General features: G+C 45.6%; 27 protein-coding genes and 1 pseudogene across 46 annotated transcripts; 17 read left to right on the plus strand and 11 right to left on the minus strand.

Annotated features, from left to right (window-relative positions):
• Positions 1 to 273: 273 nt before the first annotated feature.
• Positions 274 to 8642, plus strand: LOC113177567 (cocaine esterase-like; annotated as a pseudogene).
• A 4896-nt stretch (positions 8643 to 13538) lies between these two features.
• Positions 13539 to 22198, plus strand: LOC144250260 (cocaine esterase-like). 3 transcript variants are annotated; one of them, XM_077792746.1, is made up of 12 exons: positions 13539 to 13638; positions 15846 to 16050; positions 17035 to 17176; positions 17871 to 18004; positions 18084 to 18342; positions 18764 to 18862; positions 19145 to 19313; positions 19422 to 19474; positions 19703 to 19850; positions 20228 to 20365; positions 20841 to 20913; positions 21365 to 22198. In XM_077792746.1, the coding sequence occupies exons 1-12, from the start codon at positions 13563 to 13565 to the stop codon at positions 21549 to 21551; spliced, it is 1683 nt and encodes a 560-aa protein (XP_077648872.1). In that variant the 5' UTR covers positions 13539 to 13562; the 3' UTR covers positions 21552 to 22198. The 3 variants fall into 3 exon arrangements, with proteins under 3 accessions (XP_077648872.1, XP_077648871.1, XP_077648873.1); XM_077792745.1 differs by having other exon boundaries at positions 19145 to 19285; positions 19394 to 19474; XM_077792747.1 differs by lacking the exon at positions 18764 to 18862 and having other exon boundaries at positions 19145 to 19285; positions 19394 to 19474.
• Positions 22199 to 27372: 5174 nt separating this feature from the next.
• Positions 27373 to 40373, plus strand: LOC113200032 (cocaine esterase-like). Of its 2 annotated transcripts, none has more exons than XM_077792944.1 (12): positions 27373 to 27466; positions 33524 to 33728; positions 34682 to 34823; positions 35458 to 35591; positions 35672 to 35930; positions 36332 to 36430; positions 36689 to 36829; positions 36927 to 37007; positions 37440 to 37584; positions 38006 to 38143; positions 39002 to 39074; positions 39505 to 40373. In XM_077792944.1, the coding sequence occupies exons 1-12, from the start codon at positions 27391 to 27393 to the stop codon at positions 39689 to 39691; spliced, it is 1680 nt and encodes a 559-aa protein (XP_077649070.1). In that variant the 5' UTR covers positions 27373 to 27390; the 3' UTR covers positions 39692 to 40373. The 2 variants fall into 2 exon arrangements, with proteins under 2 accessions (XP_077649070.1, XP_077649071.1); XM_077792945.1 differs by having other exon boundaries at positions 27373 to 27460.
• A 6341-nt stretch (positions 40374 to 46714) lies between these two features.
• Ces3 (carboxylesterase 3) lies at positions 46715 to 59373 on the plus strand. The gene is made up of 13 exons (XM_026413291.2): positions 46715 to 46793; positions 47874 to 48078; positions 48185 to 48323; positions 48481 to 48614; positions 49116 to 49269; positions 49385 to 49489; positions 50879 to 50977; positions 51321 to 51461; positions 56842 to 56922; positions 57734 to 57881; positions 58547 to 58696; positions 58861 to 58939; positions 59060 to 59373. The coding sequence occupies exons 2-13, from the start codon at positions 47933 to 47935 to the stop codon at positions 59253 to 59255; spliced, it is 1572 nt and encodes a 523-aa protein (XP_026269076.2). The 5' UTR covers positions 46715 to 46793; positions 47874 to 47932; the 3' UTR covers positions 59256 to 59373.
• Positions 59374 to 68195: 8822 nt separating this feature from the next.
• Positions 68196 to 82305, plus strand: Ces4a (carboxylesterase 4A). 2 transcript variants are annotated; one of them, XM_026413250.2, is made up of 12 exons: positions 68196 to 68253; positions 72108 to 72309; positions 75541 to 75682; positions 75865 to 75998; positions 76281 to 76434; positions 77799 to 77903; positions 77982 to 78086; positions 78208 to 78246; positions 78844 to 78984; positions 79463 to 79543; positions 79920 to 80073; positions 82238 to 82305. In XM_026413250.2, exons 1-12 carry the CDS (start codon positions 68196 to 68198, stop codon positions 82303 to 82305), a joined length of 1383 nt encoding a protein of 460 aa, XP_026269035.2. The 2 variants fall into 2 exon arrangements, with proteins under 2 accessions (XP_026269035.2, XP_026269036.2); XM_026413251.2 differs by lacking the exons at positions 68196 to 68253; positions 72108 to 72309 and adding an exon at positions 76074 to 76088 and having other exon boundaries at positions 75575 to 75682.
• Positions 82306 to 98972: 16667 nt separating this feature from the next.
• On the plus strand, positions 98973 to 150877 carry Cbfb (core-binding factor subunit beta). 3 transcript variants are annotated; one of them, XM_026413282.2, is made up of 6 exons: positions 98977 to 99332; positions 99572 to 99658; positions 105388 to 105504; positions 126097 to 126213; positions 137975 to 138101; positions 148651 to 150875. In XM_026413282.2, exons 1-6 carry the CDS (start codon positions 99255 to 99257, stop codon positions 148671 to 148673), a joined length of 549 nt encoding a protein of 182 aa, XP_026269067.1. In that variant the 5' UTR covers positions 98977 to 99254; the 3' UTR covers positions 148674 to 150875. The 3 variants fall into 3 exon arrangements, with proteins under 3 accessions (XP_026269068.1, XP_026269067.1, XP_026269066.1); XM_026413281.2 differs by having other exon boundaries at positions 98978 to 99332; positions 137975 to 138070; positions 148651 to 150874; XM_026413283.2 differs by lacking the exon at positions 105388 to 105504 and having other exon boundaries at positions 98973 to 99332; positions 137975 to 138070; positions 148651 to 150877.
• Positions 150878 to 158458: 7581 nt separating this feature from the next.
• On the plus strand, positions 158459 to 186040 carry Phaf1 (phagophore assembly factor 1). Of its 4 annotated transcripts, none has more exons than XM_026413271.2 (17): positions 158459 to 158550; positions 158663 to 158795; positions 165901 to 165983; positions 169369 to 169452; positions 172093 to 172136; positions 173209 to 173288; positions 173555 to 173649; positions 174150 to 174247; positions 174338 to 174450; positions 179357 to 179490; positions 179885 to 179968; positions 181662 to 181744; positions 182306 to 182349; positions 182865 to 182908; positions 183058 to 183116; positions 183733 to 183805; positions 184583 to 186034. In XM_026413271.2, exons 2-17 carry the CDS (start codon positions 158732 to 158734, stop codon positions 184667 to 184669), a joined length of 1269 nt encoding a protein of 422 aa, XP_026269056.1. In that variant the 5' UTR covers positions 158459 to 158550; positions 158663 to 158731; the 3' UTR covers positions 184670 to 186034. The 4 variants fall into 4 exon arrangements, with proteins under 4 accessions (XP_026269056.1, XP_026269058.1, XP_026269057.1 ...); XM_026413273.2 differs by lacking the exon at positions 184583 to 186034 and adding an exon at positions 184344 to 184551; XM_026413272.2 differs by lacking the exon at positions 158459 to 158550 and adding an exon at positions 162393 to 162463 and having other exon boundaries at positions 158714 to 158795; positions 184583 to 186040.
• A 124-nt stretch (positions 186041 to 186164) lies between these two features.
• On the minus strand, positions 186165 to 188500 carry B3gnt9 (UDP-GlcNAc:betaGal beta-1,3-N-acetylglucosaminyltransferase 9). The gene is made up of 2 exons (XM_026413275.2): positions 188439 to 188500; positions 186165 to 188080 (listed from the first exon to the last, which is right to left on the minus strand). Exon 2 carries the CDS (start codon positions 188027 to 188029, stop codon positions 186821 to 186823), a length of 1209 nt encoding a protein of 402 aa, XP_026269060.1. The 5' UTR covers positions 188030 to 188080; positions 188439 to 188500; the 3' UTR covers positions 186165 to 186820.
• Positions 188501 to 190318: 1818 nt separating this feature from the next.
• Positions 190319 to 196813, minus strand: Tradd (TNFRSF1A associated via death domain). The gene is made up of 5 exons (XM_026413261.2): positions 196710 to 196813; positions 192695 to 192853; positions 191524 to 191801; positions 191238 to 191442; positions 190319 to 191091 (listed from the first exon to the last, which is right to left on the minus strand). The coding sequence occupies exons 2-5, from the start codon at positions 192843 to 192845 to the stop codon at positions 190781 to 190783; spliced, it is 945 nt and encodes a 314-aa protein (XP_026269046.1). The 5' UTR covers positions 192846 to 192853; positions 196710 to 196813; the 3' UTR covers positions 190319 to 190780.
• Positions 196814 to 196838: 25 nt separating this feature from the next.
• Fbxl8 (F-box and leucine rich repeat protein 8) lies at positions 196839 to 200503 on the plus strand. The gene is made up of 3 exons (XM_026413260.1): positions 196839 to 196921; positions 198453 to 198650; positions 199184 to 200503. Exons 2-3 carry the CDS (start codon positions 198499 to 198501, stop codon positions 200154 to 200156), a joined length of 1125 nt encoding a protein of 374 aa, XP_026269045.1. The 5' UTR covers positions 196839 to 196921; positions 198453 to 198498; the 3' UTR covers positions 200157 to 200503.
• Positions 200504 to 200962: 459 nt separating this feature from the next.
• On the plus strand, positions 200963 to 205742 carry Hsf4 (heat shock transcription factor 4). 3 transcript variants are annotated; one of them, XM_026413259.2, is made up of 13 exons: positions 200963 to 201148; positions 201772 to 201880; positions 201974 to 202101; positions 202199 to 202323; positions 202605 to 202680; positions 202845 to 202909; positions 203413 to 203515; positions 203733 to 203871; positions 204097 to 204220; positions 204711 to 204816; positions 204909 to 204974; positions 205128 to 205197; positions 205479 to 205742. In XM_026413259.2, the coding sequence occupies exons 1-13, from the start codon at positions 201026 to 201028 to the stop codon at positions 205628 to 205630; spliced, it is 1386 nt and encodes a 461-aa protein (XP_026269044.1). In that variant the 5' UTR covers positions 200963 to 201025; the 3' UTR covers positions 205631 to 205742. The 3 variants fall into 3 exon arrangements, with proteins under 3 accessions (XP_026269044.1, XP_026269042.1, XP_026269043.1); XM_026413257.2 differs by having other exon boundaries at positions 203747 to 203871; positions 203993 to 204220; XM_026413258.2 differs by lacking the exon at positions 201772 to 201880 and having other exon boundaries at positions 201009 to 201148; positions 203747 to 203871; positions 203993 to 204220.
• A 555-nt stretch (positions 205743 to 206297) lies between these two features.
• Positions 206298 to 210228, plus strand: Nol3 (nucleolar protein 3). Of its 2 annotated transcripts, XM_026413320.2 has the most exons (5): positions 206298 to 206484; positions 208934 to 209105; positions 209208 to 209510; positions 209665 to 209988; positions 210068 to 210228. In XM_026413320.2, the coding sequence occupies exons 3-5, from the start codon at positions 209216 to 209218 to the stop codon at positions 210073 to 210075; spliced, it is 627 nt and encodes a 208-aa protein (XP_026269105.2). In that variant the 5' UTR covers positions 206298 to 206484; positions 208934 to 209105; positions 209208 to 209215; the 3' UTR covers positions 210076 to 210228. The 2 variants fall into 2 exon arrangements, with proteins under 2 accessions (XP_026269105.2, XP_026269104.2); XM_026413319.2 differs by lacking the exon at positions 208934 to 209105 and having other exon boundaries at positions 206299 to 206484.
• Positions 210229 to 211437: 1209 nt separating this feature from the next.
• Matcap1 (microtubule associated tyrosine carboxypeptidase 1) lies at positions 211438 to 215507 on the minus strand. Its single transcript, XM_026413299.2, has 6 exons — positions 214908 to 215507; positions 214682 to 214825; positions 214280 to 214412; positions 213034 to 213339; positions 212852 to 212949; positions 211438 to 211817 (listed from the first exon to the last, which is right to left on the minus strand). The coding sequence occupies exons 1-6, from the start codon at positions 215469 to 215471 to the stop codon at positions 211653 to 211655; spliced, it is 1410 nt and encodes a 469-aa protein (XP_026269084.1). The 5' UTR covers positions 215472 to 215507; the 3' UTR covers positions 211438 to 211652.
• A 3368-nt stretch (positions 215508 to 218875) lies between these two features.
• Positions 218876 to 224312, minus strand: Exoc3l1 (exocyst complex component 3 like 1). 2 transcript variants are annotated; one of them, XM_026413255.2, is made up of 14 exons: positions 224134 to 224312; positions 223757 to 223849; positions 223384 to 223559; positions 223085 to 223304; positions 221621 to 222233; positions 221426 to 221543; positions 221166 to 221291; positions 220994 to 221094; positions 220690 to 220800; positions 219860 to 219989; positions 219626 to 219748; positions 219391 to 219507; positions 219175 to 219299; positions 218876 to 219091 (listed from the first exon to the last, which is right to left on the minus strand). In XM_026413255.2, exons 2-14 carry the CDS (start codon positions 223800 to 223802, stop codon positions 218902 to 218904), a joined length of 2196 nt encoding a protein of 731 aa, XP_026269040.2. In that variant the 5' UTR covers positions 223803 to 223849; positions 224134 to 224312; the 3' UTR covers positions 218876 to 218901. The 2 variants fall into 2 exon arrangements, with proteins under 2 accessions (XP_026269040.2, XP_026269037.2); XM_026413252.2 differs by having other exon boundaries at positions 219391 to 219546.
• Positions 224313 to 225918: 1606 nt separating this feature from the next.
• Positions 225919 to 232506, plus strand: E2f4 (E2F transcription factor 4). Its single transcript, XM_026413242.2, has 10 exons — positions 225919 to 226097; positions 226538 to 226647; positions 226788 to 226949; positions 227265 to 227308; positions 227999 to 228060; positions 228275 to 228572; positions 229169 to 229369; positions 231219 to 231266; positions 231472 to 231516; positions 231628 to 232506. Exons 1-10 carry the CDS (start codon positions 225963 to 225965, stop codon positions 231741 to 231743), a joined length of 1221 nt encoding a protein of 406 aa, XP_026269027.1. The 5' UTR covers positions 225919 to 225962; the 3' UTR covers positions 231744 to 232506.
• Positions 232507 to 232580: 74 nt separating this feature from the next.
• Elmo3 (engulfment and cell motility 3) lies at positions 232581 to 237160 on the plus strand. Its single transcript, XM_026413269.2, has 20 exons — positions 232581 to 233005; positions 233150 to 233190; positions 233277 to 233349; positions 233540 to 233590; positions 233779 to 233948; positions 234050 to 234149; positions 234252 to 234403; positions 234487 to 234565; positions 234665 to 234715; positions 234792 to 234914; positions 235014 to 235145; positions 235247 to 235348; positions 235453 to 235561; positions 235668 to 235804; positions 235906 to 236069; positions 236163 to 236275; positions 236375 to 236479; positions 236577 to 236659; positions 236741 to 236827; positions 236915 to 237160. The coding sequence occupies exons 1-20, from the start codon at positions 232928 to 232930 to the stop codon at positions 237125 to 237127; spliced, it is 2163 nt and encodes a 720-aa protein (XP_026269054.2). The 5' UTR covers positions 232581 to 232927; the 3' UTR covers positions 237128 to 237160.
• A 2020-nt stretch (positions 237161 to 239180) lies between these two features.
• LOC113200048 (Leucine-rich repeat-containing protein 29) lies at positions 239181 to 254808 on the minus strand. The gene is made up of 8 exons (XM_026413318.2): positions 254767 to 254808; positions 251744 to 251845; positions 241750 to 242742; positions 240813 to 241028; positions 240540 to 240683; positions 240143 to 240360; positions 239869 to 240043; positions 239181 to 239763 (listed from the first exon to the last, which is right to left on the minus strand). Exons 1-7 carry the CDS (start codon positions 254788 to 254790, stop codon positions 239875 to 239877), a joined length of 1866 nt encoding a protein of 621 aa, XP_026269103.2. The 5' UTR covers positions 254791 to 254808; the 3' UTR covers positions 239181 to 239763; positions 239869 to 239874.
• A 101-nt stretch (positions 254809 to 254909) lies between these two features.
• Positions 254910 to 256804, plus strand: Tmem208 (transmembrane protein 208). Of its 2 annotated transcripts, XM_026413280.2 has the most exons (6): positions 254910 to 255013; positions 255574 to 255669; positions 255929 to 255988; positions 256068 to 256204; positions 256365 to 256449; positions 256542 to 256804. In XM_026413280.2, the coding sequence occupies exons 1-6, from the start codon at positions 255008 to 255010 to the stop codon at positions 256677 to 256679; spliced, it is 522 nt and encodes a 173-aa protein (XP_026269065.1). In that variant the 5' UTR covers positions 254910 to 255007; the 3' UTR covers positions 256680 to 256804. The 2 variants fall into 2 exon arrangements, with proteins under 2 accessions (XP_026269065.1, XP_077649020.1); XM_077792894.1 differs by lacking the exon at positions 256542 to 256804 and having other exon boundaries at positions 256068 to 256230; positions 256365 to 256450.
• A 132-nt stretch (positions 256805 to 256936) lies between these two features.
• Positions 256937 to 273024, minus strand: Fhod1 (formin homology 2 domain containing 1). 2 transcript variants are annotated; one of them, XM_026413243.2, is made up of 24 exons: positions 272721 to 273024; positions 264766 to 264872; positions 264268 to 264332; positions 263892 to 263959; positions 263712 to 263817; positions 263538 to 263632; positions 263023 to 263134; positions 262836 to 262930; positions 262595 to 262738; positions 262339 to 262496; positions 262085 to 262261; positions 261940 to 261963; positions 261540 to 261593; positions 260647 to 260762; positions 259949 to 260562; positions 259533 to 259688; positions 259145 to 259327; positions 258939 to 259058; positions 258702 to 258863; positions 258127 to 258317; positions 257839 to 258031; positions 257597 to 257759; positions 257322 to 257522; positions 256937 to 257248 (listed from the first exon to the last, which is right to left on the minus strand). In XM_026413243.2, the coding sequence occupies exons 1-24, from the start codon at positions 272919 to 272921 to the stop codon at positions 257166 to 257168; spliced, it is 3588 nt and encodes a 1195-aa protein (XP_026269028.2). In that variant the 5' UTR covers positions 272922 to 273024; the 3' UTR covers positions 256937 to 257165. The 2 variants fall into 2 exon arrangements, with proteins under 2 accessions (XP_026269028.2, XP_026269029.2); XM_026413244.2 differs by lacking the exons at positions 261540 to 261593; positions 261940 to 261963.
• Positions 273025 to 274301: 1277 nt separating this feature from the next.
• Positions 274302 to 295599, plus strand: Slc9a5 (solute carrier family 9 member A5). 3 transcript variants are annotated; one of them, XM_026413294.2, is made up of 16 exons: positions 274302 to 274671; positions 278152 to 278454; positions 280064 to 280227; positions 280418 to 280496; positions 280755 to 280932; positions 281459 to 281679; positions 281903 to 282105; positions 282331 to 282420; positions 282516 to 282586; positions 283303 to 283432; positions 283895 to 283983; positions 284145 to 284271; positions 289339 to 289509; positions 289993 to 290062; positions 290697 to 290831; positions 294218 to 295599. In XM_026413294.2, exons 1-16 carry the CDS (start codon positions 274479 to 274481, stop codon positions 294688 to 294690), a joined length of 2697 nt encoding a protein of 898 aa, XP_026269079.2. In that variant the 5' UTR covers positions 274302 to 274478; the 3' UTR covers positions 294691 to 295599. The 3 variants fall into 3 exon arrangements, with proteins under 3 accessions (XP_026269079.2, XP_026269080.2, XP_077649127.1); XM_026413295.2 differs by having other exon boundaries at positions 289996 to 290062; XM_077793001.1 differs by lacking the exons at positions 289339 to 289509; positions 289993 to 290062; positions 290697 to 290831 and having other exon boundaries at positions 294218 to 294524.
• A 5338-nt stretch (positions 295600 to 300937) lies between these two features.
• Plekhg4 (pleckstrin homology and RhoGEF domain containing G4) lies at positions 300938 to 308450 on the plus strand. Its single transcript, XM_026413289.2, has 21 exons — positions 300938 to 301439; positions 301606 to 301701; positions 301778 to 301901; positions 301991 to 302084; positions 302162 to 302236; positions 302316 to 302432; positions 302600 to 302698; positions 302784 to 302932; positions 303087 to 303225; positions 303347 to 303463; positions 304447 to 304629; positions 304853 to 305352; positions 305437 to 305683; positions 306371 to 306460; positions 306544 to 306765; positions 306854 to 307024; positions 307114 to 307291; positions 307646 to 307762; positions 307873 to 308109; positions 308187 to 308302; positions 308445 to 308450. Exons 1-21 carry the CDS (start codon positions 300938 to 300940, stop codon positions 308448 to 308450), a joined length of 3579 nt encoding a protein of 1192 aa, XP_026269074.2.
• A 652-nt stretch (positions 308451 to 309102) lies between these two features.
• Positions 309103 to 339155, minus strand: Kctd19 (potassium channel tetramerization domain containing 19). Its single transcript, XM_026413293.2, has 16 exons — positions 339084 to 339155; positions 336674 to 336970; positions 321807 to 321957; positions 320871 to 321062; positions 319566 to 319697; positions 317065 to 317275; positions 315738 to 315898; positions 314400 to 314500; positions 313788 to 313930; positions 313511 to 313594; positions 313165 to 313279; positions 311995 to 312622; positions 310502 to 310693; positions 310168 to 310322; positions 309810 to 309911; positions 309103 to 309216 (listed from the first exon to the last, which is right to left on the minus strand). The coding sequence occupies exons 1-16, from the start codon at positions 339084 to 339086 to the stop codon at positions 309103 to 309105; spliced, it is 2781 nt and encodes a 926-aa protein (XP_026269078.2). The 5' UTR covers positions 339087 to 339155.
• A 106-nt stretch (positions 339156 to 339261) lies between these two features.
• Positions 339262 to 399626, plus strand: Lrrc36 (leucine rich repeat containing 36). Its single transcript, XM_026413279.2, has 14 exons — positions 339262 to 339331; positions 359050 to 359177; positions 362627 to 362819; positions 363600 to 363696; positions 365908 to 365996; positions 379686 to 379813; positions 381483 to 381535; positions 384491 to 384936; positions 388138 to 388433; positions 392281 to 392446; positions 393526 to 393677; positions 394465 to 394588; positions 397399 to 397513; positions 399401 to 399626. The coding sequence occupies exons 1-14, from the start codon at positions 339262 to 339264 to the stop codon at positions 399624 to 399626; spliced, it is 2283 nt and encodes a 760-aa protein (XP_026269064.1).
• Positions 399627 to 403972: 4346 nt separating this feature from the next.
• Positions 403973 to 407670, minus strand: Tppp3 (tubulin polymerization promoting protein family member 3). The gene is made up of 4 exons (XM_026413249.1): positions 407462 to 407670; positions 404920 to 405113; positions 404653 to 404806; positions 403973 to 404512 (listed from the first exon to the last, which is right to left on the minus strand). The coding sequence occupies exons 2-4, from the start codon at positions 405105 to 405107 to the stop codon at positions 404324 to 404326; spliced, it is 531 nt and encodes a 176-aa protein (XP_026269034.1). The 5' UTR covers positions 405108 to 405113; positions 407462 to 407670; the 3' UTR covers positions 403973 to 404323.
• Positions 407671 to 407797: 127 nt separating this feature from the next.
• Zdhhc1 (zDHHC palmitoyltransferase 1) lies at positions 407798 to 427815 on the minus strand. Of its 3 annotated transcripts, none has more exons than XM_026413264.2 (12): positions 427554 to 427815; positions 421498 to 421544; positions 419900 to 420142; positions 415163 to 415338; positions 413589 to 413690; positions 413106 to 413230; positions 412848 to 413006; positions 412514 to 412626; positions 409597 to 409679; positions 409298 to 409391; positions 409083 to 409161; positions 407798 to 408969 (listed from the first exon to the last, which is right to left on the minus strand). In XM_026413264.2, exons 3-12 carry the CDS (start codon positions 420140 to 420142, stop codon positions 408686 to 408688), a joined length of 1458 nt encoding a protein of 485 aa, XP_026269049.1. In that variant the 5' UTR covers positions 421498 to 421544; positions 427554 to 427815; the 3' UTR covers positions 407798 to 408685. The 3 variants fall into 3 exon arrangements, with proteins under 3 accessions (XP_026269049.1, XP_026269047.1, XP_026269048.1); XM_026413262.2 differs by having other exon boundaries at positions 413106 to 413272; XM_026413263.2 differs by lacking the exon at positions 427554 to 427815 and adding an exon at positions 427394 to 427523 and having other exon boundaries at positions 413106 to 413272.
• Positions 427816 to 441331: 13516 nt separating this feature from the next.
• On the plus strand, positions 441332 to 446787 carry Hsd11b2 (hydroxysteroid 11-beta dehydrogenase 2). The gene is made up of 5 exons (XM_026413307.2): positions 441332 to 441596; positions 444993 to 445205; positions 445323 to 445508; positions 445600 to 445737; positions 445928 to 446787. The coding sequence occupies exons 1-5, from the start codon at positions 441332 to 441334 to the stop codon at positions 446320 to 446322; spliced, it is 1197 nt and encodes a 398-aa protein (XP_026269092.2). The 3' UTR covers positions 446323 to 446787.
• A 575-nt stretch (positions 446788 to 447362) lies between these two features.
• Positions 447363 to 485997, minus strand: Atp6v0d1 (ATPase H+ transporting V0 subunit d1). Its single transcript, XM_026413309.2, has 8 exons — positions 485756 to 485997; positions 461769 to 461940; positions 453285 to 453463; positions 451748 to 451827; positions 448556 to 448633; positions 448256 to 448432; positions 448081 to 448158; positions 447363 to 447975 (listed from the first exon to the last, which is right to left on the minus strand). Exons 1-8 carry the CDS (start codon positions 485883 to 485885, stop codon positions 447814 to 447816), a joined length of 1056 nt encoding a protein of 351 aa, XP_026269094.1. The 5' UTR covers positions 485886 to 485997; the 3' UTR covers positions 447363 to 447813.
• Positions 485998 to 486738: 741 nt separating this feature from the next.
• Agrp (agouti related neuropeptide) lies at positions 486739 to 487479 on the minus strand. The gene is made up of 3 exons (XM_026413321.1): positions 487350 to 487479; positions 487129 to 487214; positions 486739 to 486921 (listed from the first exon to the last, which is right to left on the minus strand). The coding sequence occupies exons 1-3, from the start codon at positions 487477 to 487479 to the stop codon at positions 486739 to 486741; spliced, it is 399 nt and encodes a 132-aa protein (XP_026269106.1).
• Between the last annotated feature and the right edge of the window lie 10830 nt (positions 487480 to 498309).

Genomic DNA, 498309 nt, shown 5'->3' on the forward strand with positions numbered 1-498309 from the left:
AGGGAAGGTGCAAGAGGTGGGAGCCACTGCAGGTGGCAACAACATCAAGAGGACATTGCCTTTACTGAACACCTCCCTGCACCCTAAGGCACAGAGCAAGATGTGGTTGCCCAAGAGCTGCACAGCACAGAGAGATGAGCCTCATATGAGCCAGAAAGGAAAGTTAATGAACCCAATGTGCCCATCAAGTATCTGAACTGGCACAACCTAGATTATATGAAATGCACCCTGTCCTTTGCACCATTGTTCGAAAGCAACCCCAGCTATCACATCATGGGTAAATTTTTCATGAGTTCCTACTGAAAAAAAAAGAAGAGGAAGATTGATATAGATATTAATATGGATATACAGATAAGTAGATCAATAAAGGTATTTCTGCAATACTGTGTGTTTTCATTATAATGAAATATCTAATCAAATGTTCTAATTTATTATACAATGATACTGATATAGTCTTTACTAAAAAACCCAGATTCAAATAAGGTTCATAATTTGCAAATAGTAGATCATAATACCAACTTTGAAAAATAATTATATTCCACCCATTTCTTTTTTAGTTTACACCCAAAAGTCACCTCTTTTCCTCCATGTAAACCTAACCCCATAATACATACCCTCCAGTCACTCTCTGTGTCTATGTATGAACTAATTCTGGCCTGTGTCATCAGAATACAATCAGGAGGCAGTTGTGGAGAGTCACAGTGGGATAGGCAGAAAGTTTCTGAAGCAAATGTTGACAGATCAGGGTCTTTCCACAGCCGGAGCTGAGGAGGGCCCACCAGGCCACAGTGCTGTAGGCCAGCAGCTGATGGGCAGGCCTGAGGCTGAAGTGCATCTTTCTGCCCACAGGCCAGGACTCAGTCAGCCCCATCCAAACCACCCACACCGGGCAGGTACAGGGCAGCCTTGTCCATGTGAAGGGCACCAATGTGGGGGTCCACACCTTCCTGGGAATTCCCTTTGCCAAGCCACCTGTAGGACCACTGCACTTTGCAGCCCCTGAGCCCCCTGAATCTTGGAGTGGTGTGAGGGATGGGACCTCCCACCTGGCCATGTAAGCTCTCCTGGGGTCTGGGAAACCTCAGGGCTGGGGTGGGGAAAGGTACTTCCGTGGTTCCTTCATCTAAACTGCTCAGGCAGTTTTCCTCTGCATTGAGAAGATTCTCATATGCATGTTTCCAATGAGAGAGGATCAGAGTGTAGCAGCTGCTAACTTCCGCAGGCTCCTGTCTCAGGCCTTGGCACCCAGAGAGCATTAGTTGCAGGGACACATTTGTCCCAGCTCATGTTTTGACAGAAGTTCTCTGCAACCAGCGGGTGTGTGTCTGGGAGAGTGTGAGTTTGGCTTTAAGAACCTATAAAAGGGCTGAGGAACTTCCGGACCCGGGAGCTTAAACATGGACGTGCACCTGAGGAACCTCCAGATCCGTGGGCCTAAATATGGACACCTGAGGAACTTCTGGATCCGGGGGCCTAAACATGGGCACCTGAGGAACTTCCGGATCCTAGAGCCTAAATATGGACGTGCACCTGTGACACTTCTGGATGCTATGGCCTAAATATGGATGTGCGCTTGAGGAACTTCCAGATCCGGGCACCTAAACATAGACGTGCACCTTTGAAACTTCTGGATCCCGATCTGGGGGCCTAAACATGGATGTCTGAGGAACTTCCGTATCCGGGGGCCTAAACATGAATGTGTGCCTGAGGAACTTCCGGTTGCTTTGGCATAAACATGGAAGACTGATGAACTTCCGGAACCTAGAGCCTAAACATGGATGACGCTGAGGAACTTCTGGACCCGGGGACTTAAACATGGACGTGCGCCTGAGGAACTTCCGGATGCTGTGGCCTAAACATGGACGCCTGAGGCACTTCCGGATCCGAGGGCCCAAGGATGGACATGCACCTGAGGAACTTCTGGATCCTGGGGCCTAAACATGGACGTGCGCCTGAAGAACTTCCAGATGCTACGGCCTAAACATGGAGGACTGAAGCATTCCAGATCCTGGGGCCTAAACATGGATGCCAGAGGCACTTCCGGATCCTAGAGCCTAAACATGGATGCTGAGGAACTTCCAGACCCAGGGGCTTAAACATGGACGTGCACCTGAGGAACCTCTGGATCCATGGGCCTCAGTATGGACGCCTGAGGAACTTCTGGATCCGGAGGCCTAAACACGGACACCTGAGGAACTTCAGGATCCTAGAGCCTAAACATGGATGTGCACCTGAGGCACTTCTGGATGCTATGGCCTAAACATGGATGTGCGCTCAAGGAACTTCCAGATCTGGCCACATAAACATGGACGTGCATCTTTAAAACTTCTGGTCCCGGACCCGGGGGCCTAAACATGGATGCTTGAGGCACTTCCGATTCCGAAGGCCTAAACATGGACGTGTCCCTGGAACTTCTGGTCCTTGTGCCTATAAAGGGCAGGACGTGACTCTCAGAAGGGACATGGCCCATGAAGGGGAGCTGAGTATGGGGCCTGTTGGGGGGCAGACTGAGCTGTCGCACCCTGAACTTGAATGTGACGGTGGCCTTCCCCTGGGTGTCACTTCCTCCCCTTCCAGGCGGTACCGGGGAGGAAGTGAGACCAGGCGCAGGGGCCAGGCCACCATCTTTCTCCTCTCTTAGCCAGGTGCCCAGCCTGGCTGGGGATGGGGACATCTTATGACACTAGCTGTCTCCTGTATCCCTGACCCAGGACCTCAGTGACCACAAGCAGGGAGTCCTTGATATGGTTCTCCCCTGGCCACTGACCCTCAGCCCGGGGTCTGCCCAGGGAGAGCTCTGTCTCTCAGAGGGTCAGGGGGTCCCTGTGACCTGCTGCTCCTTACACACTGTCATCCTGGGCGAGCAAAGGTCAGGACACTAGATTCTACTGAGAGTGACATCTCCTAGATGGGTGGCTGGGGACTTTGCCTCTATCTCCAGGCCTCAGACACTGGATGATCCCTCCCAAAGACAAAAATAACCCCACACTGCCCAAGACTTATTTTTAAGCTTTGGATTCTGAAAATTTCCTGCTGCCACCTTCTTTATGAAGCCACTTTTTCAACAGAGACAATATTCCAGGGGGAAAAAAACAACAACATGCAGTCAATCAAACCAAGCTGACACATCTGGTCCTCCAAGAGAAATCTGGTTTGGAGGGAAAACAGCCATTCTCAACTGGCAAAATACTGAAGTTCCCTTGTCCTTATTTTCTGTAAGCAAAATAAATAATCTGATGTTAACTCATCAAATTATTTTTGATGAGTGCTTGGCTCATAGGAAAACTGATTCTGTTTTATGGAATGAAGTGTTACCAGATTTTAAAATTAAAAATGAAGCCAATTAGGATTGTTAAATTACACTGTCATAATTCTGTTCTTTGATAGAAGAAATAAATAAACCCTTAAAAAAAAAGAACCTATAAAAGACCCAGCAGTACATACTCTAGATTCCTGAGGAGGGAGCAATAGTGGCTCCTTTGGGATGCCCCCTCTACATTCACTATGCCAGCCCACAGGGCCAGGGGCCAGAGACCAAGGAACAGGTGCAGGTGCTGGAGACTCTGTGGGAGGGATGTGATTCCCTGAGAGTCTCCTCTACCCATTCATGCACCACCTGTGTGGGGACACCCTATGATAGGGATTATTTGGTCAACACATGCAGCCAATGTTTCCCAGACAGGCCCCTAGAGTCATGATTGCCCAGCCTCAGGGGGAGTGGGATGCAAGGGCTCAACAACCTTGAGACCTCCTGGAGGTCTGGGCTTCATCTCAGCTTCCCCCGAGCCTGTGGCCTGGAACTTGGTGGGAAGAGTCTCTGGAGAAGGATCAAGTGTGAGCAGGGTTGAGGGGGAGTAGGGACCGAGGGTGACTGAGAGCACCCAGACTCACTCTGGACCCACAGTCTGGTTTTGTCCATGGCACAGCTCCTGGAATAACTGCTATTATCACCAGGTGTCTGCAGGATGTGGCTAGGAATACACTGGTTGTGAACCTCTTGAATCTGACCCTCCCTCTCATCCCCATGTCAGAGGACTGCCTGTACCTCAGCATCTACTCACTTGCCCATGCCCATGAGGGCTCTAACCTGCGTGTGAGTGCCACACCTTGGTCAGCTGCTGAGTGGGAGGACACCTGTTTTGCAAGAAGATTTTTTAAAGATGAGAGTAGCCTGAGTCCCGCTGCAGTGTGGACCCTGATAAAAAGACTCTTACTAATAGGTTCAAGAAAACCTTCTTACTTGGGGTGAGTAACTGAATCCTGGGCATGGGATTATAGAGATCTAGTTGTCCCCAGAGATCTTAGGCTGTGGCCCTAGGGTAGATCCAGTACACAGACAACCCATTCATACCAGGGAGAGACAATCAGGAGCTCAAGGACTGCACTTTGACATCACCCAAATTCCTAAACATTGATTATCTATTGAGCTAATAAAATGGGGAACACTGGTTAATGTTTATGTGGGACTTTCAGGGAGACGCCCTTTTATTTCCATCTCAAAGGACTTCTGGTAATAATACAGACAGACTTTGATACATGGAAAGACTCAAAGGCATAAGTGGTCTTGGATTTCTGAATGAACCAGAGTCACTTGCCCATAAGAAATATCTTGTCACCTGCTGGGGTGCTACCCATGTGGGTAACTACTCAAAGACTATCAAAAAGGGGTGGATAGTCTAGAGAGCAGCCCAGGGGGGATTTGAGCTGGGTGAGGGCTACATGGCAACTGTCTTGATTTCCAAGGTAATAGTATGGATCCATGGTGGTACCTTGGTGGTGGGCATGGCTTCCATATATGATGATTCTATTCTTGCAGCCATTGAAAATGTGGTGGTGGTCACTATCCAGTACCACCTGGGTGTTCTGGGCTTCTTGGGGTGAGCCTGGGACAGGGATAGTCAATGGGGACAGAAGAGACAGGTGATAGTCCAGTGATCACTGTCCCTGCCACTTTTCAGCACTGAAGACCAGCATGCCACTGGGGCTACTTGGACCAAGTGGCTGTCCTACTCTGGGCCCAGCAGAATATCACCCACTTTGGAGGCAATCCTAATCAGGTCACCATTTTTGGCGAGTCTGCAGGTGGCACTAGTGTGTTCTCACATGTGTTGTCTCCAATGTCCCAAGAATTCTTCCATGGTGCCACCTCATCTCATCTGAGGTGGTTTCCATGGTGAGTGTCCTCAACCACCAAAGCCAAGATCCACCGCCTCGCCCCTCACCATCATAGCCACTTCTACACTGTCTGTTCAGGGGGGACAACAACAGTTGGGGTATCTTCGAAATTGATGTTGCTCCAAAAATTGCTCAGGGGTTCAAGGGTCAACTTCCACACACATCTACCTGACAGTGGTTGATTTTGCTCTGTGGTTGCAAAGCTGCACCCTGGGAGCTTCATCCTAAGAAGAAACAAGTTTGATGGCTCCTCTGGCTGACACCTGAGCTTCAGGGAGGGTAGAACAATTTCATACCTGCAGGAATCCACACACAACGCCCTTTGAGAATTAGGGGTCGCCTGCACTCATCTGGGACTTTAGACAACACTCGCCTCCAGCCTGGAGGGATGATCCAGCCCCTGCCTGGTCCCTTTACAGATGGTGGCCAACCTATCTGCCTGTGGGAAGGTGGAGGCAAGGGCCTTGGTGAGCTGCCTGTGGGGGAGCTGCCTGTGGGGCAAGAGCAAAGAGGAAATGCTGGCTATTACCAAGATCAGGCTGAATGGTCATGGGTACTGAGGAATGGCATGGAGACTAAGTGGGGCAGAATGCTCAAGTGCCCTTCAAACTCTTGGGACTGTTACCTCATTTCCATACATTGTCTGCCTTTGAATTGGTGGAACAGGCCTTGAGGAACTACTCATGGTACATTTTAGGGTGGGCATGTAGAAGTGAGCCAGCAAAGGTGGAAAGCACTCAGAGGATATCAGGAATTTTCTAAACCTTGACCTTGCTTCCTGTCATCGAGTGTCCCCTCAGGCCCTCAAGACCATCTCTCGTATGGTAGATGGGACCTTCCTGCCCAGGCATGAGGAGCTTCTGGCTTTGACTGGTTTTCAACATGTCCCCAGCATCGTTGGTGTCAACAATGATGAACTGAGTTGGCTTCTTGCCACAGTGAGCTCCATCCTCCTATCCCCTGTGTCTGGGAAGCCCTAGGGAGATTTTTACACATTGGTAGCTCCAGGTTCCTCCATCTCTAAATCAAGACTTTCTGCCACCCAGGGCTCAGACACTGCTGACACCCAGAAGGAAATGGACAGAGGGACTGTGCAGTCTATTCTTCAAAGCATGTCGGCACAGTTGGTGAGGTTCCTGGGGTCCTGAAAAAAATCAAGTGGACATCAGGCTCAGTGGTACACACCTGTAATCCCAGTGACTCAGCAGACTGAGGCAAGAGGATCACAAATTCAACGCTGTCCTCTGCAATTTAGCAAGGCCCTGTCTCAAAAGGGCTGGGGATATAGCAGATATAGAGTGCCCCTGGGTTTAATTCCCAGTACTGATGAAAGAAAAAAAAAACAATAGAGGGCACACTAGATATCCTGTTCACTCAACAAACCCCAGCAAAAAAGACTGACCTGTGTGTTTGATAATATATGAGGTCGCCCCACAACTTGCTCCTTTCATCCATTCCCTGTTCATCCGCCTACCCACAGGTCTTTGCCTTCCTTCCCCAGAGCTTGCTTAAAGGACTTTCAATGATCCCCTGTGCTAGATGTTGCCTGCTAACTTTGGTGACCTGTTAATGGAGGAGTACATGGGAGACAATGAGGACCCCCACACCTTCAGACTCTAGCTCCACAAAGTGATGGTGGACTTAATGTTTCTGATTCCTGCACTCCAAGCCAGCCCATTATCATCGTGGCCATATCTTTGCTGAATTCTGGCTGCATACGGATGCAGCTCACAAGTGTGGGTCCCAGGTGAGGTCTCTGGTGTCCTGGTCCCCACAGATGTCTTTATCAAACTCTGGAGTCAATATACTTGGTAGCCCTCATATAGAAAATCCTCATGGTTAGTGTAAGAGACAGACATCACCTCTATTTGGCAAATGAAGAGGTCTATTTAATGGCACTTAGTGATTTCCCCATGAGAACACAGCAAGGAAGTCCAGGGTTATGATTTACTAAGAACCTTTTCTACTACCCCAGTCCCAGCTTGGGGCTCCCCTTTCCATTGTCCAGATTGTATCCAACTTTGGACCTAGATATCTTGAAAACATGGGTAAAGCAGGGGAGCTCCAGGTGAGGGGGCCAACATATCACAGCCTGTCTATGCACCCAGATTCCCATGCCCCTGTCTACTTCTACGAGTTCCAGCATTGGCCCAACATCTTCAAGGACATCAAACCGCCCCATGTGAAGGCTGACTGTGATGATGAGATCATCTTTGTCTTTTGATCCTTAAAGAGCAGTGAAGGTAAGTCTTCCTCATTCACTAGGAGCTTAGATAGAGCCCTATCTGGGTCCCCAAGGGATGTTGCTATAAAGATGAGGAAACTGTAGGTCAGAGAGAGAATAGTATGAGGGAATCCACCATATTACAGTTCATAAAGCTGCTTTAGGATTAGAGTGTAAGTCCTTTCCACTCCAATCTGTGATCCCTCTACCTGTCCCCACCTTAATCATGGTATCTAGCATAGGAGAAGGGGGGGTGGTTAGAGGCATAATCATTTCTAAAATGACACCCCAAGGTCCAAAAGTAGAAGGGAACTACTGGGCCAGGGGTGAGCCAAGAGTGGCTTCAACTAGAGACTGAGATGAGTAAAGGTAGGTTTGGTAAGCACAGGGCCCGGACCCAGGATGGTTAGGGTAGGAAAGGGACTCAGCCTTGGGGCCCAGGCTACAGCTGCGGTGGTGAGTGTGGCACAGGAGTGGACAGCTAAGTGGGATTGGCCAGGACCTGGACCCTTGTCCTCCTCCTACTACAGTTGAGCTCACTGAGGAGGAGGAGCTGCTGAGCAGGAGGATGATAAAGTACTGGGCCAACTTTGCTCGAAATGGGTGAGGACACCTGCACACCTCAGCCTCCCAGGGGACATGGGCCCTTCATTGCTCCCCTTGTCTGAGGTGACCTCATCAACACACATGTGTCCTTAATCACATCCTAGCACCCTCCCCAACCTGAAGACTCACACTGAAAGAGGTTGTTTTGTGGGAGCAGGTCACTGGTCTCTTCTCACAGTGGTCTAGAGGGTGAGCCATAGTGCTGGGCTACCATGAGAGCCAGTGTCTCACAGGGAAGGGTAACACAGGCCAGGCTTCCCTGCCCTGTGGGGAACGACACTAGTGAGAGGTCATTGCTTTCCTATAACAGGAAACTTTTACCATTCTCAATGCTCCTGCCAGCCTGACCACCTGGCCTGCCAAAATGGGTTGGTAAGGGTAAGGGTAAGTCTGAGCTTAGCAGGGTTAAGATTGAACCTCAAACTGCCTTCCTGGGAGGGCATATACACAGGAACCCCAAAGTAGAGGGCCTAACCCACTGGCTATTGTTCCACCAGGACCAGCAGTACCTGAATCTGGACATCCAGCCTGCTGTGGGCCAGGCCCTGAAGGCCTACAGGCTGCAGTTCTGGACCAAGATCCTGCCTCAGAAGATCCAGGAGCTACAGGGGCTAAGGATAAGCATATAGAACTCTAGCTTCCTTGTCAGGAAGAGATGGATGGGCTGCATGAAGGTTGTCCTCTCTTGCCCACCAGAAGCCAGGGTTGACCCTCTCATTCACAGAGCCATCCATACACTCTGTATCTATCCATTCAGCTAACACTGATAAAGAACTCACCTCATGATGTTCATTGCCCAGGTGCAGTGGGTTCTCTCTTGTTAGATACACTCAGTAAATCTCCCCAGGAAGCTGTGGATGCCCACCTTCCTCCAATGGGCCTGAATATACTCCCCACTGGGCCTGAGTATACTCCTCCCTTCCTCACCTCACCTCTCCATTACTTTCTGTCTCCTCTCCTCCAACCACCTAGACACTCTTCAAAGGAGGGCTATGCTGTGAGAATGTTGCCCACACCTGAGTGTCAAAATCCCACATCTACTTCTCAGCAAGTCCCATGTATTCTCATCTCTGACATTGACCACTAGACAAACTAGACTAGAAAATCTGTTTACCTAAACCCCTAATCTTGGTACATTCAGACTGCTGTAACAAATATCATCACAAAGTGGGTAGCTGATAAACAACAGAAAATTATTCAGAGTTTGTGAGGTTTTTTCCAAGGTCCAATGCCAGCCTGGCATGGTAGCACACACCTGTAAACTCAGCAACTCAGGAGACTGAGGAAGGAGGATCACAAGTAGAATACCAATATCACCAACTTAGCAAGATCCTGTCTCAAAATTAAAAATGAATAGGACTAGGGATGTAGTTCAGTAATAACGTTTCCCTGGGTTCAATCCTCATTACTGAAAGAAAAAGAAAGAAAGTAAGATGCCAGCAGATTGGGAGTCTGTGGAGAGCTTGCTTTTGGCTTTTTCACTCATGGACGGCACCTTCTCACTGAGTCATTACATGGTATAAGGAGCAAACAATGCCTCCCATGACCATATTGAAGCCAGAATTAAAGACAGGCAGTCAATGTAGATATGTAATGGGGTTGATGGAGAAAATAAAGGCCAGTTGGAGTCCAGGAAGTTGGCGACCACCCCTGGGAGACTGGAATGGTAATGCCTCCTGAGCACTTTGACCACCAGGACTCCCTGCCTATACTGCCCCTCCTAGAAGGGGGTTCATGAAGCACCCCCTGAACAGACAGGGAGCTGCTAATTAAGGTCTCCTGGGATGCAGGTCTCTTCCTTCCTCATCACTCCACCTTGTCCCTTCCAGCACACCTGCTTCTCACCTTTTGGCCATTCCACCAGCATCTCCTGGGCCTCGTCAGGAAGGAAGAGATAAGGGGGAAGAGAGCAGGAAAACAAAGAAAGTCTGAAATGTCTAAAAGGTGCAGGATGCTCTCACTTCTTGGGATATCAGGATACTACCAGCTATGGCCCCCTTCTACTTTCAGGAGAAGTCTGTATTACTACTTTTTGAATAAAACCTCCTTTATAGGCTTGCCTTGGCACTTCTCTAGTGTTCAGACTTAAACATTGGAGGAAGAAGAACCACCACAATAACCGGTGGTTTCCTATTCGTTCCCTAAGGACCCAACTCTTTTGGTACCTGGGATTGAACTCAGGGGCACTCGACCACTGAGCTACATCCCCAGTCCTATTTTGAATTTTTTAGAGACAGAGTCTCTCTGAGTTGCTTAACACCTCAACATTGCTGGCTTTGAATTCCACCTCCTCTATCCTCCTGTCTGAGCCTCCAGAGCCACTGGGATTACAGGCATGCACCACCACGACCAGCTAGGACCCTAAATCTTAATACCATCATATTGGAGATTAGGTTTCAATGTGTGAATTGGGTGGACACAAGTTCTCAGACTGTAGTACCTACAGCCCAAGATCTCAGCCACCAAGAATGCAAACTACTGGAAAATTTCTCTGCCTATTTAAAACAACCCATTCACCCATCTATTTCCATCCCCACACTTGTGGGAAGCAGGACTGGGTTTTTCCCATTGACCCTAAAGCCTGGACCAACTGAGTATGTCCAGGAGAGCCTGAGGTATGTCCTCGGGGTCCTGTCTCCTGAAGTTGGCTCTTATTCCCTGTGAATCTGCAGACACTGTGAACCCCACACTAACAAGATTATACCACATCTGAGAAGATGTTTCTCTGTATGGTGTGTCCTGGAAGAGGCCTTGGAGGCTCAGGAGGTCCAGAGAAGAGATCCTTGTCCCTGGTTCCCTGAGAACTTCTCATTCCAGTAAGGTGTCCTTCTGCCTTGCAGAATTCCCCCTGCAGCCTCCTGACCATCCCCCACTCACTATGGCACCCACATCATTGATTTTCCTTCTCCCCTCATTGCTCTCCCTAAACTTCTCAGGCCCCTCCTATAAAAACCCTCTCATCTTTTCTCATTGAACACAGGTAGCAAATAATACTCAGTGTGTCTCTGGGCTCCCTCAAATCTTTTTCTCTCAGACATTCAGAGGCTGGATTTCTCATTCCAAAGACCTTGGGAGTCCCCCACTCCCCAACCTCTGACTGACATGCCCTCCTGGGGCACCACTTTTCCCAGGGGAGATGACCCCCTTGTTTCCATTGACTACACTTAAGCCCAAACAAAGACCTTTATGAATTTTCGGCAAAAGATGACAATTCCATTTTGCCATTTGAGCCACCAGGGGGCAGACAAGGTTAACATTAAACCTGCAAGGACCCAGCACAGGAAAGACTTTCCTTTTGGTGAAGACTGATGAGTGCATCCTTATAGCATTTACTGAGTTCCCGCAAGCACGCCTCTATGTTTCAGTTCTGCAGAAGCACACTGTATTATCCAAAGGGGCTCCATTATATTTTGTAGGTTTTTAATAGCTTTTTAAATTGCTTTAGTGTGGAGTGTGTGTGTGTGTGTGTGTGTGTGTGTGTGAGTGTGTACAGTGCTAGGGACCACACCTATCTCCTTGGCCTGCTAGGCAAGCACTATAACACTGAGCTACATCCATTCAAAGCCCAGTGTAGAATAACTTATATGCAATTAAATTAATCTCTTGAGTGTACAATTTACTCACTCTGAGGTAATATGTAAGATAGGCAAACACCACCACCACAAGTTTTACCAGTTTCCTTCACTTCCTAAACTTCCTCATGCCTCTTTGTAGTCCTTCCTTGCCCTGAATCCTGCTCTAAGGCAGTCACCTAATTGCTTGTTCCTCTAGTTGGCCTTGCCCCAAATATGATGCAAATGGACACTTTTAGGAATGGCTCTGTCACTTCACATCCTATTTTTGAGATGCAGCAGATCTCAGATTCCTTTTCTTGGGGTGTGGCATTCCTTGTAGGCACACACCACACTTTATCCACTGACCAATTGATATACATCTGAGTGACTTGCAATTTTTGACCAATTTGACAATAAAACTCTTAGGAACATAGTCAGAAATTATTTATAAGGACCCATGCTGTCATTTCTGTTGAAGAAAGATCTGAGAGGAGAATTGCTGAGTCACATGGCAAGTGTGTGTGGAACTTTTAAGGGAAATATCAAACTCTTCTCCAAAACAATTCTGTCACTTTGCATCCCTACCAGCCATTTATGAGGGTACCAGTTGCTCCATATCCTCTTCAGCACTTGGTCTGATGGTCTTAGATCAAATTGTATTTAAAGGACCTGTTGGTGGATCTCATTGCAGATGTTTGTTTTGACTTTTAGACTCTGCTTCCATCTTCCATTCCCCCCCATCTCAATATATGTATAAGGTATGTTACATACAAACCCATACACAGATACACTCATGAAACTCTTCATCATTTCACATTATTACTATTATTTGGTCATTGTCAAAGCCAAGGCCTGTGTAAGATGGTGCCATAAATGGCAGAGCCCGTGGGGACCTTCACCCTAGCAGACTCCAGATTAGGAAAAAGCACTTGTTGTCCAAAGGAGCTTATAATAGGACTTAACTGGGAGTAGGCCCAAGCCCAGATATGAATTATATCAGGAGACTCAGAGCAGAGTAAGCATCTTACCAGGAGAGGCTAGGGTGATGACTTGAAGCAGAGTGCACTGCAAGAAGAATTGAATTCACAGCAGCCTTGCTGATTGGGTGGGGGTCAAAGAGAAGCAGTGCTCTCAGCATGCTGGCTACTCACATCTGGATAAAGCTGATTGCTCCGCAAAGGGGCTGAGAAGGACACAACACTGAGCTGTGAGAGCTTATGGGGGGTGGGGGTGGGCTAGCCAAGGATGGTTTGCAGGGGAACCTCTAGGCTGCCTGAAGTTGAGCCCCACACCCCTTCATCAGGGAAGTCAGGTTAAGCAGGGCCTCCTAACCCATATGGCTTCCATTCACCAACGCAGGGCTCAGGAAGTTGAGTCCCACACCCCTTCATCAGGAGATTCAGGTTGAGCAGGTACTCCTAATCCAGACTGGCTTCCATTCCTGGCCCATGCAGAGCTCAGGATCTTTCAGAATCTCCCAGAAGCACCTAAGCTCTGGGAGTTCCCTGGAACAGCAAGCACAGTCACACCTCCCTGCCACTGTGCAAGCAGTTCCCCTCACTCCAGCAAGGTCACCTGTATTTCTCCATCTCAAGAAATCTTCATTCTATACCCCCCAGAGAAGCCCCTCAGGTTCCTCCAGTTACATCCAGCTCTCTGCTCCCTCCTCTCCTCCCCAACACCGTCATGGGCCTGTGACAGCAAGGACAGGGAATTAGTGACTCCAGGTGTGAGGAGAGGGGTCCTGGGATCTCAGAGGGGCTGCAGAGGCTGTGCGGCACCTTGGGAGGTGGCCAAGGGAAGAAGAGGGTCAGGCCCTGCCCGCTGCACACTGGCTCCATGACCTCTAAGAGTTCAGAGTGACTCTCCCGCAGCACACACCTTGCAGGGCACCACCCATTTCCCAGCCTCCTCACTGTCAGGTTCAAATTCCACCTGGCAGAATGCTGCTCTGCAGTTCCAGGTGAAGCCCAGGAATACAGAAGCAGCCCTGGGAGCCGACCATGTGCCTGCATCGACTTCCTGCCTGGCTCATCCTCGTGGCCTATGGGCTCCTGATGCTCCTCATCCAGGGCCAGGGTGAGGCTGCCATGGGGAGGGTGGTAGAGACCAGGTTGCAGCTGCCAAAGTGCCCAGAGACAGAGCCTGAGCCTGGAGGGAAGGCACCAGGGCGGGGGAGTTGGTCGAGGAGACAGATGAAGGGGATGAGGGGCAGGAGGGCGAGCCAGAGAGGGTCAGAGCTGCCTGAGGACACCCCCATGGAGGAGTGAGCTAGTGTGAGGGGTTCTGAGGAGCACAGTATGGGCAAGTGAGAAGCCTCCTGGCAAAGGAACAGGGATAGGGACCTTTCCCTCCCATGTGTGTCTGTGGCTGTAGCTTCTACTCACCCTTGGATAATAACATCAGCAATAAGAAGAGCTGTCTGGTTACATTTGGCTCTGAGTGTTTTGACCCCTTGGCCAGGGAAGTGCTGGCACCTTCCGTCGGGTCCACAGGCAAAGTTACTGGCCCTGGGGGATACAGTAGCCCCTGGTACCACTTCTCAATGCTGATCTGAATGACTGCTGGGTTCGTGTCAATGGGGAATCTGAGCTGACATGCCTTGGATTGTGTTCTAGAGCAAAGGCAAAGTGCTCTGTACTTGCTAGAAGTCTCTAAGCCCTTATCAGAAGGTGTTGGCAGGAGAGAACCATGCCCACTGAGTGTCAGCAGCCCTGGATCCCTCCCACCCCAAAGGCTCCAAGTGTGGGTGTTGGATATAGACCCAGCTTTCCCAGTCTAATCTGCACAGAGGAATCCATGCTCACCTGTCCCCCTTAGACCAACACTGACAGGCTTCCTCCCTTACCTGGGGTCTTAGGGAACCAGAAATTTCTCAGCAGGAAGATTTTTCTTGATTCACTGAAAGATTCTATTTTCAACAGTCTTTTTTCTTGAACTCACATCCAAAGGGAAAAAAAAAACTGAGTCATGAAAGGGTATAGAATTGAGTCCCACAGTCCTCTGCCCACCTTGTCCTGGCTCCTCCACAGGCCCATCTAGGTCTTGAATAGAGTCCAGGACTTACACAGTATTCATCTTTGTCTCTCACCTAAATGGTCACAAACCCATCTTTGCTGGTGTGACCTTTTCCACATCTGGTCACGAGAACACTTCACACCCCTACATATATACATGGGTAAGATTCCTCCTGCTATTTCATGCAGGGCTTCTCCTCAAGGAAGCAGCTACATAATGTCACCAGACTGCAAGCAGGAATATTTAGCAGGCTTTGTCCTTTGTAGTGACAAATATCAGGCATTAGTGTCCAGTGGCCATGTGAGTTACTTGAACCAAGATCCCATCTGGTAAGGCATGGTGTGTAGACAGTATGTTGGTAGGGACAGGAATGTGTCTTTGGACTTGGAGGGATGCTGGTCAATTTTCTTCTCTGGTCCTGTGAGTGGCTGCTGCCCTGGCCTGTCTTGTACCAGGTCACATCAAACAGGCAGATCCTAGAGGACCTGGTGAGAGAGAGGAGGAGGTTTGGAGTTTTTAACATTTTCTTATGGAAACCAGCTCAGATCTACCACATTCTAGAGTGAGATCTTGAGCCTGGGGGAGGGAAGGACCCAGTGATGTGGGAGCTGGGGAGATAACAACAATAGCAGGAGAACTGTGGGCCTGACTGCTAACTACCTGCACCCTGAAGCACAGAGAGGACTGGGACAGCACCCAAGATTAAAACCATTCTGGGGTAGAGAGTTAAACCCAAAGTGCACAACATCAACATTTAACAAATATCATGACTTGGACAAGCCAGGTATATCTAGGTTGACTTTGCCTTGCTTTCTTGCCCTGATCCCCAATCCTAGGCAGGACAGGAGTTTTATGTTTGAACTCATAGCTCTCCTCCCAAGTCCATCTCTCTTTATATGAATGATGCTTCTTTATGTCATTTCTTGTCCCCTCAAGCATGAGATCCTTTAGGATAGGAAACTTTAGTTCCATTCTCACAATCCTCTCAGTGCGTGACATGACCTGGCACAGTTAGTCAGCCCAAGAGGCATTCTGCTGGCAGTTGCTAGGGCTGAAGGATGGTGGCAAGTCACAGGAGCCTGATGAGACTGGAGAGATAGGCTGTGACCAGGTTGATTGATAGTGGTGTTGGGGATAGGGACTAGGGTTGGGCAGAAGTTTCAGAAGTGGATGTTGACAGATCAGGGAGGAACCAACCAGGCTACAATGCTGTAGGTCATCAGCTTATTGGGCAGACCTGAGCCTGAAGTGCGTCTCTCTGCCCACAGGCCAGGACTCAGTCAGCCCCATCCGGACAACTCACACCGGGCAGGTGCGGGGCAGCCTCGTCCATGTGAAGGGCTTCAATGTGGGCGTCCACACCTTCCTGGGAATTCCCTTTGCCAAGCCACCTGTAGGACCACTGCGCTTTGCAGCCCCTGAGCCCCCTGAAGCTTGGAGTGGTGTGAGGGATGGGACCTCCCACCCTGCCATGTAAGTTCTCCTGGGGTCTGGGAAACCTTAGGGCTGGGGTGGGGGTGGGTACTCCAAGCCCTGGGCCAGGCTGCAGTGGCTCCTTCATCTAAACTGCACTGCAAGGCCTGGGGCTGTAGACCAGTGCTAATGTGTTTTTAGCAACCTAATGCACTGTCTTTGAAACCCAGGCCCTAAATGAACAAATATATAAAAATATATCCCTCTGCATTGGGGCAATTCCCACATTTATTCTTCCAATGCAGCAGTAACTTTGCCAGGCCCCTGCCTCAGGGCTTGGAACCCAACAGGCATTAGCTCCAGGTGGTGAACACAAGAGCAGAAACACATGTCCCTGGATTTGGCTTATTTCAGGAGATCTCTCCCACCAGGGGAGACGAGTCTGGGAGAAGGTCGGCTTGGCTCTCTAAACCTATAAAAGACCTTGACTCCAGCAGTTGATGCTGAAGATTCCTGAGGAGGGACCAGGGATGGTTCCTTGGGGACCTCACCCTCAGGGCCAAGGGAAGGTGCATGTGCTTACAGCTCGAGACTCTCTGCAGGGGAAGGTTTTCTGAGAGTCTCGAGTTGGGTTATGGGATGCCCCATTACCCTTCTATGAGAACTAACCTCCATCCACTCAGGCATCAGCTGTGTGGAGACACCTATGCTGTTCCAGGCCTGAATGTGGACAGGGATAAGTGGTGACAACACAGACAGCCAGTGTTTCCCAGACAGGGCCCTAGAGTCAGGATTGCCCAGCCTCATGAGGAGTAGGACATAAGTGCTCAACAACCTTGAGGCCTCCCTGGAGGTCTGGGCTCCATCCCAGCATACCCTGAGACTGTGGCTTGAAACAGTCAGGGGGAATGACTTAAAAGAAGAATCATGTGAGGCAAGGCATCAGTTAAGGCAGGGAGTGAGGTTGTCTAGATAGAGTCAGGACCTGAGGTCTGAATTGACCACTGCTCAGGCCCTGAAATAACTGTATTTCATTGTCACCAGGTGTCTGCAAAATGTAGATGCAATGAATACAGAGGCTCTGAACCTAGGGAGTACAAACTTGCCTCCCATCCCCATGTCAGAGGACTGCCTGTACCTCAGCATCTACGCGCCTGCACATGCCCGTGAGGGCTCTAACCTGCCTGTAAGTGTTAAGCCATGGTCAGTTGAAGGGTGGGAGAACATTTGTTTTGAAAGATAATTAGAAGGAAGCTTGTGACATGATTCAATGATAGCTTGCACAGTGTTGTGAGGCCCTGGGATTGACTCCAAGTGCTACATAATATCAACAACAATACTGGAAGATATAGGTTAGCTGGCTACCACTGTGGGGTTTCTCACTATCAGCCTCAAGAAGGCCTCTTATGCCAGCATATAGCTGACCTAAGCATGGAGTAAAAGAGCCCTGGATGCTCTCAGAGGCCAAATGTTGGGACTCACTGATCCATTCACAGCTTGTACCCAGGAGATCCATTCAGGTGCTCAAAGCTGCACTTTGAGAACATTGAATTCAATGACCATAGATTATTTTTTGGACCAGAGATTAGATGACAATTTAAATTAATGTTCAGGTAGGATAATCACAGAAACATCACTTTTTTCTTTAGAGTAGTTCTGAGAATAATAGATCCAGGTTTCAATTCATGGGTAGACCCCAAAGTACGGGAGACTTTATCTTCCAAATTAAACTTGTGTCCCTTAACAGTGTCCCAGTTCATGAGATCCTACTAGAGTATTGTGTGGGTAGCTACACAGGCCACAGTGGTTTCAGAGTAGGGGTCAGCCAGGAGGGGTTTGGGGAAGGTAGCTACCACATGGTATATCTCCTGATTTCACAGGTGATGGTCTGGATCCATGGTGGTGCCTTGGTGGTGGGCTCAGCTTCCATGTATGATGGTTCTATTCTGGCAGCCATTGAAAATGTACTGGTGGTCACTGTCCAGTACCGACTGGGAGTTCTGGGCTTTTTCAGGTGAGCCTGGGACAGGGATGGTCAATGGGGGCTGAGTAGACAGAGGACCATCCATGATCATCATCCTTGCATTTCTCAGCACTGGAGACCAGCATGCTACTGGCAACTGGGGCTACCTGGACCAAGTGGCTGCCCTACGCTGGGTCCAGCAGAATATCGCCCACTTTGGAGGCAACCCTGATCGCGTCACCATTTTTGGCGAGTCTGCAGGTGGCACTAGTGTGTCCTCACATGTAGTGTCTCCAATGTCCCAAGGACTCTTCCATGGTGCCATCATGGAGAGTGGGGTGGCCCTACTACCTGGCCTTATCACCAGCTCATCTAAAGATGTCTCCAAAGTGAGTATTCTTTACTACCCAAGGCCAAATCTGGTGCCTTGCACTTCAAGTTTAGAGCCTCTGCCACTCTGTCTGTTTTATGGGAACAAAAACCATGCAGGTGTCTCCAGAACTGGCCCCCACCCCAGGGATTCTGAGGAACTCAAAGGTCAGAATCCACACACCTCTGACTCAAGTGGTTGATTTTGCTCTATGTTCTGCAAAGCTGCACCCTGGGGGCCTCGTCTTCAGAAGACCCATGTAAGCAGGTGTGATGGCTCCTCTGGCTGACTTCAGGAAATGTGGAAGAATTTCACACCAGCAGCAATAGACAGAGGGTACACTTTGAGAATTATGGGTAACTTAAACACCGCTGAGACCTTAGGCAACACCTCCCTCCCTGCCTTGAGAAATGATCCACTCTTTTTTCATGCCTTTACAGTTGGTAGCCAACCTGTCTGCCTGTGGGCAAGTAGAGTCAGAGGCCCTGGTGAGCTGCCTGCGGGGCAAGAGTGAACAAGAAATGCTGGCTATTACCAAGGTAGGGCTGAATGGACGTCAGTGAGGAGACAGGGGTTATGGTGGAAGGAAAATATAGTGATTTCTACTGTGGAACAAGGATCTCATTTCCAAGGCTTGGTCTTCTTGTATCCTCATAGCCCTGGATGGGAAATTGAGATGAAAATATGCTAAACCAGGTGTAGAATCCCTGAATGTTTGTGTGAGCATCATTGGTTGAGTTGGGATGGGTTGGAGGTAACTCAGGTGTCATTAGAACAGAGACTTTCCTTCCTGTCATCATGTACCTTGAATGCCCACTTAGACTTTCAGTGTCATTCCTGCTGTGGTGGATGGGGCCTTCCTACCCAGGCACCCCCAGGAGCTTCTGGCCTCTGCTGATTTTCAACCTGTTCCAAGCATCATTGGTGTCAACAATGATGAGTATGGTTGGGTCATTACCATGGTGAGTCCCCTCTCAAAACCCCACAATAGTGTTAGGTGGGAGCGGCTTTAGACGTCATAGCTCCTGGTCATCCCACCCCCAACTCTAGACTATCCCTTCACCACACAGGTTGTGAGCCCCCCTGAAATCCACAAAGACATAGACAGAGAGACCATGCGAGCTGTTCTACAGAGAACATCAGCACAAATGGTGAGGCCCCTGGGATTCTGCCAAGCAAGAATACAGCCAGACACTCTTCCTTTTCAATGATCCCTAGGAACAAAGATTGATCTATGTGCATTTGTGAGTGGGGTCACCCCACAGCTTGACAGCTCTGCCCTATTCCCTGACACATCTCAGACCCCATCCACAAATCAAGTGGCTATCTCCCTGCCCCAGAGACTGCTTAACATGACTCTCCCTGATCCCCTGGACTAGATGATGTTACCTGCCGAATGTGCTGACCTATTGATGGAGGAGTACATGGGAGACAACGAGGACTCCCACACCCTCCGACTCCAGTTCCAGGAGATGATGGCAGACTTCTTTTTTGTGGTGCCTGCACTCCAAGTAGCACATTATCAGAGTGAGTGTATCTGAACCTGAATCCTGGCTTCCTAAGAGATAGCTCAGAGCTATGGGTCCCAGGTGAGGTCTGGTGTCAAACACATGTCTTTATCCAGACCCTGGTCCCAGGCACCTGAAAGCCCTCATCTCCATACATACTTATGGCTAGAGTAAGACATAGACATCACACTCATTTTACAGAGGAGGGGACTAAGGTAGTGGCAATCAAAGATTTGCCCATGACCACACAGACAGAAAATCCAAGATATGAATTAACAAAGAGTCTTCCAACTGCCCCTGATGCATTCTGGGCTTCCAAGCCACTGTGAACATTCAAGCCAGCTTTGGACCTAGCAATCTTGCTAACAAGAGTGACACATCCTGTCCACCCTCCAGGTTCCCATGCTCCTGTCTACTTCTATGAGTTCCAGCATCGTCCCAGCGTCTTCAAGAACATCAAGCCACCTCATGTGAAGGCTGACCATGGTGATGAAATCATTTTTGTGTTTGGATCCTACATCAACGGCATCAGAGGTGAATTCTCCTTGTTCCACAGGAGAATTCTCCTGCATACATGGTGGCAATCACTCTCATGGTACAATGGGGCTAAGAGAGAGCATGGGATTCAGAGTCTACCATATTACAACTCAACAGGTCATTCCAGGGTTAGACCTTTCCCACTCAAATCTATGCTCCTTCAACCTGTTCCCAACCCAACCATGGTGTCTAGCATAGGAGAAGAGGGCGGTGGTTAAAGGAATAATCATTTCTTAAATGACTTCACAGTGTCCAAAAGAAGGAAACTTCTAGGCCAAGGAGGAGCCCAGTGTTGATTCAGTTAAAGGCTGGGAGGAGTAAAGGCAGGTTGGGCAAGCAGAGGGCCTGGCCCCAGGACTGTTGTGATAGGGGAGGGACACAAGCCTGGGGCTGGGGTGGTGAGTGTGGCACAGGTGTGGACAGCTGGATGGGATTGGCCAGGAGCTGGACCCTTGCCTTCCTTCTCCCACAGTGGAGCTCACTGAGGAGGAGGAGCTGCTGAACAGGAGGATGATGAAGTACTGGGCCAACTTTGCTCGAAATGGGTGAGGACACCTGCACCTCTCAGCCTCCCAGGGGGCATGGGCCCTCCACTGCTCCCCTTGTCTGAGGTGACCCCATTAGCAAATGTGTGTCCTTAATCACATCCTAGCCCCCTCCTCAACTGGTATATCCACAGTAAAAGAGGGTACTTTTTGGGTACAGGTCACTGGTCTCTGTGGGTACAGTGGTCCAGAGGGTGAGCCATAGTGCTGGGCTACCATGAAAGCCAGCCTCTCACAGGAAAGGGCAAAACATGCCAGGTTGCTCTGCCCTTTGTGGAATGACACAAGTGAGAGGTCATTGTTTGCCTACATCAGGTCACCTCTCCCCATTCTCAACACCCTGCCTGCCTGGCTGGATGCCCTGTCCATAATTAGGGTGGAAGGTCAGATTTTAGTTCCACAGAGCTCAGACTGACCCTCACCCTGCCCTGCTGGGAGGGCATGTGCACAGGAACCCCAACGGAGAGGGCCTACCCCACTGGCCACTGTTCGACCAGGACCAGCAGTACCTGCAGCTGGACATCCAGCCTGCTGTGGGCCAGGCCCTGAAGGCACACAGGCTGCAGTTCTGGACCAAGACCCTGCCTCAGAAGATCCAGGAGCTAAAGGGAACTAAGGACAAGCACACAGAACTCTAGCTTCCTTGTTAGGAAGAGAGGGGTGTGCTAGGTGTGATGGGGTCTTCCTGTGGTGCCCACACATGCCCACCCAAGAACCAGGGTTGACCCACTCATTCACATATCTATTTACCCATTCACTCCTCCATGGGTCCTCTCTTGTTAGACACACTCAGTAAATCCCAAGGAGGCTGTGGATGGGTAATCCAGTGCATGCTCACCTTCCTCCTCACCCCACTATACCTGAGTCCCTCCCTCCCTTCCTCTCCCCTCCTTACCTACAACCCCTCCTATCCCCTCCTACCAGTTGCCAAACCCTCCCATGCTGACAGAGAAGTTTTAGGAAGCAGAGCTAGTACTTTTCTGAACCCCTTGCCCACCTCTCAGCTAGTACCCATGTTCTCATACCAGTGGGAGCTCTGTAGAAAACCTATACACCAAAAGCCTCAGTGTTTTACTCCTTCAGGCTCCTGAACAACAACAGCAACAACAACAAGTCCAATAATAATATAGTGAGGCACGGTAGCACATATCCATAATCTAAGACACTCAGGAGGCTGAGGGAAAAGAATTACATACTCTGTCCAGTCTGGTCACTTGGGGAGACCTGAGCTCAAAATAAAATAATAAGTCCTGGAAGAGTAGCTCAGTGGTAGAGAACTTGCCAAGCAGGCACAATATCCTGGGTTTGATCACAGTGCTACCAACAAGATATAAACAAATAAACACAATAAACTGGGTAGCTCATAAACAATGCAAATGTGTTGTCTTCTGTGTTGAAGGTGACAAGTCCAGAATCAAGTGCTAGCAGTTTTGTTGTCTGGGGAGGTCTTGCTTTGGTTTCTAGATGGCACCTTCCCACCATGTCCTCACTTGGCAGAAGGGGTGAACAAGTTCTCTTGGGACTATTTCACAGTTCCTAGACCCAGTCCACTCCCAATGATTCATCACTTTCAGACTTGCTTGCTTGCTTGTTTTTTTCAATCAAATCTCAGGTAGTAGACAGATTTTATTAGTTATGCATTTTGTGTGTGTGTGTGTGTTTGTGTGTGTGTGTGTGTGTGTGTGTGTGTGTGTGTTGGGGATTGTGCTAGTGCATTAGAACTGAATGCACTAGAGTTTAGAGTGGGCTAGGCAAGCACTCTGCCAACTGAACTCTATCCCCAGCCCATGGAGAATGGCTTTCAATGTATGAATTTGCAGCACACAAACTTTCAGGCCAAACACTTAGAGTTCCAACACCTAACACATCCAGGCTACAAACAAAACCAAAGTTCCATATCCCTGAGCCCACCTGGAGATTAAATATCATTCATCATTAACATTTAAATCTACACACACACCCATCTATTTCTGTCCCAAGGAGGTGACTGGCCCCAACTTATGAGAAGCAGGACTGGGCTTTTCCATTGGCTTCTGGAGCCTGGGCCAGCTGGGTGCATCCTGGAGAGCCAGGTGGGGTCCTGAAGTTGCCTCTTATTCTCTGTGGATCTGCAGACACTGTGAACCCCACACTGACACAATCACAACACAGTTGTGAAGATGTTTCCCTGTGGGGTGTGTCCTGGAAGAGGCCTTGACATGTCAGGAGGTCCAGACAGGTAGCAGAAGGGATTCTTGTCCCTGGCTCCCTGAGGACCTGTCCATCCAGAATCTTTCAGAATTTCATCTGCAGCCTCCTGACCATCCCCCACTCACTATGGCATCCACATGATTGACTTTCCCTCTCACCTCATTGATGTCCCTAAACTTTTTTGGCCCCTCCAATAGAAACCCTCTCATCTTTTATCTCAGTAATCAAAAGTGCCAAATAAAGCTCAATATGCCCTTTTGTTCCTCCAAAGCATTTTCTCTCTGTCATGGAAAGGCTGTATCCCTAACTCCATGAACCCTGGAGTCCATGGACCCTATACCCTCCCTCTCACCAACTTACCTCTTTGTGGCGCTAGTTTTCCCAGGAAAGAAAGTTCCCTCTTTCACCCAGTGCATTTAAGCCCCACCACATGGCACCATGCCCTTTAGGGCTCAAGATGAAGATTGCCGTGTTTCCCATCCTGGACACCAGGGGGCAGACGAGGACAGCAGTAAGTCTGGGCAGACTGGATCTCTGCAGAGGTGAAAAGACCTTTTAGTTCCTTTTAGAGTACAGGGACTGGTGCATAATCCTTCCACTCTGTGCTGCAAACATCCTTTGTGCTCCTGCTGCAAACATGCCCCTGTATGGTTTTCAGTTCTGAGCATGCACAGGATGCTTCCTAGAGTGGGTCCTCAGAGTGTTTTTCAGACTTTAAGTAGTCTCGGTAGCTCTTTTCAAGAGCTTTTTTTTTTGGGGGGGGGGGGGGTTACTGGGGATTGAACTCAGGGCACTTGACCACTGAGCCACATCCCTAGTCCTATTTTGTATTTTATTAGAGACAGGTCTCACTGAGGTGTTTTCCTTTCTAAATCACTGAGGCTGGTTTTGAACTCAAAAAATCCTCCTGCCTCCACCTCCTACGCCACTGGGATTATAGGCATGCTCCACCATGTCCAGCTTTAAGAGCTTTATTGTGGATCATTTACATGATTTCAATTCACCCATTTGAGCTGCAAAGTTTGGTAAATTTGAGTAAATGTAGGAGACGTGTGACCAACATCACATCAGGTTTAGAATAGTTTCAAAACATTCTCATGTGCCCATTTACACTCCATCATCACCCTGACCTCTGCTCCCTGGCAAGTGCCTAATTTCTTTCCATTGCCGAAGATTGCCTTTTCTAGAATATCATAGCACAGGAGTCATTTATGATGACTATGTCACTTGCACAATGATTTTGAGATTCAAGTGGCATTTCTTCCCTTTTATTGCATGTACACATCTGCCACACTTTATCCAGTTACCAGTTGATGCACATCTGAGTGACTTCCATTTGTTCTCCTCCTCCTTCCTTCCTTTTTTTTTTTCTTCCTTGTTAGTGGAGGCTTAACCCATGGGCACTCTATAACTGAGGTATTTCTCCATCTCTTTTTATTTTATTTTGAGTTGGATCTCACTAACTTGTCCAGGCTGGCCTCCAACTTCCAACCCTCATCCATTGACCTCCTGAGGAGCTGAATTGCAATAAGTGTACCATCAAGCCTGGCTTAGGCTACTTTTTACATAAACCTTGTGTGGACATTTTCTGAAATCACTTTGTGGACATGTGCTCTTCTCTTGTTTTTTTTTTTTTTTTTTTTTTTGGCAGGGGGTGGTACTGAGGATTTATCCTCCCTTGGGTACTGAGGATTTATCCCTTGGGTGCTTCACTACTGACTACAGATCCAATCTATTTTGTATGTATTTATTTTTTATTTTGAGGCTGAGTCTCCCTAAGATGCTGAGGGACTTACTAAGTTTCTAAGTAAGGCTCACCTTAGAAACCAAGTTGCTAGGATTATAGGCATGTGCCACTACTCCCAACTCTGGGTTGAACATTTAAGGAAAATGTCTAGCTATCTTCAAAAATGACTATATCATTTTTCATCCCATCAAACAGATATGAGGATGACAGATGTTCCATATTTTCACCAAAACTTGCTTTTATGGGGTCTTAAACCTTAAGCCTGTAGCATCCGTCTGTCCTTACAGATATTTTCCTGGATTTTTACCTTCTACTTTGATCTTCTTTTCTGTGTTTCTCTCTCTCTCTCTCTCTCATTTTATATGTGTGTGTGTGTGTGTGTGTGTGTGTGTGTGTGTGTGTGTAAGTTTTCCACCCCACCTCACCCCCTACAAGCCTGATACTCTAAGACTCTTCATTCCAGTGTTTTACTGTTAGCTTCGGTAGCTTGGGGACCTTCACCAAGAGGTAGACAGCAAAGTCCAGGTTAAGAAGGAGCACTATGTTGCCCAGATGATATAAAGGAGCTTATAACATGACTATGAACTGGAAGGAGCTGAAATATCTCAACCTCCACAGCCCCAGCTATAAATTAGGTCAAGAGATTACAGACAGAGAAAGCATCTGCCTGGACAGGAGCTCGGACAGTGGCTTGGACCACAGTGTATTGGATGGAAAACTTTGAATCAAGACAAGGAGAAGCCCCAGGACACAGCCATCTGGGCATATTATCACTCCTAGAAAGACTCCAATGAAGGACAATTGCTATCCTGACATGTAGGAATATACCCAAGCTAGAATGAAGAAGCCAAGGCCTGTTAGGAGAAGGTACTGAAGGTCATCTGAGGTGGAGCCCACACCCCTTCCTCCAGTCAGGCAGAGCAGGCACTCCTGTCTCCTGCTGTATTCCCTATGTCCTTGCAGGATTCGAGAAGATTTGACATCTCCTGGTTATGGGCCTTTCTCCCCAGCGGCCCCAGATGCCCAAGAGAGCCCTCCAGGTCCACAGTGCTAGAACCAGAAAGTGCTCAGAATGTTTGTCAGGTGCATAAATGACAGTAAACTCAACCTCAGAGGGACCTGTCCTCAGGGGAAGCCACAGGGTAGGAGGAGAGACAGTGGAAGGGGGTGGGTTCTTAAGAAGTGTCACAGTTGCAGTCACCAGTGTATTTCAACAGAGCAAGCAGGACCGAATAGGGACAGGTTTACACAGACCCTCAGACCAGGACTACAAGGACCTTGGAGGGAACTCAGGAAACTATGAATGCTGAGAGGAAGAAGGACTTCCCAGTACCAAGGGCACAGTCACACTGCCCAGTTTGCTCAGGAAGTCCCCTCATCCCCCAAGGTCATCATTTCTCACCTGTGGGGATCTTCATTTTGTGTCCCCTCAGAGAAGCCCTCCTGGCTCCTCCAATTACAGCCCACTGTTCCCTCCTCTCCACCCCAGCACCCTCATGGGCCAGTGTTATGGTTTAGAGAGAAGGTGTCCCCCAAAGCTCATGTGTGAGACAATACCAGAAAGTTTAGGGGTAACATGATCAGGTTATGAGAGCCTTAACCCAGTCATTGATTAATCCCCCATGAGGGTTCACTGGATGGTAACTGTAGCCATGGAGGGTGGAGCTGGAGGAGGTGGGTCACTGGGGTGGGCCTAGTGGTATATATTTTGTCTTTTTTGAGTGGAGCTCACTCTCTCTCTCTCTCTCTCTCTCTCTCTGCTTCCTGGTATGATGTCTTTTTTTTTTTTTAAGAAAGAGTGAGAGAGGGGGAGAGAGAGAGAGAGAGAGAGAGAGAGAGAGAGAGAGAGAGAGAGAATTTTGATATTTATTTTATAGTTATCGGCGGACACAGCATCTTTGTTTTGTATGTGGTGCTGAGGATCGAACCCAGGCCACACGCATGCCAGGCGAGCGTGGTACCGCTTGAGCCACATCCCCAGCCCCTGGTATGATATCTTGAGCAGCTCTCCTCCACTACACCCTTCCACCGTGATATTCAGCCTCTCCTTGAGACCTAAGCAATGGACCTGCTCTCTATGGACTGAGAACTCTGAAACCATGAGCCTCAAATGAATTTTTCCTTGTCTATATTGTTCTTGTCAACATATGAACCGGGAGGAAAACTTTGGATGGAAAAGTTTGAATCAAGAAAAGGAAAAGAAAAAAAGTAGACTAAAAGGGCCAATGGCTGCTAGGACAATAAATTAGTAACTCCAGGGGTGAGGAATGGGTTCCTGAGATCTCAGAGCAGCTACAACGGCAGTGCAGCACCTTGGGAGCTAACAGAGGAGTGCAGCCCTGTCCTGTCTGGTACCCAATGCCTCTGTGATCTCTGGAGTTCAAAGTGGCTCTCCCGCAGTGCCCAGCTTGCAGGACACCTCTCATTGCTCTGCCTCCTCCCTGCAGGGTCCAAACTCCACCTGGGCCCAGGTCCTTCTCTGTGCTGACCTCTGAAGCAGAGAAACCCCAGCAGCACAGAAACAGCCCTGGGAGCTGACAATGTGGCTGCACAAACTTCATGGGAAGCTGGGCATTGTGGCCTGTGGGCTCCTGCTGCTCCTCCTCCAAGGTCAGGGTAAGGCTCACATAGGGATTGGGGTGTCAGACTCTGTGTTCCTATCAGCCAAATGGTGTAGAGGAAGAGACTGAGGCTACAGGAGGGTAGGCTGGTGGAAATGATAGAGGACAGGTCAGAGAGGAATGTGCAGCCACCCTGAGCTCCATCTAATGCCCAGGGTGACTCCCCTGAAGTGCAGACAGGGTCAGAATTCCTGTCACTAACACCAAGGAGAAGGCAAGGTATGAGGGGAGAGGGGAGACTGAGGAACCCAGAAGAGCAGGGCCCACTTCCCTGTCTCTGGACGGGGCATTCAGGACACTGAGTGCTGGGCTGTGCTGGAGCTCCAGCTGCCAATTGGGAAAACAGCCACTTAGGAACACCTTCCTGCTGCCATTTGGCTCTAGGTCATGCCTTTGGTCAGAGGGGTGACCTGGCCCTCTCAAAGAGGCTCCAAGCAAGGTTATTTGTCTTTGGGAGAAATACAGAAGGTCCCAGGCACTGTATCCTAAAGGGGATCTGGGATATCACTGGGTTCCTCTCACCTTACACACCTGACCAAAAAAGGGGAATGGTTTGGCCATTAGGGCAAAGGTGAAGGGCTCTGAGCCTACAGGTAGCATCCAGGCCCTCATCAGATGTTAGGTAAGGTTGGCAGGATGCCTGGGCTGTCCTTGGCTTGATCTTCTCCATAAAAGCCTTCTAATGTGCAGCCCCCTTATCTCCTGCTACTCCTCCCCACTGTGCCCAGGAGGAGTCCACACTCACCTCTCCCCCATGACACACCCACAGAGGATCTTTCCCACTTCCCTGCTGTTGACTAGGCTCCTCTCAAAAGTCACTAGGACTTTCTAGACTAGGAGAGCTGCCCAATTTCACTGATGGCTGCCATTATAAATATTGTCTTGGCTTCACTCATTCAGAAATAATCATTAACAAGTCACAGGGGAGCACAGATTTGGGTTCCACCCTCTTCTGTCCCCACCAGTCCTGGCTCCTTCACAGGAACCATCAAGGTCTCAGGGACTTACATACAATGTCCAGGACGTTGTGTGTGTGTGTGTGTGTGTGTGTGTGTGAGAGAGAGAGAGAGAGAGAGAGAGAGAGAGAGAGAGAGAGAGAGAGATTTTTTTCTCATGCCTGGTCTCCATCTACATGACCACAACTCACCCTCTGGGGCACCATGCTTTCCCCTTCCTAACACAGGAGTCACCTCACACTCTTACATGGTGCAGCTTCCTCCACCATCGAGTGGATAGGATGATGTGCTGTGGACTTAACAAGTCTCTGATCAGGGATGTTTTAGCAGACTTTGTCCATGGCTGTCACAACACACACCTGAGGCATCTGGGATGCTGTCTGTGTACATTACATGAAAAGAAATTTCACCCAGTAAGGAATTCTGTGTAGGCAGCCTGTTACTGGGAAGAGGTGCATACCACCCATGCCCCCTTTTGCGTACTGAGTGAAACTCCAGGTTGCTTTACCACTGAGCCATGTCCCCCAGCCCTTTTCATTATATTTTGATACAGCATCTCACTAAGTTGCTTAGGGCTTTGCTAATTTTCTGAGGTTGGCCTCAGCCTCCTGAGTCACTGGGATTACAGACATGCATGTGCCTTTTGACTTGGAACATATCTTAGTTCGATCTGGGGTGATAAAACAGTATTACTGACCCAAAGCTGGATGATGTAAAAAGGAAATAGATTTATTTAGCTCTGCCCAGGTGACCCTCTCTGGTTTGGTCTTGGTTAAAAACATTCAGCTATGTCATAACATGGTAATGGCATGACATCATAGGACTTTGTGGGAGAAAGATCACATGGTGAGAGAGGAAGACTAAATAGACAGGTGCATGAGGAGTGTGCCTTTTGACTTGGAACATATCTTAGTTTGATTTGGGGTGCTAAAACAGTATAACTGACCTGACACTGGATGATGTATAAAGGAAATGGATTTATTTAGCTCACAGTTTTAAAGCCTGAAAATCTCTGCTCAGGTGACCCTCTCTGAGATCTTGGTGAGGGACTTTCAGCTATGTCATAGCATGGCAATGGCATGATATAGTAGGACTTTGTAGGAGAGAGATCACATGGTGAGAGAGGAAGCTTTAAGACAGGGAAGAGGCCGACTTGCTCTATTATAAAAACTTACACTCACCTCAAAGGAATTAAGCCACTCTTATGAGATCTAATAATCCACTCTGAAAGACTAGCATTAATCCTTTCACAGAGCAGTCCTGAGCCATCCACTGGGTCCTACTTCTGAAAGGTACCACCTCACTGGGGACCAGTCATCCATGATAGGATCCTTTGGGGGGCAAACCACATCCAAACCATACCATTCTGCCCCCGCCCCACAAGGTTCACGTCCTTCTTTCAATGCAAAATGCAGTCATTCCGTGCCTATAGTCCTCAAAGGCTGAAACCTTACCAGCATGGCTACAAAGTGCAAAGTCCCAAGTCCCATCTGAAACTCAAGTCAAATGACTTGCAACAAGTTACCATGGTTTCAGGATACAGCCTTGAAACAGGCTCAGGCAGGGCAGATAGTCCTGTGGCAAAAATGAGGAATAGCAAGTAGAAAGGGCTCCCAGACTCCCAGCAAGTCCTAAAACAACCAAATAAGACACTAGATCCCCAAACTCCAAGTCCAGCCCCCTAGAAACAGGGCAGGGTACTGGTCCCCAGGGCCTTGGGCAGCCCCACCCGTGGAGTAATGCTGGTTGCAGCCTACATGGCTGCTCTCCTGGGCTGCATGCCATGGCCTGTGGATTTCCTAGGGGGCATTGCACACTGCTAGTGGCTCTTCTGGGGTCTCAAGAGCAGTGGTCCCACTCTCATGGCCTCACTAGGCAGTCTTTGCCGTGACTCCACTCCAATAAGCAGGGCCTCCAGAACTTTCCTTTGAAACCCCAGGGGAGGCTGTTGAGACAGCAGAGCCCTTGGATTCTCTGCACTTAAAAAATAGCTCCGCTTGGGCATTACCAAGGTCTGTTGTTTGCTCCCTTTGGAGCAGTATCAGGAGTCATGCCTGGGCTTTCATGAACCATGGTTGGAGAGACCCAGAGCATTTTGCTAGGAAACAAGGAGCAGAATCCTGGGACAATGCTGGGGCTCCTTCCATGGTCTTTGGGGCTCTTGATGCAAGGGCACCTGGAAGATTATGTGTAGGCCTCAGGCCTTCTCTCCCATGGTTTTGAAGCAGAGAGCCTAGCTCCTTCCCACCCATGGTACTCTCTTTCCCATCCCCTATATTCTTACCCAATCTCTCATTTTGCTCTTTGGGTGAGCAGGTATGAAATTTCCAATAATTTAAGGTATGCTTTCATTTGCAAACTATCATTGCAAATCTCACTTAAAACGACCAAAAATAACCACACAGCTTCTTCTATATTTTGTTCAGAAATGTTGTTCTCTGAATCTTCTAGGTCATCAATGTTATATTTGCCCTTTCATAACATCTTTATGCATGAATACAATGTAGTCAAGTGTTTGCAGTGATCAAAGGCAGCCTTTCTTCTAATTTCCACAGATGGTTCCCACTTCCTTCTGAATCCTCCTTAGGATTGCATTTACTAAGCACATTGCTATCAGCATTCTGAATATGACCACTTAACCAATCTCTAGGAGGTTCTAGCTCCTTCCTAGTCTCTTTGTTATCTGAACTTTCACAAGGATTACTGATAGTTCTTCATTTAGAGCAGTTTAAGACTTCTCTTTCTCCTCTTCCTCTTCTTCCTCCTTTTTCCTCTTCTCCTTCTCCTTCTTCTGTTTTGTACAGGGGGTATAACCCCAGGGACACTTAACCACTGAGCCATATCCCCATCCTTTTTATTTTTTATTTTGATATAGCATCTCACTAAGTTGTTTAGGGCTTCACTAAGTTGCTGGTTCTGGAGCTGGCTTTGAACTTGCAATTCTCCTGCCTCAGCCTCCTGAACTGCTGATATTACAACTGTGCTATCACACCCAGCAACACAAAACTTTTCTTGACTGCTCCTACAAACTCCTCCAATCTCTGGCTGTTAATTAGTTCCAAAGCCACTTCCATAGTTTCAGGTATTGTTTTAGTAACAACCCCACTCTTGGTAGTAATTTTCTGTCTCAGACTGCTTTGTGTTGCTATAACAAAATAGCCAACACAAGGTAATTATAAATAAAATATGGTTATTTTGCACACAGTTTTAGATACTAAAAATCAAGATCAGGTGGCCCTCTCTGGTCTGCCTCTGTTTTTGGTTTTTGGTCTGTTGTGGTTGACACTAGTGGGGATGGACCCTAAAGGTGATCTGCCACTGAGCAAAATCCCTAGCGCCTTTACTTTTCACTTTGATACAGATTCATGCCAAGTTACTGAACCTGGTCTCAAACACACAAAACTCCTGCCTCAACCTCCCAAGCCTCTGGTATTACTGGAGTGCATCACTTTGCCTGGCTCTGGTCTACCTCTGGAGAGGGCCTTGTAGCTATGTCATAAAATGGCAAAGACATGATATAGCAGGAGTGTTTATGAGATAGATCATACGGCAGGAGCAAAGCAAGAGACCGGAGAGTGGCCAGGCTGCCCTGTTAGAACAATCCATTCTCACTTTCCAGAGAATTAATGCTCTCCTGTGAGATCTAACCCTAGCCATGATCCAATCACCTTCTATTACACCCCATCCCTTTATAGTCCCACCTCCTCAATGTTGCCACACTGAGAACCAAACTTCCAGCACATGAATCTCTGGTGAACAAACCACATCCAAACAATAGCAGAAAGATGATACTACATTGTCCTCTCTGGAGCCTTTACGTGGCTGCCACGCCTAGCCTCAGTCACAGCAGTTGACACATATTGATGCATTAGGATCCACCCTGGGCAGGGCAGAAGGAGATCCCTGAGGTTGTTCTTGTCTTTTGTTTTTTTCTAATGGAACCTGGCTCAGATCTGCCAATTTCTGCAGAGGCAGAACTTGAGACTATGAAGGGAAGGTGCAAGAGGTGGGAGCCTCTGTAGGTTGCAACAATATCGGGGGACAGTGGCCTTACTGAACACCTCCCTGTACCCTAAGGCACAGAGTGAGATGTGGTTGCCCAAGAGCTACACAGCACAGAGGGATGAGCCTCATATGAGCCAGAGAGGAAAGTTAATGAACCCAATGTGCCCATCAGCCACTTTCAATGAGTATCTGGACTGGCACAACCTAGATTATCTGAAATGCACCCTGTCCTTTGCACCATTGTTCGAAAGCAACCCCAGCTATCACATCATGGGTAAATTTTTCATGAGTTCCTACTGAAAAAAAAAAAAAGAAGAGGAAGATTGATACAAATATTTATATGATATACACAGAGATAGGTAAATAGATAAAGGTATTTCCACAACAGTGTCAGTTTTCATTATAATTAAATATCTATTCAAATGTCCTAATTTATTAGAATGGTAATAATATAGGGTCTTTTCTTAAAAAAATCAAGATTTAAGCCAGGCACAGTGGTACACCTGTAATCCCAGTGGCTCGAGAAGCTAAGGCAGGAGGATAGCGAGTTCAAAGCCAGCCTCAGCAACTTAAAGAGGCCCTAAGCAATTCAGTGAGACACTGCCTCTAAGTAAAATATAAAAAGGGCCTGGCATTTGGCTTAGTTGTTACGTGCCCCTGGGTTTAATCCCCAGTAACAACAATAAAAAATTCATATCAGTTTCATAATTTGCAAAGAGATTTTTAATAACAAGTTTGAAAAATAATTACTGCACCATACATTCTACCCATTCAATGACACACATAAGTGGTTTTTAGTTTACACTCAGAGTTCACCTCTTTCCCTCAATGTGAACCTAACCCTACCCTACATACCCTCAGTCTGCTCTCTGTGTCTATGGATAAATTAATTCTGGCCATGTCATCAGAATAGAATCAGGAGGTAATTGTGGAGGGTCACAGTGGGACAGGCAGAAAGTTTGTGAAGCCATTGTTTGCAGATCAGGGTCCGTCCACAAGATTGAGCTAAGGAAGGCCAACCAGGCCACAGTACTATAGGCCAACAGCTGATTAAGCAGACCAAAGTCTGAAGTGCATCTCTCTGCCCACAGGCCAGGACTCAGTCAGCCCTATTCGAACCACCCACACCGGGCAGGTGCGGGGCAGCCTCGTCCATGTGAAGGGCACCGATGCGGAGGTCCACACCTTCCTGGGAATTCCCTTTGCCAAGCCACCTGTAGGACCACTGCGCTTTGCAGCCCCTGAGCCCCCTGACCCTTGGAGTGGTGTGAGGGATGGGACCTCCCACCCGGCCATGTAAGCTCTCCTGGGGTCTGGGAAACCTCAGGGCTGGGGTGGGGATGGGTACTCCGAGCCCTGGGCCAGGCTGCTGTGTCTCCTTCATCTACACTGCCCAGGCAGTTTTCCTCTGCATTGGGATGATTCTCACATTCATTCTTCCAGTGAGAGTGCTGAGGCTCAGAGGGTAGAAGTTGCTAACTTCCCTAGGCTCCTGTGTTTGGCCTTGGCACCCAGAGAACATTGGTTGCAGAGATAATTTGTCTCAGCTCATGTTATGCCAGATGTTCTCTGCAACCAGAGTACGCACGTGTGTCTGGGAGAAGGTCAGATTGGCTCTAAGAACCTATAAAATACCCTGACTCCAGCAGTACATACTCTAGATTCCTGAGGAGGGAAGCAGTAGTGGCTCCTTTGGGACCCACACCCTGCATTCTCTATGCCAGCCCACAGGGCCAGGTGCCAGTAGCCAAGTAAAAGGTGTATGTACTGAAGACTCTGTGGGAGGGATGTGATTCCCTGAGAGTCTAGACTTGGTCTGTGGATTGTTCTACTATGTTCTATGGAAAATTAAACTCCATCCATTCAGGCACTACCCATTTGGGGTCATCTATACTGTTCCAGACCTGAATGGGGACAGGGATAAGTGGTGAATGTCAACACAGGCAGCCAGTGTTTCCCAGACAGTCCCCTAGAGTCATGATTGCCCACCCTCAGAAGGAGTTGGATGCAAGTGCTTAACAACCCTGAGGCCTCCCTGGAGGTCTGGACTCCATCCTGGCTTCCCCCTCCCACCCCAGCCAGAGGCCTTGAACTCAGTGGGAAGGGGCTTTAGAGAAAAATCCAGTATGAACAGGACATCAGGTGTAACAGGGACCCTGAGGGGGTTTCATGGAAGAAACCTAAACCCAAGTCTGCTTTTGACCACTGTTCACACGCTGGGTTGACTGTCTACCATGGTTGATCACCAGGTGTCTGCAGGATGCCAAAGCAATGAACACACAGTCTCTGAAGCTGTTGAATCTGACCCTGCCTTCCATCCCCATGTCAGAAGACTGCCTGTATCTCAACATCTTCACGCCTGCTCATGCCCATGAGGGCTCTAACCTTCCTGTGAGTGTCAGGATGTGATTGACAGGGGAATGGGAGTACATTTGTTCTATAAGGTTAGAAGGAACAAGATCAGCTTGGGCCCTACTGCAGTATGAACAATGAGGAGAAACCTCTTACTGTCAGATCCAAGAAGGCCTCTTATACCAGTGGGCCCTGACTTAAGCTTGTGTTCAAAGGGCCCTGGCTACTCCCAGAGGTCAGAGACTGTGGCCATTGGATGGACACCATTCTCATTCAACCAAGTTGTTCCCAGGAGACCCCCTTCGTGCAAGGACTACACTAAGGTCACACAAAAAAATGACAGCAATGGATTGTCTTTGAGCTCTTGTGGAGAAGAATTTTGATTAATGTTTCTTGGAAATTCTAAGTAGACACCCCTTTTCTTTCCAACTTGCAGAAGATTCAGGATGTAATAGATCCAGGTTTTGGTACATGGGATGTATCACGTACCAATGGGAGATCTGGTCTTCCTGATTGAACTTGGGTCATTGACCCATGGCCCAGGTCATGAGGTCTGCTGGAGTTTTGTCTGTGTGGGTAGCTGCATAATTCAAAGCAGTGTTTAACCTATAAGGCAGCCCAGGAGGGGTTTGGGCTGGGTGGGACCCATGTGGTATATCTCTTGATTTTCCAGGTGATGGTATGGATCCATGGTGGTGCGCTAGTTATAGGCATGGCATCCATGTACGATGGTTCTATTCTGGCAACCACTGAGGACGTGGTGGTGGTCACTATCCAGTACCGCCTAGGTATTCTGGGCTTCTTCAGGTGAGCTTAGGGCTGGATTGGTCAACGGAGGCTGAGTAGACAGAGGACCATCCAGTGATCATTATCCTTGCATTTCTCAGCACTGGAGACCAGTATGCCACTGGCAACTGGGGCTACCTGGACCAAGTGGCCGCCCTACGCTGGGTCCAGCAGAATATCGCTCACTTTGGAGGCAACCCTGATCGGGTCACCATTTTTGGCGGGTCTGCAGGTGGCACTAGTGTGTCCTCACATGTGGTGTCTCCAATGTCCCAAGGACTCTTTCATGGTGCCATCATGGAGAGTGGGGTGGCCCTGCTGCCCAGCCTCATTGCCAGCTCATCTGAAGCGGTTTCTACAGTGAGTGCCCTCAACCACCAAAGCCCAGACCCACTGCCTCATCCCTCACCTTCAGAGCCACTGCTCCTCTTTCTTCACTGAAGACAACAACAGTTGAGGAACCTTGGGAAGTGCTACCTATCCAGGGATTGCGAGGGGTTTAAGGGTCAGAATCCACAGACCTCTACCTCACAGTGGTTGAATATGTTCTATGATCTGTAAAGCTGTACCCTGAACCACCTGAGCATGTGTGATGGCTCCTGTGGCTGACACCTGAGGTTCAGGGAGGGTAGAACAATTTCACACCTGCAACAATCCACACCTTTGAGATACTGGTGGTGCCTGCACCCAGCTGAGACCTTGGGCAACATTCCCACTCCCTGCCTGAAGGGATGATCCAGCACTTTTTGGTGCCTTTACAGATGGTGGCCAACCTGTCTGACTGTGGGCAGGTAGAGTCAGAGGCTCTGATGAGCTGCCTTCGAGGCAAGAGTGAAGAGGAAATGCTGGCTATTACCAAGGTCAGGCTTAATGAGCATGGGTGTGGAAGAAGGAGGAATGATAGCTGTGGGGCAAATGGTTTGGGTGCCCTTCCAACTCCCTGGAACAGTTACTTCACCCAGGTATTCTGGAAATGAGGCTTGCTTGTAATAAACCAGGAATAGGATTTCCTGGGGCAGTTATGAGTTTCCTGGCCAGACACGAGCGAAAAGCACTCAGAAGACATCAGAAGTTTTCTAGGACCTGACTGTGTTTCCTGACTTTGAATGCCCCCTCAGGCCTTCAAGATCATTCCCGGTGTGGTAGATGGGGTCTTCCTGCCCAGGCACCCCCAGGAGCTTCTGACTTCTACTGATTTTCAACCTGTCCCCAGCATCATTGGGGTCAACAATGATGAGTATGGCTGGGTCATTCCCTCGGTGAGACCTAGCTCCAAGTTTCTAGGTATTTGGGGAACACATCCTAAAGTTCCAGGCCAATCTGAACTATAAAACACACTCTCCCCTTTCCACCCAGAGCATGGGCACTGCTCACCCCCAGAAGAAAATAGACAGAAGGACTGTGCAGGCTGCTCTGCAGAGAAGAGCAGCACAGATGGTGAGACTCCCAGGGTCCTGCAAAAAAAAAAAAAATGGAGAGTGCTGATCAAGGTGTAGTATCCCTGTAATCCCAGTGACTCAGGAAGCTGAAGCAGGAGGACTCCAAGTTCAAGGCCAGCCTTCAGCAACTTGGCAAAACCCTACCTCAAAATAAAAAAATAAGAAGGGCTGGGGATGTAGTTCAGTGGTAAAGCATTCAATCACCAGTACCAAAAATATTGAGAGGATACCCCCAGATATCCTTCCCATGAGGCAACTTCCGGCAACAAAGGTTGATCTCTGTGTGCATTTGTGAGTGGGATCACCCCACAGCTTGACAGCTTTGCCTTATGCCCTGACCCATCCCAGATTCCATCTCTCCACCCTTAAGCTGCTGTGTCCCTTCCTCAGTGCCTGCCTAACAGGACTCTCCCCAATCCCTCTGGGCTAGATGTTGCCTGCTGAATTTGGTGACCTGTTGATGGAGGAGTATATGGGAGACAATGAAGACCCAGATACTCTTCAAGGCCAGTTCCAGGAAATGATGGAGGACTTAATGTTTGTGATCCCTGCACTCCAAGTAGCACATTTTCAGAGTGAGTATATCTGTACCTGACTCCTGATGGCCTAGGGCAACTTAGAGCTCTGGTGTCTGGAGAACAGGAAGATTGTGATGTCTAGGTCCTGAACTAGTCTTTATCAGGCCCCTGATACCAAGCACTTGATAGTCCTCATCTCAGCAAATCCTGAGGGATAGTATAAGTGACAGACAACTACCCTATTTTATAGGCAAGGAGCCTGAGTTAGTGACTTGCTCAAAATCACACAGCTAGAGAGTCCAAGGCCATGATTTATTGAAGGCCCTTCAATGGCCTCAACTCTACCCTGGGGTTCCCCATTTCACTGTCCAGGTTAAAGTCAGCTTTGGACCTATGTATTTTGTCACCAAGGGTGACTCAGAAGGGAGTTCCAGGTAAGGGGTCACCTTATCACTGCCTGACCACCCCCATTCCCCAGGTTCCCATGCCCCTGTCTACTTCTACGAGTTCCAGCATCGACCTGACTTTTTTAAGGACATCAAGCCACCCCATGTGAAGGCCGACCACGGTGATGAGATTCTCTTTATCTTCAGATCCTTTTTCTGGGGCAAGCAAGGTGAGTCTTTGTTCTCCAGAAAATGTGTACCAGTGGGGTCCACACAAGGAAACTAAGGCTCAGAAAGAGAATCAGGTGTTCACCAACTCATAGCTCAAAAGATGTCCCTAATTAGAATCTGAGCCCCACCACTCCAGCCTGTGCTCCCTCAACCTGCCCCGCCCCAACCATGGTGTCCATAGTGGGTACAGAGGAAGGTACTTAAATGGCATATTTGTTTCTCAGATGACCTCACAGTTTTAGAAGGAAAAGGGGGCCCTCTGGATCCAGATGGCCCAGGAACAATTCAGCTAGAGGCTGGAATGAGTAAGGGCAAGCTAGACAAGGGGAGGGGCTGTCCCCCAGGGATATTGGGGTAAGGAAGGTGTATTAGTCGAGCCTTCTGTGACAAAATACCTGAGATATTCAACTTAAAGGAGGAAGATTTTATTTTGGCTCACAATTTCAATGGTTTCAGTTCATGGTCACTTGATTCCATTGATTCTGGGTCTGTGGAGAGACAGGACATCCTGTCAGGGAGTTAGTAGTGGAACAGAGCTGCCCACATCATGACAGTCAGGAGGAGAAAGAATGAAATACATACAGGCACCAGGAACAAAATACACCTTTAGAGGCATGCCCCCAGTGACCCACCTCTTCAACTAGGTCACGTCCATAGAGTTTACAGCACCTCCCAACAGTGCACCCAGCTGGGGGTCAAGCCTTCAACAGATGAGCCTTGGGGGACACTTCAGGTCCAACTATAATGGAAGGGACCCAGGCCTTGGATCGATTCAGGCTATGGCTGGGGTGGTGAATGTGGCACAGAAGTGGACAGGGTTGGCCAGGACCTGGACCCTTGTCTTCCTCCTTCCACAGTTGAGTTCAGTGAGGAGGAGGAGCTGCTGAGCAGGAGGATGATGAAGTACTGGGCCAACTTTGCTCGAAATGGGTGAGGACACCTGCACACTCAGCCTCCCAGCGGGGCACGGGTCCTCCACTGCTCCCCTTGTCTGAGGTGATCTCATTAACACACATGTGGCCTTAACCACATCCTTCTCCAACATGAAGGCCTGCTCTGAAAGAGGTTGCTTTGTGGGTGCACTCTCATGGTGGCCAGGAGAGTGAGCCATAGTGCTGGGTTACCATAAGAGCCAGCCTCTCACAAGGAACGGCCAAACAGACCAGGTTGCCCTGCCCTGTGGAGAACAACACTAGTGAGAGGCCATTACTTTCCTACATCAGGAAAATTTTACCCATTCTCAAAGCCCCCGCCTGCCTGGATGCCTGGCCAGTCCTAAACAGGGATGGGAGGTCAGGTCTGAATTCAACAGAGCTCAGACTGACCCTCGCCCTGCCTTGCTGGGAGGGCATGTGCACAGGAACCCCAACGGAGAGGGCCTGCCCCACTGGCCACTGTTCGACCAGGACCAGCAGTACCTGCAGCTGGACATCCAGCCTGCTGTGGGCCAGGCCCTGAAGGCACACAGGCTGCAGTTCTGGACCAAGACCCTGCCTCAGAAGATCCAAGAGCTAAAGGGAGATAAGGTGAAGCACACAGATCTCTAGCTCCCTGTTCAGGGAGGGAGGGAAGGGCTATGTGCAGATGGGATCTGCCTGTGGTGCCCATACACGCCCACCCAGGAGCCAGGGTTGACCCCTTCATTCATGTTGCCATTCATCCACTCTTCATGCATCCATTCAGCCAATACTCATGATGTTCATTGCCCAGGCTGCCATGAGTCCTCTTTTGTTAGACACACTCAGTCAATCCCCCCAGGAAGCTGTGGACGGGTAAGCCCAGTGGATGCCCACCTTCCTCCCCCCCACTGAGCTTGAGTTCCTTCCTCCCTACTCCCCTCTCTTTCTTTGTACCCTCTCTGTCCTCTCCTGCAAGTTTCCATACCCTCCCACTTTGAGAGAGATGTTTTATGAAGTGGTGCTGACCTAGGTTTCAGAAACCCTTGCCCACCTCTCAGCAAGTCCCCCATGTTCTCATATCTCAGAAAGCCTAAGAGAAAACCTATACATCAGAAGCTCCAGTGTCTTAGCCCATCAGGCTGCTGTTACAAATATACAATAATCTAGCCAGACACGGTGGCACAAACCCCTAATCCAAGCTACTCAGAAGGCTGAGGAGGAGAATTATCAAGTCCAGACTGGGCAACCTGGGGAGACCCGAGCTCAAAGCAAAATAAAAAGGGCCATGGATGTAACTCAGTGGTAGAGTGTTTGCCTAACATGTCAAGGTCCTGGGTTTGATCACTGTACCACTACCAAAATATAAACAAATAAACACAATAAACTGAGTAGCTCATAAACAGTGGAAATTTATTGCTCTCTGTGTTGGAAGCTGTCAAGTTCAAATCCAGGTATTAGCAGATTTGTTGTCTGGTGATGTCTTGCTTTAGTTTTTAGATGGCACCTTCTCACTATATCCTCACTTGGCAGAAGTGGCGAATAATCTCTCTTGGCCTCTTTTATACAGTTAGTAAGCCAAATTTATCACAATACTAATGATTCATCACATTGGAGATTGTTTTTTCAGCATATAAATTGCAGCACACAAACTTTCAAAGCATACATCTTAGCCACTGAGGTGGGCCCCTCTATTGTCCCTAGAGATTAAATGTCATTCATCATTAACATTTAAATCTACACACACACCCATCTATTTCTATCCCAAGGAGGTGACTTATGAGAAGCAGGACTGGGCTTTTCCATTGGCTTCTGGAGCCTGGGCCAGCTGGGTGCATCCTGGAGAGCCAGGTGGGGTCCTCAGGGTCCTGTCTCCTGAAGTTGCCTCTTATTCTCTGTGGCTCTGCAGACACTGTGAGCCCCACACTGACACAATCACAACACAGCTGTGAAGATGTTTATTTCTGGGGTGTCCTGGAAGAGGCCTTGACATGTCAGGAGGTCCAGACACATAGCAGAAGAGATTCTTGTCCCTGGCTCCCTGAGCATCTCTCCATACAAAATCTTTCAGAATTCCTCTGCAGCCTCCTAACCATCCCCCACTCACTATGGCATCCACATGATTGACTTTCCCTCTCACCTCATTGATGTACCTAAACTTTTTTGGCCCCTCCAATAGAAACCCTCTCATCTTTTATCTCAGTAATCAAAAGTGCCAAATGAAGCTCAATATGCCCTTTTGTTCCTCCAAAGCATTTTCTCTCTGTCATGGAAAGGCTGTGTCCCTCACTCCATGGACCCTGGGACTCTCCCTATACCCTCCTTATCTCCAACTTGCCTCCATGGGGCACCAGTTTTCCCAAGAAACTAAGTTCCCTCTTTCACCCAGTGCACTTAAGCCCAACCACAGGGCACCATGCCCTTTAGGGCTGAAGATGAAGATTGCTGTGTTGCCCATACTGGACACCAGGGGGCAGACGAGGATAGCGGTAAGCCTGGGCTGACTGGCTCTCTGCAGAGGTGAAAAGATCTTCTAGTTCCTTTTAGTGTATAGGGACTGTGCATAATCCTTCCACTCTGTGCTGAAAACATTCATTGTGCTCCTGCTGCAAACATGCCCCTGTATGGTTTTCAGTTCTGAGCATGCACAGGATGCTTCCCAGAGTGGGTCCTCAGAGTGTTTTTCAGACTTTCAGTAGTTTCAGTAGCTCTTTTTAAGAGCTTTATTGTGGATCATTTCCATGAATTAAATTCACCCATTTGAGCTACAAAGTTCGGTAAATTTGAGTAAATGTAGGAGACTATAACCGACATCACATGTTTCTTAAGCTCCAAAATGTTCCCACATGCCCATTCACAGTTCGTCATCACACTGACCTCTGCTCCCTGGCAACTGCCTGATCGATTTCTGTTGCCAAAGATTGCCTTTTCTAGAATATCATAGCACAGGAGTCATTTGTGATTGTGTCACTTGCATAATGACTTTGAGATTCAAGTGGCATTTCTTCCCTTTTATTGGGGAGTGGCCTTGCATGTAGACATCTGCCACACTTTATCCAGTTACCAGTTGATGCACATCTGAGTGACTTCCATTTGGGGCCTCTATTTAATAAAATGATCTGGACTTTTTAGACATGACTATGTGTATACACATGCTTCCGGTTTTTTTTGGGGGGGGGGCGGTAAAGACCTGAGAGGGCCAGGTGCAGCGGTGCATACCTGTAATCCTAGCAACTCAGGAGTCTGAGGCAGGAGGACGGTAAATCTGAGGCCAGTCTAGGCAACTTAGTGAGACTCTGCCTCAAAATAAAAAATAAAAAGGTCTATGGATATAACTCCAGAGGTAGAACATCCCTGGATTTATCTTCAGTACCACAAATAATAATAATAATATTTTTAAAAGACCTGAAAGTAATTGCTGAGTCATATGATAAATGTGCGTTTAACTTTTGAAAAATTGTCAAACTGTCTTCCAAAATGACCATATCATTTTTACCTCCCATCCATCCATATATGAGGGTGCCAATTGCTCCATATCCTCACCATCAGTTTCTTTATGGGTTTTAAATCTGATTACATTGAATGGGTATGTAGCAGTATCTCATTTCCCTAGACTTTTGTTTTGTTTTTTGGTTCTTGTTTGGTTTTGGTTGGTTTGGTTTGCTAGTAAAGGTTGAACCCAGGGGTGTTTAACCATCAAGCTACATTCCAGTTCTTTTTATTTTTTATTTTGAGACAGGGCCTCACTAAGTTGCTGAGGCTGGCTTTGAACATGCAATTTTCCTGCCCCAGCCTCCTGAGCCAGTGGGATTACGCATGCACCACTATGCCTGGCTTCCCTAGACTTTGAGATTCTGTCTCCATTTTCTCTGCCCTCTTTTCGCTCCCTCTTTCACTATATATTTGTATATTGATACACATGTACACACAAAAGCACACACACACATATACACAGATATACTCCTGAGATGCTTCTTCATTTCATGTTTTTAATGTTATCTTGGCTACCCTCAATACCAGGTCTCTGTAAGATGGTACCCTAAGTGGCAGAGCACATGGGGACCTTCACCCAGCCGTGGTGGACTGCAGACTCCAGATTAGGAAGAAACATTATGTTGTCTAGCAGACTCGAAGAAGCTTGTAACACACCTCTGAGTGGGAAGAGCCCCATAGCCCAGCTATGAATTAGATCAGGAGAATCAGGGCAGAGAGAGCATCTGCCCAGGCAGGGGCTGGAGTGATGGCTTGGAGCAGAGTGCACTGGAAGGAAAACTAAATCCACAGCAGGCTTGCTGGTTGGGTGGAGGTCAAAGAGAAGCAGTGCTCTCAGAATGCTGGCTACTCACATCTGGATAAATGCTGATTGCTCCCCAAAGGTGCTGAGAAGGAACCCAGACAGTGCTGGGCTGTGGGAGCCTATGGGAGGCAGGACTGGAATGCAGGGGCCAAAGACAGTTTTCAGGGGCCATCTGAAGTTGAGCCCCTAACACTCCTTCCTCCAGGAAGTCAGACTTGGCATATGCTCCTGAGCCCAGGCTGGGTTGCCTATATCCTGGCAGGTTTGGGGATAAGCAAGCACTTATTTAATGTTTGTCAAGTGAGTAGCTAAGTGTGCTTTAACTCAATCTCCCCCATGGATTAGGTCCTCCTTTGTTTTGAGGACATGGTGCACATCTGTAATCACAGCTACTCAGAAGGCTGAGTCAGGAGGATAACAAGTCTGAGACCAGCAAAACCCTGTCTCAAAATAAAATAAAAATGCCTGAAGGTGTGACTCAGTGGCAGAGACCTTGCTTAGTCTGCATGAGGCCCTGGGTTCAATTCCCAGTACCGGGGTCAGGTTGGGGGAAAGTACTGGATTGCTCTCTACAGATTCACTGGGCAAGGCCACCTCAGGATTCCAACTGTCTGATGATGTGCTTTACTGCCACTGTAGCTGTAGTTTAAGTAGGCCCCACAGCACTCAAGCCATTGGCAGATCTCTGTGATGTGCACGTTGCAAGTTCTACAGGCATTCAAGGTGCAAAAGTTATAGGGTCATGATAGCTTCCTTCCAGATTTCAAAGAAAATCCTTTGAAACCAGGCTGAAGTTTGCTGCAGAGTCAGAGTCCCTGCAGGGACTCCCCAGTGGGGAAATGCCTAAGGGAGCTGAGAAAGTGAAAACAAAGTGGAGACCCATAAAGGTAGCATGCCACACCAGCCTCGGAAAGCCACCGACATCAGCATGCAACTGTAAGGGTAGCCATGTGGACTGGCAAAGCCATTCACTCCTGCTGCGATGAGCACAAGATCCAGACTTGGAGACTTCTTAGAATTTAATGCCTACCCTGCTGGGTTTAAGTCTTCCTATGGGCCATTTACTCCTTTCTGCTTCTCAATTCCTTCCTTTTGCTAAAAGGGACATTTATCCTCTCCCTGTCTTGCCATTACATCTTGGAGGTATGTACTTGTTTTGTTTTTTGACTTTTTTTTTTTTTTTTTAACAGGAGCTCAGAACTGAAAGAGTTTGCCTTGAATCTTACAGGAGATTTTACACTTGGATTTTTTAGTTACAGGAACAAGTTAAGACTTTGGAACTCTTGGGGGTGGAAGGAATGTGTTTGCATTGTGAGAGCATGAACTTTGGGGCCACGGATGGAATGCTATGGTATGAATTTTGTTTGTCCCCCCACAAAAAAAAGTTCACATACTCAAAGTTTGGTCCTTAGTGTGACAATGGGTGATGACAGACTTTAAGAGGTAGAGCTGGGTGCTTAAGAGGCTTATTTACATGCCTGTAATCCCAGCTGCTGGGGAGGCTGAAACAGGAGGATCACGAGTTCAAAGCCAGCCTCAGCAATGGCAAGGTGCTAAGCAACTCAGTGAGACCCTGTCTCTAAATAAAATACAAAATAGGGCTGGGGATGTGGCTCAGTGGTCAAGTGCCCCTAAGGTCAATCCTGGGTGCCAAAAAAGAAAGAAAAAGAGAGAAAGAGAGAGCCTGATGAGAGCTCCTTAGGTTCGTTAGGGGCATGTCCTTGGAAGGAATTGCGAGATCCCAGCCTCTCTGAATTTCTGTTTTTCAAGATGTGATCTTTGCCTCTTGCATGTCCTATATACCACTAGGTCCTCATCAGAGCCAAGATAATGTGGATGTCATGCCTCTAAACTTCCAGAACTTTGAGCCAAATAAATCTGTTGTTTATTTGTTTTTTGTGTATTTTTGTTTTCTTGGCAGTACTGGAGATTGAACCCAGGGCCTCATGCATACTAGGCAAGCACTCTACCATTGGGCTACCTCCCAGTGCCAAATCTCTTTTTCTTACAGAGTTAGTCTGACTCAGGGGGTTCATTATCATAACAGAAAATGAACTAAAACACATACAATGAAATTTTATTTGGCTATAACAAATACTAACACATGCTAGAACTTGGATAAATCTCAATATAAAACATTATGCTAAGTGAAAGAAGTCAGACCTAAGAGGTCATGCATCATATGATTCTTTTTATATAATATATCCAGAATAAATAAATCCATTGAAACAGAAGCAGATTAGTGATTACCAGAGGAAATGGAGAATGATTACTTATTAGCTTACAGGATGTTTTGCTGGAGTGATGAGATTTTAATAATTAGAGAAGTGTGGTAGTTACATAACATTGGGAATACACTAAACGACACTGTATTGTACCGTTGAACTATACCCTCAACCCTTCTTATTTTTTATTTTGAGATAGGGTCCCACTTAATTGCCCAGAACCTGTGATGTGATTCTCCTGCCTCAGCCTCCCAAGTAGCTGGGATCACAGGCATGTGCCACAGCACCCAGCTCAATTGTCAACTTTTTAAATTTCACCTAAATTTTCTTAAAAAAAATCAAATTAGTTTCCTCCACCTGGCATCAGAGCTCAGGCACACCCCTAGCAGAAAGAATGAACAGCAAACCCCTTACCCAGGGGCCTACTGGCCCATTCAGAGTTGTACTCCAAATCACTGGCCACCCTTCCTTCAGGGCATCTTAAGGAGCACACAGGGTCTTGTGAAGATCACTGAGGTGGGAGAGCTGAGTTGTTTGTGTTGTTGTTTGTTTTTTTTTTTAAGCAAAAAACATTTTACTTTCTCATAGCTTCTGTGGGTCAGGAATTCAGAAGTGTTTAGCCTGATGGTTTAGCCTGCTCAGTGTCTCACATGTGCTTGTAGTTAGAAAGAGTTGTGGTTATCTGACGTCTTGACTGGGACTGCAGGATCCACTTGCAAGATGGCTTATTCACATGGCTGTTGGCCAGAGGCTTCGGTTCCCATGTGTATCTTCAGGGCATGACAGCTAAAATCAGTTTGAGAGGTTCCGATGGTCTGTCTACTTCATTGCTCCAGGCCTAAAGCGAGGCAAAGAATATCATGCAGAAGAACCTCAGAGGAAAGCAGCTCAGCACATGGCAAATAGGAATTAGAGTAAGAGCTGGGATCTGAACATAGCTGGGCTATCATATTTTGTCCTCTGCAAGGGACTTTCCCAGTTCTGCCCCTGGCTTAATCAGAGCATGAGACATGAAGCTGGTCACCAGCCAAGTGGGATGGACTATGGAGGTTTAAACAATATCGCCCTTTAAATATCAATGGTGCCAAAGGTCAGGGTGCCAAAGGTTTTATGTTCTGTTGCTTCTGCCCACAATCCATTGTGAGGATCATGAGGACAGTGGTAAATTCTGGGTCCAGTGCCCTGGTATGGGTGGGCTTTCTGTTTCTGGCATTTACTACCACGGCCACTGGTAAGATACACTGAACAGCACTGGGTCTGAGGAGTGGAAATGTCTGGGTTGGCAGGAAGACCAAGTGAGGAGGGGAGGGAGGTGAGTAGGGATGGGGAAGAGTGGGTGGCCAGCTCAGGGAAGGGGCACAGCTTTTAGGGATGCCAAGGTATGTGCATGCCATATGGGTAGGGGCTCTGCCTTTGCTGTGTATGTGATCCCCAGAGCAGCCATGTCCAGGGACACAATTGTCCTTTGTTTGAAGGGGACTCAGGATTTATTTTAGTTGGGTATGGTAAGAAAAGCAGATGTGCAAAGGGCTGTCACAAAGAAAGAAGTTTATTCACTGTTGCCTAGAAATAGGAGATGCACCATACCCAAGGTGGCAGAGGGAGTGAGAGGAAAATGTGGACATGAACCTTTATTGTTTCCTCAAGCTGGAATAGGTAAGTGGGCTAAGCAGGCTTGGGATGGGCTAGTTTGAATAATTTCAGCAGAGTCTGGAGCATAGAGGCTCTGTCCCAAGTTGTCTGGTCCCTGGCCCTGGAGTGCTCAGGGCTAATGGATAGTGGCCAGGATTATGAAAATCCATTGAGGAGGTGGCTGGGGTATGGCTCTGAATAAGCTCCTATTGAATAACTTGCTTCCCAACATGTTGTGTCCTCTTTAGAAACTGGCTAACCCTGGGAGAGGCAGTCCCTCCAAGGTCAACAAGGCTTCAGATGTCAAACCTAATATAGAAAATAAAGAATGGAATATAGAAAATAAAGACATGATTATTAGAACTTTTTTTTTAGCAGATGAATAATCTGAGGTTCAAGTGGACAAGTGGGCCCAAGGCCCCACAGCAAGTCTGGTTTGGTGTGGAGGGAAGCAATAACGATGCCAAGCCAAAAGGAGGAAGTTGGGGGTACTTAAAGGGGTAATCAGAGGGCCCAGCTTGCAGACTGCTGTGGTGCTGCGTGCCAGTGCTCAGCACAGAGCCTGGAGGAACAGGTGCTCAGAGAGCAAGTGTTTTCTTCATTCTGAGAGATCATCTTTCACCCCATCCTCTCATGGACCCTGCAAACTCACCCCATGGCCTCTGCGTCCTGCCCTCAGGGTCCAAAGTCACTGGTCCTGAAGTGGACACCCCACTGGGCCGTGTGCGAGGCCAGCAGATGGGTGTGAAGGGCACAGATCGCCTCGTGAATGTCTTCCTGGGCATCCCATTTGCTCAGGCACCCCTGGGCCCTCTCCGGTTCTCAGCCCCACTCCCAGCCCAGCCCTGGGAGGGTGTGCGGGATGCCAGCACTGATCCCCCCATGTGAGTAGCCCAGGCAGGGGTGGCCAAGCAGGCAGGTTGGCAGGGGTCTATCTTCCAGGGGTTTTGGGGCTGACCAACTGGCCCTCGGACTCATCCTTGGCCACAGGTGCCTGCAGGATGTGAAAAGAATGAACAACAGCAGATTTACACTCAATGGAAAACACCAGCTCTTCTCTGTTTCTGAGGACTGCCTGGTCCTCAACATCTACAGCCCAGCTGAGACCACTTCAGAGACCAGGAGGCCGGTATACAGCCCAGAGATCCATGTTCACCCTGCCCACCTGCCCATCTGCTCCCAGCTATTCCCAAACCACCTCGGAGGTCCTGAGAATGCCCCGAGCTAATCCTTGGGCAGCTGGGTCCCAGAAGCTGGGGGTCACTGCTCCATGGTTATCTCTGCAGGTCATGGTATGGATCCATGGAGGCTCTCTGATTGTTGGTTCTGCCACATCCCAGGATGGATCAGCACTGGCTGCCTATGGGGATGTGGTAGTAGTCACAGTCCAGTACCGCCTTGGGCTCCTTGGCTTCTTCAGGTGAGATGGATAGCCTGGCAGAAGGCATCGACTGCCCTGGAAAAGTCAACTCATGAGAAGAACTAAGGAGCTAGAATAGATGTCCAGGGCCTGAATGGAGAGCCTTGCAACCCTGATGATTGGGGCAGAGGAGGGTATCTCCCTGAGGCTTTACTCTGGGGATGGGCCCAGCCAAAGCTGGAATTGTACATTGAACTTTGTCCCTAGGACAAATGATATTGGCTTCCTGGGCTAGGGCCAGAGTCCCGGAAGGGACCGGGGGCAAAGAGCAACAAGCCCAGGCAGCCACTTGAGAGCCAGTCCTGTCTGGCTGCCCTGCTAGGCTTGTCCACACCACATACTGGGTGTATAGGTGCCAAGCAAGGCTCATAGCCAGGTGACTTTGGGAGCAGAGGAAGGTTCATGATCCTGGTGGCTGATTCAAAGCAAATCTGCAATGGCCAAGGAAAATGTGTCTGGGGAGTCAGTTTGAGCTAACTACTGCCCCATCCTGCCCCCTAGCACTGGGGACAAGCATGTGCCTGGCAACCAGGGCTTCCTAGATGTGGTGGCTGCTCTACACTGGGTGCAGGAAAACATCACCCCCTTTGGAGGTGATGTCAACTGTGTTACCATCTTTGGTGGATCTGCTGGTGGTGTCATCGTCTCTGCACTCGTGAGTCATCACAGGGAGCTAGCAATTGGAGCCAGGCTGGGAGGGCTACTGTAGCCCCATACCTCTCAGCTCCTGAGCTCTTCTAATAGTCATCAGTTTTCTCCACTGCACCCAGGTCCTGTCTCCGATGGCTACAGGGCTGTTCCACAGAGCCATAGCACAAAGTGGGGTCATCACTCTTCCAGGGCTCATGGAACCCAACCCATGGCCCAAAGCTCAGGTCTGCATTTTCTTTACTCTCTTACTCCATGTGTGCCTCCACACCCTACTTTTGCTGGTCCTAAGGTCTCAGAGTGAGAGATGGTCACTGATGGGGAGCTCCCTGTTGTCAGAGAGGAACAAACCAGGATGAATAACACACAGTACCCGTGGAGGCTCAAAGGAAATGACTGTATTCCATGGGCTGGGCAGTCAGGCATGGTTTCCTGGAGGAGGCCACCCCTAAATGGATCATCTCTGGCCCCCTCCCCAGGATGAGATCTTGGGGAGCACACCTCTCCCCAAGGGTGCTTGGGGAACTCTCCATTCCCAGTCACCCTGCTGCTTGAGAGATTTCCATTCAGCCTCTAGATCCCCCCCCCCAACCAGATTCTCACTGACAGCCTTGCAAGGAGTTGTAGGGGAAGCCAGAGAGTTCTCGAAGGGGAACCCCATGCACCTGCAAAGGCTGCAGGTGTGAGACAGTGAGAGGTCCTGGAAGTAGGAAGCCATCAGGTAGGGAATAGGCCATCAGGTAGGGAATAGGACATGTTAGGGAACAGAGCAGGAAGTGAAGGTGCTGGAGAAGTAGGAGGCATTGCAGAGACCTCACAGGCCGTGCAATGGACCTAGACTTGATCCAGAGGGCAGGAAGAAGCAGGGCAAAGAGGAGTCTGAACTACTTGGAGTGGAAGATGGGCTGAAGGGAGCAACTCTGGAGATCAGGAAGCCCGGGAGATGGTCAAGGAAGAGCACAGGCAAGAGAGACCTTGATGAGGCAGGGCAAGGCCAGCAATAGAGTCAGGGACAAGGGGAGGCTGGGTCAGTAACCTCGCCTAGCCCCAGTTCCCATCTAAGGTAGAAGAGCAGCTGAATACTTTAACCCCTGGTGCAAGATGATTCAGGAACCTCAGCAGGGCACAGCGCCTCTTAACTGGACAACAGGAGCCTCCTGTCGATGGCCTCACCGTGGAGATTTTCTCCACCTCAAACTTTAGGTCCTTCCCTGTCTCCCTTGAAGCTGTCCCTAACAGCCTCACTTCCTACCTGACCCCTGGCCTGCTCCAATCGTGGCACCCCCTGCATCCCCAGACTGTGGCCTGATGGAGCTCCTCCCACTCCGCACCCTACCCAAACTGTGTTGACACAGAAAAGAACACAGTTCTCAGAGGGCAAAGGGCACTCATTCCATCCTCCCTCAACAAGGAATGGCATTTTGATGTCACTGAGGGCCACACAGAGCAGGGATGGGCCTCTCAGAGGGGGTGGCAGGTATCTGGCCAGGCTTGGGCCTGATCTGTAACGTAACAGCCCAGTATTCTACAAACACAACCCCTCTGTACGAGAAGGAGTAGACTGGAAGGATGGAGATGGGGGGGCTGAGAGGGAGGCGTGACATGTGTTTCTCCAGAATGTAGCACGCTCCTTGGCTTGCAACTCTGACTCCCCGGCCGAGCTGGTACAATGCCTTCAGCAGAAGAAAGAGCAGGAGCTGATCACCAGCCTGTCGGTATGCAGCCTCTTGGGGGATGGTGACAGACAATAGCACAGAAAAGGTCCTGTCCAGCACCTATGGGAGCAGAGGGGAAGTTACCAATCTGGGGTGAGACTTGGGGCAGCTATCATGAGAGGAAGGAGATGAGGGTCCACCCCAGCCCCAAGGGTAGGCCCTGGCTGCTAGGGAAGACATCTGTTTGGAAGCAGTAGTTGCTCCAGGTCTTCTTACTCCCTGCTGGACCCTCCATCTCCTCAAGGGTCAGTCACTCAAACATGCATCTGGGTGGCCCTTAGGATTCCCATCCTTTGAGGCTTGGTCCTGACTCAGGGGCCTCCTGCCTTGTTTTCTCCTGCAGAATAATTTGATCTCTTCCTACACCATTGATGGCTCCTTCTTTCCCCAAAGTCCCCAGGAGCTCATAAATGAGCGGCAATTCCACTCTGTGCCCTTCCTCCTGGGTGTCAACAATCATGAGTTTGGCTGGCTCATTCCCAAGGTGAGTGTCCTCCAGCACCTATGCCCTTCAGGTCCCTTTCCAGCCAATCTGCTTCTACCCCAATGTCCTCATGACAGTCCTGTGCACTGAGCGCTCCTTTCCTCCCATTTGGTAGGTAAGAAAGCTGAGGCTCAAAAGGTTTAAGGGACTCTCTCAAGGTCACTAAGCTTCATTTTCATAAGGCATATATTTCCTTTATGGAGATCAAGCTTTTGCACAAAGTGGTCTGGGCCATTCCGATCCACAGCACTCTCCTGTTGGGATCTTGTCTCTACATTAGACTCTGTGAGACTGGTTAGTTTGACTCCATGCCTGAGAGCCTGACTACCTAAGACTCTGAAATTTCAGACAGCATCAAGTCATGGGACATGTACTTTCCAGTCCATTCTGCACACAGAACTCCCCACAAAATAGCAACATTGTGCTTTCCTCCTGAGCGTCTTATTATATCATTCTCACTTGTCTACTCATCTCTGCAGAACTCTTTTTTGTTTGTTTGTTGTGGTGCTGGAGTTGGAATCAAGGGCCTTGAACGTGCTAGATAAAGAACTCTACCATTAAGCTACACCCCCAGCCCAACAAATATTTTTAATGGCCGCAAACCTCCCACAAAGAAAGGGTCTCATCTTGTTTCTTCACTTTGGCATTTGGGCAGCTTATAGTTTTCGCTACTGCAGCAAACAGTGCAGTGAACACCTTCATGTCCACAGCTTTTGTCCTCTAACTTATTCCTTTGCAATCAATCCCCAGGAGGGGCATTGCTAACAGCATGAAAGGTTCTTGTTCTCTTGACACTCAAGGACAAAGACTGTACAAGTTTCCAGGTCAATGTCCCAGACTCTGGCAGACAGCTTGCCGTCACACTATTGACAGGCAGCTGTGAGCACAAAAATGACAGAGTGCCAACCTGGCTGACTCCCAAGACCTGTCCAAGCTTGCCTATGCCCAGGATCTAAGCTGAGGTCATTTCTCAGCCTCAGGGAATCTGAGGACTGCTCCCTACATCTGGGGCAGGAGCTGATCACCCCCCCCCCCCGAGTCATCCACAGTAGCACAGTTGTAAAATTTTCAACAAACTCTGTGTTGACTAAATATCCATGTAAAAGCTTTAGCCATGGAAAATAATCGATACCTCTCATGGAAACCCCTCCACTTCTTACATAATGCCATTGGCATAGCACTTTCCAAAATTTCTACACCAATTTACACTGCCACCAGCAACTTGAATCCACAAGTTTCCTAGTAAACTTACCAGCACTCACAGATCATCATTTTAAAAATATGAGCTTTATTGAGATATCATTTATATACCACAAAATTCACTCCTATAAAGTCTAGTATTTTAGTATATTTAGTCTAGTTTTTAGTATATTTGCAAAGTTGATGTCACTGCTATCTTCTTTTTTAATATTTTTTAATCGTAGATGGACACAATATCTTCATATTTATTTATTTATTTATTTTATGTGGTATTGCGGATGGAACCCAGGGCCTCACGCATACAAGGCAAGCGCTCTACCACTGAGCCACAACCCCACTCCCACCCCCACCCCAGTCACTGCTATCTTATTCCAGAATATTTGCATTGCTCTAAAGAGAAGCCCAGTTCCCATTAGCAGTCACTCCTCGTTCCCCCTCCTTCAACCTCTAGCAACCACTAATCTATTTTCTGTCTCTAATCTACTTTCTGTCAAATCTATGGATATGCCTATTCAGGACAATTCATATAAATGCACACATAAAATATGTGGCTTTTTGTGTCTGACTTCTTTCACTAACATGATGTTTTCAAGGTTCATCCATGTGATAGCATGTATCAGTACTTCATTCCTTTTTATGGCTGCAGAGTCAATTATATGGATACCATATACCACATTTTGTTTATCCATTTGTCAGTTGATAGACACTTGGGTTGCTGCCACCTTTTTGGTTATTGTGCATAATTCTGCTACACACATTTATTCATAAATTTTTGTGCAAATATGTTGTCCATCACTATAAGGAAACACTTGAAGCTGAGTCATTTGTAAAAAGGTTTATTTAGCTCATAGTTTTGGAGGCTGAAAGTCCAAACAACATGGTGCAGATTCTGATGATGGCCCCATGGCTGGATTCCTAATATCAGATTACAACACAATGGTAGGAGTGATCACATGCAAGACAGGAGAGGAGGGGCTCTTTAATAACAACTGGTTTTTTACAAGAACTCACCAGGAGTCCCATAGGAACTATGTTAATCCTTCCCCCACAGTCCCCATGTTCCCAATAACTAGGCCTCACCTCTTAAAGGCCCACTCTTTCCCAATATTGCCATACTGGGGACTGAACTTCCTACACATGAACCTGAGGGGCAAGGTGGAGAGACAGAGACACACAAACCACATCTACATGATCGCACATATGTTTTAATTTCTCTTGATTATATATGTAGGAGTGGAATTGCTGGGTCATATGGCAAACATATTTGATCATTTGAAGACCTGCAAGACTGTATTCTAAAGTGACTACACCACTTTCCATTTCCTCCAGCAGTATATGAGGGTTCTAATTTGTCTACATTCTTGTCAACACTTGTTTTGATTCTCTCATTTTTATTCCAACCACCCTAGTGGGTGTGAAGAGGGTGTGCATTTTCCTAACGATGTTTGAGTATCCTCTCAGGTATTTATTGGCCTTTGTTTTTTAGTGGTGCTAGAGATTGAACTCAGAGCCTTATGCATGCTAGCCAAGTGCTCTACCACTGAATTCTATCCCCAGTCCTATTGGCTATTTTTATACCTTCTCTGGAGAAATGTCTATTCAAATCCTTTGCCCATTTTAAAAATTGGATTATTTGTCTTTTGTTGGTGTTGTTGAGTTGTAAGTCTCTGTCTCTCTGTCTCTGTCTCTGTCTCTCTCTCTCTCTCTCTCTCTCTCTCCCTCTCTCTCTCTCTCTCTCTCTCTCTCTCTCTCTCTCTCTATATATATATATATATATATATATATATATATATATATATATTGTCTAAAGATGGACAGAATTTCTTTATTTTGTTTATTTTTATGTGGTGCTAAGAATCGAACCCAGTGCCTCACGCATGCTCGGCAAGCACTCTGCCTCTGAGCTACAGCCCCAGCCCCGAGTTGTAAGAGTCTTTTACATATTCTGGATACAAGTTCCTTATCAGACATTATTTGCAAATGTTTTCTTCCACTCTGTGCATTGTCTTTTTACCTTCTTGGTAGTATCCTTTGAAACACTCAAGTTTTTTATCTTATGAAGTTCATATATTTTTTATTTTGTTGCTTGTGCTTTTTGTGGCGTATCTAAAAAGATGGATTGCCTGATCCAAGATTACAAAGATTTAGCCCTATGTCTTCTCCTGAGAATTTTATAATTTTAGCTCTTACATATAGGTCTATGACTTATTTGAAGTTAATTTTTGAATATGGTTTTAGAGGTTTTGTTGCATATGGTTTTCCAACTGTCCTAATACCATGTTGTTAAAAAACCTTCTTTATCTACTGAATTATCTTGACATCCCTGCTTAAAAATCAATTGACCATAAATATAAAGATTTATTTCTGGACTCTCAATTCTATTCCATTAATATATATGTCTATCTTTATGACATTACTACGCTATCTCAATTACTATTGAAATTGAGAAGCATAGACTCTCCACCTTTGTTCTCTTTCAAAATTGTTATATCTTTGCATAACATAGTGCCACAATATGGATGGTTTAAATGATAAAAAATTGCAGTTACAAAGGTTGAAAGTCTAAAATCAAAGTGCCATCAAGTCTGGTTCCTTGGTTCTTCTGAGTGCTGTGAAGGAGAATCACTCAGGACCTCTCTCCTAGCTTGGGGTGGGTAGTCATGGTCATACCTTGGCTTGCCGTCCACCCTGTCTTTACATAGTCTTCCCTCTGTACGTGTCTGCCTCTATGTACAAATTTTTCTGTAAACAGGGATACCAATTATTTTCAATGAGATCCCACCCTAATGGTTACCTCTGTAATCATCTTAATTACCCTTTTTTGGGGGGGGAGGGGTGTTTGTTTTGTGGCACTGGGGACTGAACCCAGGGGTGCTCTACCACTGAGCCCCTTTTATTTTTTATTTGGAGACAGGGTCTCTCCAAGTTGACAAGTCTGGCCTCAAACTTGTGATCCTCCTGCCTCAGCCTCCTGAGTAGCTGGGACTACAGACATGCACCATCACACCCAGCTTAATTTAAGTATTTTTGTTAAGACCCTTTTCTCCAAATAAGATCACCTTCTGATCTGAGGGTTAGAAGACACTGTGTGCTCATCTGTGAATTTTTCATTCTTATTCTTACGAGATTAACAAAGAGCCTAGTAGCAATGAAATGAATTTTAATAACTAACATCTCCATAGTGCTTAATCTCTGTCCGGGCTACTGTGTACACTAACACACTCAGTCTTCATGACAGTCCTGGGAGGCAGGTGTGTTAGTCAGCTTTTTATCACTGCGACAAAAATACTTGACAGGAACAACTTAGAGGAGAAGTTTTTTGGGGGGCTGATGGTTTCAGAGGTCTTAGTCCATAGACAGCTGCTGGCTCCATCGATCTGAGCCTGAGGTGAGGCTGATCATCATGGCAGAAGGGCATGGAGGAGGAAAGCAGAAGCTGGGAAGCAGGAGGAGAGGGGCAGGGGAAAGATAAACCCTCCCAGGACCCACGGTGACCTACTTCCTCCAACTAGATCCCACCTGCCAATAATCCATTCAGCTATCAATGAACTAGGAAAGGGGTTGATCCACTGATGAGGTCAGGGCCCTTATGACCCAATCATTACCTTAAAGCCTCACCCTAAACCTTGCTGCTTTGGGGATCATGCTTTTGACACATGAGCTTTCAGGAACACATTCTGGATCCAAACCACACTAGTAGGTTATTAGGATTCTTTGTTTATGGATTAGAAAACTGAGGCACAAAGAATTTAAGTACCTTGTCCTGGGTTGTGTACCTAGTAAGTGGCAGAGCCGAGACTTAAACCCAGGGATTCAGGCTTCAGTGCTCTAAATTATAACTTATATAAGGCTAACATTTGACATTTTTAACTTTGCCTGTAGCTCCTGCTATAGCCCCTGGAAGTCTTAATGTTATTCCATAAAAATATTGAAAAACTTTCTCTCATTTTCTGTGGTACTACCATCAACCACTGCCTGTTGCACGTGATGCTACTGTTCCCAGTCACCTTTACCCCCCACACCAATTTGAGGCTTATCTTTTGAGGTCTTTGGACTTGTGGGTTTGTCCATAATAAGTGTATGGACACAGGGTTGTGAACACGCTCCTGCCCTGTCCAGAGCTGGGAATGGGGAGGGCTGTGGTCCAGCTGTACTGAGAGGGCCTTGGTTGTCCCCACAGGCCTGGGGTATTCTGGATAAGATGGAACAGATGAGCCAGGAGGACATGAAGGCCTTCTTGAGACGCTTCTTGACTGATTCGGTGAGCAAGAAGCAGGGGGAGGAGGCCGGTAGGTATCTGATCCAGCACAGTCTCAGCTCCTACCCTTCACCCTCACAGATACCCAACCTTCACCAAGCCCCTTGACCCAACTGCTGAATTTTAGTTCCACTGAAGGATCCCCTTAGACATGAGTCAATATGGTTCTCAAAGGAAAATCATCATCCCCATCATCATCATCGTTGTCGTCACTGTCACTGCTCCTTAATAAGTAGAACATCCTGTGTGCTGGGGACTGTGCTATCCTGAGCACAAGGATAGGCATTCGTGTCCTTCATTCATCCCAGCACGTCTGTGAAGTCGGGACTTTTATTATCTCCATTTTACAGATAAGGAAACTGAGGCTCATGGTAGATGAGAAGAGACAGATCTTGAGTCAGCTCTGTCTAACCCCAGAGCCTAAGCTGTTAGATGCCAGATGGAATTAGGGTCAGACCCCAGCCCTGGTCACTTTCCCAGTTATCCCAACCACTCCAAGTCCATGTCTACTCTTCTGTGCTGGAAACTTCACAAACCTGCCAGGCAAAGACGGCCTTTCAGAGAGGCTCAGTCACCCTGTGGAAAGTCACACAGTCAAACAGTGGCCACAGAACTAGGATTTGACTCCAAACCTGAGCTTATCCTACCCAGACACCATCTAGAACTCCCAGAGAAGCAGGGAGACAGGTGGCTGATCCCTGGAATATGAGCTCTGGCATTTGAGGGAACTTATGCTGGAGAGCATAGGGCTTCTTGGGAAGGTCTGTCACAGTTATGGGAACTGAGCAGGCCTGAGCATGACCTCTTGCCCCAGGATGTGCCCCCTGAGATGATGTTCACCATCATAGATGAATACATAGACAATCACTCAGATGCACAAGCCAGATGCCACAGCTTCCAGGAATTGATGGCTGACATCCTTTTCTACATTCCCACCTTGAATTTCTCAAGAAATCTCCAGGGTAAGCCTATCCCTGACCATCTGCCCCAACCTCTCTACTTGAGCCCAGGAGCTGGTTATCACAGGTAACATTACCCTGATGCCCTTTGTCTTATACCCTTCTGCCACTCCCAAAGTCCTCTCTCTCTCTGGGATGTAGCATCACAGTAGTGAGAGGTATCTCTGGCAGGATACCTTGCAAAGGAGAAAACAGAAGCTCAGAGAGGTACAGTGATTCATCAAAGGTCACCCAGAAGGGCTCTTCACAATCCTCAGGGGTTAATTCAACGTATGAATAATTTTGTCTTCTTTTCATGCTTCTCCTGGGAGACATCTTGCTTCCATCAAGCCCGGCTGTCATTCCCTGACACAGTTCTAGAATAGCTCCAAGTTCTTAACTTGGTGACCTCCAGAAAGATACTGAACTATTCTGTGCCTGGCTTTCCTCATTTGTAAAACTGGGATAATCTGATTCAAAATTGTTATGAGGATTAAATAACTGATCACACTTATAGCTCATGGAGCAGGGACCCAACACCTAGCAGTAGTTCAGTAATGCTTGCTGCTAATCATGTTATCTTCATCATTTCTATGATTAAGATTGATGTTTTCACAAGTTTGTGCAGCCAAAGGCAGGCCCTGATCATGCTGTGGGCACGTAACTCCGATCCTGCCCTTTTTCTACAGATTCTGGAGGCTCCGTCTTTCTCTATGAGTTCCAGCATCCACCCAGTTCTTTTGTGAAGATCAAACCAGCCTGGGTCAAGGCTGACCATGGAGCTGAGAGTGCCTTCATGTTCGGGGGTCCTTTCCTCATGGATGAGCGCTCCCTCCTAGGTATGGGCAGACAGACAGACAGACATGCAATTCCTGGGCTGCTGTGCTCCAAGGTTCCAGAGTGGGCTTGTCGGGACAGAGGTCTCCAGCCAGCTGCAGAGACCCTTGGATTCCTTCCAGGTCCCTTCTGACCCTGATCCAGGTCTAATTCCCCCATCCCCCAGCCTTTCCAGAGGCCACAGAGGAAGAGAAGCAGCTGAGCCTCACCATGATGGCCCAGTGGACCCACTTTGCCCGAACAGGGTGAGTGAATGAGCATGATGACTGGCTTTGAACCTGAGATTTGGGGACTGAGACATTCAGATCTGCCCCCAAGAGGGTCAGCACAAAAGGCCTTGGTTCTCATTCATTCCTGTCTCCCAGGGACCCCAATGGCAAAGGGCTACCTGCTTGGCCCCGGTTCAGTGAGTCGGAGCAATACCTGGAGATTGGCCTGGTGCCACGAATCAGGCAAAAGCTAAAGGAGGCCCGAATGCAGTTCTGGACGGAGACGCTCCCCAGGAGGATCCAACAGTGGCACCAACAGCAGAAGAGCAGGAAAGTCTCAGAGGAGCTCTGAGGCAGGCCTGGGCCTTCTAGACTAGGACCAACCCAAAGGTTATCAAAGTTCCAGGAAGGGGATTCCACCTTCTGGGTCCCCTTCTTCCTCCTGGAGAAGTCTTTTCTTCTGTCCTTTAATAAATTTCTAATCTCTACTCTGACCTTGCCTTGGCGTGCTTCTTTGGTGTTATTCTTCAACATCGGGGAAGCAAGGACTCGTCACCGGCCAACAGCGGTAACATATTGGAGGTCCCATACCGAGATTCTACACTGAGACCACCCATCACTCAAATGGCCCTCCAGCCTATCATGGACCACTCCATAGACCCGATTTTTAAAGGGGACTCCAAACTGCTTGCCCCACACACCGTCCCTTTTCAGCCTGAAGAAGCCAGAAAGATCTTCTTCGCCCCCTTTCCTTACAGCAGTAAGGAGTTCCCAAATTAGAGGGGGGAATGAAGCCAGATTTAAAATTAGGTAGTTAGTGTAGTTAGGTAAATCGGGTCTAATACCGAGTGAAATCTAAAATGGAGGCCATGCTGGGAATGACTCAGGGAAAACACAGAGGACAATTCATGGAATGTTAATGAAGTCCTGAAGAGGCCCTAGGCCAAAGTCCACCTGGAAGAAGTATTAACCAACAGCCCCAACAGATCTGGAGATAGCCCATCACCAAGGAGTGATAATGAAGTCCTTCCTGCTCAGACCACTTCTTTGGCCCACCTGTGTCCCACCCCTCGGGCCTTCCAACCTACATTCCATCACTGAAAGAACTATAAAAAGGGGAGACAACTGCACTTCCACGGATTCCACCTTCTGGGTCCCCTTCTTCCTCCGGGAGAAGTCTTTTCTTCTGTCCTTTAATAAATTTCTAATCTCTACTCTGAAAAAAAAAAAAAAAAAAAAAAGTTCCAGGAAGGCGGCCTCTTTTTCTGCTCCTGCCAAGACACTTTAATCTAACCTAGGCTATTCCAGGCTCATGTCCCTTAAAACAGCCTCTCCCATCAATCAGCCTCTGCAAGACTGGTGTAGCACTCTATCGAAATGTCACCAGTCTACTTCCTGCCTCTGGGCCTTCATACAAGTTCCTGCTTCTCCCTAATATGTCCTGCCACTGGCTTCGTGGCAATTTCCAGCACATTCTTCAAGCTCTCTGGAGAACCACTTTCCCCAGGAAGCCTTTCCAGCCTTCCCCCAGCCACGTGGTCCTGAATAGGTGTTCATTAAACCACAGCCTGCCCTAGGTTCACACTGTCTATGTCTGGGTCTTTGTCCCCACCAAAGAAGGTCTCTGAAATTGAGGATCACCCTGACCTTACTCTGCCATCCATAACAGGATGGGGCAGGATCTGGACCCAGGAGATATTTGGAGGGTAAATGGCAGGCAGAGAATTTGTGAATGATGGCTGTTGGACTTGAACTCAGGCCCCTCAGGGGCCACAGCCATGGTCAGTCCCCCACAGGTGTTATCTGCCCTGGCCAGGAAGGTGGTTTTCGAAAGCATTTCGGGAGTATGGAAGTCCTGGGACACCAGGGGGATCCAACTTAGACGAGATTTTAGCCCCAGAGGCCTCCTATTAAGGCTAAGTCCCCTTCTCTCTGCCACCTGGTTTTGGCTCCTACATAACAGAACAGAATTCAGCAGAGCAACTAGGCAAACTCACTAGACACAGTCTTCTCCAGTTACAGCCTTGACACTCAGGAGCTGGGATACAAGCTCCCAGCCCTAGTGCCTGGGTTCTTCCCTCTCTTCCCTGGGGGAAGATGAGGCTGGGAGGGTAACTCAGTGGTAGTGTGTTTGGCATGTGTGGAGCCCTGGGTTCAATCCCCAGAACCATTTAAAAAACAAATCTGGATTTTTATATTCTCCCAATGTCTTCCCTTGCCCTACTACCCTATTTTACCTGTTCCAATCCCACACCTACTCTTTCTCAGCCAGAGTTCCTGGCTGTTGATGGTTACATGAAAAGCATTTGCAACTAGGACTATTATGTTCTGGGAAAAACCACTTGGGGCAGGAAGGAGAGACACAATGCCAGTGGGGTTCTGAGTCATGCCACTCCCCTGCCAAAAGCTCCCTGTGACTTCCTGTCTCCCTGAGGTCAAGTTCACATGGCATTGAAGTTCTCCTGTTCTCAACACCTCCCCTCCACCAGAAAAGTTTTCCCCATGAACTGGTAGAGAGCCTGACCAGTAAACAGGCCCCATGTGTGTTTCTGGAACTCAAAAAGCTGTGAAAACACAGACATAGACCAGTCCAGACTTGGGGGACAGGGAGGAAGGAAGGACACCTAAGCAGAAACCTGAAAAAATCAGAGGGTACTCAATGTGTTAGCCAGAGTAGTAGACTACAGGGGAGAAGTGTGCCTGGAAGAGGGGACAGCAGGAGCAGGGGACCAGAGGACAAGATGTGCTGAGGGAATGTAGCTCTGAATAGGTGGAAAGATAATCAAAGATCAGACTGCAAGGGGCTCATAGGCTGTGATGGGGATGTGGGCTTGAGAGCAACTGGAAGGTTTTAACCAGGGAAAACTTGTGAAGATTTGTCATTTGGAAGAGGGTGCTGGGGTGTAGAGGCTGGGACAAGAAGAGAAGAAAGGGGCCAATATGGGCCTGTGGGTAGATGGAGAGGCACTGGTGGCCTCTTGACTTTGAGTCTTCAGACAGTCTTAGTGACTCATGGGTCATGAAGGTAAGGGGAGGAAGGTTCCCCAAGATCAACCTCCATGAAAGTCAACAGAAGTGGCACTGGGAACCAAGGTTCTGATTTGTGCAGAGTCGTCATCCTCCAGGCCTGAAGGTACAGGCTGAATGGCAGCCGTGGAGGAACCTCATCAGCTTCCATGTCACCGTCACCAGCAGGCCTCTAAGTGTCTGAATCAGCCGGTGAACACTTAGACCCTGACCGCACACAGGGAGAGAGGGGATTGGCTGGCACCACCCCCAGCATCTGGGAAAAGCACCCCTACAAAGCTGATGCTCTGGGGACTCCAATCCTCTTGTCTCTCTCTTCTCTCTTCTCTGGGTCACTGTCCCTGAGGCTCACCTACTGCCCCTCTCCTGCCTTTCAGAGTATCCTTGACCAACTGATGTTCCTGACCCAAGGACCCAGCAGCCACACATAACTGAGGGGAGAAAGTCACAGAGTTAGACAGACATGGTCCTGCAGGGCATGGACTGGTAGACCCAGAGAGCCTCCATGTGGCAGGGCCATAGGAAGGGCCATAGGATGGTTGAGCACCAGGGGGTGTTGCAGCACCAGAAGCACTCACATGAACACAAACAGGGACGTGGCCTAAGCAGATGTTCACAGTGAATGTGCACAAGCCTGTACAAACCCAAGGACAAGCTTGGTACAGCACATCAGCAGTCTCATATATACATGCTCACTGATAGAGTTCCAATCCAGTTTGACCACTTACTGGACGTGAACATTTGGAAAAGTTCTTTATCCTCTCTGTTACTCAGTGCTCCCATCTGTAGAATGGGGACGATATTGATTCCCTTCACACGTCTGCTGTGAGCATTTGAAGAAACATTGAACATAAAGTATCTAGCATGGTGTCTGACACCCGGAAAATGCTCAACAAATGCTCCCTGGTTTAGGTATGGGCCCAGACTCCAATTGCACTGGGGGAAAAAAATCATATGGCAACGTCCCCTACCACAAAAGGTGAAAGAATGCAAGGATGTTAGGGTGTCATGACTTTCATCTGGGCCTCTTCCACCTAAAAATAACTTTTGGACTTGTGGCTGTCCAGAAGAGTCATCAGGTACAGCCCTATGGCATCCTGAATGGCAGGCTGAGTGCTCTATGGGAGCCCCTGACCCTTCCTGGGGGTCTCAGGACAGCCGTGGTCTAAGTCCCTCCCCATTCTGCCTGTAGCCAGCCACGTTGGACTTGCCATCTCCCACCTGCATACAGGTTCCCAGCCTAGCCTGCCCAGGCTCTGGGAAGGCGGTTGCAATGACAGAAACTTGTTAGAAGATGCCATCTCTGCTGCCTGGAAATAGCAGCACCCAGTCCCACCTCTCCCCCTCTCCCTGCCCTGGACCTCAAACCTCGCTCTGATTAGCTCCAGGTCTCTCATGCCTGGGGGCATTAATGCCCACTAGAGCACATCCTCGGGTTGGGGTTGCCCCTCCCTACCGTCCCTCAGCTGGACCTCCATGATTCCAAGGGCCTTGACCAGGGCCTTAGGGCACAAGGCAATAGTTGGCAGTAGGAATGAGGTGGGGTCCAGCCACCAGAAGACCGGCTGAGCTGTTCTCTGAGCCCAAGCTTACACACATCCATCCCCTAGTTCAGGCCTCTGGGCAGTCCTCCTTACAGATTAAAAAACTAAGACCCGGGAGAGGGGAAGTCCTTTTGCCCAAGACCTTGAAGAGGCAGACCTCATGTTCATGTTTGTGGACCTCCAAATGGCAAGTCTTTCCCCTTCCAGAATTTGTCCTCCTGTCTAGAGTACGCTTTCCTGATGCTGGAGTTGGAGTCTTGGAGTTTGTGATTCTAATTAGTAGCAAGGCCAGCAAGGAAGGCCTAGTTGAGGATGGGAGATGGCATTGTAAGGCAATGGCCTCAGACTACAGCTGCTCAGCCCACAGACTTGCCACAGACTTCTCTCACCAAGACCCTGGGGTTGGCCAGTGTGCACAAGGACCACCCGAGCTGACTTCATGGCCTCAACCCCACTAACTGGGTGTGCAGATGTGGAAGGTGCTGCCGAGTGAAGGGCTAAGTTGAGCCTCCCTCCCCAAGGAGCATCCAGGTGCCCTTCATCCTGATCTCCAGGCCCCATGCCACCCCCAGCACCATTTGAGGCTCCAAGGACTAGAACACTCTGAGCTGACCATAGTTCCACTTGGATGAGATGAGCACAATGGAAGACAAAGGGCCTCCAGGGCCTCAGAGGAGACCAGGCAACCCTCAGAATAGACCAGACCCACTGGATGCAGTGGCACCCGCCTATAATCCCAGCAGCTTGGGAGGCTGAGGCAGGAGAATCATGAGTTCGAAGCCAGCCTCAGCAACAGTGAGACACTAAGCAACTCAGTGAGACTCTGTCTCTAAATCTTAAAAAAAAAAAAAAAAAAAATGTATAAAAAGGGCTGGGGATGTGGTCAGTGGTTGAGTGCCCCCGAGTTCAATCCCAGGTACCCATTAAAAAAAAAAAAAAAAAGAAAGAAAAGAATAGACCAGATACAGGAATCTCAGAGCAACAGGGCTGACTAGGTGGCCCGAGTTCCATCACCCCTGGCCTATTCCCCGAGGGCTAGAGCCCAGCCTTTGTCAGGACCATCCACCAGGGAAGGAGTTGCTAGGAGTTGCTGTCCCAAGGGCTGGAAGCAGTGTGACTAGGGAAAGTCCCTATCAGACTTTGTTTCACTGTGACCCTTATAAGATGGCTAGGACCTGGCCCCTCCCAGACTTCCAGATCCTCATGCATGCCTCAATCCCCAGAATCTCCAGTGTACAGGGCTGTGGTCTGGCCTTCATGTGGCTAGCTTGAGGTACACCTAGGTCTCTGCCTGAGCCTAGGGGGCATTTGAAAAGTGCCAGGTCAGAGTTCTGGGAAACAGACAGCATTGGCTGCAGAGTAGGAGGGCCTTGAAGGTACATGGGACTTCTGAAGCGAGGATTGGGACTGCTCCGTGCTGAGATCTCCTGAAAAATACAGACATGTGGTAGAAATTCCTTGGTTATCTCCCAGTTGGACCAGACACTCCACAAGGGCAGGCTCAGATCTGAGCCTCTCTGTACCCTTAAGCCCAGGCACTTCCAAGCTGTGGGCTAATCCCCATGTGGGAGTTGCTGGGAGCCAGGCTCTGGGCTGGGGCTCTCCATGAGTTTAGGCAGGTCCCTTCTCTCACAGAGGGCTTAGATTCCCTATTTACCTAATAAGGATGGGTAAGTTGGTCTCATGCAAGAAGCTGCAGGGGTCTGGCTCTGTCCTGTAGGGATATGCATCCAGAAGGGCACCCTGGAAGGTGATAAACTTGGTTTTGGAGGATAACTAAAAGTTCACCTGTTTGACAATGTAGGGAAAGGCATTTCAGATAGCGGAAACAGCAGGAACAAAACAGCTTTGCCCCCACTCATTTCTTTGGTGTAGTCAGTGGCAAATATATTTCTGTATGATGTAGGCCCAATAGTGTACCACATGCACATTATTTGGTACAATTGCCTTTTGAATCAGTTAAGAATATAAAAGGGAAAAAACACACTCATACTGTCTTTTGTACTACAACTTTTCTCTTTAAACAGGAAAATAGCTACAAACTTAGGGGACTAGGGGAACATCAGTGTCTAGGACATGCAGAATGCCCTGTAGTCCTGTCCACTATACTTACCGGTAACTTATCTAATCCTCACAGCAACCCTCAGAATTAGCCATTGCTGGCTCCATTTTACAGATGGGACCACTGAAGCTTAGAAATGTACTCTGTGATACGTGGATGGTGAGCAACTAGTTGACTTGAAGTCCCCACCTGTCCCACTCGGAAGTTAATCCCCATTCCACATCTGGGGCTATTTTCCCTCTATCGGAGGAAACTTTTACCCAGAGATTCAGGGAAGTAATATCCTGGCTTTCTTCTGAGAGCTGATTCTTACACCTAAGATAATATTGCATGGGGGACACCTGAACACCATCAAGGTATCCAGCCTATCAGAAGTATTTCCCATATGGGCCAGGTGAAAGGTCACTACCTCTGTGGGGAAGGTGTCAGGAGTGGAGGCAGCTGTTGATTATTGGTTGTTGAGGCCCACACAGAACCGGCCAAGAAACTGCACAGCTGGGACGGGGAGTCATTGTGTGACTGGCCCCCAGGCCTGGCAGGTGGACTCACAATCTTGTCTGCCTTCTCCACTTCTCCCCTCCCCTGTCCACTCCATTGTTTGTCCTGTGCTTTGAGTCACATTCTTCATGAGGCTTGGTGCATACAGCTAAGCTAACTTTGTCGAGAGCCTGGGCAACAGAAGAAAGAAACCCGCTCACCTCCTGTAGCCTGAGTTCCATACTCCTAGTAGTGTGGCCACAGCCCACAGGGAACCCGGCAGAATGAGGCAGTCAGAGAGGAAAGTAGTCAACAGAGTAGGATGTGGTCCAGGCCAGATGGAGCTACTGGTTGGCCCTAATTGCCTGGGCCTGCCCTCCCTATCCTCTCATTTCTACCTCTTTACCTCCCACCCTGACTGCAAACCTCCCCACCCGTGTTCATTAATGAAAATTTTTTAAATATAGAAATAATTTTTTTCAAGAATAAAAGAATATCAAGGTCACTGTTGTCCCATCAACCTTAGGCCAACCACAGATTCCATTTTGGCATCAGTTCTGCTTGTCTATTGTTTTTAGACATCTCTGAAATATTTCGGTAAGTACTTTCCATGGCTAAGCTGGTCCTATCCAACACACAATTTCAGATTCTACTTTTTTCAGATTATTGAACAGCATCAGCTTTTTCTTGTGGCCCTCCATATCCTCCAGTTCCAAATCCAGAGAATCAACCGAAGGTACATTAAAAATATTCTTTAAAAAATTATGTCTGTACTACACAGGTCCATACTTTTTTCTTGTCATTACTCCCTAAACAATACAATCTGACAACTATTTGCATAGCATTTGCATTGTATTGGATATTATAGCTGATCTAACCATGATTTAAAGTATGTTGGGAGGATTTAAAGTATCTTGGAGTATGTGCATAGGTTTTAAGCAAATACTACACCATATTATATAAAACTGGAACATCCTTGGATGTTCTACTATCCTCAGAGGTCCTGAACCCATCCCTCAGGGACATCAAGGGACAACTGTACAATTGACAACAACTAAGGCAATAGACCTCACAGAAGTTTAAAGTGATTTATTTTCGTATACCCACTGAACTCTCATTACAAGCCTGGGAGATCAATACTATTCTTATGCTAATTTTGCAGTTGAGGAAAACAGATTCAGAGAAGTTGAGTGATTGATTCCCACAGCTAAGTAAGTGAGAGCACTGGGATTCAAACTCAGGCAGTCTGGCTCAGAACCACCACACTAAGCTGGCTGCTACTGTGGAAATTTGTGGAGCATGTTATTACCAGCTCTGTGTCATGGTATATCCTGTAGCTGTAACACCTCTTCTTCACCTATACCCTCCAGATGTGTTGGAGTAAGACTGCTGTCAACAAGACTTTAAGACACTCATTGTGTAAACACAATTTTTTTTGTGTATTTTGGACAGTCTCACAGACCAAATTTCTTGGTCAAAGGATACATACAGTTGCAAGGCTCTTGCTCCATACTGTTCAACAACTTTACGAGAGGTCAATCATTGGCACACTCACCATCGGAAGAAGACACCTGCTCTGCCAACAGTGAGGGTATAACAAAGAGAACACACTGATGTTCCAAACTAAGACATCCCAGGACAGGACCCAGTGGATATGAAGTCTCCTAGCCTCATCAACACATGAGATTTTCTAGAAAATGGTCTGAGAAACGTGTTCATTATTCCCAGGCCCCTTGGCCATTCTAGGTTTGAAAAGAGAGTCAGGGCAGGGGAGTACCTGAACGAAGGAGAAGGGAGCAGGGAGGCCCTTAAATTCAGAGAGAAAACATGGAAGCTGAGGGGCCAAGTGATCAGGTATTCTGCTCCGATCTTAGAACCTACTGTGTGCTCAAAGTTTAGCTCACACTAGCCCAACTCTAAGCCTTTGCACAGATAAGCAAACTGGACAAGGATTGCAGGTGGGTCAGTTTATTGAAGAGCCAAGACCATCTAATGTGACCTGTCACCCCAAGGAAGAGATAATTCTGTGGGCTGGTCAGAAGTTGCTCATAACTCCTCCCTTCCCAGGACCTGCAGATGGGGACTGAGGGAAGATATAAGTGGGACTTCCTGGCCTTGGCAGTCTGCAGTCACAGCTGTTATCCTACCATCACTTCAGCCCGAGGCAGGAGCTGGCAGGAGCATGAGGTGGATTCTGGGTTTGAGTCTCACCCTGTGCCTGGTGGTACAGACAGCCCTAGGTAAGACCCTCAACCCTTCCTGAGAGTGTCCGCCAGGACAGGTCCCAGCTCAACCTTTCCTGGACAGTGGGGCGGGGGCACTTAGACAAGGTCTAAGCAGATGGAGGGCGGAGTTTCAGGGCACTAATCCACCCACCCACCAGTTGAAAGTCTAAATAAGTCCTTTGGCTTCTCTGAGCCCTAAGACTGCTCTACAAAATGAGAAGGGCATCTCCTGCCTCCCCTGCCACCTCCCTACCCCTGGACAAGTGAAGGGCCTTCCTTCTTTCCCTCCTTCCCTCCTTCCTACTTCCTCCTTCTAAGCAGGAGGCCTGCTTCTGCCTCCCTCTCCCCTACACGGACCTGCTCAATTCTCCCCAGTGTCTTTCTCTTTAAAATTACTATTGTGCTTTTTACTCTGTAAAAAAATATATCGCATTTAGGTATATTAGGTAACCTTATTTAGGTATGAGACATATAGAGCAAGGTGCACATATCTTAATTATACAATATTATATTACATATAAAATAACCACCATCCAGATCAAGATCTAGAACATTCCCAACATCCCACGTACCCATTCCCAATCAATACCTTCAAAGTGAACAACAGTTTGACTGCTGTCATAAATTAGTTTTGTCTATATAAATGCATATTTTTTTTAATTTGAGGGAAACTTTGCTAAAACTGCTTTAAGCGTTTTGCTGCCTTTTCTTTTGTCTTTTTGTTGCACATTTCTAACATAGCTGTGATATTAGCATGTATGTATATTTTATATGCTGCCCTTTTGTTTTGTTTTGTTTTTTCACTTAAAATCTTATTGAGCTAGGCATGGTGGCACATGCCCATAATCCAAGGTTCTCAGGAAGCTGAGGCAAAAGGATTGCAAGTTCAAGGCTATTCTGGATGACTTAGAGAGACCCTGTCTCAAAACAAAAAATAAAAAAGACAGAGATGTAGCTCAGTGGTAGAGTGTCCCTTGAGTCAATTTCCAGCAACACACACAAAAAATTTTTTTTCAGAAGGTAATTTATACCTTGAGTTTACAGTTATATTTACTTTACTTCATCCCCAGATATAAATGATCCTTCCATTGTCCACTGGGTTCAGAGCAGTCTTTGTTATGCAGGTATGGTGGAGCAACCTGTAATCCCAGCTACTTATGAGACTGAGGTAGGAGGATCTCAAGTTCAAAGTCAGCCTGGGCAATTTAGTGAGAACTTCTTCTCAAAGTAAATTTTTAAAAGGGAGGAGGACAGGAGATGAAGCTCATAGGTAGAAAGCTCCTGGATTCAACCCCCAGTATGGTAGGGGTGGGGAACAGAACAGTCTCTGTTTTAATATTTCTGACTATTTTCAAAGCACAGGGGTCCAGAAATGAAATTACTGACTAAAAGTATGTGAACTTTTTATATATTTTACCAAATTATTTTCCCAATGCATTGTATCAATGTATTCTTCACCAACAAACAGATGTCCTTTTCTCTGTATCTTCACCAGAACTGGGTGCCATCATTTTTTCATTTCTCAGCTGGCAGCTGAAACTCCAGGTGTTGGTTAGCACAATTCATGACTGCCAATAAGATAGATAGTGTTTTCATAAGTGCTTCCATGTCACCTCTGAGTAGCAGAGATGGGATCAGGGCCACTCCATGGAAGCTCTTATTGGGAGGTTCGAGTACTCAGCCCCATGGTTAGGGGGTGGGAAGTGGACCAACACCACGGGTTAGAGAACAGCTCTGATGTGAAATCTTTCTATATGACCTTGGGCCAGTTGTACACACTTTTGAGTCTCCATTTCAGCAACTGCTTAGTACAATTTGTCCTATGAACGTTTTGGGGAAATGAGGTGAGATATATATTGTTGGGCTATAGGAAGAAATCCATAAAGCATAGCTATTAGCTATTCCATCATGAGTGGCCCCTGAATTCAGGGAAAATCCAGGTCATATGACAAAAAAAAAAAACTGACCTGCTGACTCTGACCCACGAGACCACAGACTGGTCACTGTCCTTTTCAGGGCTTTCAGACCTCCCCAGGCTCTTCCAGGGCCAATGAGAAGCCCATTTGAAAGAGTGTTGGAAACTGTAAATGGCGGCACACATAGAGAAGGGGTGAGATGGGCCTTTGCCCTGCTGACCTGCCTCCATGTCCAAAGTGCCACCATTACAGTCACTCCCTTGTGTCCCGATATTGCTTATGTAAGATCAGAAATGGGGAGACCTGGAGACGTGGGCAGGGAAGAATTTTTTGGCCACCTGCAGCTGGGAGTGTGAGAGTGTGCTCTATCACACCAATCCAAAAATCAATTGCAACAAGATTTCCTGGAGATATTTGCAAATCTAATTTCCTGATGCAATCCTGAGATTCTCATTCAGAGAGTGTGGGGCATGGCCTAGGGATCTGTATTTTTGCAACAATCCCCACGTGATTCTGACACACCACAAGGTTTAGTAATTACTTACATCAGATTTGCAGAATAAGGGATGTGAGGCCTAACCAACCTTTGGCAGTAGGAATGGGGCAGGATGAGAGATTAGAAGAGAAGAAAGTACCCAAAGGCAGAAAGAGAGTTGGATTCAACTTGGTCTCTCTCCTATCTATTCCAAGAGCTGGCTATGGTACCAGCATGCTTGTGTGTGTGTGTGTGCACGCACGCATGTGTTATATGTATGTATGTTGTGGATTGGATACATTGCAACCTATGTATAACTATACTTGAATACCTGTGTGCATATGTGCATACAGATGTTGTAATGGAAGCTCGAAAGTATGTGTAACTTGTCCAAGGTCATGGAAAGTGTCTCACATCAGGGCTCTGCTCTAAACCTACTGTATTGAATTTCTGCATGTTTCTTTGTGAATGAGCTGTGCTCCTGTATACCTAGTATGCACAAATTTGGACATACACATGAGTATTGATTCAAGGTTCCATATGAGTGAGAATATGTATGTTTGTGTGTGTGTACATGTGTGTGTATATGCATATATATATATATATATATATATATATATATATATAAATTTTTCCCTGAAACAAGATGGGCAAATATTAGTAACAAAAAAAGTGACGTTGCCGTGGCTGGAATTGTGGCTCAGTGGTAGAGCGCTCACCTGGCATGTGCGAGGCCCTGGGTTCGATCCTCAGCACCACATAAAAGTAAATAAAATAAAGGTATTGACAACTACAACTAAAAAATAAATATTTTAAAAAAGAGAAATGTTGCCATATTAATAGCAGATAAGCAGAAATTAAAGTAAATGACATATTTATTGACATCAAATGATTCAAAGAGAAATAGACATATAAAAAAAACATGAAATTTTATGTAACTACCAACATGACTTTGAAATTTTAAATGAGAGAAAAAAAATGCTGAGAGAAGTACAAGAAAGTGAACATTGACACAATTGTTATGAATAGCTTCAAGCTTAGCTGGGTGCAGTAATACATCACTATAATCCCAGCAATTCAGGAGGCTAAAGTAGAAGGATTGCAAATTCAAGGCCAGACTCAACAGTTTAGCAAGACCCTGTCAAAGAAAGAAAGTGGGGAGGAAGTAAAGAAACAAGAGAGAGAGAGAAAGAGAGAGAGAGAGAGAGAGAGACAGAGACAGAGAGACAGAGACAGAGAGGGGGAAGGGGAGGACACAGAAAGGGAAAGGAAAAGAAGGGAAAGTGGGGGCTGGGGATTTGGCTCAGTGGTAGAGCACCCCCGGATTCAATCCTCAGTACCAAAAAGAAAAAAAAAATGCTTCAGACTTTTTTATTGAAATGAAAGGCAGTAGCTGGTTCCCATGGCAGAGGGGCCAGAGTTCTATCTGTGGTTGAGAGTGACCAAGCTGGGATGACCCTTCTCCCTTCTCTTCCCAGGTGCCTTGCACACCAAGAAGCCTCTAGTAATCACCAAATACGGGACCCTCCAAGGAAAGCAGATACTCGTGGGGAAGACGCCCCTCCATGTCTTCCTCGGAGTCCCCTTCTCCAGACCTCCTGTGGGTTCCCGTAGGTTTGCTCCTCCACAGCCCCCGAAGCCCTGGAAAGGAATCAAAGATGCCACTAACTACCCACCTGCGTAAGCCCCAGGACTGTCAGCTGGGAGATGGGCAGAGTCTGAGGAGGGTGGTGGGTCAGGCTTTGAACAATTCACTGAGACCACAGGCAGGCCTGGGCCCATTCTAGGCCTCAGTTTCCAAACCTGTATAATATGTTGACAGGTCCAAATGGGATTTAAGGCACTGATAATGCTATTCTAGGTTTCTCACAGGAGAGCTCCAGGCAAGGTGGAGGTGATCCCTCACTGTATCCTAGGGCCTGCTGGGAAGCTAGGTTTTCTAAACATGTCTGAGGAGCTGTGTGCTCACTCACAGCACAACCCTGAGTTCTCTCCTCTGGAGCTTGATATCCAAGACAAACCCACATGGCACTACCAGTCCTTGCCTGCAGAGGGAGCTTCAAGATGGGGAATGCACAGGCTCAATTTCAGTCCCTGGGTCTTGTGGCCACCTCCTGCAGGGCTCAAGGCCTGAGGAGTCACAAAGCAAGATTGGAACAATAACTGCCCTTTGAAGCAATAGACTTGGTAGTTTATTCAGAACAAGTGTATTTATTGTTTATTGTTTATTCAGAGCATGGAGAAATCTATTGCCCAAAATATTCTATGGCATTCATAAACAATGTTCAGCATCAGCTGGTCAAAGCACAAGTTTAGAAAAATGTCTGTTATGAGAACTTGGATGTCAGTTACTATAAAAAAGCTACAAATCCCATCCTGGGTGACCGGTTGTTGAGAAGAGGTTCCACTGCTAGAACAGGACCAACCAACCAATGTAGGGCAGAGGTTGTATCATGCAAGAGGCCCTGGGTTCCATTCCCAGCACAGCAAAACAAAAACATTATCACTATTACTAGAATACTGGGATATTAGTTGTGTCAACACTGGCTGTCAAAGTGTGAACACTGGCATTCTAACAATGTTCACAAACATGTTCTAATAAACATTCTGAGACTATTATTTGGAGCCCTGAGCATCAGGGGACAGAACATGGAATGACCATTGCTAGAAATCCTGAGGATTGGGGCTTAGAGATTAGGGTGTCTATTGCCTAGATATCTAGGCATCCATTGTTGGAACACTGGCCATAAGCTGTTTGAACAAGGGCTGTTTGAAACGGAGTGTCAAATGAAAGAGTCTGTGGATTGCTTAGAAACAACCTGTAGGGTGGGGGTTGAGGAAGAGCAGCCTCTCTAGGAGGCTGTTGCAGACATAGGGGTTTCTACCAGTGTAGTTACAGCCAAGGTGATAGAAAATGGTCAGATTCCACATTCATTTTAAAGGTAAAATTGATGGGATTTACCAGAAAATTGGTTATGACTCACAAGGAAAGAAGAGAAGCCATGGATAATAACTAGTTTCTAGCCAGAGCAGCCAAGGGAATAGGAGTACCATTTCCCCAAATGGGGAAGAGTGGGGCAAGAGCAGGAGTGGGAAAACACAAGTTCATTTGGGACACCTTAAGTCTGGCATGCAGATAGATGTCCATGTGGAGATATGGAATAGGTGGTTGGATGAAGGGGGCCAGAGGCAAAACTGATCATCAGCATGAAAATGGCAGGAGTGTTTCAATAGAGTAAAGCCCTGGGCCTAGATGAGGACAATTTGGTAAAGAACAGTCAGAAAAAAAGAGAGAGAGAGAGAGAACTGAGGGTTGAGGCCTAGGCACTCTTATGCTGAAACCTGGGAGAAGATGAGGAACCACCAAGGAGGTAGCAGGAAAATCAGGGGAGTGAGGTATTACAAAGATGAAACACTGTTAAAGAATGTGGCAGGGGGAGCATGGTCAACCACACTGAAGGCTGCCAGGCCCAGTAAGACAACAGCAGGCATTTAGCAAGATAGAGGTCTTTGGTGACCATGTTGGGAGTAGCTTTGGTAGTAGGATGGGAACAGAAGCCTCTGCTGTTCCTAACCCAGTTCTTGGCTAGAAAGCCCCAACTTTCCTGGTGAGAGGCTGGGTGTGGTCATTGGACACCAACATTAGCTGCTACCTGAGGAGTCAAGCAAGCAAGAGCAAAGACATTCAAAAGTGATAGAGAGATGTTATGTGCTGAGGACTTTAGAGAATCTGAGTGGGGCTGGGGTCAAGGGAGAAACCATTGAAAAATTCAACCTGGGGGGGGCGGTGGGGAAGCTAAAATAGTTGCTGGGGAAGGTGAATGGGAAATGATAGGTTTAGATAAGCCAGGTGGAAGTATTGTTTGGAAGGACAGATGAAAGGGGACAGCAATGCTCTAGGGACAGGATAGGAGGAAGAGAAGGAGTAGGCAGACTGGGTTTCCTGTACTCAATCAAATAGGTCCAGCTCCACCCTAACAAGAATAGAAACCCTAGGGTTTGACCAGAAGGCAGAAAAGTTGAAGCAGCCAGACGTCCACACTCTACAAATAGCCACACAATGCAGGACATTGGGCTGGGTGTCAGAACTCAGATAAATCCACTACTGTCCCTGCCCTCAGAGAGTACTTGGTCACTTGGGGAGAAAAACAACCAATGGAAATAACTCCAACAAGTACCACAGGGCTGGTACAAGAGCTGGCCTTAAACATGATTAGAGGTTTGGTGGGCAGGGCAGGAGACACTTGGCTGAGGGGGAAGAGGCACCAGGGCTTGAAGTTGGGAGGCAGGCAAGTGGCCATATGTATCTGGAGCCAAGGTTGGCTGGGAAGGAGGTGACTGAGTGGGAAGGAGGGCCAGGGTCAGTTTGCTCAAACTTCATCTGAGGGCAGTGGGTAGCCAGGGAAGTTTGAAGAAGGGAAGTGACATGGTCAGTCTTGTGGGTTTTGTCAACCTTTCTGGCTAGAGTGTAGAGGACAAGGTGGAAAAGCATAAGAGACTGGGGCAGTGTCCAGACCAGAGATTTGATAGCCTCGCCAATGCAACTTCCAGGGGATGGAGGGGACAGGGTATATTCTGAAACTGTTTGGGATGCCGATGGGAAACTGAGGGGGAGTGGGGGTTGAAAAACAGACACCAAATTTCTCTCTCCACAACACCAGCAATCTCCAGCAGGAGCAAGGAGTCACTTCTATCCCAAGATCAATGGAGAAGGATGGGCCCTGGAGTGACCCACCTATCTCCCAGGCCTGTACCCCAAGACTAGTGGAGGCCTCCAGGGACACACACACACACACACACACACACACACACACACACACACACACACATACACACACAGTAGTTGCCTGGATTCTTGTTTTGGTTCTATCCCCTCACTGCAGACACTGGTTGGAAACATTGTACCCGCAGGTGCCTTCAGGAGTCTTGGGGACAGATAACTTCCATGTACTTAAACACGGGGAAACAATACAAGTGGCTGCGCTTCAGCGAGGATTGCCTGTACCTGAACGTGTACGCGCCGGTTCACGCCCATGGGGACCCTCTGCTGCCGGTGAGCACTCTGCTACCCACGGTCCCACTCTGCTACCCACAATCCCACTTTGTTACCCACGGTCCCACTCTGACTTGTTTTGTGGGACAAAACCAAGTCCCACAGAAGGCAATGTTGAGACTTGAGACACTCAGTGAATCCAGTGCTGATACCCGGCTCAGGCCCTGGCCTTCCTCGCCCAGGTGATGGTCTGGTTCCCGGGAGGCGCCTTCCTTGTTGGCTCGGCTTCCACTTACGAGGGCTCTCAATTAGCAGCCCGTGAGAAAGTGGTGCTGGTGTCTCTGCAGCACAGGCTGGGCATCCTGGGCTTCCTAAGGTGAGCTGCTCCAGGCAGAGAAGGCAGAGACTAGTGGAAGGGGAAGGGCATGGCCTGTGGGTGGGACCACCGAAGATGGTGGCGAGGGTAGTGCCTAATATTTGCTGAAAGGGGCATAACTCCATACTGTCTCAAAGGGGTGATCCTTCCTCTATGGAAGCAGGTGTGGTTGCAGAATTAGGTCTCAGTGGGGAAAGAAAGCAGGGTGGGGTTCAGGTGGAAGCCCTCTGCATCCCGACCTTCGAAATTTGGGTCCCTGATTGTGAACCCCTGGGGGCCCAGCACCAGTGACAAGGAGGCCCGAGGCAACTGGGCGCTGCTGGATCAAATTGAGGCTCTACGCTGGGTTCAGGAGAACATTGAGGCCTTTGGTGGAGACCCAGACAGCGTGACCTTGTTCGGGCAGTCGTCGGGGGCCATGTGCATTTCAGGACTGGTGAGCATGATGTCCTAATGGACCAGCACAAACACAGGCTCCCAGGTTCCATAATTGTAACTTCCACTGGCACGTGCACAGATCTGCGTGTACATGAACATGCCTGTTTCCAGATCTGCCTTCACTGCTTCCAAGGATACCACTCTTGTCAAAGGTACCACCCCTCTTAGCAAAGGGTATCTGCTCTGTTCAGGGATAGCACTGATGACAAAACAGAAGGGAATGTTGAGACTTGAGACTCTCAGTGAATCCAGTGCTGATACCCAGCACTTCCTGCCTACCTACTTTCTCCCAGCACTGTATTCCCTGAACAGAGCCCACTATCTGCCCTCTGAGCAGAGCTAGAGTCACAAACCAGGCCTGGAAGTTAGGGCCTGGGTTGGAGAACCAACTTTGACCCTGACTCTGGGGTCTGCTGACCTGGGGTGTGCCTGGAAGCACACAATTCTGTGAAATGAGCAGGGATCATGTAGGGCCTTGCAGGTCACCACTGTAATAATAATACGCAAACACCTGAGCACTTTCTGTGTGCCAGGGACTCTTCTAAGCAGCTTATATATATTCCTTCATTTGAGTCCATTAATAGTTCCAAAAGAAAAGTATTGTTGTCCTTATTCCACATATAAAGAAACTGAGGCCTAGAGAAATGAAGCAACTTTATGCAAAGTGCACTGGAGAGCAGGGACAGAGTTGGATTTAGATGTGGATTCAGAGGCAGCTCAGTCTGCTGTATGGGACTGAATTAGAAAGAAGTGGGAAAACACTTGGAAGACCAACGAGATAATGGAGGTGGGCAGGAAGGATGGAGAGTAAAGGGTGGTGGCAGAGTGAGGCACACTGTCACATAGACAGGACTTAAATAGGACTTGGGGATAAGTAGAGGAAATAGGGAAGGTCCCTATTGCTGTATGGATAGTGTGGGTGCCATGACAGTCAGCTGGAGTTTGGATGCAGCAGGTGTGGGGCATATGAATTCTGAGGACAGGATAGGAAGCCAGAAATGTGGTTGTTCTCCAGACTGGGGCAATAGAAAGACACTAAGAGCTATCAGCACAGGTAACTGGGACTGTAGGAACCACAGGGTCTCTCCTTTATCCTCATTTCTAATCCTATAGCAGAGAAAGACTCTTTACCTACACTAGCAGATCCTTTCCCGCAATCTCAGATTCCTTCTGCACAAACCAGAGGCAGGAAGGCATTGGCTTTAGGTCTGTGACTCCAGCCCAGGATTCCTGGCTCCATCTCAGCTGCTTGTCCTCCTTGAGCCCTTTTGGGCTACTCAGCAATGGCCAGATAGGCACCCCAAACAGCCTAAGTGGCCTTACTTGTGCTACTCATGGATGCCCTGCTCCTCACCCCTACAGATGTTGTCACCTCTAGCCCAGGGTCTCTTTCATCGGGCCATTTCCCAGAGTGGCACTGTGCTATTCAAAGTCTTCATCACTCGTGACCCATTGAAGGTGGCCAAGGTGGGTATCTCTCTTCCCTCAGGGCTTGGTAATTGGGCAGAATGGGGCATCCCTGAGCACCCATGCATCTCTCTACAGGAGGTTGCTCACCTGGCTGGCTGCAACCACAACAGCACAAGGATCATAATAGAGTGTCTAAGGTCTCTATCAGGGGCCCAGATGATGCATGTGTCCAGGAAGATGGTAGGTAAAGCATTCTAGCTGCCTGATCTGGCTGCCTGCAAGTTATAGTCACCAGGGAATCTATTTCAAGAGCACATTGAGGAGATTTCTTTAACTCTGATCCCCTCATCTCCCCCCACAGAATTTTTTCCACTTTAACTTCCAGAAACAACCTCAAGAGGTAAGCAGGCCACTTTCTGCAACTTGAGTATTTATTGAGCACCTATGGTGTTCCAGGCACTCGGGATACTCAAGGAATTCTTGAAGTCAAGATCCCTCCCTTAGTGGAACTGATGTTCAGTGGGGAGAGACAATAAACCCTATAAATTAATAAATTATTCACCTCCTTAGAAGGTAATAATCAATTGGCCACAAGTGGAGAGGGCAAGGAGGTCAGGCATGGTGGGAGTGATAGAATTTTAAATACAACAGATAGTGTAGGCCTCATTGCACTTGATCATAGCCAAAAGGCAATGAAACAATACTGCAGGCCTATGTCCATGAAGTGACATTTTTCAAAGATTTTCAAGAGATGAGGGAGTGAGCAATGCGGACATGTGGGGAAAGCATCACAAGTCTGAGTAGCCTGGTTCTGTCTGTCCTGTTCCCTTCTCACACCCACCTTCCTAGAGGTCACCATGGCCATTCCCAGTTTTTTCCCAAAGAGCCTAGGCTAGAGAAACCCCTGGAGGAGGACCTACTGAGCTGGGCACCCAAGGTCAGAGCAACCCTGGGAAGACATGTGAGATCACTGGCTGGAAACACCCTGGCTTTGCAGATCATCTGGTTCCCGAGCCCTGTGGTGGACGGTGTGGTGTTCCCAGTTGACCCTGTGGTGCTCCTGACCCAGGGGCAGGTTTCACCTGTACCCTATCTTCTAGGTGTCAACAATCTGGAGTTCAGTTGGCTCTTGCCTTATGTAAGTGAGTGGGGTAGCAGAGGATGCTTCTTGGAAAATGTTGAGCACCAGGTTAGATCCCAGTAGCCTCTCTGGGGATATACAAGTATTTGGGAACCTCCTGTATTCCCTACACAGGGAGATCTGGCTAGGAATGATGGAGGAGAGGGGAAAGACTTGTGGCCTCTTAGAGGTTTTGAGGGCCCTAAATCCTCACTCAAGTCATAGGTGAGATGGATTATAATGTCCATTCCTGAGCCCCCAGACAACTACAAGTCCTGGGTCTCTCCTTTTCTCCCACATCTGGGTCAATTCCCCAGCTCAGAATGGGCCCTCCTATCCCCACTTCAGCTCTAGATCAGGTGGAAGTGACAGAAAGCAGAGCAGGACAGGATCATGGGCCTTTCCTGGGCTGTGTGCTCTGTCTGAGAATTCTCCATTCAAGATGGGCAAGATCTCAGACGTAACCCCCACACCGGGGTCCCTGTCTTGGGAGCAGATCATGAAGCTCCCACGAAACTGGTATTCATCGAAGAAAGAAGTTCTCACCAGGCTGCTCTGGATTACCAGCACCCTGTTGGTGAGGAGCCCAGCTGGCAGGGGTGCTCAGTTTGAACAGAGCTGACACCCCTCCTTTTATTCTTTCTTACCTCGTAGGTGCTGTCTGTTAAGAGCCTTCAGCCTGGGTCAGGGTCTTTCTTGGAGGGCCCAAAGGGGTTTGGAATGGGATTAGATAGTTGCCCATGGGCAAGGTCCCTGGAGAATCCTCAGGGTCGTGGGAGGCAGTTCTCATGCAGCAAAACAGGGGTAAAAACCAGCCAAGATGGAGGCCTTCCTGGGAAGCTCCCCATCCCAAAACTCCTGGGGGGCTGAGGCTGGATCCAAGTCACTGGTATGCCCACTTATGGCCTAGCTGGCACAACAGGCCTCAGGGTGGGTATGGCCTCCCCACCCAGAATGTCACTAAGGAGCAGATACCACTTGTGGTGGAGGAGTACCTGAACGACATCCCTAAGCATGACTGGAAGGTGTTCCGAAACCATGTGATGGACCTAGCTGGAGATGCCACCTTTGTGTACACCACGCTGCAAGCAGCCCGCTACTACCGGGGTATGGGAGGAGATGTCCCCAAGAGTGACCACACTGTTCCCCTCCATTTTCCAACTACACTGCTTTCCAACTGAGTTCATCAACTGCTCCCCTACCTACCCTCTCTGTACTTCTGGGCTGGTGTAGGACTCCAAGATGCCACAGAGAAGGCAGAGAGCTATCAATTGTACAACAGGAAGGGTTGTTCCCTTCTTTGTTCCCAGAGCAAGGACTCACCCAGCCCTAAGGAGAAAGCTAGTGTGTCTAGGAAGTTTTCCTGGCTGAGAGGACAAGCTTAGGAGCAACTTGACAGTCCTGCCTAAGTTGAATGGAGCTTAGGCATCTTAGGCAAAGCTAGGGCTGGAAAACAGATAGTCACCGAAGATCCTTAAATGCCTGGAAAGAATGGGAAGTTCAGAAAAGGAAAGAGGAAGGCCTCCATGATCTTTGCCATAATCCTGTGAATTCAATTTTATTGTCCCCATTCTGCAGATGAGCAGTTGCAGCTCAGAGAGGTTGAGAGGCTTGCCCAGGGTGTTACAGCTAACAAGTAGTGCAGACAGGATTCAAATATGCTCTCTTGATTCTGAAGCTGAAGCTCTTTCTCCTTCTTGATACAGTGAGTGGGATACATGGGGTGGATGGGAATCCCAGGCTGGGCTTTTCCTGCAGCCCTCTCTGGTGTCCCCATTCACAGATGCTGGCTCCCCTGTTTACCTGTACGAGTTTGAGCACCACGCTCCCTCGGGCATAATTGTCAAACCTCGAAATGATGGGGCAGACCACGGGGACGAGATCCGCTTCATCTTTGGGAGCCCATTCTCCAAAGGTGCTAAATCCCTGCCTCTGTATTTATTCCCCCCATGTGTTTATGCAGATCCGCCCCTCCAATGGCTGGCCACAGGGAGCTAGCCAGTTCCTCGTATGGGATCCTCTCCCAAATGAAAGTCTTGTGCATAGCTGAAGGTTGGCACCCCAGCTCTGTCCCAAATACCACATCCCCTTCTGCCTCCAGGCTCATTCACAGATGAAGAGAAGGCACTCAGCCTCCGGATGATGAAATACTGGGCCAACTTTGCCCGCACTGGGTGAGTAGTTTGATCCCCTGACTCATCTGGGTCGTGCTAGACCTGAAGGCTGGCTGCTTTGGGTATTTGCCCCTGCATGTCCCAAAAGAACTGCACAATCAGCTGGACCAGGATGCCCCTTCCCCCTCACCTTTTCCCAGTCAGTCACAAGATCCTAAATGTCTACAGGATGTGATCCTCTCTGTCACATGACCGACATTCTACACTCACTCTCTTTGTGTACCCATCCCCTGTACTGGGGAGCTGGAATTCAAGGATGTCACAGATGTGCACCCCATGCTCCTATAGTTCACTAGATAAAAACAAAAATCAGGCACAATGAGAGCTGTACCAGGTGGAACAGTAGGCATTTTGAGAATATTGAGGAGGTATCTGATCCAACCTGGGTGGGCAGAGGAGGCTTCAGTTGGAGGTGACAACTATACTGAGCTTTGGCTGCCTCCTGACTATTTTTATATCTCCACATTCTCCAGCGCCTACCATGATACTAGACGGGTCTGCCTGAAATATCGTTTGACCTCCTTAAAACCTTTTGTGGCTCCCAGGTGCCCCCAGAATAAAGTCCCATACCCTTAGACTGCATGACAGCCTCTCCATTAATCTTTCCTGTAGCTGGGCTTGGTGGCACACACCTGTAAACTCAGGGACTTGAAAGGCTGAGACAGGAGGATCACAAGTTCAAAGCTAGCCTCAGCAACTTAGCAAGACCCTGTCTCAAGAAAAATTAAAAATTAAAAAAAAATAAGAACTGGGGATGTAGTTTAGTGCCCCTAGGTTCAATCCCAGCTCAAAAGAAAAAGAAAAAGAAATGTGATCCCTTTGCACTTTCCTTCACATACACCCTGTTCTCACCTAACCCTGAACTTGTGCTTCTTCTAAAGCCCTGGTCTTCCATATGTTTAATCCCTGAACATGCTATTCCGTCTGCCAGGAAGCCACACCCCTTCCAACTCTTTCTTAAATATCTGTTTAAACATCATCTCCATAAAGTCCTCCTAATCTCCAATGCCCAAGGAGAAGGTAAATGAGGGAAGGGTAAGAGGAGGTGGAACAAAAGGGAGGGGGAAAAATCCTCTCGCCTTTCTCCTCTGGAATAGGAACCCCAATGATGGGAAGTTGCCCTGCTGGCCACGCTATGACAAAGATGAAAAGTATCTGCAGCTGAACCTTACCACAGGAGTGGGTGTGAAGCTCAAGGACAAGAAGATGGCCTTCTGGAGGAGACTGCACCAGTCTCAGAGACCTGAGAAGCAGAAGCAATTCGGAGAGTGACCATATGGGAGGAAGCCAAAGGGCTTGTCCTATCACCCAGGCCTCCGGGAGAATGGCTATGGGTACACCTAGGGACAAGAGTCCTGCCCACTCAATCTAGGATCTACCACAGCTCCCTACTGCCTCCAAGCCAGAGTTGGAGACTTAGCCTCTTATTTGGAGCTCTGCACCACCCTGTGCAGCCTAACATCCCATGATGCCATGACGGTGCCCCACAGCCTTAGGACAACCTCTTCTCTCCCTTCTCTAAGTACTCCCACTCTTCAAGATCTACTTGAAGCCACTTCTTATAGGAAGTTCATGCAGACTGCCACAGCCTGTCATTGCATCCCACTTGTCACTTATCATTCATCCTGCTCAACTTCATGCCTGTTCCCACTGGTCTGGAAGCCCTAGGCAGGTTATTTGTGACACACAGCAAAGGTCTGTCGGCTTGAGATCTTCTCCCTTACCCGCACTCATTTCTCCCAGGGCCCCTCCAAAACCTGCACACAGGGCTGATTCTCAATAAAGATGGGTTGACTTGAACCTACAATTTTTCCATCAGTAAAATGGTTGGGTAAAGTGCATGGTGTCTCCACTTAAGCCCTTGGAGGTACAGAGCATTACTGCCTACTCCCTCCCTGGCTGTGCCTGCTAGGGTACACTCAATCAAGGGGAGCTGCAGCAAAGTTGCCTGAGCCAAAAAAAAAAAATACTTGGCTTGTTTCTTCACTGTCTCAAGCAAATGCCCTCAGGACATGAGGACCAGTCTCACTGTCCATTTGTTCAGGTCTTAGTGCTACAACCACACTACTCATTCTCTATTCTCTCCTGTAATCTGACTTGGGCATATCCAAATTTGTCCCACAGTTTTTGTTTCTTTTCTGTGAGTGTTTGTGTGTGTGTGTGTGTGTGTTTTCCTAATGGATAGAGGTTCTTGCCCTGTTGCCAAATTTGGCCTTGAATTTCTGGTCTTAAGTTATTCTCCTGCTTCAGTCTCCCCAGTAGCTGGGACTACTGGCTTTTTGTGAGTTTTGATGTGAAAAAAAATTATATATATATATATAAAATTTACCCTTTAAAATTTTTCTTGTGGTGTTGGAGCCTGACTCACAGCAGGGGACATCCTGACTTTGGAGGTCCTGGGAGACTCACCCTGTGGCCTGCTGGCAGAGCTCCTAGTTTGGTCAAGGTCTTCTTCTTGGGGCTCCTCATTTTTTCCCTGCTATGGCTTGAATATGGCTTATCTCCCTGAAACTCAGGCTAGAGTTTAATCCCCACTGTGAGATATAAAGTGGGTGGAGATTTAATCAGACTATATAGTGTTTCAAGGTGAGGCTTTTGTGAGGTGATTAGGATTTGAATCCTGGTGGCTTTTTAAGAGGGAGAATAGTCTCTCTCTCTCTCCCTCTCTCTCTCTCTCTCTCTCTCTCTCTCTCTCTCTCTCTCTCTCTCTCTCCCTCCCTCCCTCCCTCTCTCCTTCCAGTATCTTGCCCTGTACTGCTTCCAGACTTTGCCAGCAAGAAGGTCATGACCACATGTGGCCCTTCAACCTTGTACCTCCTGAATCATGAACCAAAATAAACTTTTCTATATAATCTGACCAATCAGTTGTATTGTTATTAGCAACAGAAAACAGATCAATACATCCCCTGAAAAAGATTCACTGATTGACCAAACTCTATTCAGGCTCCCCTGCACTTTTTCAATTAGCCCTTGCTTTGGGAATTCTGTGTTCATCTCTGCATTGTCCAATTTTAGGAAGAACACTGCCAAATCAGTTTAATCAGGGGCCCCTCCCATTCAATATCTGATCACTTTCCTTATCTAACTGGGTTCCTCATCTCCCAGTTGATGTCTGAGCACCCTGGCCTGTCTTCAGCAGGAATCCTGTAAGATAGGTGTAGCCAGAACTCCTACCCCAGACCCCTGAGGCTTCCTCATTAATTTTTCATCTACTGACCCTACTCTGTTCCTGACTATAATTTCCCACTTACCTACGTATTTGGAGTTGACCCAGTCTCTCTGCCCCACTGCAAATCCCCATTGCAACGGTCCTTATGCCAACTTTGGTGGTCTTGAATAAAATCTGTCTTCCCCAGCTGTAACATGTGTCCTGATTTTCGTAGAGGAAGTACAACTGAGAGGGAGCCAGTCAGGGTCCAGTCTGACTCATAAAGGACTCTGGGAAACCTTGGGACCTTCCTTAGGAAGTAACATGGAAGAACTTCAGCAGACAGCTTGGATAGGGAGGGGGACTGCCTCAGCTCCATACCCTCCCTATCCACCCAGGAAGGTGCTCACTTCAGGCCAGATCTTCCCGGGGCTACACAGCAGGATGAGGGCCCAGGGAGAACTACCTGCTGCTCTCCCTCCTCCTTAATTTCCTGTCCCCACTTAGCGCCCCCTAGTCCTGGCCACCCAGAGTGTTTTCTAAAAGCCCCACCTCGCGGGAAGCGGTTCTGAGAAATGATTGGATCTTGACGAAGACTCCAAGACACTTCTGCAGCTTCCTATCCCCCTTTGGATTAACTCTGCGTGCCAAGGAGGGAGAGGACCAATGCGCACCCGTGCCAGGCTCGCGCGGGCACAGAGCGCACACACACTCCAGTCGCCCCGCAGCCCACCTGGGGCTGCCTGGCTAGCAGCTCCGGAAGCGGCACCCCCTCTTCTCCCCAGACACTCCCCCACCCTCCACCCACCGAGGCAGCAATTACTGGCCAAGACGGCTGGGGAAGGGCCAATTAGTGCGGGAGACGCAGCCCCTCCGCCTGGCGGGCTGACCGCAGCCCCCGCAGCGCGACAGCCGCCGCCTCCTCCTCCGGCCGCTGGCTCCCGCCGCTCGCCAGCCGCCCTCCGCAGCCCTCCCTGCCTGGCAGACTGCGCAGGCTGCCTGCGAGCCCCGGGGGACGCGCCGTCCGGCCTCCCGCCAACTGTGGTGATGGATCCGGCCGTCTGGCGCCAGGCCAGAGCCCCAGCGGACGCGAGGGCGCCGACAGCTGAAACTCGCCGCCGTGGTGGTGGGGCGAGCGGGGCGAGCGGGCTGGGCCCCCTGCGAGGACTTCTGAGCCCCGAGCCCCTGTGCCTCCGGCCCTTTCCATCAGTCACTCAATGGCAACTGGCGCGGTGGCGCGGGGAGACCCAATCTCAGGCAGACAACTGAGGCCCTCCCAAGCAGGGTCAGCTTTTCTCAAAAGACTTCTTACCATCCCAGGCCTTCCCTCATTGCTTCTCCAAGACTGGGCAGCAGGATCCAGAGCTGTTACCTGATAGTGGCCATGACAGGGCCAGGCTTTAGAAACTCTTGGCTGGTGCTGGTTCGTGCCTCCAGTGCAGGGAGGTGGGTAGGAGGGTGAGTGGGCAGCACAGAGCCAGAGGCCCTCATTACAGACAAGTAAATGAATGCATGGGCTTCCTCCCCTGGGACGTTTCCCTGCATACCCTGCCTCATCCGTAGGCTTTGGGAGACCCAAGAGGGATCCGTCCTACTCTCCAGGAGCCTACAGGCTGCAAGGTCTATGGACTTGTCCAGGATCCCACCACCACCACCACACAAAAAAAAAGCCCAGGGGTTGGGGACGCAGCAAGAAGAAAAGAGGGACTGGTAGAGAAAGCAGTGAGAGCCAGGGACTGTCACTTTAAGTCTTCCTCTTTTCCCAGATAACCCCTTTCCAGATGAAGCTGAGCATGCAAGATCCCCAGAGTGGGAAACAAGGTGGCTCTATGCTCAGGATATGCTACCAGGGGAGGGTTTAGTAGGCAAGGCCACAAATGGGATTGGCCAAAGAGATCCTGCTGCACATTGTTTCCCCCATCAGTGCCATGAGGGACTGGGTTGGAGGTGCTGAGGCCCCTGACAAATCCTAGGTGCAGGCCCCTTTTCTGTGCATTTTCTCTCATCCTCCACCCCTCTCTGATCTGGCTTCTCTGTGGGGGAAGTGCTAATAGGGGCCTGCAATACACTCTGGAAACTGAGCTATGTTGGGGGAGAGAGGATCACTTCTCTGGAATAAAAACTCTCCTTTCCATGTGCCAAGATCATTAATGGTGTAGAGAAGAGAAAGTGCCTGTGAGAAAATTGGGAGATGGAGACTGAACAATGAAGGGGCATAGAGATGGTGACACCACCTCAAGTACTTCATGGGATGAAGTGCAAATGCATGAAAGAATGGGGCCAGGGACAGAGCCAGATGAAAGGAACAAGGGAACAATTGGCCAAGAAAGTCAGGAGGTAGAGGAAAGGAAGGAGGAGGTGGTGGACACACAGGCAGTCAGGCAGATGTACAGAGAACAGGGGCAGTGCTTCCCAGCCTGCAGGGATGGGGAGCAGGATCTGGACTCTAAGAAGATGGCACTGAGCAGGATTGATTTTTTAATTCACATTATCTGACTACTGAGATATCCTGGGGCTGGGGGGCGGATGGTGAGAGAAAGTGAAGGATATGGAAAACAACAACCCCCAGGGAGAAAAGAAGAACAATGGGTCCCAGGGAGAGAAGAAAAACAATGGGCTCTGGACTTTCACAATTTCTAGTTCTACAACTGCTTTCCTGACTGCCCAACTAACATGTTCTGCTATGATTAAGTCTCACTGGGCCCTATAAAACTCAGACCCCTATTGTAACCAGTTGCCATTTTCTCTCTTGAAAATGTGCAACATTTTCAAGATCATTGCTGATCCATTGAGGTCTGTTTCCGTTTCTTTTTCTTTTTCTTTCATTTTGCTTTCAGAAAGGGTCAACCGGAGAGTTGTAGATCACAGGGGAGTTGACCTAACTTGGGCTGGACTGGGAGTCATGGAAGGCGTCCTGGAGGAGCATTTGTTAGGATCAGTGGGGAAAAGTGGAGAGACTGGATCAAGGAGAGGAAGGGGAATCTGTCAGCTAAAAGAACAGCAGGAGCAAAGACCTACAGGTAGGAATTACCTTGTTTGGTTTCAGCAGCAAAGTGTAAAACATGGCCCACACAGAAAGGTGAAGAGAGGAATCAGGGCCCAGAGCTGGAGCACTAGGCTTATAAGGAAGGGAGCATATAGTTTACCCTAAGTCCCCAGGGAACTACAGCAGGAGCATGGCCTCGTCAGATTTACCTTCCAGATGGATCTTTGAGGTTACATTAAGGAACTGGAGGAGAAGAGAGTTGAAGTGGGGAGATAAGGGAGGTGGCATAGAAAGGGACAATAAATCCTTCATGGAATAAAGCAAGTATAAAACCAATGGCCAGGACTTTGGGACTAAGGAGGAAAGAGGTGGTGGGTGTTGAGGAAGTCTCTTAGATATCCTGTTTTCCCAAGAAGCTTTGGGCCAAGGCAGAAAATTACTCTGACCCCAACTTTACCCTCTCCCCACTTATGGTACGGCCCCCGGAGCACTCTACCCCAAGCTCTGTTGGCCATCCCAGCCTGGAAACTCACATGACCCTCTCCAGGCCTAGGGTATACTAGCCCCTTCCCACTGGACCCAGAAAAATGCCCCAAGAGAAATTCAGCACAGCGTAGAGACAGGGCCAGGTGCTGCAGGGGAAGCCTTTCTGTCCCCACCCCATGGAACTCTAGATAGCACTCTAACCTCCCACCACTGTCCCTCTATAATGACAGTGGGGACTCCACAGCCATGAGGGTTGAGATTTTGGTTGACTTTCCTGGGAAACCAATAGGCAGGGGAGGAGAGCCCATTTGAACCCTGAAATAACTTAGAGGCTGAAATAAGAAGGAGATGGTCACACAGAGCAGGTTTCAGTGTGCCTCCTCTAGGCAGAATTTGGGAGCTCTCTGTTCCTGTCTGGGCCTGTTCCTCTGCACAACCTCAGGTAGGTCTCCTGTTCCTCTAGCCTGCTTCTCTTCTTCTATACATTGGGAGCAGTCCTTGTGGTGGAACAGGACTCTGGCCTCAGCCCTCTTCAGTATGTTCCAGTAGTTCTATTCACTCCCAGACTTCCCAGCCATAGGAACTGATGGAGGAACCCATTGGTGACCTCACCAAAGAGCCACTGGATGATTATTATGGATCTCCACTATTAAGGAACAAAAAATCATTTCTAGGGGGTGCCTGAAGGTGAAAGAAAAGGCCTTTCAGGAAATTAGCACTAGTGGCAGGAAAATTCATCAACAGCTGGCAGAGGCGCCTGTGGCTGATTCATGTCTCTTGCTTAAATTAAGAAGTGCTCTGTTAGTGTGGGGGAAGGGCTGGTATTACCTCTAGGGCTCCCAGAGACCCCAGGCCCAAAACTCCAAAACTCTGGCCTGTTCCTGGTACTTTCAGCTCCTGGAAGGGGCACCATCATGGATTTGAGAGGATGCAGCCAGGAAAAGTGGCTGGTGGGCAGGGGTCTTGGGTTTTAATATAGCTATTGCCTATGCTGTTGATCTTGGGCACTCAGTTGGCTTCTCTGATCCTCACTGCAGTGAGAAATGCTGACTTTACCTGTCCTTTAGGTGACTGACACATCCGCAATATTGAGCACATCTGGGAAAAGAATACTTTCCTGAAGGATGCAAGGATGCAACTACAAACAAACAACCACTGGTAGTAGGGAGGCCTAATGTGAGAAACCAGGAGGCAGCCTGGATGTGGAACCATATATTCTAGATTCCATTCCCCATCTCCCCAGCATCCAGACCTGGCAGCCAAAAATAGTTTTTACAGCACACATGTCCAGGGGCCATCCTTACCTGTTTTACAGTCTGGATAAAGCCCTGGATGTGCCTCTTACTTGATTTGCACTCCTGGGGGAACTCACTGCACACACTGTAGAAAAATTGGGTGATAGCTTGATCAACACCTAACCCAAAGCATGCACCTTGCTTCGACTCTGTGGTCCTGTTCAGTTCCAGCCTAAGTATGGGCTGGAACTAAGTACGGCTGCCTTTACCTCCCAGAGATGGGTCAGCCTTCTGATCAGTTAGATCATTTGATGATCATTTGGATCTAGCCATACCTGAAGGGATCCTTTGTAGTAGGCCTCAGAGCCTCAGGAGTGCTGTCCAGGGCCATACCCTGGTTCTGGCACCTCCACTATCCCTGGATCATCTACAGAAGAAGGCAGGCCGCAAGCAGTTACCCTCTGCTGTGGAAGAACATGAACTCCCCGGCCTTACTCTGCTAAGGCTCCTTTTCTAGGTCGCTGGTCAGCCAATTTTGGGTAGACCTTGTGTGAGTTCAAATTGTTATCCAGTATTTCCCTTGACTGCCAATAAATACAGCGGGTTTATATCAAAGTATACAGGTGTTAAAATCCTAGAGTTGAAGGGTTAGAAGGAAACTTAAAGAATATCATAGTTACCCTTCATTGAGTGCTTATAATTATGCTAAACACAAACTCAGTACTTCCTGATGTTTTTTGCCTGCCCAATATAGCCATTCCCATTCCCGTGACATCACCCACTCCATAGCAATTCACAGTACCCACAGTTCAGGGATGAGCAAGTAACCCAAGCTTGAGTTATTAAAGTCCATCTCAAGATTTTTGTGGGAATATCTGGAAAGGGCAGTTCTTAATGCATTGGTAGAATGACTACCACATGCAAGTGAGTCAGTGGGTGAATGAATCTAAAAGAGAACAAGAGACAGAGAGAGAGAGAGAGAGAGAGAGAGAGAGATAAACTTCTGGTGTAGGTGCTTGAATACCTGGATCTAGCCATACCTGAAGTCAGTAATACACCCAGAATTTTGTTAAATGAGCTAATGTATTCTCTTTTTTGTGTGTGTAAGCCAGGGCTTTGTTTGTTTGTTTGTTTGTTTTGTTTTGTTTTGCAGTACTGGAGATTGAAGCCAAAGCCTCACACATGCTAGGCAAGCACTTTACCACTGAGCTATATTCCCACTCCTCTAAGTTAGTTTTAATTGGGTTTCTGCCACTTACATCCAAAAGAATCCCAACTGATATAAGTACATGCCTTTGTCCTCAAATTATAGAGGAGAAAACTAAAGAACCAGTTTGCTCTGAAATCCTACATAAGTCACTAAAGTTCTCTGTCATCAAATTGCTCTAATAAGTAGTGAAGGGACTGGGTTTCTTCAACTTCAAGACTCTAGCTCTCCTGAGATATCGCTCTCTCTCTCTCTAGGTCTACCTGGCTATATGTCCTTGAATGAGTCAGTTACCTGTTCTAAGTCTCATATTCATGAGCTGCAAAAAAGCAGTAATTCCATCTCTTTTTACCTTGAAGAAATCTGGTAATTCAATAAAAGAGTGGGAATTTTGTTGTTGTTGTTGTTCTAAAGCAAATTTTTGTGGAGCTCATATTTTACTAATAAAGAATCTCAGCTCATACCAGGCAACCATTGTTGTCCTCAAATGACTACTTCTTCCAAAAAAACTTTTAAAATATTTTAATAATAAAACTTAACAAGATGTCTTTTCTTTTTAGAACTAGAAACTGAACCCAGGTTCTTGGGCATGCTAGGCAAGTGCTCTACCACTGAACCTCTTAATGAGATCTTAAAGCACATTTATAAGGTGGCTTCCAGCATCTCATTGGAAAGAAACTTGTTCCAGCCAGATTCAGTTAAAGTACAGGAAATGGCACTACATGAGGTTCTCTTAGAAATAACTCCCTTTCACTGTCACAGGTTGAACTCTCTAGGAAGTTTCTTGAAGGATGGGAGAGGAAACAAGCAAGATTGGGTAGAGAGAGAAGTCAAGCCCAAAGATAGCCTCAGTTAACCCCACCGATAGCCTCAGTTAACCCCACAGAAAGCTCTGGGGCCAACATAACCCATCAACATTGTCCTGTCAGACCTTTATAATATGACCTAATGGGTCATTGGATGAGAACTTCTGCAGGGTAAGAGTGATGTGCAGGTAGTTCTCTGCAGTTCAAGGAATCCTGAGAGAGACTGAGAGTATTCCTGGCTGCTTGGGTGAGAAATCCTTCCCTGAAAGAATCTGGAGGCATATCTCTCTGTGCATCTAAGTCACCAATACTACTTAAGCTGCAAGGTTCGCTAGGAGGGGACTTGGGCAGAAAGGAGCAAGATGAAGTTAGCATAAAGTAAGGCTAGGGAAGCAATTGAGACTGTGGGATGTCTCTGAGGAGGTTGAGTTCTGTCTCCAGGGCAGGCAATGATGACGGGATGCTTTGGGGCTGCCATTCTGCCCAGTATAGTTGAGAAAGTTTTCTCTGAGGCCTCTGAATCACACTTAATAAAAGAGTATGAATCTTCCCAGCCAATAAGGGGAAGAGAATCGAGCAAGACAGAGAAAGTTAGCCAGGGCAAGATCAAACCAGAGCTGACCTCCTTGCCCATTTGCTTGAAAGTGTCCTCTTGAGGAAGACAGCTGTTGTCTGCTTTATTAATTGTTCCTCATATGTTCCTAGAAGGGAGGCAGGCTGGTGAGGTGGCCATGGGCTGGTAATTCTTTCTGCTTATTTACAAGGGAATATTATTTATTTTCCCTTATTTACGGGAAACCGTGTCATCCTGGGTGGTTTAGAGCCTGGGAAACTTGGGAAAGAATCCAATAACAGGGAAGAGTGTCAAGGTGTTATCATCAGGGGTGCAAAAGGATAGAAGGTAAAAGAGGATGCATTTGGATTCCAGAGTCGATAATGAGCCAGAAGTGAGTGTTAAATTATTCAACCTCCTTTATTGATCAATTGATCTCTATCTGCAGGTCTTGGTTTATTCTTGGTTGGCATTTCCTGTTCTAAGACACTGAGAAGAGAAAATGGAGGAGGGAACAGATTTTTAAAACTCAAAAACAGAAAAGAACCAGTGTCAAAGTGGAATTTGGTAACATATCAGGAAACTTACAACGCCCATACCTTTTGACCTAGTGGTTCTACTTCTGGAAATTAATACTAAAAACACTATCCAGAACTTTTAAGAAAAAGTATGTGCACTACTATGTTTATAGCAGCTGTATTTGTAACAATGGATAATAGAAAACAACCTAAATTCCAACAACAGGGGAACTATAAGTCACCATTAGGAATTTTAAGTGATAACATGGGAGAATACTTATGCCATCGGGTTAGAGTTAAAACCCTAATAGAGCATTCAAGACTGTGTTTTAAAATTATAAATAGAAGATATCATAACTATGTCAAATAAGGACAGGACAAGGTCAAAGGAAATATACTAAAATGTTAGCAATGGATGTTTTTGTTATTTTTCCTTTTTCTCCCTACCTTTCATTATTTAATGATGTGGTCTTGCTATGTTGTCCAGCCTGGTCTTGAACTCCTGGGCTTGAGTGATCCTCCTGCCTCAGCCTCCTGAATAGCTGGAATTACAGATACACATCGACATGCTCAGCCAGCAAAGATAGTTTTAAAGTGGTGGGACTCCTTTATTCTTTCCCTGTATTTCCTAAAAAAAAAAAAAAAAAAATCTCAAGGGTACAGGAAGAGACCTTCAAAGTGAAGGCTTTGCAGTAGCTGAATGAATACAAAGGGGAGGCAAATTCTTCCAGAACCTGAAGAGCGGCTGTGTCATGGGTGGGCTGACCATATCCTTGGCACACAGCACAGAGCTAAATGCTAGAATGAGTGGGTGCTGGGGGGGCAGTCATTCTCTAGAAGACAATTAGAGGCCCCCAAATACATATTTTAAAAGGAAGTATGAGTTTTCCCAGCAGAGAAAGGGAAGAAGACATGCCAGATACATGTGGGAAACTCGAGCAGGCCAGTGTGGCCGGACTGAGGGTTCCACAGGAAGAAATGATGAGACCGGATTGGAAAAGGAAAGTAAGGATTCCCTGGGGGTCAGGAATGCTAGGCTAAGGGCCTTTGTCTTTCTGCCTCAGGCAAATGGGAAATGTGAGGGAGGGGTCTTAAACTGGAGAGGAGTGTGGTTTGAGCTCTCCAGCTGCCATTCCCCAGCCTCCTGTCTAGACTGATTGCTAACACTTCCCAGAAGTTAAGAGAGTAGGGAGGGGAGGGAGGGGCATCCCAAGTAGCCCTCTAAGATGGTCAGCCAGGCCTCTTGGCCCCAGCCTGGCCTTCTTCCCACCACACCAGGCTTTATCCCCATCCCCAGGCACCCAGACAAACCCCTCTACTCCCCAAGACAAAGAGGCTCATTTGGAGCCTGGGCAAGATTTGCAAACGTCAAACTTGTAATTATAAGGATGAAATCATCTGGTTCCTTTTAAGCAAACGGGTTTATTGATCCCAACATTGAAGAAATGCTATTCTGGGGAAACTTGTTCCTCTCTTCTTTCTTTTCCCTATGGCATGGCTGAGCTAGGTGGGGGAGGGTGGCAGGGGAGCTAAAAAGGGGAAGAACCCCCTGAGAGGGAGGGGACATTCTTCAGAGCCCAAGGGTGAATTTTATGGTACACGAATTATATCTCAAAAAGAAAAATTCTTCAGGGGCTCAGGAAATGGCCACACTAAGGCAGATGACACCCCCATCCTGGATTTAGGTCCATCTCCTTCCAAAAACTAGAAGTGGGTGGAGCTAGGGCTTTAGGCCTGGTGCCAACCACTAATTCCCCTTCTTTCCCAACCCCCTCAAGTCTCATCTGTGGCTCCAGATCCTATTTCAGCTCTAAGATGGTACAATATTTCCTTAGTAACTGAAGGAAAAAATGACTAGAAGCTCAGAGATCTGGGGGACTCCACTCCCTTTGAAAGGAAAGACAGATGAGGGTGGCTGTTGACACCAGATCTGGATAAAGCCATCCATTCAGCTGACCTGGAAAGGCAGGACATCCAGGCCTTGACCTTCCAAACCAAACAGGGACAAAGAGTTGGGCTCTGGGGCAGAAATGAACAATCCTCAAAGGAACAGCCGTATCCTACCACGATGACTACAGTAGGACCCCTTTATTCAACCTGTTGAAGAGTCTTTTGCAACATAGTTGGTGCTTCAGGAGGAAAGACTACAGCCACAGCTCTCCATGTGGTGCCAATTCAGTGAGGGAGACAGGCAGGACTTTTGGCATCTTCAGCAGCAAAGTAGAATGGTTAAGACTATAACCCTGGGAACACTCAATCCCTCTGAGCCTCAGTTTCCTCATCTGTAGAATAAAGTCAATAATACCAAACCTGCAGGGTTGTGGTGAGGAGTAGATGAAGTTGATTTACCCCAATGCTTAGCCAATTTGTTATTTCTGATGAGTCAGGGTCTTGTCACTGTCTTATGCCATCGGGTTAGAGTTAAAATCTACTCACCTTTCCAGAGGTTCTATTTCCTCATCTGTCTGAGGGGAACAGAAAGGCCTGATTTATAAGGTGGCTGAGTGAATCAACTGAGATAGGGACATAAAAGTACCCAACTTCATGGTCGGGCTAGACAATTGAGGGTTCCCCATCCCCTGTTCAACTTTATTGTGTATTGTCTACTCATCCGTTCAAGATCAGCTTGAGAATCCTGCAGGAACAACCACTCACCTAGGAAAGTAAGGAGATGGTCCAAGGGGCCCATGCGCTAGACGTACGCTTGGAAAGAAAGGTTCCAAGTAGCAAAGCTTTGGAGAATTTAGTGAGATTTTGGGGTGGTGGGTGCCGGAGGTTTCTAGGCAGTAAAGAGACATCCCAGGCTTCTATCTGAGGGCCTTAGTAGAGCTGGTTTTTAGTAAGCTCCTCCACAGGGTGGGGTCTGGATCAATCCTTACTCAACTGGTAATCAGCCAGTACTGTTCGGAACATGGCCCTAAGTATGCCTGACATAAGTGAAACTTTCCTTTATAAGTTTCTTTTAATCCTATGTTTAAAATAAATTATAAATTTTTAAATTTTATTTTGAGACAAGATCTCCCTAAGTTGCCCAGGCTGGCCTTGAATTTGCCATTCTCCTGCCTCAGCCTCCTGAGTAACTGTGGTTTACAGGCCTGCAGGACTGTGCCTGGCCTGAAAAAAAACATTTAAGCAACAATACAGAGGTCAGCTGAGGAGTGTTCCACTCCTTCATCCTGTGGCTTATTTCCTGGCGCCCCCACTGGTTGTATATCAGACAGTGTTGAGCGTGGTTTACCCTGTGGCCTGGGATTGCCAAAGGTAGCTGCTGATGTGAGTCGGCTTGGCAGGCTTTGCCATTCCTTTCCCTTAGATTTCCCCACCTCCATTCAACTGACAAGTAGAGCACCAAGGCCTGCTCTGCACTCCCACCCATCCAGATCCAGTTCCCCTGATTTTGACCTTTTACTTGTCAAATCTCAGGATAAGTAAAATTTTCTCCCCACCCCATTCTTCCTTTTTCTCTTCTACCATGAGGAACAAATGCAAAAACTCCAGCAGTGAGCCTCTCTGGTTTTCACTGTTGACTGGGAGCAAAGTCATCATCTTCTCATTTACACAATGGTTATATTGTCCTAATGACCAAAGATTTTTCTTTCCTTCCTTCCTTCCTTCCTTCCTTCCTTCCTTCCTTCCTTCCTTCCTTCCTTCCTTTCTTTCTTCTTTTTTTTTTAACCAAGGATTGAAGCCAGTGGGGCTTCACCACTGAGCCACACCCCTGGCCCTTTTTATATTTTATTTTGAGACAGGGTCTTGCTAAGTTGCTTAGAGCCTTGCTGAGTTGCTGAGGCTGGATTTGAACTTTTGATCCTCCTGCCTCAGCTTCCTGAGCCACTGAGCCAAAGATTTTCTTAACTGGACTAGAAGAGGCAGCTAATGCATGAAAACTTCTATTCCTTGTAAAAGATTTAATTGCGCCTTGGTGTCCTGGGGTAGAGACTGCCTCACTGACCTCCCAACTTAAGTTGCAGATATTCAATTCTGGTTTTGTCTGCATTTTGCCTGTGATAATTTGGAATTTTCCAACCAATTTGCTCAGAACATTTATGTGGCAAGTAAAAATGGCATCCTTTGGGCTAAGGATGTAGCTCAGGGGTAGAGAGCTTACTTAGCATAGTTGAGGCTCTAGGTTCAATCCCCAGTACCAGAAAAAAAAAAGAAAAAGAAAAAAAAGAAAGAAAGAAAAGTCATTCTTTGCCAGATATACCCGAGATAAACTATTCAGTGGCCCTGTAATGCATTCCCACTCACTATTTCCTTTTGGGGAAACAGCTTATCTCCTTTCAATCATCAGATTCTCTTTGAGGCTGCCAACCATAGGCCCCCAATCCTTGATGGGAAGGCATATGATCTAAGCTGGCCAGTCATATCACCACATCTTTCTGGACTTAATGATTCGGCAGAGGGGAAAATGAATGACCCTGGATGAGCAATCAAAGTCCTTCCCAATAATTTTATGAGACCCTGGAGGAGTGGCTGTTTCCATCATTTGCCAGGAAATGAATGTGATCCAAGAGAACCCGAGAGAATGAAACAGTGAGGAGAAATGAAGAAATGGAAAAGAAAAGAGAGTTCTACCTGGGTGGTGTTTACCTGTCTCCTTCCCTCTGATTTACTGAAATAAAATATATCCTTTTAGTTTTACTTTTGTAATTGTAACTGTGCTTCTGTCCCTTGCAGTTGAAAGAGAACTGAGGGAAGATTCTAAGACAGATAAAGATCCATTAATTGTTGGCATCCACATCTATACTCTTTCTATTCATGTCCAATCATTTACATAGACTTGGTGTGGGCTGGGAAATACTCCTTAAAAGGAGCTGATTCTTTTTTCTTTTTTCTAGGTTCAATCCCCAGTACCAGGTGTTGGAGGGGTACTGGGGACTGAACCCAGAGATGCTTTACCTAATACTGAGCTACATCTCCAGCCCTATTTATTTATTTATTTGAGAGGGGTACTGGGAATTGAACTCAGGGGCATTCAATCACTGAGCCACAACCCCAGCCCTATTTTGTATTTTATTTAGAGACAGGATCTCAAGCCTTGTTTTTGCTGACACTGGCTTTGAACTCTCAATGCACCTGCCTCAGCCTCCCAGGCCACTGGGATTACAGGCATGAACCACCATGCCTAGCTTATTTTTATTCTAAAACAGGGTCTAAGTTGCTTAGAGCCTTGTTTAGTTGCCCATGCTGGCCTCATACTTGCAATCCTCATGCTGCAGCATCCTGAGTCATTAAGATTATAGATGTGTGCCACAGGGTCTGTCTATTAAGGAGCTGATTCTGTGTTTGCTATTCAGGAATGTGTCTGTTGAAACAACCAGACTACAGTGTTTCTTGTTTTTTTCATTTTCCCTGCTTTCATCCCCTTCTTCCTCTTGGGCTCAAGTAATTCTCTTGCCTCAGCCTTCCAAATAGCTGGGGCTACAAGTGCATGCCACCACATCTGACCATCTTACAAATTTGACTTTGCTAAAAGACGTTGACCTTAGGCAATCACTGTTCTTATGGGCAATCACTCTTCAGACCTAAGGGTGAAAAACAATTCTGGTTTATTAGGTGATGAGTGGTTTCCTGGGGAACATAAGACTTTCATTACTAAAACCAGGATAATCCCTGGCAAACCAGGACAGTTGGTTATCCTAGCTGAGTTACATACCTATAAAAATGAGATTGGAGTGGACAGATATAAGAAATTCTGCCATGGGGCTGGGGATGTGGCTCAAGTGATAGCGCACTCGCCTGGCATGTGTGCGGCCCGGGTTCAATTCTCAGCACCACATACAAAGATGTTGTGTCTGCCGAAAACTAAAAAATAAATATTAAAAATTCTCTCTCTCTCTTTAAAAAAAAAAGAAAAGAAAAGAAAAGAAATTCTGCCAAATCCTGCCCTCAGGCAGATTGCCAATTGACCAGGGCACTAATTGCTGTGAGTTTGGGTGCATCCTCACATTCCTTTGAAATCTGGTCAGCTACTGGCCTTCAGAGTTGGCATCTAGTTTCTATATTGGACTTATTTTTTGACAAACTAGAACTTTAAGGATCAGGATTAATTGAGGATCAATTTTGAATCAAGTTATGCCATAAACTTGATGTCAGACTTTCTCCAGCTTGGGTTAAACCACATTCCTAGAACTTGTAGATCTTGTTTCTTGGATCTGATTGCATGTTTGGGTGAATGTATGAATTGGCAATTATATGTATATATACTTATTTATAATGGCTTGTACTTTAGAAACAAATCTATTGAACACGCATCATGTGATCATATCCTAGGCTTACATAAAGGTTCTCATGCTAACACAATGAGCTTATGAGTGTCTGTATTTTGGAAAATAGGAATCTGAGACCTAGCAGTTCAACACTTGTCTAAGGCCCAGCTAGCGGGCAGGAGAGTCATGAGGGATTCCATCTAAGGCAAAAGACTCCAAAAGCCTGGATCTGTCCACCACGATTCAGTTGGCTTTCTGCTTCCACCTTTACCTTAGATGTGCATAGACTACACTCTTCCCGTCAGTTTGGGGATGAAAAGTGTCCAGGGACTGAGGTTTCCTAACGTTCAAGTGGCAATCACAGTTTCTTCGCGTGACTGGAGACTCCAGAAGTTCCAGATGATCAAGGAAGGGCAGAAAGTAAGGCCCGCGGGAGCCACTGTCGCTTGCCAAAGGCCAGCTGGGCAGCTACACACCCAGTGGCCTGCGGACAGGCAAGGGGAAGGAGGCCACCCTGCGGGAGGAGTCCAGGTTCCCTGCAGTCCAGCCGCCGCACAGGCTACAGGGTGGCGCATGCGCGGCGCGGACAGCGGAGTTGTGAATGGTGCGTCTTGTTTGCAGGAGTTTGAGGCGGGCGGGCGCGAGGAGGAGGGGTGGGGCCGGCGGGGGCGGGGCGGCCGAGCAAGCGAGGTGGGCGGCGAGAGGAAGTGGCGGCGGCGGCGACGGCGGCGGCCGGGGGCGGCAGGCAACGGCTGAGGCGACGGCGGCGTGGGTTGGGCTCGAGCGGGCGGTGGCACCTCAGACTCCCCGGAGCGGGAGCCCACACGGGCGGGCGCCTGAAACAAAGGGGAGCGGGAGAAGGGGCGCCGCGGGTGGGCGGTCATTCGGTCAGCGCGGAGCCGGCCAGCGGGTGCCCGCGCTTCCCCGTAACCCGGCCGGCCGGCACGGCCTCAGGGCGGGAAGATGCCGCGCGTCGTGCCCGACCAGAGAAGCAAGTTCGAGAATGAAGAATTCTTCAGAAAGCTGAGCCGCGAGTGTGAGGTAAGGCGGGCGGGCGGCGCGGAGGCCGCGACGCGCCCCGAGTGGGCCCGGGCAGAGAAAAGTTTGAGCGGCGCGGTCCCCGGGAAGCCCGGGTCGGCGCGCCCGCGGAGGGGCAATCTCGCCCTGGCGGCCGTCTGCCCACAGGCTCTGCTTGCCCTTATCGGCGCTGCGCGGGGCGGGAGGGCGCGCGGGCGGCGCCGCAGATTTCGCTCCTGATTTCGGCCGTCTCTGCCTTACAGATTAAGTACACCGGCTTCAGGGACCGGCCCCACGAGGAGCGCCAGGCGCGCTTCCAGAACGCCTGCCGCGACGGCCGCTCGGAGATCGTAAGTCCGCGGGGCCCCGGCGCGCGCGGGTCACTTGTTGCGCGGGGACCGCGCGGCCCAGGCGGGTTCCGGACGGCGCCGCGGATGCCGCGGCTCCCGGAACTGAGCGGGCGCCTTCTCACTTCCTACTCGGGATTCAGAAGGCGAAACCAGACGCTGGAGGCCCGCTCCTCGCGGGGACACGCTTTCCCCGTGGCCCGCCGCGGTGGCTCGTGTTTCCCAGAGCCGGCCTGGCGCACAGTTCACCGCGAGTGGAGCTCCAGCCCGAGCCAAAGTAAATAAGCAAAGGTCCTTATATAGGCTGTGACACCGATGGGGGGGGGACTTCGGGGTATGTGCGGGAAGAAAACACCCACTCGGGAAAAGGACTGGAGCTTCATTCGAGGTCAGCGATAGTTTGTTTCCTAGACGCTGGATTTGTTGGTAAATTTATATGTGAAGCTCTTTCGCTCCCAGAATGAGGATAAATCTTTACTCCAGTTATCTATTGTCCTGATAGAAAAGGGAGGTTTAAAAGAAAAAGGGCCTACAGGACGTTTAATTTTTTTTTCCTGGAATATAATGCTTCAAGAGAATCGGGGGAAAAAATTATCAGTTTTTTTTTTTTTTTTTTCCTAAACATATCCTGTTTAGTGTTGCAGTACCTAAAGAGCCGCATATGGCTCTGCAAAATTCGCCGTTGATCTCCTGGAGGCCCGTTTGGGTGTGATAGACTTGATGCCTCACCTCCATCAAACCTAGGGTTGAAAAAAAAAACAAGTGTCCTCCATTCATCGCCTTTTGTCCAATTGGAGGTATAATGAGGCAACGATGGGAAGAAACTATAGAAAAAGAGGTTGATTATTTGTTTAAAAAATGTTGAAGCACTGTATAATGGACTCTTTTTACCTTGCATTATGACTTGAGCCCATTGCTTTGGCAGAGACTTGAAGCTAAGGTGCTGTTTGAACAGAGGTTAACAGTAAGAAGGCATGTTGGAAAATTTATTCCTCCCCTTTTGCAATCAATTATTTGTTTTTATTTTATACTATAAAATTCTCCTGTTCACAAAAATCAGATTTATTTTTAAACAGTATTTAATATTTAATATTTAAACAATGTTTTTGGAATTATATTACTGATAGATGATAAATTTTTGAGGAGCTTTTAAAATATTTGATCGTTAATGTATATTATGAGAGTTTTAAGTCCCCCTCCAAGTTTATTGATAGTTGTAATATTTGTGTATTAAAAAAAATATTTGGGGCTGGAGATGTGGCTCAAGCGGTAGCGCCCCTGGCATGCGTGCGGCCCGGGTTCAATCCTCAGCACCACATACAAGCAAAGATGTTGTGTCCGCCAAAAACTAAAAAAATAAATATTAATATTCTCTCTCTCTCTCTCTCTGTTAAAAAAAAAAAAGACAAATACTTTTTGATTTTGGCACTGGGTGATAGAAGGGAAGAATCATTCATTAGTTGGTCGAGTGACTGTCATTCTTTGCCTGGGTTTTCTTTTGCAAAAGGTGGATGGATAATAGTTTACGTAATCAAAGGATTTCCCGGAGGTAAATGATGAGATACAAAATGCTGTCAATTTTTTAAAGCTGAGATTTTTTTCTGAAAACCAGTAAAGCATAGCCTGTAGGGTGCTTTTAGTTGTATCATACTTTGCTGCATGTAATTGTGAACTGAGGATATAATTTAGCCTATACTATATCTGAAGAGTTATATTCTAATGTCAAAATATAGCAGTGTTATATAGGTTGTTATGTTTGTCATAAATTTCTTTCCAGGGTGAAATAACTGATCTTACAAATTTTAATAAGTTTTGTTTAATTTGTTTTCTGAGAAATATTAAAGATTGAAGGATGTAGATTGATTTCTATAAGATTTGCACTTAAGATGGCACTGGCACATGTTGTTTGTTGAGTGATGTAATATTTGGGGAGGGATTTCACTTTTTTCTCTTTTTCTTTTTTCCCCTCTCTTCCTTGTTTTTCCCTTTTAAATCATTGTTGCCCAATTTAAATTACAGGATCCTGCCTGGGCACAGTGACACACATCTGTAATCCCAGCTGCTCTGGAGACTAAAATAGGAGGATTGCAAGTTTGAGGCCCTCCTCAGCTACTTAGTGAGGCCCTCGGCAATTTAGCAAGACCTTGTCTCAAAATAAAAAATAAAAAGGGCTGGGTATGTAGCTCAGTGGTAAAACTCCCCAGGTTTAATACCCAGTATTTAATTAATTAATTTACAGGATCTTTAGCTCCTAGAGGTTGGAGATTGTACTAAGCCTGAATAAACCCCTCTAAAAACAGGTGCTTTGCAAAAGGCCCTTTGTATTAGAGGTACTGATTATTTGAATTTAGAGGCTACATAATTTAAGGCCTGAAATTTACCTATGACTTATGAACAGGTTGGTTTCTAACTATTTAGTAGTGGAAAAGGAATTATTTTCTATTTGACAGTGGTCATATATGGTAAAGATAAACATAGTTCTCAATTCCCCAATTATTCCACTGCCCCAGATGCTGTTTTTTTTTTCCCCTCATTTTTAACATCTCCTTGTGTACAAGGGAGATTAGTAAAGAATTTATTTTACATTTAGAGGTGAAAGAAATTAAGGGCTGTAATACTTCCCTTTCACTACAAAACTTATCAGACTCTTTTTTTTTTCAAATTTTTTTTAGTTGTAGATGGACACAATACCTTTATTTTATTTGTTTGTTTATTTTTTTAAAGTGGTGCCAAGATCAAGCCCAGGGCCTCACGCATGGTAGGCATACGCTCTACCACTGAGCCACAATCCCAGCCCCTGTTCAGACTTTTTAGGACATAATGAAATAATAGTGATTGTGGGTGAGAGCTAGAATTTATTTTGGTGAAATCTGATTTATTCCTGTTTTGAATTGTTATTGTACTAAGGATATCGGAGATGTCTTCAACACAAATAATTAAAAAAATGCTTACAGGAGTATGTTGACTCTAATAATTAAAAAAATGCTTACAGGAGTATGGGGAAGGTAAAAACTGATATATTTTTAATCCCGAAGATTCAATGGTTAAAATATATTGGATTGGCATAAGGTGTGCCATTTTTTTAATTTGTAAAAACTATAAAATACAGTCAAGACAACTTGGAAGTCTTACATACTGACATTTTCCCACTGTAATATTTTAATATTTTCAAACAGAATTTCCTGACTCTTACGTGTAGGTATTCTATTTAAAAAGGGATCCCACTGTAGCTCAGGGGTAGAGTGTTTGCCTAACATTGGTAAGGCCCTGGATTCCATCCTCAGCACCTCAAAAAAAAAAAAAAAAAGTTATTGGGTAAAGTAAATTTGGAAACCACTATTCTAGAATGATTAATTTTTAGTTTTTATCACTTTTTCTCTCATGGAGGGATCTTGGTGAGAAAGTGGTAAAGCAGGAAATCTCTTCTGAGTTTTGCATTCAAACAGGAGATGAAGTAATAAGATCTTCAGAGTGTCTTAGCACTATGCTGGTTTGGGATATACTGGAAGTAGAAGGGTTTGCTACTGCATAAACTAAGTATTGAAGAAATGTGATTCAGAGGTTTTGACACAGGACATTCATTCATGGGTTTAATCTCTTATCTACTACCATTCTGTTCTGGGAGAATTTCATTATCTGAGGCTAAAAGTTGCCACTTTTATTAATCTCGAAGTTATTTCTCTTAAGTAGGGTGCATTGGGGCACACCTATAGTCCCAGCTACTTGGGGAGGCTGAGGCAGGAGGACGCTGTGCTCAGAAATTGGAAGCCAGCTTGAACAATAACAGACAACCTTCCTCCCCTATCAGACAGACAAAGGTTATATTTTTCAGAAAACATTTATATGGTGTTTACTTGGTACTGTTCTAAGCATTGTGCAAATATTAATTTGTGAGGAAACTGAAGTATGCCTCAGGTCATACTGCCTAGGCAGTTTTTCTTCTAGAATCTGCTTTTCATTTGAACTAATGGTTGTGCTACTATGGATAAAACTTATTCTGATAGTGCATGGAAAGATTTTTTTTAAAAAAAAATTACTATTGTAATATTGATGTTAGTTTATTTCAGTTTCTAGTCATAGAAAATAATTACCACAACTGGCATCCCAGTTGATGAAAGAAATGCCATCAAAGATGTCTAGAGATTTAGCAGTTGACAAAGTACCTATAGTACCAGTAATAGAAATAGGAAGTATAATTTTTACCTTTAAAAACAGAATAAACTGTTAACCAGTAGGGGAACTAGTGGATAGTTATATCAGCTAATGGTTTTAAACAAATGGCTCAAAATGTGAAGCCCTTGCTTTCAGATGAAGACTGTGCTTCAAGTGATGATGCTTCAGAATGTAATCAGTAAAATAAACCAAATAAAACTTTCTGGTTTCAGCAAAGAAGAGTTTACATTTAGACAATGAAAATGTATTTTTAAAAAAAAAAAAAAACCTGCTTGTTATTTCTTTCAGAAAGAAATAGGAGGAATAATGTTATTTCTGTTTTTTACATGGGAGAAATATAGAGTTAAATTGCTCAGGGGCTACATAGAATGACACTTAATGAAATGGTTTTAGACTCTTCTGTCTGAGCTGAACCATCCAAATCTTCTATAAATATTAGATGAACACTCAGTACTTTTAGTTGTAGTTGGAGCTACTTCTTCGATAGTAAAATTTTAGAAAAGTGCATATTTTTTTAAATCATCTAACGTTTTAGAAAGAAGTACTGTCACATTACATGCTAATGTATGGTTTATAACAAGAAAAACAATCCCTAATGCATTTTTTTCTTTCTTTCTTTCTTTCTTTTTTTGGTACTGGTGTTTGAACCTAGGGGTGCTTCGCCACATCCCCAGTCCATTTTTATTTTTTGAGACAGGGTCTCACTAAGTTGCTGAGACTGATTTTGAATTTGTGATCCTCCTACCTCAGCCTCCTGAGCTGCTGGGATTATGGGCATGCACCACTACATCCAGCTCCTAGTACATTTTTTAACATGGGTTTTAAAATCCATTTAAAAATGCTCTTCTGGTTTTTATTTTTTATTTTTTTAGTACCTGTGATTGAACTTAGGGGCACTTGACCACTGAGCCACACCCCTAGCCCTATTTTGTATTTTATTTAGAGACAGGGTTTCACTGAGTTGCTTAGTGAATCACTTTTGCTGAGTCTGGCTTTGAACTCACGATCCTCCTGCCTCAGCTTGCGGAGCCACTGGGATTACAGGCCTGTGTTACCACGCCTGGCAAAAATGTACTTACTGCATTTTTTTCTTTTTTTTTTTGTATCACACCATTCAGTGTTTCCTTGAGCGAAGGAAATCAAGAAAGATAAATGTATCATATAACTTTAAATTGTGATATTCTTTTAAATTCACAATCTTTAGTTCACTAGTGGTTTTCACATTTAAAAATATTTAAAAGTTTTAAAATGCAAGGACAGTGGTTTCTGGTTAGACATTAGCAATGTAAGATCCTAACGTCAGCAAAAAATGACCTGAAAGAAAGTATTGATTCCATGTCTGATTTTATATTTAAGCAGCCAATGGCAAATGTCCTCAAAATGGAATCAGATGTTTGTAACTTAATACTTAAGAAAAATGATGAGTGCATGTTTTTTACTTTTAAGTATTCTCAGTGCTGCCTGGCTTAAGACATAAACTGATGTAAAAATAAATGACTGCCTGCATAATTTATGTAATGTCCTGCTCCTGATCCTGTTTGTATTGATTTTTCTAAAAGGCTTTTGTGGCCACAGGAACCAATCTGTCTCTCCAGTTTTTTCCGGCCAGCTGGCAGGGAGAACAGCGACAAACACCTAGCCGGGAGTATGTCGACTTAGAAAGAGAAGCAGGCAAGGTAGGAAACGTTTCTTTTCAATTGGTGAGTTGTTTTCATTAAAGGTTTTCTGATGATACATACATTATTAGCAATCGTGGGTTACCCAGGTATATGATCAGATTTGCTTTCATTCCATATTATAAAGATGTAATACAGTGTTTTTAAAATCTGTGTTATACTATATCACACATTACTAATTTCACGAATATAATATTCACTGAAGAAAGTTGTAGCCCATAAGGAAAGCAGTGAACTTTCCTACAATAACACTTAAAACCTAATTCTTTTAAAAGTGTTAACAAGAACTTTTTGTGTTTACTAAAATATGTGTTACTACAGTGTTGTAAAAAAAAAATGAAATTAAGAGAAAAATGGGAAGGCTCTGTAGGCTTACAAATTCACAGTATTTAGAAGTAGCTCATGGGTAACTTTCTAATTCTATTGTAGCAAAATTAATTTTGAGAAAAACTGTTAAAACTTCAACTTGGAAAAAATTGTTTTGAAAAAGTTTCTGAGAAAACAGATTTCTTACAATTTTTATTTTAGAAGTTTAGGCAAAAGGGGGTTGGGTTGTGGCTCAGTGATAGAGTGCTTGCCTAGCACAGGGAGGCACCAGGTTTGATCCCTAGCATCACATTAAAAAAAAAAAATTAAAATAAATAAATAAACAAAATAAAGGTATTTTTTTAAAAAAAGAAGTAGTTTAGGCTAAAGATTTTTTTAAAAGGTAGAAATATTTATGCTGAGAGCCCTGTTAAAATCTAAGTAAAAGGTACAGGACTTTTTGGTGAAATTTTAATGAATAATAACTTGGATTGGTTGATCATTAACTAAGAAGTCAAGGAGCTGACTTCTTGAAATAAAAATTTTAAAAAGAATTTTGGGGATTCATATTATCTTCAGTATTTCTTGTTTCCTTTACAGGGTGTTTCCATACCTATTTTTGTCTGTTTGAAAATTACTTTTCAAAGTGTCATCATGAATGGCATAATCTATCATTTTATTTGTAAAATGTAAGAAATATCTAAATATTAATGAAGGTATTTTGTATCAGAAAAGGATTTCTAATTTTTTATATATGCAATTAAGAATTTTTTGTTTTATGAAATTAAGTTTGATGTTGTACATGAAAAAAACTAATCTTTGGATTTGAGAGAGGGAAAATAGATGACAGGATTTTAAAAAATGAGTAATATTTGCTTTCCTGTGTATTAGCTTGTTTAATTAGAAAATTAAAAGCAAATATTACATATTTTACTATTTGGTAATTCTTAACATATAAGGGGAAACTTGGAAAATCATTGTAGGATTATTGATCTTTGTTTTGGTGCATGTATGTGTGACTAGATGAAGAAGAAAAAATTTTTTTCTTGTTTAAGACATTCCTCAGAATCAGCTGTTGAATCTAGTTCTAGCACTTATGTGCTAGAACCAGCTGTTGAATCTAGTTCTAGCCCAAGTGGTCTAGCACTTGTTAGGCTGAGGCAGGAGGATCACTTGAGCCAAGGAGTTTGAGGCTAGCCTGGGTAATATAGTGAGGCTTTGTCAAAAAAAGAAAACACTAGATAGATCAATTTCTTAAAGGCATATATATAAAAAAAAAAAAAAGTTGCCTTCCCCTTAGCTTTAATGCTAAATTACTTAACGCTTGAAGATTGGCATGTCAATGCTACTGGGAGGTCCGTTTTACTTGAATTAGATAATGATATCTGGTCACTAGTTTGAAGACTACATTATTCTTGGATTTAAAGCTATTGATGTGTTTTCAGTTATAGAACTAACAATATCAAAAATGTCAGATGGGGCCAGGCATGGTGGTGCATGCATGCCTATAATCCCAGTGGCTCTGGAGCTGAGGCAGGAGGATCATGAGTTCAAAGCCAGCCTCAGCAGAAGCAAGGCACTAAGCAACTCAATGAGACCCTGTCTCTAAATAAAATACAAAATAGGACTGGGGATATAGCTTAGTGGCTGACTGCCCCTGAGTTCAATCCCCACCTCCCCCCAAGCCAAAAAAAAAAAAAAAGTTTGAAGGTTTACTCTAGTATTTAGAAGATTTTCAAATCTATCAGGAATTTATATTTTATAATTGATTTTAGAAATTTCCTTTCTGAGGGCTGGGATATACTCAGTTGGTAGAGTGCTTGCCTTGCATGAATAAAGCCCTGGGTTCAATCCCCAGCACCATAAAAGAAAGAAAAGAAATTTTCTTTCTGTAAAGGGAAAAATAGTAAATATTTTCAATTTTGCAGGCTAATGGTCTCTGTTGCTGCTATTCACCTGTGCTGTTACAGTGTGAAAGAAGCCAGAGACAATATGTGAACAAATAAGTGTGACTGTGTTCAAGAATGGTTACACTGGCAGGATGGAAATTTGTGTTTATGTATATATCATGTTTTTCTCAACTATAGCTTTGCCAACATCTGTACTATACCAGCAGGATCTAGAAGAATAAAATGTTTTAAGGAAAAACAAAAACCCTCCTAGTATGCTATGGGATAAATTACTCCAGTGAATTTAGAGAAAAAATTCTGTCTTGGATTTTTTCATACATGGAGCTAAGATTATTTCTCCCTTCCTTTTTGTGTTCTCTTTAGCCATTATATTTTGATTCTGTACCCATATGATTAGGACTAGAAGCAAAGAAAATTGAAGGAACTTCCTCAAATGTAATAATTTGCCTCTTCTATATCAGACCCCGAATCAGTGTCATCCTCCTTATTCTCTCAACCTCACTTACTGTGTTAGTCAATGTTTCATCACTATGACAAAATACCTGATAAAACTACTTAAAGGAAGAAAGATTTATTTTTGGCTCAGTTTCACGGGTTTCATTGTATGGACAGTTGGTTCCTTTGTTTCTGGTCCTGTGGTGAGACAGTAGTACATCATGGCAAAAGGGTATAGTAAATCAGAACTGCTTAACCTTATGGCTGGCAGAGAGAAAGGAGCCAGGGGCAAGACAAAGTCTTCAGAGGCATGCCCTTGAAAACTTACTCCCTTCATCTAGGTCCCACCTTCCAGTTTCTTCCACTTCCCAGTAGTATGTTCAGCTATGAATGTTATCAGTGAATTAATCCATTAATGAGGTTAGAGCCCTTATGATCCAATTACTTCCCCCAAAGCCCTACCTCTAAAAATCGTTGCACTGGGGACCAAGTCTTCAACATATGAGTCTTTGTGGGACTTTCTGAATTCAAACCATAATACTTCCTGAAGCAGCTTATTTCTCTTTACTAATCAGCAGGATATTTTTATTCTGAGCAGGATATTTACAGTTTTAAATAGGATAGTCTAGGTAAAGAAGTTCATATCTGAGCAGAGGCCTGAAAGGAGGTTAGGGAATGATGAACCCTGTAGGTATATGGGGGAAAAGATGTTCCAGATAGAGGAAACAGCCACTATGAAGGCCACAGGGTGTGAGCATGTTATGTATATTTGATAAACAGCAACCAATCCTGTGTGAGTAGAGTAGGCTAAGAAAGGAGGAGAGATCAGGGCTTTAACAAGGAGCCAGTTCCCATGGCTATTTTAACAACATGGATTTTTATTCCGAGTGAAATAGGGAGTGGTTTCATGTTTTTGAGCAGGTAAATGATATGGTCTGGGTTAGGTTTTGACTAACCTAACTTTCGGGTTGATTGATAATAGACCATAGGGGGCAAGATTGAAATAGGGAGACCTGCTTGGCTATTTCAGCGATCTTTGCTAGAGAACAGGGTGATAACAGTGGACAGAATGAGAGATGGATGTGTTTTGAGAAAAAGCTAAGAAGATTTGCTTATGGATTGGATGAGAAAAAAAAGGAGTTAATGACTTTGTTTTTTTGGCTAGAGCAACTGGAAATATGGGATTGCCATTATCTGAGATGGGAAAGGCTATAGATAGAGCAAGGAGCAGGTTTGGTCAGTTTAGGGCATGTGAGTTTGTAATAATAGCTTGTTATTGCAGCTTCTGTTTCCTAACCACCCTTAACTCTTAAAGCCAAGACATTGGTTTTTCATAAATGATTCTACGTCGCTTATTTTGAGTTCATTTGCCTTTTAAAGATAACAATTTTATTGAAGTATATTTTCCATTCAATAAAATACGTCCAGTATAATTATATAATTTTTTTTAACATTCTCACTCCATTATTTATTTATTTATTTATTTTCTGTTGTGCTGGATTTTGTACCCAGAGCCTCATACTTGCTAGGCAAACCCTCTTACCACTGAGTTACGTCCCCAGCACAATTGTATAATTTGAGTTTTAACAAATGTATGGACACATGTAAATGCCATTACAGATAAAGGCAGTGTTTCTGTCATCCCCAAAGTTTTCTTATTTCCCTTTGCAAGAATCAGGGAATTGTGTGGCTGGGTGGTCCCGCATGAGGTTGCAGTCCAGATGTTGGCTGGGACTGGACAGTCTCTGAAAACTAGACGGAAGCTAAAGGTTCCTCTTCAAGCTCACTCAGTTGACTTCAGTTCCTAGGCATGTGTGCACCTCTTTATAGAAAAAGAATGAAGTCACCATGCTTTTTATGACCTGTTCTTTAAGTCATTGTGTCTTATTTTATTCATTGCAAACTAGTCACTAAGTCTAATCCACACTAAACAGGAAGGGTGATTCCATATGGGTGTGAATACCAGGAAGCTGGAATCACTGGGGTCATCCTGGAGGCTAGCTATCATTGATATAAATTTAGTGAATTTAAAAAAAAAATCTTAGAATGCTGAGAAAGAAGACAAAAATCTCCATATCCTTTTATTAAAAATAATGATTTTATGATTTATGGCTCATATAAACCAGTGCCTTTTATTCATTCTTTTGCTTATGTGGTTGCAGGAATATTTTCGAACAAAGAATCTTCAATAAAAAAGGTTTATTAATTATTAACTACACAAATAGAAACTTTATGTAGGATCAAGTCAACACATAATTTTCTCTTTTTGAATTTTTTTGTACCAAGGTGTCTAGTGACCCATCTACATTGGTTCTTTTTTTTAAAATCTATGCCTTTATTTATTTATTTATTTATTCATTCATTCATTTTTATGTGAGGCTGAGGATTGAACTCAGTTCCTCACATGTGCTAGGCAAGTGCTCTACCACAGAGTCCCAGCCCCTCCATTGGTTCTTTCTCAGGAAAGATTTAAAATAATCTAGTAGAACTCTAGAGTAAAGTCAAAGGTAATCATAAATATTTTCCTCATCTATAAATGATAATCAGAATATCTGTTCTGTTCGTATACTTCATGTGAGGATTAAATGAGGTACTAAAACATGTGAAAATGTATTTTAAATTGTAAACCCCTATCCAAAGTTAGGTTATTTGATGGTTTTCTAGGGTGAGATTATAAGTAACTGAATGTTAGCTAGTACAACAGTGTACCTTAGGTAAGCTTCATTTTAGGTGGCTATACAATGTTGGAATACTGTGTCTTTCCCAAGTGGTGTGTTAGCTTTTTGTTGCTGTGACGAAAATACCTGACAAGAGCAACTCAGAGGAGGAAAAATTGATTTTGGGCTCAGTTTCATAAGTTCATTTCAAGGTCAGCTAACTGTATCACTCTGGGCCTAAGAAAGCAGAAAAGCATCAAGGCAGAAGGATGTGGTGGGGGAAAGCTGTTCAGCTTGTGGCAGCCAGGAAGCAGAGAGGAGCCAAGGACAAAATATAGTCTGAGGGTACAACCTCAGTGACCTATTTCTCCAGCCAGTCCTCGTCTGCTTACACTTAACCTGGTTATGTTGACCAGGATGACCCCAGTGATCCCAACTTCCTGATATTCACATCCCATATGGAAGCCATTCAGATTATTAATCCAACAAATGGATTAGTCCACTAGTTAATTATTAGTCCATTAGTTATAGCGCCCATAATCCAGTAATTTCATCTCTGAACATTTTTGCATTGCCTAATGCTTGAGTTTTTCAGGGGATATTAAATATCCAAACTAAAACAGTTATAAATCTTAGCAGCCAAAATGTTCTTAATTCTTCTTTAAATTGCTTCCCTCTAATTTTGCTGTCAGAAAACAAGGAAAAGCAACTTATCAGTATTTAAATCATTCCTAAGTTAAAATTTTATAGACCTAGCAACTCTTTAATTCCTTTGATCTTTCCTCTTAGGACCTATATCCAATTCTTTTTTATTTTCAAACAAACGCAAATGAGTATGGTTAACAAAAATTTTTAATCATGGGTGATCAGATTAATGTTTTTATCACATAAACTGTATTTCTTAGAGTTTTGTTGGGATTGTGAATAAAACATTTATGTTTACTTTTGTGATCCCAGTTTATGAGTACAAAGTTGAAGGGTATGGTATGAAAAATATTTCATAAGTTGAAAAAAATGAACTTTTTAAAAGTGCTACTGTTCGACCATTTTTTCTATGGAAATAGAGCATCCTGTCTAGTTTTACTACATTGGCCTCAGAAATAAAGAGGTTAAACTTTGTATGGTTGGTGTATTTCTATTTATAGTTTGTGATTTTAATTTATAGTCAAACAGCATGAATATCAGACATTGAGAAGTAGTTATAAATCATGTCATTAGAGTGAGTGCTCTTTAAATTTTTGGTAAGTTGTGTTTATTTTTTCCTTTTTCCAAGTTCTGAACTTTGCATACTTAAGACAAAAAGACAAATCTTTTTAGCACTCATTTTTATTAGCTAAAATAGCAAAGAAAAAATTCACAGCATTTGGTTTAATGAATGAAAATAGAATCTTATTTTAAATGGCCTTCTCCAACAGTCAGTAGTTCTGCTGCTTCTGCAGCCTTTTGCTTACTTGCCTGCAAGCTCTTTGTCCCAAAATAAATATTGTCTGTTTATATACTATCCAAAATTTGGCAGGGTTTACAGGACTCCTTGATGTTAGTTTTGGGAAATTCTTATTCATACTCAACAAGTTTCTTCTCTTTTCTACATAGCCTAGTCTTTCCAAATAAAATATTTCTGTGATAAAGCTTTGGAATATAATTTTCCCCCAAGAGAAATTGAGACAATTTTACAACTAGCTTCTCATATCTAGAATTCAAGTATTTATATTCAACTAAAATTTGAAATGTATCTTCTAGTACTTAGTTATTGTGTATTAAAATAAGTAATTTGGTTATTAATTTTTTTTTTTTTTTTTTTGGTGGTACTAGGAATTGAACCCAAGACAAGCATTCTACCACTGAGCTATATCTCCAGCCCTTTTGAGAGTCTAAGTTGCCCAGTCTGGCCTCAAACTTGAGATCCTCCTGCCTTAGTACCTGGAATTTCAGGCAGGTGCCATCATGCCCAGCAAAGATAACATTTTAAATATACTATACTTAAATATATGTTCTAAGAATACTAATACTTATAAGAACTGAATCATAAAATTTAGAATTGGATGTTACCAGTCAGTATAAGCTATAGGCTTATATATTTTTTTAAACTTTTTTTTTTTTAGTTGTAGATGGACACAATAATAATAAATAAAATGAAGTCCACCATCAACTAAAAAAATACTTAAGAAAAAAAATGTGCCTTGGGCTGGGGTTGTGGCTCAGTGGTAGGGCACTTGCCTATCATGCGTGAGGCACTGGGTTCGATCCCCAGCACCACATAAAAATTAACAAATAAAATAAAGGTATTGTGTCCATCCAAAAAAAATTTTTTTTAAAAATGTGCTTCTTAGTGTATTGCTGTACTTTCAAGACTCTGAGACAGTGCTGTACTGCGTGTCCTGAGAACAGGCTGAGTCTGGGAATGGTTGGCAGGTTATTTGTGGGTGTAAAAGCTTTTTTCCCACATATACAATCTGTACAAAAGCCCTTTTGTGTTTTAAAACTTCATATATAAAGGCAGATTAAACTCCAGATTAAAATAAAATGATGATCTAGAAATATGTGATTCCATTTTCATTAGGAGAATTTAGATGTTTCAAACACACATTTTTGCCTGTATTGTAGATATTCAAAGTGTGTTCTTGTGTTCTCAATTTTTAAAAAATGATAATTTCTTTCTTTCTTTTTTTTTTTTTTGGTACTGTAGATTGAACTCAGAGGCGCTCGACCACTGAGCCACATCCCCAGCCCTTTTTTGAATTTTAATTAGATACAGGGTCTCACTGAGTTGCTTAGTGCCTCTCCATTGCTAAGGCTGGCTTTGAACCCACAATCCTCCTGTGGGATTACAGGCATGCACCACCACACCTGGCAAAAAAATAATGATAATTTCTAATAAGAGTCTGGCTTTATTTGTAGAATATTATTTGAAATAATAACCCTTTGGAAGAACTAGTTTTTGAGGGTATTGCTTATTCATGCCAGCTGGATCCCTTTGCTATCTAGAATGTTCCTGGACCCTTTTTCCCTTCTCCCCCATTTGAGTCTTTTGTGTACTGGGTATTGAACATGCTAACTGTAAGCTTTATCAATCCCTTCTCCCCCATTTGAGTCTTTTGTGTACTGGGTATTGAACATGCTAACTGTAAGCTTTATCAATGAGCTATACCTCTAGCGTTTTTGGACTGTTTTTTAAAATTGAAATAAAATTCACCATCTTTATCCGCCAATTACACAACTGAGTGGTTTTTAATATATCACAGTGTACACCCATTACCATTATCTGATTCTAGAGCATTTGCAGAATTCTGGGCCATTGTGAATCCAGTTTGACAACTATAAGCCAGTTTTTACTGTACTAACCACCACCAGGCACTGGTTTACCTCATCACTAATTCTATTAAACCTCTACTATATAGTGAAGTTTTTGATTTGATTTTAAAACACATCTGGTGTTTGCTTGATTTTACAGCTGAAGAAACTAAGGCCAGAGAGACTAAATTTTCAGAAATCATGAAATCCCTTTCTTAGAAAGAGCCAGGATTCAGGCCCAGATCTTTTTTACCCTAGTTTTTGTTCTTTGCAGTGTATCACACTACTGCTAATGTATATTATTAGAGAAAGCGTCACAAACTGTACCATCTTCAAAGCCTTTTATAAAGTTATTTTGGTCCAAATTATTCTTCCCACCTGAATGAGTAACCATTGATATTTTAGTGTGATCTTTTAGACAGACACAAAGAATTTTATAATTTAATTTTTATGCTTTTCATTTGAAGTTGTATATACTAGGTCAGTGTATTTCAGGACTTCCCTAAACATGTTGTTTGCTTTGCATCTTGAAATAAAGGTAGCCAAACTAGTAAGTTGTCTTTTTCGGTAGGGGGATGGAGGGTGGAGTAGTTTATATATTTTAAAATTATGTAAAGGCTCAATATACACATTTATTTTTCTAGATGCTATGAATTTAACCATTGAAGTTGACTAACAAGTCTCTCTTTTTTAGGGAAATGCTCTATTTTAGCATACCCTGAAATACTTGCAAATATTAAAGATACTCCTCATAAGTGTATCTGTGGTTGAGGTAAATTTCGAGAGTTAGGAGTTCTGGATGTGGTTTTTACTGCTTACTAGTTGTATGACCTGCCAGTGAATTATTTAATCCCTCACAGTTTTAATTTCTTCATCTTTTATATTTCTTTCTATTGGATGGTTGTAAATGTCAGATGGGACTTGGAGTTTTTTTAAAGCTGAAGAGCTTATATAAACTTAAAGGTGGTAATGCTGTTATGCCTGAGAGAAAAAGTGTCAGGAAGAGAGAGTTAAAAAAAAAAAAAAGAGAGAGAGAGAGAGAGAGAGCCATTTTGGAGTTGGGTAGGGGCTTCTTTATGCAAAGTGAATTCAAAGTAAAGATATGAGAGGCATGGTGATGGAGACAGACTAAAAATAACATTTGAGAGCACAACAGTGTTCAAGCTTACGATAGACTGTGATATGTAGGCTAACACCTTTTTATGTAGTGAAAGAAAGCCAGTAGGCATTTTAAATATACCTTCAGGAATAAAAAATTTACAAAAAATATAAATCATTGCAAATTTTCAGATTAGACTAAAAATATTTTCAGCTTAAAACCATTTGTAAGTACAGGTATGATTGGTGCAAAAGCATCTTCTCAGGTGGCTCACAAAAGGAATGGCTCTTCAACTAATAAATGGACCAGGAGTGTTTCTAGGTAGAATACAAATTCCATGACTATGTATGTAAATAAATATTGTAATGTCACTTTCAAATGAAACTCCTGGGAAAGGATAAACTGAACAGAATCTCAGGGTCAAGTCTAGATCCAACTTCCATGGGGAAGAAAAATATATGTGTATATACATATACACACACACACACACACATACATATATGTGTGTGTGTGTGTGTGTGTCGAGGGTGAAGTTGGAGATCAAATCCAGGACCTCAAACATGCTTGAGAGGTATTTTACCACCAAACTACAAACTCCCAGACTCTCTGACATATTTTTTTTTTGTTTAGTTGTAGATGGACACAATACTCTTATTTTATTATTTTTTTAACGTGGTGCTGAGGATTGAGCCCAGTGCCTTCCACATGTGAGGCAAGCACTCTACCACTGAGCTACAACCCCACCCGACCCCTGCAAATTTTTAAGAGCCACTTTGGGGAGTTTTGTGAGCAGAATTATGAGTGTGTTGTAGGAAAACTGACTTGCTGAGCATGGTGGTACTTTAATCCTAGTAATTTGGGAAGCCGAGGCGGGAGGATTGCAAATTCAAGATCAGTTTTAGCAAAAATTAGCAAGGCCCTAAGCATCTTAGTGATACCTTGTCTCAAAATAAAAAAGGACTGGGGATGTGGCTCAGTGGTTAGGCACCCGTGGGTTCAATTCCTTGTACATCACCCCCCGCCCCCCCAAAAAAAGGAAAAACAAACTATGGCTTATACTCTCTGGCACAAGTGTGAACCACTGTAAACATTGTACTGGATATCTGGAGAGGAATTATGGTCAGAGGGAGTGAGTGCTCTGTATTTTCTGCTAGGTTTACCATGACCTACCAGGCTTATGTGAGCATTCTGCCCTTCGAGGATCTTAGTGATGACCATCCTCAGAAAGTCTGTCTTTTGAATCCAGATTTTTTTTCCTACATTAAAAGCTCTGCTGGGGCTAGGGCTGGGGCTGGGATTGGGGCTCAGTGATAGCCCACTTGCCTAGCATGTGTGAGGCACTGGGTTTGATTCTCAGCACCACATATAAATTAAAAAAAAAAGTCAATAGGCAAATAAAAAATTAAAATTACAAAAAAAAAACCCCTCTGCTATGATATAGGATCTCCATTAATCCTGTGTTGTGATGGGCCTCTCCATTTTTTGTTTCCTTCTTTTGCTTGTGTGGGAGGTTGTGTACTGCGGATTAAACCCAGGGCCTCATGCATATTAGGTAAGCACTCTGCCACTGAGCCACATCCCTAGCCCTACTTTTTTTTTTTTAATTTCATATCTATTTCTTGGTAATTTTGTGAATAACTTACTTGGGGGTGGTGCATGGAACCAAAAATTTCTGAAATTTTTTGCCTGTTTGAAGTATCTTTATTCTACTTGTATACTTTGCCATAAATGTTTGATGTCTTCTAGAGTTTGAGATTGGAGATTTGTTTTCATTCAGATGACCTCATTACATTGGCATACTTCCATTATTGCTGTTGAGAATCTGAAATCAGCTAGGCGCAGAGGTACACACCTGTAATCCCAGTGGTTCAGCAGGCTGAGGCAGGAGGATCACAAGTTCAAAGCTGGTTTTAGCAATTTAGCAAGGCCCTAAGCAATTTAGCGAGACCATGTCTCTAAATAAAATATAAAAATGGGCTAAAGATGTGGCTTAGTAGTTAAGCATCTCGGGTTTCAATCCCTGGTACCAAAAGAGAGAGAGAGAGAGAGAGAATTTGAAGTCATTGTTTCTAGTCAATTTTCCCCTCTTCACAAGTTTGTAAAGTTGTCTTTGTCTCTATGTTTTAAAAGTCATCTATGATATTACCAAGTGTGGATCCACATTCCTTTGTTGTGTGGGTATTTGGTAGTTCCTTCCTTCCTTCCATCCTTCCTCCCTCCCTCCCTCCCTCCCTCTATTTTATTTAAATGGGCCTTTATTTTGTTCATTTATTTATACGCGGTGCTGAGAATCAAACCCAGTGCCTCACACATGCCAGGCAAGCACTCTACCACTGAGCCACAACCCCAGCTCCTTGGTGCTCCTTTTCAATATGGCAGCATATGTCCTTCCAGAAGGAAATTTTCTGGTATTTCCTTATGTTTTCTTTGTTCTATTTCTGGAACACCTACTATTTGGATGTTGGACCTCTAGGAATGATCCTGTTGATTATCTTGTTTTCTAATTTCTTAAAGCTCTTTGTGTTCCACATCCTGTTCTTGTTTATTGAATGCATTGTTTTTTATCTGCAGATTAAACTGATAAGTTTTGCCCCTTATTATAGAGCTTCATAGGAAACAAGCGGGCTGTGGCGGAAGCATAAAAGTCTCAATTTATTTGGGCTCAGATTTCCACTTAGGAAAAGAAAAATATAGTGGAACCAAATTAAAATAAATATGTGGAGAGCACATTAGAGGCATGTATGTTAATACATATTTATAAATTTGCACCAAAGTTTGCATATATTCTTTCTTTTGTTTTTTAATACCAATCTACACTTCCAGTCTTTTATTTTTTATTTTGAGAGAGGGTCTTGTTAAGTTGTTTAGGTCCTTACCAAGTCACTAAAGTGAGGCTGACCTTGAACTTAGAATACTTTTGCCTCAGCCTCCTAAGCTGCTGGGATTACAGGCATGCAGCACCATGCCCTGCTTGATCTCATGTATTCTTGACCAAAGTCTGGTTTGGTTAACATATCCATTTATTGAGTACATGTTTGTTTATCCATTTATTGAATATGTGTTTTTTTAAAATTTTTTAGTTAAACACTTGAACACAATATCTTTGATTATTTTTACATGGTGCTGAGGATTGAACCTGGTGCCTCATATGTGCAAGGCAAGTGCTCTGCCACTGAGCCCCAGCCCCAGCCCTGAATATGTGTTTATATGTATACACACACATTAAGTTTCAGACACATTCTCTAGTTTCCCATTTTAGGGTTTCAATTATAAATAGTATGTTGGTAAGTTACATTAAATCATTATAAAGGAAACTATTTTTACACTTAAGTGCAATCTAATTATGATTTAGAGGCAAGTGAGATTGAATGACTGCATTCAGTAATTATCTGGCAGCCATGTAGCTGACTGTGCATTTATGAACAGGGAGAAGCATGTGGCTAAAGGCAGATGAGTCAAAACCAAGTATCTTCTAAAGGAATCTGTTAAATAGTCTACAGAAATGATTACAACTAAACATTAGGGTACATAACTTCTTCTGTGGAAGATCTTGTTTTCCTGGATGCATATGTCAACCCTGTATTACTGCTTGTCTGATGATTCATTGTTTGTGGATAGGAACAACTATTCATCGTCTGGGGAAAAAATAACATCTTTATCTTTGAAAAAAATTCTATGTAAAGCATTGGTGGCAATGTATGTGCAAGTAATCATTGTTTCTCTGTTTCATAAGTTTTATGTACATTCATTTAATTTTTGCCTTCACTTTGAAGAAGGTATTCTTAAGCCCTGATTTAAATATAAGGAATCTGAGGCTTATAAGCAAAAGTAACTATCTGGGCATGGTGGTGCATGCCTATAAGCTCTGTGTCTAGGGAGGCTGAAACAGGAAGATCGAAAGTTTGAAGTCAGCCTCAGCAACTTAGTAAGGCCCTAAGTAACAAGTGAGGCCCTGTCTCAAAATAAAAAATAAAAAGGGTGAGCACGACTGGGTGGAGTCCCTGGGTCCCAGGAGGAAAATAAAAGATAAGTAGTTTGTCACACTTGATACTTGATAGAGACCAGTATCTATCAAGACACACTTGATAGAGCTAGAATTTAAACCCAAGTTTTTCTGATTGCAATGTTAGTGAATCACTTTGGAAGTATTGATTTTGGAGTTGTAAAGAAATTTTAGTGAGTAGATGTGAATTCACAGATAGGTAATCTGGCCATTTGTGGACCCATGGAGAGTGGCAAAAAAATGTTGCTTTCTAAGCATATTCCCAGTTGAAGTCACACAAAGACAATGCTCTGCCTTTTTGTAGCAGCTCTCATGGTGTAAAAGTATTCTTTTTGAGGTTTACTTAGTGCCATGTTTTTCATATTTTGTGTTTTTTGTTGGTGATTTTGCTATTTAAAGTGGTGGCCCTGAGGCTGGGCTGGGGCTCAGTAGTAGAGCACTTACTTGCCTAGCAAGTGTGAGGTACTGGGTTCAGTTCTCAGCACCACATATAAATAAATGAATAAAATACAGATCTATCAACATCTAAAATTTTTTAAAAAAAATAAAGTGGTGGCCCCAAATGTAGTGTTGAAGTAATGTCTAGGGTTCATAAGCGCAAGATGTGCCCAATTTAGAAAATACGTATATTAGATAAGCTGCCTTCAGGCATGAGTTACATTACAACAAATCCCATCATTACGTACAGCTAAAATGCACTGATGAAAAGGGGGAGAAAGTGAACATCTTTCTTTATAACAAATGTCTTGTGTACATCTTTGATTAAGTTTTAAGAGGCATTTATAGACATAGCGTTGCTGGATCGGAAAAGTATGCACACTCATTCCCCCAAAATATCTTCCAAGAATCATTAGTCAGTTTACATTTTATCTGGCAATGTAATATAACCTGGTTTGCCTCCTGATAGACATTATTAAAATGTTTTTCAATTTATTTTTATATTTGCTTAAATATAGTTATCTTGTTTGAATTTCTGAATAACTTTTGACTGTTTGTTTATTTTTGTGGTGCTAAGGATTGAACCCAGGGGCACTCTCTCTACCTTTAATCTACTTCCCAGTCCTATTTATTTATTTATTTATTTATTTATTTATTTATAGACAGAGTTTTAACTGGCCTAGAACTTGTGATCCTCCTGCTCAGCCTCCAGAGTTGCTGGGATTACAGTCATATACCTGTAAGATGGTCTTAAAAAGAGGTGGCAAGGCTACTAATTCCAGCTTTTTAAATTTTTCCTATCAGTTGTTTTTTCCATAACCTTAAGAGTTAAGTGAGTCCTACTAGAATTTAATAGGTGAATTCAGTTTAATTCTTACAGTTCTTTTTAAATATATTCAGTTCTTCCTCGTTAAAAGCTTTTTAAAGTTAATGATCAGTGCTATGGTGGTACTGGGTGGGTGATATCATATCCCCACTGCCCTATGAGCATACCCTTCATGTAGTTGACAGGTAGTAGATAGTTGTTAAAGAGGTAGATTTTTTCAAAGAGAAATTATTATAGGGAAGATACAAGGAAAAAATTCTAAATCCTACCTGTTTTCTGCTCTTCAAATATATGTTTATTGAGAACCTAAGGGGTAATGATTATTCCTTCTTAGTGTTTTCCCAGTTTCTCAATTTACAGACTAGAGTTGAAAGTGTTTAAACTCTTAACAGTTTATTACAGAGAAGTGAAATATCCTTTCCAATTGAAAGGGATTTTTTGAAAGTGAAGTCTTTTCTTCTTGCTTTTGTCAATAGCTTTGACTGTTGGTTTCTGTGCATATTGATTTTGTGATTCAATACTAATGTGTATGGGGGTCTTGTTTCCAGATCTACAGTTATTCTGTATTAATTACCTTTAAATTATGTTCTTTTGAATCACTCGATAGGAACTCTTTCTGCCATCTCTTTGTACTTTCTGATTCTCTCAGCTCAGCTACCTAGAAGCCAGAAATCCTGTTCTTTTCTATAAATATATATTTATAGAGGACAGTTGAGGTTGCCACTACTTATTCCATATTTAGATATTCTTTGAACAAGATTTCAAAGAAGGAACTGTTGGGTGAATACATGAGAAGTTGAGTAGTTTTTCTCATACCCTTCCTTTGGCACTTATTTTTCAAAACAGGGTTACTAATTTTTAGCTCTTAAAATAGTTTGGATGGGCTGAGGCTGTGGCTCAGTAGTAGATTGCTTGCCTAGTATGTGTGAGACTTGAGTTTGATCCTTAACACTACATAAAAATAAATGAAAAGAATAAAGGTGTTGTAAAAAAAATCTTTAAAAAAAAAAGTTTGGAGGCTGTAGCCCACTGCTTGGGAGGTTGAGGCAGGAAGATAATAAGTTTGAGGCTAGGTTGGGCAATTTAGCGAGACCCTGCTTCAAAATAAAAAAAATTTAAAAGGCTGGTGGTGTAAGTTAGTGATCAGTTGTCCTTGGGTTCAGTCCCTGAGGTATGTGTATAGGAGTGGGAGGTGAGTTTATTCCATTTACTAAATTAAGGTTATTTATCATCCATTAAGCCCTTTACTAGAAAGATCTTTGTGTTTGTCTATGAGGGGAGGGAAAGAATGGAGTTTTTACTATAATGATTGGATTATTTTTGCTTTGCACACCTGTATAAGAATAATGAAACCAGTAGTCTTCCTTAGAAAAATGTACGTAGACACAACATACATTTTTACACAGAATTTTGAGAGAAGTTGAGTGATCCAAGATCCTGTAACAGCCAACAAAGGGAAAGTTTTTTACTTGGGGATCTATAACTAACCTTTAGCCACTGGGCTCCTGACCTGTTTTCTTTTAACCCCCCTGTCTGTTCATAGCTCCATCTGCAGGATTCTTTTTTTCTACCTAACATCAAAAAGTTGGACTTTTCTGCAGGTTCTTTCTGGGTCTTTCTCTTTTTTTTTTTTCCCCCTATTTACTCCTGGGGGAATCTCTTCTTCCTTCTCTTCAGTTTCACATATTCAATATTGTTGGTGGCTGCTAGATTTATAATATCATCTGAGATTTCTCAAAGTGCTAAAATCCCATATGCTACTTCCTACTTGGAATCTCCTTTTGATATCTCATATGTCACTTACATAACAGATAAAAATTGTTACAAACATTTATTATGACAACTTCATTGAGATATCCACATACCATAAGGTTCAGTCTAAAAGTATACAGCTCAGTGATTTTTAGTATATTCAGAGATGTGCAGCTATCATAACTAATTCCAGAATATTTTCATCACCCCCAAAAGAATTCTCATACACATTAGCAGTCATTCCTAGCTCCCCTCTCTCCTCAGCGCCTAGCAACCACTAATTTCCTTTCTGTCTCTATATCTGCCTTTTCTGGACATTTCATAAAATGTGTCCTTTTCCTGGCCTCTTGAACTTAATATGATGTTTTTAAGGTTTCTTTATGATAGTAAGCATTAATACTTGTTTCCTTTTTTTAACCAAATGTTTCATTATATCAGTACTAGAGTTGATGGTACAAACATGTTTTTGATGACTCTGTACTGCTTGAGTGATAGGGAATTTGAAGATACAAAATATGAAAATCAAATGATAGCATAAATAATTTAGATAGAATATCACAAAACTGATAATTTAGATCTTGAATGTATTAATTTTAACATTTACCTTTTCTTAAGAAAAATACACAATGTGAAGCTATAATTAGTTTTAACCTGTGAAATCTCACACACATTCTGTGATATTTAACTTTTGGAAAGATAAGCTATTTTGTTTTCTTGAGATTAGCTGCATCTGTTTACCCATTTTAAAATAGCTTTATAAAATCCATTTTGTAGGAAAAAATATTTAATTGTTCTAGAACAATGGGTTTAATTCATGGGTCATATTTATTATTTTTTTCTGAAGTTTTGAGTGAAATAAGTAAGGCATCATCTTAAGTGTAAAATGTCTTTGTGTTTAAATAACATTATTGAATTATGTTACAAAATACCAAACTATTAAGAGTCAGAATTATATTTTCTTCATACTTTGAGGCTTGGTATTCATGAATGTATAAAAGCACCATTTACTTTGAAGATTTACATATAAGACTGTATTTATTTGAATATGAACATCTAAATAAATCACCAGGATCATCTAAATGTTCTTTTTAATTAGGATTTTAGAAATTAGTCTTTATTAAGAAATGTAGCCATTTTCTAAAGCCATTTAGGAATTTCTCAAAACAAATCAGTGGTTTTCTTTGTCATGAGAGAACATTTATAAAGAAGTAATAAATGGGTTTTTAAAAAATTTAGTATTTTTATAAGGAAAATATGTTTGTGAAAATTAATATGAATAAGCTAAGAGATTATGGCATTTTGAGTTCTGAAAGATGTAAGCCATTTTTGAAGAATATAAAATCTTGATTAAAGTGGTATTAAAGATGACTTCGCTATTAGATGAATTCTTTTCATGATTCATATAAAACTTTAAAATAGGTGTTCACTTATAGGTGAGATGTTCTACTCTCCACTATGTGCCATTTAAGAGTAGGAGGAAATCTTCATTTCAGATGTGGTGCGTTGAGTTATATTGATGTGAAGAATAGTAGGATGTTGTTTTTAGATTTTGTGAGGTATTAAACATTAGGTCAGTCAGCATAGTCACTCATATGACTAGATGCACATAGATGGAGTTTTCAATTCACAGTGTTGGAAGGGCATGAATACTTATCAGAACAGAAGGAAATATGTGGTTAAACGGTTTCAGCTCTTAACTGTAGACTATTTCCCTTCATCCAAATGAGAGGAGAAATGGAACCTTAGGTTTGGTGAGGTTTTTTCCCTATTGCAAGTTGAAATTGGTTCATCATGGTTTCTTGAAACCCTTAGCAAAAATGGTTGTGTTCAGCAGTGTAGGGAAGTGACATAAATGTATATGTAGTAGGAGTCCTATAGATTTTATATTACAGGTGTCCCAGGAACAAATTTTCTAGCATATTTGTAATTATTGGAAGTTGGTTCTTATTGAGCATCTTTCAAAACAAGAAGGATGCAAGGATCTTTATGAAGAAAACTGCTAAGTAATCTCAGTGACTCAGGAGACTGAGGCAGGAAGGATCGTGAGTTCAGAGCCAGCCTCAGCAGCTTAGTTTAGGCCATAGCAACTCAGTGAGACCCTGTCTCTAAAAAAAACATAAAAAGGCTGGGATGTGGTTCATTGGTTAAGTACCCCTGAGTTCAATCCCTGGTGCCAAAACAAAACAAAAACCCTGCTGAATTAAGTAAAGAACAAAATTATGCTTCCAACTTTTTTTTCCCCCCAAATGAGAAACTGTCTTACCAATTTTCTGTACTCATAGTAGCTTGCAGAGCACTGAAATTATCCAGAGAAAGTACATTTGGATAAGTGAACTTATCCATAGGTAATAAAAAAACTTCATTTCTAAAGATGTATTTGATTACCTGGAGTTTTGAGTATCATTTAGGTACTGCTTCTTCTGCATTTAAAATATCTTAGCAAGGCAGTAAATGATTAAAATCTATGCTAATTTTCATTCAGAAGCCCATATTAAATGAGGTAGTGAGGGTCTAAAATGATGTTTTTAAAAAAATAACTGTTAAAGTGTATTGTTAGGGTAGAGGAGATTGTAGGAAGTGTAATAATTATCTTAAAGTTCTTATCTGTATCATAGTAAAATATTCACTCATTAGCACCATCCTCATTACTTATTTTTTTTTTTTTTTTGATATGAGGTCTTTTTCTGTTTGCTAGACTGGTCTCCAATTTCTAAGCTTAAGTGATCTTCCTTGCTTCAGTCTCCCAAGTAGCTGAGACTATAGGTGGGGTACCACCATGCCTGTCAGGAATGAGTCAGTATGAAAATTAATTTGGTGACTGGAAAATAATATGAATTTGGAAGTCTTAAAGTGAGTTTTACTCTAGAAATGGTGAAGAACTTGGTTATTTTTTGCAGAAGAAAGCTTAAACCTTTAAAACTTCAATTAATTCCAAAGCTTAAGGATATAGGAGTTTTCTGATAAAGTTTAATGTTTATCACAATATTCCCACTTATTGAGAATTCAGAATGTTTGGTTTTATTCTTAAATTTTTATTATATTTTAATTTATTGATGGATAGTGCATAATAATTTTAACAGTGAGTTGAAATAACTAGATTTTGGGTTAATTTATTGATTTCTGGGAAAATTATTGATTTTACATTAGTTCACAGCTGTGACCTAATACATTTCCTGGTGTATTTTAATGATTGTTAAATAGTTTAAATTAAATTCCTTTGAAGAGATAATGCCTTGCAAGAGAAAAACAGGATTAATTATCAGGAAGCTGTGCAGTAACTTATAAAACTAAAGGAAACATGAAGAGTTGAACCGTGGCTGGCTATAGGTATCGAAGTTGAAGGAAGCAGTACATGCTCTAATCAGAGGATAGTGAGTTCCAGTTGTTTTCCCTCTTTATATCTTTCTATGCAAAATCAGAAGAACATCAGGACAAAGAATCTGGTGTCCTAGCCTTAACTGGAAGAGTAAATAAACATTCTTCAAGCATCACCTTATTATGAACAGTTTTTACAAATCCTATATAATTTTCTTTTTAAAATAATCTGGAAAATTGTGACTAGAAATAAAATCTTATGTCTGAGGATAAAACTTAATGGTAGAGCACTTGCCTATCATTGAGTTTGATCCCCAGCACTATGAAAGGAAGAAAGGGGAAAGAAAAGGAAAAGGAAGAAGTAGGTAGAGAGGGAGGAAGGGGGAAAAGGAAGGAAATAAAATCCTAGTAGGGCAGATTAATTTATAGAATATGTCAGAGACTATGGTGTGTGTATTTTTTAAAGAAAACTATGGATTGTTATAAATAAGCTTAAACTTTTAATGTTCACACATCTGATAGTTTTTTAGTGGTTTTCATCCTTCTTTTCTATGTCTTAGGTGTATTTGAAGGCTCCCATGATTCTGAATGGAGTCTGTGTTATCTGGAAAGGCTGGATTGATCTTCAGAGACTGGATGGTATGGGATGCTTGGAGTTTGATGAGGAGCGAGCCCAGGTAGGGTGACGTCAGGCCTTTCTGAACATTCATCTTTTATTTAGCCCCTAATCTTGCTCTTGTCTAAGGACCTATTTTACCTAGTCTTTAAAAGTAAATATAGAGCCAGGTGCGTTAGTGCATGCCTATGATCCCAGCAGCTGTGGAAGCTGAGGCAGGAGCATTGCAAATTCAGAGCCAGCCTCAGCAACTTAGTGAGGCCCTAAGGAATTTAGTAAGCCCATATCTCAAAATCTCAAATGAAAAATGAAAATGGGGATATGGCTCAGTGGTTAAGCACCCCTGGGTTTAATCCCTGGTACCAAAAACAAAACAAAACAAAACAAACAACAACAAAAAAAAATCTAGACAATAATAAAAAGTAAATCAAGAAAATAATACATTCTAGTAATATTGAGGAATTCTGAAAATGTTGAAGCCCACATCTGGTCTCAATTTGGGTAAAGTGTTTTTTTCAGTGGTTCCAGACTTTTATTGGATTAGTCCTGTCTGCTTGGTGGGAACTTAAAAGTTCAGTAAATGGTTCTATTTAGTATTTGTTAGTGAACCTTAGAACATTATTAGGGGGATAAAAACATTCAAAATAAAATGTAGAAACAGACTAGGTGTGGTGGAGCACTCCTATAATCCCCACAACTCCAGAGATTGAGGCAGAAACGTCACAGATTTGAGACTAGCCTCAGAAACTTTAGGGGACCCTGTCTCAAAATAAATAAAAAAGGGATGGGGATGTAGCTCAATGGTAGAATGTACACAAGGCCCTGGTCAATCCTAGTACTAGAAAGAAGGGAAAAAAAGTGGAATCAGCACTTTTGGAATGCCTGAGTAGGAATTTGGCTAATCTTCTCCCCCAAAATAGACTGGTTTAAAAACCAGCCAGACATGGTGGTTCATCCCTGTACTCCCCACAACTCTGGAGGCTGAGGCAGGAGAATCACAAGTGTGAGGCTAGACTTAGCAACTTAGTCCCTGTCTCAAAGTAAAACAATAAAAAGAGCTGATATGTAGCTCAGTAGTAGCATGCCTGAGTTCATTCCCCAGAACTACAAAGAGAAAGAAAAGAAAAAAAATTTATTTGTCTTTGGAAATTAACCAAAGAACACAAATTGAGAGACCTTTATTCAAACAGAGCTCTTAACTTTTAATAAGATCAGTGACAGTCTGTGACATTGTAGTCAGGAACTGCTGCCATCCCTTTCCCACCTCTGAGGTCCCTCAGGTTCTATTCTGCATTGGTAGGGTAAGCCACAAGGGCTGGTAGCTCTGTTGTAGGGAGGGAGGAAGGGAAAAAAAAGGAAGGATATAAAATCCTAGTAGGGCAGATTAATTTATATGGTCAGAGAGAACATAGACCAGAGCTTGGAGAAGATCCATGCCCAGGATATTGCTGAAAACAATAGATGACTTATTAGCAATCTGGCAGTTATTGTTTTAAGAAGCAATAAGAAGGCCAACCAGCCAGAACTTTATCAGGGAGATCCAGGGACATGTATAGCTAGAGTAGCCCTACTAAGATCACACTTTTGTGGACTGGAAATTCACATGTGTGTGCCAAGCTATACCTGCTTTAGAGAGAAGACAAAGGGGCCCTTGTAAGCTGCTAGACCCTGGCAAAACACATAGTAAACTGGTAAACTCACTAAATTTAGCATTTCCCCAAACCTCACATAGATCTTATGGCAAAGAACAGAAGCCTATTGGCTTAGATAATTTAAGCAAAACCTCTGACCTATAACTGGCTGACAGCTAAGCTATGCTGACCGGTAGGTAGCCTTCCAGAAAACAAGACTTAAAAAGATCACACAAGGGCTGGGGATGTGGCTCAAGCGGTAGCACGCTCGCCTGGCATGCGTACAGCCCGGGTTCGATCCTCAGCACCACATATGAACAAAGATGTTGTGTCCGCCAAAAACTAAAAAAAAAAATATATTTTTTTAAAAAAAAAGATCACACAAAACAAAAAACTGAGCAGTGGCATCAGTGGCTACACACTGCTAGGCAAAGCAGACTATAGGATTATTCAATTCGAGTCAGTGAACAAACAAAAAGAGCCAACAACAAGCTAGAAGCAGGATCAGAATTCAGAGTTTCGACACCATGTTATCTAAAATTTCAGTTTTCAACCAAAAAATCATGAAATACACAAATAAGCCTGAAAAAAAGAAAAAGAAGAATGCAATAGAAACCTTCAAGGGGTTCCAAAATATTGGTTCTTAGAGACGTGAATTTCAAAGTAGTTATTTTCCTAAAGGAAAATTCTTTTTTTTTAATTCTTTGCTTTAAAGATTAAAATTTCTGAGCACATGCCTGTAATCCCAGCTACTTAATTTGAAACCAGTATGGTAATTTAATGAGACTCTGCCTCAAAATAAAATAAAAAGGGCAGGAAATACAGGCCAGAGGTAGAATGCTCCTGGGTTTGATCCCTAGCATAAAAAATAAATGAATTTTTTTTAAAAGATAAAATTCTGATGACGGTGACTTTCCAAATATATAAAATCAATAAAGAGGTCTAAATTATAAAATAGAATCATGTGGATGTGGTGGCATGCACCAGTAATCCCAGCAACTCTGACAGCTGAGATGGGAAGATTGCAAGTTTGAGACCTGACAAATAAAAAATAAAGGAAAAGAAAATATTAACAATGTAGCTCAGTGACAAATGTGCCTCTGGGTTCAAACCCCAGTGCGCCCCCCCCCCCCAAAAAAAAAAGGGCTCACATAAAGGAAGCCACAATAAAATAAACAACTGGCCTATTTTTGTTGTTGTTGTTGTTTGTTTTGTTGTTTTGGAGGCTAAAGAGTAGTAAGATGGCATGTGCAGAATGCTAGAAGAAAAGGTAAAGCACATTACCAGATGATAATGTCACTTAATTTTTTGGTATTAAATTTGTTAGTAGAGTTGAAATGATAATGACAAGAAATAAAAAACAAGTTTCATTATTTCTTTGTTCTCTCTTCCCATATTATTCTCCATTTATGGAAATGTGAGAATTTCTAATCCAGGAGATCAAAAAATGAAACCTTCCTTGTAAAAAAATAAAGATTTAAAGTTTAAATTCTTAAGAAAGAATCCCTGCTACCCTGATTTCCACAGTGGTAGGAGTCCCAGTTCTTTCAGAAAAATGATATTTTCCAGGCCTCAGAGTTCTCTTTCATAAAACAGGGGAAATGCTACCCATAAAATTATTGGTAGCCTACCATAATACCTGGCATACAACAGTTTCTAAATGAAGATTCTTGATTTTGTTAATTGCCCTTGAGCATTTTATACTTACAGTTTCCACTGTTCTTAAGGGATCCTAATCAGTCTCTTACATTAATATGTTATTTTGAAAGGAATGAATTTCAGCCTTCAGTCATTGGATGTTTATGCTAGAACAGGGAGTAAACCTGGCCAGTAGCCCCACTTCTGTGTCCCAACACAATTTTTGTTTATCTCTGCTGATCCACAGACAAAAGTAACTTTTCTAAATTGACCAAAAAGTTGTTTGAAAATTCACCTCAATTCTTGGTTGTAAATCAGTAATGATATAGAATTCAGTTGGCCCTCCACATCCCTGGGTTCTACATCCATCCATTCAACCAACTGGATCAAAAATATATATTTTTAAAAATTATTTGCATTAAACATATTTTTCTTGTGATTCTTCCCTAAACAATTATATTAGGTATGATTAGCAATCTAGAAATGTTTTAAAGAATACAGGAGGATGCATATAGGTTATATTCCAATACTACTTTTTTGATTTGTTTTATTTTGCTTTGTGGTGCTGGACTTTCAACCCAGGGCTTGGTGCATGCTAGGCAAGCATCCCCTACTTAGCTACATCCCTGACTCCCAATTTCATTTTAGCTAAGGATATTGCATGCACTTATTTTGTATGGTTACCAAGGGATAACTGTAATTTGAATACATCAGACACTAGAAAGGCAATTTGTCAATCAATGGAAGGGTAACTGATGTGATTCAGCAATCTGTATATGGGGTATAATTGGGAGTTCATAACCCACTTGAATCAAATTGTGAAATATGATGTATTAAGAACTATGTAATGTTTTGAACGACTAACAATAAAAAAAAAAGAGTGATCACTTGTCGTTTCTGATACATTCCTGAAAGTAAAAGATGTCATTTAAAATAACTAAAATCATATAACATTTTGACCCACAAAATATTTTATTGCTGCTAGTCTTAGAAAAGTAATGGTTGGGCATGGTGGTACATTCCTGAAGTCCCAGCTACTTGGAAATCTGAGACAGAAGGGTCATAAGCTCAAGGCCAGCCTGGTCAACTTAGTGAGATTCTATATCAAAGTAAAACTAAAAGGGCTAGAGATGTAGCTCACAGGTAGAAAGAGTTTACCTAGCATGTGTGGGGCCTTAGGTTCAATCCCCAGTACCGCAAAAAAAGAAAATTCTATGCAAAACTATTTTCAGAAGCAAGTTTTTCTTTAAAAATTAACTTATCTTTGTACATTATAGCAAAATGAAAAATTTATCTTTATGTTAATTAGTCTATAAGAATAAATATTTTTAAAATTTTTAAGGGTCTCATACATGCTAGCCCAATGCTCTACTACTGAGCTATCTACACCCAGTCCCTTTTATTTATTGTTTTGAAACAGGGTCTTACTACTTTGCTGAGGCAGGCTTCAAACTTGCAATCTTCCTGCCTCCCACCTCCTAAGTAGTTGAGATTATAAGCACATGTCACCATGTCAACTTAATGTCTTATTTCATTTTTTAAAATAAAGGTGCCTATAATGTTTTAATTAATAAATTTGGACCCTTGACATCTTTGGTTATTCCCTGAGCTATATAAAAAATTGACAACAAGCTTAGCATAGTGGTACATGCTTGTAATCCTAGCAGTTTGGGGGTCTGAGGCAGGAGATTGCACATTTGAGGCCAGCTTCAGCAAAAGCACAGTGCAAAGCAACTCAGTGAGACCCTGTCTCTGAATAAAATATTTAAAAAGTGCTAGGGATGTGGCTCAATTGGTCAAGTGCCCCTGAGTTCAATCCCTGGTACCAAAAAAAAAAAAAAAAGTGCTGTATGAAAAGGTTCTTCCCAAAAAGAATAGATATGAGAATTGAAGAGGAAGACTTAAAGCTATCTTTATTTGCAAAATATACATGTACCTAGTATATCCAAAACAATCTATAAACCATTAGAAAAATTAATATGGATGTTACAAGGTGTTGGATATAATACAACGTCAGTACACAATCAGTTATATTTCTGTATATTAACAACAACAACAAAAAAGACAAATACAGGGATGGGGTTATAGCTCAGTGATAGAGTGCTTGCCTAACACCTGAGGCACTGGATTTGATCCTCAGCACCACATAAAGATAATAAAGTATTGTGTCCATCTACAACCAAAATATATATTTTTTAAAAAAAAATAAACAAACATGAAAGTGACTGCAGTGCAACCTCCTGTTCCATTCCAGTTAATTAAAACCACACCCCCTTGCGTGTGCACAGAGTACATAACAGTACTCACTTTTTTTTTTTTTCCTTTGTACCATGGATTGAACCCAAGAGCACTTAACCACCATTGAGCCACATCCCCAGCTCTCTTAATTTTTTATTTAGAAATGGTCTCACTGAGTTGCTTAGGGCCTTGCTGAGTTGGTAAGCCTGACTTTTAAACTCTCAATCCTCCTGCCTCACTCAGCCTCCCGCATACTCATGTTTAACAGCAGTTAGTTTTGTCCATTTATATAGATGGATTCATAAAATATTCACTGTTTTCTAACCCTCAATATATTCGTGAAATTAATCTGTGTTAGTATGTTGTAGTTTTTCATTCTCCTTGTATTTCTTTGTATGATCATGCACTTTACAAATTTTACTGTTAATGGTCATTTGGGCTATTACTGATAATGTTGTTTAAAATATCCTAGTATATGTTGTTTCAAATATCCTCTCCTCTGGAGAGTTCTGTATATTTATTACTATTGTATACATGCCTGGCATAGAACTGCTAGATCATATGTGCAACCTTAGTTTTTCTTTTTTTCCCCACATTTTTTAATTGGTACACTATAGTTGTGCATACTGATGGAATTTGTTGTTACATATTTGTACATGCACACAGTATAACAATAAATTTGGCCAATATCACTCCTCAGCACATCTTCCCTTTCTCCCTACCTCCCCTGGTCCCTTTCCTCTACTGATCTCCTTTTTGATTTTCATGAAATCCCCATCCTCCCTCTTAATACCTTTGTTTACCTTTTTCCTCTCTAGCTTCCACATGAGAGAAAACATACAACCCTTGGCCTTTTGATTCTGGCTTTTTTCACTTAACATAATGGTCTGTAGTTCCATTTTCCTGCAAATGACATAATTTCATTTTTCTTTATGGTTGAATAAAACTCTATTGTGTATATACCACATTTTTTATTCATTTATTCATTGAAGGACACTAGCCTGGTGTGAATTGTGCAGCTATAACCATGGGTATGCATGTATCATAGTGATGACTTTTAATTCTTAAAGATAAATACCAAGTGAGCGGAGTGGTGCATGCTTGTAATCCTAGCAATTTAGGGGCACTACTACTTTTAATTCTTTAGGATAAATACCCAACATCTGGTAGGATAAATACCCAACATCTGGGTCATATGGTGGTTCCATGCCTAGTCTTTTGAGGAAACTCCATACCGATTTCCATAGTGGTAACCTTAATATTAACTGCCATTTTTCTAAACTTTGTGCCAGTGTTACCTAACTAGCACATCTTTTACTGCTCTACATCCTTACCAGCGTTTGGTATTATCGGTCCTTTTCATTTTAATCATTCTGATGGATGTATGCTAGTATCTTCTTATGGTTTCAATAATCATTTCTCTGACGATTTAATAAAGTTGAGTATCCTTCATTTGTATAGCCTTATTTGTAAAGTACTGGCTAAAAGTCTTTTGTCTCTTTTGGTTTGTTGTTATTGTTGTAGTATTGAGGATTAAACCTAGGGGCATTTTACTACTAGCTACAAACCCTGCCCCCCCCCTTTTATTTTATTTTGAGATGAGATCTTGCTAAGTTACCCAGGCTGGCCATGAAATTGTGATACTCCTGCTTTAGTCTCCCAAGTGGCTGGGATTACAGGCATTTACCATTGTGCCAGCCTTTTGTCTATTTTTATATTGGGTTGTTTTCTACAATGAAAGTATTTTCTCACTAAAATGTAGTTCCTTACATATTTTGAATAGGTCCTTTGTCAGAAAGTTCTCTCACAAATTAAGATGCTTCTGAATATAAGTATAGAAACTCAAAACTGTTTAATGATTGCATTTTGGTATTTTAGTTATTTTAATTTTAATTATTTTGTAGATATAAATGTCAGTATGTTTTTTATTTACATGCTTGGTTTCCAATAATGCAGTTCTCTAAAAATGTAAAAAACAGAAAATTTTTGTACATCACCAGTAAATATTCCTCCACACATCCCCCCCCCCAAGAAAAAAATAAAAAATCATTGTCATTGTAGAAACTACATTGGTTTCAAAGTGGTTCTTTAAAGACTCAAATTTTCCAGAATAGAATAGACATTATGATTGCTGTATGTATATAGGTGACTCTATGACCAGTGTGATTCTGCAATCTGTACAATCAGAAAAATGAGAAATTATACCCCAATTGATTCAAATGTATGAATTGCCAAGATCATTGTAATGTCATGTGTCGCTAATAAAAAAAAAAACTCAAATTTTCTAAAAATCTAAAGATAATGTGTACTGTCATGTAAGTTTTGTTTTTTTTTTTTAATGCCAGGGATCTAATCCAGGGCCTTGCACATGAGTTTACATCCCCAGTGCTCATAATGAGGTCTTTGTTGTTTTTGTTCTTTAGCATCAGCTTTGTTACAACACTTCCGTAGTTCAGTTACTTTTATAATGAGTGTGTATAGATATTTGTAAATTCTAAAACTATAAAGTACAAATGTCAGCAGAGTGTCTCATTTCTTTGAATGCAGTGATGAATTACATGTGTAACAAAACAAGTTCCTAGTAAATTTCTATTTTGTGGTTTTTTTTAATTCACTGAAAATGTTATTTTCCTTTAGGTCTACCAACCTTCATATTTATATTATCAACATAGGAGCCAATACTCTCACCTTCATTATTATACTTTTTAAAAGGTTTTACTTTCATAATCACAAACTTTGAAAAATTTTTTGTTTTCTCCCCATGATTAGGTTAGAAAAATAAATCCATTATTGGAATTAACAGACTTTCTGTTTCAAACACCTGATGACACTAATGCAAAACTGGTGTCCTTGAGCTGTAAGATTTTCCTATTAAGCCAACATATGAACAGCTTTGCTTTTTTTGTATGTGTACAAGAATGTGGATAAAATTAACTTGGAAGAGTCATTTGATTTAAATGAAGTTATGTTCTGCAGAGTGATTGATTAAATGTACCATTTGCAGCTGCATATGTTAAATTGTTGCCTTTAAAGTAGATACTGATGCTTCTTCAGCAGATTTTTTTTCTTCTAGTTTTCATCTGAGAAGTGATATCATTCTGTCCCCCACAGCATAGCACATATATATAGGTTTATCAACTTTCTTGGAAACAAATGTGATTAATTTTTCATTAAATGTGAAATTCCATTTTTTAAGTTCTTTGCTGCAGAAAAGTGTTACCAAATTGTAAATAAATACATTTGTAGATTTAGATAATACAATAAAGGTAAAATCACTGCAGCAAAAGTGGTCAGAATATTCTATATGTGCTCTATAACAGAAAGGCTGAATTTTTACTTCCCATATGAATTTTCCAGACACCCAACTTTATTTTATGTTTACTCCACCTGGCTACTCTGTGCTGGTTGTGGTATAAATCATGGAATAACTGGCTTTAAAATAGGAAGCTAGTGGGGACTTGAATACCTGGAAACCCCTCCCAGCATCACCTGAAGCTAGATAAAGTTAGTTGTTCCTAGCCATTAGTTTACTTCATAAGGGAGCAGGTAGTTTTATCACCAAGGGCTATCCTTGAAAGGGAGTTGTTTCTTGTACAAGATCAGGATGACACTAGTAATTGCCAATCTTTCTGATTTTACCATTTGTTAAAATGTGGATTCTGTTCATTGCACATACATCTCACTTGTCACTAATCAGACCAAAACAGGTTAGAACTAGAAAATAGAGGGCTACTAAATCTCTCCTAGCTTATGTTTGTTGTTGTTGTTGTTCTAATTAGTTATACTTGACAGTAGAATGCATTTTGACACTTCATACATAAATGGAGTAAAATTTCTCGTTTTCTGGTTGTACATGATATAGAGTTACTCAAGTCATGTAATCATATGTGCACATAGGGTAATGATGTCCAATTCATTCTACTATCCTTCCTTAGCTGGCTTTTTTACTGCAAAAATTAGTAATACTTTTTCTTCTTTTAACAACAACAAAAAAAAAAATCTATGACCATTGCTAGAATACATATTAATGGCTAATAACTTTTTTAAGGACTCAAATCACATATCATGTTACATACTCATTTTATCCTCTAATTTTCCTCTACTGCACTTAATTGCAGTTGATAATTTTATATTGAATTGCTAATTTAATTTTATTTTCCACCTGCCCCACTGGATCAGAAGCTCCATGAAGAGCTTGTTCTCTTACATTATATCTATAGCACCAAGCATAGTGAGTTGGGCATAATAAAGGCTCAAAAAATATTTGTAGAATAAATGAAAAAATGAACAAGTAAATGCACAGAACAGAAGGATCATCAGCAAATATGTTCAGTTGATGCCTAACTAAATAATAAAAAGCCTTCAGGGAACTGGGACAGCATTCTTTTGCAAGGCTTGTATAGTACATTCTGAGCGTACAATAGGTATGTGTAATGTTTAATAAAATGTGTGAATTTTACATACATTAATGTTTGTAAAATAATTCTAACACAGTGCTGTCAGATAATTGCTTAGGCACTTATGTGTTATCTATTCTTTACAAAAACATTGTTGTACAATATTTCTCTGCTCACTTTACATATGAATTTACGGTAGAAAATACCTTGTCCTGGGTCCTAAAGATAGTAAGAGCATCATAACATTTTTTATTCAGTCCTGGAGATATAACCCAGGGCTTCTTGCATGCTAGGCAGGTGCTCTACCACTGAGCTGTATTCTCAGTTCCAAGAATGGGAATTTGATCACATTTCTTCAATTCTGTTTAAGTTAATAGGTAGACATTGTGTCATTGAAAATTATAAGTTTTTTTTTTTTAAACCCTGCTAACAATGACAAAGGATGTAGAGTAAAGTATCCAGAAGGGCTCAGTCCAGGTTTGGTATGGCACTTATACTATCAGAGGCCCCAGAGTCCAAGTGACTACATCCTCTTTATTATGTTTGCACAGGTAGCTGCTGCATCTGTGAGAATTATATCAATTCCCAAGTAGGGATGGTGAAATGTCTCCTAAATAACTTGCTTGGAAGCCACATTAGGTGACTTGTGCTTATGATCTCATTGACTAGAAACAAAATACATGGCCACCCCTCGTCGCAAAGATTCTAGGAAAGTCAATATTGATGGCTTTTGATGTTGTTTTGGTTCTTTTAGTTTCTTCAGGTTTACCATTGAAAATCCTAACACATCTTCAAAAGTATATGACTACAAGGTTGAAAATCCTGTGCTGTATGTACAGTGAGGGATTTTGTTTGTTTGTTTGTTTGTTTAAGTTAGAAGGTATTGTGTGGTCAGGTTGTGCCTTAGAAGACGTGCACTGGTGTCTGTGGTGAGTGGTTGGAGTAACAGAATAGAAACAGAATAGATCATTTAGAATACCTTTGCAGTACTCCAGCTAAGGGCTTTTAGTTTCCCAAACTAGGGAAATGTTTGTAAGAATAGAAAGGAGACTCAGGCTGGAGTTGTGGCTCAGTGGTAGAGCACTTGTGTGAGGCACTGGGTTTGATTCTCAGCACTGCAAATAAATAAATGAATAAAATAAAGGTCCATCAACATTTTTTTAAAATTCTTTTAATAATAGAAAGGAAATTAAAGATTCCAAAAATGTAGGACTCAATGGTGATGGTTAATTGTCTCTGTGGAAACTAGAAGAGGGTGAAGAATTAAAGATGGCTCAGATTCCTAGTTGAATTGAATGAATGGTGCTACCAGCTGAGACTAAAGAAGAATAAAGGAGAAAGTTTATAAAGTGCCTTTTTATGACAAAATGAGTTTGAAATATCTGGATTTTTTCATGCGTCGATCTTTAATCACTGGGAAAAAATTAGGATGCTATATTATATGTTATTTTTTATTGATAATTTTCCTTAGAAATATATTTGGTTTTTGTTTTCTGGAAGTTTCTGGCATTTTATAGTCAGATTTTATATATACATATATATTTTTTTCTGGCTTTTGTGTCATAGTTAGGGCCTTATTTCAAATGAGAAATATTTATCTCTTTTTTTTCCTTGTACTTCTATGATTTAAATATTGAGAGGAATTTCATTTTGATGAGTAAGAAAAATGAAGGGAAAAAAAGGGAAGGGGGTTTTCAATTGTTTGAATATAATTAAACATGACTACTATTTCCAGAATGTATTACAAAACATGAAAATATACTATACTGAATTTTTCTCTTAAAAGTACCCCCAAAATTTATTTATTTATTTATTTTGGTGTTGATATCTTGAGAAGTTTCCTTCAAAAAATAAAACATCCCCAAATTTTAAAAATTTATTATAAATTAAAATAGTTATTTCACATATATTCTGACAGCAGGAGGATGCATTAGCACAACAGGCCTTTGAAGAGGCTCGGAGAAGGACACGTGAATTTGAAGATAGAGACAGGTCACATCGGGAGGAAATGGAGGTGAGAGTTTCACAGCTGCTGGCAGTAACTGGTTAGTACTTTCCCCAAAACTCTCAGGCTGTTTGTGATATATGTGTATAATATTTTTTAATGCTTTAATTTTGACTTTCATTTTAAAAATTGTACTTGCTTATTCTATTTGTTAAATGAAATTGCTATAAAGAAACGTATTCTGATTTTAAGGTTGTATGTGAATTCCTCATTTATTGTTTTTCATAAAAATTATTTATTACAAAAAGGTATATTTTCCTCTTAATTCATCAATCTAAATATTTTTGAGATTATTTGTAAAAATTACCAATGTTAATATAGAACATTATTATTTTGGGGTTCCTGGGGATTTAACCCTACAGCAGTTTATCATGGAGCTATATTCCCCAGCCCTTTTATTTTTTATATTGAGACATGGTCTCACTATGTTGCCTAGGGCCTCAATAAGTTGCTGAGGCTGGCCTTGAACTTGTAATTCTCTTGTCTCTACCTCCGAAGTTATTGGGATTATAGGTATGTGCCACCACGCCCAGCAAATTTAATAATTTTCAAACTACTCAAAGAATAGAATTAAGAAACTACTTCTCAACATTTTTTATTACAGAATAAAATACAGGAAAGTGTGTTATGCAGTTTTAAAGTTTAGTGTCTTTGTTGGCATGGACATATATTTTTTTTCCTATATAAAATTGGAGCCTGCTTTAAGCAGATCTCAATTATAAGAATTAAAAGAATACATAAATGTTTGAATACTAAAAATTCTTTAAAAATATATTTGAACAAAATAAAAATAAGAACTAGTGTGTTTTAAAAATGTTCTCGGAGGTTAATATCTGTCATTTTTCCAGTTTATAAACTTAGTATCAACATGAACATTTCCTACAAGAAGAAATAGAGTTAGCATGGACACAATACCTTTGTAATACCTTTATTTTATTTGTTTATTTTGTGGTGCTGAGGATCAAACCCAGTGCCCCAGCCCAGCATGTGTTCATTTTTAATGAGGTCTATTAAAGCATTCATTTTATCAAATATGGTAATCTCTTTATTAAAATTTAATTATAGTATATCAACTAAATAGAATAATTTCCAGCCATGAAAAACAAATGTTTTGTACCTAAGGGAATCAAATTTATAATTACAGAAGGTAAATGGTGGTTACCAGGAGAAATGGGGAATGACTATTAAATGGGTATAGAGTTTCAGTTTTGTAAGATCAATCTGTTCTAGAGATGAAACATACTACAGTGTCACTACTGAACTGAGTGCTCAAAAATGGTTAAGATGGTAAATTTTATGTTATGCATTTTTACCACAGTTTTTAAAGTTTTAAAATCAGTGTTACATAATACAGAAAATTTATAGGGTTTTTTTCAAAGCGCCAAATTATATATACAATATCATTTAATGTAAAAGTGTGTATGTGCGCATGCACACATATATGCATGTTTACAAAGATAGTGTTAAGAGCCTAGACTAGAGCCAAACTGAGTTCTGAATCTAGTTGTACCACTTACTTTGTCACATTGGACTAATAACTTCACCTTTCTGTGACTATGTTACTCATATATAAAACAGGGTTATAATGAGCCTCTCTTCTAGGGTTATTGTGAAGATTAAATATCTTTAATATGGGAAAGCACTTGTAGAGCATGTGGCACTGACTAGATGTCAGCAGCTGTTATTGTTACTATGTCCTTTTGTGTGGTGTTATAATATATCCGCTTAGAATAAATTTAAAAATAAAACCTATTCAGTGGTTAGTGTATGAAATAGATTCAGCATCTTTTAACGATTGATAGTCCTTTGTAAGTGAATTTATTTGTCTAATGAACTGATAACAACTAGGGATGTTCCCAAGAATACCTTTTTTTTAGCTCGGAAAAGAAAACAGGAAGGATATATGTGACATACTTGTTTTCTCTTAAGATTTTACAAACTTCCATGCTACCTTTTTTATTTTTTATTTGTAAAATTAAGTTTTTAATGTATGATATGTATTTGTTGTCTTACACTTACCCTTTTTGCTTATGCTATTTGCAACTAGATATAGAATATACTTGTCTACCATTTATCAAAGCACAGCTTAAATGTTATATATGACTGTTCTTATTCATCTTCCAGTTTGTAGTTAGTGGAAAACATAGCACTACTTATTTCTGTTAGTATTCTTATGGATAGTATGTTGAAACAATTATAAATATATCTGACCTCCACTTAATTGAGATCCGATAGAGCCCCTAATTTTTGTGTTCCTCACATTTATTCACCACAGTGTTTTTACATTGTGTTTAGTTGTTGTTAAATGAACATCTTCAGAAAAGTCCTATCCTGCCTGAGAACTAGAATTGTAGGATAGTTTGTGGGATAAAGTTATGATACATATTAATGGTGCAAATATTTTAAATATTTATAATTTGTTGGTTTATATAAATTAGTTAAATAAGTAATAAAGTAATGAGCCCCAACTGTGTTGTGCTGGATTCTGCATTAGGAACTGGAAATACATAGGTTAAAAATGCAGGGCTTCTGTCCTTGAGTATCATTCTTGTGGGAAAAATTAGTGTGTAAACAGATAATTGTGTCCTTTAGCAGCCTGCATATATAATGGTGGGTTCAAAGGGGACTGCAACAGTGTAAAGGAAGGAGGAACATTTAAGTTGGCTTTTGCTTGGAAGATTCAATGGAGAATACACTTGCAGGGATTTAAAGGAAGAGTTTGGGTTTGCCAGTTGGACAGACTGGGGAAAGCTTTCCAGACAGGAGGAGCACTATCTGCAAATGCATGAAGGAATAAGGGAGCTTACTAAGTCAGAGCATGGTCAGTCTTTCTGGAACCAGCTACCATGACTTAAATTAATGTATTTGAAGAATAACTATTTGATAATTAGTAAAACAATTATTTTGGAAGTTTTTAACTTGTTTGGTTTTTCTAATTTATATTATTGTTACTTGAAAAAATGTTTGATTCTCTTCTTGGAGCTTATCTGTGTCTGTGAACAATAACTGTTAACAGAGGAGCCAAGTAATTTGTTGCTGAAATTGTTTTTTTATTAATTTTTTTTTTTTTTTTGGTCAGTGACTGTGAGCATAGGCTTTGTAGTCAGACCTCATTTACATTTCTGCTCCATCACTTGCCAGTCTCTCTTAAGGCCCAGTTTTCTCATAGAAATTGTTGTGAGAATTAAATAGAAAAATGCTTGTAAAGCACTTAGTGTGGTTCTTGGTATGTGTATGCCTACAGTAAATAATAGCTCTAAAGTACTTCTTCAATGCTAAAAGCTCTACCACAGTGCTGGTTCCAGTTAATTGAATTATCTGGCTAGCAAGAACATCCTTTTAGTTCTCTTAAGTGTTTCAGGGCACTTTCTCTGCATTATGACTAGAGCATAGAGAAAACAGTTAAATTTTCATCAATGATTTAGATCTTATAGTTCCTTACAGCAGTAATGTGAAACATCAGTTCTTGTAGAGAGCTATCATCTAGGAGATTGGGCTGGAATCTGTCTCCAGAGTATGCACTGTAGGGAGGTTTGAGGTTTGCATGCCTTTTGGTACTTTGTATGTATATGTTTTCTTCATTTCTTTCTTTCTTGCTATTTTATCCATAAACTTTTTTCTTTTTTTTTTTTTTTTTTGGTGGTGCTGGGGATTGTACTGAGAGCCTTGTACATACTTGGCAAGCATTCCGCCACTGAGCCCCATCCCTAGCCCCTCAAAAACACTTCTCTTTTATTAATTTTTTTTTAGTCGTTGACAGACCTTTATTTTTATTTATTTACATTTGGTGCTGATAATCGAACCCAGAGCCTCACACGTGCCACGCAAGTGCTCTACCACTCAGCCCCAGCCCCAGCCCCTCATAAACACTTCTTAAGGTCAGCTTATATTCTTGCAGTTTATCTTCTTTTTCCTAAAAGAACGGTGGAGAAAAATGTTTTTCTCCTGTAATTAAACATCTTTAGGGATTAAAGTATCGCCTTATTTATCATTCTTACTATAATTGATGAAAGCAAGACTCTCAGAAAAATTAATTGACTTGCTCTCTTTCAAGTTGGTTAGTAGAAGAAAATGTGAGGACTTAAACCATAGTTTTCTAACTAGGAGGTCTCCACAAATACAGCCTAGCGGTGGGAAATTAATTTCCACACCACCCATAAAGATGATTAGGCTGAAAAAGCAAAATCTGCCAGGAGAGGTTAAAAACCATTTTGCCTGGAATAGAAAAGGCTGAGGCAGAAAAGAATAATATTGGTTCTAGTGGGTGGTCCTGATGGCTGACTGGAGACAAGGACCAGAGAACACTGGTAACTCCTGGGTGGCAGTAACTTAGTAAATGGTCTTTGGAAGCCTAATATTCTGGCAACACAGAGGTTTAAGGATGTCTGCCACTGTTTGAATAACTTCTGAGACCTACAGCCCTGTCATGTTAAACTTGTAATGGTGCAGCTCATGAGCATAATGTATGTGTAAAGTTAAGGTTTTAATAGTGCGAAGCGGAACTCCAAGTGGTTGATGGTTCAGGGTTTGGATTTCCACCAGTGTCTTTTAACCTAAAAATCAGTTATTAAATTCCATTGGCATGTTTCAAAACTTTACGGATGATAAAATAGAAAGTTTTCTAATCACCATTCCTGGTGGAATTAGCATTTTCTTTTTCTAGGTTTTAAGGAAAAGATTATTTCAGTAGTATAGTATCTTCTTCACCTTTCAGAGGTAATGGCAGATTATTATTAATTTGGATGATGAAAGACTATAGTGAAATGAAGAAACATATTTTAATAACCTTGCCCAAATCACTGGTGTGCAATAAAATGATGTGCAAAAGATACAACATACTGCATATAATATTTTACCCTGTGGATATTTTTAAAAGGAATATATTTGTTTGAATATGCATAGTTGTACTGTAGTAGGATACGTAAGACAGTGATACTGTAGCCAGGCATGGTGCACACACATAATCCTGCTTCAGAAGGATTATAAATTCAAAACCATTTAGAAGGTCCTAAACAACTTAGTGAGACCCTGTCTGAAAATCAAAAAAATGCGGAGGATGTGACTCAGTGGTTAAGCCCCCCTGCATTTAATCCCTGGTATAGAAAGAAAGAGACAGACAAACTTGTACACTGTGGAGGGTGGAACCAGGTATCTGAGGGCAAAAGTGAGAGGGTTATCACTTTTCATTATATATTCTTTGTACTTTATAAATTTTATATCATGTGCATCTATTGGCTGTTTACGGGAAAAAAAGAACATTTGTTCTTAGTATTAACACATAATAATGAAAAACAGAAGATTCTTAAATATTCTGTCTGTAAACTGGCATATAGGCTATTTTTTTTTTAATGTGAAACCATTCTGTTTTGTTGATGTTGTTGTTGTCCTGAACCATGTATTGAACTCAGAGGGACTCAACCACTGAGCCACATCCCTAGCTCTTTTGTATTTTATTTAGAGACAGGATGTCACTGAGTTGCTAAGGCTGGGTTTCAACATGTTGTCCTCCTGCCTTGGCCTCTCGAGCTGCTGGGATTACAGGTGTGTGCCACTGTGCCCAGCCTGTGTATATTTTTAAAAGGAATATATGTGAAATTTTATACAGAGCCCCATTTTATTAAATAGATAAAAGGGTCATAACTCTGGATGAAGCAGAGGTAAGGGTTATTCTGATCTTCCTTTGGGGTTCCTGGAGTGTTTTAAGGAACCCTGTAGGTGGCAGAGATAACTTGAGGGCCTTTGATGTGGTAGAATAAACATAAGGTTTGTAATGGGTTGCTAACTTTACTATTTTGCCATGTGACTGACATTGGGAAAGTTGCTATTCCTTCAGCCTCATTTATGAAACCTACCTCAACAATTGTTGCTAGTTCAGTACCTAGGTGCTTAGAATGGCAGCTTAGTGAAAGGTAGTGTCTTCACCCCTTCACCCACCTTTCTATGCTTATGACTCCAAACATATCTTCAGTAGCAGTAAAAGTAGGCATATCCTAACTTCAGACTATGAAACTCAAAGATATCATTTTGCCAAGCTGTTTTGATACTCATGGTTGTTTTGGTTTGGTTTGGTTGGTCAGTGAGTTTGTTTTTTGAAACAACCAAAAATTTTAATTTTTTCTTGGTTCTTTGGGGGACTGAGTTAGCTGTTACTCCAGGGTTGAGCGGTGACTAGGAAGGGATACCTTCTGGAAACATATAGTTTGTTTGTTTTATGGTACTAGGGATCAAACCCAAGGCCTTATGCATACAAGGCAAGCACTCTACCAACTGAGCTATATCCCCAGCATCATAGTTGGGGTTTTAAAAAAATTTTTGTTCTAATTAGTAGAATACATTTGACACATCATACATAAATGGAGTATAACTTCTCATTGTACATGATGGAGAATCACACCAGTCGTGTAATCATATATGCACATGGGGTAATAATGTCCAATTCGTTCTACTGTCCTTACTATCCCCATATCCCCTCCCTTCACTCTCTCCTTCCTAATCCAAAGTAACTATTTTTTCCTAGCCACTACCCCCCACCATATAGTTCTTGATCTGGGTGTTAGTTATGTGGGCTATGTTCACTTTGCAAATTCATTGTTATATACTTAATTTATCATTTTCTGTACTTTATTAAAGACAATTTAAAAGGAAAAATAGCCTTAGACATTACTATTCTTTAGTGTTCCCCATTGGTGTCTATATATAGAAGTAGCCCAGTGCCTTTTCTTTTTTTTTGGTTTTTGTGAAGGAAGAAGAAGGTTAATAGTACTGTGACAAACCTAGTGCTTTAATCATAGATGAATTAGATGCCTCTCTTGTCTGTTTGATGGCAGCTTGTATACTGTTTCGAGAGACTACCTTCAGCTTGATTGAACTCTTGACCTAAAATGTTATGTTGCACTGTTGGCAGTTGATTAGCTCCAAGGTGACAGGGTGCTGAAATTATCATTATCTAGAAAATGCTTTCATTGGGTTAAATTATAAAGTGTTAGCAAATAAATGGTTGTTTTTAATGTCAGAGAATGGGTAAATAATTATGTTCTATAAGGAGTTTTAATACAACTCAGCAAATCATAGGATAATTTTATGTGCAGACTATTTGGAAATAGAAAAACGTAAAACACTGGGTTTTGTATTTGTGTTTTGCATGTTTTCGAAGCCTTCAATTCTGTGTGGTCCAAGAAAAAAAAAATTCAGCCTTTATTTACTTTAAATTCCCAAGACTTTGTTTTCAAATCAATTAACTCTACACATACTCACTCTTATGTAAGAAAAACATCAACATCAGTATACTGGGCTTTCTTGGGACATGTTTTGGGAAAATGCAAATGAGCGTGAACTGAGAATAAGAAAGACTGAGAATGAGAAGTGGAAGAAATAATTGAGGTAGGAAGAAGGAAGAGGTGTGTTCTTCTAGTTTTGATTTGCTTTTATCATAGGAAGGCTAAATGTTTTCTTTTACAACTTAGTTTATAAAAATTACTCTATCTGCAGGATGTGTTTGTTGTTCTAAGCATTTAGAATGTTATTTTAAAAGTTCACATAGGTAAATTGGGAAGTGATGAGGAATTTTAACAGTGACAGCACAGGTGTATACTGTGTGCTAGGTGCTATACATTTTAATTTTTGCTGTACACTTGATTCTTTTTATTTTTACCCCTCCATACTGGGATTTGAACCTATTGGTGCTTTATGACTGAACTACATCCCTATCCCTATTTGGTATTTTTTGTTGTTGTTGTTCATATTTTTTTAGTTATACATGGACACAATATCTTTATTTATTTATTTTTTTAATGTGGAGCTGAGGATTGAATGTAGTGCCTCACAAGCACTGTGCCACTGAGCCCCAACCCCCAGCTACCTATTTTCTTTTTCTTTTATTTTTTTTAAGAGAGAGAGAATGTTTTACTTTTTATTTTTCAGTTTTCGGTGGACACAACATCTTTATTTTATTTTTATGTGGTGCTGAGGATCAAACCCAGCGCCTCACTCATGCCAGGCAAGCATGTTACCACTTGAGCCACATCCCCAGCCCCTTTCTTTTTATTTTAAGAAAGGGTCTCACTAAGTTGCTGAGTCTGGCCTTGAACTTGTGAACCTCTTTTCTGTGCCTCCTGAGCTGCTGGGATTACAGGTGTGGTCCATTGCACCTGAGTGAATCTCCGTTTTTGAAGAACTGAGGCTAAGAAATGTGAGAATAGAAATGAAGAGAGGATAAGAAATATTCCTAAGGTCGTGTTTTTATAAAAAATATGATAGTGTAAAAAAAAAATATATATATATATGGCTATTTCTGTGTAGCCATGACCAGTAGAGAAACCTCTAACTGCTGGGGACTGTTCCTTGTCGCTCGTTTGGAGTCATCCAATTATTATTAATATAATTTGAAAATTACTCTTACCCAAGACAAAAGCTGAACTATTCTTTTCCCAAAGTATTATTGGTAGGTTAGTAGTGATTTATAAATACGTAATTAGGATTGATTTTTCTCAGTGTTTCTTCATTGCTCAGCCTCTTTCTAACCTTCATTGACTGAAACCAGATGCTTATATCACCATCTCTGATTCTGCAGAATTGATCTGTCCTTATACATAGCATTGATTCTGTATGGAACATAATTGTTTTTTTGAGGCATATGCATCCATAGCTCTTTTAGTCTGGGATTGTGCTCCATAACTTTAAGTATTTAATTGAAAAGAATGTGCTAATATTTAGTCATTGTGGGTCTGCTAACAAAAAATAGTTAAAATCTGCTAGAGGAATACATCAAATTTTAAGGAAAATCAAAGATGTGAGTGTTGGATTTTGTTCGAAAGTAAATAAGGAGGCTGTCATTTTTGTTTAAATAACAAAACCCTCTTAAAAGATGACACAGCTGGAGCTTCTGACAAAACTTGATCTCAGAGCTGGGGGTATAGCTCAGTGGTAGATGCATGCTCAGCATACACAATGCTCTGGGTTCAGTTCCCAGTGCCTAAAAATAAAAGCAACAGACTTGATCTTACAGTACAAATGTGATTTATTGAGATCTTGTTTTGAAGGTCAAAGATGTTTCTCTCTAATAAAATAACTGTTTTAGATCTTAAGAATTTGATTTCTGGTAGTTTTCAAAAATGACACAGACAATGGAGAATTAGTTGGTATTAATATACAGTTCCATTTAGGTAAAGATGTTATACAGGTAGTTGCAGATAGCCTCAGCTACTGGATTAGTTTATAACAGTTGTCTGAGAAAAAAATATCCGGGTGAAACATGATGGTGGCTTTGACTAGGGTGAGAATGTTAAAGAGAGTTGGAAGTGGTTAGGTTATGGATATATTTAAAGGTAGAGCCATCACAATACACTTTTGGGGCCTACCATAGTGACACGTGCTGAGGCTGAGGCAGGAAGATCACAAATTAAAGGCCAACTTCAGTAGGTTAGTGAGAATCTCTCAAAAAAAAACTTATAAAATGACTGAGGATATATGTAGCTCTGTAGTAGAATGCCCCTGGTTTCAGTCCCCAGTATTAAGAAAACAAACAAAAAAGAATTCACTCTTGGGTATGAAAGAAAGACATGTTAGGAGTTTAACAGTAAAATGGTGTTGCCATTATCTACCATAGGAAAACTTGTGTTGGAGGAACCAACTTCTGTATACAAATAGATATTTGTACTTGGCCAGCATTTGGAAGCACTCAAGAAAGCTTGTAGAAAAACTCCCATTAGAATTTGTGAAAGAGACTGAAATAAAAGGTTGCATGTAGATAAAAGGAGCACTATGTTATATATTACAGTGTGTGTCATGCATAGTGACATTTATAAATGTTCTCTATTAGGCAGTTTGCCATAGATGGTTTAAATAGGGTGTTCATTCATTCTGCAGTGAACCTTGAAATCCTCAGTGTTTATAATTGTCAAGCCTCTTGATTGTTAAATATTTTATAAAGATACTTCTGGGTATTATAAGCATACCAGATTTTTATTTTTACTTATGAGACAAATTTTATTCATAGTAATTCTGAATTTTTATTTCTTAAAGTAGAGATCTCTAAAATTTACTTCAGAGATGGGATTGTTATATTTTACAGTTGTGTAATCAATAGACCATTTACTTTTCTGTGACTCCATTTCTTTATCTGTGAAATGGGGGAAAATAATAGCACATATATCTTACCATTGACAGAAGGGATTAAATTAGTTCTTTCATGGAGAGTACTCAACAGGGCCTCGAATATAGTTAGTGCTCAATAAATGTCAACTACTGCTAAAAGGAAAAGTTTGTTTCTAAGGTTATTGGCTGTGCGGATACATTAGTTAAACCCTCTAGTTCCTGAACTTAAACAGATTCTTTATTCTTTTATTCATAGTACATATTTATGATAATACTCTTTTGAAAATAAAATGGTCTTTACTCTTGACTTTTAAGAAATTTAGCAAAATATGTCGTATGTAATTTTTAATTGTTCTTTTGCCAAATACTGATTGAAAAGTTTTTTGGGAAATTTTCTTATAAGTAACTGGCTTATATTTTATATGTCATATTTTATATATCTGGCATTTTGATTTTAAACCACTTTCTAACCCCAAATTACAATTTTGTCATTTCAGGCAAGAAGACAACAAGACCCTAGTCCTGGTTCCAATTTAGGTGGTGGTGATGATCTCAAACTTCGTTAATAATAGCACAGCAAATGTGCTGCCCATCTTTACATACACATTGCTTCTAGTTGGCAGAAATAATTCATTATAAGACCAGAAACTGTGATAACTGGAGGTACTACGGTCTATTTCTCAAACCTAAGGCAGTAAAAGACATCACAAACTGCCATGGTTTTGCACTATGATTATAATACAATACCTACATTTCTAATTTTTAAAGCATGTAGCCAGTAATAATTTGAAATTTTTTTCTATGCAAGCTTACCTTGTTGGCATTATTTTAATTCAGTTGAAACTATCAATTTGTAAAGCTCTTTTTTCCTCCATTCTAATTTAAAGTTCATGTCATTTTAAAACAAACTTAAGTTTTTAATCCAGAGGGCTTTCTTTAATCAGTTGCTTTTTTTTTTAATACTTTTAGATATGTTGGTTACAGTTTCTTTTTAAATAGGCAGTCTTGATTTGTTTTTTTTTCCTGCATTTCCTTTTGTTTTTATTGTCTATTGCATTTAAAAACTGTTGATACGTTTGCATTATTTACAAGCTAAAAACCTAGTAGCATAGAACTGTCTGCCATAGCCTTTTACCACAAAGTTTACAGTTGTTAAAGTTGCAGTATCCTTTTAAATGCTAATAATGAGCACCCTTTCTTTCCTTTTTAAACATAAAAAATTTAAATTTTTATTAACTCTGTAATCTGCCCCAGGTGTGTTTTAGATTCTGCTTTGTAATCATGAGTTTGGGTGGAGATTTTCTCCTTAGATGATAACATTCTACTGAAATGCCTAAAGAAGTCACAGGCTGGCTTCTGTTTTATTCAGGGATTTTTTTTTTTTAAATCAATCAAAAGGGATACTGGAGCTTCTTTATGTATGTAACAACATATTAAACTGGAGACAGTGATGAATCAGCTACAAAGGTAATATTATATTAAAATCATGTTTAAGATAGCTGCTTTTATGTGTTTTATAGTGCATGCTTTTGTAAAAACAATACTGGGTAATGAAAGATTAGTCTTAGAAAATGTTCATCTGTGCAGAGGATACATTTTCTTTATTCTGGGGGAAAACATTCACAATTATATATGGTATTTTGCAAAAGGACTATTATTAGCACCTTTTGAGATGAATAGTTAAGAATATTTTTTAAATAGGCTTACTGTCAAATTGGGTGCAACTTTTTTTTTTTAATACAAGACTGGAAGAAAGTGCTGAGTCATTTGGCACAAACTTACAAATACTTTTCATGGTCATGTTCATTAAATGTTAATACATTTCTGAATTTTTGCAAAAATGTATTTTATCATAACAAAATGGCATTATTTTGAAGAGTAGAAAAACTGACACATAATTCAGAAAATGAAATCTGAATAAGGTCATTGCATTTAAAAAGCATATAAATATACTTGATTGATGAAGGAGGTGTGATTTTTCGATGTATATAGGTCTTTTAATTCATAAACAGATATCCTGTATCAGAATAAAAAATATTTGTTATATATTTGAAGTCATGCATGGTAAGGAGTGTGTTTAAATTGTTACAAACAATAATACATCATAAAAAACCATGCTGATCTTGTGTAACTAAGTACTATGAATGAATTTGGTTGGTATTTGGTGTTGTGCAGCTCACATGTTTACACACTCAGTGCCCTAATTTCCCCTGAGGGAATCGCCTTTTAAGTGATCCTTACAGTGGTGTTTTAAGGTTACTTTATCACAGAGCTCCTTGGTTTTTGACTTCTGCACTTAATATTTTTTTAATAACATGATGATGGTACATTTTTCTCTATTGCTTCCAGCTAAGGGCTTTTAGTCCACCAGTATAAGATCAAATGTTAATAAATAAATGTTCCTGTTGCCATTCTTCTGTAAATACTGGATTTCCCCGTGTCGTTTAGTACTGTGTTGCTTCTGTCTGTCTTAATGCTGGCATTAAGATTATAAGCCCTTTTTCTCCAGTAGTGCAGGCCTTGAAAACTTCTTTTTTTAAGTTATTGATGCAATTTGATATGTTTTCATAATCCATATTTAAGCAAAATTACATCATTGTATCAGCTTTTCTAAATTCATCTCCATCAAAACTTGCCTTAAGCTACCAGATTGCTTATGCCACCATTAGCCATTCTGTGTGTTACATGTTTTACTTTCACAATAAACTTATGTGTAGTGAAAAATAGGTCTTGGCTCTTTATTGACGTAATCTGATCATTTCTATCCCAGAGTTAGTTATGACATGAAAATTGATTCTATTGTTTGATCCTGCTTTTTGACTTATTGATTAAAAAAAAGCAACAGTGACATCTAGTGGTCATTTCTTCTAATTCCAAAGAAGATTTCCCCACCAACTCCCTTTTTCCCCTCTGTGCCAGAAATAACAGCTTTTAAATTGTAGAGGTAAGGCTGGGTGTGGTGGCACACACCTGTAATCCCAGCACCTTGGGAGACTGAGGCAGGAGGATCTCAAGTACAAGACCAGCATGGGCAACTTAGCCATACTGTCCCAAAATAAATAAAAAGTGCTGGGATGTAGCTCAACACTAGAGCACTCCTGGGTTCATTCTTCATATTGCAAAAAATAAAATAAAAATAAATGAAGTGATTTCAAATGAAATGTATATCATGATTTTGCCCTTCCTATGAGGTATAACTGTAAAGCAGTGACCCTTGAGGGGAATATTAAAAATAATACATACACACAGGGGCTGGGGTTGTGGCTCAAGCAGTAGCACGCTCGCCTGGCATGTGTGCGGCCCGGGTTCAATCCTCAGCACCACATATAAAAACAAAGATGTTGTGTCTGCCAATAACTAAAAAATAAATATTAAAATAATAATAATAATAATACACACAGATTAGTACTATCTTGCTAGTTTTAGGAATGTACACTAATTTTTATTGTGTTGGCATTATATCATACATTCTTAGGACTTGTATTTTCTTAAACTATAAAAATAAGCCTTTTGCTTTAGAAATGTGACTTTCACTTGATCAATAATGAACACATTTACTTATTTATCAGATTTACTGCAAATAACCAAAGTACCTTTAAATGCTGAATCAAAACATTAAGGAAATTCCAACAAGTAGGATTCATATTCTGAGGCTTAATTTTAAAAACTGATTAGTAACACCATGATTTTAGTTAGTATATCACTTGTAGAAACAGATATTAGGATATGCTTATTTTGGGTTGCTTTGTGACAAATACCTTACTTAATTTATGCTTCATTTGGCAATGGGGAGCTTTTCAAACTATAAGCTCTAATCCATTGCTGCATGTGAATATGAATAACACATTACCCCAGAATTTGGCAGATGAAAGCAAATATTGATTATCTCAGTTTTGCAGGTCAGCAATCTAGAAGTAGCTAAGTTCAGTAGTTCTGGTTTTGGGTCTCAGGTTAGAGTTAACCCAGGCCACAGTCATCTGAATATTTAACTGGTTAAAAAATCCTCTTCCATCCTTACTGATGGTAATTGACTGCCCTCAGTTTCTGGCAGTCTGTTAGACAAATAATTTGGTTCCTTACTAAGAGTTAAGACAGAAACCTTCAATTCCTTGCCATGTGAGTCTCTCCATGGCACAGCTAATAATATGGCAATAGGCTTCCCCTAGGGCAAATGAACCAAGACATCATTTGTCCAATATGAAAACTACAGTCTTCTAAATAACTTAATCTTAGACTTCCCTAGGTTCTCATTAAAATTGAGTCACTATATCTGGCCCACACTCAAAGGGGAGGAGCATTAAGCATCTCCTGAAGGGAGAGATGTCAAAGAATTTGTGGACATGTTTTTTAAACCACCATAGCCATATTACCATACACATATATACACACACACAAGTATTTACAAGACAACTTTGGTGTTTTAATCTTCAAAACATTTTTTAAATGTAATGTTATAATCTTTTAGAGGTAGATTTCAGAGAATGATTTCCCTTAGATTCCATCAGCTCCTTTTCTTGCTTCACCACCATAATTCAAGGCATTTCAAAAATGTTCCAGAGTTCAAATGTTGGATGGAATCAATGATGGAAATTGCAGCTTTGTATGTTTACATATAGGATACTTCAAAACAAGTGACTCAGTTATTATTGTCCTTAGCAGTCCCAGTGGTTCAGGATACTGAGGCAGGAAAATGGCGAGTTCAAATGGTCAGCTTCAGCAACTTAGTGAGGTCCTGTGTCAAAATATAAAATGGGCTGGGGATGTGGCTCAGTGGTTAAGTACACCAGGGTTCAATTCCCAGTTAAAAAAAAAATATATATATATATATATATATATATATATATATATATGCGCCTTATTCGGGTTTCAGAAAGTTTAGGGAAATATGAGTAATATAAAGTGGAAATTTTTTTATTATAGGAGATAATATATGTCCACACTTCTGGTATGGTATGGTGGCTATTGAGCACATGAAATAGATTAATACAATTGAAGAACTGAATTTATTGTTTGTTAAACTTTGTAAAAATTGAAGTGGTGGCCTGGGGTTCTTGGCTCAGTGGTAGAGCACTTGCCTAGCACATGCAAGGCACTGGGTTTGATCCTCAGTACCACATAAAAATAAATAAAAGTATTGTGTCCAATTATAACTAAAAATATTTTAAAAATAATAAAGATGTCCATCTATAATTAATAAGAAAGTATTTTTCTGTTAAAACTTATTGTTTTAGGGAAACTACATTTCACTTCAACCTTTGCAAATTTAGTGCCCAAGTTGTGATGTACTGTTAGTATAAAATATCAGATACCAAAGACTTAGTATATAAAAGAGAAAATAATCTCACTAGTTTTTTCACTAGTTTTTAATTTTGACTACATATTAAAATTATTTTTAATGTACTGGGTAATATTGGTATTTGATACATTGAGTTAAATACATTATTTAAATTTTTTTCATTTTAATGTGACTACTAGATAATCCTAAAGAAAATCTTATAAGTGGGTAAGTACATGGATCATTAAAATGGAAGGAAAAAATTATAATGGAAAATGTTGAGGCTCAATTGTTAAAAAAATTAAAACAAAACATGAATTTTTATCTCCTAGGATCATTTAAGGGAATTAATACATATCCATTGCCCAAAATAAACACGGTTGGTGCTCCTCAGAGAAGCTACAGTCTGGCCCCAAAACTGATCCAAAGCAGTAGGAACCTTTTAAGTTATATTGGAAGTGTCGCCTGTTAGAGTATATCTATGATGGTCTGGGTGGGGGTGGGTGGGGAGGGAATGCTTTCCTGAGGAAATATGTGAGATCTGAAGGGTGGCAGACACAACAGCTGGGAAAGTTGACACAAGAATTATAGGAAACCAGCCAGTTTCAGAAACAGCATCAGAATATGATCACGACATGGAATTTGAAGGGGTTGCAGTAGTGAAATGAATCCAAAAGCGTTAGCAGAGACCAGGGTAGAAGTCACAAGTAGTGCTGAACTGGCTTTGCTAGCCATATGAAAACATTGGGATCATTGCTAAGGGTGAACCAGAAGCCACAGAGGGGTTGTAAGCTTGATGGAATGAGCAATTGAGAAAATCCATTTTGGTTGATTAAAGAGAAGGCTAGAAGCAATAACTTTGTTGCACCTGACCATAAGGTGACCTGGTAGGGAGACTTAAGGTTAGCCTAGTGGGCTTGGAGACATTTCAGAGCTGAGAGGAAAAGTATAGGGAACAGAATTTTTAGATTTCTTCATTTCTCTTATAGTCAGAACAGGCTGGTTGTATTGCCTTAAAACACACAAAAAAATATTTTTAATTGATTTAAAAGATTTATCCTTTATGTGCTGGGCTCAGTGGCGCACATCTGTAATCCCAGCAGCTTGGGAGACTGAATCAGGAGGATTGCAAATTCAAAGCCAGCCTTGGCAACTTATCAAGTTCCTAAGCTACCCTGTCTCAAAAATAAGTGCTGGGGATGTGGCTCAAAGGTTAAGTGCCCCTGGGTTCAATCCCTAGTACCAAAAAAAAAAAAAAAAAATTATCCTTTATGTGATGAATTAAATCAGTCGTTCACCTAGGCTGACAGCAGTACTGGAACATGGACAGCCATTGTGAAAGAACCAAGAAAATAGTGTCATGAAAGAAGTACTGGTTTTGGAAACTCACCTGAAATTGACACATGTCCTCTGTTTTCAATGGACCAAGCTAGACACAACCACACCCAGCTTAAGCTCTGCATGGAACTGCAGGCCTACTTTTTGCCCAGAAGGGAGTCAATATTTATGAATAACTAATAGTTACCATGAATTCCTATTTCAATGATTAAGTATTTGGGGCTGGGATGTAATTCAATAGTAGAGTACTTGCCCAGCATGTTCAAGAGCCTAGATTCAATCCCTAGCAGTGACAGGGTTGAAGGAACACAGGACCTTACTCTTTTCAAGAAAAATATACTTAAGACAGACAAGTCCCCAGTAGTCATATTGAATTAGAATTCTAGAATCTCATTATATGCCTTCTACCAAGCTAATATACAGGAGCTAATATATAGCGGGAGAATAAGGACAGGAAAAATGCAGGATACACTTCAAAAAGAAAAAAGTGGGGCAAGGTATTGTGTCCAACTACAACTAAAAAAGAAAAAAAAGAAAAAAGTGACTGGTCTGTTAACTATGAAACATCATGGAGAGACCATTCAAGGATCCTGTACCCTGAGAGGGGTGTGTTCTTGGTAAGGCTTTCAAGCTTGTTACATTTTTTTTTAAAGAGAGTGAGAGAGGAGAGAGAGAGAGAGAGAGAGAGAGAATTTTTAATATTTATTTTTAGTTCTCGGCGGACACAACATCTTTGTTGGTATGTGGTGCTGAGGATCGAACCCGGGCCGCACGCATGCCAGGCGAGCGCGCTACCGCTTGAGCCACATCCCCAGCCCTCAAGCTTGTTACATTTTTTTAAAAAGTTTTTTTAGTTGTTGATGACCTTTATTTCATTTATTTACTTATATTTGGTGCTGAGAATTGAACCCAGTGCCTCACACATGCTAAGCAAGTACTCTACCACTGAGCCACAACCCCAGCTCAAGCTTGCTACATTTCTTGCCTTCAAATTATACATTTGACTGTTGTATTATGTACTGAAAGGAATGGCATCCTTGGAGCCTCTCCCCCAAGCCACTTTTCTGAGCAACACCACTACCCATCTCGCTACTCAAACTGGAAAACTATATCTTTACTTTTGACTCACATTCTCCCTCATCTTCCATACCCAATCTGTAAAATTCTGCCAATAGATTCCATCAAGTCTCTTTTTTAAATTTTCAGTTACACACAAAGCATTTATCTGTAAGCACCTTTATAAGAGCAGATCTAACAAATCTCTGAGGGTAGTTATGATCATTTTACAGATAACAAAACCTAAGGCATGGAGAAGTAGTTTGGCTAAGACACAGAATTATTAAGTGACAGAACTGGGATTCCGTTTTTTCAGTCCATGAGCTGTTAATTACTGTGCTGTGTCCTGAGGCTGTCCCTGTAAGTCTGGTTTGAACTGCTACTATGATCACCTGTCTTCCTGAATACATTCTTCATCAGCCACTTCAATATTTCTGAACATCCCCACCCTTAGTTTGAGAGAATAGCCATTAGAAACATTCTGAGTTGGCCTACTTACCTGAAGCATCTGCTTCTACTTGATGTATTGGGCTCTGGATTATGACTTCCTGGTACCATCATCCCAAAGCTGTCAGACTCACCTTACAAAAACCTGGTGCATCCCACTTAAATAAGCGAAGATAAACTTGTTATTGGCTAATGTTCACATAATCCTACCTCCCTATTATCCCAACAGGGGATTTCTTAGGGGCTTCCTCTACTTTGTTTTTCCTGTTATTTGGTTTACCAAACTGAAAAATAATTCTCATTTTGTTATGTAGAGGCTTGTGACTTTCTCTTTGTCTTGTATATATAAGGCTATCTGGCCTACCCCATCCCAATTCAGAACCTACTCCCCCTTTTTTTTTCACTAGAAATAAGACCTTTTAAGTGTTTTTACATTTATTTTAAAATTTTTGCAGTACCAGGGACTAAACCCAGTGGTACTCTACCACTGAGCTACATCCCCAGCTCTTTTTATCTTTTACTTTGAGGTGGTATTGCTAAGTTGCCCAGGCTGACCCCAAACTTGCAATCCTCCTGCCTCAGCCTCCTAAGTAGTTAGGATTACAGACTTGTGGCACTGCACCTGGCCCTCCTAGAGTTTTAAATAGATCTACTATTTCCAATCTGGTTGGATTTAAGTTCAATTCAGATACTTTTTTAATTGACTAAGATTATTCTTTGCCATTTTTTTTTCCAGGTCCTCTTCTCAAGCTATTTAGCCCAGCTGCCCAACTAACTTTTTCTAGACATGTGTTATTAAAACTTGCCGTGGTGAGTGTAAATAAGGATCCCCTGATCCCTGTTTCCTGTTCCCATATGGGCATTGACAATTTTTTTGAAATGTTTGTTTGAAAACAATTTCCTGAAATGTTCTTTCTTATTGACATAGCTTATGTTTCTTTTGTTTTTACAGAGAAATATGTTTTTTTTTCCTCTTGGAATTCCTTCCACATCAATTAATAGAGAATTTCACTTTTTAAAAGTATCTTATTGTACTCATCTGGGTTTATTTAGCCAATTCCCTCCTGGACATCCCAGTGATCCAGTTCTGTTGTTATGGCATATGATGCTGCATTGGACATTCTACTCTGTTTTAATGCCAGTAGCAGTGACTTCAAATACTTATGGGATCTCCCCTGTTACACTTTGCTGCCAATGTTTAATGGTCTTGATCAAATCCTTGGCATTCTCTGTGCCTCAGTTTCCTCATCTATGAATGAGGAAGGAATTCCTCCAGCAGGTTCAGCCAGAACTTTTGGGCTGCATACACTTGAGCGTCCTAAAATGAAAACACAGCCAAGGCTGTTTCTGAGGTCAGTCCTTTGCTGCCACTTTGTAATCGCACATCCACCCTGGGATGAGAGATTATACCCTATTTTACAGCTAAATGAATGAGGTTCAAATGAGGTGCAAAGCCTTATTCAAGGCTCTTTGTTCCGTAGCCACCAGAACCCAAATTATTTCCATTACATCTGCCCCTCAAGGAAGAAGGTTTTTAAACAGGGGAGACAGTGACATGTGGCCTCCTTTGGATCCCGCCCAGGGGTGACTCTCTACCCCTGGATGTGGTTCTAAAGGAGGCTTGGCCCAGGGCCCCTTCCTTTCTACCTCGTCGTCTTCACCAGCCAACCCGCCCCCACTTCCCACGCATCCTAGCATACTCTAAACTTCTTCAGGTTGACGCTAGCTCAGGGGTGACTGGATGGGGGAATCCATCCCCCGACCAACAGCAGTCCTGGCCCAACGAGAGATGGGGCACCCGCGGGCCGTGGGGCTCTGGGACTCGACGTCCTTTCTCCTGGTGGGTCTCAGACCGTGTGACCTTATGCGCCCAGTGAATGCTAGCGAGACGCGTGTAGACGGAAGATGACTGTTGTGTAGCTATGTGAAGTGTGTATTGCGTGGTGTACTCTCCCTAGTGCAGACATATGAAACGTGTGTGAGGTGGTGTGCAGATGTGGGGGCTCACGACCTCTGGGGCTCTTGGCTTTTAGAATTCCCAGTAGTAAAGTCCTGCCTTAACCTTCCCAGGGACTGTCAGGGCCACTTGATCCGGAGCTTGCGCATGCGCGACCCCGCCTCAGACTCTTCCCCTGTGGCTGGAACTCCGCCTTTGCCCCGCCCCCGCCGCACTTTACGGCTGGGCACTCTGCTTTTGCTGCAGTTGCTCCAAGCCGTCGCTGCCACCGCCGCCGCTACCGTGCTTGTGCTGTTGTGGCTGCTGCCAGTGAAGTGAAGTGAGGTGAGATGTGGTGTTGGGCTGGTCCCGCTGCTGCCGCCCCAGAACGGGGTGGAAAGCTGGGCTGTCACGGGCTGGCGAGGGTAGCGAGTCAGTTGCGGCGTTGTCTCCTTAGGTCCGGACCTGTCTGCGCTACTGTCTGCGCTACTGCAGGGAGGCCGCCCGGGCCCGGGGAGCCGAACCAATGCTGGATCTGGAGGTGGTGCCTGAACGCTCTCTGGGGAACGAGCAATGGGAATTCACGCTGGGTAAGTGTGGGACCTTTTGTCAGGACCCACTCTCTTTGGACCCTTGAGCTTCTAGTCTCTGCCTCTGAGTCGGTGGCTGCTCGCCTTTTTGTCTCCTCTGTTCTTTGGGCTCCAGGCATTAGATTCCCACTCGGACCCGACAGATCAGTCTGTCAGTCGCCTTACAGGGTAATGACGCCCTCTCCTTGGGCCTCAGCAGGATCCCTCCTGAGGCAGTGGGACTGTAGCTGTACTACTAATAATAATAACAACCGAGTCTGTGAATCGGTACTATTGTCATTTCCTTTCCTATTTTTACTCACTAAATAATAACCAAGAGGTGGCTGACACCCCTAATCACCACTATGATCTCTGTCTCCCTTTGCTTTGGGGATTATGTGTTTCCTTTTTCAGAAGGGAAAATCTGAGCTCCGATGTTTGCATTCCTTCACCCTAGTGTGTTTACTTTGATGTCACAGTACTATGAAAAGGGGGTGGTGGAAGTAAGTGTTGCTGCTGCTTGTTTGTGCAGGCCTGAACTTTTGTCACTCTAATGTGGGCTACTGAGGTGAGTCAGCTGCTCATTAGATTATGGCTTATCCTTGATACACAGCATATTGGAGAAACCAGTAGAATTTTGATATATCCCATTTGATGCTCAATTGCTCTATACCTCCTGTCAGTAGTAGGAGCCAGTGTTGTTGAAGGGTCCTAGCCAATATCTCTCTTAATTTAAACCACTCCTGCAGAGTTCCTCAAAATTTTGCCAGTATGAAATGCTGCCTTGAGAGGCTAGTGTTATCATGTAATTCTGTTTGACTTGTAGTTTATGTCTTTCGTCACCTTGACAGCTTCTACCCACACCAAGACCTTCAGGACTGGGTAAAGAACTACAACCATAGCTTCAAACTGACTAGTTTTTGGATCTCTTTGTGGTACAGCATTTAGAGTCCCTTGGTCAAATGTAGTGCAGGCTAGACTTGGTGGCGCATGCCTCTAATCCCAGCAACTCAGGAGACTAAGACAAGAATTGTAAGTTCCAGGCCAGCCTCCCAGCAACTTAGAGAGACCCTGTCTCAAAGAAAAAAGTTAAAAAGAGGTTAAGGGTGTAGCTTGGTGGTATAGTGCCCCTGTGATCAATCCCCAGTATGGCAAAAAAGAAAAGAAAATACTGACTTTGATATTGAAATTTTTAGAAAACTGAGTGGGAGAGCAACACTTCCTCTGGCAACTGGTGTTTTGACTACTTAAGCCCAAGTCCTAATTGCCAGTTTCCAAGAATCAAGTGTTTGGGTAGTTCTTTCAAACTCTCTTAAGCTATCAAAAATAGAAGAACATTTTCATACATTGGGTCCAGAATTGAACTTTGGAGGAAGCTCAGAAAGACCTAAGCCTTGATGATTCTTAAAGTCTGCATTTTTAAATAGTTTAAGTTATTTTTACCTTCTCGATCTTCTCTCTCAACCCTAATACATCCAAGGTATGGTTAGGGCTCTTAAGTGATGATAGGTATGGGAAATGAATCTGTGCTCTAGAATTATATTCCTAGAATAGAGAACTAGGGCAGTGTTTACCTCATGACACCACAACACTAAGTTAGATATTATTCTGTCCTTTTGCCAGGTAAGAAATAGGTCAAAGAAGTAGGTAGAAATGAGAAACAAGTAACTGAACAGGGATTTCCTGCTTCCTACTGCTTTGCTCTTTTGAGGATGGACTAGGCCTTGTCACCAGGTTTCCTAGTAGAATTTGTGCAAATGCAGATGTATCTGGTCCTGTCAGTCATCTGCCTGGCATCACAATGTGGAACTGCATCCAGCATCTTGGCAACCCTCCTAGCCTTTGTATAATTTTCAGAGATTAGAGAAATTTAACAGCATAGAAATAAGAAAACCTAAGCCAAGAGGAATCTAAATGCTATTGATGGTTTAACCATGGTGGAATAAAGGTAGTACAAATTTGAAATATTTTCAGTCAGACTTGCAGAATGTATTGATTTGGAGGCATGTCTCTGAATTTGTTTTTGAAATTAGTCTTTAAAATGCCTAAGAAGCAAGGTATAGATGGCACATACTTGTAATCCCAGTGGCTCACCTGTAATCCTCAGCAGCTCTGGAGACTGAGGCAGGAAGATCACAAGTTCAAATCCAGCCTCAGCAACTTAGCAAGACTCTATCTCAAAATAAAAAATAAAAAGAATTGGGAATGTGGCTTAGTGATTAAGAACTTCTAGGTTCAGTCTCTGGTACCAGAATAAAATAAAATAAAATGCCCAAAGAAGCATTCTAAGATGACCTTGTTACACAGAGATTGAGGACTTACTTCGTTGACAGTAGCATGTACCTCTGTGGGCTCTACTCAAACATTGGAAATTGAATAAGAAGAGAAATAATCTTATGCTAGGGGTAGGGAAGGATTATAGAAATAATTTGTTTTATTATAATGTGGTAGAAGATGTGTAATTTTCTGTGGAGAGGGAAAAGGGAATTGACCTGACCTGGGGATTCAGGAAAGGCTTCTTACTGGCCCACAGGAGTTGTAACCCTTTCAGTCAAGTTGGGAGAAAAAAATAAGATGGTGTGTGCAGGGAAATATATAAACAATTTGGCATTATAATTAGAGCATGATGAGTAGGTGAGGTGGCACATGCCCATAATCCCAGCTACTCAGGAGTCTGAGGCAGAAAGATCATAAGTTCAAGGCCAACCTGGGCAGCTTTATGAGACCCTGTCTCAAAAAAAAAAAAAAAAAAAAAAAAAAGGTCTATAGATGTGTGAGGTCTTGGATTCAATCTCCAGTACTACAGTAATGGCATGATATACTGGTAAATGAAAAAAATTTCCCAAAGTCCTGGTTCTGTTGTGTTGTAGCTGCTCAGGATACTATGGAGGAGACTGTGGGTTTAGTAGGAAAAAAAATGACTCTGTTAATAAAGTCTGTAATAGGCCTTGGTTTAGAAAGAACATTTTGGAAACTGGATTCAGAAAGATAGGAAAGAAAGGAATTTAGAAGTTTCTGATGTGAGACACTGGGTAGATGTTGGAAAAATTAAGTGAGATATAGAATACAGAGATTTATTTTTTTAATGAGAGAGATTTGTTTATTTAATGTGATGCTGAGGATCAAATCCAGTGCCTCATATATTCTAAGCAAGTGCTCTACCACTGATCTACAACTATAGCCCAAGATTTTTTTTTAATATTTTTTAAGTCATTGTTGGGCACAATACCTTTTATTTTATCTATTTGTTTTTATGTAGTGCTGAGGATTGAACCCAGTACCTCACATGTGCTAGGCAAGCACTCTGCTGCTGAGCTGCAACCCCAGCCCAAGATTTTTAAAAAGTCATTTTTATTCTGTTGACTTTTATTTGCCTTTAGTTGTATACAAAAAACAGTTTGAGATGTGGGTCAGAAACTGGGTGGTTGGTTAAATGAGAAAATGAGACATAGGCAGAAGAATTTATAACCTATCTATAGAGACCTGGAAAAGTTAGAGGAATATCAGGAAAAAATGGTATTGGTAGAGAGATAATGGAAATTTTCAAAGGGGAACAGTCATTACCAGAATCCATGGTTTAGGACCTGTGTGTTCTACCTCATTTGTTTTGTTCCACAGATGTATATGACCACTTACAGTTATGCCAGTGATTGGGTGCCAGAGATATGGTGATAAACAAGACAAACAAGGTACCTACCCTTTAGAAGGATATAGGGGAGAATAAAAGATAAAATAGTTGGGTGGAGATCTTGCCAAATAAGAGTTGTGGACTAAGGTGTGAGCCAAAACCTGAAATGTGAGAAAACAACTGTTGAAAGAACATTATAGCAGCATTAAGAGTCTAGTGCAAAGGCCTAAGGCAGAAAAGCTTAACATGTATTAGTAACAAGGGGGAGTCATCGTGAACAACGGAAAGAAAGATGGAAATAGGCAATGTCCAGATATTCAAAGTCTTTAGGTGACAATATGAAAAGCAGTTTTCCCTGTAATGGGAAGCCATTAAAAGGTTATAAACAGGTAAGTGATGAGATCTACAGGATAGATTTATACAGTTTAGAAAGTTAACCATTTTGTTAGAGCTAAGACATGCCCCCCACCATTTCTTTGCCATTCATATAGTTAGTTCCCATTAAAAGTGTTTTGTAGCCCTTCTTACCAGTAGCTGTGTGATGACTGATCCTCATGGCTGCTGCATCTTCCTGATGGGTTTCTCTCTAAGTACTCAAGATCCTAAGATATTGAGACCAGGACTTTTAATAAAAGATAAAATAGTCCTTGAAGAAACTGGCATTTGTACATGAATTTGAGAAGACGTGTGGCTTTCCCTTTTTTGGCAACTGAGCTTACCTGTCTCCTTCTCATAGTTGTTTGTCCATTCTCTCTGGAAGTAGCATAGGTGCTCCTCCATTTGAGGAATGGTAAGGCCGAATGATGCATCCAGCCTGTTCATATTCCCACCCAATATTTATTAAGCTTATATTGTGTGCCAGGCCCTATGCTATAGAAAGCTAAAAAAATACTTGACTTCAACTCAGCTTTCTAATTCCATTCAGCTTTCTTCAAACTGCATGCTCTCAAATAAGAATGTTTAAATACACATGGACTACAAGCTTTGACTTGTTTTAAATATTTTTTTTAGTTGTAAATGGACACAATACCTTTATTTATTTGTTTGTTTGTTTGTTTGTTTATTATGTGGTGCTGAGGATCAAACCCAGGGCCTCATACAACGCCAGACCAGTGTGCTACCACTGAGCCACAACTCCAGCCCTAAGCTTTGACTTTTCAATTCTTCATTTGTATGCTCTTTTCTGCACATCACATCCTCTTGATCAGGAAGTCAACCCATCTTGAATGTGACCCCTCCATGCTGCCCTAGGATTATATGATGATTCCTGCCCTTTCTCTGTTATTCACTCTATAATCCTACTCCCACTGATAAATACTCTACAACCACTATGTAGGTGATCAGCTTTGAGCAAGGAGCTATCCTTGCATTCATGAAATTATATATGTCTTTGTTTTTAGATTATTCCAGGCTATTTCTTCTATTTCAGAGTCCTATAATGGGCTCTGAAAACAAATTTTAGTGATTTCTGTGAGTCCCTGGCATGTTTTGAGACATCATTGGGATTTGGATTATTTAAACTGGATGTATATGTAAATTTCCTTTTAATAAGCCATGAGGTTTTTGTTTTGTTTTGCTTTTTATGTGTTAAGAGATGTTTGTGAGGGCTGGGGGTTTAGCTCAGTGGTAGAGCACCCCCCTCTCACGTGTGTGAGGCACTGGATTCGATCCTCAGCACCACATAAAAATAAATAAAGATATAGTATTGAACTACAACTAAAAGAAAAAAGTTTTTTGTTTTTTTTTTTTTAAGAGATGTTTGTGAGGTTTTTTTTTTTTTTTTTGGTTTTTTTGTTTTGGCACTGGGCATTGAACTTAAGGGAGCTTTACCACTGAGCTACATCCCCAGCCCTTTTTATTTTTTATTTTGAGACAAGGTCTCGCTAAGTTGCTGAGGCTGGCCTTAAACTTGTGATCCTCTGCCTCAACCTCCCAAGTTGCTTGGATTACAGGGTTTGTGGGGGTTTAAGGAAGAGTCCAGTGAAATGCTTGATAATTTGATTTTTTTTCTTTAATATATTTTTTAGTCATTAATAGACCTTTATTTTATTTATTTACATGTAATGTTGAGAATCTAACACAGTGCCTCACTCGCACCAGGCAAGTGTGCTACATACAGCTGAGCCACAGCCCCAGTCCTGATAAGTTGATTCTGATACATGTATGATTTTAAAAATTTTTAAATGAGCCCTTATAAATTAATGTTTTTGTTTTGTGATGATGCTGGGTTTTTTTGTTTGTTTGTTTTGTTTTTTGCTACTGAGATTGAATCTCAGGGTACTTAAACACTGAGCCACATCCATAGCCCTTTTTATTTTTTATTTTGAGACAGTCTCGCTAAGTTGCTTAGGGCCTCACTAAGTTGCTAAGACTGGTTTTTGTTTTTGGTTTTGGTTTTTTTCAAACTTGTTATTTGTGCATCTTTATTGTGTTTCATTTTAAATTTATTTTACTTTTTCTGAACACTTTTATTTGTTCTTTTTAGTTATACATGAAAGTAGAATGTATTTGACATCATACATACATGGAGTATAACTTCTTATTTTTGTGATTGTACATGATATGGAGTTGCACTGCAAAGTTATGTCTGATTCATTCTATTGTCTTTCCCATTCCCATCCCTTCTCCCTCCCCCCCAGATAGGATACCCTGTCCCATCTGGTGACCTCCCCCCCCACCACCCTTCTGCCTGTGGTGAGTCAGCATCCGCATATCAGAGATATCATTCTGCCTTTTGGTTTTTTGGGATTGGCTTATTTTACTTAACCTGGTAGCTGAGATTGGCTTTGAACTTGTCATTCTCCTGCGTCAACCTCCTGAGCTACTGCGATTACAGGTGTGTACCACTGCACCTGACTACTAAACCAGTGTGTTTTAACAGATCTTCATTTGAGAGATTCTGAGACAGATGCTAAAGAGGAGAAGGGACCTGCCCTTGGTCATAGGTGATAGTCCCCAGGAGTGAGGACTAGAATTTTAGTTTCCAGAGACATGAAATCAGTGCTTTTCTCACTATGGCCTTTTGTTCATGTTGACTTCTCTGAGCCCTTTGCCTGCTTCAGATCAGAGAGGAAGCCCCTATTACCAGGAAGGATTTTTTGTTTTGTTTTAGTGAGTCCAGGGTCTCTTAACCACTGAGCCACATCCCCAGCCCCACCCCCTTTGAGACAGGGTCTCACTAAGTTTCTTAGAGCTTCACAAAATTGCTGAGGCCGACTTTGAACTTTCGATCCTCCTGCCTCAGCCTCCCAAGCGACTGGGATTGCAGGTGTGCAGCACTACACCTGGCTCAGAAAGTTTTTTTTTATATTCTTGCCTCTCCTTGGATTATTCGAGTATTCCCTTAGTGCTTGCTGGTTATCTTTATTGTAGCTCTTACTATTTAGTGAACTTTATTTGCTCTTATATCTGTAGACTTTAGTAGCCCCACTTGTCTGTAGGCTTCAGGGATCAGTGCCTAGCCCAAGTAATCACACAGGTGTCCTTGTTTTATTTCAGGAATGCCTCTATCTCAGGCAGTATCCATTCTTCAGAAGCACTGTCGCATCATCAAAAATGTCCAGGTTCTCTACAGTGAGCAGGTAAGTGGTGGCTTATTTGTTTATGAAGTAGCACTCCTATTCAGTGAGTCATCTCCATAGGAAATGCTTTAGAAGAAGCTGACTGGTAGAAATTGCTGTTTTCCAATGGGAGGATCTCTAGCACTAGTCAGTTAGTAAGTATATTGGCTTGATTCTGAAATTTGGGGTCTTTTTTTTTTTAACTTTATTTTATTGTTTGTTTGTTTGTTTGTGGTGCTGAGGATCAAACCCAGTGCCTTGCACGTGCAGGGCAAGTGCTCTACCACTGAGCCATAACCCCAGCCCCTTGGGTCTTGATTTGCCAACTCTAGAAGAACAATAAAAATTAAACCTGTTTTCTCTCTGTACCCAACTTACCTACTGGAGCACTCACCTAGCACATGTGGGACGCTGGGTTTGATCCTCAGCACCACATAAAAATTTTTTATTTTTATTTTTTTAAAGAGAGAGTGAGAGAGAAAGGGAGAGAGAGAGAGAATTTTAGTATTTATTTATTTATTTTTTAGTTTTCGGCAGACACAACATCTTTGTATGTGGTGCTGAGGATCGAACCAGGGCTGCACGCATGCCACGCGAGTGCGCTACCGCTTGAGCCACATCTCCAGCCCACCACATAAAAATTAAATAGATAAATAAAATAAAAAGGTATTGTGTCCAACTACAACTAAAAAAAAAAAAAACACAGAAGGCCTTCTACTTCAGGCTTTTTCTGGATTTCTGTCCACTTTTGTGTATAAAATTATCTTTTCTGCTAGGCATGGTGGCACATGCCTATAATCCCAACGGCTTGGAAGGCTGAGGAGGATCACAGGTTTAAGGCTATCCTCAGCAGTTTAGTGAGGTCATCAGCAACTTAGTGATACCCTATCTCAAAATGAAAAAGGGCTAGGGATGTTACTCAGTGGTAAAGCACCCCTAGTTCAATGCCCAGTATACCCAATAAATAAATAGTCTTTTCCGATTTATTGGTTGGCTTATATTCAGATGTTGCAGTGTAGATCTCTAACTAGCAGAGCATACCTTACTTGAAAGGAAGTAGATATAGCTTATACCTTCATCCTTGAAAGGACAGTCTCCTGTGCACTGAGCTCTGAAATCTAAAGTTTTTCTATGACACAGACCATGTGTTGCTGTGTGGAACAGTTTTTGTGTACAATGGTATATTATTAATAGAAAAATCTTGATGAGAATCAAAAAATGATGATCTTTCAGCTCTGTTGTGATGCTTTTTAAACATGGATCTTATCCTTTCCTTGCTCTCTTCCCTTTCTTTTCCATGTCTCTTCTTCCCTTCAAGTGCAAAAACAAACATTTTTTCCCCTATTAAAAGTTTCAGAAATTCCTGTCTCTATGCAAATCATACCTTGGAAATTAGAAGTGCATAGTAAGTAGATTCCATCTTTCTTAAGGAAGAAAAGATATTAACAACTACTAGCAGATAGTTTTACTGACCTCTTTCTTATGATGGACAGCTGGAATACTGTAAGGGCCTGCTTAAATACCACATATTTGTATTTTATTCCCAGGGATATAAATATTAATAAAACATTGATTGTGGAAGTGATTTGCTGCTTTTGAAAATTGCTCAGTCTGAATTGTAACAATGCCAGGATAAGGCATAATCAGGTCTTGAGAGTATTGGAAAATACAGATTCTCCCAGCATTCCTTCTCTAAGCAAGATTCCTGAAAGAACTAAAATGTTTCTTCATCCTGCTTATTTTCATGGAGTGGCCCTCTCCAAAATGGAACTTTGTGTTCTGGGTTATAGGTAACCCAAGGTCAGGGTTCACTGCTCCATTATCTTGCTTGATACCTAATAGTTTAGACATTCATCTAAATCTACTGGAAAATTATAATATTATTCTAGTTTTTGCCAAGTATGATGGTGCCAGCTGGGTCTGCTACTTTGATGATCAAAGAGGTGGAGGGCAGCAGATAGTCTGAGCAAATCCAAGAAGACTTTTAAGAGAAAATTTCCCCAGTGAGGCTCATTAGCATCTAGCCGATGTTACTGTCTCTGACAGCCACACCTCTTTTGTTTCAAGAAGCTCTATAAAGCCAGGTGTGGTGGTGCATGCCTGTAATCCCAGCTACTCTGGGAATCTAAGGCAGAAGAAATGCAAATTCAAAGCCAGCCTCAACAACTTAGACCCTGTCTCAAAATAAAATATAAAAAGGGTGGGGATGTAGTTCAGTGGTTAAGCACCCCTGGATTCAATCCCCAGTACAAAAAAAAAAGCTCTGTAAAAACTTTTCTAAATTTTTTGAGCAACTGTGTACTAGTTTCAAGTAGGGTAGGGTTTTGAATGGTGGTGTTTTCCCTTCTACTTCTGGGCAGCCTGAGTCTGGGCTATGAGAGGCTTCAGACATTGAGTCCTTCAATTGATTGTTTTGGACCAAAAGAAGGCAGATGGGGAGGTGGGGGTACAAGAGGGAAAGGTCTGTTGTCAGTCTTGTGCTTAGTGCTTTCTGACCTACTGTCTGTTCTCAGAACAACCCTGGAGGGAATGGATAAAGGTATTCCTTTGTAGAAATCAGAGCTCAGAAGAGGCAAATGTAGAAATGTGAGTCTTTTGATTTTAGAGTTGGGTTTTTCAAAAAGAAGCACATATAATCTGGAATACCCCTGCAATTCCAGTTACTCAAGAGGCTGAGACAAGAGGATCACAAATTCAAAGTCAGCTTTAGCAACTTAGTCAGATCCTGCTTCAAAATAAATATAAAAAAAGAACTGAGGATGCAGCTCAATAGTAGAGTGCCCCTGAGTTCAATCCCCAGTGCTACCAAAACAAACAGGAAGAAGCCCAGGTGATATGGAATGGGGGAGAGAAAAAAAAAGTAAGAATGCCATCTATGTGTATTCAGATCACAAGTTATTTTTTGCTCCTAGGATTTGGCTTAAGATATTCGAAGAATAAATGTGTCCCCTCAAGATGGTACAGAAAGCCCAGATGTGGACTTAGGTTCAACTGATATGTATAAGCAATATCTAATGAATTTGGATACTGGGCCATTTTACATGTCTTTTATTCCTAACTTGACTGCTTTTTTGTTTTGATGGCATTAAACTGATATGACAAATGTAGATGCTGGAGCCTGAAAAGAAAATGACCTATATGTTCACATGATTTTGTCCCTTTCTCCCAGGTATTTGTATCAAACCTGGAAGGGGGAGACTATTTTCAGCCAATATTATGAATCAGGAGCTGCAGGATGGAAGTAGAAGACACAGTTTTTTTTTTTTTTTTCTGGTTTCCAAACCTCATTAGTTGGGACTGCCTGCTCTTGGGTATCCCCCTGTGCATTGCATTTATATCATAGGCTTTCATTAGGTGCTGGTGAATAAATAATTTGGTCAGAGTGTGCTATTTTTTTGTTTTGTAGTGTCCTCTGAGCCATGACCTCATCCTTAACCTGACTCAGGACGGGATCAAACTACTGTTTGATGCTTTCAATCAGAGACTTAAGGTAAATATAAATGACAACTATAGTTTCATGTCCTGCTGAGCCAGTCTTTCCAGACTAATTTGTGTGTACTGTTGTGAGATTTTTAGAAACTCACAGGCAAAGGTGGACTTTTTTGATTAAGTGACCCTCATCAAGTAGGGGTCTGTTCTCCTAAAAGGAAGGACATTGGGAGTGAGTTGGAATAAAGGTTAAAAAGAGGCTAGAAAGGGCTGCTTTCCCTGGCTTTAAAGGGGAATAGAATGTTGAATATTCGGGGAACATGCTGTGAGGGAAGGGAAAGAGATTTGAAAATTTGGGGAACTTGCTCTAGGGGAGGGGAGAATGTCAAAAACTTTAGAAACATGCTGTGGGGAATGGGCTTTCACATTGATTAGGAAAACAAAAGAAAAGCTAAATAGCTAGGTGCAGTGGTACTGTAATTCCAGCCACTTGTGAGGCTAAAACAGGAAGATCACAAGTTTGAGAATAGCCTTGGCAATATAGAGAGACCCTATCTCATAATAAAAAAGGATTGGGGATATATAGCTCAATGGAGAGTCCCCCTGGTTTCAATTCCCAGTGCAGCCAAAAAGAAAAAGAAAAAAAAAAGGAGAGCTAAATGTTTGGCATAGTTTGCTCTGAGTCAGTATTTTTATTTAAAGTTACCAAGAATGGGGCCAACTATAGAGTAGGACCAAATGACTTTTGTCATGTTTGTGTATTTTGTTTTGTTTTACTTCATTGTTGTATCAAACTGTGACTTAGAAGATGAAAATGGATACTGTTGTAATGTCTTGCTGGAGCTTGGGGATTAATCCCACCTGCAGTGGGTTGATTCTTAAACCCCATGGTAGAAATGTAAACAATTTGCTAGTATGTAGAGTGTCTTAATTGGCATTAGAGTACAATTTGCTAAGACCTGTTTTAGTCCAGGATGTTTTTAATATACTCTATTTTCAAATGCTAGGCCTCACAGGTTAGTCACATGACACCAGAGTCATGTCTCACAGTCATGAGATGGAATGTGAGTTCCAGGCAGTGTCATACCAGAGCCCTTTTCCTAGTAAGGTTATGGAGTCGCCTGTCTAAAAGACTTGAGTACTTCCCAGTCCTCTTTATCATATCACAAATGAGCCACTGAGAAGAGAAAACAACATGGAAAGGCTCCCATTGGAAGAAACCATCTTTTGGGGGGTCACTAGCCAGTTGTAGGGGTACCCCTCAGAGAGATAGAGTACCTGTGCCTCCTACAAGCAGAGCTTCTGCCTGAAAGAGGAGGCTCTCATCTATTCCCCTTTTTCTATAGCTCCCCCAGCTCCACTTGTAATGCTCTCAAGCTTCATATTACCCTAACTAGCTTCATACTAGAAAGGCTTGCTTGACATGTATTAAGCCCCTTCCCTGTGCATACTAATGAGTCTGACTTCAAGGGGCTTAACTTTGGGATGAGTGAACAGCTTATACAAATATAAGAGAATGGAGGAAAGGGTTCATTCAAATGCTGTGAGTGGTCCAGCAGTAGAAGCAATTCTTTGTAGTAGGTAAGATCAAAATAGCTGCACATTAGTTGAGAGGTATTCAACTTGGTTCAGTGATAAGCTCTCTAAACAAAAATCGGGACAGAGTCTATAGCCAAAAGTGAACTACTTTTGAATGTGAATGTGTCAGTTTCTATGGCAGTGCCAGATGCTCCTACACAATACACTACAGCCTCTTGCACAGTTGGACCCAGATTGGTGGAATAGATAGACATTTAGCTAGCTTGCAACGGCCTCTTGGATAAAGGCCAGGCCTCCCAGTTGGAGGACAGTAGATGGTCCTTCAGGCACCAGTCAGCCATACTGCTGACAGCCAAGCCTTGACACCATAGCATGGAGGACTCTGTAGTACTTATTACTTGGCAACATTAATAACTGTGTTCAGGTTCTTTCCTTTGTCTCTGCTCTGAGTTCTTAGCATTTCATCTGAGGCTGAACAAAGAGCAAATTTAATAAGGATCCAGAGGTTCTTCAGGTTCAACCAGATTCTCTTTACTCTGACACTTGTCCTGAGCTAATGTGTTGTAGTATGTTTTTTCGCAGGATAGACTTCCCCTTTTATCTTTTTGTTTTGTAAATAAAGTAAGTAATAAGTTGGGTTTTTTTTTTCTTTTTTGTGGTACTGGGGATTGAACTCAGGTATGCTCTATCACTGAGCTATATTCCTTTTTTTGAGTTTTTATAATTCATCAAAGTATGAAATGGAAGGAAGGGTGCTTAGTACCCAACACATAGCCATAACAAGGTACATGGATTATTATTTATTTTTAGGCAGGTCTTGCTGTGTTGCCCAGGCTGGTCAAATTCATGGGCTTTAAGTGATCCCCCTGCCTTAGCCTCCCAAAGTATCTGGGACTACAGATGTACGCCATCATTCCTGGCTTTTTCTTCCTACCAATTTTAAAATGAAAACAAAAGATAATGTGCAGTACTTCAAGAAAAAAAAAATGTTGGTGCTGGGGACCAAATACATGCTAAGGACCTCAAGCATGCTAAGCATACACTTTACCAACAAGCTACATGCCCATCTCCTATCAATGTATTTTAAATCTTCTTCAATGTGTCATTGTATCAACTTGAAAGGATTAACTATTCCTAAACATTTGAATTTTTTTTTATTTAGGTAATTGAAGTATATGACTTGACTAAAGTAAAGTTAAAATATTGGTAAGTTTTCTTCCCCACTGGTATGTGTCATACTTGATACAAACAGGCTTTATCTATTACCTTCATTAAATTAGTAAAGGATTCCATTGGCAGAAGTTCAGGGATTACAGCCTGGTGCTATGATTTCTGAGGTAACAACCTTCTGGCCTACTCAGTTTCCTAGTGAAGTAAACCTCATTAAGAACATGCTGTATGTTAAATACTTCACATATGTGTTATCTAATTCAACACCCAGCAAAGTAGGAACTCAGCTTAGAGGTGATGTGACAGTCCACTGAGTCTTAAACTGTCCTCTCCAGCATAGCCTCTCTCTTCCCTTTTCAAAACAGAGGTAAAACCAACCAGATAATTCTGACTCCAAGGCCAGTCTTACAGAGACCACCATTTGAGAGCCTAATCTTTTTAGAATAAAAATAGGAATGACCTGTACCATCCATAGATCCTTGAACCCCCAGTGTAGCAATGTGTTGTGCTTGCATATAGAATATTCCTTCCAATCAGCCTTCTCAACAGGCGTTCCTTTACAAGGGTATAACAAGGACCTGATTCCTAGGACAAGCTCAGGTACTTTTTGCTGATAGAGAAGTGGACAAGCAAATGTGTAATAATTCTGGCTCCTGCAGGTTGTAGTTATCATGAGTCTTCCTAGAACCTTTATACCTTAAGTTCTGGTTTCTTCTCTCTCTTCCTCTTCAGAGTTACTGATGTCTTAGGAAGGCCTGGAGAATCAACTCTGTATAACTACTTCTCAAGAACTGACTTCAAATGCTAGGGATGTAGTTTAGTGGTAGAGCCCCCCAGGGCTCAATCCCCAGTACCACAAAAATAATTAATTAATTTAATTAAAATCTTATTTTTATATAATTGTAGACTTATACATTTATATTTTAAGACTAACTCTTCCAGAGAAAAGAACTCAGTGGTAGAGTGCTTGCCTACCAAGTACATGGCCCCTGTATTCGATCAATCCCCAATACCACATTTTAAAAACATAATTTTCAGCCACCATTTCTCATAGTCTGTGGACCCATCTTGGAAAGCTTAGTATTAAAAAAGAATTTTTGTTTTTCAGTGGAGTACATTTCAACTCTCAGGCCATAGCTCCTACCATTGAGCAGATTGACCAGTCTTTTGGCGCAACCCATCCAGGAGGTAAGCCAAATCGTCTGATTCCTCTGGTCATTAATGGCAGCCCTTAGTGATAAACCTGTCAGTGTCACCATCCTACCCAACTTCAGGATTTAAGGTTGGTACTTGGGTATGAAAGAAAACTCCTGCCTCTTGCTTTCAACCTAATAGATCAATTCAGAAACAAGACAAGGAAAATGTTGCCAGTCATTGCTCTTCTGGACTGGTTTAAGTTAGTGACTTCAAATGCCACTCAACTGTATCATTTTCTTTTCCCCCCACCCTTACAGTGTACAACTCTGCTGAACAGCTCTTCCACCTCAACTTCAGAGGCCTGTCTTTCTCTTTTCAGTTAGATTCATGGACTGAGGCTCCCAAGTACGAGGTTAGCTCTTCCTGTCCCTTGGTATTTGTTGCTTGGTGCCTGTGTTATATGGGTCAGTAATCTGTCTGTCATGGTGAAGGGAGGATGGGATAGGCAGCTTTTCTTTGGTTTCCTTATTGAGTTTTTTAAGCGCCAAGGTGGGTAGAATGGATGGAATTCACAAGAAGCACAAGGCCGAGGTCAGCATTCCCAACCCTCTTCAGAGGGTGTTCAGACTCACTTTTCAGAGATGAATCCAGTCATGCCTTAACTTTTTCCTAATCACTGAAATTTTCTAAGTGACCAAGGGTTAGGAGATTTTATCCTCTGATTTTCAGTTACCTATTGCTTTAAAGATGAACTTGCATGGTTAGGGTGAGTTCATATTAACCCAGGGGCAGGTTTGACCATGTGCTTTGACATAACCAGTTCTTAAAGACTCTGAGAGCCAAGGAGGATCAGAACCTGAGTCACATGACCTATGGTGTACCTTTAGTAAAACTCTTATCCTATGTTTGTAGCCCAATTTTGCCCACGGTCTAGCTTCTCTCCAGATACCCCACGGAGCAACTGTAAAACGAATGTATATCTACAGTGGAAATAGCCTACAGGATACCAAGTAAGTGTGAGGAGCATAAATTTCATGCTAAAGCCATGGGCTCCTGGTGAGGGAAGACCAAACTTCTACTCATTCTGTACCTACCCATAGGGCTCCTGTGATGCCCCTGAGCTGTTTCCTGGGCAATGTGTATGCTGAGAGTGTAGATGTTCTTCGAGATGGAACTGGACCCTCAGGTTTACGACTTCGCCTACTTGCTGCAGGTCAGTTTCTGGTTTTGAGGTGTCTAGATTCCTTATTATATATCTATGTAGAGACAATCTAAAATCCCAGATTCTTAGAGATACATCTTATTCCTTTTGGGTTACAATAATAAAATACCATAAACTGGGTAGCTTATAAATGACAGAAGTTATTTCTGACAGCTCTGACGGTTGGGAACTCCAAGATCAAGGCATTGGCAGATTGGTATCTGGTGAGAGCCTACATCTGGTTCGCAGATATTTCACTGTATTTTCATATATTGGAAGGGACTCACTAGCTCTCTGGGGCCTTTTTTAAAAATATTTATGTCTTAGTTTTAGGTGGACACAGTACTTTTATTTTACATTTATGTGGTGCTGAGGATTGAACTCAGTGCCTCATGCATGCTAGGCGAGCGCTCTACCACTGAGCCATAACGCCAGCCCTCTGGGTCCTTTTTTGTGAGGACACTAATCCCTTAAGTTTGTCAAGAGACAAGACAGCAAATCTTGATAAATGACAATGATGATGCTTCTCCCAGCATGTACATAATCCTGCTATGTGCTTGTGTTTCTTTGCAGGTGTTTCCAGATTATTCTTAGAGGTAGAGCCTATGGGCTACAATGTTGTCTGCTTTCCCCTTTTGTACCTTTAATGGCAAATTTTTTATGTAGACAGGCAGGATGGACTTGGTGAATTGTGGTTCTGCTGATTATGAACAACAACAACAACAAAAAAAAAGGCAGGGGGGAACTTCTACCTTCAGTAATTCAGTATTTAGTCTCTCCAGGTTCCAGTTTTATCTCTTACTCATACCTGACCAATGTCAGCTGCTTTGGGCCTTACATCATGCTTAATAGGACTGGGATCTCCCTTGTAGAGTTTATCCCCATAAAGACAGCCTAAGATGATCCAAGGGAGGGGCTGTGTCTTCATAGAGCATTTGTTAATATATCAGAGTCTTGCATCAATCCCTGGGGCATTGGTTCTTAACTGTTAAAAATCTGGTATATATGGGCTGGGGCTATAGCTCAGTGGCAACACTTGCCTAGCATGTGTGAGGCACTGGGCTCAATCCTTAGCACCGCATAAAAAACTAAAGGCATGCTGTCCATCTACAACTATAAATTTTTTTAAAAAAATCTGGTATATAAACTGTGAGCTCACACCTCTGAGCAATCAGTCTACAACCTCCAGGTTGAGTTGTTTGTCATTTTGGAGAAAATTAAGAAGTGATAGCAAGATCAGATGATTTCATATCTATCTTCTCAGGAGGATTGTTGCCTGAAACAGAAAGATAGTTAAGGATCTAGAACATTTTGTCATCGGTGACAGTAGGAGGAGCCTATTGAGTGTGGAAAGTCGCAGCCATCTTTTAAGTGAGACATTTTATGAGAAATCTAACCTAGGTTTTCAAAAAAGTTTTTGACTCATTGTTTGCATCTTGGTTCTCTATATATTAGTATAAAGATTCATATAAAAGTCACAAAATGTTAGTCAGTATTAGTATTAACAATTAATTGAGTAAAATTTGAGATTTAGTTCCCGTTTTTATTCTTAAGTATATTCCAAAACATGAAGGTTTAAAGTTATCTGAAGGGAGTATGACTTTGATGATGGTTTTTTTGTTTGTCTTTGCTTTTTGTACCAGGAATTGAACCCCCAAGGGCACTTTACCACTGATCTACATTGTCAGCCCTTTTTTTTTTCTGAGACAGGGTCTTGCTAAGTTACTTAGGGCCTTGCAAAGTTGCTGAGACTGTACTTGAACTTGGAGTCCTCCTCCCTTAGCCTCTCAAGTCACCAGGGTTTCCAGTGTGAGCTACCATGCCCAGCTTCAGTGATGTTTTTGTTTTGTTTTGGGTACCAAGGATTAAACCCAGGGATGCTTAACCACTGAGCTACATCCCCAGCCCTTTTTTATGATGTTTTATTTAGAGACAGCCCCCCCCCCAGTTATTTAGGGCCTTGATAAGTTGCTGAGGCTGGCCTTGAACTCACTATCCTCCTGCCTCAGCCTCCCGAGCTGCTGGGATTATAGGTGTGTGCCACCATGTCTGGTGCTTCGATGATGTTGTAACATAGAAAGTCAGAACAGCTATAATGTTTTGAAAGACATACTCTAAGGAATCAAGAACTCAAGTAGTTTCCTAAAAGTGAGGGTATTCTTATCTGGTTAGGCTTCATGCAGAGTGAGACAACCGAGAAAACTCAGCTGTGAAGGGCCCCTTCTCTGCAAACTCATATAGACATTCACGAGTATCTGATAGATGGAGGAATATATTAGACCACCGGAGACCTTTGGGCCCACATTGACAGGACTTTTTTTGCACAATGTTGGGGATTGAACCCCAGTGACACTCTGCCCCTGAGCTATGTCCCCAATCCTTTTTTATTTTTTGTTTTGAGACAAGGTCTCAGTAAATTGCCTAAACTTGGCAATCCACCTGCCTGAGCCTCCCAAGTAGCTGGAATTATGGGTGTATGCCTTGCTTTTACAGTACTTTTAGTATGTTCTATAGGTCACCCAGGCTTGTTAAGTTTACAGGATTTATGGCAAAGGTTAAAAAGGATCCTGCTTTTCCCAAGATCTAGTTAACTTTAACACTACTTTTATATGCCACTTGGTATGCATGTGCTGAGAATAGACTTGTGGGTTAATCAGAAAACTCAATATTTAATTATTTTATATGTCATTTTTTTAAAAGTTATCCCACACATCAAATTGATTGTTACACAGGAAAGAAATTTGACTACTGTAATACTTTGAGCAAAGTAAGGTGATATCATTTTATCATGGTACCAGGAATTGCAATTCTCTAATTCTTGACTTCCATCTTACCATTATATTCCATGTCTCCCTATCCCCAGAATAGGGAGCTCTTACTGTTAGTGTGTCTCTTTTTTATTTTGCAATAGCCTAAATTGCTGAGGCTACCCTTGGACTTGCAATCCTTTTGCCTCAGCCTCTTGAGTTGCTGGGATTATAGGTGTACAGCACCTAGTGTGTCTCTATCATTTGTGCCATAAGCACCTCTGCATCTGTGTGGTGTGTCATTTACAGGAACCATTTCTGCAAGGTATTAAAGAAAGTCAGGATTAAAAGATTATTTCCAAAGTATAAACTTTTGGCAAATTAGAAGGCTTTTTTATTCCACTTTTCTGATCTGTCTCTTGAGTGATGATGGCTATTATCTGGGGTGGAGGACTCTGTCGGGTATTTGTCTAACATTAAGTATGAGGTGTGTGCTTCACTATAGGGTTGTTTGGTTTATGGTTTGGGGTTGTTTTTTTTTTGTTTTGTTTTGTTTTTTAAATATTTTTATTTTTTAGTTCTCGGCGGACACAACATCTTTCTTGGTATGTGGTGCTGAGGATCGAACCCGGGCCGCACGCATGCCAGGCGAGCGCGCTACCACTTGAGCCACATCCCCAGCCCCTGTTTTGTTTTTTTTTGGTTTTTTTTTGGTACTGGGGATTGAACTTAGGGGCATTCGACCACTGAGCCACATCTCCAGTCCTGTTTTGTATTTTATTTAGAGACAGGATCTCACTGAGTTGTTTAGCGCCTTGCTGTTCTGAGGCTGGTTTTGAACTCTCGATCTTCCTACCTCAGCCTCCCAAGCTGCTGGGGTTACAGGCATGCACCACCACTCTTGGTTCACTGTAGCTGTTTTGTAGAGTTATATTGCAAGTTGAGTCTCTGATTGGCTGACTGGGGTTACCATTAAGAAATACCTTTTGCTTAATATGGCTGTATGTATAAACGTGGCTGTAAAACCAATGTGATACTGGCTGTACACGTGGAAAAAAAAGAATTCATACCCCACTTGAATCAAATGTATGATATGTCAAGATCATTGTAATGTTTTGAGCAACTAATAAAAAAAAAAGAAAGAAAATAAATACCTTTTGCTGGGCACAGTAGTACACCCTTGTAATCCCAGCTACTTGGGAAACTGAGACAGGAAGATTGCAAGTTCAAAGCCAGCCTCCACAATTTAGCAAGACCCTGTCTCAAAAATAACAAAATTATTAAAGGTCTGGTGATGTAGCTCAGTGTAAAGCACCTCTGGGTTCAATTCTCAGCACTGTAAATTAATTAGTTACAGTTCTTTGTGTGTGTGTGTGTGTGTGTGTGTTGCTGGGGATTGAATCCAGGGCTTTGTGCATGAAAGGTGTGCACTCTTAACAACTGAGCTATATCCCCGGCTTCCTAGTTTTTTTAAAAAAAGAAAAAGAAATAGCTCTCACTGTGCACAGTGATGTATGCCTATAACCCCAGCTATTCAGAAGGCTGAATAAAGCAGGAAGCTAAAGCAAGTTTAAAACCAGATTGGGCAACTTAGCAAGACCCTATCTCAAAATAAATAAAAAGGGCTGGGGATATAACTCAGTTATACTGGGTTCAGTCCCAAGCATTAGAGGGTCGGGGGTAGAAATAACTCTTAACACAATCCTTGTGTCTTGTCAATACCTGCTACTGATGACTTACCACAGCTGTATGATGATCAGGTTGCATCTTCTCTACTATGTCACAAGCTCCAGTGATAAAGCTTATGGACAGGCTGCAGTATTATGGACAGGTTCTCCAGTATTTCCTCAGCATCTAATAGCATCTTAGCCCATGGTAGACAGTAAAGAAATACTTAGTACCTGATTGAAGTCTCTAGAACTTCCATGTGAATTTGGGGGTCTTGAATGAATCCCTGGCAATATTTTTGAGTAGATAGTGATTTCTCATAGAGTTTTACTTAAGCCTTGGTGACCTGGTATTTCTGTTTGCGTACAGTCTTGCCACTTGACTAGACCTGATAATGCAGCATGCAACTGGTAACATCTCTCTGGAACTCCGAAATCTTTGGGCTACAGTGTCTCTAGCCCTGAGCAGAACCTGACATCTGTCTTCTCCTTTGTTCTCTGCAGGTTGTGGGCCTGGCCTATTAGCAGATGCCAAGATGCGGGTATTTGAACGCTCAGTATATTTTGGTGATTCCTGCCAAGATGTTCTTAGCATGCTTGGCTCTCCACACAAGGTCTTCTATAAGTCAGAAGACAAGGTAGGAAAGATGTGTTTATATAGTGAATAGTCTCTTTCTTTCTTTGTATCTCTCATTTTAGTCATTAGTAGTTTGAACAAATATAAATTGTGCTATTTTCCCACAGAAACTGTTCTACTTAAAGTTGATGGTGAAGTGAATTAAAAGCTTTTTTCTGGCCCTTGTTGGTCAAATGACCCTTCCTGTGTCACTGTCCATAATGCCTATGTTTTCTTAAAGACCTAGGCCTAGTCGATAGTCAACCATCTCTGGCCCCTTTCCTTCTGGACTCACAGCAGTTGAGATTTCCCATACTCTCATTTACCCAACAGCTTAATGTTAAACAGGGAACGCTTTCCTTAACCAAGAACTATTTAAAGGGTAATATTTTAATTTATTATTTTTTTTCCTATAGATGAAAATTCATTCTCCTTCTCCTCATAAGCAAGTTCCATCCAAGTGCAATGACTACTTTTTTAACTACTTCACTCTTGGGGTGGTAAGTTGTGATGCCTTAGGAAAGTATTTTGTTTCTTTTGGGATGGGCATTATACCTTTGCACACCTGAGTGTGCACATGCAGCTTTAACCGTGCCTAGGCATCCTAGCCCCAGCTAACTTTGCTTAGTGTTATTTCGCATAGGCTCCAATACTCCAAAGTAGACCTTTCCTACCACCAAAATGCCAAAATACACCCAGTTCTCTGGTATGTCTTGACTTATTTTCTGAAGAAGTCTGAACAGATGGAGACTGTGATAGTCATTCTTTTTTTTTTTAATTTTTTTTTATTTTTTAAAGAGAGAGTGAGAGAGGAGAGACAGAGAGAGAGAAATTTTAATATTTATTTTTTTAGTTCTCGGCGGACACAACATCTTTGTTGGTATGTGGTGCTGAGGATCGAACCCGGGCCGCACGCATGCCAGGCGAGCGCGCTACCGCTGAGCCACATCTCCAGCCCAGTCATTCATTTTAAACTGTTTTTGGAGCTACTTTTGTAGAGCATAGAATCCTTTTCTAGAGTCACAAACCAGGAGTGTGCTTTTTATTTTTAAAGGACCATCCCAGAGGCATTGTTACAACACTGTACTCTGGACCTAAGGAACTGGATGTAGCTGGTTGCTGCCATCAGTGCTGATAGTCCAGCTGGTGGGTAGGGTGGGTAGGATGCATGTATGAGAAATGGTTGTATAAATAGTGTGCCTGCAGAAAATATCTCAGGGCAGAACTGACCTAACCATAGGTCTTTTAAGTTAGCTTTGAGCCTTCTGTGATCTGAGCCAGCAAAGGATAGCTTCCTAAGAGGGAGAAAGGAGAAATGGGTCTGCTTATATGGTAAAGACCAAACATAACCAAGGGGCAGTTGGGGCAGTGGGGTGGGAGCCATTGTAGGTCATAAACTCCTGAGGGTAGAATAAAGGAAGGAATGGTGATGTTACAGCTTGACCCCTGAGTTCAAGAGCCAGTGAAAATAGCTAGCAGAAAAAATTCCAAGAAGGGACAGCTTTGGTAGGACTTTGTTGGCTACTGGTACAGAGTAGATTCAGAGGTGACCTTGGGGTCCCAGACCTGAGCAGCTGTCAGAAGCTTGGATGGGTAGCTTTGTGTTTCAATGGGTTGCATCAAATTCAGATCCAGCTCCTGGTGAAACATGGACTTTAGTTCTAGGGATTGCCATAGAGAGCATAAAAGAAGCCTGGAAAGTCTGGCAGGTCATAGCATTCATTATAGCCAGGAGGGCTAGGGATATAGCTCAGTTGGTAGAGTGCTTACCCCACATGCACAATCCCCAGCACCACCAAAAAAAAAAAAAAAAGTATCAGGTGCCTTTGAGACCCTCTACTGTTAATTGGTCCCTGAATCTTCTTGATAGTCTTTAAGTCAAAGTCTGCACTCAGATTTTTCATTAGGCGCTTTTGTAGAAAAGGTCTCCCTTATGTGTTTTTCTCCTTAGGCAGTATAGTTGTAACCCCTGTGCCTGCCAAGCCTGCAGCTGTTTGCCCTCCTTCCTCCACTGAAAATCCCTGGTTAAGGTTGCTTGGCCTTAGCTGTCCCCTTGACTATTGTTTGGAAGAGAGCCGATGCCTGCAAGCATCCCTTTGGTGGAATGGAAATCTCCAAGATGGACATGTCTTTGGAAATTGTTCCTGCACTACCTCAATAATAGAAATAATAAAAAACCCTTTTCTATCCCAGGACATCCTCTTCGATGCAAATACCCACAAAGTGAAGAAATTTGTCCTACACACCAATTACCCTGGGCATTATAATTTTAACATGTAAGTACAATTACACATTTTGTAAGTGAGCTTTGGGCTGGGGAGAAAACAAAACAAACAAAAAGAAAAAAAAAGAAAACAGGAAAAAGAATTTGTGACTTTGAGCATTCTCTAATTTATCTCTACCTGAGTTCTTTCATTTTTACTTGTACATGCCATGCAAGTGCTCTACCACTGACCTACATCTCCAACCCTCTGCTTGAATTCTTGCTGTTTTATAGGAGGCGGACATTTACTGAGTGCCTGCTGTGTCCCTGCCACAATGTCCAATGTTTTACATTCTCTCCATATGTGCCCATTTTCTAAATAGAGAAAAGGATCAGAAGCCTCAATACCTTATCCAAGGTGTTAGGCTCTTTAGACCTTAAGGCCATGCCCTATTCTATTCGACTTCAGTACCCAATATGGCCTCTCCCCATGAATGCTGTATCAGGGATCCAGAGCCATGGCATTGGGGAGGTGTCTTTGATTCTGGTTTTTGGGGGGTACAGTATTGGGATGTAGGAGTGGTCAGGGCTTCCAAGATTGCCCAGCCTTTATCCTCATCTACCTTTTCTGTAGTTATCACCGCTGTGAATTCAAGATCCCACTAGCCATAAAGAAAGGTGAGTAGTGTCCCCTCGGGGTAAGGAAGAGGTTCGGGAGTCACTTTTCCATTCTGAGATGGGAGAAGAGCCAAATAGAGAGGGTGGTAGTAGTTAATGAAGCCTTTGCCTACCTGCTTCTGCTGGTAATCTCAGCTCCTCTGGGATAGGTCCCTTATTCTGGGAGCTGCATTGTTCTTGATCTAGAATCTCCTGGAGGCCTTCAAGGATTTTTCCTCTGACTATGGGGTTGCTGGCCTCTGAAGGGGAAATTTTCCTATCTACAGATGATTATCCAGTGCCCCGAACCCATCCTTAGTGCCTATCTCATGCTACTAGTTGGTAGCTCACACCTGGCTAACCTTCCTTCTCTCCACCCTCTTCCATCCTGGAGCTCCAAAATTCTCCATCCTGCCTATGCTTCCCGTGTACTCTAACCCTAGGGCAAAAGGTAGCTAGATCTGAATTCTGCCTACTGCTGGGGACACAGGTGGCCTAGGCCAGTTACCAGCCTGCCTATTGTGTTCTCTTTTCAGAAAATGCAGATGGTCAAACAGAAACATGTACAACCTACAGCAAGGTGAGTTCCTATTTTCCTACCTAATGCAACTTTAGAAAGACTTGAGCATGAGCCTGCTGGCAGTTTAGGTCATGTTCTCCAGGCCAGTCATTAGTCACAGGTGTGTTTACGTCCCTACTAACCCTTGCTGTTCCCCATCCGTCTTGCAGTGGGACAATATCCAGGAGCTCCTGGGCCACCCTGTGGAGAAGCCCGTTGTCCTACACAGGTGAGTCAGCATTTGCTGTCTCTGATCATTCCATCTGCTCCTTGAAGCCCAAAAGGCTCAAGGAAAGTCTGCCAGTGGGTATTGCTTTAGAAATTATAGAAGTATCTGATGTTGCCAAAACATACTTCCTGCTCCATCCTGCACATTAGGACTGAGCCAATTGGTCTTAATGTTTGCCCCCTACCATACTTCTAAGTATAGAGGCCCTCTCATCACCAATTATTCAAAATGAGAGGTGATCTTGACCAATTGTCCCAGACTCTTCTTTCCTATCAAAGCCACTACCTACTATAACCTAAAGACCCTTCCTTGCTGCTATGCTGCCTACAGCTTCTACTTGGGCTCAAGGCTCCACTTGAAAGAACCTTTCTGACTTTTTACCACCCCTGTCCAGTTCCACAGTAACTTTTTGAGTCCTCTTTGATTATCTAGAATTCTGAATTGAGTCAGGCCATTCCTACCCCTAGAACCTAAAGGGCCTATATGGAGACAGAAGTACACTCAAAGCCACAAGAGATAATTAGCTGGTGGCCCACATCCCAAAAGGGAATGAATGCCTTGCTGACCTTGTTCAGACCTTTGTCTGCTCCTCTAATTCTGCTTTCTCTGGCCTCAGGTCCTCCTCCCCAAACAACACTAACCCATTTGGTTCCACATTCTGCTTTGGTCTTCAGCGGATGATCTTTGAGGTAAGTCCTGGAGTTTATAGAAATAAGCTGCTGAGGCATTGGTGGTCATAGCAAGAACAAGCAAGTGATTGAGGAAAATTGGGAAGGGCCTAAGTGCCAGGGTGGGTAGATTAGTTTTTCCTCAGCAACCCTGTCCATGTACTTGGCCTACCCACACTTAATAGTAAGATTTCAGAAATGATTTGGGATAAGCTGGAGATGTAGTTCAGTGGTAGAATATTTGCCTAGCATGCACAAGGACCTGGGTTCCATCCCCAGGACCACAAAGTAGGGGAAAGGTTGAAGAAATTTGGAATTATGGAGGCTGAAGCAGTCTGTTTCCAACAAAATGAGAAGGATTACAGGGATCTCTGTGTGTACTGAAACCAGGTACTCAGGGAAAGGGGCAGTGGGGCCAAACCCTGGGCATGTTAGGAACCTTTGTGAATGAATGTACTGTAGGCAAATGGCTCTGGAGGCCCCATTGGCTTGGGGGAAGAATAGACAGCCTTTTTTTCTTTTTCTTTCTTTCTTTCTTTTTTTTTTTTTTTCTTGGAAGCTATACTTTTAGCAGGCCCTTAGCAGTTCCAGAAGAACTAGACAAGTAGGTGTGGTAAAGGTCAAGTACCCCAAGAGGAACAGCAGAGGATCTGCACCCTAGTGTAAACTGTGAGGAGTTGAGGGGTCAAGAAGCCTTCGCTTTGTGTATATGACCTCTAGCCAACCCCTCTGCCACACAGGATCTGCCTTTATTCCTTCTCCCCTGTCCCTTGATCCACTGTCCTCTTCTTATACCAGGTCATGCAGAACAACCACATTGCCTCGGTGACCCTGTATGGGCCCCCCCGGCCTGGTGCCCACCTGAGAACAGGAGAGCTACCCTAGAGACATCACTGCCCCTGCCCCTCTACCCATGGAACTGTGCGTTGCATCCTGCTCAGTGGTTCTCTATACCACCTGTGGGTATTCTTGGACACCTTGCCAGTGTTGACGGGCTCTTGGACTGTTATGAGGTGGAACGCAGTCTGGGTGCTTTGCCATGAGACAAAGGGCCCAGATATTCTCTGTCCATCCTAAGCCTGCTGCTGCCAGCAGGAAACAGACTGCAAAGAGAAGCACAAATTTTGATCCTTGATATCTGGACTCAGAAGCTCTCTACTAACATGTAAGGAGGCAGGACATGTCAGCCCCTGTCCCACACACATTGGGAAAACTTGGGGCTCTTTCTGTGGCTGAGGACATGGGTCCTGCTTTTGGTTCCACATTGCCATGTGACCCTTGTGGCAGGAAGGTAGCGTGCCCATAGTACTTGGTAGCAACATTTGCACTACATCCACTTTTGTTACTTGATGAGCTGGCTGTGGCCAAGGTGGCCTACCTGCCCTTCCTGGTTCCTTTCTGGCACCCATTGCCCACCAGTCCTAGGAAGCACACCCAACTGGTTGAAACACAGCTTTCTACCATCCAGGTATGTGCTCAGGCCTGGTTCCCACCACTCTTGGAGCCAGCTTTCAAGGTTGCCTGTGCCCCTGCTCTGCCCAGCCTGGCTGGCAGGGCTGCATGTTTCCATCCTGTTTGCCTCTTTTATTTAATGCCAAAGTTTTAGCCAAAGACATCTTCCTCTTTCATTGTGTTTTAGGATTCTGTTCTGCACTGTGGGCCAGCTCCCTGCCTCAAACCTGGGCATTGTCCTCAAACCAGGCCATTCATGGCTCAAGGCTGGGGGGGCTCCAGGGAGGTTGGGCTGCTTGGTCTCTTCATGGGTCTGGCTAATGGAAAGTAGCATATATATGCTTTAAAAATATTAATCTTTTTGGAAAGAATTAAGAGAAATGTATAATTTTAATCCCATTTTTAATATTTTGGTCTAGCAACTTGTGATACATAGATGACAATTTTGTGAGTTTTTCAAATGTGTGTACAGATTTTTGTAAATATGACACTTTTGTAATTAACTCATGTACAGCCTCATCCTGTATAGTTTATGATGAATGTGCAGGGGATCTGCTCCAGGTGCCTGTATGGTTCCTAGTCCTATAGTCAGGCTTATGTGGCACTCCCATGACTTTGACTTTGTAACTGACTAATGTCTTCCCATTTGGACAGTGGTCTGGCCAGAGACCCTGCACATTTTACTGTCAGGGGTAGCCAGGACTGTTCCCATCCTCTTGGAAAGAGGGAACCATCCTCATCCCCTGCCCACATCCCTTCTCCAATAAAGCACCTGTGCCCTCAGCAGCAGCTTGCCATGGGCTGTTGCTGAGATATTTGTACTGAAATAAGTGTGGAAGTATTTATTTTTTAGGAAGGGGGTGGTTGAAGAATATGAGAAATTTTATAGTAGAAAAGTCTGAGGAGACAGCCATGGCTCCTCTGAAGGGGACGGGACAGCTTTTAACAATGGCATAGTGTATGGGTATAGGATATGGGGAAAGACTTTAGGAACATGACATAGTTGTCCTTGATATGGCTCTATCCATGATGTACCAGGCAGACCTGGATCCTATTGGAGTTGGCCCAGGAAAGCAGACCTGAGAGGGGAAAGATCTAAAGATGTAGGCAGGGCTGGGAATCCAATTGAAGAAGCAGGTGGCAAGCAACATGTCTAGATTGAGTTATGACAGAATGCCTGCCAGGTCCATGAAGGCTGTGGGACCTGGCCTTGAGGAGCTGCATGTGTCTGCATCATCCTAGGAGTTCAAAACCAAGCGTCCACCTGAACACACACCTATGTGCTACTAGGATGATTAAATATGTCCATTGCTCTGGGGCCTGTTGGGCAAGACATGGTCTTCCTCCACCTCAGCCATAGCTCTACTCCTGGTCACCAATACATTGTTTTTTAGACCTCCTCTGTGTAGTGTGAGCCAACAGGAAATGCCAAACTCAGTTTCCATACCCTGGGATTCTGAGGAGGCAGACACAGGTAATCTAGGAAAGAGTAACCCACACCTTAATAATTCACACAGGAATCTCCTTCAGGCTCTCTTCTGTTCCATCCTGGGGCTAAGAGAAGCTTGGCACTGTGATGGGTGGCTAAGAGCCCCACTGGAAGGGGCCTGCAGCAACTGGCTGCCTATGTGCACAGACTGGCCCATGTGACCCATGCAGCAGGCGCCACATAAGCCAGATGTCAGCAGCTGAGAGCCCATGTACTACAACCAATTCGCGGTAGAAGCAGGGGTCGAAGGTGCTCAGGTGTGGTGCTGCAGAAGGCTGGGAAATGCCAAAGGTACGGAAAGCTGGGTGAGGCTCAGGTGTGAGCCGGAGGCGCTGCAGACACATGCCTAGAAAGACATCATCGATGGGAAAGAGCTCAACCTGTGCACAGGCACTTGCCAGGCGGTGCAGCGTAGCTCCAGAAAGAACAAAACCACCACCACCTGCGTAGGCTGGATAGGCAGGCAGGCCATACACAGCCTCTGGGATGTAGTACTTACTGGCCCTAGCACGGATTGGCCTCGCCTGCACTATTACGTCACCTGCAAGCAAGTCCTGCGCAGGATCCTTCGATGCTAGGAACTCCAGCAGGTTCCCCACGTGTACAAATACATCAGCATCACCTTTAAAAACAAAGCGCACGTTGGGGCAAAAGGCTGAGGCCCAGGCCAGAAAGTGGATCTCCTTAAGTGTTAAGTTGAAAAAAGTGTCATCGAAGGCCCAGAGCAAGATGTCCGAATATGCATGGCTCTCAGCATGCAGCAGTGCACGCCAGTGTGTCTGTGTGCCCACCCCCTCCGGGTAAGCCTTATTGGTGCTTGCACTCCTGGGCACCCCCAGCAGGAACACACGGCGTACAAGGGCCCCCTGCACGCGACCCTCGGCACCCCACGTCTGGCGCACAGCTTGTCGCCTCTCGAAGTCAGCTGCCACCGACTTGACAGCTATGAGCAGGTCAGGTCGGCCACCAGGTGCACCATCACCACGGCACTTGTGAGGTTGGTTAATGAGGAGTGAAAAGCGCCGCTGGTCCTTGGCGCGCAAGTAGCGGCGGAAATCAAAAGAGCCGGTGGGAGTGGGCGATGGCGGCGTGTCCCCTTCGTAGGCCGGTGGGGCTGCGCCAGAGTCCAGTACCTGGAATGCTCGGGGACCTGGGGTGGGTCTTTGTGCCTCCCGCCCTCGCGCTTGCGGCATGCTAGTAGTGGGGGCCGCGCCGTCGCGCTGTGCATACAGTAAGAGGCCAAGGGCGGCGCTGAGGAGCAGCGTGAGTGACGCATCCCGGCGTAGGCGCAGCCTCCTCCTCATGACCGCGTGGCCGACGCCCGCCCTCTCTTCGAAGGGTCGCCCGCAGAGCCTCTGGAAGCAAGGACGGGTGGCGGGTGGGGGTCAGAGGCTCCCAGCCCCGCCTCCCGGAGAGGAGGGTGCGGGAGACCACACCCTGGGCGGGGGGTCTTAAACTACCGGCCGTTCATTCCCCTCCGTTGCACCTCCTCCTCGCACCGCTGGGACTAGCAGCCTGAAGGGACAAGATGTTCCCCCTTGTAGCGAACTCCCATCCCCACCGACTCCAGCCCGGGAGGGTGCCCAAGAGGCTAAAGCCGGGCAGAAAGGCCCTTTCTCAGCCCTACCTTCTCCCACCCCTCACGCTAGGACCGAATCCCTTCTACCTTTCTCCTCCCCGCCCCAACCTCTGCTCTGGGATCCCGACACTCACTCTGGGAGCGGCAGCGTGGCCCCCTGACGCTGGAGCCTCGGGCTCAGCGCAGGGTCCCAAGGGCGGCCATGGACGGGGCCTGGGCCAAATGCAGCGTTGGCAGGAAGGGGACCGAGGCCGTGCCACGTGACCCTCCAGCTGTGCGCGCCCGGACATCTGGAGCTCAGCTCCGCCCCAGCGCCGCGCCGGGAACTCAGAGTGAGGATTAATCCCTGAGAGGATTCCTTAGGGGCGATTCTTGCTGGGAAGGCCTATTCTTGGTGCTAGCTCAGACTCCCCAAGACCGCTTTTCTGAGGCCTGGTAAGTATTGGTGTCTCTGGTTACCCCCCACTCGCACGGAATGCCCCCGCCTGCCACCCAGTAAACTGCCCAGTGAGGACGGTTTGCACACACAAAACTGCTTCTCCAGTTCTCGTTACTTATGCCCAGATGGGGACGCTGCTTCTTAGGCCCAGGAGGATCATACAGGCAGAAAGTACTGTCCCAAATCTTTTGGAATTCAGTCCAGGAATCCTCTGTGCTTCCCCCATCCCACCTCTCCTTTGTCCCCATTGTGATACCAGACAGCAGGCCAACCCTGTCTGCATGAACTTCCCAGGCAAGCAATGCAGCCCTGTCTTCCAGGAGCTTATAGGCCTGAGTCCAGTCCCAGATTCAGTTTTGAGTCTCCTGCTCCCCCGCAGAGCCTCCTGCACATAGAAATGTCACTGCTGACCAGATTGGGTTAGCAGGGATTGGTAAAGCTCCTGGAAGAGGCCACTCAGCAAAAGCTTTGACCTGAGATCAAGGTGAGCAGAGTGGCACCCTGGAGCCTGAGATCCCAGTCCTTGCCTAACTCTGCTGCCAGCTTTCAACTGTCTCTTCCTGGAACTCAGGGTCTCCAGACCTCAGCCTATGTGGTAGAGCTTGGAGTAGAAAACCCCCAGGAAAGGTGTGCATCACTGCTTCACTTCCCACTCCTTTCCATGGTACCTCCACCCAGAACCTCCATGTTATTAACTGAATACACCTCAGTCTCAACTGATCTGTCAGCCGGCTTTCTTACCACAGTGAGTATTCCCTGACCCCCAAACCCCTGGTTTTCCTCTTTATTCTTGGGGTTACACTTTTCTAGTAAGTGTCCTTCAGTCCCACTCTGTCCATTCATGAATCTTTACCCGTGACCCTCCTCCTAAACCCAGAACTATATACCCAGCAGCCTTCACACTCCCTCACTGGATGTCCTACAGGAACACCATTTCCCATGAACAGAGCAAACAGGGCCACCCCAAGCCTCCATCCCACTGGCAAAGGAAGAAACTTTGGGTCCTCTTTACCCCATTCCAATCCAGGGTTACCAAGGCCAATTCTTCTTCCTGAACATCTCCTGGTGTTCATCCCTTTTCCTCCATTGCTGCAGCTACTGCCCCTTCAGTATCTGTCTCCTTCTTGCTGCTTTTTCTTGCAATCTCTCCCTCTCTCCTTCCCCCTCTCTCCGTGCATGCCTCTATCTCTCTCCCTCTCTCTTTCTTTCTCTCTCTCTCTCTCTCTTCATCCTCACCAGCCTCTCAGTCTTAATTCCCAAACCCTTCAAAGGCTTCTCATTGGCCTCATTATTAAATCCAAATTCTGTAAAACGGCTCACCAGACTCCATGTTCTCCTTCACTAATGGGTCATTCAACAACCCCCTCCAGCCACTCTAGACTTCTCTTCCCTATTCCCTTCCTCAAGACCCCAGGGTGCTTGCTATGCCCAGAGCACTGCCTTTCTCTCAACTCCCCACCTCACCTTTCCCACCAGCTCATCTCTTCAGGATCCTAACACCAGCCTGGGGTAGGCCTCTGTGTTCCCACAATTCCCTGAGTGAAAGTTACATTTTATTACCATTGCTAGGTACTTGGGTCTCACACTGAGTGAGCTGGGGCAAGCGGGATTTGGGTATTTGGTTCACTACAGTATTTGCAGCACCGAGGGTGGTGCCTAGGACAAGGAAATTCCAGGCGCTTATTGAGTCACTGTTCAAGGAGTGAAGGGGGTGAGGGCTAACCAGAAGATTCTCTTTTGGGGATAGAGGAAGATGAGAACGACATTCATACTGTCTCCATCAAAGAATCTAGAGCAGAATCCCCAGTGGTATGTCCCAGGAGCTCAACAGGTGTTCCTATGGATCCTGGAGAAGGCACTCAACTCTGCTGCAGGAGCTCAGTGAAGTAGAGGTTTTAAATGTAGTTGTAGGGTTCCAGTGGATTTGGAAGGAGGGTCAGCAATAGTAACAGTAGTAGCAGAAGGGACTCTAGAACCATCCAGATGCTCCAAACGCTGCTGGGCTCCTGGTAGACTGCTGCATCCTTGGAACCGGGTCTAGGCCAGGCCTCCATCAGGACCTGCCATGCCCAGCAGGTCCTCTGCCAGACTGGTGAGCTCATTCTCCTCAAGCGCCTCTACTAGGCGCTGCAGTGTGGCTCGGCGGCCCTCTGCCTGCACGAAGCGACGCAGCAATTGGAAGGCCTGCTCGTACAGCCCATCACGCTCGTATTCATAGGCCAGTGAGTCCAACGCTGGGTCGCGCAATGCCCGACAGCTGCGCTGCAGTGAGCGTCCCACCCTACGCCACTTGAGGCCCACTGAACGTGCAAACGTCTGTTGATCCTGCAGGCTCAGTGGCCGATTCGCTGTGGAGGGAGTTGGGGAGGCAGGTGGGTGGGAGGGACCCAAGAGTTGGCCTCCACCTGTGCCCAGCCACTGACGTCTAGCCTAACCATCACCCCTGCCCAAACTCCAACCTCCCGGGGACCCCACCTTTGCGCTTGCACCTCACCTACTGGCCGACCCTGGAACAGAAACGTCTGTCCAGACAAGGGCGGTGGCTTTTCCTCTGGCGGAGAGGGGACCAGGGACTGCGAGGGGGCTGGGAGGACATCAACATCCACATCCACATTATCACCCTGGCCCTCCAAACCACACGTTAGATTGCAGAGCGCATCTTCCAGCTCAGCTAGTTCCTCATCCCGGAGCCGGTCGGGCTAGGGAAGGGAGTACGAGGTCAGAGGGGCTTTTATCCGTGAATCCCCACCCTACCCCATGGGGACCCCATCCTGCCGCACCTTCTGGGCTAAGATGCAATTCAAACAATGCTCCTCGTCCGTCAGCCAAGCATCTAGCCTCTCGGCTCCAGCGCGCAGCTCCAGCTGCAGCGGTACAGAGTGTTGGGCCAGCGCTGCTGCCAAGCAACTTTGCAGCTTGGCGCGCAGAGTTCCTTCCCGGTAGACTTGGAGGAAGCGGCTACAGGGCTGTCGCCCACAGAAACGCAACTGCACAATCAGCTGCGGGTCGCTGCGGTGGATCTTGAGTATCTGCAGCACGTCTGGGCTCTCAGCGCTCTCTGCGGAGGTGAGCAGTCAGGCGCCAGGTGGTCCCCAAGAGGTCCCCAAGTGGGGCGTTCTCTAAGCCCGAGGAGGGGCAAAGCCCATGGTCAAACCCCCGTCCCCATTCTCTAACCTGGGATACTAGATTATCCAGAGTACCCAGCTTGGAAACAAAAAAGGGAATGCAAATAGCAACAACCCAGAAAGCAGGCCAGGATCTATCATATAGTACATTCCAAGATAAGAGTAGGTGCCACCTAGCCCTATCTCTTAAATCCCAAATAGAAGAGAGGGGCTTTGCAACACAGAAAGGGGGCATATGCCCTGGGCCACCAGGCCATGTGCATAGGCAGGCAGGGGAAGGGCAGGAGGTCTCAGGTCTTTGGCTTCCACCTAGTGTGGTTCCCTTTCCCCTGGAAAGAGAGGAGTTCTTGATTTTCTAAGGATGGAGCTGGATGCCCCAACCAGCTTCAGCCTCCTGTGGCTTCTACCCTGAGATGAGAAAGAAGAACCTGGAATGATAAGTAGTGGGGAGGGGTCTTGGGCAAGGAGTGCTGTAGTGAGAGAGGAAAAGAGAAGAGAGAAACCTGTGATTACTAGGAAGGAGTGAGCTGGCTGCTCCACAGTGGGGGGCATCGAGTAGCGGGACATTAGTGCAGAAATAGGTAGATGTACAATCATGGATAAACATGATTATGCTCAAGGACACACACATGCAGTAAGCAGAGAAGACAAATCCTACACAGCCAGTTTTCTCTACCTTACACTTACCCTCCCTCACCCAATTCTTTTCCTGAAAGTGGCTATAAGCCCAGGCCCACCAAATCCAGGAGGTGGGGTATTACCCCTGCCCCACCCACAAAAGAGCCTAGCCCACCTCTTGCTCTCCCATTCCTACCCATTTACCCACCTGTCAATGATGTCTGTAGAGCCCTGTATACTGCCACCTTCTTCTGGGGGTGTGCATAGGCATCAGACAGAACCACCTTGTCCAGTAAGGATTCCAAAAACAGGTATGCACTGCCCACCCACTCTTCGTGCCCATTTGGCCCAGCTGCCATCTTACCTCCTAGAGACAGACAGGCACAGGCATCTAGGTTATCCTAGCCTTGGAGACAACCATCCAATCCCATGTGTGGCTCCAAAACACTGTGAACATCTGTTTGTCCTTCAGGCTCAGTGGCCGATTCAACTGGCACACTTGAGGTAAAGAGTTCACAGGTGGCACCCTGTGCCTCTGGCTCTAAACAGAGCCCCTCCTAACCCAGACTTACAGTGAATATTGTCCTTCCACTATCTTCCTGAAAAAATCCAGGATCATGGTGGCAGAAAAGTGGAGGTGGACCCTGCAGTGGAAGCAGAGAAGCTCTGCCTCCTCCTCAGGTCAGTGTCTTTTTTTTTAATATATATTTTTTTTTGTTTTAGTTGGACACAATACCTTTATTTCATTTATTTATTTTTATGTGGTGCTGAGGCTCCAACCCAGGGCCTCGCATGTGCTAGGTGAGCGATCTACTAGGTGAGCACTCTACCACTAAGCCACAATCCTAGCTCAGGCCAGTGTCTTTTTTACCAAAACTGACAAGAGACTATTCTGGATAGTGCCAATGCCCCAAGGCCAACCAGACCTAGGTCCTGGCCTTGCCTTCAACTTAAACTTGGGTCCCCAGGGTCCCTGTGGGTCCACAGCCGTACCCTTAGGTTATTTCATCTACCTTCCCACTACTACACCTGGCTTCACTTCAAAAGAAACCTGCAGTTTAATCCCACCCAGATTCCTTCTCCCAATCCCAAGATACCTCTAAGAACTTTCTTCCTCTGTTTTCTCAATCTCTGTCCAGGTCTGGTCATATGAAGCAAGTCTGACCAAACTGCATATTCTCTCACTATTCTAGTTTGGGTTTGGGGAATAGGGCTCAAGTTGGACCAGTGAGAATCAACCCTGCAACTCTGCCTGGATCAATAGGAAAGATGTACTAATTTCCTTTCCCCTGGGGCTAAACTGAAGGAAGGGGCGGTCTGTTTTGCCATTGCTTGGAAAGAGCCTGGTTGAGAATGAAACCAACACAGAAGGAAACAAAGCCAAGAGATGGAGAAGGGAACTTCTAACCACTCTATGGCCCTGGATTCAGCTGTCCCTGAAGCTCTTACAGCCTGGACTGTTCAGGTATGTAAGAAAAACCATCCCTCTTTGTTATAAGTCCTTGGAATTGGGCTCTTCTCCAACTCAAATTATTCTATTGTAGGTTCATTCCTATCCAGATAGTCAGAGCTCCTTAGTAGTAACATCTTCTCCAGTCATCTTCTATCAAAGTCTGGCAGGAAGCAAAATTCCCAGCCAGGCAACCAATGTATTGACCCTCTGTTCAGTGGCCTCCCAGCTATTGGCCCAGGAAGAGACAAGTCCGACAGCTCACCTGAGGGGATACCCCCTCTTTCTAGAAATGAACTCAATTCCCCAGCTCCTTATCCCATAAGTCACATTCCTTTACTTTCTGTCAGCATTTACAGATAGTAGGTTCAGAAGGGTGCTGAGCCCAAGCTCTGGGCAGGACAGAAAGAGGATTCCCAGCTGTCTTCTATTTACAGACAGGGAGCCTCAGGGGAGGGGGTCCCAGGAGGAGCCAACTCTACAACCTTGAACATCCTTGAGGTTAAGGCAGAGAGCAGAGGCTGCACTTCAGACCTTCCCCAGGCTCTAACCTGAGGGCCAAAGCTAGAACACTATTTAGGCCCTCCAGCATTACCCACCCTGGCAAGAGAAATGAAAACTGGCAATGGCCCTACCCTGGGTCTGAACACAGGGGACACACTTTTTGGAGTTCCCACTCCATGCAAGTCATTACATAATTAAAACATTAATACTGTGTATTTACCCAAAACAGTAATCTGAAAATTAACAGATCAGGATTGGGGGAGTGGCTGGGGTAATTTTTGTTTCATTTTATTCAGCAATATCTTCTACTTTATATAAGATAGAAACATTTGGGGCTGGTACTATAGCTCAGTGGTAGAGTGCTTGCGTGGCATGTTCAAGCCTTGGCTTCAATTCTCACCACCAAAAATAAAATAAAGACACATTTCCTTTGTGTTTAAAAAAAAAAGCAAAGTAAATGTCTTTATTAAAAGGGATGGAGGGCCAGGCGTAGTGGTGCAGGCTTGTAATCCCAGCAGCTCAGGAGCTGAGACAAGAGGATGTGGGTTCAAAGCCAGCCTCAGCAACAGGGAGGTACTAAGCAACTCAGTGAGACCTCATCACTAAATAAAATACAAAATAGGGCTGGGAATGTGTCTCAGTTGTCAAGGCCCCTGAATCCAATCCTGGTACCAAAAAAAAAAAAAAAATAGGACTGGCGGGGGGCTGGAGTTGTGGCTCAATGGTAGAGCACTTGCCTGGCATGTGTGAAGCACTGGGTTCAATTCTCAGCATCACATATAAATAAATAAAGTAAAGGTCCATCAACAATTTATATATATATATATATATATATATATATATATAGAGAGAGAGAGAGAGAGATAGATAGATAGATAGATAGATAGATAGATAGATATAGATATAGATATATAGAGAGAGAGAAGAGAGAAGGGGCTGGGGTTGGGCATAGTGGTGAATGCCTGTAATTCCAGCCTGGGAGGCTGAGACAGGAGGATTGTGAGTTCAAAGCCAGCCTCAGCAATAGCAGAGGTGCTAAGCAACACAATGAGACCCTATCTCTAAATAAAATACAAAATAGGGCTGGGGATGTGGCTCAGTGGTTGAGTGGCCCTGAGTTCAATCCCCAGTACCCAAAAAAAGATGGTGAGAATGTATCTCAGTGATAAATCCCTAGTAACAGAAAAAAAAGAAAGAAAAACAACAGGATGAAACTCAAAACTCTGCAGATGACAAGTAGGGCCAACAGAGGTTGGGAGCAAGCCAAAGAGGCAAAACAAGTGGGGAGCCCTGGATAAGTGGCCTAGCGGACCCTGGAAATGTTTCCACTTTCATATCTTCCTAGCCCCCTGACTTGGAAGTAAATGCTGACCTGATGAACATAGTTTCACCTCAAAGGATATAAGTAGGGACAAAATGGAACAGATCAGGCCTGCTATTAGGCACTGGAAACCTGGAGATGGGGCGATGCCCAACACACTAGTACTAGGCACATGGGGGAAGTCTGCTTGGCTGGAGCTGGAGCTGGAGCTCCAGATTTTCCTTTTGGGAATCATCCTTCCTGCATGTCCTTCCACAGAAAACCCCTCTTTGGGAAGCCCCGAGCCTCACCCACCAAGAGTCCACCCCTGCTCCGTCTGGGCCAAGGCTTCCAGGCTGGCCCTAGGCTTCCAGGCTGACCCTGTAACCAGGTTTATCTGGATGACATTATATGGATATTTGAGTATCAAAAAGTGCGCCAACTACAAGAGGCCAACCAGGCATCGCACCCTAACACAAAACATGTGTCCTCATGCAGCCCTACCTCTGGCTGATTGGCAGGGACAGCCCCCAAGAGTGGCCCAAGGACTGAAAGCCTGCAATTCTGGGTGACCAGCCCGGCGCGCCCCCTACTCATCTGCTGCCCCGTTTGGGAGCTCTTTAGCTGTTTCAGGCCTCTTTACAGGAGCTTCCCCGGTTCCTACTAGTCCACCTTCATTCTGCACGTGCCCGGGGGTCTCGGCTCACAGAACTGTTCAGACCAGCCCTGCTCTCCCTTCACCCTCAAGTTCAGGGCCCTGCCACCCCGCAAAAGCCCTTGGTTGGGGCAAGGAACCTGCAAGGGTCACATTCCGTACTCCCCACCGCCTCCCATTGAAAGAGCCCAAGAGGCCGCCGCAGTAGCTGGCCAGAGCAGCCGCGGTGACAACCGCGCGATGCCCACGCTTGAGAGCCAGGATCAGCCTCTGCTCCTGCCACACCAGCAAGCCCACCCATTAACTGCACTAACCTGCCCGCCTTGGCCGGGCCTGAGTTCCCACGCCCGCCAGGCTCCGCTGCACTGAGCCGCTTCCGGGTGTGCGCCGAGGCGCTGGGGCGGTGCCCCCGTTCGAGCCGCCCAGTTCGTCCGTGTCCCGCCTTCCAGGCAGCTCCTTCCCACCCTGCTGTTCTCTGCTGCCGGTCCACTGTCTCTGGGCAAAGCCCATCTGGTCCGCTGAGCAGGTAAGATTACCAGCGCCCGAGGTTGGATGGCAGGAAGAACTGCCCGCAGGTCGTGACTTTTGGGACTTGCAGTTTTTACGAGGGGGGAGGGCTGCAGTGTAAGAGCTGCCAGACTTTCATCTATTCCTGGTGGATCAACAAGAAGACGCCCCCTGGTGATCAGAATTTTCTAGTGCCCCCTGGGGATCTAGTTTGACAATCTGATCTCTACTAAACCCACTAAAATCCCTGTGCCATGGGTCCCAGGTACAAACCTGGCCTAGGTATCCAATTCCCAGCGTACACTTCACACGTATTCCAGAAGAGACCTCTACCTTGGAAGATACGGGGGAAATACTAGCAAGTGATGTGAAATGTGCACAGAACACTTCAGGCACCTTGAAACAAAACTGGCAACTTCATAGGTCAGGCGCGGGGTGGTGCACAAATGTAATTCCAGCTACTCGGGTAACTGAGGCAGGAGGATCCCAAGTTAAAGGTCAGCCTGGGCATTTTAGCGAGGCAGTCTCAAAAAATAAAAATGACTGGGGTTAGTGGTAAGTTCAGTCTCTCTCTCTCTCTCTCTCTCTCTCTCTCTCTCACACACACACTCTCTCTCTCTCTCTCTCTCTCTCTCTCTCTCTCTCTCTCTCTCTCTCTCTCTCTCACACACACACACACACACACACACACCTTAAAAGAGGACGCACATTTTCCCTCTAAAAGCTGCGCTCTGGGGTGGCTCTAGGAAGTTCCAAATTACTAAGCGGGAGCCAGGGCTGCTCAAGGATCAGGATCCAAATTTGAACTACAGCTCCTCAGAGGCAAGAACCATCTGACCCCAGATCCCATGCTTTTCCTTGCAGGTCTTGCCGGTTTTAGAAAGCACCCGGGACACTCCGGGGCTAGACCCCGGCTGCAAAGACGTTTCCCCTCTCTGGGTGGATCCCGCCGGGCCCCGCCCATGCCACTGCTCTCTGATTGGCTCGTTGTCCCTGACAAAACTCTTCATGAATTCTTCCGTCTGGTTAACCCTAGTCACTCTAGTGGCTGGCGGGATTGGACAAAGTTTCTCAACTTGGAACCTGTGTAGTCACCTGGTGACTACACAATTGAAAAAAGAGTTTAAAGAACCAGAAACGCTTTGGCACCCAGGGCCGGCTTTATGAACCTGAAACCTGCGCAGTGGGGCAGAGCCCCCACATTTTGCAACTTATTTATTTATTTATTTATTTATTTATTTATTTATTTATTTATTTATTTATTTATGGTGCTGGAGCTCGAACCTAGGGCATGCTAGGAGAGTGCTCTACCTCTGAGCTATATCCCTAGTTCTTCTTTTATTTTGAGACAGGTTCTCCCTAAATTGCTATTTGCCTTAAACTTGTGATCCTCCCCAGCTCTGAAATTCTTAACGTTGTGAATAGGAATCCCATATCTTCATTTTGTACTGGGTTCTGCAAATTTTGTAGCGGCTTTCAGTCCACAAATATTTCTACACCCAGGCTCAGATGTTTCCTGGGCCCAGGGATGACCCTGTCTCTTTCTCCAGTCCGGAGCTGTTGGAAGTGGTGGAGCCCCCGACCCAGAGCCACACCATGGTGGAGCCAGGAGAACAACTGCCCCAGGAGGTGCTTGCTCTAATCTTCCGCCACCTGTCACTCAGGGATCGTGCTGCTGTCGCTGGGGTCTGCAGGGCCTGGGCAGCTGCTGCCACCAGCAGTGCAGTGTGGCACGACACAAACATCAGGTGAGAGGGCTTTTCTGTCCCCTGCCATTCCTCATTTTTATACTTTCCCTGTGAAGTCAGGGATTAGGGAGATTTATTGACTTCCCGCAAAAACAACAAAAACCTAACATTTATTGACCGCCTACTACATATCAACACATATTAACAATACATAAGATTCATATATTAACCCATTTAATCCTCATGAAAACCTGGTGTGACAGTATTATTATTGCACTGATAGGAAACAGAGGCAAAGAAAATCACTTCCCTATGGCCACTCATCCATAGAGTGGCAGAGGTGAAATTTGAACCTGGCAGTTCAAGGTGCCCACGTGCTTCCTTAGGACAGCTATAGTTCCTGAAATATTGGCTGTCTATGACAGGGTTTCAGCTGCTGCCGTGGGGCAAAGGCATGGTGCAGAGGGAGAGGTGTGTGCACTGGGAACAGGAAGTGGGGAGGGCAGCTTGCACACAAATTGAGAGGTTGGTGGAGTGTTCTCCCCTGTCGTTATGAGGCTGCCAACGCCTTTTCTTCACTGTTCTAACCCAAGTTGTGACAGTGAATGGGAAGGCATACTGCCGCCATATCTGTCTGTCTGCCTGGACCACATTCACAACCTACAGCTGGAATTTGAGCCGTCGAGGAAGCCGAGTCGCCGGGCAGCCACCGAGCTGCTGATTGCACTGGCAGACCGTGCCCCAGGTCTTCGAGGTTTGAGCCTGGAGTGCCACGGAGACAAACCGCTCTTTGACGCAGGCCGAGACATCCTGGATGCTGTGCATGTCCTCTGTGGGGCCGCCAGGGAGCTGCGCCACCTTGACCTGCGGCGCTTGCCCTTCACACTGGATGACACGCTGGTGCTGCAGGTAGCCTGTGGCTGTCCAGAACTCCGCAGCCTTTTCCTAGATAACCATACGCTGGTGGACAGCGTGGGGCCAGGCTCAATACTCAAGCTACTGGCTGCCTGCCCGCGCCTGCGCACCCTTGGCCTGCACTTGGCCAGCTTGTCCCACGCTGTCCTCGATGCGCTGGCTGAGCCAGATCGCGCGCCTTTTGCACTCCTGGCCCTGCGGTGCGCGAGCCCTGAAGATGCACGCGCGTCCCCACTGCCCGATCAAGCCTGGGCAGCATTGTACTGCCGCCACCCTGGGCTGACTGTGGAGCTGGAGCTGGAGCCTGCACTGCCAGCTGAAAGCGTGATGCGAGTCCTGCAACCTGCAGTACCCGTGGCTACACTGCGTCTCAACCTCTCAGGTGACACTATAGGTCCGTTGCGTTTTGCCGCGTGCCACTACGCCACAACCTTGCGCGCACTTGAGGTGCGCGCCTCCGCCTCATCAGAGCTGGACACTGCGCTAGAGGAGCTGGCGGCGCGTTGCGCGGGCCTGCGTGAAATACACTGCTTCTGCGTCGTGAGGACATCGGTGTTGGACGCCTTCCGCGCGCACTGCCCGCGCCTGCGCAGCTACACGCTCAAACTAAAGCGTGAGCCACATCCTTGGCGGCCCACGTTCGTGCGGTGATTGGACAAACCCTCCCTCCCCTCAAACCTGAGGCCTCGGAGACGCTGGAAGGAATTTCCCAAGCACACTCAAACTGCCAGTTCTTTCCTTGGAATTCCATGTCTCTTGTGCCTCTTGGGACCAGTGGCACGGTGTCGGTTCGGTAGAGCACAGGTGCCCTGAGTCCACTCAACTTCTGCAGACGCCAGCTCTGTCCCGGCCGTACTGGGGTCCCCCAGCTCTTCTGCATGCTCCATGCCAGCTCTGCGGTCCGGCATGGGGGAGGGCTGGCACGGGTGTGGGCCCGGCCTTAGGGGTGAGCTTGAAATAAACAAATCCTACAGTATCTCTGCATCCGGTGAAAGGCGGGCTAGGTTCTGAAGGGGAGGATGAGGAACGCGCAGAGCCGAGAAAGAGCCGTCTGGGCAGAGGTGCAAGATGGGGCTGCGGGTGCGGGAGTCAGGGGCGGGGCACTTCGCCCTTTTGGATTGACAATGCCCCAGCGTTAGGCGGGAAAGGTCTAGCTTCCTCACTATCTTATCGGCCCGCTCTATCTGGGGCTTCACTAGGACTTTCCTAGTTCATAGTAAAAAGGCCGCACACGGGCTATTTTTCCCAAATAAAGGAAATAGAGAGACTAAGATGAGATTCGAACCCAGGTCTCCCTCCTCACCCCATCCCTCCACACACATCCGATTCAGCCAGCCTTTCTGTCTGCTGGTGCCCCGGCCGCTGTCCGAGCCCCGCCCCGCGGGTTCGCACGTGGCCCCCGCCTGACCCGGCGCCCGGAGGCGGAGTAGGGCGGGGCGGGAGGCAAACGCAGCACTTTCACGGCTTTGACAAGCCCGCAGCGGCCGGGCCGCAGCGCTGAGCCGGGCCGACACTGCGCCATGCAGGAAGCGCCAGCCGCGCTGCCCACGGAGCCAGGCCCCAGCCCTGTACCTGCCTTCCTCGGCAAGTTATGGGCGCTGGTGGGCGACCCCGGCACCGACCACCTGATCCGCTGGAGCCCGGTGAGGGCTGGGGCCCCTCGACTCTCCCAGTGGTCCCCGGGGTCCCTCCACGTCGGTGAACACCCACGCCCACTCAACCCCAGCCGGGGACTGGGCTGTGGGTCACTCCGATTCAGCCGTCCAGGGTAGTTCACCTTGGAGGGGATGTGTGAGATGAAGATGAGGCGACTTCCTCTGGGGCGGAGGAAGGGTTAGGAACCTCCAGGAGACCTGGAGCCAGAGGCATCTCCTAGGTCATTTAATGAGAATGAAATGACCCCACCCCATAGACAGATCGGAAAACACACCGAGAGAAGGGAGGGCTGGCACTGGCTCAATCAGGGTCACATCGTGGCTCTGGCTCTGGCTCGGGTCTGGGACCGGTCCGAGGTGGAACCAGGGTTGGCCTCTGCTACTCCTCTTTGAGAACCTAGTCTGGGTTACGCTAGGGGTAGGGTTTCACTGTGGTCGTCCGGAGCCGGGCCTCAGGTGGTTCTGGCCCGGCCTTTCCATATTCCCATGAGCGGCACTGACCCCTGAGTGAATGAGTGTGTGCGCGCTAGAGCGCCGGCCTGATGGTGGGCGGGCGCCACTCACCGAGTCTGGTCTCTACCCGCACCACGGGTGGGCGGCATTCTCGGTAGAGTGGGACCAGCTTCCTTGTAAGCGATCAGAGCCGCTTCGCCAAAGAAGTGCTGCCCCAGTATTTCAAGCACAGCAACATGGCGAGCTTTGTGCGTCAACTCAACATGTGTGAGTCCCTCAGGCCGGGTGGGGACAGGGTGTGGGTGATTTGGTGCCAAAGATGGAACGACTCACCCCCGCCCCCCACGCCCCACTCTCCAGATGGTTTTCGGAAGGTAGTGAGCATCGAGCAGGGTGGCCTGCTCAGGCCGGAGCGCGACCACGTCGAGTTCCAGCACCCGAGCTTCGTGCGTGGCAGGGAGCAGCTACTGGAGCGCGTGCGGCGCAAGGTAGGGACAGCGAGCAGAAATGAGTAAACCCGCGTGGGGTGTTAGGACTGCTGGCCCTGTTCTATGAGATTCTGCCTCTGCGGTGTACCTTCTGCAGGTGCCCGCGCTGCGCAGCGATGACGGTCGCTGGCGCCCTGAAGACCTTGGTCGGCTGCTGGGCGAGGTGCAGGCTTTGCGGGGAGTGCAGGAGAACACTGAGGCGCGGCTTCGGGAGCTCAGGCAGTGCGGGGGAGGGGCGGCCCTGGTGGGAGGTTCTGGGTGAGAGGATGCTGGCCACCAGAGGGTTCTGGGCAGCCCCTTCAGCTCTCCTTCCAGACAAATGGGCCCAGTTGTGGAACTCTAGACTCTCAATCAGGTGGATGATTATTGGGGTAGTGACCCGGGTCCCTTCCCTGCCGTGCCATTCTGTGTGTGTGTGTGTGTGTGTGTGTGTGTGTGTGTGTTTGGGAGGGAGAGTGTCAGAGAACTCAGATGCCTCAGCACCCTCCCACCCCTGCCCCTAGGCAGAACGAGATCTTGTGGCGGGAAGTGGTGACGCTTCGGCAGAGCCATGGTCAGCAGCACCGGGTCATTGGCAAGGTGTTCCTCTTCTTCTACCTCCCTTCTCCCTCTCACTCCTGGGCACCCCTCTACACCCAGTCCTCTAGCATCCAAATTAGTCCCTTTCTCAAACCCACCTGGAACTGCCTGTTAGGGTGAGGGGGGTGTCCAAAATAGGAATAAGCCCTTCTCTTCCTCTTCAGCTGATCCAGTGCCTCTTTGGACCACTTCAGGCTGGGCCCAGTAGTGCAGGAACAAAGAGAAAGCTGTGAGTGAGAGCCAAGGATGCTCACCCCCAATTCTCCACTTTCAGGACCTTCTCTCTGCCTAAGACCCCTGGCAGGGACCCCTTCTCTTCCAGAAACTCCTTCAGGCAGAACCCTCAATCCCACTCCTGGCTGCACATCAGCTTCCTCAACCCATCTGGAACTTTTCCCCCTCCCCCAACACCACAATCTGGTACTCCACTCCCAGGACCTTACCTCCAAATTCCCACACCAGCAATCCCTTCCCCTCCCCCCAAAACATCCCAACTGCAGAGCTTGGGGCTCAAACCATGCTCCCTCCCTCTCCTCTACCCCCAAAGGGCCCCCATCTCTGGGGGGGAGCCCCTTCCACTCTAGCATGTGACTGATGCCCTGGCAACAGGCCTCAGCTCTGCTGACTTGGCTGCTGGGGCCTGAGGGAGGGAGAGAGGGAGGGAAGTATAGGCTGAGGGGCATGGGGACTGACGCTGCCCCTACCCTGAGGGACCCTGATCATCCTGTATAGGTCTCTGATGCTGGATGAGGGGAACTCATGCCCAACACCTGCCAAATTCAATGCCTGCTCCCTGCCTGGTGCCCTCCTGCAGGACCCCTACTTTATCCAGTCGGTAGGTTTCTTTTTCCCCTTTCTCTAAAGCACAGCTGTTTCTTCTCCCGATTTCCCCCCAAAGAAGATGGAAGCCAACCTTCCCACCAAACAGACCCAGGTTCCCCAGCATGGACTGAGCCTTCCCCCTCACACCCTGCCCCTTAGGCCCTATAGTCCAGATGGGTGCTGTTTGGGTTCTAGCTTTCCCAGTGGTAGAGGTCAAGGACTGGGTCTAGTTTTCTATTTACAGCCCCTCCCAGAGACTACCTTGGGCCTCAGCCCTCACAGGGCCAGGGGCCCCATCATCTCTGATATCCCAGAAGATTCTCCATCCCCTGAAGGGCCCAGGCTTTCTCCCTCCAGTGGTGGCAGGAGGTAAGGAGGACAGGGGCTGCCCTCTGGGGAGCCTGTCTGGGAGGGCCTGGCAGCCCAGATGGCTGTAGGGGTGGGGGAGAGGTCAGTGCCAGGGTCTGGTTGAAGCTTTTCTCTGGTACAGGGAGAAGGGCCTGGCACTGCTCAAAGAAGAGCCGGCCAGTCCAGGGGGGGATGGCGAGGCCGGGCTGGCCCTGGCCCCAAACGAGTGTGACTTCTGCGTGACAGCCCCCCCACCGCTGCCTGTGGCTGTGGTACAGGCCATCCTGGAAGGGAAAGGGAGCTTCAGCCCTGAGGGGCCCAGGAGTGTCCAACAGCCTGAACCAAGGGGCCCCAGGGAGGTACCTGACAGGTAAGCAGAGCCCATTCTTGAGGTGAGTCCTGCAGGCCACTTTTGCAGATAGAACAACACTCTGGCCCATGAAACTTCCCTACTTTGTCTGCCCCTTGGTGGCTGAGGAGGATATTGGGCACTTATGATTTCTCAGAATGTGCTCCAAGGAGCACCTACATACAAATCCTAAACAAAGTAGGAACTCCTAATCAGATCACCCAGCTCCTCTGTGGTAGGACTGAGGAATCCACATTTTTAAATGAGTTCAATGGGATGATTATAATATACACAGTAGTTTAAGAGCCCCTTGTATTTATACTTGCATAAGAGAGAATCTGTCCTAAGACTTCAAGTCCTAGAGGAAGCAGGGACACTCTGTGTCCATTTATGGGGAAAGGAGAGTGGCATTTTCTAGATGTTGGGGGATTTAAATCCTCTTGCATCCAGGTTCTTTGGGAACTTAATAGGGGGTGAGCACTGCAGGCCAACAGCAGATTTTTGTGCACAGGGGACCTCTGGGTCTGGAGCAGGGTAACAGAAGCCCAGAGAGTCTGCTGCCTTCGATGCTGCTTCGGCCTCCCCCTGAAAGTGTGGAGCCTGCAGCACCCCTAGATGTGAGTACTTCTGGCATAGAAGCACATGCACTTCTGGTTCCTGCTGTCTGCATAGCCTGAGAGGGCAAGCACTAACCCAGAACTTTTCCCAGGTGTTGGGCCCCAGCCTTCCAGGGCGAGAATGGACCCTGATGGACTTGGACATGGAGCTATCCCTGGTAAAATGGGGCTGGGGAGGGCCACACCCTTTGGTCCATAGCTGTTCTCAGAGAGCCAAAGCCATGTCTGAGAATTGCCCAAGTGAGTCCCCAGGTTTCTTCCTCAGCTATTGGGCTCCCTCCCCAACTCCTTTCTGGGGTTCTCCCACGCAGATGCAGCCCTTGGTTCCAGAGAGAGGTGAAGCTGAGCTGGCAGTCAAGGGATTGAGTTCTCCAGGTCCAGGTAATGGTTGTGGGGACTCAGGAAGTGGGAGGGAGGCCATGACTGCTGAACTGCTATGATTGATGGAGTAGGCCGCTTGGGTTTTACAGGGAGATCCCCTGAGTTCAGGCTGCCCTGTATATCCTTCAGAAGCTCCCCTTCCCTTCACCGTGGGTGAGAATGGGGAGGTTAAGAATGATGTTTTATTCTGACTTGACCAGAAGTCAGGGGGCAGGGCTGTCCTCCCCTAGGAAAGAAGGGGGAACACTCCTTCCTGCTAAACACAGCCTCGCTCTTTCTAGGAAAGGACTCCACGCTTGGGGGCCCACTCCTGCTGGATGTCCAGGCAGATCTGGGAGGCCCAGCCCTGGCTGTGCCCGGGGCTTTAACCATTTACAGCACCCCTGAGAACCGGACCTCCTACCTGGGCCCAAGGGCCAGTCCCTCCCCCTGAGACCCATGAGCCTCTGAAGGGATCTTTTGATGTCCCTTGGGGACAGGGGTGAGCCTATCCCCCACTACTTAGCGGCCTCTCTCCATTTACCCCCATCAGAGCTGTGCACATAAACTGCATCTTTTTCTGTGCTTCTGGTGTCTTTTCTCTATCGACGAGGGAGCCCAGGACTCAGGGGGTGGGATGAGCAGCTTTGCAGAGATCCCAGAGATCCCAGAGGCTTTAATAGAGAACCTTGGGAGAGCCGTGGTGCTGGGGAGCCAGCCCCTAACTCCTCCGGCCTTGAACCTGGCCACTGCAACCTCCTGGAAGCGGGGACTTCGGGTGGCATCCAGCTCCACAGTGCACATTCTATATGACCCTGGACAAGTCGGGCCCCTTCTCTAAACCCCATCTGTAACAGGCAGAGAGCAGGGGTTGATGAGAAGATAGATGGAAAGCTCCTGGGAATGGGCAAGCCTAGTGTGGGTACAGGATGTGTGGGACCGCGGCCGAACTGTCTCCTCCCTGGCTCGTGTCCAGTGCGCCCGGGATGGGGAGGGAAAGCGGACTATGAGAACGTCCCCAGCCAGGGCGCGACCTCGCAGTCAGACGCTCAGCAGCGGGGAAGAACGCCCCCTCCCCCCCCCATTCCCGGCAGCCCTGTCCGCCCCGCCCCCGTAGCAGCTGCTGCACCGGTCCCCACCCCTCCCGGCCCTTTCTGCACTGTCATCTCCTGCCCCGCGGAGGCTCGACCCGGGAGCGGGCCGCCCGAAACGGGCCGAACCACGAGCCCCACTCCACCGGGCAGAGGAAGCAAGGGAATCTCAGATAGGGCTGACTTCGAGCCTCACCACCCGCAGCGGCGCTCGCAGGTCTGTGGGCCCCGCCCTTCCGCAGGACTCTAGCTTGGGACTGGGTGGAGGGGAGGTCAGGGTACCCTACGGTCGCGCATGCGCAACGGCTTCGCAGTTTCCACGACCCTCGGAGCTCTGCTGCAACTGAACCCTCACCGCCAGCTGGGGATTGGGGGCCTCACCCAAATCCACGCTTCGCTACCTGGAGCTCCGGGAAACATCTGGGCCTGTCACTTGAGAGAACTAGCGGCGACATAACTTCGATGTTCACCTTCGAGCTATGAAAGTTTCAAAGGGAGGGTCCAGAACAGCCGGGGTCTCTGCTCCCCAGGCAGGACTAAAGTCAGGGCTTGGGTTAACAGGAGAAGGCGACTAACGTAAAAACAACCTAGGAAGCCGGAGGGAGAAGGAGGGGCCAGTCAGGTCTACAGCCTTTCTCTCTATGTCTGGCTAGAGTAGGTGCTGGCCCCCTCTGTCTTCCGTGCCCTGCAAAGGGGGACAGTCTTTGGAAGCCTCAGTCCAGGAGAACAGAGGATCTCTGTGTACATAGTGCAGTGATGTCAGTTAATGAAGTAGTGAGGTGATATGCTGGTCACTGGAGTGCACAGAAGGAACCATCTGCCCTTGAACACTCTGGCATTGGGGTGGACAAGAGAATATTTGAATGTTGGAGGATGGGTCCATGAGTGGAGGGAGGGAATGGTATTTCAGGCCTAGGGAGCAGCATCAGCAAAGACTCAGAGATACCAGGAACATAGTGAGTTTTCCCAGAACAGAGTGGTGGGGAGAAGTAGAGAAGAGCCTCACTGTTCTGAGTGGTGAGTGGTAGCTAGAATAACCAGACCAGATAGCTAAGATAAGCAGTAGGGGCAGGAATAAGGGGTAAAGCCTGACATTCTGCTTGACAGGAGACCTTGGTATAGTTCAGATTGGAGCAAGTCAGAATCTAATTCTATTTTGCTTCTCTGAGTCTATCTCCTCAGCTGTAAAATTGGAACAATAAATCCTACCCCAGAGAGTTGTCAAAGTCACTATGCTGAGGGATGGTGGAATTAGAATGAGAAGTACTCAGAGGAACTGTTACAGGAGATGAAGTGAATGGTGGGGTTGACAGGAAGGAGCTGATGGAAACACTGAGATACATTTGTCACAGATGAGACATGAAGGGAGATGGAGGGTCAAGGGTAGTTCTGACCTGTGCTTGAATCTGGGGGATAGGCTGACAATTTGATAAGAGGGGAGGGAGAGGAGCTTGGGATATAGCTCAGTTGGTAGAGTGCTTGCCTCACATACACAAAGCCCTGGGTTCAATCCCCAGCACCACACACACACACACACACACACACACACACACACACACACACGAGTGGAGGGAGAGGTGGCTGGAATGTGCAGTGACCAAAGGAAGCACATCTTGACACTAAGGGGTTCTGAAAGAGACCTGGGAGGCAAAATGGGGACTAAGACTCTATAGACCAGGAAAGGAGGGAAAACACTACATGGGAAGAAGAGACCAGGAAGGATGCTGTGTAAATAAAGTCAAGGCAGGGAAAGGGGCAGAGGGTGGGAGGGGTCCAGGGCCTGACCCCTTTGTCTAATGTCAGGGGCCTTGCTAAGGCTGGCAAAGAGATGGGCTGTTGTCCTTGCTTGGTAATAAATAGACAAAGCAGATTGATTTCTACCTAGTCCCTACAGTTTGGTAGAAACAGTCTCAAAATGGGAAGAAAAAGTTTAGCAACCTTTCATGAGCTGGGCCCTCAGTATTTTAAGATCAAACAAGAGATGACTGTCATTCACAGGCCAGCAGGGAGTCAACTGGGTCTTGGGTGATGTTAGGAGATCTTGGTCAGAGGTAGGATTCAGGAAGATTCAGGTATCCCTGCTAGGTACCTGGGAACCAAGAAGGGCCATGAGATCATGTTGGGGTTAGAACTGGGTGGTGATGGTGAGGGTAGAGGATCAGGGCCTGTCCTGGCAAGTTGAAAGAGGAGCAGGGCAGGCTCTCAACAGTTTGTGCAGAGGGTACTGGAGGACAGATTGTGTAAACAGGGAATCCTGATCCAGGGGTTCTGCAGGGTCCAGGCAGGAGGTAAAAGACTAGACTCAGAAGTGAGAATGGTAAGAGAAATATTTGTCAGACTGGAAAGGACTTGACTGCAAGCTGTAACCTTGGGTCTATCCTAGGTTTTTCTCCTATTGAGATGGGGAAGCAGACTGGAGAAAGACCAAGAAGTGGTGGCAAATGCCTGAAATCCCAGCAACTCATAAGGCTAAGGCAGAAGGATTCCAAATTCGAGGCCAGATTCAGCAATTTAATAAGGGTCTTAGGAGACCTTGTTTCAAACTAAAAAGAGCTAAGGATGAAGCTCAGTGGTAAAGCACCCCAGGGCTCAACCCCCAGTACGGGGACGGGGGCGGCGACGGAGGTTTGTTTGGATAAACTGGGTTCTTACTGTCGGATCTGCAGGCGGCTGGGGCTCAGAAGGGAGGCTCTGATTGGGAGAGCCTAAAACTGACGTTTAGAGAGGGGAGGAGCCTTAGAAGACTGGAGAGAAGCTGCAGGCAAGAGGCGGGAGAAGAGTTCAGTACGGTGGTGCCCGAGTCCTGTGCTGCGGAGCCATCTGGCCGCTGAGGTCAAGGTGAATTAGACCACAGCCAGGGATGTTCACTGGGATCCTGGAAGAGAGGTCAGGAATGGAGGACCCCCGGTGCCCACTACTTCTCTCCCCCTCTGTGTGCAGCCCGGACCATGGGCAACTCGCAGGAGCGGCCTTCGGAGACCATTGACCGTGAGCGGAAACGCCTGGTGGAAACGCTGCAGGCGGACTCGGGACTACTGCTGGACGCGCTGGTAGCACGGGGAGTGCTCACCGGGCCGGAGTATGAGGCACTGGATGCACTGCCTGATGCTGAGCGCAGGGTGCGCCGCCTGCTGCTGGTGGTGCAGAGCAAGGGCGAGGCCGCCTGCCAGGAGCTGCTGCGTTGCGCCCAGCAAACCTTGCGCGCGCCAGACCCAGCCTGGGACTGGCAGCACGTGGGCCCTGGTGAGCGCACGTAGACCAGGGGCGTGGCTTGGGAGCCAAGCAAAGGCTAACAGAGGGTTGGTGTCGTGGTATCCCCCAAAAGTAGGTAAGTGTGTGTACTAAGGATTGCAGAAAGATAACTTGAGCCTGAAAGACCCTCCCACTTCCGCCGCAGGCTACCGGGACCGCAGCTATGACCCTCCATGCCCAGGCCACTGGACGCCCGAGGCACCCAGTTCGGGGACAGTGTGTCCCGGGCTGCCCAGAGTTTCAGATCACTATGAGGCAGGAGGTCCTGAGGGCTCTGAAGCAGTGCAATCCGGAACACCAGAGGAGCCAGAGCAGGAAGCTGAGGCCTCTGAAGGGGCTGAGCCAGAACCAGAACCCCAAATGGATCCAGAACCAGAGCCGAAGGAAGATCCAGAACCAGAGCCGGAGGCAGATCCAGAACCAGAGCCTGAGCCTGAGCCTGACTTCGAGGAGGGGGATGAGTCTGAAGGTGTGAGGCCTTGCAAACTCTGTAGTGGTTTAGCAGAGGGCATAGCTCAGGAAGTTGACTATTGTCTCTTCCTTTCTAGATTCCTGAAGGCCAGACTACCTGAAGGCCAGAATACTGACCTGACATTTCCTGCCCAAGCCCAAGGAAGATAGAACCTGGGATTATGCTGGAGCGGGATCCAGTGCCACCAAAGCTCCATCATCTTGTCTTATTGGAAGTGAATAAACTCCAGCTAACCTAGGCATTTTTTTTTTTTAAGGTGGTTTATGTCTCTAAGAACCTTAACATTCTGGTGCCCCCACAACACTCCAACATCTAGTTCACAATCCCATTCCACACACAACAGCCCATGCTGCAGGTGATCTCAGAGCTAGGACCATATAGTAGGATGACCTGAAACCTGTTCTTTTCCCTTCATGAGCCATTTGGGGAACTTTTTAGACACTAGCCCCATTCTGTGGAAGAAACTGGGCTTGGGGCAGAAAGCAAGGGAAGAGGACTCTGACTATCTAGGGAGGGCTCAAGAGTTCACAGCCTTGGAAATTGAAATTAGAGGGGAATTAGAAGGACCTTAAGTAGACAGAGGCCACACGTGTAATTTTAATTGCCGTTTTAATTGTCTGGCTTCCCTCTGAACTGGGAGTTCAGTGAGAATTTTAACCAGTAACTGGCACATATGTGTTGACTAAATGAATAAGAACTCTCCAGCTGTGTTTCCAAGTTTTATAGATGGGAAAACTAAGGCCCGGGATAGGAATGGGACTGGGTCAACCTCACGTAGCTGAGTCTAAGCAACAATCAGCTGTGTATTTCTCCTGGCCCAGGAAAATAAACCTAATGGGCCTGCCCTTCAGGCTTAAGGGTGGCTGCTCCCAGGCTATGCCAACTCTTGCCTAAGACCAACTGGGAGGGTGTGGGGAAAGACAGGAAGAGCAGAGGCCAGTGCAGGGGTCAGGTGAGCTTTTGGGCTCGATGCACAAGACCTGAAGCCCAGCATGTATGTGCCCATGTGTGTATAATGAAGGTACCTTCCAGTAGTGTCCTGTCCCTCCACTGTTACCTCCAAGCTCCAGGCAGTAGAACACAAAAGTATTGAATAAACACATGACCAGTAAAAGAGGCAAAAATTCTGGAAAGCAAACCCCAGCCCAGCTGGGTCTATACCATCAGGACCCCTGCCCTGTGAGCCTGTGTGAAAGCCAAGACCCCAGGCGCAGGCAATCACCCCAGAAGAAGGGATCCCAACCCCCACCAGGACCCAGTAAGAGGTAGACAGCAGGAATGCTGAAGGAGCACCAAGGGGCAAGGTGGGGGAAGGGACAGACTGGAATATTGGACACCCAAAGCATCTCATGCAAAAACAAGTTTCTACTCCCAAACCACCCCTTATTCCCATTAACACTCAACACCCCCCCCCTCCTGTCCCCAGGCCTCCCCTCTGCTCAACAATTTGCTAGAAATGCTGCCTGGTCCACAGGCACCAGGAAGACTATCAAGGGACAAAAACCTCTGATGCTGCTGCCTGTTCTTCCAGAATGCTCCTGGCCTCCCAATGCCCCCAAGAAACACCCAGGCTGTAGAAGCACAGAGTAATCAGCTTCATATTCTGGGGGCTGATCTGGAGGCCTCTGCATAGGACTTCTGCTGATAGCCCTCAATAAACATCAATCAGGCAGCAGGCGGCCCAGCTCTGCTTCATCCAGGCGATTGGTTGCCATGATGTGCTCCAGCTGCTGCCGATAGCGTTCCAAGTCCTGCATGAAGTGGGGCACTCGGGTATTATCCAGCACCCCATGGGGCCGTAGGTGATCCACATCCTCATAGGAGACCTGCAGGGAGGAAGCTGAGCTTCAGAGCTAGACAGAGCTCCTGGCTTTTAGACAGGTGGTCCCAGCTCTGCTGATGGCTCATGGCCATTTGCTCCCAGGGCTCCTTCTTCCCATCAGCCTACCACACCCACAGTCCCATGCCCATGCTATGTACCTCTAGGCTCAGACCTGGGTCTCTGTTCTTTCTCTCAACATTTTCTTTTATCTCTGCCCTATGACCCACTCCTGGTTCCAGCCTAGCCTATCTCCTATCTTCTGATATAGGTATCCAAATGCCTCCTGAACACCTTCCCCTGAATATCTCTAAGGCACCTCCTCATAGTCAACATCTGGGTACCAGCCCAACTCTTCAGTCACCCAGGTCAGGTTCCAGGGAGGATGCTTGGACTCTCACCCTCCCACTCAGGGCAGCCACTGAGATAAAGGAATATCCACTTTCCAAAGAGCTCTCCAGCTTGACTCTTCCTCTCTAAATACATGACCACTGCCTGGGAAGGCCATCACCATCAATCTGTAAGAGTGACAGGACAGCCTCGTCTTCTTGCCAGCATACTTTCTTCCCTAAGACTCTCTTTTCAGTTCCCCTGCCATATAACTCCAGAGGGAGCCTTCGAAAGCAAATAACTGCACCATATTTTCTGCTTAAAGCTCCTCCAGCTCCCCACTGCTTCAAATGAGATCCACTCTTCTCTGCCTGGCACAAAGGCCCAGCACCAGAGACTTGGTGGTCCCTGGCCATTTGTCCAGCCTCCTTCCCCAGGCCTTCCTAATTATTCCCTTAGCCTGGAATGCTCACCTCCTTTGAAATGCTGCACCTACACACCCCTATAAGCTGGGTCAAGTACCTACTTTTGATTGAATTGAAATGAAATGAAATGAAATGACTAGAAAGTCATTTCATCTCCTCTGCTCAACCCCATCCATGCTTCCCGCACCAGAGAGGTCGGACACTCAGATCTCAGGTCCAGCAAGAATCAGAGGTGCAAGGAATATTGCAGAAAGTGGGAGGGCAGACCGGGAACCCAGTCAGTCACCTTGCCCAGCGAGGTCAGCAGTGGGAAATCAATGGTTTGGCGATGCCGCAGAATACGCACGATGCCGTCCAGGTACACCTGGTCCTTGCTGAAGCAGCCTGTGAGTGCAGGAGCCAGTGAGTTCTTGAGGTGGAGCCCCAACCCTCACCTCCGCCCAGGTCAATACCCTGCGTCCTGCCCACCAGGCTTGGAAGTGTCGGTCTGGCCACGCTTGGCGCGCACGCAGTACTCCCAGCGAACGTCAGCGTCCTGCACGTAGCGCGCCAGGTCCTGGAAGAGCTGGCGGAAGGACATGCGCGCGGCGCGATGGATGGTGTAGTAGAGCAGAGCTGCGCGCCACAAGAATGGCTGCTTGCGAAACAGCACGCTGTGCAGGCTGGCCAGACCCTCCTCCGTGGGGTTGGCTGGCCGCAGCCCATACTGCAACCGGCCCTCGGCGCTGTGCCACGGTTGCTGTGCATTGTTCACACCCCTCAGATAGTGAGTGCCTGCGGAGAGGGCGAGGGGGAGGCTGCGCTGGGCGGGGTGTCTGGAGAATCCACCCTGCGGACCTCTAGTGGCGACTCTAGTATCTTCACGCCCCCAAACTCAGGCTGTCCCAGCCCCAGACAAACACATACTCACCAAACCCCAAGCTGCGGTGAAGACCCTCCAAAGAAGAACCTGCACCCAAAGGCTCATACAGATTCAGACTCATGCATGAATATTCCTCCACCCATTTCAGTATATTCTCTTATTCTCTCTCTCCTCGTCCCTATCCCAACTCTTATTGTCCCTCCACCCCCACCCCACCCCTGCTTCCTCCAGCTTTCCTAGAGAGAAGGAACACACACACACCACCCAGCCCCAATATCTTGCATGCCCTCATCAATCACTAGATAATCACATTGATTCCCCCAGCAAAACCATTTCTTGCCCAGGACAATAGGATTATTTATGAGGAAGGAAAGACAGAAAGGAATAGTGATTAGTGTCCTGTGCCCTCCTTCCCAGCCTGGTCTGCCTGCTCCTAAATTATACTCTGTGTGACCTCAAACAATTCTATTTCTAGGATCTGGCCTACCACCCACCCTAGAGGGCCTGCCAGTTGGCTGGGCTGGTGGGACCCTCAGGGTTCTCCCTCTGGCCTGTCAGAGCCTCAGCAGCCTTGTCCCACTGTCAAAGGAAATCAGAGAAAGAAAAAGACATCCCCCAAAGGAACAAGAGATTAGGGTAAATCCGGAGAGTGGGCAGGTGTGTTCTGGCCTACCTCTGTGAGCGAGAGGGAGGAGGCAGCTGTTCAGGAAGGGCAAGGGCCTGTCCTCCTCCAGAGGGAAGAGGGAGAAACAAAGGAGGGGGTTACTGGGGCCCCTCACTGCCCACTCCCCAGATTTCAGCCCTTTCTCATCTCCACCCCTCTACCCCCCTACCCATGACCCCCAGCCTGACCTATCTCATGGCGAAGCATGCCCTCCAACCAGTATTGGCGAGCTCCAGTCAGGTTGATGGCCAGTGTGGGTCGGCTGTTCTCCACCATCATCACAGCCTGAGACAGCAAGTCCTCACTCAGCTGCACCACAACCTGCAGATGGCAGTGTACTGAGCCATGGTTACTAGCCTTGGGGTCGATGTGTAGGTGGACCCATCAATGCCAAGGGCAGCCAAACTAGACACTGTTCAGGGCACTCACCCTTTACCACTTCTACTCAGAGCTACCTCCCACCTCCCTGAGGCAAGAACAGGGATTTGTCTCAGATCACCTGCTGGCCAGGTGTGAAGCTGGGCCTGGGACCACCTGCCAGACAGACTGATATGGGGCATATTAGGGGCTGTGTAGGCAGGAAAGCTCACCTCTCCAACGCAGCCCTCTTTCTGCATGTATTTGCGCACAATGGACCAAATCTGGCACTTAGTCAGCAGCTGGCCCCCGGTGGCAGCCTCAAAGTGTTCATAGGTGCCAAACTTCTCCAGAACAGCCTCAATGATTCCAACTGCCTGCACACAGGGCCACAGTAGCTTGTCAGGCTAGGTCCCTTGAGTTGTCAGGGACAGGGTAAGGTAGGCAGGGTGGACTGACCTGATGGATGAACTGTCCAGAGGCCTCACAGTACTTCTCCAGCACAGTGGTGGGCATGGGCTCCTGGTACTCGAACTGTGGGTTGTAGGTGTAATGGGACTGGAAGAACTTGTCCTTCTCACGGTCCATGTTGGTTGGCCGCAGTGCCACCAACATACAGGGGCTCTTGGTACCACCACTTGCATCCCTTCGAGTCTTAGCAATGTGAGGCAGAGAGGCTGCAGCCCGCAGGGTACCCCTACCTGCACCTCGTCCCTGTCCAGGAGGGGCTGGTCCCCGGGTGCCACGCCCTCGACAGCCAGCACTGTTTACAGTGTAGGTGCTCTCACTCCTTCGCATGTGGCCACGGCCCAAATGCAGTTTTGAGAAGGGCTGCTGCTCAGGCTGGGGCTGTAGCCCTGAGGGGACTGCCAGAGCCAGAGGCACAGCCAGGGACTGAGGCCAGGGGTACAGGGGTGGCCCATCTCGGTCTGGGCTCTTTAGCCTATGGTGCAGGGACTGAGGACTGGCAGGAAGGCTGGGGGGTGCCTGCTCATACACCTGAGCCCCCGAGTCCAGCACCATTCTGTCCTGAAGGTCACATCCAGCTGGGTCTCTCCAACTTCCCACACTGTTGACCTCTGGGGACACAGAAGGATGTGGAAACCAGCATGAATGGGTGTGGTCAGAGGAGCTGTAGGCCCTATAGGCTCCACACTGGCCTTGCTGGGCTGTTGGTGGGCCCAAGGTCTGCTGCCAAGGGTATGGGTAGTAGTTCTCCTACCCCCACTCCAGTGTCCATTCCCTCTAGCAAGCTCATGCAAGTAACATGGGCTGGAACAAAGCAAGAGAGACAGTTTTACATACCCATCTAGATGGTGCTTACTATAATTCCCTCAGCCTGTGAGCAGAGGGCAAGGACTGGGTCCCTACTCATGATTCTAATCTCTATGCTCAGCGCTCACCCAGAGTAGACAGAGAGCAGCCTCAGCTGCCTGGATGAACCATAGATAAGAGGGGTCTCAGGGGATGCCTTCTATTTACTGCATCTTCTTTGTACCACTCTCCTACATGGCTTCACCTACACATTCGTTCCTACCTGGCCTCTGTCAATTTGAATGCCTGAATGCCTCTTATGCCAGTATCTACTGTATTGCCCTCTCTTCTGGGCCAACTATTCATATCCAAATTAGAATCTGCTTTTGGGAAAGCAGAGGGAGACTTCAAATCCAAGTCAATCTCTGGCCTGTACCCTACCTGATGCATCTTCCCAGTGGTCATCCAAAGCCAATATCAGGGCACTCACCCCTGACTCTATGCCAGGGTTCAGTCCAATCCAGTTTATCCCAAAGACTGACTAGAGACTGCAGACCCTTGAGCACCCTTGCCTGTTCAGGGACTCAATTCCAGCCTTTCTTTTCTCTCCTACATCACCAATCTCTTCCTCTCCACTGAATTCTTTCCATCAGCATAGGTACATGTTGTTATTTATCCATCTTAAAAAACAAAGCAAAACCTGCATTTGAATCCACACTTCTCCATCTACAGCACCACTGCATTTCCCTCCAGCTGTTCCTTGTTGCAGCACAACACCCAGAGTTATCTCTACCCAGTCTCCAATTCCTTATTTCCTGTTATTTAAAGTTCACTTCACTTAGGCACATGTCCCCCACTCTCCATCAAAATTGACCTAATCAAGGTGATCGACAGTCTTCATATTGATCATCAGCACTTCACACAGTTAATCCCTTCATATTGGAAACTTGCTGTCCATTTCACTTTCCAAATACACTGGAACTTAGTTCTTTTTCCATCTCACTGGCAGTTATTTCTTAGTCTTCCTTGCTGATCATCCCTGTCTCCCCAAACTCTTAACACTATAATGGCCCAGGACTTGTCTATGGGAACTACTCCCTTCTCCATTTATGCTCATTCCCTAAGTAATCTCATCCACTCTCATTTTTTTTGTTTTATTTTGCTTTGGTGCTGGAGATCAAACTCAGGGCTAAGCATGCCCTGTACCACCAAACTATACCCCCAGCCCCCACTCTCAGCCCTCAATATGAGTCATCAGCTCAAATTTCTTGCATAAACTTTAGACAGGTATTGCCAGTTTTCATACAACATATTTGTTTAACAGGCATCTCAAACTGCATATGTCCTTTGTCTAGAAAGCCCCCTTAATATAATGACACTAATAGAAAGTGACTTCCCTAAAATCTCTGCACAAATATCAAGATCTTAGAAAAGGTACCCTAGCCAGGTGTAATCCCAGTCACACACAAGTTCAAGGCCAGCCTCAAAAATTTAATAAGATCCTGTCTCAAAAAATAAAAAAGGCTGGGGATGTATATCAATGGTAAAGTATTCCTGGGTTCAATCTCCAGTACTGGAAAAAAATCACCTCAATGCACCTCTATAAAATAATAAACTTCCTCCCCCATCTCCACCACAATCCACCCCCAGCCAGGAATTATTGTTTTCCATAGCACTATCATCACCTAAAGTGTACTGCTGTAAGCTTTATATTTTTATGATACATCTGACAGTTACCTATTTTCACCTTTCTAGCATTCACAGTGGTATCCCTAAAACCCAGTGCCTGACCCAGAGCTCAATGAATGAACTCAAGAGCCCTTCTTCTCAGAATTAGAATAACCAGCACTTTGCTTCCTCATTTAGACCTATCTACCCCCTCCTCACCCCCCCCCCAGTCCAGTGACCAGCTGCTTGAAGATTATTTCAGGTCTCAGGTTTCAATCCCCTAAACTGAATAGTTTCCTGGACTCCACACTGGTCTTCAGGCTGCTACCTGGACAATTCCCTTCCATCTTCCCTTCTTTCATTAGACCTACCTCCTCGCAATTACCAGAATACGCCTGTTTCTTTCACGTTTCAGGTCCTTCCGCCAAGAATGCCCCCGAAATGTCTCCCTGGAACAAACTCTTAACCATTTTCAGGGCTCCGTTTGGGCCTCACCTCCTCCGGGAAGCCTTCTGGGCGTCTACAGGGTCCCAATGCCTTGATGGTTTCTTTACCGCCCTAAGCAGTCACTGTTAGAGCTTGGGTCCCTGTCCTCCTACCATCCCTCGAACTCCCGGTGGGTAGGGACCCGTCTGATTCGCCCTCATGTCTCAAGCACCCAACACCAGAGGCAGAATGAATGGCTGGATTGGGGAGGAGCCCTTGACTACTGAAGGCGTGGTCTGGTTCCAGATGAGGGGTGTGGCCCGCGCCTAGAGGTTTACGTTGAAAAGCCAATGGGGACCGAGAGATCCAGGAGGGGCGTGACCTGCAGCCAATAAGCGGTAGGGGGATGGGCGAAGGGCGTGCCCAATGGAGGGCGGGGCCAGAAGACAATGGAGCGGGGATGGGGGGGTTCTCTGGTAAATCAAAAGGGTCGCACCGCGCGCCTAGTCTCGGCCTTGGGGTTTGGGTGGGGGGTTCGGTCCGCGTGCCGCGCCCCCACCTGTTTGTTCCTCTGCTTGCCGCCCGCGGTTCTTGCTCCGCAAAGCGGGTCGCCCGCCGCCCAGCCCGCGGGAGCTGACGCCGATGACGCAACGCTCTCCGGCGTGCGCACGCTCTCACGAAATCGGGAGGAACCTGTCAATCTGTGGCGACGCGCACCAAGAGGGTCTGAGAGGGCTGAGTCCAGCACCACGCCATGCCACTGGGCGGGGTGTAGTTGTCGACCCGTCCCCTTGAAGAGTTTCCAGGCCCCGGCTGGGGGCGGGACTCAGGGAGGGGGAAGTACTAGTCATTGCCTGGGGGTGAATACGTGGGCAATCTGTGTACCCGACCTGAGCCCGAGTACTCCGGAACGCAGTCCACAGAGAGGAAAATGTCTGGATAGGTGAGGCGCTGCCCATATTGCCAGGACTGCAGCCAGGATATCTTAGGCGTGTGCATGAACCCCCTAAACTTCACAGAAATTTTTATTTCATCCCTCTCCTTTCCCAGCACATAGAGACTCAGGCGTACGTGGCTCATATTTTATTCTGCATGCACGGGAGCTTCAAGAGCAGGGCCCCGAGGGAAGACACGAGGAGAAGGAGGGCGTAGGCGCTGGCACCAGGCTGAAGAGTGCACGGTGGCCTGTGAGGGGCGAAGGCGGCGAGCCGTCCTGCAAGGAGATGAGTGCAGCCTGACGCTGCTCTCGGGACACGTCCCCACGCAGGTCCAAAAGGGCAGAGACATGGTCCTCGCTGTATAGACACCAGAGGTGCATTGGCCCTGCACTTCCCTTCCCTGGCTCCTCCCCCTTCCCCGCCCCACACCGTCCCCTCACCTCACGTCGGGAAATTGTTGCCTCAGGCCTGCCACCTCAAGGCCAAGCAGCGTGGGGTCCCGCAGGTTCAGCAACTCCCTCAAGGCGAGCAGCACCGGCGCACAATGCGAGTTCTCCTCCAGACCCTGGGCACATTGGAGTGGGGTTTCAGATCGCCCTAGGCTCCCACCCAATCACTGAGGCTCTTGCCCGTCTGCCCTCCCAACGAGCTCTCACCAAACCGAGGAAAAGCTCCTTAAGCTGGGCGGCATCGTGCCGCAGACGCTCGGCAGCTTGGGTCCGTTCGTCTGCATCCCGGCACACTAGGCGGCCTTGCATCAGCGCTCGTAGGTACTGCAATACCACGGTGCGCTCTGCCTCTGCCAACAGCAGCTGCAGGGTAGGTGATCAGAGGGACTATATCGCCTCTCCCATTCGACTGCCCCCTCCCAGTCCTTTCCACTGGACGCACTTTAACCGCGGGGCTCCTCACGCGCCAGAAATCCCGGCAGAAGCGCGACGTCTGATTGCACACACAGTCCAGCAACTCAGAGCTCGACAGCCACCGGCGCGAGGGCACAGACTCAAACAGAGGCTGGGGAAAGAATGAAAGGAACTGGAGCTGGAGATCTGGCAATCCCTGCAGAGAATCTCAAAGGTACACCTTATCTCTCCCATCCTTATTCCGACGGGAAAGAAGCCTCACCTGGAGCTCCACTTGCAGTGCCTCCAATACCAGACGGCAGATCCTCCTCTGCAACTCATCCAGCGCGGCTTCTATGGGAGCCAAGATCCCTGAAGCCACTCCGTCAGGTTGCAGGCTGGACACTGAGGAGCTGGACCAAAAACACGACTTCAGGACCAAGGCCAAGGCCTGAACGGGCCTCGGTGGTTCAGCCACTCCTACGCCACCTTGTGGCGCAAGTGTGTGGCGGGAGGGGGTTCCCTGCCCCTCTGAAGGTCTCAGGTACTGACCAAGCTAGGAGGGGTATTCTCAGAAGCTAGAAGAAGCTCACAGCCCAGCTGTTCCTGCCTCTAATTCACGATGTGACCTTGAGAAAGTCCGTTTTTTTGGTTTCTGCTTCCTCGTTTATAAGGGAAGGGAGCTAATCCCAATCAGGAGGAGCACAGCTCAATCATTAATTTGTCTGTTCTCCCTACCCCCATCACAAAGAACACGACACTCAAGAGGAAGGTAATTTTTCTTATTTCTGTCCACAAATGTAACCTCAGACATTAATGGGCACAGAGTATAGCCTTGATGAATATTTGCTGAAGGGATGAATAATGGCCCTATGTGCCAGGCACTGTGGTAGATATTATACATCTAATATCTCATGTGATTCTGAGACCATTCCATTATTACCCACAGAATACTAATGAGAAAATCAATACTCAAGAGATATTAGGTTACTTGGTCATGTAGATAGTAAATAACAAGACTAGGATTGGAACCCCTGAGTTTTATGGGCTCAAAGTTCTGAATGGCCTAGTGTGGGTGGGTGAAGGTGGTTTTTCTTGGGGGCCTTCTAGTACCTCAATGCTGTTTGGTGGTTGAAGGCGGCCAGGAGGTAGGGCACATAGTGAGGGGCCATGGCTTCCCCTCTGAGGTGATCTCTGGAGAATCGGATTAGAGCATCACTGAAGCTGCAACAGAAAGATGTGGCTGGACTTTCTGCTACTGTGGTACACCCACAAACCCAGGCCTGGTACTCCTGCCCGACTTCCAAATCCTGTTTGAAGGATCCCTTTCCCATTGGTGTATACTATTCACTCAAATCCCCTTTAGGCTGTCCTGGGAGCAGAGTGGGGATTGGGAATGGGTCCATGCTTGGCAGACCTCCTCAAGAATGCGCCCAGTTCTGACAGTGCCATGCCATGCATCCGCTGCTGTAGCGACTCACTGACCAGGCTGGTCACACGAATGTTCTCAGCCAGGATCTATAGGCAAAAATAGGCAACCATCAGCAGAGCCCTGAGCTCTGCCCTCCTCTCTGGCCATTCTCACCCACCTGCAGTACGATGGCTGGCATTGGTGAGTGGTAGAAGCCAGATGGGTCTGTGTTGGGCTCTTGCTCCCGGCCCCACTCAGCTATTTCCCCATCCAGTGCCTTCTGCAGCCACTGGGCCACACTTGCCTAGGAGAAGAGCAAATGGCAGCAGGGTGGCAGGATGTAGCAGGGTAGTGACCCTGCCAAAGACAGGAAGGCTCTGAACTCTACAGATAAAGGCCACAGCTGATGGGCAGAGTGTCTCTTCCCTAACTACTTACCTGGACTTTGGCCACAAATGTTGCCTCCAGCTGTTCAATGTTCTCCAAGGTCAGGAGGGGCTCCAGCTGGGAAACATCAGCCTCAGGCCCCAACTCCAGGCTCCCCATCATTTCCTGCCTGGAGATGGGTGGCTCTGTGTCACACTGAGTTCTCCCCCACCTCTAATCCTCCCACTTCTTGCCAAGGACACTGACCCCAAGTACACGTGCAGTGCCCAATGCAACAAGGCGAAGGCATCAGCAGCTCCCAGCTCAGGCCCTGCAAGGAGTTGCTGCAGGCTGCGGCGCAGGCCATTGTGCAGGGTGTGGGCCCAGAGCTGCACCACTTTGTAGTGTGGTGGGCAACAGGGTGCTACTAGTGCCTCTGCTGTGGCCAACTCAGCAGGCAGGGCCACTTGCAGAGCCTCCAGCCACCTTGCTAGGGCTCCTGGTTCAGGAAGTGTGGTTGTTGAAAAGTGGACTTGCTCCAGGCCTCTCTGTAGTGCACGCAGACAGCGTTGCCGCCAGTCTCGGGGAGCCTGCCCCACAGGAGTTGTGCGCCCAGCCTCCACTTCTGCCACACGAATAGCAGCCACCAGCAGGGCTGGATCTTCCCGTGCCAGCTTCCTGGCAGCCATTGCAGCTGTCTCCACAGCCTGGCTCAGTGCCTCAGCCAGAAGGCCCAGGCCCTGGAAGACTGGCAACTCAAGGCCCCCCAAAGGTGCCCATGTCTCTTCTTGCAGCTGCTCCAATTCCCGCAGGCTCACATATGCCTCCAAGAGCCTCTGGGCATCAATCAGGGTCTGCGTGTGGGCCATTGCAGCCGGCACTGATGGGGGAAAGAAGACAGATTTGGGTCTCAGCCTTCCCCCCTGTGCAATGGATACTGCAAGGGATACTGAGGCCCTGAGACTGGAGTGTTATATAAAATGTTTAATAACCAGTACAGTATTGACCAATTTGAAAGGATCCAGGCAAAATCCTAGCAGCCTGGTGGGTCATACACAAACACTTGAGCTAAGAGAACAAGAAGAAAGCCATTCACCTCCAAATATATACACCTCATTAGAGAATTATTTCAATATGTTAGCAGTATATTAGTTCAGGCTAGCCACAGCCACTTGACTGGATTTCCATTCATGGGAAACCCAGGATGAGCTGATTTCACATGCTGCTTCATATGCCATTTGTGTGTTGTTGTTTTTTGGGGGGAGGGGTACCAGGGATTGAACTCAGGGGCACTCAACCACTGAGCCACATCCCCAGCCCTATTTTGTATTTTATTTAGAGACAGGGTCTCACTGAGTTACTTAGCACCTCGCCTTTGCTGAGGTTGTCTTTGAACTCGTGATCCTCCTGCCTCAGCCTTCCGCCGAGCCACCAGGATTACAGGTGTGCATGATCATGCCCAGCCATGCCATTTGTTTTTGTTTTTGAAATTTTATTTATTTTTGTGATGTTGGGGATTGAACCCAGGGTTGAGCACATGCTAGGCAAGTGCTTTACACAGAGCTACACTTCCAGCCCCTCATATGCCATTTGAAGCCTGGTTTATTTGCTGGCTGGTTTCTAGTGCATCTCTCCATGCAGTCTTCCCATCAGAGCCCAAGCCCTTGATCAATGGTGGGCATTTGTGGACTCATTATTGGAAGCTGAGGCCCAGAGTCCTTGCATACTCACCTGCCTGCAGCCGGGGCAGCAACTGAGACAGGGCCTGTAGTTGCTTGTGTTGGGAAACCTGCTCCCGAAGGGGCTTTAGGCTCTGTGAAGCCTGGGCCATACTCTTGAGCAACTCGTGGGCCTGGCTCAGGGCTTCACGGGTTCCCTGCACGGCCTCAAGGGCACGGGCCAGCTGCCACACACCAGTCTGCACACCTTCCAGATATGACTGCACCACTGACTGTGAAGAGAAGAGCCAGTGAGTCCTGGGCAGCCCTAAAGCCCACTCCTAGTTCTGCTGTTCCTTGTCCTATGCCTACCTTAATACGGGCTTCTAGGGAGCAAGTACGCTGCACCTCTCGACTGCGGTACTGGCCCAGCCTGGTCAGCTGTTCTGGCCGGTAGAAGATGCCTGAGGCCCACTTGAGTGCTGCACCCCTGGCCAGCTGCTCTGCCCTCTCCTGCTCTGGCCACTCAGGCCCTGAGCAAGAAAAGCCTGGGCAACCATGTCAGTCAGGGAGGGCCTGTGGCTGCCAAACATGCTGCCCTTCCTGTTCCCCAGCCCATTCCCAGGACAATCCACTCCTCTTTGTCCTGTAGAGATCCAGGCAGACCTGGCAGGGAGGACCAAACCCCACATTCCCATATTTCTTGCCATCAACCCTTCCGCAACCCACCCACCAGGGCTCATACCACAGGGAAGTGCAGGCTTCATTTTGTCCTTGGCCGCTGAGTCCATCACGGGTCTGGAGGAGTCGGAAATGAAGTGGGAGCAAGGATGAGGATCTGGGTTAGAGAAGACAGAGTGGATGCTCCTTGTCTCCTTTAGGCTGTTGTTGCCTCTGTTTAGGCTCCGCTGAAGAGAAGGGAGGTTCTTGCCCAGCCCCCTCAGGAAATGAGAGGGAGGCCAGTGTGATGGGGGAGGCACCTGGGAGGCCTTCACTTGTTGGGTTGGTGGGATGTGCCCCTGCTGATGCCAAGTGAGGCAGGGTGGAAACAGGCCTCACTTGGCATCTGAAAGACCCTGTTCCTTCTCTGAGATGGCCAGGACAGTTTGGTACAAAACTTACCAGACTTGACCAGATGTCCAGTTCTCCCTCCTCCACAAACAGCCTTGACCTTGAGAATGACCCTCTAGCCCTGGCAGAACTGGGCACGCCCTTCACTGTTCACTGGGCCTGGGTGACTCCAACCACTCTGGCACACAACAGCAGAATTCCTCTCCCCAAGGAAGCCTCTCTTCCACTTCCCAGGCCAGAAGCCCCTCCCTCCCCAAGGCAGAAAGGAAGGAAGCTGAGTCTCTGGCATTTTATTCCCAACAGGAAAGAGCATCTGTACTGAGGTGGGGAGTGCTGGGCAACACTTCCCGAGGGGCGGGGGTGGGGTGCTCTACTCCCTGTGATTATCAAGTCTTGACAAGCCCTGTTAGTGCTCAGAGCAAAGACGTGAAGTAGATTCAGCCTCAAGCGGGGATGAAGGGTAAAGTGTGCCCTGGGAGGAGGCTGTGTACCTCTCCACAGCAGAGGTCATAGACTGTAGTGAAGAGGGAGCACAGTGAGTGATAGCAGGACAGAGGTCTGATGGCTGTGTTAATTCTGTGAGTGATAGGAGCCATGGAAGGGACTACAGGATAGTAATAATTTAGTGGATATTTGGTGCAACAGCCAAATCCATCCTTCAGGGCAGAGGCCCTCATTCCCCAGCTGCCCATAGTGTAATCTGCTGAGGTTTCACAGCTACCAAGTGTAAGGCTCTGAATCAATACTAGGGTACAAAGGCTGGGTACCTGAACTGAAAATGTAACTCAGTGGTAGAGTGCTAGCTTAGCACAGATGAGGCCTTGGGTTTGATCTCTGGAACTGCAATAACAACAACAACAAAGACTGGAACACCTCAGAAGGCCTACCCTAATTTCAGAGCTATCTTACTTATAATTCCGCTTGTCTTACTCCCTTACCAAGGTGGATCCTCAATAGACTTGATGCCAGCAAATCCTTGTTTCAAAGTCTGTTTCCCAGAAAACTTGACCTAAAATAACAACAGTAATAAGTAATAACCATGTTAAAAATAACAAAAAGTCAGGTTCCATGGCGCTCTCCCATAATCCCAACTAATTCAGCTGAGGCAGGAGGATCGAAAGTTCCGTCTCAAAAATTAAAAAAATAAAAATAAAAAGGGCTGGGGTTATAGCTCAGTGGTAAAATGCCCCTGGGTTCAATCTCCATTATCACAAATAAACAAAACATACCAGCAAAAACATAATTCTTGCAACATGCCAGGAAGTGCTCTGAGGTCTTACTTGTATTCTTACATAGGTAAACAGCTTTGTATTGGCAGGGAAGTGGTTGTAAAAGAGTTCCACGACCTCTGAGCACTGTAGTGTGGACAGAAAAGAAGATGACCCTGGGACCATGGAAGGAGGACAGGGATAAAGAGAAGTGGTCAAGCTAGATGTAGTTAGCGCTTGCTGCTTGGCAGGAAGTAAGGGGCAGAAAGAGGGTGAGGCAGCCTTTTCCAACAGTTTTTGGGGAGCAGGCTAGACTTATCAGGCAGTGTAATCTCTCCTGAAAGGGCTGGGCAGATGGTTTGGGGCCAGGTTGGCAAGGAAGATTCCGACGGCTCCCTATTCTCTACTGTCGGGGCTGCTCGCTGACTTCCTCCACATCCCTCCCCCACTTGTCAGGGCTTGTTTTCGTCTTCTTCGGCACTTGAATATTTACAGATGTTCCCCGAAGTTTTACGCCCTTGTTTGCAGTCAGGAATTGCGCCAGTTCCCTGGGAGGACACGAGGCGGAAGCGGAAGTAGCGACGGTGGCTCCGGCGGCAAGGAACGGAAGCGGAAGTGGCGGCGGCGCCGGCCTGGCCTGGCCTGGCTGAGGGGAGGCGGCGGGCGGGCGCGATGGCGGAGGCCGGGCCACAGGCGCCGCCGCCCCCGGGCACTCCAAGCCGGCATGAGAAGAGCCTGGGACTTCTCACCACCAAGTTCGTGTCACTTCTGCAGGAGGCCAAGGACGGCGTGCTTGACCTCAAGCTGGTGCGGCACGGGCTTAGGGGCAACAGGGGAAGCAGGATGGTGGGCCAGGCCTGCGCCGGTAGCGGGAACCCTTGGACGTCCCCGCTGAGTCTTCTGAGAGCTGGCCGCCATCCGTGTGCTTTCTCGCAGGAGAGAGGCCGGGGGCTGTTTCATTCATTCAGCCGAGGCCATTGAGCGTCACCTGTGTGCCAGGCTCCAGGCTGCAGGTGCTAGCCCTCGTGCCCTCCCTGGCAGATGAGGGGTAAAGAGCATCAAAACATCAGTTCAGATCTCTGCCAGGTCTCCTCACCCCGGGGTCCCGAGCTCCTGTAGTGCCTAGAGGCACTACAGCGGGTTGGAACCCAGGCTACACCCTTCCCAGACCACCCAAACCAAATCTCAAGGTAGCTGGGGTACATCTGAGAGTGAGGCTGAGCACTCTACTCTCTTCTGCCCGCCAGGCAGCTGACACCTTAGCTGTGCGCCAGAAGCGGCGGATTTATGACATTACCAACGTGTTGGAAGGTATTGGGCTGATCGAGAAAAAATCCAAGAACAGCATCCAGTGGAAGTGAGTGGGGATATCTGGGAAAGCAGTGTGCTCACCTACCCAAAAGTGTCAGGGTCATGGGGTGGAGGGTGCCAGAGAGAGCAGGGACCATGGGACTTGGAGTTCCTGGCAGTCCCTCTCAGTCTCATTCCCCCACTCAGGGGTGTGGGGCCTGGCTGCAACACTCGAGAGATTGCGGACAAGCTAATTGAGCTCAAGGCAGAAATTGAGGAGCTGCAGCAGCGGGAGCAAGAACTTGACCAGCACAAGGTGTGGGTGCAACAAAGCATCCGGAATGTCACAGAGGACGTGCAGAACAGCTGATATCCTCCTGGCGGTCCCTGCTTTGGGGGAGGGGGCAAAGGGCCCCTTGTTCAGCTGGGTTTGTTCCTTGGTGTCCTGGGCCCTGTCCCTCCTGGGAGGATGGAGCCTCATAGCCAGGTCCTAGCTTCAGGCTCCTTTCTAAGAGCCCCTCCCCTTCCATTCCTAGCCTATGATATCCCCACATGGACCCAGGTCCCAGAACTTCCCCTGAGGGTGTGTGTGTGTCACACCTTTGCTAAAGTGTTGGGTCTCCTTTGTGGTCTGACATCTGACATCACAGGCAGGGCATCAGCTGTTCTCCTTAACCCTCACACCTTGGCCTACGTGACTCATGAGGACATCTGCAGATGCTTTGCTGGTGAGCAGAGCCTGGGTAGGGGGAGATGGGGTAGGGCTAGGCTGAGCCACAGCTCTGAGTATCAGACTCAGTCCCCAAGGAGAGTTCCATTTCTTAAGATAGTCCCTGGGGTCTGCCCAAGGAGGAAGCAGGCAGGGTAAGTCCTCCATTTGAGGGTATCTGGGACTCCATTAGGCCTGCTATATGGAGCGAACGCAAGAATTCTGGGGTGGGTCCCTGGGTTTGCCCCCATCAACACTGACTTCTGGGTTTGTCTTGACAGTAGCACAAGGAAGAGAGTGTATATGTGTTTGTGGGTGACATATGCAGGGGACAGTGGTCCCCACTTCCACCCTGTGGTTAATTCAATTGCATTGTGGATACAGGAGCTATTACCCTGTATCCATTTTGTATTCCTCAGATTGGTTCTGGGAAAGGAACATTTGCCTTGGCCAAAACACCATTCCTAGGGAACAGGATTGTTACTTGAAAAGTGAGATGCCCATGGCCAATGATCTTTCACTCCACAAATGTGTTTGAACCCATATTTCCTGGTTACTGACCTGGACTATTAGAGAGAGAAGCACTTTAGCTCTGCCCAGTCACTGTGGGTATGGTGGAGGTCTGTTCTTTAGTTCCTTAGAGACTGATCTCCTACCTTGCTCCAAGGGGCAGGCACCTCCATTCTCAGCTGACCCATTCTCGTTCTAGGAGACACCCTCCTGGCCATACGTGCCCCATCAGGCACCAGCCTAGAGGTGCCCATCCCAGAGGTGGGTACTCAGCCCAGTCAGGCGGTGTCAACTGAGGGCGGGTGCTGGCTGTGGAGTCTGATAAGTCAAGGGTGGGGTAGGTAAGGGGAGGCCTGGGGTTTGGGGTTATCTAGGAGGATGGGCAGCCTGGTTGTGAGGACACTTGCCCTGACCCAGGGTCAAGCAGGAGCTGTGCCTGCTTGTAATTCTACCTGTCCCTACCGTCCACCTCTAGGGTCTCAATGGGCAGAAGAAGTACCAGATTCACCTGAAGAGTATGAGTGGCCCCATCGAAGTGCTGCTTGTGAATAAAGAGGCATTGAGTTCGCCACCTGTGGCTGTGCCTGTGCCACCACCTGAGGATCTGCTTCAGAGCCCACCTGCTATTCCTACCCCTCCACCTCTGCCCAAGCCTACCTTAGCTCATCCCCAGGAAACTTCACGTCCAAGTAGTCCCCAGCTTACCACTCCCATCCATGTTCCTGGCAACACAGAAGTCCCAGGGGTAACGGGTCCAGCAGCTGAAATCACAGGTGAGGCCTAATGGGCAGCTGGTGAGGGGGTTTTCTTCTGGGGCCTGAGAAGCAATACCTCTGTTGCGGGGTGCGATACTCAAGAATTGGATTAGACTGTCAGGGTTGGTCTTTCCCTGGTCCCCACCTAATCCCCCTTGCCATGTCAGTGAATAAGCTTTTTTAAACAGGGAAGATCTGACAGTGTCTGACCTACTCTGGCAACCCTTCTTGGACCCATGTTGTCCAGGAGTCTTCCTCCTTATAGGACTTGTGCCTGTGTCTCCTTCAATGACTTGTTTCCAGGTTAACTCTTCTGGAGTGACTGGCAGTGCCTAATTCTTGGAAACCAGTCTGGAAGCCAGAACTGTGGTCTTTCTGGCCATGGGTTCTACCCAGCCAATTTCTTTTTTTTTTTTTTAATTAATATTTATTTATTTTAGTTCTCGGCAGACACAACATCTTTGTTTGTATGTGGTGCTGAGGATTGAACCCGGGCCGCACGCGTGCCAGGCGAGCGCGCTACCGCTTGAGCCACATCCCCAGCCCTACCCAGCCAATTTCAATGACCCACTTTCTGCCCCCTGTGTGACTGGGTTTGGGAAATGTTGTTTCAGTGAGTGGTGGCTCTGGAACTGACAGCAAGGACAATGGTGAGCTCGGCTCACTCCCTCTAGGCCCAACAGCACTGGACACCCGGCCACTGCAGTCTTCTGCCCTGCTGGACAGCAGTAGTAGTAGCAGCAGCAGCACTAGCAGTTCATCCGGACCCAACCCTTCTACCTCCTTTGACCCCATCAAGGTGGAACCGACAGGTGGTGAGTATTTGTCCCTTTTATACCCACCCCACCTCAGGGGCAGCAGGGAGAGTCTAGCCTTAGCCCAGTACAGGTTGGGTGCAGAATTGGGGCTGGAACCCAGCCCTGCTTTGAACCCCTGTCTGATATCACCACTCTGCCAAAAGCAGAGTATCTGGCCTCTGAGTCAGTGCCAGTGCCTTTTTGCCTCCCTCTTGGGCTAACATGGAACTCCCTGGCCTTCTCTTAAGCCCTGCCTGTCACCTCTAAAAGCACCACTGAGTCTCTTACTCCACTGATTGACACTTGCTCCTCCATGTCACCATCCTTTCTTCCTTGTCTCTTCTCTATGTGGACCCCTGGAAAAAGTAATCCCTAGTCTCCTCCTTATCTCGATCTGATCATCATCAGTTGACAGCCAGCAGGGTCCCTGCCCCAGCTGGTAGTAGTGCTGCTCTTAATGTGGTACTGAACCCAGCAGGTTTCTGTAAGGCTGGACTCTGGTGTTCTCTCCTGATGTTATCCCTCTTTGGCTTTAATTATGCCAGTCCTTGCATCTTTCTGTGTATCCCAGTTGCTCTGTTCTGTTTCACACTGTGGAAGACTCCGGCTGAAGGTATAAGAATTCTCTAGCCTCCTCTTAGTGTACAACTTTTGCCTGACCTCCACACTTCTGTGGCACTGACTGTCCTCTTCGTCTCCAGTGAACCCGCTTCATTTCCACATGTCCTCAATTTAACTCATTTTCCTCCTGAAATTTGCTTTTCCATCTCCATGGGCACTCTACCACTGGCCCTAGTCACTCAGGCTGACTTGACACCTGGGTGTTACTCCAGTTCTTTCTCTGCTGCCCACCCCACATTGCCTAGTGAGGTCTATCTTGAGACATCCTTTTTGCATTCTCAGCACTCAGGGTAACTACTAGCCACCTTAATTCCAAACTTGTTAGCATCCTTCTCTTAATCCTTACTGACAGAATGATCTTTCTGAAATATAAACCTGACTTTGGCATTTCTCTTTTTATAAAAGTACCTTCATTCAATGGTTCCCTAAGGCCTTATGGAAAAAAAAAAAAATCCAAATTCCTAAACCTGGTTTATGGCATCCTTTTTGGTTCTCTCCAGTTTTATTTTCTTCCCATGTGTATCCTTCCCATATGTAGTAGGGGTCATCACCCTGTAGTATTGTCCCTTGTCAAAGTGTCTACCTCCTCCAGGTGACCCCACCTAGGGTGTAGCCTCTGAGGCCAGCATAGAGCAGGTGCTCAAAAGGATGGGAGTGAATGGGGTATGGCATCCTCCACCAGATAGGGTGTGCACACTGAACCCAAAAAGGGACAAAAGTCCGTTACCCTCTTCAGAGCCTCTGAATTAGAAAGGCTATACCAGTCATTTGCAATGGGTCTGGTACCCTGGGTTCAGTACTGAGAAATTCAGGTGTAGCAGAAGAGACCAGAAAATAATACCAGCTTGGCCTGGGTTGGAGCCTACATATACTTAGCTATGTGGAGCCCTGGGTAGTGAAGTAGGATCTGAGGAACATGGGGCCTCTATTGTGACCAGGCTGGACCTCTACCTTGAACATGGCTTTTTTATTTTTATTTTTTAGTACCAGGGATTGAACCTGGGGCACTTTATCACTGAGCCAAATTCCCAGCCCCCCTTTTTTTTTTTAATTTTTTTTTTTTGGTTATATGTTTTATTTATAGAGCTAGGGTCTCACTGATTGCTTAGAGCCTCGATAAGTTGCTGAGGATGGCTTTGAACTTGCCATCCTCCTGCCTCAGCCTCCTGCCTCAGCCTCCTGAGCCGCTAGAATTATAGGTGTGCACCACTGTGCCCAGCTCAACCATGACTTTCTTGTCTTTCAGTTTTGGAACTCCCCAAAGAGCTGTCAGAAATCTTCGACCCGACACGAGGTAGGCTGCATTCCTTCTGGTGTTGGGGATGAGGAATGTGATTCATTGCATGTCACAGCTGTTGTGTGTCCCTTTTGAGGACCTTTTGGTTGTGGTTGGTACTCAGGACAAAGGGTGAAATCTCCTGATTGGGGTTTAGGGGAATCTATTTCATGTATTTTGAGTGAAGTGGTATAGCTAGAATGTCACTGTGTTCTATTTTCAGAGTGTATGAGCTCAGAGCTGCTGGAGGAGCTGATGTCCTCAGAAGGTGGGTGGTATGGAGAGGTGGGGCCTCAGAAAGTGGATGGCTGTGGGCAGGAGCTTGGGTGGCTATTGGATGGGGCTTTGGCACAGGGCCTTAGCCTAGTGCTCTCTGCAGTGTTTGCCCCCCTACTTCGTCTCTCTCCACCCCCTGGAGACCACGATTACATCTACAACCTGGACGAGAGTGAAGGTGTCTGTGATCTCTTTGACGTGCCTGTTCTCAACCTCTGACAGGGATATACGCCGAATGGCTGGAACCCAGACTGTCTGAGTTGGGGGCTGCCTGGGGACTTTCCCCCACCCTGCCCTTAAAAGGCTTGAGAGCCACAGACTCCTGGCTTCCCCAGCCTTCCCACACTGCAGTTCTGGCCACACCTCCCACTCGTGCACTGGCGCTTGTACTGTGCTAGTAGAGCAAGGGAAAGGGGCTCAGCCCTCTCCATCACGGAGCCAAAGTGTTTGCCTCTTCTTTTCTGGAGCCTCCCCCATCCCAGGCTCAGCTGCTACCCAGTGGCACTGACCTATCGTTGTCCCCATAGGGCACCTTGTCCAGCACACTGCCCTGCTCCTGCCAGCCCCTCTCCCCAAAAAGAGGGAAAGGCAGGATGGAGCTGGTTACTTGCCAGCCACTACTCTAGCTTCCTTAATCACCTACTTACCCCAAGCTTCTCCTGGACCTCTCATGTGCCCCCCCACTTCTGCTGGGCCCTGAGCCCTGGGAACCTGCAGGTGGCAGTGGTGGGTGGGGGGGTGCTAACAAGAAGGAACTGAGGTCTTTAGCTAGAAATCCCTGCAGGTCAGTCCCTGAGGCCTGATACCCTGTAGCTCCCCTTCATTTCCATTTATTCATTTACCCTCATTTAGAGCCATTTGCAGAGATTTAGAAAGATTTACAGTAACGAATGGATTCCTATATAAAGATTATTTTTATACTTTTTGCAGCAAAAGGAAATTGTAATATTTGTACAGTGTCCAAATGAATAAAGACAATGCCTAAGGCTATCTCTGATCTGATTTTTTTTGGCCCCTCTCTGGGACTACGTTGGATTGGTGGCAGGATTGGGTTGGGTCACTTTGCTGGAATGGGAAGTGGAGCAGCAGCAGGCAGCCTGCCCTCCCCGCCCCCACCTGCCACACCTTGGCGCGGGGCGGGGCTGTCTTGCTGGGGCAAGCGGGCTGGGCGGGCGCTTCCCTACCCTCCTGCCCCCGGACTCCAACCCGGAACTAGCCTTGGCTCCCTTGGGAAGGCCGCGGCTTCTGGCCAGGAGTGGAGGGCTGGTCGGTGAGTACGTGCCACCGGAGCCAGGTCGCGGACAGAGGGACGCCCTACTCTCAGGGACTCTGGGGCAGGTGCGCCCTCAGCAGGAGGTGGCACATTTCGTGGAAAGTGCAGGCACCCACGGTTGGGTTGGACCATGGCGCCCCCACGGAATGTGGTGAAGATTGCTGTCCAGATGCGTGACGCCATCCCACAGCTCATCCAACTGGACCAGGTCATCCGGCCTGTCCGGCCTCCTGCCCACTGCCCACCTCTGGGGTCACCCATTTCCCTCGGGTCAGCTCAGCCCTCCTTATTCAGCCCCCCATCCCCCAACTCCTCCCCACTTCCTCCACGTGAATGACAGCTCCACTTGCAGGCAAAACCCCTGGCCGCTGTGTTGAAGGAGGTGTGCGACGCGTGAGTCCGGTGGGCCGGCAAGGGGTGGGGGAGGGGCAAGCGGGAGGAAGCCTCCTACCTGACTCCCTGAGCTCTGTGACCCGCAGGTGGAGCCTGACTCACTCGGAGCAGTACGCCCTGCAGTTTGCTGATGGGCACAGGAGATACATCACTGAGAATGTTAGTCCCCCTGTTCCCCAACCCCCATGCTCCACCCTATGACCTCTCTAACCCACCTGGCCCTGATTCTGCAGACTCATCCTCCCCCTCTCCTAAAGTGAATTTCACTGATCCCCTAATCCTGACAACCCAGTTGATCACCCTCAGAACTCTCCTTGACTGTGCTTCCCCTTTCTGCTGTTTTCTGCAGAACCGCGGAGAGATCAAGAATGGCAGCATCCTGTGCCTCAGCACTGCCCCAGTAATGCCCCTCTTGGCCCCATCTTCTCTTACCTGCCTCTCTACTGCACTCCTTTAAAGTGCCTGGTGGCCTCTGCCCTAGGTCTGGCCCCAGCTCAGCAGTGCCCCACCTAGTGGAAATCTGGGTTCCTACTCTTCCAGTCCTTAATTTTCCAAACTCCACCTCTGCTCTCTTCCCACTCCTGCCAGGACCTTGAGGCTGAAAAGCTGTTGGGTGGGCTGCAGAGTCCAAGTCGAGAAGTGCGCCAGGAAGCCCTGAGGCACCTGGTTCTGCTGGCCACAGACATGACCTTTGCCCAGGAGGTCATCAGCCGTGATGGGCTTCAGAGACTAGGCACCATCATTGAGGATGGGGACGAGTGAGCACAGGGCTGTGGAGGGATGGAGACATGGTAGGGCTTGGGGGGCCTGGTGGGCCTGGTCTGGTCCTGCTCAGCCCCAAATGTGCCCCCTACCCCAGCCTAGGAGAGGTGCTAGCCCTCGGGCTGAAGGCCTTCCTGGAGCTTATGGAGCACGGTGTGGTGTCCTGGGAGACGCTCAGCATCCCTTTTGTCAGGAAGGTGGGTGGGCTTTTCTAGGGGATGTGGGTAGGGCAGTTGGGCAGTGCCAGGGTCTGTCCCTTGTGGTGGTCAGGTGGCGACAATACCCTACCCCTCTTACAGGTGGTATGCTATGTGAACATGAACCTGATGGATGCTTCTGTGCAGCCCCTGGCCCTTCGGCTGCTGGAGAGTGTGACCTTGAGCAGCCCTGCCCTGGGCCAGCTGGTCAAGAGTGAGGTGCCACTGGATAGGCTACTGGTGCACCTGCAGGTGTAAGCTCTGGGGTGAGGTATAGATGGGGGAGCAGGATGAGATCCTGGGTGTTAAGCTGAGCCCACCCCTCCTCCTGCTATAGGATGAACCAGCAGCTGCAAACCAAGGCAATGGCCCTGCTTACAGCCTTGCTGCAGGGAGCCAACCCTACAGAAAGGAAGGTATCTATCTATATAGTAGCTGCTTGGAAGGATCAGCTGGTGGGCATTGTGCTCCACCCCAGTATTAAATCATTTAATTCCCCTTCCCATCCGCCTCAGCACATGCTTGACTACCTATGGCAGAGAAACCTTCGCCAGTTCATCTACAAGGTAGGAAACTAGGGAAACCCCTCCCCACGCCTCTTCTCCCAGTAAGCCCACCTCAAACCCTTTGTCTTTCCTCCAGAACATCATCCATAGTGCAACACCACTGGGTGATGAGATGGCCCATCACTTGTATGTGCTGCAGGCCCTTACACTGGGGCTGCTGGAGCCACGCATGCGGACACCACTTGACCCCTATAGCCAGGTTTGTCTTGGAGATGGGTGGGACACAGCTTGAAGCTTGGGGATAGCTTGAAGCTTGACCTTAAATCTATGATATTGTTCCCCCCAATAATGACCCCAGGAGCAGCGGGAACAGCTGCAGGCCCTGCGCCAGGCTGCCTTTGAACTGGAAGGGGAGTCCTTGAGCACGGGGCTGAGTGCTGACCGTCGACGTTCACTCTGTGCCCGAGAATTTCGCAAATTGGGCTTCTCTGTGAGTGACCCCTACCCCAAGTCCCCACCTTGGCCTCCATTCAGGTTATGACTATACCAGAGGCTATGGCCCTTTCTGAGTGCATGTGCTCCCACCCGTAGAACAGCAACCCTGCGCAGGACCTGGAACGTGTGCCCCCAGGCTTGCTGGCCCTGGACAACATGCTGTACTTCTCCAGACATGCACCCAGTGCATACAGCCGGGTCAGTTACCGGGTAGGGGAGTGGGGATGGCAATAGCCTCACCTTGGCAGGATCCCTGTGGGCTTAGCCAAGACTGTCCCCATTCTCTGCTCCCACTACCCCAGTTCGTGTTGGAAAACAGCAGCCGGGAGGACAAACATGAGTGTCCCTTTGCCCGGAGCAGCATCCAGCTGACTGTGCTACTGTGTGAGCTGCTCCGTGTTGGGGAACCTTGTGAGTGGAGCTGGGCAGTGTATCTGGGGACAGGGGACGGAAGGGCAGAGAGGGCCAGGGGCTGCACACACCTTCTCCCTGAGCCCCTCCTGCCCCCCCGCTCCAGGCTCCGAGACAGCCCAGGACTTCTCGCCCATGTTCTTCGGACAGGACCAGAGTTTTCATGAGTTTTTCTGTGTGGCCATCCAACTGCTAAATAAGACCTGGAAAGAGATGAGGGCAACACAGGAAGATTTTGACAAGGTCAGTGGGGTGGGGTGGGAGGACTGGGAGGTCAACGAAGGAGGTTGCTCTGAGGAGGGCCCCAGAGCTCAGGTCCCAAGCTGAGCTTAGGGTGGCCCCAGGTTATGCAGGTGGTACGGGAACAGCTGGCTCGTACACTGGCCCTGAAGCCTACGTCCCTGGAGCTCTTCCGTACCAAGGTGAACGCGCTCACCTACGGGGAGGTGCTGCGGCTGAGGCAGACAGAACGACTGCACCAGGAGGGCGCACTGGCCCCTCCCATACTGTGAGTTGGTAGGAATGGCTTTCCAGTGCCAGCTCCCACCTACTAAGGTGCCCCAGGTCAATCCTGATTTGTGACTCCCCACTTCCCACCCAGAGAGCTGAGGGAGAAGCTGAAGCCAGAGCTCATGAGCTTGATCCGCCAGCAGCGTTTGCTCCGCCTCTGCGAGGGGACTCTCTTCCGCAAGATCAGCAGCAGGAGGCGCCAGGGTCTCTGAGTGTGCTGAGGAGAGGCAGAGGGTAGCTGGGTTGGACCCAGGGCCCCCTCTTCATCATTCCTTCCTTCCCTCTTCCTTGTTCTCTGCACAGACAAGCTGTGGTTCTGCTGCTTGTCCCCAAACCACAAGGTGCTGCAGTATGGGGATGTAGAGGAAGGTACCAACCCACCCACCCCAGAGAGCCTGCCCGAGCAGAGTAAGCAGCCAGGGGTCTAATACCTGCTCTCTCCAGATGCCCCATGCCCTAGGGCTGTCTGGGGCCCCAGTGATCAGCCCAGTATTTCTTCTTGCAGTCCCTGTTGTTGACATCAGGGCACTCCTGACAGGCAAGGACTGCCCCCATGTCCGGGAGAAGGGCTCCGGGAAGCAGAACAAGGTATATATAGTGGGACCAGCGGCTTCCTCTTGCCTGCCTGCGCTAGTCCATGCTCAATGTCCCTGCTTTCTGCTTCCCTAGGATCTTTATGAGTTGGCTTTCTCCATCAGCTATGACCGCGGGGAGGAGGAGGCATACCTCAACTTCATTGCCCCCTCCAAACGTGATGTGAGTATCTGGGTGAGGCTGAGTGGAGCAGACGGGTAGGGGAGCAGATTGAACAGTCTCTCATGAAGCTGGCCCCATCGTCCCCAGTACTATCTGTGGACAGATGGGCTGAATGCCCTGCTAGGCAGCCCTATGGGCAGTGAGCAGACCCGGCTGGACCTGGAGCAGCTGTTGACAATGGAGACCAAGCTGCGATTGTTGGAGCTAGAGAATGTGCCCATCCCCGAGCAGCCACCACCTGTGCCTCCACCCCCCACCAACTTCAATTTCTGCTATGACTGCAGCATTATTGAATCTTGACAAGCTGGCCAGGGGCCACAGCTGCCACCCCTGTGCCAGCCACAAGGGGTGGAGGGTAGAGAAACATGGGCAAAAATAAAGTCAGCTTGGCTCTTAGGTGTGTGTCAAGCTAGCTCTGAACCTTGTAGGCCAAGCCACGAGAGTCATCCTCTGACTTCAAATTTAGTGAATGAGATACGACAACAAGGTAGGACTGCAAACTTGAGCAGCTACATTTAGGGGGCTTGCGCTCTAAGTTGGGTTGGGATAGGTTGGGGCTGTTGCCCTTCTTCCAGATGAGTTCTTATCTTTCCTCAGTGTGGGCCTGCAAAGAGAGTAGCTTGTTGTCTAGGATCACCAACCAGCTGAGAGAAGTAGCAGGCCAGGAGACAATGCCCTAAATGGATGTTTCCTGGGAAGCATTAATAGGACCCTAGTCTAGAAGCTCTGCTTCCAGAAAGCTCCTGACAATCTTACCTCAGTCTTCATCCCTGCTTGGCTCTGGCCCATGTTCTTTGTGGCACTTGGAGGCCTCTGGTGACAGGTAGTAAAGGGACAGATGTAAAACTGGGCCTGCTTTATGCTGAAGGACAAGCTCAGATTCCAAAGGGCATCCCCAGGCTTGAGGGAGTATATGGGCTGATCTGGACAAGAGGGAACTCTGTGCAGGAAGCACTGCACAGTTCTGATGAAAACATAACTTAGGAGCATGAATGACATGGGGGCTGTATATAGGTGAGAGATGTTGGGCAGATGAGGCAAAGTGTGTTGGGCCCAGCTGGAGTCTGTGGCCACAGCCTCCAAGCCACTGAGGCAGAGTAGAGCATAGCAGCCCATGGGACCCACAGGGCAGGCTGAAAGCTACCACCATCCTGACTTCCTTCTCCATGCCACTCATTATTTCTCCTTCCCAGTGTCTCCTCAAAGATTGTGTTTAACAGTGTTAACCATCAGTGTTTCACCTTGAAAGCAGATGAAATGGCGTCTCCTATGGAGAACATGCTGGGGGAGCATTTGCCCCCCCTAAGTTACACTTTTGATCCTTGGGTAGCCAGGATGCCCATGCCTAGATTCAGAGATTTCCACCATGCTTAAAACAGTTTGCTCTTGAGTTCAAGTTGGAAATGGGAGGACAGGGATTCCAGATGCAGTTAGTCTTCCAATACTGCCAATTCTTCTTTCTCAATGTTTCTCAGGCAATAACCTACTGACTACCAGCCTCTAGTCTTGTTCTTTCGGTCATCTCAATACCTGCTACTACAGATGTTTTCTTGAGTCAGATTTGAACACACACACACACACACAGGTGCACACACTTTATATTCTTCAGTGTTTCTCTATTATTCATGGGCTAATAGTCAAGAGTTACCATGAATGGGCACTAAGTTGAGCCACAAGGATGGCAGATATGTAGTTTTTAGCCCTTCCAACTGAATGTCTGTGGCCTGCAGGGTTCTCAGAGCTTGGTCCAAGCTGACATTCTCCCTGAACACCATCAGGGCCTATGTGTACTCTCTGTCATTGTGGAACCTCAAAGTCCCTTCTGCCCATTTCTGTCTTGATTCTTTCCTTGACCCTCCAGGTCAAGTTCATTGCTTCCCTAGGCTTGTGGTTCCAGGTGCTTCTTTCTCTGTTCATACATACCCTGTATACTGGACTGTCCATGTTGGCTTTTTGCCTCCCTAAGGCCTGGGCACTGGGAGAGCTTTGGCATCTCTGAAAACCCACATGAAGCACAATGCCTATAGGCATTTGCCTGTAGGCATTTGAAGAGCATTTGCCAGCTGCTCCTAGAACTGATAAGAAGATAGATGGACAAAGTATGGGGACACATGGAGGGTCAGCTTGACAGATGTTTTTCAGAGCTGCTGTTGAGAAGTCACTGGTACTATTTAGGTGGTTAAACTAGATGACCTTTAATGACCCTCTATTCAGAGATGCTGTCCTATTTCTTTCCCTTCTTTCCACCACTTTTCAAGATGGCCTCACTGAATCAGGCATCATCATCAATTGCTCCAAGGGCTTGGCCTGGCACAGTGCGTTTGCTTTAAGGCACACCTAAGAAGGTTGTGGTGGGAAAAGCCTTTAGGCCTCTGGACTTTCCTACCAGGTAGGGAAGAAGCTAGGACCTGGTTGAGGTCAGCCAGTATGGATCAGCCTTGAGGTCACTAAAAGGGTGTCTGTAAGGCTTTGGGTCAACTGAGTAGGGAGGGAAAGGGCCCTTTCATCTGAAAACTTCAGGCAAGAAGTAAAATCTTAAGTTTTTAATCTTGTTTGGATTTACAGCAAAGTTGGTGGCTTGGCTGCTGCAGTGCTTATAGGTACTGGAAGAATACGCCTAGGGAGCAGGTGGAGCACATGCTCTAGGTCTGAGAAATCGGGGAGGGAGCAGAAGGTACACGTGCACCCTCTGTCCTTGTGGAACCTCAAAATCCCTTCTGCCTCTGGGGAGCTGCTCCCCAGCTCCATGCTCAGTCTGCCTGTGGGCTGGCCTCCTGGCAGGGACAACAGAACCCTGTGGCAGCAACATGTAGCTGGCATTCCCATGGGCCCAAGGCAGTGAAATGTAGTTGGAAAGCCACTGCTGCTTGACTGTGGGGCAGAAAGTCTCTTGGGATGCCCTGGGTTGGTCCCATCACCACACCTAGATAGGAGGTCTATAGCAAAAGGAGGTAAGAGGCACTGGGGCATAATCGAGGTCCAGGAGCCCAGGTTAGGACTATGGGGATGAAGAAGGCTGTGTTACAGGGATGGTTACTGACCTGGCCTCAGAGTGTTAGGGTCAGGTCAGCCCCTCCCACGAAGCGGGACTGGACACAAGTCACCTGAGGCAGCTGAGCTTGGAAGCGCCTGACAGCTGCCACGTTGATACCCGGGCACATGGCCACGTCCAATACCCGGATCTGCTTGCATGCTTGCCTAATGGTATCCAGAGTTCTGTGGGGAGACTACCAGATGAGTGCTTGATGCAGCATGGGGTCCCAGCCCAGCCACTGCACCTGACTCCATCAGCTCAGCATCATAATACACACTCACTGCTCTGTGAGTTGACTGCAGCTGGACAGGTTGAGGTGCTGCAGCCTTGGCCAGTACCCTGCTGCCTGGGCCCAGCCCTCGTCGCTGATGTGGCTGCAATGACTCAGCACCAAGTGTTCCAAGCTGGGGCAGCCTCTGGCCACTGCCACCAAGCCCATGTCTGTGAGTGCTGGCAATAGGCTCAGTGACAACTGCCTCAGCTGGGGGAACTGCAGTACCTGCAAGGATAGGGTAGATGGAGCATGATATTGGAGCCCAGAAACCTTACAGTTTCTCTGCCTTTAGTAAAGGGAGTAGCCAGAAGCCTAGGAGAAAGGAACTCCAAGGAACTTTTTTCCAAAATGTGAGTTGGCCCAGTTCCCTGCCTCCAGCCCCAGGATCCCCAGCCTGTCCACACCTTGGCCAAACTGGCATCAGTCAGCTTGCTGCAGGCTGTCAGGTCCAACTCCTGCAGGGCCTGCAGTGTGAGCAGGGATGAACTCTGTAGCTTGGGAGAAGCATCCTCAGGACCTGAGGCCTGATACTCCAGCTCTGGGCATAGCTGTGAGGAGAAATGCTCTGCTTCTCAGCTTCTTCCTGAGTTTGCCCTTAAATAATCTTAGAGGGAGAGGCAGGAAAGTAGCTGTGTTCATAGACCATCCCACCCTTCCTGACTTTGAGGGCCTCATACCTGGGGACACATTGCAGGCTTTTCACTTGATTCTTCCAGCCCCAGAAGCCCCCAGTCACGGAGCTCCTTGCACCAAGCCAGGCGCAGAACAGAGAGGTGGGGGTGGTAGGTGCAGATGGCCTGCAGGGTCCGATTGGAGAGGGCCACACAGGAGGACAAGTCTAGCATTCTAAGGCTTGGGCCCAGTGTTGGGATCAGAGAAAGCATTGAGGCATCCTAGGAGGAAGTGAGGGAGGAGAGCACAGAGGAGCAGCTTGTTCCTGTGCCACCAGGCTTGGTGGGGTCATCAGCAAGGGCCTGCACTAGGTTCTTACCCACTAGCAACAGGGAGCTGCCAGAAGGTCCTAGGAAAGAAGTAACATGGTTCCTATGTTGGATTGAAAGTTTGGAAATGGACAGGGTAGATTGTCAGGGTGGGAGATTTAGAGGGGGTTGCTAAAGGACAAAATGATTGGGGCAGGAAGGAAGCAGATGGAAATTTCTAAGGCAGCTGCCCAGTTTGTTCTCCCTGCCCTTTCTGAAGGGGTGAGCTGAGACAGCACTCTGACCATAGCTCATTGGGTCAGGGGTGGACAGCTGACCCTCACTGAGCCAATCAGACATGCTACCGCTAGAATTTGAACCAGAACTGTGGGGTTGAAGTGGGGGATAGAGTGTCACCTGCCAGAAGTCTGGTGGCATGTGAGATGATGGGCCACATCATGGGCCAGATCACTTGTGGTGTCTTGGACCTCACTCTGTCTGGGCCCCAAATGGGCTCTGGGGAGGCATGCCAGCAGCACTGTCCACCTAGGCTCTTGTCCTCTTGCAGACTATGACCCAAATTCAACTTGAACTACTACTCTTTGGACATAAACACTGGGTAGTTCCTCCCTGGGGCCAGAGACCCAGCTCCCCAAGCCCCACCCTAGGAGGAAGAGGGGCATGGTATGCTCACCTTCAGCGAAGAGCAGTATGCCAGCCTGAGGGAGGTCAGTGGGGGTGGAGCTCCACTCACCGAGCCCAGGGCCTGGGCCAGTTCCCGCCCGCTCACTAGGCAGCACTCAGCCATATCCAGGCTCTGCAACTCTCGCAGGCCCCCTAGGGCTGTACATCCTGCATCTGTCAGCCGTTGAAGCTTTCCCAGGCTGAGGTGCTGCAGGTGCTGCAGGCCACGGCTCACGGCCAAGAGTGCCCCATCAGTCAGTTCTGAGCAGCCACTGAGGTCCAGGGAGGTAAGACCTGGTTGCTGGCGGCACAGGGTGGCCACAGCCTCTGTGGAAAGGTCCCGGCAGCTGTGCAGGCTCAGCTCCTGCAGCTGCAGCCCAGCTACCTGGCCCAGGGAATGTAGGGCCTCAGGTGGTAAGCCAGTGCCACTCAGATCTAGGGCACGCAATTTGCCAGCTCGCTCTTTCACAAATCGCAGCAGGTTATGGAAGGAGAGTTGGGAGGGAGAGTAGTCCTGGGGGTTGATGGAACTCTGAGCTGGGCTCAGCTCAAAATTGAGGTGGCAATAGGCCAAGGAGAGGCGCTCCAGACTGGGGACACAGCTGCTGAGCTGGTTGAAGCTGAGATCGGCCAGGTTCCGCAGGCAAGCCAGCTTGAGCTCGCGCAGGCCACTCAATGCCTGCCGGACACGCTGGGCCATCTCTGGCTGAGCCAATAGTGTGCCTGATGTGAAGAGGCTGTTGCAGCCACTGAGGTCAAGGGTGCGCAGAGCTGGGCATCCCAGGATCAGGGCCACAAAGGAAGCCTCTGTGGGACTGCCCCCACCCAGGCACAAGCTCTGCAGGTGTGGGCCTAGGTGATAGGCAACAGACTGCAGCACCAGGTGCGAGGTTGGTGAGCCATCCAGGTTGGTCAGGCTGATGCAGGAGATGCCCCTGAGGCCCAAACTCTTGATGGCCAAAAGGGAGGCAGAAGACACTGGGATGTTGTACCGCACATTTGTCTAAAGGGCAGAAGCAGGCCTGGGGTTAGCCCTCTGACCAGAAGTTGATGACAGGTCAGGAAGGGCCTTTCCACAGTGAGGACCTACCATGGTATAGGGTCATGTGTGGCTGAGGGGAGTGTGGGTGGGGAGTGTGGGTAGGAAGTGGGAGCTGGGAAGGTATGTCCTGCTGGGGTTTGAAGATGACCACCAAGGGCAGGCCTGAAAAGCTGGTGAAGGACAGCGCTAGATGCTGAGGGAGGGGAAGGAACAGAATGGGGAATTGGCATGCTGAGCACAGGAGGGCTGTGATATGACCTGGAAGGAAGTCCAGTGAAACTACACAGGGTAGAAGAACAAAATATGCTGGTCCCTAACCTTTGGTACCTCAGAAGGAAGCCCTGAGATTCATGGACCCAGCCTCCTCCTCCAAGAACTGTATTAGCTAAGCAACCAGCTTCTCCATGACCCCTTTTTAGAGACCATATAAAGAGCCTCAAGAACAGCTGAAGACAGGAAGAAGTGAAGTGGGCAGTACTCACTCAGGCACATGAATGTTTGTATTATTATTATTATTATTATTATTATTATTATTATTATTTTAGTACTGGGGATTGAACTCAGGGCCTCATACATGCTAGGCAAGCACTCCAACACTGAACTACTACACCTCTAGTTCCCCTCCCTCTTTTATTTCAGTAATAGGGATGCTCTACTACTAAGCTACATTCCCAGTTCTTTTCATTTTTTAATTTTGAGACCAGATCTCACTAAGTTGCCAAGGCTAGTCTCAAACTTGCAAACCTCCTGTGTCAGCCTCCCAAAGTGTTGGGATTACAGGAATATGCCATTGCACCCAGCTTTAAAAAAAAAATTTTTTTTTGAATTGAACCCAAGAGTGCTGAGTCATGTCCCCAGACCTTTTTATTTTTTATTTTTAGAGGGCCTATTTATTTAAGAGCTAAATTGCTTAGGGCCTCCCTAAGTTCTTGAGTCTGGCCTTGAATTTGTGATCCTCCTGCCTCAAGCTCCAGGATTATAGGTGTGCGCCACCATGCCCGTCCCAGCTAATATTTTGAAACAGGGTTTAAGTTGTCCAAGCTGGTCTCAAACCTTCAATCCTCCTGCCTAAGTCTCCAATTAGCTGATATTACAGGTATGCATTTCTACCACCCAACAACAACAAAAAGGGTTTTGTGTGTGTGTCTGTGTATGTGCACGCACACATACACACACACACACACACACACAGGCACAAACTAACATAGGTAAGGTTGCCTGGAACTGGGCCCTGAAGAATCTCTGTGGCACAACTCTAGAACACACATCTATCTCTCCAGGTGAGGAAGGATAAGCCTCCCATTTTGTGGGGGCTGGATTTAATAATTTAACAAGTCTCAAAGGTACCAACGAAGTTGAATTGGCTCTGCCACAGAGAAGCAAGGAAGAGAGAATGGGGAGTGCATAGTTGGACTAGGGTGGGACCCAAGACATGAGCTCAGGGTAAGTGGTAAGAATAAGTTGGCTTGAATAGGAGTTTGGGAGTCTCTGGCTAAGGGAGAGTCTTTCATGAACCTTCCCTGACCTTGTGCCAGAGGGAGCCAAGGGGAAGCCAGTACAATTTGTGTGGAATAGGTCTGTGGAGAAGAGAGGGAGGGGAAGGAACAGAGTGGAGAATTGGCTTAGCTTTTAAAATTCTAGCCCTGTTGCTCTACCTCTTGCCCAGGTTTCAGGCACACAGAATTCAAAGAAGGCTCTTAAGTGTGAAATATGATATGTCAAGAACTATGTAATGTTTTGAACAATCAACAATAAAAATTAAAAAAAAAACAAAGAAGGCTCTTGTTTTAGCATCAACAAGGTCCTAATACAGGAGAGCTAGCTCCTCAAAATACCTTCCTTTTCAGTAACTATAAAAACAAGCCTTTGTCCCCTGATTGTACCCCACAGAACAGCACCAAAGGAAATGAGAAAGGCAGAAGTGACACTGGATGGGCTCTTGCAAAACCTTATTGATAGGACTCTCCCAGGAAGCATGGAACCCATTCCTAAGTGGGTTCTGCCCCAGGTGGAGGCAGCTGGCCAAGGCTACAGTGGTAGGAAGGAACATGCATAGAGATGGGTACTAGTTCCTGGTTTCTCTCACAGTAGATTGGCTAGGTTCTCCTTCCAGACCATACTTCCAAATCATGGTCCTTCCTGGTGAAAGGAGCACTCACCACAGATCCCCTTATGGTGGGAGGATAGTGGGGACTCCCAAGGGCCTGGGTCTCTTTTTTAGATTTAAGGAGAACTGGAGAAGATTCCAGTGTGTCAGGCTAGGGAAGGAGATGAAAAGATCATAGAGAGAAGTTTGTAGAAAAGAAAGGAAAATTATGCCTCCAGCCACTGCCTAACCCTACATGAGATGAGTCAGTCTGAGGCTGAATAAACTAGGGCTAGGGGAGCTGGGAGCAGCTAGGTGGCTCAGCCAGCACCTGCCCCACCACTCACATATGACTGAGAAGCCCAGATCCCTGCAGGCCCCCAGAAGACACAAGTGCTCAGCCTCTTTCCCCTCCTTAGAGCCTGAGCAGCCAGTAATGTATCCTTTCCCACTACCTCCCTATGAACAAGGTAGACAGACAGCCAAGGAAGGGCACTGGCAGTCATCCCAGGGCTAGGCTACACCTGCTGCTGGCAGCAAAAACCCACCCCCAAAATAGGCAGGGCATGGCCTGAGGACTTCCAGTTATTAGGAAGGAGGCTTATGACTAACTGTGGTCCCATACGGTTTTCATTGGTAGGGTGAGGGCAGCCTCTAAGCCTTCACCCAGAGGCCTATCCTGCTCCTGAGGTCAGCTGGACTTTTAAGTGTGGAAGCCCAGGAAGAGCCTTTTAGGGAAATTTATCTCTTTGGGGAGTATGGCAGCATGTGAAAGCAAGCCTCCTGGGATCTGAACTTTAGCTCTTCCTTTGCCCAGGAAGATGCTTCTAGAGGTCAGAGGGGAGACTGCAAGGGCACCTGCTCCAGCTTCAGCCACCCCACGCAGAGAGGTCAACTGGGGCAGGAAAGGACAGTGGAAGGCAGAAGCTGAGCTGTTTTTCATTCTTGCTCCACAGTGATCAACTCAGTAGCAGCAATCAGGGTTCCCCAGGGCATGGGCAGGGCCTGGGGGTGTGTGTGCTGCTACGCTTGCCTGCAGTGAGACAAACTGGAAGTAAGTGAACAGTGGGTCAGGTCAAGGGGAATAAGAAGTCACTAAATTCAGCAATCTATCCTGGCCTGGTAGGACACAGGCCCTGGCCTGGCCTTGGTAGGCCAGTGTCTTCCACAACACAGTAGCTGGGGCACTGCCTTCTCATCAACCTGCCTACACCTGGGCTCTGAAAGATGATTCCTGTTCACGGGGTTTTGCAGATTGTTTTCTGGAATATGGTAGTGCTGAGGTGTGGGCAGTGCCCTGGATGCCTAGGTGTCTATGGCCTGGCCTCCCAGTGCCCCCAGCCCAGTGGGACTGAGCTTTGCAGAGGTATCAAATAAATCTTTTTGTGGTGCGGGGTGCCAGGGCACTCTATCACTGACCCACACCCCCAGCCCTACTTTGTTTTTTATTAAGAGACAGGGTCTCACTGAGTTGCTTAGTGCCTCACTTTTGCTGAGGCTGGCTTTGAACTCAGGATCCTGCTGCCTCAGCCTCCAGAGCCACTGAGATTACAGGCGTGCACCACTGCATTTGGCCCAAATAAATCTTAATCAACATTTTGGAGGTTCTGATTAGCTGGAGCAGCCCTGTGCTATATTGGTGGACTCCAGGATTCCAGCTGCTGACCCTAGCTTCCTTCTCTCTTCCTCCCTTCTCCTCCTCCACTTCATCTACACCCAGGGGCTTGACTGCCCCCTCTGCCCTCTTCTCCTTTACTGGCCTCTATGAGTCTTACCCCTCCACTGCTCCTCTTCAGGGCTTATTGCCTTGCCTCCCTCACACTGCTGAGCTTGCTGTCCTTGCCTGGACACAGATGATGAGGCCAACTGCCTCTTTGGAGTCTATGCTGGGGATACAGAATGCTACAGAAAGCCAGGGTATTCCCTCTTTCCTACACCTCCAGCATAAGCCTCCTCCATCCTGCCTCCTTTCATGTCCCCACAAGAGTTCTCCCCAAGTCCACCATCTTCATCTCTGAGCCTCCTGCAGCAGACCCCCCTCACTGAACCTTCTCAGAGATGACCTGTTCTGCTTTAAAAAGAAACAAAAGCCATCAGTTGCAAGGTCTCTCCCCTTTCCCTGTCATGTCCACCAACTGCCTCCCTCTACTGTCCTTTGGGTTGTAGTCAACCCCCTTCTTTTGGTCTGCTAAGTTATTCCCACCTTCACTTATGCCTTTCTACTGCTCCTTCCTCAGAACCCACAAATAACAACAGTCTTAAATCACACAAGCTCCCTTTATCCTCTCCTCACTTCTATTTCTCCGATTGTAGTCAAGCCCTTGGAGACACAAGGGAACACCCACATCTGTATCTGGCCTTCTAGTTCTTCCTTGCCTCATTCATTAACTCTTTACCACAGCCCCCACACAGTCACCCATTCCTGGCAACAGCTTCCCTCCAGCAAGATCACCAACAATCCTGGAGTTCCTTCTCGGTGTCCTCTTTGCCATGCCATCTGGTATGGGTGGTCAGGAGCCATTCCCCTTGACACTACTTCCTAGTGGGGGTTCTGAGACTGCCTTCCTGGCTCTCCTGTAACTTTCCAGCCTGCTTCTGCTTTGGGGGTCTCTTCTCACCAAAGAAGAGAGACCCAGTCCAGTCCATATCCATATCACCCTGAATATGCCTGATCTTGGACGTAAGTACCTGGATGGCAGACCCAGTCCACAGATTAGTGAGTTCCTTCTGGTTTGTCTCACCTAATAGCATGCGTGTGTCATGGACATGCAAGTGTATCAGTGGCACATGTATGTCAGAGGATATACAATCTTTGTCCTCTTCTGTGTGCCCCTGGGCATAATATACTTCACCCCATGGGGCAATCTTTCTAACTACTTTCTTTCTGATCTGCATCATTTTCCTGAATCCCAGGCCCTAGGAGCCAACTGCTTTGTGGACTTCGCTCTAGATAACCCCAGAGTTACTTATAGATAACATGCGCAAATCTGAATTTACCACTGTATCCCCAACTCTCCTCTTCCACTTTTTTTTTTTTTTTTTGGTGCTAGGGATTGAACTCAAGGGCATTTTACTAACAGCTACATCACCAGTTGTTTTTTATTTTGAAACAGGGTCTTGCTAAGTTGCTGAGGGTCTAGCTGCTGGGGCTGGTCTCTAGAGTCACTGGGATTATAAGTGTGTGCCACTGTGCCAGGCTATTCTTTTCAAATTATTATTATTTTGTTATTGTTGACATTATTATTACTACTATTATTATTGGTACTGGGTATTGAACCCAGGAGTGCTTTACCGCTGAGCTACATCCCCAGTCCTTTTTTTAACAACTTGAGACAGGATCTTGCTAAGCTGCTGTGACTGACCTCAAACTTGTGATCCTCCTTTCTCAGCCTCCCCAGTTGCCAGGATTACAGTTATGAGCTACTGCTAATCCTCCTCCTAAATTGTTACCTCCCCTCACCTCTCACATCCATAATGATTAAAGTCTCTTCCATTCCATTTATTTGATATATTGAGGTATGTTTTTCTGCTCCAATCTCACTGCTTCTGCCTTAGTTCGGGTTCCCTTATTGTTTGTTAGGAATATGTCACGGAAGCTTTCTTCTCACCACAGTTCTAGCCTCTAGTGTCTCTGACTCTAAAACCATCTTTGATCTTTTCACCAGGATGACCCCCACCAAAAAGCAAATCTGACTGTGCTCTTCAAACCTTCTGCCAGGTCCCCTCATCCACAGGAGAGGCTAAGCTTCCTAGCTGTCATTCAAACCCTTCTGTATCAGAAGGCAGCCTAACTCAGCCCACCTCTCCGCATGTCCACTCTCCTTTTCTCCTAGCCCAGCTCTGGGAATTCCCACTTCTGACCACTGTCTTACCCTGCCATGCTTCCAGTCAGCTACTTTGTGTTTTGATGGGTCTCACCCCTCACCTTCTCCTATTTGTCTATTTGGCAAATATTTATTCCTCTTTCTCTTTTTGTGGTGCTGGGAGTTGAATTCAGGTCATCCCAGGTGCCAGGCAAGTACTCTATACCCCCAGCTCTATCCCCACCTTGAGTTCCAGGCTGAGTGTCTTCTTCTCCATGAATTCTTTTCTGGATCTTTTCTCTGCATCCCCCATTTGCCTTGCACAGACTCCAAATGCAACACCCTAGTCCCTTTTTGCTTGTGTTTTTCTCCCCCTCCCCAACTCCAGAGCACCACATCTTCCTCACTTCTGCCTCCTCAGTGACCAGCACAGTGCTTGACACGAACAGAAACATGTGAGTGAGTCTCTGATAATTTTCAGTCTTCCTTTTGCCCTGTGACTATTCTAAAGTCCTTTGCTGAGGCCCTGGCCTCTATCTCTCTTTTCACTATCTTATGACAATTTGGCCCCAAAACTCATCAAGCCAAGTGGCCACTAAGGAACTAGATGCTTCTGAGGAACTTCCTCCATCCCCATGGCTCTGCTTCCTCAGGAAGGGGTGGCATTTCTGCCTCTTAAGCAAGACCAAGCCTAGTGCACTGAAGCCTATCCCTGCTACCACGTGAGGTGGCATCCACTATTCCTAATCTCTCTCCTGCCTACATACATCCCTCCTCTATGGACTTTCTCCCTCATTTGACACATTTGACATTTCTCCTAATCAAAATTACTTTGTCAAGTCCACCTCAACCTCTTGTTTCTGCCCAATTTATTTCCTTTCTTCCAAGGGGAAGTTTCTTACAAATGAGGTCACTCTCCATCTACACTTCCTTTCTTTTCTCATTCATTCTTCAGCTTGCCTGGCTTTTCCTCACCACTAGATACTAAATATTGCTGACATCACTGGTAGTCCCTTGGTTATCAAATGTTATGGACACTATTTTAAAAAAATTTTCTGAACTCTTTATGGCATTTGACACCACTAATCATCCACCTGATCCTTTAAAGCTCTCCTGTCTTGGACTCTATGCCCTCCTCTTTGGAATCTCCTCAGTCACTTCAATAGAGATGTCTCTTCCTTGCTGTGCCTTGGACTGGCATCCTCCCGCTGGAGAATTTGCTATGGCCTGCCTGCTGTTCTCTGGCTCTTCATGTTTTCCCTGGGGGAGGTTACTCAGATCTGTGGTTTCATTTCTATCCATTTAAAAATTTTCATTTTGCTGAAAATAGAACCCAGGATCTCACAAATACTAAGTAAGTGTGTTCCACCACTGAGCTACACCCCCAGATCCATACATTCTTTCTTTTTTTTTTTTTTTTGGTACCGGGGATTGAACCCTGGGGTGCCTTACCACTGAGCCACATCCCCAGCCCTTTTTATTTTTTATTTTGAGACAGGGTCTCTTTAAGTTGCTTAGGGCCTTGCTAAGTTGCTGAGGCTGGCCTTAAACTAGTGATCTTCCACGCCTCTCAAGTCACTGGAATTACAGACATGAGCCACTACACCTGGCCCCTATCCAATTCTTTAATGACACCCAATTCTATACTCATTACCCAGACCTTTCTCTTAAATTCCTCACTCAGAACTACTAACTGGATTGCACTATCTAAATATCTCACACTTCAATTTTTCAATAAGTCAAAAGTCAGATACCCTCAGATACTAAAATCACTGACATTGGATAGAAAATTTGACAACAGACCCTACTTAATACATATGTTTTGTTATGTGACAGGTGAGGGTTCCAACCTAAGAAGGGGAAGATGGTGTTGGGGCTATTTGAAAATTAATCACTTTAGCTTCTTATAACATAAATGAAAATAAATTTTACCAATAAGAATTCAAATCATAAGACAGAAGAAATAATCTGCTGTCAACATAAAACTGCTCTAAGAAATAATGTCTATTTTGAGAGGAGGCAAGGGATCTTCACGTTTAAGCAACAATGGAAGAAATAAAAAGAAAAGCAATGTTGAGAAACAACAACACAGAAACTTATTTCTGCATCTCTTAAATAAAAACACATATCTACCAATCAAAATAAAAGGCAAACATATTAGAAATATATTTCAATAAATATATAAGGAATTAATCTCTTTAATGTATAAGAAGTTCATACAAATGGGTAAGAAAAATACTAAGACCCTAGCAGTTAAAAGGATGAAGAACATGAATAAACAAACAAACAAAAAAAAGAGGGAAATACAAATGGTAAACTAATGAGAAAAACTGTTCAACCTCACTGATCATAAAAGAAATCAGTGCTAAGAGCTATTATTGTTTGCCTTTCAAACTAGTAAGAGGTCTGCATTTACCTCCTGGCGAGGCTGCCTCCCTACTTTCAAGCTTGCCCTCTCCAGTCCAACTGTACTGCAGAGCTTCTAACATACAGTCACAAACTGTCACTCGCTTGCCTTATCATTCCTTAAAGGGCTCAAGATGGTAATCAGGAGAAAACCCAACTCTGCTGTCTGGCACATCTGTCAGCTTACAGTCTGCCTCCGTTTTAGTCTCATCTCCCATATGTATCTCAGTTACAATTACATGGAACTTTGTGGTCATTTCCAGGACTATTCCACATCTTGGTGTCTCTATCTGTGCTGTTACTGGTCCGAGAAAACCAACCTTCATCTTCACCCTGTTCCTCAAGGAGGCCTTCCCTGGAATTACTGGTCAACCTCATTTGCATATCCTTCTTCAGGTCCCTGTTGCACCCTTCCATGCCAGGGCCACAACACTGTGCACATGATATCATGATCATTCATGCTACTTGTCTTTCTCCTGCATGGGACTATGAGCTCCTTAGAAAACTATCTTATTCATCTGTATAACCCCAGTCCTAAGCCCAGTATGCATGGACGTAGGAGTACATCAGAATGGATGGATGGATGAATAGATGACATATGAACAGGACTGTGAGCAAGCTGAAGTGACAGACAACTGAGAATGGGTCAGGTGGGTGGGTACCTTACCTCCCGAAGGGCATTCTGGGCTGCACAGTACCAAGCCCGACTCACGAGAGAGGCCTCTTTCTGATCTGACAGAGGAAGGAAGCTCAGAATATACGTGAGCATCTGAGGGAAAAAGACAGGGCATTGGGGCTGTTAGAGCTGGGGGGTCCTTTGGAACCTACTCCAGCTGATAGCACAGTGGATTCATTTTGGATTTGAAGTTTCACAGAGTATTCACTTCCCCTCTCCAACTTCCAGGCATCTTCACTGTGAGTAAAACTTTCCTGAGCCCTCTCTGGATGCACACTTTTACTAACTGGTAAAAATCAAACTTCCTGCCCAGTTTAATAGAAAAAGCCTGGGATATTGGGGCCATATAAACCTAGTTTCAAATCCCTAATCTGTTAATGATCTCTCTGATCCTTGTTTTCTTTATCTATAAAATGGCAATGTAATGAGACTTAAATGGGTTTCTGTGAGAATTAAGTAACAGCACAGTGTCTTGCATAGATCTGGAACACGGCAAGTCAAATATCTTCCTTTGATTCTCTGAAGCCCCACTTCCTCCTCCTGCCCTCACAAGTTCAGCTCTGGGACCCTCACTCTTTCCAAATTCTCCAATGCCAACTTGCCTTCTTAACCGGCTATTAAGAAATGATCCCAGCAAGACCCACCCTGGGAGCCTCTGGCTCTCCTTCCATCTATACTCTATGAGGCTGGGGTGGTGAGGTTGGATGCTCTAAAGGGGACTGACTGGAAATGGGTCACTTGTGAGGCTAAGAACAATTTATTAGCTATTTTTTTCCTTCTCAAATCTTCCTTTCTTGAGACCTGTAACATTGTTTTCTAGGCCTCAGCCCAGCATTCTTTTTGGCCTGCTTCTGGATTCTTCTGTGACTCCCAGGCTTCACACTTGGGTCTTTTGATCTTCAGTTTACTCATACATAAACAACCAACAAGAGCCTCATATTGTCCTACGTACCAAGTGCAAGTCCAGTATTGCCAACTATCTTCCCAAATGACTCACCATCACCTTAATTGATATTTTGCCTTCAATCCAACTTTCCCCTTTAATGCCAATACTGCACCCCATCTGAAGGTCCTGGTAACACTTTGGACTCATGTTCTTCTATCCCTTATTTCAAAAAACAAGTATAAAATAGAGGCTTTAGGAAACACTAACCAAGACTCATTCAAATCCCAGCTCCATTACTTCCTAGCTGTGTCTCTTCAGGCAGTGTACTTGACCTCTCTGAACTTCAGTTTCTGTATGTATGAAACAGACATTTAAAAAAATCTAGATCATAGTCTTATAGGGACTAGATGATCCATAAATGGTTGCTGGATTACTGTTACTAATATTTCTACCTTTACAACTTTACCACTATAGCAGCTAAGATCTTCATCACCCCAGACCTGGATTCCTTCCACAATCTTGACCTTACCTTCAAGTTCAACTTCGCTAATCCCTTCTGTACTGTCACAAGGTTAACTGTCCTAAACAAAACAAAACAAAACCTGTTTCCTGTTTCAGCATACTCCTGATGGAAACCTTCAGGGTTATTCAGTCCTCTCAGGAAAAAGTCTCCACTCCTGAGGCAGAACTGCCAGGTCTCCATGCCTGATCTGGTCCACTGGTCCTAGAGCTTCCCTGATCCATCCTTTCTACTGCCCTACAAACACAGCATGTCTTGTGGGCCTCTTTCTTGGGTTGTCATTCCTTAAGCTTGATTTCACTACTCCACTCTGATTTCTCCTTCCCTTCTCAGATGCTGAACATATATGAGATGCTCTGTCAATACTTACAGGATTATAGTAAGGATAGGCAGTCCTCTACCTCTATTTTCACCAAAGATTTGCTCAGGGAAGGGATAGGGAGATAAAGCAGATGATTACTGAGAGGAGAATGACTTTGAAGTACAGCCTGGGTTAGGGAGGGGAAGCATGGGGAAGAGAGTACTGACAGGGACTGGGAATGACCAAGCTCCTATCCTTAGGGGGAAGCAGGGAAGCTGCTGAGCTAAGATAGTGGCCATCCTGTCTCCTAAGCTAAACAGCTAGCAGCTAACTCCAGGAGCAAAGGGAGGGGAAAAAAATTGATCATGGGAGTGGAGGACATGATGAATTAAGCTTAGAAAGGTGGTCTTTATAGAGAGACTAGAGAATGGGATGAATCCCATCCCAAGGGGCTACTAGACATACCAAGCGGCTTCTAGAGATACAATGGAAAATCCACGGGATCTATGGGCAAAAATGGATATCCTCTGGGGCCAAGGAAGAAATGGATACAGTTGCAGAATACTCATTGAACTGGGAGCAGCCCTATTTTTGCTGAGAGGGAGCACTCCTATGGGTGGTGGGAGGGGGATGCAATCTTCAGGGCAAAAGGGATGGAGAGGCCATTCCAAGATACCACTGGCACTGGAGACAAAACCTGTTATCTTCTGGCCCAGGAAGGCAGAAGGCAGAGTGGTCTTGCCCCTGGCTAAGAAGAATCAAACAGCCCATGGGGTGAAAGAGGTAGGGGCGCCATCACTATGGGACTAGGGGCCGGGTAGCAGGCCTGTCTTTGCTAAAGAACCTCAGCGACCATTCCCAGAATTGATGGGGAGGGAATAGTCTGTTTCCCACTGCCCGGGAGAGCAGACGAAGGAAGTGGAGTGAGCAACCCAAGGGGCCAACGGGGATAAGATCGGTTACCCTTCAGGGACGATGGAATGGAGCAGACATCTTCCAGAACTGAGGGGGAGGGGACGGCAATCTGAAACGAAGGGGATGGGCAGAAATCTGTCCTCGCTAAGGTGACAGAGCAGGCATCTCCTGGGGCCGATTGGGAAGGAGAGGACGGTTCCCCAAGCTAAGGGGATAGAGTGGCCCAAAAGTGGGGCCGTTACCCAGAGCTTGCAGGTCCTGGGATCCACCGGGCGGGTCGTTTCCGCCAGGCGGAAGGCGCAAGGCGAGCTTACTGACAGTCCCTCCCCAAAGCTCGGGACCCCAAGGGCGGGGCCTGTCCGGAGCTAGGCCGGAGGGCGGCTTCTTCTCACCTCCAGGGGCAGCGACTCCGCCATCGCATCCCTGCCGCCTCCGCCCCCGCGCAAGACTTTCTGGGAAATGTAGTTCCGTTAGTTCTGGGGGCGGGACTTGGGAAAGGAAGTGAGTCCCACTTCCGTCCATGATCTGACGATTTTGGTCTGCACCGGAAGTGCAAGCGTTGCCGATGTGGTACCCACCGTCTGGTGTGGTTCGCTCGCCCTTGTTTCCCTGCCTGGGTATTTGCGTCGCACCATGGCGGTAAGGAGGACGGGTAGGGCGGGGTCCACATGGGCAAATCTCCCGCGGCCTGGAGAATGAAAATAGAGGGACATCAAGGGATGCGGGACGGGCCAGAGGAGGGCGCTATCCAATGAGTGGACTATACTAGAGTGAGCGGGGTGTTGAAGGGAGACAGAGATGGCGGCGCAGGACCACACCAAAACTAGTACCAGAGGGGGTGTGTTATTTCGCCATTATTTTCACATCTGCAATCCAGTAGAAGCCCGAGAGAGGTACCATATAACCCCACTCAAGAGTGCCCTCGAGGTGCTGTCAGCCCAAAGCTGGGCCTTGCTGGGGGAGCTGGAGAAGGCATAAGCCTAGCGTTCGATTGTTCAGGACCAGCAGGAAGCAATCGAAGCTGGGGATGCTGTAAAGATGGTGTCAGCTCTAGACAGTATGGACTGGAGGAGGAGTGGACATCCCAGGGACCGTGGGGACCTGGCTGAGATGCAGATGGGACACTGTAGCCAACCAGGGTGGGGGAGGAAGTGAGGGGCTGAGAAGAGCTCTGACGGCATCTCATATTTCCTCTGCAGCCCAAGGGCAAAGTGGGCACCAGAGGGAAGAAGCAGATATTTGAAGAGAACAGAGAGACCCTAAAGTTCTATCTGAGGATCATACTGGGGGCCAACGTAAGTATCTGCCTTTCTTCTCAACGTAGCTCCGCAGTACTCAGCTCTGGTGAAGAGTGGTGGTGACAGCTAAGGCTCCAAAGAAGTACATTCAAAAAGAAATGAGAGGGGACTGGGGTGTGTAGCTCAGTGGTAGAATCTTTTTGTCTAGCCATGCATCTGGTTCTGCCCATAGCCTGACCTAGTTCTTAGGTACAGTTGTGGGAGGCCCATGGTTTGAAGCATCTTTTGACCCCAGCCTGATCCTGTTTGTTTGTAGGCCATTTACTGCCTTGTGACCTTGGTTGTCTTCTACTCATCTGCCTCATTTTGGGCCTGGGTAAGTATCTTCATCCTGGAAAGTGGATGAGTGCATAGGTCCAGTGGTTGGTTTTGATATCCCTATTCTTGCTCTGCAGATGGCCCTTGGCTTTAGTTTGGCAGTATATGGGGCCAGCTACCACTCTATGAGCTCGATGGCTCGGGCAGCCTTCTCTGAAGATGGGGCCTTGATGGATGGTGGCATGGACCTCAACATGGAACAGGGCATGGCAGAGTGAGTGTCCCCCACCGCCAGCCCAGGTGAGCGGCCCCAGGGCTGGGGCACTGGGGCCCAGAGAACCTAAGGCTCACAGCTATCTGTAACTTGAAGAAAGTGGAAGGAAAACAAAATGGGGCCCATTTACTGTCTTTGGCAACCTCCCTTCTATCCACAGGCACCTTAAGGATGTGATCCTGCTGACAGCTATTGTGCAGGTTCTGAGCTGCTTCTCCCTCTATATCTGGTCCTTTTGGCTTCTGGTATGTGGGCTTGAGGGTTTCCTTAAAAAAGGCATCTAACCCTCCCTATCCTTCATTTTTTGCACCCAACTTCAAGTTATCTTTTCTCTTAGGCTCCAGGCCGGGCCCTTTATCTCTTATGGGTGAATGTGCTGGGACCCTGGTTCACAGCAGACAGTGGCACCCCAGCACCGGAGCACAACGAGAAACGGCAGCGCCGACAGGAGCGGCGGCAGATGAAGCGGCTATAGCCATTGAAATTGTGGCCATAGGCTCCTGGGCACTGGGTTGCATGGCCTCAGTGCCTGGAGCAATGAGAGCCTAGTCCAGGCCAAAAGCAGCCTGAGGTATAGAATTGTTGAATAAATGTCTTAGAATGTGGCTAATGGGTGTGTGTGTGAGTTAATAAGGGACAAAGCAGGAAGAACTAGTCGTATGGTATTTCCCTCTTGCTACCGGCTCAGCTTGGGGAGACATTGAAAGGAAAAAGGCTCTGGAATTAGCTCTGAAAACTTTATTTTGCGGCAAGTAGGGAGCTCAGACATGAGCCCATGCATGCACGCGCATACACACACACACACACACACACACACACACACACACCTAATACTGCTTAAGGTACTGGTCAGTCCCTGGACACTGGGTTCTGGGACCAGAATTTTGCTTTGGGTTCTCCTTGCTCTGTAGTCTCTTATGCTGCAGGCTGGGATCCAGCTAGATTTCCTGAGGCAGCACCTTCACACTTCCAGGCCAGGAGTCTTGCTCAGACCCAGCGCCTGCACCAGGTCATCTCCAAGTCCACTCTTCAGTGTTCGTCTCACTGTAGGGACAGAGTAGGGTTGGAGGGGGATGATGGGGTTCGGGCAAGCAGTGGACTTATGGTGGGTACTCACAAGATTTGCGATTGCCACGGGAACGCTTCCTTTCTCGAGCTGTAGCTGCTCGGGGATTGCTCTTGGTCACTGATTGCACTAGCAAGTCCATGATTTCATCTGATGTGTCACTGGGTAAACTGGAGCCTGGGGATTCTTCAGAGGGTGCAGTGGAAGGTCCCACTGCTGGTGGCATGACTGGGGAGCTGCTCTGGACCATACCTGTGGGAGACCAGATAGGGAGGTTAGGTCAAGGTGGCCTTATTACCCATTCCCCACAGCAGCTATAGGTCTACCTCTGCTGCGGCGGCTATGTGTGGTGTCCTCCGGCCTGCTGGTCAACAGACTTTTCATACTGGCATGACTGTCAGCGTCACCCTGTCCTGGTCCACTCCCCACAGCCATTGGGACAGGTGGATTGCTGGGGGTTTCCCCTGCCACACCTGAGAACTTCTCTGTCTGAGGATGGGAAAAGGATGAGCTGAGAGTAGGGGAAGGAAACCAAGGGGTGGCAGTCAAGACTCAGAAGGGTAACTACCTCAGTGATCATGCGTCCTCGGGTTTTATTGCGCTCACGGTAAGTGGCTCGCTTCTTCTGCTGCTGCAGTACTCGTTCACGGCAAGTCCTATACTCCAGGGCAAATTCCCGCAGCGTGTGGCAGAATTGCATGATGCGCACTTCACGGGCCGCTTGTGCAGTGTAGCCCAGGTAGAGCAGGAAGGCATGAAACCTAGGCAGGTTGGAGTGGGGGAGGGATGGACAGTCCTGCTTGCCCTTTGAGAGATGGTGGTGGCAGTCTTGCTTCTTTGGGGCCCATACCCCTACCTGTTGTTTACACGGCGGTGCACTACCCTCAGGGTGGCAACACGGCGGGCACAGTGGGCCAAAAAGTGGGTGAGACGAGCACGCAGGGCTGGAGCCAGTTCATGTTTAGCCAAGCTCCTCAGGTTTTCCTCAGCTGCCCGGCTCCGGCGCTCCAGCTGTCCCAGGTTCTCAGTCAGTTGCTCAAAGTCCACCTGGAAAAGCAAGTGGGTACATGAGCTGTTACCCCAAAGGTAACAGGTTGCCTGAGGCTGCCTCTGCCAGACTGGCCATTGTGGGCCTAGGGACACAACTAACATTTGGCTTCTGCTCTCCAAAAGTTCAATCTAATATATGAGACAAGTCCATTTGATGCAACAGAGACAGAAGGCTTCTTGGAGGAAGTGGCAGCTGAACTGAGACTCAAAAGACTGAGTAGGTGTGTCCTGGCCAAGAGAGGCAGAGCATAGTTCACACACCTGTAGCTGGAGCACACCCTAGCACAGCCCAAATAGGGAAAAGGGGGAGGAGCCAACCCAAGGAAGAAATGCTCGCTTGTGCCCCAGCCCATTTTAACTGAATCTTTTGCTGGTGCTAACCTTGGCACAGCGGGTCAGGGCAGGGATTTCTGAGTAGAGATCGGAGGAATCAGGTAGGGTCTGCAGCACCAGGGAGCAGAGATGGTACAGCAGCGACTGCCGGCGCACCGTGTCCTTCACTTCAGACACCTTCTCCAGGTAGCTCAGCTCAAAACCACTGCTCTGAAAGACTCCATTTGAGCCAGGGCCTGGCTGGCTCCAGAGCCCTGACCTCTAATCCTCTGTGCTCTCACTTACCTGGGAACCATTGAGGAAGTTGCCCACAGCCAGCAGGGTAGCCAGGATGCAGCGGAAGGTGGCATTCTGCACCAGCTGTTCCATTCCCATTTTCAGGTCAAATAGTGGCTCTGCAATTTCCTGGTGTAGGAGAACCAAGGGCTTTAGACTCATGGTCATCATGCTTACCTGTCCCCACTACCTGTCCCACTTTATGACCCAGATACCCGTTCCATGCTGTCATAGTCCAGCTTGAAGGCCCAAAGTTGTAGGCGGGCAGCCAGGCCCCCAATAGAGGCAAGAGTCATTAGGAAATTCTCAGCTGGGCCCAGGGGTATATCAGGGTTGGCCAGCTGGGCTTCTTCAATCTTCTGCCTCTCCTCCTCCGTGGGCATCATGGTCAGTAGCTTCTGAGGATGCAACCACCGCCCCACAGTGTTAGCCTGAGGCCTCATGCTCCTTGAGTCATCTCTCACTCCTCCTTTAGTCATTTCCCAGGGTCTGGCAAATGCCCTGCAGATATGTTAAGCCCATCCCTACCACCAGAGAGACTGGAAATGTCAGAAAGATGGCCAGATCTCCCACCTCCCTTTCACATCCATTGGGTATCCCCACCTCAATGCCATCCTTGCTGACAGCAAACTCATCAAAATTGAGCAAGGCAGCCTTAATGACATGCACAGGTGGCAAAGTGGTTAGGCCAATGTTGATAGCGTTGCTGCGCTTGGGGTCCAGCACTGTGGTCATTGTCCGGCGGCCCTCACCAGCTTTCTACAAGATGGGGGGAAGAGCAGTGAAAGATTGGGGAAAGGACTAGCTGGGGCAGCAAAGTTGAGAGCACTCCAAGGTATTCCTCTGAATGGCTTAATGATCCTACAAATGGGAACCCAGGACACATAAAACATTGGGATAAGCTGAGATTCTAGTTAGGACTCTATCAATACTTTATTAAGAGAGCCCAAGTCCTTTTCCTCTCTTTATCCTGGTTTCCCCATGTGGGAGATGATTTTCCCCATCTCTGGTGTATTTACCTTGGAGGGAAGTACATCCTTGGCTCGGGATTCAAACAAGTGTTCCAGCCGGGCTGTGTCCACTGTGACAGGCTCCAGGGAGGCCCACAGGGTGGTGCAGGGCCCAAAGCGGCTTCCAGACTTCCCATGATCCCCAGCCAGCTTTAGCTCCCGCCAGAAGAGTTTTACAGTCTTCCTCTTGGTGGGGAGAGCTGGGCCATCAGGTGCTGAGCGGGGAAGTGGTGGGCAGGAGAATGGAGGTGGGGGAGGAGGATGTGGGGGGCCTCCAGAGTGCAGGGGAAGTGGAGGGGGAGGAGGTGGGGAGCCTCCAGAGTGCTGGGGAAGTGGGGGAGGTGGGGGTGGAGCCCCTTTCCCGGCCTCCACAGATTCTACATTTAATATGTCCTGGTCTTCATCCTCCCCCAGATCTGAGAAGTCCAGGTCCCCAATGCAGAGCTTTGGTGTACGGGTTGGGAGCTCCTGGATGGGCTCAGCCTTGGGGCTTGGTGGCATCAGTGGTTCCTTAGGCTCCAGCTCAAGGCTCCGCTGGGCCTGGAGCAGGACTCGAGGGACAGGGCTCTGGGGTGTTCTGGGTGCAGGGGTTGGCTCTGAAGAGTCCCATAGTTCCCGGATGCCTAGAAAAAGAAGTGGCTATTGGCATCTTGCCCTCTATGCACAATAAGGGTGGGATTCTGGATTCTGCCCACCTGTCTACTCACCTGAGGGTCCATCAGCCTCATCTGGTGTGGCCCCAGCCAGTGTTTCTGCCCGGCCCTGGGCCAATGCAGCCTGCTTCTCTGTTTCTGCTGCTGCCACACCTTCCAGGAACCGGGCTCTGAGGGGAGATACTTGTCAGTGATGGTATCTGACACAAGTGCATCCCAGGGTGATACACATGCCTTGCTGAGCTCCTGGACACTGCCCCCAATTGCAGGCACACACAGGCACAGGGAATAGTCCATGCGCTGAGCAGACCCCTGTCCCCTCAAGGCAAGCCCCTTTTCAACTCTCCACATCTGGGGAGTTAGTAGTGCCAACCCAACATTCCTATGTCAAACTACAGGGAAAAGCTCTACTTAACATCTAACTTGCAACTTTCTTGTTCACTATCTTGACTTTATAAGGAACTTTTGAGCAGAAGGGAATGGCTATCCCTCCTTTGGCCTGTCTGGCAGCTTCTGAGCCCTACAGCCTGCCTGCCTGCAGAAAGGGTAGGCACTTAAGTTTATGCTATCCAATGTTTCCTTTCTGGCCCCTCCAGCCTCTGTTGGTCCCTGTCAGTGCCCTTCCCACAGCGTTAGGTTGCTCCACTACCCACATACCACACGGCACCCTAGATGCCCTCCTTGCCCTGTTCCTGAGCTGGGTATCCCTATCCCCATTTCTGGCCTAAGCTGTTAAAGTTTCACTATTGAAGCACAGGGACTACTCTGACCCCAGTGAACTGCTTTCCCACTTTTGGGTTACTATGGAGGCATTAATCTGGTGGCAGGAGCAGGGTTTGAGAATCCCCCAGTTCTGGCTGCCAGGGGGCATGTGGAACCCCTGCTGGGGAAGCAATGCTGAAGCCCTGAGCACATGGCAGGCCTGGCAGGTTGGCCTCTGTACTTACTCCAGCCTGGCCTGCCCAGTAGGGGACTGGGGGACGGGTGGGCTCTCAGGGGCCCTGGGTAGGGGGATGAGAGGAAGAAATGGTAATTGTGGTGCTGGTTCCACCTCAAGGCCCATTTGCTGGCACTTACACAGAGGTTGGGCAGTGATATTGGGAGGAAGAGGAAGGAGTGGAGGAGGTAGGACATGAGGACACTGGAAGGGGAGGGGAAAGACTGACATGAAGCAGGACAGGGTGCAGGAGAGTCAAAGAGCTGAACAAGACTGACAGAGAAACAGAAAGAAAGGGAGTAGGGAGACAAAACAAGAGGCAAAAACAGGTGGAATGTCGGAAGGAGATAAAGAGAAGCCACAGGAGGAGGTCCAGACAGAGCCGAACCCCACACCCAGCAGTCACTTACCAAACGGGAGCAGTTTGGTGAAGTCTGGAAAGAAAGAGAGAAAGCACGCGTTTGGGCAGAGGAGGCTGAGGGCCCGTGGAGGGGCACAAAGTGGAGGGACAGTTGGAGATAGGGCTCTGGGAGCCACCTCTATCTTCCTACTTACTTGTAGATGCTCCTCTCACAGGAGTTGCCCGCTGAGGGCGCCACAGAAATGGCAGGAAAAAGGTTCACCAAGGTACCAAGCCCAGAGGCAAGGCCCACAGGGCTGGAGGCAGGGCTTATCAGCTGGGCAGGACTGGTGGAAGAGGCGGAGCCTATCGGCGAGGCGGAGCCTGTGGGGCTTCAGGTTGGGCCTGTCAGCAGATTGGGTCACGCCTGGCAGACTCACCCCTCCCCAGCTACCAAGGCCGTACTTACCCAGGTTCTGGGGCGCGCACAGGACAGCCTCCCCCATCCAGAGATCGGCGGCTCCTCTTGCCCTCCTCTGAAGAGGGCTTTCGCCGCTCCCGCCGACCACCTGCAGCTGCAGTGGCTGCTGCTTCCTCCAAGTCTCCATCTTCCAATCGTAGGGCGCTCTAGCAGAGGTAGGCCAGGGCGTGAGCCTGTGGTTGAAGCCCCGGAGGCATGCTGGGGAACTGCACCTCTCCCTCCCATTTTCCTACTCTGGGCTCACCTCATAGAGCATAAGCTGAGTGCGCAGGTCAACATCAGTGCCCGCAGTGCCCAAGTGGCGCTGTACCAGTGCCTCCATGCCCTGCTGCTCCAGTGCATCTGTCACGTCGTAGAAGGAGTCCTGATCTGGGAGCGCAGCCAGTGTCTGGAGAATAGGGATAGAAAGCCAAGGCAGAGGCTGGTGGGGACTACAGGTCAGCAGCCCCAGGGCCCCATAGTTAGCACCTAATCCCCACCCACACCTTATTGATGAGGGTGACAGTATACACCAACAGCTCAGGATCGGCACCATTCTTCTCTTCCAGGATAGTCACCAGATTAGCCCAGGGAAGAGCACCTGCCACACAGAAAGGGGAGTAGTCATGGGGGGCAGGGAGCAGGCAGGAGAGAGGGCTCAGAGTAGAGGCAGAGGAAGGGACAGACTCTGACCGGTGGCGCTGGCCACAGAGTTGACTGCCTGGATGAAAAGCGGTGCGTTGTTTTCAGAGTATTCCACAAACACCAGCAGCAGCTTCAGGGCCGTCTTCACCACCAAGCGAGACTATGGGAAATATTAATATTTATTAATGAGAAATTAATATTTGAAGCATTTTTGAGTTTTGGATTAAAGAATACTAAACTGGTAATATTAGAGTTTGTTGTTTTAAGCTGCCATGTTTGGGTGCAATTCGTTATATGGCAATATAACTTATAAAAACCCCACAAGTGAGTGGGGTTTGGGACAAACCTCTGCTAGCTCCTGTAGGAAGGGGGAAGGGCTCCAGGGGTTAGACCTAGAAAGAATAGTCTAGGCTGAAAGACCTGGCTCCAGGGCTAGGCCCAGAAAAGCCTTCTAGGCTTAGAGGAGCCCCAGACTTGCTCCATTTTAGTCCACTTTGAAGAGGAAATTGAGGCTCAGATAAGCAATGGGAGAAGGGTTCATGACTGGGTAAAGGATCACTTACCAGGCTGGCACACAATGTATACAGCCATTGCACTGTCTCACTGTGGGCTACCACCCCCAGCATCCCGTCCACAAAAAGCATCAGCTGGCCCAGTGCTGCAGACACAGGGATGGAAGAGGTCAGCAGAGGTGGGGGTCGTCGGGGCAGAAGTCATGGGGAAGGAGTGGGGCTGACCTCGAAGGATGTAGCTCTGGTAGTTGTGGTCAGCAGCAGCACCCACACGAATCAGGCAACTCAGTCCCTCTGAGTGCACAAATTCAGGCACCAGGTCCTTGTCTTCCTGGTGGCACCACAGGGGATTTTAGGGAGGTTTGGGCTGGCCACCCACCCCCCCAGCCCACCTCTGAGCCTCACCTGGAAGATCTGCTTCAGTGAGAAGAGGGAACGGCGGAGCTCAGGGCCACTGGACCCATACAGTTTTTCTGCAAGGGGTAGGTAGGCGTGAAACCCTTAAGGTGACAGTCCTCCTCCTCTAGAACACAACCACAACCTCCCACCAAAGAAGATTCTAGTATTCTCTAGTCCCTGACTCTGGGTACCTCCCACTACTGCCACCACCACAGTCTAGTTGTGGCATTAGTCCTGGCCCTGGGAGGAGAGGTCAGGGGAGGGAAAGAGGAGGCACATTCAGTCTCCAATCTACTCTGTCCAGTCTTGCACAGGCCTGAAAGAAACTGGACCAACTGGGCTATGAGGGTGGGGATATTGGGAGACTGCTGGACACACTCACCCAAGATAGCGTTGACTCTCACTGAGAGCTGGGTTCGCAGAATCAAAGTGGGCTTCCGCCCTTTGCTGGAATCAAGCAGCCTAGTCAGCAGCTCCCAGCCCATTCCTCAGGGTCCCACCCCCTGAACTAATGCAGCAAAAGTTTTCCACATGCCAATCGCTGGCCCAGTTCTTTCCTTCCCAACCACTACTCTAAGGACCCAAGGCTTGGCCAGACAGGAGGGTTTGTGTAAACACAGGTATTTTAGGTATGTGGGAGAGCTCCTGCATTCATCTTAGGCAGCAAGTAACACTGGCCAAGCTTTGGGATTCCCCTGGCATAGTTCCCTGGGGTTGCAGGAGGTGACCTCTAGCCCGGGCTATAGATCAAGTGTCTCAGCTGCTGACACCTGAGCCAGCCCCTGGTGGGGACAAGGGTGGGGGCTTGGACCAGACCCATGCTAGCTCCTGTGGAGGATGGGGAAGGGCTCCTTGCTTCCCTGGCTCTATCAGTTCTAACCTGATCTCTTCATAGAAGCCCTCCAGCATCTCTCGCTGCTCTTCCAGGGACAGTTCGGAGTCCAGGTAGTACCCAGAGGGAGACACTTGCAGGGCACAATCCTCCAGCTGGGGATAGAAGAATAGCTGTTAAGGCTGGTGCTATAGTTTAGATGTTGAATGTCCCCTGAAGTCCATGTGTTAAGGGTTTGGTCCTGAGGGTGGGGCTATTGAGAAGTGATGAGTTGCTCACCTTTGTAAGGCTCTTAAGATGCCTTCAGAGGGATTATGAGACCCCAGCCAATCCAGTATTTCTCTTTACTTTCTGGTCCATGAGATGTAAGCAATTTGCTTTGCTAAGTACTCTTGCCATAATGTGCCACCCTCCCATGGGGGCTATCCACTTTGGATTCAAACCTTCAGAATCATAGGCCAAAAATAGCTTTTTATCTTTTTATAAGTTAATTGCCATGGTATTTCATTATAGTAACACAAAATTGACTAATGCAGCTGGGGAAGAGGTGGCAAAGGTATGTATAAAGACCCTATGCCTGATGACCTGCCAGCACAGTAGCACATGCCTATAATCCTAGAGACTTGAAAAGCTGAGGCAGGATGATCACAAGTTGGAAGTCAACCTTAGCAACTTAGCAACAACCTGTCTCAAAATAAAAATAAAAAGGGCTGGGGATATAGCTTAATGGTAAAGTGCCCCTGGGTTCAATCCCCAGCACCAAACAAACGAACAAAACCTCCTATAACCTTTTACTTTCCACTTGAGGTGTGGTAGAGAGGCACACAAGCATCTCCACTGTAGCTGTACATTCCTTCAGCAACTGTTTCTCAAGTACTTTCTAGGTACTAAGTCCTTCTGTCTCAGGTGCCAGGCTTTCTTGCCCTTTGTATGTGCCATCTCCTCTCCTGGTTAGTACCTATTTTTTGGGGGTGGGGGAGATTCAACTCAGGGGCACTTGGCCACTGAGCCACATCTCCAGACCTGTTTTTTTTTTTTTTTTCCAGACCTGTTTTGTATGCTATTTAGAGACACGGTCTCACTGAGTTGCTCAGCACCTCGCCATTGCTAAGGTTGGCTTTGGACTCAGGATCCAAAGATAATGCTTTTGGAAAGCCTTCCTGAATTGTCCAGCCAATGTTAGGCAATGTTAGGCAATCCACCCAACTCCATATATACACTCCTTGCTGAGGCATCCCACATAATCTTAACATATCCTTGACATGACACTAGTTTTCCTCCCCACTGACTAGGTTCAGGCACTTTGCCTGTGTTGCTCCCTGCTGTACCTGCAGAGTTTAGCACAGTACTTGGCACACAGTAAGTGCTCACTGAATACTTGTTGAATTAATGAACACAAATGAACAAGGGGCATGGAGAGAAGATGGGAGGAAGTTCTTGCCTTCAAGGAAGCTCACAAGCATGTGGGGTGATAAGCTATAGCTACAAAGCATTGAAGCCCAGGGAGAAAATGTTAAGCATGTAGTGAGGTGCAAACCCAGCTGGCAGGGCTGGGAACATCTCTGCAAGTAAGATATTGAGGAACAGGGGATGATACATAGACTCTCCAGACCCTTTAGGCCTTAGTTGCTTTGTTTTTCTCCCAAGGGGGCTACAGTTATAATGGTCCTAGTTAGACCTCAGATTTTAGGGTTTGACTCAGTCAGTCTACATAGGGCCCTGAAACAGGCATTTGTAACAGGAAAACATGTGCTCCATCCATGTATCCACTTTCCATGTTTCTCTCCCCTAAGCCTGGCTTCCCTCCACTGCCACCAGGCATGGCACTTAGCCCCTTAAGAAACACCTTATAGAGGCCAGAATAAGGAGACTCCAGACACTCTGAGAGCAGCATTGTGCCTTGTTGTGGACACCTCCCCGACAGTACAATGCTGGCATGCAAGACTATGCAAAGTCCCCTTTATTGAGTGACTCTGGCCCTTGAGGTGCTATGGCCCAGGAAGAGCTTGCTTCTGGAAAGCCAGGAGGTCTTATGGTCTCCATTTCACTGAACAAGTCAAATCCAACATTTGTCCTGCTGTTTGGCCTGCCCTGCCCTGCCCTGCTCTGGACCCCACCCAAGGACTTCCAGCTGCCCTTGGTCCCTTGGGGAAAAGGGAATCCAGCTCTAGCTTCTGTCTTTGCTTTGCACCCCTACTCCTGCCTCAGAATATGATCTGGCTCCTTCCTGGCAGTTTAACCCCTATAGGGCCCTTGGGTGACACTCTCCCCCCTTGCTTGGGACATGGGACATAGGACAAACATTCCAGCCTGTTCTCTGACCCACTTCCTGCCTGGCTGCCTGCCCTTCCCAGGGCGCCTTGGGCGGGCCTGGCCTCTGTCCCTTCCCTGGGAGCAGAGTCATCCTCTCCAGGTCCTACTGAGAATAGGCCTGAGAGGGTGTATCAAGACACTAAGGCTATAGTATCTCACCCAGGGCCAGCTCAGTTAAGGCCACCTTCACATTCCTCATGATCCCTCTTCCCACGCAGCGACTCAGCAGCTTACCCCCAAACTCCAGCCCAGCCCAGCCCCATCTCCTTGCACCTTGGCCTGGAGTATTCTGGGATCTTAGAGAAACATACATACCCCAGAGCCACAACCCCTGCTCCTAGTCATTCCAAATCACACACATTCATGAACCTGGCTGTTTTAGGTTCAGAAGACACAGCAGGAACCAGACAGTGCCTCTCTCGGCCTTCCCATCCTTCCAACCCAGCAGGGAAGACAGTCAGGCCTGACTCAGAAAAAGCTCACAATAAATGTCGAATCACAACTTCCATGAGTGCTAAGAAAGGGGAGGAGCAGATGTGGTAACACTAGAGGTTGATCATATTAGCCATGGTAACCACTCACACACTCAGGTATATGGTCAGGCATGTCTGTGCACAGGCTAAAATAGCACATCCCCAGAGGTTAAGCCCACAATGTTGTCCTCTCCTTCTGCACTAACTCTTGTGTGTTCCCATCCCAAGTGAGCAAGGAATGGCCCTTTCCTCCAGAATACCTGTTGGGGCTAAGTGGTCCATCTCCTCTAGCTTCCTCAGGCAAGTTTAACCCTTTCCTCTATGATAAGAAACTAGGCCTCTTCAGCCACTTCACCTGTCCAGTCCTGCCAGGGTTCCATTCCTGGGAGGAGGTCCAGGAGTAATACCTAGCCTAATGCATCCAAGACAGTTTCCCAAAACCCCAGCTATCTGTCCTGGTGGAGGTGGGGGATGGCAGGCTAGAGTCAGGCAGGCAGCAAAAAGGGGAGACTTCCTGCCACCAGGGTGGTGCTTATCCTTCACACCCCTGGCTCCTTCCTGGGGTCACCATTCTAAAAGCCAAGCCTCTGGACCTTGTTTCTCACACCCTGGGGCTAGGCCAGGCTTGAGCAAGTCCAAACCCAGTCCCTGCTGACAATGATTAGGGTCAGCATACTCTATGGGCCCATATTCTCAGCTCCATTCTGGATCTTGTCTTCCTCACTTCTCTGGTATCTGTCTTTTGATGGAGTCCCTCCCCCATTCCAGGCTTAGCCCCTTACTCAGCCTTCAGCCCACTTTTCTATTTACTCTCCAGCCTCAGGCTTTTTTGGCAGCCCAAACCCATTGACTACATGTTTGTTTGTTTTTTAATTTTAATTTTTTATTTTTTGCAATGCTGGGTATCAAACCCAGGGACTTGCATGCACTAGACAAGTACCCTACCACTTAGCTATACTCCAAGTCTCCTTACACATGGTTTTATATACAGGATAAAGCTTAGGGGAAGATGGTGTCTATCCTCCCCCCATTTTTGATACTGGGGATTGAACCCAGGGATTTACCACTGAGCTACATTTTGGGGTTTTGGTGGTGTTTTTTTGGTTTTAAATTTTGGGATTGGGTCTCACCAAGTTGCTGAGGCTGGCCTTGAACTTGTCTTGCTCGGTCTCCTGAGTTGCTGGGATTACAGACATGCACCAAACAGAACTAGCTTTAGCTCCCCAATACTTTTTATAAAAGTATAATCAGGTGAGAATGAATATGCAGGAATAGAGTGAAAGGAAGATGGAGGAGAGGGCAGAATTACATGCTGAAGAATTTTTGTTTTAGGAAATAATTACTTATTTTGACTCCTTTTCTATAAACACAGGACCCTATGCTCTGAAGACCCTCCTTTCCTTTTATCTTGTGTCTCTAGTTAGACTGAGACTTCCTGGATGACATGGATGAGATGACATGGATGTGCTTTGGGGAAGGAAATCCACATTTGTTTTGCCTCCACTATGTGGATGCCTAGTTCATTTGATTATCCTGATAATCTTTTTACAAGAGAGGAAACCGAGGCTCAGAAAGAAAATGAATTGCTCTAGGTAGCACAACCTTGAATGGAACCAAGGCTAATTGACTCAGATCTTGGGTGGATGGGACTTAAAAGTGCTCCAGGGAACTCTGAAAGGAAAGTGGAGTGTGGGCTGGGGCCTGCAGGATTGCCAAGGGCTGGATACTGCCCCCTCAGCTTCCTGGATTCTGTAAATATCCCAAACTGGTCCTCCCAGTTCTAGCAAGGAAACACAAATGAACACACACACACATACACACACACACACATACACACACACACACTATATGTTGCTAGTCACTGAGGTCACAAAATCTACTTCTGAAAGGATCTAGGTTCTATAATTCAGCTTCTCTAGCCCAGAAAGACCAGGAGATGGAACATGTCACAGGAAAGCCTGGCAGGTCACCACTCATGCTCACATCCCAATTTTCTTTAATCTTCAAAGTGACTCTCATATTAGGGAATGAAAGAGCTCAGTTCATCACCAGAACACTCTACAGTCCCCATAAGAATTCTCAGGGACCCCTTCAGTTAGTCCCTAACCTAGAAGGTCAGTTTCATACCTGAGCCCCCTTGCCATAATGGCTCCTGAGAGGTAAACAGGGCTGGAGTGGTTTGGAGTAGGGTCAGGACATATTTTGGCACCAAGCCACCCCCGTCCTACTCTAATCTTCAGTCATATCTGTCTGGGGGAACAAAATTATTGGTAATGACCAGCTATCCTTGCTGCCAGGAAGAGGAGACTCCTCTAGCCCTTGCAACAAGGTCAGAGAAACACCTCAGGTCCTCTGCCCAATGCCCAGGAAGAAGGTAGTGGTATCCAAGATGTGACAAAGCCTTTGAGGCTCAGAGGAGGCTCCTAAGGCCCTTTCTAGAAGAGAAGACAAAACTTGAGTAGCTCTGGATTAAGAGATAAGACACCAAAGAGCCAATTCTCCCTGGGGTGGGGGCAAGTCCTTGGGCTGGGACAGCCTTTTACATATATGGGAGAAAGGCACCCCTGAGGGCCCCTGGCCTGGGAACTTTTAGCCTGGCCCAAGGCACTGTCAGGCTCCCACCACCACCAGGGCCAGGAGATGAGTCAGAGGCTGAGGACAGGAGCTTCCTCCTAGACTTGGAGGAAATGAGCAAGGCTTTCTCAGACCTGCAAGCTCTGAAATGGTTTAAAAAGGGAGTCCCCAGGGAACTCTAGGTTCAGTAGGTTGTCGGGGCAGAGTCCCTGGGAGAGTGGGCCCTCTTCTATACACAACCAGGGAGGGCGCAGGGTGTGCAGGGATGATAGACCAGTGCTCCAGAGTGGGAGGGCAAAGGTCATACTTGGCTGTGTCCTGTCCTCTGCTTGACAACTGTACACAGGAAATAGCAGTGGGTAAGCAACCTCTCCCTCTTATTTCTGCCCTATAGCCTGGGACAGTGATGCCTGGGCTTTGGGCCATCTCTCCCTTTTGGAAGTCGAGCAAGGTAGGCCTGAGTTATGTCTGGGCTTCTGGTGCACCAGCTTAAAGGACTAGGGGAAGAACCAGTTGTTGACATTTCCTGTGAGGAGGAGCCTTGCTCCCCCCTTCCTCAGCTCTCTGATGTTCCTGCCCCATCTTATTCACAGTCCCTCTTCCTCCAGCCTTCTATTCTGGGTCTGTGGTCACAGTTTATATTTGGGACAAGCACATCACAGTGCATCTGACCATTCCTGGAAAAGCTGCCAGCTCCAGGGAGTCCTGGTTCCAGACACTGTGGTAACTTAGCTTGAAGGTTCCCAAAGGCTCTTAGTGGGGGACGGGACAGTCTTCAGTACTCCAGGTGGAGATCCTGAAAGGGGACAGACCAGGAAGCAGAGTTGCATGTGAGGGACTTAACATTCTTCCATACAACTCATGTCCTTAGCTAAGGAAAAGAGAAAAGGTCAGGGCACCTGGTAGGTTGGGAACTTGGTCTTATTTTTTCCTTTTTCTGTGGCAATAGAGATCAAACCCAGATTCCTATTGTATGCTAAACACATGCAGGAGATCAGGTATCTAAATGAAGGGGGAGAAGGGATGGTTCTGAACCTCTTTCCTGCAGCTGACCTCCCAGGCCTAACCCTCGTTGTGAAGAGGAGCGTTAGAGCTAGGTCCTGCTCCAGAATGGGAGAATGGTAAGAGTACTATACTCTTGAGGTCCGGCCTTGTTTCTTTCTTTCTTTTCTTTTCTTTTTTTTTTTTTTTAAAGAGAGAGAGAGAGAGAGAGAGAGAGAGAGAGAGAGAGAGAGAGAGAGAGAGAGAATTTTAATATTTATTTTTTTAGTTTTCGGCGGACACAACATCTTTGTTTGTATGTGGTGCTGAGGATCGAACCCGGGCCAACCCGGGCCGCACGCATGCCAGACGGGCGCTACCGCTTGAGCCACATCCCCTGCCCCCAGCCTTGTTTCTGAAGTAGTTCCAGGATGAAGAACCACCTCATTTCTGTACCCCTTTCTCCCTATCCCACCTACTGAATGGCAGGTGGGCTCTGGCTGGACATACTTCTAGCCCACTTCAGTCTGCTCCTGTGACTAGGGCAGGACAAGATGGGGATGCATGAAAACTCCGGAGGTGGGCAGTATGCTGCATCCTTCCAGCTGTGGCCTTGAAGCCTGGCTCTGCAGGGACACGTGCCACTCCCCAGACGATAGTCTCCCCACCCCTCCCCGGCCGCTGGGAGGCGGGGCTGGCCGAGGCTCCAGGAATGCAGGCCTGGGGGCCTGGCGCCCAAGGCACATTCCAGGGAAGACCCCGGGCCCAGGGGGCATGTTTGCGCAACTCGGTGTCCTGCTGAGGCAACCCACCAACTCCCAAGGCTTTTCCTAACTACTCAGAACCGACCCACTGGCGGGGAACCCCAGGGGATGAAAGGGCGCCTCCCGGAGTCTTGGCCCGGAAACAGCGCGCCGGAAGGGCTGCCTGAGGGGGTCTGTGGGCTGCGAGCCCGAGTGGCGGGGAGGTCTGGCCGGCCATCTGGAAAAGGGCCTCTCCAGTACTGTGCAAAGTCGGCCTTGGGGCCCGTGCAAACTAGGGCAGGACGGAGGTTTAAAATTAGCCGGGCCCGCCCCCTCCCTTCCAGGCGCGGGGCACAAGCGGCGGGTGTACGCGGGGGTGGGGGGACGGTGACTCAAAGGGCTTTTCCACCCTGTGCAGCCTCCCGCGCTCCGCGTAACCCGGGCCTGGTCGCTTCCCGTGGACTCCTCTCACCCAGCAGTCTCTTCTTGGCCGGTACACCCAGCCTCCAGATACCACTTCACCTCTAGTGGCCCGCCCTGGATCCGTCCCTCCTCCTGATACACCGCACCCCTCTCACCTGAAGCAGGTGGAAGCTGGTCCCTCCCTAGCTCCGCCTCCTGGGTCTGTTACAGCCCGAACAATTACTGACACTCAGCCCAGGACAGCCACCCTGGCAGACCCGCAGCAAAAGGACACCTAGCACCTCTTTAGGTGGGCCTCACTTGGAGGGGAAGCCAAGACAATGCAGACCACAAGCTGATAGTCTCCGCCGCCCGCAGGCGTGGACCCTGGGATCCCAGTTCAAGTTTTTTCCTGAGTACAAGCTCCAGCCTCTTCTTGAGAGGCACCTCCCATCGGGTTTCAGGGCGCGGACTCTGAACTCCCTATCGCCCCGACTTTTCTCCGCGCCCCTCTCACCTTGAGTGGCGCCCCTAGGAGCCGGTGCAGCGCAGGTATTTGAGCACCCAGGGGCAGGGCCCCGTCCAGGCTGCAGGTAGGGGCCCGTCGTGGCTCCGGGAAGTTGGCACATGCAAAGGGGTCGGTGTCTTCCAGGTACTGCACCCTCACGGTCACCACTGATACTGGCTCCCCGTCCCCGCGGTCTTCCCCGCCTGCCATGGTTCTGCCACCGGCTCGCACCGCGCGCGCCTCGGTGTTTCTGACCCTCAGCAGCTTCCACTCGTCTAGCCCTGCTGCTTGGGCTGGGCCGGACCGGACGCTGTGGGGGGCGGAGCCAGACGGAGGCGGGGCCGAGGAGGGGGTGGGATCAAGACTGGGCCCCAAATGCGCGCAGGGGGTAACCACTGCCAGGGGCGGGGCTTGCACCAACCACTCAGAAAACACGATAGTGATCCCGTTAGTTCCCTGACTCTGAGGGCGGGAAAACCCGAGCTGGCGCCCCGCCTTGGAGAGCCCAGAGGCTGGGAAGGCTTTCTTTGGGCTTGGGGTAGGTGAGGCTGCTCTTCTTTGCGGGATGCTAGGGCAGGTGGGGCAAAAGTTCCTTCACATAGTGGCCTACCAGGTCTCCCTAAGTTTAGGGATGAGATGGCCCTGATTCCTTCAGTTTGAGTGTTACCATTTCCATTACTTGGCGAAAAAGCAGTTAAGAAGGGTTTCTTTCAGTTTGGAGCAAGAAGTAAAAATAGATTTCGGCTGTTTGAAGGAAGAAGTGGAATCGGTTCCCTTTAGTTGTGGGAAGAAGAAGGACGAGTGCCCTTTCTCTAAAAAAGAATGGGATGAGTCAGTTTGAGGAGGCAGGTAGTACATCTTCCTCTCAGTTTGGAGGAAGAACTGGGATGGGTGTCCCTCAGCTTGAAAACTGGAGTCAACCTTCCTCTGGAGCGAGATGAGCCGAATTACCTAAAGTTGGGTAGATCCCTCTGAGTTTAAAGAGAATTCCATAGGTTCCTTTGGTTTCATGGAAAAGGTGAGTGGAGTTCCCTCTAGTTTAGGGAAAAGGGACGGCCGGCCTATATCTCTCCATCTGGGAGATAGAGAAACAGCTTCCTTCTCAGCCTGGAGTGAGTTGGGCCTAGTCCGGGGCTTAGGGTGACCAGGGACGTTGGGTACTGAGTAGTCCATCACCGCTTTGTGGAAGCGCCCTGTGCGCGTGCGCAGCTCTGGTCCGGGCGGGGGCCTTAAGTGGGTCTCAGGTTTGGGGGAGCAGCGCGGAAGGCAGCAGCGCACTGCCCCCTGCGGTCTGCACAGGGCGGCGGCTTAGTGCGCGGCCTGGGCACTTGGGGCTGGCTGCTTGCGGCCGGGCGGCAGTCGCCACGGAACCGCGTCCCTCCTTCCTGGCCCAGTTCCCCGGGACCCTCCGCCCCTCCAGCAACAGGTTGTCTCTGGAGGACGGTGGTCGCTCACCACTCCAAATCCGGGTGATGGGAGGTTTCGGGGAGGCGGACTCGGAGGAGTAGATTTTGGGACTGAGGGAAGGGCTGGTTTGGGTAATTTCCGGAGCTGGGATTAGTCCAGAGGGGATGGAGGAGAGGATTCCGACTGTGGTCATCCGGGGCAGGGTCTCCGAGTCCAGATCTGGCCCGAGGTATCGGAACCGGGATTGGGGGGAGCGGGCCCCACGTGCCTGTGACGCGGGGGCGCCCGGTAGGCGGCGGCGGCGGCGACGCGGGGCCGGCGGCCGTTTGGTGCCGGGAGGGCGGCGAGGTAGGCTGCAGGATGCTGCGCGCTGCACTGGCCCTGCTCGGGCTGCCCCTGGCGGGGGCAGGGGCGGCCGAAGAGCCCACCCAGGAGCCGGAGTCGCGGGGCGAACCTCCCCCAGGCTTGGCGCTCTTCCGCTGGCAATGGCACGAGGTGGAGGCGCCTTACCTGGTGGCCCTATGGATTCTGGTGGCCAGCTTGGCCAAAATCGGTGAGTGTGTGTGTGTGCGTGCGTGCGCCAGGCCAGCGGCTGGCAGCAGATCCGCCCCCAACCCCCGGGTCCCCGGATCCCCCCAGCTTCTTCCACATTGTCCTGACTTAGGTTCGGTTTCCAAAAAATCCCGGTTCGCACCCAGTCCCTGCGCCTTCTCCTGTGGGTCTCCCTCCTCCCCGTTCTCCGTGGAAGCGCCAAGCATTTTCCCTTCCTGAAGGACTGCCCCTGCTCTCTCCAGCACCATCTTTGGGTTCTTTTACCCTCTTTGCTCTCCTCTTCCCCTTGCAATGAGTCCTCCTCAGTCCAGCCTCTCCCCACCAATGCCCAGCTTCCCAGAAACCTCCTTCAGCTGTGAAGTGAGGATGTGTGGGGACGTTCAGGGGATGGTATTCTCCGAGGAACACAGACATCCTGGTCCTAAGGAAGCCGACTTCCCTGGAGACGATGCCAAGTATCCATTCTCTTGGGGATGTTAAACCACCACTTTTCCTCTAGCTCACCTCTGCACCCCACATAAAAATAACACATTCTTGCGCCTAGGAATCCTCTGTCCCACGCACTCCCATTCAAATTCACATTCCTCCCACTTCGGGGGTATAAGAAACTTCCATTTATTGGGGCTTTGCTGTGTGCTGCCTACCCTAGTTGCTTTTATACTTCAACCTCCTTCAGTCCTCAAAACAGTGAAGGGTGTTTCAGACTATTTTCCTTGAATAGAGCTGCTTTTCCTTGCCTCTGCCCCTTCCTTCCTCCTCCCTTTTGTGCAGCTAGTGGTCCCTCCTCCCACCAGAGACCCTCCTCCTTCTCCCTGTTGTGCAGGCTCTTCTGTGGGGGTGACTAATTATAGCTGAGCGTTGCTACTCACTCCCCATCTATGCTGGCACAGCCTGTACTCCGGCTTACCAATGCAGCCTTCATGTAGGAATCTCTCAGCCTAGTATTTGCCCCCTTATCCCCCAGGGACATTGCTTGGTTGTGGTGGTAGTGCAGGCCTAGACAGAAAGGGAACTCTGTACTTTGCTTTGGCAGCTGGGGATTAATAATGGAAAGTGGTACTCGAAATACCTTTAGCGAGCCTGATTCTGCCAGAGAACTGGCTTTGTGATGGGTCTTGGGTTGCAGTGCTGGGTCTGGTGCATGCTGAGGAGATGAGAATGAAGTAAGGTTTCTGAAGGAGAGGAAAGAGGTACTCAAGGCAGGGATGAATGTGGGGAGTTCTATTGACTAAGCTCACACCGAGATCCAGCAGCAGTGAGAGCAAGCTAGGTGCAGCTCAGATTTGGAGCGAAGAATTGTGTTTACTGAGAAGTCTGTGAGTTATGGGAGAGTTCCTGTCTTAAGGTTTATAGCAACAACTGTGGTTTCCACCGTTTGGGGGAAAAAGAGAAAAAACAATTCTCATAGAAGAGGAGAAGTATAGAATGTTCAGGAATACCTCCCAGTTTCATTGCTAGGTCCCCACCACACACATCTTTTATTCAACACATATTTATGTAAAGCCCACTGTGTTCCAGGCATTAACTTAGGCCCTTTGAGTACAGCTTCCAAAGGGCACTGTCTTGGCATAGGGATTCACACCTGTGTCAGGAAGAGTACAGGGAGGCCTCCTCTGCCAACACCCTCAGGATTGGTGGGGGAAAATGTGTTCACTTATAGTCTGAGGGCCCAAGGGAGATCCATATTCTAGGGGACAAAAGTATAAGTCTCAGTAGTGCTAGAAACCCTTTTCTTACTTTCTCCTCTTTTCCTAGAAACAGATCTATTTATTATTTCCTCCCTGAGTCATATTAACATTTGTTGAACCTACTATGGTCTAGGCCTCACACTAGGCACATTTGCACAATTTATATAATTTTATCTTCATACTTTGTGATTGGTATTTTTCCCATGTTACAAGAGAAGAAATTGAAGTTCAAGTAGATTTAATAATAATCACAGTGATAAATCCAGAAAAAGACTTGGAGATCTGGCTGCTAAACCTAAAACTTTTTATTTTTTTGGTAGGGTGGGGGGTACCAGGGATTGAACCCCAGGAGTGCTTAACCATTGAGCCACATCCACAGCCCTTTTTATTTTGAGACAGGGTTTCACTAGGTTTCTTAGGGCCTCATTAAGTTGCTTGAGGCTGGCTTTGAACCTGCCATCTTCCTGCCTCAGCCCCCTGAGCTGCTGGGATTATAGGCATGTGCCACCACACCCAGCTAAAACCCCAAACTTTTAAAGTACTGAGTCCTTGCTGAGCCCAGACAATGAAAAATATGTTGGGCTAGAAGGTCTACAATGCTCCTAGGAGGTGTAGTATGCATTATAGTTGGGGAACCCTAACTATAATATGATAACATAATAACATTTATCATAATAATATGTAACATTTATTGAGCTCTTACTATAAGCAGTGTGCTAAGGGCTCTTAAGTGGATTATTTATTTTATCCCCATATTTATATTATTTATTTTATCTCACAATCCTGTGAGACCATTATTGTTTTGTTTTTTTGTGGTACTGGGGGTTGAACTCAGGGACACTCTACCATAAAGCTACATCCCCATTTTTAAAATTTTATTTAATTATTTATTGGCACCCAGGATAAAACTCAGGCACATGACCACTGAACCACATCCTCAGTCCTATTTTGTATTTTATTTAGAGACAGGGTCTCACTGAGTTGTTAAGTGCTTTACTTTTTGCTGAGGCTGGCTTTGAATTTTCGATCCTCAATCCTCCTGTCTCATCCTCTCCAGCCACTGGGATTACAGGTGTGTGCCACCACGCCCAGCTTATTTATTTTATAATTTTTTTTAGTTGTAGATGGACACAATACCTTTATTTTATTTATTTTTATGTGGTGCCGAGGGTTGAACCCAGTGCCTCACATGTGCTAGCAAGCAGCATTCTACCACTGAGCCACAACCCCAGCCCTTATTTATTTTAATTTGAGACAGAGTTTTACTAAGGCTGTCCTTAATCTTCAAATCCTCCTGCCTCAGTCTCCTGACTATCTGGGATTATAGACATGTTACTGTACCTAGCTGATTGCTATTCTTTTTACTTCCTCCTTGCTGATGAGAAAACTGAGGGTCAGAGAGGTGAAGTTATTTTCCTAGATCAGAGAACAAGTAAATGGGGGACATAGACCTTGAACCCAAGCAGCCCTGGAAGCCTGAATTTCTACAGCTATGTTATGCATAAAAAGGATTTGCTTAGGTTCAAATAATAGCTGTGGAAAGGAGGTCAGAGAAAGATGAGGTCCCCTGAAGATGAGAGAGGAGGGAGCATTTCCAGGAATGGAAAAAGCAAGCAAAAGCCTTGCTGCAGTGAAGGGTTTGTAGCCCTGGAGGTTAGAGATTCTAGAAGTTTTGCATTTCGGTTTTCTTCCCTTGGTCCCAGGGTCAGGGCTTCTAAGACTGGGAGGTTATAGGCTGGTGTGTGGAAGGTGTTTCATAAACTCATACCTGCTACCCTCTTCTTGCATTGTAGTGTTTCACCTGTCTCGGAAGGTAACATCTCTGGTCCCTGAGAGCTGCCTGCTGATTTTGCTGGGCCTGGTACTAGGGGGCATTGTCTTGGCTGTGGCCAAGAAGGCTGAGTACCAGTTGGAGCCGGGGACCTTCTTCCTCTTCCTGCTGCCTCCTATTGTGCTGGACTCAGGCTATTTCATGCCTAGTCGGCTGTTCTTTGACAACTTGGGTGCCATCCTCACCTATGCTGTGGTGGGCACACTCTGGAATGCCTTCACAACAGGCGCTGCTCTCTGGGGCCTGCAGCAGGCTGGACTTGTGGGTGAGTGATCCTAAAGACCTGGGCTGACAGGCAGAGGTTTTTGTCAGACCCATCACCTCTCTTCTTTCTCCTCCAGTTCTGAAGGTCCCATGCTGGCAAGAGCCATGCTATAAAAGATCCATCTCAGGCCCCTCCCACCTGAAGTGTAAGGCAACTCTCCAGATGGGCTTCAATCCTCATTTAGTTCCCTTCTAGTCAAGTCTGCACTTCTGCTGCTTGACAACTGAGTGGGGACCTGGCTCCCAGTGTGTGCGCTGCTGAGCTGGAGGAGCCTGCATTACCACTCTGTTGTCTCCTGCCCTGTGTTACCACACTGCCACTTGCCAACCCTACTTTCTTGAGACACAACTCACCATTTCTGCAAGGGCTTACTGTCCTGGCTCTACTCAGGCCATGTCAGTGTGGTTTCCTGTTTTTATTATTTTTACTAAATATATATACATCCATAAAATGCTAAGCACTATGCTGGGCATTCTCTCCTTACTTATCCTATTGACTCTTCATAACAAACCTGTTGGGGTATAATTTGTCCCATTTAATGGATGAGAAAGTAGAGTCCCTAAAATTCATTTGCTATCAGATCCAAGATTACCAGAAGTCCAAGATTAGGCTCCATTTTATTGAGGTGTTTTTCCTTTAGCCCCACCCCTGTTCCCCTCTTTATTTCCTTATCAAAGAAATCCATTCAATCCTGATGTTGATAATTCAGACTTCTTCCAAAGTAAAAGGAGATGTTTATAGTTCCCAGCTAGGGACTTCAACCTAGTTTTCCTAATAAGATAATGAGCTATTTGGGACAGGAAGGGAAAAGAGGACATTAGATCCTAGTCTTAGTAGTAATTTTAATAATAGTAATAGCTATTGGATGCTTACTATGTATCAGGCTCTGGCTAAATAAAGGACTTTTGTTTTAAACTTTAAAAAATTATAAATAATTGAGTACATTATAATTATGTATATTTGTGGGATTCATTATTACATATATACACAATAAATAAAGAACTTTTTAGGTGCATATTGTTATTTCCAATTTGTCCATGGGAAAAGTGAGGCTCACAGAGATTGACATGTTCAAATACCACCTGTAGGACTTTTTTGCTGTCTTCTTGCTAAGAACTGTGAGTGTCACATCTCTTTGGCTGAGAACTGCAGGAGTGGGAGAAAGCTTTCTCCTGTTATCCTCCCTAATAAAGCTAGTCCACAGCCAATTCCCACCTGCTGGGAGCTACTATTATGATTGCTACAGTTTTCATTACCAGTACCATCTTAGTTTTTCAGTTTACATAGAGCTTTTTTAGCAATATCCTGAGTTGGTTTTTGCAGCCATTTTGTGAGATGGGCAGATGAGGAAGCATGGTTAACAGAAGTCATGTTACAGTGACATCACCCATATCACATAGCTGATGAGTGGCAAAGCCAGGCTTTGGGAATAGGCAGCTTGCCTCAAGTCTCCTGACCTGCAGGCCAATGCCCTCCTCACCTTCCCAAGTACTTTTTGGGCTTCCTGTTTTATCAGTGAGGGTAGCATCTGGTCTGTTCCAGTGAGTGCCACATGAGCTGGGGGCATCTTCACCAATTACTGGTCTGTCTTCTGTCTCTCCCTTGCTAGCCCCCAGAGTGCAGGCTGGCCTGCTGGACTTCCTGCTGTTTGGGAGCCTCATCTCAGCAGTGGACCCTGTGGCTGTACTGGCTGTCTTTGAGGAGGTGCACGTCAATGAGACTCTCTTTATCATCGTTTTTGGGGAGTCCCTGCTCAATGATGCAGTCACTGTGGTGAGTGCTCAGCAGGCTGACATCCCCTGACCTCAGGCTACCACATTCTGACTAGTTGGGCATCTGAGCAGGCTCAGACCCTTTCTTCTGGTCCCCTGGGGAAGAAATAGGTCTCAGCTTTTCCCCTCTTCCAGTGGCCTTGGTTGCTATCTCCCCCTCACTTGCTCCTGAATTTCCTCTTTTCACTTAGGTGCTGTACAAGGTCTGCAACTCTTTTGTGGAGATGGGCTCTGCCAACGTGCAGGCCACTGACTACCTGAAGGGAGTCGGTCAGTATTTCCCCCTCTCTGTCTCCCCCAGGTTGCTGAGTCCCACCCTCCTGGCAACAGGACAGCAGAGGCTATTCGGGTTGCCTCATTTCTTACTCTCCTCTATGGAGAAATGGGGTCTGGGCAAAGCTTGCCCTGGGATCCTGAGCCCTGGGGAGTGTAGTGGGTATCTTCCACCACTTCCTACCAGGCAGCACTCTTGTCAGCCTTGGGAGGGTCTGGACCAGGGGTCATGCTGATAACCCACTCCTCCCCCAGCCTCCCTGTTTGTGGTCAGTCTGGGCGGGGCAGCCGTGGGCTTAGTCTTTGCCTTCCTCCTGGCCCTGACCACACGCTTCACCAAGCGGGTCCGCATCATCGAGCCGCTGCTGGTCTTCCTCCTCGCCTATGCAGCCTACCTCACTGCTGAAATGGCCTCCCTCTCTGCCATTCTTGCGTGAGTTCTGGGAGCCTTACAGGCCGGCAGCTGGGAGGGGGCACTGGAGATGGACAGAAGTGGGACCCTGAGGAGTTTGTAGGTTTTCTTGAGCCCTTGTGTACTGGTTCCTCAGTCTCCCTTGGAGAGAAAATAAACCTCAGGTAATCTTCCAAAACTGGGCACCCAGAACTGGGTACTCCAGGGCCCAGTCTTCCTCTGTCTTAAAAACCTGGGACCACTGGCTGTGGTAACTAAGTGCTTCAAAAGATGCCTCAGAGTCTGCTAATTGGAGCATGTTTCTCGTCATTTTTCCCTCCTGGAGGCACTGAGTGGAAGCCTAGAGATCTGGATTCCCAGGGCCACTACTGACTTTCAGTGTCCATGCATTCCTAGTTTTTGTCCTTGCCTTCCTAGTTTTCTCCTCTGAGAATCTGACACCCTGTGTTGGGCAATGCCCACTCTTGCAGCATGCTCAAACCCTGGAGGCTGAGCCCCCTGGAATGCCTTCTCACTTAATTCTGTCTCTCCATTCTTCTCCTCCCAGGGTGACCATGTGTGGCCTGGGCTGTAAGAAGTATGTGGAGGCCAACATCTCCCATAAATCACGCACAGCTGTCAAATATACAATGAAGACTCTAGCCAGTTGTGCTGAGACTGTCATCTTCATGCTGCTTGGCATCTCGGCTGTGGACTCTTCTAAGTGGGCCTGGGACTCTGGGCTGGTGCTGGGCACCCTCTTCTTCATCCTGTTCTTCCGAGCCCTCGGTATTGCTGGCACCCTCTGTTTCCCCACTCTCCTCCTTGTCTCCCCTCCCCCTGCAGGCTCATTCCCCAATCTGAGTCCACATCCTTGTCAATTCCTATGCCTCCCCCTAGTGCTCAATTCTCCCAGTCCTTACCAGACCTTAGCTCAGACACTTGGTGCCACCCACTCCCAGTGTCTTCCACTCCCAACACCTTGTTCCTGCTGACCTTCCTCCTGCTGTAGGAGTAGTCCTGCAGACGTGGATGCTGAATCAGTTCCGGTTGGTCCCTTTGGACAAGATTGACCAGGTGGTGATGTCCTATGGGGGCCTACGGGGGGCTGTGGCCTTTGCTCTCGTCATCCTGCTGGATAAGACCAAGGTCCCTGCCAAGGACTACTTTGTGGCCACCACTATTGTGGTGGTCTTCTTCACAGTCATTGTGCAGGTGGGAGTGCCCATGAGGCTGGTGGGGAAAGGGTCCAGTAGGCCCTGGGGAAAGTCTTGGAACCTATGGAACAGGCACTCCTCCTCCTGTTGGGAGAAGCAGGAACCTAACTTCCAAGACCTTGAGCGCACTGGGGTAGGGGGACAGAGCTGAGGCCTAATGATGGGGGAGAGAAAGGCAGCAGGGAACTGATTAGGGAAGGGCTCACCTCCTGCCTGTCCATAGGGCTTGACCATCAAACCACTGGTCAAGTGGCTGAAGGTGAAGAGGAGTGAACATCACAAACCCACCTTGAACCAGGAGCTGCATGAGCACGTGGGTACCAGAACCCCAACCCTCCACCTGTCCCTTTCTCCCTTCTCCTATTTTGGCAGAGTCCTGATCCAGTCCCCCTACCCACCCCCTTCTAGACTTTTGACCACATTCTGGCTGCAGTGGAGGACGTTGTGGGGCACCATGGCTACCACTACTGGAGGGACAGGTGAGGGAGCTGCCCCGAGGCTCCTTCAACAGCAGCAGCCCCACCAGACAGGGCAGCATGGGGGATGTGCCACCCTTCTAAGAAGGGACACAACCAGGTTCAGGCTGGGTGACCTCTGTCTGGAGCCTTAGAGAAGCATTACTGTGCTCAGGATAAGACAAGGCTCCCTAGTGTGGCCTGCCTGGCCCTGCATGATCTGGCATTTACCAGATTCCAGCCCCATCATGCTCTGCTATGTCTTGGATGGTCTTCCTGCTAATTACTTGGACCCCATTAGAGCCTTAGGATCCACCAAGATCCCTGGGCCTGGCCACTGGGACCATTGCACATGTTCTCTCTACTAGAACATTCCCTTGCCTCATCTTACTCTAACTTTTGTTCATCCTTCAGATCTCACCACAAGCATAAATTCCTTAGGGAGGGCTTTCCTGGCCTCCCTGAGAAGGACAAATCCCTATCATATTCTACAATTATCCTTGTTAGTTCTTGTCATGGTTGCAATTTTACAGTTATTTGCAATAACTTTAATTAATGTCAGAGTTTCCCCCAACACTGTAAATTTTACAGAGCAGGAACTAGCCTTGAGATTCTCCCAGCTGAGATCCATTCCAAGAAAGCCAGGCCAGTGCTGGTGGTGTCCCTGTCCTATCTGAGGAAGGGCCAGCCAGCCAGGCCTTGGGGATGGTACTCAGGGCTGGGCCTGGCATCCTCTATAGGTGGGAGCAGTTTGACAAGAAGTACCTGAGTCAGCTGCTGATGCGGCGGTCAGCCTACCGCATCCGGGACCAGATCTGGGATGTATACTACAGACTCAATATCCGGGATGCCATCAGCTTCGTGGACCAGGTAGGGCATATGGTCGAGAGAACAGGATAGAAAGGAGCAACAGGCAGGCAGGCAGCCTTATTAGGAGAGAGTTGGGAGTTCCCAGCTGTACTCATGGTCTGATGAAGTAGCAGAATTAAGCTTGACCTGGTGCTGACATTCAGAATCTGGCAAGCAGTATAGAAAGGTGGGAAACATCTGGACCCTGGAGTCAACAGATGTAGTTCAACTATTATCACAGGTGTGTGATTTTTGGAAGCCACTTATATGTCTGAGCCTATTTCCTAAGTCATAAGAAAGCAGAAATAAGAACAAGAGTACCTATGTCAGGTTTTACGGATTCAATATATAAAGTGTTACTACAGTATCTAGCACATCAAAAGAGCAAAAGAAGTATTAACTGTTGTTCTCTTTATTATTCTCTTGATGCTGTGGGCCACCTTCCATCTGATTGCTGTCTGACTTTGGACTTGACCCCTACAGGGAGGCCATGTCTTGTCCTCCACAGGCCTCACTCTGCCCTCTATGCCCAGTCGCAATTCTGTGGCAGAGACCTCTGTCACCAACCTGCTGTGAGTCCATTGAAGCCTCTTCCCCTTCCCCAAGCTCCTCTCCACTGGGCCCTCTCTCCAAATCCCTTCTGGGGAAGATTTTTCAGCACCTTTATTTCTATTCTTTCCCTGGCCTGTGCCTCCTGCCCCCTCCCTAGCACACATGTCCCTGCCTCCTGCAGGAGGGAGAGTGGCAGTGGAGCGTGTCTGGATCTGCAGGTGATTGACACAGTACGCAGCGGCCGGGACCGTGAGGATGCTGTGATGCATCATCTGCTCTGTGGAGGCCTCTACAAGCCACGCCGCAGGGTGAGAGCAGGCAGGACATAAGAGGTCCAAGGGTGATGGGGGCTGATCTGGGGAGGTATGATCAAAGCTCAAGAGGCAATTGGTGCCAGATTGTGGTAAGCTGTAAATGCTCAGTTGGAGAGTGCTGCCAACAGGGTTTCATCCTGTTGGCAATAAAAAACCTTGACTTGTTGTTTTGGAGAAAGGACTGACCTTCTCTGGTAGCACAGAGGGCGCAAATTGAGAGCAGGAGAACCAGTAGAGATGTTGGAGGGAAACACTTCAGATTCAAGCTAGGTGGTGGGAGGAAGAGGACCACAAGGACCTGGGAATTGGCCATGAGAGGAGAGGAGGAAATGGCTAAGGGGCCTTGAGGGTCACTGGAGAATAAGAGTCACAGGAGCAGGGATGCTGAGGAAGGTTTTGGGATCAGCATGGGGGAGGCAGACATGTTTTAGGAAATAGTGAGTTAGTTCAACACAGACCAGTAGGGAATCTGTTGCAACCCCACAAGGGGGCAGCAAGCCATATTTTAAACCTTCTAAAATGAGAAGCTAGCTGCTACCATCCCTGGCAGTTGTGCTTTTTTGGGGGGTGGGGTGGGATGGGGGTGGTACTGGGAGTTGAACTCAGGGGCACACGACCACTGAGCCACATCTCCAGCCCTATTTTATATTTTATTTAGAGACAGGGTCTCACTGAGTTGCTTAGCAACCTCACTGTTGCTGAGGCTGGCTTTGAATTTATGATCCTGCTGCCTCAGCCTCCCGAGCCTCTGGGATTGTAGGCATGCGCCACCGTGCCTGACCCCTGGAAGTTTTAACAGGCAAGGTTTTTTAGATCATTGAGACAGAATTGACTTTCTTTTAACTTGCACCACATCCTGATTTGACTAAGTATCTGCAGAATAAGCTTCAAAGGTCTCAAGACAGCTCTCTCCATATAGGCTCTCCTGCCCTCAAGCCATCATCTCCTACATCTGGTGTGTCTGCTCCGGTAATGAGAAAGGGGGCTCAGAATGGAAGGTGCTACTCTGTGATTGGCTATGGCAATGCTGAGGGCTTTCTCACCTTTCTAGTTTTGAAACTTGCCATGGTCTTCCTACAGTCCATGATCCTGCAAGCTTTGGTTCACGAGCTGGGGGGCCCCATGTTGTCCTCACAATCTTCCAGACTCCAGGCCCCTGTGTCTTTCTTAGTTAATGGCTGGCAAACACTGTCTCATCTAACCAGTGGGGTTTATATTCTTTTTTTGCAGAGGGTACTCAGGATTGAGCCAAGGGACATTTTAGCACTAAGGTTCATCTCCAGTCCTTTTTATATTTTATTTTGAGACAGGGTTTTGCTATTCTAAGAGTTTCACTAAGTCACTGTTGCTGGCCTTGAACTTGCAATCTTCTTACCTCAGCCTCCCTAATAGCTGGAATTATAGGGTGTGCCACTGCACCCTACAAGTTTATATTCTTTTAACTATTTTTTGTGTGCAAAATTTCAGTAGAAATAAGAATTCTCATTTATCCATTACCCAGCTCTAATAATTACAGATACATAATACATTTTGTTACATTCTGTAGCCCCATACACCCTGCCCACACTTTTTTTCTTTTATTAGTGCATAATAGTTGGGATAATTTTGAGAAGATCATACATACATGGAATTTTTTTTTCATTCATGGAATTTAATTTACTCCATTCAGTCCTCCATGTTTCCCCTTTGCTCCTCCCTCCCCCTAGTCACATGCCTCTTTTCTACTGGTCTTCCTTTCACTCATTTATTTTTGATTGATGCTTTATAGATATACATAAGGTAGAATTGACTGTGGTATATTTTTAAACATGCATATAGTTTAATTTTGTTAAAATCATTTTTGCTTTTCCTCCTTTTTCCATCCTTTCTCCCTCTCTTTTGATCTCCTTTTTCTACTCCACTGATCTTCCCTGTATCTTTATGATATTGGATCCCCATTCCTTTCCCCCCTTATTTTGCTCTAGCTTCTGCATATAAGAGAAAAATTCAACCCTTGATTTTCTAAATCTGGCTTATTTCATGTAGTATGAGAGTCTCCATTTTATTCACTTACTGCCAAATGCCATAATTTCATTCTTTTTTTATAGCTAAGTAAACTCCATTGTGTATATATACCACATTTCCTTAATATACTCGTCTATTGATGGGCATCTGGGCTGGTTCCATAACTTGATTATTGTGGATTGTATTGATATAAACATTGATGTGACTTTTATCACTGTAGTAGGCTGATTTCTTTTAGACAAATACCAAGGAGTGGGATAGCTGGAGCATGTGGTGGTTCCATCATAGTTTTGGGGGGGAATTGCCATACTGCTTTCCTTCCATACTTTTCTTGCCCATACTTTTATCTTTGGGGATGTTGGTTTACTGGGCATTGAACCCAGGGGCGCTTCACCACTGAGCCACATCCCCAGCCCTTTCAAAAACGTTTTCTTATTTTGAAACAGGGTCTCATCAAATTGCTGAGGCTGACCTTAAACTTGTGCTATTCCTACCTCAGCCTCTTGAGTCACTGGGATTATAGGCATATGCCAGTGTACCCAGCAATATTTTTATCTTAAAACTTATCATATCACATAATCTCTAAATATTTCAGTTTGTATCTCTAGTTGGCAAGAAATATTTAAAAAAATAAATCATAGTACTATTATCACAAAAATGACAATAATTCCTTCTCATATCAAACATTCAGTGTTCAATAGATAATCTTTTTCCAGATTGTTTTTTCAAATCAGGGTCCAAATAAAGTCCACATTTTGTACTGGGGAAATATGTCTCTTCATTAAAAAAAAAAAAACAACTATAATAGTTCCTTGTCCCTCTTTTTTCTCCCATGGTATTTATTTACTGAAGAAACTGGATACTTTATCTTAGAGAATTTTCTAGATTTTGTTGATTGTATTCCAGTGATTGTATTCCAGTTAACATGTTCCTTCATCCCCTTGGTCATTAAATCTTGAGCCCTGATGAGATTCAAAGACATTCAGTTGGTATGCTATGTACTTCTTATTGTATTATATCAGGAGTATACAATTTATACATAACTTTGTGTGTGTATGTGTGTATGTGTGTGTGTGTGTGTGTGTGTGTGTGTGTGCGTCTAGATTGACCAATGGATTCAGTCTAATTAGTTCTCATGTAGTCAACTTTAAAAAGAAGGAATAAATGTGTGCTTATCCTGTTAAATGTCATCTTATTTAATTTAGCCCATCATTCCATCATTTGGATCCCATGTCTCCTCAGATTCATATCATCTGAAAATTTGCTAAGCCTGTTAATTTTGTATTCATCCAAGTCAACATAAAAATGTTGAACAGGATAGAGCTGAGGACAGAGTCCTGTGGCATGCTACTAAAGACTTTCCTCCAGACTGACATGGATCAAGCATTTTTTGGGTATGGTTACTCAACCAGTTCGGAATCTAAACGTAGTTGAACACAACACAACCTATAATTCCTCATGTTCTTTCTAGAAATATTAGAGAGAAACAGAAGCATCTAATATGCAGCTAGAAAGATAACATTATCATTGAAGAGAGATAAGGACTGGAGAGAAAGATTTGGTAGCAATCTATATCAGAAGTTTCTTTGGCTATATCAGAATCCCCTGAGAAGCTTGCTCAACTGTTCCTGGCTTTATTTCCTGGAGATTCTGATTCTGTAGTATGGAGTGGGATTAAGAGTCTGTTCTTAACAAGTGATTCAAAGGCAGCTGGTCTTAAGGCTGGTGTTTGGGAACTACAGACATATCAATGGGATAGTCAAAGCCGGGAGAACGTATAAGTTCTCTGGGGAGAGAGTTTGGAGTCAAGAGAAGAGGACCAAGGATGCACTTGAAAGAAAGGAATAGGGAGCCAATGAGGGAGAAGGAACCCTTGGAGAAGCAGTAACAGATATGTCTCAGGCCTGGGGGCAATGAGGGCTGGATGTTGCATCAAGGCCTGGCTGGTGTCTAGGCAGAATGAGGGAAAGTGTCAGAATCAAACTATAAGAGTTTGGCAATAAAATGGAGGCAGTAGCACCAATGGAAAGGCTTTATTCAAGGAGGCAGGCTCAGGAGCTTTCCCAAAAGCAGAGAGGAAGTGACCAGTGACAAGGGAAGAAGCAAAAATGCAGGAGTGGAGAAACTGTAGTGATTACTGATGGAGGCAAGAAGGAGTGAAATGAGCAAAGCCAAGGCCAGGGCTGGGGAGTGACAGACCCCTTCATCTCCAGGAGAGGGGCATCTCTGTGTGCATAGGTCAAAGAGGGCAGATGGGAGACTTAAAGGAAGCTCTTAGAACAGGTTCAGGAAATCAGAAAATAAAAGTGATGGGAAAGGGACCAGACTTGGGGTTTGAGGCAAGATGAGTGATTTGGAACACTTTGCAGTACTTTGGGGGAATTACCTACCATGAGATAATGGAAATGTGGCTAAGCTCCTGAAGACAGAGACAGAGACAGGCTGGGTGAGTGCACAGTAGGCTTGATCTGTTTTTGAGTTTTACAAAGATAATATGAAGGGGATGGCTCTGAAGTAGGTAGACAGGTACTGGGATTGAAAAGATCTAGGGATCAGGGGAGATAGTTATGAAGGCCTCAAGTGCAGACTGGGTCTAATGATGGTTGTTGTGGAAATAGCTGGAAAGTTCAGCTGGAGAAAGGATCCTGGGTACTTAGAAGGGGCCAGGATGGCCACAGGGATATGAACCACATGCCAATAAATGGAGATGCAAAGAAGGAAATGGCCCCCATAGACTTATAGTAGTCCCAGGGAATAAGACATGATAACTTTCCTTCAGTCACTTCAAGTCAAAAAGAACTAGGAAAAGGACAGCAAAGGATGGGGAAAAACAGATTTGGAGGAATCAATTCTAGGGTGAAGGGAAGTTTTTCTACAGTGAACTAGAATACAGTTTCTGGATGGGTTCCTATGATACTGTTTTGTTTTAATCCATGGCTAGTTCTGGAAAAGTTGGGCTGGCAGAACCTGCGGTGAACATGTTGGGGCTGTGGCCTGGGGTTCCTGTGGGAAGCCAAAGCATCCAGCCTCATGGCAGGTTGGGGCTGTCATTGCCAGTACAAAGCCAGCTGCAGCCGCCACTTCATCTCTGAGGATGCGCAGGAACGGCAGGACAAGGAGATCTTCCAGCAGAATATGAAGCGGCGTCTGGAGTCCTTTAAGTCCACCAAGCACAACATCTGCTTCACCAAGAACAAGCCACGAACCCGCAAAGCCGGCCGCAAGAAGGCATGTCCTTTCTCTGAGAGTCTTCTTTGGATCTGGGCACACAGTTTTGAGTCCTTATGTGTTGCAATCTAACATTAGGGAACCCCTAGTTGAATCATCCTCAGGGATTTGGTAACTAGCAGTTTGAGTTCCCTTTTAGATCCTCCTGGGCCTCCAGAAGAGTAAGGGGAGGTGTTCAGGGGGGAAGCAGGCTCTTGGTTATGTAGTCACTTGCTACTAGAGAGAGATAATAACAGGGGAGTAGCAACTCCAGGAGCCACTCAGCCCAAGCAGATGCACCCAGATTCCCTACTGGGGTACAGGTGACTCAAATTCCACATTCCTCTGGCTGGCTGAAGAATGGTTAGATGGTAGAACCACTGACATACAAAATTTCCTCCCCTGCTGGGTTAGGAAGACTTGTCCTCTGATGACCCTACCAGAAGGTAGGGTTGGGGTGCAGAGCTAGGGCCAGAAGCTCAGGGTTTCTCTCTTGGTCCTCAGAAGGATGGTGTGGCTAATGCTGAGGCTACAAATGGGAAACCTCCTCGAGACCTGGGCTTTCAGGATACAGGCAAGCAGGGAGCAGGGGTGGCTGGGCTTAAGGATGGAAGGGAGTTGGGGAAGGGCAGGACCCATCTGCCAGAATCCTGGAGGACCTTCTCTGGGTGCATTTAGCATATCAACTGGGTTTCACCCATCAGGGACTAGAGGGGCACTCTTGCTTTCAATGTTGAAAATATTCAAAGCAGTAATATAATGTGTGACAGGAGGTACCTGATTGCTAACTGGTTTACAGGTCCTGAGGACTTGGAAACAGTCATAGAGAAGGGAAACTTGGCCTGGGCCTTGAAGGATGGGTAAACCCTGGGGCTTAGTGTCCCACATGCAAAACTATTTCCCTGTGAACATAATGTTAATGGACCTTCCAGCCCTCCCCGTGCTTATGTTGATGGTGAGGTCTGGGGCTGACAAGAGGATAGAGGAGCTAGAAGGTGTGACCCTTACAGCCTCCTCCAAGGGCTTAGCTCCTTTGTTGCCTCCTCAGGCTCTGCAGTCTCCCTCCCCTTCCTCTCAAGCCCTTTTCCTACTAGAGACAGAGGAAAAAGGCACCTCTGTCAATATGGGCTGTGCTGGGGGGAACAGGAACTGGCTTGGGGTTGCTGGGCTGCTCCCCCCACCCCAACTCAGCTCTTGTGCCTATCCAGCTGCTGTGATACTAACTGTGGAGTCTGAGGAGGAAGATGAGAGCGACAGTTCAGAGACAGAGAAGGAGGACGACGAGGGGATCATCTTTGTGGCTCGGGCCACCAGTGAGGTTCTCCAAGAGGGCAAGTTCTCAGGTAATGGCTTCCTCACTGCCTCCCTCCCCTTGGAGCAAGGATTTTCTTCTCTGTTCCTATGGTCTCTGCTCCAGATAACTTTCTTTTCCTATTCACCATTTTAATCACTAACCAGCTTTTACTGAGCATCTTCTTTCTAACAGAAAGCTGACATATATGATCTGGTTCAACCCTCACAATAACCAAGATGGAGAAACTAAGCTCATAGATCCTAAAGGACTTGTCAGTTGTCCAGTGTCACATGGCAGAACCAGAATTAGAACCTGATCTGTGTGACTACAAAGCCTAACGCCTCTCACTGCTATTTCTCCATGAGGAGCATGAGATGATAGCAAACCTAATAGCAGGCTCTGCTGTATCCAGGCTTATCATACCTGCCCTCATGTAGAGCCCCAAGTGAGGGTGGTACCTGACCTGGGGTAGGAATCTGAATTAATAAAAATGGAATTATAGATAAAAATGATACATGCATGTTTTCTGCATGTGGAAACCAAATTCAATCATAATACTAGGTATCACTGGTGGTTGGCTCAAGACTTCTCAGGTGACTTTTTAGACAGATTTATTGCAGAAAATTTCAAAATACATAATGATAGAACAGGAAAATAAACTCTTATTTATTCTTTACCCAGCTTCAATGATGACCTATTCATACCACTCTTATTTCACCTTTACCCTCACCTATGACCCTTGCTCTTATGAAAAAAATCTCAAGTATCATACCACTTTATCAATAAATATTAAGCATAAAAATAGGGATTATTTTTAAAAACTATAACCACACTGCCATTACTGTATGTAAAAATCTTTGTCATCAAAGATTCTAGTCCATGTTTAGATTTTCCTGGTGGTCTTAATATTTTTTATAACAGCTTTGTGCAAATAGAAATCCAGGTAAGACCCACACATTACATTTGGTAGATAAGTCCCTTTTATCTTTTAATAGTGGTTCTCAAGAGATGGGATGTGAAGAGATTTGGCATCCCTGAGGATAACCAATTTTTGGAGACATGTTTGATGTCACATCTTGGGATAGTACCCTTGCACTGAGTGGGTACAGAAAGCCAGGAATGCTGCTACAAAGCACAGGACAGCCCTATAACAAAGTGGCTACCTCAAAATGTCAACCCTCACAACAACCAAGATGGTTGTCAAGTTTGGAAAACTCTGAGTGAGCCTTGCTACTTTTTTCCCCTTGCAACATCATATCTATTGAAGAAACCAGGTTATTTGCCCTGTAGCCTTTCCCTGTCTGGATTTTGCTAATTGCATCCCCAAGTGTCATTTAATATATTTTCTGTCCATTATATTTCTTTTAAATCTAGATCATCTCCTTCTTTCCTTCCTTCCTTTCTTTCTTGGCAGTAGTGGAGATTGAACTCAAGGCTTTATACATGTTGGGAAAGCACTGCCACTGAGCTATATCCCTAGCCCTAGCCCTTAAAAGATTTTTTTTTAATTTTTAAATTTTTTTTTTAAATTTTTGGAGATAGTATCTCACTGAATTGCCCAGGCTGGCCTTGAACTTGCAGTTTTCTTGCAGCAGCCTCCCATATAGCTGGGATTATAGGCATATGCCACTGTACCTGGCTCTGTTCTCTTTTCATTAGGCTAACATTGATCCCTGGATTCAGATATTGTTCCCTGCTGTATTCATTTTCAAGTTACTCATTCACTGTTTTTTTTTTTTTTTTTTTTTTTTTTTTGGTACCAGGGATTAAACCCAGGGGTACTTTATCACTGAGCTCCATCCCTAGCCCTTTTTATTTTGAGACAGGGTCTCACTAAATTGCTGAAGTTCTCAGTAAGTTGCAGAGACTGACTTCGCACTTGCCATCCTCCTGCCTTATCTGGGATTACCAGAGTGTGCCACCATGCCCAGTTTATTCATTTGCCTTTCATTAAATGGTCTTGGCAGCTATTCATCACTGCCAGATACAACAATTCATTAAGGGTCATATAATGGTGATACTCTGTATCTTTTTAAGTATGGGGTACTCTATATGGAGCTATATCCTCAACCCTTTGTATTCTTTTGAGACAGGGTCTCATTAAATTGCTGAAGCTGGCCTTCCTTAAACTTGTGATCCTCCTGCCTCAGCTTCCCAAGTAGTGAGGATTAAAGACATGGACCACCACAATTAGCTCCTATTTTTCATCTTCATTTGTTAGCAGGAATTCTGTAAAAACTTTCCCTAATCAATTATTTGGTTACTTTGAAGAACAAACAGGAAATAATGGATAAGTATTTGATCTTTCCTTTTTTGTCAGTCTTCAGACCAAGAAGTTAGTTCCCTAGCATCCTCTAAAGGTGAACACTGATGGTTTTTGTTGTTGAGTGTTGGGAGATGAGACTTTTTGTTACTAAATTTTAATATTCTAGGTCTTTCAAGAGATAATTTAACTTCTAATTATAGCATCAATATTTTATTTTACTTTCTTAGTACCAGGGATTGAACTAAGGACACTAGACCACTAAGCTACATCCCCAGCCCTATTTTGTATTTTATTTAGGAATAGAGTCTCACTGAGTTTCTTAACACCTTGAAGCTGGCTTTGAACTTGTGATTCTCCTGCCTCAGCCTCCCTAGCTGCTGGGATTACAGGCATGTGTGCTACCATGCCTGGCAATCATCAATATATTTTATAACATAATCAAGAAGGTTTTGGGGGCCCTGGAAGTACAGCTCTATGTAAAGCACTTACCTACTATGTGTGAGAGCCCTGGATTTGATCTACAGCATGAGGAAAAAAAAGAAAGTTTATTAAACTCTTTGGGACTTTATCAATGAATAGTTATGTGCAACACATTGTACTTGACATTAGAACCTCACAATTCCTGTAATTCAACAGCCTGCACTTCTGGGATTCTCAGCTCCCATTCCCTATCTTGCCATCCCAGCAACTTCAGCCTGCTGTTAGGTTTGTATGAGCTCATGCTCTGGTCTTACAAAGGGCTGTGGTGGGTGCTCAGGCAGTGTGCCCAGCAACAAAGCCTTTGGCCTAGAGCCTCAGGGTCTTCCTCTCCCTGGCTTCCTGTCTCTCTCTTGCTGGCTGGTTGGTATGGAGCTTGGCAGAGTGCAGTTCCTGAGACTGGTACTGCAGGTTTGGTTAAGGTGATGGGAGATGAGACTTTTTTCCTACCTGGCTCCTGCTTCTTCTGCCGCAGCTACTTCCATTTGTTCAGTAGGTATCTCTTGAGCAACTGCTTTTTGCCCAGCCCTGTGGTAGGTGCTGGAAACACAATGGAGAGCAAGACATTCACTGAATAATTGTACAAAGGGTGTGTTATGGCAACTGTGGAATGAATTTACTTATAAGAACATGCTTATACTTGAGGATTTCACTACATTGGTAATGAGTTCACATGTACTCTCTGTTCCTAGGAAGCCTTGAGATATGCCCTAGCCCACGCATCATTCCTCCCTCTCCAACCTGTGCAGAGAAGGAACTACCCTGGAAGAGTGGGCAAGGGGACCTGGCAGTGTATGTGTCTTCAGAGACCACCAAGATTGTTCCTGTGGACATGCAGACAGGCTGGAACCAGAGCATGTCATCCCTGGAGAGCCTGGCATCCCCTCCTTGTACCCAGGCCCCCACTCTAACCCGCCTGCCCCCACACCCACTGGGTACTGAAGAGTCCCAGGCACCTCTTGAGCTGTCCTCTGATCCCCGTCCTAGCTTTGCCTTTCCCCCAAGCCTGGCCAAGGCTGGCCGATCTCGAAGTGAGAGCAGTGCTGATATCTCCCAGCAGCAGGAGCTGCAGCCCCTCATGGGCCATAAAGGCCACACCCATCTTAGCCCTGGCACTGCTAATTCCCACTGGTGCATTCAATTCAACAGAGGAGGGCGGCTGTAGCCCAGCGTCTGGGGAAGAGTAGGTGACAGAACCCTTGTGGGAAGTATTCCCTGAGCAATGGGCAGAGGAGCTCACTCAGTCTGACATGGGGCCAGAAGGGTCTGGACTGAAGCAGAATTAGGTTTCCTTGGGGATGGTCAAAAGGGTCTCCTGGGCTGGTCCTCACAGAGACTCTTCTCATCCCTGCTCCTAACCCCTTCCATTTCCATTTCAGTAATGGCTCAGGACCCAGTCCAAAGTTCTAGCGGCTGGGCCCAGAGATTTGGGTAGCTGATGTCCCTTCCCTAGGGAGTCTTCCTAGGCTCACTGTAGACAGCTAGCTGTTCCTGCCCCTAAAATAAGGACATCATTCCTTCCCTACCCTTTACCCTGTCCCTAGTACTAGGTCAGGGACAGTGCCCTAACAGTGAGGCTCAGCAAGAGGCTGGTCCTCAGAGGCACTGGAGTGGGAGAGGGAGCGGGCCTCACCCTTGGTTTCTGGTGCCCTATTGGGTCAGTTGGTTTTTTTGTTTTGTTAGGGTAGTGGGCATCTTTGTCTCTAATCCTTGCTTTAGCTCTTTCCCTTTGCTGCAAGGTATTGGGGTAATGGTTCTTCCTTTTCCAGGACCAGGGCCCTGGGCCAGGCTTCATTTAAAACTGCTTCTTAGCCAGAGTCCCTCTGGGGATCTGATACTATGGGCCCAAATCTGGGACTCTCTGATGCTTGAATCTGGGTTTTCTGAGGAGGGGACACAGTAGCCTCTGGGCTCCCATGTCACCATCTCAACATTCCTCAGAGAAGGAACCAGGTATCCCAGGGCTACTGCTCCATTGCTCCAGGGGCTGAGATGCCTAGCTAGAGTGATAGCAGGGGCTGAGTGACAAGTGGCTTTCCTGGGGTTTTAGCCCCTGCCTTGTGTTTTGTACCTTAGACCCAAGATATATTAAAAATCTCTCAGATGGATGGTGTCTTCTCTCCATGTGTCTGGGGATTCTAGGGGTAGGGACAGTGGGGGTTTGCCTGCCCAGGGATTCTGGGGTAGAGAATGGAGGGGGATCCTAGGTAGGCTTCTTAGTCCTGCTGGTCTTCCCCATACCTCTCTCATACTTTTCTAACATTGTCTGCTTCTAGCAGGGGGCTGGAGTGGCATTCTATGGGAACACTGTATGTGCTTGGGGTTGCAGAACTGGGAATCTACAAAGCAGTAAAGACTAGCAGGAAGAGACACCCCAGAGGTCAGGGGCCAAGTGTCCCAAAATGCAGCAGCCACACCTGGGGACAACAGAAGCATTTCTGGAAAACCTAGAGGCAGATGTGGGACAAATGAACAGAAGTGTCCTTTTATTTATTTATTTATTTATTTATTTATTTATTTATTTATTTTAAAGAGAGAGAGAGAGAGAATTTTAATACTTATTTTTTAGTTCTCGGCGGACACAACATCTTTGTATGTGGTGCTGATGATCGAACCCGGGCCACACGCATGCCAGGCAAGCGCACTACCGCTTGAGCCACATCCCCAGCCCCAGAAGTGTCCTTTTATACATGGCAAGTGAGAAGGCAATCTCAAGATGGTTACTGTGCATGTTTATGATACAAATCAGATTAGTGTGCGTCCAGAAAACCCTAGATAACAACACTCCCTAATCTAATTCCCACTGTCTGAAGGATTTTTTTTTTTGAGAGAGAGAGAGAGAAAATTTTTTTAATATTTATTTTTTAGTTTTCAGAGGACACAACATCTTTGTTTTTTTTGTATGTGGTGCTGAGGATCCAACCTGGCCCACACGCATGCCAGGCGAGCACACTACCGCTTGAGGCACATCCCCAGCCCATGAAAGATTTTTTAAAAGTGTCTTTATTGAGATTAAATGCACATGCCATAAAAATTCACCTATTTAAAATGTGCAGTTCAGAGTTTTTAATATATTCATAGAACTGTGCAACCCTCACCACAATGTAAGTACAGAACACTTTAATCATCCCCAAAAGAAGCCCTGAACCCGTGTATTATTCCTCACACCCCAACCTCTATAGCCCTAGGTAATTACTAGCCCAGGACTAGCTGCAGGACTCAGCATACCAAAAAGGTTAAAAAATTAGTAAACTAACATTTACTTTTTCTGCACTGTGCGTGGGGAAAACATGAGGAGAAGGAACTTTGCCTTCAAGTTGTTTACTACTAACAATGACAAGGCCTTGTAATTAACTAATAGTTAACAGTCAGTCCCAGCTGTTACTCACCAGCTATGTTATCTTGGGCGTGTTTCAAAATCTCTCTAAGCCTCAGTTTCCTCATCTCTAAAATGGAATAAAATCATACTTCAGAAGGTTGCTGCCAGGATTAAATGATAAAATAGGGAAGAATCTGTTCCAGGCCTGGCCCATGGTAAGGGATCATAAGTATTTGTCATCATCCATCTTATACTGCAAGGCAAAGGTAGGTGGAAAGTGCTATGGGTCCTTGAGCAGATATGTACAGGCTTCTTAGAGGAGACAGAGTATATGTGTATGTTTGGGGCTGGTACCAGGTGGGAGTTGTGTGGAAGCCAAGATGGAAGGTGGATTAGTAGAAAGAAAGGCCAGAGATGGAAGACCTTTGTGAGACTGCTCCAGAAGTCCAAGGGATGTAAAGAGGCTGGTACTGGTAGCTGTTCCCAGACTATGATGTCAGGATCACTGGGAAGCAGGTTCCTGGGCCTACCCCAAAGTTCTGATTCAGCTGGTCTATGAAGGTCCAGAAAACAGGTGAGCAAATTTTGGGGGTTGGGGAGGTGGGCAAATGTCTGCTACGTAGGAAAGAGAGCAAGTCACAAGCTCATTCATTGGGTTTCAAGCCTGACTGGGCTGGCACCAGCTAGGTAGGACTTCTGGGAGAAGGTGCTTTATCTAGGCCTTGAAGGAGGAAGCATTTTGATCAGGGGAGATGGGAGAGGGCCTTGTAAGTAAAGGAGACAGTATGAGACAACATTTGTAATCAGATGTTTCCCAGGCCAATCTGGGTGCTGGGAAGAAAGGCTATGATGCCTCTGGATGGCCTTGAATGCCACACTGAATGGAGTTTGGAGTTTATTTACGCCAAAGGTTAGAGATGTCTAGAAGGTTTGGGGTATTAGCTGCCATTACTATTTGGGGGCAGTGCTGAAGAAGGGTATGCAAGGTGGAGCAAGGGAAATGACTATGAGTCTCTTATTATCAAGCCCACTGAGGCCCAGAGCTCACATTTTATTTCTGACTGACCCATGTTGGCAAGGAATGGAAAAGCTGAGGGAAGGTTGAGGGAGGGTTGCGGAAGGGGCAAGGAGGGAAGCCCATCCACATTTTATGATCTCAGTGGAAAAGGCTGGTGTGAGTAGATTCTGCTGCCAGTGGAGCCACAGAGATGGGCTCCATGAGTCACTGCTCAGTCCTGCAAGCTCAGCCCACAGAGCCTGCTGTGGTCAGCCGCCCCAGGCTGGCTCCAGGCCCAGCCCCTCAATGTTCCCCACTAGGCCTCTGTCTGTCCCTGTTTCTCTACCATCTCTGTACCTTTGCTATCCAGGGTTGTGCATCCTGCAGCTCTCTGCTTCTTCTCTATTTCCCTTTCAGACTGAGCCTCTGAATGTCTCCATCTGTGATTGGTTTCCATGCAACTCACAGATGGGAGCCTCAGGAGGGCAGGGGCAATGTGACCAGTCTCAGATACCCCTAGACATTTGTTCTGTGCCAGGCCCAGTGCTGGATAATGAAAATACAGAAGAAGAGGACAACATACAGACTGCTTACAATGCACATTCTATGTGGAATGGGGAAACCAGGGGCTAGCCCTGCCTCTTTCTCAGCATGTCTTTATCCCCCTTACTGATTGCTATGCCCAGGGTGCCAGGGTCAGCTAGGGCCCGTGGCTTGGGCCTCTTCTTTGCCTCTGGCACTGGGAAGGTATGTGTGCCTGCCAGCAGGCCATCCCAGTTATTAGGGATCCTGAGGTGCTATTGGGTGGGAGTGGGCAGTAGAGGGAGAAAGGGGGAGCAGGAGGCAGTGACTCAGTGGGAGCGGCCTTGGAACAGAGCTAGGGAGGGAGCCAAAGTTGGACCCAATGTTCACTGAAGCTAGAGGAGGGAGGGCAAAGAGATCTGACTGGGGACTGTGGATAGAGCAGAACAACTCCAAGGCCAGCCCTGCTCCTTGCTTGGTATCTGCCTGGGAGTCTGAACTCTGGGTACTGAATGGGTGTGGGGAGGATTCTTTGTTTCCCACTGTGCCTGCTGCTGATGTCCAGGTTCATGAAGGAGGCATCTGCCTTAGGGCCAGGGAAGGCATTATGTTCACTGCCCTCTCCTCTCAGGGATCAAGGGCCTGGGTATGCTAACAGGGCCTGGTCATGCGGTGGGGTTTGCTGCCTTTTCTGGCCACACAGTTGACCTCCCAACAATCTTCACACAAATTTTGAGGAAACTGTCAGGCCAGGCCCACAAGCCCCAAAGGGACCCAAACCTCAGAGCTGGGAGAAATCTCAAGTGTCTTTCATCAGTTCAGTATTCCCTAAGGGTGTAATGAGGGGGTGGAACAGGGCATAAATGTAGCCCCAGAAAGCAGTATTTGACTTTTTGGGTCCTTCCTAGTCCTTCTGGAAATCCCAGGACAAAAGAGTAACTTTCTTGTTTCACAGGTGAGGCACAAAGAGAAGACAGTCCCTGGAGCTCCTCCCAAAGGTGAGTGGAGAAGCCAGGTCCAGGCTAGATCCAGGTCCAGGACCCCAACATCAGCACTAGCCTCCTTAGCTGGACTTTTTTGGGAAAGGGTTAAAAAGAGGTGCCAAGGAAGCAAGAGGGTGGAGGGTCTGTGGGCCTGATGCATTCTGGCAGGCCTGGGTCAGCTCCCACTCCAGAGGCTGCTCTGTCTTCTCCACCTTGCAGCCCAGACAGAGGGGTATTCCATCCTGTTGTAGGATACCACAACCTCTTTATCTCAATGACAAGTTTTTTGTTGTTCTTGTTTTTACGGTACTGAGGATGAAATTCAGGGCCTCCCACATGCCACGCAAGCCCTCCATCACGGAACTACACCGGGAGCCCACACACTCACTCTCTTGGTGTGTGGACCTGGGCACTTGAAGGCAGAAGGGGTCTTAGGTGGAGGGGCCCCACACTCCCAGCCTCCTTGAAGATATCTCTACTGGCTCCCAGTAGCTGCTGTGGGGTTAGGGAGTCTCTTCCTAGGAGCCTCTCGGAAACCCTAATTCACATTTGTGTTCTTTGGACCAGATTTGCTAGGGGAGCTGGGAAGGTCTTCCAGGACCCTGCTGGCTTGCAAGGCGGCGGCCCCTCCGCTACAACCAAGGGCTTCCCCCAGGCGCGAGCTGGGGCAGCCGACCTGCAAGCCTCCTCCCCAGCCCCCAGCAGGGCGCCGCTCACTCACGCTTCCGGCGTGTCGGCTGGCAGCGCGGTGGGCTCGGTGGAACGGCCGTTGGACGCTGTCGACTCGCGCACTGAGACGCCGGGGGCGGGGCGCTCAAGTCCGGGAGCGCCGTCAGACCCGTGGGTAAGGGGCGCTGTGCGGGCCCACGCCTCGGCGCTTTCCCGCCGCCCGGCTGTCTGCCGTCGGGACCTGCAGGGTGGGCTGTGGCTTCGTCCTCCGGCCCCCAGGGGGCGGCGCGGCGCTGCGTCTCCAGTGGCCCTACTTTCCATCCCCGCCGCCAGGAGGCGGCGCCATTGCACGCCGGGCGGCCAGGCTGTTCCCGCCGTCGAGGCTCAGGAGTGTTCGAAGACTCGGCTTCGCGGTTCCCTGCGGCACTCCCAGGAACGTGAGTGTAGGTGGCGGACGACTGAGTCGCGCGCCAGTCCCCCGAGTAGGGCTGGCGGGGAGCGTGAGCACGAGGCAGCCTCACGGGTAGTCCTGCAAAGCCTAGTGTGAGGCGAAGTCCGAGGGTGGAGTCGGGTGGGACCTACCAGGCAAAGGCTCATGGGAGCACGACTAGGGCCCTGGTCAGGAAGGAGATCCCTGACTTTCTTTCCCCTTCCCCAGGCCTTCAACTTTACGGTAGCAGCAGCACCTCCTGTGTCTGGGCACCTCCTTTGGCCTAGTGCGCTCTGCCTGGCGTTGCTCCTGGCATCTCCTTTGGCACCTCCTTTGACACCTCCTTTGGCCTATTGCGCTCTGCCTGCGTTGCTTGTGGAGTCCTGTGGGACCATCTTCAACACAGTTCCTGGATGAGCCTAGGCCTCTTTTCACACCGAGTCCTAGCCCCTGCCCACTTGCCCTGAGCAGGACCACCCTTAGTAGGGGGTGATGGAAAGGTCCCTGGAGGGTGGGGATGAGTCCCCAGACTCCCAGGGGCACGCCACCGACTGGAGGTTTGCTGTATGCAGTTTCAGGGATGCCTGGGAGGAGGAGGACTCTGCTTCCCAGAAGCAGATTAAGGACCCTAGTCCTCCACGACCACCTGCCCAGGGTGAAGGGCTTCTGGGCAGCCCCTTGTCCAGGGACCTACAATTACCTTCAGAACTACAGGCTATAGATGGATCGGGGGATGGCCAGAAGAGCACATTAGGAGGCTCCTCAGTCCAGTCAGAGGAGCCATTCCCCTCTGGAGTGGAGAGCCTCTTGTGCCCCATGTCCTCCCACCTCAGCCTGGCACAGGGTGAAAGTGACAACCCAAGGGGAGGTTTGGTAGGGGACCCAGGTTCAGGAGAGGCATTGCCGGCAGTCTTAGGCCCTGGGGGGTTGGACAGCAGCCCTGTGGATCTTGGAGACACTTTATCAGACACATCATCAAAACCGATGGTAACAGGTAAGGAAGGCTGAGCTAGGGAAGTCTGGGAAGGGAATGGGGATACCCAGAGGTGGGTATTAAAATTTGGGAAGGTCTCTGACCCTACTCAGGCTGAAGCCCTGATCTGTAGAGGGGGTCTTTAAGTAGGTGGCCCCATGGAGACCCAAGCCATTTCTCTTCCAAGACTCTAGGAGATCCAGCCTTCCCAAGTCTGCCGACTGCCTCCTGGCCCAAAACCTCACCTGGGAACTGCTGGCCAGTGGCATGGCTGCCTTGCCAGGTAGCTAAGAGGGCCTAGAGGCAGTGGAGGTGGGGTGGCCTAATTGGATGAATGTTCAGTGCCACCTCCCCAACAGGAACTCGTGATGTAGAAGGCCGAGCTGTGCTACTGCTGTATGCCCACAGCCCAGCCTGGCTTCACCCCAAGTGCAGCAGCCATGAACTCATCTGCCTCCTACTCTATTTGCGAGGCATCCCCAGGTTTGGGGGAGATGGTTGGGGGACTGGGCTTGAGCTAGGAGATGTCAGGACCTGGGAATCAGATACTAAATTGAAACACATCCCTTTAGGCCTGAAGTCCAGGCCCTGGGACTTACCATACTAGTTGATGCCCGGATTTGTTCCCCAAGCTCTTCCCTCTTGTGGGGGCTATGCCAACTACAAGTGAGTACAGAATTGCATCTCCCCTCCATTCCTATTGTGTAGAGCTGGGTACAGGGCTGAGCTCTGATTCCTTGCAGGAAGCAGCTCCGGGGTCAGTGCACCAGGTGCTGCTAATGGGAAAAATGCCTGAGGAGGTACCTTCAGGGCTTCAGGTACTGAGCCAGGTTGGCTGGAGGTTGGAGGTGGGGTCTTCTCCACCAGCTTAGGTCACAACACATTCTTCTCCTATAGCTGGAGCAGCTGCCCTCTCATCAGAGCCTGTTGACCCACATCCCTACTGCAGGGTTGCCTACTTCATTAGGAGGATGCCTGCCTTACTGCCACCAGACTTGGCTGGATTTCCGAATGGTCAGTGCTCTGGGTAGGTGGGTGGGTAGGGTTGTTTAGGTAACCTGAACCGGTGGAGGAATCTGTCCTGGGTTGGCTACAGTAGGACAAAGCTGGCTGCAGTGGCCTGAAATTCAGGAAACCTGGGATCAGCACTTCATTCTGGTTATTCTTGCTCCTGATAACAGCGACTGGAAGCCCTCCTGCAGAGCTGCCAGGCGGTTTGTGCCCTGCTCCAGGGGGCCATCAAGAATGTGAAGGCTGTACCTCAGCCTATGGATTTTGGGGTAGGTGTCCCCTCCTGATAACTCCCTGAATGTTCTGACTCCCTCCTCTCCCATGTCCACCACCACCTGTTGCCCTCAATCACAGGAAGTTGGTCGGGTGCTACAGCAGGCACAGGTCCTGATGCAGCAGGTGCTGGATTCACCACAGCTGGCATGGCTACAATGCCAGGGGAGCTTAGAACTAGCATGGCTGAAGCAGGAGGTCCGAGAGGTGACCCTGAGCCCAGACTACAGGTAAGTATGAGCCTAGCTTCCAGATCTTTCCCCAGCACAGCCCACCATATCCATGTCAAAGACTCAGGATTAGTGGGATTAAGGTCTCAGTACAAGGTAGAACGGAGAAAGGGGACCAGTAAGGTGCATGGTCTTACTGTGTACTCTGTACTAGGCCAGCGGTAGACAAGGCTAATGAACTATATGGCCGTGTAGATGGACTGCTGCATCAGCTGACCCTGCAGAGCAACCAGCGAGTGCAGGCACTAGAGCTGCTCCAAACACTGGAGACCCAGGAGGGCAGGCTGCACCAGGTGGGAACTTTTTGACCAAAGTGGACCCCACCCCTGGTCTTAAGTGTGAACCCAATGCACACAGTCCCCAGCTCTATACAAAAGCAGCTCTCCTTGCCTCTTCCTGCTTGTGCTTATCCAGATTGAAGTATGGCTACAGCAGGTTGGCTGGCCAGCACTGGAGGAGTCAGGGGAACCCTCACTGGACATGCTGCTTCAGTCTGTAGGCCCTTTCCGGGAGCTGGACCAGGTTGCCCAGGTATATTTAGTCACTTATTCACTTCTGTGGGTATAGGTTACTTTGCCAGTGACTAGAATTGCAGAAGTGAATGGAAATAAGTCAATCCCTTGCTCTCCTGGTATATACTGTCCATCAGAGTATGTCAGTTATAATCAAAAGTTTGCAGACAAATATGTGTGTGCAAAACTGAGACTAAAATTCTACTTGAGTATGTAACAAAGATCTGACCTCTCAGGGTTGTTGGGCAAACTTTCTTAGGGTGATTTTTGAGCTGAGAGCTGAAGGGTAAGTTGGGGTCAATCAGGCCAAAGAAGGTTGGGGATAGAGGAACTTTTAGGCTGGGAGAATATGATGTGCCTGAGGAGCCATAAGGCCAATGAGGTTGGAATCGAGCAGAAGAGGGAGAGTAGTATGAGATGAGGCTGGAAGACCGGTCATTGGCCAGATCCTGTCACAGTGATACGTTTAAGAAAGAAAGTATAATAAAACTGTATTCTAGGAAGAAGATCTAAGTTTCTAGGTAGTGATTTGGAGGATGGAAATGGAAAATACAATGAAGTGGCAATTCATGCTTTTGAGATGTCTAAGAGAGAATGATAATAAGACCCTTAGGCATTGTGTCTGAAGCTCAAATGAGAGGTCTGCCTGGAGAGGGTCACTTGGTGGGTGTAGTGTATGGTCACACCGTATTGTCTAGGGGACAGAGCGCACTATCTTCAGGAGCCTAGGTGAGAGAAAAGGAGAAGGAGGAAGAACCACTGATAAGCACAAGGAGAGTCAGGAGAGACGGAGGAATTGGAGTCCAGGAGAGAGAGGGCTGAATGTTGCTGAGAGCTGTATTTGGAAGGCTTGAGAGAGGGAAAGTGGATACTGGGAGTGGGTGGAGGAAAGGCCTTCTACCTCAGGAGAGATTTAAAGACATGTAAATGTCAGTGGAAATGATCTGGGTTCAGGACTGGACCATCAGATTTGGGCCAGCTGAGCCCATTCTTTTTGTCCAGGAGCAGGTCAGGAGAGGGGAGAAGTTTCTACAGCCACTGGCTGGCTGGGAGGCAGCTGAACTGGGTCCCCCTGGGGTGCGCTTTCTGACCCTGCGAGCCCAGCTGATAGAATTCTCTAGGGCTTTAGCCCAGCGGCGCCAGAGGCTGGCAGATGCTGAGAGACTGTTTCAGTTCTTCAAGCAGGTGGGTGAGAGGTCCTATCTCTGGCTTTATTCTCAGAGGAACCAAAAATGGCTGCTGCAGCTTTACCTCAGCCTGAGTGCCTTCTGTTCATCCTGTTTTCTGACCCTGAAATCCAACCACTTGGGACATGGTGTGGGGCTAGCCTTCTGAAAGGTGGATCAGTAGAGGAACAGAAAATTTGCTGGGGTTCCCCTTTCATGCCCATCTGGTCTTGGTGTTGCAGGCCTCAACATGGGCTGAGGATGGGCAGCGAGTACTGGCAGAGCTGGAGCAGGAGCACCCAGGGGTTGTGCTACAGCGGCTACAGCTGCACTGGACCCAGCACCCTGACTTGCCTCCTGCGCACTTCAGAAAAATGTGGGCTCTGGCCACAGGGCTGGGTTCAGAGCGCATCCGCCAGGAATGCCGCTGGGCCTGGGCACAGTGTCAGGATACCTGGTTGGCCCTAGACCAGAAGCTAGAGGCTGCACTGAAGCCACCACTGACAGGCAGCACAGCTAGCCTGCGTGTCAGCCAGGTTCCTGCAGTACCTGCTACTCCTCCCTTGAGGAAGGCCTACAGCTTTGATCAGAATCTGGGGCAGAGTCTCAAAGAGCCTGCCCACCACTTCCATCATGCTGCCATTGTCACTGCCTGCCACAAACCAGAGGCTGGAGGAGGTACCCGTCCCAGGTCATACTCTACTTTGCCTCTACCAGGCAAAGACCTCAAGAGCCCCAATAGGTACAGGCAGTGGGCAGGAGAGGGAGGGCAGCGGAGGGTAGATCCTTGGAGGACTCAAGGGTTCCTATTCATTCTTCCTGGTAGGCCACAGTTGGTGTTGGCAGAGATGGTGGCCACTGAGCGAGAGTATGTCCGGGCCCTTGACTACACCATGGAGAACTATTTCCCTGAGCTGGATCGCCCCGATGTGCCACAGGGTCTCCGTGGCCAGCGAGCTCACCTTTTTGGTAACCTGGAGAAGCTGCGGGACTTCCATTACCATTTCTTCTTGCGTGAGCTGGAGGCTTGCACCCAGCACCCACCCCGAGTAGCCTATGCCTTCCTACGCCACGTAAGCCCCACAGGCCATATGGCCCCAGCTGATTCTGTCACACTCCAAAGAGCTGTTAGGCTCCTTGCTAGGAATAGCTGTGAGTGAGACCCATAAGTTCTCTGCATCTCAGGGTGTTTTTGGTTCAGGAGGAGAACCTTACAAATGAAAAAGGTAATTCCAGATCATAGCTGGGATTGGGAGGAAAATAAACAGGACAAATGCATGTTACTATTGGGACAGGGTTCTCACTTTAGAGAGAGCAGTGAGATGTACCCTTTGAGCTGCAGATATTTGAGCTGAGGCCAGACAGGGAGAGTGTTCCACCCCAGGAAAGAGCAAGTGCAAGGGCTGTGGCAGGAAAGAGGCCTGGTCAGAATGAGCATAACTAAATGTAGTTAGCAAGAGAATGAGTTCAAGGTGAGGTGAGACCAGAGATATTCTTAGAGCTATGGGAGGGGCAGAGCTGAACATAGAGATTCAGTCTGAGGAAATGGGGTTTCTTCCCCACAGGGCCTGAAAAGCCCCTTCTGCATGGAACCTATTCCTACCAGATCATCCCTCATTCAAAGCAGGCTGTAGGGGAATGCCCACTGAGAGGTGTTGACATTTTAGTTCTCTTGAATTGAGAAAATGATTTATCTGGGGTGGGGGCAGCCTTTGGGAGCTGGGCTTCTTGTAACTGTGCTGAGTGGCATGTCCTTATAGAGGGTGCAGTTTGGGATGTATGCACTCTACAGCAAGAATAAACCTCGCTCTGATGCCCTGATGACCAGCTATGGTCACGCCTTCTTCAAGGTAGGAGACCCTGAAACTGGGAGGAGTAGGATAGAGGGTGGTGTACCTTGAAACCACTCAGTGGTCTCCCACCCACCTTGCAGGACAAGCAGCAAGCACTGGGAGATCATCTGGACTTGGCCTCCTACCTGCTAAAGCCCATCCAGCGCATGAGCAAGTATGCACTGCTACTGCAGGAGTTGGCACGGGCCTGTGGGGGACCTGCACAAGAGCTGAATGCCCTGCAGGAGGCCCAGAGCCTTGTACACTTCCAGCTACGACATGGCAATGACCTGCTAGCCATGGATGCCATCCAGGGCTGTGATGTGAGTCATCTTGGGCCATAATGTTCAGGTGCCCTGGGTATGGAAGGAGAGGTATGCCCTGGGCACCCACCAGGCCCTGATTTTGCAGGTTAACCTCAAGGAGCAGGGGCAGCTAGTGCGACAAGATGAGTTCACAGTGCGCACTGGGCGTCACAAGTCTCTTCGTCGTGTTTTCCTCTTTGAGGAATTGCTACTCTTCAGCAAACCTCGCCGTGGGCCTGCGGGTGTTGACACATTTACCTATAAGCGTTCCTTCAAGGTGGGCCCACCTGCCCCTGACCCCTGCCCCTGCCCCTTCCCCTTCCCCTGGCTTATGCCTCACCAAGCCCCCCACCCCTTGCTACACAGATGGCAGACCTTGGCCTCACTGAGTCCTGTGGGGATAGCAAACTGCGCTTTGAGATCTGGTTCCGTCGTCGCAAGGCCAGGGACACCTTTGTGCTACAGGCCTCTAGCTTGGCCACCAAGCAGGCCTGGACATCTGACATCTCCTGCCTGCTCTGGAGGCAGGCTGTCCATAACAAGGGTGGGTCTCTGCCCCTTAGTTCATTCCATGCTCCCCTCCCCAGAGTATGGGTACCTCAGGAGCCCAGGGAGGATCAAGGGACCTAGAAGTTTGGGAAGGGGAGGTAGCCCATCAGCAGCAACCAGTGTAAGGGAAACAACTTCAAAGTCACTGTCTGTGACTTTGGACACAGTATTAACCTTTGAGTGTCAAGGTTCTCTATTACAGGAATTATGATACCTGCCCCATTGGGAGGAGAGAATTTGGTACCAGAAAGACTCAGTGTACAGGATAGTTAATCCGTGGGATATGGGTGAAGAGGAAAAACTTATCAGATAGAGCCCAGTGGGGCCTCATTTGTGATTACTCTCTCAGAGATGCGTTTGGCTGAGATGGTGTCCATGGGTGTGGGGAACAAGGCCTTCCGGGACATCGCACCCAGTGAGGAAGCTATCAAAGACCGCAATGTCAACTGTGTCCTAAAGTGCCGAGGTAGCACACAGACTTTGGGGGTAGGGCTGATAAAAGCTGTGCAGAGAGCATTGTGGACTACTGTCAGCCCTGACTTCTGACCTGTCCCAACCTGATCCTCTCTTATGCAGAAGTTCGCTCTCGGGCTTCCATTGCTGTGGCCCCATTTGACTATGACAGCCTCTACCTGGGGTCCTCAAGCTCCCTTCCTGGAGACCCTGCCTCTTGCTCTGTTCTGGAGTCCCTCAACTTGCACCTGTACAGACAGCCGGCTCTTCTGGGTGTCCGCTGGCCCCTGTATCCTCCCAACTTCCCAGAGGAAGCAGCATTGGAAGCTGAGGCAGAACTGGGCAGCCAGCCCTCTTTGAGTATGTCTGGGGTTAACCAGAGGCAGGCTATGGTCTGGGCCTCTCCTGCTGACAACTCACCCAGTCTCCTTCCCTAGCTCCTGAGGACTCTGAAGTCTCATCCCAGTGCCCATCAGCCAGTGGCTCCAGTGGCTCTGACAGCAGCTGTGTGTCAGGGCAGGTCTTGGGCAGGGTCCTTGAGGACTTGTCCTATGTGAGTGGCATCTTGCCTTATTCCATCAGCCTCCCCAGCCCAGCTTTTCCTTCCTGGGGGTGGGTGGGCCATAACAATTCCCAAGGGACCCCTGGACCCAGAACCAGGGAAGCAGGCATTCATGCCTAGCCTGTCTCCACAGGTCTGACCTCAGTGGTGATAAGTGGATCTAGAAGCCAGTATCTCCAAGGAACATCACTTCTCTGGATCTTCTGGTGCCTGTTCCACCTCACTGATATCTGTGGCCACTGTCTACCCTGGAGCCTCTGGCTGCACAGCCTGGGAAAGAACCTTGATCCCAGGTTTCTGGCTCCATGTGTCCTTCTCCTGTCCCTACTCCCAACTTTAAGTTCAGAATAGGCTAGGGCAAGTATTTACATGCTCTAGGTTAGTGGGGTACCTTGTGGCTTTGGGCAGTGACTGGGCTGCACCCAGCCCTTGGGAGAAACATAGTGAAGCTGCTCACTGGCTTTAATGATGAGCTCCCCAAACACAGGAGCCAGCCCACCCCTAGTGGTCCCACCCTTGCCTGCCCTGGCTCCCCAGGCCCATCCTCTGCTTTTGGGCCAGTTTGGTTATTTTGATGTGATTCCTTTTGAATAGCTTTCAATTAGAGTTTGTTATTATCTCACAGGTCCTCTTAGTCCTTTGTCATTGAAGTCCTTTGTGTCTCAGAGAAGGAGTCTAGACCTTTGACTTGTGATCTACTGTTTTATTTGTTTAATTATAATTAAAGAATAGACTGATTTGGATGGGCACATGCATGGGGTAGAGGCTGCAGGGCAGCATCTCTGGGCACCCTAGCCCTCTTGTAAGTACTTGCTTAAGACAGAGTAAGAGACAGATCTAGACAGGCCTCTCTGGATGAGCAGGTCCACGCAGCGGCCATATTTTCTGGCAAAAGGCAGTGTAAGCTGCAAGGAAAGGCCTGTCTTACCCCTGATTGTCCAAGTGGGTGGATGGAGATAGGGACAGGGTAAGCCTCATTGTTGGGGTTTTGGGGAACTTTGATGCATTAGGGCATCTCACAGGGCTGTGGCTAGCTACCAGGCAAATGAGAAAAATTGAGGTCAGAAGTGTTTCCTACTTCTGAATTTTTTTTTTTTTAGTTGTAAATGCCTATATCCTTTATTTTTATGTGGTTCTGAGGATCAAACCCAGCACCTCGCATGTAGAAATCATTTTAAGGAATCATTCCTTTGTCCAACATTTATGGTAATGTTTTGGCTACAAGATAAAGTTGGAAAGGCCTAACTTCTGTGTGCACAAGCTTGGGTTTATGGGACATGCTTTTCCAAGTGTGGCTGGGGTTGTTGGAGAATAAACTATAAAAATCAATGTTCTGACTACTCTGGATCAGTTAATTTCACTTACTATTTCTCGAGACCAGAGGCCAGTCTTCTAGCTGCCTCTGATCTAGCCTTCTAGACAGTACTGTCTAGTAAGACAGTACCCATATGAGGCATCCACAGGGTTGCTGTTCCCAGTGTGGTACAGGTAGGCTCACCTCCACCCAGCTGTACAGGCGCTCCTGGGTGTGCCGATCATCCTTGAAGCCAGCGATGGCCAGCAAATCCACCACAAACTGCTTGGGGCTGATGTGCAGAGTCTGCCAGGAGAGCCCACAGTCAGGAAGACCCATGGGCAGCTCCTAATCCCTCAGTTAGTTACATGTGGGGCATGGGCTTCCTGGGCCTATAGGAGCCACAAGGGTCTGGGACAGGCACTCCACATCTACTTTGTGGCCAAGAGTAGGTCCAGATAAAACTGCCCTGCCTTCTTGCCTCTGCCCTGACTTCCCCTTACCACTTATTGAAGGGAAGCATGAAAGGACAGATGGAGAAGGTATAGCCTAACACACATACCCACAACCGGTTGGCAAGAGAGACCACCTTGGCCGTGATGGCTTTAGGATCCTTTTGCCTGATGGAATCCAGGATAATGTCCGTCAGGAATCGGTGACATTTCTGTGCATAAAACATCTCTTCCCAAGATAGAGAGAAACTAAGAAAAGTCACCTCTGTGGAGGAAGGAAAGAGTAGATATCATATCTCCCTACAGCCAGATAACCTTAGAGATAGCCAAGGGGACTGGGGAGAGGTATAGGGTTCCTAAGGAACACTTTCCCTCAAGTACCCTGGGTGGGGACTCAGGCATCTCCAAAGAAGTACAGGGCTAGGCATGGCTCCAAAGTCTCACCTCGGGGCTGGGGGCTGGCTGTGAGTGGTGTATGTCTGAGGTTATCCATCTGTGTGGTATAGATGATGCTGTCCTCAAAGAACATACAGGAACCATCACTACCCACGACAGGCGGGTGAGTCACTTTAAGGATGACCCCTGGGTTGTCTACCCCACCGGCATTAGGCAGAGGCTGCTCAGGTGCGGGGCTTTCTGTGAAAACAAGAAGGGCAAAGAAAAGCTCTCAAGCCTAAGAAGAGCCCTAAGCTAAGAGCCCAAGAAAGGAAAGGGGACCTCTGGTGACAGACCAGTAACCCCACTCTTCCAGAAGCCTCCAGCTTCTTAGAAATGGCACCCTTTCTTCTCTTCACTGCCCTGGCATCATTGCAAGCCAAATTTTGAATTTCAGAACTCCAAGGAACTCTCCAAATCCTTCTGTTGATGTAGCACTAGTATCAAATAGGGCCAATAACATAATCATTGAAGGACTGGGAATGTATAAAACTAAAATAAGAAGAGCTTTATGGGTGAGATTCTCATATGTGCCCACTCTGGAAGAGTGGATGTTTGTCTGCCTGAATATTGATAGATCAAATTAGGGCTCATAGGTAGAGTCCAACAAGGTCCTTCCAAGCAGGGCCTGAGTCACTAGAAGGTAAGGTGACAGTACTGTAGGAAGATCTTTTGAAGGAGCAAAGAAAACAGCCTGGCATGGCAGTTCTCAGCACACTTCCCTGGACCACCTCCCCACTACCAGCCACACATGAACTCTCTGCATCCTAGTCTCCATAGGCCCTCTTGTCTCCTGGACTTCTCCACCTGTGTGTTCCCTGGCATTCCACATGCTTTGTGTGCTCTTCTACAAGATCTACTTTCTCTTGTCCTCCCCACCTTGGTAGGTGCCCACCTCCTAATATGCTCATTCTTTGACCCAGCCTAGAAAGAACTTCTGCTTCTGACACACCCCATCCTGCTGCTGCGCTTCCTTTACCCCTGAGCAAGGTTTCTGAGATGCCTACCTGACCACATGCTCCCAAATTCTTCAGGGGCTGCCTGCTCCTCAAGGTCAGAACAGCACCACATCCTGAACTTGGCCCACAAGACCTGCCTTCAGCCTCATTTCCATGGCTTCTGCATAGGAAGAAGCCAGTGCACCGTCTAGACCAAAGGTCTGTGCTTTCCACAAACTACTACTCTGGATCATTAATTTCACTTACTATGTCCTATGGGAAATTAACTGTTTTCCTTTCTGCCCTACCCCCTAGGCTCCCTGTGCTCCTACTACTTAGATTCTCCCTTTCCACAGTACTAATCACTTCACCTTATATGGTCTCTTAGCTCCCCAAGCTATGCTAGCACACCAGTAATTTCTGTGACTGCTGCCTGGCTCAGAGCTGGCATTAGAGGGCAGGCTCTAGTCTCTCTTTTTCACTAACTAGCTCTGTGGTCTCAGCCAAGGGATTTGTCTTTTCTGTTGTAAATGAGACTTTGGTCAAGAATGGGGTAGGACTCACCTCTCTCCTTTTGTCTCTGCTTGCCCCAGTCCTTCAGGGAAATAGCTCTTTTTGTGGGGAAGTATGGCTTAAAGGTTGGCTCTGGCCCCTTGTCTTTTGCTCCAGCTCCAGCCCCTGCTGGTAGACCTGAATCCTTCTCTGACGCTATGGAATGGGCTTTCCAAGTAGCGGAGGTGCTGGACTGGGAAGCAGTCTCACTTCCCGAGGGGAGATGCAGGGCACCCTCCTCCAAGGAGTTGTTCCGGGAGGCTGTCATTGGCTGGAATTCCCACTGTTTGCAATTGACCATGTCCCATTCTCTCACCAGGGAGATAAGCTTTTGCATGGGGGTGACAGGGGGATCTTTAGTTTCAGATTTCTGTGTGAGGTTGATTGTGGTACACTTCTTTTTGGGGGGACTCTCAGAGTGGCCTCCCCAGTGTCTGGGGTTAGCACATAAGCTAGAGCAGTGTGAGTATGCACTGGGATTGCCTGCCCTCTTGGTATTTCGGCACAGGGAGACCTGGATAGTCCGAGTATACTGTTCAGGCTCTTCCATTTGACTGGATCTGGCCAGATTCCCCTTGGCCTTGTTCCATGGAGTCCTTTCATTGCAGTCTTGGAAGTCCATAGGCATGCAGGCTGTGGTCTGGGAAAGGAAGGACATAGTAGCTCTGGGCATGTTATACATTGTCATCGAACCCTTGCCGAAGCTGAATCTCTACGACTTCACTGTTCACCCAGAACAATCCTATCCCTGACATGGGTCACCCATTTTAGCTTTGTTTGATCTGAATGAGGGTGGTGCCAGCCCAGGGGCTTCTCACTCCAACCAGATAGATTATTGGTGTGTCAGGGGACAAGTGGTCAGCATGTCCCTGTGCCTCCTTCAAGGTTCAGAAATCAGTTCCTGTACTAGGAACCAGTGTAGGTCCTGCTCTTTCACTACCATATTCTTTGGTACCTGGGCCTACCCCAGTCTACCCCAGGACTTGTAGCATTTTTTAAAAATATGTTTTAGTTGTAGATGGACACAATACCTTTATTTTATTTATTAAAATTTATGTGGTACTGAGGATCAAACCCAGTGCCTCACACATGCTAGGTGAGCACTTTACCACTGAGCCACAATCCCAGCCTTGTGAGGGCATTCTTTGAGAAGAGTGCCAACCAAGTGAGATTGGGCCTTACTTCTTTGGCATCTCTACTGAACTCTACGAGTGACCCTGGTCCTTCTGTCACCACGTGCAGCTTCCTGATGGGAAAAGCTTCTTCATTTTCAGATTCTTTCTCCTGAGTCCATGACCTGCAAAGACCAAGAGGGGTTGGTTAGTGAATGAAAACTTCCATCAGCTCATCAGCTGGTTGGTCAGGGATAGACAGTGGAGGAAAGGAGTTCCAATTAGATCACTGGCCAATCCTGAGCCTGTTATTCCTTTCACCCCAGAAAGACCAGGTCCCACTAGTAGTTGAGACTTAGCATTTCCAAGAGGAATATAAAGGTCCAAACATGGAATTCTGAGTGAAGTTTTCTTACTTGTATGCCTCACATTGTGCAAGGGCTTCTGAGAGGGATGGAATGTGGTATTCCTCCACCTCCTGGCAGAAGAGAGGCCATTCCCTGCAAACGACAAGGAGATGTCAGACTGGGCAGTTGGGGTGGGAGTTGCATAAGCCTTCAGAGAAGCTCCCTTGATCAACAATGCCAACGTTGGAAATAACAACAACCTCCCGACTGAAGTCTGTAAACCTTTCTTTTGTTGAAGAAGGGGTAAACCTCAGTGATTTCATCATTGATTACTTGCTTTGCTTACTTAAATTCAGATGGTAAAAAGAGTTTTCCAAGTCTCAGGAAGTTGAGAATATGTCGGAACATTTGACCATCCCCATGGATAAGTAGGGTCTGTCCGTATGTGATCCAGTATACTCTCTGAGAGTTGGACAGCAGTTCTGGATACTGGAGGGGGATAGATAGCAGAATCAGTTAGTCCCCAGGGCTAGGTCTTTAGTGAGGGACAGGTCAGTCACCTCTCAATTTTCCCTTACCACACTAGAGCAGATGTTTTGGGATTTCTGTCTCCCTGTCTTACAGGCACAATTGGGAGCAGAACACCCTGGGCGATGCACACCATCTCTGCTTCAAATTTTGATGATCCCCCCTCTCCAAGACATTTGGAACACCATCCTACCTCCTCCTCAGGCCATGCCCCTCAGACAAGCCTCCTCCCTACCCACACTGCTGAGTCCTTTCCAGCATGCTGCTATTCCATTTCTTGCCATAAGGAAAGAGGGCTCTAGGCAGTGGAGTTGGGAGAAGTCCTTGTTCTAAGCAGGTGCTGGAGGCTGTGTGAGGGTTAGTTGACAAGTCCCAAAGCAGCTCAGGCAGGGAAGCTAAAGTGGAAAAGGGAAGCTGGGGTTAGCAGTACCTTCAGCAGGGTCTGCAGGGTGGTTGCATACCAATGGCTTCCAACATAAACTTTGATAATCTGTTGTGGGGAATACACAGTAATCTCTGCTGTCCACTCATCTATGGAAACCAATGAGAGGGAACACATCATATGGACAGAAGGAAGATTATGTATTGCATGTTAAGGCTCCCTGTATTCATCATTAATAAGATGTGGCCTATTCTGAGAAGCAGCAGGAATCCTGACATACCAGCTTTTCCTGGTCCTCAACATACAGCTTCCATGGAAGTGAGGTGGCTTAGAATAACAGTTTTCAGGGTCAACTGGCAACTCTGGAGTGGGAAGCCCTCTGGAATTCCAATCCCAAGGGCACTGTTCCTTCTCCTGACCCACCTCCCTCAAGAAAGCTCAGATGATGATTCCATCTACATTGCCACCTGCCTTGGGTTTCTGGCTGGCTGTGTCATAGTGAGGCCACTTTTGTGGCCATTCATTCATACTGGAGCTAGAAGTCTAGGTTTCTGCTTGAGATTTAGCAGACATCATGGAGCCAGCTTTCAACAAATTACTGTCACTTTTCTAGAGACCAAGCTTCTAGGTATGTCACAGGGCTCTATGCTGGAAAGATGAATCCATGACCCTTTTATTGGGGGAATGACTATATTTAGGTGTTATTTTGATGTTTGAGAACCATTTTCTTATGAGTATTGGGATGAGTACAGGATGTAAAACTAGATTATATGACCAAGAGGCAGGAAGTACAGAATTAAACTAAGAACACCCAAAAACATGGACTGAGTCTGTGTGACTCACTTTTCTACTTCCAGTATGTATCCCTGTCCTGGTACATTGTTGGTGCTCAATAAATATTGAATGTTGCTGAATGATAGCACTACAGCTTAAACCTACCCTAAAAAAACAAGAGGTTATTAACTGTTGAAACATGACTTCACTGACTTTGGACTCAGATTCAAACCCCAGTCGTGTAATTTGAGCAAGTTTCCCCTTGAGCCTCTGCTTCATCTGTTAAATGGACCCAGGAACCATTCTTCTTTGCCTGATTATAAGAAACAACTGAGCACATCATGTTGGTTCCTGGGGCCGTGCAGCCCCAGACTGGGTAGCAGCCCTGTTTGTACTCCTGGGACAAACTGTGGACTTGGACATGAGGATGGGGATCTTAGCATGAAGTTTACATTTAGAAAATCCACAAATGTTGGTCTGATTTTCCCCTCCTCTTCCATCTACAGTTCCTGGTCCTTGCCTGTATCATCTTTCTTTCCTTATTTTTCTAGGATCCCCTAGATATCCCACCACCCCCATGCTAAATTCAAACCCAGTAACTTCCTCATTTACTAAGCACATCCATGGGTGGCAAACTCCTTGGTTCCAGATGAGTCTTCAGAGCCACTTTCATTGGTTCATAGGTGATGTCCCTCTTGTCCAGGAAGGCACAGAGTTCATACACTTCGGAAATGGTCTCAGTCAGGGGAAGCCGGCAAGTCCCCAGCCAGTTCCTGCCCAGAGGAAAGCCTGTCATGAAAAGCCTCAGCACTGTGCCCCACAAGAATGTAGCCTATAAACTTTCCTTGCCTAGAATACATGCACCAACACTGGCTCAAACCTGGCACTGCTAGCATTATTTCCTTTGTTTAACTGGATATCTGGTGGTATCTTCAAAGAAAGTAAGCCTGGACACAACTTTTTAGAACCGAGCTTAACCTATTTCAGCAAATCCTGCTAAATTGACTCATTTCAAGTCTCCAGGTCCTCTCTCAGGTTCAGAAGTCAGGCCAGGGTCCAATCACTTGCTTCCTGCCCCCATAAGTATCTGCCTAAGGTGTCTCAGTCAAGGTGTAGCAGAGAAATTTCTAACACCCTGTGTGTCCATAAAAGAGGCTGACATTAACCCCCATTTCCCCTATCCTTACAAAGGCACTTGTTTTTACCTTCTGTGACATTAGGAGTGGACATGTCTGGGACAGATGGTAAATGGTATGGATGGGCCAAAAGAGTTTCAACCCATAGGATTGGGGGTAAGACAGTGTTGTGAGTCAGCTGATGCTCTCCCCAGGCACTTAGGGAAACCCACTCCTACCTTTAGTTTTGGTACTATGGATTTTGCCACCCTAACAGAGTTGCTCCACTGTTCCTAACTTCAGTTTGCCTTTCTATAATGCAGGATTGGAATCCATGCCCCAGACTTACAGGGATATTCTGAGCTCATCCATCAAGGCAAGGGCCTTGTATCACCACCACCTTGGGGAAATCTGCCCTGCCTTGCTTCTTAGAAGCTCACTCTAGGCTCAGGCCTCTCTATGTGTCTAGTGAGCCTCCCAAGGATAGAGAGAACCTTGCATAAGGGTATTATTGGGTGGGGTGCCCAACTACTCTGAAGGTATGACTGTGGCCAGATTACCTCAGACCCAGCACAAGGAAATGGATGGTAGAGAAAAGAAATATGAATAGCTTAAAGCCCTTGGGCTCTGGGGACCCTTTTACCTTGCCTCCAGCCATCTCCTCAGAGGCTCTAACCCAGTAGTGGTTGTGGAGAGTAAAATGAAAGGTTGACCCTGAGGACACACTCTCCCCCTGGTTTCTGGGGGAAGGCCTCAGGCTATTCCAAGAGAAGGGCGGAAACCCAACCTAATGGGATTGAGCAGCTCCCCAAAGAAGGCCTTACTTGACATGCTGGAAGAGGACTCCGTTCCCTGTGATATACAGTCTGCTTCCATCCAGCGTGCTCTCGATGCGGAGCTGTCCTAGCGCAGAGTCTGGGTACTTGACCAGCAAACCAAGGGCCATCATGTACAGTGGCTTCACAGACTCCAGACCGGCTGCACGCACCCCCTTTCCAGGGCTTGGGGGAGGACAGGAGGTCCGGGAACAGCCACCTGTGCGAGGGATAAAGGTGTGACTCCTAGATCCTTCTTCGGCATAGCTGAATTGGAGGCTATGGGTCTTAATTCCTCTAGCTGCCCCCAAGGAATACTTAAGTGGCTTAGAGGGAGGACATGTCCTTGCATAGACCAAATGTGGATTTTCTCAACTTTAGTATAATTTTTTGTACTCTCAGTCAGGGTTAGAGGTCAAAATTATTTGTTGGAGGCTGAGGTTGTGGCTCTGCAGTAGAGCACTCACCTAGCAAGTGCAAGGCCCTGGGTTCAATCCTCGGCACCACATAAAAATAAATAAAGAAGACAAAGGTATTGAGTCCAAATATAACTAAAAAACAAATATTTTTTAAAAATATTTACTGGTTGGTAAGGCAGGGTGGGGATTTATTTGCTCTATCACTAACATCTGAATTTCAGAAGTCTCAGAGCATTTGGCCTCAGCCTCTGCAGGAAGCTCCATTAGTTCCAAACTTTTCTAACTATTCAAGGGAAAAAATATCAGCAACCGTAGCACAGAGCCAAATGAGAGACACAGGCTTCTAGGATTCACACAGTCCCTACTGTCTCCTTAGGTCTCCTGGGCAGAATTTTCCTCAGAGACATACTATGTAGAGCTACTTTTAGGTATTTGGGTGGCTCATGGGTGGGATCTTGTTCTTCTGCAGCCAGCACACAAGGTATAATCCACAGAACATAATTGTCATAGCCTATAAGAGCCTGCAATAGTGAGACAATGAGCAACCTGCCAGGGAATTTTCATGTATTATCTCCAATCCTCAGATCAACCCTGTGAGAGATTTAGTGCTATCATCTTTTCACAGATAAATTGTGCCCTGAGGGGTTAACTAAGTACCCTCCCTTTGCCCAGTTTTTCAGTTTAGGGCAAGATACTCAGTACAAGTAACTGCAGAGCTAGGCAAGGCAGGGCTGGGTTTTTAAAAACATTTTTAGTTATAAATGGACACAATAACTTTACTTATTTTTTAAATGGTGCTGAGGCTCAAACCCAGTGCCTCACATGTGCTAGGCAAATGCTTTACCACTGAGCCACAACCCTAGGACTGGGGTTTTGATGTCAGCTGTCCCTCTTTAGGGCTACTAGAGTTGTCTCCCTTTTAGGATGCTTTATTAAAGGCTAACCCTGTGCTTTATATTGGAGGAGAGCCTGTCTACAAACACAAATCCATCTTTACATTTCTTGTGTGGAGCAGGTACTACTTTGCCCAACTCATAGTGATCCAAGTTCTCTGAGGATCAGAAGTTCTTGAGGGAGGGGGCTGAACTCATATTCTCAAGAGGGTTGTAAGGCCCTGGGACAGGCTCCTGAGACCTGCTGCAGAATGCAGCATAGGATGAGAATCCATTTGCCTGGAAAGAGGCTGGACCTGAAGACAGGGAATGGCCTCATTCCCATGGAACAAATGTCTGATGATGGCCAGATCAAACTGCATATGTGCAAGTCAGTCATTTTTTTTCCAGCTTTGTTATTTGAGAAGGTTTTACATATTCTCAGAAGGCCAGCTGAGGTCCCCAGAGGTAGCTAGCTTCTAAAACATGCACAGTAGCTTCCATGGATGAACAGGAATTAGGAAATGGGATGATGAAAAGCAAATCAAAACCATAAGATGAGGAGCAGCTGGAATGAAGCAGGGCTAGGAGCTTCATTCTGGCCTGAACAGAAGACAGGAAATACCAGGGACAGACAGAAACAGGCATAGTAGCCAATAGTTGTGAGAAATAGGGAGAAGGGAATTTGGGGTCTAGTGGGATGACTGAGGCATTGGTGGGAAGTTTGCCCAACTATTTCCCAGCTGTGCCTGGAAGAGAAGGTGGGGAGTAGGAGATGGATGCCACAAGTTTCAGTTGCCTAGGATTTCCACATTTGAAGCCCTTGTATCAACTTGAGTGTTTACTGCCTTCTCTGGGCAGTAAACAGGGTAAGTAGCTCCTGCTGCTAGAAGCTTGCCTTAGGACCATCTCTCTCCCCAGGACATTCCAGCCTGGTTCCTTCATCCAGTCTGGGTTCTTCCTGCTCCATGCTGGGTAAGGATTCCTTTGGCCCTGGTAGTTGCCTCCTAATTCCATCATTGGGACACTGAGCAGATAGAGCATGCAGGATTTCAGGCAAAATTCCTATTCTTGGATTCTAAATTACAGCATCCACTTCACTCACCACCACCCCAAAGCCCACAATGGTAATGGGAGGGAAAACGTTCTTGGCTTCTCCAGTTCAAGTCCACCCAGACCCGGAATGTCAAGGGAAGGTGAGGGTTCCCAGGTGACATACCCATGTTCATCCGGTACAACCGTACAGCTTCCGTGAGCTCAGGAATTTCTAGAATTTCCACTTCAGCTTCTAACACATCTATGTTGGAGAAATTATCTGGTAGCAAAATCTTGTGTGAACGGAGAAAATTCACTTGAAAAACAAAGGGAAACAACATGAGTTAACAAGGCTACTTCTGATTTCACTGGAGGTACAGGTTCTGGCAGGTTTTTGGTTTTTCAACATATCCTAGGTTCTCCTTGTTCTGGAACAATTTCTAAACATACCTGATCAGCTTTGATTCAGTGGCTTTCAAGGTGAAAGACCCCAAATTACTTTGCTTTCCTGTGTTTAGAATCCTGTGTTGGAATCCCAAGCCAGGCCCATATGGTGAGCATACTGACTCTGAGACTTATCCTGTGAGTTTGACCCCAGAGCGGTCATTCCAAAGGAGGGAGTTGTCTTGCTACTTAGAGAGAAGGGGCCTGGCCAAGCCTGGGCTGGCAAGTGGCACTTGGAGTTTGTTCCTGCCTGGATTGCAGTGTGAGAGGCAGAGATGGAGCCATCTCTAATGTCCTGTGTGAATTAACCTGGAGATTCAGAAGCATATCACAGACAACTTCCTAGTGACTTGAATCTGAATGGCTGTGGTTCCAGACATTTGAGCCCTTGTATCAACTTGAGTGTTTACTGCCTTCTCTGGGCAGTAGAAGCTGCTGACTGCAGCTTGGAATCAGGGAGCTATTCCCTGATTCTGCTAGCTATCCCTAGCAGAGCTGGTCCTGAGGCAATGGGGAGAGGGAGCTCTTTCCCATGCAAGGTTGGAGATCTCATCCCTCCTTAGGTTACAAGCTCACACTGACCATTCTGCATGATTCTGGGAAAACTGTCACCATTCACCCTTCTTCCCTTGTATTCTGAGCAGGTAGGAACATCCCTTGAAACAATTCTATTTCCTCATTCTATGGTAAGAGGCACTTAGGCCTGGAACTCAGTTGGAGATATTAAGGGCAGAGAAAGAGTTCAGCTGAACACTCTGACCTTTACACTGACTTCTGAGGCCTCTGACATCACCTCAGGGAGCTTCAGTGCCTCTTTACAGTCAGGCCATCCCCAAAGAAATAGGAACTAAAATAACTCTGATCCAAGTGAGAGTCTGTACTGCAATGTGCTTGCCTCCAGAAAGACTGTGGTGCTTTTGCACCTCTGCCCAAGGAAACTCTGAGGCCCTATACACCACACTGGGCCTCTGAGGAGTATGGGATGTGGGGTGGGGAATGGTAGGTGGCCCCATCAGCCTGCTCCACCCATGGACAGAGCAATCACCAATGAAGCGGAACTCGCTGCACTCGCACTCGATCAGGGCCACAGTTTCAGCCAGCCACAGCAGGTTGTCTTCAGTCACTAGGCTTGGATACTTGGCCACCAGGTCTAAGGGCAGGAAGCAGTAGTGCACTTCCTCTTCTGTGTCTAAAAGTGGTGTGTCCATGAGCCCCAAAGGTGCCTTGTCATGTAGGCCTGGAGGAGAACACACAGGAGGCATCACCTGAGACCAGGACTCTCATTATCCAGGGTTCCCAGTAGAAGCTGGAGAGACCACCCAGGAGAGTGCCTGCCACACACCTCCTTTCCCTCTCTCTCTTTTCAGATGTAGCCCTAAGGTTCAGAAGGAGTGAGGTGGGGACTAGAACATGGAAATCTGTAGACATTTCTTCTATAGACATTTTGGCTTGTGTACCCAAAGTCACTAAATTTATTTGTATATTTAGTTCTTTTTAATGGACCAAACCAACCACTGTGACTTATAGATAAAACATGATTTTGACTCTCCTGGAAGTTCAAAACCCATCATTAATCATGAATGCCTTGTTCTGGTATCCCAGATTGGCTGACTATGCTGCAAGGCACTCACTTGGAGACATTCTTTAGTGGCTGGAGGTAACTTGAAAGGATGGTGAAGTTCCTGACTTCTGAGTGGGAATGGAATGCATCCTAGCTTTGCCTAAGTGAAACCAGTGTGTACAGGAAACAGCATGGAGGAGGATCTGAGCAGCAGTGAGCAAGAAGCCATGGAGAGGGCATGTGGTAGAGTACTAGGTCAAAAGAGATGACCAAGAGGTAGAGAAATCATCCAGAATGAACTCAAAGAGATGGGACTATTGGGACTATGAAACTATTCTCTGGATGGAAGTCCCTCTGTTAAGGTGAGAAGAGGGGAAGCTGGTGTGGTCTTCAGAGGGGCCAGCCTATCTATGATTGTACCTGTGAAGGCTGGGCTTTTTATTGGAAATTCTGAGGGTTTGCTGATACACTTCCAGGTTCGCCAGTAGTTCAAAGATGCTCTCTCAGCAACAGGTATATCTGCAGGCCGCACACGGAGGTGGTGTTTCCCTTCCTTCAGATTATCTAGAGTCTATGAGATAAAGAATATTGCTGCCTTGAAAATATGAACCTAGTAACTATCAGTTTTAGAATGAATACCAGGAAAAACAGTATGTGACTCACTTTGGTAAAGTATTTTTAAATAAATCAACTCAATCATAAAAATGTAAAAATTTAGGACTATAAGATGAAATACTAATATTCAAAATCCCAATGACAATATCTCTCTTTTTCTTTTTAAAGTGTTGTAAATGGACAGAATGCCTTTATTTTATTTGTTTATTTTTATGTAGTGCTAAGGATAGAACCCAATGCCTCACACATGCTAAGCAAGCACTCTGTCACTGAGTTACAGCCCTAGCCCTCTCTGATTCTTTTTTAAAATTTATAAATAAAAGTTTAGCCAGGAGTGGTGGTGTATGCCTATAATCCCAGAGGCTCAGGAGGCTGAGGCAGGAGGATTGCAAAATTCAAGGCCAGCCTCAGCATATTAGTGAGACCTTATCTCAAAATAAAAAATAAAAAAAGGCTAGGGATGTGGCTCAGTGGTTAAGCACCCCTGGGTTAATACCTGTTACCTAAATAAATAAATAAATAAAAGGTTTATTTGGCTCATAGTTCTGAAAGCTGGGAAGTTCAAGATTGTGAGGCTATCTGGTGAGAGGCTTCTTGTTGGTGGGATTCTGCAGAATCTCAAGGCAGAGTGGGGCATCACACAGTGCAACAGAAAATCTATCTCTTCTCATTCTTGAAACAATTTTTTGGTCTTATAATTTTATGTTGTATAATGATAATTTATCTTGCAAAATCTAGGGAGTTAATTTATATTTAAACATTTAAAATTTGATTTTTTTGCTATAATTTTTCTTTGATAGTTGAAAAACCTTTCCAATCTGTTCTCTTTGTGATTTGGTCATGATGTTTATCCTAATTCTGGGAGGTGAACTAAGTAATGAGGCCAAGGTGTAATGTCACAGGGTTCCTCATTTTTCAAGTCACTCTCTCACACATTTGCTCATTTACCCTGATACAACTCTGTGAGACAGATGCAGTGTTTTGCTGATGAGATAGTTGAGGTCAAAGGCTTTGAGGCTTGCCCAAGAGGCCTCCCAAATCTAGAGCAGCTTGGCTTAAAGGAGTCAGTGACCAGGGGTGGATGAGGCTGGAGTAGAGTACTACAACTAGGCAGGGCTAAAGCCCAGGGGAGAAGGTAGGCTGAGAGTCTTCATGCTGCATTAACCCAGGGAGGGACCTTTTCCTCCTTAATAATCCTGTAGGAAGTAGATTTTATCATAATATCAAGCTGATTTTTTTTCTGACCTTACTCTAGAAAAAAATAGTATTTTCCTAATAAAATTTTAGAAGCAGAAGGGTGACTTTTTTTTTTTTTAAACCTCTATTTATTTTTATATGGTGCTGAGGATTGAACCCAGTGCCTCACATGTCTTAGGCAGGCGCTCTACTAAGCTACAACCCCAGCCCTGGGATAGGTGACCCTTTAAAGGCACCATGACCAACTTTATCCTCTAAGAAATGGGCACATTGCCTCAGATTCAATATTAACAAAGGAACCTGCTTCTAATTCCTAGCTATACAGATGGGAAGCCCTTGTGAGGTTGCTCTTGGAAATCCTGTATGTTGAGAAGAGCCCCCTGGTGGCCACAGCAATAAACGGGCTTTACATAAGTGCTTAAGGTCTGCAATAAGAAATGGACCAAAGTGGGAGAATCTTCCGCATTTTGATAACTGGATTATTTGTGGGAGACCTGGGCAATGGTGGAGTTGTGGGAAGTGTTTTCCTGGGACACTCAGCTATAGAGGACACACAGCACATGCATGGAACACTGGGAGTCTGTCACTCATCTATTTGAAAAATATTCATTGTGCATTGCCAGGGCCAGGTCAGATATCGTGATTGGACTCAAAGAGCTGTCAGCTTGGGTAAAGAAAGACATGAAGGCCAACAATTTACATATGCTGAGATAAGCTCTAGCATGAGTTTGAAGTTTCTGGACCTCCAGGAACCCTAGAAATTCTTTTTACAGCATTAGAAGGGGATACCAGCTTTCTGGTCCCTCAGGCCTGGGACTGCACACTGCTTTAGCTTCTGTGTCAATTTGTCAGCTATCCTGAGGGGGGAAATTGGGGAGATAGGGGTTTCTGTTATGAGTGAGTAGTTGGCCTCCAGCCAAGAGGAATTATGGATACTGGGGATGTATCTCAGTCGGTGCTATAGCAGTTGCCTAACATGTGAGAGGTCGGGTTTGGTTCCCACTACTGAAAAAAAAAAAGTCTCACAGATGCTAGGAAGGCCAGAAGAGATTCTGCATCCATGGGTCAGCAAGAATACTGAGTTAAAATGAAGGAAGACAACTTGGCAGAATTTGAGAACTGAGACAAAAAGGAAAATGGTGACTGTACCTAGGAGGGACAAGGCAGGGCGGGGGGTTGGTGGGTAGAGATGTACACCCAGCTACTTGTGTCTGTGCCTTCAATGTGGCATTGTTGAGGTGCACAGAGATTGAAGCAATGAAGAAGATTAATTGAAAGCAGTAAATAAGAACCAGAGAGCCCTGAAAGCTGGCTGAGGGGATTTCAAACAAGAGCAGAGGTCTCTGGAAGCTGGCTGAGGGGATCTAATTTGTCCCTTGGTTAAGAAAAACCATTTAAAGAAGGTTTCTTGACACCATCCAGTCAGTTAGCAAGTCCTATGACTCCATTTTTCTCCTTCTCCGTTTTCCCCTCATCTTAGTCTTTTGGTCCCCAGGCCCTCTCCACACTTGAAAGAGCCCAAATAACACTGTTTTCTTCCTTCCTTCCCCCTTTCCTTCCTTCCTCCCTTCCATCTTGCTCCCCTCCCCTCTCTGTCTCTCTCTCTCTGTCTGGCTAGGCAAGCATTATCCCTAAGTTACATCTCCAGCCCTGTCAACCACTGTTCTTAACCAGCTATCTACCACTGTCACCCAGTCTCCCCAAGCTTCAAGTTCCTGACATGCAAAGTAGAGATAGTCAAATCTGGAAGGTACTATTGTAAGGATTAAAGGAAATAATATATTAATTTTCTTCCTCTTGGTGTTTGGATTCCAAATAACCTTTTTAGTCTCATCTCCCACATTATTTCTGTTTTCACTGCATAATCAGTGACATCAAATTCCACCAAACTCCAAAAATACTTCATGCTCTTTGATTCCTCCTCAGATTTATGAATGTTAATCCCTCTACCAGAAAATTCCTCTTTCCATTTCTCTGCTTGGAGAGCCTGGTACCTCCCCCAGCCAGAGGAGGTTATCCTCTGCCTTTGTTGCCAGACACCTGCAAGCTTTTTTTTGCAGGTGTCTGCGTTAGATTCAGGCCAGACCTTCTCCCTATCCAGAGGTACCTTGGGGAGGGACTGGGTGATGCATCCCACCTTCTAGTCTAGAACCTCGCATGTACAAAGTGTCTTTAATGTTGTGATACATGAAAGAATTCATGAAAGGGAAGGGCCTGAGGCTGAGTTCTCTAGACAGACACAGGGGAGCCCTCCCCCCAAAAAAGCTGGCAGGGAGGTAGACTGTACTCATAAAACTAAGATCCCAAGTATCTAAAACCATAGGAAAAGCCAGCACAGGATTATAATGGGCAGAGCCCACAGAATTCAGAGAGAAGTGAAGACAGCAATTCCAACCTGGAAGCCAGAAAGAAGACCCTGAAGAATATGAAGAGATAAAGGACAACAGGGAAAGAGAACAGCAGGAAGAAAGGGCTCCACTTGGGTCTGACTGGTGGTGGACAGATAGACGATATGTGAAGTAGAGAAAAGAGTAGAAGTAGGAAGGTCCTAGAAGAGGCATCACCCCAACCTCATGCTAAACAGACCACATCACAGGAATCTGAAACTGCCACTTACTTTACCTTCAGGTTCAAACCTCAAGACACCATCTCAGAGGGAAAACAGTAGTGTCTTTGAACAACTCTAAATTGACCACATGGGGAGGGGCCAGGTGGAGGAAAAGGAAATCTCTGTTCAGGACAATAATCTGTTTGAAGATGGCCCAGGATTCCCTATTTGGAGATGTGTGTAGTACCATGTGTATGCTCTGAGGTTGGTCAGTAATAACAGTCCAATAGGCTTGAGAGGAGATGTGCTAGTTGAGGGAAAAATGATCTATTTTATATAATTGACATTTCCATTTTCTGCTAGTTTCACTAGTGTAAGTGGGAGCAACGCCATTTTATCCAAGAAAGGAATGTGCAACAAAACTTAAAAAGAGAATAAATAAAGCAAATAAATAAAGATTGCAATCACTATCAGTGTGGTCATGATGCATGTTGGATCCAAGGTGTCAGTATTGTTGGAGGCTCAGAACCCTTAACAAGGCTGTTTCCTGGATGCTCTCAGCCAATCCTTGCTCTGATTTCAGATATATAAGTCCTCTACTCACAGGAAGTCATTTGGGTGCTGTGAGAAACCAGAAAGCATTCCCTCGCTCCTCACCTGCTTATTTGTGATTTGCAAGTCTCCTCTAACAGATTTAACTTTCCCAAGGTTTCAATGACTGTTTTGTTCTCTACTGTATTCACATCACCCAGAGCAGTGCCCGTGGTGTCTCAATGCATTTTTTGTGGAAAGAATCAATGAAGAACACTCCAGAAAGTCTGAGTTTCTAGCTGCCCTTTGGCTTTGCTGACTGAAGTTGCCACAGAGCATATCACTGCTGGTCTGTGGGCTGACTTTAAGTGCACTTTCAGCTACCTGAATGTTACTTCTAGGAATTTTACTCTTTATATGTTATGACCTGGAAAGTTATTGGAGGGAAATACAGACCTGAATTCAGATGGCTAATTGCTAACAGAAGGATGATTGATGTTGCCTTTGGCCTAGATAGTGAAAAAATATGCCAATCAGAAGCAACATAAAACTGATGGTGCGGGGGGGGGGGTGTGTATTTTGCCAAAAGAGGGCTGACAAATGCATCCTGCTGGCAGAGCCTTGGGACTTAACAGAGGCTTTCCAAAGCAGCAGTAGTTCTTGGAAATGCCTTATGCTTTGATGTGGGATGCTAGAAGGAACGTGATGTAAAGGAGCTTAAGTGGCTTGCAAATCTCTAGCTGCCTTATAAAGACAAGAGTGTCAGTACTGCTTTGAAGCTCAAGGGAAGCAGGGTTGGTAAAGCAACAGAATGCGCAAAGAACAGCTGCTATCAGCCAAGGAAGCCAAATAAGACACAACTCTCAGCAAGTCAAACCTGTTCCTCTACTGCTCGTTGCAGTCTCTCAGTCTGCAGAGATAGGTTCAGCCTTCTTCATCTCTCAGCAGATGCTAGTAAACACTTCCAAATACTAGGTACTGTGAAAGATGCTAGGAATGCAAACATGAAAAGAATGTAGTCCATCCATGGAGAAAGACAATGAATCCACGATTCCAACAAAATTAACACTGATATAACAGGGGAACTGACTTTTTTCCAAGAATAAAAAGACAAAAACTGCCTGGAAATGTCAGGCAAGGCTTCCTATGGGCCACATTTAGGTCAAATCTTCAAGATTTCTAGGAAGCATTCTAGGAAAAAGCAAACAAAGTGAAAAGGTATAGGAAGTAAGCATGTGGACTGCTTAGGGATGAGCTGAACTTCAGATTGTGGTGTACATGCACACGTGTGTGTGTGGTCATAAATGCACATATGTGTGTATGTGTTAGGATACGAACCAGGACAAGCAGATGGGAACATCTGTGAGGACACTGATGTCATGTCCAGGGGTTTACACTTGAATTGTCCACTTACCCATACCATAGACTGCTGGGATGAATATCTGCTGTTTATGTAATAATATCCTTCCTTTCCAAAATTACAGTAGTCATCTGTCTTCACAACACGAATGATAGGAAATATGAGAATGTCACTGGTCTATTAAAAGCATCATTTGTGTGAGCAATATAAAAACTCCCTGGCTCCCTTGAGCACAAGAAATTCAGGCATATTTGGGTTGCTTGCTGGTAGGAGATTGTCTACAAGTGGAACAATTTAAGGTTAAAAATTAGAAGTTCCCAGAAAGTGGAGCTAGGAATATAGCTCAGATGGTAGAGTACTTACCTTGCATGCACAAGACCCTGAGTCAATCCCCAGCACCACAAACAACAACAACAACAACAAAAAGACACCACAGAAGTTCCCAGAAAGTGTGAAAATGGAAACATAAGGCTAGGAGTGTAGCTCAGTGGTAGAGGATGTGCTCAGTATGTGCAAGGCCCTGGGTTCAATCCCCAACACCAAAAAAAAAAAAAAAAGAAAAGAAAAGAATAAAAGAAACATAAGTGGGATGTATTGTCAACATACTATGTCCTCAGTGGGATTTAAGGGGCCAATAAAAGGAAACTAATATTCTGCAATGAACCTTGAACTCTTGTGTGTGACATTGCAGTAGCAGCCTTGACTACCAATGAGATGAGACTGATGGCATGTGAAAGGCTGAGAATAGTTTATATTTAGGCAAAAAGGACTTCCCAAATTATACAGAGTATACTGGGAAGCCTGCAATGTTAACATAGAACTGCAATAACTACTTTATATTTTCCCTATAGACAATAGACAACATTCCAAAACCTTCACATTCATAGATTTACATATCATTGATGACTCCAAATTTATATCTTTAGACCCAATTGTTTCCATAAATTCCAGATCTGTACATACAGTGACTCTTCACTATTTCCACATGGAAATACATTGCTTTTTCAGTGATTCCCAAACTTAACATATTCAAATCCTAATTTTCTTATTTTCCCCCTAACCCTGCATATTCCTCAGACTCTATCATTCACCTGGTTGCTCAGGACAGAAACAAAGGAGCTGACCATTCTCTCATATCATAAATCTCATTCATCAGCAAACTTTGTGAGTTCTAAAATCAAGACATATCCTGGGGCTAGAGTTGTGGCTCAGATGCTTGCCTAGTATACATGAGGCACTGGGTTCAATCCCCAGCACCATATAATAAATAAATAAATAAACAAAAAAATAAAGGTAAAAAAAAAACACCTTGTTTAAAAAAAAGACATATCCATAATTTGCATCTAACTCCACTATTACCACATTAGACCAAACCATCATAATTTTTATATATGTATTTTTTAAATGCAGTTGGACACAATACTTTTGTTTTATTTGTTTATTTTTATGTGGTGCTGAGGATCAAACCCAGGGCCTTACACGTGGTAGGCAAGCGCTCTCCCACCTGAGCCATAACCCCAGCCCCAAACCATCATTATTTTTTTATCTGGATACTTAGGAAACTCAACTGGTCTTCCTGCTTCCTCCTTTGCCACTATAGGGGGTTAACACATTTTTTTTCCTATGATAGACCAGGTACTAAATATTTTAGGCTTCACTAGCTATATGGTCTGTCAACTCAAATACTCAACTCCATGTTGTTGTAGCTCAAGAGTAGCCACAGACAATACATAAACAAATGAGTATGGCTATTTTCTAATAAAACTCTATCAACAGACACTGAAATTTAAATTTTACATAATTTTTACATGACACAAAATAGTATTTTTCTTTTGAGTTTTTTCCAACCATGTGAAAATGTAAAAATCATTCTTAGCTCATGGGCTGTACAAAAATGGTGTGTGCTGGATTTGGTCTATAGGCTATAGTTTACAGATTCTCAATCTAATATCAAAGCAGCAGCCAATGATCTTTTTTTTACAACTTTATTTCACAGAGTATAAAACATACTTATTTAAAGTGTGCCATTTATTGTTTTGTTGTTGTTTTTTGGTACTACGGATTTAACCCAGGGACGCTTAACACTAAAGCCACATCCCCAGCCCTTTTTATTTTTTGAGGCAGGGTCTCACTAAGTTGCTTAGGGCCTCCTAATTTGCTGAGGCTAGCTTTGAACTTGTGATCCTCCTGTTTCAGCCTCCTGTGTGGCTGGAATTACAGCCGTGCACTACTATACTCCACTAGTTTATTGGTTTTAGTATATTCTAAATATTTAATATATTTTCAGAGTTGTGCAACCATCACCACAATCTGTTACAATATCCCCCTCAAAAACCTGCACCCCTAACAGTCATTGCCCATACTCTTCACCCGACCTTCCCTAGGGCTGAACTTCAGCCCTAAGCACCACTAATTTACTTTCTGCTAATATAATTTGCCTATTCTGCATATTTTATATAAATACAATCACACAGCATGGGTCCTTTGTGTCTATTTTATATAGACAGAATGAAAATAATATTTGGCTTCTTTCACTTAGCACAACATTTCACTGTTCTGTTCTTCAGTCTTTTATCTCTACCTGACATTGTGTGGTTATATGGGATACTCCTATATCTCCAGAGTTTGAGTACGGTTGTTACTCAATACACAGTGTTATAATCAGAATCAAGACAATAATATTCTTTGAGTGAAACTTTTGGAAGCAAAGTTACAGGATAGGAGTAGGGGTAGTGGTGGCAGATAGAGTGGAGAAAGGGAAATAAAAAGGGGACGTGAGGGTATGGGCTTGGGGTGTAGAGTAGGACTATAGTGTGAGCCAAGGCACCTGTCCTCCAGAATCTGCTTATGGGCTCATTCTATGTTCCTTTCAACAAGGCCTACCATATTACAGATAATCCTGAATAAAATATGCCACTTGTTGAATGCATGGAAACTTCAGTTAGCAGGAGGCAAAGTCCTATTTCTATTGTCAGGGGCTACATCTGAAGGACTCTGCAGTGAAGAGCACTAACAGTTAAGAACATTTCAGATATATTCTGTGCGGTATAGTAGCAACTGGTCACATGTGGCTATTAACTCCCTTTAACTATGGTAGTCTGAATCTGAGATGTATTGTAAATATAAAACATACACTATATATATATATATATATATATTTTTTTTTTTGGAGAAAACAGAAAATGAAGTTTTATTGCTTTGCTAGCAAAGAAAAAACACAGGGGACTCCTGTCCCAGAGGCTATTATTCTGCCCATCAGTAGGGTCAGAGGGCTTTTAAAGAGGTGATTCAAAGGGTTACATTCCACAGGTTCTCTGTTGGGAGTTGTAATTCGCTCGTTAATTTGGATGATAGTGACATTAGATTTTGAAAACAGTGCAAAAACAGAGTGTAAAATAGCTCAATGTTAAATACTGATTACATGTTGAAATAATATTTTGAAAATATTGGGTTAAATATTTTTGCAGGGGGTATTGGGGATTGAACCCAGAGGCAATTAACCACTGAGCCACATCCCCAGAACTTTTTTATATTTTATTTAGAGACAGGGTCTTGCTGAGTTGCTTAGAGCCTCACCAAGTTGCTAAGGCTGGTTTTGAACTCATGATCCTCCTGCCTCAGCCTCCTGAGATGTTGGAGTTATAGGTTGTGCCCCTGCGCTTGGCTTGGATTAAATTTATTATCATTAATTTCCATTCACATTCAGGGTTATAATGCACAAAACTCAACTCACAGTGGATCAAGGACCTAGGAACTAGAGAAAAAAGTAGGCCCAAATCTTCATCATGTTGGATTAGGCCCTGATTTCCTTAACAAGACTCCTAAAGTGCAAGAAATAAAATCAAGAATTAACAAATGGGGGCTGGGGATGTGGCTCAAGTGGTAGCGCGCTCGCCTGGCATGCGTGCAGCCTGGGTTCGATCCTCAGCACCACATACCAACAAAGATGTTCTGTCCACCGAGAACTAAAAAATAAATATTAAAAAAATTCTCTGTCTCTCTCTCTCTCTCTCTCTCTCAAAAAAAAATAATAATAATAATAAAAAGAATTAACAAATGGGATGAACTCAAACTAAAAAGCTTCTTCTCAGCAAAAGAAACAATCAATGAGGTAAAGAGAGTGTCTACATTTTGGGAGCAAATTTTTGCCACACACATATTAGATAGAGCACTAACCTCCAGGATATATAAAGAACTCAAAAAACTTAACATCAAAAAAACCAAACAGCCTAATCAATAAATGGGCTAAGGAGCTGAACACACATTTCTCAAAAGGAGACATACATTCAATCAACAAATATATGAAAAAAAAGTTCAACATCTCTAGTAATTAGATAAATGCAAATCAAAAGTATTGTAAAGATAATATATCACACCAGTCAGAATGGCAGTTATCAAGAATACAGACAACAATAAATGTTGGTGAGGATGTGGGGGGAAAGGCACACTTATACATTGCTGGTGGGACTGCAAATTGGTGCAACCAATCTGGAAAGCACTTATGGAGATTCCTTGGAAAACTTGGAATGGAACCACCATTTGACCCAGCTATTCCATTCCTTAGTTTGTGCCCAAAGGACTTAAAATCAGCATACTATAGTGACACAGCCACATGAATGTTTATAGCAGCTCAATTCACAATTGCTAAACTGTGGAAGCAACCTAGATGCTCTTCAATAGATGAATGGATAAAGAAACTGTGGTGTATATACACAATGAAATATTACTCAGAATTAAAAGAGAATAAAATTATAGCATTTGCAGGTAAATGGATGGAGTTGGGGAATATCCTGTTAAGTGAAGTAAGCCAATTCCAAAAAACCAAAGGCTGAATGTTCTCTCTGATAAGTTGATGCCAATCCATAATGGTGGGGGGACATGGGAAAAATGGAGGAACTTTAATGAGGCAAAGGGAAGGGAGTGGGTGGGGAGGAAGTATAGGGGCAGGAAAGATACTAGAATGAGGTGGACATCATTACCCTAGGTACATGTATGACTGCACACATGGTGGGATGCTACATCATGTACAACCAGAGAAATGAAAAAATTGTGCTGCAATTGTGCACAATGAATCAAAATGCATCTGCTGTCATATATACCTAATTAAAATAAATTAGTAAAAATTCTCCTGTGTCATTTTACTTTTTAAAATATGGTTATTAGAAAATTTTAAATAACACATGAAACTGGGTACAGTGATGCATGCCTATAATCCCAGCTTCTTAGAAGGATGAGTCAGGAAGATCACTTGAGTCTAGGAGTTCCAAGTCTGCATAAGTGACATATGAGACCTTATCACTTAAAAAAAATTATGTGGCACTTACGTACATGGCTCACATTATATTTTTATTGTATCATCCCTTGTTTTTCTTAAAGCCCATATGAATAATGCCTGGAACCCAGAATGTTCTTCATAAGTCCTGGCTGAATGCATTAAGTGGGGCTGGCTGACAGGGGTCTTCAGACTAAGGATTGGCAAAATCCATTTTCTCCAAGCAAAGTGTTTGTTCAATTGGGCAAAAATCTGAGTATCTGGATAGGCTTTAGCATGGGGAAAGTAGTGGAAATGTGTGAGGTTGTTGACTTACTTGAGGCATCTGTCGGTTCCCAGCTGTATTTACACTATGCTTCAGTGAATAAATATCACTTCAGCTTGGTGGCCCAAATGTTTATTTCTTTGAAAACACCATTTTCAAGCATAAGCACTTGTTTCACAGACTGTTTTAAGAAGCAGATCCATACAATTCTTCAAATTCTACTGTTCTCACATCTTGGAACTTAGGAATCTGTTCAACTTATTGGCCTCTGAGTTGTTGCTTCCCATTTAGAAGTTGTTTTCCAAATGTATTTTATTTCAATTTGTGAAGTGAGGACAACAAAGGAGTTGAAGGAGTTAACTATTTGGGCTTGGTGGGCACATACCTGCAATCCCAACTACCTAGGACACTGAAGCAGAAGAATCACAAGTTTGAGGCCAGCCCCAAACTTTCACAAGTTTAGTGAGACCCTACACCTCAGAGAAATATAAAGGTCTGGGGATGTAACTCAGAGCTCTTGCCTAAAATGTGCTGGGTCTGAACTGGATCCCCAGCAAACAAACACCAATTTGCATAATATGCTTGCATTAAAAGAAAAGAAAATCGTTCTTTCAAAAAAAACCAAAAAGATTGTCTTAATTGCTTTGATTTTCTACAATGAACAAGTTTACTCCTTCCTTTTCCCCACAAAATGGTACACTGGCATAGGGCCATTAACGATCCTGACATATCAGGCCATTTAAGTGCTTTTGAACCGACTTGCAAGCAATTTTAATTCTCAATTTCTGAAGCAATTGAAAAAAAATTAAACATAACTGGGTAGCTTGAAAAAAATCAAAAGAAAGAAATAATATTACAACCTGCTCTGGAGTAAGTTAAAGCTTTCTTCCCCCTCCCCCTCCCCCTCCTCCTCCTCCTCCTCTCTTCTTCTTGATATTCAAATTTTAATTATTATTTTTTTAGGTCAGGATACATTCAATTTTAATTATTTAGGGATGGCTCAAAGAAATGGAACTATACCTTCACCAGAATATTAAAAATAAAAAAGTTCAAGCTGGCTCACCTCTTCCTGAATATACTGTACTAGGAAGAGAGATGATCTTAAATTATCCATTGGAATATTAAAGAAACCTTGAATTTCTTTCTGGTATAAATCCATAGTAATGAGGCGGGTTATACCAGCTTTGTACATGTTGGAAGCCAATAATTTAGAGATGATGGAGCCTTTTCCTCATCTTCTACTGTTTGAGACAGTCTGGATGACTCAAAGATGACATCTTTCGCCCTCACAACTCCTGAATCTGTACTCTTTGTTTCTTGGCCAGTTTCCTGGTAAACCTGCACTTTGCCTATCACCAACCCCAGCCGCTCAGAAATTTTCTTTGAAAGCTCCATACAGGATGAATTAGAATTTGCTGAAAACTTCACCAGACCTCCTTTGGTGATGTTCATCTTAGTTTCTAATTTGGGTTCACACGAAACATCAAAACCTTTTGGTTTTCTAATTCTTGGAGCAAGAAAGGTGGAGCTGAAGAGCTCAGTGTTTCACTGTTTGCTGCTTCAAGTCAATTATGGATAACCTCCTTTTATTCTGTGACAACAAAATTCCTCTCTCCACCCTCGAAGGAAGAAATGGCGGGCTCTCCAAGGGGTGTCTCTGAGAGCAAAATGGCAGATCTATCCACAAGAACTGCATGTGCAGTGACTCATTAAAGGTTTTTGATTTCCAGATGTATAGCAACTTTTTAAAAAATCTTTTTTTAGTTGTAGATGGACACAATATCTTTATTTTATTTTTATTTATTTTAGTATGGTGCTGAAGACCGAACCCAGTGCCTCACACATGCGAGGCAAGTGCTCTACCACTGAGCCACAACCCCAATCCTGAATAATAACTTTTGAGATAAAACACTGAATTATTTAGGAAGAAGCATCCATAAACAAATGAACTATGAAATGTTTGCATTCTTCTATGACCCAGACAATGCATGGTCTGACTCAATTTTCTTCTAAGCCATGTTAGGGAGGCCTAACTGGCAGTGCACAGAGTTGTACTGCAGCTTGTTGTGTTAGCACTTGTGGAGATGGAGTAAACAACACTATGCGCCAGACAGTGTGATTAATCCGGAGTATGGCCAATGGGCCTTCTTAGTCATAATATTTAGTTCTTCCAGGTTAAAAGAAAATATTCTGGTTCCAAAACTACAGAATAAACTACTGAAGATCAGTCACAGAAATGATTTCTGTGGTTTGAAGAAAACTTAAAAAAGAAGATAATGTTTTTATTAATACTTTAATGGTTTATAAGTAAAGGTATTTAAAGCTCTTAAAATAAGAGAAGTTGTTTCTTAGAAAACAGAAAGTGAAGGCAAAGGAAAAATTCTGTGTTTGAAGAACTTTTTGCTTTGCCTGTGTACTTAGAAGGCACAGTAGGACGTAATATTCTTTTTCTTTTCTTCCCTCCACCCCACCCCACACCCCCGCACCTCTCCCCCTCTCTCTCTCTCTCTCTCTTTCTCTCTCTTTCTTTCTTTTTTTGAGATGAGTTAGTGCTATGTTGCCCAGGGTGGTCTCAAAACTTGTGTGCTCAAGTGATCCTCCAGCCTCAGCCTCCCAAGTAGCTGGGACTATAGGTGTGTGCCACTACACCCAATGAGAAGTAACATCTTTTTCTTTTTCTTCTTCTTCTTTTTTTTTTTTTTTTTTTTTTTTTTTTTGGTACTAGGGATTTAACCCAGGGGTGCTTTACCAATAAGCTACATCTGCAGCCCTTTCTATTTTTAATTTTGAGATAACTTATCTTGCAAAGTTGCTTAGGGCCTCACTAATTTGCTAAGGCTGGCCTCAAACTTGTGCTCCTTCTGACTCAGCCTTCCGAATCAATGGGATTACAGACATGTGCCCCCATACCTGACAAGAAGTAATATTCTTGATGAATCTTTTAGATTTTAAATCTCAGATATGGTGTGTAGAGCAAGTTGTTCAATTTCTAAAGTTTTCTCCTTTTAAAAGTCAACAACAAAAACAAGCAGTTTGACAGGATTTTTGAGAGCCAAAGGCATCCTCTCAGTAAATAGTAAATCCCATCCTGGGTCCATGGCAGCTGCTGGTATAGATAAGGCTAAGTCAGGATGATCTTATTTGTTAAAATCATGATATTTTATGGACGTGATGATGCACACCTATAATCCCCAATTAAGGCAGGAGGATCACAAATTCAAAGCCAGTCTGGGCATCTTAGACCATGTATCAACATAAAAAAAGGCTGGGGCTGTAGCTCAATGGTAGAATGCTTCCCTAGCATGTGGGAGGCCCTGGGTTCAATCCCAGGTACCATGCCAAAAACAAAACAACAACAAAATCAGGCAATTTTATTGTATTGTTCATTACTTTAACTCATGATGTGGGTCATCTCAGCAACCAATATATAAAAGGACACACACTTAATAATAGTGATGCCTATGTTACTAATCACCGCTCTTTGAAAAGAACATCTTACCTGCAGCAAAGGCATCAGCTGCAAACCCAGTGCTTGCTCATAGAGCAAGTTCAGTTCTGCACAACTGGAGAAGGAGAGCTTGGAGGTGTAGAGGTAATAGTGTACATGCCTAAATGTGGAACCATCTCTGTCGATGAAAAGCCTCTGGTTTTCTGAAGAGGTCAAGGCTGAAGCCTCTTTCCACAGCAAGGAGTCTGGAAACTGAGAGAGTTTGCTTCTGGGGACTGAGAAATGCCATCCTCCCACATTGAAATGAAACAAATCTTCTGCGGATTCATGAGACATGCCAGTCTCTTCCTAAAGGAAGAATGAAAATATAGCTATGAAAGAAAAAATAAAAATAAAAAAGCATCCTGATTGGAAAGGAAGGAATTATACTATTTCTTTCTTTCTTTCTTCTTCTTTTTTTTTTTTTTTTTTGTAGTTATAGATGGACAGCATGCCTTTCCTTTGTTTATTTTTATGTGGTGCTGAGGATTGAATCCAGTGTCTCACACATGCAAGGCAAGTGCTCTGCCACTGAGCTACAGCTACAGCCCGAATTAAACTATTTCTATTTGCTGATCTTATATATAGAAAATCCTAAGGAACTAAGTAAAAAACTATTATGAGCCTAGGAAGGTTGAAGGATATAGATCAATATTATAAAAATTCAATTATATTTTTATACCATAGCAATGAACAATTCAAAGATTAAATTAAAAAAAATAATTACATTACAACACCATCCATAAGAACAAAATATTTAGGAGTTTAACAAAATAAGTATAATACTGGTAACTTGAAAACATTTAAAAATTGTTGAAATTTTAAACAACCTAAATAAGTAGTCTTGTTTATGGATTCAAAGATTCAATGTTGTTAAGATAGTAATACTATCCACATTGATCTGGGCAGTATCCCTACTAAACAATCCCTATGAAAACCCCAACTATCTTTTTTGCAAATGTGACAAGCTGACATTAAATTCATGTAGAAATACAAGGGACCCAGAATAGCCAAAACAATCTTGAAAAAGAAAAAAACAAGTCTGAGGATTCCTACTTCCACTTTTAAAATTTAATATAAAGGTAGAATAACCAAAACTGTACAACCGGTATAAGAATATTCCTATAGGTATATGGAATAGAATCGGAGTCCAGAAATAAACCTTTATATTTATGTACAGTTGAATTTGTTCATCAACTGATGAATGTACTATATCCATATATCCATACAATAGACCATTGTTGTTAATACAAAGTATTATAAAATATTGATACATGTTACAATATGCATGAATCTTGAAACATTTTGCTCAGTGAAAGAAGCCAAATACAAAAGATCACATATTATATGATTCAATTTCATGCAATGTGAAGAAGAGTCAAATTTATAAAGAAGGAAAGTAGATTAGTGGTTGCCTAGGGCTGGGTAGGTTGGGGTTGGGGATGTGGGAAATGGTATGTGACTACTGTGTATGAGCACATATATGTAAGGACTCCAGATTTTGCTTTCTGTTCTTAAAGGTGACTAACTGGTTGAGAGCTCAATGAAGGTACTTAAGAGTGTGCAGAATTTGGATACTAAAAAAAACTTGCTCCTTGAAGGTAAGCTCCAGTTCTGGACTCAGCTCCTCTTTTCTTATTAAGGATAGGATATGACAAGAGGGTCTTTGCCCAAGAGTTTGTTTCCTTAAACACATCCCATTCACAGCAGGGCTCCCAAGAAGTGCCCCCTAGTGCGAGGGTAGTCCGCTAAGGGTGTGATTGTTCCTTCCAGAGCATTCTTCCCCAAAGTCTGCTAAGGGGTTGGTGAGCCCTCAGTCACAGGTAAGCCTGGGGAGCCTGTGACACTTGAAAGACAAATGGATTCTTCCCAGACTGTTTGCAGGAAACCGGGCATCCTTAAAATAGTAATTCCCATACACCCCGAGGAGCATACGATCCTTCTCCCACAAAGGAGCTCTTTTTAAACCAAGTTCTAGAGCTGAAACCATCTCTCTCTAAAGACAGGACCTGAACTCCCTCAGAGCCAAGTTTCCCAACTTTCCAATTCGGGAATCTCCCCTTCTTGCCTCAGAAGTCTGTCCCTGCTCCCCCAGTCCTTCAGACCTGGACCCCCCCATTCACACCCATCAGCGCCTGGCTCCAAGAGTCAGCACTGCGGGGGCTGAAATATTAAGACCTGCACCCCTACGAAGAGGCACATTCCCATCCCCTCAGAACTGAAATCCCCCAGATCCTGAGATCTAGAACACTTCATCCCTCAAGGTAGCGCACCCTTCCAATTCCTCAGAGCTAGTTCCCCCAAAATCTTTCAAAGCCCGGACCACCCTCGAATCCCAGCGCCCCAGATCTAATCTGGGCCCCAGCTTCTCCCATTCGCCAGTTTAGTGGTTTTGGCGCCCCCGCCGGGATGAGCTCCGTACCATGGTCGCGACTCCTGGGGCGGGCGGACGGCCGCGTGACCCAGGCACTAACGGCCCCCCGGAGAGCCGCAGCACGCGCGGGGGGCGGGGCCGGGAGGTGGTCGGGGCAGCTCGAGGGGCGGGGTCTGGCGTGGGCGGGGAGATCTCGCGGGCGGCGGCAGGTGAGCGGCAGGCGGGAATGGCGGAGCAGTGGGATCTGGATGAGGAGAGCATCCGCCGCCTGGGGGCGCTGACCCTGGAGCAGCCGGGTAGGGTTAGGCTGGGAGGGCGCGGGCCGGGAGCGTGTGGTCAGTGGCGGGGGGAGAAAACTGAGGCGGGGCCCCTCGGAGCCTCGGGTAGCAAAGAGGGAACGGCCGAGGAGCAGTCCCTGAGGCGCAGAGAGGGACATTGAGGCAGAAAGGGGTTTCACCGAGGCGCAAGTGGAGGAACTGAAGTAGCAGGGCAATCTGAGGCCAAGGACGAGAATTTGAGGAGAGAAAGGGAATGTGAGGTAGAGAAGAAGCGAGATTAACAGGTGGGGACCCTGTGACACAAGTGACTCACTTGGACAGAGGAAGGAAGTCTGAACTAAGTGGAAGGAAACCCCCAGAGGGACATCGATGGGAGAAGGGAAGTGCTTCTGAGATGGTCGCTTGATGTGATGATGTTGAGGTGGCACAAGGGGCATTTGTTTTTTGTTTCGTTCTTTTTTTGGGGGGTGGGGTACTGGGGATGGAACCCAGGGTGCTTTACTATTGATCTCAGCCCCAGCCCTTTTTATTTTTTATTTTGAGACAGGGCTGGCCAAGTTTCTGAGACTGGTCTTGAACTTGCTACCCTCCTGCTTCAGTCTTTGGACTGGGCCACCGTGCCGAGCAAGCGGTGTTAATTTTTGGCAGTTGGGGAACTTCCTACCCAGGTTTTCCCCTGGTTGCGGGTGAAAAGAAAAAGGAACCCTCCGGTTGTCCATCCTCTAGAACTTCAAGAGTTTGCCCTTTCATCCACCTGGATGTGTAGCTCCCTTTTCAGAGACACTCAGACCAGCGCCTGGTGTGAAAGGAATAGCAGCTGATCTCTCTGGTCCTTAGGTCAGTGACCCAGCCCTGCCTTCATCTTAGTGACTAGAGACCCCCACTTTTGACCTCACATAAACTGCTTTCTAAGTGTTTAAGAAAGTTGGAAAAGTTAGCATGTCTAACTCAACCGTTGCCCTCCCTAAACTCACCCTATCATTTTCTCCAGGTCCTGTGTTCAGGTCACATTTCTATCAGACAGATAGATGCTGTTACGATTCCCAACTTACAGATGAGTAAAACTAGATTTAGACTCTTACCCAAAGTCACACAGCTGGTAAAGTGGTGCAGTAGGGGTTTTTGTTTTTTTAACTCAGAGCTCTGATTCTAGAACCTGTGCTGTCACTGTAATAAAAAGTTGCCTTTCTTCCTTCCCTATTTTTCATTTGTGGAATATGAAATAACTTGGTTTTATTAATAATTTTATTTAAATATTATTTATTACTTTAAATTATAAAAATTAATGTATACTAATAACAGTCAAACATTACATGGATGGATAAAGAGGGTACTAATCTCTTTTTTAAAAAACTTAAAAAAATTTTTTTTAGTTGTAGATGGACACAATACCTTTATTTTATTTACTTATTTTTATGTGGTGCTGAGAATCGAACCCCAGTGCCTCACATATGTGAGTCAAGCACTCTGCCACTGAGCCACAATCCCAGTCCCTAATCTTTTTTTTAACAATAATTCTTTGTTTGTATTAACTTTTTTGTAGTTGTAGATAGACAACATGCTTTTATTTTATTTGTTTCATTTTTATATGGTTCGAAGGATCGAACCCTGTGCCTCACACATGCTAGGCAAGCGCTCTACCACTGAGCCACAGCCTCAATCCCCCTAATATTTTTTTAAAGTTTTTTTTTAGTTGTGGATGGACCTTTATTTTATTTATTTATATATGGTGCTACGACTCTAACCTAGTGCCTCACACATGCTAATTAAGCACTCTACAACTGAGCTACAATTCCAGCCCAAGAGGTTACTAGTCTTTTTCTCCTTTTTGTAACCTTCCCCAGAGCTGATAACCAAAGATATGTGTTTAGATTAATGTTTGTAGATATTTCAGTTATATATTATTTTCCAAACTTCTTTGAACCCCCTATTTTACAAGTCAGCTAAGAAAAACTTTATTTTAATACTCTGTGTGTGTGTGTGTGTGTGTGTGTGTGTGTGTGGTGCTGGGGATTGAACCCATGGCCTTGTGCATGCAAGGCAAGCACTCCATCAACCGAGCTATATCCCCAGCCCCAAAAGCCTTATTTTAAATATTTTTTTTCAGTTGTAGACAGACATAATATCTTTATTTATTTATTTATTTCTTGTGGTGCTGAGGTTGGAACCCAGTGCCACACACATGCTAGGCAAGTGCTCTAACACTGAACTACAACCCCAGCCCCTAAGAAAGGCTTTATTGCCTTGAAACACTCTGTGCCTTCCCTACCCTTTTTTTTTTCCCCCTCAGATATTGATTCGTTTTGATATTTGGTCTGGGGCAAAGCCAGCCATGGTGGCACATTTTATTGGCTCAGTTACCAGGAAGGCTGAGGTATGAGGTAGGAGAGTTTGAGACCACCTTGGGCAACATAGTGAGGAGGGGGTAGTAGTGGATGGATGATATGAAGTAATGATATTGGGAGTGCCATATACACCTTCCTTTATCAGTTAAAACAGTATATGGCAGAAATTTTTTTTTGCTTGACTTTGTATTTATTTGTTTGTTTTTATTTCAAGCATTTAAATAACAAATTATTTGTATTCATTTTGACAATTCACACAATTCCAAAGTGTCTAAAGTAAAATAAAATATTCTTCTGTCTCCCTCCTTCCATACCTTTTCTATTGTTTATACAGATAGGTACTTTTAAAAAAGAAGTAATAGCATATATATCATTTCTCAATCTGCTTTTTAAACTTTTCAATAAGACACAGGTATTTATTCAATTAAATGAATGTACTAGTGTATGCATTATAAAATCATTCTTGTTTTTTTATATCTCAGTATTAAAAATTTCAATAAAGTATTTACATTGTCCTTTGTCATATAGAAAAATTTTAAGTCCGGGGTTGCAGTTGTGCTCAGCGGTAGATCACTTTGCCTAGCACATGCAGGGTCCTCAGTTCGATCCTTAACACCACATATAAATCAATAAAATAAAGGTATTTTTTCTAACTACAACTAAAAAATAAATATTTTTTAAAAATTTTTAAGTCCTTTTAAAATAAATGGTGCTTTTTGGGTCTTATTGATGAGATCTTTCCCTATACCAATATAAAAGGCTCCTTTTTCCCCCCAGTACTGAGATTAAACCCAGGGACACTTTACCATTGTGTTACATCCCCAATCCTTTTTATTGTTTATTTTGAAACAGGCTCAATAAGTTGCCAAAGCTAGTCTTGAATTTTAGATCCTCCTGTCTCAGCATCCCAAGTTGCTGGGATTACAGGCATGTGCCACTATGCCCAGCATAATCTCCTTTATCTTTTTCTAAAAATTCTGTAGTTTTGCTTTTCACATCAAATCTACTCTATTGGGAGTTTATTTTTATATATGCTGTGTGATACGGGCATAATTCTAGTTTTTCTCATGTCTTTTTTTTTTTTTGTCAAACCCAAAGCCTTCTGCATAAAAGGCAAGTGCTCTACCACTGAGCTATACCTTCCGTTCAACATAAATCTTGATAACCTCCAAATTCAATGCTCTTTCTAGTTTTACCAACTTTCTTTCTTCACAATAGTCAGGGCTAATATCATCCCTTTATTCACTCATTAGAATTTTAGAATAAGCTTGTGACCCAGTCTAATACCTGTTTTAAAAATATGATTCTCAGCTATTAGAAGCCTGGTGCAATCAATAATCTAGGTAAGAGACAATGAATGGGCAATTTCAATTTAGAAGATGATAGTAGAAATAAAAAGAAATGGATGGAGACAAAGCATATTTGGGAGTCAAATGGATAATATTTATAAAAGGATTGGATGTGAGGATAAGGAAAATGTAATACTCAAAGATAACACTTAGACTTGGCTTAAGTTATTGCTAGGTGGAGGGTGGTGCCATTTATTGAAAGATAGTGTGTGGACTATGAGGGGGGAGGGTTTGAGGAAGGGGAATCAAGAGATCTCTTGAGCATTTTAAATTTAAAATGCTAATAGGTATCAAAGTGGGAGAAACTTAGTAGGCAATTGGATATAGAGTCTAGATCTCAGAACAGAGGTCAGAGATATAGATGTCAATTTTGAAGACTTAGCAAATAGTGTGTATTGGGCTAGGGTTGTGGCTCAGCGGCAGAGCACTCATCTAGCATGTGCGAGGTCCTGGGTACAATCCTCAGCACCACATAAAAATAAATAAATAAAATAAAGGTATTGTGTCCAACTTCAACTAAAAGATTAAATATATTTTTTAAAAAACTATGGGTCTAAGTGAACACAGCTAGGGATTGTGGATGAAAAAGAGAAGAAAGGTTAAGATTATACCTTGTGAGTATTTCAATGTTTAAAGGTTAAGAGGAATGTGGTGTCTTGGAATTTAAGAAAGGGTAGTATATCATGAAAATAATGCTCAACTGTGCCAAGTACTGTGGATAGACTGAGCAGTTTAATGCAGAAAAGTCTTAGATTTGATGACATGGAACTCACTGGGGACCTTGATGAGGGGAGTTTCAGAAGAGTGGGAAGGGAAACTAGATTGGAGTGGAGTGAAAAGGGAATGATATGTGAAACAGTGGAGATAGTGAAAATGAGAACTTTTGGCTATAAAGGAGAATACAGAAGTGGAATGGTACCTGGAGGATGGGGTCAAGAACAGGTTTTAAAAACCATGCTAGGGGCTGGGGATGTGGCTCAAGCGGTAGCGCGCTCGCCTGGCATGCGTGCGGCCCGGGTTCGATCCTCAGCACCACAAACAAGCAAAGGTGTTGTGTCCGCCGAGAACTCAAAATAAATAAATATTAAAAAAAAAAAAAAAAAAAAAAAAAAAAAAAAAAAAACCATGCTAGGGGGCTGGGGATGTGGCTCAAGCGGTAGCGCACTTGCCTGGCATGCGTGCAGCCTTGGTTCGATCCTCAGCACCACATACAAACAAAGATGTTGTGTCCGCCAAACACTAAACAATAAATATTTAAAAAATTATCTCTCTCTCTATCTCTGTCTATCTCTCTCTCTTTAAAAAAAAAAAAGAAGAAGAAGAAAAAACCATGCTAGGGCATGTTTTAGGTTGATGACAATTATTTGTAGAGAGGGTAAAATATAATTATTAATTTTTTGGCTATTAAAATAATTAATTTTTGGCCTGGGTTGTAGCTCATTGGAAGAGCACTTGCCTAACATGTGTGAGACACTGGGTTGGATCCTCAGCACCACATAAAAATAATAAATTTAAAGAAAGGTATTGTGTTCATCTACAACTTAAAAAAAAAATTAAGGATCCAAGATGGCAGGCCAGAGGGAGGCAGCATTCTCTGTCGCTCCGTGACCAGGAATTCAAGTAATGAGAATACCGCTTCTCTGAGCAATATTCCTGCTCCAGACATTTGCCGTCCAGGGCTCCCCGCCTCAGAATGAGAGTAGGTTTCCCAGCTATTCACCAACGCAGGATTACCAGGTGCAAGAGGTCTGCCGAGGCAGCACCTTCAGCCACCGCCCGGGCAGAAATCATGGACACCACTACTACGCAGGATACCTGGAAGCTTCCCACAAGTAGGAACTCTGGCTGCCACTCCCATGTGGATCCCCATCTACCAACATGGGGCTCTCCCGTTGCCGCTATGTTAGGACTCTACATTAGAGAAGATAGTCTCCTATTCACAGTGTCCTGCTTGCACCCGAGAACCTCACACAGGCTCTGAAATCAGCAAGTAGCCACACACTGCAAACTACAGAGCTCATCTCTGTACTCATTGTCCAACACCATCGCTTAGTTTCCCCCACCTGACCCGACACCCCATGACTGAAAGCAGGCATCTTCATCTTGGGCCACCTTCATCACCATCTTCAGCAGGGGCAACTCCCAATTTGGAACTCCAGCTGACCAGGTACCCAGTTTCTAACTACCTTCTCTCCCCAGCAGCTGCTACCCTGGCATAATGACATCCTGGTTACCCTCTCCATCCTGAGGGCAGAGATACCAGCTAACAACAGATGAAAAGGATCTATTGGATGAAAAGGAAAGCAGGAAAGATACTGATCTCCAACCAAAACAATACCTGTTTCTTCCTTCAAGATTTTTTTTCTTCTCCCTCCCTATTCTCCCACCCTCACATCCCCAACATATGTGAAACCAAGTGCTTTGCATGAATTAGGATTTTGAAGACTGGGATGTCTAAATAGTATATTACAGTTGTGTTGTATATTCTTTTTTTCTTTCTTTTTCACCAATTTCTATTATTTTAACATTTTTGTATTTTTCTTAATATATATGTGTGTTTGTTTTATATACTGTACTGTCTTCCCACTTAACTTGTCTACCCAAAGACAACTACTACTTCTCTCTTCTGCTACAAATCTTCCTCTTTAGATTTCTCTTTCACATTTCCTAAGATATTATAACTCTATATCCTCACCTCCTACCTCAGCATACCATCCTATTCCTCACCCCGGTTCTTTGTCCACCATCAGAAACTGTAAGCCCTTTTACAAACCTACTGTGTATATTCAATTCATCATTTCTGTACATTGTGATCAAACTGTAATTGTCTTAATAGCAAACATTTGTTTTTTTAGGGTGTATATTGTTTATATGGGATCTGTTAACATTGTCCTTCACCTCAAAGGAAAGATATTGGATCCCTACAGGTACACCATAAGCCTATAGGGTAAAAACGGTAATGCCTCAGATCCACAGTGCTATAAAGGATAATACACAAGCAATATGAAAATACAAAGGAAGAAAGTGCCCCAAACAAATCAAGATACCACATTATTAGAATCCATAGCCAGCACAGCAGAAGAAATTACAGAGAAGGAGTTCAGGATGTACATAATTAAAATGTTTTGTGAATTAAAGGATGATATAAGAGCAAATGCATGCAGCAAAAGATCATTTTGACAAACAGCTACAAAAACAAATACAGAAAGCAGAAGATTACTTCAATAGCGATAGAGGTTCTAAAAAAAAATAAAAACCAAATCCTTGAAATGAAAGAAACAGTAAACCAAATTAAAAGTTCAATTGAAAGCATCACCAACAGATTAGACCACTTGGAAGACAGGACCTCAGACAATGAAGACAAAATATATAATCTTGAAAAGAATGTAGACCAGACAGTGAAAATGGTAAAAAAAAAAAAAATTAGCATCACATTCAAGATATATGGGAAAGCATGAAAAGACCAAATTTAAGAGTTACTGGCATATAGGAAGGCATAGAGTTCCAAACCAATGGAGTGGGCAATCTATTCAATGAAATAGTATCAGAAAATTTTTCAAACATGAAGATTGAGTTGGAAAACCAAATTCAGGAGGCTTACAGGATGCCAAATATACAAAATCACAACAGATCCACACCAAGGCACATTATAATGAAAATGCCTAACATACAGAATAAGAAGAGAATATTAAAAGCCATGAGAGAAAGGAATCAGATTACATATAGGGGAAACCAGTTAGATTATGTGCAGATTTTTCAACCCAGACCCTGAAAGCTAGATGATCCTGAAACAACATATATCAAACTCTGAAAGAAAATGGATGCCAACCAAGAATCTTTTTTTTTCAATAGCTGTATTTTTAATTCATTTTTATGTGGTGCTGAGGATCAAACCCAGCATTTCACACATGCTAGGCAATCACTTTACCATTGAACTACAACCCCAGCCCCCCAACCAAGAATCTTATATCCAACAAAATTAAGCTTTATATTTGATGATGAAATAAAAACCTTCCATGATAAACAAAAGTTAAAAGAATTTACAACTTGAAAGCCTGCACTACAGATCATCCTTGGCAGAATATTCCATGAAGAGGAATTAAAAAACAAGGAAAATCAGCAAAGGGGGGGGGCTGGGATTATGGCTCAGTGGTAAAGCACTTGCCTAGCACACGTGGGGCCCTGGGTTCTATCCTCAGCACCACATAAAAATAAATGAATGGAAAAAAGGTATTGTGTCCAACTACAATTAAAAAAAATAAATATTTTTTTAAAAAAAGAAAATCAGAAAAGGGAGGTATTACAGTAAAGGAAAAACTAATAAAAGGGGAAACCAAGTCAAGTTAAATACCAAAAATAAACAAAATAGCTGGGAAAATAAATCATGACTCAATAATAACCCTGAATGTTAATGGCCTAAACTCACCAATCAAAAGACATAGACAAGCAGACTGGATTAGAAAAAAAAGACCCAACAATATGCTGCCTCCAAGAGACTCATCTAATAGGAAAAGATAGCCACAGACTAAAGATGAAAGGTTGGGAAAAATCATACCACTCACATGGTCTGTGGAAGCAAGCAGGTATTTCCACCCTCATATCAAATAAAGTAGACTTCAAGCCAAAGTTAATCACAAGGGATAAAGAAGGATATTTCATACTGCTTAAGAGAAACTTTTGTCAAAAAGACATAACAATAATAAATTTATATGCCCCAAACAATGAAGCATCTATGTTCACCAAACAAACTTTTCTCAAGTTCAAGAGTCAAATGGGCCAGAACACAATGATTCTGGGTGACTTTAACACACTCCTTTCATCACTAGATAGATTGTTCAAACAATAGCTGAACAAAATGGGAATAGTAAGGATGGTGGAAGGAGATGGTCATCATTATACAAAATACATATATGAAGATGTCTAAGGTATGTGTCAACATACCTTATATACAGATATGATAAATTGTGTTACAAAGGAGTATTAAGAATTGTAATGCAAAAAGAGAGAGAGAGAACTCATGTATAATGGCAGAATTTGGCGTGAACATACTATATATACAGAGTTACGAAAAATTGTGCTGTGAATGGATAATTATGAATGTAATGCATTCCACTATTGTCATGTATGTAATAAATATATAAATAAATAGGGAAAAAATCTGAACAAAGAAACCATAACTCAATAATATAATCAATAACTTAGACTTAACTGCCAAGCCCTAGGTTCAATCCCCAGCCTAGTGCTGCCAAATAAATAATTAACCAAATAAAATTTTTCATTTTAAAAAAAATCAGGATCTATATAATAGCCATATATGACAACTGTTTGATATATGTCTTCAATTTTATTTTATCTGTAAATTTTCCATTTTTTCCCTTGCATTTTCAATTATTTGAATAAACTGGATCATTTGTCAACAAAAGTTCACTGTAATCTGTATTTTGTTTACTATATTTCTAAGATGTTTAACGTTTTCCTTTATTTCCTATATTTAATATGAATTGGTAGTTAGGTGAACTTTAATCAGATTCAGGTTTGAGAGGTGTGTGTGTGTCTCTGTGTGTGTGTGTGTCTGTGTGTGTGTGTGTGTCTGTGTGGAAACATGTGTGGGAGCATTTCCTTTTTGGTCAAGACTACCTTCTGGATAATGTTGTATAATACTATTGTGCAGCATATAATGCCTGGTATTCTTTCTTTTTGTGATGTTCATTGAATATTATTGCCTATGTCCATTAATTCATTAAGGATTACAAAATGGTAATTTTCTAATTCTATCTTCCATTCCTCTTCTTTAAGTGTAAAAATTCTAAAAATGAGAAATTCTTCATATCATCTATTTGATTATCCTGAGGTTCAATTTGTATAGAAAAGACAGGATAAAAGCTTGATTTAAAAAACAACAACTTTATTTGCCACTTTTCAGAGTGAGTTGTTTTCTTGGCATCATTTAAAAGTGACTAATGAGGGCTGTTTCATTTTCTAAGTATAAATTCATTGATTCACATATATTTGAAGCCAGACATAGTGGTACCTGCTGTAATCCCCATGTTTTGGGAGGCTGAGGTGGGAGGATCACAAGTTCAAGGCCATCATCAACAATTTAGCAAGACCTTATCTCAAAATGAAAAATAAGATAATAGTAATTTAAAAGGACCTGGGTATTTGATTCAGTGATTGAAATATTCCTGGATTCAATCCCAGGTACCAAAAAAAAAAAAAAAAAGGTAACTTCCATCTATTGCTACTCTAAAAAAAAATTAGATGTAGATGGACAGAACACCTTTATTTTATTTATTTTTATGTGGTACTAAAAATGGAACCTAGTATTTCACACATGCTAAACAAGTGCTCTGCCACTGAGCTACAGCTCCAACCCTTGTTACTCAATTTTCAAAATATGTTTTTATTTGTTAATGGACCTTTATATTATTTATTTATTTTTATGAGGTGCTGAGAATTGAACCCAGTGTCTCACACGATAGGCAAGCGTTCTACCACTGAACTACAATCCCAGCCCAATTGTTACTCAATTTATCTCAACTTTGGCAAGTGAGAAATCTTTCAAGTTGATTTCTGAGGCCTTTTTAAAATTTTTTATTTATTTGAAGTTCTTTCATTGTTATTATAAACAAGTTTTATTAAATGTTATTAATTTGATGTCAAAATGACCTGTAAATGGCTTCCTACAGAGAAATTACTTGATTTATTGTTTTCATTAATAAAATAAGTTTTTGCCCATAGGGTTATATAGCCCCTATTTTCATATTGGGAGATTATTGTCTTTTCTGTTTGATTTGGTTTGTTTTTTGTTTGTTTGTTTTCCTACAGTGTTGGGGATTGAACCCATTTTTCACATGCTAGGCAAGTCTCTACTACTGAGCTACACAACCCCAATCCCTATTCTATTGTTCTTGATGTGTATGATATATAATTTTTTTTTTACTTTTTAATAATGTGGCTACTAGAAATTTTAAATTGTGCCTGTAGCTTACATTATATTTTTATTGGATAGTGCTGGACCCATCCAGAAGGTTGGAAGATAACACCCCAAAAGCATTTTCTGGGGTCTGTTGCATGCTCAAAGATATTGTACAGATGCTCAACTTTTCAGCCCAGCTCTGAGGCCACCCACCCATATTTGAACATCCCTCTATTGAACTGAGGGCAGGTCCATTTCTTTTTCTTTCTTTAAACATGCCCATTATCACAGGTCTCCAGAAAATATATTAACTTTCCAAAACTGGCAAGTTTTACTTACGTTTTGAGGCTCTGGGAAATTAGGCTGGGAATGGAATAAAAAAAAATATAGGCCCAAGAGAGGGGCTGGCTTGGTGAGGGTCAAGGCAGGTGGAAAGGGAATATAATGTTTGATTTGCTCTCTGGCCTGCACTTCATGTGAATCATAAAAGAATGTCTGTCTTTGTAGCAGTTTATCATTTGAATAATAATTCTGATTCCCTTGAAAAATGTTCAGTCTGCTCTTCAAATTAGTCTGCAGTGACAATCATGAGAAATGCTGAGGTAACTGATGGAATCCTATTTGTCCTTAGCTTTTCTACAATAACAGACTCTCAGAATATTAAATTTTTGTATACCACAGAACTACCAATATATTGCAGTCACTCCTCATTTTACACTTTTTTCAGCCCCTGGGCAACAACTAATCTGCTTTCTGTCTCTATGAATTTGTGTCTTAATATGAGATTTCATATGAGTGGAATAATACAATATTCTGGCCTTTTATGTCTGGCCTCTTTGACTTAGCATGAGATTTTGAAAGTTCATTCATATTTTAGCATGTATCAATAATTCATTCCTTTTTATTAATAGACTTTAGTTTTTAGAGCTCTTTGAGGCTTACAGAAAAATTGCACATAAAATAGAGAATTCCTGAATACCCTTTGCTCCCTTGCATTTCACCCCATTCCCCACCCTTATAGTTTCCCCTGTTACTAATAATTTTACATTAGTGTGGTCCATTTATTACAATTGATGAACCAATATTGATGCATTATTATTAAAGCCCATGTTTATATCAGGTTGTGCAGTTCTGTGGGGTTTCACAGATATATAATAGTAAAAATCACATTTTTACCATTACAGTATCAAATAGAATAGTTTCACTGCCCTAAAAATGCCCTGTGCTCCATCTATTCATCCCGCCTTCCCCAGCAATCCCCTGATAATCACTGATATTTTTACCATTGCCTTTTTCAGAATGTCATAAAACTGGAATAACATAGTATGTAAAATTTTCAGGTTTTTTTCCACACAGCAAAATATATTTAAGGTTCCTCAATTTTTTCCCATGATTAATAGCATATTTCCTCTTATTGCTGAATAAGATACTACTGTGTGACTGTACCATAGTTTGTTTAGCCATTTACCTATGAAGGACATCTTGGTTGCTTACAAGATTTGGCAATTATGAACATTTGTGTGTATTAATTTATTTATATATTTGGTCCTGGGGATTGAACCCAGGGCGCTTTACCACTGAGCTACATCCCCAGTTCTTTTTATTTTTTTTATTTTTGAGATGGCCTCAATAAGTTTCTGAGGCCTCAAACTTGTGATTCTTCTGCCTCAGTGTCCCAAGTTGCTGGAATTATAGGTACATGCCAACCTGCCTGGCTTTGTATTGGTTTTGTGAGGACATAAAGTTATAATTCACTTGAGTAAATTGCAGAGGTACAGTGCTAGATCATATGTTAAGTTATGTTGAGCTTTGAAAAGGTGGTGTATTTATACACAATGGAATGTTACTCAGCCATAAAAAAATGATTATGACTTTTGCCTGTAAATGGATGGATCTAGAGACTGTCATGCTAAGTGAAATAAGCAATCCCCCAAAACTAAAGGTTTGATATTCTCTCTGATGTGCAATGCTAACACGAAACAGGGGTTGGGAGAGGGAAGAATGGAATTTTAACTGGATTAGACAAAGGGGAATGAAGGGAAAGGGGAGGTGGGACTCGGAAAGACAATAGAATAAATTATGAATTAGACATAACTTTCCCATATTCATGTATGAATACACCACCAGTGAAACTCCATATCATGTATAACCACAAGAATGGGATCCTAATTAGAATAATCCATGTATTTATAATATATCAAAATGCACTCTATTGTCATATATACCTAAAAAGAACAACAACAAAAAAGATGTGTTGAGCTTTGTATAAATCTGTCATACTGTCTTCTAAGATAGCTGAACCATTTTGCAATCCATCCAGCAATAAGAACCATTCCTTCCCCCAAACATTCATCATTGTCAGTATTTTAGGTTTGGGCAATTCTGATAAGTGTGTAGTGATATCTTCTTGTTTTTAATTTTATATTTCCTTATGATTTATGATGCTAAGCATTTTTGAGTTCACCATCTATGCTGTATGTATGTATGTATTTATTTTCTATTTTAAAACATTTTTGGTGAAGTGTATTTCAGGTCTTTTCCATTTTAAAATTGGATTGTTTATTCTCTTATTGTTGAGGTTTAAGAGTTCTTTGGGGGCTGCAGTTGTAGCTCAGTGGCAGAGCGCTTGCCTAGCATCATGTGTGAGAAACTGGGTTTGATCCTCACCACTACATAAAAATAAATAAATAAATAAATAAATAAATAAATAAATAAATAAAGGGATTGTGTAAACCTACAACTTAAAAAAAATTAAAAAGAGTTCTTTGTATATTTTGAATATTAGTCCTTTATCAGAAAACATTTTTTCCAGCATTTTATCTTGGTGTGTTAGCTTTCCATTGCTGTAACAAATACCTAAGACAAATCAACTTATAAATAAGAAAGGTTTATTTTTGGTTCATGATTCTGTCCATCTACGTGATCACATGACCCTTTGCTTTTGGGCATGCAAGGCCATACATCATGGTGGGACACATGGTAGAAAAGGCTGCTTACTTTGAGGTGGCCAGGAAACAAAAAGATAAAGGGGCCAGAGTCCTAATATCCCCTTCAAAGGCACACCCTGATGACCTAACTTTCTTCCCCTAAGATTCCCCTAATAAAGGTTCCACCATCTCCCAGTACCACCATGAGCTGGAGACTAAACCTTCAACACATGGCATTTGGGGGACATTTAAGGTCCAAACTATAAAAGCCTAGCTGTGGCTTGTTTTTTTATTCTCTTAGCAGTGTCTTTTATGGAGCAGAATATTTAATTTTAGTGAAGTCCCATTTCTCAAGTTTTTCCTTTATGGATCATGCATTTAGTGTATTAAAAACTCATCACCAAACTGGATGGGGGGGTACATGCCTGTAATCCCAGCTATTCATTAGGCTGAGGTAGGAGGATCATAAGTTCAAGGCCAGCCTAAACAACTGAATAAGACCCTGCCTCAAAATAAAATTATAAAGGGCCAAGATGTTACTCAGTGGTAGAATGCTTGCCTAATATGTTCAAGGCCCTGGATTTAATTACCAGTACTGCAAACAACAACAATAAAAAATGCTTCATCACTAAAACCAAGTCTGGGCTGGGGATGTGGCTCAAGCAGTAGCGCCCTCGCCTGGCATGCGTGGGATCCTCAGCACCACATACAAACAAAGATGTTGTGTCCGCCAAAAACTAAAAAATAAATATTAAAGAATTATCTCTCTCTCTCTCTCAAAAAAAAAAAAGTCTGCTTAGATTTTTCTGTTATCTTCTAGAAATTTTACAGCTTTGTGTTTTATATTTAGATCTGATTTATTCTATTTATTTTTGTGAAAATATAAAGTCTATGTGTCTGAGTCCCTTTTTTTTCTATGTGTGTCTGCTTGTTCTATCATCCCTTGTTAAAAGATTATCTTTTTTTTCCATTGAATTATCTTTGCTCACTTAGTTAAGATCAGTTGATCTTAAACTTAACCTTCCACAGGGGCTATTCTACATTCTCTCCAGCAACATATGAAGATTTCAATTTCTCTATATCCTTATCGATGCAAAAAAAGTCCCTTGTTTTAAAATTATAGCCACCCTAGTGAGTATCTTGTGGTTTTGACTTGTATTCCCCTAACAATTAATGTTGTCAATCAATAGATGAATGAATAAATCAAACGTGGTATATCTATATGATGAAAGATGACTCAGCCATAAAAAAAATGATGTCCCAGCCATTTATTTAGTTTATAGATATCACCAAACTTATTTCTTAAGTTTATACAGAAAGGCAGAAGACCTAGAATATCAGACATAACACTGAAGAAGAAAAGGTCAAAGAACTGCCACTTCCTGACTTCAAAGTAGAAACCTATAGAAATCAAGACAGTGAGTTGTTAGCCAAGAAACAAAAACAAAGGTCAAAAAAAAAAAATCCAAACAATGTCCAGTTTAGTGGCATTAATTACATTCACATTGTTTGTTGGTTTGTTTTTTGGTACCAGGGACTAAACCCAGAGGTGCTCAAGCACTGTTTTTTTGTTGTTCTTGTTTGTTGTTTTTTGAGACAGGGTCTTAGTTTAGGGCTTAGAAAAGGTGCTGAGGCTGACTGTGAATTTGTAATCCTCCTGCCTCAACCTCCTGAGCCACTGGGATTAAAGGCATGTGCCACTGTGCCTAGCTTCATTTGCATTGTTTTGCAACCATTACTGCCATCTCTCTCCAGAAGTTTTTCATCTTCCCAAACTGAAACCCTGTACCCATTAAACAATAACTCTCCATTCACTTTGCACTCAGCCCTGGCAACATCACTGTACTTTCTGTTTCTGTGAATTTGACTGTTCTAGTATCTTGTATATATGGAATCATACAATATTTTTCCTTTTGTGTCTGGCTTATTTCACTTAGCATAATGTCCTCAAAGTTTAAACATGTTGAGATTATGTTTACGTTAGAATTTCTTTCTTTCTTTTTTTTTTTTTAGGGCTGAATAAGACCTCATTTTATATCTATCCCACATTTTGCTTATATATACGTTGATGAACATTTGGATATTTTCTACTTTTTGGCTATTATGAATAATGCTGCTATAAACATTGGTGTAAAAGTATCTATTTCAATCCTTGCTTTCAATTCTTTTGGATATGAAGTATAGTCAGAAGTAGAAATTTTCTACTGTTTTTATTTGTTCTTTTTTTTTGGGGGGGGGGAGGGTACTGGGGATTGAACCAGGAGTGCTTTATTACTGAGCTCCATCCTCAGACTTTTTTATTTTTTATTTTGAGACAGTGTCTAACTAAGTTGCTAAGTTGCTTAGAGCCTCACTAAATTTCTGAGCCTCCTGAACTGCTGGGATTATAGGCATGCACCATTTGACCTCATTTCTGAAATTATTTTTTTTAAACTCTATTTTTATTATTTGTTTTCGTTTCTTTATTTCTTTTTTTTTTTTTTTTTTTTTTTTTTGGTACCAGGGTTTGAACTCTGGGCACTTGACCACTGAGCCACATCCCTAGCCCTATTTTGTATTTTATTTAGAGTCAGGGTCTCACAGAGTTACTTAGGGCATCGCCAAATTGCTGAGGCTGGCTTTGAACTGGGATCCATCTGTTTCTCAGCCTCTGGAACCCCTGGGATTACATATTTTTATTATTTCTTGAGTTTGTTCTTCTATATTTTCAAATCTTCCTTTTCTTTCCAATCATCTTTCTGAATTTTCCTAATTCCAACTTACATTTTCAGTAATTTTCAATTTTTTTGTTCTCAAGATTCCTTTACACTATTAAAAATTATTGAGGACCCCACAGAGCTTTAGTTATCTGCTAGTATTTACCTTATAGAAATTAAAACTGAGCCAGGCGAGGTGGCACACACCTGTGATCCCAGAAGCCAGGAGGCTGAGGCAGGAGGATCCTGAGTTCAAAGCCAGCCTCAGCAAAAGCAAGGCATTAAACACCTCAGTGAGGCCTCGTCTCTAAATAAAAATACAAAATAGAGCTGGGGATGTCACTCAGTGGCTGAGTGCCTCTGAATTCTCTGAATTCAATCCATGGTACCCCCCTCCAAAAAAAAAAAAAAAAAAAGAAAGAAAGAAAAAGAAAGAAATTAAAACTGAGAAAAAATTTTAAAAATTTATTGATTCATTGAAAGATAAATATAACATACCCATTATATGGTTACCTACTATATTTATGAACAATAGATATATTTTCCAAAATAAAAAATAGAATATAGATTTGTATTCTTACAAATCTCTTTAATGTCTGTTTTAATACAAGATAGCCAGATTCTTATATCTACTTCTGTCTTAAATCTATTGTGATCTATTGTTTTGTTTGAAACACATGGGAAAAAAAATCTGACCTCACACAGATAAGTAGTTGGAAAAGGGAAGAATATTTCAGTAGCTTATTATGGAAATTCTTCTTTGATAAGGCATGAACACTGGGCAAATGGTATTTTCTTAAAATTTAGTTGTATATGAAATCTGAAACATATCACTGAGCTTTTTGTATCGTTACAGTAATATCCATTGGTATGCCCTGCTGTTGAATGACTCTTTTAACAAAGCATGGTTTTATAACATTATTCATTGGTAATTTAAAAAATATCGACTCACTGAGCTATATATATCTTCTAAATGTTGACAAGTTTCATTATGTAACATCTAAAATTATATTGCCATCAATCTCATTAAAAAATAAGGAAGCATTAGGAAGCTATCAAGTTCATGGTGCAGATACAAGTTTTCCAAAAGAAAATAAAATGTTAGTGGTGCTGGGGATCAAGCTCAGGGCCTGTTACATGCTTAGCATGTACTCTACCACTGAGCTATCCCTAGCCCCCCCAATTTTATTTTTTCTTAGAAGCTAGACTGTTATAATGGATAATAGTTACATATCATTGTTTTCCTGAAATGACAGACTCACTTTGCTTATTTTTAAGAAAATGTCTGCTAAAAATTCAAGTCAGAATAACCGTAGTTTTTCAGGTTGCTTTTCTCTGAGTAAATATGATGTTTCATTTAAAAAGTGCCTAGTTTGGGGCTGGGGTTGTGGCTCAGCAGTAGAGCACTTGCCTAGCACATTCAAAGTCCTGGATTCAATCCTCAGCACCACATAAGAATAAACAAAATAAAAGTAAAAAAAAAAAGTGCTTAGTTAAGTGCCTAGTTGTGGCTCAGTGGTAGAATGCTTCCCTAACATGTGTGAGGCACTGGGTTTGATTCTAAGCACCACATAAAAAGTAAATAAACAAAATAAAGGTATTGTATCCATCTACAACTAAAAAAGAAATCTTTTATTTTTTTTTAAAGAGAGAGGGAGAGAGGGAGAAAGAGAGAGAGAATTTTTAATATTTATTTTTTAGTTTTTGGCAGACACAACATCTTTGTTTGTATGTGGTGCTGAGGATCGAACCTGGGACGCACGCATGCCAGGCGAGCGCGCTACTGCTTGAGCCACATCCCCAGCCCGAAATCTTTTTTTTTTTTTAAAGTGTGTAGTTCAGCTTGTAACTCAGTCACATAAAAGTGTTTTTCTACAAGGCATCCACCATTCTTCAGTATGTAGCAGAAATAATTCATGAATACTTTCCATTTAGTTACGATGCAAAAGAAGATATATACTCAAAGGTCAAGATTTAAACAATTAGGGCTGGGATATAGCCAATGAGAGTACTTAACACACACACACACACACACACACACAGACAGACACAAAGATTTAATAAAATTAATCATTGTTACTACTTTTTTAAGATAATTCTTTTTTTTTTTTTTTTGGTACCAGGGGATTGAAGATTGAACCTAGGGATGGTTAACCACTGAGCCATATCCCCAGCCCTTTTTACTTTTTTGAGACAGAGTCTCATTAAATTGCTGAGGCTGATCTTGAATTTGTAATCCTCCTGCCTCAGCTTCCTGAATCTCTGGGATTTCAGGCATGTGCTACCTAGTGTATTAAGGGCATGTGTCACCGAGCCGGGCTATTAAGGGAAATCTTAAATGACATTTAAAGAACTGCAAACATTGCCAGGTGTGGTGGTGCAACCTGTAGTCCCAGTGACTGGGTAGGCTGAAGCAGGAGGATTGCAAGTTCAAAGCCAGCCTCAGCAAAGTCGAGGCACTAAGCAATTCAGTGAGACCCTGTCTCTAAATAAAATGCAAAATAGGGCTAGGGATGTGGCTCAGTGATTGAGTGCCCCTGAGTTCAATCCCCAGAAACCCCCCCCAAAAAAAGAACTTCAAACATACAATAGTAAAGAATGCATTAACCACTAGTAAAATGTGATGCCATTGTCTTGATTCATCCTACCAGCCCAGTGAGTTTTGCTTTTGTATCTTAAGTGCAAATGTCAATATAGTACCAAAAACAATGAATGCGTTCATATTATTATGAAAATAATTTTAAAAAATAGTTTGTGGATCCCTGTACATATCTTTGGAACCTTGAGGGGTCTGGGAATCACTTTGAGAATTGCTGCATTGCTATGATATCTTCATTTGCTCTGTGGGCATATCATTCTGGAATACTTTTATTTCCTAAGAATGTTATTCTGCTCCTTTTTCTTATAATAACCCTCATATAAGCTTTGACTCTAATCCTTTTCTGGCTGTGTATTTAAGTGCAGTAAGTTCTTCTGTACTTTTAAGATAGGAAGGGTGAGCTCCACTGTACGTCCCCAACCCCATAGTTTTTTATTTCAAGGATTTGGAGCTCCCTCTTCTGTTGTGTTCACAAAGTACTGGAAAACATGAACTGTTTCCTGAGATCTGCCATTTTTGCTTCCCTTCCGTACTTGTGTCTAGACCTTCTCATTGTTGTTCCTATCATCCCTGTTCCATCTAGTATAGATTCTGTTCCCACTAATTTCTCCAGGATATAGGTCTTTTCTTTAGCTTATGAATTTGAAAAGCTTATAAGGCCTATATTGTTCCAGCACCTCAAGATTTTATTTCAATGTAGTTCTCTCCTGAGTCATTGGGATTATAGGCCTGCACCACAGGGCTCTGTTATACTGCTGATTTAAAAGAAGATGTGATCTTAGAATCCTTGGATTTAGGGCCTTTCACAGATGGGTTATGGGAAGAAGGAAGGCCTACTTTCATTGACTCTACTTTTATATACGTAGGGATCATAATATATCTACTGATGATCTCTTTTCAGAACTGGTGGAGTCTCTTTCATTACAGGGATCTTATGCTGGAAAAATTCATTCCATTGGTGATGCTTTCAGAAATTTTAAAAATCTCCGATCCTTAGATTTATCAAGGAATTTGATCACTAGCCTAAAGGTAAGTTCTATATTCTATGACAAGCCAGATAGCCCAGTTTGCTTTTTGATGAGCAGAAGAGAGAAATATTGTTAGCCTGAGGATTATTAAATCTTCTTTTTAAATGCTTTCCAGCTAAATTTTATTATTCACTATAAAATTCTTTCAACTAACTTTGTTCTATGTTTAAAGTAATTTCTTATAAAATATTGGGTAAATTCCTTTTGTACTATATTAACTATATTAAGCACTCATTGCCTAGGGAAATAACTCAAATTTCAATATGTACAAAACAATCGTGAAGAAGTTAGGTCTGGTGGCACATGCTGGTGATCCCAGTGACTTTGGAGGCTGAGGCAGAAGGATCACAAGTTGAAGGCCAGCCTGAGCAACTTAGCTAGACCCTGTATCAAAACTTAAAAAATAAAAAGAGCTAGGGATGCTGCTTAATGGTAGAGTGCCCCTGGGTTCAATCCCCAGTGTCAACAACAACAACAACAACAACAACAAAATCATGAAGAGCACTTATAAAAATACAGATTCTTAATCTCTGCTCTGAGAGATACCCTGGGTATGGGTGGGCTCAGGACGTACCAAGGGCATTCTGATTATAGTAGTACATGAAGCACACAGAGAAACACTGGGTTATATTGCTATAGTGGGTTTTTTCTAGGAAGATCAGGAAATGGTTGTCTCAAAAAAGAAAAGAATGTCTATGTCGAGGCATGGTGGAACACAGAGCAGTACAGGAAAGTAGGAGCAGACTTGAATAGCATATGGAAGGATTAGAAAATAAAGAGCTCTGCAAAGAAGTACATACAGCACGGACATACAAGTTTTGTTTTCTTTATGATAGATCCTCAAATTGTGCTTCTTCTACATGTTCCCATTTTGCCCTAACTAATTGGCAAAGTCCTTCTATAGAAGACTGGAAGTGACAAAGACTCTCCTGGATTATTCTGCCAATTTTGCACTTCTTAGGGGATAGTCCATACCGTTCAAACCATATCATTCAGACCCAATCTGAAGGTATAACTTGCCTTAAAAGAGCAAGCCCAACTGGGTGATCCCGTAATCCCCAAAGCTCAGGAAGCTGAGGCAGAAGGATCACAAGTTTCAGGCCAGCATCAAAAATTTAGCGAGAGCTTAAGCAACTCAGGGAGATCCTGTCTCAAAATGTTTCAAGAAGGGCTAGGGGTATAGCTCTGTGATTAAGTGCCCATGGGTTTGATCCCTGGTACCCAAAAAAAAAAAAAAAGCCCAAACAAGATAGATCAAATTTCCAACTAAGACTAAAAATAGCAACTCCAAGTTGAACTGGTATTTAAACCATTTTTAGCAGTCATTTATATTTGGCCCATCAATTTTAGAAAGGATTACTTCAGAGTTCTTAAGTCTCCTGTTTTCATATGTACATTTATTTGTCCTTTTATGCTAAAAAATTAAGTGAATATTTCTGTAATTTGATTTTATGCTCCATTTCTTTATACTTATATAAATTGAGTGAAAAACTGCTGTGAAAGTTAATGAAATTAACATGTAATCAAATAACATATATAAAACTCCCAGTATAGTGTTTGGCATATAGGAAGCACTTGGTAAATGTTAATTTTCTACATTTTTGCATGTATTATTTATCTATTTATATTCATTTTCAGTAGGTCTGAATTACTTTTCTCAATTTTCCCAGAGAGAAAATGTTTTGTGGCTTTTTTCTAATGCAGTGTTAGGGAATACATGAAATCATGCCAACTGGGAAAAGTCAGAGGAGGATAGAAATGATTTCCTTGATTTTATACTGAAAGACATTAAAAGGTTGCTTGAACCTGGCATGATGGTGCACACTTTAATCCCAGCTACTCAGGAGGCTGAGACAGGAAGATTATAAATTTGAGGACATTCTCAGCAATTTAACAAGACCCTGTCTCAAAATAAAGAAAAAAAAAATAAAGAGATGGGAATGTAGCTCAGAGGTAAAGCATCCCTAGGTTAAGCCTAGTATCAACAAAGGAAAAAGAAAAAGAAGATTGTTTGAGCTGGTGCATTAGACACATTAAAGACAGTCCTAAATAGAGGAAAGGAATGGGAGCAGAAGGAGGAGAAGAGGGAAAAGGGAAATACTGGGTAATGATATTGTCCAAATTATATTGTTATATCATGTACACAGACAAATATATAACAATGAATCCCACCAGTATGTATAATTATAATGCACCAATAAAAACATGGAAGAAAGAAAATATGAAAAAAATAAAGACAGTCCTAATGGTATACTTCCCTGAGAGTAAAACCAGGGAACTGTTCCTAATCAATGACTCTTTAAAAGTGTAAAAGTTAATAAAATTTTAAAAACAGAGAGAAATGCATCAAAATAAATAGGGTTCTACTCTGGAATGTTTTATATATATATATATATTTTGAGTTTTCTGAATTTCCTGAAATAAAAAATGATTTTAAATGAGAGAAGAATAAAAATATTATTTTATAAATACATAATGGAAAATAATTTCACCTTTCTGAAATAATCCTCAATGGCAGTTATTCTTATGACAAGCATTTTAACTAATGCAATTAGGTGATTACAAATATATGTATATGTTTTGAAATATGGTCCTGAAATTTAGTGTTGGGCAAAAGCAGCTAACAAGCTAAATATATGCAAATTAAATAATTCTTTTCAATAGCAGATTTCAGCAGAACAGGAAAATTGTGGCTTTTCCCAGTCCTGATTATATTGTTGCCAGTTAAGTAAAGGACTGGGTTTGCTAAATCTGCAATATGAGAACAGAATGGAAGAACATTTCTACAAAGAGAAATGACTGATTAGGGGACGGAGAGCTTTCATGTTGGCAGTAACTCTGAAGAGGGAAACAAGGACAAGAAGGGTCCTAAACAGGTCCCCCAGGGAAGACTTGGAGAAAGTGTTGTTTTGTTTCACCTAATAATACATTGAAACTCAAAGTGATGCATTGATACACGAGGATACCATCACATCATCATCATTATTATTATTATTATTATTATTATTACTACTGCTACTACTACTACTTCTATTACAACCACCATGTCCTCCTACCCCAGAAGCAGCTCTATTGCCTACCTTCCTTCCTTTTGTAAATTGAAGTTCTTAGGGAGTAAGGAGAATGGTTGAGGCAAAGGTGAGAAAGCCAAAGTGATTTGGACTGGCTACCACTAGGAAGGATTGAATTAGGAAAATGATTTGGGAGCCAACAGATATAGGGAATATCTGTTGATATATGAATGTCATATTTTATAAAGATGTATGTGAACTTTTTAACACATAGAACACTCTGAGCCCAGGGGCTGCAGTAGTCTTATTCTCAGGTAACTGAATAGGAGTTCTAACCCTGTCTTTCTTGTGGGTGGTTTGGGTAATGCATTTAAGAATAGAAAGTAGTAGATACGTTTCCTACAATGTGCAGTTTCCTAATGTGGTCTTTTCCTTGCAGGGCATCCAGTATTTATGCTCACTCCAAGACCTGAATTTATATTATAACAACATCCCTTCATTAGTGGAGGTGTCCCGCCTACAGCCTTTACCCTTCCTCAAAGAATTAGATTTGAGACTCAATCCTGTTGTAAGGAAAGATACAGATTATAGGCTCTTTGCTGTGTACACACTACAAACTCTGGAGAAATTGGGTGAGACCCTCCTCCTCTGCTCCTTCCCCAGAATCTTACTTGAAATCAGCTGCCTCTTAACCTTTTGGATGTTGGCCCAGAGCGTGCACTGGCAAGGGACATTTATTTATTAGTCAATATTTATGTAACTCTTTGTGTTGGCAGGATGTATGACGAGTCCGTTTATTGTTTATTGAATGACCACCTATGATTTTATCAGTCACTTCCAGCTTTAGTTTTCTTCAGTTGATGGTTTCACCACCACTTCCTTCTCAACATAAAATTTCCAGATTGATACTTGTTTTTCCAGGTGCCCTAACTTTTCAACTGAATTAGCAGTAGAAAACTAATAATCCTTTGAGACTCAGTTGGCAAGGAATAAGAAATATCCCTTTGAATGAGCTGGTTTGCATTTTCTTATAATTTTATTATTAAGTTTACATTTCTTATTGATGTAAAATTTGATTTTACATGTTCCTGGGAAAATCATTGTAGGGAAACTAAGTGAACTCTTTCAGAAAATAGTCTAACTTTCAGTCTTAACATGAGATTGTTTGCTGTGTAAGCTCCACTTTTCTGAAGGGGTAGTTACCCTATGTGGCAGTTGTTGCTATGGCATCCCTGAAGTCTCCCTGAGTTACTGCTTTCTCCAGTGACAACACAATAGTATTTGTTGTGACCTGTCTCTAACACACAAATATGAGGCTGGTCTTTAGTTTTTCCTATGTAAATAAGGTTTTCTGACCCACTACTCTTTACTCCAAAAAATAAACATGCTCAGACCACGGTTTTTGCCTCCAGATGATCGTACTGTTCGTGACAGTGAGAGGAAAGCTGCCAAGCTGCATTTTAGTCAGTTGGGGAACAGTGAAAATTTCCTCTTAGAGGTGGAAAAAAGGTAAGAAAATTCTCTATAAAAACAAACAAACAACATTCTAGTTTGCTTCTGGACATAGGTCATAGTGAATTTCAATTTTCTTTATTTTCCAGCAGAAATCTCCCACAAGTTGTAACTACTTAGATCTGGAATCAAAGTATCTTTTCAGCATCCTGAGATTTATCTGATGAACTTGCCCTAGTGGGTTCATTCCTGCTTTCTTGAATTGCTAGGTGTGCTTTGGATATACTTTTAAAATCTCCAGTGTTGTTGTTCACAGCTTATAGATAGGAACACTATGAGATGACTTCTCTCCATAAATGCTTAGCAACTCTTTTTCTTGATAGAATTATCAAGAAGCACATGGTATTTTTCTATTGAATAAGGAGATTTAAATTACCATGGGCAAGACTGCTAGAGAAAAAAATTGTCAAAAGAAGAAAAGGAAAGTATTTCTCCACAAAACAAAAAATAAACAGACCTTGAGGCTGTCTCTGAATGGTAGATATTTTCATTTATTGCTACTAAAATTCCATAAAAAAAGGTACCATATCTTCTATCTCAAAACTCATTCTTTAAAAAATTAGCTTTATAATTTTAAGTGAAAATTAGATAAATAATTACAATTTAAATAACACCTACAGGTATACTGAAAAAAATCACTATATCCTACCACTGAGAGTTAACTATTATTAATATTTTGTGTACATGTAGGCATATACGTTTTAGTCATCTGTGTACTATAGATACATGTAGTTATAAATATTAGTATTTTTTTCTGATGACAAAAGTAATACATGCTTATTTTTGAGAATTTGGAAAGTACAGGAAAAACCCATGAGAAACAAAATAAGTAACTCATAATCCCAACATCCAGAAATAAGACTAATTATATTATGGTAAATATCCTTTTACTCAAGTATATGTGTGTATGTGTTCTGTGCATATAAATATATATGCATTTATTTTTATAGTAATTTGCTTCCTATACATACCGTTTTTAATTTAACAAGATATTGTGAATGTATCTCAACAACATTATTCTTCCATTCTTCTCCAGAATAAGTTTTTTGTTTATTTTTTTTAATTGTATTTACCTCTTAATAGAACATATGCTCCATGAGCCTGAGGACTTGTTGGTTACATTTGTTGTAGTGTCTGTGGTGCCTATGACAGTGCATAGAATGTGCTAAGAAATCATTTATTGAATGATGAATGAATGAAGTCAATGCCTGTTGGCCTACCATCATCTTCTTTAGTCACTTTGCCTATTTCTGCTCTGATCTATATGTTTTATAGTGTAACCCTCAAAGAACATTCTTAGTTTCCTATCTTTCCTTAGTTCCCTATTTTTTAAAAAATCAGGTTTATTGAGGTTAATTTACATAAAGAAAATTTACTTTGCTGTAGACAGAAATAGAATGTTTCTAAAAATCATTTGTATAGATATAGTTTGTATACTGATTCCTATTTTAAATGCACTGGGAAAACAGAGATGAACTAATGTATAATTGAATAAACTTTCTAGTAAGACAAATAATTAATCTCATCATTTATCTGTTTAGGTACCATATAGGTGATTGCTACACCAGATATAAAATGTTACTCTATGCTCAGTGTTAATATCATACAAGCTCTTCAATCTTGGGTGAAGTCACTCTCTGAATATCAATTCCCCCACCTATAAAATGGGGTTAATACTAGTAGGTAGGATTTTATGATTGAATGAGATAGTGAGTTTAAAGAGCCTGGCACATAGTCTAGGCTTCCTGTACTTCCACTTCCCAAGATATCTACCTCAATCAAGTGCAAACATTTGCCTTTTTTTTAATCTGTTTTTCTAACTAATGGCTATAGTTGTCTCCACTATAATTCTTAGCAGCAGAATCTTCCTTAATGTGTCTTAACTATAAGTGTTTTAAATAATTAAAAAGGAAACATCCTACTCTCTCATTCAGACTTAAGTTTCTGTCAAGAGAACAAAGTAAGTTCTAAATTTTCTGAATGATAGTGTCTTTCTCTCTCATCATTCCCAGTATAAATATTATGACTTTTTAAAAATTATGACTTTAAAAAAATCATGACTTTAACTCTGAGATATTTGTAAAGAATAACCCTACAGCATCTGGGGGAAAAAATCTGACCACCATGAACTAATATTTTCTAAATAGCATGGATTGGTGATCTTAAAAGCTTTCTTTTGAGTTTCAAATAAATTCTTCTATGTGACAGCTCTAGGGAGAAGACAATAAAAAACTGTGTGACAGATGAGGGCTCTGCATCAAAAGTCAATACTGATGTTGACACAAGAATTGAAACAGGTAAACTTTCTCTCTGTGATCATAAAATGATTAGGATATTAGTTGTTTCAGCTGTCATAGCCAATCTTGAATTGGAAGAAGACAAAGTAGTTGAGAGAGCATAGATTTGAAACAAACATAAGATTTATTGACTGTATTTTTCCTTCTTCCTTTCAATGCCAGAAAGACTCTGTTGAGTAGATGTAACCCAAAACCCTTCAAAGTACAAGCTGTAGTAAAAGAGTTCAATTTCATTTATATATTTTACATCATTAGAACACCCTAAAATTATGTTGCCCATCCCCATGCCTAGGTGATCTATTTCATTAGTCAGATTTGTGACTCATCTGTGTCTGTGCAAGTGATACCCTGGGCCTCCTGGGCTCCCCAACCAAGAACCTTCCCAGCTGCAGAATCTCTTGTGTTCGTGCTATATATCTGTAAGCACTATTGGTAATCCAATGTGATTAAAATTGTTATGCCACATTAATGGTCCTGCCATAGGCAAGGAGAAGGCTTTCCAACAGATAAATTGTATCCAGTGCATCCTTGTGAATTAACCTGGCTTCCTCATCAGTTAAGTCAGATAACCTTTAACTTTCTTCTGTCTCAGGTCTTTGTCCTTTTGAAAGATCTATTGAATTATATATAAAGTCTAAAACCCAGTAGATTTTCTAAAATCTCAGCAATAATTTAATAGATTGGCTCTGCAGTCTAGATATTAATGGTTTTCAATTCACAACCTACAATATTTTATTTTCCTGACTTATTTACCCATGTAGACATTTATTGGTAAGTCATTTGTACAGTATTTTATAGTGAAATAAACTATATTGAGGTATGATTCTACCTTTTCTTTCTTGTCTGTTTCAGTGTATATGATTGATGGAACTATAGGTTGCTTTATTTCTTTTTAAATAGCATTTTTATTTAAAAATGGATGCAATTTTTTAAAATAATTTTGACAAATACTGAAATGCCTGAGAACAACACTTTAATTACTCATAAGCCTATTTCATTTTTTTTTCCTTAAGCCTACTTCTAATGAGAGTCCCAGTTTTACTTTGTTATATAGATTTCCCCATTATCAGCATTTGGTGTACAGCTTAGTACTTTTTCTGGGTACTTTTTCTACCATTTATAGATCCATTTCTAGACAGAAAAATACTTTGAAACATAATTTTACTATCTCTTTTAGTATTCAGTATGAGCTGAATTAGACTCCATTTTTGTCATATTGTGTCATTAGCACAGACAGACTCATTCTGTGAGCTAAAATGTCTTAAAGTGCACAATCTCTACTAATAACAACTGCTTTACTAGATAGCCTATTTCTGAAGGTTCTTGAAAGTACCAGCTGTTGCCTGGATTTTTTTGATATAAACTTGTTTTCTTACTTTGAGGCATTAAATAGCTTTGTTTTCCACTGCAAATTGTATTTGTACTAGATCCCTGGGGAAGGTAGCCTGAGAGCACTGTTGGTAATCCAATATGATTAAAGTGGTTATGCCATGTTGATGGTCATGCCACAGGCTAAGAGAAAGCTCTCCTGGAAAACAGCTCCCACTGACTCTTTTGTTCAAAACAGTGTTCTCCTAACAAGCATTTTGAAAGGGCAGGGAACTCCTACTATCTTGAATCCTCCTCCTGTTCTCCTTACCACATAAACTTTGACTCTTTCAAAGTCTCCTCTCTTTCCACATCCCCAAAATAAGCATACCTGGGCTATGTCTTCAGCTCTCCTGCTCTTTCTCTACTCTTTGTCCTTATTGATCAAATCTATTTTCAGAAGTTGATTTATAAGTAAATAAATTTTTATTTATATTTTCTCATATATTTAAAATACTAGTCTAACTACTCATCAGTATTTATCTTGAAGAATTAAAGTCATCTTACTACAGTGATACACACATACCCAAGTTTATAACAATACAATTCACAATAGCTAAACTATGGAATCAGCCCTAGGTGTCTGTCCTTCAATGGATGAATGGATAAAGAAAATGTGGCATATTTTAATAGATTGAAATAACTTTTTAAAATGGAGCTTTTACCCCTTTAAATTTTATTATTAATTTCATTTTATTACCTTGTATTTGGAAATAAACTTCTCTTACTTTTTCTACTTTCTGTAATTTGCTGGGTATTTTTATTGATTTCATAGATATTTTAATATTCTGTCTCTGCTTTCTGTATTTTGAGTTTGATAAATAATGTATTTATCTTTTCTTCATCTGTGTGTTTTTTTTTTAGTAATAACTTTTGGCTACTTGATCTGTCATATACTGAGATGGAAGAATTTAGTTTTCCTCTTAAGATGGTAGATTGTTTTACTTTTGTCAATTTACATTATGAATGTTGATATTGTGTTATTCCATGCACAAGCCTTTAAAGATAGTGGATGTATTTTCCATTATAAAGTTAATCTCCTATAACAACTTGTTTGTTGAGAATTGCAGCACTTAGGCTCTTTTTATTTGAATTTTCTTGATATATATTTGTCATATTTTTACTTTAAGTTTTCAGAATCTCTTTTTTTAAATATGTGCTTGCATACATAATATAATTAAATTGTATTTGTAATCCAACCTGGCATCTTTTCAATTAGTAAGATTAACTTATTTACAGATATTCATATGATAGTTAGGGTCTTAGTTCTGTCATCTCAACTTTTGTATTATTATATTTTAAAAAATATATTACCCTTTTATCAAAAAAATGTAGTATATATACCCAATGAAAATTTTTATTCATCCAAAAATAAATATTAAATCATGGTATTTGTAGGAAAGTAGATAGAACTAGAGATCATCATGTTAAGTGAATTAAGTTAAATTCAGAAGGTCAAGGATCATATGTTTTCTCTCCTATGCAGAGGCTAGAGAGGAAAAAGAAAGATCCCCTAAAATCAAAGGGTGATAAGAAAAGAGCCTAAGGGGTGGAAGTGTAGAGGGAGGGGAGAAGTACTAGGAAGTGATATTGGCCAAATTATATAGTTACATTGTATGCATGTACAAATATGTAACAAGAAATCCCATCCATATGTACAAGTATAACATACCAATAAATAAATGTGGGAAAAAAGATTTTTTTTTTTTTAAAGAGAGAGTGAGAGAGGAGAGAGAGAGAGAGAGAGAGAGAGAGAGAGAGAGAGAGAGAGAGAGAGAGAGAATTTTTATTATTTATTTTTTAGTTCTCGGCGGACACAACATCTTTGTTGGTATGTGGTGCTGAGGATCGAACCCGGGCCGCACGCATGCCAGGCGAGCGCGCTACCGCTTGAGCCACATCCCCAGCGGGAAAAAAGATTTTTTATAAGATTTTTAAAAAATAGTTTAGCTTTGTAACCTGGTACAGGTATCCCCTTGTACCATTCTGTCATCTCTGTTGATCAATGAGTAACAAACACTTGGAATTCCCATCTATAACTTTTCAGCCTCTCAAGCTAAATATGTACCCTTAAAAAAACAAAAGACAAATGAACCTCTCTCCCCATCCTTAACAGCTCCTCTACTACTATACTATAGCTCAGAATTATGTTGGGGTTTGTTTGGTTGGTTGCTATTCTGTTCTTTCTTTTTTCTTTCTTTCTTTTCTTTTCTTTTTTTTTTTCTTTTCTTTCTTTCTTTCTTTCTTTTTTTTTTTTTTTTTTTTTTTTTTTTGTGTGTGTGTGTGTGGTTCTGGGGATTGACCCCAGGAAAGTGCTCTACCATGCCACGCAAGGGATGTACTACTGAAATCCATGTCTATTTATATATATATATATATATATATATATATATATATATATATATATAGAGAGAGAGAGAGAGAGAGAGAGAGAGAGAGAGAGAGAGAGAGAGATGACACAATACCTTTATTTTATTTATGTATGTATGTATGTATTTATTTTTAGGTGGTGCTGAGGATTGAACCCAGCACCCTGCATATGCTGGGCAAGTGCTCTACTGCTAAGCCACAACCCCAGCCCCCATGCCTGGTCCTTTTTAAAATTTGATTTTGAGACATGGTTTTGCTAAATTGCTAAGACTGACCTCAAACTTGCAATCCTTCTGCCTCAGCATCCCAAGTACCTGAGATTACAGGCAAACATCACTATGCCTGGCTTATATTGATGTTTGATGTTGTTGTTCCTATACAGCCCCAGGGAATATTTATACCTTTCAGTATCCTTAATTGTTATCATTCACTGAAAGTAAAACTCTGGCCCAGGTACTGCCCATGATCTCATTTAATCCTTCCAACCTTAAAGGTGGTTTGAAAGGTTTGACAGAGGATTTGAGATAACTTTCCTAATAATACACTAACTGGCAGAGCTGAGATACCAACTCCCGTCCATGTACCATCAAAATCCTCCCAGTCTCCTTTTTCCTTCTATTCATTTTATATATTGCTGCCAGATTAATTCTCTTAAAATACACCTGTGATAATTAATTATACTTACCTAGTCAAAAACCTCAGTGGTTCCCACTCAACTCTACCACATTAAGTCTAAACCATTTAGCCTGGCATACAGTGTTTCCCTAAACTCTGATAGAATTTATTTCTTCATCCTAACCTAAAATATCATCTATTTCTCTATTACAATGTCCAATTCTCCAATGAAACCATACCACTCCCTCCTCCCACATATTCCCTCCTTTCTCCCTCCTCTGACCCTAAGTTAATGCCATCTTTCTGGAAGGCTTTAATCAAATCCTACCCTTTCTTTGTGACTCAGCTCAAAGTCTTTTCATTTTAGTGAAATTTTTTTTTATTCCTCAACTAAAAGATATTTCCTATTTTTATAAAATTATAACTTATCTTCTGAAACATATACTTTGAAAATAGAAAAAGAAACATTTCTTGAAGCATTTGTAACATCATTAGAAAAAATGATACAAACATGAAAGAGCTAAGTAACAATTATGGGTATATATATTAAAATGTCAAATAAATGGTATAGATCCTTACACTCAGGACCATGGACCTCTAGTCTAGAGATACATCTCAGAAGACCACTCAATTTTGTGTTTTATTTGATAATTATGAAAGAATTGAAAAGGTGTTAAGTCAAAAGAGTTCTTTTACAGTAATACACTGCTATTTTCAAAATAGACCTTATTTTTAAGTTTAAATTCATAGAAAAATTTAGCAGAGAGGATTGAGTTTCCATATACCACTCTCCACATGCATAAAGTCCTCCATCATTAACATCCTGCACTAAGTTAGTACATTTATTACAATTAGATGAACCTACTCAAAACCTGTAGTTTACATTATGGTTCACTCTTGCTGTTGTGCATTCTGTTGGTTTTAACAAGTGTCAAATGACATATATCCGCCATTATAGTATTATACAGATGGTATTTCACTGCCCTAAGAATCCAGTGTGTTTACCTGTTCATCCCTTCCTCCCCTAACCCTACAACCACTCATCTTTTTACTATCTCCATCATTTTGCCTTTTCCAAAATGTCATATACTTAGAATCATATGGCATGTAACCTTTTCAGATCGGCTTCTTTCATTCAGCAATAAATGTTCTTGTTTTTCCTGTGTCTTTTCATGGGTTGAGCTATTTCTTTAGTGCTGAATAGTAGCTCACTGTCTGAATGTATCACAGTTTACTTATCCAACTTGGTTGCTTCCAAGTTTTGGCAATTATGAATAAATGTGCTATACGCATCTTATGTAGATTTTTGTGTGGACATAAGTTTTCAGTTTATTTGGATAACTACCAAAGAACAAAATTGCTGGATTTTGTGGTAAGAGCTTTGTAAAAAAAATGTCCAAATGCCTTCCAATATAGTTTCTCAAACTGGATTCTTAGCCAGGTACAATGGTGCACGCCTATAATCCCAGCAACTTGGGAGCCTGAAGCAGGAGGATCCCAAGTTCAAGGCCAGTCCGGGCAATTTATTTATTTATTTATTTATTTATTATATTTATTTTTTAGTTTTAGGCGGACACAACATCTTTATTTTTATGAGGTGCTGAGAACCGAATTCAGTGCCTCACACATGCTAGGTGAGCGCGCTACCACTTGAGTCACATCCCCAGCCCCAAGTCCGGGCAATTTAGGAAGAATCTGTTTCAAAATAAAAAAATTTTTAAAGGGGCTTAGTAAGCACTCCTGGATTCAATCCCCAATACCTCAAAAAATTTTGAGCTTGAGAAACAAAGTTATGGATGATGACATGCTGTAGAAACTCAAATGTGCTGGGACAGTGGGGAAAGACTTTGGGGCAGTTGTGGACACAATGGCATCAGAACTTAAAAACTGTGGAGTTGTGGGATGGCCTGAAGGGAGAAGGAGCAGCCCATTCTGGTTAGTAGGAGTGGCGTGAACAGCTGCATGAATATGATAATGAAGGTCATGAAAAAGTTGGTGATGGTGTGGTTGGGGTAGAGGGTTTGTATTGGGTAGAAGATCAGATTATGGAGAATAAAGAATGCTTTAGTAAAGATAATGTACATCTATCCCATAGATATAGGTATATACCACACATGGACTCTGGGAGTTGAAAGGGAATCTACTTATTCTTGTAAGCAATCTTTTCACCTTTAATTAAAATCACCTGAGGGTATATAACTCAGTAATAGAGTGCCTACTTAGAATGCAAGAAGCCTGGGTTCAATCCCCCAGCACCTCAATAAATAAATTAAGTCACATCTAAAGTATACTGATTTCATGAATCTCTTATTTTAAAAAAGCAAAGAAAATTTCACTACAATACCCCAATGGTTCATTCCTAGGCCTAGCAGATGTGTCTTTACTGTAATCCAGTTCACCCTGTTGATTCTCATCATCTCGGTTTAGTTATGACAGAGTTTTAGCTAGATAAAAGTCAACTTGGATCTGCAGAGACCTCCCAAAATAGTGGGTTAAACAAGAAAGAAGTTCATTTCTCTCTCAAATTTGAATCCAGATGTTGGCAGTCTAGAACTGTTATAGGGAGGGTAGTGTTTCTAAGAGGGAGGTAGTGAATGGGGGGTGGATGTCGAGTTCCCAGCGACAAAAACACTCAGGGTCACTCCAGGGGAACTGGGCTGCACAAAATAACCACACAAGAGACAGATACACTTTTTTCTTTGGAAGTCCTGTGACAGCTCCTCTGACCTTAAAGGTCTGCAGAAAGAGGGAAAGTCCACGAGTTGGCACTGACCCCTTTTATTGAGAAGTCATTCAAAAGAGGCAAGAGGTCAGGTTTCAAGGAGCTGAGTCTAACTTCATGATGTCTGCTGTCAGCAGGTTTACTGACATCTAGGAAGGCCACACCCAAAGGCAGAGTAAGAGAAGGGGACACACAAAGGGCGTTTCCATGGAACATTTTATCCCAAACAGGGCAAAGGGTTAATATCACCTTTAGGAATAGGGGAGCGTAGCTCCACCTATGGGGCTTCAAGAAGGCATGCCTATGCATGAAGACACTTTTGATACATTTTTACTATTCTCAAGATTGGGGCTACCGTCTACAGACACTTGAAAGTGGCCAGATCACTGGAAGTGACCGACAGTGCCTCAACCAATCAATCAGGAGAGGAAGAATGCGGGTCACATGACATGGCGGCCTCCCACAGGTGGATAGTCTCCTAGTGGAAAGGAGAACAATTTAGCAAAGAAGTGTATATTTACTGCAAAAAATACTGTTAGGAGGTTGGCAGATAAGGAAATGACACAATAGTGTCAAATCTTCATATACTCCAATACAGAACAATTTATCACAGCTAATTAGGTCACAAATCAGACTGAGATAATAGCAGACACAGAGCTGTGTGAAGGAGGCAAAGGTAGTTAGTACTGACTGGGGGCCTGAGAACAGGCTTCCCAAGAGGGGAGACACTTAAGTTAGGCGCTCAGTGGACATAATTGAGGGGAAAGGGCAGTCAATGTAGAGAAAAGAATTATCAAATCCAGGCATACATATTAAGAAATTGACTCACCTTGTGGCTGGTGCTAAGGCCAAGTTGCAAAAAGCCCCTGTACTAATCATGTTCATTTTGCTCCCTTGAAAATGGGTAGCAATTAAAGATGTTTTAGAGAGGAAGCATGATGTGTAAAGTAAAAATATAGCTCAAGCTAAATTCAGTCAATGGGCAGGAATTGGAGTTAGCAGTTCAAGTAGGCGACAAGAAGGACCTGTCCTGAGTGGTGCAGTAGTAGTGGAACTGCAAATGAGGAAGCACAGGTTGGTTAAATCCTTGAGAATATAAAAAGAAAGCCTGGAGATAAAACATTAAATATTTTTACCTATTCTGTTTTGCTAGAGTCCAGCTTCAGAAAAATTGAATTTCTGAATAAAAAATATAACAGTTATTTAAGGAGGAAAAACACAAAATTATTGAGGTTAGTGTTCATGGAAGTCTGTTCATGGTGGTAAAAATACTAATTTCCTTTTGTGGTTATCATATCTTCAACAGTTATTACTGTTTTTAAAAGTTGAGGATTACATTTTTATTGGTTATTAGCCATTCAAAGGAAGTGGCTCAGGTTTCGTTTACTTTAGAAATTAGTGAAAGACAAGTTATTTCTGCTCTTAAAAATTCATTTCAGTTGAATCCAGGGCACAAGATATTCTTTTCAGATCAACACTAAGAAGGGGAATCAAGAGGGTTGAGAAGAAAGCAAGCTCTGGAATAAAAACTGTCCCTCTGAATGTCCCCTACCAGGCTTAAATGACTGAGCCTTTGTATCCTGCCTAGCTTTGTCACGGAAAGTGGACTCTTTGTGAAAGGGCATGACATCAGGAGGCGATTCTCTGGAGCTGGCATAGACCCTGAACAGCAAATAGCTGAAGTGCCCTCCCAGAGCTAGGAAACAAGTCCTTCCCTGATGGTGATCTGGGCAGTGCATTTCTGTTTCTACTTCCGGTGGATTGCTATGTCTTTGGTCAAATGTGAAGCAGAGCCTTGCCCAGCTGTGATTACTGGTAGTTGAAGTAGCCAACTATTAGTTCTTTGCCCATATATCAGCATTAACAAGCCAATATGATCCTGTCACCTTGATTATATGGGTGTAAAAACCTGGGCTGTATAATAATGTCATAATTACATGTGCCTTGGAATTAAGTGCTGGACATAGCTTATGTCTGAAAAAAAGAAAATGTACTGGAGTATAAGACAAGAAAAAAATTACCTAAGTGTACAAATTGCTTTTTTTTTCTTGATTGCTATATATGACATACTTAGTCATAATGGTGACATAGTACCAGATTTTCTGTTTTCAAGAGTGATCTATATCTTGGCTATGACACCCCAAACCCAAGCAACTAAAAAACAAAAATGGATAAGTAGGATTTCATAAAAATTAAAAATTTGCATATCAAAAGATACTACCAAGAAAGTGGAAAGACAACTCACAAAGTAGGAAAAAATATATGCAAATTGTACATCTGGCAAGGGTCTAGTATTTATTTAAATTTTTTTTGCAATACTAGATATTGAACCCAGGGGTGCTCTACACTGAACTACACCCCCCAACCCCTTTTATTTTTTTATTTTGAAACAGGGTTTCACTAAGTTGCTGAGGCTGGCCTTGTGATCTTCCTGCCTCAGCCTCCCAAGTCACTGGGATTGCCATATGCCTGGCCTACGTGAAGAAGTTTTAGGACTCAATAACGAAAAGTCAAGCAACTTAATTAAAATGCAGGCAAAAGATTGGAATAGACATTTCTCCAGAGAAGATATGCAACTGTCCAATAAGCACATGAAATATTCAACACCACTAGCCATCAGGGAAATACAAATCAAAACCACAATAAGATTTCACTTCACACACACTAGGATGACTATAATCAAAAGGAGAGAACTGAAAAGCAAGGATGTGGAGGAATCAGAGCCCTCATACATTGCTGATGGGAATGTAAAATTGTACAGCTGCTTTGGAAAACAGTTTCAGTTTCGCAAAAAGTTAAACACAGTTACCATTTGACCCAGCAATTCTACTACTTCTTTTTATTTCACATACTCATGTGAAATAGAAACCTATGTCTATACAAACATTTGTACAAGAATGAAAACAGCATTATTCATAATAGCCAAAAGTCCATTGACTGGTGAAGGGGTAAACAAAATGTGGTATAGCATATAAGGAATATTATTCAACCATGAGAAGGAATGAAGTACTAATACATGATATAAAGTGTATCTTGAAAACATCATGCTGGTGCTAGGATTGTGGCTCAGTGGTAGAGGGCTCGCCTAACGTGCAAGGCCCTGGGTTTGATCCTCAGCACCACATAAAATAAAAATAAATAAAATAAAGGTATTGTGTCCAACTACAACCAAAAAATAAATATTAAAAAAAAGAAACTGGGCTGGGGATGTGGCTCAAGTGGTAGCGTGCCTGGCATGCATGCGGCCTGGGTTCGATCCTCAGCACCACATACAAATAAAGATGTGTCCGCCGAAAACTAAAAAATAAATTAAAAAAAAAAAGGAAACATCATGCTAAGTGAAAGAAGCCAGACACAAAAAAGGCCATATTTGTATGATTCCATTTATATGAAATATCTAGAATAGGCCAATACATAAAGATGGGAAGTATATTGATAGTTTCCAGAAGATGGCAGGGAGAGAAGAACTGGCAGTGATAGCCATGGGATTTCTCCTGGGGATGGTGAAATGTTCTAAAATGAGATGATGGTGGTACAATTTTGTGAATACACTAAGACCCCCTGAATTTTTAGTTGTAGATGGACACAATGCCTTTATTTTATATATATATATATATATATATATATATATATATATATATATATATTTTAGTTGTTGATAGATCTTTATTTTATTTATTTATACGTGGTGCTGAGAATCGAACCCAGTGCCTCATACATTCCGGGCAAGTGCGCTACCACTGAACCCCAGCCTCAGCCCCTTATTTACTTATTTTTATGTGGTGCTGAGGTTCAAATCCAGTGCCTCATTTGTGTGAGACAAGCATTTTACCACTGGGCCACAATCCCAGCTCCTGAATTGTTCTCTTTAAAAGGGTAAAAGTGGGGCTGGGAAGGTAGTTCAGTGCTTACCTAGCATGCACAAGACCCTGAGTTTGATCCCTAGTTCTGCCAAAAAAAAATAAAAAATAAATAAAATGAAAGGAATGATATTTCAATTGTATTTCAATTAAAATAAAGCTCCCCCCATGAAAAAGATTCATCTATAGATCTTGATAATTGATTGAAATTTCAACTGAGAGTTCCAGAATAAGATTCTTTTATTTTTAAAATTTATTTATTTATTTTAATTAGGTATATATGACAGCAGAGTGCATTTTGTACACAATTGCAGCACAACTTTTGCTTTCTCTGATTGTACATGATGTAGCATCACAATATATGTGCAGTCATACATGTACCTAGGGTAATAATGTCCATCACATTCCACCATCTTTCCTGCCCCCATACCCCCTCCCCTCCCCTTCCACCTCTTTGTCCATTGAAAGTTCCTCCATTTTTCCCATGCCCTCCCCCATTATGGATCAGTATCCACTTATCACAGAGAACATTCAGCCTTTGGTTTTTTGGAATTGGTTTACTTCACTTAACATGATATTCTCCAGCTCCATTCATTTACCTGCAAATGCCATAATTTTATTGTCTTTTAATGCTGAGTAATATTCCATTGTGTATATGTACCACAGTTTCTTTATCCCTTCATCTATTGAGGAGAATTTAGGTTGTTTCCACAGTTTAGCAATTGTGAATTGAGCTGCTGTAAACATTGCTATAGTATAGCATTACTATAGTATGCTATACTATATCCTTTGGGTACAGACCAAGGAATGGGATAGCTGGGTCAAATGGTGGTTCCATTCCAAGTTTTCTAAGGAACCTCCATAGTGCTTTCCAGATTGGTTGTACCAATTTGCAGTCCCACCAGCAATGTATGAGTATGCCTTTTCCCCCACATCCTCGCCAACACTTATTATTTCAGAATAAGTTTCTGTCTTGAGGGATTCAGTAAGAATGCCAATGCCAAAGATTGGGAAGGCACCAGAAGGAATATTTTGGGAAGAAAGACAGTGAGTTTGGTTCAGAAAATACTGAATTTGTGTTTGTGCCTCTATGGGGCACTCTTTGAGACTAATCAATAAATGTAGAAATGGACATCAAAAGAGAGATCAGAGTTAAGAAATTTCAATCTAGGGTCATCCAGATTTAGGTGACAGCTAAAACACAGGAAAAGGTGTAGTGGTAGCACTTACCAAAGAGTTTGGACTGTCGGGGATTTGGTTGAACCAAGAAATATGTTGAAGGGAAAAAAAAAGAACCTGTGAATATGGACAGGAACACAAGTGTTGGAGGAAGAAGAGAAGGGTGGAGCAGGGCCTTGGACACCTTTGAAGGCTTGTGAAAGGAGCCTGAACCCAAATTACAGCCTACTGACCACATTTGCCTTTTCTGCAGGGATTCAGGTTACAACCAGCAGCTTTTATTCACCATGTTTTTTTTTTTTTTTCTGCAGTATTACTGCAATAGGGACCAGCAAACATAAAGTTTAAGAGCTTTTGTTATTTTGAGAACAGTTCTGTAAAGTCCAATGGTGGGAGAGTATTTTGTGCTTACAATAGGACATTTCAGTTCAAGGCAACTCAGAAATAGGAAGCATCTTAGAGCCCCAAAGGGACCCAATGGCTGGTTCCCAGGAGGCTAGCTTTATTCATGCTGTGTGCTCACTCACATTCACTTTTCTTAGTAGCTTTCTGTTGCCAGAGATTGAGAACAGAAAGTAGCAGAACAGCACATTGTTTGAAGGAGAACCAAGCCTTTGAAACTATCTTAATTCTTGCACAATATTGCCAGAGAGAATTTCCCTAAACAAATGCAAAACACTTATTTTCATACAAGTTCCCCCATAAAACCCCAGATCCCAGAATCCTACAACTAAAAGTATTGATTAAGGATGTGCAAAAAACTGGGCTGGGGTTGTGTCTCAGTGGTAGAGCCCTTGCCCAGCATGGGTGAGACACTGGGTTCAATTCTCAGTGCCACATATAAATAAATAGAAGTCCATCAACAATTAAAAAAAATATTTAAAAATAAGGATATGCAAAAAGTCTCTAGGCATGGTGGTATAAGTCTGTAATCCCAGCAACTCAGGAGGCTGTGAGTATAGGATCACAAGTTTGAGGCCAGCCTCAGCAACTTAGTAACATCCTGTCTCAAAAAAAGAAAAAGTGTATCTCAGTGGTTAAGCACCCCTGGGGTCAATCCCTGGTACAAAAAAAAAAAAAAAAAAAAAAAAAAACAGTGGGGATATGAAAAACACTTTTGTACAAATGTTACAACCTAATAGAATTCCTAATTGATTATTCTTAATATCAGTTTCCAAGTGCCATGAATAGGATTGAGTTTTGGGTTTCTTTTTATTTTTAAAGTTATTTCCCTAATCATGGTTTAAAAAAAATATTGGGTGATCTCAGGATTTAGAAATACTCTCCATGAAATAGATCCTGATTAGGTGTTCTCTTTTTACAAATGAGGTAATCAAGGCAGAAGGAGGCTGGTTTGAAATAGTGAATCAGTGCAGACTACTGATTAGAATGCTGTGAAGTGTAATCCCAAAGTCTGTTCCCAGCATCTCTTCCTGTAGCTGGAGATTGTTGATTTGGTGTTCAAGTGTTGACAACAGAACTAGCACTTACCCTTCCTCCAGTATCTTTCTATAGGACATGCTCGCCTTTAAAGTCCAGTCAGAGCTTCATTGTATTCTTTTTCTTTTAACACAGATTCAAACAAAGGACTTTTTATTCCCTTTCCCAACCGGGAAATAAAGGATTCCCTAACCAGCACTTCTGCAACCCAGGGCAATGGTATACCAGGTCAGAAATCAGACACTTTCCCACTGGGGCCACAGGTAATGTATTCACTCCCCTACTGATCAGTTGACTAGCCAATGATTAATACTAGTAATTCAGTGGACTCTCACTGAGTTATTTATGAAGGCCTAAGAGGCCTTGTTTGAAAAAAGGCACTTTTGGATCCTCTAAAAGAGAATGGCAAGACAGGGTGTAGAATACTTTCTCTATTAATTTCAATCTCCATTTTCTTTATTCTCACTAACCTGTTATCAAATGTTATATATTTATGTATGAAACTTTAGTACATTTTATTCCAGGTATTTTAGTTCTCAAACAGGATGCAACTGTTATATCTTTCGGCTGGTCATGAAATTTCTCCTCTCTATCCAATTTCTCCATCTCCTGTTCTGTTGCCTCTTAACATTTTCTACCTTTACCTTTTAATTATAGAGTCTTCCATTTCAGGAGTGGCTTTCCCAGAGCTGCTTCTTCCATGTAACAGGAAAAAAAAAAAAAAGAAAAGAAAAGTTAAGGGGTGAAGACGGCACAGGAGTGATGGACAATTGGGAAGGTGGAAATCATGCAAACCTTGGGAAGAATTAAAAATAACAAATTTTTAGTGAAAATTTTGACGAGAAAAAGTCATGCAACCATTATATAAGATTTATTGTGTGAGTGAATATGATACAAAGAGCAGAATTGACTACTGTATGTTCAACTTCTCCCTTTGCCTTTTCTTTGATAAATTTGTATGAGCAATGAAATTGTAGAAAATAACCAGAGGGAAAAGAAGCAAAGACTCTGAATCATGTACAATTTGGATGATCAAGACTGTACTATTAAAGTTAGTAAGATTTTTTTTTCAGTTTGAGTATACAATATTTTATTTTAAAAAGAAATAATAATTGTGATTAAAATTATTATTATAGTATTGTTATTATTAAATAATAATTTAAAATAAAGCACTTAATTGATTTCCTTGTTCTTAAAGATTCTACTTGGGTGACTTAGAAAAAAATCACTCTTACCATTTTTAAAAATTTAAGGAAATGGAGAAAAGGATACTCCAATTACATTTAAAGTTAGAACTTCTTAGATTAAAAAAAAAAAAAAAACTCTCCTTGGAGAGGAAAAGGAAATTGCTGTAATCCTTTTAGTTTAACAAACAAGGAAGTGGAACTTCTTTCTCTGCCTGGTTACCAAAAAGACACTAAATATACTTCAAGAACCTTTTTTTGAAACCAAACCTTAGGTGGCTTCTTTTTTTTGCTTTAGCCCTTACCTAGTTATGCTTAAGATTAATTTCCAGTCTGTTAAAACATCTATTAGTTCCTGTGGTTGATACTCAGCTTTACCAAAAGGTAAAATAAATATGGGAATCCTTTAAATAGAGGGGAAAAAAAAGAAAAAGTGGCCTCATCTAATTTCTATGCTGAGTTATCTGAAGCAGAGAAAATACAGTATTTCACCTTTTGGAATGTCCTTTATCTTCTAAGATATTTTATATTTTCAAGGAGTCTCCTTACCTGCTTCAAAGAAACTCTGGCATCTCCTGTATTCTGACTGTTTTTAAAATAGGCTTGACCTTTGCTTGAAGGATGGTTTCTCTGCTTCCATGGATGAACATCCTTGCTAATAGGAAAGTACTCTGAACCCCTTATCTAATGAGCTTATGTCTGAATGCTGGTATATGTCCTTCTTTCTAAACTTTCAAACTTCTTTTAGATGCAGGAAGTGACAAGAAGGGAGATGCCAAGTGACAGCCACCAGAATGATGGTAAATATTTTGCTTGTTGAGTGTTTTTCCCCACACAGATGAAATTTAAGAAATGATGATATCACTGCCCTGAGGCCCTGTTTAGTCAACTAACTCTTTTCTACTTTTCTGGGGATTGCCTTGAATGTTTAGTGACATGTGAGGTTTTGATTTTTTGCTTGAAGAGTGGATATTCTGGCCTCCTTTATTCTTTTTATATTGGCCAACTATTCTGTTATTTTTTCTTGCATTCTTCTGGATTTGTTACTATTCTATTCATTCCCCACCACCACCACCATTAGTTTATAAGTTACACATAGTTTCTATACTTTTAATACAATTCCCAAAACAACAATATGTGTTCTTAACTTTTACAATTTTAAAATTAATCAATATCTTAAGTCTTCTCTTGGATAATTTAAAGACCCTAAAGTCATTTTTTCCGTTTACCCTCCTGATATATGTTATTCTTATGGATTTTAATTCTTGAAGGGTGATTTTGTTGAGTATAGACTTCTAGATTGTCAGTTGTTTCTTTCAGAATATTGAAGAATAGTTGAGAAGTTAGCTGGAAATCTATCACTCCTGAAAAGATAATCTTTTTTTAAAAAAAAACCTCTGGTTACTTTTAGAATTTTCAGTTGTCTTTAGTTTTCTGAAATTTCATTGTGATGTCTGAATTTTTTTTTTTTTTTGAACCTGGGATTGGACCTAGGGGTACTTAACCACTGAGCCATATCCCATGCCCCCTTTTTTATAATTTTTATTTTGAGATGGTCTCACTAAGTTGCTTAGAGCCTCACTAAGTTGCTGAGGCTGGCTTTGAACAGCCTCCCTGGGATTACAGGCAGGTATCACCACACCCAGTTTGTTTATTTCTTCTGTTTGGTATTTATTATACTTCTCATATCTGTGAATTGTGTCTCATTATTTCTGTAAAGCACTTTGAATACTGTTTGTGCCCCCATTCTTTTGTGTCTTTTATCTTTCTGGAATTCTTAGTTAAATAAATCAATGTCAGAGATTTTCATTTTGTCCTCTTTGTGTCATTATATTTTTCATCTTTTTTTGACTGGTCTACACTCTGTTTAATTCCTTCTGACCAATCTTACATTCTCTTCAACTATATCTAATCTACTATTAAACCTGTCTGCTGAATTCTTCATTCCAATTTTGTTGTTGTTGTTCTATATGCTTTTTCAAGTCCTAAGAAGAAAATCCAGACTTTTTTTTAGATGTACATGACAGTAGAGTGAAGACTTCTTTTATGTTTCTTTAGACATGACAAGCATGACTGTTTTATAGGCTATAACTGCTTTTTATAATGTTTGATTTGGGGGGGAGGTCTGTGTTTGTTTGTTTCTACTGGTTTTACTCATATTGTCTTGCTTCCTCTTTGTTTTGGCTCTTTGTTGGCTATTTTAATAATTATTTTAAACTAACAATTAATTATTAGTCTTAAATGAGTGTATCTTTGCTAGAACAGATTTTCACTTGCTTCCACCAGGCACCCAAAACACTATCAGTCACCTTGATTCCAGCTTAAGCTTTGAGGTTCTCTGAACTACCAGATGATGCAAACTTGTATTACCAGTCATTACAAGAGCTAGTTTATTTCCAGTTTACTTTTATTCTAAATATTATATCCTCCCCAGAGTTCTTTTTTAGAGTGTCATGTGTATGCATGTGCATGTGCTTGTGTGCGTGTGTGCGAGTGTGTGTGTGTTTTGCAGGTAGGGTGTTATTAAATACCCCATTTTGAGTGGACCTTAGTCTTGTACTTCTGTCCCTTTTATCTTAAAAAGGGACTTTCCATGCTAGACTTACCAAGGAGTTCCTGTTGTTTCCTAGATTTTCCTACCTTCTTAGCTTTTAGATGCTTTTAAGCATATATATCATCCTACTTCTTTAAATTCTTAAATGGAATGATAGTCTGAATTAGCTAATTTGTTATTACTTGAAACAGAAGTCCCTTGTTCCTATATATATATATATATATATATATATATATTTGTTTTTTAAAGAGAGAGAGAGAGAGAGAGAGAGAGGAGAGAGAGAGAGAGAGAGAGAGAGAGAGAGAGTGAGTTTAGTTTTCGGCGGACACAACATCTTTATTTGTATGTGGTGCTGAGGATCAAACCCGGGCCGCACTAGGCCCTCTTGTTCCTATATTCTTTTTGACACTTAATGATATTGTTCTATGACCTTTTCCATACTGTGTGTGTTGACCCTTGGTAAAACACTGATGTTCTTATAGGTACTTAAGAACATCAGAGTTGGAAGAGTTAATGTGACTAACTCAGATTCAGTATTTTTTTGTTTTGTAAGGAATCACTTTAATCACATGAAGCTCTTAAAACAGCAAAGAGCACAAGGCTTTCTCTCTTTTTTTTTTTTTTTGATGTTCTACCTGCCCCACTACGACTTTTGGAGATGACATACATACCTATCTGAGAGAAATATACCTGGGTTAGTACCTAAGTCAGAGATTTTCATTGGTTTTGTATTCCCTGCCATTTAATTGGCTTAGGATAGTGGTCCCCAAGAATTAACCCAGTACCTCTGGATGGAGTTTGGGAATAAGAGTTGGCTTAGCTTTATTGCAAGGAGTCTATGAAATCATAGACTAATTATTATCTGAAGACTCAATACATAAAATCACAATTATCATGTAGTGGTACATAAAAATTTTTATGTGAAATTACTGTTTAGCAAACTTTGATCTGATAGTTTTAGGAGGAAATTCCTAGGAGATTTGATTGATGTGAAATTTATCTCCTGAATGTTCATATATTCTTTACTGGTTTCATAAAAATTCCCACATTTTTTGTTGTCCATGTGGAAATTCTCTTGTAACTTTATGCTACCATTTATCAAAATTATTAACCACCTTGTCCAAAAATTTTTTCTGGCTCAATGAACAGAGGCACCCCATGAAGGATTCTCATTGTGTGTGTTTTCTCCCCTCTTGGTGGTAATTAGAATTCAGACACTACTCGCCTCATCAGTCTACAGTCCAATCCCCAGAGAAGATGACTAGAGATGGGTACCGAATATCTTTTTTGGACAATAAATCTTCAAGTTCTTCTCCAGAAAAGGACTTGACAACAAAACCTGATACTTATCAGCTTTCTCATGATGCCTCATTGGGTAAACGCCTGGATGTGGGTGATTCTAGCCAGATCCATCCCTATCAGATACCTTCTGATGTTGGTCTGGAAAATTATGATGGTCATTATTCTCAAACTCGAACCCTGCATGAAAGTCTTGGTAAAAGGCCTCAGAGAAACAAGAACTACCGAGAATATAGCACAAAGCTTCCAAATGACATAAAGGCCACCGTATCCCATTCCTGTGGAGATTTACTGACTTCTCTGTCAAACCCCGACTCCAGCACTGAAAGACTTTTGAAGCTTAGTTCAGGTAATAGCTTCCTGTCAGTTTACAGATATTTTTCATATGCATGAAGGTAGAAAGTATAACTGGAAATTTTGGAATTAATGTTTCGTAAATTGCATTAGCATTTCTTTCTTTTCTTTTCCTTTTTGACACTGGGGATTGAACCCAGGGGCACCTAACCACTGAGCCACGTCCTCAGCCCTTTTTTTATATTTTATTTACAGACAGGGTCTCACTGAGTTACTTAGGATCTCACTAAATTACTGAGGCTGGCTTTGAACTTGCAATCCTCCTGCCTCAGCCTCTGAAGCTGCTGGGATTACAGGTGTGAGCCACAACACCTGGCACATTAACATTTCTTAAATTGTATTTCAGGGCCTCCAGTGGTCCATGGAACTTACAGAAATCTACAGGGTAGAGTTTAACATAACAGATATGTTAGAGAAAATTTGTAGGAATGTAAACTTCACAGCTACATTTTATTTTAGTTAAGTAGCATCCCAGGATGTGTTTGTAGCTGCATATAATATTCTCTGAGTTACCTTCAGAAGAAACTAGTTTCAGAGTAATTGATGGAGACTATTCTTTAATTATATGTTAATTTATTCAACTATATACATAATATATGCCAGACACTATTCTAGCTCTTCAGAAAAAGTAGTAAGCAAAAGCAAATTCCATAATTTCTTAAAAGTCCCTACTTTCATGTAAGCTCTATAATAAGAGCAGACAATAAATCAAAACTTATAAACATGTGTAAATTTATGATAAGTGCTGTGATGAAAAAAACAAGGATGAGCCAGGCACTGTGGTGCACTCCTGTAATCCCAGTGGCTTGGGAGGCTGAGACAGGAAGATCACAAGTTCAAAACCAACCTCAGCAAAAAGCAAGGCACTAAGCAACTCAGTGAGACCCTGTCTCTAAATAAAATACAAAATAGGACTGGGGATGTGGCTCAGTGGTAGAGTACCCTGAGTTCAATCCCCAGGACCTCTCTAAAATAAATAAGTAAATAAAGACTTGAATGAAGTAAGAGTGTAAGCCATATAGATAAGTGAGAGGAGAACTTTCTAGTGAGACTACTACGTGCAAAGTTCCCAAGTCTGGATCATGCTTGGCATGTTCAAGAAACACAACCCATGTGGCTATAGTAGAGTTAAGTGAAGTGTATGGATGAAGTCAGAGAGATGGCCAAACTTTTATTCTGAGTGAGGTTAGAAGTAGTTGAAGGGCTAGGCGCAGTGGCAAATGCTTGTAATCCCAGCATCTTGGGAAGCTGAGGCATGAGGATCACAAGTTCAAATCCAGCTGCAGAAACTTGAAGAGGCCCTGAGCAACTTAGCAAGATCCTGTCTCAAAATAAAACATAAAAAAGGGTTGGGGAGGATGGGGTTGTGGCTCAGTGGTAGAGTGCTTGGCTAGCATGTGTGAGGCACTGGGTTCGAATCTCAGCACCATGTATAAATAAATAAATAAAGGTCAATCAATAACTAATTTAAAAAAAAAAGGTTGGGGAAAACATAAAAAGTGGTTCAGTGATTAAGTAGTTTAATACCCAGTACCAAATAAAAGAAGAAGAAGAAAAAGTTTTTGAATGGTTTGTAGCAAGGAAATTATGTGATCTAACTGAATAATTACTCTAGCTGGAAAATAAGTAAATAAATAAATAAATAAATAAATAAATAAAAATAAAAAAAAGAATTACTCTGGGGTTGGGATTGTGGCTCAGTGGTAGAGTGCTCGCCTAGCATGCACTGGGTTCGATCCTCAGCACCACATAAATGTAAATTAAAGATATTGTGTCCACTTAAACCTAAAAAATAAATGTTAAAAAAAAAAGAATTACTCTGTCTGGGCAGGTGGAAGACACCTACAATCCCAGCTACTCCAAAGGTTAGGCAAATTTGAGGGCAGGTTAGGCCACTTAGCAAGACCCTGTCCCAAAATAAAAATTTTTAAAGGGCTGGAGATGTAACTCGGTGGCATAGCACTTGCCTAGCATGTGTGAGACCCTGAGATAAATTTCTAGTACCAAAAAAAGAAAAGAATGACTCTGGAGGCTGTATTGAGAATAGACTGTGGGAGTGGGGGCAAGGATGAAAATTCTTTTAACCATTTAAAAGGTTATGGTCCAGATAAGAGTTGGTGGTGGCCTTGGCTAGATAGAGTGGTTAAGGTGATGAGAAGTAACAGGATGTTTTGGAAGAATGGAGTTATCATTTACTAAGATGGAAAAGAGTGGAAAAAGCAGGTTTTCAGATAAATATCAAGAGTTTGGTTTTAGATGTCTTAAGTTTGAGATGTCTACCAAAAGATCCCAGAGATGCCAACCTGACAATTGGACTTATTAGTCTGGAATTCAGGGGGAAAGATATGGCTATAAATATGAATTAGAAGGGCTGGGGATGTGGCTCAAGTGGTGGCGCGCTTGCCTAGCATGCGTGAGGCACTGGGTTCGTTTGTCAGCACCACATAGAAACAAAATAAAGATATTGTGTTCGCCTGAAAAACTAAAAAATTAAAGATTTTTTAAAAATATGAATTAGGGAATTATAAGTGTTTTGGTGGCATTAAAACTGTGAAACTAGATGAGAAACTAGATGCAAGAGAGAAGGGGGACAATTACAAGTAGAAAATGCTTGGGTAGTCAAGAAGAAATAGGATCTAGTTTACCAATAGAAAGAAAGGTTGGCTTTAAATGAAGCACAGACAGTTCATCTATTGTAATAAGAAGGAGGCAGAGAATTTATGGATACAAATACAAATAAGAGTTGGTAGATTTAGTGGTGGGATCACATGGACATTTTCTTTGATTATCTCTATTTTTTCTGTGTAGATCATCACCTGAGAGAAAGGAGAGAGGATGATGGAAGTTTGAGGAAGATAAGAAATGTGAAATGATCCTCTCAGAGTATAGAAAAGTAAATTTTCCAGGGTAATATATATGAGAGCCGGACAGAACTAAGAGCCTATACAAGATAGTGATCAGTAATAAAGTATGGAAGCTCAGATGCATTTTATTCTCCAACCACATTCCACTGCTGTGGTATAAGCTTTTGGAGCATGTGGGTTATTGGATTTAATCACAGTTAAGATTTTACCAGGTGAAGGGAGATAGAAAGGGTCCAGAGTGTTGAGGGTATTTGCTAGGGAGTGATTATTATGATCTTTGGACATAAGAGAGTTGAAGGGCAGGTTCATCTTCCAGCCTGTTTCCTCCACAGAGCTATATGCCACCACTCATTTCAACAGTGACCCTGCTTTGCTGGTCAATGTAGAGCAACAATTATCCAGCAACCTCAGTGATTTAACACCAGCACATGGCTCTTTCCCAAACAACTCGGCCCTGGGAAACTCTCTGCGAATGCTGCTGTTACCTCCTGGGACTTCAGAAGACAGAGAGATTCTGACCAAGAGGTCATTAAGCCCATCCAAGAGAGGATTCAAACGGAAGGACAATATTCTTGTCAACCTGAGTGCAAAGCATGGTTTCCGAGATGCTACAGGCAGTGAGGCAAGTGTTGGCTTGTTTGTGTGTGTGCAAGAAACACATCCAGTTCAAGACTAGAATGGGGTTCTGGTGGGGATGGTGTTGGTTCTAGCCAATAGTGCTAGAAGTTCAAAAGAATTTTCAGAAGCCAGGCTAACGCTGTCAGGCTAAAGCCTGTGATTCTTCTATCCTTGGGAAAGTCATTTTCCCACTGCCACCATTTTCTCCTTTCTATCACAGGGGAACTATCCCTGATCTACTTCCAGAGTAAAAAAATGTGGTAGGGAAATACTTTAAGAAGTGGTCAACAAGAGTTTACTAACAGGAAGGAATTCAGACAGTTCAGGGCCTCTGGGTTAGCTGAAGATCTTTATAGCATTAATTTTAATAATATCATCATGCTTACTCATTTTTTTCAGCCACAAATGACTTACTTGAAATAGTTTTTATAAAAAGCTTTGTTTTCACTTTTCTACCTACAAATTCATATAATTCTAAATTTTTGCCAAAGTAGCAGCAAGAAGATAAATTAGGGCTGGGGTTGTGGCTCAGAGGTAGAACACTCGGCTAGCATGCATGAGGCACTGGGTTTGATCCTCAGCGCCACATAAAGTAAAATAAAGACATTGTGTCCACCTATAACTAAAAAATAAAAGTAAAAAAGAAGATAAATTAGATTATCCAAGGGATTTTTAGCTAAAAATGGGCTCAGAAAATGAATGAAAAATCAAAAACAATCCCACATATGCAATATAGTTCATTTTTACAAAATCAAAATGTAATAGTATATATAATAAAACTTCAACACTTACTAAGAAGTTTGGCCCTGCAAGCTTATCCCACATTCATTCCTCACAGAAAATGCCCTCCACTCCCCTCTCTTTTCTGTTTGAATGCTAACTTTTCTCCAGATCTTAACTCTGATAATCATGAAGACTTCTCTCTTTAGTTATAGGAACCACAAATCCTTAGGATCCTCTCTGAACATTTGTCAGTTAATCATTTACTGTCCTGTAAGGGAACAAAATATTTGATCAAGAACTGCTGTTTCTAGTCATTTGTATTTTCAATTGTTGGAAATCTTTTTTTACATATTTGGGATGAGTTTATGAGAGTTTTTTGGTCGTTTTTTGTTTGTTTGTTTGTTTGTTTTTTGACTCTTCCCATTCAGTTTACAGAACTTTGGAGGTGATTATAATTTTTGTGTACCAAAGGGGGCAGTCTTGTAATACTTTTTTTAAGCTTGTGCTAGCCCTTCCCCTCTCTCTCTCTTTCTCTCTCTTTCTCTCCTTCCCCATTCTCTGCCACCAATGCCCATTTTATCAGACAAAACACTGAGAGTTAATGTATTTAGGGTAAAGGCACAGTATCACTTAGGATATTTGGGATGCCACAGTAGTAAGAAGGTTTAGGAAAAAAAATTCACCTCTACTTCATATTATATTGTTAAACTCTCAATGCGAGGCTGGGATTGTGGCTCAGTGGTAGAGCACTCCTCTAGCAAGTGTGGGGCTCTGGGTTCCATCCTCAGCACCACATAAAAATAAATAAATAAAGGTATTGTGTCCAACTACAACTAAAAAATAAATATTAAAAAAAATCTCAATGCACTTTTCTGGACTACAAACTCTCTTTCCTGTCAGACATTAGGTGTTTTTTATTTTTTAATATGGAAAGTTTTCAAATTGCTGCTTGAATATAAATATAAAGCCAGACCTTTTTTTTTTTAAGATGCTGGGGATGAAATCCAGGGCTTATACATACCAGGCAAATGCCCTACCATTGAGTCTTAGCTCCATCCCCTGAATATAAATATAAAAGAAATATGCTGTTCCATTTTTATAAGATGTTAAGTCAGAAAATTTCCAAAAAGAAAAGAGCATTAAATTTTAAAGATATAAAAAACAATCTTAGGTTGCTCAGTTCTATACATGATTTTGTAATTAGAAAATTTATTTTTGACCAACTGACTTTAGAGGCACAAATTGTAAAAATTAAGGTAGATAATGCTTTAAAAAAATCCATAAAGTATATAAAACATAACTTGTTGAAAATTAAATGACACATAAAAAGTAACAAAATTACCTCATAGTTCATAAAAATTATCCCCAAATCTCCCCAGATTATCATAAATAAAAGTGCTAAAAGGCATATATATTTCCAAGTTGCTTCATGATGTACACACAAAAGTACAATCCACCAAAAATGAATGACAGTAAATATTAATTACTGACAAGTTCCTATAAAGAGTAGCCCTGTGGCGTGAACAGACTTTCTTAACTTTTTTCCCCAGTCAGGTTGTTAACTTCTTAAAGGACCCCATCTTTCACCTCTTCATATATCCACAGTCTTTATTGAGTTACTAGTCCAGTACTCTCAAGACACATGATCAGTGGTCAGTACAGATCTGTTGAACAAATGTTTATCCCATTTGTATTGCCTTTCCCTACCATCATAGGCAACACATGTGAATTAAGCTATAAATATCACTGTCTTTAGTGTTGTTTCATTAACTAATCATTCATAATTTTTACATCGAAGATTGAGAAATAATTTGACTGTTTTTAATTATATCAGTCTTATTACAGCCCATGAGACTCTACAGAAAAGATTGGTTGATTTGTACAGTAAAATTCACAATTACATAAATTACATAAATGTCAGATCACAATGAATAAAAACAGTTGTGGCCAGGTGTAATGGCACCTGCCTATAATCCCAGGAGACTAAGTCAGGAGCATCTTAAATTCAAGGCCAGCGTCAGCAACCTAGCAAGGCCCCATTTCAAAATAAAATTTGAAAAAAACTGAGAATATAGCTCAGTAGCAAGCACCTCTGAGTTCAATCCCTGAACCACACACACAAAAAAAAATGTGAATTTTACTATACAGATCTATCTATACAAGTTGTGTATATAGCTCTTACTGAATAAAAAATATCTTTAGTACTAGGTCCAACAGTAACTTCTTTGGGGGAGGGATACTGGGGATTGAACTCAACCACTGAGCCACATCCCCAGCCCAATTTTGTACTTTTTATTTAGAGGGTCTCACTGTGTTGCTTAGTGCCTTGTCATTGCTGAAGCTGGCTTTGAACTTGAGATTCTCCTGTTTCAGCTTCCCAAGCAGGATTACAAGTGTGTACCACCATGCCCAGTGTAACTTTTTTTTTAATGGTACTGGGTATTGAACCCAGGGGCACTCTACCACACTGAGCTATATCCCTATCCTTTTTTAGTTTTTATTTTGAGACAGGGTCTTGCTAAATTATCCAGGCTGGCCTTGAACTTGCAGTCCTCCTGCCTCCTTAGTCTCTGGAATTATGGGTGTACACTATCACACCTGGCACCAGCAATAACATTTAACATATAACATTTAAAATGTTATAGGACATTTATGCTTATTATACATTAAACTTGAATGAGTAAATGACCTGGATCCTTCTGAGGGATTCTTTTTAAGAAATATATACATTAATATATTAAGTAGAAGCTCATTATGAGTTATAATTTCTTATTAATTATTCCCAGTTTTACTTTTTAAAATATTCTACATTTTAATCTTTTTCTATTACATAATATATCAAATCATAGATGTAGGTGTCAAGCAACACATTTTTATTATTAATCTATTCTGAAAATCCACTCAGAAAATTATGTTAGAAAATACTCTTACCTTTGATATTATCCTTGAATATTGTACGTGTTTGCCTTGGGCATAAATAACCTGCTATTCCAATCCACACTGAAAGTTGAAACCATCTCTTTTTACTTTTTACCATTTTAAAAAATATTAGTGCTTTAAATGTCTGGATTCTTACTTTCCATGTTGTGTAAGAATGACAAATGGTTGCGGGGGTTTGTGTTTTTTTTCTTGAGCCTCTCTCTAGTGACCTGGGCAGTTTGCATGGTTTGCCAGGAAACCACAGTCCCCCGATCTCTGCCAGAACCCCCCATGTGGCCACTGTCCTCAGACAGCTCCTGGAGCTTGTGGATAAGCACTGGAGTGGCTCTGGCTCCCTCCTCCTCAACAAGAAGTTTCTCGGTGAGTTAGTGCATTTGCAGTTCCTGGAGGAGAACTGCATCTTACTTCTGCTCTGTTCTGCTAAGTCACTTAGACCCTTAACTTGCAAGGAAAATTGTTCTTATATATAAAACATCTCAAAAATACCATAGTTAACAAATATGCATTTTTCTTACATTTGTCTTCCCCACATATTAAAAATCAAGCACTCTTTCCAGTTGTTTTGTAGCAACTGTTTTGTTCCTCCTGTGATGTCTGTGTGTGAGTGTGTATGTGTGTGCACACACATGCTCACACATGTAGGCTTTAGTAATATATAGAATGACCAGATATGTAAATTGAGAATGGTCATGCTAATAATTGCAAAAATATTTTATGATCCTTGGGAAAGTGCCAGTAATGAATACAACAGAAATTAGGTTTGATCATCAGAATTCTGAGATGACTGTTTAAATTTTATGGTTTGAAAAACTTGAATGAGTAAATGACCTGGATCCTTCTGAGGGATTCTTTCTAAGAAACAGGGGGAAAGCAGTTTTGCAAATTTTGACTTCATGCATTTGTTGCTTAATGAAAGAAGAATTCAAGGAAATTTGGGTGTTAATAAAAGTTGAAGTGAAAACTAGAAACTTGAAATTTGTTTAGGTTGGAAAAACTTTTTTTTCTTAAATTTCTAAGGGCTGGGATGTAACTCAGTGGCAGAGTGTTTGCCTAGTTTACATGAGACCCTAGGTTCAATCCCCAGCACTGATTTTTTTTTTTTTTTTTTTATCCTAAAGGGACACATGGGAGAAGAAACCCTAGCCCATTGATTTTCCTTCCCAAGTTGACACATTGCTCTCATATGGTAGGAAATCATGCCCTGGAGCCATGAATCACTGACTTGAGAGTAGTGCACTCAGGAAGGAAGCGTTGTTGCTGTTCCTCCACAGAGGGCATGGGATTTAATATTTTAGCCTTCACAAAACACCTCTTACAACTACTTAACCAAATTATTGTAAAAAGGAGATAGTTACATTACAAAGCTGGTGGTTAATGACTAGAAATTCTGTGCTTTAGCCTTTAAGATTGGCCCATGTACCCAACCTGAATTTTTCCAGGTCCTGCTCGAGATCTGCTTCTGTCTTTGGTAGTCCCAGCTCCCCCTCCTCAACAGTGGTGTCGCTCACATCCTGAAGACCCATCCTCAAAAGCCTTCCGCAGGAGGGACAGTGAACTGAAGGAGGCTGGGCTACTTGTCCCTAATGATATGGTATGGCTCTCTTGTATTTCTATCTCCTCTTCCTTAACTAAAAAAGAATTGAGCAGCAGGATTAGAATGGCTCTAAGACCCAAAGATTATCATCATTAGGAACACCTAAACACTTCGAAGCCAATATAGAAAAGTCAGGCTGGATGACAAATCAGAAACACAACTCTTTCCATAGGGACAACTTGGAAGTTCTCCAAGAATGACTTTCTCATCCTGGCCCTAATCAAAAAATTTTGAAGAAATACTTGAAATGGGAAGGGGGAGTGAACAAAAACCCTAGAGTGAAAATATTTAGGATCATGATCTCAAAGTTTATGGCTTGAGCAAAATGAAGGAAGGCAAATGTCTCTGCCTTTCCTCCCTTCTGATAGAGCTGAGAGCATAGAACCAGGGTTCATGCTAGAGCATCAGGTTGCTGACTCTGGGAGAGGAAGAAGAAACTCACATCCCCAAGCCTTTATCTCTATTCTTAACATTAGAGGATTTTCAGGCACCAAGTTCAGTTCTAGAAACTTTAGATGACTCAGAATGCTAGCCACTTGTCAAAATTATCACTTGTTTAGCAAGAGTGGTGGGTAAATCATAGGAAAGATCAGGACTCCATGTGATTGATTTGTTTGCTGCACGTCAGCTGTGTTTGCCAATGAATTAAATTAGTGATAAAGTCACACAGATGCTGACCTTCATTCATTTTATCACTAAAGGAAAAGATTCTTTAAATCCTCTAAAATCACTACTCAGGATATCAGATTCTTAATATGTTGGTATTCTGTTTTCTGATCAAAAGGAAAGTTTGAAGCAAAAACTGGTCAGAGTGCTGGAGGAAAACCTCATTCTGACAGAAAAAATTCAGCAGTTGGAGGAAGGTGCTGCCACTTCAATTGTGAGTGGACACCAGTCTCATACTTATGGTAAGTCATGTGTGGGACTTCTCAAGCCAACTGCTATAGATGACCCATTTAATAAGCTTCACCAGCCAAAGTTCATGTGGCTGCCCTTGACTTACTTGGTCATTGCTTTTCTTGGGAGTTAGTGGAAACAATCATCCTGATTCAGAGAGGTGTATTGCAAGGGGCTTGGGCTACCAGATCTTTGTCAGTGCAAAGCATGCACAAATGTTATTATTGCTGTTATTTTTGACAATGATACTTGCTTTTGTGATTATAGAAGTATAATGTGCTTTCTACAGAAAGTTTGGAAAATACAAGGAGAATATAACCCTGTGACCTAGCAATAATTATCACTGGTGTTTTGTTAATTTACCTCTATGTATGTATGTTTAATTAGGAACTTTAAATTGTGTTCTGATATCTTAAAGAATAATTTACAGGGTGTGGTTTAGTGATAGAGCACTGGCATGTACAAGGCCCTAAGTTCAACCCCCCAACACTGCAAAAAGTTTTTTTGTTAATTTACATCCAACAACACACACATTTTTTTAAACTAGGTATTGAACCCAGGGGCTCTTTACCACTAAGCTACATCCCCATCCCTTTTTATTTTTTTTCTTTTAAGACAAGATCTTGATAAACTACTGAGAGGGAGGTTCCCTAACTTGCCATGACTGGCCTCAAACTTTCAGTCCTACTATGTCAGCCTCCTGAGTCACTGGGATTATAGGCATGCACCACTGTGCCCAACAAAATGCACACATTTTAAGTTTGATCCTACTCATATCACAGAACATATCACATAAAGTTCCCTCATGCCCCTTGTACAGTTTCCCACATTCTCTACCCCAAGAAATCACAGACCTGGTTTTTATACACTAATGATACTAATTTAAAGGCATAGGTAGTTCCTATGGTATCACATGAATATACTGTATTTATCTACCTAGTCCTTTGTATAGTTGTTTCCGATGTTTGTTGTTGTTATAAATATAGCTGCCATTACTTATAATAATAGTTATATAAATAATATACAGAGAATATAAGTAATTCTGAAGTGTTTCCAAACATTCAGAAGAAAGAACTAAAGTGGAAGAAGTAATCCTAGAATGAAAATGTTTCTTCGCAATCATCTTTCTTCCCTTCTGATGGAGTTAAGAGACCTAATATTTATACATTCATAACTAATGCTGCTATTCATGTATAATATACACAAATCTTTGTGTACATTTATTTTCTTACAATATTTTCCTAGGGGCTGGGGTTGTGGCTCAGTGGTAAAGCGCTTGCTTCACATATGTGAGGCACTGGGTTCGATCCTCAGCATGACATAAAAATGAATAAACAAAATAAAGATATTTTAAAAAAAGAATATTTTCCTAGAAGTAAAATTAGTGGGTCAAAAGATGTGGACATTTCTTGAGACTTTTATTACATATTGCCAAAAAAGGTGCTTTCAGTTTACACGTGCATCAGCAGTGTGCTCCAATGCTCTTTTACTCCACCTTTGCAAACACTGAGCATGTTTTTAGTTTTGTATTGTTACACTCGAAAAATAATATCCCATTTAAGTCTTGATTATATTACTTTATTACTAGCATATTTTAAGCCAGTTTTTTTGTTTTACTTTTTTCTTCTTCTTCTTTTTTTTTTTTTTTTTTTTGGTGTGTGTGTGTATGTGTGTGTGTGTGTGATACTGGGGTGATACTGGGGATTGAACCCAGGGCACTCTAGTGCTGAGCTTTATCCCAGCCTTTTTAATTTTTTTTCCCAAGAAGGTTTTGCTAAATTTCTGGTTTTCAATTTGCAATTCTCCTGCCCTAGCCTCCCAAATTGCTGGGATTACAGGCATGCACCACTGTCAGCTAGGCCAATATTTTAGATAAAGTGTGCCCTCCACTTTAAACCTCCAGTTCAGCTTCCCTAAGCAAATTAGAGCCATTCAGACTATCATGAAGAACTTTATTTGGAAGCACTGAATTTCCATTGTTAAATCCCAGCACAGTCTGATACTCAGAAGCCTGAATAATTGAAACATCCATCCCATTTATCTACTCTGAAAATATAAGTAGGTATTTGTCCACAGGTCTTTACTTTCAATCAGCTAGGGGGCCTGTTTCAGTATTTTGGCTAATTCTGGTGATGAGCACAGTTGCTGTAGTCCTGTTTTCTACCTTCCAGAACTGTCCTATCTCAAATTGTGATCCACATTTGTATTACCTGGCAGCTTATTATGCCATATATTGGGCCTCTTCTCAGACCTACTGAATCAGAATCTATTTTTATTCTCAAGCATATGAACATTAAGAAGTATTGTTCTAGAAACTGGCCTCAGTTCCTGAGCTTTTGCCTACTTCATTATTATAGGCAGTCATACAATTTAGGGAGGTAGAGATGAGTGTCTCAGCTACAATTCCATTTCTGCAAACATTCATTGAATCATTACTATGTGTCTGACAGTTCTAGATGTTTTCACAAATTACATGTGGAGTAGAGGTCATACAAATGGAGAATATAATACTTATTGACTGCTTAGGTAAAGTGAGGACAGGTGTCTCACTGAATCCTTAAAGTGATGCTGTAGGGCAGGGTTATTTCCTCTAGTGAAGCTCAGAAAGATGAATTAACATGTTCAAAATTAAGTAGTTAAAATTTAATTCAGATCTGTTGCCAAATTCCATGTTCTTCACACCATAACTCCTGTGTGAATGGAATATGGAGGTGAGTGCCATGGGGCACTCAATTGTCAAAATGACCATTTGAATATGTAAACACTTATCAAAGGTAAATAGCTTGGAATCCTGCTCACCCGGCTACTGTACTCTTTGTAGATGATCTTGTGCGCAAAAACCAACAGTTGACTATGCAAGTGGCTTGCTTGAACCAGGAGCTTGCCCAACTGAAAAAGCTGGAGGAGACCGTTGCCCTTCTTCATGAAAGTCAGAGGTAGGCGAGTTTCTGTCTAGTGGTTTCTGGAAGCAGATGTTTATTTCTCTTTATCTCCTTTGCTTTGTTTTTAATGATAATATCTATGAAATTTACAAATTAATTCTAGTGTTTGTGTAAACCTCTTGTTCCTGGCCAGTTAGCTCAGGGATCAAAGTACTACTTTTGGTGCTATTCTTATACACCAGGGACTAAAGATCTTTGCTGACATTGGCAGGTTGCAGCATCCCAATAATTAATTTCTTACTGGTTCTAACAGGGTTAACGTCTTTGGGGTCAGCTAACTTTCTTCACTATACCCCCTAAAATCAGTCATTTGGCTCCTCTGGAAAATGCCTTCCTGCTATTGGTCACAAAAGATGCATCAAGAGCACTCAGTAGAGAGTGATAGGGAAAGAATCCAAAGTATGTGTCTTCTTCAGAAGCACTCAAAAGCGTCAGCATCTTCACAGAAGAGTACCCTTGGATGCAGACCAAGAAACACCTGAGAAGACCTCAAGGCCACTGGCTTGGCAGCTCTAGGGAAGCCCTTGAAGTCTTTATTTACCAGTCTACCTCTACTAGGATTTTCAATGACATTTAAATACAAGCACCCCATTCCCAAATCTTCAGCTCCAAGCTTTATCACTCTTTTGTTGAAATAGCTTCATATCCAGAGGATTAACCCCCCCACTTCTGGATGTATTTTTTTCATTATATGCATTTATATGTGGGTTGGGAACCAAGAATATGCATTTCCAGTAAGTTTTCAGGTGATACTGTTGCTGCTGATCTGGGAACTACATTTTGAGAGCATTAGGGTATCTCTTTTTGGGTATGTATAGTCAAAATAGTATATTTTAAGTTAACTTGAAACAATTTTTCTGTGTATTGGTCCCATTAACTCAGTGTACAAGTTCATTTATTATTATTTCATTTTGTTTTTGATTCTTAGGGAATTTTTTTGATTTAGTCTTATTTGCATAATTATGTAAAATATTTCTATGTAGCCCCAAAAATCAAATCTATAAAATAATATAAATTCAGAAAAATCTAGACCCTTTTTCTGTCTCCTCTATCCTTTCCTTTTCTCCCACTGACATTTTATTGTGGATGGTAGCATTTGTATTCCCCCTTAATTATATAAAAAGAAGCATAATATTGCTTTAACATTTTTATCTTAGAAATAAGTTCACAGTAGTCTATGGAGCTTGTTTTCATTCCTTTGTATAGCTGCATAGTACTCTAGTGTGTGGTTGTAGTTTATTTGACTGCCATCTAGTAATGTCTGTGGATATTTTGGTTAGCCATGTTTGGCTGTTAAAAAATAGTACCATCAGGGCTGGAAGTATGGATCAGTGGTGGAGTGTGTACGTAGTTATTTGAGGCCCTGTGTTCAACTCCCAGCACCAAAAATAAAAACAAACAAAATAGTACTGTAATGAACAGCTTTGTGTATATACCTTTTTTTTTTCTTTGCCAGTGTGTGGATGACTTTCAACATTACTTGATAATACAGGGTTCAGGAATACAGGATGGCATCATTGTTGGTTTCAGAGGCAGGACAGATTAGAAAAAGAAGTTATGATTTGGAGAGTGCATAGAAATTGAGGCCTGATCAGGAGCCAGTGTCCTACTTACCTCATCAGGAAAGTTGTTTTGAAAACAGTATAACAGCCACTCTATAAAATGTGAAATATATTATTGCTTTAGTCAGTCTGGAACACAATCAGAATTGTAATGAAGAAACTGTACATTTGCTTTTAAAATAACCCACTTACAAATTTGACAATTCTGTTGAAAGATGATATTTCATTTTACATTTATCTTTAGCACACATTTCAGACCCAAATGGCATCTACTTTGCTTTTGTGATTTCATGACTGTCTTTCCCCCTCTGGGTATCAGATCCCTGGTGGTAACTAATGAATATCTGCTGCAACAGCTGAATAAAGAGCAAAAAGGTTATTCCGGGAAAGCACTCCTGCCTCCTGAAAAAAGTCATCATCTGGGGACATCATCGCCCTTTGGGAAAAGCACATTGTCTTCCTCCTCACCAGTGACACATGACACGGGTCAGTATCTAACACAAAGCATCTCAGAAACTGTCCCAGATCCTAATTTGTGGAGCTAGCACTGAACACCTTCACTGTCTACTCTCACATATCCATGGAGGGCTTGCAATGTCTTTGCCACCAGCAAAATATTAAAAAAAAAAAAAGCTTATTCTGATTACATTGTATTGTCCCTTCTTTTTATTTCTCTATGTCCTCCCCTTGAATCATTTTTTTTCCTTCTGCCCACAGAAATTGCATCATGTCATACAGAGGCATTTGACTGAAAATGTCAAAAAGGAAAAAACACTGGACACTTCCCCCAGTGTCATTTGATAGTGTGTAGTAGAAAGTCACAAAAGAACATCCATCAAATATATTTTGTGCTAAAAGAAATTTTAGAGACTCTCTATATATGGATTCACCAAACACATTTGGAGTTTGTTGGCCCTGGAGTAGCCCATGATTTGTTTAATCAGGAATAAAGCACAAACTCATGCTGGTCTGGGGACAGCATTAAGGTATTTCTTTTTGGTAATGCATAGTCAAAATTATGTATTTTAAATTAACTTGAAACAATTCTGGAACTTGAAGCTTTGAATTAGGACCAAACAGGTCTATACAAAAACCCTGAAGAGAAAGATGCCCCAGAGAAAGAGAGTAAGGAATCCCAGCATGGGGAAGGTCATGGCCAGGATTAGTGTGTGAGTGGGAGCTGACAGAAGAGAAGGAGGGGAGCAGAATGAAAGGATGCAGCGCCTCAGGAGTGCAGAGTCTGGAGCACTCAGAGGGATTCTGGGGCAGGGTCCGAGGTGGGACATGATTCCATGAAAGTGTAAGAGTGGCAATGAGTCATAGCCTAGGAAATGTAATGTTAGGAATATGTCCCCAGAGGACATTCAACTGAGACCTCAGAATAAGTAAGAGGTGCCTGGGAATAAGTAAAAAGTTACTAGACTAGGCAAAGCATAGGGCCAAGAGCAAAAGCAATGAGAGAAGCTGCAGAGAAGTAGTACACACACAGACCTTGAAGGAAAGGGGCAAGAAGAAGGTAGCAGGAGTGAGGTCATGTGGCTCCTGGAAGATTTTAGATTAGAGAGGCCCAGGAGTAGGGGCTTGAGTGAGGCTTTCTCTGTGAGAAGAATGGATTGGCAATGATGTGGCACAAGGAAGAACCCCAGAGGAACTAGATAACAGAGACACAGCTTCTGAGTGTGCCAGCGTGGGCTCAGTATCCATTTCACATACAAAAGTATACTGTATTTCTTTAATTCTGATCCATTAGGCATTTAAAACCTCAATGGGGAAAATGGTTCAAGTTATATTTCTGCTTCAGACTTCTCCCAAGTAGCTTATGTTTTCAGAGAGGGTATAGGGTGAATGACTGTCAATTTAATGCCATGTTATACTTCTCTTCACCTTCAGGGCTACATCAGAGAAAGAGGTGGGTGGAAGGATTAGATAATCTTTTGTGCTTGGACTATGGTGCTGTGCAGGGAAGGAGGCTTATTGCCATACTAATGAGACATGAAGATCCCACATTTCCTAGTTGTAAATAAAATCTACAGATCTCCAGATTGTACTTGGCTTCCCAAGAGGCAGCTGTACAGAGGAGCTGTACATATCTTTGACCTATGTGCTCCAAGGGAACTGGTGTGAGTTTGTGCTCCGTGGAAATGACAAAAGAGCCTCTTTTCCCCACCCAGCCACTTTTCTGGGCCTGTCCTTGTCCCATTGAGAAACTATCAAAGAGCCTAAGCCGAGGCTGGGGATGTGGCTCAAGCGTAGCGCACTCGCCTGGCAAACGGGTGCGGCCCGGGTTCGATCCTCAGCACCACATACAAACAAAGATGTTGTGTCCGCCGAAAACTAAAAAGAATAAATATTTAAAAAAAAAAAAAAAAGAGCCTAAGCCTTGCCCAAGAAGGGAGAGCATTGTCTATTGACTTCACAGCCCTGTGTTGTCACATTTCAAGGACTTAGGCCAGGCATAGGCCAACCTGCTAGTCAGACCCTTAGAGGAGAAATAATATACTTCTTTCTACTGCCCCGGGCTTTCCTGCATCTGGATGAACATCTGATAATGGCAGACTCAGAATCTACTCAGGGCACCTCTAAGGAGAAGCAAAGAGCCTAATCCAAACTAAATCACCTTCTACATCATCACCCTTTGTCACAGAAAGTAGCTGGCCCTGACACAAGCTGGCACCTCTTCTGGCTGCTGACTGCTCCTGGGGAATTTATTTCTGGTTCTGATTTTCCCTGTGTGGTACAGTCCTGAGGGCAGGGGTAAAGATTGGGCTGTCAAGAGAAGGGCCAAGGAATTGTTGCCCTGTGGGGCTAACTGAAGCCAACGTGGAAGGTGGAAAATCCCTGAAGAGAGTGAAAAACAAGAGTTTACCACCCAAGTCCTCAGGAGAGTTTTGTGCCCAGAAGGAGGGGCACAGCCACCCCAACAGGCCTACACTACCCCTAGCTATACAGAAGCATTTTTTTTTAATTTGCAATACTGGGGATTGAACTCAGTGGTGCTTCTACCATTGAGCTGTGTCCCCAGCCCTTTCTTTTATGTTGAGGCAGGGTCTCATTAAATTGCCAAGGCTGGTCTCAAACTTGCAATCCTCCTGCTCAGCCTTCTGAATCTCTAGGATTACAAGCATGTGCCACAAAGCCCAGCTCAGAAAGATTTTAACTCTCCAACCTATAGAACCTCCCCTTCCTTCCTTGTATGCCTAGCCTTGCTAGTAAGGGTACCCAAGGCTTTCCACCATAAAGAGGCTGTGAGGGGGAAGAACACAATGCCAGGGCAGCAGTGGTGATATTGTTCACCAATGGCTGCCCTGCACCAGATTCTGGGAGCCCCATTTGGTTTTTAAGCATCTTCCTGGCCCTGAGTGGCCTTGATCTCTCCCAGGCTCCATGAAGCTTTTCAAGAAGCACAAGGGCTTTACTCCAAGGTAGAGTTTGGGGGCTCAGCCAGTTCTCTCTGGGTTCCTCCAAGCCAGTCATAGGAATGGACAGGTTGCTTCTCCCCTCCATACGGGCTGGTTCAAGTAGCTGGGAGGGTGACTCAGTTTGAATACAGGTAAATTCAGGTTGCTATGAGAGTATTTTGGTAAGTTAAAGCCAGAAGGGGTTGGGTTCCCTACTGTTAAGCTCACTGTGGTAAAACTTCCAATTCAGATTTCCCAAGGCTAGAAGGGATCACTCCTCTTCTGCTTGCCAGCGGGAAAGGTAGAGGGAGGGAAGGTGGAGAGCCCAGTGAGGAGGAGCCTGCTGCTTACTGTTGGCTGGGAGACAAGGCTCTGCAGAGGTCAGGTGTCAATTCGTGCCCTCGGCTTCCCACTTGACCTCCAGCTTCTCTGTCTGAGACACACTATTTCTATACACCTCCAATCCCCAAGTAGTTGGGCTCTAGGGATTTCAGTGCGACCTAAAGCAGGAACAAACTGGGGGATGAGAGAATAATTGCACTGTTTTCATTGTACCAGAAATAGGGCATGTGCTCATGAGCATGTGCATTTCAAGCCTTTTCTAGAACCCTTGGGACCTGCCATCTCCTAGGTAGGCTCTAGGTGCCATCAGTCCTCTTGTCATAGCTGAAAAGAAGACAGTAGGTGCCAAAGCCGTGGGCTTAGGAATACTTCTGGCCCAACACCCAGAACCTCATGATCTGGAAACATCCAGAGCCCTCAGAACCAGAGGCCCTACCCATTCAGCCAGAATGGTGAATACATGGGAGGGAATCAACAAGAAAAGGCCCCTTCACTGTGGGACACCCTCTCTCCACCTCCTACCTCTGCCACAGAGCCAGGCTCTGTTACTAGCCATTCAGCCCTACTTTTAAAAATCAGTATTGGAGCCTAATGTGTTAAAAGGCATGAGGCAAAAGGCATGGTTGGGCCTCATCTGCAGAAACACTTTCCTTCTCTGGGCCTCAGTTTTCCTGGCTATAAAATGAGGAAGTTAAATTATGTACTCTCTAAGGTTCCTCCTGACTCTGGATTATCTGAGATTTTCGTATGGATCCCCAAATAACTTGCCTTGGTAGCCTCCAGTTGGTAGGCTTAGAGCCGAGGCCTGGTCCCAGGGTTTCTGCCAAGACTTGGCCCAGGCCAGGTCTGCTATCTCATCCCTTCTCAGGCTGTGCAAGTGGAGAGGGGCCAAGTCTGCATACTAGGCACTAACTGCAGGGAGGCAGGCTTTGAGGTCAGGACTCAGGGTCAGGGCCCAGTTAAAAGGCTTTGCATTTCCCTGAGGGACATCTCTGGTAGTCTGGCTCTTTGGAAGGGGACTCCTATGTCTCCCTCTTTCTGGGTAGGCTGCCAGTGAATGGAGGGAGACCCATAGGATGTGTATGTAGCAGAATGATGATACTGAGGGCAGTACTTGGGTGTGAATGTCATCATGTACCCAACCAGGCCAATTGGTACAAAAGGTGTCTTTATTGAGGTCTGGGTAAGAATTAGGCACTTGGCCAGAGCAGCAGCTTAAATATGAGGCAAGCAGGCAGAAGTCAGCCATGCCTGGGACCAGGTTGGGGTGGTGAGGCTATAGGCATAGACTTTCCTTAGAAGTTGGAGAGGCAAGAGGAGGAGGAAGGGGACACAGAGTAGTCTGGGTCAGAGGGCTGGTAGGCTGGCCTCATGGGGCTGGGCAGGAAGCTCTGGGTGGCAGGTCCAGCAGGAAAGGGACCGGGCTTCTTTGCTCCATGTGCCCCTTATGCCCAGGCCTGAGCCTCTGGCAGGGGCAGATGCAGTGGGCGCCTTCCCTGGCCTCACTTCTTCACCTTGGCATCATAGGTGCCTGCATTCTTGTAGGCACTCACATAGCCACTGTCATCCAGGATGTCTTGCCGTCCAGCAATGCCCTTGCCCTTGCCGCTCTCATCGAAGCGCTCTTTGTGGGAGCCCGTGTACTTGCTGGTATCCGTCAGCCGGTCCACAGCACCCCCTGTTTTTGCTTTCTGTTTGAACAAAATTTCCAGGCAGGCAGAAGTCAGCCATGCGCAGCCATGCCCTAGTGAGAGAGGCTTCTCCCTTCCCACCCCCAGCCAAGATTCCCCCATCTCCCTCAGTGGCCTCCAGAGACCAGCAGAGCACTTACAGTGACACCCAAGTTGGCTGGTTCCTTGCCTGCCACCAACTGGCAGATGGCATCGAAAGCCTCCTCCTTGCTCTTCCCCTTGAACCGCTTGGTTGCCAGCTCTTCCAAGGCCTTTTTGAATTCCTCATAGTTGATAACCCGAGCAGACTTTCCCCTGTCATGCACATATGCACCATTAGTTTTCCCCTTCTCAACATCCTCCCTGGTTCCAGCCCCCAATTCTCCACCTTCTGGGAACAGAAGAAGCAGGGGCTGCATAGGGCTCACTTGACTTTGGAGAAGACGATGTCGACGTCAGTCCCTGTCACGGCCTTTCCATCAGCCACCTTGCAGTCCTTGCACAGCTTGGCCCAGTTCTTGCCATTCATCTCTTGCCCGCTGGCCTTGGGGTCACCATGGATGGCGAACTTGCGGAAGCTCTCCTCCAGCCCAGCTACATCTGTGCTTGCTGCCATGCCACCCTGTGGGGACCCACCTCAATCACCTCCCAGCCATGTTGCCCCTCCCCCTCCCAAGACCCAGGATATCACTGCCTCTAAGTCAAAACCCTCAAGGTCTGAATTGGCACCTCTTCTGCCACAGACCCTGATTGGGACTGGGGAGAGGGACCAGTACTCAGTGTCTGCCTGGAGCCCAGAGGAAGAGCCCTAAGAAGAAAGGTCCTGTCCTTTAGTGCCAGTCCTGGCTCTGAGCTTAGAAGATGAAATCATGATGCCCACAACAAGCTGGGAACAGAGTGGTACTGTCCAGAAAGACTGTGAGGATAGCAGCTGGGGCCATGGCTCTGTCTGGCCCTGGCACAAGGCCTGCCTGGGTGGAAGTGAGAATGGCAGAGCAAGGCCCCTCTCCCAGGAAGCTCCATGCCAAGGTGGGTCTGGGACAGGACAGGCTACTGGTTGGGCAGGTATTTAGTAATGACTATCTCTGTAAGGGTCATGAAGACCTAGTAAAACCCAGCCCAGGCCTGAGAAGGGAGCCAGAACATACATGCCGTAGGCAGGGGTGCAGCTGGCCCAGCCGGAGCCTTGTTACTATTTGCTGTTAAACAAAAACATGAGGGGAGCGGGAGCTTGGGGCTGGCCTGGCCACAGTTTGTGAAGCCTGGAGACAGTTGCTAAGGGAGGGTGGTGCTGCTTGGAGAATGTTGCTAAGGGCAGGATGGTGTCAGGGCAGCTCAGGGAGAAGCTCCCAGTGCTGCTCGGCTGGGCTGGGCTGGGCTGGGCTGGGCTGGGCTGGGCTGGGGAGCTGAGGCCCACGGGTGGGGCACGCCAGCACTCCCTGCGCCTAGGGCACAACCATGGCCTCCTGGCCCCATGCCACCCACTAGGGCTGTAACCTCCCAGTCTGTGGAATTTAGGAGAAGCATGAGATTGGGGACCAGTTTAAGTGGGATTGTAGAATAACTAGAAGAAATAAGCATGCTGGCAAGTAGGACCATGGCCTTGTTCTGTGATCCTCCACTAAAGCACATGTCCCTTACCTCAGCCCTCCATTGAGGTCTCCTTGCCACACCCTTGAACAACCACATCAGTCCATATTCCCACAGCCCATATGCACTCCACTGGCCCTCCACACCCTAGGTCTTATACCCCTGACCACACCCACAGCTCTGCATTGCGGCCTCTTCCAGCCACACCCACTGCCCTGGAATTGAGACCTGACCCTTCCCCCAGCTTTCATTCCCCCCTACATATGCTAGACCTGCACTGAGACCCCCCTAGAAATACCCTTATCTGCCCTTCACACCCATAGCCCTCCACTCTAATCCCCTGGCCACACCCTCAGCCTTGCACTGAAACTCCCTTCACTGAACACAGCCCTGAACTGAAGCCTCCCTGACCATACCTGTACGGCACATGCAGCATCCCCATGCACAACCTGCAGCCCTGAGACCTCCCTAACCAAAGACTCAGCAACCCAACCCCTCACATACCCACAATTCTTATCAAGGCCCCCTGACCACACCCTTGGCACCCACTTTGTTCACACATCCAAAGTACTGGACTGAAGCCCACCAGTGTCCACCTCACACATTAAAATTTCCAGATTTCCAGGCACTATGTTGAGACCACCCCCTGACCACACCCTCAGTCTTGGCTACCATCTTTAACTCTCTGCCTCTTATACAAAAGGTGATCACAGCCTGGGTTTCTGCCCAGCTCCCTTGTCTTCCATCACCACTAGCCTTGACACTGACCTCTGCTTCCTGGTGACCACCCTCACCACCATCTCTAAATTGCAGTCTCTGGCACTGTGAGCACCCAGAGATCTACACCTCTGGGAACCTCTGGGAACCTCTGGGAAGACATCCCCAGTCAGCACTGCACTCCCCCTCCCTCCCACTGGGTACCATCTCCCAGAAGGGGCCTACAGCTCTGCACTTGTTTTACCAAGGGTAATAATATCCAAGAGAGTTTGGGTGCCACATGAAGCTTGTCATAAAGAACTAGGAGGAGCCTGCATCCAGTGCTCACTCCCGTCTGTGGGAAAATGCATTTTGGGTGATCTCGGGGCTGTGGAGTACAGTCACAGGCGGCAGCCAGAGGGGTCTGCAGGCCATGGATGGAGTAGCCACGCCCCTGAATTGAGGCCACCATCCGCTCCGCTCCTGCTGGGACAGCTGGAGTCATCAATCAGCCTAGCAAGGAGGTTGGGGCTGGCGGGTGGAACGCTTGGGGCCTGGGTAGGGCAGCTCAGCTGGTTTACTGGGCTCTATATCATCCGGGTTTGGGACCCCTTCCAGGTCGCTCCCACCCACCCCTCTATGTGCAGGATACTGATTAAGGTGGTCGGCGTCCGGGGATCCTACCGGCTTCTATCTTGTGGCTGCTCCTGCAGCGCTTCAGATGGTCAGGACACAGGAATGGACCGACTGATGCGGGAAACCAGGCGGCTCCGCAGCTCCGCTCCCTGCCGGCTCCCTGGCGGGACTGCAGCCCGGGCGGCTCCGCAGTATTATCCCCTGTTTCTCGGTCTCCATAGAGACGGCGAGTCCCACCCCCGAGACTGTCTCGGCGGGAGAGTGACCAAGGTCATGCTGGCTCCGCCCACCAGACCCCGCCCTATCCGCTCTCCAGGCTGGGCGCAGGCACAGCTCGCCATACAGCCCTCTCCCTCCCCTCCCCCACAGCTCCGCGGTCTTCGGGAGCCGAGAGCAGTCATCTGTACTTCTGGATGTCCTCCAATAGTCCCCATAATAGGAAAACAGCCCCCTATCCTGAGCTCCGCCCAAAGTTCAAACAGGCCCCCAACATCCATTGGAGATCCAGCTCTGCAGAGCGACAACTCGAGGCCGTTTGGGAGCTGAAGCAGGGTGGGGCAAACAATAGGAAGTTCCCCTTCCCTCGGTGACTGGAGTCTACTGCTGACTCAAGATCACAGCTATTCACTGTGTGGCATCCCGGTCACAACTCCGTCTTCTCTCGGGTAGGGTCCAGTTTACAGAGCACCGAGGAAAACGATAATGAGCGGATCACGTTTGCCCTGTCCTAGAATGCCATGCTCGGCCCACGATCCGGCCGCGGGGAGAAAGCTCTTGGTTCTCCGAAGTCGGCCGCCTCCTTTCACTCACATCTTGCCATGGTCTTGGCCTCGCAGCCTCTACTCCAGCTGCTACCTCTGGAGCCCAAAGGCTGCTTACCCAGGTCTCCCACGTGCAAAACAGAACGTCGTTCTGGTAGCCTTCCAGGGCCTCTCCTAATCTTAATCCCCGAATTGAGCGCCTTGGATCCTCGCGCGCCTCCATTTGGCAACTAGACAAACCATCCTCTGCCTCCAAGCAGTGGCAATGGTCCGACTCCCAGAAGGCCCATGGCCCTGGTCATTGGAAAAGTAAGCACTTAGTCCGCAAAAGCATAAAAAAGTTTATTGGAGCATCGGGGCCGGTGGGACTAATATTGCTGAGTCGCAGGGAGCAAGGCCGATCCCGCCGGCCGTCCAGGCCCCTAAAGTGCACTCGGTGCGGCGAAAATGTGGTGTTGCATAGAGAGTTGGGCCGGCCGCTCCTCCTCGGCCCTCCTACCTCTCGGTGAGACTAATTCAGGCCTCCCTCCCGGCCTCCCGGTGTCCCGGGCTCGCCGCTGCTTAGGCTCACGAAAACCGCCGGTGCACGAGCCTGCAGCGCCAGCCCTGTCTCTCGGCCCCTGCCCGCCGGGGCCGCCAGGGCGGCGCTGCCCAGGCGCGTCTGAGCCACTGGAATCTCGTCCATAGACTCTGCTGACGCCGAGTGGTAGGCGCCTGCAGGACCGGCGGCGTGCACTGGGCTGGCACCGGAAGAATCAGTCGATGAGCTGGAGCTGCGGCCTGGGCCCCGGAGCCCTGCACAATGGAGAGGAGCGTGAGACTAGGGACTGATGCTCCCGGCTCAGCCCTTCCTTCCCTCGGAGCCCCGTCCCCACAGCAGCAGAACCCGGAAAGGGTGGGGCACTCACCCCGAAGCCTGGGCAGCTGGGTCTCCCGGTCCAAGATCCCAGACCTCGGCACCTTATACATGCGCCGCTTCCTCTTTTTCTGCAGAGACAGGGAAGTTTGAGGGCTGTTTCCCCAGACCCCCACATTGCCAAAGGCAGCAGAAGCTGCAGTATGGTGGAGGCTTCTTTTTCTTGTCCTTCCACCTGGACAGAGTGCCAAGCCCAGTGCCTCCTACCTGGGGTCGGATCCTGGGAGGCAGGGCCAGCGTGTCTGAGGAGGAGGGCGGAGGAGGTTCCACTGGGCCTCCCGTGGCAAGAAACCTGGAGGGACTGAGGGAAAGTGGAAGGGCAAGTTCTGGGAGCTATTTCTGAAATCCCTCCCAGGTAGAGGTCCCTTCCCAGCACAGGGAAGAGAAGGGCACCGATCCATCCTAGGCCATGCTGGACTAGAAACACACCTATGCCTTGGCCTACCCCTTTCTCCCACCTCTGATGGCCCTGCCATACAAACGGGAGATGCCCAGGTGGCACTCACTTTGCATCTATTGCAGCAGGCCTGGCCTGGCCAGGGGGCTCTGGGCGTACATGGCTGAAGGTCCTCAGGTAGAACTCCATCTCCTGGGGAAGGTGGATGTTAGGAAGACTGGATCCAGGGACTCCAAAAACATGAGCCCACACAGTCCCCAAGAGCAGAAGCCCTCACTGGCCTCTGTGAAGGGTCCCTGGCCTCACCCCCAGGAATCTAGGGCTGTTTTTCAGGCTCCCAGATGTGCTGTGAAAACCCCGCTGCAAGGTGAGGCTTAAAACACCCCTTTCTGGATCTTAGGTCATCTCCAGGTGTCATTTCATCTAGTCAAACTGCACCTTCTCCAGGAAGGTTCCAGTCTCATGGGTCCAATACACCCAGGCTAGAGCTGCTCAGCCAAGGGACTTGTAAGCAAGAGGTGCTCAGAGCTGCCCCCTCCTGTTCCTGGCCCCACCCAGAGCTCCAGCCTCTGAGCGGATTCTTTCCCTGGCTGAGAGACCATGCAGCTGTTCACAGGCCGCAGTGTGCACCGAGGTCGTGTGCGCGACCCGCCAGCTTCCGCGCAGCGGAGTCCTGCGGACGCCCCTTTTGCACAGAGTTCCAGCCAAAATTCCGTAATTCCGGCTGCTGGCAAGAGGGCTTGTGAGCGCGTGTTCTCCAAGGCCCCTACCCGGAGAGGGAAATGCAATAGGTGCCGCAGCCCCCATCCGGCGCCAGTTGTGGTCCTCACAACTACTCTGGGGTGGAAGACGCAACCTCCCAAATCGAAGAGACCTTGAGGTTACCAGAGCCGCCAGGCCCGCACCCCAGCATGCGGCACGCCCCCAAGTTAAGTCCGCCAGGACTGCAGGTAAGGAAACAAAAGCCAGCCAGGAAGGGCGTGGTGTGAAGAGTGAAGGGGAGGGGGGCATGGCCGCCAGCAGAAGAGCACCCGGACAGCTGTCACTGGATCGCAGCCGTTTCCACGGATACCGAGGCGTCCTGACTAATGCAGAGACACTGTAACTCTGTCTCTAAAACAAGCCTATGTTTAGGGGCAACGGCTCCAGAGAGGAGCCCCTCCCGCATTCCTGCTGGGTGGGGGTGGGAAGACTGCCTGCAGGAGCCCTGGCAGATCTGGGGGACAGAGGACAGAGCCCAGTCAGCAGCGGCTGGCTGCACAGGTGCAAAGACAGAGGCCCCAGGCAAGTGCTGCACCCAACTGCTGACGGGCTGAGAGGTGCGGAGGTGCCTGACTAATCAAAGGAGCCCTGGGTAAGGGGTCAGAGGCCAGTCACAGGGACTGGGGCCTTAAGGTAGTCTTCTCCAATATTTTTGGTATCTTGAGAGGGGTCTTCCCAAGCTGCCCAGGCTGACCTGGAACGCTCACTCCTCCTGCTTTAGCCCCCAGGGTAACTGGGATTATAATTGTGTGCTGCCTCATCGCATTTCCTGCACATATTTCCCCTCCCCCAGTGCGGACTCAGCCCCCTCCAGCGTCCAGCAGAGAGGGGCAAAGCCTGCCCTAGGACCCCTGGGATGGGATGGGAGAGGATCCAGGGCATACCCAACCTGGGATGGATGGGAGAGGATCCAGGGCATACCCAACCTGAGATGGGATGGGAGAGGATCCAGGGCATACCCACTCTAATCTCCCTTTTCTCAAAGCTGTCCCTCAGGATGCTCTCTCAGAAACCCTGAAACATTTGTGTATTCCCAAATGGTACAATAACATCTCAGCTCTCTTTTGTAAGAGGGGACATGCACCCAGCTCCTATTGGGTAGGCCTCCCTCAACTCCTTTGTAGATGAAAAGAATAGAAATTATGTGTCCACTGCTGCCACATTTGGGCCCAAAGCCTAAGCAGGGTGAGGGTAAAGGGCCCTGGATTCTGAGCACCCCAGGACCAGCACTCCCTCAATGGGCAGAGCCACAAGCTTTGAGAAAGTTTCTTGCTGGCTTCTCTGAGCCTCAGTCTCTTCTGTGATGTGGGGATGGGGATGATGCCCACTCCTCAGAATGGCTGCCACTGTGTTTACCCAGCACCAGGGCAAGCATACAGTGATATGCAGGGGTTCTCCACCAATTGCCAGCACTTCCCCATCCTGGCCCACAGGCAGAGTTCAGCCCCAGCAATGAGAACAAGGGAGGTGGGTCCCAAGTGCTCTTCCAACCCGCCCACCAGCCTGTGTTTGTGTCCAGTTGCCATGAGAATTGGGGATCTAGGGCTCAGCCTTCCCAGTAAAGCCTGCCTGGGCCCCCTTCCCCCCCAGTCCCTCAGGGCTCTGAGGATTGGACCACCTCCACCCCCAGTTGCTGACCTCAGGAAACCATGGGCGTGGGAATGGTGATAGGCTCATCAGCAGCTGGGCTGGCTGGGCGGGCCAGACCAGAGCCTAGGCTGGAGGGTTCCTGCTTCAGTGTGCAGAGGCCTTAAATCTTCCCAGCCCCAGCTTCTGTTTAACTTTTCTAGGCCTAAATGTGCTCATTTGCACCAAAGGTTGGTGACAGTTCAAAGGATAAAAATGGGCTGTTCAAAGGATAAAATAGAGTAATGGGTATAAGGGCTCAAGATCACAGATGGAGAGAACTGAGGATCCACCCTGGCCACCCAGCTGCTGAACCAGTCATTGGTCCATCCCTCTCTCTATTCTGTAGCCCTGACCTGCCTGCATCTAGGCTCCACATTCTGCTCTCTGCAGCACATGCCTGGAGCCTGGACAGGTACACACAAGGGCCACAGACATGCAGAGTTTCCTCTGGCTGTACTGGTGGCATGTTTGTACCTAGTACAAGATATGCCTTTCTGCCCCAGCATCCCATATTCTGACTGTTGTTCCAGGCTTGCAGAATTGCCTTGCCCTGTATACTCATTGGCTTTCACTGCACAGTCCAGCCCCACTCACCCAGGCCCATCTCTGACCCCTTCAGCAGGCCAGCTATATACCTGAATTGGTCGCATCTTGGGGTGACATGATTCAAGCTTCCTGTGGGCCCCTTTTGCCTCCTGTGGTGGGCGGTGCTGCACGATGTACTCATAGGTGGTGAGCTTGTGCCACACTGGAGAGAAGAGGGTTCAGCAGTGGAAAGGAGACCCTGGAGCTCATAAATGGGGAGGGAAGGCACCTAGTCCCCCACTGAACTTCTGTCCCCATATAGCCTAAGCCATGGGTAGAAGAGCCAGCACTGGTGAGGGGCATGATTTCAGGGCCCTACAGTTCAAGGAGGTACCACCCTGTAGTCTAGGCAGGTGGTGGGGAGATAAGTAAGACAGCACTTACTGAGGTAAATGTGGAAGCAGAGCAGGTGGCCAAGCAGGGCTGTGGACAGCAGGCCAAGAAGGATGAGTAGGGCAGCCAGGGCCAGAATGGCAGGAGCCTGGGTCTCCACAGGGGCAGCAGGCAAGAACACAAACCACACATCGGTGTGATTCTTCAGGACTGCAAGGCACAGGCACACTGTGCTCAGCCAGGTCTGAAACCAGTCACCAGAAAAGACCCTGGGGATGGTGGGGATGTAAGCCTGGAACCCAAACTGACCTTCAAAGTGTTGGTTGGTACGCAGCCGCATGGGGTTGACAAAGAACTCCACAAAAACATAAGTGGCCACCAGCACCAGGAGCAGGACACCCAGTAAAGCAGATGCCACACTGTGTAGAAAGAGCCTGGCCCAGCCATGGGCAGCTGTCAGCACCCCAGAGCTCCAGCTTAGTAAGGGCCAAGAGTTCAGAAGGGCCCAGGCTGAAATGGGAGCCTGGCCCCTGACCTCACAGCCCCAACTACTCAGAAGCCAAAATCACAGGACAAAGCTGAAGATGAGTAGCCTCTTTTCAGGCTTCCCACCTTTAACCAGGCCAGCAAGGTGGAAGACCCCAAGCCCATCCTTACACGTTCCAGCCACACCCCAAGAGCACCACTCTCAAAGAGGAGCCTAGGTCCCCCTCTCCCACCCCTTCTTACAAGCAGGCTACAAGGCCAGAGGCTCACACCGACAGGGGTATCCCCATGCCCAGGGTGTCTCACCGGTAGTTCCTCTCGCCAACGCAGTTGTTGAGCCACTTGCAGTGGTGATCAAAACCACACACGCATTTGTTGCAAGCACTGCAGTGCTTAGAGCGTGCACTCCTGCGGGTGGAAGGCACCGCGTGGTTTATCGACCCCCCAGGGGCGGACCCTGGCCCTTGCCCTTCGTGGCCCACTCAAGTACAGTGGGTGTAATGACCCCCAGCACCGGCCCGGAGCCCAATTACCCGCCTGGCAGAGGAGCACGCGCGCCCTCTTGTGGATCTGCAGGGTGAGACTTCTAGAGGCGACGCTGAGGGACCAGGAGAAAGGAAGGAGGGGCTCCATTATGGGATCCTGCTCAGGGAAGGCTCACCAGGCCAGATGATGCAAGTGTGAGATCCAGAACAGCAGTGAGCAGGCTGCTAGGCCTAGGGCCTGCACTGCTCTTCATTAAAATGCCATTTTTGGATCCCTTTCCCTGACACTGCAGGAGGGGCTTTATACGGGCATTCTTCTAGAAAACCTCAGTCTGTGTGGACTAATAGAAAGGGAGCCAAAAGAAGAGGAACAAGCTGCCAGCTGTGTGGGCATTAAGGGAGCTCATGGCAGGGGTCAGAGGAGGAGAGGCTACATTAGGATGCAAGTGGGAGTGTCCCATCCCCAGCAGGCACCAGCAAATGCCAAAGGGAATGTGGAAGAGTCAGCCCCTAAAATGGAAGAGCACCAGAGCCACTTCTTAGTGGCTTACACCGACTGGTTGGTAAGGAATGACAGGATGGCCTAGTGCCCAAGTCCTCAGCACCTTCATGTTGTGGGCTTTCTGGTTCCCGTGGACAGACCACTTTTAATAGGCTGTCTAGGTCTTCAGATTTCAAATGTGAAGCTTGCTGTGGATAATACCCCATCCTTCATCCCCCATATAAGGCTGGGAGACTAGAAAGACCCAGAAGGGGAGGAGAGGGATGGGCCCTAGAGGGTGAATGGGTGCTCCACATTCTGACCCCTCTCCTCACTAGCCGTGTGACTTGGAGCAAGTTTCTTGGCATCTTTGGGTTATTCCTCATGAGTAACCAAAGGTTAACAGAATCTGCTCAGGGGCCAGGCAACCAGGGTTGTAACCCTGGCTCTGTTGTTCAGTAGCTATGTGACTTCAGAGCAACCTCCTAGCTTTCTGAGTGATAGGTTCTTTTTGCCTCTGTGAAGGGAGAAAGCTGCTGCATACTTGGTAGGGGGCCTCTACACAGCGCATGGCCCAGCGCACTCAAGCATTGACTTTCCTCCTGTCCCTTCTGGGTGTTTATAAAGCAGGGGATTTAACAGGCAAAGTTAGTCATTTGTGGCAGTAGCAGTGCCGAATGTTTCCTACTTGAACCGTCAGAAATTCTATAACTCATTTATTCAATCACCTCTTCTCACTTTCCCACCAGTTCTCAGTCATTCCATCAAGACTTTTGTCTATGAGAAAAATGAGGGTGCTGAGGCATGAGATTGAATGTGAAGGCCTCGCATGCCCCTCTCCATCCAGTATCCCACTGGCAGGCCCCCAGGCACACATGTGGTCCACACACTCACATCCATACACATGAACTCACACGTCCACGTCGCACAGGTTGCAGTGCAGATCTTCGATGACATGTGCATGTTGGCTGCGGTTGAAGATGGGCAGGGGTCCTGCATAGCTTTTGTCCCGTACATTGGCATCTGCTGGATCGATGGAGACTGCAGTCAGGTGCACCACGAGGTGACCAGCAAAGATGACACCCATGCACTGGCCCAACAGGTTAAAGACTCACTCCACACTCTGCTGGCTGGAAGCCCTGCCCACATCCTGTAGCCAGAAAACTTCTCTCCCCCGCCCCATATTAAATACCTTTATGCAGAGAGCTCCTGTGACACCTCCTGCCTCCAGCTCTCTAGGAACCTCCTCGTCAGCCCTCTTCAGTGGACCCATGGGCCCCAAATAGAGGAGAGGGGCCACTGCTTCCTGCTGCCACCCAGGGCCTAACCCAGGGGCCTTACCACTCCAGGCCCTGGTAAGTCCTGACTGGTCTGAACTCAGGCCAGTTTCTTTCTAGTTTCAGATTCCAGATGATGAAGTGAGATGAAAGAAGGTCTGAAGGTCCAGGGACCGAAAGTTCAAGTTCTGCCAGGCACAGTGGCACATGCCTGTAATCCCAGAAGCTCAGGAGACTGAGGCAGGAGGATCTCAAGTCTAAAGCCAATCTCAGCAACTTAATGAGGCCTGAAGCAACTTAACAAGACCCTGTCTCTAAATAAAATATAAAAAGGGCTGGGATGTGGCTCAGTGGTTAAGTGCCCCTGAGTTCAATCCCTGGGACCAAAAAACAAACAAGCAAGCAAATAAATAAATTTTAAGTTCTGAACTTGTTTATCTTGCTTTCACAGGGAGTCAGCTCCAAGACAGAAGCAGCCATTCCCTTTCAGCAGTCGGACCAGGTGGAGAACCACTTGCAGATAGGGGGACCAGGCTCTTAGAGACTTGGGATGAGTGTTTGGGATGGCCTGACATGTTCAGGGCCTGCCCAGGGGCAGAATGGCTAACTCCTGGAGCTGAAACATATCTGTCCCAGGGCCTATCTACTTAGTAACTGAGAGAAATTCAGGAGATGAGTATGCTGTCAACTTGTCTAACTGTAAAAATTAACCAATAAGATTCCACTCATATAGTCATCTACCTACCCTTCCTTCTTCCATCTCCTCACCTGTGAACCTCTATCCATTCTCTTGGTGACCAGATATCATCCCTCCATCATATAGATTCATCATAATTCTCCTCCATCTTTCACTATCAGCTGTCCAAATTCCTTTCCTCTCCCTCCCAGTAGCCAAATGCCAAGTTCCACCCTAATGTGCTATACCATAGCTGAGGCAACTCCTGGCTACCACTGACCTCTATCCCTATGGTCACTGCCATGGTCAGGTTTTTACCACTTGCCTGGGTCACTCAAGAGCCTCCTGACTCTGCCCCTCCTGTCTGTGTTCCCTTGAGAGTTCCCTTCACATGGTCACAGTGAGCTTTTAAAAGCTTAAGCCTTAGGCCCTCTCAAGGGCTCTCCAGATGAAGTTCATGCCTCAGCTCAGGGCAAAGGTCCCTTTTGCTCTGGCTCCTCCCAAACCTCTCCAGTACCACCAACCACAGCATCTCACCATATGAGCCTCTTTTAAATACTCAATGCATGGTCAAACATTAAACTTCCTGCCTGCTCTAGCACTTCTGCTGCCCACCCTCTGGTTCATTCATTCAACTGTTTTCTGAGATCTTTATGCCAGGCACTGAGGAATATGACAGGGGCTAAACAGACTTGGTTCCCAGCCCCGAGGAGCCTACAATCTGGTGGGAAATGCAGATATTAATCAAATAACAGGCTAATTAAATGAAGAAAGTCCACAGGAGAGTGTGTTTGTAACTGAGAGCCCCCATCTAGTCTGAAAGATTCTGGAAGGCTTCCCCAAGGAAGTACGGTCTCAGTTGAGACATGGAGAAGAATGGACAACAGGGCCCTTGATGGTGAGGTAAGGTAAGGAGGAAAGGGGGCCTACTGGGTACTGAGGCTGCTGGGAACATGCAAGGTGTCAATGAGAGGGGTAGCTGATATGTGGTCCCAGTTCAGAGCTGCCACACAAGAAGGAGGGTCTGTGTTGCCAAATTCTGGCTTTTCCAAAGGAACTAGAAATCTGGAGTTTTATGTGAGATCTCTCAATATTTAAATGTTAAGGAAATAAATAATTTTCAAATACACCTGTGAATAAGAGCTGAGTATTTTGTTTGTATTAATTATCCTTCAGTTTTTACGAAATCAGATTGGCCATAGGCTACTAATTCTTGACCTCTGACTCAGCTGAGTGCTGGGGGGTAGGCAAAGAGGCAAGGGGGCTTCCAGTGTTGTCAAAACAGAGAACAGGGGGAATAATATAAGAAGCAGCCAGGGGGACAGGCAGAGTCCAGAGATGGAGAGGCTTGAAGGCTATATAAAGATCTTGAACCTCATTTCTTAGATAGGAAAAAACCACTAGAGGTTTTTGAGATGGAATTGTTACCATTTTTTTTTTTTTTAAGAACACTATGGCTACAGGAGTGAGGGCATGCAGGAGGCATTGCTTGGAAAGAAAATAGGCCAGAGAGGAAGACCGATGGCAGTGAGGAGAAAGGATAAGTTTGATAGCTATTAAGGAGATGAAATCTCATATATGAATACATGACCAGTGTAACTCCACATCATGTACGACCACAAGAATGGGAAGCTACACTCCATGTATATATAATATTATCAAAATACATTGTACTGTCTTGTATAACTAAAAACAACACATTTTTTAAAAAGAAGGTGAAATCAATAGGACTTGGTGACTGATGATATCAGTATCAGAGGAAGGGGGAGGAGCCCAAAGCATATTGGGAGAGGCTATATATGGGAAGGGGGAGCAGTAAGTGCATTTCTAGATGTGTGAGGCCAGTATAGGTGCCCTTCTTCTGCTTCCAGTCTGCTTTCTGAGCTCCTACCCCATATTTACAATGTGGTGTGACCACCACGTCCAACCTACTAGCCTTTCCTCCAGTTGGCAGCTGAGCACTCAGTGCTCATCTTTGCATTTCTTGGGCTCAGGCCAGTTCCAGGCCCACAGTGGGTCCTTGATACATACCACTACCCTATCTCATTCCTCAGGGACTTGAGAGAGTCTGCAAAAGAAGGAGGCTTTTGATGGAAGCCCTGGTCAGGTGCCTAACCAGGTGACTTTGGGAGCTGCTACATAACCCAAGTGGATGGACAGTGAATGTGGGTAAGACCAAACCCTCAGATGATCCCACTTCCTCAGTCAGACTGCCGAACAGCCCTTCTGGCCTCACTGGATACCAGTGACCTCAGGAAGTCACTTATTCTCTCTGAGCCCCAGTTCTTCATTAGTAAAATGGGGAGAATACCTTCCTTACAGGATTATTATGAGGAATAAGATGACCCATGTAAAATGGCTGACAGTACCTGGCACCTATAATTGCTCAATAAATTTTAGTTACTTTTTTGTTTATTGTTATTTTCTGATTCTGCTCACTCCAAACCATGGTTATTCATCTGGTTTCCCAGGTACCTTGACAGCAGAAATCCAGGTAAACCTGAGTGGGGGATGTATCCACTCTAGACCTTAGGAGGAATGTCCCACAAAGCATTCCACCTAACTGCACTAAGGCCTGTTGATCACCTCAAGGAAAGGTCAGCTTTCCATTCATATAGCTGACAACTTTGCACTCTAGTGAACCAGGGAGACCCCAATGACACTGCTGGTGTCTGAGGATGACAATCTTTTCTAGAGTCCTTCACTCACCTGCCCTTGAACCTTGTCACACACCAGCCTAGGGCTCTGCAGTCTCCCAAGAGCGCATGCTCTCCTTATGGTTCATGCCTTCTGGTGCTCACACCCATCCTAATGTGCTCCTCGTCCCCACCCACCTGCAGGAAGCAAGGATCACCCTTCCTACAAGTCAGAGGAGGCTGAGACCCAAAGCTAGAGAAGCTGAGAAGCTGCTCAGTCATGTGCAGACCTGAAGGGGTTAAGCTGGGACCATACTTGGCCATTGAGTATGCCCCAGGCTCTCAAGTTTGCTCTGGTCTTCTTCTCCCAGGATTCTTTGTTCTAGCACACAGCAGGACATTCCCCTAGGAACTCCCAACAGGGCACATAGAGGCCCTCAGCCTTACAACTCCTGGGTGTTGTGGCCAGGGCTGGGGCAGTCACACTAGGCCCAGTCAAGTCCATGTTTGTCACTATTCCTAAGAGCTTTTAGGGTATCTCTATGCCACCTCTTGTCACATTCACTCTCACCCTAAAAAGGGTCTGAATTACAAAATCAGTGAGTTTGTAAAAAATTCTGGGAACAACATAATAATCTGCCCGTAAATAAAACCACATTTTAAATATACTAGGAAACTTACAATGTAAAAGAATTCTACCATGACAAACTCTTTGAGAAATAGAATAATTACTCCCCAATATGCTATCTGTTTAGCTCTGGGCACAATCAACCTGAAGAAGCTCTAATGCTCTCTCCTCTGATGGCTCCTGTGACACTGCAGGTGATAAGACCCTTCTGTTAAGGGGTTTCAATGCTCTAAGGTACTTTATATCCACCCACTTGCCCTATCAGAGGAGGAGTTGGTGTGGGCTGGAGATCAGGCTGGGAAGCAGCTGGGCCTGCCCTGCTCTGCCCCACACTGTGATTCTTGAGGCTCTGGATCCAGCTTCAAGCCTCTGTTTTCCATCCATCCAATGTCCCTTCTCTTCCATGCACTAGCCTCACACTTTCCTAAGGATACAGCGTAGCCAGCAGGCACCCAGTGGTGAGGCAGGAGAGGAACAAGGACCCCAAAGCCGATCACAGCAAAGAAGAGGTACAGCAACCAGGCCACAATCTGAAGTGGGTGAGGAGGCCAACTCCACCCATTCCGACGGGACCGCTGGCCTTGCAGCTCTGGGGAAGGTCCGTTGGCCTGTGCAGGTGCTGTCCACACACTCTTCTCAGGGGCTGTCTTGTTGGAAGGCTTGTTGCAGATGTTCATCTCCAGAGGGAGAAAGAGTACAGCATTAGCCAGAGGAGGTCCAGGTGGGAGCCCAGGGTCCCATGCCTGCAGCCAGGTTTAGCAGGGAAAACAGGCACCTCCCAAGCACACTGCAGGGAACCTGGGATCCTAGCCCAACAAAAGGAGGCAGTGCAGAGAGGGTGGTAGTAGAGGGCTATCCCAGAGCCCCAAAGCAGGCTCTGGTCCCAGTCTGACCAAGATAAGGTAGGAAGGTCCAGGGTTTATTCAGGACACAATGTGGCTGCCTGTTACTCAAAGTGCTCTGTCTCCACAGCCATCAAAGTGAAACCCAATAAGACATGTTCTCATCTGGTAATATCAGTCTGGGGCCAGAGCCATGAGAACACATGCTGATTCTGTTAGGATTAGTCATCTCCATCCTGAAGTCCAAATGCAAGTTTCAGAGAGGGCCCCCTTAGCCTTTTCTAAGGGAAAGAGGGAGTGGGGGTGCTCAGATGGGGGTGTGGCCTCTGCCCCTCAACAGACATATAATCCCTTCAGGACTAGAAACTCAGGACCTCTTTCCTGTGCCTCAGAAGGGCTGCCTAGGGTTTCTTAGGAAGAAGAGCCAGGACCCAAGAGGGGAAAATTCCTCTTTGGTTTCTTCCTGCAGCAGAAATGACCATGTTTCTCTAGGTAAATCTGGTCCTGTGGTAGATTTACACAGAAAGGTGGGCTAATATTCTTTGACTCACTTCAGGGAGCTCTAGAAAAGGCCAGGCATTGGCCACAGCCAGACCACCAGGTGGCAGCAATCCCCCACCCCTGCTCTGCTTCCCTGAGCCCAATAGCTGGCCTGGTGTCCAAAGATGACATGCAGGACAGGAAGGGATGGTCTTGACCTTACAGAAGGGTCCCACCCCCCACTATCTTCTGGGCCCAAGATGGGACTCCAGCAGAAGCAGGCAGCACTGCATCTGGGAAGAGAGGCTAACTCTGAGTTCGTGGTGGTAAGGCCAGGAGCCAGGGACAAAATCCTGGCAACTGGACTCTCCTTTCGGGAGCCCCTGCCCATTGGCCCAGAATCTGACTATGCAAAAAAATATGGCAGACCCCATCTTAGCACATCTGCCTGAAACACCTCTTACTCTTCAGCTCAAGAAAATATGACTTGATTTTCAGATCCCACTGCAAGCATCCCCTCATCCAGGAAGCAGGGTCAGGGGCCATTATGCTCAGTCCTTACTGGAACTGTCACTAGGCCATTTGGAACGCTTTGCCATCCCCATATATCTGCCCCTAATACACAAGCTTCCCTCAAAGGCAGTTAACATGCTGTGATTCATTCACCTTTGTCCCCCCACATGTCTTCCCCCAAATCCCCGGAACTGTACCTTGGACGTAGCAGATGCTCAGTAAATGTTCGCTGATTTGAAAACATCTGAAATAAAAAGGAAATGTAGGCATGATAAATGGTATGAAATCCTGCCCCACCCAAAGCCATCTGGTCCACACTGTCCTGCCTTCGATACTTCTACTGCAATCCATTCCATAGGGCCACTTCAGCCCACCCAAGGTGCACAGCATCATGCAGGCCAAGCTTGACAGTATTTGAAGTCACCTCAGAGGAGTCACACCTCAAAGCTAAATGGAATGACCTAAGGTTTCTCTCAGGGACTTAAGTACAGTCTTCTGGACACTTATTCTATCTTCAATAAGAAGCCACACAAGGAAAAAAGAGCCCTGGCTTTGAAGAAACATATCTAGGTTGGCTCCTGACTCTGCATCCACTAACTGAAAGAACTGTTTCCTCATCTGAAAAATGGGCATGGGGTATGGATACTCCCTAGAGTGGTATATAGACCAATGACACTGTAAGCAAATTCCTGACACAGAAATGCTCATTAAATGGTAGACAATATAATTACCCTCAAATAGCTCTCTGGTTTGTCTTTCTGTCTCTAGACTGTGGCTGACAGTCTACAAGGTTTATGTCCAAGATTTATGATGTGGTTGATTGAGGTTGCTTTCTTAAGTCAGTGGCCCCAAGGAACACACTGTCATAAGAAGTAGTATACTGGATTCATTTTAATCTTGTCACCTGCAATCAAAGGTGACAAAGATGATCAAAGAGCTGGCATTCTAAATAAAAGCAAATCTTTGCAAGGTAATCAGGTCAAGACCTATGAATATAGTTGAGTTGGGTGGTTCCCATCTGGGGCAAATCTCTCTGGCTTGCACATTGGCTTTCCAGGGACACCATCACCAGGGCAATTACTTTGAAAGGAACCTATGAATTTACATCCCAAGCCTGGCTTTCCCTTTATCATTCCAACACCAGAACAGCCCTGTACCCTGAGGAGTTCCCAGAAGGAAAAACAGGAATATGACTGATATGTCCCCATTGCCCAGCTGCAGCTGTAGATACCTCTCAACTAGCTAAATCCCAAACTTGTGAGACAAAATGGGTCACAATCTGAGGCCAAGGGCTTGCTATATACATCCCTGGGCTAGGCTCTGACTCCAAATCAGGGTACTATTGGCCCAGAGAGGTACCATTTATCTGAGACTTCATATGAGGGATGCTGCTGTTGGGCAGAATTCCCTCAAAGCTGCAGCAGCACTCGGGAATAGACACCCAAACTGACCAAGAAGCATGCTGCCTGCCCTGAAAGTCCGGGCAGCCAACTCTTAGCTGACATTTTTTCTCACAGAGTTAGTTGGTGACTACAAATTCTTTTGGTCCAAAAGATTTTGATTAGTTGGATATGGTAGCGCTCACCTGTAATCCCAGCTACTAACCCTGTCTTAAAACAACAAAAGAAAAGTGGTGGGGGTATAGCTCATTGGTAAAGCACTTGCCTAGCATGCATGAGGCCCCAGCAATGCCCCCCCACACACATACACAAGCTGGGCATGGCCAAGCTTGGTGATGCCCACCTGTAATCCCAGAGACTCTCTGGTGATAGAAAAAGGAGGATTAGAAATTCGAGGCCAGCCTCAGAGAGACCCTGTCTCAAGATAAAATGAAAAGGACCAGAGATATAGCTCTGTAGTAAAGAATCCCTGGGTTCAATTTCCAGTACCAAAAAACAAATTTTTAAAAAGTGGGTGTGGTGGAGCACACCTGTAATCTCAGCAACTCAGGAAGCAGAGGCAGGAGAATCACAAGTTTGAGGTTAGCCTCAGTAATTTAGCAAGACTCTGTTTCAAAAAAAAAAAGTAAAAGGGCTGGGGATGTAGCTCAGTGGTAGAGTGTTCCTTGGTTCGATACCCAGTAACACACATATACACTTTGATTAATTTGAGAGGGGTGGATTACAGGTGTGTATCACAGCACCCAACAAGATTTTGATTATACTTTTTGTTTTTTTTTTTTTGGTTTTTTTTTTTTGTTTTGTTTTGTTTTGTTTTTTTGTACCCGGGATTGAACTCAGGGGCGCTTAACCACTAAGTTATATCCTCAGCCCTTTTTATGTTTTTTATTTTGAGACAGGGTCTCGCTAAATTGCTTAAGTTGTTGAGGCTGGCTTTGAACTTGAGATCCTCCTGCTTCAGCCTCCTGAGCTGCTGGGATTACAGTTATGTGCCACCATGCCCAGCTTAAATTTTTGATTAAAAGAGCTGGCCATCCAGCTAACACAGTGAGAGACTCTCTTTCTCTCTCTCTCTCTCTGTCTCTCTCTCTCTGCTCTGTCTCTCTGTCTTTCTCTCTCTCTCTCTCTCTCTCTCTCTCTCACACACACACACACACACACACACACGAAAAGAAATGCTGTTCTTGTTTTTCTGAAATATATGTATTGTCCAAACAAACAAGCTAAAGTACAAAGTCTCAGCCCTGGATTTCGGCAATGTCTGAGGACTTCAGAATCAATTTAACTACTAAAAAGGGTTATCGGAAAGTCCAAAGAACTAAGAGGGTAGGGTACTGGGGTCAGAAAAGAAAGTGACAGGGGCTGGGGATGTGGCTCAAGCGGTAGCGCGCTCTCCTGGCATGCGTGCGGCCTGGGTTCAATCCTCAGCACCACATGCAAACAAAAATGTTGTGTCCTCTGAAATAAATAAAAATTCTCTCTCTCTCTCTAAGTGACAGGACTGAAGTGGAAGCTTGGAGGGTCCAGGGATCTGAGCTACCCATGGGGAAAGGTAGGTTGGATTCAGGAAAGAGGGCTAGGCCTGGAGATAGAAACTTTTTCTGTTTCTTACACTGCTGCTCATAGATAGAGGAACTGAATAAATCATGAATCTATATCTCTTTTGGTCTCTTCTTTACTCATTTTTCAAAAAAGGTAGCTAGAAGGCAATTTGGCATTGTCTACCAAAATGGAGAACACATACCCTTTAGCCCAGACATTCCATGTCTAGGTATTTATCTTATATATATACTTGCAAAAGACACAAAGATTCATTTCAAAGTTGTTTATAATAAAGGACAGAAACAAGTATAAAATACTATGACATATCCCCACAAAGAAATGCTATACAACATCAAAAGCAAAGGACAAAATGATCTTTTATATACAGTTAAGTAAACAAGCAAGATGTTCAGTTGTAGAGTGAGATACCAAGTGAATAGAAACCAAGGGGGAAAAAGACATTTATATTTCTATATGTTCAAATTCTCTTAGGGATGAAATATAAGAAATGAAATACAGGGCAGCCTCTGGAAAGATCTAGCAGCCCAAGGGCTGGGGCTGAGAGAGAGATTTGATTTTTTTTTTAATATATATTTGATTTTTAGTTGCAGATGGACACAATACCTTTATTTTATTTATTTATTTTTATGTGGTGCTGAGGATCAACCCAGTGTCTCACACATGCTAGGTAAGCACTCTACTACTGAGATACAACTCCAGCCCCAGAGATTTGTCTTTATCTTGATACTGTTTGAAATTTTTTATCATGAGCATTTAACTGCTTTAAAAAATAAAAAAGTGAGTTGGGCTGTGTAGTTCAGTGGTAGAGTGCATACTTAACATATGCAAAGCCCTGAGTTTGATTCCCAGTAACCCAGACACACACAATTATTATTTCAAATTATCATTATTATGTCAAATAATAAATAATTAAGAAATGTCACCTCTTCCCCTCCTGGCTCCACTGGGTTGTCATGTTGACCAAATGCACTAGTATAATGCAGAGCCTTATATCAGGCCAAACAAACCAGGAATTCCTGCCTAACAACTGTGTAATAAGAGTGCTTGTTTGAGTTAAGTACTTTTTTACTTTTTTGGGGGGGGGGTGTTGCTGGGGTTTGAGGGGTGCAAGGCAACCACTCTATCAACTAAGCTATATCCCCAGCCTGCTTTCTTACTCTTAAGAGCAATTCTGAGTTGCTCAGCTGCAGAACTGTGCGGAAAAGCCACAGAACTTCCTAGCACTGTCAGATGTCTGATTAAAGCTGGAATCAGACCCTAGACAACAAACTAAGTGGCTGTGCAGGACCCTGTTCTAGTTGTCAGCCAAAGGCCAGTTCAACCTCATTTGACCTTCATAACCCAGAGGGAAGCAATGCTCTACAGTAAAGTTTTGTCCCCAAGCATCTTTTCTTTCTCCTAATTTTTTAAGTGAGATATTTTTCTGCAAGTATTTCTAAACAAGTTTTCACTTTTTTCTCAGGATTCACTTTTGAGATAATTTTCACCAAGATCTAATAGCTGCTCATTTAAAAACTGTATTATACAGACGCCCAATTTTAACCCATAAAGGGAAGCTGGAAAGAAAATGTTTCATGATGCTCATTGTTTTACAGTGAAAAAAGTTGTTATACAAAAGACTTTTAGGGTCAAGTACTTTGCTTATTAAACTTCCCCACAGGTGCCAGAAAAATCTCTGGCCTCAAAATTCTGAGAAATATCAATAGTTTGAATAAGGGATGCATATCACATAATTCCCAGAAAATTGTAACTTCTAGCTGTTCTCAAAGACCTCTCCAGTCATTGCTCTAAGATGTGGCTGGGCTCTTTCTTTCTCTCTCATAAACAATATGCTGAAGTTGGTTGCTATGGCAAGAAAAGCTTGAAATCTCAATCATTTCTGAGTTGACATGGTGTACAAACATTTCTGTGCCCTTCTCCTGCAGCAACCACTACAAACTGTTTGGGATCCAAGTTAAGTGAAGGAAATGGGACAAGAAGGAGGGAGCAACAGGGAACAGAAACAAGGTCATTGAAGAGAGGCAAGGGTTGTTGATTTTAACCAGGAAATCAACTCATGTGATTGTAGTAGAAGCCAGGCCTGGGGGAACACCCACCAAGATCAAGTCATTAAGAACAAAGTTGCGACAGGACAAAGTAAGAAAAACAAAAACAAAAGGGGGAAGAAACTGGGTAACTAAGTAAGCCCCACTGTTGTTTTTTATTGCATCTTTCTGATTATCTGTTTACAGACCAGGTCTCCCACAGTGAACCACCAGTTCCACAAAAGTAGGGACCACCCCTCATCTATGCCTGAATCCAGCCCTCCTTCAGTAAGGAAGTGAAGCCACTTCTTACCCTCTCTGCTGCCATCATCCTAATCCAAGCCTCCATCATTGCTCTCCTACAGTGTTTCAATGATAATAATAGCCATCAGGAACATTTAGAGACACTTATTCTGGGCCAGGTTTTAAGTGCTTCAATGGAATTCACTTAATTCAGTCCTCAAAACACTCTTGAGGTAGATCCTATCATTTCAAATTGTTCTCATAGATCTCTCTACTCTTTGGTCTCAGACCTGGATGCCTTCACTTTCTCTCCCATGAACAATATGCAAAACAATGTCCCCTTACATGGAGATCCAGAGAGTTCTAGAAGGCACAACTAGATTGGCAGAACTAGGATAGCCATACTGAGCTTTTCAAAATTTGAGCTTTTCAAAATTCTTCAGCGATTTCCTCCAACTGCTAGAATAAAATTGAAACCCCTACCACGGGAGTTCAGGACTCTTCTTGTCCTTTCTGTTCCATATCAGTACTCTGCTGCCTCCAGACCTTTGTATTTGCTTTTCCCTCTTCCAGAAACATCCTTCCCCTGTTCACATTGCTGGCTCCTTTCCAACCTCCAGTTCTTTACTTAAAAGTCACCTTTTAAGATAGACCCTCCCTGGCCACCCCCTCCTCCATTTCACATCCAGAGCACTTAACTCGATCCAAAGTCACTTTAGTCATGTGTCTGGCGCCTGCTCCCCACCCCCTCCTTAATACTCTGCGGGTTCTGGAAACAGGCTGCGTCTGTTCGGAGCCGCCCGTGGCCCCGCTCCTGGCACAGAGCCTGGCACACAGTGAGCGCTCAATGCTGATCTGCAGACCTGATGAATGCTAGAAGCCCAACGTTCTGCTGGGTCCATGGATCCCAGGCCGCGGGCTCCAGGTCGAGGTGAGCTCAGGGCCCTGCCAGGCAGCAGCAGCCGCGCGACACCGTGGCTCAGGCCAGGCTCCAAAATGAGAGACGCGGCGGCTGCTCCTCACCTGCGCGTGGCGGCAGCGGTGCCAGATCCGCCCGGCCAAGGTCAGGCCAGTGGTTCGGCCCCGCACCTGGCCGTCCGCCCTCCCCAGGGGCGGCCGGGCCTCAAACCGTCGCGGCAGACGCGGTCCCCTGGACCGGGAGGCAACGCGCCCCCGCGCGGGGCCCCATCCCGGTTGGAGGTTGAGCCGGCAACTCCTCCCGTTCCAGGCCGGGGAGGCTAGCTGTAGCGCCCGGGCAGGACACGGCGGGCTGGACCTCTCTCGTCCGGTGCTAGGCCCGTTCCCCGGGCAACGGAGCGGGCTACGGCGCCCCATAGCGGCCAAACCGCGCTGCGTCACTTAGCGCCGGTACCCCGGTTCGGGGCGGGGCTTGCCAGGGACCCCCTGGCTCCCCAGCCGGCCCATTTCCCGTTTTTCTCCCCCACCCCAAGCTTTCTTCGGAGGAAACCCTTTACCACCACCACCACCATCCATCCACAATTTGTCTATCTGATTTGTCCCAAACGCGTCCCCTTTTCAATTTCTCACCTTTAGACCATCACTTTCAGGAAGACCCCAGGCAACCTCTAATTAAAGTACGTGCTAGGCACTGGCCCTTCAGGAGATTACTGGTTGAGGGGCAGACAGATCTAGACAAATAAATTGCACTACTTAAAGTGAAGGCACCTCATAATACAAAGTGTGAAGTATAAGAGTTTAGCATAAATAATGCAAAATATCTCATTTCCTTATTACCCCAAACAGATCATAAATCCTTCTGGGAGACCCCATCTTCCAAGTTGATGGGAAATTCAATTTTGGTCTCCACTGGACTCCACTTTCCCAGTGCGTTCCAAGGGGCTCTTCTAAACCAAAAATCCTCCAGTCATGAGTCCTCTCTGATACTAAGGACATCACCATGACTTCAGTCCTTGAGGATTTTCAAGTCTGGGCTCTGCCAGGGAACAGACACCAGGGTCTGAGGCTCGCTTTCCTCTCTTTGCTGAGCTGGGCTGCCTGAAAGCTCCCCCTCTCCTTTTCTCTGGGGACACTCAGAATGGATCCTCCTGTGAACTCAGTCCTTTTCAAAAGACAGGATGAGTCTTTTGCTGCCATCTTCTCCATATCTCTAGGGCCCCAAAATGGTGAGTAGGGTTAGTTGGCTATCTGCTCAGAATGGGCAAATAGAGACAGAAAACATCCGTATCTCTAAAATGTTTAAGTCACAAGCATGCAATGAAAGTGACATAACTCTTCCTGCTCTGTCATGAGCCAGTCAAGGGCCCTCATGCAAATGACTTAACCTCTGTATAATTTAAATTCATGTTTTCAATATTGATAAAACACAAACTTGAGGCTGGGCATGGTGGCGCGTGCCTGTAATCCCAGTGGCTAGGAAGGCTGAAGCAGGAGGATCTCAAGTTCAAAGCCAGCCTCAGCAACTTAACAAAGCCCTAAGCAATTTAGCGAGACACTTTTCAAAATAAATATATATCAGTGGTTAAGTGCCCCTGGGTTCAAGACCCAGCACCAGAAAAACAAAAACAAAAACAAAAATATTTCAAACTCCACGTAGAATAAATATCAAGGTTACCCTGGCTTCAGAAACAAGATGTCTTCTTAGTTCTTATCTGGAAATGGAGAAAACTTAGGATCAAATAGAGATAGTGACTCAAAAAATCAAGGTGAGGGGCTGAGGATGTGGCTCAAGCGATAGCGCACTCGCCTGGCATGCACGGGGTGCTGGGTTCAATTCTCAGCACCACATAAAAATAAAATAAAAGATGTGTCCACCGGGGGGGAAAAAAAGGAATACACATAGTGTGGTTTATTTAAAAAAAAAATCAAGGTGAAGGGTGAGTCCATGTATGCCCATAAAAGGAGAGGATCCCAAGAATCACAGCCCTCTAGTCTGTGGATCCATCTACCTCTAAGGCTCCTCTCCTGGATGTCCCAAGGGTGTCTTAGATGCAACACATCTCTATATGCCCTCTTTGTCCTTGTCACTAACCTGCTTTGCCCCTTGGGCCCCCCAAAGGGCACTGTCACATACCCCACCAGCCCATCTCTACACTCAGGTATCTTCCCACATCTGCTCTCTAGTTCTTGCCCACCTAACCCAGATAGCCCCCTAAACCAGGCTGTCCTCCCTCTGAAACATGTCCTATGTCCAATCTTCCCCTCCAACCTAGACAGACCACCAGCATCTTCCTTGCTGATCTTTACAGCAACCACCTGTCTGGTCTCCCTAACATCAGTCTACCTATTTCCAGTCCATTCTCCTCCCAGATGCCAGGCTGATCTTTCTTTTTCTTTATTTGTTAAAGTGGATATTAGTTTGAATAACAGCCTCCTTCCCAAAATGTCCATGCCCTAATCCCTGGGAACCTGTTGGTATGTTACCTTACAAGTTGAAAGAGATTTTACCAGTGAGATAAAGTTAAAGATCTCAGTTGGGAAGATGACCCTGGATTATCTGAGTCGGCTCAAGATAATCACAAGGGCCCTTGTGGGGTAAGAGTAGGAGAAAGATGTGATGATGGAAACAGAGGTCAGCGTAGTAAAGGCACTTTGAAGATGGAAGAAGGAGCTATGAGCCAAGGAATGCATGTGGTTCTAGATGCTGGGAAAGGCATGGAAATGGGCTTTCCTATATCCCCCAGAAGGAAACAACCTGCTGTCACGTTGGCTTTTTAGCTCAGTGAGACCCATTCCAAAGTTCTGACTTCCAGACGCATACGATAATACATTTGAACCAAGCATGGTGTTCCATGCCTGTAATCCCAGCAGCTCAGGAGGCTGAGGCAGGAAGATCATGAGTTCAAAGACAGCCTCAGCAATTTAACAAGGCTCTAAGCAATTCAGTGAAACTCTGTCTCTAAATAAAATACAAAAAGGGGCTGGGAATTTGGCTCAATGGTTAAGCGTCCCTGAGTTCAATCCCTGGTACCAAAAAACAAACAAACAAACAACAACAACAACAATAAACACATTTGTATTGTTTTAAGGCATTAATGTTTGTGGTAATTGGTTACAGCAGCAAGGGGAAACAAATACAGCGGGTTTGTTTGATTTGTAGTACTGGGAATTGAACCCAGGGGCACTCTACTACATCCCCAGTCCCATTCTTATTTGTTTGTTTGTTTGTTTGTTTTATTAGTGTATTATAGTTATACATAATAGCTGGATTTATTTTGACAAAATCATACATGTAAGGAATTTGATTTATTCCATTTCCATCTTCCTCCCATTCCTCTCTATCTCCTCCTCCCTCTCCCTATTCTCCTTCCTATAATCTACTGGTCTTTCTTTCACTTGTTTACTTAATAGTTTATTTTTGACCAGTGTTTTATATATATAAAGGCAGAATTTGCTGTGGCATAGTTATATATACACATATCATAATTTTGTTGAATTCATTCCTTTCCTGTCTTTCTTCCCCCCTCCTCCCTCCCTCTCAATCCCCTTCTACTCTCCTGAGCTTCCCTATGATGTCTGAACACCCTCCCCTGTCACTATTTTCCTTTATTTTGCTCTAGCATCTGCGTATGAGACAAAACTTTCTACCCTTGATTTTCGGAGTTTGGCTTATTTTACTTAGCATGATGTTCTCCAGTTCCTTCCATTTACCTGCAAATGCCATAATTTCATTCTTCTTTATGGCTGCATAAAACCCCACTACATTTTCTTTATCTATTCATCTATTGATGGTATCTGGTCCCAGCCCCATTTTTAAATTTTATTTTGAGACAGGGTTTTACTAAGTTGCTGAGGCTGGCTTTGAATTTGCAATCCCCCTGCCTCAGCCTCCCAAGTAACTGGGATGACAGATGTGCACCACCACTCCTGGCTGCAGTGAGTTTCAAATAGAAGTAAGTGAACCTACATATAACAAGTTACAGTTATTTTCATTTGAAACAAACAAACAAAAAAACAAGTGACAGCTTAGAGTCCCTCCATGTCCCTCTGGGTGATGGCAGGCCAGTCTCTCAGAAAAGGATCCTTTCCCCCCAAGTCTGCTATCTAAAGGCACTGAGAGCTCCATCATGTTCTCTCTGATTTTATCATCATCATGAGATCTCCAGTCCAGAAGCTGACACTCCCCAGGGTACCACTGACTAAGGAATACTACAGGCTGCCTTTTCCCAGGTAGGTGGGTATCACAGAACTCTTCCTAATGCAGAAACATCACCCCGTTAGTTAGTCCTTTTTTATACCTCCAGGGCTCCCTTTGCCTTTAGAATCACTGGAAATGCTGGAACATGGCTTCCCAGGCCTTGCTCAGACAGTTTCTGTCCTCCATGGTCATAGCCCACCTCTGTCCTCAGTGATGACCTCAGCTACTGGAACCAGCAGTGTTTGCTTTACCCTCAGGCCTTTTCCCACAGGCTTCCCTTTGCTGGGAGTGTTGTCCCAACTTCTCTCCTCACTACCCTGGGGGGGCCAATTTCTATGAAAACAAGAGACACATTTTTCTGGTACAGAAGTCAGTCCCTTGGGCTTGTTCCTGCCCAGAGCTGTTGCCTCTGACTAGCAGGACAGGTCTGCCCAGAGTAGACAAGCCCCAGCCACTGGAGATAAAGGCCAACTGTGTTTTTATGGCTTGAATGCACGCAAGTGAGAAGATTGAGAGCTGGCTTACAAGACTCCTGGGAACTACCAGAGACTCCTGGGCAGGCAGAGCTGGCTCATCCTACCCTGGGCCTGAGCCAGGAATAGGTTCTCAATCAGAGTTAGTGTACTGGCGGGATTCCTGGGACTTGTCACCTGTGCCAGGGCAGATCAGTGATTACCTATTTCAATCCCAGCTCTGACAGTCACCAACCAGGTGGTGACCTTAGACAAATCTCCCAACCTCTCTAAATCTCAATTTGCTTGTATGTAAAGTGGGGGTACCAATAGCTGCTACACAGCATTGTAATGCAGCCTGAAAATTGACCATACAGGTAAAGCACATGAAGGAGGAGTAGTCATTGGTGTATAATCTGAACCTTCCCTGTCCATTCCCTGATGCTATCCATTTCATCAATGAATGCAATTAAATTTAATTATCAAATTAGCCTCAGTGGGAGGTGGGTAACCAGAGCTCTTGCTCTCTGGGTCTGCTTTGTCTGGGTCACAGTGTCCTTCCTCTTCAATGGGCCCTAGATGAATCACTTGGCTTCTCCATAAGGCCACCAGCATCTGTTGCCCTGGTCAGCCCAACAGTCTCCCTGCAACCATTGGAGGCTCTTTGCTCCTATCCCCACTCCCACCAGCCCATTCTTTTCACAGCCTATGGTGGTCTTGAAAATAAAGCAAGGCTAATTATTTTACTTCCTGTTTACAACCCCCTGCTCTCCCTGCTCCCCAGTGACACTATACTACTGAGCTACATCCCCAGATCTTTTTCTTTTTGGAGATAGGATCTCACTAGGTCGAAGAGGTTGGCCTCAAATTTGTGATACTCCTACTGCCTCTGCCTCTCAGCTGGGATTATAAGCATGTGCCCACCATGCCCAGCAAGATACTCCCATATACCATGAAATTTCAAAGCCACCACAACTTTGCCTGCCTCCTCACTCTGGCTGATCTCTGTGACCTCTCTGGTTGCCCTTCCTTTCCTGGAAGAACTGGGTTCCCTTCATCCCAAGCTGGCTGTCATGACTCTGGGAACTGCCAGAGGAGACTCCCTAGGTGAGCTGGCTCATCCTGCCCTGGGCCTGAGCCAGCAGAACCTGCACTTGGTGCTCACACTACCTGAAACATTGCTTCCTCCAGGAATGCTTTCTCAGACCCCAGAATAGAAGAGGCCCTCACTCCCACAGATCAAGATATTCTCCTTTCTAGTTCCTTCTGTCAGTGGCTTCTCCACAGTACAATGATCTGATTCAGGGCTGTTCCGCCAGTCAGCAAGAGGTACCATGGGGGAGGGAAAATATTTGTCTTACTCACTACTGCTTTCCTTAAAAAGCACTCAATAAATTCTTTTTGAACACAGTAAGCACTCAATGAATGCATGTTGAAGGACAGAAGGAATGAATAAATGAAAGGACAGTATACCTTATAAGAATTCTTCTGTGAAGTCTTTGGTAAAGTAAATAGCCACTTGTTGAATTATTTTTGTGTAAAATTGAGTTTCTTGGAGCTAAGAGTAGTGACACACACCTATTAATTCCAGCCATTTAGGAGACTAGGCAACAGAATATCAAGTTCAAAGCCAGCTTCAGCAACTTTAGTGAGACCCTATCTCAAAAAAATAAATAAATAAATAAATAGATTTTTTTTTTTTAAGGCTGGGGGCATAGCTCAGAGGTAGACAGCCACTGGGTTCTATCCCAATACCAAAAAGAATTACTTTTCTGAACTGGAGATGTAACTCAGTGAGTGTATATGTGAGGCCTTGGGTTCCAACCCTAGCACAGAAAGGAGAAAAAAAAAAAGACTCTCCTATATTACTATCCCTTCAACATAGTAAAATCTATTCTTTCCATGTCCTTTGTAAAGCTCCCCCCCCCCACATTCAAGACATCTTCCTTCCATTAATTTTCCCTTGTTAAGTGGTTTTTATGACCACTTTGTGCTTTAAGCAAAAAGTGCTGTTTGGTATTTAAAATATTCCCTCTGCTTCCTTGGTGAGAAGCCTCTGGCAAGCTCTCCTGTTGACTATAACCAGTGTGACTTGGAACACGATGTCACCCTTCCAGAACTCTTCTCAGACCTAGATAAAACCTACTGTATGTCTCCAGTTGGGGACAAGGTGTTTGGAATCAGCAGCACCTTATGCAACAGAGCTGCTGGAGGGCCACTCCTCTAAGGCAAATGAAATAAAAATCATGGTGTGTGGAAAATGTGCCCTCAGAGTCCTAGGAACCAAGAGTTTAAGGCTTTTCTGCCAGTAATCCAGTTTTTATTTTATGTTTCTTAGAAAACTGAAGGTTTGTATTTACTACATATGTTACCTAAGATGCAGAAAGGAAAAGAGAGACAGAGAGGTCGAGGATTGCTAAGGATTTCCATTTCTACCAGCCTTGTCCAAGCTGCCCACTCTGAAAATGACCTCTGCTGGGTTCTGCAGGGCTCCCAGAGCGGGGGATTTTCTTTCAACATGAAATCTATCTTTTGGCTTGTTCATTTCTATGGGAAACAGTACATGCATGCAAAGTTGTTGGCTACTCTCATTTACTTTACTTCAGAAATTGTGGAGGGCTGAGACACCTGAATTTTTCTTTGAACACTTTAAAGCACTTTCTGCGCCTGGAGCCTCTCAGACCTGCTCCCAGAGGAATTTTCTTTGAGTGTTCATATCTCAAAACCTTATGTAACCTGACACAATTATCTGAAAGGAAAAAAAAAAAAAAAAAAAAAAAAAGCCCTCAGAATCCAAAAGAACAGCATTCTGAGCTAGGAATGAAGGTCAGGGTTGGGAAGTGTTCTCCCCTGCCTGGGGACTAGGTCCTACCTCACTATGACAATGCCCAATTCACTTTCCAGAGAAAAATGCTAACCCCCGGCACAGGGACCAATGGGCACACATTTGCCTGTTCTTCCTGAACAAAGAATCGCTTAACGGGGGGCTCCTGGGCATTACAAAGCTCTGGAATTGGCCATTGGTTAAAAATATTTCAATAATCACTTTGAGTGTCTGCCTTTCCAGGATGGAAGTATGACCGGTTATGGGTCCCTTTGGGGGGAGATAACTCCTGAGGCTAAAAATCAACCCAACCAGAGATCTGGAATCTCATGGCAACATTTAGTGCCAAAAATGGGGTGTACATGGGGGTTGGTCCAGGTGATTTTGTCTCAGTCTTAGTCTAAGACTCCTGCCCCCTTAGCCTACCCTAAACTCAAGGGAGGGGGAAAGAGAGTGAGGGCAGAACTAAAATTGGGGCTCTACCTGGAGATGACCTGCATTCTGGAAAGTCCCTGGGCCACAGAGTTCTTCTCTTCTCCCTTTTGTTTTCTCTTTTAGAAATACCAACCCCACTGGCTATTTGCATACCAGTGGTGAAGGACCTCCGGAGCACAGGCACCGTTCATAGGTGGTTGCCTTTTCAAGGAATTCGCTGGAGAAAATTGGAGGCAAGGCTGTGAACAAAACCCCATCCATCTGGTTTCAGTTTATTTTTAAAAAACAACACACACAAGCCTCCCCACCAGCAATCAGAAAACAGCTTCAGCTTCCCCTGGGGGGGTATTAGCCACCAGGGGTGGGGCTAAATTATGTATATGCAAATAAATGACACCAGGCGTCCAACAGAAACTAATTTTTGTATCTTTTGCAGTTGTTCTGCCAAGAAAAGGCCTGAATCAGGGTTGATGGAAGCTGTAAAGAAGCAAGTTTTGGAATTAATTTTAACAACCAAGTTGCCTTAATTCTGCCTTGAAGAGACATGTTTCTAATCCAGAAGCAAATAAAGGAAGGTTGACAGTCTTTCACCTGGGTGCCATTCACTAAATAATGCCATCAGGCCAGGGGCAGTGTGGCCTGATGGTTAGGAGAATAGGATTTGGATGGCTGGGTGACCTAGGGCATGGAGTTTAACTTCTCTAAGTCTTATGTCCTATGTTTGGGAAGGAGCTAATGAAAGTACCTGCTTCAGAGGTATGATGTGTGTAAGGAAAATAAATAAAGTACAAGCAAGCTGACCACAAATTTCTGGCATGCAGCAAACACACAATAAATGTGAAAGAGGATTATTAATCCTCAAAATCTCAACTGGAGGATCCAAGACAGATCACACCCAGAGTCAGCCAAGTACTTCCCCTAAGTGCTCTCAGCTGGGGCTTGCTTTTCCCCTGAGGCTGGTCCAGAAAACACTGCAGAGCACGAACTGTTTCCCACCTCCAAGGACCCTAATCTCCAAACATCTGCCTTTAATCCTGGGGACAGGAAAAGAATTCAGAGGTGCCAGACACAGTTTAAAAACCCAAATGACACTCCTGGCTTCTTGTGTCTTACTGTCTTCTCCTGGGTAATAAAGGGCCTGATTTCAAGGTGCTCAGCCTAGATGGGATACCTCTAAAAAATGGGGGATTTCAGTTCACACCTAGGGCATTCGGAGGTAAGTTGGCAACCTCCAGGGTTCCCATGCCACATGTATGAAGTGCTGGAATCCACAAGCATTCAGTTCCCTCTGGCCTCAGCCCTGGCATGTATGTGAACACCTTGGGCTGTTTCTAAATGAGACCTTGGTTCCTGTCCCTCATGTGGATGTAGTAATAAGACTTCTGGCCTCCACTCTTCCCACTTTCCCCCAATTCTGGCCAAATGGGACAGGGTGTCTTGCTGAAGATCATCCCAAGCTGTCCTTTGCCCTTAGAATGAAGTCTAAGAGGCCATGCATGTGGCAAACATAGCTCCACACTAACAGTTCTCAAGAGCACAGACTTTGAGTTCAGGTACACCTGAGTTTGGATGTTCAGGTGGATCCAGTGTCGAGTCCGAGATCTTGGATGATTTTCTAAGTCTCTGGAAGCCTCTGATGGAAATTGTAAAGAAACAAGTTTTGGGATTAATTTTAACAACCAAGTTGCCTTCCTTCCCTTGCATGTAAAATGGTGACAATGAGACCTATTATAAAGTACTATTGTGAGGCCTTTGCACTTAACCCAGGACTTGGGATAGAGTAAGAGGTTTGGAAGTCAACACATGGAATGAAGGTGGGGAAGATGGTGGGGAGGAGGTGGCTCCCAGGACTCAGAAAGATGATGAGACGAATTTTGGACATGCTGAGAGCAAGGGGCCTATGTGTGTCCAAAGGAGGCATCTAGGGCAGAAAGGAGACCTTGGTTGGAGAGCCGAAAGTGTGGCCAGCATGTAAGCAAGATGTGCGCATGGCAGGGCAGGAAGAGCATGAGATCTCCACAGCCAGAGGCTCACCATGAGGAGGACAACCTGGTGAAGGAGGCTCAAGGAGAGGCAGAGAGGTAGGAGGAAACCAGCAGCAGTGGCTGTGCAGGGGAGACAGGGCTTGGGGCCATCAAAAGAGGCCAGCAGGGCAAAGGCTTCAAGGAGGCCAAGTTAGAAGACAGAGATGGGTCTATGGGATTTGGTGACTAGAAGGTCATTTAGTGGTGACATCTGGTGAGGTCAGGATGGGGAGCAAAGTGGAGAAAGTGATTGTTGACAACTTTAGAGAAATGTGGTTGAGAAAAGAAGGAGACCATGTGAGAACAATGCCTGAGGAAAGGACTCTAGGATTGAGGTTACCAACAGGAGAGGCCAGAGCCAGAGTTGCTGCTGGGTACAGCCAGTTGTTTATTGTTCTTGTCTTCAGCAAGACACCCTGACCCATTTGTCCAGCACAGGGCCCGAATCCATTAGGAAGTCAATAAAAATTTGTTGTCAGGTGTGGTGGTACAGGCCTGTAATCCCAGAGGCTCAGGAGGCTGAGGCAGGAGAATGGTAAGTTCAAAGCCAGTCTGGGAAATTTAGTGAGATTGTCTCAAAAAATAAAAAGGGTTAGGGATATAGCTCGGTGGTAAAGGACCCTTGGGATTGACCCTCAGTACTGGAAAAACTAACTAAATAAATAAATTTGCTGTCCTTCAGGAGGGGGCATGATGGGATCTAGAGCACGTGCAAGGACTGGCCATTGGCAGGAAGAGGAGCCCCTTTGTCATTATGTCAGATGTGAGCAGAATGCAGGGCTCCTTGGGATTCTGTTGCCTCTGAGCTGGACCACAGAGGAAGGACGAGGTGATAAATGAGTGCCTGGCTCCAAGAACCCAGGATAGAGAATATAGTATGAACGCTCTTGGAGACTGCCACTTGGCACCCCCAACTAGGGATTCTGTTCCTTCATCCTCAAATCCAGGGCTCATTGCCTTTATCCCTTCACAGCTGTACCCTCCCAATAGGCCAGCAGATGGTGCCAGTGAGCTGCTGGACTCTGCCAGAGTAGACCAGAGCCAGCCAGTCTGTCCTGGACCCTGAGTCCTCCAAATCCTGGGGCATGCTAAGGGTTAAGCAGTTTCTGACAGGTTGGGAGTTAGGACAAAAGACTAAGGAAGATGTGAGCTGAGGATTTGGGGTGGGGTGGCTCCAGGGGCTCGTTCCTTCTGGTTGCCCTTCATTCCTCTTTCCTCCTAGGCCTCACCTTATCTGTGAGGGTTCCTGCCCTCTGCCCCCCTTCCATTCTCTTCCAGGGAGGCCCCAACCAGCCCAGACTCCTGGTTCTGGCAGAGGCTGGTTGTCTGCCCCTAGGCAGGCACGACCTGGCACCAGCCTCAGACAGGGCTGGGCCAGCCCCTCCCAGTTATGACTGCCTGAACCACCCTCTACTTCTAGAACACCTCCACCTGATGAGGGGAAGGGGTCAGTGGCCAAGGAGGCCACAGAAGGTTGAAGCACAGATCTTGGGAAGAAGGAAGAATGGCCTCCTGGTCTAAGAAGGAAATGAATTAGGAAGGTGTATAATAATGTGGCAGATAATCTAGTCTGCAACTGAGATCTCACAAGGCTATTGGTTCCACCTGAGGTGGCACAGTGTCCTAGAAGCTGAACCGAAAATACCCCCTTCCTATCTTAGCGATCCTATACTCCATATCCAAAGGCTAAGCCAGTCTCTCCCCACCGTGGATTTTCTGATGAATCAAAGTCCTTCATGATTCCTTCAAGGGACAGGGTAGGACCCTGCTTCTCAGTCTCACCTTCACCTTTCTCATCTGCCTCCATCCCCCAATCCTTCCATTTTTGTTCTGGCAAGCACTGGCACTATCTATGTGGCCTTGACCTTGAAAACTCCCCAAGATACCCCTTCTATCTCCTTCTCTGATTCCCAAGTGGAAGGCCTTAATGGTCTGAGGCTAAAGAAACTATAGTCAGATTATCAGTGGGGTGGCTAGAACTGGGAGGGGTGGGAGGTTCTTACCAATGCACATTCTACAGCTCAGAGCAGGAAGCCAGGCCAAGATGAGTATATACCTCTGAGCCTGGGCTATGCATACAGGGCAATAAGAGTCAGTGGATTTGGATAAAGTATATTTCTCTGAGTTTCCAGAAGCAGGATGACCCAGACTTGAGAAGAGGAAGTTACCAGAAACACACATCTCTCTCTCTCTTAATCTCTCTCTCTCTCTCTCTCATACACACACACACACACACACACACAGAGAGAGAGAGAGAGAGAGAGAGAGAGAGAGAGAGGAAGGATCATGGCTTAGGGAACCATACAACCACATGGTACAGAGAAGCCATGGAGCCCCATGGACATAAGTACATACAAACACAGGCACACAAGGTAAATGTACCCAAGGTCAGGCGTACACACCCTCCCCAGGAAATTCCTGCCTCCTAGGGCAGGTCTAGTCTGTCATCCATACTTCCAGAAGGAGGGAAAGGTAGAGTAAGAGGAGTGGCTCTGGCCAGAGATGGGTCCTCCACTCAGAGCTTCTTCCCTTGGCCTGGCCCCCAGCCAATCCCTGTGATCTCCCTGGCCCACTAGGAGCCAAGTCTGGGTGCAGAGAAGGCTTTGGAGGGGGCATTTTCATAGAACCCTGGCACAGAGCCTAGGCGCAGGAGAGAGAGACAATGAGCAACAGGGTTAGGAGCTGTGATAAGGAGTCTATAATCTTCTCCCAGGACCTAAAGAGAACAGCAGGAGGCACTGGGCAAGGCCTGGAGGCTCACAGGGAGACAAGGACCCCCTCTGCGGTGGCTTGCACTTTCTCTCCTCAGCAAAAGGCCTGGCACCCAGGTACTGGCACCAACTCCCAGTCCCTGGCAGAGCTTTGGCATGAAGCTAGGCACAGGGTGCCAGACACAGGGGTGGGCAGGGTGGCACCAGGCCACACACAAACGAGGACCTTCATACACACAGGCATGGATATGCACCCACACACCACTTATTTTATCCCCTGGGGATTCAAGGGAGAAGGGCGGGGACCACCCTGTCCTAGAGGCTGCACTCACTGACTCTGGGGGTGTTCCCATTGACTTGGCTCTTGCAGGGGGAGGGAGGAGAGGAGCACAGGTAAGACCTGGAAGCTTCCTCTGGTCCTCCACCCACCCCCACCCCCCAAACACATGTACTTGAGTGGCATGAGGTGGCTTTTGTGCATCCCCAGAGTTGGTCCTGGAGGGAAGAAGGAAGGAGGGAAGGTCACCTCTTTTCCCTCAGCCCCTGCCCCAGGAGGATTTTGTGACCGCAAGCTACTCATGTGTGAGTGTGCGTTAGGGCATGCATGCCTGGGACCTTCGGCCGCACACGGTGTGGTGATGCGGGTGTGGCAGGCGGTGGCCAGGCGAGGGCGGACTGGTTCGCCGCTGAATTCCGCCAGACTTCGGCGGTACTATCAATGTGGAGAGCCTGAATGGAAGTTGTGTTTGTCCTCAGGTGTCCCGAGCAAGTGTGAGCAGGATGTGCTCACCTGGGCGCGGCGGCTCATGGCCCTGGGTGCGTTCGTGGGGTCTCAGGGGTGAGAGGATGCAGAGCACAGGAGCTGGGCCCCGGAGCCCTTTACTCAGCTCAGCCCGCGGCAAAAGTCTCCTCCTCGCGCAGCAACTTGGGACTTTGTTCTGGCTTCTTCGAAAGCGGATGGGGCGGAAAGGGAGGGAAGGGTGGGCGGGGGTGGGGGGGATGGGGGAACACCTGCCCAGCGGGGGGTGCAGGGCGTGAAGTGAAGAAAAGCCCCACCCCCGCCCCGCCTCCGCCCCGCCCTTGCCCCGCCCCCGGGGTTCTTTATAAGCTGGGTCCGAGGGCCAGCCGAGAAAGTATCCCTCCCGCCCCAATCTGTGTACCCCTGCACCCTGCGTCCCGGCCCCGAGTCCCTCTCCTCGCTCCCAAGTCCAGCCCTCGCCCCGCCCCGGCCCAGCCGCCATGGAGCGCTGGCCTTGGCCGTCGGGCGGCGCCTGGCTGCTCGTGGCGGCCCGCGCGCTGCTGCAGCTACTGCGCGCAGACCTGCGTCTGGGCCGCCCGCTACTGGCGGCGCTGGCGCTGCTGGCCGCGCTCGACTGGCTGTGCCAGCGCCTGCTGCCCCCGCCGGCTGCACTCGCCGTGTTGGCTGCCGCCGGCTGGATCGCGTTGTCCCGCCTGGCGCGCCCGCTGCGCCTGCCGGTGGCCACTCGCGCGGTGCTCATCACCGGTGAGTGCGCGGAGTGCGGGGAATCCAGGCTAGAGGGCGGGACCGCACACCTAGAGGGTTCCCCATGGGCATGGCCAAGGCGGGCTCCCCAGCCCAGGAGAGAGAGTTCCCCTTCCCTTGAGTGTTAGGGATCAAGCCAAGTAGGAAGCGCTGAGCACCTCCCCGAATCTGGGAAACTACCTGCCGCTCCAGGGAGTGTTGGAAAGAAAGTGAGCTAGGGAGTAGGCAGGTGCTCAAAGGAAACCGTGACTGAGAAAAGGGGAACCTTCTGGAGTTTGGGGAGTTTATGCTGTGTGCCCCTGTGAAAGAACAGTCGTGTAGCAGGGAATAGAGCTCTGAGGGACTTCAGAAGACACAAGTTGGAGGAGAGTCAGTCATCCATTGAACTCTGCCTGGTATCTCCGTGTGGGACGTCGTCGTGTGGGACGTTGTCGCATGTTCTGTTCCCTGGAGGCAGAGGAAGGAGCTTAGAAGGGAACTGCACTGACTGGAATCCTTGAAGTTCAGAAAATCTTGAGGTCACCATGAGGAAAAACTGGGCATTCAGCTGCCTCTTAGGTCTAACCACCTACCGGCAACCTTCTGAGATAGCAAGAGTCTGCACCCCGCATCTCTGCCTGGTCCTCAATGCTCAAAGAGGTCCTGGAGAACAAGGCTCAGGTGCCTCTGGCAGCCTGACTGAATTTTCTTGGTCTGGAGTGGGGAATAAATCCATCACTTGAGCAAGGGAAGGAAAAGGAGGTGCTCAACCACAAGTGGAGATGGGGAGAAAGGCCTGGGGGCACTGGCCCATTGTATGGGGACAGGAACAACCTACTTTCTCCCTCAACCAACAAGGCTGTGGACAGGTACTCTGGGCTCTTGCATTGGGCCTGTCCTGAGGACACCTAGCAAACTGGCTTCTCAGAGACCCATTAGGGGTCCTGCATGATAAATGGGACTGGGAGAACTCTGGAGGAAATCCTTGAGCTGGGTCTCAGAGGATGCAGGGAGAATCGTGAAATATGAAAGGTGTCTTGGGTCAGAGAAAGGGTGTGGGACAAAGGTTTAAGGCAAGAATAAGTATGACCTGGGTAGGGGACAGTCAATAACCGGTCTGGCTACAGGGATGTTATGTGACGTAAGATTTCCTTGGAAGAGGCCTTGGATAGCAGGTAAGAAGCTAGACTATGCTGAGGTGGGGAGCGATGGAAACTGGTTGGAGGGCTTTGGGCTTTAGCAGTGGTAGAAATGGAGTAGAGCTCAGGCCAAATGGTAGAGACCCAATTCGGGGTGTAGTGTGAAGATTCAGGAGACCCAAGTTTCAGGGGTTTGAGGAAAGAAAGCCATCAGATCCTCCTAGCATGAAGCAGGAACTAAGTTATAGGCTCTGCCCTCAGGGACAGGGCAGATCTCCTCCTGCCTTCTAGTTTGTGAGCTGCCTCAACAGGACCCAGGCCATCTGCAGGTATTAGAGGCCCTACTGGGCAGTCTTTCCTGAGATTGACCTCAGGTTTTTATGATGCTGCTGTGGATTCTCCTAGCCTTAAGGCTGAGAGAGGTGAGAGAAGGACTGCCCCCTGAGACCTGGATTCCCTCCATCCCTGGTTGCAAAGCTTCCATCTCCTGTAGCACTGATTTCCTGCCTTCCCAATGCCTTCACATCTGGCATTTCCTCATTCAAGATCAGGCTACAAGACACTTAAGTGACCAGGTCCTGCCCTACCTAAGAGCACTGTGTCTTATGCCTGCCAGTGCTGCCACCCACCCCTCACTGCTTGCCAAAAACTACTTCATTAGTTCTGCTATGGGTTTGGGTTTGGGCTGGGTGCCTATATGCAAACTCATGTGCTAATGGGTGACAGGGGTAAGCCTGTGTGTGAACATCCAGGCAGATTGGAGGTACTAAGAGTTACCCAGTGTAATGTATGCTGGTAAGAAGGTGTGTAAAATGTAGGTGACTATGTTGGGACTCCATCGCTGAGGTTCTGGGAGGCTTTAGTTTTCCTGTGGAGGGCCTATCTGCTTTGGGAGGGAGCTGAGGAAAATGTATGCAGGCATGATCCCCCCCAAAAAAACTCTTTTCCCCTCCCCCTTTCCTCTCTCCTCCCCCAGCTAGACTTGCCTTTGAAGGACTCCCCAGCATGAGTTGGTGGGTGCCCAACTGCACAAAGCCCAACTTGCAGCCCCCAACCCAGCTTTGTTCTCTGCCTCAGCAGAGGGGGTAGGGATGAAATGAGGGGTACTGAGTGTTCAGAGCAAGCAGAACTGCTTTGCAGCTTTTCTGCTCAGCAGGACAACAAGGGGGGATGTCAGAGGGCCTTCTCCTTCCTTGGCCCTCCCCCTCCCCTTACTGGCTACCCACAGAGCCAGAATCAGAATCAAGAAGCAGGGGGTTATCGGGTACCCACAGACCCCCTCACTGGCCCTACCTGGAGGCTCTTCTCTTTGTATACCAACCAGAATAAATTAAGCCTCCAACAGTGGTAACTGATGTCCAGTCATATTCTGTGGGATTAGGAAGGGATTCAAATGCAAGTCTGTTCTCAATCTACCTTGGTTCCCTTTCTGGGGGCAAATAGTCTGGGGTTCAGAAAATATAAACTCAGAAAATATTTTCTGGGGTTCAGAAAATCATGACCCAACTGTTGTCATGATTGGAATTGCAAGGGTTGCGGGAGGGTGCCGAGGATGAGGTGAGGATATGTTTCCAGCTTACCTAGAGCCTCAAACAATAGTTGAAACTGGGATTGGAGAGAGTCTCAGGTTGGACAGAGCCTGATGGATGATACCAGAGAGCTTTGGCTTCATCTTGAGGACTCTGGGGAGCCTTGTGAAAGTTTTCAGCCACAGAGTGATTATCATTTTTGGAAAAATCCCTCTGGCTACTTAAGGAAAGGATGAATTCAGTGAGCTAGAAGGGACTAAATGATTGAGGATGCTGCTTCAATTTCCAGTTAAAGGAAGGAAAGGCAAGGTTCTCAGAGTAGGGAGTCAGGTAGGAAGGGAAGCTGTACAGTAACTGCATGCGAGCTATGGCTTAACATCAAGCAAGCAGGAGGACATCAGGGATGGTGCAGGGTCTCAGGCAACCTGGGATAGAATCCTGACCTTATTCTGTGCTGGCTACGTAATTTCAGGAAGCAAATTAGCATTACTAAGACTCAGTTTCTTCTGTAAAGTCGGGGACAAAAGCCACATTTGGTGGGGTAGCTATCAGGAGATAGGAAAATGGTAGCTGTCACAGAAGGACAAAGCCTACCAGAAGTGGATATAGGGAAGGAGAGCAGGCTGTTAGCTAATACTGAGTTGAGTGTCTAAGAGCCTGGGTCCCACCCAGACCCCAGTGATCTTCGGGTTTTCTTGGGGCTGGACTGGGTCACCAAGAGAGTTCACTAGCTGCCCTGCCCTGGCCAGGCTGCGACTCTGGTTTTGGCAAGGAGACGGCCAAGAAACTGGACGCCATGGGCTTCACGGTGCTGGCCACCGTGTTGGAGTTGAATAGCCCCGGCGCCCTAGAGCTACGTGCCTGCTGTTCCCCTCGCCTAAGGCTGCTGCAGATGGACCTGACTAAACCAGCAGACATTAGACGTGCGCTGGAGTTCACCAGGGCTCACACCACCAGCACTGGTCAGTTGGCATTGCTCCACAGGGTAGGGCGTGCCTGGGCGGGTGTGAAAGGGACAGGGATTTAAAATTTGCTACTGGACTGACCTGAGGCTTCTCTCCCTGCCTTCATGACTGCAGGCCTGTGGGGCCTGGTCAACAATGCAGGCCTCAACGACATAGTAGCTGACGTGGAGCTATCTCCAGTGGCCACATTTCGCACCTGCATGGAGGTGAATTTCTTTGGTGCATTGGAGCTGACCAAGGGCCTCCTGCCGCTCCTACGCCACTCAAAGGGTCGCATTGTAACAGTGGGTAGCCCAGCAGGTGAGAGCCCTCCCACTCTGGAGGGCAGATAGGGATTTGGGGAAACCCTGGCAAAGGCTGAGCTGCCTCACTGTGCCCCTTTTATCCCTAGGAGACATGCCATATCCATGCTTGGCAGCCTATGGGACCTCCAAGGCAGCCATGGCACTGCTCATGGACTCATTCAGCTGTGAACTGCTTCCCTGGGGGATCAAAGTCAGTGTCATCCAGCCTGGCTGCTTCAAGACAGGTGAGGATCGGGGCTATGGATGGGGCACGCATGGGGTCTGGTACAGGGAAACAGGTGGGCATAGTCTTATAGGAGCAGGGACAGAGCTGAGGAATGGACTTGGCTTTGGCTGGAGGAAACGTGGTTAAGTAGACTGTTAGCCTTTGGTTTCCTAGCCAACCTCCCTCTGACCTTGCTACCTGCTCCCCAGAGTCAGTGAGAAATGTGAGCCGATGGGAACAGCGCAAGCAATTACTACTGGCCAACCTGCCCCAAGAGCTGCTGCAAGCCTACGGTGAAGACTACATCGAACACTCGCATGGGCAGTTTCTGCATTCGTTGAGCCTGGCCCTACCTGACCTCAGCCCGGTTGTCGATGCCATCACTGACGCGCTGCTGGCAGCTCGGCCACGCCGCCGCTATTACCCAGGCCGCGGCGTGGGGCTCATGTACTTCATCCACTACTACCTGCCAGAGGGCCTGAGGCGCCGCTTCCTGCAGAACTTCTTCATTAATCCCTGTCTTCCCCGAGCACTGCGGCCTGGCCAGGACACACCCCAGGCCCTAAAACCCAACCCAAACCCTTCCCCAGTGGCAGCTCGGTGAGCTCTGTGTACATAAGGCCTAGCTGCTCCAGCATAGGAGGCTCTGTGAGCCCTTGGCTCTTCCCTGGCTATTATGACCCCCCAAAACCTATCCTAGAGCCTAGCCTAAACCACTGCAGCCCTACCCACTGCAGATGCCCAGTCCAGGCCCAGAAGGCTGAGGTTTTCCAGTGAGCTTCTGGGCCTCTCTACTGCTTCATGAGCCTACAAAGACACCTCTTGGGCACAGTGTTCCACCCTTCAGCTTGGAGAACCCAGTTGAATGGGGAGTTTAGTGCACAATTTAGCTGTAGCCTTTGACAGGACCCTGCAAATAGTACCTCTGCAAACTAAGGAGTGACTGGGTGATTAGGGACTCTTCCAGGATTGTTTCTCAGCACCCATGCCTCAGTGCTGCAAATCCATGGTTAAATTCCAAGTGTCTCTTGACCAACTCAAGAATTGGAAGCCCAGCCTCCCTCCCCAAGCCATAAGGAACTGCATACCCAACTTGCCCAATTGCTACTTTTTAAATAAAGACAAAATTTTATTTCTCCTAGAATGGGGGAGATGTACTGTTTGGAGGAGGTGACTGGTTGCCTGGATAATAGGGTGTGGCTGTCTAGCAGACTGGGAACAGCCTGGGGAGCTCTTGGGGCTCAGCATGGGGGCCAGGGCTCTGGGCACAGGCCTGACTGGGCTCCCCTGGCACATTCTGTGGTTCACACCCTACCTCCTCTGTTGACCTCAGGCAAATAATTTATCCCTAGGTCTGGATTTCCTCATAGTGAACTGAGGAGAATAATCATGATGGCAGGGAGTTATAGGGCTCAGTAAAGCAATTAGGGAGGCATGTGGGTCCAACAGGGCCAAGACCCAGCTCTCCAGGCCCATCTCTGAATTTGAACTTCCGGCAGAAGGGGCTATCCTCCAGGGACTTCCCTGATCCTGAGGAATCTGGGCTGCTGACTGTAGTGGTGGGCTCAGCAAGGGTGTGGTTTTGAGGGAAGTTGGGGGTCTTGGAGAGATATCAGGGTCCAAAGGAGGCAGCAGACAATGGACTTAAAGAGGGCAGTTTTATTGTCTCAGAGGGGCAGAGCTACTTCCTCCATGCCCCAGGGACACATACATACACACACATATACACACTCTATCCTTTCCATGACTATGGGAGTGACCCTCAGAGGAGACAGCAGGCTCACACTGCTCCCACAGGTTCTCAGGTTAGGAAGGGGCATGAAAGTGACTACATGCTTCTCAGACATGTCAGTAGCTGTAAACATAGGGTTGAGAGGACCTCATTGCTCTGGAGGGGGTCTTGGTCCATTCTTGGTTAGGAGGGAGGTGCCCAGCCCCTTTTCAGGCCTGAAAGCAGTCCCAGAGGGAGTCAATAAAGCTGGGTAGCCCCTAGGACAATGTGCTACCTGCCCCCAGGGCAGGCAGGTGAGCCATGGGCTTTGTCACAGCACACACAGATATACACATTTGCACTTAGGAGCTTTGGGTCAGGATGCTAGAAGATAGGGATGTAATTGTCGATCTTGGCGCGGTGGCGCTGGGCAATACACTCAGCAATCCACACAATGTTGCGACACTCCTGCTCCTTGAGCTTCACAAAAGCATAGAAGACACCAAAGTGGAACTGGTTCAAGAAGGCCAACTTGTTCAGCTTCACCTGAGGACAAAGGCAGGTGTGGTGTACATGGCCATGGCCAGACTCAGGCTTAAGCCACCAACCCCTCCCTATGCCAGGCAGGACCTGAAAGAGCCCCATGCTTACCTCATGCTCGAAGAATCGGTCCTCTAGGGTCTTGTCTCCAGGGTTGCTGCCTGCACCCTCGAAAAGCAGTTTGTATTCCTGGCCAAAGAGTTGGGGGAAGCACAAGCATGAGAGTGCTGCTGGGTACTGGAGGGATATGTGGTCTACCCACCATCCTCCCAGCCAGGGTACTCACTGGGTAGTAATCGGCCACGTTCTTGACCTGCTCATAGTCATCAGCCCTAGCCAGCTGAGCCAAGCCCTCAGGGTAGAGGCGCCCGCAGTGCGGGAAGAGCTTGGCACGGTCCTCCTTGGATAGCTCTGTGCCAAAAGAATTGATGGTGATGATGAAGGCGCGGCGGTCTGCTTCAAACTTCAGGGCAAGTGCAAAAACACAAAAAGAAAGGGAGGAAGAGGAAGATGTAGTCAGTCAGTTGGCAGAACTTCCCCCAGGGCTAGTGGGGACCAGCAGGCAGGAGGGTGGGCAGGCACTCACCTCCAGAATGGGGCACATGGCATCAGCTGTGGTCCCACCCAGTAAGGTGCAGAACTTGTAAAAGGACTCCAAGTAGGCCTGTGTAGAGCATGGAGCTTCCTCAATGCAAGCAGGGAGACTCTGGATGCTTGTTAGGCCCCTACTCACAGCTCCCTCCTCCCCTCCTCAGCCCCTTTCATGATAGGGATTGGTCAGGAAACTTTAGGGCAGAGCTCCTAAAATATCAAGCAATTCTAATAGTTAATCAGCAGGCAGGAGAAGCCCACTGCCTTCTACCCAGGAGTGACAGAACAGTTTCTGACCAACAGTCTGCTTCAGGGTGCATGTCTCCCACCCCCTCATCTCACAGAAAGCCAGGTTCAGAGGGACCTCCCTCTTCTTCCTGCACTTCTTTCTGCCTTCCTCTTCCCCAAATCTCCCAAACTTCCTCTTCCTGAGTCTCAGAAAGGTTTCCATGGGCTATGGAGCAAAGGTTACTCCTGAGAGTTCAAAGAGATGGCTTGAACTGAATCCCTGGGCCCTTGCTGCATCCTACCTTGCAGAACACCAGCCCCCACCCCACCAGCCCCTAAACATCACAAAGCAGGAACCAAATTGTCAATATAGTTCCTGCTGAAGGATGGTTATTGCCTATGTAGACGTCAGCCTCCCAGTGCAATGGCTGGGCATGTAGGCTGCTGGTGGGAACAAGCACTTCCTGCCCAGGCAAATTTGATCTGTTGGGCAAAAGGAAAGGACAGGTCATCCCAGGTCCCAAGTCCCTCCCAATACTAGCTTATAAAGGCTTCTTCTCCCACACCTCTCCACAGTCTTGCAGACCCCATGGGTAGCTCTCTTGCAGGGGTACTCTTCACTCACAGCCCTGGGGTCCCATCTTTATGGCGTGGTCACAGAGACTCTGACTTTACAGGGTAGATCCAATTCTGCTAAGTTACAGAAGGGACTTGGACCCCCAGGCTCCACTATTCCAAGAGAAAGGATCCAAGACCCAGAACTCCATAAGGACCCAGGCTTAATCTGGCTGGCAACACTGGACAGGCTGGGCTTGGGGAAGCGCCTGAGGGTGACCAGTAGGGAAGAAACAAACAAACAAAAAAAGGACTGGAACAGGTCAGGAATAAGAAGCCCAGAAGAAGAGTAGAATCCAGGTCAGAGAATTGCCAGGAGTCAGACAGCCTGGGAATAAAGACAGCTCCCAATCTCTACCATAGCCTGGTGTTGCTTTTCAGTCCCTTCACTAGTCAGTCCCCTGTGGCCTTCCCTGTGGCCAGTCTAGCTAGTTGTGCTGAAATCCTGAGGCCTACTCCAGTGGGGCCCACAGTTCCTATTTGTGGGGGAAGCCACCAGCCAGGTCTTGGGCTCCATGCCCAGCTGCCACCTATTTGCTTGGCCAAGCTGTATCGATCCCTGGAGAGGTTGAACCCAGGGTTGAGAAGGCTGGTAGGATAGGCCTAGACTCTCCTCAGAAGGGTAGGGTAGCTAAAGAAACTGGTAAGACCCAGGTACCAAGGTCACCTCTCCCCCACACCCTGTCTCCTGGAGTCTGCCAGCCCATGGCTGCTGTACCAGCTGCCTATAGTTCCCACCTGCCAGGCGGCTAAGGGTCCACCTAATCTCCCATCTGTGGTCATTGGGCTGGGACATTGCCTGACGAGCAGAAGGTCCTGGCACAGAGCCCAAAGTGTTAGGTTAGTGTTTATGAGCTGATGCTTGGGCAGCCCTTGCAGGTGACTCCAGCTAGAACCAGTCAGGCCCAGTGAGGGTGTGGGTGAGGCTGGGGGGACAGCCACACCCCTTATCCTGTCTCAGGGCAAAGAACCGGCAACAGGCCAGCTGGGTGGGCGGGCACACTAGGAATGTGTTCTCTCTCTCTCTTGGCTGCCTGGGCTGGCTGGCCTCCCTGTTCACAGGGTGGATGAGAGTCCTCACTTTAGCAAACAGGCTAAGCCAGGTGTGATACCTGGTACTGCCAGTGACTTACTGTGTGGCTTCAGACAACCACCTTACTTTGCTGAGCCTTCAGTTTTCTCATTTTATAAATGATGACAATAATGTCTACTGACTGCTAGAGTAGTCCTGAGGATGAAAGTTGAGGATGATCTTCCTATCTCTAATGTGCTCTCCACACTATAGCCAGAGAGGGCTCTCTGAGTACATTACTCTGCTGGAAATCTTTGCTAGCTGACCTTATGCATGGGATAAAGTTCAAACTTTTGGCCTAGCATTCAAGACCCTGGGTGACTTGACCCTGTGCCTGCCTCTTCCTCTAGCACCTCCCCACTGTCTATGTGTAACCTGCACTTCCCACCTGTCTGTGCTCTGTGCTTTCCTTCTGTGTTTACCATTTCCCTGCACCATCATGACCTCCAGGCAGACTAGGGCACTTGGACTCAGGCTGTGCCAAATGTTAACCAGTCAGTTCCAATCAGAGAAAGAGAAGACCCTTACCATGGAGACTAGACAGACACATGATCTCAGGGTTAGGTCAGCAAGTCCCCTGGCCAGGGTCATCCCCAGCTCCACTTCAAGGAATGCCCATTGCTGATCCATGTTCCTGACTATAGTCCATCAAGAGTCTTGGCACTACAGCTCAGTACCTCATCACAGCCAGAGCCCAGCCTGTCCCAAATATCCCTAATGGTCCCTAGCTCTTAATCTCTTTGGACCAGGGCAGTGCTGGCCCAGTCCATCCTCTATCCCCAGAATCAGCCATAGCCTAGTGGAAAGCAGAAGGTGGGATGAGGCATGACTCTAGTCTGGGAACCTGAAAGGCTCAAAAAGACCTGGCTGCTCCCCTCCCACTACCATAACCGAGCATACCACTGCCTTTGTTCAAGCACCTATCCTGGCTGGCAACAGCTGAGATGGGGTAGGTCTGAGGGCTACGGTCTGAGCAGTGGCCTGTGACCCTCCTAAATGCTGGGAGACCGGCAGTCCAGGAGCCAGCTCTAACAGGCCAAGTGGTAGAGTGCCAGCCACTCCTGCTGATCTTATCTGAGCCTGCCGGAGGCACCACAGGATGGAGAGCCTGTTCCATGCAGCTTTGCACCCATCACAGGAACAAGAGAGCAAGCTGATAAGAGTCTGGTGCAGCTGTGTCCTTCCCAAAACCTCACATAAATCACCATCCTACCATACCCACAGCCCCACCCACCAACAGGTTAATCCTTCACTGCTCATGTGCAGCAATACCTTGTAGAGTGTATTGCGGATAATCTCGATGTTCATCTCATCAAGATCCTGCTCTGAGATGCAGTCCTGGAAAAAAGCCGCTGGGGAGGAAAGACATGGATGTGAAGGGTGGGAAAGAGGCAAAAGCCCTGATGATGTTCAATAACTCTGCAGGGCCCAGAGGGCCCCACCATAAGGCCCATTGAGCTAAGTATTGGGGGGCACCCAACCCAGCCTGAGATACTTGCCTTGGAAGTGGCAGAAGCAATACTCTGGGCCATGCGCACTGACCTGAGCTTTTCCTGCCTCCTTGCTCCTAAAATTGATTTATAAAGGAGGCGGCCAGCCATAACATGATCTAATCGCTGCTGGGACAGACCCAAGTTCAGACCATGCCAAAGACAGGCTTGCATAAGAGGCCATGAGATTCTCCTTTCTCTTCTCCAGGGGCAGCTGTGGATTCAGGGCCTGACGCCCACTTCTCTGCATCCCCTAGGAGGACCTGGTGCCCACACTTGGAAATCCAGCCTTCTTCTCTTTAGGACAAGATATGAGTATAGCAGCTGGGTGGGCATGGACCAGTCACCCAGGGACCATTGCAGAACTGGAAGGAAAGGCCACAGCATGACAGAGTATCCTTACCCCTAGGAGGGCCTGCAAACTCATTGGTCTGTTCTTTCTTTAAATTTAAGATGGGGGCTGGGGATATAGCTCAGTTGGTAGAGTGCTTGCTTCGCATGCACAAGGCCCTGGGTTCAATCCCAGCACCACACACAAAAAAAAAGACAAAGATGGGAAAACTGGAAAAAAAACAACAACAACAAAAAAAAACAGCCTAGAACTAATTGAGAGTTACTAGGAGAACGGAAGGCATACTAGGTCAGTGGGTATGGCTTGGGCCTCTCAGCTTTGAGCCCTGAGATTCAACTCTTGATGGCTTCCTAGAGTGGTGCCCTGGGGCTCAGGATATTGGCTATGAGGCACTAGCTGGTTATGGCCCTTGTGCCTTCTCCACAGCTTCCTAGGCAGGCAGGAGCCAGCACTGCCTAGGCGGGGCCCTACAGGAAGCGTGCGATTCCCTTCCCTTCCTTGGCCTCTGACATGGACCTTGCATCCTGCCGGACACCGTCTGACCTGGCCCCTGGGACCTGCTTGCTGGAGGCAAGTGGAGCTATTTGCTTCCCTCCACTGCCTCACAGGCAGCCAGCGACTCTGTCCCTGCTTGGGGCCACAATCTGTCAGAGCTCCCAGGACTCTAATGGATCAAAGCTTTTCTCTTCCCTCCACAAACTTTGCCCTCTTCTGCACTCAGAGAAACCAGACTATTTCCAAAGTTACATGGTCTGAGGCAGGCCCTAGAGGTAGCCTCCCTGGCCCAACAAAAGCAACAGGAAAGGAGAAGTGGGGTGTTGAAGAGAGCACGAGAGAAGGAAATTAAGGAAGGACAAAGATGAGCAGCAGCAGGCAAGTCTGCCTTTTTGGCTCAGGGTTATCCTGCCCCCAACAGTCCACAAATCCAACACCAAGGCACCAGCACTGAGACCAATGCCCAGCTCACCCAGGGGTGTGTCCACCAGAATGGCATTGTAGAGCTCAGCAGGTGTCTGTGCGATGTTCACGGCCTCCATCTGCTCGAAGCTGCCTAGTGGGTGGCACTTGGGCACAAGCTCAGCAATGGAGCGCTGGTGCAGTGTACCGGTGATGAGCAGGATCACATTGTCAATCATGTAACTGTAACTGTGGGAGACAGTCAACAGCAAGATAGCCTATCAAGGTGGAGGCCTAGAAGGCCTGTTGCAGCAACCATGTCCTTGTCTCCACCCTGCATGGGCCATTAACCCCTAACCAAGGGGTTAGGCCTCTCTTCAAGTTCTTGCCCCCTGCCCCCATCTCAGCACCAGGAGCACAGAAGAGACATGGCATTGCTCTTGTGGGGATAAAGGGTTTGTGCCCCCCAAAGGATTGAGAGACAGGTAACTCCCCGAGAGTGTGAACAGTGTTATAATAGGACGCAGGAACCACGGACACACAGAGGTAAGGCATGCAATCTAGCCTGGGAGTGTGCTCAGGAGCCTGACAGAGAAAAGGACTGTGAGTTGAAAGCGTATTCTGGGAAGGTGGGACAGTTTGTGCAGAGACCTGGAGGCACGCACTGAATGAAGCTGCATTTGAGGAACTGAGCGGTCAGACTGGTAGAGGGAGAGGAGGGGTGCAGCCACTGGCAGAGCAATACTGCCAACAGAGAAATGCCTGGGGAAGGGGCTCGGGCCAGGCTGAGGGTCCTGGCTTCATCTCAAACACCAGGTACCCATAAGGGGGATATAAGCAAGGAGTATCACAGTACCCTGGAGGGACACAGTGGTGAAATGAGGAAAGGCTGAGAGGAAAGGATGGGGTGAGCAGAGACTTCTCCAGGAAACATCAAGCAGAAGCTAGTAGAGGTTCCCCGTGGAGGGAAGACCCAGGTTAAGCAGACCTATAGAGCTCTACTCCAAAGGGACAAAAACACCTTTCTCCCTAGGGCCCGAGACCAGAGCCAGGCATCTGCCCAGGAGGGTCTGGACGAGTCCCAGAGATCTGAAAGGCTGGGCTCAGGTCAGTTCTAGGCAGAGGCTACCTTAGACTGTGCCCTGCAGGAGGCCAACTCTGGAGAGTCCATGGACAGCAGAGGGGGCTGTGGAGCTAGGGAGGGTGGGGTTACCAATTCAGACTTGGCAAGGGACAATGCTCTGCTTCCAACCAAAAGACATGGCCAGGAATGGGTCTGGGAAAGAGAGTTTGTGTAGTCACCTATGAGGGTATGGAATGAAGAAGGGGAGAGGGCCCCAGCCATAGTCTGGCTGCAGTAGCCACAACAATCCTCTAGTCTGTCACCATGGATGAATTTAGGGTACATGGGAGCTGGATGAGGCCTCAAGAAAATGTCCTTGAAGACTAGGCTAGCCCATGGAAGGGTGAGAGCTGGGGTGGAGGCTGCTGTTCTGAATTGGGCCCTGAGCAGAGGTCTTATTCTGGCTTCTGGGAGGACTGAAACTAGGTTCCTACCCTGGGACAGAATGGTGAGTACCCAGTTCTCAGGCTGTTCAGTGAGGGCCTGGTAGGAAGTGGTCCCCAGTAGTAAGAAGCAAAGGGAGGTAGCAACCCAGGGCTCAGGCCCTGGCTCAGTGGGCTTTGGGGATACTCCCATAGGGCCCTCCAGAGGGTAGCAGGAGGAGGAGGCCCCAGCTCCTGTCCTGGCCTGACCCCCAGTTCCCCCACCCCCTCTGCCCTGCTATGACCTCTGCTCTCCTGGGCTCAGGGCCAGGCAGCTGCCCTCTCTCCACTCCCAGTCTGGCTAGGTCAGCTACAGGATATGCACTGAGAATACACAGTCCCCTTTCCAACTGAGGGCCTCAGACAGGGCCCATTTGCAGCTGCAAGCCAAGAGACCCATATGGCCAGCCTCCTGCCCCCAACCCCACAGAGCTGGCAGAGTAGAGGGACTGCAGAGAAAGACTGCCAGAGTTTTATGCCTTGCTCTCCAGCTCCAGCCTGCATCTTCTCTTCCCTAGACAGCATACACTTTCTGTCCCTGATACCTTCTGCATCTCATGCACCTCAGGATAACTCATTGGCCTTTGATACTCCACATATGCCCTATTCAGTCCTACTGTTGCCATCTTACTCCCTGAGATAGCCACAAAGAACCTGCCTCTAAGAAAGTTCTTTTATGTTCTCACACCTTCAGACAGGGAGGAGAAAAGCACATTCCTTGGACCCACATTAACCAAGTGATCCCACAACTACTAGACCCACTGTCAGGGGAGATGAAGCCCAGAGAGGGCCAATACCAGGCCCTGACAAAAAAATAAGGCAGAGGAGTTTTTCCCTACAACTGTTGTCCATATACCTTCATTCATGTCTAGGACCCCATATCCTGGCTCTACATACCCCATCTAGCCTCATTTTCTCAGAAGGATCCCCATAAGCCAGCTTCTTCTTCCTAAACCTCCCCTAACCTTGTCCATAACTCAGGGAGTCTGTTTAGGTTGAGGGTAAGGCTGGGATCAGGGCCCAAAAGAAGTGCCTTGGCACTCCTAAGGGTCCTGGCCTAGCCTCAGAGGAGAATTCTGTGGGAAGATGCTGCCATCTGGCTTTGCTGTTGTTCCTCCAATGATGTGGAACAGGCCAGCTGTGATTTACTTTTCAGCCGTGACAGCATATGTACAGGCCAGTGGTAGTCCCCCACCCCCACAATGTCCTGGCTCCTCATAGCCTGTCTTGCTATAAACCTTAGCTCATCACAGAAGGAAATGTTGGGCCACTCATGGTTGTGCCACTCACACCTTTCCAAGGCCCCTTTCTATGCAAGCCAGGCCAGCTCAGATGATCCTGTGCTAGGCCCAGCACTTCCCTCCCACTGGGCCAGCTGCGAAGTTGCTATAGTGGAGGACTCTGCTTTCCTCACCTGCCCAGTGAGGGTCAGAATCTTCTCTCCTGGGAAATGGGAGGCAGGACAAACCTAGATAACATGGCCCAACTTTATGCCAAGGCTGAGGCCTTCAGCCGGCAAGGAAACCCTCTCTTCCTCCTTCTTGCCTGACTTCAGCAGCTGCCTCCCTGCCCCCAGAGAACCACTCCACCATTCCTCCCCTCATTTGGCCTCAATAGAAGAAAATGAGGTTCCAGCTGGTCAGCATCTCCCTCCAGGGGAAGACAGCTGGGGAGTGGATGGCCGGCTGCCTGCCAGGCCAAAGAGGCCCTCGTGGAGTGGGGGTGGGGCAGTCTGAAATCCTCTGTCCGGAGGCCCTCCCTTGCCCTGTGCCTCCAAACTAGCTCCATCCCCCAAATGCCTCAGGCTGGAGTTTAGGACGTTACTTCTTCCAAGAAGCCTTCAGAGTCCCTAGCCAACACTGCCCCTCCACTGTGCCCTTTGTTGCCACCTGCTGGAGCAGCATGTCTCCTCAGCCCTGGTGCTGGGGAGGAGGCCATGATGACTGGGTACCCCGGATAGCCCTATCCACCCAAAGTCCCCACAGCAGCTCCCATGAGCTGCTAGTAACCGTATCTATACTCAACTACATTTGGATCCTGAAGAGCCCTGTCCAGCATAAAAAGTAAACAGAAATATCTGTTATGGCCTCAGCACATCAGCTCTCAAGCCTGTTTCTCTTCTGCAATCAGGATGAGTGAGTTATGTCTCATAGCAGAGGTAGTGAGGCTTTAACCTTCTCCTCATTAAAATCCTGCCCCTCCCCAGAGGCCTGGTTGGGTTGTCCCTCATGATTTGAATTTTCTAGGTCTTGAGGAACTCCTAGATGTTCCCCCTCAAGCTCAGAACAGTGTCAGTACTGGCTCTACTGCAAGGCAGGGACCAAGTCTATCCTGGGACCCTGAGTCCACAGCAGGCAAGAGCCCCAGCCTGCAAATACCAATAGTTCACCCAGTAGCCCAGCTTTTGGACAGTGAGAACTGGAGGGTCAGAGCAGGGAGGCCCAGGGAAACCTGATGCCCCTCTGTGACCAAGTAGGGCCCAAGATAGGGGTGACATGTTCTGAGAAGAATGGCAAAGTGTCAACAGGCCCTCTGGACAACTTGAAGCCACTATCCTGGGCCTCCTTCCAGTTGCTCACTCCAGCTTGTAGCGAGAGGCCATGACACAAGAGAGATGAGACCTCAGCCCCCACAGCTGGTGAAAGTTTCCCATACTCAGGTTCTGCTACTGGGCACTTACGCTGCAGGCAGATGCTGCATACTGGGAAAGGCCCTGACTAGGAACTTCCCAGATCTCAGGCTCACTCCTCCCACAAGCAACTCTCCTATCTTCTCTTCTGGAGCTGACTCTCCTATGGAAAAATATCATGGAATGGCCCAAATCAAGATCTTCTCCAAAGCCACAAAACACAAACTCTATCCCAAAACACAGAGCAAGTCAGTGGCTGGGCCTGGTAGGAACCCTTGGTATAGTAACACATTAACATGTTAGCACCATGAAATTTAATTGGGTCATCTCAAAGCCACATGCTGATGGTCTGCTTCAAGGGAAACTGTCTATCCCTTGACAGGCAGTTGCCTCCACTGTGGTCACCCACTCTCTCAAATGACTTCTCCATCCCTATCTAATCAGGGAGTCTTCCCAATGCTGAAAAACCACCTCTGAACCCTTGTCCTGTCTGAAGCTGTTCACAGGCCTTTCCAGGAATTATCTATGTATTCCCCTGTATCCTTAGCACTGGGTCTGGCCTAGAGCAGGTACTGGCCCTGTGTGTTGGCTGCAGGCTGACTGGGATCTTCAAGAGCACTGCATACTGTCTCTCACACAGAAGGACAGAGAAGGCCTTGACCAGCTTTTGCTTGCATATCTTCAGTGATTGGGCACTCATTACCTCCTGCAAAGCCTGTTCCTATAGGCTTTGAAGCTGTAGGCAGAAGTTCTGAAGGCAGAAGCTCTCTGAGGGATAGAGCTAAGTGACCTTTGAGGTGGTCTCACCCTCTATATCCAGCTGAGCCACCTGTCTGCACAAGGCCATGGCCCAGGATGGGGTATTTAGTTGATGCTTCTACCTCCTAGAGGACCACACTCTCCTCTCTGGGGACATTCCTATGGTCATTTCTAGGTAGCTTCCTCCTCCTCAGAGGGGGTACCACACCTGGAGAATGTTGTGAGAGCACAAGGTTCATTACTCAGGACATGTATAGTCCCCTCAGCCTAGAACACCTTCCCCCAATTTTTTCCTTAAACACCTAACCCTCAGTCAAATAGGTACCTCCTATGAAACCAGTCATGAATTCCAAGTCTGGGGGAATCCCTGATACAGGCCCTATAGGAAGGCTTCTTCACCCATTTCTGCAACACTCCTCATACCAGAATGACCTGATGGGGCAGAATACTAGTGGGGGCTGGATGCTACCTAGGGACCAGGCCTGACGACCTTGGTTGCATGAAGGCCAGGACTGACTTAGTCAAGCCTTGTGGTAGACTGATAGGACTGTTGGAAGCTGGCTGGAGATTCAAGGGATAGGAGGGAGGGTGAAAAACAGACAGGTAATGTAAAAGTTTAGGCTCCATGAAATGGGTTTTTAATGATGTTACAGAATGGGTTAGAAGCTGCTGGGAGGGAATCTGGAAGAAAAGACAACTGCATATACAGGAATGAAAAGGGGTGGCCACTCAGGGTACAGGTAGCAAGATGAGGGGATCCAGAACACTGGTAGAAGGATCTCAGAGTAAAAAGGGTGCATCTTCCATTGAAACAGAGTTGTTGGGGAAGATACAGATGAAGTGCTGTGAGGCATTCTGGCTTTTATTGTCTTTGTGGAAGAGGAGGTGGGCCATCTGCCCAGAGAGGTGGAGGTTGCAGGCAGGACAGAAATGCTATTTAAGATGGAGAGATGGTATTCTCACCTTTGGCAGGGGTCTTCTGGGTGCTGAGAAGGGAAAGAGGCTGCTGGGCAGAGACAAGCTAAGGCTAGCTGAGTAGGTAAGCATGCATATCTGGCAGCAGGGATGACACCCCCAAGGGTAGGCTTTCCCAGCTTTGCTCCCACAATGGAGGTGGAGGGAGGAGCTCCAGGCTGGAGGCTGCTGGGATTCCTCCAGGGCTGGGGGGCTGCCAGCCGGGTGGGACCATGAGTTGGACGGCCAAGAGAGCTGAGGATGTTGGCAGAAGAAAGTTTAAATGATGGACTAGAGATCCTCAGCTGGGGAGGGTGTGAAACAAGACAGAAGAAGTAGAAGGGGAGAAAGCAAGGCCTAATGTTCTGCTGAGTTCTGAACCCATGTCCCACAGGGGGCCGAGAGTGGGTTGTAGCTCAGTGGTTACAGGCTATGTAAGAGAGGGGGTGTCTGACTCAGCAAATTCAGGGGTGGAGCAGTTCCAGGTGGTGACATGGCCTTGGGCTGCCACTGATAGGGGTGACTGAAGCGGAGAGCAGAGGAGCAGGTCATTGGAGATGACGGGGTCAGGGAATATGCAGCCACAGGCTCAGACAGGCTGACACGTGGCTGCTAACCTTTTCCCAAGTGAGGGCAGGAGTGAGTGGATGAGAAGGCTGTGAGCCACAATCACCCATGAATGGAAGGGGCGGGAAGTGGAGGATTTGGACAGCCTGCCACAGGATAGTGCTTGGCTGCTTTAAGCACACTTGGTGCTTACTGCCAACCTCCAGCAAAGAGCTGGCAGCTGCTTTGTCTCAGTCACACTCGGAGCCTTCTCTAGTTTCGTGGCCTGGCAGGCTGACACCAAGTCAGGCCAGGAGTTAGATGTACAGGCAGGTGGGCAAGTGGCAGCAAGATAGATGACCATTACCCTCTGACCACTATAGGGTCAAGCTTCCCCTGGCTGGCCTACCTGACAAGACCATAACATTCACCAGGAAGCTGAAATAACCTTGTGCAAACAAGCCAAAGGTGAAGGCTGGGCTCTGACAATAAACGCATTGCTTCCTGGTATGTCCTCAGCTCTGGCCTTAAGACAGGAGACACACAGGCCAGGCCAAGAGTTAGGTGACAGATGGCACTCTGCAGTGTGACCTTCCAATGCAGCAGCACATGATATACTCCACTTCTGGCTTCCTGCCCAAGTAGGTCCATGTTGGCATATCTTGACCTCAGGGGCCATGGCAGTGAGTTAAAATACTAGGGAGGGGTTGGGGTTGTGGCTCAGTAGTAGAGTGCAGAGTGCTTGCCTAGCATGTGTGAAGCACTGGGTTCAGTCCTCAGCACCATGTATAAATACATAAATAAGTCAATTAAATGAAGGTCCACTGACAACTAAAAAAAAAAAAAATTTTTTTTAAATAGTAGAGAGGCTGCTAGGAAAGGAGGTCTGTGACCTGGAGGGGGCCTGCTTGTCAGCTTGGCTCTTTAGGTGTCCCAGGCTGTGGCTGGCTCTTCCTTGAGGATGGAAACCTCTAGCTAAAGCCCCCATTTGAGCAAGTGGATCCTGTGCAAGTGGCTGCTCCCTGCTGGGGACAGGAATAAGACCAGACAGCAGGCATCTCACCTGATACCTGCAGGGACAAATGGAGTGGTATGCCTACTCCCAAGGAAGAGGGTGGGAGCATCCTAATCATGGAATGGAAAAGCTAGACAATACCTAGCAGAGTGCAGGGAAATGCTTTCCCACAATAACACACACTCACATGCCATGGGTATAAAGCATACTCAAGGCTAATCTCTAATGACTATTCTGCAGCTGGGTAGCATAGCTACCTGGGGTTGGGTTATTTCTTTGTCTGCCAGGCTCTGGCTCATGGCTTCTGGACTGTCCCTGCAGAGGAAGCCTTTCTACCTCCCTGTGTTTGTAGGCACACATAGCAAGCATACAATGACTGCCCAGTCCAAATACCCGCTTCCAGCCTGTAGATCTGGGGTCCTCTCCTCTGCTAAGCTTCCCCAGGAGCTGTAGAGAAGAGCCTTACTGTAGGCAGAGCCCCACCCAAGAGTTATGATGGGGAAGCTGGTGCAACCAAGGGTTATAAACATGGGGTCCTGGCCCACCTGACTCCTGTTAGCTTGGTCCAGAACTGGGAAAGGCAGCATGGCATTCAGCCTTCCCCAACCTGTACCCCTGCCTAATCTCCCTGAGATCCAGGCCCTGATCAGAATAGATGGAAAGGGATCTCAGCCCAAAAAGGGCCAGAGGGCCTGCATGGCCTATTCAAAGAACTGGCTTGTCAGACTTCTGTCCATACCCTGACCCTTCACTGCAGCAGAAGGTGAAGCCTGTTGAGTGTTCAGAGTGAGTGCTGTAGGTAAGTGAAAAAAAGAGCTCCCATTTTCCCTGGTCTCCCCACCCCAATCTCTTTAACACCAAGCTAGGTGTTACAAGGAAAGAGGATGGTGACCCCATTTAATGGACTGTGACCTGGAGGTCCAGAATTGTTGAATGACCAGTTCAGTTACACAGCCCATGAGGACCCTGCTTGATGACAGCTGACCTGACAGAGCTATCATAAAGTCTGACAGCTGACAGAGGCATGAAGACATATGGCTTAAGCCATGCTGGGGCCAGATCATGTCAGTGTAGCTACTCTGCCCAGGACAAGGGGGCTCACTCACGTAATGAAGTCCAGGAAGCTGGCAAGTGGCTCATAGGCGTGGTTCCTCATATGGCGGAACTCTACCACCATCTTCTCCTTGAGCCGGTCATCAATGACTGACACTGTCAGAGGCGATGCCTCATTGGCCAGGAAGTTGCCATAGTCTGTGCTCTGCAGGTGCAATTTCAAGTCTGAAATCCAAGGGAAGAGGGTGAGGACTAGCCTTATGGAACCTCCCTCAGTGTACCACGTTCCCATTCCCACACAATTTGGCCAAGCCTCTCCCTTGCAGCTCTGTCCTGCTGCTACCCTAAGTTCCATCTGCCTGATGGCTCAGGGTCTATCACAGGGCAGCCAGACCAAGACCTTGGAGATGTCCCAATTCCTCAGGCTCAAAGGCAGCACACTGGCCCCAGCATACAAGCACAAGTAGAACAATTGTGCCCCAATATGACAAGGTTGGGAAACCTCAACCCAAGGTTCCATTCATTACCCACAACCTTTGAGGAGCTAACCTAAAACAGAATATGAGAAGAGCCCTGCATTCCAGGGCCATCCCTTCCTTCAGATCATTCCTCAAATACCCCCTCTTTCAAGGCCTCTCCTGCAGTCCTCTCACTCTGTTCATTTACCTGTCATTTTTCTTTGTAGCACTTACCCCACCTGATACAGGGCACATAAGTTCCATGAGGACAGGGAGTCTGGGTCACTGTGGTATTCTAAAGCATAGAACAGAGTATGCTCTGCTGTTTGTTCATACTCAGTAAATTATTGCAAAATGAATGAAAGATGGGAGACAGTGGGTGAAAATAGCAGTTAAGTTACTCCTGGATTTTGATATGAGGGATATGGCAGTGATGGCAGTGATTAGGAAGGGACATGTGTGCGTGCATGTGTGCATGCATTTGTGTGTCCACCAGTCAACTCTGGCTTCTGCTGCTTGGCGACTGCATACTACTCCATCCCTTGGGGAGGTTGCCAAGGGATGATAGGAGGGACTACACTTGTGACCACTTCTGTATGCTTCCCCAAGGCCTCCTTCATTGTCCTTTGGGCTCAGAAAGCCATGCAATCCTGGGATGCTTAGAGAAAACGGGAGGTAGATTATGCAACCTTTCTATAGGCTTAAGGAACTCCTGTGAAGTCCTTCCTGCTGTACCCCATCAAAAGAATGCACCCAGCCCGCAGTCAAGTGTGCTAAAGGAGATAAAAAAGTACATGAGAGAGGGCATAGAGGGAGGTGTACAAGCTGCTGCAGTGAACACTGTCCACCTGTGTGTCCGGTAGGTGGGCTGGTAGCAGGCAGTACTCATGTCCTCCCAGGCACTGACAGAGGACTTTAACCTTTTGAAGGAGAGTCTTTAGGAGGAACCTGTTACCTTCACTCTCACACTGCCATTCATGTCTACTCTTCTCCCGTGGCCACCCAAGAGCAAACAGAAGAAAAGGCAAGATGACGTGGAGAGAGACCAACCTGTCCCTCAGATCCTGCTGCCACACCCAGCTATATCACTCAGGGCTTCTACAATGAGCCCTTACTTTGGGCTCTATCCTTCCCTATCCTAACCAGTTTGGCTAACCCAGCTATTCCTAGAGTAAAGCATGGGGGAAAGAAAGTGCTTTGCTCAGTAATACTTGGGTTGTTGAAGTGTTTGATTATTTGACTGGTTTTTATTAAAAAAAAAATCTCAACTGTAATTGATAGTTACTACCATAGTAGTATATTGCCTGTATTTCTACCTCCATAAATGGACTTATGTGCTAGATTTTAATAACCTTAACCTTGGATAAATATACAAGTCTTAAAAAAAACATGGCTTATTTGTGCAAATTGATTGGTCTTGAAACATTGTTAATGCCCTAAAGTGGTTTTTGTGGGTGTGAAACAAATGGTAAAAATATTGAATTGGTTCCCCTTATTACAAACAAAGCCTGCTGAATTCATCAAGTCATGTTCATGCCCTCATTTTACATACTTGTGTCTATTAACAAACACTGTGATACTAGGGGAAAAAAAAAACAACCATGGACAGGGCTTCTGTCTAGGCTCAGCAATCACCAAAAACTTCATTAGGGAAAGCTGCAGAATGAATGGCACCTAGTGGTCAGGACTGACATGTGGTATTCTGGGTCAGACTGTCTGGCAAACCTGTCCATTTATCCATGCACTCCCTGCAGCAAGCTGAGAGCCCTTCTCAGGCCATGAGACTTCTCTTCCACTAACAGCTTGGGCCTGGGGTCAGGAAAGATACACAAGGAGGACCCCAGGGTAAACCCAATTCTCTGTTTTCTGGGATAGCAAGTCTGGCTCTGGACCTCATCCCAACCTCCCAATCCCTCCCATCCAAATTACTGGAGGACCAGGCCTCCTCAGGCATCTGTGCACACCCTGCCCCTTCGGAGCCTTGGCACATGCTGTTGGGAGGCTTTCCCGAGCAGGCTATCACCTCCCACTTTCGATCCTCATGAGCTCTCTTGCAGTGTGAAACTTTCCCTACCCCAGTCCCCACTTTTGCTCCACATGGCTCCTCTCCCTTGAAAGGCTAGTGCAGCCACTGCCAAGCACCTTTTCCCATCTCTAGCCTCAGTGACTCTCCATCCAATACCTGGCACTGGTCAGGTGCCAGTCTTCATCTCAGACCCACTTTAAGTGGAAAAACATAGGTCATGCAGTAGACTCAGCCCAAGGCCAGGAGTAACCTTTGCATTGAACCTCCCAGATACATCTATTTCACAGGACAGGAAATCAGGCAGAGGCAAAATCTTGTTCACAGTTCCAGTTGCGGTGTAGAGGAGAAGGGATATAGTGAAGGCCTGGTGGATTCTCTAGCTCTGGTCTCCCCCAGTACTCTGCAACTCTTTTCCCACATTCTTCCACAGCCCTTGGCCCAGGATAGGCCTTTCAGGTACAAATAGCCAGACAGCCTTTAGTCCCAGAAGAGCTGGCTGATGGCAAAGAAGCTGGCCTTGCAGGCTACCTGAACACCCACTGCTGACCTGCCAGTCATAAGACTAGACTGTCATGATTCAGTGACAAGTCCCTCAAGCACCATTTGTGGTACAAGCCATTTCTTCCAAGAGAAACTAGGAATGTGTGCACATGAATGAGCAAGGCAGAGCCAGGCACTCTCCTTTGTATGCCTCCCATCCCTTGGGCTTAGTATGGGCCTCAGAGCAAACACCCCTGTGCCTTGGCTGCTGCGTTCTGCTGACACTGCATCTGGGGAACCGTGGCTCCAAGCACTGCTGGAATGCAGGCGGCCGGATGGTTTCTGCTGGCGTGTGTCAGATCAGAGCAAACCCGGGAGACTCTACTGAGAATCCTGCCCAAGGCCAGAGGAGTCTTCCTTACCAGGAAACTCAATTTTAAAAGCCCCCAGGGACAATGTCAAAGGGCTGTTCCAGACCACTTTTCCTGGCCAAGCCCCATGTCTGCCTGTGACCCAGGGAAAAGGGACAGCCTGCCAGCCAAGAAGGCGACTTAGAGGGAGGCAGGCAGGCTGATCCCTCAGCTCGCCCACGAGGGGACCACACAGGGCTTCTAAACCAGCTCTGACCCGGGTAGAGAAACCTGGCGCCCAGACCCAATGGCTGGCAGCCCCAAGCCCTTCAGAGAGGCCTGGCCAGAGTTAGGACAAGGACGGTTAGGACGCCCTCTCCTCCCTAGCTTCCTGCTCTCTCTGAAGGATGTGGAGGAGGAGATGTGACTGGGGGCGGGGTTCTAGTACAGGAGGAAAGGCCTGGAACTTATAGAGAGCTTCGTGGGAGACCTGGCCACCCAGCCCTGGCCCAGCCACCAAGGGCAGCCAAGGACAGCAGGGGCTCTGGGAAGGCAGGGGCTAGTTCTGTTTCTGGGCCCTGGGCTCGGCAGCCTGACAGCCTGGTGACAGCCCTTGAGAGGCCCAGACATGCCCAGGCTGAAGCATGAACAGTGTTCTGGTTAGAGCAGACTCGGGGGACCATTCTGGTCTACCCACAAGCCCAGCTGTCTACCCCAAATCCTCCCATCGGTGGCCCGGCACCAGGAGTGTCTGGCCAGCTTGGGATCTCTCATAGCAAGACTTCCTGAGAGACTGATTTCTCATGCTTAAAAAGATGTCATTGCTATCAGGAAGTTCTCTCTGCAGTCTGACCTAAACCCCACCTCTGAGGAAGCCAACCAATTCAGTTTTCCAGTGTCTTCAGCCTCTGCTTAGGACATGGGCTTGCTCCTTAGCACCCTGGTCCCAGGACCTTCCAGCATTCTGCTTGCACTCCTGTTGAACTTGAACTCAATGTTCTGTTGACTTCCCCCATCCCCAACTTCATCTCCTGGCACCACCTGGGTCTCTTGCCCCACACCTTGGCTGCCTGCCCCCAGGTCTACTCTCTATACCATCATCAGACTGAAATCCTCCAACTCCAACATATCACTGTCATCTTCACCCAGTGGCCCTCATAGCCCTGGAGCTAGAATTTTGTCTCCTCCCATAGCCTATGAGGCCCCATGCCCTCAACCCTTACATTGCCTCAGCCCTTGACACTCTGGCCTACCAGTGCTTTTCTCTGGCTCGTTTCAACTTCCTGTCACCTCAGCTTCCTGCAAATGCTCCAGGAAGTCCACAGGCTGCCCTGAGAGAAGCCCTCAAAGAGTAGGAAACAGGGCTGTTTCTTCAGGCTCAGCCAGAGAGGCTGGGCTGGGTGGGAAGACACACCCCCAGCCTGGAAAGTGAAAGCCTTTGCCATCTCTCCTCCACAGGGCAGCCCTGTCCACTCTGAGGCTGCCTGTGCCAAAGGCCAATACCCCGACTCCAGGAGGGTCCAGCTGAGCTTTCTGAAAGTACCTGGGAAGGGTGCAGCTCAATACCCATTTGGCGTGGCTATTTCTTCAGGGGATCATCAGTATGCACCAGACGCAAGCTGGTCCCATGGATTCCACCTGTCCCTCACTACCCTTCTGCTGACCCCTAATCCCTGGTCTCATGGGTCAGAACCTTTCAGCAGCAAGGCCCTGGCCCTAGCTAGAACTGCTGACTCCAGGCTCCCAATTAGTAGAGAGCCTTGGGAACCCCCAGCCTGACCAGTGCACTCTGCTCTGTGTGGAACAAAATATGGGCTTGGCAGTCAGTCCCAGCCAGGACCTAGAGGAGGCAGCTGGGCAGCCCTGCCCCCACTCACTTCCTGAAGGTTTTCCTTGATTCTGCCAACCCTGAAGGGGATCTTTGGCCCCTCCAGAGCTCCCAGGGGGCAGGTAGCACATGGCTTCTCCAGCCCCTTGGCTGAAGCAGCTCCTCCCCAAGGGCCAGGAGGGACAGGAAAGGAGGGTCCTAGTCCATACCAGGGGTTTGTTCCATGTGCCTCAGGGACGAGAAAGCATGGGAGGCAGCCCCCAGACCAGCACACTAGGTGGAGTGGACCCTTCTCTACATTCACCCATGGCCTCATGGCCCACAGAGGGGTCCTGCTGGCCAGCTGGCCACGGCAGAGTGTGAGAGGACACTGTGTTCCCAGACTTCACTTCTGCTTTTCCAGAGGTTACTCAACGAAGCTCTCCTGGGGAGCTCAGGGGTTTTCAGGAATTGTGGCCCACTGAATGAAACCAGATGTGAGAACAAGCTCCCTAGAGCCTAGTATGCCCACTCTGCCATTCACTGCAAGGATGCAGGGCTGTGGAACCGATTCTACCACTCCCCTAGGCAATGGTAGAGGAGTCTGCTTTGAGGACCTGGATTCTACCTCCAATGCTGACTTCCAGAGGCTCAAAGCACAAAAACTCAGATGAACAGCTGTGGAGAGATGGCCAGCCTAGTGGCCCAATGGAGCCTGTACCATCCTGTCCTTTTTGGATATATGTACCGTGCCTGAACCTCCCCTCTGGGCTTGGAAGACCAGGGGAGACCTCTTCTTCACATTAGCTCCAAAGCAGATGTGTGCACTGGCTGGCTAGATCTGCAGGGTCAGAACACCACATCTGGAATATCAGTGTGGGGGCCACAGCATAGGAACCATTAACTCTGGAATTGCCTGAAGCACAGACTGAGTGTCCTCTTCAGCCCCTGGGCCTCTGCCAGGGCTTATTGCAGGCTTCCTGCAAGTCTCATGTAACATCAGTTGACTGATCAACTCTGCTTTTGAACTCTTCCTATCAAATGCCAACCTCCTCTCCATCCTCACATGCCTGCCCTTCCCCATTCAGATCCCTGGCACTACTACCCCTAAATGGGGTAGTGGCCCTTGCCAGTGTATCTTCCATCAGCTGGTCCATTCCACAGCCCCAGTCTCCCCTCTGCAGACCCATTCTGCTAGACCACTGATTTCACATGGCTCCTTAGGAGGCTGTGTAGAGGGGTTAGAAACGCTGAGCTTTGGAGCCACAAGGATGGGGATTCAGATCCTGTCCCACAGCTTGACCCTAAACAACTTGTAGAATGTCAAGTTTCAGACTATTTGGCTGGTCACCTGGTTCCTGAAACGACAGCCCTCAGGGTACCCACATGGACAATGAACAGAGGCAGTGGTTTAGAGAGACCTTGAGCACAATATATTATAGCCCATCCCTCTGGCAGACAGGATCCCACCCAGAGCTTCCCAACTAACACCCACAGCCAGGTGGTTTGTGTTCTGTACTCCAGGCTGTTGCTTATGCTCTCCTACTTACTCCTTCACAGAACGTGCCTGTTCCTCCTTTCCATGGGCTACCCCAACCCTTCCCCCAGGGCTCTAGCATATCCTCCTGCCTGTCATAGCCTGCAGGGGACCTTGTGCAGCATGGGCATGTAAACACACAGTCCCCACTCTTGCTCTCCAGTGGGGGAAAGAAGAACAGGGCTAGCCCAAGATATGGGGTGTCTGTCCCCAAACTCATGTGTTATCTTACTTACCAGCAAGACCACAGCTCTTGGCACTGTAGGGCCCTGGATAGATAAAGGTTAATATCCAACTCTGTCCCAGCTACCATACCCTGGGCTGCCCTAAGCAACAGTCCTAGGGTCTCAGGGAGCAGGCAGATTGTAGCGTAGTTAAAAGTGGCGCCTGCCCCATGGGAAGCCCCGAGGCTGGCAGGCCAGCAGTCTTGGGAAGAACCTGGAGTCTACTGCTGGCACAGCTGCAGGCAAGTTATTGAGTTTCAGTTGACTTAAGGAAGGGTTCCTTCAGGGAAAGGACAGTAAGTTCTCCTTTCTTGGTCCCTGGAACCACATTTTGTTTCGTACTGGAGGCTTTTCAGTGAGGTGAGGCACTGGTGGCAGGGATAAGGGGGCTAACCCACAGAGGTGCCCAGCTGACATCAGTGGTACCACCCACCAACATTAGATATACAGATCCAGTGAGAGGATCATCTCCCCCAAATCCAGGAGGCAGCAGGATGTCTGCCTCAGAATCACCACCCTACTCCCTGCTCTAGGACAGGTGGCAAGTGGCAGTGGAGCCACATTTAATTACCTGTATTCTCTCAGGAACACCTCGTCCCTATAGCTGGGACAATGAAAACACCTTTTGCATCCTATGAGGAAGTCAATTTAGCTGACAGTCAGAAGGGTGCCAGGCAGGCGATGGCCTTATGTGCCAAAGGGAGGGGCAAAACTGGTTACTGCTTCACCCAGGCCAAGTTCCAAAGACACTCTCTTCTGATAGAGCAGAGATCCAACTGGACAGCCTTCGCTAGCCATCCCCATCCTGGCCCTAAGGCTCCATGGGACTGGCATGTTCCAAAAGACACAGGGCTTACAGGATAGCTTCTCTAGTTCCCGGGTCATAGCCTAGCTCAAGAATCAGGAGACTCAGATTAACTCTGGGAGGCAGGGACACACCTCCTCTACTGCTGCCCTGCACTTTAACCTTGAGCAAGCTTTTTCCTCCAGGCTTGCCAATGCAATTGTAGAGTCTGCAGGTTGAAGCTTTGCATTTCCCAAAGACATCAGTTTGCCTTAGTATGAGTAAGAGAGGTAAAGCGGCATAGTCTGGTCAGGTGTCAGCCCAGGAAAGGCCAGTTGTGGCAGTGAGTTGTGCTAAAAAATTGACCCGTATCCACATTCAGCTCCTAGGTCAGCAGACCCACACCACCTGAATAATCCTGTCAGTCCTTGATGCTGAACTCTGTTCTACATACATAGAACTCTGGAAGAAGAATATGAAGGAAAGCTAAGGTTCACTTAGATGAGAGTGAAGGGTAACTCTAGGGCTGCTGTTCTCAGTGAGTTTAAGTCAGGTCAGGCTGGATCCTGGCTGGAGCATCCTGCAAATTCCATAGTGTCTAGAGCCAGCCCAAAGGAGAGAGTAAGAAATACTAGTTTTGCATTTGACCTAGACCCTGTGGATGGGCTCAGGTGAGCAAGCCTCATTTGGGCTGTAAGGATATGATACTCTCAGTATGGAGCCCGATTTCCTGAAGCTCATAGAAAATGCACAGAGCCCCCAGGTCCAGTGGCAGAGTTATCCATCCCATGCCCAGAAGAGCCAAGAGGCTTGGACCAGGCAGGAAGTTAACAGTAGCAGTAACCACACAGGCTGGTCCTATATAGCATCCCAGGACTCCTCATCCACCTACCCAAGGATATGCAGGGGTAGCAGAATATATGCCCGATTGAGCATTATCAGCACTGTGATCCTAAGCTGGACCCTGGAAGGTAGGTGGTCACATATTTGGGGTAGAAGCTAGGTCCAGATGGGAGGTAGAGGCAGGGAGTCTGGGCCTGGCCTGAAGGAGAGAATTTCAGGATCCTCTGTTCCCCTAGACCTGTCCACATGGAAGATAGTTTAAAGCTTAAAGACTTAGGGGTAGAGAAAACAGGTGAGCTGTTACTATGACCTGACAGACTGTGTAATAAGTCATGAGTTGCAACTCATCTGAATTCCTCTACTTCCACCCATTAAGCTCCAAGCTACATTTTCTGTGAGAAGCCCTGAGGGAACAGTAAGGACTCCAGAAGCAGGGCTTCTTTGCCCTGATCATTAAGTCAAGGGCTAGGTGTACAGGGAGATAGCCCAAGAAGCTTTGAGTAAACAAATGAAAGAATTAATGGCCAGGCATGAGAGTGCATGCCTATAATCCCAGTTACTCTGAAATCTCAGCCTCTCTAATCCAAGTTACTTGGGAGGATAAGGCAGGACTGTAAGTCAAAGACCAGCCTGTGCAACTTAGCAAGACCCTATCTCAAAATAAAAGTAAGAAAAATTAAAGGGAAAAAAAAACCCCACAGAACATAAGAGTGGTTGGACCTGGAGCCAAGATAGGTGTCCAGAGACTAAGCCTTTAATTTTATCTAGGCCTCAATTTTCCTCATAAGGTGGTTGTATAAGTTATCTTGGGGAACCTGTCCAACTCTGCTACTGTTCCAGTTTGGTCAGGCCTGGGTCACCCTGACTCCCTGTAACACAACCTTTGAGGGCCATTCAGGGCTTCAGGTGAGACTTGTGGCCTGAGCACACACAGAACAGCCTTGGTGTTTGGCAGGTACAGGGTACGCCCCAGGGCTGTGAAACTGTCACAGCAGCACAGGCTGAGTTGCACCAGCAAGGACACCACAGATGACTGCTCAGAGGGGAAGCCCCATCAGCCAGCCAAATATAAGGCCTCAGCTGAGGTCAAGGCCTAAAACCATGGCCTGAATGTCCAAGGGGGATGAGGTCTGGGCAAGTACCCAGGGCCTAGCCACAGCTGGCCAGGAAAGCAGTGCCTGGCACCCAGTCAGGACTGTTCCCCACCAACACCCTTTCCCCTGCCGCAAGTCTGCCTGGCTGTCCTCAGGATAACCCACATTTACACAGGGGCAGCCCCCCCTCCACAGACCTTCAGAGGATCTGTGGGGTGCTGAGTGTGAACAGGCAGAGCATGGATTTGGGATACGCAATAGTAGTCTATCTTAACATAGCGCTTTAGAGCCTTGATTTTTCTGGTTCTAAAAGAAGAAAATGGCAGAACTTGGTGGTGCATGCCACCAACAGGCAAAGAGGCAGGAGGATTGCAAGTTCAAGGCCAATCTCAGCAACTTAGTGCCCTAAGCAACTTAGTGAGACTGTCTCAAAATAAAGAATAAAAGGGCTGGGAATGTGCCTAAGTGGTAAAGCACTCCTGGGTTCAATCCCCAGTACCAAAAAAAAAATAAAAAAAGGAAGATGGCCAACATTCTAGGGCAGGACATATTAAAAAAAAAAAAAAAAAAAAAAAAAAGGTGTAGGGCAAGGAGTAAAAACTGGCCAAGGCAGAGGTCAGGAAAGCTGATGGAAAGGCCCCAGATGGGGGAGGAGAGTTGTCAATCACTTGATTACAACCCCATTCCCTGCATAACTTCAGGATCTACAGTGTTTTCTTGGAATTTGGATCCCAGGCTTGGGCTCTCCCAGAATCACTTACATATATGTACCAATATGTGCCCCATATACTCCTATGTATCTATCCTTCAGAGTACCAAAGAAGGAGTCTGTCCTGAGTGCGAATTTTGCCTCTCCTGGACAGACCAGAGTGGCAGAGCAAGAATAGGAAGCACCTATAGAAGAAGACACTTTCGGGAGCTTAAGAAGCATGGCTCTGATCCCTGGGAAGCTTTAAGCTCCTATCTGGAGACCCCAAGATCCCTGGGTGCATAGCTATCACACTGTGCTTGGCTGCTGCTCCAACTCTTGAGAGTTGCCAGCATGACCCAGGCAGTGTAAATGAGTACAGCTTGGTGGTTACAGCTGGAATATCCTACACCAGGCATCAGGACAGACAGCATCAGGAAATGTCCCCTGTCCTTCTCCTTTCCATCCCTAGAAGCCATGGCACAGAACGGTAAGAGCTGGAAGGGATGAACAGACAGGAAACACTTATCCATGAAACCTACATAATCTGAGAGCCCAACTGGAAAGTAAAGACAAGAGCAGAGTCCTAAGGGACACCAGGCAAGGCAGGTGTTGTGTGGAAGAGCAAGAAGCTGGGCCATCTTGGGGTCCTGCCACTCCCCTTCCCCAGGATCTCTGGCAGCAAAGTGATACATGTGCACCCCCTTGTGGACAGAGCAAGGATGGCAAGATCAACAATGAGGAGTCCCACTCTGGTGACAACAGGGTGCTTCAGTTCCTCTCAACACATCCCTCCAATTTAATAATGACTCAGATTCCTGCTCCACATCTTCCCAGCCATCAGTCCCTGCAAGCATCAGGGCTGCAGATACCTGTAGAACCATGCAATAATGTTTCATAAAGAACGGGGATTTATGGAACATGAGCCTAGGAAAACCAAAATGGAAACCAAGTGGGTGCAAATCTGGCATGAGGAACTGGTCTGTCCAGCATCAGTGTAGACAGAGCTGAGGGGTGAGGCTAAGAGGACAGAGAGGGAAACCTGGGCATTCTCAGCCCACTGCACTCTTGTGCTTCAACTCAGTCAGACCCTCCCAAGTCTTCAATTCCCTTTATTCAATTTTAATAAAAACAGGTGCTTAAAACTCAGAAACAAGACAATCTGCAACACAGTAATGCCACTATTTATTATAGGGCCTCAGCTTTTCTTCTTTTATACCCTGCCAGTACCAATACAGAGTTGTCACTCATCTAATCACATTACCATCTGGATAGGGCAGTGTGGTTGAATCTTAACAACCAGCAAGTTGCAAGTAAGTACTTTCTGTTTCACCTTATGTAACTCAAAGGAGATTCTGAAAACCCAAAGAGGCCCTAGGACCCTGACTCTGGACAGGCACAGATGACTTACCAGAAAGTCCACTATAGCATGTCCTTGCAACCTGGCCCTTGATGCACTTGTAACCTGATGCAAGTTGTCCCACAAGCTGGACTGTGGCTAAGCCCCAGATATAACAGGTACAAGATAGAGAAGGGGCCAGGTGCTGCAGCAGGCACCCTGACCATAGCAGGAAGGGTGAGGGGGTGGCCTGATTAGGGCTAGATGAAAAACTATTGGAGGCAGCCAGATACAATGGCATACACCAGAAATTCCAGTGACTCAGGAGGCTAAGGCAGGAGGATTGCAAGTTCAAGGCCAGCCTCAGCATCTTAGCAAGACCCCGTCTCAAAATAAAAAATAAAAAGGACCGTAGTTCAGTGGTACAGCATCCTTGGATTCAATTCCCAGTACCAAAAACAACAAACAAAAACTATTGGAGGCCCTCAGGGTAATTCTGTTCATTTCATTTCAGGCCTTATGCAGGAGAGAAACTGCTGTTTTGTGTGTGCCACTTAAGAAAACACATGAGACTAATACATCAGAAGTGTTTTATGCAAAATGTTTAAAATAAGAAGTTGAGGTGTTTCCCTTTCTGCTATATGAAAATGTATTCTTCAAGGGATAGGTGACATTTGCCTATTTTCTAAGGTTACCTCAAAGGCCCCAAAGTTGCAAGTAAGTACTTTCTGTTTCACCTTACAGGTGGAAAAACACATATTCAGCATCCCAGAGCCCACCAAAAAGGGAGACACTAATCTAATGTCTGGCCCCATATGTAACTCAAAGGAGATTCTGAAAACCCAAAGAGGCCCTAGGACCCTGACTCTGGACAGGCACAGATGACTTTTTTTAAAATGACATTTTTTAAAAATGACCCAAGACATGGATTCAAGCACTGACTCCACCTCAGAAATCAGGCCCAAGAAATTGCTGAATCAACCAAAGAAAAAGTGTGTATTATCACTCACCAGAGCAAGTTCTGACATGACCTCCTGGGGCAGGGCTTATGAAATAGGGGTTCTCTGTTCCTGTGAAGATTGTTACTGACTTGACCATAAATAGCTTCCCAGATAAAATCAGGTAAAAGTATATACCAATGCAAGATGCAATCAGTGAAGGGAAAGCGGGAGTAGAGGTGGGGAGAGGCAAAGGAAAAAGAGAAAAATGGGAAGATAAGGGGACCTGCCCAGTCTATACCTGGTCAGGGATCCTGGGACTCCAGTATGGGAAACAAGTCCAACCTTGCAGGCCCTCAATTACCCACTGGACTCTGAATCTTCAGGTATATAAGAAAGGGGGCTTGATGGGTGCTCCCTAAGACTCAGACCAGCCCTACAAGACTCTAAGTGAAAAATCTGTAAGATGAATGCCAAGCTAACTAGCACAGGTCTCAGCTTGGAGGGGTGCTGGGTGTGGGTACTTCTCCTTGATGGCTTATATTTTTCTAATTTTCCTTAAATATCTTCATCAGATGTGTTAAATTTTAAAAGTAATATTTGTTCACTCCAATACATTCGAACAATGGAAGAAAACATAAATTTAACACCAAAATGTTGTCCAGGTTGTTACTCAGGACAATTTGGTGCCTATACATCAAACACTTGTCTCTGTGCATGCCACCTAGTATTCTACTAAATGGGATATTATACACAATGCTTCCCAATTTTTCACCTAACAATATATTTCTAAATAATCTCATATGGAACTTCATGCTTTTGAACACTAGCTAGTATTCCACTGTAAGAATACACCATGGTTTATTTAACCATACCTTAACCACATCAGTGGATATGCCATTGGTTCTAGTAGTTTGCTATTACCAATAAGGCTGGTGTGATCACCTCTGTATATGCTATCCTATGCTAATCTACAGTGTACAGTGTTTTAACTAGGGGGTGAAAACTTGCCCTCAAAGGATCTATACCAAGTCCTCCTTCTACCAACTTAAGTTTTTGAAATTTAAAAAAGAAAACAAGAACCAGGTATAAGGGCACATGCCTGTAATCCGAGAGACCAGGCGGCCAAGGCAGGAGGATCCCAAGTTCAAGATCAGCCTCAACAATTTAGTGAGGCCCTAATCAACTTAGTGAGACCCTATCTCAAAATAAAAAATAAAAAGGGCTAGGCTTGTGGCTCAGTGGTAAAGTACCTCTGGATTCAATCCTCAGTACACTGCCATCCCCACCAAAAAAAAAAAAAAAGAAAGAAAGAGAGAAAACAGAAGGAAAACATCAACATATCCCACAATTATGCAGATACAAACAGCAGGAACCTGAAGGGAAATCCCTGGCTATTGCTCTCACTGTTCCAGTTGCCAAATTAGGCCCCATGCCAGGTGTCCTTGTTAGGCCACACTTGTATCCACTTGGCCTGAAGTTAAAGCTGCTCTCTAGCTGCCTGGCAAGATTTGCGGGTAACCCTAAGGTCGTAGCTTCTGAGGTCTTAGCTTCTAAGGCACGCCTGCCCTGGCTGCAAACCAACAGATGGCCAGGCGTGGGTCTAACTGCCACCAGTCAGAGTGTTTCTTTCAGATTGATATCTTTAGTGTTACTTCCCCACATGGCCACCAGCTTGCTGGACTCCTCCCTCAGACATCTGACACACAGTACCTCCTCTCCTACCACCCCATCCATGTCCTAACCTTCTTCTCCCTCAGGATTCCTATCTCAAAATGGCTCCAGCAACTACCCAGTATTTTATGAAGTAAAAAACTTGACTTCCGGGGCTGGGATTGAGGCTCAGTGGTAGAATGCTCACCTAGCATGTGTGAGGCACTGGGTTCGATCCTTAGCACTACATAAAAATAAAATAAAGGTACTGTGTCTACCTACAACTAAAAAATATATATTAAAAAAATTAAAACTTGACTTCTAACACCTCTAACCCCTATATATAATAAAAACTAGCCCCATATTGTGGGTTTCATCTCTGATCCAGTCCTTTATCCCCCGTCAACCACTCTTGCCCTGGTCCAGCCCATGTTCTGTCACCTAGAGAGCTGAAAGAGCCATCAGCAAGAGCCCAGCCTCCAGTCTGGCTCCTCCTGAATCAATCCTCCAGAGCTTCAGAGCATGTTTCTAATTGCATCACACCTCCACCACCCATCCCCTCCACTTCCCTAAGCTTCATCCACTGAGGGATCAAGTCCAAGCTGGCTTATAGCAGCCAGATGCCAAACCTCCCTCTTGCCTCTCCCCATCATCTATCCTCACTCTGGAGACTATCCTCTTGGGCGGCAGCAGCAGCAAGCTGGAGGAGAGTAATCAAGCAGCAGGGTGCTATCAACACCACTAATAATCCATGCCATTTCCTTGACAATTGGACACTGGGGTCTCTTTATATACTGGTATCACTGTCCAGGGCAGCCAGGACAACACAGATCCTTAGAAACTGGGAGAAAACTTCAGATGTGTGGGGCCCAGCTCTTACAGCTCAAAGACTTGTGTTTATTCCCTTTCTTTTACAGTGTGAACTCTCCTTTGGTTATTGCTTTCTATATATGCTTTTTCCAATGCCCCCTGAGTGCCTCTCTTTCTTGTGGTCAATTCAATAACTGTCAGGACTGTGACGTCTTTGGATCACATCTGATTCTGTGGAGTTTAGGACTGAGCTAAGTTCATATTTGCTATCCAAGATTATCTTTTTCCATCAATTCAACATAGTCTCCTTTTTTTATTTTTAAAGAATTTTTTTAGTTGTAGATGGACACAATACCTTTATTTTATTTATTAATTTTTTATGTGGTGCTAAGGATCGAACCCAGTGCCTCACATGTACAAGGCAAGCACTCTACCACTGAGCCACAACCCCAGCCCCAACATAGTCTCTTTTGACAAACAAAATGAAACACACAAAATATTTCCACACAAGACCATATGTAACAACTCTTAAGATATTTCCCACACACTGACCCTGATCTAACCTAGAAATCTTCCCCCTTATTTTTTTTTAACCATAGTCCTCATCCCTTACTAAACTGTACATCCTTTCAAGGAAACCAATGGGTTTCTACAGGACATGCAACTATCAAGAGAATGTCAAGGATGTGCCATGCATGTGTACATCCTTGACATGTTCAATTCCTTCCAGTTACCAAAGCTCTTCTGATCCTCCACAGTTTTGTTCTGAGACTACTAATGCCATTCCTTCTCCCTAAGATAATCTTCCCACTTCCTTAGCTTGGCTGATTTTTTGATAACAGCTTTACTGAGAAATGATTCATTAGCCATACAATTTTGCCCATCTAAAGTGCACAATTCACAGTTTTCAGTATAATTCAGTTGTGCAACCATCACCATGATCAATGGGAGAACATTTTTATCACCCCAAAAACAAACCTCATGAGGCTGGGGCTATGGCTCAGCAGTAGCACACTTGCCTGGCATGTGGAGGCACTGGATTTGATTCTCAGCACTACATATAAATAAATAAAATAAAGGTCTATCAAAAACTAAAAAAAAAAAATATTAAAAAAAAAAGAAACCTCACAGCCTGTAACTGTCACCCACCAAAGGAACCTGTACCTATGTTGCATTCAGTGCTGTTTTGATGTCCACTGCTCTATTCATTAGACAGTCACACTTGCCCTAAGCAAGGCGACTGTAGCATATTTACATTACCCACTTGCTATGGTTTGCATCCACAATACATCTACAATCTCAAGTGTTCAGAGATGGGGCTTTAGGGGAATGATTGGATCATGAGGGCTCTAATCTCTTGAGTGAAATAATCCATTGATGGCTGAATGGACTTCTAGGAGGTGGGACCTAATTGGAGGAAGTAGGTCATTGGGGGCATGCCATGGAAGAGTTTATCTTCTTCCTTGACTCTCTCTTCTGGCCTCCCTTCCTTCCTATTATGAGCTAAGCAAATTTGCTTTGCCAGGCCCTTCTGTCGTGAAGTTTCTGCCTTGGACTGAAACCTCTGAAACATACTAAGCGAAACTAAATCTTTCCACCTTTGTTCGTGTCATTATGACAAAAAACTGATTAACACACCACTCAAGGTCTACCATGGCACCTACCTTCGAAAGGCAATATGTCAATCAATGGAAGGGTAACTGATGTGATACAGCAATCTGTATACGGGATAAAATTGGGAGTTCATAACTCATTTGAATCAAACTGTGAAATATGATGTATGAGGAACTATGTAATGTTTTGAACGACCAACAATAAAAAAAAAAAAAAAAATGAAAAGAAGAAATGACCACAGTAGGAGTGGCTGACTTTTCTGACTTTAATCAGTACCCAGGTCTGTGCTGGCACTTCACAAACATCTTAAGAGAAATCCTCTATCTATCTACCTACCTATCTATCTATCTTGAAATGCAGAAGTAGATGCTATGATGAACAGAAGATAAGTGAATCAGGGGAGAGGGGGTAAAAGTGTTCCAGAAGATGGCCAATACATCATACATGTGTGCTTCAATCATAGTCCTGGAGTGTCTAACTCATTGACTGTGAAAAATAACCCTCAGGGGACCATCTAACTCACATAGAAGATCATCACAGGACTCCTCTTGAGAATTAATGATATTTCTTTAGAACAGGAGGGAGATGTCCTGACTGAGCCAAGTTTCAGGTAAAAGTCCTATTCTAATTAGGAAACTGGCATTCTTGAACTTGTCAGCTGCATGCAGCTGCATAGTCTAGCAAGCCATTTGCTTTTCTAAGTTTCTGAGTAAAAGGAAAACTAAAGTATACATAAAGGAAAACCCAGAACAATGACCAATCCAGTAGCAATGAGAACCTCTGGGACTCAGATTATGGCCCCCTACATATCATTTTTCAATGTAAAGAACCAGATTTCTTGAGAGAAATGACCCTAAGTGTGGGTCAGGAAATGTTCATCATAGGTTTAGAAGATACTGACACCCCAGACAGTGAAAGAAAACTCTCAAAGGCTAAGGGGCTGTGTCAAAAAGGCTTGGCAGTTTGGGTTGGGGTTTAAGCACAGTGATCAAGCACTTGTCTGGCATGTGTGAGGCACTGGGTTCAATCCTCAGCACCACATAAAAATAAACAAAATAAAGGTCTAGCAACAACTAAAAAAAAAAAAAAAAAAGACTTGGCAGCCAATTGAATAAGTCTCAATTGGCAAGAGTTAATCTAAGAATCAGTAAGGTTAACTGACTGAAATGTAAGAAATACATTAAAGCCCATTAATGAATTATGATACTAAACAAATAAACTTTTTAGTCATCCAACATTAGTCATGTTAGAGAACCAGCTCATAATTTTTAAAAAACTTATAATTACTGGAAAGAACTAAGAAATTATCCTAAACTTTCCTACACAGACTATATTTCAGGATAATCAAGTAGTTGATTACTGGAAGTTTCCAGGGGTACAAGTATTCAAGTTAGCAATTACAGGAGGATACAGAATTAGAGTATCACCATTTTGAAAATCCTAAAGAAAAAATGGTTCTAGTCAATAAATGTCAATGATTCCTCATGTCAGAAAAAGAACTAGATATCAGGTGCCTCCCAATGGAAGTACAAACATCACCTATTAAGCATTTTAAAAAACATGAATCAAGCCAGAATTTAATCATGTCTCTACATCTAAATACTAACTTACAGGGGCTGAGGTTGTGGCTCAGCAGTAGAGCGCTTGCCTAGCACGTGCAAGGCCCTGGGTTCGATCCTCAGCACCACATAAAAATAAACAAAATAAAGTTATTTCTCCATCCACAACTAAAAATTTTTTTAAATAATAAAATGAATAAATAAATACTAACTTACATGAAAAACAAGGGAACGGGCTGGGAATGTAACTAAGTAGTAGAGCTCCTGCTTTGCAGGAGGTATGGGTTAAATCCCTAGCAGGGGAAAAAAAAAAAAAAGTCGGGAGGGAGATAGAAAAGGGACAGAGGAACATGTTAAACTATACATACAGCAGGGATATAATCAGCAAAATTGAATTGGATGGAAAATCTATGAAAATCTATTAATCTATTATTAATCTATTATCTATCAAGTGATTCAACTTCTTCAATAACTAAATAAATAACTATTTTAGAGAGCCTATGTATTAAAAAAACTGAGAGCATCAATCAATTGAATGTATAGGTCATATTTAGATCCTGATTGAAACAAATAAATCTTATTAAAAACTTTAGAGGGCTGTTTTTTAAAATAAGGTAGAATAATAATATTGTGGTTATTTTTTTAAAAGTAGTCATTACCTTTTTTTGAGTTGCTGAAATACATACAGCTGAAATAATGTTTTCTGAGATTTACTTCAAAATAAATTGGGAATCAGGGGATATGTAGAGATTGATTGATGGATTGATAGACTGATTGATTGAAATAGTGCTGCGGACTGAATCTGGGGCCTTAGGGATGCTAGACAAGTGTTCTAAAACTGTTACACTCCTAACCCAAGGGGAACTATTCTTGAAACAAAATTGATAATTACTGTACCAATAAAAATGATAATTTATTTAAAAAAACTTTTTTGTAGTTATGTGTTGACAGCATGCCTTTATTTTATTTATTTTTATGCAGTGCTAAGGATCGAACCCAATGCTTCACACATGCTAGGCAAGCTCTCTGCCACTAAGCTACAGTCCCAGCCTGATAATTGATTATTTTTACATGCTCATTATATTATTCCTTTTAATTTGAGTACGTTTGGGGCTGAGGTTGTGGCTCAGAGGTAGAGTGCTCACCTACCATGCGTGAGGCACTGGGTTCGATCCTCAGCACCACATGGAAATAAAATATATTGTGTCCACCTATAACTAAAAAATAAAAATATTTAAAAATTTGTGTATGTTTGGTAGATATCCATTAAAAAAAGTTTTAAAGAAAATACAAAGGAAAAAGAAATTCTGGAGGGTGGGGCTGGAGCCTGATCTACCTCTGAATTTAATAACTTTAATCAAGCAAATTTAATAACAACGCCATTAGATTGAGCTCAGGGTAGCTGAGAATTCAGGCTCAGAATTGTGGTAATGTCCAAAATACCTGCCTAGCTTTGGTATGAGGCCCAGTAGGCTAGGCAAAGTAGGCCTCCAGGAAGTGTTTCTTGAACAAGCAAGTACACATTTGAACATGGAAGTTGCATTACATTTACTCCTCTGGTCTGAAACACATTCATAGACACATCCAACAAATTCCAGAGGCCTCTGTTGAAGCTGATATTCTTTACCCTCACTATTTCTGCCCTCATACCCAGTCCTAAGGAGCCAGAGATTTCCTCCCCTGGGTTCAGACTGATTTTTTTTTTTTAAATCTGTATTCCAAGAAGAGTTATACTCTAGTCCCAACAACCTGCCCCTGGGGTCTCCTATTGGTCCCTATGAATGGCCTGACTATTTATACATTCACTTGCTGATCTCTCTGTCTGAAATGCTTTTCCCCCTAGCTGTCTAAATGACTGGCTCCTAATTCTTCACATATCAGCAGAACTTTAACCAGCCATGCTGTCAAAAGAAGATTCCCTATCACTTCTTCACTGTAAATTATATTTGATCTTTTTTTTCTTACTTAATAACAACAACAAAATTAGGGGCTAACACACCAAGACTCTACCATGACCCAAGTTCATGCTAAGCACTTGCTATGGTTTGGATATAGTTTGAATGTCCCTCAAGGCTTCATGTGTTATTTAATCCCCATTGTAAGATATTAAGAGCATGGAAACTTAATCTGACAACAGTACTTAGAGGGTGGAACCTCAGGAAAGTGATTAGGATTAAAGTCATCAGGGTGGAGCACCCAAGATTGAATCCTGGTGGTTTTACAAGAAAAGGGAGAGGTGTGATGTTGCACACCTGTAATCCCAGTGACTTGGGAGGCTGAAGAAAGAGGACTGAAAATTCAAGGCTCACCTTAGCAATTTAGAGAGGCCCTGTCTCAAAATAAAAAATGAAAAAGAGCTGGGAATGTTGCTCAGTGGTAAAGCACCCTGGAATCAATCCCCAGTTCCAACAAAGAAAGAAAACAGAAGTCATACATACACACATGTGCTCCTATCTCTTGCCATGTAATGCCCAGCACCACCTCAGACTCTGACGTGGTGGTCCTCAAACTTGTACCTCCAGGAACTGTAAGCCAAAATAAAGTTCCTTTCTATATAACTCACCCAGCATGTGGTATTGTATTATTAGCTACAACAAAAACGGACTAATCAGCAATTTAATGGAGATTATCTTGCTTAAGTGATAACCACCCCATGAGGTAGGTGCTATTATTACTATAAATTTAGAGATGATGAAAATCAAGACAAAAAGGTTACATACCTTACTTATGGCCATGGGGGCAATGAGGTAGCTAGCAATCCTGCCTCTGTAACCACTACACTACACTGATTTCTTAAGGTCTTCCCCTGCTCTGCAGATGTCTACTTCCAGACTATGAAGCTCAAGAGAAAATCATTCAGCAAAGGATCTCAACCCCTATTGGAATGCCTGGCATAAACAGGTGCTCAGTACCTGAATGAATGAAAACAAAGTAATACTGTATAATTTTTCCTCATAATCTCTGATCTGCCTCTGCTTCCTCCTGTTCCTAGGACAGGATCCAGCCTCTAGGAGATATCTAACACATCCAGAAAATCTAAGAGCCATAAAGAGTTTTTCTAACCACCCACCTCTGTCCTCTCAGTTTATCCAAGAAAAATGACCTCTCTTGGGTCTTTCTCCTATTTCTGAGAATAGACAATCAGGCAACATGCATAATGGAGGATGCATAGGTTTCTGGGGTCCTAAGAGAGAAGGAGGCAGCTATAAGCCAGAAGATGCCCTGCTAGAATGGAACCCAGAGAAGGCCAGGATACTATACTTGCCCTGCCTTACAAAACAAATAAACACCCCTTGCCAAATGCCCCACACCTTCTGAGAACTGTCCAACACCTGAAACATGTTCCTTGGAAACTTCATCCCCTAGCACACACCTAAATTCTCATTAGAGACTACAACCTTCCTTTCCAGCTTCTCTCCCTCTTCTCACAGGGATGGGGAAGCAAAAATATCCAGCAACAGCAGCCTAGAGGCCAGGCCTTTGGTATCATCTTCTGAAGCAGAAAAGGCCTTTCTGTAGGAGGCAAATAAAATTTATGGTCACTCCTTGCTTTTAGTTAACCTCAGCCTTGAAAAGTCCTGAGCATCCCCAATATACAAAATCCCAAGAACCCCAAACTCTATGTCAAGAAACTTCTAGAGGGGCTGGGGATGTGGCTCAAGCGGTAGCGTGCTCGCCTGGCATGCGTGCGGCCCAAGTTCAATCCTCAGCACCACATACCAACAAAGATGTTGTGTCCGCCGAGAACTAAAAAAAAAATAAATATTAAAAAATTTTCTCTCTCTCTCTCTCTCTCTCTCTCTCTCTCTCTCTCGCTCTCCTCTCTCACTCTCTCTTTAAAAAAAAAAGAAACTTCTAGAAAAGTAGCACTGCCAAATGCCATATGAGTTGTGAATGAGTGGAGGGAACAACAGTGGAGGGAACAACAGTGGAGGGAACAACATTCTAGCCTAGCCTGACCAATGAGAGTTTCTAAGATGAGGTGATATTGGGGCTGTCCTTCATGGAAACAAGAAGGAGGCAAAGGGAGCAAAAGGCAAAATAATATGGAAAACACAAGCAAACATGTACTGAGTGCTCACTTTGTCCTTGGAGCTTTCTGTGTTCTTGGTGCTGGGCTACATGTTTTACACACAGTAGCTTGTTGACATCTCCCACTCTTTATGAGATAGATGCTGCTAATATACAGTTGAAGAAACCAAGGCCCAGAGATGTTAAATAATCCAGTAACTGGTAGGGTTGGAATTCAAACCCAAGTTTGCCTGACTCCGGAATCCCACCACACCAAGTCCTGGGGGAGATGGCTTTTGTGACAAAAAAAAAAAGGGATCCCAAAATGCCATATTAAATGTTCAAATGAGCCACGCGCTGAGAGTGTTGCAGGAAGAATGGCTTAGTATATTTATGGAGGATTATGGAGGATGCTGGGAAGATGGGAATCCTATGGTCCTAGAAGATGTGCAGGGGAGAGGGAGGCAGCAGCAGGAGTAAGAAAAAATGAAAGAGAAACAAAGCAATTGAATGCCAGGTGATGATCAATGCTATTAACCTTTAGATTTAAGCAAATATCTTCCTCCAGTCCCAGTCCACAAAATTCATATTAATTGCCAACTAGGTGTTATGCCCTGCCCCAGGCAGCCTCCCTCTGTTTCTCCTCTTCCCACAATGAATTCAGGTTGCTGGCGGGGCTCCTTGAGCCCAGCACCCTGAAGTGTTCTCCCCTCATTCCCTGGGAACTTTTTCTCCCCAGTGCTGGGGGCGGAACCCAGGGCTTCAGGCACAGCAGGCAAACACCTACCACTGAGCCATGTCCCCACCCCTCCCCTCATTCCCCATTCCACTCACATAAGTAAACTTTTATTGAAGTTTTATGTTAAAATATTAAAAACTACAATTATTATACTTTAACTTCAGTAAGTTTTATATCTTAATAGTACTTATTTTCACTTGACTCGTCTAGTTTGTAAGTTAAATAATAACTGAGCTCACTTTTAACCTCAAAAATTTTTGATGAGATCATTTTCTACAGTGGGTGAGTCATCTGGCCATCTTCCTCCTTCAGCTATAAGCACCTCTGCTTAAAGGTATCACTAGGGGGACAGGGATGGGAACACACATTCCTGCCCTTTACTACCATCTGGGGGAGGTGAGGGACCTGGAATTAGGACATCTGTTGCAGCTGCAACATTCTCACTTTGGAGCAGCGAGCTAAAAGAAAGGGGAACCCAGCTTCTGACTACTCTTGTGTAAGAAACTCTGTCCCGACACCCGTCCCCCACCCTTGCTGAGGGGGATTTTTAGACGAATACTTGTGTATGAACTTCCAGATTTGCGGGGCCACCCCTTGTTTTCCCAAACACTTCTTTAGGAGACACTGCGCAGCCGGCGGTTCAGAGTTGAAAAGAACTTCTCGCTAAACTGGCTCAGCAATCCCCAGGCAGGCGAATGCCAACACACGATGATTCCAAAGCCTAGGGAGTGGGGAGGTTTTTCTGCTTAGCTTCCCTAAACGTTGCCACAGGACAGCTCTCTGACTACGTCACCATGAAGATGCTTATACCTTGCAAGACCCAACCACTCCCGAGACCCCCAGTTACTACATGACCAGCACAATCCGGGAAGAGCCAGTCCAAGCAGATGCGAACCATTGCAGTCCTCAAAGCCTTGTTTATGTCCAGGCCCACGCCAAGCCGAAGCTATAGGCAGATCCCCTTCTCTCCCGCCCGCCATCGACTCCCGGTTTCCCAGAAAGACCCCCCCCTGCTTCCGGTTTCCCGGCCCAGGGCGGCCTCCAGCCTGGCCTTTCAAGGCCTCACGGCTTGGGCCCGTGGCTCACCCTCGAGCGTCTCGCACTGCACCAGATTGAGGTAGTCCGCCTGGCTGAGCACCCCGGCCTTCAGGCCGCGCACCAGTCCTTCCAAGTAGCCATTATCCACGTTGAAGTAAAGCTCCGGGAAGAACGACATGGCTGCGGCGGGGTCGGCGGGACCAGAGAGCCCCGACCGGCCGGCACACAACGCAACTACAAGATCAGCTGACGCGGCGCCCGCAAAGGGCTGTCAAGAGCGTCAGGTGACGTGCAAGGACCTCACGTGACCACAATAGGGCAGGACTCTGAGCAGCGCCCGGCTTCCGGGTGGTTTCCTGAGCAAGCGCAGCGCAGGTGTGAACTGCAGGAGGCCTTCTGGGGCGCTTGCGCACTGAAGGGAGATGGGCTTCCCCACAACCAATGGCCTAAGAGCTACTTGAATGCCCGAGAACCACCGCATGGTGGCGCCCGTGGCCGCAGGATTCGGTGGGGGCCCTCTTCCCGCGGTTAGGTGCACCAGATACTGCGAAGCCGGCTGGGTAAAAGTGAGAGCGGGAGATGATTCTTATACTTGTAAAGGTTCCACACTGTTGAGTCTAAACCAGGGGAAAAGAGGTTCGGTGGGGGCTGGCTTTGCAGAAGGTCACACTTAGCCGCAAGTGGGTCCTGGACTCAGGCTTATTCTCTACCTGGGAGTTACAGCCCCCGTGCTGGGCTGGGCTGCGCCCAGCTTTTTCCCTCATTTGATGTAGAAGATTTTCCAAGGCTGTATTGAGGCCCCCTTTACTTCCCGCAAAGGTGCCTGGTGCTCTAAAAGCACGCGTATATGTGGCTCCGATGATGGGATAGGCGAGGCCCTGGGGTAAGGGTGTATGTGGTTTCTTGACTTGGCGACACCCCCATCCCTTCAAGAACCCAACCCCGCTTCGACGACCACGTTCGAAATAACCACAGCTTTGGGATTGATCCCATCCTTTATTCGTATGCCCGTTTGCTGAAACGTCAGCCTGTTAGGTGCGGCTGCAGGGGTTGGTGGCCGTACCCAGCTTGCGGCAGTAGCAGAAGGCGTTGAAGAAGCGGCAGTAGCAAGTGGCGCACGGGTCACAGCATGGTACCTGCTGTCCCAGACAGGACTCGTGCAGCCTTACACAGCGGCGCGGGGAACGGAGCTCACGGTTCTGCGGGTCTAGCATCTGCATTGGTAAGGGAACAGGAGAGTGAGCGCAAGCTTCTGAAGGCAGGTTCAGGCACCTCACTTGCTCTAAGCTGTGCAAGATGGCAATGGAGTGTAGGGAGGGGTGCCCTGCTGTGTCGCCCCTTGTTGAAGGGGTCCAGAGGTGGGGAGAAGGGGTGGTACTTGATGCCCCCTCTGCAGCCTGACCCTTTCCCTGAGTGCTTACCTCTGCCAAAGCTTCTGCCTTCTGTAGCAGAGCCTCTTCTGATTGTTCTGCAGTAGTCTTCTTTAGCAGAGCTTGCAGGCCTAAGCCTGGGGCAGAAAATGTGAGGACAGGACCCCCATGCACAATCCCGGGGCTGGGATTGGGAACGGGGAAAGGAGGGATTATGTCAGGCAGGCAAGTTTGTGGCCAGAGAGAGTTCAGGATCCCCCAGCCCTACTCACCTGGGAACTCTGGTAACAGGGCCTGGTCAGGCCTTCTGATGCCCTCCAGGGGTGCCAATCCCATTTGGGCCCCAAGCGTGGTTGGCAGTGCCAGCAGCAGGGCACAGCTTAGCAGCACTGCAGTCAGCATAGCCTGGCTCATAGAAAAACCCACCACTTAGTCCTTCCTCATCCTTGGAGTACCTCGTAGATGTCTGGAAAGTAGGATTCTCCACCCAACCTGAGGACTTACCTCTGCTTGCTGGTCCTTGCCTAGAGAGTCCCTGGCCAACTGTGCCCTCAGCTTTTATGTCAGGGTCTAATGAAGGACCCACACGTGACTCTACCCTACAGCTAAGTCATGAGGGGCCCTGTTTAGAGGGTGGGGGCACAGATCAGGCTCACTCACTGGAACTCAAGACTTTGGTACTCTCCTAGAGGAGTGGCCATCTCCAATTTTGGGTGAGGCCTCCAGGAACCAATTAATATTTAGAAACAAGATAGGGTATCCAGGCTCCCAAAATTTCCATAGGGGATGCGCTGGGCTGGAGCCATTAGCAATAACAAGGCAGGCGGCTAGGAGAGTATAATTTAATTTGTGGCCCCGGAAATGCTCACTCAGCCCCTATAAAGCATGTTGTTTCCTTTGTTTCCAGGAACTTGGGTCAAGGGCATTGAAGGCAATGATGGGCCAGTGGCTGTTGTGGTGCAGGGGTGGGGTACAGAACTAGACCTTGGGTTTCTTTGAGGAGAGAAGAGTGGAAGAAGCTCACCTAGCCAAAAACAGGCCCTCTGCCTACATCTCTGGACTGCCATCCCCTCCCCCTTCTCTCTCCAGGCTTCTCCAAGATCCCCACCCCCTTCTCCTGTTCCCAAACCCCTTTCTGCGCAGGGTTCCTGGAAACTAAGGGAGCTGAACGGACGGACTGTTCCCTGGGTGGGCAAGCAGCTTCCGAGTAAAAAGCTTTCAGGCCGCCTGCCTCATTAGTGCTAATGGCCGCTCCCTTATACTTGTGTTGTTAGGCTTCTGCCCACGCCTGGTCTCATGAGCATGAGGCTGTGGTGAGGACTGCCCATTTGTGGACATGGTAGGACATAGGACCCCACCTGCCCCTGCCTTCTCTCATCCCTCTGGAGGGCTTTTTAATCTCGCATGTGTCCATCTGGTAAAAGGATGCAGACTGAATCAGCTTGGAGGACCCAGTGCACAAACAAGGCTGTCCCAAGGCAGCAGGAGAGGTTGAAAGGGCTGTCAGCGTTTGCAGACCAAGTCCACACAGGCTGTTCTGAGCAGGATGCCTGAAGAAATACTCCTAGAAGCAAGTGGAAATCATAGATTCCCATATGGCAGCCTTTGCCTGTAGTCAACACCAATAATTGGCATTTGTATGCCATCTTCATGGGAGGAGGCTCTGCAGAAGTGGACCTATGGCAAGATCCTTCCACAGATGAATACTGTATCCATGCTGGCCTCAGCAGCTCTCTCTGCTTCCCAGTGGAGACGTGACCACTTAACGTGACTCACTCCTGCCATCTGCCATGGGACCTTTGCCAAGCCTGCTACTCTATGCCATTTGGGCTTTCACCCTCCCAAACTGTGAGCTACAAAAATGTCCCCCATCCCAGTACTAGGGATTGAACCCAGGGGTGCTCTACCATTGAGCTACACCCCAGTCCTTTTTATTTTTTATTATTTTGAGACAGGGTCTCACTAAGTTGTCAAGGCTGGCTTCAAACTTGCCATCTTCCTGCTTCTCTCCCCTGAGTAGCTGAGATTACAGGTTTCAACCACTGCACTTGACTGCCACCCTGTTTTGATGGTTGGTTTGCTTGACTGTCTCCTCCACTGAACCTGACCAGGATCATGGTTTGGCCCCTGTCTGTTGCTTCCCACAGGGCTGATACATCTGTGTGCACACATGCAGGTGAAGACAGCTGAGTGCTGGAGTGGGAAGACATCCTGTCCCAGATATGAAATGCTTTCCTTAGGATGGTTACTGAACAGGCCCATCCAGGTGCTCAGAATCAGTAGGGCACTTTTCCAACCAACATGTAGTCCCTCCCTGCTCCACATCTCTTTAGCCAGTACCTTCAGGGATGTGCCAGGCACAAGAATTTGAGCAAAGTATCTCATGTACATTTGATACATTGCCCTTCCTGAGTCCCAAGTGACCCAATCAGGATGGAAGCACACCTGGGTGTCTGATATTTTTACTTTGCATCATTCTAGAAAAGAGAAAGCACTGAAGTGAGCCACCAGGCCTGGTTACAGCCTCTGGGATAGAAAGGTCAGTTGAACTGCCAGAGATATCTCAACACCAGGTCTGTTTTCCAAATCACCAACCCTAGTCATAGAGGAGAATAGGGGACTGGCCCTTAACTGGATCATCCTAAGGGCTCAGTTCAGGAACTGTCTCCTTAGAGGGGCTTCCCCTGATTCTTCAGTGTTTCCTCCCACATCCAGGCAACAGTAAGTGGCTTTCTGAGCTCCAAGGACTATTATCCTGAAAATGACTTGCTCTTTTTACAAGAATTCTCTAACAAGAGCTCAAGGGGTCTCCGGAGAAGTAATTTCCTAATGACTTTAGGACCTCCCATTAGGAGTCTCTACCACCTCTCCATACTGCCACCCCACATGAACCTTTGAGGGGACACAATTAAACCATATTCAAACCATAGCACCAAAGAAAACAGAAAATGATAATATGAAACTTTTTTTAAAAATGTTTTTTTATTGTAGATGGACCCAATATCTTTATTTTTATTTATTTACTTTTATGTGGTGCTGAGGATCAAACCTAGGGCCTCCTGCGTGCGAGGAAAGTACTCTACCACTGAGCTACAACCCCAACTCACAGAAGGAAACTTTTAATGTAACAAACTTTGACAAATCAAACCAAATATTGGTTATTTGGAAAGGTGAACATAGAAGTAATTATAGATATATGTATACATACTGAGCTAAGACAAGAAACCAACCCATAGGCCATATTTTGGGCTAATTCAGTGGTAGGGATGGGGATGGGTGATACAGTTCATGTGGGGAGCAAAAGGAGCTTGGAGTGGGAAAGGGAATAAACAAATGTTTATTTCTTCCTCTGGACTCCAGTTAGGTTCATGGGCAGTATGAGTGCTGCTGGGCGCCTGTTGCTATGATCTGAGCCCAATACTGTCACAGAGGTTGTACAACATGATTATGGTTATAGGTGTTTGATGACTGACTCACTGACTGATCCAATTCTAGGGAGCTTCATGATGGAGTAACTGTCTCCCCAGCTCCAGCTGAGTGAGAAGAATGTACTGATTGTTTACCAGGCTGGGGCCTTTGGGCAAGTTTGGGGCAGAACATGTGTTAGGCAGTGAAACAAGACAGCATAGGAAAGAATACGCCAATCGTGAGTCCCAGGGACAGGTAGTGTCCCTTGCCTGGCACTCCCCAACTTCACTTAAGTTTCAAGAGAGTAAAAGTCTTCTCCCCCAGGAAGCCTTCCCTGGCCAACTCCCACCTGGCTTTTGCTGAGGTAGGTGACTAGTCATGTCCTACAGACCCTCCGGCATTCTTGGGCCTTCTTCTCTCAAAGCACTTGATTGCATTTTTTTTTTTTTTTTTGGTAGGGGGAGGTTTTGGTGCTGGGATTGAACCCAGGACCTCACGCATGCTAGACAAGCCTTCTGCCCCTGAGCACCATCCCTAGTTCTACCCTGCTCTTTTTAAGATTCCTTTTTTTTTTTTTAAATATACTTACTTTTTTTTTTAAGAGAGAGAGAGAGAGAATTTTTAATATTTATTTTTTAGTTCTTGGCGGACACAACATCTTTGTTGGTATGTGGTGCTGAGGATCGAACCCAGGCCGCACGCATGCCAGGCGAGCGCGCTACCGCTTGAGCCACATCCCCAGCCCTTAAGATTCCTTTTGTTTTTCATTTTTGATATGGAAAATTTTGAACCTACATAAAAGTAACGTGAATAGGATAATGAAACCCAGGTACTGTAATCCTATTTTGATAATCACCAATTTTACAAACAATTTTGTTTCATTTACATAATCTCCCACCTCAGATTATCTTGAGATTAAATCCCCAACTTTATATCATTTTATCAGCAAATGCTTTGTTATGCTTCCCAAAAATGGTGCTTTAAAAAAAGGCAGAAGCACAATACCATATTGAAAAAAAAAATTCAAGTTATTTTTTAATGTCATCAAAATCCAGTATTCATATTCTCTATTAATGCCAACATAAACATGTCTTTTCTAATCCACTTGGGTTTTGCTTTTACCTTTTCTAGCAACATAAGGTTCAATGGCTGGTCCTCACATTTGTCTTTCCTTCTTGCCTATAGTAGTCTATAGAAGAACCCTCTGTGAATGAGCATTAACACTGTATGGATGATTTTACTGTCAGGAACCATCAGCCTGATGTTTTCAGGAAAACATTTGGTTAAAGGACTTTTCAGAAATATGTTCTAGTGGGGAATTTGGGAGACCTGGGGGTTACAGAGCCTACCTGCTGAGGCTGGGGCCTTGACTCCAGGGAGGAGAAACCAGAGGGTATGGATGTTCTGTAAAAACAAAGGGGTCTTTTCCCTCCTGCAGTATACTTCTCACTCCAAAGGGTGTTTTCTCACTTTGGTGTGTGTGTGTGTGTGTGTGTGTGTGTGAGAGAGAGAGAGAGAGAGAGAGAGAGAGAGAGAGAGAGATGGTGGTTACACAGGTATATACATATCTAAAATTTCATTAAACTGCAAAATGCACATTTAAGGCTTGTGCATTAGGGGGCAGCGTGTATTGCTTAGTGGTAGAGTGCTTGTCTAGCACACATGAGATCCTAGGTTGGATCCCCAGCACCTCAAAAAAAGAAAAAGAAAAGATTTGTACATTTTATCATATGCTATAACTCAATGAAGAGCACTTTTTTTCATTTTTTTAATTAAAAGTTCACAAAATAATGGACTGTCTAATAATAAATGGCCTCTTAGAGGTTATGATATCAAATACATTAAAGCATCTCCATAAGACAGGTGCCCCTTACCTGGTCCTTTAAGGACATTCTGAGTCTTTTCTATTTCCCACCATTGGATTTAAAGATAAGACCTTCTAGAATGCTCAAAGACTATTGGTAACCCTCCATTCAAGGCAGATACCTATTAGAGAAATAGAATCAATGAGAAGACATCAGTTGCATTGAATCCAAAACTTGATTTGGACTGTCTTAAACTATAAAAATAATTTATTGGCTCAAATAACTGAAGAAGCCCAAATATAGGGCTGGTTTCAGATGAGGTTTTATTTAATACCTCTTGGTTTTATAAGCACTCAGTGGGGTAGCTATAGTTGGTTGCCTTCCCAATGCCCATTCCCAGTTTTGTTTGGAGCAGTGCCCAAACATAATAACTTCCTTCAATTCCCTGAGAGTTCCCTGTGTCCCTGGGATATATTTATGATTCAGGAGACTCATGGTGAGGTCTTCTGGGAAAGTTTGGGTATCCTGGCAAGACACTTAGAGGGTTCCTAAAGATGGAGGGAGCTTCTCAAAAAGATCTCCCCTAACTTGTAGGTCAGATTTTGTACAGCTGTTCAAAACAGGCATACTAATAGTCCCTGTAGTTTCCAATAGCACAACCTCCAGCCTCCCACACCCTCAGTTTCCTGGTTCCAAGCTTAAGGGATTCAGTCTACTTCTTCCCTCCCTGAAACCAAGTAACAGCTGAAGAAATTCCAGGAGTCCTTCTGGACTGGGTTTACTTCCTAGAGTTGACAAAGGGAACTCACAGCCCTTAACCCTTGAAGGTAGGTCATTTTATTGCTGCAGTAAAGAGAAGGGAGGACGGCCTGAGGATTCCCAACTGGGTGAGAGTCATCCTCCTCAGGCCATCCCTACATGGGGTGGGGTGGGGAGCCCTGAGGTAAGTTCAGAATACAGGCCTCAGAGGGGCTCCACCTAAAGCAAGAGGAAGCTGGAGTCAATCTACAGCAACTCCCTCCCATGCTTCCTGGAGGCTTGTATGGGGAGTGTAAACTCCTAGTATTTCTGATCAGCCTCTACAGTGAGCTCAGAAAGGCCTGGCATCTCAAAGGCAGATACTAGCAGTGGACACTTCATCAGAGAGCTCTGAAAAGGTAGGGCCAAGGACAGGGGAAGGGCTCTGAGAGCCTCTGTTTCAGGTGTGTCTAAACATGTGGGTCCCCAGAATGTGGGGCTCATACCACCAGCAGCAGCAGCAGCAGCAGCAGCAGCAGCAGCAGCAGCAGCAGCCTAACCTAGGAACTGGTGAGAATGTGAATTTGGTCCTGCCAAGATTTAAGGAGTGGCAAATTCTCAGGACCCAGCTACCAGAGTTTGTAACAGATGTTGCAGGTGATTCTGATGTGACTGAGCTTAAAGAATCCTTGTCACTGTTTCTAACTCCAAAGCTCAATGCCATCTTCCTCATATGATATTGTGGTTGAGACCTGAGGCCAAGGAGTGCTGGGGTGTCAGAGAGAGAGGAACATCTCAGCCTCAGGGAATACCCAATGGGTACTGACCCTTGGAAGCCAGTGTGGAGACAGGCTCATTCCTTCATCCATGAAATATTTATTGAATGTCTACTGTGTGCCAGAGCCTGGTACAAATACTAAGGGCTTACTGAGAGTCTGGGAGCAAAGGGAGCAGGGCTGGGAATGGAACACTAAGAATATGGCTCCCTTGGAGTTCTTGTGGTCTGACTGACTTCTTGAAGATGCTCCATAGGGAATGACTTGGCCTTGCCAGTCCAGGAAGATGCCTGCTTCTTTCTCAGTGAGCTAAACCATCAGCATGTGCTGGATGGATTTTTTCTCACCTTCAGTGGGGCCTGCAGAGCACACAGCTGAGCACACGTGGAGCTGAAGCCACCTGGCCATATTCTGGCCCATAGACAAACTGAGCTCAAATGGGGGGGGGGCAGAGAAGCTGGACCCCATACCTTCAAGGATCTAAATGGCACCCATCAGTTGCCCATGCTTAGGAGATGACACTTATGTGTGTGCCCAGGATTCCACAAAGAATCTGCTCCTGCTGGGGATGTGGCTCAAGCGGTAGCGCGCTCGCCTGGCATGCGTGCGGCCCGGGTTCGATCCTCAGCACCACATACAAAGATGTTGTGTCTGCCAATAACTAAAAAATAAATAAATAAATATTGCCACATCGATGTTCATAGCAGCACAATTCACAATAGCTAGACTGTGGAACCAACCCAGATGCCCTTCAATAGATGAATGGATAAAAAAAATGTGGCATCTATACACAATGGAGTACTATGCAGCAATAAAAAATGACAAAATCATAGAATTTGCAGGGAAATGGATGGCACTAGAGCAGATTATGCTTAGTGAAGCTAGTCAATCCCTAAAAAACAAATACCAAATGTCTTCTTTGATATAATGAGAGCAACTATGAACAGAGCAGGGAGGAAGAGCAGGAAGAAAAGATTAACATTAAACAGAGACATGAGATGGGAGGGAAAGGGAGAGAAAAGGGAAATTGCATGGAAATGAAGGGAGACCCTCATTGCTATACAATATTACATATAAGAGGTTGTGAGGGGAATGGGAAAATTAACAAGGAGAGAAATGAATTACAATAGATGGGGTAGAGAGAGAAGATGGGAGGGGAGGGGAGGGGGGATAGTAGGGGATAGGAAAAGTAGCAGAATACAACAATTACTAATTGGGCATTATGTAAACTTGTGGATGTGTAACCGACGTGATTCTGCAATCTGCATTTGGGGTAAAATTGGGAGTTCATAACCCACTTCAATCTAATGTATGAAATATGATATGTCATGAGCTTTGTAATGTTGTGAACAACCAATAAAAAAAAAAAGAGGTAAAAAAAAAAAAAAAGAATCTGCTCCTCCTCCAACCCACAACCTCTTTTGTAGTATGCTTCTCCCCATTCCATAACCTCTCACACTTCATGGCACTGTGGGTTCTATTATCTGTAGCCTCCATGTGCATCCTAGACCCCAGAATTCAACACTCCATACTCCATTAGTCAACCATCCTGGGAAACTTGACCCAACAACAATGTATACCCCTCGTGCCATTGATAGCCCTTACAAAATGGAATTCAAAGCCATAGACATCACTTGACCTGACATCTTTTTTTCCTCCCTTTTTATTTTTTGAGATAGGATCTAAGTTGCTGAGGCTAGCCTTAAATTTGCGATCCTTCTGCCTCAACCTCCTGAATCACTAGGATTACAGGCCTGTGACACCATGCCTGGCTTTTTTTTTTTTAAGAGAGAGTGAGAGAGGAGAGAGAGAGAGAGAGAGAGAATTTTTTTTTTTAATATTTATTCTTCAGTTCTCGGCAGACACAACATCTTTGTTGGCATGTGGTGCTGAGGATTGAACCCGGGCCGCACGCATACCAGGCGAGCGCGCTACCACTTGAGCCACATCCCCAGCCCCCCCATGCCTGGCTTTGAGCTGACATCTTTGCCAGATTTTGAGCTGATATCTTTGCTAGACTTCCCTAAGAACCCAGCTGAGCAGTCCTGTACTCATATTCCTGCAGGGCTATAATGTTGGGAATTAGAGAACTGACTTGTAGTGTGCAAATTAGAATGGGCCATCTGGGTATTCACCCACCTGGAATGGATGCTGGCACACAGGATGTCTTCCTTGCCTTCAACCAGAGCCTGGCACCAGGTCAGTATGTTCAGAGCAGTCTAGAAGAGGAATGAACTGGAAGGGCTATCACCAACCTAAGGAAATCCTAAATGCTACCAAAATCCCAGGTCCTCCCACTCCTGTTACCTTACTACAGCAGTAAGATACATTGTGTCTGCAGGCCCAACCCAGAATTTTTGTCATAGAGCCTGCAATGCTACAAAGGTTGAAAACGGCAGCTTGTATCCTGCTCAGGTCTTTCAGGGGATGGATCCTAGCAGCTTTCCTCAACTGTGACCCAAAGGCCTGGGACAAAGGAAAGGGGTGCAGGCAAGAAGGAACAAGGCCTCAGCAATTAATATTTTATGCAGGGCTGGGGATGTGGCTCAAGCGGTAGCGGGCTCACCTGGCATGCGTAAAGCCCTGGTTCGATCCTCAGCACCACATACAAACAAAAGATGTTGTGTCCGCCGAAAACTAAAAAATAAATATTAAAAAAAAACATTTTCTGCACCTGGAAACAAAGTTGATGTTATTCCATGGAAAGGTCTACATGACTTAGCAGAGGAGCAGGTATCAGGGGAATTGGAGCTGTATTCCTTCCCCTGCCTGGACCTGTTCATGTTCCCTCCCCTGCCGGAGGCCCTTGGGATAGAGGAAAAGCAATAGCCCAAGGGCAGGGTATAAGTCTGGCCAGCAAGAAGAAGGGAGGTGCTTCACCTGGCTGAAGAGCAGGGGGGCCCACAGTGTGGCTCTGGTATGACAGCAGCATGTTGGCTACTGTGGCTACATCCAGTGATGAGATGTCAAAGGCTCTGTGTTGTTGACAAGCAGAGATAGGTCTTTGCCTCTCAGAAGCTCCCATACCTGGCTCTTCGCTAGCTGAATGGATGCAGGGTCTGTGACATCTTTGGAAACAAGGCAGAGTGGGCTTCAGGACCTTCCCTGATCCTTCCTTCCCTTAGTCCTTGGGCTTCTGTTTCTTGCTTGGCAGCTTACCTGCTCCTGGTGGTAACTCTTTATACTGCATATTCACTCTGGCTTAAGCCTCAGGGCTTCATGTCTAGGACCTACCGTTTAAAAGTTCTCCCTTTTCACCATGTCCTCCTCACAATCAGCTGAAGCTGTCAGATGCTTCACATCCTGACTCATATGGAGTGGGCATGCTGCATCTCCCAGGGGATGCTTACTTGGTTGAGATTCAGAAATGGTCAGGATTGTGCCCCTGTGGGAGCCCCTAGAGAAGTGTGAATCAGGTACAGAGTAGGGACTAAGTAGGGGAAGGGTATGAAAAATAATTGTGGCAGGGAATCCATCAGCAAGGGCAAGAGTGGTCTATAGTTTGCTGTGCCCACCACAAGCTGAAGGATCTGCAGGGTTTGATCCTATTTTGCTAGGTACTAAAGCTCCTGGAGGAAAGGAGGCAAGAATAACCCTGGGCCACACCATCTTTCACCCCACCTCAATCCCAGCATGGCCTCTGGCAGCCTCTTTACCTGGGTTTGGGGCTATTTGGGTAATTTTGCGGAGGGGTACCAGGGGTTGAACTCAGGGGCACATGACCACTGAGCCACATCCCCAGCCCTATTTTGTATTTTATTTAGAGGCAGGGTCTCACTGAGTTGCTTAGCGCCTTGCTTTTTGCTGAGGCTGGCTTTGAACTGGTAATTCTCCTATCTCAGCCTCCCGAGCTGCTGAACAGAGGAGATTACAGGCATGCATCACCATACCCTGCTGCTATTGGGGTTCTAGCAGGTGACAACATCTGGAGGTAGGGGCAGTGCAGCAGTTGACACTTGTCATCAGGGCACTCTTGGGGATGTACCGGATCATGGGACTGAGGAGATTCTTTAGAATCTCTCTGTCTAGCTGGGTCTGGTGGCACACATATATAATCCTAGTGTCTTGGTAGGCTGAGGCAGGAGGATTGCAGATTCAAAGCCAGCCTCAGCAACTTAGTGAGGTCCTGAGACCCTATCAAAATAAAAATAAAAAATGTCTGGGGATGTGGATCAGTGGTTGAGACCCTAGGTTCAATCTCTGGTTTAAAAAAAAAAAAATAGAATCTGTCTACCCAGCTTCCTTCTACTCATGACAGCCTGAAATCCTAGTGAATAGAAAAGGAGATAGGCCCTCATACTCCATGCATAAAGGAGTGTTTTTGTTTTTTGCTTGCTTGTATTTCCTGATTTTTTGTAATAAGTACACATTGTTCCCTCCTCCTTTTTCTTTTAGTGCTGGGAATCTAATACAGGGCCTCATGCATGCTAGGCAAGTACTCTACCACTGAGCTATATCCCCAGCCACACATTGCTTTTTTAAAAAACATTTTTTTAGGGCTGGGA

This window comes from Urocitellus parryii, chromosome 15, assembly GCF_045843805.1.
Source record: "Urocitellus parryii isolate mUroPar1 chromosome 15, mUroPar1.hap1, whole genome shotgun sequence".
NCBI classification, from domain to species: Eukaryota; Metazoa; Chordata; class Mammalia; order Rodentia; family Sciuridae; genus Urocitellus; species Urocitellus parryii.

Bases quoted from the DNA above. Each gene is read 5' to 3' on its own strand.
- Tmem208 (XM_026413280.2), top strand. The intron at 255,989-256,067 runs GTAAGTATCTTC...CTTGCTCTGCAG, and splicing joins CTGCCTCATTTTGGGCCTGG to ATGGCCCTTGGCTTTAGTTT. The intron at 256,450-256,541 runs GTATGTGGGCTT...CTTTTCTCTTAG, and splicing joins TCTGGTCCTTTTGGCTTCTG to GCTCCAGGCCGGGCCCTTTA.
- Agrp (XM_026413321.1), bottom strand. From the start codon at position 487,479: ATGCTGACTGCAGTGCTGCTAAGCTGTGCCCTGCTGCTGGCACTGCCA. The intron at 487,215-487,349 runs GTGAGTAGGGCT...TTTCTGCCCCAG, and splicing joins CCTGTTACCAGAGTTCCCAG to GCTTAGGCCTGCAAGCTCTG. The intron at 486,922-487,128 runs GTAAGCACTCAG...TTACCAATGCAG, and splicing joins AGGCAGAAGCTTTGGCAGAG to ATGCTAGACCCGCAGAACCG.
- Hsd11b2 (XM_026413307.2), top strand. From the start codon at position 441,332: ATGGAGCGCTGGCCTTGGCCGTCGGGCGGCGCCTGGCTGCTCGTGGCG. The intron at 445,206-445,322 runs GTCAGTTGGCAT...TCATGACTGCAG, and splicing joins GGCTCACACCACCAGCACTG to GCCTGTGGGGCCTGGTCAAC. The intron at 445,509-445,599 runs GTGAGAGCCCTC...TTTTATCCCTAG, and splicing joins AACAGTGGGTAGCCCAGCAG to GAGACATGCCATATCCATGC.
- LOC113200032 (XM_077792944.1), top strand. From the start codon at position 27,391: ATGTGGCTGCACAAACTTCATGGGAAGCTGGGCATTGTGGCCTGTGGG. The intron at 35,931-36,331 runs GTGAGTGCCCTC...GTGCCTTTACAG, and splicing joins CATCTGAAGCGGTTTCTACA to ATGGTGGCCAACCTGTCTGA. The intron at 36,830-36,926 runs GTGAGACCTAGC...CTTTCCACCCAG, and splicing joins ATGGCTGGGTCATTCCCTCG to AGCATGGGCACTGCTCACCC.
- B3gnt9 (XM_026413275.2), bottom strand. From the start codon at position 188,029: ATGAGGAGGAGGCTGCGCCTACGCCGGGATGCGTCACTCACGCTGCTC.
- Fbxl8 (XM_026413260.1), top strand. From the start codon at position 198,499: ATGGTGGAGCCAGGAGAACAACTGCCCCAGGAGGTGCTTGCTCTAATC. The intron at 198,651-199,183 runs GTGAGAGGGCTT...TTCTAACCCAAG, and splicing joins TGGCACGACACAAACATCAG to TTGTGACAGTGAATGGGAAG.
- E2f4 (XM_026413242.2), top strand. From the start codon at position 225,963: ATGGCGGAGGCCGGGCCACAGGCGCCGCCGCCCCCGGGCACTCCAAGC. The intron at 226,950-227,264 runs ATATCCTCCTGG...TAACCCTCACAC, and splicing joins GAGGACGTGCAGAACAGCTG to CTTGGCCTACGTGACTCATG. The intron at 229,370-231,218 runs GTGAGTATTTGT...CTTGTCTTTCAG, and splicing joins CAAGGTGGAACCGACAGGTG to TTTTGGAACTCCCCAAAGAG.
- LOC113200048 (XM_026413318.2), bottom strand. From the start codon at position 254,790: ATGGCGGAGTCGCTGCCCCTGGAG. The intron at 251,846-254,766 runs GTGAGAAGAAGC...TTTTTCCCTCAG, and splicing joins CGGAGTCGCTGCCCCTGGAG to ATGCTCACGTATATTCTGAG. The intron at 242,743-251,743 runs GTAAGGTACCCA...TCTGCCCTTTAG, and splicing joins CCCAGAATGCCCTTCGGGAG to ACAAATGTGCGGTACAACAT.
- Kctd19 (XM_026413293.2), bottom strand. The intron at 319,698-320,870 runs GTGATTGCTCTG...TTGTTTTTCAAG, and splicing joins CAGCGAGTTCCGCTTCATTG to TGAATTTTCTCCGTTCACAC. The intron at 310,323-310,501 runs GTGAGACTTTGG...CTTCCTCCACAG, and splicing joins AGCCAGCCCCCAGCCCCGAG to AGGTGACTTTTCTTAGTTTC.
- Cbfb (XM_026413281.2), top strand. From the start codon at position 99,255: ATGCCGCGCGTCGTGCCCGACCAGAGAAGCAAGTTCGAGAATGAAGAA. The intron at 99,333-99,571 runs GTAAGGCGGGCG...TCTGCCTTACAG, and splicing joins AGCTGAGCCGCGAGTGTGAG to ATTAAGTACACCGGCTTCAG. The intron at 138,071-148,650 runs GTGAGAGTTTCA...TTGTCATTTCAG, and splicing joins CACATCGGGAGGAAATGGAG to GCAAGAAGACAACAAGACCC.
- Ces4a (XM_026413250.2), top strand. From the start codon at position 68,196: ATGAGGTGGATTCTGGGTTTGAGTCTCACCCTGTGCCTGGTGGTACAG. The intron at 75,683-75,864 runs GTGAGCACTCTG...TTCCTCGCCCAG, and splicing joins ATGGGGACCCTCTGCTGCCG to GTGATGGTCTGGTTCCCGGG. The intron at 78,087-78,207 runs GTAGGTAAAGCA...CTCCCCCCACAG, and splicing joins TGCATGTGTCCAGGAAGATG to AATTTTTTCCACTTTAACTT.
- Atp6v0d1 (XM_026413309.2), bottom strand. From the start codon at position 485,885: ATGTCGTTCTTCCCGGAGCTTTACTTCAACGTGGATAATGGCTACTTG. The intron at 461,941-485,755 runs GTGAGCCACGGG...CTTGGATTTCAG, and splicing joins GCAGTGCGAGACGCTCGAGG to ACTTGAAATTGCACCTGCAG. The intron at 447,976-448,080 runs GTAAGCATGGGG...CTTTGTCCTCAG, and splicing joins ACCGATTCTTCGAGCATGAG to GTGAAGCTGAACAAGTTGGC.
- Hsf4 (XM_026413257.2), top strand. From the start codon at position 201,026: ATGCAGGAAGCGCCAGCCGCGCTGCCCACGGAGCCAGGCCCCAGCCCT. The intron at 201,881-201,973 runs GTGAGTCCCTCA...CCCACTCTCCAG, and splicing joins TGTGCGTCAACTCAACATGT to ATGGTTTTCGGAAGGTAGTG. The intron at 203,516-203,746 runs GTAGGTTTCTTT...TTCTATTTACAG, and splicing joins ACCCCTACTTTATCCAGTCG to CCCCTCCCAGAGACTACCTT.
- Tppp3 (XM_026413249.1), bottom strand. From the start codon at position 405,107: ATGGCAGCAAGCACAGATGTAGCTGGGCTGGAGGAGAGCTTCCGCAAG. The intron at 404,807-404,919 runs GTGAGCCCTATG...TGTGCATGACAG, and splicing joins ATCGTCTTCTCCAAAGTCAA to GGGAAAGTCTGCTCGGGTTA. The intron at 404,513-404,652 runs GTAAGTGCTCTG...TTGTTCAAACAG, and splicing joins CAGCCAACTTGGGTGTCACT to AAAGCAAAAACAGGGGGTGC.
- Elmo3 (XM_026413269.2), top strand. From the start codon at position 232,928: ATGGCGCCCCCACGGAATGTGGTGAAGATTGCTGTCCAGATGCGTGAC. The intron at 233,350-233,539 runs GTTAGTCCCCCT...TGTTTTCTGCAG, and splicing joins GGAGATACATCACTGAGAAT to AACCGCGGAGAGATCAAGAA. The intron at 234,566-234,664 runs GTATCTATCTAT...CATCCGCCTCAG, and splicing joins CCAACCCTACAGAAAGGAAG to CACATGCTTGACTACCTATG.
- Zdhhc1 (XM_026413262.2), bottom strand. From the start codon at position 420,142: ATGAACATCTGCAACAAGCCTTCCAACAAGACAGCCCCTGAGAAGAGT. The intron at 409,392-409,596 runs GTGAGTGCCACC...ACTTTCCCTCAG, and splicing joins CCTGCTGCAATAGATGCAAA to TCCCTCCAGGTTTCTTGCCA. The intron at 408,970-409,082 runs GTGAGTGCCCCA...TCCATTGTGCAG, and splicing joins CCAGCTGCCCAGGCTTCGGG to GGCTCCGGGGCCCAGGCCGC.
- Exoc3l1 (XM_026413252.2), bottom strand. From the start codon at position 223,802: ATGGACTCAGCGGCCAAGGACAAAATGAAGCCTGCACTTCCCTGTG. The intron at 221,292-221,425 runs GTAAGTAGTTAG...CTCTTCTCCTAG, and splicing joins CATTTGTGGCCAAAGTCCAG to GCAAGTGTGGCCCAGTGGCT. The intron at 219,749-219,859 runs GTGAGGCTTCTT...TTCTTTCCCCAG, and splicing joins CACTGCAAGTGGAGCTCCAG to CCTCTGTTTGAGTCTGTGCC.
- LOC144250260 (XM_077792746.1), top strand. From the start codon at position 13,563: ATGTGCCTGCATCGACTTCCTGCCTGGCTCATCCTCGTGGCCTATGGG. The intron at 16,051-17,034 runs GTAAGTTCTCCT...CATTGTCACCAG, and splicing joins GGGACCTCCCACCCTGCCAT to GTGTCTGCAAAATGTAGATG. The intron at 19,314-19,421 runs GTGTTAGGTGGG...AAATCCACAAAG, and splicing joins CCTCTCAAAACCCCACAATA to ACATAGACAGAGAGACCATG.
- Ces3 (XM_026413291.2), top strand. From the start codon at position 47,933: ATGGGTGTGAAGGGCACAGATCGCCTCGTGAATGTCTTCCTGGGCATC. The intron at 51,462-56,841 runs GTGAGTGTCCTC...TTGTCCCCACAG, and splicing joins TTGGCTGGCTCATTCCCAAG to GCCTGGGGTATTCTGGATAA. The intron at 57,882-58,546 runs GTAAGCCTATCC...CTTTTTCTACAG, and splicing joins TTTCTCAAGAAATCTCCAGG to ATTCTGGAGGCTCCGTCTTT.
- Matcap1 (XM_026413299.2), bottom strand. From the start codon at position 215,471: ATGGTGCTGGACTCGGGGGCTCAGGTGTATGAGCAGGCACCCCCCAGC. The intron at 213,340-214,279 runs GTCAGGCTGGGG...CCCTCTCCGCAG, and splicing joins CATGCTTCGCCATGAGATAG to GCACTCACTATCTGAGGGGT. The intron at 212,950-213,033 runs GTGGGCAGGACG...CTGCACTCACAG, and splicing joins GACCGACACTTCCAAGCCTG to GCTGCTTCAGCAAGGACCAG.
- Phaf1 (XM_026413271.2), top strand. From the start codon at position 158,732: ATGCTGGATCTGGAGGTGGTGCCTGAACGCTCTCTGGGGAACGAGCAA. The intron at 165,984-169,368 runs GTAAGTGGTGGC...TTTGTTTTGTAG, and splicing joins AGGTTCTCTACAGTGAGCAG to TGTCCTCTGAGCCATGACCT. The intron at 179,491-179,884 runs GTAGGAAAGATG...TTTTTCCTATAG, and splicing joins TCTATAAGTCAGAAGACAAG to ATGAAAATTCATTCTCCTTC.
- Nol3 (XM_026413320.2), top strand. From the start codon at position 209,216: ATGGGCAACTCGCAGGAGCGGCCTTCGGAGACCATTGACCGTGAGCGG. The intron at 209,511-209,664 runs GTGAGCGCACGT...CTTCCGCCGCAG, and splicing joins CTGGCAGCACGTGGGCCCTG to GCTACCGGGACCGCAGCTAT.
- Tradd (XM_026413261.2), bottom strand. From the start codon at position 192,845: ATGGCAGCTGGGCCAAATGGGCACGAAGAGTGGGTGGGCAGTGCATAC. The intron at 191,443-191,523 runs GTGCGGCAGGAT...TCCCTTCCCTAG, and splicing joins ATTGCATCTTAGCCCAGAAG to CCCGACCGGCTCCGGGATGA. The intron at 191,092-191,237 runs GTGAGGTGCAAG...CTCCCTCCACAG, and splicing joins GTTCCAGGGTCGGCCAGTAG to CGAATCGGCCACTGAGCCTG.
- Fhod1 (XM_026413243.2), bottom strand. From the start codon at position 272,921: ATGGCAGGCGGGGAAGACCGCGGGGACGGGGAGCCAGTATCAGTGGTG. The intron at 262,931-263,022 runs GTCAGAGTCTGT...TCTGTGTGGCAG, and splicing joins CTCTGTGGCCAGCGCCACCG to GTGCTCTTCCCTGGGCTAAT. The intron at 262,262-262,338 runs GTAAGTACGGCC...CCCAACCTGAAG, and splicing joins GTGCGCGCCCCAGAACCTGG to CCCCACAGGCTCCGCCTCGC.
- Lrrc36 (XM_026413279.2), top strand. From the start codon at position 339,262: ATGGCGGAGCAGTGGGATCTGGATGAGGAGAGCATCCGCCGCCTGGGG. The intron at 362,820-363,599 runs GTGAGACCCTCC...TTTTGCCTCCAG, and splicing joins ACAAACTCTGGAGAAATTGG to ATGATCGTACTGTTCGTGAC. The intron at 397,514-399,400 runs GTAGGCGAGTTT...TCTGGGTATCAG, and splicing joins CTTCTTCATGAAAGTCAGAG to ATCCCTGGTGGTAACTAATG.
- Plekhg4 (XM_026413289.2), top strand. From the start codon at position 300,938: ATGGAAAGGTCCCTGGAGGGTGGGGATGAGTCCCCAGACTCCCAGGGG. The intron at 303,464-304,446 runs GTATATTTAGTC...CTTTTTGTCCAG, and splicing joins AGCTGGACCAGGTTGCCCAG to GAGCAGGTCAGGAGAGGGGA. The intron at 307,025-307,113 runs GTGGGCCCACCT...CTTGCTACACAG, and splicing joins CCTATAAGCGTTCCTTCAAG to ATGGCAGACCTTGGCCTCAC.
- Slc9a5 (XM_026413294.2), top strand. From the start codon at position 274,479: ATGCTGCGCGCTGCACTGGCCCTGCTCGGGCTGCCCCTGGCGGGGGCA. The intron at 274,672-278,151 runs GTGAGTGTGTGT...CTTGCATTGTAG, and splicing joins GGCCAGCTTGGCCAAAATCG to TGTTTCACCTGTCTCGGAAG. The intron at 290,832-294,217 runs GTAATGGCTTCC...CTCTGTTCCTAG, and splicing joins CCAAGAGGGCAAGTTCTCAG to GAAGCCTTGAGATATGCCCT.